Source organism: Polypterus senegalus, chromosome 9, assembly GCF_016835505.1.
Source record: "Polypterus senegalus isolate Bchr_013 chromosome 9, ASM1683550v1, whole genome shotgun sequence".
Taxonomy (NCBI): domain Eukaryota; kingdom Metazoa; phylum Chordata; class Cladistia; order Polypteriformes; family Polypteridae; genus Polypterus; species Polypterus senegalus.
The window spans coordinates 14,671,281-15,247,996 of NC_053162.1; the positions used below are offsets into that span (position 1 = coordinate 14,671,281).

The 576,716-nt window shown below is 41.6% G+C and overlaps 4 protein-coding genes across 5 annotated transcripts in view; 3 read left to right on the forward strand and 1 right to left on the reverse strand.

The window, feature by feature from the left end:
• Positions 1–30,639: 30,639 nt before the first annotated feature.
• LOC120535123 (multiple epidermal growth factor-like domains protein 9) lies at positions 30,640–465,637 on the reverse strand. The gene is made up of 6 exons (XM_039762720.1): positions 464,998–465,637; positions 288,794–288,989; positions 156,852–156,991; positions 125,297–125,446; positions 36,852–37,121; positions 30,640–33,838 (listed from the first exon to the last, which is right to left on the reverse strand). The coding sequence occupies exons 1-6, from the start codon at positions 465,512–465,514 to the stop codon at positions 33,396–33,398; spliced, it is 1,716 nt and encodes a 571-aa protein (XP_039618654.1). The 5' UTR covers positions 465,515–465,637; the 3' UTR covers positions 30,640–33,395.
• A 38,753-nt stretch (positions 465,638–504,390) lies between these two features.
• On the forward strand, positions 504,391–520,548 carry LOC120535124 (P2Y purinoceptor 3-like). The gene is made up of 2 exons (XM_039762721.1): positions 504,391–504,421; positions 517,977–520,548. The coding sequence occupies exon 2, from the start codon at positions 517,977–517,979 to the stop codon at positions 519,039–519,041; it is 1,065 nt and encodes a 354-aa protein (XP_039618655.1). The 5' UTR covers positions 504,391–504,421; the 3' UTR covers positions 519,042–520,548.
• Positions 520,549–520,607: 59 nt separating this feature from the next.
• Positions 520,608–538,975, forward strand: LOC120535125 (P2Y purinoceptor 4-like). 2 transcript variants are annotated; one of them, XM_039762723.1, is made up of 4 exons: positions 520,608–522,649; positions 523,616–523,824; positions 533,853–533,911; positions 536,398–538,975. In XM_039762723.1, the coding sequence occupies exon 4, from the start codon at positions 536,398–536,400 to the stop codon at positions 537,442–537,444; it is 1,047 nt and encodes a 348-aa protein (XP_039618657.1). In that variant the 5' UTR covers positions 520,608–522,649; positions 523,616–523,824; positions 533,853–533,911; the 3' UTR covers positions 537,445–538,975. The 2 variants fall into 2 exon arrangements, with proteins under 2 accessions (XP_039618657.1, XP_039618656.1); XM_039762722.1 differs by lacking the exon at positions 533,853–533,911.
• Positions 538,976–566,707: 27,732 nt separating this feature from the next.
• The window catches only part of rgs3a (regulator of G protein signaling 3a), a 493,869-nt gene continuing 483,860 nt past the window's right edge, over positions 566,708–576,716 (forward strand). The window contains exons 1-2 of the mRNA XM_039762724.1: positions 566,708–566,860; positions 576,359–576,513. Coding sequence (XP_039618658.1) covers positions 566,832–566,860; positions 576,359–576,513 — 184 coding nt within the window. The 5' untranslated portion in view covers positions 566,708–566,831. The remainder of the gene's footprint in view (positions 566,861–576,358; positions 576,514–576,716) is intronic.

The window sequence follows — 576,716 nt, forward strand, 5'->3', positions numbered from 1 at the left end:
GTGTGTTTGTGTTCCCTACGGTGGACTGGCACCCTGCCTGGGATTTGTTCTTGCCTTGCGGCCTGTGTTGGCTAGGATTGGCTCCAGCATACCTCATGACCCTGTGTTAGGATATAGCGGGTTGGATAATGGCTGACTGAGTTATATTTAATTTACTGAAATGCTTCAAGCTATATAGCAATATGGGGCTAAACATTTTCTCTGAATCTTTATGCTTTATATTTTGTGCTTATTGCAGCAATGTGAGCAACATCATTTAGTTTGTACAACTACTGCATTAATGAGGTGCAGAACATGGCACAGACTGAAGACTTGTATTTTTCACATTTAAGTTATACCAAAAGAATTCACACCTGTCTTGTATCTGTGTTACATTATTCTTGGCAGACATATAAGGCATGTCTGGTATGTTAAAACCAAAAAAATAACTTGAATTTAATCCAGTATAATTGACTTGGTAAACCGGGCCATGCTCATTTTATGTACTTTGTGTTACAGGTAATGATGTAAGGTGGATAAAGAAATACTTTTAACATAATGTCCTAATGGTGTTTTTACTATACAGTGCTTGGGCAGTAATGACAATATAAAGCGGTGTTCTCAGTAACAGAATTAAAATTAAGCGTTACTACAAATATCTTTTCACATTTCTCACACACTTCTTGTATTCAGGCCAGAATTAAATGAGAATTATACATGTATTTAAGCTTTAAGTGAAATTCAGTTTTTTAAATATTATTTTTCCAGTCACTCAACACATTTTTCATTTTTTAAAACTGTGCTTTGGAGGATTTCTGCTGCCACCTAGAGCTAGACTACAGGCACTTCTATGTACAGTTGTCATTATTATCATCATTATTTTCATTTCAGTGCTGATAGCAATACTGTGAGCTGTGCTTACCTGGCCTTGCTACCCCAACAACTTTCTAGAACTTCTCCTGTGGAATGCTCAGACTCTTAGTAAACCAAGCAGGGAGATGATCATTCCGGTTGGTCCTGGGTATTCCTCAGATGTTCTTCTATGGTCCATGCCTTGTCCATCTTCCGAGAAAGATGGCAAAAAGTATCCTAATTCCGTATCCAAGCCAAGCATCTCACGTGGCTCCTCTCCATCTGGAGAAGCTACGGTTCAACTGATATGTTCTCACCCTGTAACAGAGACTGTCACCTTATGCAATAAACTCAGTTGCTTATGCTTGCAGTCTCATTCCCTCAGACAGCACTCTTAGCTCATGACCATTGGTTAGGAGGGGGACATTGACTGACCAGTAAATTGACAACTTCATCTGAGGGCTCAGCTCCTGCTTCACAATTACAGTCCGGTACATTGTTTATAAAACTGCCACTGCTGCACCAGTCCATTGGACAGCCTCACAGTCACCTCTAACCTGAATGATAAATAAGACAATAAAGGCAATTAGATAGATAGATAGATAGATAGATAGATAGATAGATAGATAGATAGATAGATAGATAGATAGATAGATAGATAGATAGATAGATACTTTATTAATCCCAATTAGGTCAGAACAATCAAAATAATTATGCAAAGGACAATTAACAATTCCCCGTTATACATGATTGTAAAAAGGTAAAAAAAATCATACTTGTTTTGTTGCAATTTTTAGTTGCCAACTGAATCAGCACATTTTAACAAAATTAACTCTCCCCGAAACAGGAAATTTTCAGAGCCATTAAATGTATATGGAAAAATTAAATTTGGTTCTCTCATTCAATAATACCTTTATGAAGTTAAGTATCTGTCCCAGACCTATTTGTATACAACCACTATTTCACTCACCAGTAATGGCACAGGGAGGCTGATGGGAAAATAAAACCATCAAATGACCAAACAGTCTCCTTCTGCAAATTTAAGGCATTTATTATGAAAATGTGGATTTGCCATCCTTCTCTTGACAGTAAAATATCTTTTTGTTTGATCTTTTACACTTTAATGGCTATTTCAACAAGTACATTTTTTGGCTTGTTAGTTTACAGCAGTACACAATAAAGTGTACCTTGCAGTGTTTTGTGTTATATAAAATCTATATGCTTTTTTGGTGTCTTGTAAATGTTATACCGGTAGTACTGCTACACACAAGTTTTGTCAGTCTATATACACAAAAAAATAAATCTTCATAAATGCATCACTCACATTTATTCAACAAATCTTGGTTTTGGCCAGTCTTGCATACTTCTTTAGCATTTGTCAGTGTGCCTTTATTAAAAGATATAATTGTGTATATAATTGGATTTATATGAATAGATAATGGCATATCTTTAGTGTAAATGAGTTTTATGTGGTCTAGTCTGTCATCTGAAAAATGAATGCTGCCAGATTTTTGGTTCTAGGATTGGAAAATAAACAAAAAACAATTAAACACCTTGTGTGAAAGGATGATGAGAAGTTATCAAGGATCCTCAAGGAGCTAGGACATTTAATACATCCCTTATATACTGAATACTCCACTTTTGACAGAGACTAAGAACTACAATTAGGATATGTATGGGACTGCAATATATTTCTTAAATGATGTATTTATAATGTGAATTGTGCATACTTACATAAATGATGTTTTAGTTTGCAGGACTCTGTCTACTTGCTAATGGTGAAGGGTGATGTCTAGGTGCAGCTGGCAGTTATGTCCCATGAAATAAAAAAATGCCTTGGTTTCATTCTGGTGGTTGTTTTGTTGTCCCAGTTCTGGGTGGTCTGTGCCATTTATAGGGAGTTAATGTAAAAATGGTTGTAAAATGTGTCCCTGGCGTGCTCCTTATGTTATGTCCACATGCCTCAGCCTTTCTAATAATATCTTCATCTTTATGTCTTGTAAAGTTATTAAACACCTCTTGAATATAAATGCATCACAATATGCCTTACAAGCAGTAAAAATTATAATACAACCAACATAACTGTAAAAGTAATTTGAAACATAATATATTGAACAAGTTCTACAAATTAATGTATATTAAAATCATGAAACAATAAAAGACGCTTTTTTAAATCAGATTTAAACCTACTAAAAGTAGTAAAGTTTTTTTCAAAGCATTCCACAATTTCAGAGGATAATCAGAAAATTAGGACTCCCCCACATTTAAAATTAACTGAGGGAATGACTAAAAATAAATCACAGCCAGGGCTAAGGTGGGATGATGTTAGGCTGGATTGTGTCTAATATATTCAGAATCTAAACTATGCAGAACCTTCAGACCTGTTCCTAAAACTCACAGAAAACCAATGCAGCTTCTTAAGAACAAAAGTGGTGATGCAGTGCTTATAAACAGTCCTCATCCCCTTGAAAGTTTTCAAATTTTCTTGTTGTACCAAATTGAATTACTGTTGTTTTGACACTCATCAACAAAAGAACTCTTTGTACTGTCAAAGTGAAAACCGATCTCTGAAAAGTGGTCTAAATTATTGCAAATCTACAACACAAATTCACTGATCAGGAGTGAACAGCTTTTTTAAGTTCAACCATAAACTCCTAACCTGTATTTATCAAGTGTCGTAAAGTAGGAAAATGTTCTTAACTGGCTCAAACCTTGGCTCTACATTTTGGAGTAGTAGTAAAAGCATTTTATCAGTTTTCCTAGTTAGTAAACTACTCCTAAATTAACAGGATTTAGAAGAACCCGTGAGGTGTGGAGTTTTCAAAATGGCATTCAGGCAGAGATCAGCACACACATTCCAGGAAAGGCAGAATGTTTTGGAAATGCAGGACAACAATAAACTCATTAAAAGATATTGATTTGACAAAGATGGATTAATACTCATAAGAAGTGTTAAATGTCATATGATCACTTCACCTAAGCAAAGAAGCAATGCATTGTCAGTCGAAAAGAAAGTGTAGTTTTTGGCCACACAGAAAATGTAGCTTTGCAATAGTGGTGATTTGGGTGTATCGCAACAAACCATTTCCTGAAATTTGTATTAAACTTTTAAAACCCTTACAACTCATGAGGTTCCACACCAGTCCACATGAGGTAGTGTTAAAACAGGCTGCGTTCATGTAAATCATTGGATTTCCTAGAGATGTTTGAGTGATTAATGGCACATGCATAAAGATCATTTCCCAAAGTATGGATGAGCATGCATTGTGATATCATAAGGGATATCATAACATCAACACAGAAGCAGACACGGTTACAAACTATATTTGTCTTGATGTTGTTGCAAAATGGCAACATTTACATGCAGCTTAGCACAATATCCTGCCTTATTATGTTTCATTTCTTTTTTTCCCAGCTTACTATCCTTGTGGTGAAGCCATAGCGTTAGTATCAGAATACTACAAAACGTCTTCATGATTTCCAAGGTGAACTGCAAAATGTCTTCATGAGTGCCACTTTCTGGCTCAAAGTGTGGTAAAATTGTGATGTTCATTCTAAAATTTGAACTCCTAATCCTCAGTGGAAGTAGCTTTAGGACATTTTGTAATTAATTCTCATAACCTACTCTGACGTAGGACAAATTCTTTTCCAAGTCAGACTTTAGTGCAGTTCCTAAGAAAGTCTGAGATGCCTGATAAATACAGGCACTGATTTATTTTCACCCTTTGCTAGAGTCTCAATCTGCTTCTGGGATATTTTTAGCTAACATGAGAAATTTCATCCCTCTAGCTTATGTTGGATTTTCTTCTGTCCACTAACCATTATCTGTGCCTTTTATACAGTGTCTAGAAAAAGTATTCATTGTTATATAACATTGACTCACAACAGGTTTAATTTGGCTTTTTTGACATTTTACAGAAAATGAATGTTTGCAAAGTGGTCTAAAATAATTAAAAATATAAAATACTACATTATTGATCACATAAAACAATGCCCTTGTTAATTAGGTTAATAAGATGGAAGGTTGGATGGTGCAGTCTGTGATCCTGGAGTAGTTAAAAAAAAAGTCAAACAAAATCTATATTTCTTAGATTTGGAAATGGGGACAGCCACGTCAGAGGTGCCATCTAGCAAAATCAGAATTTTAGAGCTAAAATGAAAAAATTTACAGCCACCACTCAGTGTACCTCACATGAAGGCAAACATGGGGAAACTTATCATGCAAATATTGTGCTTATGTTGCAGTCATTTTAGGACTAATCTTTTTCTTTTAGTTGAAATCAATAATATGTAGGTGATCAAGTTAAATATTGTGGTAGTTTCCAATGTAAGTGCTTTTCCAATAGTCAGACTCAAATTAACACTTTATTGTTGCAATCTTTCATTCGTGTTTCCATTAAACTTTCATTACTCATTATTTGTTACCTCTCTTGGTTATCTGCTGTGGTTTGGTAGTCATTCCTTACTTTTATATTAATATTAAAATGCTACTTAAGGGAAATATTTTATACTGGAAAGAATGAAGACTGTTCCAGTAAGGTTCGGGCATAAAACAGGAACAATCCCTGGACAGGACACTTGTCCATTTTGCCAATGCCATTTCACCTAACTTGCATTTCTCTGAACTGTGGGAGAAAACCAAAGCACCTGAAACCCAAACAGACACAATGTGCTCCACCCATTGAGCACCTGGGACATTATTATTCATGTCATAATCCATCCATCCATCCATCCATTCTCTTCCGCTTATCCTGGGTCGGGTCGCGGGGGCAGCAGCTTGAGCAGGCCACTTCTTCCAGCTCTTCCGGGAGAATCCCAAGGCGCTCCCAGGCCAGCCGGGAGACATAGTTCCTCCAGCGTGTCCTGGGTCTTCCCCGGGGCATCCTCCCGGTTGGACATGCCCGGAACACCTCACCAGGGAGGCGTCCAGGAGGCATCCTGATCAGATGCCCGAGCCACCTCATCTGACTCCTCTCGATGCGGAGGAGCAGCAGCTCTACTCTGAGCCCCTCCCGGATGACTGAGATTCTCACCCTATCTTTAAAGGAAAGCCCAGACACCCTGCGGAGGAAACTCATTTCAGCTTCTTGTATTCGCGATCTCGTTCTTTCGGTCACTACCCATAGCTCATGACCATAGGTGAGGGTAGGAACGTAGATCGACTGGTAAATTGAGAGCTTTGCCTTACGGCTCAGCTCTTTTTTTACCAGGACATACTGATGCAGAGCCCGTATCACTGTGGATGCTGCACCGATCCGCTTGTCAATCTCACGGTCCATTATTCCCTCACTCGTGAACAAGACCCCGAGATACTTGAACTCCTCCACTTGTGGCAGGATGTCTCTCTCCCAACCCTGAGAGGGCACTTCACCCTTTTCCGGCTAAAGACCATGGTCTCGGATTTGGAGGTGCTGATTCTCATCACAGCTGCGAACCGATCCAGAGAGAGCTGAAGATCACGGCCTGATGAAGCAAACAGGACAACATCATCTGCAAAAAGCAGTGACCTAATCCTGAGTCCACCAAACCGGACCTCCTTAACACCCTGGCTGCGCCTAGAAATGTCATAATGTATTTTGTAATAGGCATCGCACACATTAAGGTATTCTTTGTAATTGACACATTATGAGTAGATCCTAGGTGCATAAAAGACTTCAGACTAAACTTCATTAACTTAAAGAGAATTCATCACTGGTGACTTCAATACTAGGTGTGGCCTTTGCGATATAAAAGTCAGAGTAACTATTCCAGTCTCATACACTGTTTAGGCCTATCACTGGGAGCTCTTCAAGTTCAGTCCTGGGGCAACCTGTGGCTGCAGGTTTTTATGCCAGTCAGTTTCACAATTCATACATTATTCTTGCTTTTCATTGAGCTCATCGTTTAGGTTTCTGTCCTATAAATAAAAAAAATTATAAATATTTGTATTCTATGTCATAGCTTTTTCACATTTCTTCTTTCCAGCTATGTGACATAAACCCTCCATTAGCAAATTTTATTTTTCTAACACTGTTTGATGTTCAGGATTCTTAAAGTGCCACTATAGCCCTGCAATTAATAGTGATGCCATTATTTTGAGTGTCAGATCAGTGGTGTGGCTATGAGATCAAGGGCTGAGGTTAACCCAGGTGCTAAACTCCAGCTCACTTATGCTGTGATCTCTTAGACATGAATCACTGTTTGGTGACCACTGACTTTTAATATTTCAAATAATTTCCCCTGCAAATTGAACAGAAACAACATGAGACAACAGAATATAAGAAGTTTGAAAATGACCCTGGAGCCCTCTTTGCACAGCAGTTTTTGTTACAGTATAAGCTATAATATCTCTCATACAGATCATCAATCCTTGATGTCCAGTGGTGCATTTAGAGTTCATTCAAAAGATTCAGTATTTGCTACACTGGCATGAAACTAATAAAATGTGACAGAGGAAGTTATGCAACTACTCGTCATGTCACATCAGTGTTTTCCAGCTTCTGACTTTGCATAGCACTTTAATTAGCTATGAGACTGATATGAACAGTGGAAAAAATACAATGCAAAAATAAATCAGTATTTATATATTCACCAACACATATCCTGGAATCTACCCAGTGGTCTAGTAATGCTAGGACACGGGGGCTTAATACAGTGTGGGTTACAACTTGAGTGACAGTTTGAGGTCAGCTTTATGTGTTACCACTGTAAACATTGTGGATCTTGGCTTGAAAGCTCAACTTATGTGTACCACATTTATGTTGAATTTCTCAGTGTTCTTTTATCTCTCAAATGAGCATTTTAGTCCTGTTTTTCTATTCAGATAGTCTTACTTATGTTCTTTCTTGACATGCAAAAAATGCTCTGCTCTACCTGTAGTGTTTTAGTCCTGCTCCTTCACAGTGTGCCTCAAAAAATGTAATGCTGAACTAAACAAATACATAACAAGAATGAAGGCGGTCTCTAAGATTAAATTTTCAGATTGGGGAATGTCCTAAAGTCTTTGTACCATTACATGACTTTTCCGGCGATTTTCAGTCATAGACTTAGATTTACAAAATCCTAATGAGTCAGAGGCAGTACCCAGCAACTCAGTCCAATAGGTTTGTGACTCACCCCTACAAAATTAATTATGTTGTAAGTGGTAAGGGTTGGTTCTTTGTGTATGAGAGCTGACAACCAGTGAGCGCTCACTCAAAAGTTCAGTGCTGCAAAGAATACAACATGTGAGAATTTTGGATCTCACAAATAGAAGAAAGGCTTGTCTGTCTGATGTTTGTTTTACATAACATGACAGAATGGAAATTAAAAGAAGGCCTGAACGCAGCCTTCCCATGTATAGATTTACACACATAGACATTGGCTACATCAAACATCAGCATGTTTTAGTCTGTCACAGAAAAGGGCAAGCTCATGATATTGTGAAAATGTGAAACTGTGCTGGAAAGTCATCATGCAATCATCTAATCTGTCATATCCTGGGAATTTCTAGTCTTGTAATCTGATATACTCAGGCGACAAGATCAACAACTATAGTCATCAAGTTTAACATCCCTTCCAACTAGAAGTCATGTAATTTGACATGGACTTGAGGTGGCTAACCGGTGTAGGGCTTTGTAAACAGCTTAGCACAACTGAAACTGATCCCCTTCACATTTTACGGTTTAGCAAACCCCTAAATGTTCGTCTTGAGAAAATCTTGAACTTTGTCTTTAAGCATTCAACAAAAATACCAAGTCTTTATCTGTAAAGAAACTTTGAACTACATTAATTTTAGCATCTGTGATGCCCGGGTGTGTACAGCTGCCCCAACCCTGACGCAGACAGGCAAGACACTTATTCTAGTCCACACAGCACACGGTTTATTTACATAGTTGCCTTTCAAAGCACACAAGGCAAGCACAGTCTTTTCACATTCACCTTTAGTCCTCCCAACAGGCTTGACTTCGGGTGACTGGACCCTTTTTATAGAGCACCTGGAAGGACTCCAGGTGCCCAGTGAGATACTTCTGACAGCACTTCCTGCCCTGAAAACATCCATGTGCTCCATGTGTGGTGACCACAGGCCCCAACATGGTTGAGCTTCTATGCTCATGACCTGTGGCCCCACTGGAAACCAAGGGGGCTGCCATCTGTTGGTCTGGAGCAGAAACTGTCCTGGAAATACTCTCTTCCCCAGGCCTTCCATAGTCAAGGCGTCCTGGCTGGGTAAGGGCCCCGGCTGTCCGCCACACATCTTTATTATGGCAGTTACCTAAATAAGGACTATTGAAGTATGCCCAGATAATCATCAATTAATGATCCCATATTTATGATATGTAAAATCACAAATGTGGAAGTTAATTTAAGCCTTCAAATTTGTGATGAGACATGATCCCCTTTTTTTTATTTTATTGAGTTTATTAAAATCAAATAACATTCCATACAAGCAAGTCAAGTTTTACAAAACTAGGTTCGAAACAAATCAACCCCCATCCATTGAAAACAAAGAAAACTAGACAACTAGACATGATCCTTAAAGAGAAATCTGTGATAATTGTAATAAGCAATTATTACATTTTGTTGGTTCAATTCCGGTCAACTGGAAGTGAATCATTTCACATTAAAATAACAACTGGGGGGAATATGGGACCCATCTACACCCTTGAAATTCAAGAATGTTGCCAGTTTACTCAGTCATAGCCATTTCACCAAATGATTTTCATCTCAATTCATGAAGATCACATTAAAATTCCCCTTCTCTTGAATTAATGCTTGTTTTAAAGCTTAACATTCCTTAGTTGCTTACAGCTGTTATTTATGTAATTACCACTTTTATTCCTGGGTTATCAGGAACTTTCAGAATTGTTTTTTTATTTATACCAGTTAGTACTATAATAAATGAATATCTCTTTAAAGGCTGCATATTAAAATATGATTTACTGTTCCATGTTTTTAGAACATTAGAGCAATCTAGATGAGAACAGGCCATTCAGCCTAACAAAGCTTGCCAATCCTATCCACTTATTACTTCTAAAAAAATCATCGTCGAGTTTTCAAAGCTCCTAAAGTCTTACTACCTACCATGCTACTTGGTAGCTTATTCCACATGTCTGTGGTTCTTTGTGTAAAGAAAACATCCTGTTTGTGCAAAATCTACCCTTAACAAATTTCCAACTGTATCCCTGTGTTCTTAATGAACTCGTTATAAAATAACAGTCTCGATCCACTGGACTAATTCCCTTTATAATTTTAAACACTTCATTCATGTCACCTCTTAATCTTCTTTTGCTTAAACTGTAAAGGCTCAGCTCTTTTAATCTTTCTTCATAAATCATCCCTGTAGCCCTGGAATCAGCCCTTTCTCTCTTCCCTGGACCTTTTCTAGTGCTGCTATGTCCTTTTTGTAGACTGGAGTCCAAAACTGCACACAAGACTCCAGATGAGGTCTCACCAATGTGTTATAAAGACCTGAGCAGAACCTCCTTGGAATTGTACTCCACACATCAAGGCACTATATAACCTGACATTCTGTTAGCCTTCTTAATGGCTTCTGCACACTGTCAGGAAGTTGATAGCGTACAGTCCAGTATGACTCCTAAATCCTTCTCATAAGGTGTACTCTCAATTGTGAGACCTCCCAATGTGTATTGAAACCTAACATTGAAACCTGCGAAATAATATACATTTACTGACATTAAATTTCATCTTCCACAAATCTGCCCAATCCTGTATGCTATCCTAGCACCGACTCCTGCTGGTCACCACTCTTAACATCAGCCAATTCTGATAAAATTCTTCACCCCATCACCCTCTGCTTCCTGTGTCTGAGACAATTCTGCACCCATCTACACACCACACCTTGAACTCTCCACTTCTTTTAGTTTGATGCACAACCTCTCATGTGGCACCTTATCAGGTGCTTTCTGAACGTCTAGATAAATAATATCATATGCTCCACTCAGATCATATCCTTTTGTTGCTTCCTCATAGCATTCCAGCATGTTAGTAAAACATGACCTCCCTCTTCTGAACCCATGCTGACTTTTCAGAAAAACTCCTCTCTTTGCCATGTACTGCTCAATCTCATTCTTAATAATTTCTTTCATTAATTTTCCTCTGATGCATGTTAAGCTTACTGGCCTATAGTTGCATGGATCTTCCCAGTTACCATTTTATATAATCGGATAATATTCGCCATTTTTTTTTTTTTGCCAGGTCCGCCAGTTCTCTACTACAACGCAGGCCAGCCAACTCCTCCTCTAGTTCAGCGACCCAGAGCTTGAGCAGCTGGATCAGCTGGCATCTCCTGCAAATATAACACTCATAGACGACTGGCTCCTCCAAGCCTTCATCTAAAAAGTCCAACATCCAACAGGACTTCCATTGCATTGGCCTCATTGTTAAAATTTGATTCAGGATTACTAAAACTGCATTAACTTTTTCTTTTTTTAATTAAAATTAAATGATTTAATTTAAATGATAAAACTAAAAAATGTAGCCAAAGAAAATAGATTATAGAAGTGCTACAGCTATTTTACACCTTCCTGCAGTATCCAACTGCAGGTGAGTGATGGAAGTTCCAGATCTGCCAGTTTGGACACCAGTCGTGGGAGGATGGTGTTAAAAGCTGAGCTGAAGTCCACAAAGAGCAATCTGGCGTAACTCCCCTGTTGCTCCAGGTGGGTCAGGGCAGCATGAAGGACTGTGGCCACAGCGTCCTCCGTGGATCTCTTTGCTTTGTAAGCAAATTGAAATGGGTCCAGGTCCGCTAGCAGGCAGGTGATGATATGACACCGCACCAGTTTCTGAACGCACTTCATGATGACAGATGTGAGTGCCACTGGCAGAAATCATTCAGATTGTTCGTGATGGATTTTTTCGGCAGCGAAACAATGACGGAGGACTTGAGGCAGGATGGGACAGTGGCCTGGGACAGGGACTGGTTGAAAATTCTAGTGATGTAGGTCAAAAAAAGGTAGGACAAATTATTTCATACAATTAGTTACATAGTTTGAGTTACATTTTCCTTAAAATTAATTACATTCATATAGCGCTTTTCTAGCTACTCAAAGCACCTTACATAGGCAGATGGGAGGCACTTCAACCAACAGCAGTATATGGCATTCAATTGGATGATGTGACAGAACAATTAGAACAATCTAGACGAGAACAGGCCATTCAGCCCAACAAAGCTCGCCAGTCCTATCCACTTGCTTCCTCCAAGAAAACATCAAGTCGAGTTTTGAAAGTCCCTAACGTCTTACTGTCTACCACACTACTTGGTAACTTATTCCAAGTGTCTATCGTTCTTTGTGTAAAGAAAAACTTCCTAATGTTTGTGCGAAATTTACCCTTAACAAGTTTCCAACTGTGTCCCCGTGTTCTTGATGAGCTCATTTTAAAATACAAGTCTCGATCCACTGTACTAATTCCCTTCATAATTTTAAACACTTCAATCATGTCACCTCTTAATCTTCTTTTGCTTAAACTGTAAAGGCTCAGCTCTTTTAATCTTTCCTCATAATTCAACCCCTGTAGACCTGGAATCAGCCTAGTCGCTCTTCTCTGGACCTTTTCTAGTGCTGCTATGTCCTTTTGTAGCCTGGAGACCAAAACTGCACACAGTACTCAAGATGAGGCCTCACCAGTGCATTATAAAGGTTGAGCATAACCTCCTTGGACTTGTACTCCACAGATCGTGCTATATAACCTAACATTCTGTTAGCCTTCTTAATGGCTTCTGAACACTGTTTGGAAGTTGATAGCTTGGAGTCCACTATGACTCCTAAATCCTTCTCATAAGGTGTACTCTCGATTTTTCGACCGCCCATTGTGTATTCAAACCTAATATTTTTACTTCCTATGTGTAATACTTTACATTTACTGACATTAAATTTCATCTGCCACAAATCTGCCCAAGCCTGTATGCTATCCAAGTCCTTCTGTAATGATATAACGGATTCCAAATTATCTGCTAATCCACCTATCTTGGTATCATCTGCAAACTTAACCAGCTTGTTACTTATATTCCTATCTAAATCATTTATATATATTAAAAATAGCAGCGGCCCTAGCACTGACCCCTGTGGAACACCACTCTTAACATCAGCCAGTTCTGATGAGGTTCCTCGCACCATCACCCTCTGCTTCCTGTGTCTGAGCCAATTCTGCACCCATCTAAAAACATCACCCTGAATTCCCACTTCTTTTAACTTGATGCCCAACCTCTCATGTGGCACCTTATCAAATGCTTTCTGAAAGTCCAGATAAATAATATCATAAGCTCCACTTTGATCGTATCCTTTTGTTGCCTCCTCATAGAATTCCAACATGTTAGTAAAACACGACCTCCCCTTCTGAACCCATGCTGACTGTTCAGAATAACTCCTGTCCTTGTCATGTGTTGCTCAATCTTATCCTTAATATTTCCTTCCATTAATTTTCCTGTGATGCTTGTTAAGCTTACTGGCCTATAGTTGCTTGGATCTGCCCTGTCACCCTTTTTATATAATGGGATGATATTTGCCATTTTCCAGTCCTTTGGAATCTCTCCAGTGCACAGTGACTTCCTAAAAATATGTGTCAAGGGTTTATATATGTACTCACTAGCCTCCTTAAGAACACGAGGATAAATATTATCTGGGCCTGGTGATTTGTTTGATTTCATCTTATTTAATCTGAGCAGCACTTCTCCCTCTACAATTTCCAAATCCCTCAGTACCTCCTTAGTAGTTGTGTTTACCTCTGGCAGGTTATCCACTTGCTCACTTGTAAACACCTCAGAAAAATGTAAGTTTAGGGCATCTGCTATTTCATTGTCTGTATCTTTTAATTCCCTTTACTATTCCTGATGAACTTGACCTCCTCCTTAACTGTTCTTTTACTACTAAAATACTGAAAGAATCTCTTGGGGTCTTCTTTCGCCTTATCTGCTATATTCCTCTCCAACTGTCTTTTAGCCTCTCTGATATCCTTCTTAATGGTTGCCCTCATGTTCTCATACGCTACGGTTCTCTTTGCAGTCATTAGTCTTATATGCCTTATACAGCAGTTTTTCCTTTGCAACTTCTTTTTAAATCTTTATTAATCCATCGTGGAGATTTTTTAGTTTCCTATTACTTCCAAATTTAGGTATGTATCTGTCCTGCATTACATGTAAAACATTTTAAACCTGTTCCACTGCTCCTCGACTGTCTCCACATTTAAAAGCTTATCCCAGTCTATCCTACTTAGACTTTGTCGCATCTGCTCAAAATTAGCCCTACTAAAGTTCAACTTAACAATTTTAGTCTTTGCATCTGTACTCTTACAAAATACTGAGAATTGTATTACATTATGGTCACTTGACCCTAGTGGTTCAATCACCTCTACACCCTCAATTCTATCCTGATTATTACAGAATACTAAATCCAGATAGGCTTCACCCCTTGTTGGTGCTTTAACATGCTGTGTTAAAAACAGTCGCGATTACTTCTAAAACTCCTGCTCTTGTGCTCCTCCATCTGTAAGGTTATCCCAGTTAATATTTGGATAATTAAAGTCCCCCATGACTATAATATCCCCTTGTAAACTTGCCTTTTGATATTACTAAAAGATGTGTGTTGAAATTACTGTCTGAATTGGGTGGTCTATAACACACTCCTAAAATGAGACCTTTTCCCTAATATTTTCCAGGCGAAGCCACATGTCCTCACTAAGATGGGGCTCATCATCCAACTGAAGATGACTTACATTTAATTCCTGTTTGGCATAAACAGCAACCCCACCTCCTTTTCTGTTCTGTCTATCCTTCCTAAAAAATGTGTATCCCTCTATGTTACACTCATCCCCATCTTTGTTATTTAGCCAGGTTTCCGTTATTGCTATAATATCATAATTGTGCTCTGCTACATACAACTCCAACTCACTTACCTTATTTTTGATACTTCTAGCATTAAGGCAAGCTATTTTTAATGTGTTAATCCTTCTATCTTTACGTGTTTGCTTAAAATTTACATTACTATGCATTTTTATTTCTACACCATTGTTTGTTCTTCCATGTATAGATCTAAATCTGGCCTGTCCTAAACTCCCTGCCCCCATTCCCTAGTTTAAACAATCCTCGACTAGCCTACACATACGCCTCCCCAATACATTGGTGCCCCTCCGGTTCAGATGTAACCCGTCACGGCGGAACAGGTCCCATCTGTTCCAAAAGGAGTCCCAATGCCCCATAAACCTATACCCTTCTACCCTGCACCAAGATTTGAGCCACGTTAAGCCTTCTAATCTCCTCAATCTTACCTGGACTGGCGCGTGGCACAGGCAGAACTTCGGAGAAGACTACCTTGTCAGTTCTGCTCCTCAGCTTGGTACCTAACTCTTTGAATTTGGATCGCAGAACTGACAGACTACCCTTATGTATGTCATTTGTTCCAACGTGGACAATGACAACTGGATCCACCCCGCTCTGGCCAAGAGCCTATCCACCCTTCCAGGGAGGTCTCCCACCTGTGCTCCCGGAAGGCAACACACCGTATGAGACTCTCTCTCTCTGGAGCACACCTGCGCTTCAATCCCCCTAATGATTGAGTCCCCAACTATCACTACCTCTCTCTTTTTGGGAACTGGTTTTGAGGTGGCCCGTTGGGGCTCCTCAACCCTGCCTACCACCTCAGAATTATCAGAGTCACCGTCCAGCTCCGCCAGGACATGATAACGGTTAGACACTTCTAATTCTGGGGTTGATGCCCCCGGACAGTGTGCACCCTTTACCTTACGCCTTGCGACCGTGACCCACCTATTCCTACCTGTCTGGTCTGGAATCTCCTCCCGCCACCTTAGGGGTGCACACTATCTCTCTAAAGGACACCTGGGCCAAGTCCGCCAATTCTCTATTACAACGCAGGTCAGCCAACTCCTCCTCCAGTTCAGCGACCCTGAGCTCGAGGTGCTGGATCAGCTGGCATCTCTTGCAGATGTAGCCCTCATAGACAACTGGCTCTTCCAAACCATCATCTAAAAAGTCCAACATCCAACAGGACTTGCATTGCACTGGCCTCATTATTAAAATTTGATTTGGGATTACTAAGCTGCCTTAACTATATATATTTTTTTTTTTCTTAAAATTAAGTAGCCATTATTGAAGACTAAGATGTAAACCATAAAGTTTAATGGTATTGCATCTCACATCTGTATTGGTAAATTCACACTGTATACTTGTAATACCTGATTAGAGGTAGGCAGAAAATAATATTGAAAGGTTAAGAGATGGATGAGACAAAAATTGAACCAAGCAGGGGTCAATGCAAATATTAACCAGAGCACAATACATAACCTAGATCTTAATCTTAAAATACAGTGATGTTTCTTTAACAATGTGAGACAACTGGATAGAACACGGTAAAGTGTTATGGTCTCCTCAGAGATTTCCCATTTATTAGGGGCAAGAATACTAAAAAAAAGAAGAAAATCAAACAGAAAACATGGTGGGATATCAGCCATGCCCTGAGATATTCAGTACAAGCTTTGGGCTTCTGCAGGCTAACTGCCCTAGCAGTTGCAGTAATTTAGAATGAACATCTCTTTCCATGTTTCACACTGGTTATATGGAGTCAAAAATGGAAAGGCAAGGTACATGCATCATCATAACTTGTCATCGTTTTAGTTTCTGGTTTGGGGCCATTAACACTTTCCCTCCATGTGTATGTCTGACACCAATAATGGCAAGCAACACCTTGTGACACGCTTAAGTTTTTTTATTTTTTATTTTATTTCAGATGCTAAGAGACAGATAAAATTGCTGCATCTGTGACATCACAAGTGTGACTTTTTTGGTCCATGTCCTTAGCAATGGACCATAGCATAATGGCAACCAAGTTACAAAATGGTGGCACCAACCAAAATGGTGATTGGGGTACAGCACATTCAACAAAAGCAAATTCTTTCTAGAGCTACCACATGGATGAAATGGTCATCTCATAAAATTCTGTGTGGTTCAAACCTACAGTGAAACTTGACTGATGATTAAAAAAAAATGTAATCAAAAAAAAAATCTCAACACCACCTTGCTCCTGTTGTAAAGTCATGTGATGGCCAAATTATTGTAGCTTTATTGTAGTTTTTTTGCAATCCTCTTCTACCAGCTCCAGTGTAAACCATTAAAATAATCAGTTAGTCAACTGGATTTCCTGTTGGCCTTTTTGTATGCCATATCCAATCATCTCATTGCAAACCTTTAGGTTTTTCTTGCCCTCAAGTCACATGACATGTTTGTAGTCACCAAGCTCGATGCTGCTACACTGGTGGCAAGGCTTGCAAATCTAAAAGGTATTTTCTCCCAACAAAAGTACACCAACATCTGAAATACTGTAAATTATACTGGCTGACTGATTTCTACTATCTCTGTACTAAAATAGAATGAGATGAAGAGAAAACCAGTCAAGAAAATACTGCCCCACACCTTCGGATTTTCAGTACTGCTTGTTCAGGTCAGACTATGTGAGCATGTGCTTGAAAAGTTTATTGTTTCAAATAACTTCTCTATTTCTTGGCAACAAACCTGGAAAATTTAACTTCAGAATGTTATTTTTTTTTTTGTTTAAATCTTCAGTTTCAATCACATGGAAAATTCAATTATTTTTGCTGTCAAATTCCTCTCTACGTCTCCACCCACATGAGCACCAAAGCAAAACTGATTTCAATATGGAAACTTCCCTCATTAGTAGTCAGAGCACTTTGTTTTCTGCATCAAAACAAATGAAAATACGTCCCATCCTAGTTCAGCCTCTCAGTAAAACCTGCACTTCTAAATTTGTCATAAGAGTGGCATACAATTCAGCGTTTCTTGGACAGATAGATTTTTTTGCTGTTGACAGCTACTCTTTGTTCTAACAGGTGTCTTTATATTTAATTAAACTTAATGTGTGTATTTAGGTTGTTGATAATGGTTACCTCACTCTATCAGTGATCCTTTTTCAATAATGGATTCAGAAAGTACTCTGACCTCTTCACTTTTTTAACATTTTGTTATGTTGCAGACTTGGGCTAAAATCATTTAGATTCAATTTTTCCCAAATCAAGCAGCACTGAATACCCAAGAATGCCAATTCAAAAACAGGATTTTATAAATTTTTGAAAATTTATTAAAAATTAAAACTGAAATATCACATTCACATAAGTATTTAGGCCTTTAACTCCATACTAAAATAAATCCCGTTTGGAAGCGATTATGGCCTGGAGTCTTCTTGGATCTGACATGAAAAGCTTCTTTTATCAGGATTTGAGGATTTTCTGCCAGTCTTTTCTGCAGATCCCCTAATGCTCTGTCTGACTAGAGACAGCCAGACAGCTATTTTCTTGTCTCTTCACAGATGTTTGATTTGGTTTAAGTGCATTCCCATAGTTGTTCCTACGTTACTACAGTGTTGCTTTTGCTTTATGCGTTGGGTCATCGTCCTGTTGAAAAGTGAGCATTCTGCCCATTCTGAGGAAGATTCTAGAGAAGAGAAGATTATGAGAAGATTCTAGAGCAGGTTTTCATTAAAGATATTTCTGTATGTTGTTTATTTCAGCTTTTCCTCAAATCTGTTTAGTCTCCCAGTCTCCAGCCCTATTTCCAGCACCATGCTTCACTGTTAGACTGGAATTGCACAGGTGATGAGTGGTGCCTGGTTTCCTTAAGACATGATGCTAATGTTAGTTTCATCAGACCAGAGAAACTTGTTTTTTGCCGTCTCAAGTCCTTCAGGTGCCTTTTTGTAAACTCCAAGTGGCCTTCCATGTGTCTTTTACTGAGGAGAGGCTTCTGTTTGGCCACTGTGTGATAAAGTCCAGATCGCTGGACTGTTACAGTGATGGTTGTCCTTCGGGAAGTTTTGTCCTTCTCTACAAAGGTTCTCTGGAGCGCAGAGTGACCATCGGGTTCTTGGTCACTTGTCTTGGCTCTTCTCCTACAATGGTTCAGTTCAGCCAGGTGGTCATCTGAAGGATGAGTGTTGGTTGTTCTAAACCTTTCCCATTTAAAAATTATGGAGGTTGCAATACTCTTGGGAATCATCAATACTGCAAAACAATTTTGTAGCCTTTCCCAGATCTGTGCCTTGATATAATCCCATCTCTAAACTATGCAGGCAATTCCTTCAACCTTATGGTTCGGTTTTTGCTTTACCATGGCACCTTCTAGAGAGAGGTGCATGCCTTTCCTAATGTGACATCAATTCAATTGACCACAGGTGGACTCCAATCAAGATGTCTCAAATATCATAGCAAAGTGTCCAAATACTTTGTGTCAGGTGATATTTCAGTTGTTTATTTTCAATACATTTGGAAAACTTTCAAGAGTCCTGTTTTAACTTTGTCATTCTGACTTTGCTGAATGTTGTTTGATGGGGGAAAAGTAATTTAAACAATTTTAACATAAGCCTGCAACGTGTGAAGAAAAGTAAAGGGGTTTGAATACTTTCAGAATCCACTGTATTCTAGAAACATGCCGTATGTGCTGTTTTGCACCACTCTACTTTTGTCTTATGTCATGTGATACAGACATTTTGGTTTGGATCCATACGAATATCTGTCTGTAAGGTAAAACCATGAGTGCCGTGGATTTGGAAAGGACACTTTCCTGAGTTTTCTGTAGTGAAATACTGAAGACTTAATATACTAGCATAATAAGAACATAAGAAATTTCACAAACAAGAGGAGACCATTCAGTCCATCAAGTTCATTTGTTTAGCTGATAACGAAGCTGCTCTAAATATCTCATCTTAAAGGTTGTCAAGGTTTCTGCTTCAACTCCATGGTGTGGTACTTTATTTGAGGCTCCCAGAACTCTTTGCATAAAGAAGTACTTCCTGGCTTTAGTCCTAAATGCACTTCCCCTTAACTTTCACTGGTGTCCACTAGTATGTGATTCACCCTTCAGTTGAAAGAATTCTACTGGATCCACTTTATCATTGTCTTTGAGGATTTTGAAGACCTAGAGTAGGTCTCCACACAGTCTATTCTGCTTGAGACTAAACAGGTTTAATTCTCTGAGTCTGTCTCAGTATGACAATTCCTTATGTCCTGGGATTCACTCGGTTGCTCTTCTCTACAAAGCTTTAAGTGCTGTGATGTCATTCTTGTAGCGTAGTGACCACAACTGCACACAGTACTCCAGATGTGGTCTCACTAGTGTGTTATAAAGTCTAAGCATAACATCCCTTGATTTAACCTAACATTTTATTTGTATTTTAATAGCTTCTGCACATTGCTTAGATAATGAAAATGTATCAACATGAACCTCTAAATCCTTTCCAGAGGTGGCTTCCTATAATATTTATAATTGATGCTCCTATTGCCCATATGTATCACTGTGTACTGTGTTACATTAAACTGAATTTTCAAAGTATTCACCCAGTTCTACAACAACAACAACAACATTTATTTATATAGCACATTTTCATACAAACAGTAGCTCAAAGTGCTTTACATAGTAAAGAATAGAAAAATGAAAGACATAATTATAAAAAATAAATCAACATTAACATCGAATAAGAGTAAGGTTCAATGGCCAGGGGACAGAAAAACAAAAACTCCAGACGGCTGGAGAAAAAATAAAATCTGTAGGGATTCCAGACCATGATACCGCCCAGTCCCCTCTGGGCATTCTACCTAACATAAATGAAACAGTCCTCTTTGGATTTATGATTCTCACGGAAGGGCTTGATGATGATGATGGTCACGTAGACTTCTTCCTTTTAATCCGTCCATCATTGTTGGAGCATCATGAAGCTTTGAGTAGGTGGAGGTGGCGCAGGCCACCACCACAAAGAAACCGGAAAAAGAAACAGAAAAGAGAGTAGGGGTCAGTACCGATTTTAGAGCCACCATGAATAGTTGTTATGATGAATTGAACATACAGAGTATCAGGATTAAGTTAAATTACGATTAAAATGAAGTTGTCAGAAGGCCATGTTAAAGTAATGTGTTTTCAGCAGTGTTTTAAAGTGCTCTACTGTATCAGCCTGGCGAATTCCTATTGGCAGGCTATTCCAGATTTTAGGTGCATAACAGCAGAAGGCCGCCTCACCACTTCTTTTAAGCTTTGTTCTTGGAATTCTAAGGAGACACTCATTTGAGGATCTGAGGTTACGATTTGGAATATAAGGTGTCAGACATTCCGATATATAAGATGGGGCGAGATTATTTAAGGCTTTATAAACCATAAGCAGAATTTTAAAGTCAATTCTGAATGACACAGGTAACCAGTGTAGTGACGCTAAGACTGGTGTGATGTGTTCTGATTTTCTTTTCCTAGTTAGGATTCTAGCAGCTGCATTCTGCACTAGTTGCAAACGATTTATATCTTTTTTGGGTAGTCCTGAGAGGAGTGCGTTACAGTAATCTAGTCGATTGAAAACAAACGCGTGAACTAATTTCTCAGCATCTTTCAGTGATATAAGAGGTCTAACTTTACTTATGTTTCTTAAGTGAAAAAATGCTGTCCTAATGATCTGATTAATATGTGATTTAAAATTCAGATTACAGTCAACAATCACCCCTAAGCTGAAGCCTGTCCAGGTCTTTTTGAATTGTTTCTGCTGCCTCTTCAGTGACTACAATTGCTTCAATTTTAGTATCTTCTGCAGAATTCACAAATTTAGCAATTATATCAAAATCAGTGTCATTACTATAAGTCAGAAAATGTGCTGGTCCAAGGACAGACCCCTGAGGGAGTCCAATGAATACCACATTCTCCTCTGATCTGTACTCCTGATCTCCTGCCAGACAACAAATTTGAGCTCCAGTTTTTTAGGTAACCTCTGATGCCTATAGCTAGCTACTCTTTTCAGAAGATTCCTTCAGTGTTGGACTTTAACTAAGGCTTTATGAAAGTCTCATAGTAAATTCTGTCGTATGCTTTGCTTTTGACAACTACCACAGGCAGCCTCCTCAAAAAATGTAAAAGACTGGGGTTTTTTTTTCTTAAGATCTTTCTCTCATAATGTCTGCTGGCTGTTATTTAGTATGTTATTTCCATACTAGGGGGTTCGCCCCCTGCTTGCTTTGCTCGCCAACTCAACCGGCCTGTGCTGCCACTTTGTGTCTCTGCCGCTTGGGTTGACATGGTCGCTCCTCCGAAACCCCCTCTTAAATGGTGAAACATTATGTGAGGGCAGGGAAGAATGAATTCTACTAAACATCAACAACTCCTCAATGAGAATGTCATATAATCAGTCAGGGAACTGAGGCTAAAAAAGGATGGCTTCTACAACGCGACAGTGATCCAAAACACACTTCAAAGTCTCCTATGACGTAGGCCAAGAAGCACAAGTTGAAGGTTTTGGAATGGCCCTCGCACTTCCCCAGCTTGAATCTGCGGGTAGCTCTTCAACGTCCTGAATACACAAGACAGCCTAAGAATATTTCACAGCTGTAATTGGGAAAGAATTGAGCTGAGGCCAAACAGGTACAGGAGAACAGCTTTTCCAACGGAGCCTTTAGTGTTGGAGGTCAAGTGTAAACATTGGTCGCCACTGCTGTCTGCCTGTTTAATTTTATATGATTAATTGCTGCTGAATGAACTCATAAAATCTGATATTTCTCCCTCCTTTAAGAAGCATTTCTGATATAAATAGCCTTTACAAACAAAGATTTATTTCATTATCCGTTAAGTCAGAGGTTGTATTCACATTACTGGAATGCATATAAAACTAACCTGTACCTTTAACTACTATACAGTCACTAATCAACCTTACGGGTAAAATGTGTAATCTTTAAATTATATCTAGACTTATAAAACAGCTCATCTTTCCACTGAGTAAAACAACATTGGAAGGAAGAGTTTAGTTTTTGCAGTCATAGCAACTAAATAAAAACAACAACTTTTCAAAGAGAGGGGCATGGTGGTGCAGTGGTAGCACTGCTGCCTTGCAGTAAGGAGACCCGGGTTCGCTTCCCGGGTCCTCCCTGCCTGGTGTTTGCATGTTCTCCCAGTGTCTGCGTGGGTTTCCTCCCACAGTCCAAAGACATGCAGGTTAGGTGCATTGGCGAGTCTAAATTGTTCCTGGTGTGTGAGTGTTTGCACCCTACCTGGAATTTGTTGCTGGCTGCAATTGGCTCCAACAGACCCCCGTGACCCTGTTTTAGGATATAGTGGATTGGACAATGACTGATGATGGACTTTTCAAAGAATATATTTTTCTCTGCTCAATATCGGCTCATGTTTAGAATATTTTAATTATCAAGTCAGCCTTTCTGACTGTCTAAATTGTTTTAAATATTCTGTTAATTGTAACTGAAAACCTTTTTCAAGATTTGTAATGGTGGTTCCTGCTAAGTCTAGATGGTTTAATTAGCTTCTTGGATTTGTTATTATATCTTGTGTTGCTGAGGTGGGTTTTGATTAGGGTAGGAGTTACAGTAGTATTATGAGCTAGCTCGAGTGCCACACCACCCTGTCACACAGCTATTTAAAATTCATTCATTTCAAGGCTTGTGTTCATTGTGAGCAGTCTAGGATAGGTGAAGCGTGGTCCGCCTCATTCTCTTGAGCCATGCATAGCTCTCCAGAACAACACCATGGAGGTCGTCTCACTTCAACTTCTTAGGCAGCAACCAGTGAAATGCAGACACCGTCTTCTGAGTGTTTTATTTATAGGATGTTGCCATACAACTCTGCACTTGCCATGTGCTGGTTTCAATGAATATTTACAGCATGATGCACAAAGCAGCTGTAACAGCAGTCTGGCTTGGCTCCAAGAGTCCTTGTTGGTGTCCAGTCCTCTGAGCTGTACATCAAAATGTTTTCTGCATAACCTTTGCCTTGCATATAACAACATCCTCATTTGTTTCAGTGATTCAGGAACTGAGATATTCAAAATCATTGACCAGTTTAAGGTCTTGTTTATCCAAATTCTTCAAATTGGTGCTTGTATCTTGTTAGTAGCTCATATGTTATACAGTAAATCATTAACAAAGGTAAATTAAGATTTAGAAAGTTAAAGATCTAAAAGAAGATGTAAAATGTCAGGTCAAGTGATGTCACTTGATGAATTGCTCATTGATTAAGAGCCCCAGTAAGATAGAAGTAGTGTTGTGTGAAAAGGAATCAGCCTGAGGAATGTATTATTTCACACATGACAGTAATAAACACCCTTGTTTGAAATCCTCAGTTTCTTGGCAATCTGTGTATAGACAGCTGTTTTATTTTGGCCATATTTGAACCCAGAGTTGTACTGTACCTTGCAACACAAGTGAATAGAATAACAGGTGTCAGCGGTGCTCATGCAATCACAAAGATTTCTCTAATAGATTGATAGATAGATAGATAGATAGATAGATACATATGAGTCCTCTTCTGGTAGACCACTTGGACTCACTGCAGTTTCCTTATCGGACTAAGACTGGAGTGGAGTATACGATTGTCTATCTGCTCCCCAAGGCTTATTACCACCTGGACAAAGCTGGCAGCACTATGAGGATTATGATTTTTGATTTCTCCAGTACCATCCAGTCATCTCTGTTAAGGACTATCTGTCGACCAGACCACTGTTTGTGACACTCAAAGACTATGAGGGTAACACTGGAGCACAGCAAGGAACAGGCCTGTCGCCTGTTCTGTTCACTGTGTATACATCAGACTAGAAATGTAACACCAGGCCATATCACTTGCAGAAATTCTCAGATGATTCTGACCTGATGGTCTGTACTGATTAGGGGATTGAGACAGAGGAGACAAGTCAGATGGAGAACTTTGTTTTTTGGTGCAAACATAATGGTCTGCATCTTAACATCAGCAAAACTAAGGAACTGCTTATTGACTTTCACCACACCAAACAGCATCTGTGTCCGTTCACCATTCAGGGAGTGGATGTGAAGGTGGTTCACTTGGTACTTGTGGGTCCACATTAAGGACAGGTTGGACTGGACTCAGAACGCAGAGGAACAAGAGATGAAGGGACTGAGCAGACTTTTTCTTTAGAAAACTGTGTTGATATGAGTAATGACATCCTTCACATCTTCTACATCTCTGTGATGGCCAGTGTATGGTGTGGTGTGCTGGGCTGGTAACATCACTTCAGGAGAGGACCACTGAAGCAACAGGCTCATAGTCATAGTCATAGTTATGTGACACAGTCCAAATCTCCTCTAGGTTGTAACAAAGAAGAGAATTAAAACAAAACTGAGTTCTATTATGAACAAAGCTGCACGTCCTTTCTCTGACACACCAACAACTGAGGACTTTCAATCAATGAATTGTCAAAATTTCCCCCTGCAGACAAATAAAGCTCTATCTACCTACCATATAGTGTCTTTCACATCAATCTACCAACATGCCTTGACTATATTTTAAATGGTATTTTATTAATTAAAGGTTTAATTTCTTTTAAAAACATGAGAATTTCTGGGTGACCCCATACTTTCAAACACTAGTGTATATACGTGACAATGTTTTAATTTTTTGGAGATCATTTTAAATGTAATTTGTCTTTTACCAAGCTTTGGCTGTATTTTGGAGTGCATTAACATTTGAAGTCAATATTAATTTGTTCTCCAAGTAGACAATAATAAAGAACTATTTTTGTTGGTAGCAGACACAAGCATTACACACCAGAAACCTGGAACAGGATACCCACAGAACACACAATTTAAGATATGTGACCACAAATATTACATATTCAACACGCAGAGAAGAAAGTTTTAAGTCCTGTCTAATTTTCTTATATCTGAAAATAAAAGCCCAGCCCATTAGAACACATTCGGGTATCTTCATTGAAAGATTCTTCATACATGATGCAATTTATTTTGAGACATCTTGAAATGAGCTGGAAGTCACTTTGCTTTTGGAGATGTCTGATGTAGATAACTAAATATCAGTCTTGTTTTTTTGACATTGCATCACACTGAGTCACTTCTTATTAGCATACGCGAGTCCAGCTATTACATTTCTTTATGTTGCAGGGGGACAATAACACCACTGGGTAACACACTTTGGCACATAAAAGTTCTAATTTGTGGTTGACCTTGGCCACCTCCAATGTATTTGATAATAATCTTTACTTAAATAGCGCATGGTTTTACTGAAACAACATCTACAAGCTGGAGCCTCAGACGAACAGGATTGTGGAGATCCTGCTTACCGGTAAGCATTCTGGATGAACAAGGTGAGTCTTGTTTTTCTTTAAGCTTAATAAGATCCAGATCTACTTTATGTACTCTTTTGTCATGTCTGGCACGGTTCCTCACTCACCTGCCATTTCTGAATGCTGTTTCTGCTGTATTTTATTCAGCTTAGTCATTTCTTGTTTGCAAGATGTCACTCTGGGCTATTTGAATTCTCTTGGACAGATGATGAGGGCCTCATCCAGGACTTCCAGTTGTTCAAAGGCATTAATAAAGTTGACCAAACAGTCCTCAGTCAGGGGTCCTCAATCACAGGCCTGGAGGGCCGCAGTGGCTGCAGGTTTTTGTTCTATAACCCAGTTGCTTAATTAGAAAGCAATCCTTGCCAGTAATTTCATTTAATGGCTTGTTAGTGCTTTAACTCCGCTATGTCAGCTCATTCTCAAATACTGGATTTTCTTCCTCTTTCTAAGGATATCATCCAAATGACTTGAAGGCTAAAATGGAGGAGTAATTCTCAGTCCTTCTCTTTTTTCTCTTCACTTTCCTTCCAAGTATTTCATTAAACCCAACAGTGCACGATAAATACGCAATAAGTGTAAATGGCAACAAGCTAAATGGGGAAATGCTAATCTCTTTTGTCATTTGCATGTTATGGCTAATAAGGAACAATTAAAAACCATGAATACAGCAGTTTAATATTAAAATAAGCAATAAGGGTTAAAAATTGTAATGAGTGAGACAACTAAAGTGAAGCAGAAGTGTTACTTGAGCAATAAGTGCTTCTTATTAAACAATTGGGTTGGACCAAAAACCTGCATGCACTGCGGCCCTCCAGGACTGTGATTGAAGACCCCTGATCTAACCTGACAAAAAAAAGAAAAAAAAATCACAAAAGGGTATGGAGGCCTGCAAAAAACTTGTGTAGGACATTGGAACAGGGGGCATAAGGAATTCACATCTGCATCAGCAAAACTGCTGCTTGAATACAGAGAGTTTCTTTTTATTAATTTGCGAGAACCGTTTTACTTCAGGATAAGAGAGCTAGATGTGCTTTATTTGGCCCCTTGGAGAAATTAGAACATTAGAGAAGCACAATGTTGGCGTGTCACAATAACAGCTGTTGAAAGTCTTCTAACTGTCAAACACATGGACATTCAACCAGTTTTATGTCTTCATAGGTCAGTAGAATAAACTGGAGAATTTCTATGATGTGTAATATCTTCATAAACATGTTTGGTCTTAATATCTAATAAGAAGGGAAAGAAAAATACATTTTATTTATATAGCACCTTTCCCATCTGTGAAAACCTTTACTTTATCGTGGGACTGTTTTTTTTATGACATTTGAAGTGTCAATTTGTCTCCCCCATTAGTTTGTATTTTTTCAGAAGCAAATAGAACGGGTGACAACTCTTCTTTTTTACAGCACTCACTGTCCTAATGGTTGAGCTTTGATGTCAACTAACTTTAGGTTCTCAGGGTGTACAAGGGCCGACGACCCATTTCTGTCCCAAGTTTGCTATTAAAAAATTGTCAATTATTGTACTGGTTATCTGCCAGCTATCATTGTAATTGATGCTGAAGAGGTATAGCGCCCTGTACTGTGGGCACACACTGGAACTCATGCCCTGAATAGTCTGTAGTCTGAATATTTCTGTTTGGTGAATATACTTTAATAGTTAGGCTTTAAATCAAATGTAATACATGTTAAGGTGGGCTGCCTAATCTCAGAGCTCTTACTGTGAAACATATGCTAAAGAATGGTGCTTAACCTCTGAGGTCGCCTATGAAATGTTATTTATGTAGCACATGCTAACTAAACAGTGCACATTCTCTGAGATTACAGATAATAAGTGAATATTAGCTATAATTATATTTCTTTTTGGGTGTATATAAAGCAAAGCTTTGAAAATATCAAGTCAAGCTACCTCAGTCATTACAGTAACTTATTAACTAATTTATATCATAAAGATAAAATTAGTTTTTGGGACCAAAAACACAAAACTGGAATTGGAGATTAATGGTCCACACTACTATTTCTTTGTTGGTGAGGTTGTAGTGAAACTTGGTGAGTTAAAACTTTAACAGCCTCCTAAACTCACAAGCACGTAAAAATGCCTACACTACTAAGTCATGGAAGTGAAGCAGAAAAACAAAATGTATAATTTTGGAACAACTTAGCTAATAGCTAACCACAAAATGACAGACTGAATGAGCTCCTCTTGTTTGTTAGTCTTTGTTCCATTTTGAAGTGCAGAATACAATGGCATGCCTGTCATATGCATAAAAAAGGGAAGGAGCTTGTCAGATTAAGACAAACAGTTAGCAGGGGGGGATCTACATATACCAGACACTTTACTAAAGCTTAACCACTTCTTTGGATCCAAAGTTTGAGGTGATGCTCTATGGTGTGGTACTAGGTGGGACTGATTGGTTTAATCAACATCATCTCTTATCTCCTTTTTTTTCACCATACTGATCAGTTTGTATATAAAGCTGCATTGTAGAAGCACCCAATGATGATGTGTACTGTTAATTGTCCTGTGTAAATCACATTAAGAAATTTTCTTACTTCATATACCATTTTTGCACATTCCTGTCCTTTTCTGATATTAAGTAACTTGTCCATGCTTTTATTACACCCCACACTGAAGAACAGCAGATACCCCTTTTAATCTTTTTACCTCCTCTCCAGCTGCTTCAAAACCACTACTACTAGAGTCCTTACACAGACTCGCAACAGCGAAGGCATAACACCCGCCCTGCTGCACCTTCACCGGCTCCCTGTGTCTTATTGAATTGATCATAAAATTTTATTAGTAACCTATGAAGCTTTAAAAGGCCTTGCCCATGACTACATCAGTAACCTCACTAAGTTCCACCGATTTTGGCAATCTCAGGTTCACTGCACCAAAAATTTGGAACGAGATTAATTAGATCAGCAGACTCCTTTCAATCTTTAAAAAACATCTTACATCTCATTTATTCAGGAAGGCATTTAACATTCTGATGCTTTCTTTCAGTTGACCCTCTCTGTCCGGGTGATCAGGCTGATTTGTGTTTGTATCACAAGTCAGATCAGGGTTTTCTTATAGCATTTTGTATTTTTTTCCGTTTTATTGTCTCTTATTCTAATTTAAAGCTTTCCTGTATTTATCTTTTAGTGTTTTATGTTGCTGTGGTAGGCTGGTGCCCTGCCCGGGGTTTGTTTCCTGCCTTGCACCCTGTGTTGGCTGGGATTGGCTCCTGCAGACCCCCGTGACCCTGTAGTTAGAATATAGCGGGTTGGATAATGGATGTTTTATGTTGATACTGTACTAGCTACACTTACCTGTCGAAGACAGATAATAGAACACATTTTAAAATATCTGATAAATCCTGCCCTGTGTTTACTCTCCGTGTTCCTCCTACACTTTTCCTCTGTATCCTGTGTGTCTTTTTTTTTTTAAATTAATTTTATTGTAATCATTCCATACAAATAGATCAATTTTTACAAAAAACAGGATTGAAACATCCTTGTGTGTCTTAACCCCTCTTGCCCAGTGCTTCGTCTCTGAATTGTGTTCCCAAGGACCCTGCTTCTCAGACTCTGTCATTTCAAAGTGCCTTGCTCATCTTTTAAGTCAGCCACTAATTATAGTACATCCCTAATTACCCGTTCTGAAAACATCATTCATAATCTTGCAAATACCATCTTTGAAGGCAAGTTGGATTGTACCTTGTTAGTATTTAATGTTGTTCGGTTAAGTTATTTGCTTTGTTGTCAATGAAATGCCACATTTTAATCCATGTTTTATTAAAAAATGAAAACATTTGTCACAATCACACAATTACACAGACAGTAGTGCTTTATTACAAAGACTAGCTAAGAATCGGCTTTGTATTTAAGAATGGCCGTCAACGTAGACCTCAGCGTGTTCAGTCTTAATGTTTGCAGTGTACCATCTATATGTACATTTTTACTGACTTTAACTCCAGTAACAGAATAATTGCTTCCGATTCTGACACTACAGCCATGGATATTATTTATTGAGCCTCTGTAAAAAATCTAAACTTCTCCTTTGGGACAAATAAAGCATTCTCTATCTATTAACATTATAACTGCATTAATAGCTTTTAAACAGTTTACATAAACAGGTGAAGGTTTCAGCCATCTCCACTAAGTGACGCTTGATCCTGCATCTCTTTCTTGGAAATGGTGATTAAAAAAATAAAATAAAATCATCCTACAACTGCTATTTCTTCTTCTTTTTTATATAAATGTGGCATCTATTCAAATTATTTTGTATCCAGAAAGAGGGTGCAGGAACACAAAAGTCACTTTATGAAAGATCAACAAAGGATAGACATTATCACGGTGCTTAACCTTAAAAAGTACTTTTCCGTTTCCTCGTCATTCATTTATTTTTATTTTTAAAGAGCAGTCAACAGATCTCATATTCTCCTGTCGTCATTGTGTAGGTTGAGCACATTTGGAATGAAATGTTCAAGATTGCATTGAAGCACGCCAGGCAAGAGGAGACTTACCTCATTCTTTGAAAGGATGTGGTGAAGTTACTTTCTAACTTGCCACTACAGTAATAAGTTATGACCGAGCCAGCAGCACACCATCAAACAGCTCCAAAGAAACACAAACAAATGCACCATAGAGAAATCGGACGTCTTCCTTCCTCTTACTGTGGGATATAGAGGTTAATGCTGTGTTTGTGCACGCGTGTCACATAACTTGTCACCAGCAAAGAACAACACACAAAAACATCACATATTTAAACTTTATTACTTAAAGATTATGGCAAACACCAGCAGTCTTAAAAAAAAGACACTCAGATTTCAAGATGTAACTGGTGGGTGGCAACAGAACCAAGTAATCAGTTTTCAAACACATTCAGAGGGCGATACCAGCAACTGGAGAGAACAGAACTGCTAAGTTTTAATTTAGTCATAAGAGAGGAAAAACAAACAACTTTAAGACATTAAGTAGTAAAAATGAAATAGAAGGGATTTAGAATGAAAAATAGTTTGAGAAATAAAGACATCATTAAAACCATGTGCTTTGTTCTTGTAAGTTTTTTCTCCTCAACAGCTTCCCCATTTGTAGCAGACATTTGAAAACACAACAAAGCTCTGAGGAGAAAAAAAAAAAAAAACATCCAAAAAGTATTATTTATTTTTAATTGAAAATACAAACACATTAAACCTTCATTTATTTCCGTCATTTGGCCTTTCAGGTTATCTTTGTACAATTTTTATTTGTGTCACCCGCTTTGTGTGTTATGGCATTACCTACATTTTTTGTCTTTGTTTTTTTTTTGTTGTATAAATGCTATGTTTTTCTTGTAATTAGGTCACTCATTTTAATCATGTGTTGCCAGCTTTGGAGAGTACAAGCTGGTAGAGTCATAGTGAAACATGCACTCAAGCCGTGTACGCTTTCCACTTTAGCTAACACCTCCAATTAGTCATTTCCTCACATCCTGCTTTATATGTACTGTATGTGCGCATTCACTTCTGAGGATAAAACATTTCAGAGTTAAAACTTCAGGCTAATCCTCTCCACAGTAGGAGCAGCATCATTCTTTTTAACTAGTCATGTTATATTCAAGTGACAACAGAGGTCAGTTCACGGTACAGTATGTAGAAACCCCTCCACAAGACGAGAAAGCTCAAGATGCTACTGCATGTTTCTATGGAAACAGGAAACCAACACATATGCAAGTTTTGCCACTAGAGTCTTCATCTGGGTCACCACGTCCTTAATTCTAGTTAAGAATCTAGAATACGTAGAAAATGAAGCATAAAGGTGACGCAGGTAAGTGTCATTGTACATGTCCAAGTGTAATTCAGCTGTATTTCCTTTTGCAAAGCCTGCTAGGTGTCATGTTTGTTTTTTTGGAGCTATTCCTGCATCAAGGAGAAGCTCCTGAGACATTTCAAGGTTCTAAATTATATTCTCCTTTGCACACTTACTTAATATTAAAACAAAATTTCAAGCAGCATGGTAACTTAAACGGTTCCTATGTCGAAGAATGAATGTGTGTAATTACACATTGTTCAAAAAACATTGGCAAAAATAGAAATAAAAATCTTTAAGTAGTCCAGTTAAGATTAAACTAAGGCCACACACATCTACAGACATTTAATTCCAATATACGGCCCACCCTGCAAAATCTCAATGTGCCACTTCTACTAATTACTTTTAATGCTGCAAGTTATTCAAGGGTGGGAACCACGACAGGTCACAAGCAGCAAACCGGACATCACTGACCCTCTGCCTGATAGACTTGAAATTGCTGAGGGGAGTATTACTATACTGCACTTCTGAAAAGAAGGCGGCTATAAGATGAAGAAAGAAAAAATGGGTCTACAACAAAGCAGGACTAACATGCTCTCTATCTCCTTGGCAGACCTGTAGGGTCCGCTGTTAGCTGGCTTTTTCATTGTCACATACAAATACAGCAGCCTACACTTGCGCCATCTAGACTTACTTGCCGAACTGCTTAATAGTGCCACCTGCTGGTCATTATAGATTTAAATAGCCCTACACCAATATGCCCATGTGTTTATATATTAAATATAAAAAACACATACACACCCCCAACACCCACCCCTTTCACCAACACTTGTCATTTTAGTCCCAGATGAGAGAAAACCAAAAATGTTTCATAAGCTGTCAATGACATATTGTAGATAATCTGCATAAAGCATACATGTCACAATTATTACTAGAGGATTTTTTTATTGCCAACTCTCTTAATAAATTTGTTTCTTTTTGCTTTTCCACAGTTTCTACTTTACATGTTGCACTCGTGCACAGTCACACTGGCATTTAGTGTAAATAATAATAATGAAATAAGCACGTAGACTCCCCATTCTCTGTACCTGGAGCCAGATGCATCTGGGTGCTCACCCATGGAACATAGTCGAAGGGGAAAGCAGCCATAATGTCTGTTTTTTCTTGGTTTTTAATTTCATGGACAGAAGTGACCTTTCCATTCTCTGGAAGAGATGCTATTTGAATGACTTTTATCCTTTAAAATAATATTTGTTCACTAGCACACATCAGGTGTATCTGTCATAGGTCTTCCAGTTTAGTATAATAGAAAAGTCCACTAAATATCTTAATTCCTGTCCTCAACTAGTTTGTGTTGTTACAAAATGGTAATGTCCCTGATGTTTCCCTGTTTATTTAAAACTTTATCCAGGCAAATGATCAACATTTGTGTGAGCAGCGCTGCTCATCTTTCAGGGCATTTGCTTACACTCTATTACTAGACAAAGTGCTCGGTATTTGCATGGGCCCTTTCTTCTGTTTTCCATCATGTGTGAGGTAATCTCACTTTCTTGTTGTTGCATGAGGTTTCCAGTTCTCCCAGAGAACATTTTCATTTTGTGCATCAAACAAACATTTGGGGCTTTACGTCTGTTGTGCTAGAAAATAAATTAGTTCTACAAACACTTTCTTCCAGCCCCTAAATGTAGTTATTACCATGCTGAAACACCCATTCCGCGGAGGTTCAGGCTTTATACATGTTGATTGGGGCGCTAAGAGAGAGTTGTCCATTCGGTGCTACCTCATTCCCATCATCTTCCAGTAATCCAGAGACATCAGCATTAGGGATACTATCATGGTAACTGCTGAAGCTAATGTTGTCCTCTTTGAGCTCGATGGTCCAGAAAGGAGCATTTAGCTTGCGGTTCTGGTACTCCCGGTACATGTAGACTCCGCCCACAAAAGCCATAAGAACCACCACCACAACGATGATCACTGCGAGAATGATGATATTAAATTGTGTCCATGATACCTCACTGGCTGACGTGGTAGTGTTCTGCATGGAGCTGGGCGGAGTGGTCAAGATGATCTGAGTGGTGCTCGTCAACAGAGTCGTGAAGTTAGTGATGGATTTTGTTGACATGGTGGTTAATTGAGCAGTGGTAGTTGTAGAAGTGGTGGTTGTAACTAGGAAAGAAACAAAGCAAAGAATTAGAATTGACGGATACAAAAAAAACAGTCCTGATGTTCCCATGTATGTAGTGTTATCTTGCAATCTAGGGTTTTTATTGTGAATCACATCCCATTACAAATTTTAGTAATGTTGAACAGTAACAGCAATTGCTGGTAAATTTTTAGAAATGTCTGGTAAAAAATTACCCACTTAAAAATAAATGAAAAAAAAAAAACTGTTTGATAAAAACGGTGTGACATATAGTAATGGAAATACTTGTTAGTATAATAAAGAATGAAAGTGTTAACATTTACGTAATGTTATTTTGATGAGCACATGCTGCATACATCCGTTGAGGACAAAAATCACAGCAAAACAACAACAACAACAACAAAGGAAGACACAAAGTAGCTCTTTAGTCTGAGTTTTTATGGCTTTAGGCAGTAAAGAGCAAAAAGCATTTCTGTTATCTCCCAAAAATCTTATGATAATGAGAGAGTTCGACTTTTGTGCAGTTACACATTAGGCATCAGCATAAAGCCAAATACATGACAAAGTATGTATTGTCAGAGATATTAAATAATCATTCCGTTTTCATTCAGTCACCAGCCCATGATATCATGTGCAAATAAGGACATGACTCTATTTGACAATGTTAAGTTTTCTAAATGTACTCCTCAGATTCAAAAAGGTTTTTTTTAAGCAGAGGGCACCAAGGACAACTACCAGAGTGTATAACAAAATTGAGGACAGGCATGCTTTTGCACTCAAACAGCACCTGCAGAATACATCGCGGTACTTTCTTTTGTCAGTATCACTGCAGAACAGATTTTTTTTAATTCTACTTGCCTGCAATGCTTGTTCTGGTTTGAAAGAAGCTTTTTAAGTATCTTTGTTAGGAGTGCAAAGTTTCATTACATTCATAAGTGAAAGTCAACACTGTTTGATCAATTAGGCTTTCATTTAGGATGTCTCTGTGCTTTGCTCCATTCAGCTTTCCCTCAACTCTTTTCAGTCTTTTATTCCCATTACTGAAAAAACAACCCCCCAGGATGATGCTGCCACCACTATGCTTCACTGTTGGAATGGTATTGCACAAGCAGTGCCTAGTTTCCTCTATGACACTAATCTTGGTTTCATTAGAGCAGTGTTTATTTGTCACAGTCGGAAAGACCTTCAACTGCATTTTTGCAAACTCCAAGTGGGCTTCCATGTGTAATTTATTAAGGAGAGGTTTCTGTCTGGCTACTTTGTCATAACGCCCAGATCAGAGGACATAAAGCTCAGATCAGAGGAGTCAAGGTTGTCCTTCTGGAAGTTTCTACCATCTCTACGCAGGTTCTCTGAAGTTCAGCCAGAGTGACCACTGGGTTCTTCGTCATCTTTCTTACAGTCTTTCCTTCTCTACCATTACTTAGTTTGACTGGGTTGAGTCTTGGTTTTTCCAAACTATTCATTTTTACAATTATGGAGACCACTGTGCTTTTGGCAACCTTCAATGCTGCAGGAAATTTTATCGAGCATTCTCCAGATCAATACCTTAACACTGTCTCAAAACTATGATGGCAAGTCCTTTGATTTCATGGCTTGGTTTTTAGCTCAACTGTGGGACCTCATATCGACAGGTGAGTGCCTCTCCTAATCATGTTCAGACAATGGAATTGACCACAGACGGACTCCAGATAAAGTGTAGAAATGTCTCAATGATGATCAATAGAATAGGATGCACCCGTGTCAGATTTGAAGTGTCACATCAAACAGTCTGAATACTTGAGTCAATATATTACGGGTTTTTTTTTTTTACTTTCTCATAAACAAAGTATAGGGAAAGTATTGTAATCGTCCAAAGATTCAACGTCGAGTCGCGATTTTGATGAATCTCGATGTTTTAGACCTCCCTTACTTTCTCGTATAGGGAAATAATTGGAATCCTCCAAAAATTCAATATTGAGATTTTAATGAATCTCAACGTTTTAGACCTCCCTGAGTCAGAAAATACCGTTTTTGGAATTATATCTGTGTGTGTGTAAAGATGATAACTTGAGTACACTTTCACTTAGGTCAACCAAATTTTGCATACAAGATTAGGTACAAAACTTAGATTTCTATCAATTTTGGGGTATTTCCATTAATCGGAAGTGGTATTTTACCTTTTATTACAGTATATATTTACATATAATTTGGGTCTTAAAACCCAAAAAATTTATCATAAAATCAGACCCTGACTTATATGCCAGTTCAAAAATGTGACACTTAAATTTTTTTTTTTTTTTTACATCTTCTTGCTTCCTCCAATCTTGCCTCAGTTTCTCAGACGCACTGAATTGTGTTGCAGCAGCGCAGTTACCAATTTGTTCCGCTACCTCAACAACATTTAATTTAAAAGCAGCTTCATATTTTCTTCTGATCGAACGCTCCATCGTAAATAAGGGATGCTCTTACGATAAAAATGTACGAAGGTGTGAGATACAAAAAACACAAATCAGTGCAAACGTATGGTGGTCACATAGGCACAATAAAAAAAAGGCAGTGTGCTTCATGGTTACTCTCTCAGGTGGGCATTAGCATATCATAATCTCCTGGACCAATAGCGTGACTTTTCTGCATTCTACTTATACGACCAGCATTATAAAATACCAGAAATTATACAGTAAAATCAAGTCCCGACTTATCTGCGGGAGAACTTATCCGCGAATATATACAATATTTATAATAAATTCACTTTGTTATTCTGGGTTGTTGACTGCAACTTGATGAGGAAAAATAATGAATTAAAAAATTTTAGAACAAAGGTTGCAAAGTAGCAAAATGTGAATAAAGTGAAGTAGTCTGAGTCCACTGTATATTACACATTTTATGCTATGGATCATCTCAAAGAGCAGTAATGAAGTATGTCACACTTTCTGTAACTGGATCCCAAACAAGCTAAAGACCTACTAATCTGATACCTTGTGGCCCACTTCAGCCCCTTAACCACAAGATCAGTTACAGATGCAATTTAGACTGTAGTACTTCATCAAAACATACCAATTTTAGTGCAGTTCCCTGCATGGGCATCTCCAGCATAGCCTTCTGCACACTTTTCGCAGTGGTCACCAGTAGTGTTTCGAATGCAGCTCAGACACTGGCCGTTGTCAGGATTACAGATGCGAGGAGATATGAGGGGATTCTCATTTCCATTGCATTCACAGGGCATGCATATGCTGTCCGAGTTGTAATACCCATCGCTGCATTCATTGCAGTTGGATCCTTTGAATCCATCTCGGCAGTGATCACACACAGGCTGTCCAGAAGAATCTGAAAAACAAACAGAGTAAACTCATTTAATTGACTGGCTCTCAGACAAAAGGATGATTATCAACAAATATTCCAATGACAGATTAACACTACAAGTGACAAATTCATCTATCTGGACTCACAGAATTCATTATCATTACCATCATTTTCGTTCTGCTTTTCCTTGTGAGGGTTACAAGAGCTTATCAGCTCTCCATATCCTCATCAACTTCCTCCAGGTGTTCCCAGGACAGCCAAGAGATATAATATACACATTGTATCTTATGTATTCCCTTCAGTCTTGTCCCAGGGGGCTGTGTCTGGTACACCTTTGGTGGAATGCAACAGCTGGATCCTTTTTAAATTGAGAAACCACTGTTGTAAGCTAAGGTCTTCCTGTATTGTAGAGCTTCTCACCCCATCACTATAAAAGAGCCCAGCACAGCCTGTACTAGCAGACTCATTCTTTGAGTGGCTACCCAGATCTTGTAACTGAAGGTGCTTCACCATCACAGTCGGATATGAGTTCCTAAAACTGCTGCTGCTACATTGATTTGTTTGTCAATCTCATCATCAGAACTGTCCTCACTCATGAACAAGGAGCCAAGGCAACTGAAGTCTTCAGCTTAGGGTATCTGCAGAACATGTTTACTGTTTTGTGGGAGGGGACCACAATCTCAGGTTTGGAGGTCCTAATTCTTATTTTCACTGTATCACACTCAGCCGTAAACCTTTCCATTGTATGCCAGAGACCACAGTGTGATGAGACATAAATAATAATATCATCTGAAAATGACAGAGATGCAACTGTTCAGACTAGATACTCTCTAAACATTGACTGGGCCTGGATATTCCATCCATGAAAAGTATGATCAGGAGAGGAGACAAGAAACACCCATGGTGAATTCCATCACTCACATTAAAGGTCTGGAATCCACACTTGCTCCTCTTGACTCTATATTCTAGCACCACATTCAGATAATATCTAGAGATTTCAGTTTTTCTTGGTCAGATCTTATCCACTCTAGGAATACTGACACTATGCATGAACTTTAGTCACATAGATGGACCCAAAATTCAATCAGTGCTTCAGGAACTTCCTGCTCCTTTGGGGGCATACTCACCACGACTGGGAGTACTTAAAATAATCCTTTCATCTCTTAATAAACACAAATGTGGTCACTCTCCACCCTTGACAAGAACAACATGACCAAAGTTTCGCCGTCCACCTTGTTGCTAGCTAAATAACTGAAACAGATATCACATCCTGCTTTAGATACAGTCATTGCTAATTTTATTAAAACAGATTGTAATTTCATTGGTCATGTAAACACAGCTCCGGATTGCGGCAAGGAAACATGTTAATGTAAACCACACACTGTATATCACTTTGCCTACTGTGTTCACTTTTCTAAAGGAACAACTTCTACTCTTCTTTACATACTCAAATTAATTTAAACAACAGGTTTCAACTTTTGAAAATCGCCACACACTGGAGAAATTTCTAGGGACCAGAAGCCAGAAAATAATATTATGTTGTATAAAAAGGGTGATCGGGCTGATCCAAGCAACTATAGACCAATAAACTTAACACGTATCACAGCCATATAATTGGTATGAATTATTAAGGAAAAGATGGAGCAGCACATGGCAAGAGCAGGAGTGTAAGCAAATGGTCAGTACAGGTTCACTAATATGCTGACATTCTATGAAGAAACAACAAACGATGTAATGGGAGGTTTGTATGATATTATATATGTTGATTTTTAGGAGGCACTGGATAAGATACCCACATGAAAAGTCAGTAATAAAACTAAAAGAATTGGGCATTCGGGTATCTTTGTGTAGGTGGGTCAAAACTGACTGAAACACTGGGAACAAAGGATTATGATGAGAGGAACCTCTTCAGAATTAGGTGAAGTTCAAAGTGGTGTCCTTCAACGGTCAGTGCAGGGGCCACTCCCCTTTGTAATACAGTAATCCCTCGCTATATCGCGCTTCGACTTTTACAGTTTCACTCTATCGCGAATTTTATATGTAAGCATATCTAAATATATAACACGGATTTTTCGCTGCTTCGCGGGTTCTGCGGACAATGGGTCTTTTTACTTCCGGTACATGCTTTCTCAGTTGTTTTGCCCAGTTAATTTCATACAAGGGATGCTATTGGCGGATGGCTGAGAAGCTAACCAATCAGAGCACGCAGTTAAGTTCATGTGTGCTGATTGGCTCAGCGACGGAGTGCCGAATTCGATTCCGCGGCGTTAACCAGGAAGTCTCTTCTCGCTCATTCAGCATCAACGTGTTTTGCTGTGTAAAGAGTTAACTTTTGTGCTCTTTTGTGTTTATCTTTGTGCATAGTCAAGTCCTTCATTATGGCTCCAAAACGATCTGCTACTGCTTCAGGGGCCGTGCCCAAGCGCCAACAGAAGATGTTAACGATTGCCGAAAAGGTAAAAGTTTTGGATATGTTGAAGGAAGGGAAAAGCTACACTGCTGTAGGACGCCATTATGGCATCGATGAGGCTACGATTCTTTTTATTTAAAAAGTAGGAAAAGAATATAAGATCTATGGCCGCAGTGTCCTTTTAACCAGGGCGCAAACGAGTTGTAAGTGGATGTAATAAGGCAGTAGTCTGGATGGAATCTGCTTTAGGGATTTAGATTGAAGACTACTGGAAGAACAACAATGGCGGTGCTACACAGTCGCCTGAAGAGGCTCCTTTAGAAGAACTGTAACGCTCTCCTTTGTTGTGCAATAAAACAAAACTCATTGTTATCGGACAAGTCGTCGTGTCATTGTTGTTGAGTAACCTTAACTAATTTTCTACTTACAGTACTTAGTACATGTACGTACGTTTAGTGTCACTGTACACACATTTACTGTATACAATTTTTCTTGCATTGTACATATTTATTGCTGGTGGCCTGTCTATCGTAATGTCTGTAACATATGTGATATCGGAGACGCTCGATATCTTTAAAATAATATTTAGGTTTTACTGTATATAAACAGTGTGTTTACATACATAATTTCAATGGATCTTACCTAATATCTAAGTGAATACAAAGGATTTATTCTGTATAACTGTTAAGGGAATATTTATAAACAGTGTGGGAGAGTTTATAAGGGCTTAAAATATATAAAAATAGCCAAACAAACATATGGTTTCTACTTCGCGGATTTTCACCTATCGTGGGGGGTTCTGGAACGCAACCCCCACGATCGAGGAGGGATTACTGTATACGAAAACGATCTGAACAAGAATATAATCAATTTGCTGATTAACTGTTCAGATGATACCAAACTACAAAGAATGGAAGACTACAAAGAAGGGGCAACTGGGCGACAGCCAACTCAGCGAAAAGACAACTGGGCAAAAAGACAACTCGCCGACATCCTTTACCAGTTAGGTAACAGTTAGGTTCAAAGAGATTTTTTAATGATATTTAAATGACAACGTAGGGCTCCGGAAAATCCATGTACTTATGTACATGTGATTTCTCAGTTTTTTTATTTTTAATAAATTTGCAAAAATCTCAAGTAAACTTTTTTCACATTGTCATTATGGGGTGTTGTGTGTAGAATTCTGAGGAAAAAAACTTAATTTAAACCATTTTGGAATAAGGCTGTAACATAAAATATGGAAAAAGTGATGCGCTATGAATACTTTCCGGATGCACTATAACTGGTAAAGGATGTCGCCGTGTTGTCTTTCGCTGCGTTGACTGTTGGCCTGTTGCCACCGAACATGGAAGACAATATAGAATCAACTAAATTGTTATGGAGGGACTTGGATATCATACAGGTTTGGGAGATTTGAGGGAGATGTAACTAAATGTGAAGTGTTACATGTAGGAAGTAAAAACATGATGTAAACACAAAATGGGAGTTTTGAAACTTGAAAGTACCCCTTACGAGAAGGATCTCTGAGTCATAGTGGACTTGTTATTATCCATATCCAGACAGTGCGCAGAAGTGACAAGAAGACTTAATAGGATGTTAGGTTATATAGCATCGTGATGTGTGAAGTCAAAAGAGGTTATGTATAAGCTATGTAACGTGCTCGTGAAGTCTGAGTATTGTATTTTGTACAATTTTTGACACCATAAAAAAGACACAGCAAGTGCTAAAAAAAGCCCAGAGGGGAGCAAATGGGCTAATTAGGACTGAGTGGTCATTGTGGGAGCTGAACCCTTTCAGTTTAAAGAAACTGAGATTAAGAGGTGACTTGAAGTGTTTAAAACTATGAAGGGAATTAGCCAATGAATTCCAGTTGTTACTTTACAATGAGTTCATCAAGAACATTGGGACACGGTTTGAAAGTTAAGGGTAAATTTTGCACAAATGTTAGAAGATTTATCCTCACACAGAGAACCATAGACACATGGAATAAATGACCAAGTAGTGTAAGACTTTTAGGGAAAATCTAGTCAAATAGGGGTGAGCTTGCTGGGCTGAATCGCCTGTAATTATCAAAATTGTTTAAATTTTTTAAGAAACCTACAAATGCAAGCAGATTTTATTTTTTTATTTGTTACTCTATTATTTTTACAATAGATTATTTTAGAGGTTTAAATATATTTTTAAAGAAATATCTCATGAACCCACCACAGAAACTGAATAAACAAAATATACATAATATTACTACTTATTGGTGGCAGAGGCAAGCCATGAATATGGTAAAAATTCAGTTTACGGTATACTTACTTGCGATCACAAATAGGGTTGTCAAAAGTATCATTGTAACATTTCAAAAATTGTTTCAATGCTTCTTACTTTATTGAAGTATACTTCAATACTTCATCAATTTTACAGCCTACATTACTAATGCACTTTTGTTTTGTTCTGGCTTTTGACAGTAGAGCTTCATGGACTACTAAGGGGAATGGCTCGAGCGGCAGCCCTGTTTTTGCCCACTCAAAGGTGTTAACAAGATGGGACATCAGAACTGTCAGAGCCTTCACTAGCAAGCTTAATTGGCAAAGAGGGCAAACCACATAAAGGGGTAAACATAACCAACTGAGCCAAACACATTATGGACCAGCATGCAAGGCAATGTCAAGAATTTCAAGAGGTAGGTATGTAGTAGTAGGGTGATGAACCATGATGGCTGTTTTATGTACTGTATGTATTGAGAAGTGAAGAAAAATGACACATTTATTGGCTAACTGAGTAGATTACAAGATACAAGCTTTCAGGAGCGCTCAGGCCCCTTGTTCTTTACACCTTGTCTGAAGAATGAGCCTGAGCCGCTTCGAATGCTTGGATATTGTAATCTACTCAGCCAGCGAGAGGCAGGTACAGTATGTTTAATCATAAAAACATTCATCACTAGAAGCCTGTAAACTGGTGTGTGTTACTTGTTTTTTTATCTATAGGTTAAAACGTCTTCATTAGTCAGTTAAACGTTTTAACACATTAAGGCAGGGGTCTGCAATTATTTTTACTTGTGGGCCAGTTTTATTCTCTGCTATTCATTCAGGGGCAACACTCTTTAGCACTAAAGCTCCATCCCTCCCTCAGTTTTTAAACCTTCACTGTGAAGTGTGCTATTGTAGTGCATTAGTTTCTTTTATTGTATTGTATGATTTTAAAATGATATTTCATCACATTTACTATATAACGTAAGGCACTGTAAATCTGCAGTACTTAATATGTCAGGGCTCACTTGCAGCCCAGCAAGTATGCACCTCACAGAAGAGCACATTGACATGCTGGTCTTCCATGCAAACATTTTAGAAGTTACAAAGACATCAAAGTCAGTTTACAGAAAAGCACAAGGTACGTACGCCGTGCCCGTCTGCGTGCTGCTTTTCTGAACAACTGGTCTGCCGTGTTTTCATTATTTACTGTTTACAAAAGGCCACGTTAATGTTCCTTTTGACTTGAATGTTTATTTGCTGCTTGTTCTAATATTTTTTGGTATAAATTTAATGCCATTTGTAACATTTCATTGTACTACTTCAGAAGCAGCATGTTTTCATCAACCGTTGACCATATTTACAGTGCATCCGTAAAGTATTCACAGCGCATCACTTTTTCCACATTTTGTTATGTTACAGCCTTATTTCAAAATGGATTTAATTCATTTTTTCCCTCAGAATTCTACACACAACACCCCATAATGACAACGTGAAAAAGTTTACTTGAGGTTTTTGCAAATTTATTAAAAATAAAAAATGGAGAAATCACATGTACTTAAGTATTCACAGCCTTTACTCAATACTTTGTCGAAAGTCTTTTTGAATATGATGCCACAAGCTTGGCACACCTATCCTTGGCCAGTTTCGCCCATTCCTCTTTGCAGCACCTCTCAAGCTCCATCAGGTTGGATGGGAAGCATCGGTGCACAGCCATTTTAAGATCTCTCCAGAGATGTTCAATCGGATTCAAGTCTGGGCTCTGGCTGGGCCACTTAAGGACCATTCACAGAGTTGTCCTGAAGCCACTCCTTTGATATCTTGGCTCTGTGCTTAGGGTCGTTGTCCTGCTGAAAGACGCAACCATCGCCCCAGTCTGATGTCAAGAGCGCTCTGGAGCAGGTTTTCATCCAGGATGTCTCTGTACATTGCTGCAGTCATCTTTCCCTTTATCCTGACTAGTCTCCCAGTTCCTGCCGCTGAAAAACATCCCCACAGCATGATGCTGCCACCACCATGCTTCACTGTAGGGATGGTATTGGCCTGGTGATGAGCGGTGTTTGGTTTCCTCCAAACGTGACGCCTGGCATTCACACTAAAGAGTTCAATCTTTGTCTCATCAGACCAGAGAATTTTGTTTCTCATGGTCTGAGAGTCCTTCAGGTGCCTTTTGGCAAACACCAGGCGGGCTGCCATGTGCTTTTTACTAAGGAGTGGCTTTCGTCTGGCCACTCTACCATACAGGCCTGATTGGTGGATTGCTGCAGAGATGGTTGTCCTTCTGGAAGGTTCTCCTTTCTCCACAGAGGACCTCTGGAGCTCTGATAGAGTGACCATCGGGTTCTTGGTCACCTCCCTGACTAAGGCCCTTCTCCCCGATCGCTCAGTTTAGATGGCCGGCCAGCTCTAGGAAGAGTCCTGGTGGTTTGAACTTCTTCCACTTACGGATGATGGAGGCCACTGTACTCACTGGGTCCTTCAAAGCAGCAGACATTCTTCTCTAACCTTCCCCAGATTTGTGCCTCGAGACAATCCTGTCTCAGAGGTCTACAGACAATTCCTTTGATCTCATGCTTGGTTTGTGCTCTGACATGAACTGTCAACTGTGGGACCTTCTATAGACAGGTGTGTGCCTTTCCAAATCATGTCACATCAACTGAATTTACCACAGGTGGACTCCAATTAAATATCTCAAGGATGATCAGGGGAAACAGGATACACAATTTGGAGCTTCATGGCAAAGGCTGTGAATACTTATGTACATGTGCTTTCTAATTTTTTTTTATTTTTCATAAATTTGCAAAAATCTCAAGTAAACTTTTTCACGTTGTCATTATGGGGTGTTGTGTGTAGAATTCTGAGGGAAAAAATGAATTAAATCCATTTTGAAATAAGGCTGTAACATAACAAAATGTGGAAAAAGTGATGCGCTGTGAATACTTTCCGGATGCACTGTACTGTAAATGTCTTTACTTTTTATTGTGTACAGAACTTTACTCTTACCTTTTACAAAAGACTACACTACTTGATGTATTAGCATTTAATGAGTAAAATGTCTGTCATTTGTTTTCATCAATGTAAAGATTTTAATGCAGACAGAGTTGCAATTTATTTAAATACATTTTTACAGAGTTACATTATATGCTGTTTTGGGTATCAAAAACTATACTGAATTTCAGTACTTTTCTTAGCATTGTGTGAAAGTTTCAAGTTCTGATATCGTGACAACCCCAATCTCAAATAGTCCGGTGGTGCCAGACTCCAGTAAGCTTAATGTTATTGTGTGTCTTTAAAGGCCAATACAAAGGCCAGAGCAGCACTGTTCACCAGAAGTTTAAGAATTCCTTTAGTGACGTGTATTCTGGCCATGGTATGCCATCTGAAGTTTCATTTTGCAGATGTCAGTTGGGTGAGATGGGTGTATGGCTGGAGTGGTACAATAAATTACACAGCTTGTTTATTATTATTATTATTAAAAAAAAAAAACACTCTAAGGCATGGCTTTTATACCAACTCTGTCTTTAACAGAAATCCCAACCAACAGATGCTGTGGTTTGTGCACACTGTAGTTTGTTTTCCCTAAAGAATATTCTGAGCAGAGATGGAAGTTTTCAAATGACTAAAAATAGAACAGCAGATGTGGAATTTTGTTGCCAACAGCCAGATAAGAAAGCACCATGATGGAGGCTGATTTTGCCCTGAAGCCACTAGATGGCAGCATTAACACACTTTTTAAACATGGCGGCTGGCTGCCAGTTTTTTCAATGAATGAATGAGGCAGCGGACCTCTCTAGAGAACAGTGAAGGAAGTGTCTTTCTGGCCAAAGTGATTTAAGTACCAAATATCAAAAGCTGCAGTGCTGCTGTGCATTTAGCTAATATAAAATTGACTCACATGAACTGAGGTTGACAATGCTCTCTGGTAACCTGGCGCCCCATCCAGGGTTAGTCCTTTTTATTATTATTATACATTTCACTGGCGTGGCACTGTGGTGCAGTGGAGAAGTTCTGCCATCACGTGGACCCAGTATATTGGGTTTGAATTGCGCGCCTAGTTGTTGTTTGTGTGGAATCTGCATGTTCTCCATGTCTGTGTGGCTTTTCTTTTGGGTGGTCTGGTTTTCCTCATACATCCCCATAGATGTTCCTGTTAGGATGACTGTCAGTTTCAAATTGACCCATTGTGGTTCTGTGATGGACTGGCACGCTTGTTCCTTGCTGTTTCTTGACTTGTGCCCAGAGATTCATTGATAACTTCCAGACCCCCAAATCCCACTGACCTGGATCATGCTGTTATGTTTATCTAAGGGGACTCGCAAGGGGTTGATTTACACTTGGTGCACAGTTAGCTCAGGGACATCCAGTAAAGCAGACGTGGGCAAAGAAGTTACTTATTCAAGTCCAGTGCCTTGGCCCCTACAGTACATCAAACTGGCTCCTGCCTTGCGCCTATACTCATTCCAAGACCAATTCATCTTATGTTCTTAACACCCTTAATTCAATTTTTAGTGTTGCCTCTCCCTAAAACATTGCATGCTAGGCGGGAACAAGACCGGGACAGGGTGCCTGTTAGGTCTGAGAGGGGGAACTGTGCACAGCTCAGGTAACTTAAAAGGAAGTTTCCTGTCCTCACCAGAAGTGTGACGTCTGAATACTGATCGCCTAATGTGACATGCCAAGTGACTCACTCCAACTGGAAGAGATGATAATATGTCTAATGTTTTGTGTTTCACATATCACAGCAGAATGGAGAATGAGATTTCAGCTGACCTCACTGTACCTGTTGACCCTTCGTACAGCACCGGCTCTGTCAGGCAGTACGCTATTGGCTGCCAGAAAAAGGGGCGAGCACCACAGGGCTCAGTGGGTAAATGTGACATGGGCAGCATGTTTCAGTCATTTAAATTGATTTGGTCCAACAACAAGATCAGCAACTGCATTCAGCAAATCTAACAAACCCCATGATGAGAAGTCATATAATGTGGCATCAGCTTAAAGATTAGGCAGATTTAGTTTGGAGTACGGTGGCAGTGCTTATAGCTGCTGCTTCACAGCTCCAGTAGCCATGTTCAGTCCATGGCCTCGTCACTGTGTATTTGTACATGTACTTTGTCTCTGCACAAGTTTCTCTGGGTATTCTGATCTCACATTACAGTGACATGCATGTTAGTGACACAGGCAATGTTAAACTGTCCTAATACAAACCTGTGTGTATGTGTAAATGGGGCTCACTAGGAACTGGAATCCCACCCAGGATGTGTACCCTTGTATACCCTGGCTGTCCACAACCTTGAGATGGTTAGAGGGAGTTTGGAACTTAAAGGATTTGATTTAGTACGAGTGTAAACTAAATTATTAAGGTGACACGACTTCAAAGTGAACACAGCTAATCTGTTCGGAGCTCAAAGACACTGAAATACATAAAAAATGTATTTATGTAGAACAAGTACTTCTTTTCTCAGTCTGGTATAGAGCTATAGGAAAAAATGGAGTCAAACCCAGCAGCACTAGGCCCTTGAAAAGGTGACTTGGATGCCAAAATAATTAGAATTTTATGGATTTTTTAAATTTCTTTTTTGTGAATCATTTCACTTGATAATCATATCTAGAATTTCTTCAACAAGAAAATGGTGACCATTAACTGGTAATTTCAAACAGATTTGAACACTATCAAATCATTCACTGAATTACATTATTGCATTTATGAAGCTGGTGCTTTTATCCACGGTGACTTTCAAATCAATAATTCTATAAAGCTGCCTAGATGTGACCACTCGCATGCTCAATCTATTCACTGACCTGTGATGTTCTGACTGGCAGGCCCCGTAGCACCCCGTGTGCCTTTTGACCTCCCCACTTTGCACACAAACACACAAGACCAAGTGATTCTAAGTTTTGTTTTGATAAACCCTCAATATCTCCAGCATTAGCTAATTCGGATTATGTTTGCTTGCTTTCCTTATTTGGTCCCTTCTGTTATCCAGATGTGAGGCACTAATCTACAGATGCTTATTCCTGTCACTCAAAAATGCTTTGTTATTATTTTGCAAATGTAATACAACATTTCCCAAAAGTAGTGTGTTATTTTACAATAATTATTGCACTCATAAAGATATTGTGTTATTTTGCAAAGATATTGCCTGCTACTGGTGGTATCATCATGCAAGTGTGTGCTCTGGTCATCTAGTGACAGTTAATGAGAGGATGAGCAAACTGATGTTGCAAGTATGTATTTATTCTGTTAAAAACATAGTATGTTTAGTACCAATGTTTAACAGTGGCATGCAAGAGTTTGGGCTCCCTTGCTTAAAATGTCTGTTACTGTGAATTGTAAACTAAGCAGAAGATGAACTGATCACCAATAGGCATAAAGTTAAAGATGACACATTTGTTTTCAGCATTTTATGCAAGATTAGTGTATTGATTTTGTTTTGTACAAATGTACAGTGAAAAAAGGAAAGCAGCTTGCAAATGTTTGGGCACCCCAAGATAACTTTTCCCAAGGTGGTCTCAGACCTTCATTAGCTCGTTAGGACTATGGCTTTGTCACAATCATGATGCTCAATTGATGCTCACAAAGCGGGAGAAAGCTACAAGATGACAGCAAAGCATTTTCAGGTCGATGTTTCCTCAGTTTCAATTGTTATTAAGAAACAGCAATTAGCAGGAACGGTGGAGGTCAAGTTGAGAACTGGAAGACAAAGAAAACGTTCTGAAAGAATTGCTTGTTGGATCGCTAGAAAAGCAAATAAAAACCCCTGTCTGACTGCAAAAGACCTTCAGGAAGATTTAGCAGACTCTAGAGTGGTGGCCCATTGTTCTACTGTGCAGCGGCACCTGCACAAATATGACTTTCATGGAAGAGTCAGCAGAAGAAAACCTTTTCCTGAGTCCTAACCACAAAATTTAGCACCTGAACTTTGCAAATGAACATCTAAAACAAGCCTGATGCAGTTTGGAAAACAAGTGGACTGATGAAGTCAAATTAGAACTTTTTGGCCACAATATGCAAAAGTATGTTTGGAGACAAAAGGGGGTTGAATTCCAGGAAAAGAACACGTCTCCAACTATTAGGAATGGCGGTGGATTGTTTAGGATTTCGCTTTTGCTGCACCCAGTGGCCCAGGGAGAATGAATTCAAATAAATACCAGCAAATTCTGGAAACAAACATCACACTACCTGTAAAAAAGTTAAAAAGAGGAAGATTCTTAAAACATGATAATGATTTGAAACGCACCTCAAAATCTACAATGGAATGCCCCAAGAGGCACAAGCTGACAGTTTTGCCATGATCCTCACAGTCCCCCGGACCTAAACGTCATTGAAAATCTGTGGGTAGATCTCAAAAGAGAGAGCAGTGCATACAAGATGGCCCAAGAATCTTGCAGAATTAGAAGCCTTTTACAAGGACAAAGAACTGAAAGACTCTTAACTGGCTACAAAATGTGTTTGCAAGTTGTGATACTTGCCAAAGCGGTCTTAGTAAGTACTGACCAAACTTTTGATCACTACTTAGGTCAAACTTTTGCTTCAGGTCCTTTTCATTTTTCGGTTATTTTGTACCTGCAAATTGTGAAAATAAAACTATAATCTTGCTTAAAATATTAAAGAAATGTGTCATCTTTAACTTTATGCCTTTTGGTGATCAGTTCATCTTCTGCTCGCTTAACTATTCACAGTAACAGACATTTTAAACAAGGATGGCCAAACTTTTGCATGCCACTGTACCACTGGAAGAGCGGTACGGCAGAGCTTAGCATTGCTGCCTCACAGCGCCAGGGTCTGTAGGGGTTTGCATGTTTCTTGTGTACATTTGTGGACTGATTGGTATAAGTGAGAAAACTCAACTATGGATGATTACCTGTCCTGACAATGAATACTAGAAATGTGTCAGTAATACTCATCAACTGCTGAAAAATATGGTTAGTCCTTCATGTATAATGAAGTAAATAATATCCATCTGCTTTTTCTATCCCCAACCAGAGCCCCTGAAGATTCGACATACAAACACTGGCCACTGTGCCACCAGATTACACTGTTTTAAAATATACATGGATTAAAATTAAACCGATACTTATGTGTCTGTCACTGGATTGCACGCAGAACACTCTTTTGTGACTGGCTGTGTAAACTGAGCCCTGCATAAGACCAACATCCCATCCACCATGTTTGCTTCTTGCCTTACAGCCAGCGCTGCTATGATAATCACGGGCTCCCTGTGACTTTAAACTGGGAGGATTAAATTTGCCACTCAGCACATGAACGATGACACCCACAACAGCAAACAATATATTTGTTACTCCGATGTTGTTCCCTAGGTCTGTTGGTACACATCCACTGATAGACTCAGATCTCGTGTAAAGACTCGCTTCTTTTCTCTTGCAATTACATCAACCTCACTGTAATGATGTTCTTTCTCTATCCTTCGTTTTATTGTGCTTGAACACAGAAAAGGTGCTATATAAATAAAACGCATTATTATTATTATTATTATAGTACTGATTCTCCTGCTGTCTGTGTACTCCAATGGACTTTTCTGTTCTTCATTCATTTACTCTTAGCCTGTATTTCTACCTAATCATATCAATATGTCGTGCCATCCATGTGATACTGGAAGAGTAAATGGGTAAGTAACACGTCTGCTTAATTGATTGTTGTATATGTAAATGTACTTGTAGGTTTACATAATTTCTTATTGAAATGAATGACATACTGAAGTAGAAAATGATTTTTTATACACAATATTTTGAATAAACATTCTGTCTTCATTGGAATGAGTTTTTCTTTAGGTTTTGCTCTAGGCCAAGTAACATTTGCTTGTCCATGTGTTAAACTTTGAGGGTAATGATCTGTGCTGGTATCTGAAATGATGTCGGTTCGAATCCCGTTACCACCAGAATGGATTCTGCTCTGCGGGGCCCTTGAGAAAAACCCTTGACCTGAAATTGCTCCAGCAGGGCGCTGTACAATGGCTGACCCTACACGCTGACCTCAAGGAATAGGCAATAACTACATTTCATTGTACCTGTACAATGACAATAAAGCCAAATCAATCGTTAAAATTGGCAATGATAAATATTTACCAAAATATCTCAAGTTTGCCTAGAAATGAAGATAGAGGAAATGGCACATGTGCTTACACCCCTAAATGTTGTAAAAAAAAAAAAAGAATGCAGTAACACAGTTACAAACACAGTTCTGCATCGGTCTTAACATCAGTATTCTGTATGTGGGTTGTCTAAACCAGAGTTTCTGGTGTGTGTTGATTACGATCTACATATTCATTGCATTCATTGTTGTATGTTGTGTCAGTTTATGGTTTTTAATGCATGGGAATGTAGATAGTTGTGAAATCTAACGTGTCATCCTTGAGCCATACATTGATATAAGGATATACAATTAAAAGCACTTATATTTGCTGTTAATTTTGAAATGTATTTCTTTACTGCATTGAAGTGCCTTGTGGCAGAATAGCCTATGAATGGCACTATAAAATAAAAACAGAGTCACTGATTGATTGGTCTGAGGAACTGCATTACTTGTGTTCTGAATTAATCTGTTAGTTGCGCACAAGTCCTCTTTAATGGCTGACAGACCGTCTGAATACAGACACCTCCAATGTTGTTTGTCTTTCACTGGCATGTGCAACAGTATTGAACTACGGGCAATTCCAGCTATCAGTTCTGTTCTGAGCTCTTCTTCTTCTTCTTCTTTATGTCTTTGGCTTTGATGATCAAAGTGAATGCAATGACTTCTCACAAGCTGCTCAGTGGTTCCGATTTAGTACAGGAAATCACTTCCCTCAGTATCTATATTAGTCCCACCTGTTTGAAGGAAAAAGGTCACCAGCGTAAGATCATTGACATGAAAAAGGCTTACCGGCCAGAGTCCTGGAAAAAATTAAGTTAAAGAAAAGGCAAAATGGAATGGTTGTACACATGGCTTGTCAAATGTTGTATGGTTTTAAATAAACAACGCAAGAATACTGAAAACTGGAAAGATGGATTTTTCGTTGAGTTCACCACACGTTGGAGGGTCAAAATGGGCACACTTGTGACAGATTAACCAAAAATTCTAAGTTGGCCGAATGTGGGCATTTGCATGAGTGGACCTTGCCATAGCCTGGCACACCATCCAGGACTGATTGCTTCCTTTCTTTAATATGTTAGCAACATCCTGTGATGGGCAGTCCACTGTTTGTCCCTGCCTGTGCCCTATGCTGTTACAAGCCCTAGCCCTTGTGACCCTGAATTGCATGAACAGATTTGATATATATATATATATATATATATATTGTGTGAACGCTGGCCCGGACACAGACAGACGGACATCGTTGGCTCCACCACACACTGTTTATTTACACTAATTATTTACAAATTATGTGCACTCTCAACCCCAGTGCCTCCAGCACCGATTCCCCAAAGTCCAGGCCACACAGTTCCACTGCCTTTCTCCTGGCCGCCTCTAGTCCTCCCTCCAGCTCCGTCCTCTTCCACCCAATTTCTGCCGATGACTGGAGGGAGGCGGCCCCTTAAATAGGAACCCGGATGGGCTCCAGCTGCTTCCTGGCATTCCTCTGTAGCCACGCCCCAGTGTGGCGGAAGTGCCGGCTGCGCACCCGGAAGCCATCTGGGTGTCCCCTGTCGTCTTCCCCCCAGCACTTCCTGGTGTGGCTCCCGGGATATTCAGGCACTGGGGCGCAGCCTGGTGGTGGCCACGGGTCCCTACATGGCTGGGCTTCCAAGCCCTTTACCCGAGGCCCCCAACATAACCAGGACGGACGCCCCCTCGCGGTCTGGAGGAGGCACAAGCCCTCCTCCGGTCCTCCTGGGCATCCCGGCCGGACCACTATATATATATATATATATATATATATATATACACATACACACACATACATACATACATACAGTGGTTATAAAAGTCTACACATCCCCGTGAAAACGGCAGGGTTTTATGATGTACACAACTGAAACCAACACAAATAACACAACAACATAGCAGCGCTAGAAAAGGTCCAGAGAAGAGCGACTAGGCTCATTCCAGGGCTACAGGGGTTGAGTTATGAGGAAAGATTAAAAGAGCTGAGGCTTTTCAGTTTAAACAAAAGAGGATTAAGAGGTGACATGAATGAAGTGTTTAAAATTATGAAAGGAATCAGTCCAGTGGATCAAGACTTGTATTTTAAAATGAGTTCATCAAGAACACGGGGACACAGTTGGAAACTTGTTAAGGGGAAATTTCACACAAACATTAGGAAGTTTTTCTTTACACAAAGAACGATAAACACTTGGAATAAGCGACCAAGTAGTGTGGTAGACAGTAAGACTTTCAAAACTCGACTTGATGTTTTTTTGGAAGAAATAAGTGGATACGACTGGTAAGCTTTGTTGGCAACCTATATAACTGTTTAGGGAGAAAAATCCTTATATCCACTGTAGATGTTTTAGTTTTCTTCCCTCTGTACTACGCAAAAGAAGTCCAAAGTGGTAAAAAAAATAAAACATGTGCTAGTTTATTTATTTCTTTACTAGCCAAAGTGCTCCACATTACTCAAGTACACAGTATTTGTCTAATGGGTTAAAGCAGGGTTAAGCAGCATTGGTCTTGGAGGGCCGCAGTGTCAACAGGTTTTTGTTCCAAACCAGATTCTTAATGAAGTGACAATTTGATGCTTCATTTTAGTGGTCTCACTTGTTAAGGTACCCCACCCTTAACTGCTTACTTCAATCTTAAACAGGTGCATTCACAGTTTTTAATGGCTCCTTGTTAGCAATAAGATGCAAATGACAAAGGAGCCATCAGTTCTCCGTTAAACTTGTTTCCACTTACGCCAGTGTGGATTCATCCTGCACCGTTTGGTTTAATAAAACACTTAACAGAAAAATATTAGAGAATTATCAATTTTAGACATCAAATCATGTGGATGATTTCCTTGGAAAGGAGAAAAATCAATGATATCAGAACATTACCTTGCAGAATAATTAGCCATAAAATTAAAAAGGTCTGGAGGATTCATTTCTAATTAAGCAATTGGGTTGGAAGTGTTGACCATTTTATTATAAACTTCACTTCAGCCAAGTGGTTGCCACTTATTTACATGAACAGACAAAGAACTTCCATGTTATTTATGCTTTGTGATGTTGGTCCATTTTATAAACAATCAAGGTGTGGCTACGTACGGCTTGGCAATACCCAAGACGAACATGACAAATTCAAAATCAAGGTGCAGAAAAGATAATCTTATACAAGCTAAAAAATGGCTGGTGAGAAGACACTGGTCTGACTTGAAGGCCTGTTCATCACATCAGCCTCCAGTGTGCCTCTGGTCATCTACTGATCATCTACTTAAGCACAGAGTGAAATGGCTTAAATTCAGACAACTCTAATAACACACAGAACAGTAAAATAAAGATACCACATTAATGTCACCTGACCCTGGGTGGACTTGATCATCACAGGCTGAGAAGATGGCCTGGTGGATGATCAGCGTTGCTCATCACACAACAGGCAAAGAAAAAGGAAAACTCAAAAAGTAAAAGGCACAGAAATTGTTTTTGTCTCTTTGTTCTCCATTCTATTGTTTTTTTTTTTTGCCCAGTCTGTATAAACCTCTAACCTTGAGGGACACCACCTCAAATGTGAATTGATTTCTGTAGTACTGGACACATTTTATTTCGACTAATAATTGACAACACAAAAAGGTAGACAGCCTCATTCATTTTTCTTCATAGTTCACCCCAGGGAACAATGAGGTTGAGGCCTGCTCTACAGACATCAGCATTGTATTTATTAGTGTTTCAGTACTGGTATTGTTCCAGTTTTCTTTTTTCTTTATTTTTAATAACAAAGCCCACCATTGTTGTTCGAGTAAGTGGAGGAAGATGAAAGTAGACCCAGGCCACATCTTTCTTGGGCAGACTGTTAAGAAACAGAAGAGGTTTCCGGCGTGAGCAGGACACATCACAAGTTCCAGAAATAATAGGCTTCCTCTGTGAGGCCTACTGTATGTAACCACTGTGCCATTTTTAAATTTTGGCCCCCTCAGCCTTCTTTACTAAACTATTGGAAAAAAAAGTACAAAGAGGATTTGAACTAGGGCAAAGGCTTTCAAAAATTAAAAAGACTCAACATAAAAAGATTAGTTTTTAAATTCCGTTTTTGGCAGTAGCAAGGCAAATAAACTAAATCAGTTTATATTATCACCATGCATTTAAGGAGGACAAGAAGCTTCCAATGACACGCATGGATAATCTGCAAAGCAAAACATTGGTGTATAGCTCAGCATATTATAGGCAATAAGCCACATACCAGCGTGCCAACATGAGCTGTGCTGGCGAGATGCATAACTAAAGGTGATAGTCACTGTAGATTCAGGCATGAATGGTCATGCAGTGCCAAATGAATAGAAGAAGTTAACTGGAATGAGAGGAACACCTTTACATATAGGCGCAGGCAGCCGTTCGGGCTCTGGTTCTCACTAGTGGCCAGAATCACTGTATGTATGTGATGTGACACAGTATGGTGGGATTAAGAGGCCATCACGTTATAAACTGAATAAGTGTGCATTATTATTATATAAAATCAATTTGTTTTCAAGTCCCAATGAGCAGCTACCCAACTTACTGTACTTCACTGTGTCCAAAGCCATTCATGAAACATGTATGCCCTCTGGTGGTGAACAATGGACAAACAGTCAAGCTCTTTATTGTATATCTATAGGCTTATATATTTATGCAGTCATTAATATCATGTGTACCGAGCACATTGAAAGTCTCACTTCCATGTGCAAATCAATAGGCAGCACCATTGGCACTCACTGGCACCATAACATTACCTCAAAAATTCTACATTACTTACTACATTTAATTTGAGACATTGGTCTTGCCTGAAAGATCTCAGGACACATCTGTCATAGCAGAAACAATTAAGGAATCTTCACTTTGTGGCTGTAGGCAGAGTGTAACGTTGAGGCAGCTGGGATAGCCCCGAATCAGATTAAGAAGTTTTGAAAAACATCATATGGCTTAATAATCTTCAAATAAAAAAACACAATGAATTCAACAAAAGGCCCATGCAGTATCTGTGTGTGTGCAAATATGCTGAATGTCTCCTTAAGGAAGGACACGATTTGTCCTTCAGTTTGGCATTTCATTAATGGCCTGGAAACTTCTTCTTCTGTAGCTATTCACATTTTTATATGGGGTTGCAATGTTTTTTTGCCTAAGCCTCTCCAATAGAAGCTTCTGATACTGTAAGTATTACATATACAATACATATACTTTAAACAGCATGCATGAATGTTTCATAAATGATAATGTGAAATCTTTTCAGTTTGTCAATTAAACAGGTCAACAGGTCATTTTCATCAGAGATAATTTTATGTGGGCTTTGTAGTGTTTTTTCATGCCGATTTTAAGTCAGTGTTTAGTTTTCCTGTGGCATGTCTAGTTTTTGTGATGAAGCTAATTGTATATTGCATAATATCTTTATATATAATACGCTACCGTGGCTGTTCGTTTGTCTGTGCAGGATTTTAAATCACTTGTAGCTCGCAACTCCTCCTTGAACCGTCACCTTATCGTGGTGGAGGGGTTTGCGTGTCCCAATGATCCTAGGAGCTATGTTGTCCGGGGCTTTATGCCCCTGGTAGGGCCACCCAAGGCAAACTGGTCCTGGGTGAGGGATGAGACAAAGAGCGGTTCAATAAACCTCCAATGAAAATAAAACTTGGACAACGTTTTCCCTTGCCCGGACGCGGGTCACCGGGGCCCCCCTCTGGAGCCAGGCCTGGAGGTGGGGCTCGATGGCGAGCGCCTGGTGGCCGGGCCTGCACCCATGGGGCTCGGCGGGCACAGCCCGAAGAGGTAACGTGGGTCCTCCTCCCCATGGGCTCACCACCTATGGGAGGGGCCAAGGAGGTTGGGTGCAGTGTGAGTTGGGTGGTGGCGGGCGGGACCTTGGCGGTCTGATCCTCGGCTACAGAAACTGGCTCTTGGGACGTGGAATGTCACCTCTCTGAAGGGGAAGGAGCCTGAGCTAGTGCGCAAGGTCGAGAGGTTCGGCTAGATATAGTCGGACTCACCTCGACGCACAGCTTGGACTCTGGAACCAATCTCCTTGAGAGGGGCTGGACTCTCTACCACTCTGGAGTTGCCCCCGGTGAGAGGCGCCAGCAGGTGTGGGCATACTTATTGCCCCGACTGGAGCCTGTGCATTGGGGTTTACCCCGTGGGCGAGAGGGTGGCCTCCCTCCGCCTGGGTGGGGAAGGGTCCTGACTGTTGTTTGTGCGTATGCCCGAACAGCAGTTTGGAGTATCCACCCTTTTGGAGTCTCTGGAGGGTTGCTAGAGGGCATACCTTCTGGGGATTCCCTCGTTTTGCTGGGAGACTTCAATGCTCACGTGGGCAATGACAGTGAGACCTGGAAGGGCGTGATTGGGAGGAATGGCCCCGATCTGAACCCGAGCGGTGTTTTGTTATTGGACTTCTGTGCTCGTCACGGATTGTCCATAACGAACACCATGTTCAAGCATAAGGGTGTTCATATGTGCACTTGGCACCAGGACACCCTAGGCCTCAGGTCGATGATCGACTTTGTGGTCGTGTCGCCGGACTTGCGCCATATGTCTTGGACACTCGGGTGAAGAGAGGGGCGGAGCTGTCAACTGATCACCACCTGGTGGTGAGTTGGCTTCGATGGTGGGGAAGATGCGGTCAGACCTGGTAGGCCCAAGCGTGTTGTGAGGGTCTGCTGGGAACGGCTGGCAGAGTCCCCTGTCAGAAGTAGCTTCAACTCCCACCTCCGGCAGAACTTCAACCACGTCCCGAGGGAGGTGGGGACATTGAGTCGAATGGGCCATGTTCCGTGCCTCTATTGTTGAGGCGGCTGACCGGAGCTGTGGCCGCAAGGTGGTCGGTGCCTGTCGTGGCGGCAATCCCGAACCCGTTGGTGGACACGGTGAGGGATGCCGTCAAGCTGAAGAAGGAGTCCTATAGGACTTTTTGTCCTGTGGGTCTCTGGAGGCAGCTGATAGGTACCGCAGGCCAAGCGAACGGCTTCGGTTGTTGCTGAGGCAAAACTTCGGGCATGGGAGGAGTTTGGAGAGGCCATGGAGAGCGACTTTGGACGGCTTCGAGGAGATTCTGGTCCACCGTCCGGCGTCTCAGGAGGGGGAAGCAGTGCAGTGTCAACACCGTATATGGTGGGGATGGTGCGCTGCTGACCTCGACTTCGGGCGTTAGGGTCGGTGGGAGGAGTACTTCAAGACCTCCTCAATCCCACTAACATGCCTTCCAATGAGGAAGCAGAGCCTGGGGACTCTGAGGTGGGCTCTCCCATCTCTGGGACTGAAGTCACCGAGGTGGTCAAAAACTCCTTGGTGGCAGGGCCCGGGGTGGATGAGATCGCCGGAGTTCCTTAAGGCTCTGGATGTTGTAGGACTGTCTTGGTTGACACGCTCTGCAACATCGCATGGACATCGGGACAGTGCCTCTGGATTGGCAGACCGGGGTGGTGGTCCCCTCTTTAAAAGGGGACGGAGGGTGTGTTCCAACTATAGAGGGATCACACTCCTCAGCCTCCCTGGAAAAGTCTATTCGGGGTTCTGGAGAGGAGGGTCCGTCGGATAGTGAACCTCGGATTCAGGAGGAACAGTGTGGTTTTCGTCCTGGTCGCGAACAGTGGACCAGCTCTTCACCCTTAGCAGAGTCCTGGAGGGTGCATGGGAGTTTGCCCGACCGGTCTACATGTGTTTTGTGGACTTGGAAAAGGCATTCGACCGTGTCCCTCGGGAATCCTGTGGGGGTGCTCGGGAGTATGGGGTACGGACCCCTGATAAGAGCTGTTCGGTCTCTGTACAACCGGTGTCAGAGCTTGGTCCGCATTGCCGCAGTAAGTCGAGCCCGTTTCCAGTGAGAGTTGGACTCCGCCAGGGCTGCCCTTTGTCACCGATTCTGTTCATAACTTTTATGGACAGAATTTCTAGGCGCAGCCAGGGTGTTGAAGGGGTCGGTTTGGTGGACTCAGGATTGGGTCACTGCTTTTGCAGATGATGTTGTCCTGTTTGCTTCATCAGGCCGTGATCTTCAGCTCTCTCTGGATCGGTTCGCAGCTGAGTGTGAAGCGGCTGGGATGAGAATCAGCACCTCCAAATCCGAGAGCATGGTCCTCAGCCGGAAAAGGGTGGAGTGCCCTCTCAGGGTTGGGGGAGAGATCCTGCCCCAAGTGGAGGAGTTCAAGTATCTCGGGGTCTTGTTCACGAGTGAGGGAAGAATGGAGCGTGAGATCGACAGGCGGATCGGTGCGGCATCCGCAGTGATGCGGGCTCTGCATCGGTCTGTCGTGGTGAAAAAGGAGCTGAGCCGTAAGGCAAAGCTCTCAATTTACCAGTCGATCTACCTTCCTACCCTCACCTATGGTCATGAGCTGTGGGTAGTGACCGAAAGAACGAGATCGCGAATACAAGCGGCTGAAATGAGTTTCCTCCGCAGGGTGTCTGGGCTTTCCCTTAAAGATAGGGTGAGAAGCTCAGTCATCCGGGAGGGGCTCAGAGTAGAGCCGCTGCTCCTCCGCATCGAGAGGAGTCAGATGAGGTGGCTCGGGCATCTGATCAGGATGCCTCCTGGACGCCTCCCTGGTGAGGTGTTCCGGGCACGTCCAACGGGAGGAGGCCCGGGGAAGACCCAGGACACGCTGGAGGGACTATGTCTCCCGGCTGGCCTGGGAACGCCTTGGGATTCTCCCGGAAGAGCTGGAAGAAGTGGCCGGGAGAGGGAAGTCTGGGTCTCTCTGCTTAAGCTGCTGCCCCCGCGACCCGACCTCGGATAAGCGGAAGAGAATGGATGGATGGATGGATGGATGGATGTAGCTCGCAAACCGTTTGACCTATTGACCTGAAATTTGGTACACGTAGAGGTGTGCTTGAAAGTTTGTGAACCCGTTAGAATTTTCTATATTTCTGCATAAATATGACCTAAAACATCATCAGATTTTCACTCAGGTCCTAAAAGTAGATAAAGATAAACCAGTTAAACAAATGAGACAAAAATATTATACTTGGTCATTTATTTAGTGAGGAAAATGATTGAATATTACATATTAGTGAGTGGCAAAAGTATGTGAACCTCACGGATTAGCAGTTAGTTTGAAAGGTAAAATTTGAGTCTGGTGTTTTCAATCAATGGGATGCCAATCAGGTGTGAGTGGGCACCCTGTGTTATTTAAAGAACAGGATCTATCAAAGTCTGCTCTTCACAACACGTGTTTGTGGAAGTGTATCATGGCACGAACAAAGGAGATTTCTGAGGACCTCACAAAAAGAGCTGTTGATGCTCATCAGGCTGGAAAAGGTTACAAAACCATCTCTGAAGAGTTTGGACTCCTCCAATCCACAGTCACACAGATTGTATACAAATGGAGGAAATTCAAGACCATTGTTACCCTCCCCAGGAGTGGTCGACCAACAAAGATCACTCCAAGAACAAGGCACACGTGTAATAGTAGGTGAGGTCACAATGGACCTCAGGGTAACTTCTAAGCAACTGAAGGCCTCTCTCACATTGGCTAATGTTCATGTTCATGAGTCCACCATCAGGAGAACACTGAACAACAATGGTGTGCATGGCAGGGTTGCAAGGAGAAAGCCACTGCTCTCCAAAAAAACATTGCTGCTCGTCTGCAGTTTGCTAAAGGTCACGTGGACAAACCAGAAGGCTATTGGAAGAATGTTTTGTGGACGGATGAGACCAAAATAGAACTTTTTGGTTTAAATGTTTGGAGAAAGGAAAACACTGCATTCCAGCATAAGAACCTTATCCCATCTGTGAAACATGGTGGTGGTAGTATCATGGTTTGGGCCTGTTCTGCTTCATTGATGGAACAATGAATTCTAAATTATATCAGAGAATTCTAAAGGAAAATGTCAGGACATCTGTCCATGAACTGAATCTCAAGAGAAGGTGGGTCATGCAGCAAGACAACGACCCTAAGCACACAAGTCTTTCTATCAAAGAATGGTTAAAGAAGAATAAAGTTCATGTTTTGAAATGGCCAAGTCAAAGTCCTGACCTTAATCTAATCAAAATGTTGTGGAAGGACCGGAAGCGAGCAGTTAATGTGAGGAAACCCACCAACATCCCAGAGTTGAAGCTGTTCTGTACGGAGGAATGGGCTCAAATTCCTCCAAGCCGGTGTGCAGGAATGATCAGAAGTTACCAGAAACGTTTAGTTGCAGTTATTGGGGGGTCACAGCAGATACTGAAAGCAAAGGTTCACATACTTTTGCCACTCACAAATATATAATATTCGATCATTTTCCTTAATAAATAAATGACCAAGTATAATATTTTTGCCTCATTTGTTTAAATGGTTTCTCTTTATCTACTTTTAGGACTTGAGTGAAAATCTGATGATGTTTTAGGTGATATTTATGCAGAAATATAGAAAATTCTAACGGGTTCACAAACTTTCAAGCACAACTGTATACTACGTGGCGTCTACTATCCGGTTTTGGGGTGATGATTGACCTCCAAGGTTATTCCTCTTTTTATTTTTAATTAATTTTATTGTACAGTAGAATCAACTCTTGGCAGCGGCCAGCAGGGTGGCGCATGTGTACGGGCACCTTTCTCATTCCTACCTCCTTCGCCGTCACTTCCCCTACCTCTTCATATCTTAAATTAAGTCTTAAATCTGCCTCAAGAATAAGTGCCAGCTTGAGTGAAAAATTAAGGAAAACATACTAAGTAATTGCAACACAAACACTGACTTAATCAGTTTTAACACGAAAAGATGCCAACGAAAGATGAGAAGCAGCAGGCTGCTAGGGTGGAGAAAAGAAGAGCTGCTCAAGAAACAGCAAGTGCATCAACCTCTGAGCAAACGAATGCTAAACGTACAGAGAAACAGGATGATAACTAGGAATGTGCAAGTCAAGTGTATTCGTGCTTTGCGCGGTTACTGGTCTTAGATGTTTAAACTTCTCTACTCTTTTCATTGACTCTCAACTCAGTCCCCGGGTTACGTACGAGATAGGGGCTGTAGGTTTGTATTTAAGTTGAGTTTGTATGTAAGTCGGAACAGGTACATTATTTTAATAAATGCTGTTGTTGACCGACTGTAACCAAGTGTTCTGCCAATGAATGATGGACTTTCACCTCTCTCTGACCTTTTTATTATTTCTGCTTTATTTTCAATGGTGATGGTTTTTCTCTTCTTTACTGTATCACCAGCACTTGCATCATATTTGTGTTTCAGAGACATTGTTGAAGGGTGAAGACAAAAGATTAAGATGAGCTCTTCTGCACAGCACTGTCCACGCTATCACAGCTGGAAGGCACCCGTCGTCAACACGTCTGATGTACTGACAAGAGACAACTTCCTGTTATGTGCTTAACAGTACAAGCAGGCTTGCTATTGAGAATGAATGGGGGCATCGACGGGTGGTTCATCACCACTCCACCTCATAGTCACCTCCACTACAGTATGCTGCCAGCAGCGTCCCCCCACTGAGAATGAACATGGTGCAGCCAAAGGTGGGTAGTGAATCGCCCACCACCGCCCCATTCAACAGGCAGCAATCCGATGCACACTACAATGCTACCCCCCACTGCGCCATTCACCCTCAATGGCCTCCGTTCAGCTACAACTGAGTCACCGCTTGCAGCATTACCAGCGGCCCGCTGAGAACGAACGGGGCAGCCGTGTGTGGTGGGCAGGCAGTGAAACCACTTGCCTCCCGGAGCCCCCCCCGAGGGACACTACACTGCGCGGGCAGCGAAATCGCCCCCCTCCAGCCTCCATCCAGCCACCGCTTGCAGCGCCCCCAGGCTGAAGATGACGGAGCGGCAGTTACTGAGGCACATGCGTCACAGCTGTGGCCCGTTCGTAAGTCGTAGGTCGGATGTCCGTAACCAGGGGACTACCTGTACTCTGTCTTCATCCTATTTATCTTCCACCTTCTGTCTTTCAAAGCCCTTCTTTGTTCTTCCAGTTTCTTCCCCGCTTCTTCTTTTTTGGTGCTACACAACACAATGTCATCAGCAACCAGGGGTTGGTCTTTATTCTAGAACTAACATGAGGCCCAAAATGAAAATTAGGACACGTTGAAATTCAATATACTTCCCCAAATTTCACAAGGCCCTAGTCTAGACTAACAGATAAACCTAACAGCTACAATATGACAATGGCTTTACAGGTGCCCACTGAATTGTCCATGACCTGCAATGTGCCCAGCTCACAAAAGATGATCCACAGATTTCAAAGGTGCCGCTCTTCTTCTTTGGTCTTTCTTTTGGTCTGCCATGGAGGTGGCTGGAGCTGTGTCTGGACTGAACTATAAATGCTGAAGCCATATACATAAAAAGCCCTGTACATTAACAGAATTCTACCAGCAGATTCTGCATTAGGTTATCTTAAAGCTGGCAATAAGTTCAGTGCTGTAGAATCGAGTCACTATCCTTATTCCTCATCGATAACAACACATGTTCTTGTCCACCTTTGCTGCTAGAACATGCGATTGGCACCATGCTATTGTAGATGAATATGATATGAAGGGCTCTTCGGTTCACCCCATGTGGACTTGAACGGTATTGACTGATATGTGACACTTAAATTGGACTGTTGACAATCTGTTTATTGACAGGCTATCATGACTGAGGCAAGCAGTTGGGGTGCAGAGTTCAGCACAGCCTTCCTGCAGAAAGGGCAGTATGTACCTGATGAGAACTCTGGGGATGATGACGATGATGATGATGGAGGAGGTAGCAGCTCATATTCCCATAATCATGACGGGCTCTGGTCCAGCAAGCTGTAGTGGCTCTGGTTGATTTTGGGCACCAGAAGGTAGGTTTTCTTTATCTTATTCACATGCAGTATCTAACCTTAGTCGCTGATGTAAAAGTACACAAAAATGCTTTAATTTTATGCTAAACATGATAAAATCACCATTAAGAATTGTCCTTTTGTTAAAGCAAGGCACAAAAACAAATACAGCGTGACCAATTAGCTTAAGCATTGGACTGTAAAGCACAAATGGCTGACTACAGGACATTTAGCCGACCCAGCTGTAAAAACTGTACCTTATACATGGGATTTGTAAATTTCCTTAGGTAAAAAAATATGAGGGTATTGTGAATAAGCAGCGCAGACTCAGCTATTGTGTTAAGATGTCAGGTCAAGCAGGAATTGACGAACGTGGGTCAATAGGGCAGAAGGATTCTGACAGAAAGACATAGTGCTTTGGTGATGCCCACTTCAGCGAAGGAAATGAGAGTCAAATGAATGCTAAAGCCCATATTCCATGTGCAGTGCCCCTCCATAATGTTTGGGACAAAGGCACCTTTTTCCTTGATGTTACCCCTCTGTTCTACAATTTAAAATTACAAATCAAATCTGTGATTGAAGTGTACATTGCAGACTTTCAATTAAGGGAATTTAAATATATCTTAGTCACACAACACTTTTTCATTATGACCACCTGACCCCAAACCCCCCACCCATTTTAGGGCACCATCATTTTTGGAGGCAGCATTGTGGCGCGTTGGGTAGCGCTGCTGCCTTGCAGTTAGGAGACCCGGGTTCGCTTCCTTGCGTGGAGTTTGCATGTTCTCCCCGTGTCTGCGTGGGTTTCCTCCCATAGTCCAAAGACATGCAGGTCAGGTGGATTGGTGATTCTAAATTGTCCCTGGTGTGTGCTTGGTGTGTGTGTGTGTGTGTGTGTGCCCTATGGTGGTGGGCTGGCGCCCTGCGCGGGGTTTGTTTCTGCCTCACACCCTGTGTTGGCTGGGATTGGCTCCTGTGACCCTGTGTTACGATACAGCAGGTTGAATAGTGGATGGATGGATAATTTTTGGGATAAAACAATTGCAGGTCACACATCTCCAGGAGCTGAAGATCTTCTCTGGTGATGCTCTGCCAAGCGTCTAATGATGTGCTGCTGTCTGAAACCAAATTACTTGGCAACCAGGAACAGTATATGCTGGTAATGGGAATCATAACATGGTGGTGCCCATATGCAAAACAAAATAATGCTGCAGCACCAGGAAATAAATCATCACTATCATCAGGAAACATTAGAATGCAAAAGTAACTGCACAGAAATGTTCCAGAAATAAAGAAACCCATACTGTACTCCTATGTATACTTTTACTTGAAATATATTGTTAAGGTGAACAATTCAGAGGCCAGGGTTATTATTTGGAGATAATGTACAGCATTTGGTCGGGGTGACGCAGGTCACTGGTATAGCAGGGCTTAAAGCCCTAATGCAATGTTAGCATTACAACCCTCAGCACCCCAAATGCTGCAGGCTCTATCGTATTGATTTACAGCATTATTTCCATCATGCAGTTAGGCTGAAACCAGACACTAAGATGTCCGCAGGGTCAGATAATCTGTCACATACAAGACATGAGATCAAAAAGGACAGAGAAGAGCACTGACCGGAAAGGACCAGCTGATCCATAATGTTGATTCTCTTCACAGTGAAAGGCCCATTCTCAGGGAAACTGCCCAGCACCACCAAAAGGAATCACGAGTGAACTTCACAATGTACAAAATGTGCTTTCACACATTTGACTCAGTGGCGCCGTTTGTCAGCTTTATTTAGTGGCATTCTGTGTCCCAGGCCATGTCGTCAACCTCTGCTTTTACTTAAGTGGCCTGAATCCAAATGCATTTTCTCTCCTAGCCAGTGTCCTAATGTACTGCACTCTGAGACCTGGCGCCTGAGCTGCGAGGAGCCAAAAGGGGGGCAGCAGCAGCAGCCTTTCAGCTAGTAATGAGGAAACAGGGGGCTTCAAAGGTCAGTAAGGAGCTGGCCAGATTGTTTACATGCATGCTGAGATAGCACGTGTGTGGGCCAACAGGGCACAACACCAGGAAGTTCTTGGTATTTATAAAATTCTGAGGTCTCTTAAATCTTCTCCACTTTAGTGTGCAGCTGGATCATGTAGGCTGAAATCCCAACTACAGTAGTGAGGGGAAAAGACAACCAGTGGCACTTATCGGGTGCTTGTTCGTATTACAATGAAATAAACAATCAATAAAAAGAACCAACTGCAGCTAAGCCAGGGCAGTGCCCTTGTGATAACGGAGTGGAGGGTGCAGCAGGTTTGGACCCTATGAGAGTCTATTGAGGGCTCAACTCACCAGCAGGAGGCAGTAGATACAGTACCCTACTGCATAGCTGTCAACCTGTACTCAATGACAAGAAAGAAGGAAGAATAATTTGAATAACTCTTAGAACAGACCCACTCATAAAAGCCTGGAGGGTGGTCATTGTTTTAGTATTTATGTTCCTTTTATTCGTTTCCTTATCCTTACTTAAACAAGGGTTGTAAGCCTATAAACTTTAATAGTTAAAAAAAAGTTAGATGTTGTGATCCAAATCAGGATAATATTGGGATGGGAATTGGGTTGGGAAGGCAGCAGAGTAAACCATTATGCAGGTTATGGGGCTGTAGGCAGCCATTTGGGTCAAATAAAATTCAGTGTGTCACTGCAGTCGGAGTATTCAATAAGCTTTGAGCTCATATAACCTACTTATGTTTTATTTTTTCATGTATCATTTCAGCTTGTTACATTGCTTACTCTTCCTTTACAATACAATACAATTTATTTCTGTATAGCCCAAAATCACACAAGAAGTGCCGTAATGGGCTTTAACAGGCCCTGCCTCTTGTCAGACCCCCAGCCTTGACTCTCTAAGAAGACAAGAAAAAAGTCCTTGTAGGGAGAAAATGGAAGAAACCTCGGGAAAGTCAATTCAAAGAGAGACCCCTTTCCAGGCAGGTTGGGCATGCAGTGGGTGTCAAAAAGAAGGAGGCCAATACAATACAATACAATACACAGAACAGAACAAATCCACAATACAGTATAAAAATAAAAAATGTACAAGTACGGAGTAGAATTTAACAGTAGATGATCTCACATAATATGATTTGGATTTGTTTAGAGTCCTGGAGACCTCAGCCATTCCACAGTTGAGTCAGTTGCTGTGCCAGCCAATCCAATGAAAGGACCCCTCTACCCAACAATTCCTGCGATCCTCCATCAGAGATGACTTTACCTTAGGCAGGCAAAACAACTTGACAGGTGGGCCGTGGCACCAAGTGCCACATTTGAGTACCGAGGGGACAAACAGAATAGGTGAGGTGATAAATTATAACTGTCATGTTACTTATGTTTCAGTGCGAATGACTAACAACAGAGATGCAGTCTGTACAGTTAATCAGCAGCTCTAGTCAGGGTGTGCTAAACTGAAGTTGTGAGTCTTCAGCCGGGATTTAAAAGCTGAGACCGAAGGGGCATCACTTATAGTAGCAGGCAGACCATTCCACAGTTTAGGGGCCCTGTGACTAAAAGCTTGACCTCCCACTGTTATTTTATTAATTCTTGGAATCACAACCAGACCAGCATCTTCAGATCTTAATCTGCGCTCGGGTTTGTAAGTCATGACAAGTAAGTCGGACCTTGGCCTTTCTATTATACATTCTTACTTTCGTTTTCATTGTTATAGGGTGGGAAAATATTTATTGGGATCTTCCAGGAGAAATGCTGATAAGGGGGCACAGCTCTTAGTTGAACATTGATAGGTTTGTTGTGCCAAACCAGTATCTTTAACTTGGCACACATTAGCATTTTGAAACCCGCGTCAACCATGTAGCACAGTTTTGGGTTCATCTAAAGTACTTATAAGAAAAGATTTGGTTGTGACACAACCTTTAACACAATTTCCCAGTGTCCTACAATGGAACAGAACTCAATGGAGGACTACTGACGTCACTTCCTCTCTCAATTTGTCAGCTCCTCCCCTTCCCCTTCCTCCATTTCCAAATCCAATAGAGTCTAGCTGTTTACTTTCAGAGCTCCGCTCCATTAAGGAGGTTGTCGCTTTACATTATACATTAGTGATGTTTCGCAATATGCCCGGTTACACTATGGTTAAGACTAGGGTTGTAAGAGGATTATCTGACTCAAATAACGACAATTACTGAGTAAATCAACTGACATAAACATATAATCCAATTCTTTGTTCAGTAGAGATACTGAATCGCAGAAGTGCACAGGTCTGCAACTAGACCCTTGTCTTCAAAACTTTGGTCTAGACCTCTGACAGGCTAGGATCTCCTCCCTGGAGAAAAGTCTATATTTAAAACAGCTGTGAAGAGCCATTAGTGACAACTGTCCACATTCTGGGCATTTTAAATATTTGTCATCTCCTTGGACATTAAACTGATGTCCTGTGGTGTTCCTAATTTCTCATTTACGCCCCACTACTGCTGAACCCTGGAAACACGAGAGCACTAAAACTGCTGACCTGCTCTACCCTGGGACTTTTGCATTGTGGCTTTCTGTAATCTTCCGACCTCCTAATTTCTGTAGACTCCATGAGTACTTGCGCTAACTGCTGTGTTCCCCTCTAACAAGTCATATCAAGGGTCTCCCAGCAGGGCCGGAATGAGGGTTTGTATGCAGAGAGATTTTGTAATACAGGCTAAAAAAAAATGATTTGTGTCCTGATTGATTTGTGTTATTGCTGTTGTGATTGTGAGATGGGACAATAAACCAAACAACCTTTCCATGGTGCAAGTTCATCATTGAGCCAGGGATCTAATGGCTCCTGCTGGACATAACACCACTTGTGCTTTGCGGTGTCTGATAACAAATACCCTCACTTTTCTCTTCCATTCCATCTTTCTCACTCTGTGCATTTCTCTTCTTTCTCCTTTCTCTATAAACCCACACTCTTGCAATAAGCACCCTTCTTTAGCACTTCAAAGGTGCTGTCCCAAGTGCACCATTCACCTTATACAGTAGTGAGCATACATAATGGGGCTTCTTCTACAGCAACATGCCCTTATAATCACTTACTGGACCTGCTCTTTTACTTTACCCAATTCAGTGGTTTTCTTCTTTTTTGCAATTCTTGTATGAGTTTGAGGGGAGTTGTTATTGTTGTATGCTATAAAATTTCTTGAGCTTCTGAAAAAAGCTCAGTTTTCCCCTTAGGGCAATTAATATACTCTCTGACTATCTGTCTATCTATCTATCTATCTATCTATCTTATAGTGCTGTTCATACCTTCATATCTATCTATCTATCATATAGTGCCTTTCGTATCTTATCTATCTATCTCATAGTGCCCTTCATATCTTCATATCTATCATATAGTGCCTTTCGTATCTTATCTATCTATCTATCTATCTATCTATCAGATATAACTATGGCACTACATAAGGTAAACTAACTACATTCCTATCTCTCTATTTCATTCATTAAGTTGGCCACTTCTGAATCAAGGCAAAATGCCCTTCATATGAAACTGGGATGCATCAGAACAATGGAGCCTTCTAAAAACAAGTTCAAAGAATACAAAATTATTTGATTTATTTTCTTTGTAAATTTTTTAATTATCTTTATAATAAAGAGGTGGAACGACCAAATGAGGGAAATGCAAACATTAAAAACTGAAGAAAGTCCTTAACCTTTCAGCACCACCCACCCTACCACATTCAGAGAGAAAAGATGCAGAGGAAACAAAGGAGATGTTCAGAACACAATCTGGGCAAAATAAATGATTTTTGATAAGCACAGTTTCTTTGTGTAAAAATGACATAACACTATTTGCTACAAAGACAAAAGCCCTGGTGTTCATTATCTTAAGACAAGACTTCTCAATGTCTCCATCTCTTTCCCAGCTTCTGAAAAAAAATCACCAAAGAGCAGGATGAGCAATTAGTAGCACAGTGCTCTTTGTGAGCATGCCCCATTTATTTATTGATATTTATTGCTTCTGTTTATTGCCATTGCTTTGTTTAGTAACACATGCCTGCCCCCCCATCATTGCACAGGTTTTCTGTACTGTCCCTCAGATTTGTTTGATGTAACAAATGACATTTCATTGCTATGCATGGTATGACAAGTGAACTGAATCACTATATATTACAGGTAGTGGTTTACTCTGCACACACCATGGGAGAAAATGCATTCATTTAAAAAAAGTATTCTTTGAGACAAAAACATAAAATGTACCATAAAAAACAAAATAAAAACCAAGAAGCATGCACGGTAAAGGACGGACTCCTGCGCTTTGCCCAATGCAGCCAGTATAAACTCCAGCTGTGTCTCTTTGAGCTCCATGACGGACAAATTGTGCAATACACAACACTGATCCAGATAGAAATTTTAACTGAAATTAACTACATATTAATAGTAATTTCATCAAAATGATTGATATTTCCTTTAAGCATATTTTTATATTTCTTTAAAGCAGAAGTCGCTCTGATTACTTTCTAATACAAAACAGTTTTAATAAACGCTTGCCAGGGCATATGAAATTATTCCAGTTAGATATTTAACAGTCTTGTGCGACAGAAGCAACTGAATCAACAGTGAAACACAAATCAGTCATCGGCACAATCTAAGTTATTTAGCCACATCACAAATTAGTGCAGCACTTCCATTGTTTCTGTGAATATTCAGTCATCATCCTACCCGCTATATCCTAACTACAGGGTCACGGGGGTCTGCTGGAGCCAATCCCAGCCAACACAGGGCACAAGGCAGGAACAAACCCCGGGCTGGGCGCCAGCCCACTGCAGGTCACACACACACACACACCAAGCACACCCCAGGGAAAATTTCGGATCACCAATGCACCTAACCTGCATGTCTTTGGACTGTGGGAGGAAACCAGCGTAGACACGGAGAGAACATGCAAACTCCACACAGGGAGGACCTGGGAAGTGAACTCAGGTCTCCTAACTGTGAGGCAGCAGCCCTACCCACTGCGCCAACGTGCTGCCCTTCTGTAAATATTGTGGACTTTAAAATTATTTGAAAATGAAAAAAATATGATATATTGAAATATTGATTTTCTTACCATTTATTCAGCTAATTGCTTACGTACGTCAGTTTATATACACTGGTTGTTCAAAAGATGCTCTTTTTAGTAACAACATATCCATATACAGAGAGCAAACATCCACAAGAGGCCAGGGTCAGGAGATGTCACATTTAAAAGTAACTTAGTTACTTTACTCATTACTTACAAAAAAGTAAATAAATATGCAATATAGTTACTTATTATAAAATTCAAAGTGTTGCAAACAGTACATTACTTTTTATTTTTCCTGCTAATAGAGATACATAACAGATGCTTAATCAAATAAGTCTATTTCTATGAACAAAAAGGAAAAAGAATATTCATTCTTACTCCAGTCGATTTTAGGAAGAAAACATAAAGCAGGATATTCATTTCATATTTGTTTTATTATGCAGCTTTTAGTGCTCCATATTTTAATCCTTTTATTTGTTAGCATGTTGGTCTAGCATCGAGTACAGTCAATTTAAATGTCTAGTGGCCATCTACTTCTAAGTTAAGAGAATACGTTAATTTCTTCATGTGTTGTAAAGTACATAACATCCACCCTCTTCTTCCATCCTCAGTGCAAACTCAGTTATAGAAACATTAGTTGCTGGGCCACCAACTCACACGATTTCCACACATCTGCTGAATATAACTGGTTTAAAACTAAACAGATACAGTATGTTACAGTATGTTATCTACAGGTTGCTTTTACTAAACCGAACGCAGCACACTCTTTTATGATTGGCTGTGCAACTAAGCCCCGCAAAGGACCAGCGCTTGCTTTTTGCCATAACAAAAAAGGTAATTTACAGGGTGGGCTTAGTTATGGGATGCACACTGGGCCGCCTGGACATTGTAGCAAAGGAGAGAATGAAAACAAAACTGAGTGCCTTTATGAACAATGCTGCACATCCCCTCTCTGACACATAACTTTCAGCCAGTGAGTTATTCTGCAGAAATGTGTCAAGAGATGTAACTGGGAGCTTCTGTATACCAAAAGGTAATAGGCCTTGATAACGCCTCACTGGGATTGGGACTGCCAAGTTAATGTTATCCTGGTGTGTGTGCGTTTATATATATATATATATATATATATATATATATATATATATAGTCAGGGATGCCAGGGGCCATGACCCGGCTGGGACGTCATGAGGGACCGGATGTGGGTCTGTGCCCACCCTGGATCACGTGGGGGTTGCCTTCCAGGTTGCTCTGGGGGCCACGGGTACAGGGCATGGAAGCTCCACCCTGTTGGGGCCCGTGGACACCGCCAGGAGGCGCCCCAATGCCTTGGGGACCTGTTACCCCAGCACTTCCGCCACACCAGGAAGTGCTGGGGGGAAGATTTAGGACGGCGCCCGGAGAGCAGCCGGCACTTCCGCCACGCTGGGGCGTGGCCAGAGGAGGAATGCCGGGAACACCTGGGGCTCATCCGGGAACCATATAAAAGGGGCCGTCTCCATTCATTCGAGGCTGGAGTCGGGTGGAAGGAGGACGAGGCACGAAGAGGTGTGGAGGCAGCCTGAAGAAAGGCATTTGTGGCCAGGACTGTGATTATTGGGGTTTTGTGCACTTTGGACTGGGTCTGTGTGACCATAATCATTGTAAATAGTTGTAAATAATAAACGTGTGGTGGTGAGTAACATCATGTTCATCTGTCTGTGTCTGGGCGGATTCACAATATATATATATATATATATATATATATATATATATATATATATATATATATATATGTATATATATGTATATATATATATATCTATCAGACTTGTACATCAGACTTGTTGGCTGCACATCCATGATGCGAATCTCCCGTTCCACCACAATCTAAAGGTGCTCTACTGGATTGAGATCTGGTGACTGTGGAAGCCATTTGAGTCCAGTGAATTCATTGTCATGTCCAAGAAACCAGTTTGAGATGATCTGAGCTTTGTGACATGGCACGTTATCCTGCTGTAAGGAGCCATCAGAAGATGGGTACACTGTGGTCAAAAATGGATGGACCTGGTCACCAACAATACTCAGGTAGGCTGTGGTATTTAAACGATGCTCAGTTTGTACTAAAAGCCCCAAAGTGTGCCAAGAAAATATCTCCCACACCATTACACTACCACCAGCAGCCTGAACTGTTAACACAAGGCAGGATGGATCCATGCTGTCATGTTGCTGATGCCAAATTCCGACCCAACCATCCAAATGTTGCAGCAGAGACCGAGACTCGTCAAACCAGGTCACATTTTTCCAGTCTTCACTTGTCCATTTTTGGTGAGTCTGTGTGAATTGCAGCCTCAGTTGCCTGTTCTTAGCCGACAGGAGTGGCACCTGCTCCAAGGTTCTACGTGTTGTGCATTCAGAGATGATCTTCTGCACACCTCAACTGTAGTGAGTGCTTATTTGAGTTATAGTTGCCTTTCTATCAGCTTGAACCAGTCTGGCAGTTCTCCTCTGACCTCTGGCATCAACAAGGCATTTTCACCCAGAGAACTGCCACTCACTTCAGTCTCCTTTCTTCCCCATTCTGATGCTCAGTTTGAACGCCTAAATGCATTGACCTGCTGCCAAGTGATTGGCTGATTAGATATTTGCATTAACAAGCAGTTGAACAGGTGTACCTAATGAAGTGGCTGGTGAGTGTATATATTTACTAATTTGAAGAGCTTCTGTAAAAAGCCAAATTCCCCCCTCTGTCTATTATATAGTGCCTTTCATATCTATCCATCTCTGTTTACTGTATATATGTATACACATACAGTACACCTGCATACACACACACAAAATATATGGACAGATTTTGTAGACCAACATACAGAGTATATATAAATATGCATACACACACACTCACTGTATGTACTGTATATAATTATGATAGCAGTCTCATAGTGAACATTATATTTTTAGCAGACACTGAGGTCGTATTCTGGGAAAAGCACTGAACCCTAAAGCACAAGGTAGGCCATTTAATCCTGAGCCATTTCTGCTACTAGATCTCACATTTTACAACAATGGAATCAGCTGCACTTATGACATTTTTATATAAATCATAAATTAGGCTAACAGCACTTCAGTGAAATTGGCCAAGTGGCCTGAGATTTACCAAGACAGACTGACGGAGTGCCCGTTTCTCTAAGTACATCATAAGGATGTGGTGCACTGCCCTGGATGACAGAACACATTGAAATGTATTAAAAAATAGGCTGACGTTCAGCATGGACAAGGAGGGGATGCGAGACTTCATTTTAGCTGAAATCTGCACAGTCCTATCCATATGACACTCTCAGAGGTTTGTGTCACCATGCAAGATCAGCACAAACAAAGAAGGTGAAGACTCATGTGGCTGTCCTTAATGGCTGACATGTGAGGTGACATTTAAATGAATGTCAAGTATGACGCCACTGCTGCCGATGAAAGAAGATCAAAATAACTCACTCAATCTAAAATGTAAAGTTTTAAAAAAAGCCACCAGTGCCCCAGCATTGAACAAAAGCAACGTGGAACTACGGGGGTTTTGCAGTGGGAATGTGAACATTGATCTTCATGTTACAATTACTGATTGTTGTGTCAGTAGCCTGCCCACACTTCCCTTGAAAATGTCTTATGATCTCCAAAACCTCAAGCTAGCAACGTTTCACTCCATCACTTCAATCTACGTCAGGTTTGAGGCTGTGCTGACATCAGGCCAAACAGGGCCAACGAGACATGTCTGTCACTAGCAGCTCTTCTAGCATTTTTATGTGGAAGTCCCAAGCACTTTTACTGGTATAATCCCCCCAACATTTCCAGAGCCTGTCACCTCCAAGTGAGCCATGTTTGGTACACACCTTGTAGTAGAGATGCTGTGGGCAAGTCCACTACATGCCCAGGCTATCCCAAGTGGCTCCTTTCTTTCTGAAGGTTATAATGTGACAACACAAAAGTCTCTCTTTCAGAGTGTCCCCATGTGGTAGCTATATGGTGTCCAACAACACACTGCATTGCCACCAAATGGTCACAGTCCAACACGCCCATCGTACTGCCTGCTTTAGACCACTGAACATATGTGGCACCTGGGGCTCTTTTTACATGTTAGATGAACTGGCAGACAAATTAGCAAAAGGAAATTTAAAAAATGAATTGTTCAGTCATGGAGTTTGCATGTCCTCCCTGTGTCTGCCTGGGTTTCCTCCCACAGTCCAAAGACGTGCAGCTTAGGTGGATTGGCGATCCTAAATTGTCCCTAGTGTGTGCTTGGTGTGTGTTTGTGTGCCCTGCAGTGGACTGGCGTCCTGCCGTCCTACCCGGGGTTTGTTTCCTGCCTTGCGCCCTGTGTTGGCTGGGATAGGCTCCAGCAGACCCCTGTGACTTGGATAATGGATGGATGGATGGATTGTTCAGTTTCTAAATGTGTTTGATTTTCACAGTGAGGTCATTGAATGATAAATCACTGATTCACTTTGGAAAGGCTGGCAGTGCTATAAGTGAACAGTCCACACTTACACTGGCACCACGTGGTACCATGCTGCCTACTCAAGCTGAGCCATGTGCTGTTCTAACATTCTCTACTAAAAAAAATACACCAGTTTGTCACAGATTAACAATTTATTGCTTACTTTACCAGTTTATAACTTCCAGTTCTACAGGAAGCCACCCTGCCTCTGGCCCTTGACGCTCATCATGGCACCTCAGGCTCCATGCATCCAGGTAACAGCCTCTTGTCCCACTGGCACAGACCTAACGCTATCAGTAAATTGTTTAATATAGCGTCATCTATGACAACCCCAGCAACAAGGGAGAACTCAGAATTAAATGCATGTTGAGTTTGCCTTCATTGCCACATTAAAATACAAACCGAGCATCAAAAAAATGGCATGCGTTATGTGCTAGAAACCCTAAGAGCCTAATTAGATTTGACTTTTTACGTCCGTGTCATTCCGCTACCCAATGGCAGCCTCAATCGTGTAACACTGAGCAGTCTCTGTAGCAGTGCTAAAAGTGTTGATGCACCATCTGTTGGAATGCATTTTAGATAAGGAAGATGGAAGTTTCAGGTCAGGTTGTCCTACTAACTAATCAGGGTGCTGAAGAGTGAAGATAAGTTGAATGATAATTAGCAAGTGCAAGTAAGAACTTCGCTGTACACTGTACAGGTGATGATAATAAAGTGAAGTGTCGGCACTGGACATGGAAACTGTGCCTCCAGCCATGACAAAAACCACAACACAAAATTGTGGAAATTACAAATAAAAAAAATGCAAAATGAAATACAAAAATATGCTAACTCATGATAGTGATGACTTGGGAATTGCCAGCAAGTTCTTACCAGCAAGAAGTGACGCCTCCCTGTTCTCATCCTCTTGTCGATTTTGTAAGGCGGCTGAGGGGGCTGGGAAATTTAAAAATACCATTGGACAATAAATAAATAAATAAATAAATAGCAAATAAAACTCCTTCACTTTATTAGAACAATCTGGACAAGAACAGGCCATTCAGCCCAACAAAGCTTGCACGTCCTGCCCAGTTAATTCTTCTACAATAACATCAAGTCGAGTTTTGAGGGTGGTCCCTAAAGTCCAACTGTCCACCACACTCCTTGGCCACGTGTCTGTGGTTCTTTGCGTGAAGAAAACTTCCAAATGTTTGTGTAAAATTTACCCTTAACAAGTTTCCAACTGTGTCCCCGTGTTCTTGACGAGCTCATTTTAAAGTCAGCGTCTCTTGATGATTTCAGACACTACAGCCAGCTCTCCTCTTCATCTCCTTCTGATTAAACTGTAAAGGCTCAGCTCCTTTAATCTTTCCTCATCACTCATCCCCTGTAGCCCTCGACTCAGCCCTCGTCGCTCTTGTCTGGGCCTTTTCTTGTGCTGTTATGTCCATTTTCTAACCCGGAGACCCAAACGTCACCCAGTACTCCAGATGAGGCCTCGCCAGTGTGTTGTACTGTGACTTGTACTCCAGACGTCAAGGCGCTATATAACCTGACGTTCTGTTAGCCTTTTTAATGGCTTCTGAACACTCTCAGTTGATCGTGTCGAGTTCACTACGACTCCTAAATCCTTCTCATAAGGTGGACTTTTGACTTTCAGACCTCCCATTTTGTATTCTAACCTAACAGTTTTACTTCCTTATACATGAATATTATTTCAATACAATAACCAAAAATCTAAATCCTATGGTAAAATATATATTTTTTTGTTTTTTAAAATATACACAAGGTTGCCTTCGACACAAAATAAAATAACTGTTTGAATACACTTATTGACATGTCTATTAAAATGTTGATTCTTTCACATTTATTCAACGTGCTGTGGATGCAACTTGACCATGTAGAGGATGAGAGAAACTGAACCCAGAGCCAAGGGCAGTGACCACAGTGCCATCTTGTGCCATCTTGTTCCCCTTTCTTTTTTATGAATTGTAAGCTACCAAATAAAATTGCGTTGTGTTTATGCTTAGTAAACTTTCGGTAGTAATCTTTACTTTTTCATACCGCACCACCGCAAGGCAAAGTGTTTTTTGTTATCGCAGCACAAAAGTAAATCCACTGCACACGGGATTGAAAATAAATAATGATGCACAGTCAAGGTGATGACGGTACAGTTTTTTTATCTCCTTTTTCCAGGCGCCTGGCAGGCGCTGTGGCCTGAAGAAATGACTGAATTGCTGTATTCTTTAAAAAGAATGGACGCAGAGAGGGCTGCGGAGGGATGACATGGCATTAACGTTTTTTGGTGATGCTGTAAGTCCCTGCAGTAGTTGAGCCTAAAGGTCATTGAAAACAGCCAACGTGTTACGTTCTTCTTATCACCTTTAATCCCCTCCCTCGAGAGCTTAGAGAAGTTACAGGCCGACAGAAAATTCAAATGACTGCTAAGTCCACCTTCAGTTACTGCTTCGGCAGGACGCGTGACAAGAAGTCACATGGAGTGCCTTTCCTGTGAAGAACTCTTTACAAAACGCTTGCTGTAAAAAAACATGGAGATATAAGGAACACTGCTTTACACCCTGCCAACCTTAAGTTTATAAACTGCCTTTCTGGACTGACCAAGTAACACCAGTTCAAGATCAGGAAGGCCAGCTACACTGCAGGACTGGACTTACTGGGATTCAGTGGCAGAAAACTTAGAGAACATCTTTTCTAATGTTGTCCATCCTCTCCTCCATGCCATGTTGTCTTGTAGACCCATAGGCTCAGTCAGCTAGGGCTCTGCAGCCATCAGCCTGTCCAGTGCCTTCACCCTAGCTACATGTAACAGAACCACTGGCACGGGGACACAAAAGTCTTCATGATACTAGCCAAAGTACCTGGCATTGCCCGGGTGTGTTTGTAGAATGGATAAAGCAAAGAAAGCAAAGTTTTGTGTGTTTTTTAAAATGGTGACCCTGCTGTTATTGCTAACTGACCCGTCCATCATCCACACTACCTCTCTATCAATGTCTCTGCTCTTGTGAGTCGAGAATTTGTTCTTTTAGAGTCCATTTCAATTCCAGAATTGCGGTCACTCCTAGTTGTGCTGTAACCATGAATGCTGTCACGTGTCACTTGTCCTCTTAGTTCAAGGTGGACCGTCTGTCGTGCTTAAATGATGAAGAAAATCCGACAAAGCAGGAGGGTAAACAGCAACCGTCTGATTCTCATTTGTGTTGGGCCGTTTCGATTGAGCCTCACCCCTGCAAAAGCAGACGATACTCCTTTTTAGATTACGGTAGAGACAACAGAAGCAGTACTGAATGTTGCCCGGGTAAGTAATGCTACGCTCTGGTCATTTTGTCTGCTAGTCTGGCTTCAGTCTGTTCAGATATTTCACTTGCTTTGAGCCAGCAGGTGGCACTAATGTGCAAACTATAGCAAACAGAAAAAATAATAACACGCTGGGACCCCCAGGGTCAAAATTGGGGGTTTCAAAGTAGTTAATCTTGTCTTTATGGTCCTAGAGAGCAAAACTTTGATCCAGGTCAGTCAAAAGGTGTAGGACTGTATGGAGAACAGACAGACAGACATCCTGTTTAATATATAAGGAATATTACGAGTGCACTAACAAAACAGTTAACAGTGAGTTTTGAACTATTCTGCACTATGGCTTTATGATCTCCATTGCTGTCAGGACAAGTGAATTTCCCTTTGAACAATAGTAATCTGGGTGGCACGGTGGCGCAGTGGGTAGCGCTGCTGCCTCACAGTTAGGAGACCCAGGTTTGCTTCCCGGGGCCTCCCTGCGTGGAGTTTGTATGTTCTCCCCATGTCTGCGTGGGTTTTCTCCAGGTGCTCCGGTTTCCTCCCACAGTCCAAAAAAATGCAGGATTGGCAATCCTAAATTGTCCCTAATGTGTGCTTGGTTTGTGTGTCCTGCGGTAGGCTGGCGCCCTGCCCGGGGTTTGTTTCCTGCCTTGCGCCCTGTGTTGGCTGGGATTGACTCCAGCAGAGCCCGTGACCCTGTAGTTAGGATATAGCGGGTTGGATACTGGATGGATGGAAGGATGGACATCAATAATCTACCTATTACTGTATATTGTGCCATTCATATCCATCTTCTATATAACCTTTCATATTCATAGCAGTTTATTTTTGTTTGGTGTCTTCACTGACTGCAAGCCCAGAGTGCTGTGATGAGATCTCAGGCACAAAAACTAACAAGAGAACAGAACTGGCACATGCAAGGATGCACATTTGTTTAAAAACACCGTAACACAATCGCGTTTGTAACCATTAAAGTACGGATGTGTAGAGAATTTTGAAACAGAAAATATAACAACAATGACCCTGTACTATTATTGCACATCTGAAGAATGAAGCAAAATCACACCTGAAACGCTTCATCTCTTGGTATCCTTAGGGCCAAAACATCTTTCAAGTGTTGTGAGAAGAAATGGCGACATTACAAAATGCTGAATGCTTTACCGGCCCAACTTGTTTTAGAATGCGTTGCAGGCCTGAAATGTAGGAATGAATGTTGTGGCGGACGGCTGGGGGTTATGGCCTAGCTGGGATGCCTGGAAGGACCAGGAGAGGGACTATACCTCCCCCGGGCCACAAGAGGGCAGCCCGCCCTGGTCTGTATGGGGGCCACGGGAACCGAGCATGGAAACTCAACCCCACTGGGGCTCGTGGCCACCACAGGGAGGGCACCCGGAGGATTGTGGAGTCCTGGACGTCAGCACTTCCGCCACACCAGGAAGTGGCGCCGGAAGATCGTCACAGAGCACCTGGAGCACATCCGGGTGATTATAAAAGGGAGCCGGAGTCGGGAGGAAGAAGACAAAGCTTGGGAGGAGAGGAGTAAAGGAGGCGGCAGAAGGAGAAGTCCAGACGGGAGAGACGGACTTATTATGGGTGTTTGGTGCACTGTCACTGTGTGGTGTGCAGAACTTGTATGACTTCCGGAACATTCTGTGTCCACCTGCTTGTGTCCGGGGTGGTCTACCACAATGTCTGTTAACAAATGAAATGAAGTTGACCAGACAAAACATGAAATATCTTGGGTTCATATGGTCTGCAATGAAATAAAAGTCAAAGTATATTTAAGAATCACTGCACTTATTTTTTTATTTGCATTTTCCGTACCTTTTTCTGATTTGGGGTTGTATATAAATGAAGTGTTCCTTACCGATCTATTTTTAATAATGCCTTCTGTATCTGTCTACTGTGTAGGGACTTTCAGATCTCTCTGTCTAAATGGACCACAGGCAGGTTAGCAGTGTGTCCCTGAGGTCTTAGGTTTGCAGTCATGGTGGCTCAGCCTTTAGACCACAGCCAGGTTCTTCTCTCTTTTTTTTTTTTACACTGTCACTCAGCACTGAAGGTTGTGTTCAAGTGTTTAAAGCACAGGCCACTGTGACAGTAAAAATACGGAAATTAAGACTTCCGGGATCTGAAGGTCAAGGGGAACACCACAGGAGAACATCCATTCATAAAAACACATGCGTAATTGTATAGAGTCAAGCAGGGATTGTCATGTCCAGTTCTAAGCAGGCTGTCCACTGACTTATCTAATGACATAAAAATGGAGAATGAAAAAGAATCAATGGCGCCTGGCTTTCTAATGAAATGTATCTTTTCTGTGTCAAAGTGCCATTAGACGGGTGGGAACGATGGCTTTATTTAAAGGAAGTTCTCTCTCTTTTTTTTTTTTTAACAGTACTGGTGCCATGAGATGTCACCTTTAAATATCTCTGTTATGGTGCTTAAGCCATCATTTTCAAAATGCATCAAAGGAAGGCAAGTCAGAAATCTCTCACATCATGAAGTGGTGTCACAGACTGCTCCAGGAGAAGACCTTACGAAGACCTGAGAGGTCGGCACAGTCGCTGTGACCACAGGACTGAAAATCAACCCCTCAACCCCAACCATTTACCAGCCATTTCATTGCCTGAATGCCACAAGGATGCACTGTGTTTCATATTACAGCTTCAATGTTTGGGTGAATATGGGGAGAAAGAAAAGAAATAAAAATAAGTTATGGATAAGGCCAAAGCCTGGAAAAAGAAAGCAAAACATGTAACAATCCACAGGAATCATAAACATGTAAGACACCAAATTGTGAAGAGCGTATAGACTGAGATGTCTAGTAAAGGTCAGGTCAGGCTCCCTTTTCTTGATCTACATCTGCTTATGTCCTCACTGGATATGACAGCACTACTGCATAAGATGGGATCATTAGATGGATCCTACTAGTAGTAACAGGCCAGTCATAATTGGGAGAACAAGAATCAGATAAACAAAGGCCGTGAAGTGAGACAAAATCGCCGATCAGGAAATGTAGTGAGAGGTTCAAAAACCAACAACGCAAAAACCAAAATCAAAGTCAAGGAGCAGAAAAAGAGTTTGTAACCAAAGACCTCTTTAACAATATTAACACCAGCCAATTTATTTTAGTGTTCATATATCCACAAACTTGGACAACCAGGTAAAGTACAACGCCAACCTTTACACTGTCATGGCAGTGACGTCACGTGTTGTACACTCCTGGGGCCTCATGTATAAACGGTGCGTACGCACAGAAATGTTGCGTAAGAACTTTTCCATGTTCAAATCGCGATGTATAAAACCTACACTTGGCGTAAAGCCACGCACTTTTCCACGGTACCTCATGTCTTGTCGTACGCAAGTTCTCCGCTCGGTTTTGCAGACTGGCGGCACCCAGCGTCAAAGCAGTGCTACTGTTCCTGTGTGGTTACTCATTATTTTCATGACGCAGCTTTATAAATACACAGAAACTAACCGCATATTGTTTATTAGTGTAACGCATCTGATTGTAATTAACTTGTAACAATATAATGGTCCAGGGAACAGCCATAGTATTCCAAATACCAGACCTGCTTTAGCGTTGTTACTTCTTCTTCTTCTTTCAGCTCCTCCCGTTAGAAGTTGCCACAGCGGATCATCTTTTTCCATATTACTCTCACTGCACCACGCGGAGTATTTATATCACTGTATCTGAGTGTGAATCACAGCAGCAGCTGATCGGAAAGAGAATTATCGGTATACAGCATTAAGCACACGCTGTCTCAGCCACTGCAAAACGTTTCAAAGCCTTTCCTGTACAGACCTCGCGGTTCACAAACAGTTTCATCCCAAGAACTTTAAATGCACTCAATCAATTGCTCTTGTAGGACTGTTAGGACTAATAAGTACAATCACCTCACTGTAAACTGTAACTGTAAAGTTATAATATCTCACAACCTGGGCCACTTTATAAAGCGCGTATTTACATATGATGACGATATCATTTTTAAGATCAAATGCAGCAAAATATGTTTATTAAATTATAAAGATAAAACTTTAACTTCATTTAAATAATCTATATTCTTCACTAGGACTGGCGTGAAGGACAGAATAATTAAACATGTACTACGAAGATATTTCAATGTTCCTTAAACACTCTAAGCTTACAGATGGCTTAACGTCTATTACAGAGCTGATTGTATGGCGATCGGTTACTTGGGGAAAGAAAAGCAAGGACTGCAGTGACGGCTACGCCAATATATATTGAATATAAAACAGAAAGAGAAAATAACAACACAGCTAAAAACGCAGCGACAAATTTCGACAAAAGTTAAACGCTTGTGTCATGAGCACGAGGCGGCTATGCAGTGTCTGCAACGGACGTGGCCATCCACCGTGCATAAGCTACCTTACTGACGGGTGGGCGAAGGAGCCATCGATTCTTCCTCTGCCCAGTGCCACCACAAGCCTAGAGCCGCCCCTGATTGTACTGCTGCAGTAAATTATTTCATCGAAGTGAAACACATGTTTAATAACGTGCTTTAGCTCCTATCATCATGAAAATGATATCACGTATACATCTCAGTATTTGAGTTATTCAGAGAGCTGTAATGTCACGAATGTAATGGATTCTGTGTCCAGTTGGAGGAAGAGAGCCGGTTTAAGAAGCAAGTAGTGATTCACACACACAGATCACATAGAAGATCAAATACAAAACAAAGCATTTAACGTGCTACTTTAATTACGATGTGATTTGAGAAACTGGTTAATGAAATGATTTTAAGATGAAGTTTATGATGTTCTACTTTAATGACAAAATAAACTACGTGATTAAAGTGGAAAATGTCGAGATTAAAGTTGACATTTCGTGCTTTTTTCCCCACTGTGTGCCTTTTTTTTCTCTGTACCCTAAAAAGCTTTCATATGACACTCAGACGGTGGGCTACGACTCGTCTTTTCACGGCGACTGATATCTGAGCTTTCAAGTTTCTCCAACACGCTATGTCACTCGATCAACTTCCTTTTGTTGAGGCTGAGCTTAAGGGCGATTTATATTCATTTGAATATTCAAATAGGCGAGGCGTAATTCTGGGAGGATTTGGGGCGTTACATAAGGCGCGTGCACGAGCGTTAGTTTTCACGCTGACCGGGATTTATATAGCGGAAGAACGTGGGAGTTGGAGTACGCACAGATTCCTGCATCTGGATTTTTCTGTGCGTAAGCACATTTCGGCTTTTGTGCTTACACCACGTTATAGTGCGAGTTCTACGCACGGCGTTATACGTGAGGCCCCTGGTCCTGTCTGCCCTGCATGACAAACTTCACAAGATAGCTGTGCCCATAATGAAAGCAAAATGGTGCAGCGGGAAGATCTAAAACAAAAAAAAAAGAATCTGGCCATTAAAACTCCTTGGTCACCAACACCCACAAAGTGATTATCTCCCTTATTTTTGGAGGCCAAGGAGAGATAAAATCCAAATCACGGCCAATTTCATTTATCAGTTTACGTTTTGAATGACGCTTTTGGTGACATCACGATTCTTGGTTTCTTTCACACGCCCTAATGGCTGCCACGTGTGGGTATGTACTGTATGTGTCTTATCTTACAGAAGACCAGGTGCTTGGAAAAGAAAAGTTTAAAATAAAAATATTCTTGGAAGGTTCGCTTCCCGGGTCCTCCCTGCGTGGAGTTTGCATGTTCTCCCCGTGTCTGCGTGGGTTTCCTCCCACAGTCCAAAGACATGCAGGTTAGGTGCATTGGCGATCCTAAATTGTCCTTAGTGTGTGTGTGTGTGTGCCCTGCGGTGGGCTGGCACCCTGCCCGGGGTTTGTTTCCTGCCTTGTGCCCTGTGTGTGCTGGGATTGGCTCCAGCAGACCCCCGTGACCCTGTAGTTAGGATATAGCGGGTTGGGTGATGGATGGATGGATGTTCTTGGAAGGCAATTCTTTCCAACTAAATCCTCATTTCTGACTATGCGTGTCGTTCTGCTTAACCGGTTACTGAACTCTACCTGTTCTGTGATTCCAGTTCTCTTTCACGGTGTGTGCTTTTGTGGACAGACTAATACTCTCCTGGCAATGAAGCTGTGAAATTTCCAGATAAAGAAGTTGCAAAAACAAATGTTAATGGTCCGGACAAACTCTTGAGTAAAGCGCATATCCTGCTTCGAGCGCCTGAAGAAACTCAATTTGTTCAGTCAACAGCAGAGTAGACCAGCTGTGAATGTTCTACAGCCTAAACGCAACAGACAGAGCAGAATTCGATTAGGTTAATAGTGAGGAAGTCCATCCTAGGAGACACGGGCAAAACTAACGGAAGCACAGAAAGCACTTCTACAGTAAATACCACGAGGAGTGCCACCCTGAAGCAGTCCGACGGGCACGTGTCCTACTGGTAGCTTACAATCAGATGACATGACAGCTTGCTGGAGCTCTTTATGCTGACTCCACTGCTCCTTACTTTCAAGTTTAACTTCATCTGTTGAAAATTAAGGCTGACACCAGCAGAAAAATTAATTCCTTGTATTATATGTTGGCTGACTGCGGTGTGGAAAAATGGTACCAACAATAAGAGGGTCTACAACAGGGAAAGAATGCAAAATGCAGCCCAGCTGCGGCTTTGTGAAATGGTTCAAAAAATGTGGAATGGCATGATCATTGAGAATCTGTTCATAATTTGCACCCACTCCTTCTTAGTAAAAGTAGACAGCCTTTGAAGAATTAGCTACAGATGCTGGCTCTGACGAGCACGTCACTTCAGTGGGCACACAGGTTACAAAGTCAGTGCGCTTCTTCTTACTGTGCGTATGTAACGGAGGGTAAGTAGCCTTCCAGCGTTATCGTTTTGTGGGGCGTCTTCCTGTCTTAAACAGTATGGTGTGCATTCAAGGAATTCAAGGGTCAAGCTATCCCATCATCACCCAGTGACCAGCTTTAGCGCACACAAAGTTCTCCCAGCTCAAGTCTCTTTATGTGGCAGTGAGGTGCCTGGAGTTGTGTAGGCTAAATAATATCTCGTTGTTTGGAATCCGTACGTATCGTGTGTGTTCCGTGTCTACAACGATCAGGGTAAATGTAGCATGGCAGGAAATGCGAGACAAGAAATGTTGAACACATAACTCTACTAATAATTGGCAAAATGCCGACATGAAGCGTATAACGTGTGAGGACTGAAGTCCAAATATCAAATAAACTATTTCACAAAAGACCTAACAGATCTAACAAAACAAGTGCGCTTCTTTTCTAGAACTTAACCAAATTGGGCTCGGTGTTTTTTTGGTACTTTTCCAGTACTGGTATACCGCACAAGCCTACACAGTCATTAGGGCTTTGGCCTTCAAACCCTGCTACTGACACTGTGTGACCAAGAAGAAGTCACTTCACCAGCCTGCGCGCCAGCTGAGAAACAACAACACAAGAAACGGAAAGAAATGAATCTCTCAGATTTTGAATGGCACCCTGGGTAAAGGCGTCAGTCAAATAATAAGTACTAAAAATAAGAAATGGCGACGTTCCCTTCTCTTACCCGGACAGAATAACACTGGCAATGTTTGAGAGGACAGTTGACCAACTTGAGAATTTTAGACATCTCCAATCCTAGTGCCAACTCTAAATTAGTCTCAGCGAGAGGGGCTTGCCTTGCAATTTCCTTAACCCCCTGCTCACTTATTGGACGGGACGGCTTTATCCAAAGCGACTTATAACAATTGGTTCCATTTCTTTTTGGAGCCCAGGCAGGTCAGGTGACTTGCTCAGGGTCACACAGTGTCAGTGGTGGGATTTGAACCCACAGCCCTTAACCACTACACCACACGGACTGCCCGTTCAATGACTGTTGACACTTTGTGCCCCCTGCTGCTGCGATAACTTCCAGGACCTCCTCCCCTCCCAGTTAAATAGCTTTCAAAACGTTACAGATAATTTGTATAATGTATTAGCGATAGGCGCACTAAACGATGTTTCACATGCGCCAGGTTTGTCTTCTTTTGGAATACAAAGGAGTGGCTGGCACTTATTCTCCATTAACTACAGAGTAATAGGTGAAAAGAATTTATTAACATGGCTGTCACCAAGAAAGCCAACAATGACTGTAACTTGAGTAAGAGTCTGAGGAAAGTCCTTAGGTGTCCATGTGTGCTCGGGTACACAGTGGAGTTTATACTCCCATTACGGGGATGGCACACTCATGCCACACACCTGCCCACTGCCCTCATGTGGTGATGGCGTACAGCTTGTGGTGTACTCACCTGAGCCGTGTCCACAGTCAGTCTGTATATTCAGACAAGGGCTTTGTGTCTTGCTCTTTTCTCATGTCCGCCTCTGAAGGACTTTGACTTTTGTGTCTGCCACCGAGACGATGCCCTTAGAATCTGCTTAGCTATTGTATTCACCTCAGTTCTGCTTGCCTCCCACAGAACACGACAGCCGTGTGGCAAGTCCTTTGTGCCCATGCAGTGCTGAAGGTGAAAGTGGACGAGGAAAGACATTTTGGCCACACCCAGTGCGTCATACCCAACTACCACAGAGAAAGAGACCGGCACGTGTTTGACCAGGGTGTGCTGGGCCGAGGTGGGGCACAGAACCAAATGGATAAGGCAGGTCAAGTCTGAAGAGCGGCAACGCGCTTTATCTTTGTAAGCCACACTTCCCTTTCCACCATCAACAAACGTGCACAGCGCCGCTCTTCTCCAAACTGCCACCTCCCATCAACAGCAGCCTGTCCTGCTGTTTCATTTTAAAGAAGCACAAACCAATGAAGTGGAACTAAATTTCCCAGGCGTAGTCTGCAATCATTTCAGAGGGCAAAGGTAGCAATTATCTCGAATGTCAGGGAAGAAAAAAAAGGAAATAAAAACGTAATAAAAGAAAAGCTCAGCTGGCTCTCCGTGCAAAGACTGAAATCACGACTTTAACCATCACGCCACGCTAGACTTTATCTGCTCACTTCGGCCTCACACACACACACATACTGTATATGCGTGTGCTACGACACTTGTGGGCACTTACCATCCACTTAGGCTTTATTTTTAACTCCGCCACAACGGATGAACAACAAGCTTTGCTGCAATTTCTGTCTGCCGTGAGGATGTTTTCTCAGCACTTTAGGACGGACGATTCAAGGATGGCTGCTATGAGTTAGACAGCGATTACTGAAACTGAAGGGAAACGGAGTCTAAAGAATTAAAGTGGGGGCCACCGGCTGCTGTGTTGCCAAGTCAGTGCCACTTCGCGACAGGGAGCGCCCCTCGAATGTGTTCTCGCGATGAGCAGAAATGGACATTTTGCATGCATGTTTAATGTGAGGAATATGAACAGGAACTGCATGTTTTAAACCATAATTCTGCAGTTTAGATTTTTTAAAATTAATTGTAGATTTATATTTGCAGACTTCTACTCTCCAGGATAATCCAGTCAATGGGTGAACATCAGCCGCCACCTTAACTCTTAATCAGTAGTCACAATGGGAGGTTTGTAAGACCACACAACCTAAAAGTTTGGGGGACACCAACGGACCAGGGTGTCCGACAGATTCGGCCAGTATTGGGCTAGCGGGCAGACAAAGCCTATCCTGACAGCAGAGAGTACCAGGCAGGAGCCAGCCATAGACACGGTGCCAGCTCGTTCAGGTACACGTTAACACCAGACTGCTTTAGAAGTGCCAGCCAACCTAACCTGAAATATTTACAGTAGGAAATAAAATGAAACAAAAAAACAAAAACACACAGAGCTGATGAGATTCTGAACTGGGAGGCAGCCGTGCTACCCTCTGTGAATCAGACCACCCAAATAAAGAGAATGTGGAAGAAAAAAAAACACTTGAAAAAAGAGAACAATTCTTGTATAAATAAAACTGTCAACTCACAGGCAGCACAACAGAATAGCAGGTAGTGTGCCCAACTCGTAGAGAAATTGTGCCGAGAAAAGGCCGTTCAGCCCAACAAGGCTCGCCAGTCCGGTCCACTTCACTCTTCCTAAATAACAGCAAGTCCATAAAGTCCAACTGTCTGCCATACTATGTGGTCACTCATTCCAGGTGTCTGTGGTTCTCTGTGTGAAGAAAAACTTCCTAATGTTTGTGTGAAATTTACTCTTGATAAGTTTCCAGCTGCGTCCCCCTGTTCTTGATGAACTCATTTTAAAGTCACCGTCTCGATCCGCTCGACTAATTCAACCCATAATTGTGAATCCGCCTCGTCGCTCCTCTCTGGTCCTTTTCTAGTGCTGTTATGTCCTTCTTGTAAGATGGAGACCCAAACAGCACCCAGTACTCCAGATGAGGCCTCACCAGTGCGTTATAAAGACCTGAGCTGAACCTCCTGTGACTTGTACTCCACACATCAAGGCGCTATATAACCTGACCGCCTTCTTCTTAATGGCTTCTGAACACTGTCTGGCTGTTGATAGTGACAAGTCCACTACGACTCCTAAATCCTTTAATCTTTCTTCATAATTCATCCCCTGTAGCCCCCTGTAATCAGCCTAATTGCTCTTCTATGGACTTGTTCTGGTGCGGTTATGTCCTTCTTGTAAGATGGAGACCCAAACATCACCCAGGACTCCAGATGAGGCCTCACCAGTGCGTTATAAAGACCTGAGCAGAACCTCCTGTGACTTGTACTCCACACATCAAGGCGCTATATAACCTGACCGCCTTCTTCTTAATGGCTTCTGAACACTGTCTGGCTGTTGATAGTGACGAGTCCACTACGACTCCTAAATCCTTTAATCTTTCTTCATAATTCATCCCCTGTAGCCCCCTGTAATCAGCCTAATTGCTCTTCTATGGACTTGTTCTGGTGCTGTTATGTCCTTTTTGTAGCCTGGAGACCAAAACGTCACCCAGTACTCCAGATGAGGCCTCACCAGTGCGTTATAAAGACCTGAGCTGAACCTCCTGTGACTTGTACTCCACACATCAAGGCGCTATATAACCTGACCGCCTTCTTCTTAATGGCTTCTGAACACTGTCTGGCTGTTGATAGTGACGAGTCCACTACGACTCCTAAATCCTTTAATCTTTCTTCATAATTCATCCCCTGTAGCCCCCTGTAATCAGCCTGGTCACTCTTCTATGGACTTGTTCTGGTGCTGTTATGTCCTTCTTGTAAGATGGAGACCCAAACGTCACCCAGTACTCCAGATGAGGCCTCACCAGTGCGTTATAAAGACCTGAGCAGAACCTCCTGTGACTTGTACTCCACACATCAAGGCGCTATATAACCTGACATTCTGTTTGCTTTCTTAATGGCTTCTGAACACGGTCTGACATTCGATAGCTTAGAGTCCACTACGACTCCTAATTCCTTTAATCTTTCTTCATAATTCATCCCCTGTAGCCCCCTGTAATCAGCCTAATTGCTCTTCTATGGACTTGTTCTGGTGCTGTTATGTCCTTTTTGTAGCCTGGAGACCAAAACGTCACCCAGGACTCCAGATGAGGCCTCACCAGTGTGTTATAAAGACCTGAGCAGAACCTCCTGTGACTTGTACTCCACACTATCAAGGCGCTATATAACCTGACATTCTGTTAGCCTTCTTAACGGCTGCTGAACACGGTCTGGCAGTTGATGGTGACGAGTCCACTACGACCCCCCTGGTGCGTCTCATCAGAGGTACTTTTGAGTATTCTAATTAGCAAGATTAAAACTGAACAGTTTTCTATGTATAATACTTTACATTTACTGACATTAAATTTCATCTGGCACAAATCTGCCTGAGCCTGTCTGCTGTCCCAGTCCCTCTGTGACGACTGAACGGATTCGGGATGATTTGCAGTTCCAATATTCCTGGGCTTCTCTCTGAATGTCAGATTTGGGCTCCTTCTAGGCAGGGGTTCATTTATTTTTCACTCTGTGTGTGTGTGTGTGTGTGTGTGTGTGACTGAGACAGACCAGAGCTCTGTTCCCAGCAGGCCCTTCCTTTGTGCCTTAAAGACCCAGTAATAAATAATAAATAATAATAATAATAATAATAGTCTTTCTCCATTCATTTATTTATTTTACCAGCCCATTATTTATTCATATATTTAAAATGTGTAGATTCCATACTGGGCTGGTCACAGGTCTATTTCTGGGTACCCGGATTACTCACACTGGGACAGTCTGTGGCATTAATCAAGCCAGCATGTTCACTTTTGGGATGTGTGAAGGAAGTCAAGTTATGGCCATAAAAGAGGGGGCTTTATTTATTTTATTTCACCACAACAGCTGGGACTCTTGAATTATGGGCCTCATTGAAGCTCCAGTACTTCAGCATTCTCCGACAGCAGCTGAAGAAGATCATGGCGGAAGCGCTGAGAGCACCTTGACTAACAAAGATGAAGATGGAGAGTGGGCTGCATTCATTCTACTCATTTCCAAGAGGGGGCTTCCCGACAGAGCAGCCTGAAATGGTACGCCAAATGATTCTTAAATACAATCTAAATACGTCTAAAACCAGCCTTTGTGCTGTGCCATGAGTGAGTTCTACCCCAGTGTGGCTTTGAGGTGGTCCTGTAAGCTGAACGGCCTTCCCACGGTGCACTCCAATGGTTATGGGGTACAGGCAGTGTGGTGAAGTGGTTCAGGCTTTGGACTTCAAACCCTGTGGTTGTGGGCTTAAATCCCACTACTGACACCATTTCACCTGCCTGAGCTCCAATTGGAAAACCAAAATGAAATGGAAGCACTTGTAGCTCAAATGTTGGGAGCTGCCTTGGAAAAGACGTCAGCCATATCCTGGCACCACAGGTTAATGAGAATAAGTTGTTAAAAAAACAAAAACACCTTTGGTGAATTACCTGAAAAAGGAGAGAAATCCAACCTTTAACTGAATAATCCCTCATCGAGAAATAATTCTTTTTAACAGAGCCACATGTGCCACAATTATTGTCACACCTAGAAATCCTTATGAAGAAAGTGAAACAGAAGCGTTTTATCTGACTTTTTTAAGTTGATCCGAGGGTCTGTGAACTTCAAGCGGCAATCCAGGACTTCCTGTGCCAGTGGGGTATAAATGTGAGGGGGTCCAGAGGCCCAATTCATCAGACAGGACAACAGCACACGAGTCAAAAGAGAGTGTTGACCTTCATAAGTCAGAGAATGGCTGTCACACAATCACCGCTCACCTAAAAATGCCCGAATCTACAGTCAGGGCAATGATTAAAAAGTTCAAATCAACTGGAACTCTTACCAATTTGCTTGGAAGACCACCCAAATTTCTTTTGCCCACATGCACAGTGAGTGGGATGGTAAGAGAGGTAAAAAAAAAAAAAATCCCCAAGGATTGCAGTTGGAGAAACACAGAAAGAAACTGGCATCTTGGCACCTCCATGCCAACACATTATTTGGAAGGCCACAAACAACAGCGCCTGGACTTTGCCAAATGCTACTGGAACTTTGACTTGGAGCCATGTCTTCTTCCACTCAGCATTGATGGCGTCACAGTAGAGAGAGTGAAGAGCACCAAGTTCCTCGGTGTTCACATCACAGAGGACCTACCTGTCCTGGACCAAAAACACCACCTATCTTACAAAAAGAGCCCAGCAGCGTCTCTACTTCCTGCGACGACTGAAGAAGGTGCACCTCCCCAAACCCATACTTGCCACCTTCTACAGAGGCACCATAGAGAGCGTCCTGACCAGCTGCATCACAGTCTGGTATGGAAACTGCAAAGCCCTTCAGAGGATTGTGCGGACCGCTGAGCGCATTATTGGCAGTTCACGACCCAGTCTGCAGGAGATCTACTGCCTTCACAGTACCTCCCGCTGCCATCATAAAGCCACTAGCATCATGGCTGATCCCCACCACCCCTCCCACCAACGGTTTGCTCCTCTTCCATCTGGAAGACGACTCTGCAGCATCAGGAGCAGGTCTGCTAGATTGTGCAATAGTTTCTTTCCTCAAGCAGTCCGGCTCCTGAACACCATGCTGCCCTCCTCCACACTGGACTCTTTACTCCTTACACTCTCTGGATTACATAGCACTACATAACACTTTTTGGTTTTATCTTTTTTATCATAGATATATATTTATATATATATATATATATATATATATATATATATATTTATATATATATATATATATCTTGTGTATTGCACCTTTTGACTCTGGAGGACGATATTTCGTCCTACTGTGTACTGTACGTATATTGTTAGGATGACAATAAAGCTCTACTTGACTTGACTTGACTTGTGCTGTGGTCAGACTTAACGAAAATTGAAATTTTAGGCATCAAACTATTCAAGGAGAGTTTTGGCATAAAAAGACGGACGGCTACAGCGAACAGAACCTGATCTCCACTCTCGGTATGATGCTGTGGGGATGTTTTTGCTCCAAAGGCCCTGGAACTTTTGTTAGGGTACCTGGCATCATTGGACTCCATGAAATACCAACAGTTTGAAAATTTAAATCCGGCTGCCTCTGCCATTAAACTAAAATTGGGTCGTCGTCGGACCCTCCAGCAGGACAACGATCCAAGACACGTGTCCATATCCACACAAAAACGGTTAAAAGAGCACAAATCCAAGCTTCTGCCCAGCCCTCTCATGGACTTGTGGGTGAGCAGAGTCCACAAGAGAGGTGACCTGGAGACGTTCTGTAGAGAGGAACGATCTCGGATCTGCTGCTTGACGTTTGCCAGCCTCAAATGATGTCACAGGAGGAGGCTTGGTGATGCTTCAGTGGCAAAGGGACGTTGTACAAAGTATTAAACACCAGGCTGCCAATAATCATGGAACGTGTGCTTTTGTTACAAATGATTATTTCTCGATGAGCAGATTTATTTCAGTTAAAGGTCGGATGTCTCTCATTTTTTCATAACTGTTTTTGCACATCTTTTTCATCTCTCTGCTGATAATGGTGGAGGGGACTGTAAGTAAATGTAAATGTAAATTTCACGATGGGGAGCCACTTCAGCCACCACTAATGTGCAGCATTCACCTGGATGATGTGACGGCAGCCATTTTTGCACCAGTATGCTCGGCACGCAGGAGTTGTTAGATGGTGAAGGTGCCAGAGAGAGAGACAATTAGAGATGGGGGTTGATTTGGGGTCCAGAATGGCTAGGCTGTGGTGGGCAATTTAGCCAGGACATCGGGAAGAATGCCCAGCGATCTTTTATGACCACAGAGAGTCAGGACCTCGGTTTCACGTCTCACCTGAAGGACGGTTCCATTTTTATACACAGAGTACTGGGATCCACGATCAGACCACAGAGTCAGCGCCCCCTGCTGGCCTCACTAACACCTCCTCCAGCTTTTCCTAGATGAGCTCCCATTCAAGTATTGGGTGGGCCTGAACATGCTAGGCTGCAGGTGGGCGACTTGTTCTGTTTCTGCTGGAAAAGGTGGTCCAGAGAATCCATCTCTGCTTTGTTCGTTTTTTAGCACAATGTCTGACATCTTGTTTTCTATGTAAGGTGGTCTTGGGGCTCCTCACCTAAAGTGTTCTCTGCACTTCTCCTATAAACAATGGCGCTCCCATAATAAACGCCTGCTGCTTTGTGTAAAGCCGTTTTCAAACACACTTCATTCAAGTCATGGCCGCAGCCGAGCCAATCTTAATAGCACTGGGGGTCCAGCAGTAACCAAAGCGCCGGCCCATTCACATACACTTCTACACAAGTCTTTGAGTAAACTTGACAGAATATTGGGGTACCAGCATGAGAAATAATCATTCTTTACATTTATATAACACTTTTCTCACTGCTCAAAGCACTTGAAGGACCTGGGACACGACCCCACAATGTCCTTACTGTGAGGCAGTGATGCCACCACTGTGCCACCTCCACGCAGCCACGAGGACAACATACAAACTCCACACAAACGGTGCCCAGGCCTGGCATTTAAACACAGCATGGAAGCTGAGCGACTTAAAATGCTGTCCCACGTGGTCACATGATGGAGCGCAGCAGACGTCACCAACAGGGCTACCTACAAAGACAACACGATTTAAAGATGTCATCTACAATACTAAAAAAAACCCTCTGGACCCGATTTCTCCCTCTACTTGGTAGAAAAAAAACTTTTTTCCTCATCTACTTAAAGATTTCCCCTAAAAATAAATAAAGGGAGACAAAGTACTTAGTGGAGGAAAGTGAAAGCAGCGCAGGGCAAGTGTGATGTGTCAGTCTATGGAGAGAAGCATGAAATGGAAAAAAGAAATGAAGTTCTAAATTTAAACGTCAGCCCCTCAGGAAGTGCTGGGATCTGTGAAAGTCTGCAGCCGGAGCCACCCAGGCAGGAATCTCTGGGGTTTTAGAGAATTAAACGTGCCTGCCATTTCAGCCTGGCTCATTAAATAAGACAGTCCACGAGTGGAGCGGGGCTCATGCAGGCGCCAGTGAAGCAGTGTGCCCAAGTGAAGGGTCTAATACTGTGATGGGAAAGGCGCCATATAAATAAAATATACTATTATGAAGTTAAAATGAGTGTGGCAACGCAGTAATGTCCCCTGCTTACTGCACTGCTGCAGGTTCAGCCCACACTGCTGGCTCACTCGGCCTACCAGCTTCAAACAAGTGGGGCGCAGTGGTGAAGGCTTTGGACCTCAAACTCAAATCCCACTACTGACACTTTGTGACCCTGCCTGAGCTCCAACTGGAAAACCAAAAGAAATGGAACCAATTGTATCACAAATGTTGTAAGTCGCCGTTAAATACAAACTTACAATGGTGGGCGACATGGTGGCACTGCTGCCTAGCAGTAAGGAGACTAAGGTTTGCTTCTCGGAGTTTGAATGTTCTCCTGTGTCTGTGTGAGTCTCCTCCTGGTGCTCAGGTTTGCTCCCACCTTCCAAAGACATGAAGGTTAGTTAGGTGAACTGGTGAGGCTAAGCTGTTCGGCCTGTGATGGGCTGGCGCCGTGTCCAGAGGCTGTTGTCCTGCCTTGTGCCCTGTGCTAGTTGGGACTCTGTCACTCTGGTCAGGGTTAATAAAGCGGGTTAGAAAATGACGTGAAATCTCAATGTCGCCGATCTACCTGCCCTGCATATCTGCGGATGGTGGGAGGAAACCCACAGGAGACGTGGGGAGAACATGCAAATTCCACACAAGGAGGTCCCGAGATGTGAACCATGAGGCAAAAAGAAAATAATAACTGTATTAAAATCTCCTGAAATGGAGTAAAGTGTGGACAGTCCGGGAAAGCCAACAGGAGACCACATAGAGGGGCCATTGTGCCCACCCTCTTTGTTTTATGTAGTCCTTGCTTCCGACAACTTGACCTGAAACAAGCCAGGACTGTCGCCATGGACCGTAAAGCATGGAGTAGCATCATGAAGCGAGTCGGAAATCCTGTGGTACGGGTTGTGTGGTCAGCCACCTCCTCCTGCCACCCGCTACGATCGGAGAGACGGAGAGCTTTCTTTGTTAATTTCCCACATCACCCGACACCAAAGACATGAAGGTTTTCTTCCTCAGTCACAAATCAGACGTCTATCCACCCAGCGAGTGATGTCACTGCTCAAAGGGAAGGAGTCGGTGACGAGACAAGGACCAAATAACCTGACGGGTTTCTCTCCAAGTCCTCCATTCTGCCAGCATTCAGAGAGAGATGCACTACTGGTTTAAGGGGACGTCACCCGGGGTAGTAAAACTGAGACAATCTGTACCGGTGTCACGTTTAGTGCCCACTGTGGAGAGAGAAGAAATGCAAGGCCTGCTGGGGCGTAGAAGTGCTACACCTCGACCACAATATCAGCTGTGGGATCGGCTAATCAGACTGTGCGTATTTACTCATTCATTTATTTAACTCGCACAACGCTGGAGTGCGCACAGATCAAGGCCCGCGGCCCGCTGATGTCATGGAGCTTGTGGTTTACAGCCACTTGGCTTCACCGTCTACTGCGTTATACGCTAATTCATATGAACAAGTTTCAGCAATAACTGAATATTTCTGGCTACTCCGATTACTAAATATAAACCACTTCGGAGCCCGCTGCAAACACTTGAGACTTCTAACATTACTTTGAAACTCATTCCAACCTTGGTCTGCTGCCCCGACTGCCTGCAATGTTTTCACGGTGAAATATTGAAGCATCGGGACTTTGCTCCGCCAGGGGTGACTTCTCCTTGGCTGGCGTCGCGCACGTACTGTGTGGGCTGCCTCTGAACTCTCCCTTGGGGAACAGGGGGTCTCATACTCGGCAGCGGCATGTCGGCACGGGCCAAGTGAGGGATACGCTAGATAAACCTACGGCGGGTGTGTGGGCTGGTGTGCGATCTTCTCATCCTTCACGAAGTTCCGCACTGTGATGGTCTAAGCGTCAGGATGTAAATGGGTGCCACATTTTAGTTTTACTATAAAGATGTGGGATTGTGTTAGACAGCTCATCTACAAGATGCCGCTACGCCTTTGTTATTGACTGAGCGGCCATGCTTGATCGACAGAGTGGTCTCCTTTGGCTTTTAGGTGTCTTGATATCAGGGTACTCAGTAGGGGTGTAGTGGTAGGCCATTTATCGTCTTCAAAAAATAGACAAAAAGTGCCGAGTGCCGGCTGTTGTCCATTGGAAGAGACATATGAACGTATAAACAGTTACATGCTGTCACACACGCGTGTCCGTGGACCTCCTCACTGAGGTGTGTAATAAGAGTGAGGCGTCCTGCTAACCTCCACGGTGCCAAGAATCCACCTGGTAAAAGCATTTAACCCCGCCCCTTTTGGCCCACCTGCCACGAGTCACCGGGCATCCCAGAAGGGGGCGTCTTTTACTGGCCAGAGCCACCCACCGGATGGCGCTCTGCTAGAACTGTCAACGATATCCACTCCTATAAACCTTTTGCCATTTGACTTCCTCCATATGGGATGCACGTTAGACGCACGTTGCTTTGTTTGATGACCCGATTGGCGCCCCAAACTTTCTTCATTGCTATCTGGAGACCCGTCTTTCCCTCACCCGGCCACAATGCTTGTAATTATGCTTATGGCTACAGCTAGTAGCTATGCGCTTATTAGATGGTTATGGATTATTGCCTACAGTGAAGTGTTTGTTTAAATGTAATTGTACCGCTTGTGAGCCAGCAGCCATTCCACCCACACGTCACAGCAGGTCCTCCACCTGAAGCTAAGAGCGTTTGTGCCCAGCCAGTGCTTGGATGGGAGACCAACTAGGAGAAGCTTGGGTAGCTGCTGTACGAGGTGTTGGGGAGGACAGCTGGGGGCACTTACTCTGTGGTCTGCCCCAGAGCTCTAACAGCTGGGGACTTCTTTTGGATGAGATGTAAAACGGAGGTCCCGACTCCCTGTGGTCATAAAAGATGACGGGTGGAAAGCATTAATTTAAAATAAAGCCTTGTGTGTTGCTGGACTTGTGCCGGTGTCCGTTGTGTTGGGTGTCTGGGGAGCTGCTGGTGGCCACACTGTATTTATACATTTGTGTTCACGGTGCTCACAGAGAGTGATAACGTGTTGGATGTTGGTTGGAATCTCACTTGAATTTTCACTTGACTTGCGTCTGTAAATCGTGCATATTTGACAATTTAACGATGACTACCTTTTCAAAGCAATGCTGGAAAATCGCCTCACTCCACAGAAGTTATGTTTGGCTTCGAAATGACATTCATCGTCACCCCCTTTTATTATTTTTACCTAAGGTCACTAACACGGCTGCGTCTTTTTCCAAAGAAGTTGTGCCAAAAACGCTGAACCGCAACTGAGGGCAGAGCCGTTATATGATTGCCTCAAAGGCCGTTGGCCAACAAAGTCAATTCTTGGAGAACTGGAAAGCATGCAGAGCGTGGGCACAACTTCAGTGGTCTTGACTGATCCACTTGGCTAGCGCCGGTGCCGTTCCAAAGCAAGGCAGCCAGACGTCGTTGATTTTTTGTAATCTATTTTTTAATTTGGGTGGGTACGAAAAATATCCACAATTTTCAACTCTGGAATCGGCTAAATCTGCAGTATATTTTTGGTTGTCTCAAGTTGGAGTCCTCCTTCTCCTTACCTTTCTTTTACTCTTTATTTTAATTTGCACATAAATAGGCCAATCCCCCAGCACAAGCCCACCGTAGAGTGAGTCTGCACTAAGTCCTAAGCTTAAAAATGATCTTGGGGCCCTAAACTTAAGCCTGACCCTGGGGCTCCTACACTAACCCTAGACTGCTTACCTTGTGAAAACTAATCTTGAATGCCTTCATTGAAGTATAATTTTAAAGTCTAAATTTAATGCTCATTGTAATTTATTGGAATTGAAATTTATAAACATTATTTTTAGTATGTTTTTATCTGTTCTAGCTGTAGTCTGCTGCGTTTTTAGGTGTTTTTGCGCTGTATTTTTTAACAGATATTTTATATAATTTGGAAATGTTAATTGAACAAGAAGTGAATTATTTTAGAGCAGTTTAATGAAGAATTTATGCATTAGTGTGATTTTATTTTTGGTGTTAAATTTAAGTATTTAAACGAGTGTGCCAGTGTCTGCTCCTACCCTAATCTGTCCTCTTAGACCAGGGGTGGGCAGCGTCAGTCCTGGTGGGCTGCAGGTTTTTGTTTGCAAACCCGATGCTTAATTAGAAACAAATCCTTACCTGATAACAAAGGGGTAATCCCAGCCTGGTGTGCCCAAACTTCCAGGGGTTGTGAAATGGCATTTGAGGGGTGCGACCAAAGGGAAGGCTGCATCGCGCCTTACCAAAATTGAGTGAGGCATGTTGTCGGACTTGTCAGTCGGGGTCTTGCAGTGTGCCGTCATTTATTAGTTGGTGCTCCTGTTCTGTGCTATGCCACCAGAATGCGCGCTCTCATGGGCTCCATGCTGCGAGCTGAGCCTTTACCAAGGAGAATATGTTTTATTTCAGGACGTTGCAGTGATGCATAGAGAAGCACGAGGGAGGTCTACGGTTGATTTCTGTGAAAGCCCTGCTCGTGAGACGTCACCGATTTTGAGGTTTCATTGACATTTGTGCTTGGGGGTGCCTAAGGGGGACTGAATTGGATGCGGCACATGCTGGTGGTCCTGGCAGCAGCGCAGCAATTTGAAGTGCAGTGCAGGTGTTACTGAGGCTAAAGCCTGTGGACTGTCATTGTGTCATTGTTTAGCGGCATGACGGCACCTGTTGCTCCCCAGGGGTCTCCATGTCCCCAAAACCCTCCATCGTTGACCGTGTGTCATTTCCTTGTGGCACTTGATGTTTCACAGGATACCCCGGCCACCAGATCACCACTCAAGTGTCTAAGCTTCACAAGGGACACACTTACAAGATGACTGAGATTTATAAAGGTAAGTTGCTCAATTTATATTTCAGTCTTATGCACGAGTTAAAAGCTTATTTTTTTTCGGTTCAATTTGTTCACCCGCAGTACTGGACGTGCTTCAAAAATGAGAGATTTGACTTGTGTGGGGTGTGAGCAGAAATCAAACTAGGGCTGCGGGGGCATAGTCAAGGTTGGGGACCACCGCTATAACACGTCTTATTTCATTTCTTGCGTTTTCATCCTGCCATGTCAGCTCGTTCTTCTATCGCAGATTTTTTTCCTTTCCAAGGATGTCATCCAAATGATTTGAGGCCTGACACGGATGAGTAATTCTCAGTTCTTCATTCGTTTGTTTTCTCTCTTAAGTTTCCTTCCAAATATTTGATTAAACCATAGCGTTCAGGATGAACCCACGCAGGCATCAATAGAGACACGTTAGACGCTTGGGGGACTGCAGGCTCCTTTTGTCCTTTTGCATCTTTTTTGCTAATTAAGAGCCTTTAAGACTAAAATAAGCAGTTAGGGGGATTTAAAATCTTAACATGCCAGACGACGCAAATGAAGCAGAAAAATGTCACTTGAGCAATAACTGACTCCTGATTAACAAACAAGAACCCGCAGCCACTGTGGCCCTCCAGGACTGACGCTGCTCACCCCCCATCCCAAGTGGCTGGAGGTTTTCGGTGGGGCCTTTCTGTCCATTTTATCACTATGCTGGCACTTATGACCACTGTAACCTCCTGCAAGCTGGGCACCACTTCATAAATCTGTAACAGAAAGGAATGTTAAAACGTCACCTAAGCAGCTTTGACTGTTGGCTCTCGGCACTCAGATGTGCCACTTGGGGTGTTGCCTGCCCAAGATAAAGTCATCCCTGATGGAGGATCGCACGAATTGTCCTTTCATCGGATTGGCTGACTCAGCTGTGGAATGGCCAATTGGGGGAGGCAGCTTGATGGGCGAGGTCTCCAGGACTCTAAACAAATCCAAATCCTATTATGGGATGTCATCTACTGTTGAATTCTGCTCTGTACTTGTCATATTTCTATTATATTGTATTGAGGATGACTTGTGTTCTGTTCTGTATATCGTATTGTATTGACCCCGTTTGTTTTTTTTTTGACACCCACTGCACGCCCATCCTACCTGGTAAGGGGTCTCTCTTTCAACTGCCAACTCCCAAGGTTTCTTCCATTTTTTTTTTCCCCGACAAGGGTTTATTTTAGGGGATTTCTTCTTAGAGAGTCAAGGCTGGGGGGCTGTCAAGAGGCAGGGTCTGTTAAAGCCCACTGCGGCACTTCTTGTGTGATTTGGGCCTTTACAAAAATCAATTGTATTGTATTGACATTTTCACACAAAAGTCTTTAGAGATCACAGAATAAAAGAGCAAAAAGAAACATCCAGTGAGGTGAAGTTTCAAGGCTCACTAAGATGGTAGCTTCCTGTACCAGGCGGGCAGTGTATGCCACTTTGTGTATAATAATTCAGTCAACTGATGAACCACCAAAGCACTTTAACCTTCTCTGACGAGTTGCACAGACAGACAAAGGCCATGCTGAAGCTTCATCCCGATGTTGCTTTTATAGTGACGGCCATCGCCGAAACGGAGAGAGAAGTTGAAGCTTTGCTGGAATCAATTCTGTTTTCCATGATGGAGTGAATGGCAGCACGGCCAGTGATTGGTTTTGAGGACACCGAGCTTTCCAGAGGGAAAACAAAATGCTAATATAGGGAAGATCAGGACAGGGTCAGAGTAGAGGTTAATAAGAACATCAGAGACAGATCTGTGCTGGCATCGTGGCTGACGGGTACAAAGCTGCAGGTCACATCCTCGCTGGGCGACCCTGAGCAGTTCACTTCATCTTCCATGGCTCCAGCCTCACAAATACAGCGACATCCAGAAGAAGATTCCAGTATAAGAAAGGGCGTGCAGCACAACCAACAAATAAAACTGCATTTCAATCGTTTGTTTTCAACATGACATTAGAAGATTAGGTCCCTAGTCACATGGCATCACAGTACAGGTGACAACAACGTGTGGCCTTTGATGGCTTTCTCTGCCACTTTGCAATTTTAACTTTGGCACAGTATACTGTTGGGACAGGCGGACATGCGTCTTTTGATTGATTACCTCCAGCCAACGGGGCCCTTTTAATCAAAAAGATTTTCAGTACTTCGGCTCAATTTAGATAAGCGTCTGCTAGCTCTGGAGCAGTGGAATTAATTGCTTCAATTTTATTTTGTATGCTGTCACTAGAAAGGGAAAACCACGAGGGGCTCAGAGTGGGCAAGAGATGGAGAGAACAGCACAATAGAAGAGGTGCTTGATCTGCAACACGTAGCAGCAGGCGCAGACAATACGGCAGACAAGAGAAACATGAAGGACCATCGACTGAACACGAGGGCCGCTCAAACACAGACGCACCTTCATTTACACGAACGCTGGCTTTACACTTCTTGGGAGTTTCCATCACTGATGCCGTTTATTGGAAAGAACACAACTTCACTATGTCCTTCACTTGAGACATCGAAGGAAAACCCAAATGTCGACGCTCAATCAGTTTTCTGTTTTCTTTTGTCCTCTCTGTGTTGATCCCTCCCTTGAGTGTCTTATTTAAAATTAATGAATGGATGCAACGCGGACTGTCGGCTTTATTCTTGGTGTCACCTAATTAACGATAAGATGCATAAATAAGCATGAAAGGCACTAAATAATAGATAGATAGATAGATAGATAGATAGATAGATAGATAGATAGATAGATAGATAGATAGATAGATAGATAGATAGAAATGAAAGGCACTATATGATAGATAGATAGATAGATAGATAGATAGATAGATAGATAGATAGATAGATAGATAGATAGATAGATAGATAGATAGATAGATAGATAGATAGATAGATAGAGTCACACACGTGTGCATAGGACGCAGCTGAAGGGCTTAAAAAGGACTGATTTTACATCTGCCCGGGGGGGGCGGGGTACACTGACGCTCTTTCTGAGTTCTCTAGAGGTCTTTCCCGGGAAATCCCACCAGGAGCCACCACCTCGAAGCGGGACACATCACTTCTGGTTCCGGCACTGAGGACGACGTCACTTCTGCCCAACGTCTTATAAAGCCCCCCGCCTTTGCTCTGGGAGGCAGTTCTGTTTTGGACTCTGTCGTGTAAACTTGACTACATGAATCATTTGCTTTTGCAGCCAGGAAACCGCATTAAACGGGTGGCTGCCCCAAACCTTGCCCTGCCTTGAGTCTCTTCTTGTTACAATAGATAGATAGATAGATAGATAGATAGATAGATAGATAGATAGATAGATAGATATAAGGGCACTATATAATAGATAGACAGACAGACACAGACAGACAGACAGATAGATGTAAAGGCACTATATAATAGATAGATAGACAGAGCACGTCTGCAGGATGGAAGGCCCCCTTGAGACCACCTTCCTGTAGAGCTGACGTCGATGGTGTATTTATTTGCAGTGCACTCTCACTTCTGTTTCATTTTGCATTTCTTTCTTTGTTGTTGTGTATTCTTGTTTATTGCTGGAGGACTCGCAGAATAAGATGACACATATGACAAACTGGCAGCACGGCAGAGGGATGTCGCCAACTGGTGTACTGGGGAAGCACAATAACCCTGAGTAGCAGACTCTCCCCCAGTCCATCCATTATAACAAACTCCTGACTGGGAAAGGTGCCGCTAACCAGCCTGGCAGAGATACCCGTCCACCCACACCCTTCCACTGAAAAGGCCTCCCAGTCAGATAAAGAAAAATCCATCCCGGCCCAGGTGCCAGCCAACCCATGTCATCTGTTACAACCTGAATTAGCTGAAGCTTGAAAGTGATTAAGCAGCTTTGGCCATGGTGTTTGCCGGACCCCGAATCCCAGCAGTTTAGCGCTGGTACTTCTTTTCTTCATTTCCACTTCTCTTGGTTACATTACAACACACACTATTTGCGGTGGGTTCTCTTCTTTGCTATTCACATTATTGGTTCGTGGTTCATCTGTGACCATTTTAAAAACACACTGCTTGTGAATCTTTTTCCATTCCCTTTCAGAGACTGAGTAGGCCTTTAAAAGAATTCCTGCTTTTCATTAAATTCTGCTTTTCGAAAATAAGGAGTAATAATGAAACCCCCTGGGATCAGAAAACGCACGCGTGCACCTTACACAGTCCGCCTAGAGACGTCCAGCCAGAGTAAAATGATGCACATGTGATTTTCTCTCCAGACGGTTCCTCATTAAGACATTTTCTCGCACGTGTCTCCCTTCGAAGTCTCGCCTCTCTTGTCCTTTGATCAAATGGAGACATTTTCTCCTGAGGGCAATGCATGTTATTATTCTGCAGCATGAAACACACAATAAGTAACCTGGGAGATTCGTACTTGTCCATAAATCCTGTTCCTAAGCCTATTAGTAATTAAAGCAACATGGAAGTGAGGGGAAATGTTCAGGGGACTCCACTCCTGCTCAGGAGCTTCAGGACATCAAAGTGAGCGTTTGGATGCCATGTGGATAAATGACACCCTGAACTGAATCAGTAGATTAGGAAATGGACGGAGAGAAAGGAGGAGAGGCCTCCGCGTGACGCTGTCTTGGCTAACTGACTCTCAGTAACGGCCACAACTCGCTCACGACTGGCTCAGTAAACTTTAATATTTTTACTTTGGCAAACCACTGTGAGGCGACTTACAACATTTGACAGACGGCTGCGTCCATTTCTTATGTTTCTTCCAAATGGAGCAGAGGCAGGTGAAGCGACTTGCTCAGGGTCACACGGTGTCAGTACTGGGATTTAAACCCACCACCCGCTAGGCCGTACTGCCTGGGTGAATGAATGTCATGAAATGATTTAATGATTTAATATAATGATATAAAGTATTAATAAAATATATATCATTTATAAAGGATAATTTATAAAGTATTAATGAATTGAAGATAATATCCAGTAATAGAACTAGAGCTGAGGAAACTCTGGTGCCTGATTTGTGTGTTTTGGAGCAGCAGATTAAATTGAATCGACGAGAGGCTGCGGCCATTCAGAGCTCCCCAGTATATTAGCTGGCACTTGTGATGCAGTGTTATCAGACAATATGAATGACAAACGTATATTAAAGATACATGCATATCTATGATATTTCATAGATATGCAATTATATATAAATAATGAACACGATACATAGAAGTAAATATTCATAACCCAATTTAAATTTAGCTATAAACAACCCTAAACAGTCATTCTCTGATCCTACTTATTCCAGTTTGGGGTTCATGGATGAGCCTGAGCCTAACCTAACAGCAAGAAAAAAAAGGAAAAGGAGCCAACTCTGGATGGGATGCGAGTCCATCACAACTCACACTCGGCCAAGTTTAGAGTCCCCGGTCCACCGGATAATGGAGAATAATGTGCAAACTTCACACACACAACAAACATCCTGGCTTGACGTTTTAAGCCAAGACGCTGGATCCTTGAGGCAGCTACTCTAACTGCTGCACCGCTGTGCTGCATTAGACAGACAGATAGACATACAGATAGATGTGAAAGGCACTATATAATAGATAGATAGATAGATAGATATGAAAGGCACTATATAACAGATAGATAGATAGATAGATAGATAGATAGATAGATAGATAGATAGATAGATAGATAGATAGATATAAAGGCACTATATGATAGATAGATAGATAGATAGATAGATAGATAGATATGTGAAAGGCACTATTTATTGATAGATAGATAGATAGATAGATATAAAGGCACTGTATAACAGATTGATAGATAGATAGATAGATAGATAGATAGATAGATAGATATGAAAGGCACTATATAACAGATAGATAGATAGATAGATAGATAGATAGATAGATAGATAGATAGATAGATAGATAGATAGATAGATAGATAGATATGAAAGGCACTGTATAACAGATTGATAGATAGATAGCTCCCGTCTCATTTCTTGACTGACTTCTGCTTTATAATTTGTTGTTGTGTCAGAGAGAGGATGTGCAGTGTTGTTCATAATGGCACTCAGTTTTGTTTTCATCCTCTCCTTTGCAAGGCCGACGTAAGATACATTGTCAAACACCCTTAGGCCAGTTCATGGTTGTGAGGTCCTATGTCTATGAGAGCCACACTGGACAGAAGACAGAGAAACGTTCTGGGTGGACTACCAATCCACTGCAGAGCCCAACTTACACACACCTACCTACAGTGTAGGCTCACAGAGGGCCAATGTGGAGTCACTGGTCAGCCTTATTGTACACAAACTTTGAGGAAAACCAGGCAGAAACTCGCAGAGACATGAAGGGAATGTGCAGATTCCATATGGACACCATCCGGTGCAACAACCCAACGCCACTTAAGGCCATGTCACATTAGACAATTTTTCATTCATCAGACTTTCGGCGTTTCTCATACGAAAACAGAGATTTAGGGGGCTCATAATGTTTGAAGTGCTCAAATCTCTCGGAGGCCTGAAACTGTCTTGACTGTAGCTGGATACTTCTCAGGACATCTAGAGGAGACTAAGTGGGAGCGAATTTTAAACTGGCCAGAAAGCCCTTCTTTAAGCAAAAAGTTGTGGGACACTGCAGCAAACTGTCAGAGGTGAAAGCTTGACAAGATAGACATATACATATATCTGGTGTCTCTCCAGAGAATCCTTGGTACCGCTGGTTTGACTTTTTGTTGCCCACGGAGTCCCAAATGAGGCGCATGACCTGCACTGTTAGGATCAGTTACAGCACTACGGCCACGTGGCGTGATTCCCCGAGGGTGATCTGGCTCATTGTCGAGGACCTGAGTGGCTGGACCAGGCCAAGGGGATGCCCATGTAACACCTGGCTGTGGCAGATAGCGGGTCATTTCCGGAGGGAGGGACTGGACCCTGGGGGTTGGCCAACCAGGATCCCAATCTGTTTCGTCGTGTGGTTGGTGTGCGAATGCCCTGTACCAACCTGACCTGACCTGTATTCCTTTAAAGCCTTGCTACTATAATGTGTCTAGTGAGACAAAGAGACGACTTTTTATTTTAAATAATGTCTTTCTATAGCAAACTCCACACTGAGGCACTTGACACCCTCACAGACTTCACGTTAAAGTTCTCCTGCTCCAGCACAGACAGGCCGAGTGGCCTCCTCAGGGTCATACGGTTTACTCGGTGTTGTCTTTTTATTTATATCTCAGCACCTCTGCCGCTACTGTCACTCAGAGCCCACTTCACCAACAGACAAACGTCGGGGTGTCCCAACAAAGGCAAAATACTGTGACACACGTGTCAAGGCTTACTCTCGTGTGTGTATAGCATCTCAAACAAATGGTGTGAGCCACTTTTTCACCATTTTGTGATGTTCCAGTCCATCAATGGCTCTCTTTGGTCAGCTCTCAGCTTTTAACGCTTGGGATTCGCGAATCACAGACCTCAACTTCTAGGAGTCTGTAGCCAGAGGGGACAGGGGACAGTCTCCACATTGGAGACATTTGGACTGACCTGGGTGGAGGGGAGATACGATTTGGAAGCCCACTGCTAGGCCAAAGCTCTTAGTGAAGGATACAAACACTAATCCATGGATTTGCTCAGCTAAATCTCCAAATTTCACAGCATCTCTTTTTCAGGTGGCCAGATACAAAGACGCAAATGTCATTCATGTCATCTCATATTCTGGCGAGGAGCAGCAGCAGCAGACTTCCCTGTCCCCAGCTCCACATCCCAGCTCTTTCTGGAGATATAATCCCTCCTGCGTGTCCTGGGTCTGCCACAGGGTCGTTGCCCAGTGTGATGTGCCAAGAGCAGCTCTGGGGGGTGTGGGTATCCTTACGATATGCCCAATCCACCTCAACTGGAGCAGCGACTCTACTCTGAGGTTCTCCCCAAATCTCTCAGCTTCTCACCCTATCATGGAGTGTCGGCCCAGCAGCCCTTTCTGCCGCCTGTACTCCTGATCTCATTCTCTTGGTCATTACCCGTAGGTGAGGACGGTAAAGACGTTGGTCTGCTGGTAAACGGAGAGCTTTGTCTTTAGACTCAGCCACCAAGTACCGGTCCAGTTATCTACAGAATGGCTTTCTGAACGCTCCACGTGTCGAGCTCGCGTTCCCTTTTTCCTGAACGAGATCCCGAGATTCTTGAACTCCTCCACTAAGGCAGTTCTTCATTCGCCTGGAAAGAGCAGACATCTCTTTTCTGAAGAACCACCACAGCCTGAGACTTGGTGGTTCTGATCCTCATCCCAGGCGCTCCACACTTGGCAGTGAATCGCTCGAGTCTTCATTAATCTCAGTGGAAATTGCAGAAGTTACAGCAGCAATCATACAACAAATGAAAGTGGGAAAGCAAAAATAAATAAAAATTCACGCATCAAGTGAATATCCTTCAAGGACGAAGACATGAACACCAACCCCGGTGGTCAGAGGGCCTCGGAGGGTGCTCCTCTGTTTAGCCAAAATGGCTGACAAAAGGCCACGCTTACACCTGTTGTGTTTTGAAATCCTAACAACGTAACACAACCCAAATTGGAGAGATAATAAACAAACGTGCCAACCGAAGTGCAGCTTTGACGTCTCCCTTGCTGCTCTCTTCTCCTTTAAAATCGCGGCTCGATGCGAGTTTGCACCACATTTTCCAAGATGCTGCTGTTGCCGTGGTAACAGCACAAACCCGCGTGGCTTTCCTGCCTTCGTTGGCAAAAGTCCGCTTGTTTGCAGTGAGCGCAGGTGTGGGCAGACAGGCGGGCGAAATCCTTTCAGGAAGCGATGCCGATTGTAACGGGGGGCTTCATCCAATTGGATGACCCATTTGCGTTACTCAGCCAGTGAAGAGAACTTAAAGTCGAGCCTTCAAGCAACACGGAGTGACTTTTATTTGTCACTCTCAATAATGGAGACATTTCCTTCCATGTTTTTATAACAAAAACAAAAAAGAAAGTGGAAACTAAAGAGGCGTCTGGCTTCCATCATCATGCCAAATTAAACTGTTCACTGCCAGCTACTCCTTCATTCTCCCCCCGTCATCCTCGGCCTTTTTTTACTCAAATGTGTAATTAAGTCAACCATTTTATTTTTTTTTTATAAATAGTCTTGGTAAACAAACACTTTTTCTCTTCAAAACGAGCAGAGTGTCGTCTAACGAACGGCAAATCGGAGCGCCACTGCATCCTGGAGAGTAACTAGCTGGTCTCTGAAGCCACCAATTAGAGGACATCGGTGCCCCCGAGCTGTAAATATCGCTGCATAAAATAAACAAATTTAGGGGAAAAAAAAAAGACTGAAAATTGATTTACAATTGAATCCCATACATTCCAACAGTAAGATTTAATCCCACTAAGAGCCATGGCGGTCTGGCACACTCGAGTGAACTATCTGCCACGCTCGTTTATTGTCAGCATTTCAGCTCAAATCTAAATTGGCAGGCCATGTAGGAAATGAGAGCTTTAACAAGTCAGGAAAGTCTCAGACTTGAGTCTCCAGTAAAAAAAAAATCAAGCCAGGCACTGTCACGTGGAGATGCCCAGTTGCTTCTTCTCTTGCCCATTCGATTATCACTCATTTCCAGTAAAATGCCAGGGCCTACACGTGACTTTCATTGTGCTTCACGAAGCCAAACGCTGAGCCGAAGGCCAATGAATCTGCTGCAGTCACGTTCACTCGCAGGCTTGGTGGCCCAGTGGCTGGCACTGCTGTCTCCCACAGACCACGTTTCACATTTGAGGACTTTGTGTGTTGTTTTCGTGTCTGTTTACTCCAATAATCTCAAGGTTTGAAGGGCAGGCTAATTCGCCAGTCTGCAGTGGACTGGCAGCTTGTCTGGGGCCGACTCTCGGCCTGCACTAAAGCGGCTCAAACCTTTCTGAAAGCAAGTCTTCACTTTGTCATTATGGGCTATTGGGTGTGGATTGATGGGCAAAAAATATCAAATATATCCATCCATCCATTAACCGACCTGCCATATCCTAACTACAGGGTCACGGGTAGGGAATCCACTACTGTAATTTCCGGGAAACTGGGAACGGCCAAGCTCGCATATATAGCATGAAAAAGTGTAAAAATCGATCAAGAAATAACAGAGTTATAGTTGAAAATAATTACTGTAAGTGGCACGGCTTTTTGGCCCACGGTGTAGTGTGTTGCAGATTAATTCATTCAACCAGCAGCGGTCGTCAGTCTCCCAGCTCCGACTAAGACTGAGTACAGTGGACTGGGAGGAGTCGGAGTCTGCAGCTCACGAATGCCGGGACAGGGCAGACTTCATTGACGTCTGTCAGACAACAGCTTTGAACAGCAACTTGAAATTGCAATGTGTCAGTCTGTTGCATGTGCATTATCTGTGCCAAGAAACTTGCCATCACAGAATGATGACAAGAAACTGGATGCATCAGTAAAAGCTGAAATGGCTGCGTTTCAGAGCAACAGCGAGCGCGGGCGTTGTTTAGAACAAGTGTATCAGTATCTGATCAGGTAGATCGCGTTGCATTCACAACTTTTTTTTAAACGTTAGTCTTTCCTATATCATCCCTAAGGCATTTGCCACTTGATTGACATACACGGCGGCCAGTCACACACACACACGGGACAATTTAGACTCGCCAATGCACCTAACCTGCATAATTAAAATGAAATCTACAGCACAATAAAGCATGCAGAGAGTGAAGGGCTCTCAATACTTTATGAATCCACTATATTTCCAAAAACGGACAATTGCACTTTCTACTACGCCGCGCTACTCATTCAGGTCGTGCCCTTGTTACCGACAAGGAAGGCTTTGTTCGGCTCTGCTGTGAATCCGACTTTAGTCATTCAGGTATGGAAAAGCAAAGGTGGGTAGATTGGTGCGGTTAAGTTACAGAGCATTCAGGAGGCTGTCCGGACCCTCCACTTTTACATTTTCGTAGGGTGCAGTCTTATGCTAAGATATTTCAATTCATTTTTTCCCCTTATCACATCTACTATATAATTAAACACAAGGGTCTGTGCGTCCAGTCCCTCAGAGCAATCTGATTGGTCAGTTTAACTTTGGTGACACAACAAACGAGGAAGTGCGAGTGGGAGACACAAGAGGAGGAGTAAAGGTGTATGAGGCACACCCACCGAGAGAGTCGCCGTCACAGACGGACAACATGAAGCCAGATGGGAGGTGAGAAACGCCTCTCGAGAATAACGACAGAGCCTGAGAAGTGAACGTGCTTGACAGGAGGAGTGTCGGTGAAGAGACACTGAGAGAGTCGTCGTCAAAGACGGAAAGTAAAAAACTGAGAAGCAGGGAACACACTGGAGAGACGGGGCGCTGATTAAGAGACGTCTACACGTGTAAATACAGAGGAAAGGAGCTGAAGGTACACGCAGGGCAAGAGACGGCAAATATTTGTAACCAGTAATGGCGTACTGCACGATAATGTGCCGTCAATACACTTGACTTATAGTTTCGTCCTCCTTCTCTGTACGTTTACCATTCGTTTGCTCAGAGGTTGATGCGCTTGCCGTTTCCTCAGCAGCTCTTCTTTTCTCCACCCTAGCGGCCCGCTTCGTCTCTTCTTTTGTCGGCATCTTTTTGTGTTAAAACCGATTAAGTCAGCGTTTGTGTTGCAATTACTTAGTGCATTTTCTTCATTTTCCACATAATCTGGCACTTAAGTCTTCAATCTGTCTGAAGAATGATTTCAGATATGAAGAGGTAGGGGAAGGGATGGCGAAGGTGGTAGGGAATGAAAACTGCGCCCATACACATGCGCCGCATAGCCAACCTGCTGGCTGCTGCCAAGAGGCATAACCTCGGAGGTCAATCAGCACCCTGAAAGCATACAGCAGACGTCACGTAGTACATGTGTACTAAATTTCAGGTCAATACGTCAAACGGTTTGCGAGCTACAGGTGATTCAAAATCCTGGACAGACAAACGGACAGCCACGGTAGCGTATTATAGAAGATTATTCTGTTAGCTTTGTGCAAAACTCTGCTCACGAGTTACGTGGAGGTTTGTCTTCCTGCTTACTACTTTACCAACCTCAAATCTTCAGTTTCCTTTCTTCTCTATTCCTTTTATCACTTTGTGTTTTCCTATGCGCATCTTCTGGTCATGCGTAGAAAGTTTATTTGCCGTTGTGCTGACAGAACACTACTGGAACGGTTTTGCTGAAAACAAACAGTGTTTTACAATGGTGGTAAGTATGGCAAGTGCCACGTTTAATTCTAACGATCAATCCTACAAACTCGTATGTATCCTGACTCACAGTATGCACAGCGCACTTCTTTCCCGCTATTGTCACTGGAGTTTTGTCGAAGTCCTACATCAGAGGGCGTAGTGACACAGTCGGCTTTAAGACACACAGAGGGCTTTTTAAAGGACGCCTGTGCAAACCGTTTGCTTCATCTTGAACTGCTGCAGAACATCTGTAGGTTGTCACCTATTAGTTGTTCCCATTTGTGATATTCTGAAACTTTCTTTTTTTCAGTTTTTGCTAACCTGAACTTTCAATTTAAACCTCTGGTGGTTTACTGCTTACTTTTTTAACGTTTTAGGTCCTTCATTGCAAACTCAGGTGTTCTAAAACTTTGGAAGTGTCTGATTACCATTCACCACAATGCAGTAAAGGTGATGAGTCTCCAGTGTCTGCTTCGTTCCAAAGTTTGTACTGAGAACGTCCACCAGTGCGTCTCACTCTTTTAGCGCAGTGAGGGGGCTGATCGTCGGTCACACGGGCCGTTGGCTTCCCAGTCACTCGATATGTGGCTTGATCTACACGATCACAAGGGAATTTAAATTTACCAGATATACTCGCGTTTAAGTTCTCCCGCAGATAAGTCGGGACTTGATCTTACCGTATAAATTCTGGTATTTTATAATGTCGGTCGTATAAGTCGATTGTGGAAAACTCCCGCTATTGATCCAAGAGATTACGATATGCCAGCGCCCACCTAAGGGAGTAGCCACGGAGCACACAGCCTTATTTTCTATGTATTGTGCCTACGTGACCACATGGTAATACCTGAACTATTCTGCAGTGATGTTTGCACTGTTTTGTGTTTTTTCTATCTGACACCCTCATACACCTTTATCGTAAGAGCATCCGTTATCTACGATGGAGCGTTCGATCAGAAGAAAATCTGAAGCTGGAATTAAATTAAAAGTCATCAAAATGGCAAAAGAAATTATTAAGTGCGCTGCCACAACAAATTTTGATGTGCCTGAGAAACTGGTGCGAGACTGGAGGAGGCAAGAAAAAGCAAAAAAAAAAATGAAATAAATTTAAGTGGTTCCTGCCTTGTGCCCTGTGTTGGCTGGGATTGGCTCCAGCAGACCCCCGTGACCCTGTGTTCAGATTCAGCGGGTTGGAAAATGGATGGATGGATAAATTTAAGTGTCATATTTTTGAACGGGCGTATAAGTCAGGGGTCTGATTTTAGGATTGATTTCTTGGGTTTCAAGACCCGACTTATATGCCAGTATACATAAAATACTTCTTTTTTTGTTTAATGTCATTGGTTTCTTCCTGTCTTGCGTCCAATGCTAGCTTTGTTAGGTTCCAGAACCCCCCCAGGACCCTGGCCTGGATTAAGTGGGTTAGAAAATGAGATGACATGACAACTGCTATCCAATCGTGAGAGAGATAAAGGGGCTCGGAGGCTGAATCGGGTCATAGGATTGATCTGGTTGACTGGCACTTGTGTGACGTGTTTGAGGCAAACCTGTATGTACGCTAGTGTGAATTTCATTTTTATACTTAGATTTCCTAACTGGGGCGGCACGGTGCCGCAGTGGGTAGCGCTGCTGCCTCACAGTTAGGAGACCCGGGTTCACTTCCCGGGTCCTCCCTGCATGGAGTTTGCATGTTCTCCCCGTGTCTGCGTGGGTTTCCTCCCACAGTCCAAAGACATGCAGGTTAGGTGGATTGACGATTCTAAATTGTCCCGTGTGTGTGTGTGTGTGTGTGTGCGCACCCTGTGGTGGGTTGGCGCCCTGCCCGGGGTTTGTTTCCTGCCTTGCGCCCTGTGTTGGCCGGGATTGGTTCCAGCAGAACCCTGTGACCCTGTAGTTAGGGTATAGCGGGTTGGATAATGGATGGATGGAGATTTTTCCCAAAATGCACCACTGAACCTGTAGTTAGAACAGCCCAATGTTAGATCACATTCATAACTCACCTGAACTGCTCCAAGGTTAGTATGGTATTACACCAAGACCACCCTCTCCAAGGGGCCTCGGTCCTGTTGTGTTGGTCTGCACCAGAATGTGACAGGTGTGGTCACACTAAGGGGGGAATTTGCTGCCGAGGTCAAAAAAATAATCTGGGTGTGAAAATGCCTTTTAAAAAAGGAATAGCCTACAGAGACATTACAACTTCAGCATACACAGGCACAATAAACTGAACTGAAAGGCTTTACTTTGTAACGATTCCAAAAGTGCGGCACTCAAGCACAGACCTGCCAAACCTCCGTGACGGTGCCATCCCGGCGTATGAAAATTCAAGCTGGCAGACCTCGCTGGGAAAGCAAATCCATCATCTGTTGACACCAAGAGGGCAACCGGCAAGCAATCTGCTCGGCAAAATGTGCAGAGCACCTATCAAGGGTGATGTCGAGGAATTTAGCGAAATTATAAATACTGAAACATTTAAGAAAAAGAACACAGAAGGCGGCACAAAGTAAATCTGCGTTTATTTGATTTAATTCTAATAGTTTGACTGCCATTGATTCTTCGGTTATAACACAGGAGAACAACTTGGCATGCAGTGCCAGATTTACCTGATTAGATTAAAAAGCGGTTACTTTGTACAATGTTACAAAGCCAATATATTTTTTTTAAGTTATGTAAAAATGTTGGAGAACTGCTTGAAACAGGAAGAAATAAAAAAGCAATACAGCGCATACTGTGAGCAGGGCATACTATGCCAGCGCCAGCCAGTGTGTGCTGCCAACTAGCAGACTTGGAGGGCAACCAGACCAGTAGAGAGCACAGGCTGGCCTTGAATCTCATAAATCAGGGGACGGCGTGGACTGCTGTATGTGCTGCCTTGACTTATGACACACACCCCAAAGACGGGCAGGTTTGGTTGCTTGGTGGTTGAGGTCGCTCCTATATGAGAGGATTTCGATTTCTGATTTGAAATACGTTGTTAATCCCCGATGAGTGAGTTAAGTATTTGTGGGCACTCGACCCCAGTCGGCTCCTGCCGTATACCCACATATGTTGGGATACACTGTGGTGACTTGGGAGGACTTACACTGAACAACTGATGCCAGTGCAGAGCGGCAGGGCCGTTACCCCAGAGGTCTCCCAATATGAAGAGAGCCAGTTTGGTCAAATAGCACACTCTGGAGTTGCATGTGTTTTGGACCAAAGGTTTAAATGTCGGCTGAAGGGACAGTGAAAGCAGCGATCGTCATGTGTCGTCTAAAGCTGACGTCACACGAGATGACTTAGGCGGAGTGGTGGCTCTGGGATCTATCTAGGGATTTAGATAGATAGATAGATAGATAGATAGATAGATAGATAGATAGATAGATAGATAGATAGATAGATAGATAGATAGATAGATAGATAGATAGATAGATAGATAGATAGATAGATAGATAGATAGATAGATAGATAGATAGATAGATAGATAGATAGATAGATAGATAGATAGATAGATAGATACTTTATTTGTATGATGTTAACGTTTACCCCACAGGTGGAATTGATGAGTCGCATAGTGTGGGGTCTCCTCAGTCTGTCAGTCGAGCAGGATGGTGACAGCAGTCTGAGGCTGAAGCTGCTCCTCTGTCTGGAGATGATCCTGTTCAGTGGATGCAGTGGATTCTCCATGATTGACAGGTGCCTGCTCAGAGCCCGTCGCTCTGCCATGGATGTCAAACTGTCCAGCTCCGTGCCTACAATAGAGCCTGCCTTCCTCACCAGTTTGTCCAGGCGTGAGGCGTCCCTCTTCTTTATGCTGCCTCCCCAGCACACCACCGCGTAGAAGAGGGCGCTCACCACAACCATCTGGTAGAACATCTGCAGCATCTTATTGCAGATGTTGAAAGACGCTAGTCTTCTAAGGAAGTATAGTCGACTCTGTCCTCTCCTGCAGAGCATCAGTATTGGCAGTCCAGTCCAATTTGTCATCCATCTGCACTCCCAGGTATTTATAGGTCTGTACCCTCTGCACAGTCACCTCTGATGATCACGGGGTCCATGAGGGGCCTGGGTCTCCTAATCAGAAGGTTGCCGGTTTGAATCCCATAAGTGCCAAAAGTGACTCTACTTCATTGGGCCCCTGAGTAAGGCCCTTAACCTGCAATTGCTCTGTCCTGGGCATGACGTTAATCTCCATCCAGCCTTGAAAGTGGGCCTGCAGGGAAAAACCTGGGGGTGGGTGGCAGAATTGGCACTCTGACCACCATAAAAAAACTCACACTGGTTCCATTCCATCTGCACTTGTGTGCTGCTGAGGTGTCACCTGTTGCATGGGTGAACTCAGGTCCTAATCTGGGATCCTGAGTTGGTTCATCATATGGTGGGTGCGGCGATGCGCTGTATCAGTGTGCTGTCCTATCCTCTCTATCTAAGTTTGCAGATGATACCAAGATTGGTGGATTGGCAGATAACTGAGAATCTGCTGAATCATCACAGAGGGACTTGGACAGCATACAGGCTTGGGCAGATTTGTGGCAGATGAAATCTGATGTAATAAATGTAAAGTATTACATGTAGGAAGTAAAAATCTTAGGTTTGAATACACAATTGAGGGTCTGAACATTGAAAGTCTGCCTCATGAGAAGGATTTAGGAGTTGCAGTGGACTCGTCACTATCAACAGCCAGACAGTGTTCAGAAGCCATTAAGAAGAAGGCTGTCAGGTTATATAGCGCCTTGATGTGTGGAGTACAAGTCACAGGAGGTTCTGCTCACGTCATTATAACGCACTGGTGAGGCCTCATCTGGAGTACTGGGTGCTGTTTTGGTCTCCAGGGTACAAAAAGGACATAACAGCACTAGAAAAGGTTGGAAGAAGAGCGACTAGGCTGATTCCAGGGGTACAGGGGATAAGTTATGAGGAAAGATTAAAGGAGCTGAGCCTTTACAGTTTAGGATAAAGCAGATTAAGAGGAGACCTGACTGAAGTGTTTAAAAGTATGACGGGAATTAGTCCAGTGGATCGAGACAGTGACTTTAAAATGAGTTCATCAAGAACATGGTGACACAGTTAGAAACCTGTTAAGGGAAAATTATACACAAACATTAGGAGGTTTTTCTTCACACAGAGGACCACAGACACCTGGAATAAGTGACCAAGCAGTGAGGTGAACTGTGGGACTTCAGGGACTTTCAAAACTCGACCTAATGTTATTTTAGAAGAATTAAGTGGATAAGACTGGCGAGCTTTGTTGGGCTGAATGGCCTCTTCTCGTCCAGATTGTTCTGTTGTTCTAATGTCATGATTTTGGTGAACTCTAGGAAATGAAATCCTGGAGGAATTAAACGTGTGTTGGGGGCCACAGGCTTCAGTAGTGTAAGAATTCAAAGATTTGTAAGCCTCCACCTAATGGCTGCATTGCCCCTCATCCAATTACTATCCTTCAATAAGGGCGCGTCAATAAAGGTGAGCTTCAAAAGGGCGACCTCAGTTGGGCGCAGCGAATAAAGGCAAACGCAACAAAATTATTACAGAAAATGTATTAGATAAAGGCAATGATTGAACGTATAAAATTATCTACGAACGCCTTTATTCGCCATACCCACTTGAGGTCGCCCTTTTGAAGCTCACCTTTTTGTGTGCGCCCTTATTGAATAGAGCCGTCCAATTCACTGTCCCATACACAGTAATCCCTCGCTCTATCGCGCATCGACTTTTGCGGCTTGACTCTATCACGAATTTTATATGTAAGCATATCTAAATATATATTGCAGATCTTTCGGAGCTTTGCGGATATCTGTGGACAATGGATCTTTTTACTTCTGGTACATGCTTCCTCAGTTGATTTCATACGAGGGACGCTATTGGCAGATGGCTGAGAAGGACGTTGGCGAGCATCGACTTTGTGCTGACAGCAGTTAACTTTTCACACTTTCTAATTTGGAAAAGAAACACTATGGATGAACTTAAAACTCTCTACAGTAATCCCTCACTATATCGCGCTTCGACTTTCGCGGCTTTTATATGTAAGCATATCTAAATATAAAACGCGGATTTTTCGCAGCTTCACGGGTTCTGCGGACAATGGGTCTTTTTACTTCCTGTACATGCTTCCTCAGTTGGTTTGCCCAGTTGACTTCATACAAGGGACGCTATTGGCGGATGGCTGAGAAGCTAACCAATCAGAGCACGCAGTTAAGTTCCTGTGTGCTGAATGCGATGTTAACCAGGAAGTCTCGCCTCGCTCATTCAGCATCAACGTGTTTCGCTGTGTAAAGAGTTAACTTTTGTGCTCTTTTGTGTTTATCTTTGTGCATAGTCAAGCCCTTCATTATGGCTCCAAAACGATCTGCTCCTGGTACTGTTTCAAGGGCCGTGCCCGAGCGCAAGCGGTTACTGAAAAGGTAAACGTTTTGGAAATGCTGAAGGAATGGAAAAGCTACACCGCTGTAGGACGCCATTACAGCATCAATGAGGCTACGATTCTTTTTATTTAAAAAGTAGGAAAGGAATATAAGATCTACAGCTGCAGTGTCCTTTAACCACGGTGCAAAACGAGTTGTAAGTGGATGTAATAAGGCAGTAATCTGGATGGAATCTGCTTTAGGGATTTGGATTGAAGACTGCTGGAAGAACAACAATGGCGGTGCTACACAGTCGCCTGAAGTGGCTCCTTTAGGGGCTGTAACGCTCTCCTTTGTTGTGCAGTAAAATTAAACTCAACGTTATCAGACAAGTCATCATGTCATTGTTGGTGAGTAACCATAATTAATTTTCTACTTACAGTACTTAGTACATGTACGTACGTTTAGTGTCACTGTACATACATTTACTGTATACAGTTTTTCTTGCTGTGTATGTATTTATTGCTGGTGGCCTGTCTATCATAATGTCTGTAACATGTGATATCGGAGACACTTGATATCTTTAAAATAATATTTAGGTTTTACTGTATATAAACAGTGTGTTTACATACATAATTTCAATGAATCTTACCTAATATCTAAGAGAATATAAAGGGAATATTTATAAACAGTGTGGGAGAGTTTATAAGGGCTTAAAATATATAAAAATAACCAAACAAACATGTGGTTTCTACTTTGCGGATTTTCACCTATCGCGTCTGGAACGCAACCCCCGCGATCGAGGAGGGATTACTGTATTGATTTAAGCCACGTCCTTTATTAGAACGTTCCAATAATTTGATGACAAATGGCGGGTCAGCCCAACAGTCCATCTAATGTTTCCAAAATGACCCGAGTTTTGAAGGCCCCTAAAGTCCTGCTCTCTCCCACACTACCGGGTCACTTATTCCAGGTGTCAGCGGTTCTCCGTTCAACGTTTGTGCAAAATTGGCAATTTCCAACTGTGCCCACGTGTTCTAGTTGAACTCAAAAAAGTAACAACCTGGACCCCCCCCATGCTAAATCCTTTTATTATTTTAAAAATGTTGATCATGTCCCCTCTTAAATCTTTACTTGCTTTTAAACTTACGACTCTTTCGACTCTTTCTTTAAAGGTTTATAGGCCTGTTATCGTCCCTGATGCACGCAGCGAGCGACTTTGTAGGCGAATTCTCGAGAAGTTATTGTGAGAAGCAAAAAGACCCGAAGAAATCACATCAGGTCAGAAACCTGAAAACTCTGTGAGAATAATCAGCAAACAAGACATGAGGGCAAGTCAGGAAAAGAAAGAAGGTGAAAACTGAAAAGAAACCTCACACTGGACCTGCTCGATAAATACACTGAATATGAGCTAAACGTCAGGTTTAGGTACAAGTAATCTATCTCCTGAGGGGTGAAGCCATGCGACGGAGCTGCCACATTTATAGCAGAATGTCTACATACGTCATCAACGTGTCACTCCCTGTCACATGATACGTCACTGTGCGCTGCGTAACAAAATAAAAGTTCAACTCTGTCCAAATAAACAAAAAGTAGCTCAGAAGCTCACAAAATGGATCCTTCATAATAAAGTATCACCAAGCACACGTCTCCTTTACTCTTCTCTCTGCACACCTCAGGCTGTAAATACAACAGCAGGTCACGTGACTGGCAGACATTCTCTGCTGATTCCGCACTTATGGGGTCTATTGAAAGGGGTCAGGGGAGAACTTTGAGAACTGTCTGCAACTTAACATCAGCAAAACCAAAGAACTGCTTATTGACTTTCACCGCAGCAAAGAGCCTCTGTGTCCGGTCACCATTCAGGTTAGTGGATGTAGAGGTGGTCCACTCCTACAAGTACCAGACTGCACCTGAAAAGAGGGCTAAATCAAGAGGGGAAAAAATGACCATTAAATAAAGAGAAATGCCCAGTGCTACAGGACTTGGGCCTAAAGTCTACTCCTAGCTTGGCACGTGATGGATGATGTGTGTGGTCTGCATGTTCTCCACGGATTGCGGTTTGCCGTCACTCTACATGATCTCTCGTGGGCTGTTTAAGCGTACCACCATTTAAAGGTTGGCAGCCTACTCACTTGGCACTGATGTGCCAACATGTCCATCAACAGTTTCTTTCAGGCTCTTCACTTTGATGTTCTCAGCCCCTGTCTACATGGGGACTGTCTGCCTCAGTATTTCTTCTTCTCAGCACACAACCTGTAACCTTCTTTATCTAAACTGTGAGCCGTTCCTCTCTCATCATTAGTTAGTTTTAGTTTTCTCTTGGAATGCTCCGCATCCATCATCCACGTCACAAGCTCATATGCAAAACAGCTCCATGTATGCTTTGTGTGCACATTTACACTCAATGCCAGAGAGTCCATCCATCCATTATCCAACCCGCTATATATCCTAACTACAGGGTCACAGGGGTCTGCTGGAGCCAATCCCAGGCAACACAGGGCTCAAGGCAGGAAACAAACCCCGGGCAGGGTGCCAACCCACCGCAGGGCACACACACATACCAAGCACACACCAGGGATAGTTTAGAATCGGCAATGCACCTAACCTGCATGTCTTTGGACTGTGGGAGGAAACCCACGCAGACACGGAGAGAACATGCAAACTCCATGCAGGGAGGACCCGGGAAGTGAACCCTTAAGGGTCTCCTAACTGCGAGGCAGCAGCGCTACCCACTGTGCCACCATGCCGCTGCCAGAGAGTCTCCTCTAATATATTATTTACCCCATGTAATTTGTAGTGATGGCTGAGTTAAGTTAATTCCACGTTTTCATGGGGAACGGACATAAATTTCCATTATAATGGGAGCAAATGGTGACCAACGCTGGCCAACAGTAAAGAATTTCAAAAACATCCTTGGGGGAAAAAAAAAAAAAAAAAAATTGCGTTACTATATCATTCAATTCACCCAATCGTACGCTCACACCGGGCAAAATGCAAAAATATGGCTAAATAAGTAACTCCAGAAAATGAAAGTAAGTCAACAAACAGGAAAGCCTCTTCATACAGAGTCAAACTTTGGAACTGAAGACCTGCATCTCCCCCTCATTCCTTGCTCAAGAGTCCTGCCTGTCCCAAAACCCCATCGTGACCCTGGGTTTGTTTAATGAGAAGAAAGCTGTCCATTGGTTAATGACGATACAACTGAACCATTCAAAATGACTGCCACAGAAGTGAACTGCAAAACCACATCTGCAGAAGACCGCAGTTTTAGACTAGCGTATGATGAGCAACACAACCACAAAATGTGTTCTGAGGTGAAATAAAAATACATTTGAGTTATATTCAGATAATGACATTTGATCTGAGGTCCATTAGTAATACCATACCCACCAAAGACGACAAATCCACAACCTCAGATGTTACATACAAGACACTACCCATCATTTATGAACCAATGCACTGGAGAGACACCGGCGTCTACATTAAACAGTCGTGTGCCCAGGCCTTTTAAGCACTGACCTTAGTCTATGGAGACTCAATGCTGATTTGTAATACACAATCGCTGGCAGACGGGAGATCCAATGGAAAGTCTTCCGGTCACCACATCTGTCACCATCACAAGTAATAGTGGACTCGGAAAAGAGGCCTGGTGAAATCCAAATTTGGTAGGTGCATTTTTCGACTGCTGTAACATTTATGTTGAAATGTGTAGCCTTTACTTGAAGGTTTGACTTTGAAATCACAAAGATCTCATCTTACGGTGCAGCTGTGTGCTCCCGGCTATGGAGGGCGCACAATTTACAGCAGTGACATTCATACGCGTCATGATCGCGACCTTTCAGCCTTTTCCTTGGCCTCTAAAAATAATGAATATGTCATTCTGGTGGTTTTTGAGGTCAAATAGATTTAAAAAGTCAGGTTGTTGAAGAGTTTGCTCTTTGTGACGCAGGATTGCTAGGCTGACGATGGGGATCGTGCGACGTGTGACGGTGTTACTGCAGCCATATGAAGGTCAGTGTCGTACATTTCCTGACTGTCCACGTTTGTGGATAAACCAAAACAAACTTACGTCAACTTGGTTTTTGTGTAGCAGTCTTCGATTGAGCGCTGTGAACAATTCAAGTAAAGATGATACGAATTACTAAATACACGACAGACTTGTTAAAACACGCAGAGAACAAACTGATTAAACATAAACGGAAACCAAAAATATCAGTTTATTCATTAACCAGACCAGTAACGGCGTACTGCACGATAACGTGCAGTGAATACACTTGACTTTCTTTCTCTACACGTTTATCATTCGTTTGCTCAGAGGTTGATGCGCTTGCTGTTTTCTGAGCTGCTCTTCTTTTCTCCACCCTAGCGGCCCGCTTCTTCTCTTCTTTCGTCGGCATCTTTTTGTGTTAAAACTCATTAAGTCAGCGTTTGTGCTGCAGTTACTCAGTACGTTTTTCTTAATTTATCACTGAAGTCTTCAATCTGCCTCAAGAATGATTTAAGATATGAAGACGGTGAAGGTGGTAGGGATGAGAACGGCGCCGTACGCATGCACCACATGGCCATCCTGCTGGCCGCTGCCGAGAGTTGATTCTACAATAAAATAAAAATAAAAAGAGGAATAATTCCAAAACTCTTTGCTTTCAATATAAAGCTGTAGTGCAGAGTTTCAGCGTAGTATATGTGTGCCCAACCGATGGGCTATTTGATTTTTAACCTTGACCTTCCTGGGTTGATCTTTGACCTTGGAGGTCAATCTTCACCCCGACGTCACGTAGTATAGTTGACAGTAGACGTCACGTAGTATATATGTGTACCAAATTTCAGGTGAATCGGTCAAACGGTTTGCGAGCTACGGGTGATTTAAAATCCTGGACAGACAAACGGACAGTCGCAGTAGCGTATTATATAAGAAGATTGATGAACTACGCCCAGTTGTCAATGGTGGAGACTTAAACTGTAAATTCAAAAATAAAGTCACACTCCTGGCGACCTCCGCCGAATGGCCGCCTACCCGCTCCTCTGCTGGGCCGTCCAATCTGACGAGAGAATCTTTCCATCGGATGATTCCAGCGCTGCTTTACTGTTAAGATATTTCTGGTTATGAATTCTTTTCTGTTGTTCGACTGTGTTTTGGTCCAGGCTATGTGAAATATGGTGGATTATCGACTCTCTCGCTCGTACGTTTCTTGTTCTGCAATCTTGCCTGACGTCCTAGTGTTTGTTTATTTCATTTCCGCCGTCTCAATTAAGACCTTGGGTTTGGTATCACAACTCTGTGTGCGGTCAGCATAACATGACAGAACTGGGAGCATCGAGTCTTACCAGTATTTACCAGTGGGCTGTGTGAAGATGCAGTCAGGCTGCAAATACGAGTAGCTGTGAATAAGGACCTAAACCAAAGTTCATCTATGCCAGATGAATCCGTAATCCAATGCAATTAAATAAAGGTGACGCTTTGATGTTAATGACCTTTCACTGGACGACGTCTACAAAACGCACCGCACTCAAGTTGTAACGGCCGACCACTTACCCGGCCGGCAGCTACACCTCCAAGACCTGTGGCCTGGATTAATTGCTGAGGTTAAATCTTAATCAAGCCGTACCTTTAACAAATTAAACCTTTCCCCCACAATTGACGGTGTAAAAAAACACAAAAGAAAAGCAGATATGTAAACTTACACTGATAAATTGTATTAAAATGAATCAGACAAGCTAAACAAATTATAAATATCCCTCCACCAAAGCAACACCGTGACAAATCCCTAGATGAATATAACTACCCCTCCCTTGCCCTTGTAACATACAACAAACAACATAAATACCAAAAAAGAATGAATGAAGCACGGAAATGAACGGTCGTGAACTTGAGTCCGAGTAACAATTGTCCTGAATGCAGATGACTGGTTAACCGATATATGGAGTGTTTGTAATTCCCGGAAGAAAATGGAACAGCCTCACCGTGTATCCTCGGCGATGGTGGAAAATGATCCGACCCCGGGGTCTCTCGTGATGAGGGTGTTGGAGTGAGTCCGGCGTAAAGAAAGACAAACTGGATGGAAGTGCGCGATGTGAAATACAGCAGGTACAAGTGGTTCGTGGTCGTAAAATGAATGTCTCCTTCCTTCCTTCTCTCCTTTCTCCCTCTTTGTTTCCTCTTGATTGTTTTTATAGTCCTGTGACGATTGTAATTGATTGATTGAAAACCGGCGTTTTCCAGGTTTGGGGCTGCGATCTTCTTCCATCATCCGTCCCCCTTTACAGGGACGGCATTCACTGACACACAAACAGTAAACGGGATGATGGAAACAAGACGCACGTGGTACGAACACAAACAACACTATTACTACTATGTAGCCCCGCTACAAATTGTATGAATGTGCATTTCTGTATGACGGGTGGAGTTTGCATGTTCTCCCCGTGTCTGCGTGGGTTTCCTTCCACAGTCCAAAGACATGCAGGTTAGGTGCGTTGGCGATTCTAAATTGCCCCTATTGTGTGCTTGGTATGTGTGGGTGTGTGTGCCCTGCGGTGGGCTGGCGCCCTGCCCAGGGTTTGTTTCCTGCCTTGCTCCCTGTTTTGACTGGGATTGGCTCCAGCAGACCCCCGTGACCCTGTAGTTAGGATATAGCAGGTTGGATAATGGATGGATTTCTGTATGATCTGATGGACTGTCCATGTAAAGCCTGTGTTTTCAACTTAATGAATGTTTTGGATTCAATTTTTTTTTTTTAGCCAGTAATATCTAAGCATGCTTAATAAATTCAGTTTCTCAGTCTGCATATGAAATTCATCCTAATCCCAGGGCCTAGCAGGTTATGCATCCATGCCTATGGCTGCAAGGATAGTCGTGCAATGTGAATCGTTCAGAGTGGTGTCAAATGAAGCTGGTGAGAAAAGCCATCCCTGCCTGACTGCCGGGGGATACGTCCCGAAATGAAACGGGAGAGAAGCGATCCAGCCCCCCTAACAGTATAAACACCGTACGCAGTCTGACACGCGGCTGAGGGCCTGGAAACGCAGCTCAGCTGATAATGCTAAATCACCACATTAGGCACTGAATGCTGCATCACGACAACATTCGCCTCCTTTTCTTTGACAGCAGACAGGCAATTCACAGGGAGTAATGACTCTGCTTCAGTCACCCGACACCTGTACACGGACACTGCTTGCTCGCTTGCAAACATCCCAACGCCCGCGGCGTAAACTCACCAGGGGGATGGTTTCAAGATAAAAGCCGTGGCAGACTCGCATAACGGCCGGAAGGCTGAGATCCACAACGGCACAACGCAATCTCAAGAGCGGGCTCTAAGAAAAGACTCACCGACATGACAAGTCCCGGTCGACGTCACTGTAGAGCAGGGGCACAGATCGCAGGCGTCCGAAAGGCTGGCATTGGGCCTCCTGTAGGAATTCTCCTTGCATTTATCACACTGGGGTCCTTCGGTGTTACCCTGGCAGTTAATACAAATACCTAAAAAACAAAAAAAAAAAAAAGTTTTCCAGATTATCAGCAACTTGAGCTCCGTGGGTATAAAGGCGTCAGCTACTCAGCAGGTCGGCGACAGCGGGACGCAGCCCGGAGCAGGCTAGCCCTCACCTGCTTTTCATTCTTTGAACAGCCCTTAAAGGAACACAGCCCCCTTAACATCAAAACACGTGGCTGCATCTCCCTGTTTATGCTAAAGCATGCATCACGTTTGCTTTGTGCGTCTGGGTGGGCAGTCTACACGGCACTGTGGTCAAGAAATGGTGGGTAACTTGATACTCCCGACTGTAGGATGATGCTGAACACTTGTTTTCAACTTTATCTTGTGCTTTATTAGAAAATCGGCATCACGGGGGGCAGGAGCCTGTCCCAGCAGCACTGCACTTAAGGTTAGAAATGGCCCTGGCAAGGGCGCCAGTCCACAGTAGGGCCCACTCTGGCACACATTCACACTTACTGTACACTGGGCACTGGATTAGGCGGTTTAGGGGGCATTTACTAAAACGGATCGATTCTTTCACTCACTCACTCATTCATTCATTCAACACAATGCTGGGTAGCGGTGGGCTGGCACCTGTTACTGAAGAACTGGAGGGATAGGGGGAGGAATGACCCTGGATGGGGCAAAGTCTGTTGTAGGCCACTACTGTATCATGCACATGCCCATTCTGTGGTAAGTGGTCGGTGGTGTTATGCCAGTTTTAGATAAATAATTGTGTCCTGAGAGCGTTCAGGCTCAGTGTGGGTGCAGGCGAGCGCATAAAAAAGATAAAAACATTTCACCAGGTGTTCTTACTACTCACCCGGCTGCATCATAAGGTTACTGAACAGCCCATCATAATAATAATACTGTAACAGACAAACATCCGTCCATCCATTATCCAACCTGCTATATCCTAACTACAGGGTCATGAGGGTCTGCTGGAGCCAATCCCAGCCAACACAGGGCACAAGGCAGGAAACAAACCCTGGGCAGGGCACACACACACGGGACAATTTAGGATCACCAGTGCACCTAACCTGCATGTCTTTGGACTATGGGAGGGAAAACACGCAGACACGGGGAGAACATGCAAACTCAGGACCCAGGAAGCGAACCCGGGTCTCCTAACTGCGAGGCAGCATCGATACCACTGTGCCACTGTGCCGCCCTACAGATAAACATGGTATATACAAATACTTGCAAACAATTGGCATTTGTTTATTTTGCAAGCTACGTCTACACTTGTGTGTGTCCTTTTGTTGTTATTGTCTTACTATGAATTGTTCTGAGGACAACTGCCATGTCATTATACTGAGCACATCTGACAATAAACCAACACGAGGCTGCAGTTTCAATCAACGTCCTGAATGCGTCACTAACCTGACGGACAAACATGGAAAGAACCAAGAAATGAACTTGTGAGTGACTTTAAGGTCACCTGGGAAAAAATGTCACATAAAGAAGTGAAAATGTAAACATGCTCTCCTGTCATTATTATTTTTCCAGTTTTTCACATACATCCTAAATATGCACGTTCGGTTAACCGATGACCTTCAGTTGGTCCAGCGATGAATTGGCACCTCAACCGGTCTTATTCTGGGCCTCACACACCAGTTCTGCTGGGCAGTGCTGGATTGGATTACTAAAACTTTGACTTTGGTGCCAACACCACTTTTTTGACCTCATCACCGGTGCTAAAACAGTTCAGAAGCAAAAAACATACAACTCCAAAACTGCTGGTGCGCCGCACCATCGCACCACCCTCTTGATAGCCTTGAAGTCCCGATCTTGTTGAACCAAAAGGTATTTCCCCCATGAAGTTCGAATGACATCAAAGCAATGATGGGGGGCTCCCCCATGAAGTTCTGATCACGTTGAAGCAATAAGGGGAGGAGTGGGTCGAGTGATGTTGGACTTTCATCCAAGCGTGCGGTTTCACTCTGTGAAGTCTACAAAATGGACGTTCTCCTACATATGCAGCGAGTGTCGAGGAATGGTGGAAGAGCTGGGGTGCAGTTGGGACTGAGAGGAAAGCTGACATTTAGTTCAAGGACTGAAAATCCCAAAATGCTGGTAACCGTTCCATTGGAACTTTTTGGTACTTTTCTAGTACCGGTAATACCACACAACTCTACTGCAGGGCAGACTCAGTCTTAATGGGACTTGAACCTCGAATGACAGATTTCAAAATGGATGGAGGAGTAAAAAACAAGTCCAAGTTTAGCGCCTGGTGTCCCACAATACGATGAGCTTCTTCTTTGCTTGGCTGCCACAGAGTAGCGATACTAGAACAACACCAAATAGAAGAAAATCAGCATAACGCCCTGACTATAAAACATCATATGCTATCTAAGAGACACATCAGGTCCACTCAGGCGGCTGTCGAGAAGCCGAATGACCTGCGCATAAACGGATTGACAGATAAATAAACCAGAAGGTTACGTTTTCATAGAAGACAAACATCTACAGTTCAAGTGGCAGTGCATGAAAATCCACAAAACAGAAGGAATGTACAGGAATTTCACAAGGGATTCGCCGGCAGCCTTGGCCAAGACAAAAGGCAAGCAGGCGGTTAGCCGTGCAAAAGATCCGCTAGCAGATGGCAAACGCTGCACGCACGTCTCTCCCGCTGGGCTCCTCCAAAGTCAGTGATCACAATCCAGCCGCACGTTCCTCCCCGTACTGTAAGCAGCTGCTGGAGCCCCCAAGAAGGAGCAGAGGCTCCCCCCGAAGTTGTAAATATTGATACAGTACAGACAATCTCCCTTGACAATCGCATTATCTTTTCTGTCTACTGAAACGAGAGAATTCCTGAAAGGTGTCTCTTACATTGTGTGGGCTAAATTATACATTGGAAAAAAAAAAAACTTCTGCTGGAAGCCTGATGTGCACGTTAGGTTAATTGGTGACTCACAAAATGGCCCGATATGAGAGCGCTATCTGCGTGTGAAGAATCCCTTTTTAGTATTCCTGTCATCGCTGCAGCTCTTTTATGGAGCCTCTTCACCACACTTTTAAGACGTCCACAAGAGCAGATCTGAAAACCCGATAAGGCCCTCGGCGTTCTGTGTCCTTCAGCGATGTCCTGGCCAAGCATTGATCTTCGAGTTGCACGCCACTGAGTCCTCCAGATATTCTGCAGTATGGTCGTTGGTTCTCTTTGCTGCTGTTTCTATCAAGTCAAGGTTTAGGAAAGACAACCGAAAAGAGAGAATTTCAATACCTGCAATGAGCTATTGGGCTGTGGGGTGACGGGAAGACAAAGGTGGGCTTTACCGTCAGGTTTCTGTGTTTTTGTTTCATGGAGTGTAGTGAGAATTGAAGCACCTGATGTGAAAGTATCCAAAGACAGCGTTCCATCCACGTTAGTACGTTTTATTTCCCAAGGATGGATAATTCTCACTGCGGCGGGCTGGCACCCTGCCCGGGGTTTGTTTTCTGCCTTGTGCCCTGTGTTGGCTGGGAATGGCTCCAGCAGACCCCCGTGACCTTGCAGTTAGGATATAGCGGGTTGGATGGATGGATAATTCACAGTTTGGCATTTCCAGCATATGCTCACTAAGGTGGTGTCCACACTGCCACATGTTCTTTTAAAAACACACAATTTCATCTCTGTTTTCACCTTTTGTTTTCACTACCAGCCATGTTTCACCAGCCTCAGTGGTGCCGCGCACCACACACCACTTCCCTCTTAAAAGCATGAAGTGTATGAAACAATATAGGTGGGATATTTGACCCCCGTGAAGTCTGGATCACATCGAAGCCTGTGCTTTTGTGATCTCTAAGCATATTTTTCCCAGTCTACCAAATGTTGAAGTGAGGGGTGTGGGAGGTTGACTGGAACGGTTATAGTTACTTCCAGAATTATCAGCACATATATAAACAGGAATCTCCAAAGACTCATGAGAAGGACTTTTGAATTGATGATAGGACTCTTAACCAATGAATGATGAGTGGAGGCGGGTCTTCAAGTCCGAAAACTACTTGTCATGAGTCTTTTGGTTACTGTTGTGTACATGCTGATAAGGCCACAACTAACTAACGATGCAAAAGAAAAAGCAACAGACTGTGTCACGCACACGTGTGTGGGACGCAGCTCAAGGGCTCAAAAGAAGGTCGTTCCCGGTCAGACCAGGGGGTGGCACAGTGCACTAATCCTTTCTCTTACCTCTCCGCAGACCAAATGCGGAAAATTTCACCTGACTCCAATGACATTACATGCAGTTCTGTCCCAGAAGACGTCACTTCCAGACCAGAAGAAGAGCCCATCTCCTAATGACATCATTTCCACATCCCAAGAAGTCACAGCCTGATGACCTCATTTCCAGTTCTGGTCCCAAGATCCCTCCTCTTCCTGTTTTTCAACTATATATCCACTATGTTTTCTAACCTGTTCAGTTCTATTTTGGATTTTTGTCTGTAAAGACCATTTTTTGCCCAGAGGGGGCTGGGTGGTCTCGTGGCCTGGAACCCCAGCAGATTTGATTTTTTTCTCTCCAGCCATCTGGAGGTTTTTTCTGTCCCCCCTGGCCATTGGACCTTACTCTTATTCTATGTTAATTAGTGTTGTCTTAATTTTCTCTCTTCTTCATCATGTAAAGCACTTTGAGCTACATGATTTGTATGAGAATGTGCTATAGAAATAAATGCTGTTTTGCATTTGCAGTCACTTTCAATTATACGGGAAGCTGCCCCAAACCTTTTTTGTTCTGTCAAGGCTTTTGTTTATTTACCACAATTTGTACATATTAAGGAAGCGATTGGATAATAAACATGTTGACTGTGATTTTTCTTTGGACTTGGGCTCAAATCCCACTACTGACACCATGTGACCATCAGCAAGTCACTTCACCTGTCTGTGCCCCAACTGGAAAAACAAAAGAAATAACAACCAATTTTATCTCAAATGTTGGATAAAAGCCTCAACCAAGTAATAATACGTAAATCAGGAGTGGGCAGGAGGAGGAGGAGGACAGGAACCTAATCAAGGACTTTGTTAAATGACCACCTACACCTGAACACCAGCAAAACCAAGGAGCTGGTGGTGGATTTTAGGAGGCTCAGGCCCCTCATGGACCCCGTGATTACTAGAGGTGACTGTGCAGAGGGTACAGACCTATAAATACCTGGGAGTGCAGCTGGATGATAAATTGGACTGGACTGCCAATACTGATACTCTGTACAAGAGAGGACAGAGCCGACTATACTTCCTTAGAAGGTTGGCGTCCTTCAACATCTGCAAGAAGATGCTGCAGATGTTCTATTAGACGGTTGTGGCGAGCGCCCTCTTCTACGCGGTGGTGTGCTGGGGAGGCAGCATAAAGAAGAGGGACACCTCACGCCTGGACAAACTGGTGAGGAAGGCAGACTCTATTGTAGGCACAGAGCTGGACAATTTGACATCTGCGGCAGAGTGACGGGCACTGAGCAGGCTCCAGTCAATCATGGAGAATCCACTGCATCCACTGAACAGGATCATCTCCAGACAGAGGAGCAGCTTCAGCGACAGACTGCTGTCACCGTCCTGCTCCACTGACAGACTGAGGAGACCCCACACTATGTGACTCTTCAATTCCAGCCGGCGGGGTAAACGTTAACATTATACAAAGTTATTGTCCGTTATACCTGCATTGTTATCACTCTTTAATTTAATATTGTTTTTTATCAGTATGCTGCTGCTGGAGTATGTGAATTTCCCCTTGGAATTAATAAAGTATCTATCCATCCATTATCATACCCGCTATTTCCTAACTTCAGGGTCACAGGGGTCTGCTGGAGCCAATCCCAGCCAGCACAGGGCGCAAGGCAGGAAACAAACCCTGGCAGGGCGTCAGCTCACCACAGGGCACACACACACACACACCAAGCACACACCAGGGACAATTCAGGATTGCCAATGCACCTAACCTGCATGTCTTTGGACTGTGGGAGGACACCCACGCAGACACAGGGAGAACATGCAAACTCCACGCAGGGAGGACCCGGGAAGCGAACCCGGGCCTCCTAACTGTGAGGCAGCAGCGCTACCCACTGCGGCACCGTACCACCCTAATGCGTAAATTTGAATACAAATTTATAAAACACAGCTTAGTAATTTCTACATTGATCTCAACACATAACAACTGGGGCATAACAGCCTGGCGTATTGGGCCAAGAGTACAAATCTAAACAGAAGATGTTTGGAACAAAACTTCTCAGCTAGTTAGGGGTCCCCAGTACTGAGTGTGAGAACCACTAACAACACAAAGTCAAGAAGACTGCAAAAACAAAGTTTAAAAAAAAAAGGCAAACGCAAGCCATCACTGCACTGGTGACAGCAATGGAAAAAATATCAGAAATCCTGAAAACACCTCTGGGCTCATTGGCAAGCACAACATTCCTCCAGGCAATATGCAAAAACAATTAAAAGAGGCAAATCAAATCCACGTGGCCATCCATTTCCCAGTGCTCTCGATCAAAGTCCTGTCCTAACGTAGCCTACACTCTAAAAGCGGTTCAATATAAATGAGGACTGTGTGATGTGCGAAGTGCTGTGTGCAGTCTCGGTCACAATGCCGTCAAGAAGACACGGCAGCACTAGAGCGCAGGAGCAGGGCCGCCGAACGCACCCCAGGGCTACAGAGGCCGTCCTAGGATGACAGGCGAACGGAATTAAACCTCTTTAAACTTGGGCTGATGAGCCTGTAATGGAGTGTCGTATCCACGGTATAGGCTGACAGATTTATCTATTTATTTTTTATTAATTAATGCCTAACAACATCTTATTTTAAAATGCTTAACCTGGCAGGGAAGCGCAAGTCAGTGGTTGCACTGGCACATTTATGGCCATTTTAGATCAGATAAGAACTTTTCTTATGTGCCGCTCTGTGTGGGGTGTGCACTTTGTGGCTGGGGGGCTGAAGGCTTTGCATCAATCAGCTTGTAACTGAGTGCCCAAGAGTGCTTTGCTATAACCTGCACCCCCGTGGAGCGTGAAGCTGCTGCCTTATTTTATGTTTATCTCTGACATCAAAAGTGGAATTTATAAGCCACCAGAAGGAGGAAAAGTTTTAGAAGCATAAGAACACTCTGGCCTCCCAGGAAGATGGCCAGAGGGAATACAGGAGGCTGAGATGAAAGGGCAATTGGGCCAGGGATGGAATGGGGGCTTAAACAGGGCTGGAATGAAGCAGGGGCACTACAGCATCCCACTGGTCCGAGTGGTACGTCAAGGGAGGCGAACTAATGACTAATGAAGGAGACGTCTCTGCTGCCGCACCTGCTCTATGCAGCTCTGTGCTCCATGCCAGACCATGATGGACCAATCAGCATACTAAGACAGAGAGCCACCTGGTTGCCTAAGAAAATGAGATAAACTGATTATAAATCCATCCATCTATCCATCCATTCATTATCCGCCGCTTATCCGAGGTCGGGTCAAGGGGGCAGCAACTTAAGCAGGGAAGCCCAGACCTCCCTCTCCCCAGCCGAGGTGTCCAGAGGGCATCCTGACCAGATGCCCAAACCACCTCAACTGCTTCCTCTCAATGCGGAGGAGCAGCGACTCTACTCCGAGTCTCTCCCAGATGACTGAACTTCTCAGAGGGAACAAAGATAATGAAGCTTTTATCTGTGGCACCTCTGCACGAGAACATACAGTATGCAATTTTTAATGTCTGGAAAACATTTGGGATTAAATTACTTAGAGATCTTTATATAGACAATGTCTTTGCATCTTATGAACAATTACACTCCAAATTTAACTTCCCAGCAACACATTTCTGTCTCTACCTTCAAATTCAAAACTTTGCTAAACAGAACCTGCCCGATTTCCCTCACCTCCCACTTCCCTCCATGCCAGAAAAAATATTGATTAGTCTTGAGGACTCAGACATCATCTCTGCAATATATAAAAACATTTTACAGTCCCTCCCTTCCAAAGATCCAAGAGCACAATAGGAAAAGGATCTCTCATTCAACATCTCAGAAAAAGAGTGGGAGGTAGCAATGCAGAGAATTCATTTGAGTTCCATATATGCCAGGGGTTCTCAATGTCGGTCCTGGGGACCCCCTGTGGGTGCAGGTTTTTGTTCCAACCAGATTCCTAATCAGTGACAACACCTTATAGCACTGACCTTGGGATTAATAAAGTATCTATCTATCTATCTATCTCATTTAATTAGCTGGTATTTTTTTTCTTTTATTCAACACTAGCAAAATACCCGCGCTTCGCAGCGGCGAAGTACTGCATTAAAATTTTTATTAAGAAGAAAATTAAACCTTTTAAAACTGAGGGGAAAATATGCCAATAATTATTTGTTAAGGATCTCTTTGTATACCACATTGTCAGTTCAGCCCTCCGGTTGTAATAAGACCAAGCTGTGCGCTGAGCTTACTCTTGAGCATGTAACGTACAGTTGGCCATGTGAACAGTAATCTTGTTTCAAATCTCACAGCTTGGATTGCTGCTGTCGTAATCGGTTTGAGTTTCATGGTTTGTTTCAATTACGACAGTATTTGTAGGACTTGTGTTGAAGTGACATTCGGCATCTGCCAAGCGTTGTAAGCACAGAACCGGTTTCAGCGATAAAATCACATCCAGCTTTTGAGAGTTTAAACATTTATAAACATCAAAGTGTCCACTACTGAAATCGTCACCTGTGAATCTAAGATGTTTAAGAGGCATTGGCGGTTGTCCAAAAGTGTAAAATATTTTGGTACACTTGAAAGCGACAACCGAACAATTCAGCGGCAGCCATCAACTCACATGCAGAACCATAGGTGAAGGGCTTAAGCATTTCACTCTTCTAGTGCTCCTGTGTAGTCTAATTATCTCCTGTACCGTCATCAGTCCACACCTTGAACCTGTCCCAGTCATTCAATACATAAGACACAGTGGATATCAAGAGTGAGCCTGATATGGTCGTGCAACATGATCACCTTGATAGACATGGTAATGGGGGTTGGAATGATAAAGGAAATGGGTACCTGAGCAATGTAAAGTAAGTGTAAAATACCTACACAATAACTATAATTGTAATAAACAAACAATAAAACAGCGGAGAAGCCGTGGATTAAATAAAAAGGCTGTAGTTATCAGTAGGGAGACGTGAATCCCGTGGCGAAGCAAGTAAGGGAATGTAGAGACTGGAGCAACGGACGGCCATATATAGGCAGGCAGCCAACAACGTGGGAGGAGTTGGGATGGGGGACCCAATGCCGCCTCACACGGTGACCGAGCTGCAGGCTATGGATGTATATATGTACATAAGCAGGATTCAGTTAGCGTTGGAAACCTGTGTACCAAATTTCTTGAAGATGGGCCCATAAGTAACAAAGACTGTTGAAAAGTTCAATATGGCGGCCGACAGTGGCGTCATACCACTGAAATAAGTACGTACATTGGTTTCGGTTAGCTCAGGGAAGCCACCTACCAAATTTCGTGAAGATGGGGCCGTAAATAAGAAAGTTCAACATGGCGGACATTGTTGACCATTATGACCGTTACGCGTAGAATTTCGAAATGAAGCCTGCTTAACTTTTGTAAGTAAGCTGTAAGGAATGAGCCTGCCAAATTTCAGCCTTCTACATCCACGGGAAGTTGGAGAATTAGTGACGTTTGGAAAATTCAATATGGCGGCCGACAGTGGCGTCATACCACCGAAATAAGTACGTACATCGGTTTTGGTTAGCGCAGGGAAGCCACCTACCAAATTTCGTGAAGATGGGGCCATAAATAAGAAAGTTCAACATGGCGGACGTTGTTGAACGCCATTTCGTGAAGATGGGGCCATAAATAAGAAAGTTCAACATATGACCGTTTACGTACGTAGAATTTCGAAATGAAACCTGCTTAACTTTTGTAAGTAAGCTGTAAGGAATAAGCCTGCCAAATTTCAGCTTTCTACTTACATGGGAAGTTGGAGAATTAGTGATGAGTCAGTCAGTCAGCGAGTCAGTCAGTCAGTCAGTGAATGAGTGAGGGCTTTGCCTTTTATTATTATAGATTCAGAAAAGCATAGCAGCATTACTTTTACAATTATAAGAAATTTATAAATATGTCTGCTTTTGCTCTAGATTTAAATGCTTAACTCTTTTGTTGATTTCATTATACTTTGCCCTTTCTCTGTGCAGTTTTTCCCCCTTCATTGTATCTTAATTACGACAACTTAAAACGAGCAGAGCAGACACGCTGGCAAACATCACTGAATAATCAAAGGCTGCAACTACTTTAGCGTCAGATCCACTTATTAGTAATTAATGGATTTATTAAACAATTAAAACACCTTGAAGAGTAGAATGAAAATCAAGATGAAAACACTGTTAAAAAGAAAAAAAAATACATTATTCCTATAGAACTGCTCGGTACATTTTATTATTTTTTTTTTAGCAAACTTAGTTTTCTAATTAATATATTGTTCCTTAAACACAGAATTTGGGAAATATCAGCTCACTTAATTAGCCCAGGAGTTCAATTAAAAACAGAAGCTGCAGCGACAGGGGGTCCCCAGGACCGACGTTGAGAACCCCTGATATACGCAAAGCATACAATTATTCAACTTAAAATGATATATCGAGCACACCTGTCTCGCTTAAAATTGTCCAAAATGTTTCCAGGGTAAGATCCAACCTGTGAACGTTGCAATCGAGCTCCAGCCTCACTGGGCCACATGTTCTGGGCCTGCGCCAAATGAACATCATTCTGGACCAAAATGTCTATCAGACAGCCTCGGGGTCACAATCCCTCCTAATCTATGAACAGCTTTGTTTGGGGGGCTCACAGAGGGACTTAAATTGGAGAAGGACAAACCAACTGTGACTGCCTTTACTTCACTATTGTCACGCAGACTTATCTTGATCAACTGGAAGAATCCTAACTCTCCTCTTTTAAGTCAGTGGGTAACTGATGTCCTTTACTATTTGAAATTGGAAAAAATCAAATTCTCATTTAGAGGATCTGTTCAAAACTTTTAAAAAATCTGGCAGGATCTGATCAATAACATTTTAGAATAAGCTTTTAAAGCACATTTTCTTCTCCATTTATCTTTATTCACTTATTAATTCATCTACTTACTTATTTTTACTAGCTTTAGGCTTTACTCTGCTGGCTTAGCTCTCTTTCTCAGGTGTGGGGGTTGATTTATTTTCGATCTTATGTTTGTAAAAATCATCGCAGGCTAACACCAAGTCAGCGAAGCTTCAGGGCTATCAGTCTGTCCAGTTAGGAAGCACAAGCGACTGTGAATCGACTTCATCTGATTTGGTGCAAATGAAAGTGACAACAGGTGACCTGGGGGGACAACAGCAAGACAACCCCCAAAAAGGGAATGGTGGCCACAGTCAGTTGCTCTCTCCTTATCTTTCCTGACTGATTTTTCTCTAGTTTTGTATTTTGCTTTTGTCCTTGTCACTACTGGTACCATGAGGCGGTGCCTGTAGCCGATTCTGGTTGCACAGGTAGTCCACTTCCACCAGGATGGCACATTCACGCGTGCTGTCGCCAGAAGGTCTCAAGAGCATGGAGGAGATACCAGGAGACAGGCCGTTACACGAGGAGAGCTGCCCAGGGCCATAGAATGGCATCAACCCAGCAGCAGGGCTGGTATCTGCTCCTTTGTGCGAGGAGGAACACTGCCAGAGCCAACAAAATGGACTTCCAGCTGGCTAATGGTGTGCATTTTTCTGATCAAACTGTCATAAATAGACTCCATGAGGGTGGCATGAGGGCCTGACATCCCACTGTGCAGCTCGATTGGCATGTATCAGATAATACACAATTGGCAGCTCCAGCATTGGTGCCCTGTACTCTTCACAGATGAGAGCACTTGTGACAGACGTGAAAGAGTCTGAAGATGCCACGGTGAATGTTATGCAACCTATAACATCATCCAGCATGACTGGTTTGGCAGTGGATCAGTGATGGTCTGGGGAGGCATAGCTTTGGAGGGTCCAAGTGCCAGGCAATGGTACCCGGACTACTGTTAAGTACCAAGATTAAATCCTCTAAGCCATTGTTAGACCTTACGCTGGTGCAGTGGGCATTGGGTTCCTTCCTAGTTCAGGACAATGTCATGCGTCATGTCGCCAGAGTGTGTAGGCAATTCCTGAAGAACAAAGGCATTGATGCCATTGACTGGCCCGCATGTTCCCCAGACCTGAATCCAACTGAGAACTACTGGGATGTTGTGTATCGGTGCATCCAACATTGACTAGTAATGCCACAGACTGTCCAGGAGCTCACAGACTGCAGGTCTGGGAGGAGACACCATCTGGTGTCTCATCAGGAATATGGCCAGACGCTGTCGGGAGTGCATACAGGCACATGGGGGATATAAACACGACTGAGTCACATTAGGAATTGCCGTGATGAAATTCACGTAAGTTGGATCAGCCTGGGATTTCAATTTTTGACTTTTTCGGTGTGAGCCCTCAATGGGCGTCCATTCAACATTGTTCACATCATTTTGTTCTCAGTGAATGACACAGCATTGCTCAGTAAAGATTTTCCACTTGAATATTTCATTCATCGAGATCTGATGTGTGTTCCTGGATGAGGCGAGAGTCAAACGTCTGAGTACTTGGGACTCTTCAGCTACCAGATTTCAGGTGGTGGGCCTAAGGCTGAAGGTCTTGCTATGCTGAACAGAAGTGCAGCGCAGTGCATTCTGGGAAGGCTACAAGGCACAGCAGGATTCAGGGTACTTTGCTTAGTCAGAAAATGAGTCAGGTGTTTTACTTTTCATTCCCCAACTATTATTTGAAGTACTATATTTTTGAGTCTTCCTCATTCTTAACTTTAGTTCAGGTGGAAACAACCCAAACAACCTGTACGGGACGGCCGGCAGTTAATTCCGGCTGGGACGCCCCAGTACTGGAAGAATGGGGGAAAGCAGCTTATTAAAGATACTGCCTCCCCCAAGACGATAGATGGAAGCTTCCCTGGACTGCAGCGGTGCCCTGGATGCCCACAGGGCACTATAGGACTTGGAATTTGGCAGCCGTGGGTGCTGCCAGGGGACACTGTGGGAAGTTGGTGGAAGAACAAATTCTCACCTAGCCCGGAAGTAGGGCTGACCCATGTGGGAGGAAGAACAGAGGCACTTCTGGGTCAAGGACTATATAAAGTGAACTTGCTGTGAACCCAGCAAGCGAGCCGGAGTGTGACAGAGCTGGCTGGGAGGTGTGGAGGAGAATCTCTATATATAATCTTCATTTGGATCTTGATCTTTGTTTGTCCGCGAATGAATTAGAAGAAGAAGCACTAGATGGCAGTAGAGAGACAGCTAAAACATAGGCATTGCATTAAGAATCTCCTCCAGGCTTATACTACTGAAGACTGTAGTACTCCAGTCACACCTCAAAACACAGACATTCAAACTAAACAAATTGTTGTGCTTTAAATTAACTAAAGAGATCTTCATTTAGATCTTGATCTTTGTCCGCGAATTCCACGCATGCGTAGACCACCTTCCAGTTTTGCACGTTATTGTTATTCACGGATTTCAACAATGTGCCGGAATAACGAAAGGGGTGGTGGACAGCGTTACGCTGATTAGCTCCTGAGGCCTGGTTAGAGAATGAGATTGCCGAAGATAAAAGGTACGTGCCTACGTAACATATGCATGAAAGAAAGGCAGTGGGTAAAATGAATGACAACGTAACAGCACGTTCCAGAAATTATTATTGTTACGTTGTAGTCGGCGAGTGCTGCGCGTCTCACAGTTGTACCGTGGCTTGCTCACATGTCAGTGAAGTGATCCCTATTTATGCTTTAAAGAGCCTGGATACCTATGTGTCCCCCTTTTATAACCATTGCTCCGTGTATATTGCCTTACCCTTTGGATTGCCACAAAGCAACCTGCGAGATTGCAGAAAGGTTGAGAAGACATACTGAGAGGAAACGACAGCGTCATGAAAACGAGACGGACTGTGAACGGACAGAAGCAGAAATGCTCCTACACCACCACATAATTACTATCCGGACAGTGATTCAGAGTAGGCCGTTCCTATCGAATCAATGTCCAAGGGTTTTCTTTTGTAATTTTGTTTCCCTTATAAAAAAATCATAATGCTGTGTGACGAAGGGCCCAGTTCACGACTGGCAGCCGCGTTTAAACAGGGAGCCCTTCACAGACAACTTTAACACGCGCAACATAGTTGGGCGCACATGGCTAGTATTATATATGGACATATTATTGGTTTATTCGTGCATGGTGGCTGTAGTGCTTAAAGGGCACTTTGAAGAAGAAAAATAAGTTAAAGATCTTCTTTGTGCTTTTACCCTGTGTCCGCGTATCTGTTGGTTGGGTTTAACGGGGCAACAGTGACCCCTAATGTCCACACATCCAAAAATCAAGTATTTGCTGCGTATTGTTTTTGTCTCAACCAGTCTTTTTCTCTCTGTTTTTACCAGGAATTTGTATATAGAAGCTTAGAAAGATGCCTTTGATGTCCTTAAAAATTTTTTTTTTTTTTTAAATACAGACTGCTTATTTTAAGTTTTATTTTGCTTAAACAAACCTGGATGAACTATAAAGGAACTCATTTACAAAAGAATTTACAGAACCCTTAAGGCAATTTAACAAACTAACATACGGAGACAACTTACATTGAAAGCATCCTCTCTAGTGGACACACGCTACCCCTGACCCTAATTTATGACCCAAATACACTGTTCATTCTTTCTGTATTGTACCAGTAATTTATAACTTTAACGCATCTGTTTTGGGATCCAAGGAATGTACTTTGCTTTTAGTTAAAATAATCAGACGACTGATATAACTTAATGGTAAAAAGAATGGAAATAGTAAGAGACTGTACAGTACAGATATGCACAGGATCACAGTTTTTGGGCAGAACCATCCATCTCCAGGATAGCTAGCCAATAACACATATGTAAAGCTGCATGTCCTGAAATCCTGCATGTGATTTTAACATAAATAAAGAATGACATAGCAAGATATGTCAGAGAGGGAGAGACAGGGAGAGAGACCAAAAAGCTGCTCCAGACAACATCTGCCCTTGACATTGCTGATTTGCTTTTCTAAGACTATACATATCCAGATTTTGATGTCTATTTTACTTTCTATTATACTTTTATTTGTGGATATTATTATAGCCACATAAATAAATCCATCCATCTTCCAACCCGCTGAATCCGAACACAGGATCACGGGGGTCTGCTGGAGCCAATCCCAGCCAACACAGGGCACAAGGCAGGAACCAATCCTGGGCAGGGTGCCAACCCACCGCAGACATAAATAAATACTACATTGTTTTTACATTTCAATACTTTGTCTTTAAACTTCTGAGTGATTGAAGTAATAAAGTAAACAGTAGTGCACCTGAAGAAGGAGAGATTGCCATTTGCTCTGCGGAAGAAGTAAGACACCATTGGCTGGTAAGCAGCATAAAACAAAAGATGTACAAGCCCACATGTGTGGCAGGTAACACCTGTATGTTGTTAATGTCGGGGCACTGAGGAGTGACAGGCACTGTAGGCATCACTCATACCAACTTATGTGGATGGGATCCTTTGTGGATTGTCAGGATAGTTGGACGATCAATTATTTTTCAACAGGACAATGACCCCAAACACACCTCCAGGCTGTGTAAGGGCTATTTGACCAAGAAGGAGAGTGATGGAGTGCTGTAAATGGTCATGAAAATAAAGACAACACATTGAATGACGAGGTGTGTCCAAACTTTTGGCCTGTACTGTATATACACAGTGGTACCTCGGTATACATCCTTAATCTGTTCCAGGTCCTTTGACTTATACCAAACAGGACGTATACCAAACTAATTTTTCTCATAAGAAATAAAAGGAAAATGATTAATCCGTTCCCATGAAAAAAAATCCTATTGTTATTGGCATATTATATATTGATGGGGTTGTATAAAATAATTTAAACACTGCTTAATACTAAAATACATAAATACAAAAGCAATTAGATGAAATAAATGAAAATTTAACCTCACTTTACCTTTTAATAACGTCTTAGTTTTTTTCACAATCGTAGAGACCGTTGTTCTCGGCATACGATATGCAGCAGCCAAGTCCCGGATACGAATGCCACCTTCATACTTTCAACAATCAATTCAAATTAACACGATAAAACACAAAATCACGTGAAAATTCACAGAGAGTTATAGCGCGGGTTGTTCACTGTATGCTAGCAACTGGCGTACTGACGCTCGTGGGCAGTCGTGGTTTTCTCTCGAGAGAGTTAACAAGGGTAGCACGCGAGTCGCATTCCAAACAAAGGTCGTATACCAAGCAAAATTTTTTGTGTCCAAACACGATGTATACCAAGGTACCACGGTATATTAAAATGTACCAAGCAGTTATATGGGAATAATGTATTTTTTTAACAATATTCTCATCTTGATTTTCATTCTGCTTTTCCAGGTGTTGTAATTGTTTAATTAATCCATTATTTACTAATTAGTGGGTCCGACACTAAAGTAGTTGCGGCCTTTGATTATTCCGTGTTGTTTGCCAGCGTGTCTGCTCTGCTTATTTTTAATTATCATAATAAGATACAACAAAGAAGAAAAATGCACAAAGAAAGAGCAAAATATAATAAAATCAACAGCATTTCAATCAATAGCAAAAGCAGAAATATTTCTAAATGTCTTCTAAATGTAAAAATTGTGCTGCTGTCCTTTTCCGAATCTATACTAATAAAAGGCAAAGCCCTCACTCACTCACTCACTCACTCACTCACTCACTGACTCATCACTAATTCTCCAACTTCCCGTGTGGGTGGAAGGCTGAAATTTGGCAGGTTGATTCCTTACAGCTTCCTTACAAAAGTTGGGCAGGTTTTATATCGAAATTCTACGCGTAATGGTCATAACTGGAAGCAGTTTTTCTCCATTTACTGTAATGGAGATGAGCTTCAACGCCGTGGGGCGGAGTTTCGTGTGACATCATCACGCCTCCCACGTAATCACGCAGTACATAGAAAACCAGGAAGACCTCAAAAATGCGCTCAAGAAAACATGCATTATATAATTGAGAAGGCAGCGAAACAATAAGAAGCGAGTTCTGCTACTTCGGAAACAAAGCACGATGTAAACCTACACTTTAAATTAAGTTCATAGACAGGCTGCCGCTGGCGTTTGTAATTTAGTGCCTGCCCATATAAGGCCGTCCGTCAGCGCAATCCAATAGCAAACTGCCACGGGTAAATATTCACGGGTGAAGGACTGTGCTTATGGAGAGGAAGATGAGATGGTCAGGGTGGTGTTTGACACAAACTCAGCGAAACTGCGAGAGAAAGTTTTAAGTGCCAGGACTAAGGTAACATTAAATAAAGCTATGGACATAGCACGAGATGGCACCAGCACAGCTGGGAACCTTCGATGCAAGTACACCGAGTGGCTCACGTGAACTGACGCAGTGCACAGATAAAAAGCAACAGTTCCAAAGAGCGCTGAACAAAAACCGAATTACACAGTTGAAAAGGCAGCAAAAATATGAAGCGCCTGATAAGCATATTCATAAATGCAGCTACTGTGGAAACAAAGCACACGGTGGAAAAAGTCAATGTCCCGCTAAAGGAAGACAGTGTAAAAAAAACCCGTGCATGCAGTGTGTCAGGTCTCAGATAAAGAAGAAGACGAGCTGTTTATTGATGCAGTAAGAAACGAATCGATGAATGAAACCTGTCATCTTTACAACGATTGACAAACACGGAATGTAACTTGAACACAACACATCCTACAAATACGACCATTGATTGAAAGAAATAATGATAATCAAATCCTTGATGACAGCAACATTCAATAACACTCACAAAACAATTACTGTATATTGACAATCATGTTACGTTATTTTTAAAATGTTCCCTTTTCTTTTTCATAACTTCTACTTCTCCACTGCGATACGCGGGTATATATTTAAATGTATATATATACCCCTATCTACAGTACATACTCTGATAGACAAGCCACATGCTGTGGCTCAATTGTAGAGTCTTAAGCCTCTAATGCCGACATTCGAGGTTCGATTCCCGAGAGGGATGCACTGAGTATGTACGCGCTACTGATTCATTTTACCTTCGATCTCCTTGGTTTGGGACGTATGAAAAATATTCGGTTAACGCAGAATCATGTTACGTTATTTTTAAAATGTTTCCCTTTATTAGCACAAGCACAGCTGAGAAGCTTCGATGCATGTACTCCATAACGCGTTAAAAATAACGCATTTAATCACACTTTCAATTCCAAGCAAACGGGAACTTTTGTCAATGCATCATTTCCTGGTACATCCATTACACTGATGCACACATCACAGCTACAAAAATGTTAGAGTCGGAATAAAGCGCGTTCCTACGACTGATCATTTCGACTTCCCGAGAAGCCTTGATAAAAGCATGGTTTTGTGCACAATGAAAAGCAAGCAAAATTAGATGCATTACAGAAAGCGGACTTTGTGGCTCTTACTGGGGATCATTGGACTTCCGTGACCGTTAGTAATTCTAATTACATCTAATTACAAAATGTTCAATGATCACACTGTTTTAGCCTAATGTACAAAATAATTTTGGCTAAGGTTACTCAGAGTTTAAAGATTAAGTTGGTCAAATTACCTTTTATGTTTCTGACTTATTTTTTTCAGAAGAAAAACTGCACTTTATGTTGAAATTTTGGTTATTATTATTTAAAGACAATACTATTCTGAAAATCTACTTAAAGTACTTAAACTACCACTTTATTTTTAAGTCTGCCCAATTTTAACCAGGGATGATATTTTTGTTTCTGTTTTGAATTCAAATGCAGTTTAAAGGCTTTTTTTCAGAAATTAAAACAGCTTCAGTTTACAATATTCATGTACATGTCTATTATTTGATTCTGTGCCCACTAAAACACTTTTAAATTAAAAAAAAACATTTGCGATTTGGGGCAAATTTACGTGTGCGATTACATACGATTAATCAAGATTAATTCTTACACAGCCTCTAATTAATTGGATTAATTTTTTAATCGAGTCCCACCTAATATATATATATATGTGGATATATATATGTAGATTTGTATATATAAATGTGTATATACAGTATATATGTAGATATGTATATGTGTATATACAGTATGTATATATACAGTATGTATATATATGTATGTGTGTATATGTATATATATATAACTGTGTATATATATGTGTATAGATGTATATATATATATATATATATTTATATATATATGCCAGCAACACTCATGACAATGACAAAACAATTACATTGTCAATCATGTTACGTTATTATTAAAATGTTTCCTTTTCTTTTTACTTCTCCGCTGCCAATCGAGGTATTTTGCTATATATATATATATATATATATACATATATATATAAATATATATATACAGATATATATAAATATATATATACAGATATATATAAATATATATATATATATATATAAATAGATAGATATGACAACAACACTCAATATCAATGACAAAACAATTACATTAACAATCATCTTACGTTATTTTTAAAATATTTGCTTTTCATTTTCATAACTTCTTTAACACACTACTTCTCCGCTGCGAAGCGCGGGTATTTTGCTAGTATCGAATAAAAGAAAAATAATACCAGCTAATGAAATGCGTTATCAGGCGTTGTCACTGATTAGGAATCTGGTTGGAACAAAAACCTGCAGTCACAGGGGGGTCCCCAGGAACGAGTTTGGGAAACGCTGAACTAGAGTATCTGCTGCTCCGTTGCTGTTGGACATTTTCATGGAGCTCTTTAATTAATAATTCTTTACATTTATACAGCGTTTTCCTCGCTACTCAAAGCGCTCTCCGCACAGGGAGGACCCGGGAAGCGAGCCCACAGTCTCCTTACTGTAAAGCAGCAGCCCTACCACTGCGCGCCCTCTTTCTCACACACTCTCTTTCTGGTAAAGAATCTTTCTCTTCTCATTTTTCACTTAAGAATATTAACTTGCACCTAAAGTAAGACATCTGGCAATGAATGAAGGCGGCCCGAGTTGTATAATTCTTTCTATTGCTTACATTTGCTGCGATTGGTTTTGATGCAAATAAAAGAAGTTATTAAGAAAAAGCTTAAAGTCAATGTCTCTGTCCGATCGAAACCAGCGAGCAGAGAAGTCATTAAGACTGATCGTTCCTTGTCTAACGGCGGTCCTTTCAGGAAGCAAGGCGACACCTCTGTGACGTCCTCCATTGGTGGTAAAACTGGGTGGAAGTAAAGGAGTGAAAATAAAAGGCAGTCCCAGTCACCAGAGCAGCCTGTCATTAGAGGGTCCTTGGGGAGGAATATGCAGGGTAAAACAAAGACAGCGAGGCTGGTAGGAGTTTAAAGTTGTAAAGCTGGTTTTGACATTTCTTTCTGTTCCCCCATTAGAAGTGGACAGGTGGTACCTTTCGTGTCGGTGCCCATCATAAGTGATGTGATAACACAATAAAACATCAACTCAGATGAAAGCTAACAATAAAGCAACACAAGCACTCAGTGAGCTCTCCTTTGTCAAACTTCTTACGATTACGGAACTCTTGGCAGACTATATATAAAGTTGTCGCAAACTAACTTATTGAAAAAGAGCACCCACCACTCCTTCCAAAAAAGCACTAAAATAAATATTTTGATACAAACTTCTGTTTCTAAGCCTCAGATTCTAAATCTCTCTAGGCTGGCCAGCAACACTACTGGCTAAGGCACTGAAGAATGAAAACGGCACCAACACATCAGTAAGGCCTCCATGCTAATTATTAGGTCTAACAAATGTATTGGTATTAAAAAAAAAAAAAAAAATAGGAAAAAACAAATCAGAAAAATGCCATAGCATCAAAATGCACTCTTGTGGATTTTTCCGGCTTCGGTAAGCTGCCCTTTGTTCTCTCTCCTCCATCCTCATGCCAAGCTTTTTCAATCCCAGAAGTAAGCACTTACAATTTTAGATAAGGATGTTTAAAAGCTAATGAGCAGGGCGGTTGTGCGATTAATAAATGCTGATAATTAAAAGCAGAGACGCCATTTCTTTGATCTGTGAAGCATTGCACACAAGACCCCCTTGAAATGCTGCCTTAGGGCTCAGGCTGTGATGAGCAGAGCCTCAGTTACACGCTCATTTGTGATTCTTTATATTTTTCCTTTAGTAAAATGTACTTACTTGAATTTTAGACTGGCACTTGATTTCGTATCAGGTGATTGCAGCGAGGGCAAGGGAAAGGTGGCAGAATGGCATAGTAGTTAGTAGTGTGCCACACTAATCCAGCATATCCCATGCTCACCCCACATGCGGGTGGGTTTTTCCTCCAAGTACTTCAGTTTCCCTCCCAGATGACCAAAAGTAGTGTGAGGTAGACTGGTAATTCTAAATATGCCACATGTGAATGTGTGTAAATAATAATAATAATAATAATACACTTTACTTATATAGCAACTTTTATGGGCTACAGCAGAAGAAGACCACGCCAGCTTTCACTATTGTGAGCTCAAAGCAGGACGATGAGGCTACAGTTGGCGATGCGATTGTCAAAACTGGAGGTTGGAAAAATGTCACCTGATCAGACAACTCTCGGCATCTTCTGTGGATGTTGTGGAAAGAATTTGGTATAAATAGCATGAATCTATTGATCCAACAACAACAATTTATTTATTGTGTATAGCCCCAAAAGCATACAAAGACTGCCCCAGTGGGCTTTAGCAGGTCCTGTTTTTGACAGCATTGACTCTCTAAGAAGACAAGAAAAAACTCCCATCCATTAATCCTGCCCTGTGCCAGACTGGCAGTGCTAGTGCAAAGGTGTGGTAAATGTTTTTTATTGGTACACATTAGGTCTCAATGCCAGTTGATTGCCATTTGATATACAAAGGTAAAGGAAATACCATTTATCTGGATGGTGATTGGTGCAGACTACTGGGTTTATTTACATTGCTCTGTCACATCCTTTAGTCTGCCTGGCGCACTGGATATGCAGGCCCCATCGGGTCCCATGTTATAATAAACCTGCATGATAACGTGCCGTGAATACACTTGACTTGAGCATTCCTAGGTTTCATCCTCTCTCTCTGTACATTTACCATTCGTCTGCTCAGAGGTTGATGCGCTTGTTGTTTCCTAAGCAGCTCTTCTTTTCTTTTCTCCACCCTGGCGGCCCGCTTCTTCTCTTCTTTCGTTTGCATCTTTTTGCATTAAAACTGATTAAGTCAGTGTTTGTGTTGCAATTGCTTAGTACACTTTCCTTAATTTTTCACTTAATACAACACAATAAAATTTATTTCTGTATAGCCCAAAATCACACAGGAAGTGCCGCAATGCGCTTTAACAGACCCTGCCTCTTGACAGCCCCCCCAGCCTTGACTCTCTAAGAAGACAAGGAAAAACTCCTTGTAGGGAAAAAATGGAAGAAGCCTTGGCAATGGCAGTTCAAAGAGAGACCCCTTTCTAGGTAGGTTGGGCGTACAGTGGGTGTCAATATAATACAGTACAATACACAAATCCTCAATACAGTATTAAAATACAAATTTTAGAAGTACAGAGTAGAATTTAACAGTAGATGATAGCACATAATATGATTTGGATTTGTTTAAGCTGGCACTTAAGCGTTCAATCTGCCTCAAGAATGATTTAAGATATGAAGAGGAAGGGGAAGTGACGGCGAAGGTGGTAGGGAATGAGAACGGTGCCCATACACATGTGCCACACAGCCGCCCTGCTGGCCACTACCGAGACTTGATTCTACAATAAAATACAAAAAAAAACTATCTGGAAGCAGATAGTAGACGTCACGTAGTATATGTGTACCAACTATCAGGTCAATACATCAAACGGTTTGTGAGCTACAAGTGATTTAAAATCCTGAACAGTCAGACAAACGAACTGCCGCGGTATATAAAGATGATGTCAAACTCCTCAATCATTTCAATGGTCATCGCGGCTGTTATTTAAATGTCACATTCTGGGGGACCGTATAGAAAGAGTATTGTCATTCCTACATGGTGTGACCGAAATGTATGCAAATCCCCTTAAACGAAAGCCAGCAATGTGTACTTTAATCCTGTCTGAGTTGTCTGACTTGTAACTTTAAACTCGGGAGCAGAGGGCTAAATCAAGGAAAATTGTGTCATTGTCCCAAACATTATGGAGGACGCTGAATTGCCTTTTATTGTTGTCTTTTCTCAGTGGTGTGTTATGTGCTCAGCCTGTCTAACAAGTCTGGCTGAATGGCATAATATTTGACAACCAGGCTAAAGGCAAGGAAACTACAGGATAAAGTTAAGACAACACATAAAACAGTGGAAATGAAAAGACTTGTCGATTATCGCAATTCGAGCAAAATACACACCTTTTGTAACTAATCAAACACTTTCTGCTTAAGCAACCCAAGACAATCACCGCACCTCGGAAAAAGAAGAGCTCATGTCCTGGAATTAAAAGCACAAAAGAGTTCTTTCTAAAATGAGCATTTCAGTCGTGAAAAGCAGCGCTCTGAGCAGGCGAGCGCACAACTATAAAGTGCTGTTTCCACTCGGCTGATGTACTGTACACAGGTTGTCATTCCTCTTTAGAAACACACGCTGATGTGTTTGAAGAAACCCCTTTGGCTCCCTTCTTTATCGCACTCCAGTTTATTTTGGCCACTCAACCTTCCTGCCCATCATGCTGCTTGTTTATTTAACAAGTGTACGCTGCAGTGATTTTACAGAAATGACTGAGAGGGGACGGTGGTCTAACTTAACATCCTTTGTGCGGCGCAGACTTCAGAGAGAGCCACCGCGAAGCGTAACATGAGAAAGTCAGAATGTGCTCGTTTATTCAAACACCCTCATTAAGTTCTGCCAAAGAGCTCGTGCTACCCCCAGAGTGAATTATGGGTACTGCAAAAGGACCACTGGATCTAGAAACGTACGGGCACAGCCCATTCTGCGGACTGCAAAGGGCAAGGACCTGGAGTGTGAGGACTCTGAAAGAAGTGGGAAGCATCCAGGGTGTCGTGATCTGAGGGTTAAGAAAAAGAAAATGGACCACAGAATAGTACAAAATAATGAATCTGTTCAGGCTAATCGCTGCGTTGACCTCATAAGTGCAGTAAACTGACTGATCAAACAACAAACTATTAGACAGATAGTTGTTACTATCATTTAGATAGATAGAATTCTTTACTGTCATTATGCATACACATAACGAAACTTTTGTTGGTAGGACTCGGCTTTAAGGCATAATACTTAAAATACACAAAACACTAAATAATAAAATAAAGATAATACGTATAAAAGACAGCAGCAATAAAACATCATCTGGTCCAGACTTTTCCTGAGGTAGTACGCCTGCAGAGACCAGTGATCTGTGTGCGTTGGTCCGCAGGGGAGGAATACGAGTGTGTGTGTTTGATTATGAGGGAAAGTGTGTGTCATGTCTACAGGGGGGCAGTTTAGGGGTAGATGTGTGTGTGTGTGTGTGTGTGTGTATCAGCAGGGGCAGATGGACTTCACGGCTCTGGGGATAAAGCTGTCTGTCAGTCTGCTGGTACGTGTTTCTATGTTTCTGTACCGCTTTCCCAAAGGCGTAAAAGGTAAGATCCGCAGCGATACATTTGGCTCTCTTCTGCACCCTTCCAGCACATACAGAGTCCAGGTCTGGGAGAGGACTTCCCACGATCCCCTATGCTGTTCTCACCACCCGTGCCAAGTCTTTCCTGTCCTGTGCAGCTGCCGTACCACACTGTCATACTGTGGCACAGAATGCTTTCTAGAGTGGATCTGTAGAAGTTTGTGAGCAGCCGAGAGGAGAATCCAGCACGTCTCATCTTCCTAAGGAAGAAGAGTCTTTGTTGGGCCTTCTTTACCAGGTGAGATGTGTTCAAAGACCAGATCAGATCTGATGTGATGTGGATACCCAAGAACTTGATATTGCCCACACACATTACAGCCTCCTCATGTATCAATATAGGAGCATGTTCTGTTCTTCTGGACCTCCTATAGTCCACAATGATCTCTTTGGTTTCGCTGTTGTGCAAGATGAAGTTGTTGGCTGAGCACCATAGTGCTAGGTGTTGTTTCTCCTCACTGTAGTGAGTTAGCAGGGATGGCATCCTTGATGTACTTTAGGAGGATTCTCTCAAAGCACTTCATTATTACTGGGGTTAGAGCCACAGGGCGGTAATCATTAAGGCAGGGGACCGCTGATTCTTTAGGCACTGACATAACTGTGAAGGGTTTGAGGCAGATAGGGACCGCTGCAAGTTGTGGAGAAAGGTTGAAAATGTCCAGAAAGACTCCTGCCAATTGATCAGCACATAGTTTCAGTGTCTTACCCGACACCTTACCTGGTCCTGCAGCTCTGTTGGTGTTGATCTTCCTCAGGGTGGACCTCACTTGGTATAGTTGCAGGACTAGAGGCTGATGCTGCTCCTCCAGCCAAGGGACATGTACAGTCTCCCTGCTGCTAGATGCGTGCAAAGAAACTGTTCAAGGTGTCAGGGAGACTAGGGTCATAACTGACCTGCTGACGGCTGTGCTTATAATCCGTTATGATCTTTAAGCCTCTCCACGTGTTCCGTGGGTCGTTGTTATCAAAATACTCCTCGATATGTTGTTTGTATCTGTATTTTGCCAGGTTTATTCCTTTTTTTAGTTCATTTCGGGATTTGCTATATGCCAGCCTCTCGCCTGACCTATATGCAGCATCCCGGGCTTTAAGCAGGGACCACACCATACTGTCCAGCCACGGTTTCTGATTTGGAAACACCCTAAAGGTCTTCGTGGGCAGGACAGCAATATTAGCAAACGAAAGGAAATAATCTTGACCAGCAAACTACCAAGATATGAACAGTCAAAGCACAAATTCAAGAAATAAGGGCACAAACCCCAAAGCACAAAAAACAAAAAGCTAGCAGGCATTACTGATTAAATAGGCTTTAAAGTCACACAACAGGAGAGAGGACCCCCAAACTTAACTGCAAACCCAAATTCTCAAAACAATCGTTCTTACAAATTACCTCTGTGCATAATTTGTATCTGACCACTTGTTATGGGCCTTCCTGATCATCTCCTCCTGCTTTCTTTGTTTTTCAGAGTCCCTTTTGACTGGCGGCCATAGTCATTACCTGGCCAGGATACCAATGGAATGGAAGGACCTGGGGGGACAGAGGATCACTGAGGTAACGCCACCCCTGGGACGCTAGAGGGCAACCATCGTGGGTGGCTGTGGCACCACAGATTCCCGCAGGGCACGCTGGGAGATGGAGTTTGGTACAGCCCTGATGGATCCTGTGGGGGCCGCCAGGGGGGGCTGCAGAGCCCTATCATGGATTTCCACCACACCTGGAGTGATTCCGGATAATACTTTTAAAGCACCTGGATCACTCCCAGGTACTGAATAAAAGGAGCCGCCTCACTCCATTCTGGGAGCTAGAGTTGGGAGGTGGAGGACAAAGCTCGCTGGGAGAGGAGGGCAGTGCGGTGTTGAGAGAGAACGAGAGAAGAAAAAAGAAGGAAGAAGGAACTGAGCATTACGGCTTGTGTGCTTGATGTACTGTGATCTGTAGTGGGGAGCGAGGGAAAAGCGCTGTCCCACGAGAAATAAACGTGTGTTGCCTTGGACTTGTGTCTCTGCCTGTCTGTGTCTGGATTTGGGGAGCTGCACGCTACTCTGGTCTTCCACACCCTGCATAACCTTCTACAACGCCCTCCATAATGTCTGGGACAATCACATTCTTCCCTGTTTTAACCCTCTGCTCCACAGTTTAAAATTGCAAATCAAACAATTCAGACATTGTAATGAAAGTGCACGAGTGCTCTTCTCTGGACTTTTTCTAGTGCTGTTATGTCCTTTTTTTCATATAAAGGAATCTGCATACATTTTGGTCACAGCACTTTTTCTACATGGCCATCCATTTCAAGGCATGATAATATTTGGGACAATTGGCATCAGAGGTGTTATTATTCTGGTGTGCTTCATGGTTTCATAAGGTATCTCAGCTTGCTTCTACCTTTTAGATTCTGTAGTTGCCATTATTCAACATGAGGTCAAGAGCCGTACCAATGAGAAGCAGAAAGCTAAGAAAACAAGCTTGTTGACACTGAATAATCTCCAATCACCTGCAAACCTTTGTATGCATTTGGATTGTACAACAAAAGGCGACTGACTCTCCACACCAACATCGATGCCCTGTCTCACCCCCTGGGTCCACTCCTGCACTAATCTGTGGGCCATTATCAGACATGAGCTTGATGAGTCTCTTATGGGGATGGCTTCACGGCTACCCCGGAAGGATGGTGGGAAACATAGTTTCCATTTAGATAGACAAATAGATAGACAGATAGATATGAAAGGCACTTTATGATAGATAAGATAGATAGATAGATAGATAGATAGATAGATAGATAGATAGATAGATAGATAGATAGATAGATAGATAGATAGATAGATACTTTATTAATCCCAAGGGGAAATTCACAAGTCGTACACGGAGGTGCTGGAAAGGATGCCACTCGCGGCGGTGCCTGAGTCGCTATCTGATTATTTACCTCACCAGCGTGGATGAACAGCACCCAGAAGAAGCCCAGCATCCCTTCCATTCTGCCTCCAGTTCCTCCACTTCTGGTGTGGACAAATGAAGATCTCATCTTGATGGGAAACATCATCACTTTAGCTCAAGTCTCCTGGTAGTGCTGAGGCCAGCTTACGAAGTGACGCTCTGCAGCATATTTACAGCACTTTACTAAAACCTTTCTTCCCGAAACAGCTGGTAATTAAAAGTGGCCTCCCAGCTGGAGCCCCAAATCTTCTTCCATCTCATTTGCATCTATTTGCACTTCTTTATGTGTTTGTATAAAAAGAAAAAAAAAATGGATGTGGAAAAACCCAAAGAAAGAAAGAAAAAAGGCCTGCTAGGTCGTCATATGCAGTTCACCTTAAATGTGGAGAAAATTATTAAATCTAAAAAGGTAGGAAGCATCTCACTTGCTGTATTTGATATTTCATAAATCTTTTGTGTTAATCACAATAAAAGTTCAAATAAAACACCAAATCCTTATGAAATGAAATAATGCCCAAAAAAAAAAAAAAAAGAAATGGTGAACAGGATGTATCCCAATAAATATAATTATTAATTTATTGACACATTTAATTGCCTTCTCTTTTCCCCTGGTGCTATGTGGCCTGTAACAAACCCGGTTACCAAATGTTAACGTTTTCATGGTGTTGTGATGTAAGATTTTGCACGTAACTTGATAAATGTTTTGTATGTCTTTATTTATAATTTAGGCAAAGCAATGTAATTTAGTGTTACTTTGGTGAGAGGCATTCGTGTTTGCCCCCCCTTTATAACTAAGTCTGTTTGTAATTTTATGACAGGATTTGGGAGATGGTCTTAAACCAGTTTGGCGAGTGTTTCCTTGCCAAAGTCTTTCTCTCATCTCCCACACAAAGCCTGGCTAGTTTAACATATGGCCTGGGGTTGCAGGTGTTAAGATGTACTATTTCCTCTCATTGGTCTGGGGTATGGCTGTTTGGAATTGGCTTGTCTCAGAGGCCTTTAAGTACCATGATGTCCTATTGGCTGTAGGGGTTGGACAGAAAACCTATAAATTTGTTTGCTCAACCACATTCTCTCTCTCTTTTTAACCAACATTTGATGATGAAGCATCTCTTGCTAACAACTGAAGAAGACCATCACACCATGAACTGAAGACAACACAATGAAGAGCACAGCTTCAGCCATTTTGAACAGACATGTGGCTGAAAGCTGAGCACCAATGATGCCTTAACTAGAGACATTAAGTAACTACAAGTCTGTGTGCCACCTGAATTACACATCACCATTTTATCAGGTTGTATGGCTGCCAATATTCAAATGTACTTTGCATTTTGCTATTATTTATGAATATTATCAGTAATACATTATTTTATGTGTAACTTAACTCCTGCTGGTCTTTTTACTACATCTAATTGCCTGAGGTTATACAGTAGATATAGAAGGGAAGGTGGGGATAAGTTATATATAATAATACCTTATAAACAGTTGTAAGTCTGTGAGATTAGGCATTCTAAGGCTACATATTAATAATACAATAGGGGAAAGTAGAGCAAAATATATTACTCTAGCAAGATAAAACACATGGGAGCATTAAGTGACATTTTAAGTGACTTTTGATGCTATTCTGCATTGTGAGCAGCGCAAAGCACAGCTTTGAAAAATCCTTTAATGAACTTTTTTTACAGGAATACTCCCCCAAAAAATAATATTTCTTTCTTATCCAATCAGAGTGGTGGCTCAGAGGCTAGGGATCTGAACTGGCAATCGGAAGATTACCGTAAATGTATGCAACAGTGTACAGGAGTATAAGGATTTGAATAAACTTCAAGGACTCGATGAGTTTTGAGTTTTGTCAATATCTAACTGGCCGCAGTGCCAAACCCACATTGGAAGTTGTGTGTAAAGCCTCACATGCATGCGGCATTTTGAGTTCTCTTTGTATAATTACTATATTCAGCTGCTGGGTACAATGCCATTCACATTCTTTTTTAACTCTTTACATTGCATCCTCACATTCTGTACAAATAATATAATTCAATGGTCACAAAAAAGAAAAATCGTGTGAGGTTTCTGCCATTTCTTTGGACTCTGCAATGTACTTTCTGGGAAAGCAGCTGCGTAGCTTTACATTGTCACAAATAATCAGCGTCACATATGCAAAGCAGGGAATCATGGCGGGGGACCCCACACTTCATCCAAACACATTTAATGACATAACATTCTCAAATTCAGATCTACACAAAGTGGGGCTGCGTCTTTGACAAGATGCCAGTCCATCTCCGAGTTCTTTCTCCTACACATTTAAAACTGAAGTTAAACACCACAGAACTGACGAGTTGTTATTGTAAGTCAATCCTCGGTTGATTGAGCTCACATTAATTCTCTTCCGTAGGCTCTTTTCTCAGAAAATCTTCCAATCAACACCGCATGAATATGCAAGATGAGCTCATCAATACTGCTGTGACAGTGATAAAGCGCGGCGAGCGGCGAGGTGCACAGATAAATTAAGCAGGCTTACAATTGCACTTCCTCCTGCGCTATCCAACAAAGAGCCAGGGTTTAGTATCAGGATTTGTGCAAGACCACCAGTGAGAGTTAGAGTAGATAATAACCCACGTAATGCACACCGTGTCAGTTGGAGTTAATTTAGAGTTAAAACATTCAAGTTGAATATATGAGGAAGAGGCAAGAGAAGGATGCCGAAATGAAAACTTGTCAATCAGAGGCAATTAGAATGGGAGTACATTTCAAAGTAATGAAATGGAAAAAAAAATGGCACAAAGCAAGATTAAGCATTGCTGAAAAGAAATAAATGACAAAATCAGTGGTCAGAATAATGGCAGGAAGATGATGGAGTGTCAATGAAAAAGAGAAATATTAACATTTCAACATAGTAACAGATGAGCTTCAGGCCAATGATTATCTGAAAGACACATTTTACGTGAATAAAACCTCTCACTGTCTGCAGCCGCAAGAACAGAGCTGGCCTGATGCAGACAAAGAACCCGCTTAGTTTTAATGATATTGAGCTGAGAGTGGCATGATGGCACTGAGGTTAGCTGCCTCACAAATCTTGTCACCATAAGATGGGATGTGGGAGATGCCCGGCAGTTCAACCCAGCCGGGACGCCCCGGAAATGGAAGGAAGGGGGAAGGCTGGCTGGCAGCTTCCCAGGAGTGTAGCGGTGCGCCGGATTCCTGCAGGGCATCCTGGGACTTGGAGTTCGGCTTCTCAGCCCTGTTGTGTGTCGTGGGTGCCACAGGGGAGAGCTGTCAAAGGACTTGGGGAGTCCTGCTTTCCCTATAGCCTGGAAGTACTAGTGGATCAAGAAGATGGAAGCCCATCAAGTTAAAAGAACTTGAAGTCTCCAGCTGACCCCGAAGTACTGTCAAGTCACGTGGGAGGAAGAACAGAAGCACTTCCAGGTCAGGAACTATATAAACCCAGCAGGGAGCCAGAGTAAGGTGGAGGTGGACAAAGCTTGCTGAGAGGTGTGGAGGAGATAGAGAGAGAATTGTATGGTTATTGTGCTTATTACTTGCCTGTTTATTGGTGGCTGTGGTGCTTATGGCACTATTATTGAGAAGAAAATAATAAAATACTTCTCAGTGCTTTTGCCTTGAGTCCTGAGCATCTGTCTATTGGGTTTAAAGGGGCAACAGCGACCCTTAGCATCTTACAGGGGACATGTTAAATAGCACCTGCAAATAAGAATTTCACTGCATGCTGTACACATGACAATAATGACCCCTTATAAACCTATAACATCAAACTTGCTTGTTAATTACATACCCAAGCCACCCCACCATAGCAGAGCAAGTGACTACCATAATGGAAAGAGCAAGTGCTTGTAGGAGGAAAGTCAGCAAGCCGATATAACCGTTAAGGAGGGCTGACGCACGTACCTGACTGAGGCTGGCACAGATCAGAGTGGTTGTTACACTCGCACGGTCGACATCCGGTATCGCTGAAATGAAAGAATCCCGGCCGACACTCATCACACCTGGGGCCATAGACTCCTTGTTTACAAGTGCAAATACCAGAGCTGTAAGACACAAGAAAGAAAAAAAAAATAATGAATTCAGGAAAAAAAAAGACGTAAAACAAAAGAACTTCATTGTTTCAATCATCACATCACACAAATGAATAATGGGTCGAGCTACTTACTTACCAGGAAGAGTGTTAAGAAGCACAATATAAGCACAAGCATTTCTAGGAGCACTAATGCATGGATGGAAATGATCACATTTATGTAATCTGATATAAGTGCCCTCTCTTCAATAATCAGCTTCTGAAGTATTCCCTGTGAAATCCGCTGTAGAACACACAAGGCAATTAATATGCACAAGTGACGTTAATAGTAAAGCCCTCGCTGATGGCATCCCGCTGGCTCTTATTTGTCAGTGACTAACCCTGAAATGGATAAGCAGGATGGAATCATAAAACAACTTCAAATGCGCTCCAACGGGCCTTCTCACTATTAATGATTCTCTATTAACTCTCTTAGATTTGGACTTTCATTTCCCTGTTTTGTTGTTAATGTATTTTGTAAAGTGTCTTGAAATTTGTAATAAAAATAAACTGTATTATTAATACAGTGTAGGCGTCATGGAGGAAGGACAGGAATCCTGACTGGGATGGCGGATGAATTCTTGCCTGGCCAAGAGGCCATAATGGGTGGACTGGGTAAACATGCAAGCTGGGAGCAGTTGATTCCCCTAGATGGCAGGTGGCAGTATTCCTCAGGGCTGAACACGATTAGGACACCCGCAGGAATTAGAGTTTGGAAACGCAGCCCTGTCGGGGTCTTTGTGTGCCACCAGAGGGTGCTGCCAGGGGAGGACTCTTCTGATTTCCACAGGACCCGGAAATGCTCCAGACGACCTGGGTGTGGCACCGGAGGTGGTTACCTGGACTAATTCAAAATGAAAGCAGCAGCTTCACTTGATTGAGTCAAGAGTCGTGAGGCAGTGGGTGGCACACTACTACAGGTTAGAAGGACAGTGTTTTGGTATTTGAATATTGTAGCTGGTGCTTGTCTGGAAACCGTGTTGCAGACAAATAAAAACCTTTTATTAGGACCCACAACTGTGTTGGGTGATATTGTGTCTGCAGTTTGGGGCTCAGTGTCATCCTCTTGTGGTTACAACAGTCACATAATAATAATAACAACAATAATAATAATAGCATTATTATTATTAGGGTTAGGGGTTGGCTTATGGTTATTAAATGATGGACGGATATTTCACTTTCTCTAACCAGGGCTGTGGAGTTGGTACACAAAACATTGGACTCAGACTCCTCAATTTATGGTACCACCGAGTCTGATTCCAACTTCTCTTTTTGCAATTAGACTCATATATTTACTATGTTGTGTCACGCATGCGCGTCTGAGGGTCACCTTATTGACTATAATTGGGTATGCAGTACCACCTCAGGGTGCGAGAGACCCGTCTGGAAACACACAAGATACAAGATAGCAGGCATTTCATCACTGCCAGTGTGAATCTTCAGTCTACTTTTTAGTACCCTAACCTGTTTGTGGGTTTGTGTTTAAAGGCTGCACAGATGCCCTTGTAGCTTTTGTGTACTGTTTATTGTAAAGTAACATTAAACAAAAGACAAAAAACTTACAAAATTAAAACAGGCAATATTTTTGTGAAAAAAGTTGAATCAAACTAGTATATGTGAAATTGGAAACGTTAACACCTTACATTACAATTTACATTTAGCTGCAGTCAGTATATTTTCTGACTCCAACTCCAGCAATCCAATAATTGCTTCTGACTTCAACTCCACAGCCCTGACTCCGACTGCCTTATTTATTAATGACACACAGCAAGGTAATATGTTGCCACTGTGTAAGTTTAGTGTGGGCATATGGTGTTTTACAAATCAGTTTACAAACCACTTAAGAAATGACATCTCCCTTAGCATGAATGAAATTCATACCCACCCTGCATTATTTCTTACTACAATTCTCAAATCCATATACTTTTAAAATGCACAGAATGCTAGGCAGATACATCTTTACATGTTGTCTACTTAGTTAAGAATGACCTTCACCTTTTTATTAAAAAAATTAGTAAACAGATCTTTGTTACTCATACAGTGGTGTGAAAAACTATTTGCCCCCTTTCCTGATTTCTTATTCTTTTGCATGTTTGTCACACAAAATGTTTCTGATCATCAAACACATTTAACCATTAGTCAAATATAACACAAGTAAACACAAAATGCAGTTTTTAAATGATGGTTTTTATTATTTAGGGAGAAAAAAATCCAAACCTACATGGCCCTGTGTGAAAAAGTAATTGCCCCCTGAACCTAATAACTGGTTGGGCCACCCGTAGCAGCAATAACTGCAATCAAGCGTTTGCGATAACTTGCAATGAGTCTTTTACAGCGCTCTGGAGGAATTTTGGCCCACTCATCTTTGCAGAATTGTTGTAATTCAGCTTTATTTGAGGGTTTTCTAGCATGAACCGCCTTTGTAAGGTCATGCCATAGCATCTCAATTGGATTCAGGTCAGGACTTTGACTAGGCCACTCCAAAGTCTTCATTTTGTTTTTCTTCAGCCATTCAGAGGTGGATTTGCTGGTGTGTTTGGGGTCATTGTCCTGTTGCAGCACCCAAGATCGCTTCAGCTCGAGTTGACGAACAGATGGCCGGACATTCTCCTTCAGGAGTTTTTGGTAGACAGTAGAATTCATGGTTCCATCTATCACAGCAAGCCTTCCAGGTCCTGAAGCAGCAAAACAACCCCAGACCATCACACTACCACCACCATATTTTACTGTTGGTATGATGTTCTTTTTCTGAAATGCTGTGTTCCTTTTATGCCAGATGTAACGGACATTTGCCTTCCAAAAGTTCAACTTTTGTCTCATCAGTCCACAAGGTATTTTCCCAAAAGTCTTGGCAATCATTGAGATGTTTCTTAGCAAAATTGAGACGAGCCCTAATGTTCTTTTTGCTTAACAGTGGTTTGCGTCTTGGAAATCTGCCATGCAGGCCGTTTTTGCCCAGTCTCTTTCTTATGGTGGAGTCGTGAACACTGACCTTAATTGAGGCAAGTGAGGCCTGCAGTTCTTTAGACGTTGTCCTGGGGTCTTTTGTGACCTCTCGGATGAGACGTCTCTGCGCTTTTGGGGTAATTTTGGTCAGCCGGCCACTCCTGGGAAGGTTCACCACTGTTCCATGTTTTTGCCATTTGTGGATAATGGCTCTCACTGTGGTTCACTGGAGTCCCAAAGCTTTAGAAATGGCTTTATAACCTTTACCAGACTGATAGATCTCAATGACTTCTGTTCTCATTTGTTCCTGAATTTCTTTGGATCTTGGCATGATGTCTAGCTTTTGAGGTGCTTTTGGTCTACTTCTCTGTGTCAGGCAGCTCCTATTGAAGTGATTTCTTGATTGAAACAGGTGTGGCAGTAATCAGGCCTGGGGGTGGCTACGGAAATTGAACTCAGGTGTGATACACCACAGTTAGGTGATTTTTGAACAAGGGGGCAATTACTTTTTCACACAGGGCCAGGGTTTGGATTTATTTTCTCCCTAAATAATAAAAACCATCATTTAAAAACTGCATTTTGTGTTTACTTGTGTTATATTTGACTAATGGTTAAATGTGTTTGATGATCAGAAACATTTTGTGTGACAAACATGCAAAAGAATAAGAAATCAGGAAGGGGGCAAATAGTTTTTCACACCACTGTACATACCAACATCCCGTGACATCCCAAAGAGCCCCCCCGCCAAAGAAAAGAGTCCCTTTAAAGAAAATCACAAAATGAGGCCTCTAAAGTAGCTGAGGAAGACGGCTTCAAAATGTGTAACTGGCCAGTAAGTCCCAAAACTTTCCACTTTCCCCTTAGGATTAATAAAGTTTATCTAATCTAAAGAACGCGACAAGAGGAAGTCTCACCATAAACCTTTGGCTTGTGTAACTAAAGGGACAAATAAAGAATCTTTATAAAATAAAAGATTTACTTCACAAAATATGTTCTCTAGCATAGCAAGCTCTAAGAAGTACAAAAGGTCCATAAGAAGTTGCCTTCACAAAATAATGAGTGCAATCCAAAGGCAAACAAGTCTCAGTAACCCAAATCCAGTGAGACGGGTCAAAAACTGAGCAAAGAGGTTTAAAAATCCAGCAAATCAAACACACAGCAACAATCTAAAAAGAGCTCACCAACACCCAGTGCATACAATGTACCGCAAGCAACTGTGCGTTTCCTCAACCTTTATGGGGTTGAGAGCAGATTTTCTATGTAATAAACTTAATAAGTTATAGCATAATGAAAATTGCATAATTAGATCTGGACCACCCTATAGAGAATCTGTGGTGTGGCTTGAAGATGGCTGTCCAGAAACGCAATCCACCTAATTTGAAGGAGTTGGCCTTGAAGAGTGGGTGACAATCCCAGTGGCTGAATGTGTTCACCAGGAGAATTGCAGCAGGAATTGCAGCAAAAGGGGTCTCTACAAAGTATTGCCTTTTTGTGAATACTTATAAACATGCAGGATTTATGTTTTTTGTCTTAATTATTGTTTGTGTCACAATAGAAAATATTTTACACCTTCAAAGTGGTAGGCATGTTATGTAAAACAAGTGCTTAACCATCTAAAAATCCATCTGAATTCCTGGTTGAAATGTGACAAAACAGGACAACGCCGAGGGGGATGAATACTTTCACAAGGCACTGTAAATAGATACTGTAGTAACGTGGGCTGAAAGGTAGAGCTCTGCAGGTGGCGTAATTGTGGACATTAATAATAAACTCTTTGCACGTTAGTCAATGATAACTTGAACCATGCCATGCCAAAGAGTCTCTAGCAATCCCATCAAAACATGAGAGCTGTGGAGTGGCAACACTCGATTAACTGAAGTGGCCAAAGACAGCTGTGAGAAGATCAAAGGGCACTCATTGCTGTGTTGCATACTAAAGATGAATTAGGGATGGCACTGCAGCCGGACAAGATGGCACACTCATTTGTTTCTGTTCGGAACAGAACGACTTCTGAATGGGAGATTAGATCCATCCATCCATCCATTATCCAACCCGCTATATCCTAACTACAGGGTCACGGGGTTACAAGTCTTATAATAAAGACGGCAAAGCTTGTCAGCATTAATATAATGCACTGGAGGACATATTCAATCTCGTTAATGTGTGTGTCTCAGTTAATGCAAATATCCTCAGGGTTTTTTTTTGTAAACGCACAACATTCAATTTAGCTGCTGAACAGAACATTCTGGAAAGACTTGAACAGTGGCCTGCACATTGTGTGCTCTTTTGTGTATCATGCATGTTGCATGAGATACATACATAAGATATAAAAAGCAAAAGTTAATACAGCAGTAGAGCCTGCAAAAGATTTGCTAAACTGAAATAAACATTCAGAATCGGCCACAGACAGGTTTAAAATAGAAGCCACAAAAAATGTTCAGAATTTCTTAAGAGGTTGTCTCTGTTCCACTGCGTTGTCACACATTTTCTCCAATGCAGGGTTGATGTCTTTCATTTATTTTTTTTTACAGGGTATTATTTTAGTGATTTCTTTTGAATTTGTTTTTTGGCACTTGAAATGTATTTTTAATTTTTGAAGAATTTAGTGTTGATCCTTATCAGAAATTCTTGGTGTGCCATTCACTTTACATTGATATTGGCCAAAGTCTGTTTGTCTGTCCATCCTCTATATAGTGCCTTTCATAATTATCTATCTATTGTAAAAGAAGCCCAGACACAGACAGACACTGAGACAGCCAGATGTCCAAACTCAACCACACTCAATTTATTAGTTTCTTCTGCACACACAGCACACAGTGCATCAGCCCACAATAGTTGCTCAGTCCTTTACTTTCCTCTTTCTCTCAAGTCTTCTGCCACCTCTACTCCTCTCCTCACAAGCTCCATCCTCTTCCACCCGACTCCTGCTCCTCTACTGGAGTGAGGTGGCCTCCTTTATACTGCAGCTGGGTATGCCCCAGGTGCTCCCTGATGTTCTTCTGGTGGAGCTTCCTAGTGTGGCAGAAGTGCCACATGAGCACCTGGAAGCATCTTGTGTGTGCCTAGAATTTCTTCTGGGCTTCACAACCCTCCGGCGCCCCCTGGCGGGGGCCACAGGCCCTAACAGGGTTGAGCTTTTAAGCTCTGATCCAGTGGCCCTGATGTAACCCAGGGGTGTGCCCTCTCTGTCCCGGGAAATGGATTGCCCTTCTCTCGATCCCCTGCTCTTCCAGGCCTCCTGGTAGTGTATGATCCATGGCGATCCATCACATTATCTATCTGTTATATAGTGCCTTTATCTATCTATCTATCTATCTATCTATCTTGTGGCCAGATCTCTTTTACTCTGAATATTTGCGCTGTACTGAACTGTAAGCTGTAAATCACAAGCCTGCAGCCTCCAGTTAACACGCTGGCACCTTGCAGTGTGAGCTAAATGGAGAGCTCCTTTAGTCGGCCGCGCAGAGGCCATCTCTGAACATCGTGGCTTCCTGGTGACATCAGCTGATCTCTCTCTGTGTCAGCCCCCACTGTCTCACGCTGTGTTGGCAATGCAGAAGCATAGAATACTTGGAGAGAGTCACTGGGTATGTCAAACTATGCGATGAACTTTATAGGAGTGCACTGCCGACTGCCACTGACTCTCTAAGGTTATCTAAATGTCTAATGTGACATGGCTGTTAAGGAAGTGAAGGCATTGGATCACAACACTAGCTGGCTTGGGTCCCACTTCTTCTGGGCTGGCCTGCTTTTGGTGTTCATACCCATTCGTCATTTGTGGAACTCCTGAATACAACAACAGGAAGGAGTCTTGGATATAAACCTTTGTTCAATTTAGACTTAGGCCGGGGTTGTACTTCACGCAACGTGACGAATGCTGCAGCGAACACTCCTGCTACGCAAGCGTTGTAGTGTTTATACTTGGGCGCGTACTTTACGTAAATCTGGAGGAATCCATCAGGTGGCAGAGCGAGATATTACCGCGGTGAGAACATGTTCGGCTTCTCTGTGTTGTGAATTGCCTAAAACACCCATTAAATTCCTATGACACCTTACCGCAATATCTCTGAAAAGGATGTTGATTAAAGTATCTATCTACCTATTGATTAAATCTATCAATCCAGGGATGCGCCCATTCCAGCAAGCATTGGGCACGAGTGAGAAACAATCCCTGGACGAGGCCTCAGCTCATTGCAAGGTGAATACAAGCACGCACATACACTGGCGTCATTTTAGCGGCACCAAATCCCCAAATCTGCATATCTTTGGAAGAAAACCGGAGCACAGTGTGGAATACAAGCAACGTGACTCCCTGCGAGACAGCAGTGCTATCGCTCCGCCACCGTGACACCCCCATGTGTGTAATTATTAACAGTATTCATTATTTAAACGAAATTAATGATTTATCTGTAAAATGTAACATACACACTTTAATGCATTTCATCATGAAAGTGATATCAAGTATAAATGTAAAGATTCTAAATGTGCAGAGAGTTGGAATATCATACATTTAATTTGTTCTGTTTGGCGATGTACTGCTGCTTGACGTAGCGATTAAAAGTGGGATGACGTTTACGACCGTCTGCTTTAATGATAAAGTAAACTATAAGGTTAAAGTGAACATTTCGAGATTAAAGCCAAAATTTCCACTTTAATCACAAAATACACGTTTCCACCAAGTCCTTAATTTTTTTCTCAGTGGCTCAAATACAGCGCTGTACATTATGTTGCTGTTGTGAAGTTGCACAAAAAAATAGACAGCACAGAAGATGGTATGTGAGACTTTTAGAGAGAGAGATAGATAGATAGATAGATGTGAAAAACAATATATGATAGATGTGAAAACATTATATAATAGATAGATAGATAGATAGATAGATAGATAGATAGATGTGAAAAACAATATATGATAGATGTGAAAAACATTATATAATAGATAGATAGATAGATAGATAGATATGACAGGCTCTATATGATAGATAGATAGATAGATACAGTGGGATGCAAAAGTTTGGGCAACCTTGTTAATAGTCATTATTTTCCTGTATAAATCGTTGGTTGTTACGATAAAAAATGTCAGTTAAATATATCATATAGGAGACACACACAGTGATATTTGAGAAGTGAAATGAAGTTTATTGGATTTACAGAAAGTGTGCAATAATTGTTCAAACAAAATCAGGCAGGTGCATCCATGCTCGGAAGCCATCAAACCTGAATGAACTAGAGATGTTTTGTAAAGAGGAATGGTCCAAAATACCTTCAACCACAATCCAGACTCTCATTGGAACCTACAGGAAGCGTTTAGAGGCTGTAATTTCTGCAAAAGGCGGATTTACGAAATATTGATTTCATTTCTTTTTTGTGGTGCCCAAATTTATGCACCTGCCTGATTTTGTTTGAACAATTACTGCACACTTTCTGTAAATCCAATAAACTTCATTTCACTTCTCAATTATCACTGTGTGTGTCTCCTATATGATATATTTAACTGACATTTTTTATTGTAACAAACAACGATTTATACAGGAAAATAATGACTATTAACAAGGTTGCCCAAACTTTTGCATCCCACTGTAGATAGATAGATAGATAGATAGATAGATAGATAGATAGATAGATAGATAGATAGATAGATAGATAGATAGATAGATAGATAGATAGATAGATAGATACTTTATTAATCCCAAGGGGAGGTTCACATACTCCAGCAGCAGCATACTGATAAAAAACAATATTAAATTAAAGAGTGCTAAAAATGCAGGTATAACAGACATAACTTTGTATAATGTATCGTGTCATTACGATCGGGAATATGTGATGCTTGAATATAAAAGCACCACAAATACATCTGTATGTCGGCATTTTGCTTCACCACATTGAACCATTCCTCAAATATCGAAGCACGCACATCGATCTTGTAGGATCCGCAAAGCTTTCTGTCACATGTAGATAGTAAACAGAGACTCTGACGTCACATTCCGACTTTTATCGCACTGCGCCCACCGACTTTTTGCTGGTACTGCAACTTGCACATGTGTCACGTTAATTTCTGAGGACCTGCTCAGAGGACGCATCAAATGAATGCTGAGAACGCGTGGCAGCCATGATGCGGGCATGTACGCGTTCTGAGCGTGAAGTATAAACGAGCCCTTACATTTCATTTTCACTATTTAAAATCACTTTAGCCTTTATTACTAAAGGCATGACCAGAAGCAGTGTTCATATGGGGATGGGACAAGTGGAAGAAAGCCCAAGCCACTAGGGTAGGGGGAAAAAATGATTTTATTACAAATTGTGATTCTGAAATCTGGCCATTACTGGACTGCAAAACTGAATAAAAAAATCATTGTTTTAAAAAAAAAATGGAGACATTCCAATCAGCAAAATGTAACACCTAAACCATATTATGTGATTAATTGCTACAAACAATATGAGTTACCTGCAACCAGGCATTGGTTGTTGCCATGGTAACAGTTTACCGGTGAAGTTAACGTAAATCAAATGCACAGCACACACATTTACTTATGCTGCTTTAATAATGTTCAAACTTGGTTGCCAAATACTGACACATTTTCCTCAAAGAACGCATGTCCTGAAAACAGTGCAAAATGTGAACATGACTGATTAAGGTGGTTGGTAGAGTTATGGCACTTCATCGCAATGTAAAACCTAAAGTCTGGACTCACTTTGGATTTCACAAAGTAAAGGAAGAACTTCAGATGACTGTGGCCATATACAAAATTTGTCACCGTAAAGTCAAGTATTGTGGTAATATAGCTAATACTCAAGCCATTCTCGCTTAACACCAGCTAGAGATAAACTCACATGGTGCCAAGCCTGCCTCTATGCCAAGTAAGCAGTTCTGGACACAAGCCACCAACCAGCACTGGGGAATCTCTGGTGACCTTCAGCGCTATAATGGGATAATGAGATGGAAGGTAATTGGGGCAGGTAGCAAATGCCTCACGATTCTATGTTCCCTACTGCTTATTAATGAAAATATCTAATTAGCCAATCACATGGCAGCAACTCAATGCATTTTGCAATTTAGACATTTTCAAGACAACCTTCTGAAGTTCAAACTGAGCATCAGAATGGTGAAGAAAGGTGAATGAATTGATTTTGAATGTGGCGTTGCGGTTGTTGGTGCCAGATGGGTTGCTCTGAATATTTCAGAAACTGCTGATCTACCGGGATTTTCCACACACAATCATCTGTAGGGTTTACAGAGAATGGTCTGAAAAAGATAAAACCTCCAGTAAGTGTCATTTCTCTGTGTGAAAATGCCTTGTTGATGCCAGGGGTCAGAGGAGAATGGACAGACTGGTTCAAGCTGATAGAAAGGTAACAGTACCTCATATAAACACTTGTTACAACCGAGGTGTGCAGAAGAACATCTCTGAACAGACAACATGTCAAAGCCTTAAAGCAGGTGGGCTACAGCAGCAGGAGACCACACCGGGTGTCAATCCTGTCAGCTACGAACAGGCAACTGAGGCTGCAATTCCCACAGGTTCACCAAAATTGGGAAATAGAAGATTGGAAAAATGTCGTCTGGTCTGATGAGGCTCAATTTGCACTGCAACATTCAGATGGTTGGGTCAGAATTTGGCATCAACAACATGAAAGCATGGATCCATCCTGCCTTGTATCAACAGTTCAGGCTGGTGGTGGTGTGATGATGTGGGAGATATTTTTTGGCACACTTTGGGCCTCTTAGTACCAACTGAGCATTGTTTAAATGCCACAGACTACCTGAGTATTGTTGCTGATCATGTCCATCCTTTTATGACCACAGTGTCATCTTCTGATGGCTTCTTCCACAAGGATAACATGCTATGTCACAAGGCTCAGATCATCTCAAACGGGTTTCTTGAACATGACAATGAGTTCACTGGACTCAAATTGCCTTCACAGTCACCAGATCTCAATCCAACAGAGCACCTTTGTGATGCGATATGGTGAAACGGACGATTCGCATCATGGATGTGCAGCTAACAAATCAGCAACATCTGCGTGATGTTATCATGTCAATATGGAGCAAAATACCACTGAGGAATGTTCCCAGCACCTTGTTGAATCTACGCCACGAAGAATTACGGCAGTTAGAAAGGCAAAAGGGGGTCCAACCGGGTACTAGCAGGGTGTACCTAATAAAGCGGCTGGTGAATGTCTTTGCCAGGGTTTCATCCACACCTGATAATAACAATATTATTTTGTAAATATTTGCACAAAAGTTTACTTAATCATAAGCACACACATGTCAACTAAAATGTCTGTCATACTCTCTGTGAACTAACAGGAATTAAAACATTTTTAGTTCTGAGAAGAAAAGGCTACAGTGGGACATCATCCAGATCTTTAAAATTTTCAAACATGATCCAGCAGAGTTCTTTCATTTAAAAGAGAACTGCAATCAAGGACGTTGGTGAAAGTTAAGTGAAAGTGCACTCAAGATGGAAGCCAAGATGCATATCTTCAACACAAAGGGTTGTGAGAATCTGAAGCCAACTGCCAAGGTATGGCTCTGAAGGAGATTCTCTCGATATCTTATAAATGTATCTCGATGACACACCAGGACAACGGAATATGCAAAAGAAGCTAGACAAAATGAAAGGCCGTCAAATTTACCTGTGTTTTTAATTGTGGGTTGGCTGCCATTAAAAATGTCAAACTCCAACCTTTTCTCAGTGTTCCCTGTGTACCTAACTTGATGTCTTAGGCCACCATAAGTTCAGACTCTGAATGTCCTGTGCTATTTAAAGTCAGAAGGGGTACACTACGTATATTCTTCACCTGCATGTCCTAAGAGCTCTAAGCCCTTCTCTGCTGTAGATTAAACTTTTAACTGAAAGTGTGCACCATCTTTGAATTTTAAGCTGACAAATACCTTTTTGGAGCCTTATTTGACAAGAAGCACGTAGTCAAGCTCAAACATTAGCAACAGACGAGACACCGCTGCATATGAAAAGTCAGCAAAAGCAACAGAGGAAGATAAGCATCACCAATCAGCAAATGCTTTTTCTGGATGGCACCCTGGTGATTTCTTCTTCTTCTTTTGCAGCAGATAAGACCTGCAGGCGTGCTTCTTCCCTAAAGAAGCCTTTATCTACAAGGCATCTTTATCTGCTATCTTCTTCTGAATTTCTGCAGCCGAACCTGCGGTCACTTTGGGACACTTGTCACGAGCAGCACATATTAGTTCAATCTCAAAGCTCTTTCAAGCTGAGGTTCCTTTTCTGTGGTGTTTGCATGTTCTCTCGATGTTGGTGTCCAAAGACATGACGTTAAAGTGACTAGTCTTTCTTATTTACTCTAGTCTATCGTACAATGGACTGGGGTATTAATGACACTCAGATCTCACCAATGAATAGATTATGGATGCTACGGATCAAATGATGTTGGGATTTGGAAAATATACAATCAAAATAGTTGTGCTACTTGGAAATGACAGGAAAGGGGTGAGAGATGGTCATCAGCAAATACTACAGTGATGTGTACAGAAATATGATGCTAAGTATGTTTGATGTTGCATGGAGTTGTTGCTGTTGTTCCTCCGGGTTCAAATGGAGGACTTGTTTGTGATGGAGTGGATTCTTTCTTTATGCGATGTGGTCCTTTGTTCATGGTGTGCTGAGCTTTTCTTAAGCTCTTTGCTGTGTCCTCTGCAGCTTCACAGGGGAAAACGTTACTCTTTCAAGCGTAAGAATTTAAGTCCTGAAGTTCCCTTGTTCAAGTAATGGCTTCTTCTCAGTCTTCTCAGACCGGGCTAAGTCACTGGCACAGAGCTTGGCTTGGCAGAGTGGAAAGAGGGATCGGCGTTTGGTTTCAGAGCATGCAAGAGAGAGATGAAGACCACACGTTCTTCAAAGAAGGTGTAACCTTTAGTGATTAGATAAAAGTCACTTCCAGTTACAGAACTAGTGTCTGTTGATAGGACCATTATTTTGTGCATCACAGTTGTCACTCATTCAATTATGCTGTACAGTAGCTCTTTGTTTGAATTTGGGTGTCCATTTGCCACATTCTGGTCTGAAGGGGCACCTGCAAAGATGTCACTTCAACTCTGATTTACACCCTTGTTATGAGATGAAGTACAGGGCTGATCCTGGAATGCCGATTGGGTAGTGAAGCTGGACTTCTGCATCTCTGTTATATCTGTTGTCTTAACAGGCCTTGGGTGCCACTAAAAAGCCTAGCAGAATGGGCAATGCCCACTTTGTCCTACAATTGCCATAAAATTTCAAAAACAAAGGGGGAAATAATCCCATTTAATCCTGTATGTCATTGTTAGACCACAAGATCTACAACACAACACTTGACCAGTGTCCTGCTATACAAACTTATCAGATTGGGCTTGATCTACCTGCAAAACCTGTTTTGTTTTAATTATAACCTACACGTCTTCGAATTTGTTTAAAATTCTTGCTGTGTATCATGTTTTACTTAATTGCACAATTTTCAAGTTGCTGTTAATGAACATGTTTGCCAAACAAAAAACATGAGGAGGAAAAAGATTTAAGATCATTACAACACTACATTTAGCACATTCAGTAACTCCATTTGTGAAGCACGAATAGACTCACCGTGCCTCGAACTACTTAAAATGAAGATGGGCACTGAATTCATGTCTTTGCATCCAAGAATCAGAAAGGCACATAGCAGAACGGACGGATGGATGATGGGGGCAGGAGATATAAGTAATAAATGTGTAAGTAATTGGGAGAGATTTTGGATGGGTTTCATATATGCATTGCAGACATGTGAAGTGCTTTTTCTTTGACCATTTTCCATGCACAGAAAATTCAGTTTTAGTGTACGGCTGTGTTTTGCCGCGTCAATGCACAACCACAAGCAAAAATATTAATAACTAGCCACAGTGCCTAATGAAGACAGGTAATACAATAAAAAATATTTTTTATCTCTTGCTCTTTGTGTACCTTCAGTGGCGTTCCTCTTTACGTATGTGAACATCTCTTAACCGACATTACCTTCCCATAAAGCCTGCTTCTCAGACATTATTTTCAAGGTACCTTTCTCACCTCCTGTCCGGTTTTATACCCGCCGTCTCTATCAGTTTGCCTCATATGCCTTTACTCCTCCTCATGTGTCTCACAATTGCACTTTCTCATCAAAGCCAAACTGACCAATCCAAGAATTACCAAAGCCTACAAAAAAAAACTCGAAAATCCGGCCCACCTTAAATCCCTTCGCACCTCTCCGTCAGCGACTTTTGTCTTGAAAATGTGCCGATCAAGACAAGCAGCAAGCAGTCTACTATTCCATCCCCCCATCGCCGTGGAGCGGCCACAAAGCTCTCCCAGTTCCAGCCTTGATTATCTGGGAGTCAGGTACGTAGAGTTAGTTGTATAGGGAAATAATAGAATGTTATTTGGAACACATGCATGTCATTAGTGTTCAGTTTCTACAATAATCTGTGTAAACACATCGTTAAAACAGAAACGCTTTTCATATTTACATTTCACATTTATAGTACTTGTAAAAAAGTACACAATGTAAATGTAGAGAGGACAGTCCTTGGGTGTGTGGGAACTGTTAACATTTCAATTTGATGATTGCACAGAACTGACCTCTCTGTAGTATTCTTTCCCCTGCATGTCCTGCAGTACAAAAGAAACATCACCATACAGCAACATGTGGAGACTGGCAAGATCGGGGGGAAAAAAAAAACAGGCAGTCACTGATTACAACCACAGGATGGTATGCGAATGAATATGAATAATGTTGCATCTGTGCCACGTTTTCCAAAATGTACTATACAGGTCATAAAATGAATAATTCCAAATATCAGATATACCTATGTCTCAGTTTTTTTTGTCAGTGCAGCTTTGACATCATGGACCATAAGCTGCAAACTAATTCAGCGTAAGCAGGAAAACTCAATAAAGCTGAATAAAAAGATAAATCAAGTGACAATGAGAATTTCCAGTTCCACTGCCTCAAAACACCACATCTACAATTACTCCCAATTTCAAATAAAAACTCGTGATCGTGACTGAGAGAATAAAAGTGATAAAAAAAAGTTAACTTTTACAAGTACTATAAATGTACACCAGCTGTTACAGATGCAAACCAAATGTATGTGTTTATTGTACTGTATAATATTAACAATAAGAGCAGCTCACTCCTCAAAACAGTAAATATACAAGGCAGTCAGGATCAAACCAGGAGACTCTTGATTACAAGTGAGCAGTTCTTACTGCTGAGCCACGGAAGCTGTTGCATCATCCTTGAACCTTTTGTGAGAGTATTTATTTGATCTTTGGACTTCAGGCTTCAAACATTATATTGTTTATATCTACATTTTGTCATTTATTACTAAAATATGAAAAACGTTTCTGTTTTAACAATGTGTTTACACAGATTATTGTAGAAACGGAACACACATGAAATGCATGTGTTCCAAATAATGATCTATTATTTCCCTATACAACTAACTGTAGGTACCTGACTCCCAGATAATCAAGGCTGGAAATGGGAGAATTTTGTGCGTGTCCCGCGGCGGTGAGGGGATGGAACAGTAGGCTGCTTGCTGCTTGTCTTGATCGGCACATTTACAAGACAAAGGATGCTGATGGAGAGGTGCGAAGGGATTTAAGGTGGGCTGGATTTACAAGTTTTTTTCATAGACTGGTAATTCTAGCGTTAACACACAGACCTTAGTGTTTTATTGTATAGCAGATAATGAAGCATACAAGTGCATGTTAAGTAAAAACATACATGTATTACCACTTAGAACTCTTACGTTTGAATATATTTTTTAATATGAGTATTTAAACACTCATTTTTTTATGTAATTTGACATCATTAAATTGTTCCCACTTCAAACCTAACCAGACTGACCCACAACTTTAACGCTGATTGTAAAACCGCTCTGAGCTCATGGCATCATTCACACTAAACGTTCTCTTTAACTTCTTTCCCAAAACTGCAAGCACAGAAATCATGGCATTGCGGTTCAGCAAAAATACAACGTTGCAGACAGCGCGTATATACACAATTCGTTATTCTTCAGGCAGTAAAGGTTCAATCAGATTGATCGCTCGTCTTCTGTTGTTACTAATATCCTCACATTTACTTAAAGAGTAAACTGACACTTTCTATGAAGTCATTAACAGGGTTGGAAGGATCCTGAATGTTTTAACTAAAGACTAAAAGGTATGTAGATGCGTGTTGTTCTGATGAGTTCCTTTCATCCGCTCTTATCTCCTGAAGGGTGCTGCCCATCTCTTATTCTGTTTACTGGGCATACAAATGACCAGCAGAGCTCACAATGTATATGCATAGACCACAATGTTTATCTAAACTCTGCCTATATGTCATATAGCAATGCAATAGTTAAAATGACAGAAATGTATAGTAGCAGACAGAGGGACTTCTTAAGTGTGTGAAGCTCAGTGTCTGCATTGGTCTACATGTGTGTATGTCTGTCTGTCTCTTCTGTGCTAATTACAACATGCAAATTAATTATCCAGTTTCAGTTACCTTGTGCTACCGAGCCCCTGAATGGAAAACAGCAATTTTAGCTTTTTATTTTCTCTCAGAGTCAAGTCTTTTGCTCACTCCCTGAAACCCTGGTGGCAGTTTAAAACACACGGACTGGAGGAATTGGGGCAGGGGTTTTAGGAAGAAGCTCTGTGGCTGGAACATTTGCTATTCACTACACACTTTTGAACAGGTCGTCCCAAGATGTGTATTCTCATTTGAGAATGACTGTCCCCTCGAGACCACAAGATAAGCAAAGCATGCATGCGCACGACGTTACCGGCAACGTTTGTAAAATAACGTGATAATTTTTGCAAAATAATACAATAACAAAATTTTTCAAAGGCAAGAATAAGCTTTAATACAGATATTCATATAGCATCCATCCATTGATTTTCAAAATGCTTATCCAGCATAGGAGTGCAGACAGCTGCCGCCTATCCCAGCAGTAATGGGTATAAGAGAGGACTCCATAACAAGGCAATCATATAGTAGGTTAAGGAATAAAAAAAATATATTGGCCAAACTTCATTTATAATGGAATTCATATTACCATGATTTATGTTAATCTAGCTGAAGTCGCTCCAATTCTTCTGTGTGTTTAATGTTTGACTGTTCAAGCATGTAAATGTAAGGTTTAGCAATTTATTGTTAGTGCATTATAGATGTAAATCTAAACTTGCACTTCTTAAGAGTGCTATATAAAAACAAACAATATGAAATTTACTGTGCAGTAGAAGAAACAAATTGTAAACACCAGAAGTCAAGCTGCCATCCATCCCTTCAACTCTGCAGCAGACTACGCAAAGGTTTGTCACCACAAAATGCTTACAAAAATTAGGTTTAGATGATACAATTGAGGGGCGGCATGGTGGCGCAGTGGGTAGCGCTGCTGCCTCGCAGTTAGGAGAGTTGAGTGGAGTTTGCATGTTCTCCCCGTGTCTGCGTGGGTTTCCTCCGGGCACTCCGGTTTCCTCCCACAGTCCAAAGACATGCAGGTTAGGTGGATTGGCGATTCTAAATTGGCCCTAGTGTGTGCTTGGTGTGTGGGTGTGTTTGTGTGTGTCCTGTGGTGGGTTGGCACCCTGCCCAGGATTGGTTCCTGCCTTGTGCCCTGTGTTGGCTGTGACCCTGTATTCGGATTCAGCGGGTTAGGAAATGGATGGATGGATGATACAATTGAGCGCGCTGCACTTCACAAAGGCCATCTTGTGGTCCTCTTCCAGCGCTTGTGTGTCTGCCAAGGTGTTTCAATGCCACTTTAACAAACCACTTTGGATAAGCAGGCAGACAAAAGATTCTCCCAGAAATTTAGATATGAGGCTCTCTTGTACAGTATGAGCCCCAAAAGGTATGTGCTGAGAGGAACCAAACAAATCATCTACAACATGTTCAAAATAACATCACAAACAGACATTGACTTGTGCATCATAATAATAAAAAAAAAGAAGAAGAAGAGGAAGAAGAAGGGGCTCACTGAGCAAGGAGGAGGGCAACGTCATTATCTTAACAAGCACACAAACAGGCTGCAAGCTTTTTCTACGAAATTACTAGCAACTAGGTTACCATGGAAACGGAGTCTCCCTCTCCGTGGTGGCAATGCTGAAGGTGCAAGCTGGGCTTAGACAAAAAAGGCACTTCTTATATTTAGTATAATTTAAAAAGGGGCCAGCAAATAAAGCAGGGCCAAGGTGCTTCAATGGAGAGCTTTGATTCACACATATATGTAACATCAGTTGAGCTACAAAAATAAATCCTTCATTGATACAATCTCTGTCTGTGTGTAAAAAAAAAAAAAACGTTCAGAATTGCTGTAGCTGAGATTCTCCCCACAATATACTATGGATGTCAGCTAATCAATACATAGCGCCCTGAGCTATTAAGTGCTACAAAACAGCAAGGCATGAAACAAGGGTGTGCCAGTCCACACAAGCAGACAACATTCACACAGTAGACAAGGAGAAAAAAAAAAAACACAAAAGGGAGAAACTGGGATGGAATACACTGCAGTTATAATACAAAAAATAAACCAACAAAGGACCTTCCAGGGGGCTTCTAGCAAACGTGGGTCACTCAGGAATGAATGACATGGGAAAGGAATACAGCACTTGGCCTTAGGAAGTGTCCTTGAGCAACTCTTAAATAAAACCCTGTGATCGGGGGGATTACAGAATAAGGATAAGTGACACAAAATCTGTGTGCCCCCTCTGTGTTCAAAAAGGTAGACATGTATACTCTGGAAAATACATTATAATGACGGGCATTTTGGCACATTTTACTTTATTTGATATTGTAATATGTGTATATTATATGTGAATAGAAGGTAGCTGAAATGCTTGGAGAATAATTGTAACACATCTGTCCAAGGGGTGGTGGGGTGCACTAATGCTCTTTCCAAGTTCCCTGCAGACCTTTCCTGGGAAATCCCACCAGGAGCCACTGCCTTGACTCGGGACACACCAGTTCCTCATGACAGGAACACATTATACAGGTGGCTGCTGTAAACCTTTACAATGCCTCGGGTCTCTTCTTGTCACAATATATATATATAATGTGAGCTTTGCGACCCCGCCTCCTCAACAGTGGGATGCGCCACAAGCCAGCCATTTTGGGTCTCTGGCGCTCACGTTGTTAAAGGGGTGGGGTGGGGGGGATGAACGCACGCTAAGGGGATGCGGACAGATCAGCTGTTGTCTTTCTGCTCCTGCTGCCAAGGATGACATCACTTCCAGTCCCAGCCCTGAGGACGACTTCACTTCCCCTAGACTTCCTATAAAGCCTCACTCCCTTCCACTGGAATTCAGTTCTGTTTTGGACTGAATCTTGCCTTTGACCTTTGTAGCCAGGAACACATTATACGGGTGGTTGCCCCAAACCTTTACAATGTCTCGGGTCTCTCTCTCTATCTATATCTATCTCTTATATACTCAGCAAAAAAAGAAACGTCCCTTTTTCAGGACTGTGTAGTTCAACAATAATGTTTTAAAAATCCAAATAACTTGACAGATCTTCATTGTAAAGGGTTTAAACAATGTTTTCCATGTATGTTCAATTAACCATAATCAATTAATTAACATGCGCCTGTGGAATGGTCGTTAAGACCTTAACAGCTTACAGAAAGTTGGCATTTAAGGTCACAGTTCTAAAAACGCAGGACACTAAAGAGACTTGTCTACCGACTGTGAAAGATGCCCAGGGTCCCTGCTCATCTGTGTGAACGTGCATTAGGCATGCTGCAGGGAGGCATGAGGACTGCTGAATAAATTGCCATGTCCGCACTGTGAGACGCCTAAGACAGCGCTACAGGTATACAGGAAGGACAGCTGATCATCCTCGCAGTGGAAGACCACGTGTAACAACACCTGCACAGGATCGGTACATCCGAATATCATACCTGCGTGACAGGTACAGGATGGCCACAACAACTGCCCGAGTCACACCAGGAACACACAATCCCTCCATCAGTGCTCAGACTGTCCGCAATAGGCTGAGAGAGGCTGGACTGAGGGCTTGTAGGCCTGTTGTAAGGCAGGTCCTTACCAGACATCACCAGCAACAACGCCGCCTATGGGCACAAACCCACCTTCGCTGGACCAGACAGGAGTGGCAAAAAGTGCTCTTCACTGATGAGTCACGGTTTTGTCTCACCAGGGGTGATGGACGGATTCGTGTTTATCGTCGAAGGAATTGAGCACGTCTGGGACCTGTTGGATCACAGGGTGAGGGCTAGGGCCATTCCCCCCAGAAATGTCCAGGAACTTGCAGGTGCCTTGGTGGAACAGTGGGGTAACATCTCACAGCAAGAACTGACAAATCTGGTCCAGTCCATGAGGAGGAGATGCACTGCAGTACTTCAAGCAGCTGGTGGCCACACCAGATACTGACTGGTACTTTATATACATATATATCCATCCTGTATTAGTTGTGTAAGCTCATGCCGTAAAAAGCACAGGGTCCTAGAAACTATTGAAATCTTCAGAAAAAAAGTTGAAATGTAGAGATGTTGTGCTCGCATCGCTTACGCATTAGCAGCTAAACGACTTTGTCTTTCTTCTGAGGTTTCCTTTTCCTGACGTGCTTGCTTCACTTGTGTATCAGCGGTGGGAGGAAAAGTAAAAGGGTTACTGTTTTGTCAATGTGCAGGCCTTGCTTCTGTATTAGCGGCTAAGCGAGTGACTCTTTCTTCGGAGGTTTCGTTTTGCCGATGTGCTGGTCTCACTTGTGTATCCTCGGAGGTGGAGCCCTTAGCCCGACTTCACCTCTCACTTCCGGGCCAGGCAATCAGACACACACACACACACTTCCACATGTAGATGTTTATATACAAGGTATATATACTGTAGATATAAATATATATATATAGGGGCAGCACAGTGGCGCTGCTGCCTCGCAGTAAGGAGACCTGGGTTCGCTTCCCGTGTCCTCCCTTCGTGGAGTTTGCATGTTCTCCCCGTGTCTGCGTGAGTTTCCTCCGGGTGCTCCGGTTTCCTCCCATAGTCCCAAAGACATGCAGGTTAGGTGCATTGGTGATTCTAAATTGTCCCTAGTGTGTGCTTGGTGTGTGGTGTGTGCCCTGTGGTGGGCTGGCACCCTGCCTGGGGTTTGTTTCCTGCCTTGCGCCCTGTGTTGGCTGGGATTGCCACCAACAGACCACAATGACCCTGTAGTTGGGTATATAGTGAGTTGGATAATGGATGGATGGATATATATATATATACACACCGTATATATATCACTGTATCTGGATCACCATCAGTTTCTTGGTCACCTATCTTACCAAGGCCCTTCTCTCCTGATTGCTCAGTTTGGCCAGTTCTAAGACGATGTGGGGTTTTTCCAATATGTATTACATTTGAGAATTATGGAGGACTCTGTGCTCTTGGGAACCTTCAATACTGCTGGAATTTTTTGATCCGTGCCTCAACAAAATCCTTTGTCAAAGGTATGCATGGTTTGATTTTTGCTCAACTGTTGGACCTTCTAGACAGGTGTGTGCCCTTCCTAATTATTTCAAATCAATTAAATTGACCACCGGTAGACACCAAACAAGGTGTAGAAACATCTTAATGATAATCAATAGAATTGGATGCACCTTAGTCAATATTCAATAGTCATAGCAAAGGTTCTGAATACAGATATTTTTAGTTTACATTTTAGTAAACTTGCAAACAAATGCCAAAATCCTTTTTTTATTTTGTCATTCTGGGGTATTGAGCGCTGAAATGGGGAAAAAATGAGTTTAAGTGATTAGTACAAAGCTGCAACATAAGAAAATGTGAAAGAAGTGAAGGTCTGAATACTTTCTGAATCCACAATGAGTGGACTTCCTGTGGTGATGCATGTTAGGGTCCATGGCTGCAGGCAGATTTCTAATAAAAAAATGGGTGCTCAGGTTTGGAGGGGAATAGGAGCGAGTGTTAACATGGTGGAGTGGCTCTGGGGTGTTGATGGGCAGTTGGCTAGTCAGGCATTCACATGCAGAGGTGCGGGCAGCTAATTTCCTGTTTAACACTCTTGGGTCCACGATCCCGGCAGCTGCCCCGATTGGAAGGCAACAAAGGCAGCCTGAGCAGGAGACAAAGGACAGACAAGCGAGGCTGAATTGGGTGTGTAAGTCATTGCTGTGGTAAAAGCAGCCAGTGGTGCCAATGGAGAAGCAAGCAGACGGTGCTCAGACTGGTGGATCATCCCTTTGGTGATCAGTTTGAAGGAGCGACGGTGATCATGATGTAGTTTCCCAGGAATCCTACAGAAGCAAAGAGGACTGTGAGAGAGATGGCAGTTTGGCTATGAGTGTCCCCACAGACACCAAAGATGGCAGTCAGGACGGAAGCCAGAGAGAAGAACTACAACTTTTGGTATCTTCAACCAGCTGAAAGACCTGCTGGGAAAGCTGGGGAGATGGAAGGAGGAAGATACCCTTCTTTATTAAGAAGATGGCCCTTTATTTATGGCTGGACACTGGCAAAAATACAAGCAAAATGCACTTGATTTGCACCTACTCTTGCCTGTTATGTATCCTCATTGCTTTTTCAAGAAGTACAGCAGCTACAGCCAGCCTGGACCGCCACCCAGCAGCTCTTCTTCCTTAGGAGGCTGCATTCTTCTAATGTGTGTAGTGACATCCTTCACATCTTGTACAACTATGTGATGGCCAGTGTGTCATGTGCTGGGCTGGCAACATCACTTCAAGAGAAGCCCACCAAGTCAACAAACTAATTAAGAGGTCAGGCTCAGTTATAGGATACACTCTGGACCCCCTGGCGGTTGTTGCAAAAGGAGGGAGTTAAAACAAAACCGAGTGTCTTTATGAACAACGCTGCACATCCTCTCTCTGACACACAAACACTGAGGACTTTCAGACAAAGAATCATTCAGCAGAAGTGGGTCAAGAGATGTGACTGGGGGCTTCTGTATACTAAAAGGCAATATGCCTAAAAAATGCCACACTGGGTCTGGGACTACCAAGTCAGAAGTTGTTCCTTTCTTTCTTTTGAAGTTATTTTTCCTGTTAGTCATGCTGGTGTGTGTTTAGACCTTAGTGTGTTTTGTGTATTTACAGTATATTTAATTAGTTAGATATTTATGCATTTATTTAATTAACAAGCTTCTGTAAAAAGCCAAATCCCAAAGGGGACAAATAAAGTTCTATCTATCTCTCTCTCTCATATCTATCTATCTATTATATAGTGTCTTCCATATCTATCTATCCATCCATCCATCCATTATCCAACCCGCTATATCCTAACTACAGGGTCACAGGGGTTTGCTGGAGCGAATCCCAGCCAACACAGGGCGCAAGGCAGGAAACAAACCCCGGAAAGGGTGCCAGCCCACTGCAGCTATCTATCTATCTATCTATCTTCCTGATAAAACTTAACAAATTAATACAGTTTCCAAAAATTCAAAATGAGCAAATACACTAAATTTCTAAACTGGAAAACTACGAATGCAAGATTAAACATCAGAAATTTCAACAAAAAGAAATCAAATCTGTTACAACAACAACAACATTTATTTCTATAGAACATTTTCATACAAATGATGTAGCTCAAAGTGCTTTAAAACACCAGATGGCTGGAGAAAAATAAAACAAAATCTGCAGGGGTTCCAAGGCCATGAGACTGCCCAGGCCCCACTAGGCATTCTACCCAACATAAATTACCTCAATCAGTCCTCATGGTTTTCAGGCTTCTATCTATCTATCTATCTATCTATCTATCGCTATCTTAAAGTCTCTCTATTGTATCTTTTTATATTTGTCTCGTGTGGTGTTATTCTTATCTCTCTATTGTATATTTCATGTTTGGTTACTATAATTTGATTTTCATATGTGTATATCATAGCATGCCTTTTACATATATACTAGCAAAATACCCGCGCTTCGCAGCGGCGAAGTACTGCCTTCAAATTTTTATTAAGAAGAAAATTAAACCTTTTTAAACTGTGGGAGAATATGCCAATAATTATTTGTTAAGGATCTCTTTGTATACCACATTGTGTGTTTGGCCCTCCGGTTGTAATATGACCAAGCTGTGCGCTGAGCTTACTCTTGAGCATGTAACGTACAGTTGGCTATGTGAACAGTAATCGTGTCTCAAATCTCACAGCTTGGATTGCTGCTGTCATAATCGGTTTGAGTTTCATGGTTTGTTTCAATTACGACAGTATTTGTAGGACTTGTGTTGAAGTGACATTCGGCATTTGTCAAGCGTTGTAAGCATACAACTGGTTTCATCGATAAAATCACATCCAGCTTTTGAGAGTTTAAACATTCATAAACATCAAAGTGTCCACTACTAAAATCGTCACCTGTGAATCTAAGATGTTTAAGAAGCATTGGTGGTTGTCCAAAGGTGTAAAATATTTGGCCATTTCGGTACACTTGAAAGCGACAACCGAACAATTCAGAGGCAGCCATCAACTCACATGCAGAACCATAGGTGAAGGGCTTAAGCATTTCACTCTTCTAGTGCTCCTGTGTAGTCTAATTATCTCCTGTACCGTCATCAGTCCACACCTTGAACCTGTCCCAGTCATTCAATACATAAGACACAATGTTCCTCCGGATATCAAGAGTGAGCCTGATATGGCCGTGCAATATGTAACACAGAGAATGGAAAAGGCAGGTGCCATCTCTGGGTATGGAAACCACTCGGTAAGTGAGTTCTTTGATCGATGGTCATCACCTCGATAGACATGTTAATGGGGGTACGGTTGGAACGATAAAGGAAATGGGTACCTGAACAATGTAAAGTAAGTCTAAAATACCTAAACAATAACTATAATCGTAATAAATGAACAATAAAACAGCGGAGAAGCCGTGGATTAAATAAAAAGGCTGTAGTTATCAGCAGGGAGACGTGAATCCTGTGGCGAAGCAAGGAAGGGAATGTAGAGACTGGAGCGACGGACGGCCTTATATAGGCAGGCAGCCAACAACGTGGGAGGCGTTGGGATGGGGGACCCAAGCCGCCTTACACGGTGACCGAGCTGCAGGCTATGGACGTATATATGTATGTAAGTAGGATTCAGTTAGCGTTGGGAACCTGCGTACCAAATTTCTTGAAGATGGGCCCATAAGTAACAAAGACCGTTAAAAAGTTCAATATGGCGGCCGACAGTGGCATCATACCACCGAAATAAGTATGTACATTGGTTTCAGTTAGCGCAGGGAAGCCGCCTACCAAATTTGAAACCTGCTTAACTTTTGAAGATGGGGCCATGAATAAGAAAGTTCAACATGGCGGACGTTGTTGACCATTATGTGTAGAATTTCAAAATGAAACCTGCTTAACTTTTGTAAGTAAGCTGTAAGGAATGAGCCTGCCAAATTTCAGCCTTCTACCTACACGGGAAGTTGGAGAATTAGTGATGAGTCCATCTGTTTTTTGGTCTGTCTATCTATCCGTTTTGACTAGGAGTTTCCTCCAAGACAAGATAGGAATGAGGCCTTCTAAAACAAGTCAAGCCGCAGGTCAAAATCCTACTTGGTCTGCCCAGCTCACCTGACTTCAGCCAGGCCCCTAACGCTACATGGTGGCTTAAGCTGGGGCAGGGCCCAAAATGGGGAACTGGCAATACAAAAATAAATGTCACCTAAAATATAAGAAAAGCTCCACCAGAGAAGGAATAACCATAAAAACCTGGCTTGTGCTAAAGGGCAGACGAAGAATCCTTTACATGTCAAGAATGTATTTTGTAAATATGAGAAAAATGCAAAGACTACTGCAGCTTAGACAACATTCAAAACATATAAAACAGATGAAATCTGCCCAAAGTGTGAGGTGCAATCACTAAGGAGAGATCAGGATCTCTTTAACACTAATGCTGGTCCTCCTGGCACAGTGTCAGGGGTTCAGTAATATGCAGTAATCCTCAATGGCTAACCATGCAACTCTGAGCAGATACACACATGAACACCACAAGGCCATTGAGGATGGGTAAGACAAAGCTGGCAAATTCTGGCCTTTTTCAAGAAGTGTTCACTGGAAGGAAGGCAAAAGTAGGTCATGGCCATTTAGATCGTCTTACGTAGATCATTTCATCTTTCACAGGGTACTTCAAGACAGGGGACAAGCAATAAAAACGTCCATCATACATATGACAGAAACTCCACACAAAGCTGTAGAAGATGGAACAGAGCCATGAATGCACAAGGTTGGGATGTATGAATCCCTGGTGAAAATGAAAGTAAAAGCATGCCAAGTATTTAGCTGTAGTGTCTTTTATTAATTTTGGAATGATGGAGATACTACTAGAGAAGAAACAAAAATCGGATGCTGCTGCCCATTTATCTTTCACTGTCGATTGTTCTCAGATTAAAACGTGTAAAGGGGAATGGGAACTGTTCGTTTCTGTGTCTGCCAGGTCGCGGTTTGTCAGGCTTGTCACTTCCTGCTCCAAGTGCTGTGCAGATGGATGGCATAGAAATGAAAAGTGCTTTCACTTCCACATGTGTCCTTGGAGAAAGCTACAGCATCTGAATGACAGGATCTCAAGTGGAAACAACTTACTTTACTCTGCATCTGTTGCTGCCAACAGTTTCTTTAGGATGCAAATATGAATAATCTGACGATTAAATAAGATGCGATTTTCTGGGTAACCTGTGTCCATATCCTGTGCTGTACCCTCTGTAAAATAGATAAAATGTTAATGCAATTACACTGTGTACTGAGCACTATTATTTGAAACGCTGGAATTTTTTAGTTATCTTGGTTCAGCATTGGAAGAACTGGAATAGCAAAGTTATTCATAGTAATGTGAGCAAATGGAAATACATAATAATAAAATTACACCACAGTATATAACTTGAAATCGAGTTCAGTCTCAGTCTTTGAATGAATCATCTCAGTGTAAAAGATCCCACAAACAACGGCCTAATCGGGCAATGAGTCAAACAGTTGTTTAAACAGACAAATGATTTGGAATGTCAAGATGATCAATACATACAAAATATCAAGGGCCGCGTCCATCTGTCACATGACTACTCACGTATCACAGGGGCTACAACATTAAGCTTATGACGCGATACACACTGAGTGAAGCAAAACATTGTGGTGTTATTGAGGTTTAAAATACTTGAGAGACATGGTAGAAAGGAAAAGAAGGGCAGCAACATTTGCTGAGCATTAAGCACATTGTTGAGGCCTCTCATAGGAAGAAGAAGAAGAAGAAGAATAGGAAGAACAGCAATTATCTGCCGAGCATCAAGCAATGCACTGTTTCTGAAGTACCGGGTTACAAGTTACTATTGTTTATAATGGTACTGAGTTACGCTTGTGCTCAATTCACCATGGAAGGAACCACCATCCCCACTCACCTCTCCATCCCCATCAGTTCTGGGGTCATACTCGATACACCATTTGAATGATAACTGATAAAAGGTTTGGGATGGGAGGTCCCCGTTTGGACTTCCATAGATCACACAGAAGATTTGGTACATGTAAACTAAAGAATTGTACCTCACAGATGATTGGTCACAACATTGCACTCCTAAAACATGCAAAAACTATATATATATATATATATATATATATATATATATATATATATATATATATATATACACTCACCTAAAGGATTATTAGGAACACCTGTTCAATTTCTCATTAATGCAATTATCTAATCAACCAATCACATGGCAGTTGCTTCAATGCATTTAGGGTGTGGTCCTGGTCAAGACAATCTCCTGAACTCCAAACTGAATGTCAGAATGGGAAAGAAAGGTGATTTAAGCAATTTTGAGCGTGGCATGGTTGTTGGTGCCAGATGGGCCAGTCTGAGTATTTCACAATCTGCTCAGTTACTGGGATTTTCACGCACAACCATTTCTAGGGTATACAAAGAATGGTGTGAAAAAATAAAAACATCCAGTATGCGGCAGTCCTGTGAGCGAAAATGCCTTGTTGATGCTAGAGGTCAGAGGAGAATGGGCCGACTGATTCAAGCTGATAGAAGAGCAACTTTGACTGAAATAACCACTCGTTACAACCGAGGTATGCAGCAAAGCATTTGTGAAGCCACAACACGCACAACCTTGAGGCGGATGGGCTACAACAGCAGAAGACCCCACCGGTACCACTCATCTCCACTACAAATAGGAAAAAGAGGCTACAATTTGCACAAGCTCACCAAAATTGGACAGATGAAGACTGGAAAAATGTTGCCTGGTCTGATGAGTCTCGATTTCTGTTGAGACATTCAAATGGTAGTCAGAATTTGGCGTAAACAGAATGAGAACATGGATCCATCATGCCTTGTTACCACTGTGCAGGCTGGTGGTGGTGGTGTAATGGTGTGGGGGATGTTTTCTTGGCACACTTTAGGCCTCTTAGTGCCAATTGTGCATCGTTTAAATGCCACGGGCTACCTGAGCATTGTTTCTGACCATGTCCATCCCTTCACGACCACCATGTACCCATCCTCTGATGGCTACTTCCAGCAGGATAATGCACCATGTCACAAAGCTCGAATCATTTCAAATTGGTTTCTTGAACATGACAATGAGTTCACTGTACTAAAATGGCCCCACAGTCACCAGCTCTCAACCCAATAGAGCATCTTTGGGATGTGGTGGAACGGGAGCTTCGTGCCCTGGATGTGCATCCCACAAATCTCCATCAACTGCAAGATGCTATCCTATCAATATGGGCCAACATTTCTATAGAATGCTTTCAGCACCTTGTTGAATCAATGCCACGTAGAATTAAGGCAGTTCTGTATATATATTGTGACGGACAGCCGGGTCCCATGCCCGGCCGGGACGCCTCTGCCGCATACGTCCCGGGGGAGCCATCATGGACATTGCAATACCTTCCCCGGGGCGTTTGGGGGCAGTCTCCCTGGCAGTGGATTCCTCCTCAATCTCCCCTGTGGCTCCATGGGACATGGAGTCCACCACAGCAGCCCGTTGGGAGATGGGGTGGCGCTAGGGGTGCTGCAGAGAACCAGCCACCACACTGGACGGTTTATCAGCCCCACCCGGAGGTGCAATTAAGACCAGCTGGTCAGGCACCTGGATCACTTCCGGGTGGGGTATAAAAGGGCCTGCTTCCCAGCAATCGAGGCCAGAATCGGGAGGAAGAGGACGAGGTTGCCTTGGAGGAGTGGTGGAGCAGGAAAGTGTTTGGTTGTGTTTGGGTTTTGTGCTTGGGACTGTTTGGACTGTGTGGCACGGGGAAGACGTGTCACACGGCTGAAGAAACAAAATAAAAGATCCTTGAGTGTGAACACGTGCCTCTGCGTATTCTGTGCCGGGTCGGGAGCTATATAGCGCCTTTATCACAATATATATATTGTGGCAAGCGGCTGGGGGCGGTACCCGGCCGGGATGCCCAGAATGACCGGAAGATGGACTACGCCTCCTCCGGACCACGAGAAGGAAGCCACCCTGGACGGTATGGGGACCACAGGAACAGAGCCTGGAAGCTCAACCTTATAGGGGCCCGTGGTCATCGTCAGGGGGCACCCGGATGCCTGAAGAGCCCTGGCCCTCGGCACTTCCGCCACACCCAGAAGTGCTGGGGGGAAGAAGACCAGGGACACCCGGGGTGCTTCCAGGTGCACAGCCGGCACTTCTACCACACCAGGGAGTGCCAGCAGTCATTTATTGGGAGGCACCTGGAGCACGTCTGGGTGAATATAAAAGGGGGCGCTTCCCTCCATCCGAGGGCTGGAGTCGGGTGGAAGAGGACGGAGCTCGGAGGAGAGGCATTGGAAGGGCCTGGACTTGAGGGTGATTGGTGCTGCGACACTGGGTTGTGTGTGAGCACTAATTATAAATAATGTTCAATAAACGTGTGGTGGTTAAACCTCCGATATCCACCTGTTTGTGTCCGAGCTGCTTTCCACTATATATATATGTTTCATATAGTACCTGACAAATAATACAAAGAGAACATGACGTGTGTTTCACATAATTGGGGCTCATCAGGTCTACGCACCTTTGCTTCACCTTACAGGGACTGAACCTCGCATGTGTCATGTACTCTTTGTATTATTTGGCAGGTACTGTATCACACTTCTATGATCTGCTTCTAGCAACTAAGAGGACGTGGTGGAGGTTTGCTGAGTGGCCGACCAACCATAAGCGTTACCTGGTAGGTAACCACCCAAATATCAGATTGCGAATCAGACCTATGAATGTAATACTCTGATCTTTACCCTGTCAAGTTAGCAAACCCAGCCGCTGTGGCACAACATCAGGAGTTGATATTCCAAGGTTCGATCCCTGTAAGAGGAAGCTAAAAAAGTGTACACCTGATGAGTCCCAATAATGGCAAAAAATGTGTTGTATACTCTTTGTATTATATGAAAGATACTGTATCACATATCTATAACCTGCTTCTCGCAACTGAAGGACGTGGTGGAGGTTTGCTGAGTGGCCGACCAACCACAAGCGTTACCTGGTAGGTAGCCACCCAAATAATCAGATTGCAATTCAGACCTATGAATATACAGTATTATATATTTAATAATATAATATACACATACACACACACAATCAGTAAAAAGTCGGGATACCCCTAGAAATTTTCATTTTTTTGATAGAAATTGATACTTTTTTTAATCAAGATACCATTTAATTGATTTAAAAATATAGCCAAGACACTCCTAGTGTTTCAAATGGCTGTTACTGCTTGAAAGGACTTATTTTTAATTTACTATTCAAATATGATTACAATAATCCCATTTTTAGCAGCCATTCCTCCACAGTTCTAATGGCAAACTCCCCGAGTTTATCCTTAATTAGTCATGCATAAATAAAAATTGGTTATTAGAGAAAACGTTGTAATTGTGTTAGCGCTGCTGGAGCCTGTTACACTGCTCACGTGTGTTGTGAGGTAGCGGCACTCCTAAAGTTCAGTTTTGGGTTCATAAATGGCCAAAATGAAATAGCTTTCTCAAGAAACACATCAGTCTATTGTTACTTTGCAGAATGAAGGTCGCTGCAAATGGCAGACTGTCAAGAAACTGAAGACTTCATCCATTACTATCTTGACAGAAGAGGGCAAACAGTATCTGACCAGGACAGAAAAAAGAAAGCCGAACTGGACAACTGCTTACCGGGAGAAGGACATCCGCATGTGTATGTGAGAAACAAATGCCTCACAGATCCTCAGTCTGCTGCTTCTTTAAAACAGAGAAACGAGGATGTTGGCCATAACACGCTTTCCCAGTCATCTTCTGTTTAATGTCTGTGTCCTTTTGCCCATTTTAATCTTTTCTTATTTATCTGCCAGTTCCAGATGTACCATTTTCTTTGGAACTCTGCCTCTAAGGCCAGCATCCCAGAATGGTCTTTTTCTCTGTCATTAGAAACACCAGTAATGTCTTGGCTGTATTTCTTGATGAATTTCAAGGGATCTCAATAAAAAGATATCCATTTCCATCAAAAAGCTGAAAATGTAGTGTAGAGTAGCAAAATAAGTGCAGATAATAGGAATCCTGGCGTTACTTATGAAAACCTACAACATATACCTGAGGTAACACAGTATGTGGGGCAAGTGTGCTCCAACTCAGCAGGCATTTGGCTCTTCACAGAGCTACTAACGGTGTGTTTCACGTCAGGGTCATTGCGTCCTCACATCCCTACACACAGATGAAAACCATTCAGCAACTGGTCAAAGTACGTTCAGGGAGGTCTAAAAATGTGCAAATCCAAAACAAAAAGGGTCAAATTGCGACCCCATTAAAATATCTATACTGCACGGTACATAGCGGTGGTAGATAGTGCCAGGTTTCCTCATCATGGAGCAAAAGAAAACGGCCGCATTCATAAAAATCTCCACTAGCAGCAAAGTCCCATCATCCACAGGGCCTTTCCTCCGTTTCCCATTTACAATAACAAAAATAGGCAATTAAAAATAGCATGCAATAAGCTTTACAGGCACAAGACGCTGTACCAGACTACTGAGGGAGTTTGTTTAACAGCACAGATAAAACTAAATAATTGAGACAACGAGGGAAGCCTGGGCAGTTTCCAAAATGCGGTTTGGCAACTTCACTTAACATTATTGGATGGAGTCAAGGAAAAGGGGTGGGAAAAAAAAGATGTTGCCACACAAATTAAAAACAGCTTTGAGATATTGAGAAAGACAGCAACAGTCAGTAAAAATTAATTAGAAGTCCGATAAAAAAAAAAAGACTCCTAATGAGAGGAGTCCATGGAATCCATCAAACTGTTTGAATTTCTTGAATAGCTGAGTCGAGCCAAAATGTGCAAGTAAAAAGGCAAAAAATGAGAAAAATCAAACAATTAAAAAACGGCAAAAACTTCATTAGCTATACAAGACAGCTCTTTGGGAAGAGAAAAAAAGTTTAAAACCAGTGGAAAGAAACTCAAAATAAGCTGCACAAAATACGATTTACTAAAATAATGGAATCATTTAAAGCAGTGGTTCTCAAAGTTCAGTCCTCGGGACCCCTATGGCTGCAGGTTTCTGCTCCAACCAGACTCTCCATTAGTCAGTCATCCATCCATCCATCCATTTTCCAACCCGCTGAATCCGAACACAGGGTCACGGGGGTCTGCTGGAGCCAATCCCAGCCAACACAGGGCACGAGGCAGGAACCAATCCTGGGCAGGGTGCCAGCCCACCGCAGTAGTCAGTCATTGTTGCCTTTAATTGATCTCATTGTTTAATTAGTTGAACTGTTTATAATTTTTATATTTGCATTTGGCAATTCTTTACTAACGAGTTGTGCTACCCTTTGTAATGGGCAGCAAGCAAAGGCTGGGGTCGCAGCCGGGATGGTCCAAAATTCCTTACCTGCCCGGCAGACCATGCCAATGAATAAACAAGAGAGGCAGGGCATTCCATGCCACAGCCAGCAGGTTGGAGAATGGTGCCAATGCTGCAGTGGACATCATGGCATCCTGGAACGGTACAATCAAGGATTCTTGCCCGGCCTGGAAGCTGATATCATGGAGTGACAGGAAGAGGCAACTTGGACTATTTACTACCCAACCCCCCCCACCCCCAAACACACACACACTCACCAGATGGCAACATCTTTGAGTAACTTTACCTATACGGACACCCACAGGGCTTGCTGGGAGTTGTGGTCCCCCAGGGAATCCCTGTTGGATTACAGAGGGTGCTACAGGGAATAGCAGTCCAAAAAGTATGTGGCTTCCATCCGATTCAAAATCAAATGAGGTGCCTTGTCTGTCTTGGTTGAGTCAGAGTTGGGTGGCAGTGGGCGACACTCACCAAGAAGATGGAAGGAGCAGAAGAGCATCGTAATTGTGTATTAATAATAATAATTTACATTTATATAGCACTTTTCTCACTACTCAACGTGCAACCTGGGACTCAGACCTAGCACTGTGCCACCGGAGTGGACTGGCTGTGTTCACTTGGAAAAAATTATTGATGAATTAAAATCCTTGACTTGAACCCTGAACTGTGTTGGTTGATATTGTGTATGCGGTTTGGGGCTCTGTGCTGTAGCTACACCATCTAAGACGGGTTAAAACCTAAGTAATCAATGAAGAGTTCAGAGTTAATGTTTGTTGTGCATCATCTATTGGAATCTACAGTATCTATTTTATAATGGATGTAATAATATATTTCTTCACTCTGTATCTTCTGGCGTTCGACTCGTGCTATGATTTTTGACTTTATCCCTTCAGTCTCTGATATTGCCTTTATTCGGTCAAATATTCCTACCAGGGCGGCACAGTGGGTAGTGCTGCTGCCTCGCAGTTAGGAGACCCGGGTTCGCTTCCCGGGTCCTCTTTGCGTGGAGTTTACACGTTCTCCCCGTGTCTGCGTGGGACATGCAGTCCATAGACATGCAGGTTAGGTGCATTGGCGATCATAAATTGTGTTTCGTGTGTGCCCTGCGGTGGGCTGGCGCCCTGCCTGGGGTTTGTTTCCTGCCTTGCACCATGTGTTGGCTGGGATTGGCTCCAGCAGACCCCCGTGACCCTGTTGTTAAGATATAGCGGGTTGGATAATGGATGGATATTCCTACCAATCTCCTAGAATAATGCCACAGAGCTGGCATTTTCTTCTAAGACATAAAATATCACTAAATATAATAAATAAACATGCATAAATAGATTTTTAACAGCCCTGTACAGGGCACTCGTTCATCCCATGCACACTGGAGCCCAATAAATGCCTGTTAAACTTGCAACCCCTGTAAACAACATGGAGTACGACACCTGCACGCTCCCACTTTTGTACGTCTATTTAATATGCAGCTAAATCAGTGACTTTCTGATCCTGTCTAGTTGTTTATTGGATTAACAAAAGACAAGATGGTGAAAATAGAGGAGACTTAATGACACAAAACGGGAAACGTCACGTCTAAGACTGTTACACAAACAGAGAACTGGGTGAAGGGACACTAAAGGGCAGAACAGCAAAACCAGCAGAAGATCTAGAAAGCTCTGCACACTTCAGCTGAGGCCAGCTGCTTAGCCAAAGCGGGATGAGACGATCGGTAATCGCTGACACAGACAGCAAAGACCAAAATACTGTCAGCGTTAATATTTGTTCATCTTCCTTCAAGAGCTGGCATACATTTGCTGCTAAATGATAATAACAGAAATGGCGACTTTACAGCTTGACAGTTACAGAGATAAATATGAGTTAAAAAAAAAAAAAAGAACAAGAACGGTAACAATAACAGTGGACAGAATCTGGTCTGTAGATAAATTGATAGGATAAGCACAATATAATGGCTAGCTAGACGGATGGACTATATAAATATTCTCTGAAAATTATTTAAACGGCCACTAAAATAGACAGATGGATTGATAGTGTTATTTAGTTGTTTAAAGTTATGAGTATTTTGTGTATCTTTGTTGTTTTTGTTCATTGTGAGTTATTAATGCGAGCGGTTTCATAAGTGATGTTTGTAGTTGTGCATTGTCTCTTTAAATAGTAGTTATTGGACTTGCTCTTTGTGGGTGGAGCCCCAGGAAGCCTCACCAACTACTGACCCCTCCCTCTGGCTATTTAAAATGGCTGGAAAGGCTCAGGAGTTGGGAATCATTGGTTGGTTGCAGTTTCAGTGAGTTATCCCGATTTCTATGTTGGAGTTTCTGGATTTTTTAACATTTTGAATGCTTTGTTTAGGGTTTCTAATTTTTGATATCATACTCATACTGGGACTTTAAGCAACCTTTTTTGCCTTTCAGGCAACTCTGTTAGGCCTCTTTTTTATCTTTTGAGCTCGTCTTTGCATTTTGCTTGTATTTATAAAATGCATTCTTGACGTCTAAAGGATTCTTTGTCTGCAACGTTAACACATGCCAGGTTTTTACGGTTATTCCTTCTATGGTGGATCTTTTCTTATATTTTGGTAACATTCATTTTTGTATTGCCAGTTCCCCGTTTTGGGCCCTGCCCCAGCTGAAGCCACCATGTAGCATTAGGGCCCTGGCTGAAGTCACGTGAGCCGGGCAGAGCAAGCAGGATTTTGCCCTGTGGCTGGGCTTGTTTTAGAAGGCCTCATACCTATTTTGTCTTGGAGGAAACTAAGTCATAACAGATAGACAGACAGACAAAAAAACAGATGGATAGATATATAAAAAGGGCATGCTATGATAGACACGTATGAAAATCAAATTATAGTAATCAGACATAAAATACACGATAATATGGTGTATAGATAGATAGATAGATAGATAGATAGATAGATAGATAGATAGATAGATAGATAGATAAAAGTGAACACATTTTAATAACATAATGACCAATAAGATAATTACACCATATTAAATTATGTCAATTTTACAGAAGCAGCAGTGAAATAATTTCTTTCATATTCTTCCATAAGCATGTGACAGATGAAGTGCAAATAGTTTTGTACAAACCCTAATCACTGGATTCCAAGTCCTCACTGTGCCACATTTAAGTCAGTAAAAAAAAAAAAAAAAAGCATCAGAGACAGACAACCCAAAATCAAAAAATGAATAGAGCGTCTGTCCATCTGTCAATTCATCCACTCGTCCATCTGGTCACCCACTAACCCAGGGTACAGTTGTGAGGAAGCTGGAGCCAATCCCAGCAAGAATTTAGGACAAGGCAGCAACAAGCCCTGGATAGGGTGCCAGTCCATCACAGGGTGAACACACAACCCACACACTCTTGAGCCAATTTAACAATCCTAATCCACCCAAAGTGCATTTCTTTTGACTGTGGGAGGAAACTGGAACACCAGAAGGGAACCCACATGTATATGGGGAGGACATGCAAACTCCATGCACAGAGCACCCAGGACACAAACTCTGGTATTAAAAGACCAATCCAGCAAAATCCTTTCCTTACTGGTGCTTTAATTTAGATATACTGTGTTTCCTAGCAGCATGGTGGCACAGTGATTAGTTGTCTCACACAGTTCAGGGTGAGGGTAGTGCATATAAGGGTTTGCATACCTGGCATGGTGTCCGTCTGTGTGGAGTTTGTACTGTATGTTCTCCCAGTGTCTGTGTGGGCTTTCCTACAAATATTCCAGCTTTCCTTCCACATCACAAAGATACAGTATGCTTATTATTTCTGCCTGCTGGCTTTGATTCTCTGACGTTAAACCAAATAAGGTGGTTATAAACCGGATGGATTTTTTTATTTTCTATGTCGTTCTTTATTCTTTTAAACTACAACTTACTTTCTTTTTTTCAATCAAAAAAAAAGAAAGAAAGGACCAGTGAAAGACTCTCAAGAGTCCGGTCTTCTTGCCCCTGTGCCTGTCATGCCCTACAGCAATTAATTCAAGAACACTCTGAACAAAATCAGAAAGGCAATTCCAGCAATAAAACCAGCCTTGCTGACACAAAACTTCTAGTGTTGCCATAACGGCGGAACAGGCAGCTTCAAGCGCTGGTCACAACAGTACAATGGCAGCCCTGTCGTCTCTTATGACTCTGGACAATACTGCCGTTTTATTCTTTTGGAAGAAAAAACAGAAGGCTTTGGTGGAAGGAACCTTTATAAGAAAGTCAAAGCTGCAGACAGGAAATGGGACAAAGACCCACGAATGACATCACTCAGTAGCAGGCCCCAGTAATAGATGGCCCCCAGTGCACATTAAAAAAAAAAACACTCTGTGGAAGTTTCATACAAATGTATTTGAAACACAGTGAAGGTGGATTTTAGATTTGTATAATTAAATTAACAAATATAAAGTTTCAGCCTAGCACCCTGGAAAGACTAATTCTACTACAGCAGAACAGCAGAAGACCACGTCAAGTTCCACTCCTGTCAGCCAAGAACAGAAAGCTGAGGTTGCAGTGGGTACGGCCTCACCAAAAACTGGACAGCTGAAGCCTGGTCTGATAAATCTCAGCATCTGCTAAGGCATACAGGTGGTAGGGTCAGAACTGGGAGCCAACAGCATTCATTCATCCGATACCCAACCTGCCTTGTGTCATCAGCAGTCCAGCCTGGTGGAAGTGGTGTAATGGTGGAGGGGAATGTTTTGTTGGCACACTTTGAGAACATTAATACCAATCAATCATCATTTGAATGCCACAGCCTATCTGAGTGTTGTTGCTGACCATGTGCATCCCTTCATCTTCTAATGACTTAATCCAGCATGACAATGCCACATGTCACAAAGCAAAAGTCTTCTCAAACTGGTTTCATGGACATGACAATGAGTTCAGTGTTCTTCAGTGGCCTTCCCAGTTACTGAATCTGATTCCAGTTGAACCCCTCTGGGATGTGATAGAAAAGGAGATTCACAGCATGAATGGGCTGCTGACAAATCGACAGAAACATGGAGCAGAACGTCAAAGGAATTGTTGTGGAATCCATGGTTTTGAGAGGAAAAGGAGGCCCTACCCAGTATTAAGCGTGGTGGTCTTAGGAATTTGCTCAGTGAGTGTATATAAAACAGATGATAGATCCAACATTTACTTATACTTAACTACAGTCGTGGCCAAAGGTTTTGAGAATTACACAAATATTCATTTTCACAAAGTTTGCTGTCTCAGTTTTTATGATGGCAATTTGCATCTAGTCCAGAATGTTCTGATGAGTGATCAGATGAATTGCAATTAATTGCAAAGTTCCATGAAAATGAATTTAATCCCAAAAAAAAAACAATGTCCACTGCTGTTGTGAAGAAGGTTTCAGGGCCCCCAAGAAATTCCAGCAAGCACCAGGACTGTCTCCTAAAGTTGATTCAGCTGCGGGCACCACCAGTGCAGAGCTTGCTCAGGTGTGAGTGAGGTGAAGACTTTTGGAGGATGGCCTGATGTCAAGAAGGGCAGCAAAGAAGTCAAGAAAAACATCAGGGACAGACTGAGATTCTGCAAAAGATACAAGGATTAGACTGTTGAGGACTGCTGGGGTCAAGTCATTTTCTTTGATGAGTCCCCTTTATGGTCGTTTGGGGCATCCAGAAAAAAGAAAAGGTGAGTGGCACTACCTTCAATCCTTTGTCATGCCAACAGTAAAGCATCCTGAGAATATTCATGTGTGGGATTGCTTCTCAGCTAAGGGAGTGGGCTCAATCACAATTCAGCCTAAGGACACAGCCATGAATAAAGAATGGGATCAAAATATCCTCCGAGAGTGACTTCTCTCAACCATCCAAGAACAGTTTGGTGACCAACAATGCCTATTCCAGAATGATGGAGCACCGGGTCATAAGGCCAAAGTGAGAACTAAGTGGCTCGGGAAACAAAACATTGAAATTTGGGGTCCATGGCCAGGAAAATCCCCATTGAGAACTTGTGGTTAATCTTCAAGAGGCGGGTGGACAAACCAAAACCCACAAATTCCGACAAACTTCAAGCATTGATTATGCAAGAATGGGCTGCCATCAGTCAGGATTTGGCCCAGAAGTGGATTGCCAGCATGTCAGGGCGAATTGCAGAGGTCTTGAAGAAGAAAGAAGGGCCAACACTGCAAATATGGACTTTTTAATTTTAATAAACGTCATGTCATCGTCAACAAAAGCTTTATGAAATGCTTGTAATTCTACTTCAGTACACCATAGAAAGATCTGACAAACAAATCTAAAAACAATGAAGCAGCAAACTTTGTGAAAAACAATACTAGGGTCATCCTCAAAACTTTTGGCCACGACTGTACACTTAATATCAGATACTTTAAAACTTTATCAGAAAGGTATCTCTGTTTTTACTCACTTATGGGCTGTTGAGTATTTTATACAACACTGAACCACAGTCAACAATTTCGTCTTTAATATGATATGGTCTGCTATTGTCATTACCCCTTAGAAATATAAAGAAAATGTATGCAAACCAACATGAAACGATTCCACATTTTCTTAGCACTGTTATTACAATCTGTGCTTAATCCTACTTAAGGCTGCGAGGGGCCTATCCTTGAAGAATTGGCTGTAAGGCAGGGTTCTTCCCAGTAATTTGACTTGTTTCATGTTTTTTGACCCAAATGAATGCTGACATGTTTTCTGGCCTACAGGCCTATTTAGCAGAGTCTAATAACGAGCTCTAAATCTCTGCTTTAATTGAGCTCAGGCCACAGCCAACCCCGAGTCAAAAAGGCCTCTGAGTTAAGTGTTTTTCACAGTCAAGTGCTCCAGTAATTCCCAATGCCGTGGGCTATGTGGTGTTTTGCGAAATCAAGCTTGGCTACACATTGCAAAGGAAACTATTCAAAATAAGATTTCGATGCTGCTTCAAAAATGATGACACAACAGCCCTCCAAGGTGGAATAAACATTTTACTAATAGCATCATTTAGAAATGTAAACGGTTTTAGATGCCAAGGCAAACGGAGTGCCATCCCGACTGGGGCGGACAGTGAACCTTACCCGACTAGGAGGCCATAATGAAAGGAGCTGCAATCTGGCTGGGATGCTTGGCACTCCTTATCCCATTAATGGATAAACTTGGCAAACATGGATGCCAGAGGCAATTCATTCCACCAAATGGTAGGTGGCAGTGTCCCTCCAGGCTGGTCTTAGTTAGGACTCCTATATGGTTGCATGGAACTTGGAGTTTAGAAGAGCAGCCCTGTCGAGGTCCTTGGGTGTTGGAACAAGGTGCTGTCAGGGGGAAGACTGCAGTGGTTTCTGTATGACTTGGAAGTGCTCCGGATGACCACTGCTGCCACTCCGGGAGAATTCCTAAATCCTGTTTACAAGAAGCCCACTCCATCTCTTCAGGAAGTCAGAATCAGGAGGTGGTGTCTGAGGCTTGCTGGGAGGACAGAGGAGGAAGAGGATTGTATTTCTGTACTGATTATACATTGATCACACTTACCTCTCTGCCAAGGTAATATTTATTAATAAAAGGACAATATTTGAACCCATGCCTGTGTTGGCAGTGGTTGTGTCTTGGGTTTGGAGTTCACAGTATACTACAATTGTGAGTTATCATTGGGTTTATTAGTCAGTGTCCACAGTGTAGGCCTGAAATCTGATTTGTGATACATGGATAAAGAAACAGAAGGAAGTGTGGATAGTTCTTTAAGCATTTTATTGATTTTATTAAAATCAAATAACATTCCATACAAGCAAGTAAAGTTTAAAAAAAAACAAATCAACCCCTACCCAGGAAGTGTGGACAGGTTTGTTAAAGTGTGTATCAAGATGTATTTTAATTATTGCTTATATAATTGCACTGGGACATTGATCAACAAAATACGAATCTTACATGTCAAAGTGAAAATAAATCTCTGAAAAGTGGTCTGAACTAATAACAAATACTAAACACTAAATACTTGCTCTCTTAAGTATTCATCACCTTTAATATGACACCCCTAAGTCATTGCTGGTGTGGTCAACTGGTTTTAGAAGTCACAGAATTCGTTCAATAGAGACCATCGGTTTCACTTGATTGTCTTCTAAATGTGGAAGGAACAACTTGTGGGCAGTCAGAATGGCAGCCTGACCTACACAATGAAAGCAACAGAAAACAAAAAGCAACTCCATGAAAAGTACAAGTCTGGGGACAGAGACAACAAATGATGCCAGTCACTGAATATTCAGTTAAATCAATCAGAAGAAATGGAAAGAGCAGGGCAGAATTGTAAATTTGCAAGAGCAGGTCGTCCACAAAAACTGAAGAAGACGAGTGAGGGAGGCCATCAAGAGTCCCATGAGAACTCATGAAGGAGTGACGAGCTACAGTGAATGAGGCTGGGGAGGCTGTGCAGAAAACAACTGCAAGCAAAGTGTGAGAGTGGCAAAGTGAAAGTCATGGTCAAAAGAGCACACAGAGACTTTGAGGTCTGCTGGGAGACGGTTCTGTGGTCTGTCAAGACTAAATTTGAGATTTGTAGCCATCAGACTAAAACACCTTATGCCAAACGCTGCACATTATCAACAACACACCATCCTCACCATGAAGCATGATGGTGGCACCAATAGGCTGTGGGAATGGCTCTCTGCAGCAGGCCCTGGAAAGTTTGTAGGGGAAAAAAGCGAATGTTGCAAAATATTTGAGAATCCTTGAAGGAAAACTAGATGGAGTCTACAAAAAATGTGTGCCTTGGAATGGCTTAAAAACGACAATATTAATATGTAGAGTGTCAGGGTCAGAGTCCAGGCCTCAATCCATTTGAGAATTTAAAAAAGGCTGCTCACTCACAAAGGCCATGCAATATGAGAGAGCTTGAGCAGTTTTGGAAGGATGAGTGGCGAAAAATGGCAGAGTGGAGATGTGTAGAGCTGATGGAAGGACCTGAGGACACAGACTCGAGGCTGTCATGGCTGCCAAAGGTGCATCTACTAAATGCTGACTTGAAGGGTGGGGCAATACTTATGCTATTAAATATTGAATTTTTATATCAGTAATTCATTTAGACCACTTTGCAGAAATCTGTTTTCAACTTTTGAGATTAAAGATTTTGAAATTTGATCAGTGCTGCTGATCAGTAGTGCTGGGAGGTATACCGGTTTTTGTTACGATATGGATTTTTCTTATACCGCAATACTGGTTTAAATAGCCAAAACAATGTTCAGAACGTGGCGCAGTGGGAAACTGTTTAAGGGGGGGGGACCAATTTCACTGAGGGGACTGGGCGGTCTCATGGTCTGGAACCCCTGCAGATTTTATTTTTTTCTCCAGCCGTCTACTATTTAAAGAGACAATGCACAATTACAAACATCACTTATGAAACTGCTCGCATTAATAACTCACAATGAACAAAAACAACAAAGATACACAAAATACTCATAGCTTTAAACAACTAAATAACACTATCAATCCATCTGTCTATTTTAGTGGCCGTTTAAATAATTTTCAGAGAATATTTATATAGTCCATCCGTCTAGCTAGCCATTATATTGTGCTTATCCTATCAATTTATCTACAGAGCAGATTCTGTTCACTGTTATTGTTACCCTTCTTGTTCTTCTTGTTCTGTTACCATTCTTGTTCTTAGAGGGGACTGGGGAGTCTCTTGGTCTGGAATCCCTACAGATTTTATTTTTTTTCTCCAGCCGTCTGGAGTTTTTATTTTTTTGTTTTTTCTGTCCACCCTGGCCATTGGACCTTACTCTTATTCTATGGTAATTAATGTTAACTTATTTTAATTTCTTACTATGTCTTTTATTTTTCTATGCTTCATTATGTAAAGCACTTTGAGCTACATTTTCTTGTATGAAAATGTGCTATATAAATAAATGTTGTTGTTGCTACACTGCTAAACACGCATGCAATGGAGTACATGCGTTAGTGGAGGTATTGCGAGGTGAAAATGGACAGAGAACATTCGAAACTGAAAGCTGTAGCAGATGATAGAGTTGAACATGAGGACACAGAAGAACCTTTGCCGAAAAAAGGGGCCGTGTCTGTTGTCTGGAGATATTCCATCCATCCATCCATCCATTTTCTAACCCGCAGAATCCGAACACAGGGTCACGGGGGTCTGCTGGAGCCAATCCCAGCCAACACAGGGCACAAGGCAGGAACCAATCCTGGGCAGGGTGCCAACCCACCACAGGACACACACAAACACACCCAGCACACACAAGGGCCAATTTAGAATCGCCAATCCACCGAACCTGCATGTCTTTGGATTGTGGGAGGAAACCCACGCAGACACGGGGAGAACATGCAAACTCCACGCAGGGAGGACCCGGGAAGCAAACCCGGGTCTCCTAACTGCGAGGCAGCAGCGCTACCACTGCGCCACCGTGCCGCCCCTGTCTAGAGATATTTTGGTTTTAAAAGGTTGGATGTAGACCAAACAACTATTTACTGCAAATGCTGTCGAGCTAAAGTTGTCACCAGAGGCAGCATCATGAGGAATTTGCTGCACTACCTTATCCACAAACATGCTTTGGAGTACCATGAATGTATGGAACTAAGATTGGCATCCTCCACGTCCTCGGGTATAACTGAAAAAGCTAGAGGACGTTACTTGTAGACGCGTTTGCTAGAGGACTGCCTACGACAATAAAAGCAAGCGGTGGATCGAGAAAACCAACGCCATTACAATCCATATAGCTACCGTGTCAGTGGACAGAGATTGTTAACATTAGCAGAAAGTGTAGTTGGTTTACAAAAAATATTTACTATTTATTCCTTTTCTAAGACATGTTCAGTGACAAGCACCTCTGGATATTTGACTAAGTCTAAATGCCTATTTGGATGGTTGAAAATATGTTGTCAAAATTACAGTTTAAGTTGTTTGCAAAATTTGTTCAATAAAATGGTTCTTTATTTTGACTGCAACTGTCATTCAATGTGATTTCTTCTCTTCATTTGTGCCACCCCCTTGTAAACTACCACTTTATGGGGCCATGCAAACCTGTATTAATACTTGTGTGCACATTAAAACATTTTTTAGTACTATGTACAATTCTCATGACAGTGGAATAGGTTATTCTTAGCCAGCAGTAATTGCAGTGGAAAATGTGTTTAACATCCACTCATGCATGGGAAAAAAATACCGTCGAATACCGTGAGATATTTTTATATTTTTGAAAAATACTGTGATCTAGAATTTTGGTCATACCGTCCAGCACTACTGATCAGTGTCATAAAATCCAAAATAATTCACTGTGATTCAATGTTGTATAATAATAAGATGTGTAAACTTACAAGGGGGGATAAACACTGTTTATAGGCACATTAATAAATTGGATGGACGGACATTAACACAGGCTGATGCTCAGCTTTAGGTTTTGTCTTAGTCTGGTCTGCAGCCATCCTTGCATTCCCATGTGCCTCCTGTGTTCTGTTGTTCGCCTTTAGCACTTGTCCTCTGTGCACTATTGTGTACCAAACTTAGCGTGAATGACTATGCATCTCTGTGCCCGCCTTGCCCATGTCCTCTGCCATTAGTAAATTCACTCCTTTCAGACTAAGCACTCATTCTTGAGAGAAAAGTCCAGTCAAGGGTGTCTTGTTGGGGTTTCTGATATAAGAATGTGTCTTTGGTGACGAAGGGCATTGTGCCCGGTCTGTGACATCAGACAACTGCTCAGCTTTATCTAAACAGATGAACCCAGCCTTTGCAAACTATGCTTGTAAGGATTTCACAGTAGAGATAAACTTATTTCTCAATATTCCCAAGATGACACGCACTTGGAAAGTTAATGTTTTTTTATAGAGTGGCAAAAAAAGTATGCAAACCCTTTAGAAATAACCGCATTTATGTATACATTTGTCTCCTAAAATATGATCTGATCTTCATCTAAGTTATAGTATGGTTTAACTAATAATACACAAATTCTTGTATTGTTCTTGTGCATATTGAATACATTACTCAAATATTCATAGTGTGTGAACGAACCCCTAGGCCGATGACTTCAACAAACGCTAACTGGAAACAGGTGTTAACAAACCTGGAGTCCAACCAATGAAACAACATTGGAGGTGTGGTTTAGAGTTACGGTGACCAATTAAAAAAAATCATGTTTGCTATTCACTAAAAGCTTCTGCTCATGTGAGGCAGGCCTTACTAAAAAAGAGATTGCAGAAGATCTACGATCAAGAATTGCTGATATGCAGAAAGACATTAGAACACTCTAGATGAGAACAGGCCATTCGGCCCAACAAAGCTCCTCAGTCCTATCCACTTATTTCTTCCAAAACAAAATCAAGTCGAGTTTTGAAAGTCTTACTGTCTACCACACTACTTGGTAGCTTATTCCAAGTGTCTATCATTCTTTGTGTAAAGAAAAACTTCCTAATGGTTGTGCATGTTCTTGTGCATGTGCCCCATGTTCTTGATGAACTCATTTTAAAGTCACAGTCTCCATCCACTGTAATAATTCTCTTCATAATTTTAAACACTTCAGTCATGTTACCTCTTAATCTTCTTTTGCTTAATTAAAGACGGCAAGGGTTACACATAGTTTCAGAGATTAGATACCCATCAGTCCACAGGTAGTCAAACTGTGTATAATTGGAGATGATTTTGTGCTGTGACGTGGCTGTGAGGCTAGAGATCTACATCGGCAGTCAGAAGGTTGGCGGTTCAAATCCTATAAAACACCAGAAGTGACTCTACTTTGTTGGGCTCCTGAGCAAGGCCCTTAACCAGCAATTACTCTGTCCTGGGTATGACGGTAATCTGCATCCAGCCCAGCAAGCACGTCCTCCAACTTGCAGGGAAAACTTGGGGGTTGGTGGCAGGATTGGCACTCTAGCCACTGTAAAAAAAAAACAAAACCTCACACTGTTCCAGTGTGGTGCTGAGGTTTCACTCGTTGCAGGACTGCCGAGTGGTTTGCAGTGTGGTGGGTGAGGCAACGTGCTGTTAAATGCTCCCAATCTCCTCCTCCTCTCTCTTTCTCTACTCTTCCCAGACAAGATGGCTCAAAAAGCACAATACAGAATGCTCGGTAAGAGGAATAAGGCCCTTGGAGTAACAGTTAAAGGCTTGAAGGAACCACAAAATATTAAAGAGGTATGGTGTCCTGGATGAAGCCACGGCTCTCCAAAAAAAAAAAAAAAAACGTTCAAAGCCTGAAGTTTGCCAAAGGTCATCTTGACACTCCACAATGCTAAAGCGTTTTGCAAACTGAGGATGAATTGTTCAGGAAAGATACAGAGCGGTACATATGACGTATAAAGGGCACCACATACCAGCATGAAAACATCATCCCAGTGATGAAGTACTGTGGAGGGAGCATCATGATTTGGGGCTGCTTTGCTGCCTCAGGGCCTGAACAGCTTACGAACATCGAGGGGCAAATGATTTCCCAAGTCTATCATGTGTCCTACAGGATTAAGAAATAAGTGGATAGGACTGGCGAGCTTTGTTGGGCCAAATGGCCTGTTCTCATCTAGAGTGTTCTAAGTGTTCAAATAGTATCAGGGTGACTGTCCACCAGCTGAAGGTCAGTTGAAGTTGCCTGATGCAGCAGGACAATGGCAGGGAACATCGAAGTAAATCAACTGCAGAACTGCTTTTTAAAAAAAAAAAAGACATTTCCTCTTTGGAGTGAAACTTAAAAAAAAAAAAGTCATTTCCTCTTTGGAGTGAAACTGTCCGGGCCTGGACCTTAACCCAGAGTTGATGCTATGGAATGAGCTCAAGACCGCTATTTACAGCAGACATCCTAAGAACATGCTTTTCTTCCTCTTTTCCCAATTCTGTGTTTGGTCAACCTTCTCCATACAGCTCGGTGCAAAGAATATGGCTGAGTTCAAACAGTTCTGAAATGAACAATGGTCCAAAATTCATCCTGAATGTCATGCAGGTCTGATCCGTAGCTGCTGGAAGAGTTTGTTAGAGGTTATGGCTGCCAAACGAGGTTTAACCAGTTATTAAATCATAGGGTTCACTTGCTTTTTTCCACAGCACACTGTGTTCAATAAGGACATGAAAGATTGTAATTGAGTGTGTGTTATTAGCATAAGCATGTCGCGTGTCACACACGTGTACATGGGAGGCAGCTAAAGGACCTGAATGAGGGTAACTCCATGCCTTTCTCTCTTTCACACTGCAGACCAATTACAGGAAATTCCACCTGGTCAGGATGATGTCACTTTGCGGCTCCGCGGTTAATGCCATCACTTCTGTTTCCGGCTCTGATGACACCACTTCCTATCCTCTGCTTTAAAAGCACCATCTACGCCTCAACAAGATAGTTCTGTTTTGGACTCAAATCTGTACACAAAGGCACTTTTTACTCAACTCTTCTGCAGCCAGGAATAATTATACAGGTGGCTGCCCCAAACCGTTTTGCGTCTCATTTGTCTCATCTTTGGCTCGTATTAGTCTACACTTGTGAATCAGATGAGGGTCCGATCACATCTTATGAGCAGCTAATGCAGAAAACCTGGTCATTCCAAAGGGTTCACACTTGTTATTTTTCTACTGTATGTCGTTCAACCTTTATGACTTGGAGTTAAGAAGCTGACAACGGTTTAAGTTGGACATTTTGAAAATGAGTTGGGGATTAAAAAAAAATTATCATCATTAGAGAAAAAAAAACCCACGGCATTGAACAACTTCAAATGTGAAGCAGCAACACTTCAGACAAAGAGAAAATGGCTACTTCCTCTCAGCTGAGTGCCGAAAATCATTCCTCAGCACTTTCTTGGCACACCGAGTGCTCTACTGGAAATGAACTGCGGCTGTAACTAATTGAAATCAACAAGAAGAAGGAGGATTTGAAATAAAAATAAACAATTAATTAATTCTGCAATAAAGACAAGACGCTCAGTTCTGCTCAGCAGATGTTCCATTTAGAGGGTCACGCAGAAGGTGAAACTCACCCCAACTCATATAAGCTAAGGAAGAAAAAGAAAAAAGAAACACAAGATGGTGTGTCACTAGGAAAGGACTTTAAGTAAAGAAAGAACAGGATCTAAAAGGGTCTAACGCACACAAGGGGGCTACTACTGCACGCTCTAGTCGTCCTCCTCTCCTGTGGCGTATCCCCAGAAGATTCCTACACCTGTATGTGGCAAGCCAAGCAACCGCAATGCTAATGACGAACTCTTCTTCTTTACTAGAACTGCATCAAAGGGAACAGACAAAGTGAAAGAACGACAGTGTGAATGCTGGAATTAGAGAGGGCCCTTACAGAGCTAAAGCAAACAGCCTCAGAGAAGTCAAGAATATCACAATTAAAGGTTCATTCAATCTGAAATGAACACGCAGAGAGCAAAAAATCTTCATAAGAATAATTGAATTTTTTAAACTGGGTGCAAAAATCGTTTATTTCTCCAAAAAAAAAAAAGGCCTAAAATGCAGCGATTGGCTCATTTCCCAGTTCATTTCACTCCCTGTACAATTACAGAACAGCACCAGGGACTTGCCTCTTTATACGCGTCCTAATTATTTATTATCGTTCCTGTAATTGCATTCTAACAGATAAAGTGAAGCTTTCAGATCGGAGTTTGTTTCTGAAGGGAACAGCTGCAGCCAGCCTTTATTTCATGTGGAGACTTTCTCAATAAGCAGGTGCTGAATTGCAATCGACATGGCTGCCGGTTCAATCCCAGCCACCGCGTCTGGGTACAGTCCTAAACTAGTCAGTGTTGTCCAGCAAAATAAATGTTCACTATCTTCACTGCAAAACTGGTTGCTCTGGACAAAATGAATCCTTAATTATCCTTAGGCAGCAATCCTCCACCTTCATAAATGAAAAAAAAAACGAATAAACGTGTAAGACTTGCCAGGATCACACTGACTGACCTTGCTTGGAGAGCCAGTCCTTCTCTCATTGACATTGGCGTCGGCAAAAACTGAGCCTTAAGGACGGTGAGCAGAATGATACCCTGTTGAGCTCGACCAGTAGCATGAGCCAAATTAATGACACATGACAAAGCCTATTAAATAGATATACCGTACAACGATGAGCCAGAACATTAGGACCGCTCCCTCATGAAGCGACCGATTTTCTTTTTTTTTTTTGACAATGGCACATGTCAAAGTTAGGAAAATAGTCAGGTTAGTGGATATTAGGCACATGTTTCAACAAATGTTTCGAATGCAGAAGATATAAAGGCAGGCCTCCAGGGTCCTCACAATCCAATCCAATCGAGCATCTTTGGGATGTGTTGGAATAACAAGTCGATCCACTGTAGAGTTAGGAGATCTGCCACTAATGTCTTGGGGCCAGATCTCATATAGTGTGCGATTTTTGCAGGATTTTAAGCTCAGTTTGTACATGCAGATTGTTTTTTTTTTACTGAGTCAGTGTGAATTTTAGCTTCATCAGCCATTGTTTCACGTGCAGTATGAGAAGGGCTGTAAAGCCCAATTTCATTTTACTATTTTGGGGTGTCATACGATCAGAAGAATTTCTGTCATATCAGAAATTTCAGTCGGGTGTCTTGTAGCGTGAGCAGTCTCACAAGAAAATGAATAGAAAATGGAAGATGAATTGCTGACTTTATAAATATCCACAATTTAACAATAAAAAAAAACAACTAAAAACAAAAACAGTGAAATGTATACCGTTGTTGCGGTGGGCTGGCGCCCTGCCCGGGGTTTGTTTCCTGCCTTGCACCCTGTGTTGGCTGGGATTGGCTCCAGCAGAACCCTGTGACCCTGTAGTTAGGATGTGGCAGGTTGGATAATGGATGGATGGATGTATACTGTTGTTTTTCAGTTCCAGTATCCAGGGCTCGACTCTCACCTCTGCTCACAGTGCCTGCATAGGTTTGACTCCAACTACTCCAGTTTGTCTCCCATATCCCTGAGACATGCAGGTTAGAGGATAAGTTTGGTGTTTTTAATGTCAAGATTGTTTCTTCACAAACATGTTATATATCGCATTTGCTACGGAAAAGTTTAAAAAAATATATTTTAAACATATACTGGCACACTACCATGGAAGCAATGAGGCATGAAAGACGTCCAGTAAAAAAAACAGCCTAATAATTGATCAAATAAGTCCAATTTTTCCAAAACAGCAACACCGCTACTTTTGGTCCACATCTCCTGACCTGAGAAACTCTGATGTTAGCTTCTGCACTATATGACTCGAGAATCGGGGCATCACTAGTTGATTCCAATGGTAAGCTCTGATATTTTCTAGAGACTTCTCAGCTCTACCTTCATATACAAAGAATCCGTTCAAGTTCCAGCTCCCTTCATCTGCCCACCCCAGAAGTTCCCTGCACAAAGCCAAAAACCAGTCTTGGATGAGAGGCCAGTCCTTCATAAGACGCCCTCTTGCACACAATCACACAGACTCCCAAAAGGTCAATTTAAAGGTGCCAGTCAGACAAACTTTGGGATGTAAGAAAAAAAAGTAAGACGACAAAACCAAAAAACTAACAGATTCAAGTTTATCCTCCATTACATGAACAACAATTTCAATAATTTGTTTTCTGTTTATATTATACAATGAATTTCAGTCCACAATGTAGAGAAGAGACCCAATCCTAAATCTCCTCTAAGAATAGTGAAACCCAAGGTCACATGCAGTACTTCATCCATTCACTCATCCATTTTCTACCCTTAAGGTCTGCAGCCATACTTCACAACAGGTCATCCACCTAAAGCTAAGCATGCTCAGGCCAAGCCAGTGCTTGATTGGGAGACCAGCCAGGAAAATTTAGATTGCAGCTGGAAGAGGTGCTTGTGAGGTCAGCAGGGGTTGTTTACCCTGTGGTCTGTGTGTGGATGCCCCAGTGCAGTGATGCAAAAATGGCACCGTTCTTCAGATGAGATGCAAGACAGAGTCCTGCCTCTCTGTGATCATTAACGTTCCTTGGGCACCTTTCATAAAGAGGAGGGTGTTTCCCAAAGACCAGGCTAAATTGACCCTTCATGGCCTGGTCATTCTGGCATCCTAAGCATCTCCAGTCTCTAATCAGCCACCTATCTCACTCACCCCTTCACCATCTAATGTGTGGTGTGTATACTGATGCAAAATGGCTGCTGTCACATCATCCACATGGATGCTGCACATTGGTGGTGGTTGAAATGGCTCCTCACTGTCGGTATAAAGTGCTTTAAGTAGTGTGAAAAGTGCTATATGAATGTCAAGAATTATCCTTCTATATAAAAGCGGTCGGGATTGTCCTTCCGTCTCATGAGTGCTACGCAGGCGCGGAGTTTCACACACGCCCCGTCCATTTTGCAATGCATGATGGGATTTGTAGTTTCGTTTTTCCAGGTAAAAGATGATTTTCTACTCCAGACTGTGTGATATCATCTTCTTCTTTCTTACTATATAAAAGCGGTCGGGATTGTCCTTCCGTCCCGTGAGTGGAAAGCGTAGCGGTATTCCGCTTATCACAGACTTACTACTTTCAGCTTGCGGTACGAAGCAACACGATGTGAGCAGAGTTCTGGTGCTCCCATTATTCCCTTGCTTTTGTGCGCGATGCACTGGAAAAATAGACAAAATTATGTCTCTGGAAATAATTAATGTTGATGGAGTACAAATGCCTCACAGCGTAGTAAATATCAGGGGTGTTCAAAAGGGCGACCTCAATATAGAAAAAAAGTTTCAATTTCATCACAAAAATAACAGAAACTACGAGTATTAAAGTAATACCGCTCAAATGCAATATAACCAAATTAATGAGTTTGTATAAAATACCAAATTGATCTACATATTGAATTGCCTTAAGAAGTGGTCAACTTAAAAGTCGGTCGCCTTAAAAGGCGGGTCAGCCTAGTTAGTATTAAATTATAACATATGTAAATATGGAACAAAGAATGGTGGATGTCTCAATGTAAAGCAATTTGAGTGTCTTGAAAAGCACTATATAAATGAAATGTCCACTAAAGAGTTCAGAGAACTAAATGCAAGAAACTTTGGATACGATTCCAAATCATGAGGCACAGTCACAAACATTCACATGGGGGCAATTTAGAGTCACCAGACACACTCAAAAGGGGTACAAATCCTTGCATGTCTGTTATAGCGAGTGTCCATACAGATCAATGCTAATGGCGAGCCAACAGGGAATGCAAAAAGGCTGAGATTTCACCGAGGACCACCCACTGATAAAGACCCATCAACCCCCCCGCCATCCCAAAGTAAATGTTATCAAGGACCACCAGGCAGTGATTAAGCTGCTAAATATTTGAAATGATAATCATAAATGTCTGAAAGCAGTCACATACATGCATCACAAAACTCAGTATTAAAGCTCCTGGTAACTTACCAGGCGCCCTTTGCTCGTCAGCTGACTGAAAAGGCTGTATCTTGATTTGATTTGATATTGAACCTGAATGTATGTGAAGCAGCACTGACTGAATTCATGATTCACAAAATGAATATTATTCTAATAATAAGAATAATGAAAACAAAAGGCTGCGTCTTCTCTGAAAGTTGAATTTCTCATTTACTCACATCCACCAAGTGCCAAAGGCAGCTTTGAGAAGCAAATGGCAGTCAGTTTCACAGATCATTGCAGCCTAATGCCTAGCAACGGGGAAAATGGGCTGCAGGAGGAAGAGAAATGCCGTGGTTACACAGCGAGGGAAGAAAGGAAGCAGAAATTCACAAATAAAACCTCTGCATTTACTTGCCATATCACTCCTGTGCCTTTTACATTCACTTTTATTTATTTTTTTATTTAGTTAAACTTGGTGTGTATATTCAGCCCTGAGAAAAAGAAGAGGGAATTTCAGCATATTTTTGCAACATTACGCTTATTTATTTAACATACTCTTTATCTTAAACAGCTTAAGGCCATTTGTCACATTACAGGAGTTTTCCATTGATTTTGAAACTACGTCCACAGCACTACGTTTTCATTTAAAAACAGAATTTTTAAATAAAAATGATCTCCGTCCACGCTATCTTTCCCTAACCCCTCACTAAAATGACCGAAAACGCATATGACATAGCTGTTCGCCTACACAGGACATGTGCACAGGAAGACAAAGTGTTCTCCATGCTAGACATTACTTCCTAGCTTGCGTTTACAGAGGATCGATGGGGAATATTTGTTCTTCTTCTTCTATGTCTTATTTTTCTTTTGTTTACTGCCATTTAGGGTCGCCACAGCGGATCATCCATCTCCATCTATCCCTGTCTTTTATATCATTTCCTGCCATTCCAACTGCTGTCATGTTCTCCTTCACCACAATCATAAACCTCTTCTTTGGCCTTCCTCTTTCCCTCTTGCCTGGTGGTTCCATCCTCAACAGTGTTTTCCCCCGATGGTCCCCTCATCTCTCCTCTGCTTAGCCCACACACTCTCAATCCAGCCTCACTTGGTCACCAAACTGTCATACCTGTGTTGCCCTTCTTATATGCCCCTGTGGTATTAAATTTTGCATACAAGTTGATACCTTTTTTATATGTCTTTATTTGTAACTTAGACAAAGCAAAGTAATATTAGTGTTACAATAGTGAGAAGCATTCATGTTTACCCCCTAGGACTAAGTCAGAATAGTGAATTTTTCGACAGGGTTGGAGGACGTGCCTCAAACCAGTTTGGCCAATGTTTCTCTGCAGGACTCTCTCAGTCAAGCCCCCACAGGAAAGCCAGACTGCTTAGCTGGGAGGCTTCACCTTAGCAAATGGTATTCTCTGCCCCACTTGTCTGAAGTATGGCTGTTTGGAACTGGCTTATATCAGAAGTCTTTAAGTACCATGACTCCCTATTGGCTGTAGGGGTTGGACAGAAAATCTATAAATTTGCTTGCTTTACCACCCCCTCTCTCTTACCAACTGAGGACAACACAATGAAGAGCACAGCTCAGCAGCCATATTGAGACAGGCATACAGCCCGTTCTGAAGAAAGCTGACCAAAAACAATGCTTTGACTAGAGACATTTTAAGTAACTAACAAGTCTGTGTGCCGCCTGAACCTACATATCAGCATTTATCAGGTTGTATGGCTGCCAATATTCAAATATACTTGGCTTATTGTTATTAATGAATATTATCAATAATACATTATTTAAAGTGTCACTTAACTCCTGCTTGTCTTTTACTACACCTAATTGCCTGAGGTTATAGATGTAGAAGGGAAGGTGGGTAGAAGTTATATGGTACAATACTTTATAAACTGTGGTAAGACTGTGAGATTTGAGGCATTCTGACAAAGGCTACATATTAATAATACAAAAGGGGAAAGTCGAATAATAGAGAACTCTACAAAGACAAAACATAGACTCATTTCTAATTCTGTGTACCCTTGTCAATCCAAGTGAAAATCGTAGCATCTTCCAACTCCACCTCTGTCTTTTCATCAGTGCCACTGTCTCCAAACCAAACAGCATAGCTGCTCTCACTACTGTTTATACTGTTTTTCCTTTCACTCTTGCAGGTACTCTTCTATCACAAATCACTCCTGACACTCTTCTCTACCCCACCTGCAATCACTTCTTCACCTCTCGGCTGCACTCTCCGTTGCTTTGTACTGTTGAACCCAAATATTTAAATTAGCCTACCTTGACAACTGCTCCTTGTAGCATCCCACCACCTGTCCTCTCACTCACTCACACACACACATCTACTCCATCCTACTCGTACTGACTCTCAATCCTCTCCTCTCCTCTTCAGTGTGTATCTCCACCTCTTTAGGTTCGTCTCAACCTGCTGTCTACCTGCTGTCTACTTTCACTAAAGATCACAATGTTATCTGCGAAAGTCACAGTCCATGAAGCCTTCTGTCTAACCTTATTTGCCAACCTGTCCATTATCAATGCCAACAGGAAGGGGATGTAGGGGGATATGAAAAAAAAAAGACTGTTTTGTTTGGATTGACGATGTGGCGGAATTGTTAAGACAAGCAAAGCAGCCATGAAAATTTAACGAATAGGATCCAGTCGGGAAGGACCATGAAATAAGCACCAATCCATCACAGCACAATTAGTTTTCAAAACTCTGTGTTTTCACACATCCACACTGCAACGCTGAGCCGAAGGGGTTAAAAATACCAGGGTAGTGTGCACAAAAGGGGAAAATGGAGTCTAATGTTAACCTTTTTAAAATGAAAAAGTAGAAATGTGGACATAGCTTCAGTCGCAGACTTTATTTGCACAGTCTTAGTGAGTCGAGGGAGGTTGTGGTGCACTGTCGTGACGGTCAGTCATGTAGTCTGACATATCCAGCAACTCAATCCAACCAACTTGTGACTCGCCCAGACAAAATCAAACCGGTCTGACTTTGTCTTAAGTCGTAGAAAACAAGCTCCATGTGCGTGAGCGCTGACAACCAATGAGTGCTCAGCCCAAAGTACAATACATATAATGTAGTGACGAGGAATAAGGAACAAAACATGGGTGGTTGTGGACCTCATGAACAGAACAGAGTTCCATCTGTCTGCTGGCTCGTTTTTTAAGTATCATGACAGAATGGGAAAAAAAAAGAATAAAGAGCAGAGATCGGTGCTGAACTCGATGTACCTGTAAAGCCTTCACACTGACAATGGCTCCATCAGGCAGCACGTTACTGACTGTCAGAAAAAGGGTGAGCTTACAATATTTAGTAAGTGTGAACCTGTGCTGAAGAGTTTCTATGCACTGATCTAATCTGACATACCCTGTGATGTCCGGTTGTGCAATTTGACATGCTAAGGCGTCATCAAGTTTGTCACCCCTTCTGTTTACAAGTCATGAAATGTGACATCAGTTTTACAAATCACAAGAGCATGAAGATGAGCAATGCCATCTCACAGCAGTGGGGCATTGGTAGAATGCCAGGCAGGGGTCCCTTTATAGGAATGTGGAGTTTCAGGTTCCTCCAGCAGCCCAGCCATTTACTGCCTGATCCAAGGCTAACAACACATTTACAAACAGCTTGTCAATCTGAACCTTAGCAATACAATCCTGTGGATCCTGTCAGAGACCACCACTTCCTATGGCCTGTAACAGAAAGAGATGGATGGGAGAATGGCAACTTGGAGAACAAGTTGCGTTGCGATGTGCATTAGAGTCTGTCATATCAGCAATTAATAATCTCTCGGGAGCACAGGGGTTAATCTCTGATTAAATTTATTAACATCAAAATACAGGCTCAGAAGAACAGAGAAATGCAAATCCCCAGGCTGTGTAAGCGTGTGCTTCTATCGCCTATGAGCAGGGAAAGCCAAATTCATAAGGATTTCTTTAAATCCATTTTGATTTAAAATGAAAGCAGTCAATTAGCCATAATTACAGAACTGCATCAGAGGCCGAAACCACGCTCTTTATGAATCCAGCCAAAGCTCCTGTAGTTTTGCCATCTCTCAGATCCAGAGGCGTACCTGGGGGTTTTCAGTGCCCGGGGACAACTGAAGATTTCGCGCCCCCTCCTGTTTGCCAAAATGCAATGGGGAAGGGAAAGAAAATTTTTAAAAATATATTTAAAATAATAATATTAAAAAAAAAAAAAAATCATATTTTTTTTAAAATAGTTTAAAAATTTTTCTTAAGCACCTTTATGTGTATATTTTCAAGGTTTCGCTAAATTTATAAAGATAGAACGAAGTAAAATAATTAAGACAACAATGGTAGTTCGTAAATATATATTTGCAACAACTTAGACAATGATACACTAATGCCTCATGTCAGTCGCGCGTCCTGTTTAATAACGTCAAAAATGTTTCCGGGTGGGAGTCAAGCATGTTAGAGTAGTGGAGGGGATAAATTATTGTCTGTTGGGTATATAGAACTAATATGTGCTTCAAAATCAGAATGAGATAAAAAAAAATAGGAAGAAGATATCCTCATACTGATGGAGTGATGGACTGTGTATGCAAATGTTGTTTATTTACTTTTTAGTGCATTTAAGAATGGAAAACATTTAATTCTAAAATTTCGTAACATCAATTTGGTGCCCCCAGGATGCTGCGCCCGGGGATAGATGTCCCCACTTGTCCCCATCCTAGCTACGCCACTGCCCAGATCTCTTTTAGACCTCGTGCATCAACTTGAATTCTTTCAGTCATTCATTTGTTCTTTATTGTTATACTCGTCTAGCAGAATTGGGCACAAGGCAGTATCTGACCCTGATCGCAGCCAACACCAGTCCAATACAGAGATGCCAATCACCCCAACCTGCACACCTCTGGGACATGGCGGTAGACAGATTGAATAATGGGAGAAAAGTGACATGGACAAACAAAACTATGTATAAACTCCTCACAGACAATTCTGGGACCATAGTTTGAACCCGCCGCTCCAGGCATAGAAGAAATTTCAAAGCCTGTAAACTGAGATTCTATAAATATCACTAAACATACAGCAGTTTTCTGTACTTTAAATAACACAATAAATGGAAAATGGAAAAAAAAACATTAATACTGCTATCTCACAGAGAAAGAAAATGATTTAAAAGTTGGCATAAACATTAAGACTCGAAAGACAATATAAAAACCATAAACCGTTTTTAAATTGTGAACTGCTCAAAGGATCCCATCATGTTTGGAATCGACTTCTCTGACCTCATATAATGTGCCATACGGGCCCCCATATTTATTAAATTGCCTTCCTTAAAGCAGCCTAAAACACACACACACCTCTCTAGGATACATCTTATACTTAGGATAATAAAAAAGAAAAGGTTTTACAAAATACTAAGCAATTGAAAAGGTATCACAAGTTACAGTTTATTGTCATTACACAGAATGACAAGGTTCTCATTTCCATGTCTCCGTGGGGGCCTAGTGGGGGCTGGGTGGTCTCATGGCCTTGGACCCCCTGCAGATTTTGTTTTTTCCACAGCCAACTGGATTTTTTTTTTGTTTTTTCTGTCCTTCCTGGCCATATGACCTTACTTTATTCTTTGTTAATTAGCATTGGCAAATTTCTATATTTTTTTCTTTTTTCCTTTCTTCATCTTGTACAGCACATCATTTGAATGAAAACTTGCTATAGAAATAAATGTTGGTGTTGTCTGCACGATTGCCTTTAAAAGTCTCGTAATTTGGCACACAGGTACTTCCACCTCACGTCAGGGTGTAGACCCATAACGTTCGGACTTAAACTTCTGAGGGGAAGCTTGGAGTCTGAGCGAGTGGAAAGAAATACTTCAGACAAAAACAACAAGCGATAAGCAGTATCACATGTGTCGTGATGGTGAAATCTGGGATCAGCTGCAACCCAATACACTAAAAAAAGGTGTTACTCATGCACGTCCCTCATTACTTTTGTCATGGACCCAAGCCACCACTGGTGGAGCCATATTGTTATTGAGGAATTTATTTTGTTTGGGTTTCTTTACACTGGAAAGCACAATTGTAGTGGAGAGGAAACAATTGGTAGTATCTAGCATGAATAGGTGAGGAACTACATAAGCAGGGACAGAGCAGGAGACTGTGTTCCTTTAATGTGGGAAGTGACATCCCTCACATCTTCTGTAACTCTGATGGTCACTTGCTACGCTGTGGTGTGCTTTTGCTGGTAACCAAATCAACAAGTTAATTAAAAGGGCATGCTCAGTTATTGGACCCACTCTAGACCCCCTGGAGGTCATAGCGAAGGAGAGAATTAAAACAAAATTGAGTGCCACTAATGTCCTCTCTCTGACACACCAACACTTAGGACTTTCAGCCAACAAATCATTCAGCAGAAGAGACGTAAGAAATGTGGCGAGGGTTCTTTATACAGACAGCAGTACGTCTGCATAATGCCTCATTGGGACTGGGACAACCAAGTCAGAACCTTTCTTTCTTTTAAATTTTCTTGCTTTAGGGTAATTGGTGTGTGTTTAGATGAAAGTGTATGTGCATATTTATTGACTTACTTACCTATTTATGCATTTCTTTTTTTAAATAGCTTCTGTTAAAAGCCACATTTCCCTTCTGGGACAAAAAAAGTTCTATCTATCAATGATGCATATTTTATAGATTGTCTTTATGTTCTTTTGTTTTAATTTTTAATCCAGTCTATTCATCAGACATCATTTCTGAATGCAGGCAGCCCTAGCTGAAACAGTAAAGCAGAAATTTACTAGCCATGCCAACTAGCCTGGGGGAATACAGGTGGCTAGGACATAAACAAACTGGAAATGGACTAAGCTAGAGTGGGTTTGGGGCGGTGATTCAAGATGTGTCTCTGAAACTACAGAGCGACCATAAGAGGACACTGAAGGCTTCAGTCCACCTCTCTTGAATTTTCCATCCATGGAGGAGAAGACCACCATCTGTCTTGATGTTCATATTCAAACAGGCCATACTACCTGTTTCTGGCGCTCTAGTCAAAGGCCATGCTAGACCAGGCCGGACCTGAGATTTATTAAAATAGAACAGCTGGTACCTTACTATTCAATGGCATTGTTTTAATGAACACCCACTGTACTCTTCTGTATTGGGCATATTATATTTAATACTATGAATAAATAAATACATGTGTAACTTTTTTTCCTGCCGGTTCTGGTATTCTGTCTAGTTGCCAGGGGTCATAGAATGTAAAGGAAAGGGAGATATAATGATCTACTGTAGCAGTCTGTGGTATAGCGGGTCTTCAGCTAAGAAAAAGTGGTCATTTTAAACAAATGAATAACTGTGTACGCTCGTGCTGGATTGGTAGCCTTTCCATCACTGATATCAGTTTTGTTGGCCGCCCTTCTAGACCTGCCCTTCTTTCCTGGAACCCATATGACTGTAAGTTTGGCCATTTTTAAATTAGTTCTGTTTTGAGCTCTTGTTTGAAAAGATGCATCCGCAACTTGTTGTGTCTATTTCATACTTACAACTTTTGAAATTACACGGGATCACCAGGGTGGTGCCCCAACTCTTTGTCATTGTTCTGTCTCCTCTTTATAAGAGACTGATAGATCGATAGACAGAACTTTATTTGTTCCCAGGGGAAAATCTGGCTTTTCACAGAAGCTCAACAAATAAATAACATAAATATTATGGTATTATAACACAACAAACAGCAGTCCATGTCTTAAATAACTACAAGGAAAAGAAAACTAAAAAGAAACAAAGCTTTTTTTTAAAATGGCACAAGATAAAAAGAGCAGTTACAGCCACGGTGAGGCATCATAAAGACTGGCCCTTAATGCAGGGGTTCATCTTGCTAGGTAAACTACAGCACCGGTGACCCTGAGTTAGATTTAGTACATCTTATAATGAACAAAAGTGACTGCGTAGTGACCAGGTGAAAGTGTTCTAGAGCAGTCCACAGTGAGTGAACTTGTATATACTGTAAGATATGGCCGGCTATGTACCCCGGCCAATACCTCCAGGCCGCCAGATGGAGCCCTCCTTGCAGCGTAGAGGTGCCCTACTGGATACCATGGGGCCGCCAGGAGTCGCCGCAGGGAGGCCCAGGGACTATTTTCCCTACACTCCGGAAGTACGTCCCACTCACATGGACAGAAGAAATGACGTGCTTCGGGATGAAGAAAAGAGAAGTTTTACCTGACCCAGAAGTGATAGAAAGTCACATGGACTGAGGGACAAACACTTCCGGGTCAAGGAGTATAAAGGACTATGGGAAATCCCAGACGGACGAGCTGAGTTGGGAGGCAGGGTGGCTAAGCGTCTGGGAGTGGAGGATTGTGATTAATTATTGTATTGTTTATTGAAGAATAGTGGAGTGGTGGTGCTTTGTGCACATTATTATTATAATAAATATCATTATTGGACTTTTACCTGGTGTCTGACGTATAGTCTGAGGGTACAAGGGTGCGAGCAAACCCTAATCTATTACAATACGAAAACTGTCATTGTGGCCACATTTCCTGACATACTGCAGAATACAAAAAAAAAACACTCAGAGTGCTGCATAAGCAAAGGGAGAGTACGATAAAAACGGGCACAAATTAGCTCAACACAGCCAGGCTACAGTTTGAATACATTACTCCACAAAGAAATAAAGGACAGAAATGAAAGGCAGTTAATTACAATGTTATCAAATGATGCCAGAAAATTCTCCACATTTTTGTATTGAAAGCATTAACTGCACAGAATTATTGAGCTGTACAGTATGTTCCATTATATTTATTTGATTATCCAAATCTAGTAGGTCCAAAACAAGATCACAGAGGACCATGGCCAATCCCTGTAGGATATTCTTTCCTTATGTTTAAGTACTAGGCTGACCCGCCTTTTAAGGCGACCGACTTTTAAGTTGACCACTTCTTAAGGCAATTTAATATGTAGATCAATTTGATATTTTATACAAACTCATTAATTTGGTTATATTGCATTTGAGCGGAATTACTTTAATACTCGTAGTTTCTGTTATTTTGTGATGAAATGTAAACTTTTTTTCTATATTGAGGTCGCCCTTTTGAACCCCCCTGATATTTACTACGCGGTGAGGCATTTGTACTCCATCAACATTAATTATTTCCAGAGACAAAATTTTGTCTATTTTTCCAGCGCATCGCACACAAAAGCAAGGGAATGATGGGAGCACCAGAACTCTGCTCACATCATGTCGCTTCGTACCGCAAGCTGCAAGTAGTAAGTCTGTGATAAGCGGAATACCGCTACGCTTTCCACTCACGGGACGGAAAGACAATCCCGACTGCTTTTATATAGTAAGAAAGAAGAAGAAGATATCGCACAGTCTGGAGTAGAAAATCACCTTTTACCTGGAAAAACGAAACTACAAATCCCATCGTGCATTGCAAAATGGACGGGGCGTGTGTGAAACTCTGCGCCTGCATAGCACTCATGGGACGGAAGGACAATCCCAAACGCTTTTATATAGAAGGATAACTAGCCATAGTACTTGTCAAAGACAGGTAACAGAATCATTAAAAAAATATTTGCCATCTCCTGCCCTATGTGTACCTTCAGCATCTTTCCTCAGTATTTGCATGCGTGTGAAGGTCTCTTCAGTAGCACTCCGTCTCTCAAGCACATTCCCGTAACGCCTGCTTCTCAGACTCTCTCATTATTTTCAAGGTGCCTTTCTTGCCTCCTGTCCGGTTATATATGGATGAAAAAGACTCTCTCATCGTGCCATTACTACTCCTTGTGCATTTCACACTCGTATCTCACATGCCTTTCCTTCTCCTTGTGCATTTCACATTTGTACTTCTTCTATCGTCAAATCACCAAAGCCAAAGTGACCAATCACATTGCTCAGAGGCACTGGACACACAGACACATTAAAACACAGAAAATAATAAAATAACAATAACATAATAAAACAGTGTTTTATTATATAGCAGATGCTGCACTTTCAAGAATACACTGCCTATCTGGAAAACAGCATCGCGGTAAAAGTAGAAAGTCTGACAGCCTTTGAGATAATGTTGCATCTTGAGGCCTTTCTAAACTATTCCAGAGCAGTTGAAGCAGGTATGGCTTTGCTTTATATTCCTGCCAACTGTATTGAATTTCCCCTTGGGATTAATAAAGTATCTATCTATTTATTTCCTCTACTGTTGTTAATAACCTTGCTCAGTCTACCAACTAACAGAATTAAATTAAACAAATTGGATGGATGGAGAGTTAGATCACAAGACAGTCACCGATTTTAAATGTAGAAATGTTACAAATTTAAAAACAAAGGAAGTAATGGAAAGCTGAACTGCTGTCTGTAAAGACACTGCACAAGGACTGCCATTCAGTCCCTATTTGTGGAAAATCATTGATAATGGAAGTATTAGAGGATGCTACCAGTGTTATATGCCAGTGTGCAAAGAGATCTTGAATAGCAGCTCCTGGCAATCCCAATAGCAGTGATGGTGTACAACTCATTGTATGCTGGCAGCACAAGGGATACAAGAGTGTAGAGTAGAATAGAAACTATGAAAAAAATAATGTAGGCATTCTGGATGGTAATTACATTGAGGCAGCAAATCATTATTCTGATAAGTAAAGCCTATCTTAGAAATAGTATGTGCAATACAGGAGCAAACAAAGTCCAGTGCCCAGTGAAGGACACACCAGTGCTCAAGTTCACACTCGCACTCAGTCATACATGGCCAGCTTAGTGTTTTCAAATAACATAAATATTAAGTCCTGTTTAGCTTTGTGTTGCCCAGGTCGAGATTTTTCAGTATTCCAATGCCAATTTGTTGTTGATGAAACAACTTGAAACCTTAAAATGATTGGGCAAAGACATAAAGGTCTCTGAAAACAGAAGGACAAGTACTGGCTGCTGTGCTACCACAATGAATCTGCACACACAATATGAAGACAGTAACATCCCAATTGCAGTTTATCATGGTCCCACCCTTTCAAGCAGTTCACCACTAAGCTTAGCAGTATGCTAACACCAGTGATGGTAATGCTGAAGCAGACGTAAACTGCAGATTTGTTGGAGCAGCATCAGCATTCCAGACAATGCAAATTACTGTGCCAACAAAGGGAATCAAAGCTGAAATAAAATCCACCTTTACCACACCATTGTTGCATTAACGGCAAGACATCAGTGAAACACTGAAAATCTCATCCTGCATAGTGCAAAAGCTAAATAATCCCTAATGATGCTTCTGAAGAATCCTTCCTGCCCCTGATTACAAACAAAAAAAAGTAGGGTGAAATGACACCTTTTATTGGCTAACTAAAGACCTTGCCTGATGAAGGGGCCTTAACTGCCTCAAAAGCTTGCATTTGTAATCTTTTTACAAACCGGATTCCAAAAAAGTTGGGACACTATACAAATCGTGAATAAAAACTGAATGCAATGATGTGGAGGTGCCAACTTCTAATATTTTATTCAGAATAGAACATAAATCACGGAACAAAAGTTTAAACTGAGAAAATGTATCATTTTAAGGGAAAAATATGTTGATTCAGAATTTCATGGTGTCAACAAATCCCAAAGAAGTTGGGACAAGGCCATTTTCACCACTGTGTGGCATCTCCCCTTCTTCTTACAACACTCAACAGACGTCTGGGGACCGAGGAGACCAGTTTCTCAAGTTTAGAAATAGGAATGCTCTCCCATTCTTGTCTAATACAGGCCTCTAACTGTTCAATCGTCTTGGGCCTTCTTTGTCGCACCTTCCTCTTTATGATGCGCCAAATGTTCTCTATAGGTGAAAGATCTGGACTGCAGACTGGCCATTTCAGTACCGGATCCTTCTCCTACGCAGCCATGATGTTGTGATCGATGCAGAATGTGGTCTGGCATTATCTTGTTGAAAAATGCAGGGTCTTCCCTGAAAGAGATGACGTCTGGATGGGAGCATATGTTGTTCTAGAACCTGAATATATTTTTCTGCATTGATGGTGCCTTTCCAGACATGCAAGCTGCCCATGCCACACGCACTCATGCAACCCCATACCATCAGAGATGCAGGCTTCTGAACTGGCGTTGATAACAACTTGGGTTGTCCTTGTCCTCTTTGGTCCGGATGACATGGCGTCCCAGATTTCCCAAAAGAACTTTGAATCGTGACTCGTCTGACCACAGAACAGTCTTCCATTTTGCCACACTCCATTTTAAATGATCCCTGGCCCAGTGACAACGCCTGAGCTTGTGGATCTTGCTTAGAAATGGCTTCTTCTTTGCACTGTAGAGTTTCAGCTGGCAATAGCGGATAGCACGGTGGATTGTGTTCACTGACAATGGTTTCTGAAAGTACTCCTGAGCCCATTCTGTGATTTCCTTTACAGTAGCATTCCTGTTTGTGGTGCAGTGTCGTTTAAGGGCGCTGAGATCACGGGCATCCAGTATGGTTTTACGGCCTTGACCCTTACGCACAGAGATTGTTCCAGATTCTCTGAATCTTGGATGATGTTATGCACAGTTGATGATGATAGATGCAAAGTCTTTGCAATTTTTCACAGGGTAACACCTTTCTGATATTGCTCCACTATCTTTCGGCGCAACATTGTGGGAATTGGTGATCCTCTACCCATCTTGGCTTCTGAGAGACACTGCCACTCTGAGAAGCTCTTTTTATACCCAATCACGTTGCCAATTGACCTAATTAGTGTTTATTGGTCTTCCAGCTCTTCGTTATGCTCAAATTTACTTTTTCCAGCCTCTTATTGCTACTTGTCCCAACTTTTTTGGGATTTGTTGACACCGTGAAATTTTGAATCAACATATTTTTCCTTTAAAATGATACATTTACTCGGATTAAACGTTTGATCTGTCATCTACGTTCTATTACAAATAAAATATTGACATTTGCCATCTCCACATCATTGCATTCAGTTTTTATTCACAATTTGTATAGTGTCCCAACTTTTTTGGAATCCGGTTTGTAGTTAGCCAATAAAAGGTGTCATTTCACCCTACTTTCTCCTGTATCAATCTATGGCTAACATGGTACAACACTCTACTGTCCTGATTACAAATGGCAATACATTGAAGAGAATAAATATTTGACAACTGCAGGACATTTACACTAAGCACAGAATTCTCTTTGACTGGTAAAATCCAATGTATGTCAAGGCCATAAGCAGCCCAAAACTTGCATGACAGATGGGTGACGGAAACAAGACCCAAGTTGCCCTGGTTCAGCATATTGGATTCTCTGGATTTTCGTATACACATTGTTTTGTTTGAAAGATTCTAATTTTTGGATCTCGGAGTGGGAGTTTTTGCAACCTTTTTTTTTGCCTTTCAGGGAACTCTATTGTGCTCTTTTTCTCGTAATTACAAAATACATTCTTGACATTGAAAAGATTCTTCTTGTCCTTCTAAAAGATAACCGACACGACAACGTAGTGTCCACCACACACACACTTATTTACAGAACCACTACTATTTACATGTATTTACACAGTCCTTGGTTCCTTCGGCCACCTCCACTCCTGTCTCGTAAGCTCCGTCCTTCTTCCACCCGACTCCGGCTCCCTGATTGGAGTGAGGCGGCCCCTTTTATCCTCTCCCGGATGTGCTCCAGGTGTCTAATGACGGACTTCCGGCAGCACTCCCCAGTGTGGGAGAAATGCTGCCCTTGCACCCGGAAGCACTCCGGGCATAAACCATCCCTTGTCTGTCAGCACTTCCTGCTGTCCTGGAAGTGCGGTCCCCAAGGGATCAAGGACTGGGCGGGTACCCAGGGAAAAGAAGTGCTGCTCTCCCGGTTCATCCTTCCTCTAGGCATCCCGGCAGGGCAGGGTTCCTAGCCGTCTATCACACCCTTTAACACAAACAAGGGTTTTATGATTATCCCTTTTCTCATGGAGCTTTTCTTATATTTTGGTGACATTTATTGCTGAATTGCAAGTTAACCATTTTTGGCCCTGCCCCAGTTGAAGTAATAGTAGTAGTATTAGGGGCTTGGCTGAAGTTAGGTGAGCTGGACAGACCAAGTAGGATTTTGGCCTGTGGCCTGGCTTGTATTAGAAGGTCACACGCCCTTCTTATCTTGAAGGAAACTCCTAGTCATAACAGAAAGACTGACAGACAAAAAACAGACAGACAGAGAGATATAAAAGCCATGCTATGAGAGATGCATATGAAAATCAAATTATAGTAATCAGGCATGAAATATACAGCACAATAGATATAGTAGATATGAATGAAACCACACAAGAAAAATACTAAAGATACAATACACAGACATTAGAATAGTGATAGATAATCAGACAGACAGATATGCCTGTTGTCAAATATGCACAATCCAAAGGAAATATTATTTGCATAAAATGAACTGGCAAGGCTTCAAAAAATGACAAGATGCTGGCCCTTTAGTGATGGCCAAATGAATTTCGCTCAGTCCAGACTGCCACTTAAACGTGACATGTGATATTCACAGTGCATTAAATGGATATTGAAATGCTAAATGTTTTATTACCGTTGGGCTTAACATTAGGCACACAGTACTCCACCATTCGGTAGTGTTGGCTAACCTTTTCATACTGGACCTCCTGGGTGTCTCTGTGTAAAACTGGCAAAAGCATCTGCTGGACAAGTTGAAACATTTGCTAAAATAAATAACTAACACATTGGTCGCTATAAATGTTTATGATACAAACCACTAAGCAGATGTTATACCCAATGGAGGCATGACAGCTTTTAGCACCATGGAGCTTAAATTTTCAGGCTCTGCTTAGTAAGAAAAGACACCGTTACAGAAGATTTTTAACTGCGTTAAAAGTGGTTAGTCTGTGTAGCCAATTTAAAACAACCCAGTGGAACAGCATTTAATGTACATGCTGCAGGTCATAATGCCTGATTATACATTACCTAGTATTTTCTTTCTAAATTGCTTTTAATGTGACTTTTATATCAGTTACGACAGTAGGAGATCGCTGGACAGTGTTGCTTTATCTTAATATGCAATGTGATGACGTTTACATGGTATCATACATTCATGTCAAAAGATCACCTTCTGGGTTCACCTGAGGTAAAAGATTCCACCCCAGGGCAAGAGGGGGTGCTGTCACTAACAGTGTCATCTCTTCTTTCACCTGTGGTGGCAAGAAAACGCCCTGTGAGGTCAACTGACTCCTCCCCATCCTGTTGGATTCCTACAAAAACCGACTCAATCATTCTGGACCTGAACAGCCAGAGGATGGAGCTCCCATTCAAACCTACTACTGAGCTGTTAGAACCCGAAAGATAAGAAGGCTGCCTTTTATTGCTGTTGTATATGCTATCTATGTGCCATTGACCACCTGTTTTCTTTACTAATTCTTTTACGAGTAAACAGCATGACTCGGATGGCACCCCAACACTTCTCACGTGCAATGGAAAAAAAAATATTAACTGCCAATTTTTTCAGAATTGAGTTTTTTTAGGTTTTTTGGAGTTACTAAGTCTTTCCTGATGTTATAAGGTAGTGGTGATGGCCAAATATGTCTTCATTCCAGTCACAGGATGATGGAAGAAGCTTGTATGTTAACAATATGTTACATACTGCAGGACAAAAACCTAGCAACTCCATTGACCAAGACATACTAGGTTTTCCCATAGTACCAAACCTACATGGCCCTGTGTGATAAAGTAATTGCCCCCTGAACCTAATAACTGGTTGGGCCACCCTTAGCAGCAATAACTGCAATCAAGCGTTTGCAATAACTTGCAATGAGTCTTTTACAGCTCTGGAGGAATTTTGGTCCACTCATCTTTGCAGAATTGTTGTAATTCAGCTTTATTTGAGGGTTTTCTAGCATGAACCGCCTTTTTAAGGTCATGCCATAGCATCTCAATTGGATTCAGGTCAGGACTTTGACTAGGCCACTCCAAAGTCTTCATTTTGTTTTTCTTCAGCCATTCAGAGGTGGATTTGCTGGTGTGTTTTGGGTCATTGTCCTGTTGCAGGACCCAAGATCGCTTCAGCTTGAGTTGACGAACAGATGGCCAGACATTCTCCTTCAGGATTTTTTGGTAGACAGTAGAATTCATGGTTCCATCTATCACAGCAAGCCTTCCAGGTCCTGAAGCAGCAAAACAACCCCAGACCATCACACTACCACCACCATATTTTACTGTTGGTATGATATTCTTTTTCTGAAATGCTGTGTTCCTTTTACGCCAGATGTAACGGGACATTTTCCTTCCAAAAAGTTCAACTTTTTCAGTCCACAAGGTATTTTCCCAAAAGTCTTGGCAATCATTGAGATGTTTCTTAGCAAAATTGAGATGAGCCCTAATGTTCTTTTTGCTTAACAGTGGTTTGCGTCTTGGAAATCTGCCATGCAGGCCGTTTTTGCACAGTCTCTTTCTTATGGTGGAGTCGTGAACACTGACCTTAATTGAGGCAAGTGAGGCCTGCAGTTCTTTAGACGTTGTCCTGGGGTCTTTTGTGACCTCTCCGATGAGTCGTCTCTGCGCTCTTGGGGTAATTTTGGTCGGCCGGCCACTCCTGGGAAGGTTCACCACTGTTCCATGTTTTTGCCATTTGTGGATAACGGCTCTCACTGTGGTTCGCTGGAGTCCCAAAGCTTTAGAAATGGCTTTATAACCTTTACCAGACTGATAGATCTCAATTACTTCTGTTCTCATTTGTTCCTGAATTTCTTTGGATCTTGGCATGATGTCTAGCTTTTGAGGTGCTTTTGGTCTACTTCTCTGTGTCAGGCAGCTCCAATTTAAGTGATTTCTTGATTGAAACAGGTGTGGCAGTAATCAGGCCTGGGGGTGGCTACGGAAATTGAACTCAGGTGTGATACACCACAGTTAGGTTATTTGTTAACAAGGGGGCAATTACTTTTTCACACAGGGCCATGCAGGTTTGGATTTTTTTTTCTCCATAAATAATAAAAACCATCATTTAAAAACTGCATTTTGTGTTTACTTGTGTTATATTTGACTAATGGTTAAATGTGTTTGATGATCAGAAACATTTTGTGTGACAAACATGCAAAAGAACAAGAAATCTGGAAGGGGGCAAATAGTTTTTCACACCACTGTATGTATATATTTTGTTTGTGGTTATTGTTCCATCTGCATCTTTAGTTGTTTGAGGTACAGTAGTGCCTCACAGCTCGGGTAACATTTTTGGCCACAGTAATTCTTCCAGTGTAGTTGCCAGACATGGGCGGCACGGTGGCGCAGTGGTAGCGCTGCTGCCTCGCAGTTAGGAGACCCGGGTTCGCTTCCCGGGTCCTCCCTGCGTGGAGTTTGCATGTTCTCCCGTGTCTGCGTGGGTTTCCTCCGGGCGCTCCGGTTTCCTCCCACAATCCAAAGACATGTCGGTTAGGTGGATTGGCGATTCTACATTGGCCATAGTGTGTGCTTGGTGTGTGGGTGTGTTTGTGTGTGTCCTGCGGTGGGTTGGCACCCTGCCCAGGATTGGTTCCTGCCTTGTGCCCTGTGTTGGCTGGGATTGGCTCCAGCAGACCCCCGTGACCCTATTCGGATTCAGCGGGTTAGAAAATGGATGGATGGATAGTTGCCAGACATTTTCCTAGCCCTCAGAGACACTGAAAGACCTTTGAACTAATACAACCCACTCCAAACTAATTCAGCTTCTCCTTCTCCTTTGACTCCATTGCATTTCCTCCTGAAACCTTCTGTGATTTTGCTGAACTCATGGCAAAGTAAATGCCACAGGGTTTGCTTACCTCTATTAACGGACTTTTCTGCACTTTATGGATGTTTTAGTTTTTACCATGTCTATTAATGGTGGTTTCTCACATTAATAAAGTGTTCCAGATTGGCTTTGATATCTCTCTGTCTTCACAATAAAGTTTTCAATATGACCTCAATTGATGTTGCGCAGCTCATGTGTTCAATATGAACTTGCATTACACACCCTCACTGCACGCAGGTGGATTTACCAAAAAAAATATATTATTGGTGAACAGATCTTAATAACAGTAGAAAAAGGTTAACTGTGATCTGTCTTCTTTTCTTCCTTTGCATTAACAAAATCTCTAATTTCAATAAGAATAGTATATTTTAATACCTATTATGTACTACATAAACAATTCCCAACACTGAATGCTTCCAAAAAGATCAAAGTAAACAAAACTAAATATTTATTATCCAACAAAGTATGACCAAAACACAAAAGTGAAAAACAGATAGATGGTAAATGGCCTGTATTTGATATAGCGCCTACTAGAGTTCAAGAACCCCCTAGGCGCTTTACAGTACATTCACCCATTCATACGCTGGTGATGATAAGCTACTATGTAGCCACAGCTGCCCTGGGGCACACTGACAGAGGCGAGGCTGACGAACACTGGCGCCACCAATCCTTCCGACCACCACCAGCAGGCAAGGTAGGTTAAGTGTCTTGCCCAAGGACACAACAGCTGCATTCTCATGCCGGGAGCCAGGATCGAACCTGCGACCCTCCAATTGCTGGACAACCCGCTCTACCGACTGAGCTACTGCTATCTACTACTGCTAGATAGATAGATAGATAGATAGATAGATAGATAGATAGATAGATAGATAGATAGATAGATAGATAGATAGATAGATAGATAGATAGATAGATAGATAGATAGATAGATAGATAGATAGATAGATAGATAGATAGATAGACAGGCAGACAGACAGACAGACAGGCAGACAGACCTAATAGGAATCAAATCCTGCTGTCTCCCAAGTCCCTGTGTGCCACTTACGGTGGCCTAACCTTCCACAAGCACTCCAGTCTTCTTAGATTTCTAGTTTCTCTTCTCCCGTCCCCCATTTCTTTTTCCTCTCCTTTCTTTTTCAGACGCCACACAGCAAAGTGCTACTGACCTGGAAGACTGACTTCAGGCATCTTTCTGACATTACTTCTGACCCTTTTCCTCAGTGAATGCCAGTCTAGTCTAGAGATCCCTTTAGTGCTCCCTGATGTCCCTGCACTTTGGAGGCTTCTATTGAGTTTAAAAGTACAGTACATGCCTTCATATTGGGTGGGGGTTGATTTGTTTCGAACCTAGCTTTGTAAAACTTGACTTATTTGTACTGCATTTTACTTGATTTTATTAAAATCAATAAAATCCAAAAGGACAAGCCTCCAAAGCAGCACCCACAGTGCAATGGTCTTTCAGATGGCAACCAAGCTTTTAGATTGTTTTCAATGGGCAACTTTAATAGCATACAAATAATTGACATACTTTCAAAATGTTTTTGATTCAGTGCCATACCAAAGATTATTTTTGAAACTAGAAGCTTCAGGTGTTACAGGCAACCTAAAAAACTGGATCTCAACTTGATTAATGAGCAGGCGTCAAAGAGTATAGACAAAAGCCAAGGGCTGAGGTCATCAGTGCAGTCCACGGGGGTCTGTCATCAGACAATTACATTTTCTAATTTATATTAATGACATTGATTTCGTATATAGTAGTTAGTAAACCTGTGAAAGTCGCAGATGACACTAAAACTGGTGGAATGGATGACACTGAGGAGGCAGCACAAGCAACTCAAGAAGACTTGGATAAGCTTCAGAATTGGGAGAAATTTTGGAAAATGCAATTTAACAGAGTTTAATGAGCTTCCTAGCAGGACCACACACCCTCTTATCAGTTTAAGTTTTGACAAACTTTGGTCTTACCTATTTCATTAACCCAGCCACAGAGGAGGCACAAACCAGTGTGTTTCTTTGTGCCGGTCCCAATCCCAGATAAATGGGGAGGGTTACATCAGGAAGGGGATCCGGTGTAAAATTTTGCCAAATCAATATGCAGACAATTGATCCACTGTGGCAACCCCTAATGGGAGGAGCCGATAGAAGAAGAAGAAGAGGTCTTGCCTCTTTCACTGCTTATTTTCTCTTAGAAGAGGATCAAACAGCTCTGTCAACTGCTCTCACATCCCATCTTTTACACCTGGTGCCTGTATCTTTTGTCCATCTGGGCACCCAGCACACACACAGATACACACATACAGGGAACTCACTAGCCGGAGCTTTTGTATGCCACCTTTCTATGTCAGTAAACATCATTTCAAATCATTTCCTTTCTACAATCTGCTTTATTTATACAAAACAAAAACTCTAAGAGAGTCACAGCCCTAGAGACCTAAGCCAACTAGCCACTCACCCCCGTCCTGGCCACCGTCACCAACAAAGTTTCTGTTTCCGCTAAAATGGAAGAGAAGCTGCTGGAAGATGAATGACCTCACTTTCTGTATAACTGCCACAAGTCCCACCTCTTCCGTTCACCTGGAAGTTGCCATTCTTTCTTAGACCTGCTCTGGGAGAGAAGGGAGCTCCAGCTCTAAAGTACTGCATTTTACAGTCAGCAGCTCTCAAGAGCAGCTATAACGACGGTAAACATCATATTTCTTTCCTTTTTTTAATTTTTGAATGAGGACATTTAAAGGGGTGTCTGGATGGAGCCCCAATTATTACCCTTTTGTGCTTTGTGTCTTTAAAATATAGAAAATTTGGGATTTTCTCTGAGCACCCTGTTGAATAGCAACAATGCGAATAAACATTTGAAAAAAGAAAACAAAGAACAGAAGAGATCTGAGCAACAGCTCTGGTTTCTGTGGGCTAATGTGGCTCAAACAGATGCAGGACTGAAAATGAATGCTGGTTCTGTTGTTTCATACTCTTGAGACCAAAAGAGGTGAAATTTCTGAGATATGCTGGAAGTGAGGTCACTTATCTTCACTGGGTTCAACATCTGCTCTGGGGTGAAAGAAAGAAGAGAGGTGTGAGGGACAACAACAATAGGCTTTAACCGGCTCTATTTTTTGACATCCCCCCCTGCATTGACTCCTGAAGAAGACAAGAAAAAAATCATCCTCAAAAAATTTACTTTATAGGAAGAAATTTTGGGAATGGCAATTCAGACAGACAACACCTTCCAGGTAAGCTGGGTGTGCAATATGTGTCATAAAACTGGGCTAAATACAACACATAAAACAGAACCAACTCTGACCAACCGACATCCCTGCCAGGATGGATCATGCTCTCTTGTTTGGCTAGAAGGCCATGTGAAAGGAAGGCCAGTGGTTAAGTGGCGACACTCGTCTTCCATGCCAGAACATGGACACAGAAAAATGCTACGGCAGCAGCTACATCAGGATTGGTGTCCTGGCAGCCACAGAGTGACACTCTGGTTAGATTTGGGTACCTGGAAGGTCAGGGCAGTTGGTGTCTGCCTGCTATGTGCACAGCACCCACCCCGTAAACTGGGTAGCTGCATCCTTTTATGGGCATCCACAGGGCAGCATGGGAGTTGTGGTCCTGTCAGATTCTGTGGGAGTGGTCAGATATTGATGACACAAGGATCGCTGGGGTCCTGCCTGACCTGTAAGTGGTTCCTAGTAGCAATAGATTGAGCATATATATATATATATATATATATATATATATATATATATATATATATATATATATATATATATATATATATATATATTGTGGGTACAGCCCGGACACAGAAAGGCAGACATGTTGGTTCACCACACACGTGTTTATTTACAATACTATATATTACAAATAAGTGCACTAACCCAGTGCCGCAGCACCAATCGCCCCTTACAGTCCTGGCCGCATAACAATGCCTTTACTCAGTCCTTCTGACCGCCTCCACTCCTCTCCTCCGAGCTCCGTCCTCTTCCACCCGACTCTTGCTCGTCTGCTAGAAGGAGGCGGCCCCTTTTATCATGGCCCGGATGAGCCCCAGGTGCTCTCCTTGACGTCACTTCCTGGTGTGGCGGAAGTGTCAGGAAAGCACCTGGAAGCACTCCGGGTCTTCTTGGAAGTATTTCCGGCAGCACTTCCTGGTGTGGCAGAAGTGCTGCCATCCAGGATTCCCTTACTGTCCGGGCGCCCCCTGGCGGTGGCCATGTCCTCTCGGGAACGTCCCAGGTCCCTCCTTGTGGCCGCCAGATAGGCCCGGGCAGCTGCCCTCTCGTGGTCGAGGAGTAATACTGTCCATGTCGGGGACTATCCAGGCGTCCCGGCCGGGCAGTGTCCCCAGACATCCGTGACAATATATATATATATATACTGTATATGTGTTTTTTTTTAATTTTCGACTATGTATTCCAATTTATAGAAATAATTTCATTATGGACATTCTAACTAGCACGGCATAAAGATTTTATTTCACATAATGCAGCTACCCCAGATGAGAAACCAGTATGCTCATATTCAATAAACACAATGATGTGTGAACATACTGTGCCTTGTACAATTGTTTATTATTGTTTGCAACCAAATGCAGTTAATCCAGTAAAATTCTTTTTAGTTCAATGGAAAAAGATGACTCACTTCAGTTTCGGAATGAGTCTCCACATTTGAAAAACCTGGCTATTCTGTGTTTACAAATTAATGAGCGTGAGCGTGTCAGTGCTTCCTTCATGAATTTTAATCATTTTAGAGTCAAAGTGAAAGAGAGGAAAATAAAGCGAGAGAAAGCAGCTGATAGCTGGGTTACTGTGCCAGCTGTCCTCTTGGGAGAGCTTCGAGAACACATGCTTAGCTCTTCAGTATTTGTTCCTTAATTTTTTCTTTTTTTACAAACATGGTTTTCCCAGCTGCAAAAGAAAAAATGTGTTGCATTTCTTGTGTCGCTGAAGACCTCCGGTCTAGCACATTTGTCTCATTTATATCTCAAGCTTAGAATTCGTCCCTAAGTGAATTCAAGTGATTGCAAGACAGGTACGCCAGGGTTCTTTGTTTATTTGATGAATTCAAAATCGCTGAACAAAACTTCCTTTTGAAACACATATGTGAATGAATCTGTAACTCAAGTTTTTAACTACAGCCTAACAAATTAAATGATGTCCATTTTGGGAAAATGGCAGTGAATTTGGTTATTTTTCTCTCTCTGTTAACCACTTCTCTTTATTTTCTTCTCATTTTAACATTGCTCCATCAGAAAGAAGGCTGCACCTGACCATATTAAGGTTCTTATACATGCCTACCAAATTTAAAAAGATGACAGGTGTAGAAAAGCAGCAGTTCAGCTTGACTAAGACAAACAACAAATGGAGGAAAGACTAAGAACAGAAGGTGGAGTGGCTGATCTGTCATTAGGTAAGTAGTATCTTCTCCAAAAGGGAATAAAGAAAACCATCATTATTTTTAGCGTTGGGTGAACTTTTGGGTGGACCTGCCATAGTGTTTTTGTTACATTTGAAAAGCAAAGTTTGAAAGAAATCTCTTTCTGCTTTCTCTTCATCTTTTCCCACTTCTATGTGGGGTTAATGTGCCTGATCAACCTTCTCCATACAGCTCAGTCCTGCACCTTCACACCAGTCAGTCCCTTTTCCTTCAAATCTTATTTTATCCATCCACCTCTGCACTGGCCTCCCTGGCTTGCTCTTCCCCTGCACTTCCACTCCCATCACTCTTTTGCCCACATATTCATTCTCTCCTCACCTCATGTCCATACCACCTCAGCCTAATTTCCAGTACTTTCTTAGACGTCTCTCCCACTTGTGTTGCACCTCTGATTGTCTCATTTCTTATTCTGTTCTTTTTTGTAACTCCACACATCCACCTCAACATTCTCATTTCTCTCACGTCCAACTTCTCCTGCTCTCCTTTACTGCCCATGTCTATGCTCCATACATCATTGCTGGTCTTGCATCTTAAAAACCTGACCTTTAACCTTCTCCTTAATTCTTCCATCACACGATACTCCTGATACCTCCTTTCAATTGTTCCACCCACACTGCACTCTATAGATTACCTTTGCATCTAATTTTCCACCACTGATCCCAGATACTTAAACGTCTCCACTTTTTCCAACGGCTCTCCCTGCAGTCTGAACCTTCTGAATCCTGATCATCATTAAACCTCACCTATTCTGTCTTCCTCCTAATTTATCTTCAGTCTTCTTATCTTCCAAAGACCTCCTCCATTTTTTCCAACTTCCACTCCATTTCTTCTTTTCTGGTGCTACACAATACACTGTCATCAGGAAAAAACCTGCACCAGGGGGCTTAGACTTTTATCCCACAACTCAACACATTCCATAACCAGACCAAAGAGGTAAGGACTTTGAGAAGATCCCTGGTGTAGAAATGCTCTACTGAGGACCTTGTCTGTTGCCGCAGCACTGCTTTTAACCAGAGTCCTCACTCCTTCATACATACAGTATCCTGGACAATCGTCTCACACACTTCTCTGGTCCTCCTCTCTGTTTCTCAGGCACCTCCAGACTTCTTGACGTGACCCTCTATCAGACATGTTACATTAGCACTCCAAAGGGCTACAGCATAACTGCACATACAGTGAATTGACAAAGCAAAAGAAACCAATGACTACGTGAGGAATATAAAATCTGTTGACGGTGATGGCCTCACAACGGGTGTGGTTGCGGTTAGGCCATTAACATCCCATCGTGCATTTATTTCAATGACACAAGAAAGAAGCCTTGAAACAAAAAACGTAATTTTTCGCCCATCAAACGTAAGATGGTGGGCTTTAGAAAGTTACTGTTTTGCTTTTTTTTATGTATGGGTGAATCAACTGTTAGTGCACATTCTGAATGTCGTGTCTGTGTGTGTCCATGGCAGATAGGAGTGCAAAAAAAAAAAACCCAAAAATTTCTACACAAAGTGCCTACTTTTATTCAAGAAGCTGTGAATTCATCACCAGGAGTCTACATCTCAAGTGTTTAATGTAAATGTAGCCCTTGATGGCCGAAGACTTATGTGCACTCTACTGGTCATTCACCAACACTGAAGATCCTGGCCTGCTCCGTGGCTGAATTTTGGAGGCCTATATTGATTTGGAGGACATTCCAATCACAACACCCAATTGATGATTATGTTGTCTGCCATGGATCAAAGATGAACCTTCCTGATCTTGAGAGAAACTCAAGTATCTTTCATTGATGAAGTCTGCTTAACTCGCACATGGTGGCATGGCAGTCAAAAGGAAAAGAGAAAGACCTCCGTCTCTGTGCAATGATTACAGATACAAGAAAAACGAGATTAGCAGTTCTGTACCATTTGGCTGTATATAATACCGTCTAAGGTGGAAGCTGAACATTTTAAGAAAAACACCTTGGCGAAGAGGAACGTGGCAGTGAGGTAGTAAAGCATAAATTCCTTCTCACACCTGAAAAAAGTTCACTGTTTGGAAATTAATTCATTAAAAAAATTTAAAGATATGTCTATGGGATGGAGGAAAATGGACATTTGAGTAAATGAGACATCATTCACTCTGTTCTTAAAAAGTGGACGCACACACAACAAAGGAAGTCTAAATGCTTTGTCACGCATATGTGTCAGCGGATCACTCTTCGGGCTCACGTGAGGTATTTACTACCACCCCGGGTCAAGAGGAGGCACTGGCGCTAAATATGTCCTCTTCTGTTCCCTCCACAGTACCAAGGAGTCACTTAGTGAGGACATTTGACTTCCAGTCCCCAGTCTATAAATCCTGAGGCCACGATAAGGAAACGTCACTCTATGAAAAGATCACACCACCAGACGGAGCTCCTACCTGGTGACTGACGACAAACCCTTGGCAAAGCCTAAAGCTCCTTTGTTTGATTGTCAGATTGTTTCTTCCATTTCTAGCCCAGAGAGCCTGTCTTTGTTTGATTTATTTTCATTTAATTAAACGGGGACAACCAGGTTGGCTCCCCACCTTTTCTCAGTTGGACTTGACTAATCCATGCTTCTTACTGCACTGTGATGGGTAGCTTTGCTGTGGATTGTAAGGAATTTTACTGTCATGGTTTATGATCAGAACTAGAAAATAATCCAATAGATCCAAAACAATTCAGAGTGATCTTGTTGATACTAGCATGCTGCTTTCAAAGGCGCTACATAAGACGGTCTGTTTTATTTGTATAAGCAAGCATTTTAAAAACAGGCTCTCAGTGTCTACTTCACCCGGAGCCATCATATTAATAACCCAATACACCAACAACCCAGTGTTGCAGTGTCCTGCTATCAGTAGAAAGAAATGCTTTGTGTTTTATAAGTGACTCAGTGCTTAGATAAGTGATCCAAATCCTGTTTTTCTGCAGACGATAGTGGGCGTCATGCGGAGGAGTGACATACAGCATTTGCATGAAATTACAGCTTCTCTTTGCTTTGCCAGCGTGCACAGCAACAGAGTCATTTCTTTGTGCATTCCCATATCACTGAAGAGCACATCAGGACTCTCTTTGTCCAGGGCCTTGACAACACAACACAAGGCTTCAAGAATGGCATGGGTGTGTGGCCTAGAATGTTTATAAAGCAGTAAAGAATAAAAGACTCCATGCAGTTAATAACAACAGCAATAGTCAAACTATCTGTGGCAATTAGGTATCCTCATGAGCGAGCCACATTCTGACAGCAGCTTAACACTACAAATCTCAGCTGCCAAAATAAGGTGAAGGAAAAGCAGTGGTTTCAAAGCACTGACCATGAAAAAGGCAGACGCTCATCCTATTAAACTCAATGAACATTCCTTTAGCTAAAAAGGCTTCACCTGCTTTTGAGGGCAAGGCTGTGACGTTACTTGTGAGCAGGTGCCGCCCAGGTGTTGTTATATACAGTTAAACGTAACTCAGCATCTGTGGAATGATCAGCATTTTAAGGGGCAGAGTCCTGGTATTCATACCCCATGTTAATCAAAATCAGGTATGGTTTGCTTTTAATGAATCAGTCCCATTTCAAAAAATGAAAGCATAATGCAACATTCAAATTCAGGGTCACATGGAGCTGGAATCTAGACTGTAACATAAGCCCGTAGGTACAGGGCTGGAAGCGTCTCTTAGACTGGGCAGCAGAGATAGACCAAAACGGCTACATTTCTACTTCTTCAACAAAAGAGTTTTTTTTTTTTTATTCATCAATGTATCTCTCCATCCATCCATCCATTTTCCAAACCTGCTGACCCTGAGCAGGATCAAAGAGAAGCTGCAGCCTATCTCAGCAAGCACTGGGTGCAAGGCGGGAACAATCCTTGGACAGGATGCCACACACATAAGAAAGATAAAAAACAATCAAATCTGCAAGTATAACAATGTGGCTCAGTGACTAAACACAGTTTTTATTATGCACAAGGCTTACATTCCTGAAAAACTCCCATGATCCCATGGGGAAAAAATGGGGTTTTAGGTTCCAGAGGGACAGTGGCTTGTGGGATTACCGGCCCTACGCTGTCACCTCTTATTATTGATTCTTGTGCAGGTTCTCATACGGAAGCCTTGTTACAACTTTTATTTCCTCTATAATAAAGTTCAATCGTCTTCTAAGCGTTTTGCCAGAAACAGAGAGTGACCATATCAGGCCTGATCCAAGGACCTCACTAAACCTTCTAATTGGTAGTAGCAATGGGTGGCGTGTACAAAGGGGCTTAATCAGTGTGAGATTAGGACTCGCACTTACTGGGAATTCCTCATTTGTAGGGAACAAATTGCAAACCCCGGTCCCCTTCACAGATGGGGTTCACTGGCTTACTTGTGCCTCTTGGCATCAAGAAGACAACACCCAAGTAGCGCAAGTGTAGCCCCGGACATCTAAGGGTATCACAGATCTGTTATCACTCAATCTCACATTTTGCTACTGCTGATGGACATTTCAGAATTTTTTTCTTCCTTGCTGCGCAAGGCTGCAAACAAGTGCAAGTAAACTGCAGGTGTCGCAAGATGGGTTACACTTCAATAAGAGCAGATAAGCAAATCTGTGGGAACAGAATCCCCGTATTGAGAGGACTTACTATATAAAGGCGCTTTTCCACTGCATAGTACGGCACAGCACGGCTCAGTACAGCTCACCTTGGTTCGGCTCAGTTCGGCTCGGTTTGCGTTTTGACTGCAGCTTAGTCCCGCTTCAGAGTGGGTGGGATTATTCACGTGTCGTTGTAGTGCGCCGCCTCTACTGCCGTGACATCATCGTAAACGCGCCACAAACAAACACACAACAATGGAGCATATCGACGGAATGGTGTTCTTCATTCTCGGCATGTGGATGTTTTTAACAGCAAGACGAAGGAGTTTGTTTCAAAACAGGCTGATGGCAGCCAAAGAAAACACAGCTAAAAAAAACAAGAGAGTTTTGGAACTTTTACAACAACACGCAGACAATCTAGCGGGTCTGTTGTGTCTCGTGTCGCAAGTTCAGTGATGCAGTATTGACGATTTCTCCGGTCAATCATTGACCAGCAGAGTTTACACGTCACGTGTTGGTAACGGTTCGGCGCGCTTGGAACCTCGGCTGAGGTGGTACTAAAAAAAGGACCAGGTACCAGGTACTGTTCCCAGTGGAAAACCCCCCAAAAGTGAGCTGAACTGAACTGTGTCGTGCCGTACTATACAGTGGAAAAGCGCCATAAGAGTGTAGCATACAAATCAGCCAATTTAACCGCTAGCTCCGACTCATTGTATGACTGTGGGAAGATCAATAAACATGACAATGTGTTAATTAAAGAAATACACAAACAATGACACATACATACAGATCTACTTGACCCAATTCAGGGTCACAGTTAGGGATGGGCAATACATAGAATTTTTGATTTGATATTTAAGAAAAATCAATACACATAACCCAGTATCACAAGTTTAGTATTTTTGATTTTCAACAACAACTTCTGACAAATAAATAAATCCATCACTGTTTCTAAGTGTGACGGAGTCACTTCAACACAATTGCCTTGTGGTGGTGGTGATGAGCATAATAAAAGAGAATGGAGTGTGGATCTGATAAGGAAGAGTTTAGAACAGACAAAATAGTGTCAAATCTGCTGTTTGCAAATGGCTATGTTTTACCAGTGCAACCAGCAACATATCTAAACATAAAACACATGACTGGATATGATGAAGCCATGCGTGATGCCTGCAATGTGCCCTCTCATCTCTCACAAAATGGACCTTTGCTAAGTAAAGTTCCATAAAGTGTTTGCTGTTTCGTTGATAGCACTGGAGTGGACAAGCAGTGGGCAGCTGCAGGATGCACTGGCATCCTTGTCGGGATGAGTTCCTTTTTCTTACATGGCCTTGAGGCCATGGCAGTGGGTTAGCACAAAGAAGGGCAAGATGCTCCCTGGCCTTACTAGATGAATAAAAAAGGATGTTTACATGCAGGTGGGCATGTTGGCTTCCTAGAAGGAACACGCTAAAGACCCTTCCTAGGCTGGGAGATGAGTGGGATGGAAAAACAGGGGGAGACAACCTGGTGTAGCTACATGCATCTGCAATACACTAGGTAGCAGCCTCCCTCAGTAACACTATCTGTGTGGACAGCTGTAAGGCATGTTGGGAACTGTAGTCCCATAGGGCAGCCTTGTTGGGATCTGTGGGGGCTGCCAGGGAGTGCTGCAGGGATCCTTCATCCCTTGCTTTGTGGTATTTCTGATTTGCCTGGGAGTGCTGTCAACTGGCTATGCCCTAACACCAGAAAGGTACTCCTGGGTCTAAGATAAAAGAAGCTGATCAATATCATGCAGGCGAGCTGGAGTTCAGTTTGGAGGATGGGCAAAGCCCACCTGGGAGGAGTAGAGGGGAAGAAAGAGAAAAAAAATTGTGTTGAGGTTGTGACTATAAAGAAGCCTTTTGTAAGGTATTTGTACAAATAAACCTTTTATTTGAACCTGGGTCTTGTGTCGGCATGGTTGCAACTGGGGTTTGGGGTCACAGCACCTTCACGAATGTGTACTTTCTTAATAGTCAGAGAACTACAGTAGTCAGTACTTCACACCAAAAGTGACATATCTGTGCATCATAACCCCTCATCCATTTACTTCACGTGGCCCTTCCTTTGTACAGAAACGTTACACACAGGACTGAAAACAGCAGCCTTTTGTGTCACTTATTCAATGCTTGTATATTAACCCAGCCACAGGGGATGTACAAACCAGTGTGTTTCTTTGTGCCGGTCCCAAGCCCGGAGAAATGGGGAGGGTTACATCAGAAAGGGGATCCGGTGTAAAACTTTGCCAAATCAATATGAGGAAAATAATACAAAATTTTCATATCAAAATCGGTCGAGCCCCGGGTTAACAACGACCGCCATCAGTACTGTTAGCCAACAGGGTGCTGGCGCAAATTAGGCTACTGTTGCCCGAAGAAGAAGAGGGGGAAAGACGTGCCCGGAGGCAGGAAGAGAGGAGGAAGGTAAAAAAGAGTGGAACTGAGGGTAGGAACTTTGAATATTGGCAGTATGACTGGTAAGGGGAGAGAGTTAGCCGAAATAATGGACTGAAGGAAGGTTGATATATTGTGCGTGCAAGAGACTAAATGGAAGGGGAGTAAGGCCAGGTGGATTCAAATTGTTCTAACATGGTGAGGATAGGAGGAGAAATGGAGTAGGGGTTATTCTGAAGGAACAGTATGTCAAGAGTGTTTGAGGTAAAAAGAGTGTCAGACAGGCTGATGATTATGAAGATGGAAATTGGAGGTGTGATGATGATGAATGTTGTTAGTGCATATGCCCTGCAAGTCGGGTGTGTGATGGATGAGAAAGAAGATTTTTGGAGTGAGTTGGATGAAGTGATGAACAGTGTACCCATGGGACAAAAAGTGGTGATTGGAGCGGATCTCAATGAACATGTTGGTGAAGGGAACAAAGGAGATGAGGAGGTGATGGGTAGGTATGGTGTCAAGGAGAGAAATGAAGAAGGTCAGAGGATAGTGGATTTTACCAAAAGGATGGACATGGCTGTGGTAAATACGTATTTTAAGAAGAGAGAGGAACATAGGGTTACGTACAAGAGTGGAGGAAGATGCACACAGGTAGATTACATCCTACGCAGAAGAGTCAATCTGAAGGAGACTGAAGACTGCAAAGTGGTGGCAGGGGAAAGTGTAGTTAAGCAGCATAGGATGGTGGTCTGTAGGATGACATTGGAGATCAAGAAGAGGAAGAGAGTGAGGGCAGGGCCATGGATCAAATGGTGGAAGCTGAATAAGGAAGACTGCAAGGTTAAGTTTAAGAAGAAGGTGAGACAGGCACTGGGTGGAAGTGAAGAGTTACCAGACAGCTGGGAAACTACAGCAGATGTAGTAAGGGTGACATCAAGAAGGGTGCTTGGTGTGACATCTGGACAGAGGAAAAAGGAAAAGGAAACCTGGTGGTGGAATGGGGAAGTACAAGAAAGTATACAGAGAAAGAGGATGGCAAAGAAGAAGTGGGATAGTCAGAGAGATGCAGAAAGTAGACAAGAGTACAAGGAGATAAGGCGCAAGGTGAAGAGAGAGGTGTCGAAGGCTAAAGAAAAGGCGTATGATGAGTTGTATGAGAGGCTGGACACTAAGGTGGGAGAAAAGGACCTGTACCGATTGGCTAGACAGAAGGACCGAGCTGGGAAAGATGTGCAGCAGGTTAGGGTGATAAAGGATAAAGATGCAAATGTAATCACAAGCGAAGAGGGTGTGTTGAGCAGATGGAAAGAATACTTTGAGAGGCTGATGAATTTAGAGAGCAAGAGAAAGAAAAGGATGGATAATGTGGAGATAGTGAATCAGGAAGTGCAACGAATTACCAAGGAGAAAGTAAGGACAGCTATAAAGAGGATTAAGAATGGAAAAGCCGTTGGTCCAGATGACATACCTGTGGAAGCATGGAGGTGTTTAGGAGAGATGGCAGTGGAGTTTTTAACCAGATTGTTTAATGGAATCTTGGAAAGTGAGAGGATGCCTGAGGAGTGGAGAAGAAGTGCACTGGTGCTGATATTTAAGAATAAGGGGATGTGTAGGACTGTAGTAACTACAGGGGGATCAAATTGATGAGCCACAGCATGAAGTTAATTGGAGGATGTCAAATATTACTGCAATATCAGTTAATGAGATAAATGTCAGTGTGATTTTTATAATAGTGAATTGTAATAGTGAGAAGTTACTTCAGTGTTTATTGAGATTGAAAGAGAAAATAAAGTTTCATTGGGTAGCCACAATGGCTCCATTTCCACGGAAATATCACCACCCTTCTCAGATGTTTCCCTGATGCCAGCTCCATAAAGTACGGATCTACACTGTGGAAGAAGAAAAATTCAAGCAACTGTTAAGAACACTGGATGCAGAATACGAGCCGTCTAGCCGCAAATGCAATGCTTACCATAGTCGTGAATGTTATGAAATGAAAAAATGCACCCATTATACAGAACGACAGTTACAGACATGAAGAATCACTTAAATACAAATGCATAAAGCAATTATGAACCATTAAAAATGAAGTAAATCATAAACACATGAATAATATACATATATAATGTATTATGGAATTGTGATTTTTAGCGTGGTTATGACTCAAGAGCTTTGTCTTTCTTCATATAAATAAGTCAGAGAAAGAGACAGCAACGTTTAATGAGACGTTAGTCACCAGCAGACAAAGATGCCGACTGGCAAGGTATTGAATGCCATACATCCAACGAAAACACAAAAAATATTTAAAGAAGATATAAAACAAAAATGGTTCGTTAAACATATTCTTTGGGCCATTTATTGGAGGCACAGTTATTCATTAAAATGGTTACATTTTTCCTTGAATATATTTCTTTCTCTAATAGCTCATATTGCTGTCAGAAAATATACCAAATTTTTGTCTCTGAATGGAAAATATATATACAAATATCTACATGGAGCTAATCTTCAGTTTTTAAGGTATTCTGTGAACATATTAAAAGATACTGAATATTGTATTTAGGGTGAGATTTACCTCAACATTACATTAAGTCCATAGCTCTAGTCCAGGGGTACTCAATCCCAGTCCTGGAGAGCCGCAGTGGCTGCAGGTTTTTGTTCTGACCTGGTTGCTTAATTAGAAAGCAATTCTTGCCAATAAAGCACTAACAAGCTATGAAATTAAATTAACTCTGCTATGTCAGGTCATTCTCATATCCTAGATTTTCTTTCCCTTTCTATCATGCAAATGATTTGAAGGCTAAAATGGACGAGTAATTCTCAGTCCTTCACTTTTTTCTCTTCATGTTTCTTCCAAGTATTTCATTAAACCCAATAGTGCAGATAAATACACACAGGTGTAAATGTAAATAAGCTAAAAGGAGAATTGCTGCTCTCTCTTGTCATTTGCATGTTATTGATAATAAGGAGCAATTAAAATAGCTGTTTAAGACAAAATTAAGCAATAAGGGCTCAAAATCACTAAAGTGAAGCAGAAGTGTTACTTTAGCAATAAGTGCTTTTTATTAAGCAACTGGGTTGGAGCAAAAACCTGCAGCCACTGCGGCTCTCCAGGACCGTGATTGAGGACCCCTGGACTAGTCACAAGTGGACCAAGCTGATCCTAACAGCACTGAGTGAAAGGCAGAAACAACCCAGGACAGGGCGCCAGCCAACCACATCACAAGCATTTGCACATGCGCACACTTACACTAGGCCAAATCTGGGGTCGCCAATCTATCTACCAATAAATTTAGAAGCGATTCTAAAGTACGAGAACCCCATTTAAATGAGTTTAAGGCTGTTGGTTATCAGTGCCTATCTTGGCAGTATCAAGTGCGGAGCAATGGATGGCCTGCTGATCTACCACAGGGCACACTTCCAGACACTTCCATAATAATCCTAAAGGGGTATGAGGAGGTAAGCAGGACAACAAGGAGAAATAGACACGCAGACAAAGACAGACCAGGAACAGCAACAGTAATGAGACCAAGATTTGAACCCAGGATGCTCAAACTATGAAGCAGCAGAGCTAATCACTGCACCACTACCCAATGTTGTCCTAGCTGGGCACAAGGATTTATAAGGTCCTTGTATGTGAAATAAGTGTCAATATAACCAAATGTCCTAAACACTGCAGTAATTTATAAAATATCATGGATTTTTAGTCCTCTCAATAATTTCAGCTGTGATGGCAAATGTTTCATGATTGCCTATTAGCTAAAGATGAACATGACAGACTTTATCAAGGTGGGATTATTCCACGCAAAGGTGTTTGAAAAGATTCAAAGATAGCAAAGTAATATGCCACGGGCACACACATCAGTACTTCTTTGCAAAAAACCAGAACAAATGGCTCTGAATGAGAAAAAGGGGGTCCTAAAGCTGGATAGATTGCAAGCAGAGGATAAAATATGACAATGAAATGGTGGATTATCCCAAGAAGCTAAAGCTGCTTTAAAACCCCCCGTACTGTACATCATATTACAAAAAGGGCTATATCACATTTCTAAATAAAGAGATAGCAGTCACAGAAATGTGACAGCTCTGTTGTGCTTTTATAATAATGGGGATCAGCAAATCCACTCATACTGGTACTGTTAAAGTAAGTATAAGATTTTAAAACAAAACATCCTAAACATACAGTGCCCGCCATGATGTTTGGGACAAAGACACATTTTTCCTTGACTTACTACTCTGCTCCACTGTTTTAAAATTACAAATTGAACAATTCAAACATCATTAAAGTGCACACTGCAGATTTTCATTTCAGGGGATTTGAATTCATTTTGGTCATCACACTTCTTCTACATGTCATTTCAGGGGGCCACAATGTTTGGAGGAAGCAATGACAGGTCTATTAAAACCATCATATTTAGGACTTTGTCACATTTTCCTTTCCATGTAGTGACTGCTTGAGAGTCTGCGATTCATAGACATCAGCAGGTGCTGAGGGGTCCTCTTTGGTGATGCTCTGCCAAGTCTCTATGGCAGCCATCTTCAGCTCTTGCTCGTTTTGAGGGCTTGTCCTCTTTGGTTTTCACTTTGGCATATGGAAGAAATGGTCAATTGGATTTAAATTGGGTGACTGAGTTGGCTATTTTTTAGCTTTAAAACCCCCTGTGATGCCTTAGCAGTATGTTTGTGATCATTATCTCGTTGTAGGATGAAGCACCGTTCATAGAGTTTGCAGGCATTTACTGGAACTTGAGCAGATCAAATGTTTCTATACACCTCAGAATTCACTGTGCCACTGCCATCAGGAGTTCCATCATCAATGAAGAGAAATGTGCCAGGACCTTGTCAGCCATACATGCCTAAGCCATAACACCCCCAGCACCATGTTTAACAGATGAGGTGATCTGCTTTCAGTCTTGGGCATTTCTTTGTCGTCTCTACATTTTGCTCTTACCATCACTCTGATGAGGTTCATCTTTGTCGCATCTGTCCATAAGATCTTTTTCCACAATTCTGGAGGCTTTTTTTCACAATCTATAATCTGACCATCCTGTTTTTATGACTAATTGGTGGTCTCCATCTTGCAGTGTGGCCTCTGTATTTCTGTTTATGAAGTCTTCTGCTGATAGTTGTCTCTGACACACACACACCTCTGCCCCTTGAAGTCGGTTTCTGATCTGTCGAACAGGTATTGGGGGCTTTTTCTTTTCCATATTGAGGATTCTCCCGTCATCAACAGTGGGGGTCTCCTTTGGCCTACCAGCTCCTTTGTGGTGTGATTACTCAGCACACCAGTGCATCCTTTCTTCTTATTGATATTCTAGACAGTTCATTAGGGTAATCCAAGGTGTGATGTGACCGAAATACAAGCAAATCCCCTTAAATGAAAGTCTGTATTGTGCAATTCAATCACATCTGAATTGTTTGATTTATAAATTTAAACTGTGGAGCAGGAGAGTAAGATGAGTGTCTTTGTCCCAAACAGTATGGAGGGCACTAGCTATGCGTACGAACAGGTCTGTCTTCTGTGGACTATGGCCGGCAGGCTTATCCCGGCCAAGACCCCCAAGCCGTGGAGATGCCCTGAATTCCAGCAGGGCATCATGGACTATGGAGATGTAATACACAGCCCTGCTGGATAACGTCGGGGCCGCCAGGGGACGCTGCAGGGAGACACAGAGATATTTGGTTTTCCTACAGCCCGGAAGTACTTGCAGGTCACGAGGACGGAAGAAATAAAGTGCTTCCGGGCTGACGAAGAAAGAAGAGTTTTGATTTGACCCGGAAGTGCTAGGAAGTCACATGGACTGCAGATTAAGAAGCACTTCCGGGTCACAAACTATAAAAGGACTGTGAGAGCTCCCAGATGGCGAGCTGAGCTGGGTGGTAGGAGGGCAACGCGTCTGGGAGTGGAGAAATTGTTTATTGAGTATTGATTGTGTATTTGATGAGTATAGTGGAGAGGAGGGTGCTTTGTGCACTGTTGCATATACTTGGTGTCTGGCATCGTGGACAAGGGTTCAAGGGAGCGATACTGCCCCCTATCTGTCACAATTCTAATTTCAGTATATTGCAGTAAAATCTGAGCATACAAAAAATAAAACTTCAAGCCACAAATAATGTACCACTCAATCCTAAATTTGCAGTCATGGAATTGGTCAATGGCAGAACTCTTGCTCATCATTACTTTCTATCCTAATGCGATTTTACTTTTAATTATTTTTTAGTTCTCTTCTGTTTGCAGCCTTTCTTAAGGTACCTTTCAAATTATATTATTTATGTAATCCTTTTCCTAATCATTTTTATCCAAACCATGTTTTTCCCCTTTTCACCTTCTCTTGACATAGTTTTCCCCTGCTCCATGGTTCCTGTCATTCATATTACAGTCAACTGTCCTTTGGTTTATCCGACATAATTTCAATAACATTTTCATATTTTCTGAGTCAGTTCAAGTTGGACGGTTGGGACACAAAGTCAGAAAGGTGAGATTGCATTGGTATGGACATGTGCAGAGGAGAGAGGCTGGGTATGTTGGGAGAAGGATGTTAAGGATAGAGCTGCCAGGCAAGAGGAAAAGAGAGAGGCCTAAGAGAAGGTTTATGGATGTTGTGAGAGAGGACATGCAGGTGATGGGTGTGACAGAACAAGATGACACGGACAGAAAGATGTGGAAGAAGATGATTCACTGTGGTAACCCCTAATTGGAGCAGCTGAAAGCAGAAGAAGAAGAAAAATGTTCATATTTTCTGCTTTGAAACAACCAGACTTCTTCTATAAGTTAATGCCTAAAGCTAAAATAAACAGAAATAATGGATATGTAGTTTGTAGATCTAACCTCTTTTAACATTTTAGTTTATAACAAAGAATCCTCAAACCAACTTAATCCAATTTATTTATATTACCGATATCAAGGATTTAATTACAAATATTAACACAAACAGTAGTACATTCAAGCAGAGGTCAGGAAGAGTGCCACTAACAAATTAATAGGCATCCCTCCATGAACCAGAATAGCATACGTTAATCAGAGATCAGATCTGTAAGCAGATACTCTATTGAGAATAGTCCAAAATGAATAAACTTAACTCCAAACCTCGGAGTCACTTCTGGGGTCAGAGATGAGCCACTTTGGCTAAAGGGGATCTCAAGCTACTGTAAACCTTCCCCTAACAGTCATTTCTAGTGGTCCTTAAAGGGATGGGTCACTATTTCAGGCTGCAAATTTTAAACAGGCCATTCAGTCCCACTCCTGTCATTCATGATTCATGTACTGCCACCTCAAAGGTTGGTGGGCAATGAATAACCTGCTTGGAAAATACTCCATCAGAACATTAGCACAATATGGATGAGAACAGGCCATTCAGCCTACCAAAGCTCACCAGTCCTATCCACTTAACTCTTCTAAAATAGCATCAAGATGAGTTTTAAAAGTCCCTGAAGTCCTACTGTCTAACACACTACTTGGTCACTTGTTCCATGTGTCTGTGGTTCTCTATGTGAAGAAAAAAACTTCTTAATGATTGTGAAAAAGTTACCTTTAACAAGTTTCCAACTGTGTTCCTGTATCCCCATCAATCTTACATTTAAAAGTGAATTAAAAAAATCACTCACACTTATGAACCAAATGCTCCCAACTATTAGACCAGAGATCTTTTGGCGTCTTATCAAACCTACCTGGCATCACTTTCTCTCTTGATACCTACAAGGTACCCAGTACAGCGTCAGGTCTTACTAAACCAAGTGCTGACCTTCGTCCCAAAACTTAATTATCATCAGTACAGGTTTTACCTTTTGTTTTTGATTAATTGTCCTGTCCTGAACAACTGTCAAAACCTCAGAGGAGCCATCAACTCATGTTTCTTAGGATGACTCAGATGGTTACCAAAAAATAAAGTAAGCCTCCCATTGCAGATGGACAAACAGGAGTTACTGCTGTGTTCAGCTTAAATTCTGCTGAAGGCGACAAGGATGTCATACCTTATGCCTAAGACTGGTAGACCAAGGTTATATAATGTGTTACATTTGTCTGATTAAATTATTTCACTTAGCTACCCTCTGGGCTCAGTAACTGTCTGCCATTATGTAAAATTGTAACAAATTCAACAAACTTCACAAATAAATTATCAGTTAATTCTCAGAGGAGCAGAAGCCTACTGGCAACAACAGACAACACTGGCACAGATCTTTTCAAACAACTGTTTAATTATTAAAGAATAAAACAAAACAAAGTTTAACACGCTGTTTATAATGCTCAAGGCTTTATTCATTCATTTAAACCTGAATATTCCAACAATGGGCTGCAAGGCACCGAAGCCAGTCCTGGGAGTGCTGAGCATAAAGCCAGAGGCAGCCCAACAAGGGCACACTAATGAAGGACCAATTCAAAGCTGCCCTCTAATCCAACTTGCACTCCCTTTGGATGTGAGAGCACACCTCACCACCCATTTCTGCTAAAATCTACATATGTATAATGCAAACGAGACTCCTTCACTCACTCACTCACTCATCCACAAAAACAATATTTTACAATAGTTACAAAGCTCAGATATGGCAGGATGGTGCACCTGGGGCACAGGGTGTCTACTAAAACAGGATATATCAATATTAAGGGGTAAACCCTTCTCTCCAATGGAAAAACAAAATACACTAAAATGCTTTGACTGACTTGATTGGAATTTTGTGAAGTTAAAGAAAAAGAAAAATTAGCTGACATTTTTTTTTTAATTGATTTATCTGTCACACACGTAACTGAATGTTGTATGCCAGGAGCACTAATGCTTTTTCTCCTTCCCCAGCAGATCCCCAGAAGGGAAGCCACTCTAATTCTACATCCAGTTCCTCCACAGACTCCACTTCCAGCCAGGTTCTAACATTACTTCTGGCAATGGAGTAGACATCCCTTTTCCTCCCCTTCCACTATAAAAACCCAACCTCTTAAGATCCCTGACAGTCCCATTTTGGACAAAGTCTTTTATGATTACTCTGTTTGGTTCCCTAAACCTTTTTGACATCTCTCTGTCTCTCATTACAATTGATATTTATCATAAATATTAGGCTAATGTACATGATCCGTGCTGCGCTAACAGGGGACTTTATGCACATGAAGGATGAAACAAACGCATTTGATGGGCCACGTGAATAGCCAAATAACCAATTGGGTGGATGGACAACTGAAGACAGTGCAGTACTAAAAAGATGAAACAGTAAAATATAAAGAAAAGTTTGGCAAAGTTTAAGGAAGAAGCAAATCTCAATGGTTAGCAATCGATGTGCTTTACTGTTGACTAGAAGCATACCAGCTTTCATATTGGTTATCCATTCCGCATGGAAACTGCAAGATGGCAGACGGCTTTGTGTCATTCAATATACAGTGGTGTGAAAAACTATTTGCCCCCTTCCTGATTTCTTATTCTTTTGCATGTTTGTCACACAAAATGTTTCTGGTCATCAAACACATTTAACCATTAGTCAAATATAACCCAAGTAAACACAAAATGCAGTTTTTAAATGATGGTTTTTATTATTTAGGGAGAAAAAATCCAAACCTACATGGCCCTGTGTGAAAAAGTAATTGCCCCCTTGTTAAAAAATAACCTACCTGTGGTGTATCACACCTGAGTTCAATTTCCATAGCCACCCCCAGGCCTGATTACTGCCACACCTGTTTCAATCAAGAAATCACTTCAATAGGAGCTGCCTGACACAGAGAAGTAGACCAAAAGCACCTCAAAAGCTAGACATCATGCCAAGATCCAAAGAAATTCAGGAACAAATGAGAACAGAAGTAATTGAGATCTATCAGTCTAGTAAAGGTTATAAAGCCATTTCTAAAGCTTTGGGACTCCAGCGAACCACAGTGAAAGCCATTATCCACAAATGGCAAAAACATGGAACAGTGGTGAACCTTCCCAGGAGTGGCCAGCCGACCAAAATTACCCTAAGAGCGCAGAGACGACTCATCCGAGAGGTCACAAAAGACCCCAGGACAACGTCTAAAGAACTGCAGGCCTCACTTGCCTCAATTAAGGTCAGTGTTCACGACTCCACCATAAGAAAGAGACTGGGCAAAACGGCCTGCATGGCAGATTTCCAAGGCAAAACCACTGTTAAGCAAAAGAACATTAGGGCTCGTCTCAATTTTGCTAAGAAACATCTCAATGATTGCCAAGACTTTTGGGAAAATACCTTGTGGACTGATGAGACAAAGGTTGAACTTTTTGAAAGGCAAATGTCCCGTTACATCTGGCGTAAAAGGAACACAGCATTTCAGAAAAAGAACATCATACCAACAGTAAAATATGGTGGTGGTAGTGTGATGGTCTGGGGTTGTTTTGCTGCTTCAGGACCTGGAAGGCTTGCTGTGATAGATGGAACCATGAATTCTACTGTCTACCAAAAAATCCTGAAGGAGAATGTCCGCCATCTGTTCGTCAACTCAAGCTGAAGCGATCTTGGGTGCTGCAACAGGACAATGACCCAAAACACACCAGCAAATCCACCTCTGAATGGCTGAAGAAAAACAAAATGAAGACTTTGGAGTGGCCTAGTCAAAGTCCTGACCTGAATCCAATTGAGATGCTATGGCATGACCTTAAAAAGGCGGTTCATGCTAGAAAACCCTCAAATAAAGCTGAATTACAACAATTCTGCAAAGATGAGTGGGCCAAAATTCCTCCAGAGCTGTAAAGACTCATTGCAAGTTATCGCAAACGCTTGATTGCAGTTATTGCTGCTAAGGGTGGCCCAACCAGTTATTAGGTTCAGGGGGCAATTACTTTTTCACACAAGGCCACGTAGGTTTGGATTTTTTTTCTCCCTAAATAATAAAAAACATCATTTAAAAACTGCATTTTGTGTTTATTTGTGTTATATTTGACTAATGGTTAAACGTGTTTGATGATCAGAAACATTTTGTGTGACAAACATGCAAAAGAATAAGAAATCAGGAAGGGGGCAAATAGTTTTTTCACACCACTGTATACTGGAAATTTTGATACAAACAAAAATGTTCCTAAATTGTCATTTTAGGTTTAAAAAAAATTGACTCACCACTGCCTGTGGCCTACAAGAGCAAAGGCAAAGTTAGCAAGATACTATTAACTAATGGTGCATCATTCACCCAGAGGGGCTAGAAAAATAAGAGCACCTGCCATTGCATAATAATCCAAGAAAATATTATTCACAAACAGAGAATATATAAACGCGAGCTAATGCTTTTTTCCCCTTTAAATGCTCACTTCTCAATAATAACTAGATCTAGTATCAATTTGCTTTGCTTTGTGGAATTAGTCTTTTCATGGTCAACAGACATAATCAGCATGCTAAAGTTGCACATTACTTTACCAAACCTACAACTGGGAACAACAAAGCTGCTTGTGTCAATGCGCCTGTCACGGCACACTGGCACCAGAAACTGCACTCTAATTTTCCTGTTATTCAGTTTGACAATATTAATTTCGGGACCAGACATGTCTTTAGTAGACAGAAGCTTTTATTCAAAGTGTCTGGATTCACAGATTGGGTCCTTTTCCAGTTTAATCATATGTTTGGGCTGCTCAGCAGCACACTTTCAAGCTGGCTGATGTTCATGTAAGAACTGTAGTTGACTACTTGAAGGAGAAAGAGCACCACAAATGATGACAGGGAAGTTTCCTCCTGACAGATGACTGCTATTATAAAAGGTTCCAAACTGGTCTCCCAGGTCTTAGCAAATTGTGACTAGAAAAGTCGGAGTGCTTTATAAAAAGAAACAAATTACAAAAATGACTGCATTTTATTATCTAACTGCTCAGCACCTTAATATTCATCCATTTACTGAATTCAGTCACCCATCCATAAATGATCTAGTTAAAGGTAGTCTCTCACAGCCAGACTTAGAACACATATTGTTTGGGACAAAGACATATTTTTCCTTGATTTCCCCCTCTGCTCCACAGTTTAAAATTACAAATCAAACAATTCCGACATTGTGATTAACTCTTTGAGGGTAGAATATTTTTTCCAAAAAACTCAGTTTTCTGAATAAGCACACAAAGCAATGGTTTCACACATATATCAACATAAAACGTCTGTTCCTGTGGCTGCTGTCAGCACCTGTTTGGCATCTCTGGTGGCAGCAGCTGTTCAAGAGTGGCTCAGTGGCCAGCAGAAATGTGTCATCGGAAGTGGCGGTCCTCCCAGGCAAACGTTGCTGGAGGCACTTCAGCTATACGAACGTGTTCAGCACCACAATCAGCTGGGGACCAATCAGATGATGCCGGTACCTCCCTTTTGTCTCCAGATCAAAAGTCAAAGCAAACTTTATTGTCATCTCAACCATATACAAGTATACAGACAGACGAAATTGTGAAGCTCAGGGTCCACAGTGTAACAACATGAAGTGCAAATAATAAATTAAAAATAGAATTAAAATTTAAAACACAAACAAGACATTGTGCAAAAACAAGAGAAAGAAGGAGCATCAATATGGACGTGTAGTAAGCAAGATGAACATTGATGCAATCTAGATATATAAATATAGTCAATAGATATGTAATATAATAAATAAATAAATAAATAAATAAATATCACGTCCGTCAAGGTTTAGCCCAATTCAGTGATAATACACAAGTATTTTGCTTTGCACATGCGCTTTGGGCTCTCGCGGGATGTTGATGCCATTTTAGAGGTTGTTTGCTCTTCACTGCTCATGCACACGCAGGGAATCCAGATCAAATCAGTGAAGCGAACTTTCTTTCTAGCAAAGAGAATTTAATTAAAATGTAATTGTGAGCTTTCTTGCGGTTTACAGCTGAGTAATGTATTCTACCCCTAAATTTCGACATAAGTTGACATCTGTCCTGAAAGAGTTAAAGTGCATATTGCACACTTTCATTTAAGAGTAAGGGAAAATTGAAAGTACAACTCATGGGCCCATCAGTCACTATCAAGTGCCAGACTGTGTTCAGAAGCCATTAAGAAGGCTAACAGAATGTCAGGTTATATAGCGCCCTGATAGTGTGGAGTACAAGTCACAGGAGGTTCTGCTCAGGTCTTTATAACACACTGGTGCGGCCTCATCTGGAGTACTGGGTGCTGTTTTGGTCTCCAGGCTACAAAAAGGACATAACAGCACAAGAAAAGGTCCAGAGAGGAGCGACGGGGCTGATTCTAGGACTATAGGGAATGAGTTACTGTATGAGGAAAGATTCAAAGAGCTGCGCCTTTACAGTTTAAGCCAAAGAAGATTAAGAGGAGACCTGAGTGAAGTGGATCAAGACTTTTTTTTTTTTTAATGAGTTAACCAAGAACATGGGAGATACAGATGGAAATTTCTTTAGGGTAAATTTCACACAAATTTAAGGAAAATTGTTCTTCAAACAAAGCACCATAGACACATGAAATAAGTGACCAAGTAGTGTGGTAGATAGACAGTAGGATATTACGGACCTTCAAAAGTCAACTTGATGTTATTTTGGAGAAATTAAGGAGATAGGACTGGCGAGCTATGTTGTGCTGAATGGCCTGTCCTCGTTTAAGTCTTTCTAATGTTCGAGTACTCTGGAGCTGTGAGGCACCAGTACTGACCACTGTACCACCATACAGACACATTTAGTGAGGTTGCATCATCAAATTCAAGTTTACAATGAACCAAAGTGTATCCTGGGAGCATGAGGCTACAAGACAAGAACAAGTCTTGGATGGCTAATTGTCCACTACATGATGCCCTTATTCACATTGGGTCACTGCAATTACCTCAAAGCTTACATCTTTGGAATCAGATATAAAGGGAAGAGTTTGCCGTTTTAATTGAGGAAACTGCACCACAATACAACATTGTTTATTGCTCTTCAAGTATGCAAATCAAAACAAAACACCTGTTGAGGAAGAGTAGGGAGAGAACTGCATGCAAAGGCAAAGGCTAAATGGTGTTCATGAAACCCATAGGGGGACTCAGTTGTGTTGACTAAACAGATCAAATGGTATTTTCTTTCATCCAACATTACTCATATCCTGCCTTGCATAATGAAATCTGGTTACTTACAAGCAATGTATGAATAGATTCTTTATTAATGCAGATAAATTAAATTAGATTAGATAAACTTTATTCATACCAAAAGGGAACTTTATATGCATACAGCAGCAGAAGCATAAAAAGGATACAGATTCACAGGACAAATAATACAGCTATTCAATAAATCGAAAAGCAAATATATGCAGTAATTGAATATTGTGCAGAAATGTCAACATTAAAACTTCAGAGGAGGCATTGAATTGCCTCATAGCAGTGGGTAGAAAAGACCCCCAGAGATGCTTATTGTCACACCGTGGTAGAATGAGGCTATAGCTAAACGTGCTCCAAGAGAGTGCCTCCTGGAGGGGATGGAGGGAATTTTTCATGATGGCTTCCAATTTTGACATCATCCCCTTTTCTACCACAGCTCTCAGTCTGTCCAGGCTTTCCTGATAAGTTTCTTCAGGCATTGTGCTTCTTTTGAACTCAATTTGCTTCCCCATGAGACCAAAATATAGAGCACCACACGGGCTACCATGGACTGGTAGAACATTTCCAGCAGCTTGCTGCACACATCAAAAGTCTCCTTAGGAAGTCCAGTCTGCTCTGGGCCTTCTTGTTCATTGCCACTGAGTTGTCAGAGCAGTCCAGTTTGTTGTTTCTGTGAAGCCCCAGGTACCTGTAGTTCTGCACCATTTCCACGTTCTCCTCCCGGATGGTGACTGGTCTCAGAGGTTCCTCATGAGAATAAAGTTATATTATTTAAAAAAAAATAAATCTTGAGTCCAGATATGGCTTTCCCTCCATAAAGCTGTGGTTACTGCATGCCAATGTATGCAAAAAAAAAAATCATTCTCTATTGGACAGATTTTTCTCAAAATTTCATACGCTTCTAGTATTTGATCATTTTAATAACCGGGGCAAGTTTCAATTGGAATGAGGAATTTGCTTAAGAGTTACTGCGGCCACAGGCTTGCCTCCTGACGCAAAAAGACGTCATTCTGGAAGTGGTAAAATCGTGTTCAGGGATACGTAAAACATGCATATCCGTTGGAAAAAACAGTTGAAGTTTTCACCCTGCCAATGATTACTTAGTCTGTATTTAACTAAGGCATATGCAAAGGAAGCAAAAAGGAGAAGACGGGCATTTGATTTATAATCATCTTCTGTCCCTGATGCAGTAAAAATAATCATAGAAACTCTTCTCATGGCACAACTACCCTGAACACTTTATGTGCAACAATAACGCTCCTTAAGCTCATCCTTTTTCTTCTCTGACCTTCTCTCCAGCCTGAATGGTCGCATTCTCTGCTCGGTTTCAATGACATAAAATTGGCAAATCTCCAAATCTGCAGGTCCTTCACATTTCTAAGGTGTGGTTATCACTTGACCACATGCCCACAGGAACTGGGGGGGAGGGATGGGATTCGACCAGGATTGCCATTTCAGAAATAGGCTTGATGGTGAGCCCTGCTGTTGCCATGACGATTACAACTCTTAGGCTAACCCTTTCACATTTTGTTGATAACAGTAGTTTACATACAAGGCTCTGTCGCTCGCAGTGTTTTGGTTTGTTTTTTAAGATTTAAAACATATCAATATATTATTGACTGTCCCACTTTTGAAACCATTTCCTTGAGACTATTTGAGTATTTGTTTATTTCTGTCCTCTTTCAGCATACAGAGTATGTACCCTGGATGGCTGGGTAAAAAAAAAATCTTACTCTGTTTTTCTATCTCGTTTTCCTGTTCTGCTAAATGTCCACACTGCACATTTCTGCCATTGCATTGATTTGGTTCGTTGACAAAATATTTCCAATGTGGATACACTATATTAAGTCACTTTAGAAGTACTTGCCACTAAAATGCCATGCCACAAAAAGCTGCAAATGGATAAGGTGGGTGCCTGATGACGCAAGGCTCAGGAGTCCCTGCAGCACTCCCCAGAGCCCAACAGGGCTGAGACACCAAACTCTAATTCCCTATACACTCTGTGGGAGTCCAAGGAGTCGTAGCAACCCAGGGGGGCTGCCACCTGGTGATGCGGGGGAGATAATGCCCTGAACAAGCAGTCTCCCTCAGTCCTTCAGGAGGCAGTTGTCTGCCACATCGCTGTACCATTTTTCACACTAATATGATCCTTTAAATGCATTCCTGGCCAGCACAGTGGCGCAGATTAAGCTTTTATGTTCTCACTTTTCTTTGTAGCTTTTTCTCTTAGTGCTCAGATTGTCCTACCTCATACCCATAAATATGTGTGTAAGGATATTTACCGATTCCAGACTGGTGGAGTGTGAATGTGAGTGTGTGTACAATTGGACCCTGTAATGTACTGAAACTCTGAACAGTGCCATGACTCTGGAAAATTTAAAACATCAGAAATATTTTGAACTGTGTGGTACAGGCCATTCAACCCAATAAAGGCCGTCGGTCCTATCCACTTAAAATCCTCCAAAATAAATAATAAATAATAAGTCAAATTTTGAAAGTCCCTGAAGTCTCACTGTCTACCATACTACTTGATCACTTTCTCCATATGTCTGTGGTTCTGTGTGTGAAGAAGATCTTCCTAATGTTTGTGTAAAATTTACCCTTAAGTTTCCAACTGTGTACCCGTGGTCTCAAAAAACTCATTTAAAGTCACAATTTCGATCCACTGGATCCACTAGACTAATTACCTTCATAATATGAAAAACACTTCAATCACGTCACCTCATGAAAGCTGAGATGATGGGCTCTAGCGAGTAATGATTTTTGATTGGTGAATCATTCATGGATTGGACGTCTACGCTTTTCTTGACTTGGGAATCCTGTGGCTCTTGCACATGCTCAAAGCTGTGATTGTACATGATGATCACGACTTTAACAAAACATTGCCCAGAATAATAGATAGATAGATAGATAGATAGATAGATAGATAGATAGATAGATAGATAGATAGATAGATAGATACTTTTTTAATCCCAAGGGGAAATTCACATACTCCAGCATCAGCATACTGATAAAAAACAATATTAAATTAAAGAGTGATAACAATGCAGGTATAACAGACAATAACTTTGTATAATATTAACGTTTACCCCCCTAGGGTGGAATTGAAGGGTCGCATAGTGTGGGGTCTCCTCAGTCTGTCAGTGGAGCAGGACGGTGACTGCAGTCTGTCGCTGAAGCTGCTCCTCTGTCTGGAGATGATCCTGTTCAGTGGATGCAGTGGATTCTCCATGATTGACAGGAGTCTGCTCAGCGCCCGTCGCTCTGCCCTGATGTCAAACTGTCCAGCTCCGTGCCTACAATAGAGCCTGCCTTCCTCACCAGTTTGTCCAGGCTGAGGCGTCCCTCTTCTTTATGCTGCCTCCCCAGCACACCACCGCGTAGAAGAGGGCGCTGGCCACAACCGTCTAATAGAACATCTGCACCTTCTAAGGAAGTATAGTCGGCTCTGTCCTCTCTTACACAGAGCATCAGTATTGGCAGTCCAGTTAAGTTTATCACCCAGCTGCACTCCCATGTATTTATAGGTCTGTACCCTCTGCACACAGTCACCTCCGATGATCATGGGGTCCATGAGGGGCCTGGTCCTCCTAAAATCCAATTACCTGGTGTTCAGGTGTAGGTGGTTTGAGTTGCACCATTTAACAAAGTCCTTGATTAGTTTCCTATACTCCTCCTCCTGCCCACTCCTGATGCAGCCCACCATAGCAGTGTCGTCTGCAAACTTTTGCACGTGGCAGCACTCTGAGGTGTACTGGATGTATTGGAAGTCTGATGTATGTTGGCTGAACAGGACCGGAGAAAGTACTGTCCCCTGCGGCGCTCCTGTGTTGCTGACCAGAATGTCAGACCTGTGCATACTGTGCATAGTGGTTACTTTCTATTTATATTCACCATTAGGAGCCTGCGTCTGAAATGTCTCAAGTGTAAAACTGCTATTTGATGGTTGAAGGTTCAAATCCGGTATACTGATGAGTGACCAATCAAAATACATCTCTCACTAGAGAAGGCCCCTCAACTTTGACATGTGTAAGCCAAATTTCATGCTGTGTTTTGTGGAATATTACAGACAAAATTAAATATATAGGCAACAAAAACATATTCTGTGACACATTTGTTTCTTTATGCTCACATTGTATGCTTTTTTCATTCAGCACTTTTATTAATTTGCATATTTTTGTTTACAATTTTGTTCAAAATGTTCCTCCATAATTTTGTACTTTGGATTATGGATTTGTTCCCTTTGATTCTTTTCTTTATATTATGGTTATTTTTTTAATATTCTTGTAACAGCTTTGTTTTTTTTTTATTTATGATTTTCTGATATTTTACCTTGCATCCTTAGTTTTCAATTTTAGAAATGCAGTATTTTTGCTCACTTTTAAGATTTGGAAAACTCGCATTAACTTGTTCAGTATTAACAGGATAGATAGATAGATAGATAGATAGATAGATAGATAGATAGATAGATAGATAGATATGATAGGCTCTATATGATAGATAGATAGATAGATAGATAGATAGATAGATAGATAGATAGATAGATAGATAGATAGATAGATAGATAGATAGATAGATAGATAGATAGATAGATAGATAAAGGTACTATATAATTATACTTTATTCATACCCTCAGAGAGTGGGGTTTCTCACAGTTATTCATAACAGGAGTAAGTATAAGCAGGTCTGAGAAGGTTATGTGAAATGCATCCCATTTGAACCTGCATGTGTATTATATTTAAGAAACAGCGAGCAAAGAAAATTCAAACTAAACCTTAAGAATGCCAATCTAAAGAGAATGTGTTAGGGCAAAATTTTTCAGCTATATTTTTTTTGTATTATATAAAAGTTTTTATTTTTCATGTTCCACTTGAGTGAGGCAAAGCTCAGTGTAGATATTTATATTAATTAGAGATGCCCTAGAAAATTCTGTTTTTAAATGGCACATTGGCCCACATGCCTCTCACAAGAGGTAATCATTTCTAATGAGCACAAGCACATGCTCAATTAGGAAAGAAATTTTAATAAGTTAAAACTCTTATAAGGTCCAGAGTTGCACAAGGAGATATCAATCAGGGTTTGAAAGAGGCCACCACATTTCATTGGAACATGTCACTAAAGCTTTACTTTAAGTTGTAAATCTAGTTGTTAGCAAGCTCATTAAGTAAACTGTCAAGTACAAAAGTACAAAGGCTGTTTCCTTCATAACACATTCATATGCACAAAGAACAATCCTCAACCCTAGGCTATTACATGGTGTACAAACCATATTTCATCTGAGAGAGGCTTTTAGAGAGGAATTTAAAACCTTGGGCAAAGAAAATATTAACCAAACCTAAATTCAGCCATGAGTGGAGAGTCAATCCCAGTCGGAGTTAGGAGCCTGGAATGGGTGTTAACAGTTATTGGGTTGACCTTTCATAAAATCAACTATCCAGATGGTGTTGACTGATCATTATCTCCAGTTGCTAGAATGGAAGATTTTTAACAAAACATTATACTTCAGCTAGAGATATTTTAGTACTTTATCATCTTCAGTAATAAAGTTTACATAAGGCTGTATGAATAATATGTTTGAATTACCGCAGGGAGGGTGACCACCTTCCAGCATGTCCTGGGTCTTCACCGAGGCCTCTTCCCGGTTGGACGTGCCCGGAACACCTCACCAGGGAGGCGTCCAGGAGGCATCCTGATCAGATGCCTGAGCAACCTCATCTGACTCCTCTCGATGCAGAGGAGCAGCGGCTCTACTCTGAGCCCCTCCCGGATGACTGAGCTTCTCACCCTCAGACCCAGGACATGCTGGAGGGACTATGTCTCCCGGCTGGCCTGGGAACGCCTTGGGATTCTCCCGGAAGAACTGGAAGAAGTGGCCGGGGACAGGGAAGTCTGGGCTTCTCTGCTTAAGCTGCTGCCCCCGCGACCCGACCCCAGATAAGCGGAAGAGGATGGATGGATGGGTGACCACCTTATTGTCAGTCATTATCCAACCCGCTATATTCTAACTACAGGGTCACGGGGGTCTGCTGGAGCCAATTCCAGCCAACACAGGGTGCAAGGTAGTAACAAATCCCTGGGCAGGGTGCCAGCCCACTGCAGGACCCACACATCCACACACTAGGGACAATTTAGGAATGCCAATGTACCTAACCTGCATGTCTTTGGACCATGGGAGGAAACCCACACAGACACGGGGAGAACATGCAAACTCCACGCAGCAGTGCTACCCACTGCGCCACCATGCCGCCCCCCGCTTATTGTATTCCCCTTATTTGAACTGTGTGGCTTTGCTTAATTAGCAGCCAGTGCAATCAATAATAATGTATTAAATCTGTGAGTGACAGGCCAATCGATATTAGAAAAGAAGAGGTCACACAGCTCTTAGATACAGCCACCATTCAATCAAAAGCTGTCAAGTTGATTTTTTTTTTTTTCTTTTTTGCCTATTTCATTCTCCTTTCAGTATTATTCTTTAAAAGTAGAGACTGTTGGGAAGGCCACCAAAACAGTATACTACAATCACTGTAAAGCATCACTAACTGAAGCCGGGTTAGAAATTATACTCAAAGGAACCCTGTGAAAAATGAAAGAGGACACAAAGGTGCAATTTAAGCATCTCACGATATATAGAATTATATTCCTTTTCTTAGAGATAGCTAATTACATGTCACTTATGTGGTGAATTATGTAATAAAAACAGGAAATTTTTACAATGTCAATGGGTATGTCTGTGCTACCCACTGGCAGCTTTGCACTGCAGGCAGATAAGAACTGACAGGCCAGAGAATAAGGCCAATCAAAACAGACATGGCCATGTCTAGCCAATCTACTTCACTCTTTTGTGAGGAAAGAGGTCATAAATCAGCCCTGAGCCACCAAACTCAAAGTGCACCTTCAGACTGCCGACAGATTTATTGAATCATAATGGACCAAACAGTGGGTATGCATAACTTATACTACTGCAGTTTCGGGTTGGTGGTGTACTTCCAAGATTTACAAATCCCACTTTCATTTAGGTAACTTGGGCGATATTCCAAATTAATTTACAACTGGACATAAATCTATTTTGGCTTTTTTCAGAACAGGAATCCTTAAAGTTTAAAAAAAAAAAAACGCTTAAAAAGAAGACCACAAAACAAAAACAGATATATACACAGATCGCTAGATAAACAGAGAGAATTTACAATTATTTATTCAATGAAAAATAAATTAATTTGCTATTTTCACCAGTGGGAAAAATAAGTCTACCCTTAACTCTAATAATTGCCAGTGTTATTTTCTATGCTGTGATATGCTGGGCTGGAAACATCACTTCAAGAGCAGCTCACCAAATCTACAAGCTAATTAAAAGGGCAGGCACAGTTATGGGATGCTCTCTAGACCCCCTGTAGGTCGTTGAAAAGGAGAGAATTAAAATAAAGCTGAGCGCCATTATGAACAAAGTTGCACATCCTAGCTCTGACACCCTAACACTGATTTCAGTCAATGAATCATTCAGCAGAAGTGTGTGAAGAAACATGACAGGGGGCTCCTTTATGCCAACAGCAATACACCTGCTAATGCCTCACTGGGACTGTGATGGTCAAGTCAGAACTTCATTTTCTGTTTACATTTTCTTGCTTTTTAGTCAATCTGGTGTATGTTTAGACCATAGTGTTGGTGTATATTTATTTATCTGCCCATTTGTGAATTTAAATACAGTATTTAAAGAGCTTTTGTAAAAAGCCAAAAATTTCCCCTGGGGACAAATGAAGTATCTATCTAATAGCTGGTTTTGCCGCATCAACTACACATTTTCATTAACTGTCTAGCAGTCTCTAACATCGACTGTGAGAAATTTTCCCACTCCTCCATGTTGACTTCTTTCAGCTGTGTGATGTTTGAGGGGTTTCTTACATGCACAGTTCATTTCAAATTCCCCCACAGCATCTATATGGGATTCACATCCAGGCTTTGCCATTCTAGAACCCTCCATTTCTAACTTTTCAGCCATTCCTTAGCGGAGTTTTTGGTATGTTTAGGGTCACTGTTTTGCTGCAATGTCCACTTTTGGTCGAGTTTCAGTCTTCTGACAGTTGGTCTCATATTATCCGTAAGCATCTTCTGGTGCATTGAAGAATTCTTGTGATTTTTTTGATGTTGAGCTACCTAATCCCTGATGCAGCAAGAGCAGGCCCAAACCAAAACATCTCCACCACCATGCTTAACAGGTGCTATCAGGTTAATTTGTTAAAATACTGTTGTTGCTTTTTGACAAACAGGTCTTCTGGTGGTGTAGTCTAATAACCTTATCTGTGCCTTGTCTGTTCATATCACATTGATCAAAAAGTCCTGGTGTTTGCCTAGGTGATCATGGGAAAAGTTTAGTGCTACTCTGATGTTCCTTCAGGTCAGCAAAGGTTTCCTCCTGGCAATCCTCTCACATACTGTAGATCTAATTCATGCACATGGTAGACTCATGCATATTGACACCAACAGTAGCAAGAGCTACATGTAAGTGCCATGATTAAATTATGGAATTCTTAAGGAAGTCTTTCATTACCTTGAGTTCTTCACTCGGGCTGAACTTGCTGGAGTGGACTGGCCTAGACATGTTGTCAGCTGTTTGAAATCTTCCCTACTTTCAGGTGATCTTCCTGAAGGTCAAATGGTTGACTTCCAATTGTTTGAGATCTTTTTAAATCCCTTCTCAGGCTCAAAGGCATCTATGAGCTCCTTTATGATGGCCTCAGAGAGTTCTTTCGATTTTGGCATGGTAATGACAGACACACCCTTCGGCAACAAAGAGCAAACCAAACTAAACATCTCAAGTTTAAGTAAGATAAGATCAGACAAGATCCTCTCTAATACTGTTCTAATCAGTTGCACCTCATCTGGGAAACCCAATTCTACTTTTAGGTATTTGAGTCAGTGATAAATGTATGGGTTGTACTTCTTCCACATGCAAAATTTGAATTTATATTTATTTAAAATATTCAATGGACTACAAAATACAAAATTTGGCATGATATATGTTACATTATATCACATATATCTGTACATACTGTTTAAATGAGGATCAAATCTTGATATGTCCACATACTTACTTTTTCGATCGATCGATCGATCGATCGATCGATAGATAGATAGATAGATAGATAGATAGATAGATAGATAGATAGATAGATAGACCTAATAGGAATCAAATCCTGCTGTCTCCCAAGTCCCTGTCTGCCACTTACAGTGGCCTAACCTTCCACAAGCACGCCAGTCTTCTTAGATTTCTAGTTTCTCTTCTCCCGTCCCCCATTTCTTTTTCCTCTCCTTTCTTTTTCAGACGCCACACAGTAAAGTGCTACCGACCTGGAAGACTGGCTTCAGGCATCTTTCTGACATTACTTCTGACCCTTTTCCTCTGTGAATGCCAGTCTAGTCTAGAGATCCCTTTAGGGCTCCCTCCTTAGACTCCTTCGTGTAACAGCACTGTCTGTCAGGTTTGCGCCCATGTTAACATTAAAAGTCTTCTGACCCAAATGATGGTCAGAATCCTGCTGACTATGCCACTGTCACAAGAATGACAATAAAACATTATAAAGTTTTGGGACAACCACTCGTATAATACTCCTTGGCTGAAAAAAGGTATTTTTTGAAGATAGGAAATTGTTCAAACAACTGAGTCCGAAAGAGAACTATAGTATATAGATAAAATGGCGACTTGAAAGGCCATTGTAGGAAATGATGTCATTGGGGCTGGAAATGGAAGTGATAGATAGATAGATAGATAGATAGATAGATAGATAGATAGATAGATAGATAGATAGATAGTGTAAGATATGGCGGCCATGTACCCGCCAATATCAGAGGTAGGACGGAAGTGGCATCATCAGTGGGGAGGACCAAGAGTTCTTCATGCCCTATGACCGGAAGTGACATCAACAGATAGATAGATAGATAGATAGATAGATAGATAGATAGATAGATAGATAGATAGATAGATAGATAGATAGATAGATAGATAGATAGATAGATAGATAGATAGATGGGCCATTATTAAGACTGAGGCCACTGCAATGGTTAAGAAGCTCCGCAGTGTCAAAGACTGCTAGGTGAGGGATACGATTCAGACAGAACTAATTAAGTTCCTAGATGTTATTGGTGTGTATTATAGACCTCTACAATGCTGTATGCAAGTGTATGACATGCCAGGCACAATGTCTTGGAAATCACCTTATTCTAAAATGTAGACCCAAAGGTTTGTTGTATCAACCAAGGCTTCACATTTATTAGCCACCTCATGAAATACTACAGTGTGTGTTGGAAAGTTCAGCAAAGAGACAATTCTCTGATTCAGGAGGAGAAATGAAAACTCTGTCCTAGACAAGTGAGCATCAACAAACTTGTTGCTTCTGCATAGATATTTCAAGGGTTGTGGGAGTTTTCCAGTTCCGTCTGTGATCATTTTGTTGACCTTCTGATGTCTTATGAAATCCGTCAAAGGTATTACTAGTATATAGTGTCCTGGACTTGCCAATTATTTTCTGTATTTGCACAATAACAGAGGCACACAAGGCATTAGTTCACATTTATCTAAACTGAGTAAAAGGTTTTTGTATTAATTTGTGTAAGTGATTTTTCCTAAGTGTCAAGGCCCAAAAAGTACCCAGTTTGGGGGCATAAAGGTAACTTTTTTACTATTTACAGAGGATGTTGTTAGTCTTATCTGACTGAGGTAGTTCACCAGTGAGGTGAATCAGCAAATTTAATGTAATGGTCATGCCCTGAAGAAGCGTCTCTTATTCTCTGCAGATTGTGATCCTACTGTAGTCATTAAAGCATGCTACTTATGCCAGCTTTATTTGTTGTCTGGTGTTTATATTGACAAATTCCTGTGTGGCTGGCTTACCGGCAATAAAGTGTTCTGAATCTGAATCTGAGGTGAGAGAAAAGCTGGTGCTACTGGTGGAGAAGAACATGGAGGAGATCCAGGACATGTTGGACAGATTACATCCCTCAGCTGTTATGGAAACACCTGTGAATTTCGCAGAATTAGATGAAAATGGTAGTCTGGTCATTTTAGTCTGCACCCACCAAACATTCCTATCAGGAAAATTGACAATGAGATGAGATGTACTTGATATTTCTGATAAATACATGGGGGTACCCAAAAATAACCAGAATCTGTACCTGGCAAGCAATCTAGGCTTAGTTGCGAATTTCGCCACTCAGTGAAGCATACTTAAAGTTATGTAGCAGTTTGCCAAGTGGCATTGCTCTGTATTGTTCACACGTTCATTCCATGTCGGTTTTTCATGGTGCTCATTAAACACATTCTGTGATTTTTGTGATGGGTGATCATAAAGAAAAGCAAGTCTGCATGAAAGTTTGTTTCCTCTTAGGGAAAACAGCTGCTGAAACTGTAGTGATGCTTGAAACTGTACTTAAAGTGGAAGCATTAAGTAAAACACTGGTCTACGAGAGGAAATGTCACTTGAAGACCAACCAAGATTTGGCCGACCTTCCACAATTAGAAATGACAAAAATCTTGAAAAACTCTGCAGTGCAATTTACGGAGATCATCGTCAGACTATTGAAGAGATTTCTGAATTGACTTGAGTGTCTGAGTTCTTGCCACATTCCCTAGTCACCTGATCTTGCTCCATGTGACGACTTCTTGTTCCCGCATATGAAAACAAGAACTCAAAGGAAAGCATTTTTGGACCGTCAAAGAAAAATAGCTGCAGGCCTTGGACAATGTTCCTCTTCAGCAATTCCAAAAATGTTTCCACCAGTGGGAAAACCACTGGGACAAGTGCATTCAATCACGTGGAGAGTACTGTGAAGGAGATTAAAATTTATGTAAGTAAAAATTATTAAAACAATTTTTTTTTTAAATTCTGGTTATTTTTGGGTACCCCCTCGCATTTCTGTTAAAACGACAAAATGGTGGTGCATTAGTTAGCACTATTGCCGCACACATCTTGGAGGGTGGGTTTGAATATTGGTTTGGTTAATCTCCATGTGCAGTCCCACAATCTTTTTTTTCCAAGTTGATTGGTTGCCCATGAAGGTGTGTACGCCCAGTGATGTACTGGTGCTCTGTGAAGGAAAGATTCCTGCCAAGGTTGGATCCAGCCCTCTTAAACCCTGATGAAATGAATTCTCATAGATATTATAGACCGTTTAAATGCCCTGGTACATTACTGTGCCGATATACACTACACATTCAAAAGACTTAAATGTAAAGGATGCAAGTCAATATATTTGATAACATTGTGAGACTATATGCAGATAAAGGTCTTATTATTCTCCCCTTTAAACCCTCAACATATGTTGTTAACCACCATATGTCAACAGAGATTATGTGTTTAACTCCAAGTTTAAACCTTTTTCAACACATATCTGTGTGAAAAACACCTACAATCAGCTTTAAGGCTTGGCATAGCTGCTAAATGTAACAGAACACTTTAAGATTTAAAGCAAGTCTCCTCACGAATTATAACAAGAGCAGACCCTAAAGGCACCATCTCATGCCACACCACAACACTTCATATCCCCTCTAATTAGAAAAATACTCCACAGTATTAAGCTAATTCAGACCTCTCCCCATACAGCCTCCTTTCCAACAATCTCTGTGCACAACCCAGCGTCTCCTGGACTAGCAGCATGGCACAAGACAGCGTTGGTAACTTCAAGGGAGCTGTAGTCTATAGGAATGAGGCACTGTGGATGAGTGAGCACTAAAACATTAGTTAAGGCCTGACCCTGAATGCGAGGAAGACTTTTGGTTCAACAGGAGTTCTGCTTTATATGTTAGAACTCGCTGGAAAGTCAAGAGGATCTCAGCCAGCAACTGCTTAGGCAGCTGTGCGAAAAAATTGGAAACTGATTAAGAAGAAGTGATTGATTTCAGGAAACTGAATACTTCACATCTTCATTTTCTTCCTTAAGCACAGCTATAGTAGTCATTAAAGTCATTTCTGTATAGAATGGTCCATACAGTACTTCCATGTAATTTACACTTTAGTGATACAACAGAAAAAAACTCAAAGGAAGGCTTTACAATTATATACAACCAATTGTATTATGCAATAATAAAGAATCTTGAACAATAACCTAAATAATATTAATTCCATACACACATAAGTGTAGAGTTAAATGAGCAAGAAATTGAATCAAATGGACAATTTCAACAATATTTCATTTAAAACTTAATACTTTGGGTCAAATGGAGTAATAATAAGCAGCATAAATAAACCAGGGGTTTAATGTCTCTGTCCAACTCCACCTTTATAGATCTTGGTGTGTGTGAGTTGGGTGTGTGCTCATTTCTATCTATTTATCATCCAGCATGTGTGCTGGTGGGGCACACAGTCTCACGGCTATCTCCACTTACACAATACATTACAGTACAGTTTATTTTTGTATAGCCCAAAATCACACAAGAAGTGCCGCAATGGGCTTTAACAGGCCCTGCCTTTTGACAGCCCCCCAGCCTTGACTCTCTAAGAAGACAAGGGAAAAACTCCCAAAAAACCCTTGTAGGGGAAAAAAATGGAAGAAACCTTGGGAAAGGCAGTTCAGAGAGAGACCCCTTTCCAGATAGGTTGGCCGTGCAGTGGGTGTCAAAAAAAGGGTGTAAATACAATACAATATACAAAAGAGAACACAAGTAATCCTCAATACAATACAATAGTACAATAGAAATATTATAAGTACAGAGCAGAATATATCACATAATAGGAATTGGATTTGTTTAGAGCCATGGAGACCTCGGCCATCAAGCGGCCTCCCCCTGTTGGCCATTCCACAGCTGAGACAGTGCTGGGCCAGCCAATCTGATGATTCCAGTGCTCCTCCATCAGAGATAACTCTTCCTTAGGCAGTGTTTTATCTTAGTAGAGTAATATATGTATTGCTCTACTTTCCCCTATTGTATTATTAATATGTAGCCTTAGAATGCCTAATCTCACAGACTTACCACTGTTTATAAAGTATTATTCTATATAATACCTTATCCCCCACCTTCCCTTCTATATCTATAACCTCAGGTAACTAGATGTAGTAAAAAGACAAGCAGGAGTTAAGTTACACATAAAATAATGTATTACTGATAATATTCATAAATAATAACAACATGCAAAGTACATTTGAATATTGGCAACCATACAACCTGATCAAATGGTGATGTGTAATTCAGGTGGCACACAGACTTGTAGTTACTTAAAATGTCTCTAGTTAGGGCATCATTGGTGCTCAGCTTTCAGCCACATGGCTGTTCAATATGGCTGCTGAGCTGTGCTCTTCATTGTGTTGTCTTCATCAGTTGTTAGCAAGAGATGCTTCTTTTCAGGTGTTAGTAAGAGAGAGATTGTGAGGTTAAGCACGTACATTTATATAGATGTTCTGTCCAACCCCTACAGCCAATGGGACATCATAGTACTTAAAGGCCTCTGAGACAAGCCAATTCCAAACAGCCATACCTCAGACTAATAGGGAAAATAGAACATCTTAACATCTGTCCCCAAACCATATGTTAATGTAACCTGGCTTCTTTGCGGGTGTTGAAAGACTTTTGCAGAAAGAAACTCGTCAAACTGGTATAAGACACATTCCCCAAATCCTGTTGTAAAATTACAAAAAAACGTAGTTGTTAACTAACGGGTTGGGTGGTTAAACACGAATGCCTCTCACCAAAGTAACACTAAATTACATTGCTTTGACTAAAATACAAATAAACACATACAAAATATTTATCAAGTTATATGCAAAATCATATATCACAACAGGCAGGCAAACAGCAAACTTCTATCCTTAGAGTAAGTCTGTGTGTCCATCAATCTGATTAGTCAGTTTGTATTTGGTGACGCAATGAAAGAGGAAATGCAAGTGCAAGGAGGAGTAACAGCATGGGAGGCATGTGGAGAGTTGTTTTCAAAGATGGCAAGTATAAACGCAGACAATATGCGAGAAAGTGGCCTCGAAAATAATGAGTCTGAGAAGCAGGCTTTATGGGAATATGCTTGAGAGACTCTGCTCCTTAGAAGAATTGTTCACACACACATAAATTGAGAGGAAAGTAGCTGGAAGTGCTAAATAGGGCAAGAGGGAAAATAATTTAAAAATATTTGCCATTACCTGTCTTCAACAGGTAACATAGCTACTAATTAAATCAAATATGCATCTCAAAAACTACTCTTGCAAGAAATGTTCTAAATTAATAGGCCAGGTCCCATGACTAAATGGAGCAGACTGCAAACATCTGAAAAAATTTAAACAATGTTTATGGCAGTTATCTTTGGACGTAAGTCAAACTGTTTTTGAAGGATACGGTGATAAGTAGTGGACCAAAAACAAAAGGACTTCAGTGTGTAGCAAATGTAACACGATGAAATGTTTGAAAAATTATCATCTTGGTGTTCAGGGAGGATATCTCAGAAATCACTTGTTTTGTAATATTCCATATTTGCTAAGATGTAGTCTATCAGGGGCACTACACAAGGGGAAAAAAAAGCATAATAAACTAATTCAAAGAGAAAATACTAAAGCCAGGTACAGAGCCCTGACCTATACAGAACATTCACAGTACTCGTTGTTTCCTTTGTTTTGTTTTTCAACATTTTAATGACCTCATGCTGAACGTTCTTGTCACATTTTTCATCTAAGGACCCTTTCATGTTGCATTTTGAAACTGTATCAGACACGGCATATTTCAGAACTAAGGGCTGCAGAAGAGGCTTTGTCTGTATTTTATCTAAATAAAAGAATTAATAAGACATGTTTCTTATTCATAAGCCTAAGATATCTGGCTGGTCCCTAACAAAGGCTCACTTTCCTGTAGGATTCCCTACTGTATATCTGTTAAGGAGGAGTGAAATTTATAATTCAGATATATGATGGCCACTTTATTAGGTGCAGACGCTCCCCTAAATAGCAATCCATTAGATGCAGACATGATCAAGAGATTTAATTGATGTTTGTATGTATGATCCAAGGGACTCTGACCATGGTTTGATTATTGGGCAAAACATAGTGACTGTACTATGTGAAATACTGATGACCTCTCAAAATTTTTGCTCACTACAATCATTAGAGTCTGCAGAGGATGGTGCAATAAAGAAAAGCGTCCAGTTGAGTGACAGTTCTGCGGTCAGAAACATTGCAAGAGGTCAGGGGACAATGGGCAGCATTGTTCAAGATAACAGAATTCCAGTAAAAAAATTCAGGCAGATGTAGCCTGACCTGACAAATCTTGATTTTTACTACAATATAATGATGGTACTATAAGAATTTGGCATATACTTTATGGATCCCTCATACCTTGTGTTAATGCTGATAGATAGATAGATAGATAGATAGATAGATAGATAGATAGATAGATAGATAGATAGATAGATAGATAGATAGATAGATAGATAGATAGATACTTTGTCACCAAAACAGAGATATAAATTTTAGAGTTTCCAACTTTCCAAACCGTTTCACCTATTGAATTGAAATGTGGTACACATATACTATGTGACATCTACTATCCGCTTTCGGGGTGATGATTTGTATTACTCTTTTTATTTTATTTTATTGTAGAATCAACTCTCTGCAGCGCGCAGCAGAGCCAGCAGGGCGGCTGTGCAGCGCATGCATATGGGCGCCGTTCTCATTCCCTACCACCTTCGCTAATCATTCTTGAGACAGATTGAAGACTTAAGTGCCAGCTTAAGTGAGAAATTAAAGAAAATGTACTAAGTAATTGCAAAACAAAAACTAACTTAATCAGTTTAAACGCGAAAAGATGCTGACGAAAGAAGAGAAGCAGCGGGCCGCTAGGGTGGAGAAAAGAAGAGCTGCTCAGGAAACAGCAAGCACATCAACCTCTGAGCAAAGAAATGGTAAATGTACTAAGAAAGAGGAGGAAAACTAGGAATGCTCAGGTCAAGTGTATTCACTGCACGTTATCGCGCAGTACGCCATTACTGGTATATAATCTATACTAATAAAAGGCAAAGCCTTCACTCACTCACTCACTCACTCATCACTAATTCTCCAACTTCCCGTGTAGGTAGAAGGCTGGCTCATTCATTACAGCTTACTTACAAAAGTTAAGCAGGTTTCATTTCGAAATTCTACGCGTAACGGTCATAACGGTCGACAACGTCCACCATGTTGAGCTTTCTTATTTATGGCCCCATCTTCACGAAATTTGGTAGGCGGCTTCCCTGCGCTAACCGAAACCAATGTACGTACTTATTTCAGTGGTATGACGCCACTGTCGGCCACCTTATTGAACTTTCCAATGGTCTTTGTTACTTATGGGCCCATCTTCAAGAAATTTGGTAGGCGAGTTCCCAACGCTAACTGAATCCTACTTACGTACATATATACGTCCATAGCCTGCAGCTCGGTCACCGTGTGAGGCAGCATTGGGTCCCCCATCCCAACGCCTCCCACGTTGTTGGCTGCCTGCCTATATAAGGCCGTCGGTCGCTCCAGTCTCTACATTCCCTTCTTTGCTTCGCCACGGGATTCACGTCTCCCTGCTGATAACTACAGACTTTTTATTTAATCCACGGCTTGTTAATTACGATTATAGTTATTGTGTAGGTATTTTAGTCTTACTTTACATTGTTCAGGTGCCAATTTCCTTTATTGTTCCAACTGTACCCCCATTAACATGTCTATCGAGGTGATCACCATTGATCAAAGAACTGTCACTTACCGAGTGGTTTCCATAACTGGAGATGGCACCTGCCTTTTCCATTCTCTTTGTTACATATTGCACGGCCATATCAGGCTCACTCTTGATATCCGGAGGAACATTGTGTCTTATGTATTGAATGACTGGGACAGGTTCAAGGTGTGGACTGATGACGGTACAGGAGATAATTAGACTACACAGGAGCACTAGAAGAGTGAAATGCTTAAGCCCTTCACCTATGGATCTGCCTGTGAGTTGATGGCTGCCGCTGAATTGTTCGGTTGTTGCTTTCAAGTGTACCGAAATGGCCAAATATTTTACACCTTTCGACAACCGCCAATGCCTCTTAAACATCTTAGATTCACAGGTGACGATTTCAGTAGTGGACACTTTGATGTTTATGAATGTTTAAACTCTCAAAAGCTGGATGTAAAGTTATCGATGAAACCGGCTGTATACTTACAAGGCTTGACAGATGCCAGTTAGTCTTCTCAATGGCTTCTGAACACTGTCTGACAGTTGATAGTGTAGAGTCCACTACGACACCTAAATCTTTCTCATGAGGTGTACTCTTAATTGTCAGACCTCCCATTGTGTATTTAACTCTAACATTTTTACTTCCTATGTGTAATACTTTACATTTACTTACATTGAATTGCATCTGCCACAAATCTGCTCAATCCTGTATGCTGTTCAAGTCCTCTGTGATGATTTAACGGGTTCCAAATTATCTGCCACACCACCTACCTTGGTATCATCTGCAAACTTAACCAGCTTGTTAATTATATTCTTTTACAAATCATTTATATATATTAAAATAGCTGCGGAGCTAGCACTGACCCCAGTGGAACACCACTCTTAACATAGATACGTGTCTAGATATGTGATATACTGAATAAAGCAGACATTTAGCAAAAATTGAAGTTCTTTATTTTGAAAGATTTTTCCCTTATTGGGTGAAGGTGTCACCTGGAAAGTTGGAAATCTAAAATCTGACCTCATTTTATAGGAAGTACAGAAACCAGCAAAAACAACACTGATTTGCTATGAGGGTGTTTTGATGTTTCTCAAGGCAGTAATGCAGATGTTGTCAAACAGGGACTTGAGGGTTAAATGAAAAGGCGGCTGCTATGTGGATCACGAGCTGGTAAACTGCATTTAATCAGACGTGAAATTAAAAAGCTGCCTTTCAGTGTGTGTGTGTGTGTGTGTGTGTGTGTGCGTGTGTGTGTGTCTGTCTAACCCCCTACCATGCACATTAGTGAGTGCATAAGCTCAGACAGTCTGATCAGGATCAAGTCTTAATCAGTGCAGTGAGGCCTGAGGCTCATTAGACGATCAGATTTGTAAAACTTGCACTCACTTTGCGTTTGATTGCGGAGCTTGAATTAAAAAAAAAAATAAAAAAATCTGGTTTTAAAAGTACAGCAAAAAAAAAATAAATAAATAAAATGTTGCAACTCATTAAGAAAACTATTTGGTACAAGAGCCAGGGTAAGAATAGACTTAGATAAGGAAACCTTTCATTCATTTATTTATTTTTCAGAACCTGTTTATTTTAATTCTCTGTCATATGTGTGTCCCCCATCATTGGGTCATAAAACTGTAACCAACCCGGGATGGGATGCCAGTCCATGAAGTGGCACAATCACAAATACACACAACTGGACTTGCATCAGTTAAACTAATTTGGTGCACATGGAGAGTATGCAAACTCCACAAAGACCGTAAAAAGATGACTACATAAGCATTTTTGTAGGAGCATATGCACCCTGCTCGGGTCAAGAGGAAGTATCCTAAACCTTTCCCAGGTGGTTCTGGAGAACAGAGCTAAACAAAATAATTCAGTCTTTGCAGATATCCTTGTGCCATCAGTCTTTTCCTATAAAGCTCATTCCATGGTCACTGAGCTGCTTGCGGAATGTTAAGAGGCAACTTAATAAAATGAGCTCCTTCCCAGTCCATCTTGGCGGTGATCTCATCAGCCCTGCCTCTACTGTAAAGAATCTCGGTATTATTTCTGATTCCTCCCTTTCTTATTCTGCCCACATAAATCACATTAAGAAACTTTCTTACTTTCACCTCCGTCACATATCCTGTGTTCACTCTTTTCTTTCCTTTTCTAATGCTGAGAAACTTGTCCCTGCTTTTATCACATCCCGCATCGATTATTGTAATTCCCTACTGGCAGGTGCCCCTTCTAATCTTATATCACAGCTCCAGTTGATTGAAAACTCGGCTGCAAGAGTCCTTACTCGAACCAGTAACAGCGAGCACATCACACCCATCCTGCTTCACCTTCACTGGCTCCCTGTGTCTTACAGAATCGAATATAAAATTCTACTAATAACCTACAAAGCCTTAAACGACCTCACGCCAAACTACATCAGTGACCTTCTCCATCACTGTGTGCCTGTCCGCCCAGTAAGGTCCTCTGATTCTGGTAATCTTGTTGTGCCTCACACTAACCTTCACTCCATGGGTGACAGCAGGGCCTTCAGCTGTATAGCGCCCAGACTCTGGAATGACCTACTGAAATTAATCAGGTCAGCTGACTCCATGAATTCTTTTAAAAAACAACTCAAAACTCATCTGTTCAGGAAGGTTTTTAGCTCTGCTTGACTTTATTACCTTCTCTCAGTTTACCTCCATGTCAAGATGCTCATGTAATCTGTGTGTGTGTGTGTGAGACCATCAATTATGTTTTCTGTTAGTCTTAATCTTCTTTATTTATTTATCTGGTTTAGTACAATGCTATATACGGTATACCCTGCCTCTTCTATCTTAAACTCTTAAATTCTATCTTAAACTCTGTGAAGTGCCTTGAGCATGGGAAAGGCCCTATATAAATAACATGTATTATTACACTGTATTATTATTATTAAGAGGCAGATGTAGTGCAAACTAGATAACTGATTGGTGTTGTATGTTCAGGTTTTGCATTAAAAGTTGTGAATAAGTCTGTAGGTAGAACAAGATTTTACAAGAACACTGAAATATTATCACTTAAAATAAAAATTAAAAGAAACAGAACAGTATACAACACTGAAGCCCAAATAAAAAAAAGTGATATGTGGGAGGCTCACAGACCAGGAGTGGACCTTGTAGAGTATGTCAGTTCATAGAGAAAAACATAATAGAGCCTGCGATACATTATAGATAGATAGATAGATGTGAAAGATAGATAGATAGATAGATAGATAGATAGAAGAAGGGCACCATATAGATAGATAGATAGATAGATAGATAGATAGATAGATAGATATAGATAGATATAGATATAGATAGATAGATAGATAGATAGATACATAGATAGATAGATAGATAGATAGATAGATAGATAGATAGATAGATAGATAGATAGATAGATAGATAGATAGATAGATAGATAGATGCTTTATTAATCCCAAGGGGAAATTCAAACATGTAGGGGTGGGGTAGGCAAGAATCCAGTCATTAAACATTTGGGTAAGTCGTAGATGTCACTAGAAGGTCTGAGTCACCACGACACAATGGTCATCTCACATTCACTACAGCACAATGGCCATTTAAATGCAGTCTTCGGGCTTCTAAGATTAGGTAATGGCATGCAGACAGAACAATATACTGTATAATTTGAGTTAGGGTGGTGTCAATGGACCTGAGCTCACCCTCCACCTCTATGTTTCCTGAAGACATGGTTCATTATGGCTCAGAGAGGCACATGGGCATCGACTTATACCCCTCACTCATTCCCCTATGCTTTAAAAAATAAAGAAAGAAGAAGATGTTTTTCAAGTGATCACTCTGGACCACCCCTGCATGGTTTATGTAAAATGTACAAAACCCTAAATGCTGAAACTATTAAGAAGCGAAGATAAAACCTTAAGTCGGTATATGATTTATAACTGAGCTAAAAGGTCATGGTTAAAACATGTCAGCCAACAACTTTGGGGACATCTTTCCAAGATTATTCTGTTCCAGCTGCTCTTTCTCATGATGAACTCCATGTAGCAAACAATCCTGAGATGACATTTGGGGCTCTACTCCTGGCACTGCATCTCTTTCCACAACACTCAACTTGTCTTGGCTTGGCTTGTATCATAAAAAGAATTGGCGGTGCGCCAGACTACTAACTGGAAGAACCGCTCAAGTCTCTCGGGGTGGGAAAAGACAGATCTGAGCAGGGTGGCCTCAAGTTGGAAGAGAGGCCAGCACTTCCTGTAAACTCCATAAGCCCAAGAATAACTTGGATGACATAACTTACCAACGGCTGCTGTTACATAACTGCTGAGCAACGTCAAAGCATGTTTGCCATCTTTTGGGAGTTCATCAATTAGATTAGAACGGCTACTGCACCAGGACAAGACAGCTGGCAAATGACACTCATTCATTCATTCAATTTTAACAACATGAGAGAGACACCGGGCAGGTGGGGTATTTCAGAAGACATGTAACTGAAGACTGCTGCTTCTGGCCGGCTACATTCTCTTCTCTATTGTTTCAGGGTCAACAAAGTGGTACATGAAATTACATATACTTGTATACTATACATATACTGTATATGTATTTTAAAATGAGTTCATCAAGAACACGTGGACATAGCTGGAAACTTGTTAAGGGTAAATTTCACACAAACAGGACGTTTTTCTTCTCACAACGAACCACAGACACTTGGAATAAGTGACCAAGTAGTGTGGTAGACAATATGACTTTAGGGACTTTCAAAACTCGACTTGATGTTTTTTTGGAAGATATAAGTGGATAGGACTGGCGAGCTTTGTTGGGCTGAATGGCCTGTTCTCATTTAGTGTGTTCTAATGTTCTACACATATATTAATGTTGGATCAGTATTAAAATATTGATTTTTGGCATCGATGCCAGCTTTTGGACCTTAGTACCAGTATCAAAACAGTTCAGAAGCAAATAAAGAAAACTCCAAAACCCCACTGCCTTACTTCAGCCTCTCTTGTGCACCGTGCAATCAATGTGCCTTCCTGGTGCGCCACACCACTGCATGGCACATAATGCCACTTCTATCTTGAGAATCCTGTTTGAATGACTCTCATGAAGTCACAATCATATCGAAGCAAAAGGAGGTGTGGACCCTGTCAAGTCATGACTGCGACTATACAAGGTGTGGCGTCCCGCCATCAAGCCTTGGGTGAGTCAAAGCTTTGGGGGGAGGGATGGGATAGGTGTTTGGCTGTTTTCTAGAAAACTAGCGTTCACTTCTAGTGCTGAAAGTACTGAAATGCTGGTACCGTACCGTTTGAAAATTTTCTTTTTGCACCAGTAAACTGTATGACCCCCAACACACATATAATGCCTTCAGAAAGTATTCAGACCCCTTAACTTCTTACACATTCTTTTTTGTTGCAGTCTTATGCTTAAATCATTTGAATTCATTTTTCCCTTCATTAAACAAGTCTCAAAACCCACCCCTGAATGACAACGTGAAGAAGGGATTTTAGGAATTTTTGGGAACGTATTAAAAATAAAAACCTGAAATATCACATTGACACAAACATTCAGACCTTTTGCAGTAACAACTTGAAATATGGCACATATCTGTCCATAGAATGTTCAATTTATATCGAGCAAACACCAAGCCATAAGGTCAAATGAACTGCCTGCAGGGCTAGAGAGACAGGATTGTGTTGGGGCACGGATTTGGGGAAGGGTACAGAAAAAAATTATGCACTATTGATAGTTCCCCCGGAAGTTTAGAACAACCATGACTTCCTAGAGCGGAGCAATCGGGGGGAGAAAAGCTTTGGTAAGAGAGCTGACCAGGAACCTGATGGTCACTATGGTAGAGTTTCAAATAGCTTGTGTAGAGATGGGAGAAACTTCGAGAAGGACGACAACACTCCTCTAAATGTGGGCGTTGTGGCACAGTGGTTAGAATTTATTTAGATAGATAGATACTTTATTAATCCCAAGGGGAAATTCACATAATCCAGCAGCAGTATACTGATACAAAAAAACATTATTAAATTAAATAGTAATATAAATGCATGTAAAAGCAGACAATAACTTTGAGTAATGTTAGCATTTATGCATCAATCAATCAGTTTCAAGTACTGTTTCATAACATAATACTCTCACACTGCTGTAATCCAATTCAGGGTCACAGGGAGTTGGAGAATATTTGAGCAAAAATGGAGGCAAGGGAGGAACTTGCCCATCCCTGGGCCCACTCTCACACACACCTACCCATGCTCTGCATTCCCCAGTTAACCTAGCTTGCATGTCTTTGTGATGTGGAAGGAAAACCCAAGGACTCGAAGCAACACCCCGCACAGGTCTGGGGATGACGTGCAAACTCAACAAGGACAGTCCTGGGACCAGAATTTGCACTCAGACCTCCTTTGGTATAAAGAAGCAATGCACTCTGCAGTTCAATTTAAACATTTTAGAAATATAATAAAGCAAGTTAAGTCTCATTACTCTTAAAGACCACTTCTCCCCATCTAAAAGCTTGTCCAACATCACTTTACAAAATACTCAAGTTGCCATCAAAAACAGTTACACTTCCTCTTATGTGTCCACAGCCTACATACATAAGCTGACCTTCAACATGATAATACTAACCAAAAGCAAATCAGAAAGGAAATACAGATTAAAGAAACTGGACTTCCTTTTAACAGAAATACATAAAAGGGACATCTTGCTGCTATCCACACAGTACACATTTGGCTCACATTTCCACATCTGAAGCAGAGAACAGAATAATATATATATATATATATATATATATTATACTGTATATATATATATATAAATATTCACACACACACACAGACTCACACATTACAGCTCACATTTCATGCTTAAAAATACTGATGATGCCATTTTTCCATAATCTTAGCAGCATTTCAAATATCCTTACATGTATCCAGCATGAGGGCAGACACGAGACTGCAGATGTTCAACGATAAACATCTGGCTGCTATACATTATGCAGATAGACTACGACTTCCCCCATATGGAATAGATTACCACCCAGGATCACTGGTAATTAAGGATTAAGGATCTGTGATATACATGAACACTCGACAACATGCAAGAAATGAGTATTATCCCAGAATTAATTATTATTTATGTAGTAGCTATTTCAGTAGGGAACCCAACACAGTCTCAAGTAGTCTGGTAGACATCAGGACTTTAGGGACCTTTAAAACTTGACGTTATGTTATTTTGGAAGAATTAAAACGGACAGGACTGGAGAGCTCTGTTGGGCTGAATGACCTAGTAGGTGTCAGATGTGGTGGTTTTAGCATCTAAGAAACTGATGACTTGCTGGGATTAAGCGAGTGGCAGTTCTGCGAATGAAAATGCCTTATTAATGAGAAAGGTCAGAGGAGAATGGTAGAACTAGTCTAAGGTAACAGAAAGGCCACAAATACTCAAAATACAGCTCTTGACAACAGTACTGTGCCAATCAATGGGAAGATTGACCATCTCCCCACTGGGCATACAAAGATGGACCTTTAACATCTCGTCACATGTGACCTAATTTTTGTTAGGCCGAGGTTGTACTACCTGGTCGCCCACTAATATTAACCCAATGCTGCAAAGCTGGGCATGATCTTGGATTCTGTTAACACTATTCACATGGCATGATTTTGAATAATAGTAGACCTATTATTCAAAAGAAAACTACATCAGACTATTGATGCAAAAAAGTCATTTGATATCTCTAGGCTAGGGGGTTCTCAATCTTTTACCTTAGCATACCACCTCCAAGAACTAAAAAATGTTTTTCTATCTTAAATTGTTAAGTACTGGACACTTACTATAAGTAGAAGTAGAAGAAGACATTATATTTATATAGCACTTTTCTCAGTACTCGGAGTGCTTTACATAAAGAGAGGGAAACCACTTCATCCACCACCAATGTGCAGGATTCACCTGGATGATGCAACGACTGCCATTTTGTGCCAGTATGCTCACCACACATTAGTTATTAGGTGGTGAAGGGATCAGAGAAATGGTTAGCCAGTTAGGGTCAGGGGATGATTAGGGGTCCAGAATGAACAGGCTTTGGTGAACAATTTGCCCAGGACATCGTAAAGCACCTTCACTCTTTACAAATTAATGCCCAGGGATGTTTTACGGCCACAGAGAGTCAGAACCTCGGTTTTACGTCTCATCTTAATGATGGTATCCCCATCACTGCACTGGGAACATTGAGATTAAGACAAAGACCACAAGGTAAGCATCGACTGACGGCCTCACCAATGCCATCCCAAGCTGTTTTTAGATGGTCTCCCACCCAAAAACTAGCCGGGTCCAAATATGCTTAGCTTCAGGTGGACTACCTGTTCAGAAGGGCAGGAGGTATGGCAGCTAGTTATGAAAAACTAAAACTGCTATTTCTTTAATCTCCCCTCCCTAATATCACATTTAAGAATTTTAACAAGGAATTATTGATAGAGGTTTTAGTGTGGCTCTTATGTTTTTTAATTTTCCTTTCATGAGCCAAATGCTTTTTTAATGATTATTTTCCATGTAAAAACAATTAAAATCAGCCTAAAGTTTAAATATTTTACATTTAAAAAGTAAAAAGATCAAAAGAAGTTAAATACAACTTGTGGTCAAAAGAAGGAGAAAAATAACTCACAAATGGTTCCAAGTCAATGTAAATGGCAGCACAGCTCTGCTTTGACCCTCGGTCTATTCCTGTATTTATTTTTTTAAGGAAGGACAAAGATTGCCAAATATTGGCGACTCTGTCTGAAACAAAGCTTTCCGCTGTTAATTCATATTAATAACACTAAAAGGAACTGTCAGATACGTGTACGTTGATATAAATAATTGTTAACATTCGTCTTTCTTCCTTACTGTATGTTCTCCTGCAAATGTCTGCCAATTTCTAAAACTGCTCTGAAAATGTTGATACAGCAAGCAAGTTTACCAAAACTAAAAATCCTGTAAGATTATGGGAGACGCTTTTCAGACTGCTTGAGCAGGGTTGCAAAATGCAAGAGGCTCACCTGTTTCTATGCTTTCTTTCACAAAAATCCATCTGGCATTGATCAGCTCAAAGAGGGGGCGAAAGGGCGTTGTTAACCCGGACCCCACAGGCATGAATTGGCACGGGTGATGAACAGGGAGCAGTAGGTCGACTGAGCGAGATACAGTATGGGGGCAACTGCAGGAGCACTTAGAGCAGTACAACTGAAATGTAGTCTAGCCTGGAGACTCGGGCCCGGACAGTGTTTAACTAACGGTCCTCATTAAGGCCACCCACCCTTTTTATATTTAAATTTGGGTTTTCCTTGTGTAGCACCTGACAGCTGTTCATGTAACACACCAGCAGCACTAATCCATATCTACAGTTTTACAGAACTACTTTCATGCAAAAAATGCAGAACATGTTCAGTTATGCTTATTTAAAAACTACATTAGGAAATTTAATGACAATTGTGTAACCTTTTTTTTTTCTTTTTTAAGAACTTCCACCATGTAGGACTGACACAGCCTGCCCAGTTTAAAAACCATTTTCCTAGAAAGCAGACAGAACAGGGGATAGGGTGAGCTGGGAGATGGCACACTGGTGCTGCACCCACCACACAACAAACCACCCAGATTGGGACCCAAGAACAGGGTCCTCCATTATAAAAGAGAAACTTTGTAAAGCATGAGGTGTCTACTTTCCCAAGAGCCAGAATCAAATGTCATAACTCTACGATGACAGGACTGAAAATGTGTGTCAAGTACAATATGCACGTACCCGGTGTAATGACACTTGCGCTTTACAAATGGCCGATGTTTGCTAATAATGCCTTATGAAAGTCTAGAAATTTGTCTATTTAACTTTCACTTTAACTAAAATTTGGAACTGAGTCCCACGCCAGAAATAGATTTTAATATTTTGGGGGAATATGTGTTGTTTTACAAACTGAATCAGTTTTGGGTACTATTTACAGGGGCAGCTCCTTGGCGCTGTGATAGATAGATAGATAGATAGATAGATAGATAGATAGATAGATAGATAGATAGATAGATAGATAGATAGATACTTTATTAATCCCAAGGGGAAATTCACATACTCCAGCAGCATTATACTGATACAAAAAACAATATTAAATTAAAAAGTAATAAAAATGCACGTAAAAAAAGACAATAACTTTGAATAATGTTAGCATTTAGTCCCCTGGGTGGAATTGAAGAGTCGCATAATGTAGGGGAGGAACGATCTCCTCAGTCTGTCAGTGGAGCAGGACGGTGACAAAAGTCTGTCACTGAAGCTACTCCTCTACCTGGAGATGATCCTGTTCAGTGGATGCAGTGAATTCTCCATGATTGACAGGAGTTTGCTTAATGCCCGTCGCTCTGCCACAGATGTTAAACTGTCCAACTTCATTCCTACAATAGAGCCTGCCTTCCTCACCAGTTTGTCCAGGGGTGAGGCGTCCCTCTTCTTTATGCTGCCTCCCCAGCACACCACCGCGTAGAAGAGGGCGCTCGCCACAACCATCTGGTAGAACATCTGCAGCATTTTATTGCAGATGTTGAAGGACGCCAACCTTCTAAGGAAGTATAGTCGGCTCTGACCTTTCTTATACAGAGCATCAGTATTGGCAGTCCAGTCCAATTTGTCATACACGGAGCTGCTGGAATGGCTGCCACTCGAAGCGGCGCTGGATATAGAAGTCTGTTCACTGTCTGTGTGGAGTTCATACCTACTCCCTTGTATCTGTATAGGTTTGCTGCCCAAGTACTCCATCTTGAGGTTTACTGGCAATTCTGAATTGGTGAAATCTAAGTAAATGGAGAGTGTAAATGCAAGTTTGCCTTGCCATGGTCTGGTGTCAGGTTCAGGGTTAGGTCTTCCATCAATGCACCCAGTGCTTTCAGGACAGACTCCAATTCCTTAGACCTGAGAAATGAATTACGTTGGCTCAAAAAATGTTTAAGATGCTGAATTACTGTTTTATACTGGTGCCACTTGAAGCTGGATCTTCTCAGACCACTATGTTACCTTCTTGTGTGCTTATGCAAGCAGCCTCCATTTATCGACTCCTTTTAGAATTACACCAAGCCTGACTTTTGCAGTTCCTCCGTTTGCTTGAACTCTTGAATTCTACTTGAATAGCTCGAGTCATCTGCTTTGAAGCTCTGAAAACAGCTGCTGTGCCTTTCCTTAGCTTTCATTAAAAACAAAAAAAAAAAAACACGAAAGGATTAAGGTCCTCTCTTTCGTCATCTGGAAAGCTGATCTGCACAGCTACTCTGAACTGGTGCTCTCGCCATTCACTGCAAATACATTTATAGCACTTAATAGCCAATTAAAATAGTCCTGTCTTTTTGTGGAAACACCCCCACACAGTCTTGCTGAAAGATGTGGCACATTATGGTAAGAGGTCAAGTCACCTCAGAAGATTATGATGAAGCTCCATTGCAGAAACACAAACCTTAGGGGTCTATGGGCTTTTAAAGGTCACTTCTCTCCCCCCTCTCTCTGTCACTCTTGCCATTTAATGCATCCCGCTCTTCACTTAAACCTAAAATCTTGCCATGAATAAAAATTTTTGGTTGTTCTCTACAACTTCATTCATTATGCAGCACTGCATGACAATCCTAGTTTATGGAAATGGACACATGGTTTGAATAAGAATAAGAATAAGAATGAGCGCCCATTTACTTTTGCCAGTGACCAGGACAAGTCATAGCTAACAATATACTGCAGCACACACTCATGAAAAAGAATTCATTATTTATAAAAATCACAGATTTCTACATACTTCTAATGTCTAATTAAATGTTAAATGAAGCACATTACAATTTCAGACACTTAATCATAATTTGAGAAGATAGCCAGGGCTGTGAATGATCATTGCTTGACTAAGTTACAACTAATCTCATCCATTGTAAGATTAATTTACTGCAAGTTTGCATTTGGAAATTCAACCCGATTGCTGAATTGCAACAGCTAATACAGACTCACTTTGAGATAAGTTCTTCATTTAAATTGATACACGAGGACAGTATTTAAGCTACATATCAGAATGCTTTATATCCTGAAGCAGGTCAGACATATTTAACAAAACTGAGGTGTGCTAAACGTAGAACATTGTGGGAATATTTTAGTTTAGAGTATCTGAGATTTTTGCAAACTGTGAAATGCTGTGCTGAAATATACTGCTCACAAAAATTAAAGGAGCACTTCTTTTATTGGGCCTGGCATGAAATCAGTTAAACCTGTCTGATAATTTTCTGGTTGGTTAAGCAGCTGAGGTCATTGTTAATCACTTTCAGCTGTATTGGTGTTCATGGACTTAACGACAGGTGCACTAAAGTGGCAACAATTAGAAAACCCTCAAAACAGGACTGGTTTTACATGTGGAGGTCATTTCAAGTTTCTCCCTCTTGATCTTTTTTGGCTGGTTTTCCACTCGTGCTAGTTTTGGCTTGAGTAATTATCTCTACTGGCAGTTTGAGGCAATTCCTTAACCCTACAGAAGTTGCACAGGTTGTCCAACTTCTCCAGGATGGCACATCCACATGTGCTGCAGCAAGAAGGTTTAATGTGTCTCCCAGCACAATCTCCAGAACATGGAGGAGATTTCAGGAGACTGGCTGTTATTCTCGGAGAGCTGGACAAGGTCCTCAACCCATCAGCAGGACCGATACCTGCTCCTTTGTGCAAGGCGGAACAGGCTGAGCACTGCTCGTGCCCTACAGAATGACCTCCAGAGGGCCACTGGTGTGAATGTCTCTACCCAAACAATCAGGAACAGACTTCATGAAGATGGCCTGAGGGCCCGACGTCCTGTAGTGGGCCCTGTGCTCACTGCCCAGCACCGTGGAGCTCGACTGGCATTTGCTCAAGAACACCAGAATTGGCAAGTCCGCCACTGGCCCTGTACTTTTACAGACGAGAGCAGGTTCACCCTGAGCAGCTGTGATAGGCGTGAAAGAGTCTGGAGAAGACAAGGAGAACGATATGCTGCCTGCAACGTCGTTCAACATGACAGGTTTGGTGGTGGGTCAGTGATGGTCTGGGGAGGCATATCCATGGAGGGACGCACAGACATCTACTGCGTAGGAAATGGTGCTCTGACTGCCATAAGGTATCGAGATGAAATCCTTGAACCCATTGTCAGACCCTACGCTGGTGCAGTAGGTCCTGGTTTCCTCCTAATGCACGACAATGCCCGGCCTCATGTGGCAAGAGTATGCAGGCAGTACCTGGAGGATGAAGGAATTGAAACAATTGAATGGCCTTCACGATCCCCTGACTTAAACCCAATAGAACATCTGTGGGACATTATGTTTCGGTCCATTAGGCGCCGCCAGGTTGCTCCTCAGACTGTACAACAGCTCAGGGATGCCCTCATACAGATCTGGGAGGAAATGCCACAAGACACCATCTGTCGTCTCTTTAGGAGCATGCCCCGACGTTGTCAAGCATGCATACAAGCTCGTGGGGCCACACAAGATACTGAAAAGCATTTTGAGTAGCAGAAATTAAGTTTTTGAAAAAATGGACTAGCCTGCCACATCTTCATTTCACTCTGATTTTAGGGTGTCTACACAATTGAGCCCTCTGTAGGCAGAAAACTTTTATTTCCATTAAAAGACTTGGCATCCTTTTGTTCCTAAGACATTGCCCTGTCGTTATTTGTATAGATATCCAACTTCATATTGAGATCTGATGTATCTAATGTGTTTCTTTAATCTTTGTGAGCAGTGTATAAAAGCAACTTATTTACTTATGGCATAAAAAGACAGACGGCACTAGAAAAACTAATCAATAGTACTCGGAGAAAATCACACAGAGATTGTGCACAATAATGGAACGAGACATGCTACTGACAAACATGGCTGATGGCTAAGGATTTTGGTAGCTAATTGGTTATCTTGAGCCAAGATAACACATTCCTTCACGTGGCACAGTCACCGGGCATACAGAAAAACATTTTACTAATGGAACACAAGAGATGAAAATCCAGCCAGCCACTGCTAATAAGCTCACAATCACAGCTAAATTTTGAACTGCACTAACAAGCATGTGTTATATCATAATAACATACAGCTCCACAGATAAAGTATGACAGATCAAATTGTTGGGACTAGTATACAGACCCAAAATTTTCCAGCCAGACACAGAGCTTCCAGCCAACAGTCACTACAGACAGGAATTGAGATCATGATTGTAACACAGGCGGCACTGGACTTCAAACATGGAAGCCTGCTGCTACATTTTAAGATGTCCCATCTCTAGACCAGGGAGAGATCTCCCTTTGTCAAGATAGAAATTCGTCTTTATTAACATCTAATATTAGCAATTCAAAAGTCCCAGTTTCACAACTGGCAGGCAGCAATAAGCAGCATCACCAGGAAGCAAATGCGTAGACTGTGATAAATTATGCGCTCCCTAAGGTTCAGCCTAAGTAACAATCCAGAAGCACATGGGAGCAGGGCCTGGGTGAGGTGCCAGCCTGACTTGGCACACTAGAAAGTTGTCCTAGTAGCAACCGGGGCAATCCCTCCTTTATTGGTCATCGAGGCACATAACCTAAAAGTCCTAGTTTTGCTTAGCCACGACACAGAGTGTATTACTGAACAGAGACAAAGAAAATGTACAAAGACCAGGGGCTCCTAATTCAAGCACCCCATGAATCGACCCCTGATAGTATGTTTCGCTCACACTCAACTATAATAAATGACCTACCAAAGTATCTAAGACTTTGCAAGTCGCTATAATAACATGCCCCGAGTTTTCAGCCTTCACACAAAACTGACTCTCAAACAGGCCGATATGCTCCTATCCCTAGACAAAAAAAAAGGATAAAACACTTTTCAGCAATGCAAAGGGCCGCATTTCAATTAATGCGTAAACAAATAAAAGAAAAGGCTGGGGATTTTCTCTGACCAGTAGAATTAAAGAGGATTTAGATCCTTCCTAATTATCACCATGGTCTGAACTTCTGCAAAACTGCTGCAACCGCATTGACTCATCGGTCTACCCAGTCATGCTTGAACATCAGAGGATCACAATCCGGGTGCATCTAAAGTATGTAACATGATTCTGGGGCGAGAGGGGGCACCGACACTAACAATGCCGCCTCTCTTTCCGTCCACAGTACCAAAAGGATGCCCAATGAAAGCAAGTGAGTCCGTCCCTTCCAGTCAAAGTCTTATAAAGCCCGGTACATTTTGGATCGATCAGAACGAAGGACAGAGCTCCTCCAAGTCCACACCTGCTAAAAAGAGCCACTTAATCTTTGCCTCGAGAAGCTATTTTGATTTTCGTGTTTTATCAATGCTGTGTTACGCCAACATGCTCCGGTTTTGTTACAAAGACTTTTGTGAATTAAACTGGACAGCCCAACATTTCTTCTGGAGTCAGCAATTCCCTTGCCCGATGACAACCCTCACCCGTGAACCAGCCCCTAAGGTACCTGCTATACCTTACTTAAATGGAGCAGGTCACCAGCAACATTCTACTTCTACTCTTTTTTCCTTCACCACTAATTCCACCTAACAGTTAAGAATCGTCTCTAAATCACACAGTTGACAATGTACAGACAGAAATAAACAAGAGACTGAAACATTAAAGCAATACTCCTGTGCATTGAAAATGGGTTGGACATGACGTTGCCCAGAGTTTTAACTTTATGCACATCATCCAGCAGCACGTCTGACTTCCAGACTTAAACATAACATCTGGAGATAAACGCCCTCCACTGTCTCCATTGCCTACTACGAAGTGTCTGCATTAAATTCAAAACCTTATGGATGCCTCTCTGTGCTGTTAGACAATTCATAATCATGGCATATTTACCAGCCTTGACTTGTACGATTAATTGATAATAATTACACCTCCGTCTCAGTCTCTGGTTGCAGAGTCATGGCATACAGTCGCTTTCCTATTACAATTAAAATGCTTTTTCAACATCTAGGCAGCCATTAACTTTCCACCCATCCATCCATTTTCCAACCCGCTGAATCCGAACACAGGGTCACGGGGGTCTGCTGGAGCCAATCCCAGCAAGCACAGGGCACAAGGCAGGAACCAATCCTGGGCAGGGTGTCAACTCACCGCAGGACACACACAAACACACCAAGCACACACCAAGGCCAATTTAGAATCACCAATCCACCTAACCTGCATGTCTTTGGACTGTGGGAGGAAACCGGAGCGCCCGGAGGAAACCCACGCAGACACGAGGAGAACATGCAAACTCCACACAGGGAGAACCTGGGAAGCGAACCCGGGTCTCCTAACTGCGAGGCAGCAGCGCTACCCACTGCGCCACCGTGCCGCCCAACTTTCCACCCTTTACACCTTAAATGGTAGTTTCTGTGCCCTAAATTTATTATAGCTCTTAAGAATGTGACGTCACGCACATTGAGTATTTAGGATACGATTTGTTCTAATTCTGTACACCTATCATTTTTTTTTAAAAACTGGATAGAACTTTTTTGGAATATTCAAAAAGTACATATGGTATTTGTACGATTCTCTCACATTTGCATTCATGCCCTTCAGATTTATAAGTAGTTTTCAATAAAATCATTTGGCAAATAAAGAAATAAACATATTTTAAACAAATCTAACACAATCACAGCATGTGCTGAAACATACAAGTCATGTTCATATGATGTGAAAAATAAAAAAAAAAAACACATGTGGTACTCCAGGAGATTTTTGATTAAACTGAAAGGACATTTCATTTGCATCTTTGCAGCATGTCCTGCTACATGTATTTAATCAAATTCCTCTTCCTCTTTTCCCACTTCTATGTGCCATCGATGTGTCTGATCAACCTTCTCCATACAGCTCAGTCTTGCACCTGCTCACCAGTCAAGCCCTTTTCCTTCAGATCTTCCTTGATTTTATCCATCCACCTCCACTTTGGCCTCCCTCCATTCTCATCCCCTTTCACCCACATATTCATTGTCACTTCATACCACTTCAACCTACTAACCTGTTCTTTCCCACTTTTGTTGTACCTCTGGTTGTCTCGTTTCTTATTCTGTCCTTTCTTGCAGCTCCACACATCCATTTCAACTCTCATTTGTGCCGCATCCAACTTCTTCTCCTGCATTCCCTTTACTGCCCATGTCTCAGCTCCATAACAACAATGGTGGTCCTGCCACCTTACCTTTAACCCTTACCTTGAATCTTCAAATCACACACTATTCCTGATATCTTCTTCCAATTGTTCCATCCAACCTGCACTCTGTGGGTTATCTCTGAATCTTGTTTTGTGCCTAGGGCTACCACCATATTTAAATGTGTCCACTCTTTTCAAGAGTTCTCCCTGAGGTCTAACTTCTGAATCTTAATCATCATTAAACTTCAAATATTCTTCCCTCTTCCTGTTAATCTTCAACCCTGGATCTTCTAAAGCCCGTCTGCATTCTTCCAACTTCCTCTTTTCTGGTGCTACACAACACAATGTCATCAGCAACAAGCCTGCGCCAGGGTACTGGTCTTTTATCCTACGATTCAACACATCCATAACCAGATCAAGAGATGAGGATTTAAACAAGATCCCGGGTGTAGATCTACTTGAACTGGGATCTTGTCTGTTACCCCAAAACTGCTTTTAACCGAATCCTCACTCCTTCATACATATTCTGGACAATCCTCACATACTTCTCCGGTCCTCCTTTTTCACTCATGTACCTCCAGACCTCTAGACATGGTCCTTCGTCATAAACCTTCTCCAAATCAATAAACATCATAGCCAATCTTTTCTGTTTTTCTCAATGCTTCTCTATTAGCTGTCTCAACGCAAAGACTGCATCACTTGTTCCTCTCCCTGGCATGAAACCAAATAATTAATGATAATTATTTCCCTTTGGTAATATCTTCCCTAAGCCCTCTCTCTATAACGCTTTCCCAAATATTAATTTAATCAAATTAAATGAGACAAATAAAACCCACATATACTGTATATATAATCTATGACTAATGTAAAAAAATTGGCAGACCCTGCATGTACCCTCAGATATCTCCTTATGTCAGGCTCTGCCAATGTCTTGTTTATTATACTGAATGGATTTAAGTAAAAGTGAAGAGAACAAATTCCTCTACCCCAAAATGGTGGCATGACGGTGGTACAGTTACACACATTTCATAGATAAATAACCAAACCAATCACTGAAATGCTCATTCGTGCTTTAAAAAGGAGTCAGCGTCTTACCTGTTACAGCTGGGACCCAGTGCTCCTGTGGTATCGCAGAGGCATGGCCAGCAGATATCACTCGTCTCATTTGAGAAAAAGCCATCCTCGCATTCAGTGCAGTGCAGGCCAACGTATCCTTCGAGACACTCGCACTGGCCCGTCGTCTCGTTGCATTGGTTTGTGCTCCCTGAACTATTGCAGTTGCATACATCTTCTGTAAGGGAAAAGACAAAGAAAAAAGGATGTGATGATTTAGTATCCAAATTATGCAACACTTGTTATATGGTTCATCCGTAAATAGAATTATCCTGATCTGCTCAAACGTAAAATTGTATCCAACCTAATTAAGCACTGGCCAAAAGCAAAGACTGGATTTTGAACAAATACACAAAGACTTGATTGCAGGTATATGTGGTGTTGCCAGCCAGGCAATAGTTATATACTAAGAAATAATTGGAACTCGGGTCCTTCCAACATGAAGGTTCAAGCTCTAATAGTTCACAAGTACCAGCAGCATGCTATGCAGCAAATGCCGGAGCTGTAATTCTTTTTCTTCCTATCGCGTAATCTGCTCAGCAGATGTCACTGCTCTTCTTTTTCTTCCTGTCATGTTGCCTCCTCGAGCGGTTTGCCTATGCAGGAGGCTGTAAGGAAGACATAAACACTGATAATATCATGGAGGTTGAAAGTAGTCACATTTTTTGCTTTACCAGCTAGTATTACTTCATAAGTTTTCAATTAAGACCAAGAAAAAGGCTCTAGCTCCAATGGTTCACAAGTAATCACATGACAGAAGGACACAACCCTTAGCATTTTATATATGTAGTTAACCTTTCTCACCTACTTCATATAACATGACTTAGCCCAAGGGATATCCATCCATCCATTCATTCATTTTCCAACCCGTTGTGTGTGTGTGTGTGTGTATAGGTGAGTGTGTCCTGCGGTGGGTTGGCGCCCTGCCCGGGACTGGTTCCTGCCTTGCGCCCTGTGTTGGCTGGGATTGGCCCAAGGGATATTTTATACATATTGTATATACAGCATGTTACTTGAGCTGGACTGCAATAACCTAAACAATCAAGTTAAAGCTGAAAAGAAGAAGCAACAACTATACAAGAAACCGAGTTATCAACAAAAAGTATATGCGCCAACACAGAGAGGGGTAACTCAGAACCATCTTAATGTATGAGCACTGGCCAGAGACCCCAGGAGCATAAGGGCCCACAATGTTTCTGATGCCTCTGTATGTTTCTGTTTTGCTATCAAAACTGGGACCCCAGTGCACTTCTTTGCCCATGGATGCTGGTAAGACAGCTCTGGGATAACTGGAAGTCACTATTTTCATTGGCAGCACATCACTGAGCAGAAGCCTGTTAGTTAACTACTGCATCACCACTGCCACCATGCTATTTTTTGTGTAAAAGAAAAAAAATTATATATAAAAATAAACAGTAAATATATATATACCAGTAACGGCGGAGTGCACGATAATGTGCAGTGAATACACTTGACTTGAGCATTCCTAGTTTTCATCCTCTTTCTCTGTCTCTGTTTAGCATTCGTTTGCTCAGAGGTTGATGCGCTTGCTGCTTCATGAGCAGCTCTTCTTTTCTCCACCCTAGCGACATGTTGCATCTCTTCTTTCGTCGGCATCTTTTCGCGTTAAAACTGATTTAATTTTTGTGATGCAATTACTTAGTACATTTTCTTTAATTTTTCACTTAAACTGGCACTTAAGTCTTCAATCTGCCTCAAGAATGATTAGCGAAGGCGGTAGGGAATGAGAATGGCACCCATACGCATGCGCCGCATGGCCGCCCTGCTGCACGCTGCAGAGAGTTGATTCTACAATAAAATAAAATATAAATAAAAAGAGTAATAAAAATCATCACCCCGAAAGCGGATAGAAGACGTCACGTAGTATATGTGTACCACATTTCAATTCAATAGGTCTTGCGAGCTACAGGTGATTTAAAATCCTGGACAGACAAATGAACAGCCATGGTAGTGTATTATATAAGAAGATATTTTTGTAACACCCGTGTGACTGTGAGACAAACCTATGGCTCATTTGATAGTAATTACCCTCTGAACCAGGGGTTGGCGCTGTCATCTAAGGCCTCATCTCTATCTCCCTCTGCAGAAAGAATGACTGAGGAATTGACCTCCAGTGACATCACTTATGGTATCCAGTCTTCCTATGAGTGTCGCCATCTATCAGAATATATGGGAGACACTTTGTTGCCCCAAATCTTTATGATCTCTCTATTCTTTCACTATATACAGTATATACATACTGTATATACTCAGCAAAAAAAGAAACGTCCCTTCTTCAGGACTGTGTATTTCAACAATAATGTTTTAAAAATCCAAATAACTTTACAGATCTTCATTGTAAAGGGTTTAAACAATGTTTTCCATGCATGTTCAATTAACCATAATCAATTAATTAACATGCGCCTGTGGAATGGTCGTTAAGACCTTAACAGCTTACAGAAAGTTGGCATTTAAGGTCACAGTTCTAAAAACGCAGGACACTAAAGAGACTTGTCTACCGACTGTGAAAAACACCCAAAGAAAGATGCCCAGGGTCCCTGCTCATCTGCGTGAACGTGCATTAGGCATGCTGCAGGGAGGCATGAGGACTGTTGAATAAATTGCCATGTCCGCACTGTGAGACGCCTAAGACAGCGCTACAGGGAGACAGGAAGGACAGCTGATCATCCTCGCAGTGGAAGACCACGTGTAACAACACCTGCACAGGATCGGTACATCCGAATATCACACCTGCGTGACAGATACAGGATGGCCACAACAACTGCCCGAGTCACACCAGGAACACACAATCCCTCCATCAGTGCTCAGACTGTCCGCAATAGGCAGAGAGGCTGGACTGAGGGCTTGTAGGCCTGTTGTAAGGCAGCTAATTACCAGACATCACCAGCAACAACACCGCCTATGGGCACAAACCCACCTTCGCTGGACCAGACAGGAGTGGCAAAAAGTGCTCTTCACTGATGAGTCACGGTTTTGTCTCACCAGGGGTGATGGATGGATTCGTGTTTATCGGCGAAGGAATGAGCGTTACACCGAGGCCTGTATCCTGGAGTGGGATCGATTTGGATCGATGGCTAGGGCCATTCCCCCCAGAAATGTCCAGAAACTTGCAGGTGCCTTGGTGGAGGTGGGGTAACATCTCACAGCAAGAACTGACAAATCTGGTCCAGTCCATGAGGAGGAGATGCACTGCAGTACTTCAAGCAGCTGGTGGCCACACCACATACTGACTGGTACTTTTGATTTTGAGCCTCCCTTCATTCAGGGACACATTGTGAAACATTTTTAGTTTATGTCTTATGGTGTTGACTCTTTTAGTGTTCATACAAATATTTACACATTAAGTTTACTGAAAGTAAAAACAGTTGAAAGTCAGAGGACGTTTTCTTTTTTTGCTGAGTATATATATATATATATATATATATATATATATATATATATACACACACACTATATATATATATATATATATATATATATATATATATATATATATATATATATATATATATATATAAATAGTGTGTGTATATATATATATATATATATATATATATATATATATATATACACACATATACACACACAGTATATATATATATATATATACACATATACACACACACAGTATATATATATATTATATATATATATATATATATATATATATAATTTATTTGTAACTACGGAGGTGCCTGATTACTGAATAAGCTGATCAAAAAAGCCAACTTTATTACAGAACTGGCCCTAAATTTAGCAGCAGAAAAGACCATGATGGATATATCAGAGGCCATCTTTACCAATGCCACCCATACTCTGCATTGTTCTGGAGTACATTTAGCCACTGGCTCATTCCACCACTATGTGCTACTGGGGTGATTTTTTGCATTTGGACTACATAATGCCTCCTCCCACCATGCCCACCTTCACCCCAACCAGTTATAATAGTTTCACCGGCACAGGGATGATATTTCTTTATTTTACTGTTTCATTATTATTCTATTGTGTGTTCAGTTCTGGGCCCTGTTCTTGTGTACCAATTTGCACCTTTTTGTATTTACTCTTTTGCACTAAGCTGTTATGTTCTGCATGTTCTCCCGAGCAGTGCTCCTCAACCGTTGTGTTGTCATGAACCAGTTTTTCACAAGCCACTCTGTTAGCCACCCACCCCACTTCTGTGGATTTAGCGTGAAGTTCTAAGAAGGAGGAGTGGGGTGGTCCCACTTGGTGAATCGAGCATGATCGGCAAAGCTTGTGTTAGGGTCACACATATTTACCAGAGCATCAGACCATTAGATGAATCGCATATGATTGTCAATGCTTTTCCTACTTGGTGAATCAAGCATGATCATCAGATTTGGGGTTGTGGAGGTTTCCAGGATTGGCTGTGATCCTCCTGTGATGCTGCCACTGTGAATCGAGGGCAATCATCAAAAAGGTGGATGGGGAAATTGTCCAGGGTCCCCCACGATCCATCTGCAATGCTGCCACTGTGAAACGAACGCCATCATCAAAGCAGGAATTGGGGAGGTCATCCAGGATCGGCCATGGTCCACCTGCAATACTGCTGCTATGAACACAGCGTGGTTTGTCAGAGCGGTGTGGGGTTTTCCATCCAGGGTCTGCCACAGCCCATCTGCAATATCATCCACAGGCTGGGCAATGCTATCCTAGAGTAAGAGAATTTCCCAAGAGGTACTATCATTGCACCTTTCACTTTTCATCTCTATTTGTGCCTTTCACTATCATTTATATGGAAAAAGCACATCTGATAAAGAGCCTTTGACTCTCTATTACAGTGCACTTCATCTTTCTAAATCTACCTCATTTTCATGATTGTCATATGCCACCCATATTTTGAATTTATTTGCATTTACCCTGTATGCGGTCACCCTGCATTGATTAAGTGCGTTTGAGAATGTTAAATTGTTACATGTTCTCTCTGTACTATAACTAAAAGATGAAAAATAAAAATGCATACAGTATACATAAATATACAACAGCAATAACACACACAGGCCAAGAATGCTATTCATGTGCTCCACCGCTGAAGTTCAACTGTGAGAAAATACAAAGAGTCTCAACACATAGGAGTTCAAGCAGTTTTAAACTTGCTAGTCTGGTTGGGTCAAGTGTAAAAGCAAACATGAGGACCTGAATGACATCATCATCATCATCTCAGTGTCTTCTCTTGGATCTCACGTTCAGTCCTGCACCTTGTTGCGGTTATGTGTTATATGTATATCACTGTTTGTTTGGTGGTGAAGCTGGTGGTGCTGGTAGGGGGAGGATTAAACTTTGCATTTTCAAAGTCAGTTTCACAATTGGTTGGATAATTTCAGTTGATTTTTTATTACCATTGTATTTTACTTGTACAATGCCTGCTTGAGTTTGGTCGTGTAATCCCATGCGTCACGCTTCTGACACCACAACAATGAGATGGTATGAACTTATGATGGCCCCGCATCACTTCATCCCTTGCTGGACACTACATCTGTGCAGTCTTTAGGGGTAGTTTGTTATTTAAGTTATGATTGGTTTCTGGCTTTGACTTTTGCTCTCATTTTTTTCCTTCAGCAGTGGTTGCTCAGTTTAGATTTCTTTCCTGGTTTTGACGCTTCTCTACTTTTATTGACCAAATCTTTTGTCTTCCTTTTCATCTCTTGGTCACTTTGCTCACCATAATCCTTTGGCATGACACATGTCCTACTATACAGGGTGATTCAAAAAGATCCATCCGTTTTCAAAGTGCCATATTTTTACAACCGTGAGGTGTCTATGAACCAATCACATACCAATTGAAAGAGGGGGTCATAGAGTTTCTGACTGTCGCTAGAGGATGGAGTGCCACCTCATTGGCACCAGGAAGTTCAAGCATTTCTCAATAATGAGCTCCCTCATCACTGGATTGTCTGTAAAGGAGCTCACAATTTGGGACTCCAATTCTGCACCCGCCACAAGATCACTAGATCCTACGCCATGTGACTTTTATTTTTGTGGGGGTACGTTAAAGATTCTGTTTATGTGCCAAAACACCCAAAAAAAAACACTGGATAATCTCCGAAATCACATTAAAAGAGCCATGAGTACAGTGACACCCGACATGCTCATTCGAGTATGGGATGATACGTTGATGTTGTCCATACAGCTGGAGGAGCTCATATTGAGCACTTGTAAAATTACATAATAAACTTTATGCTTACCTAAACCATTTACAATTTACTGCATTTTTCTGTAATGATATACAAGTGAAATAAATCATTTTGAAATCGGATGAATCTTTTTGAATCACCCTGTAGTTGTGTTCTGCATTGCCCGTGGTTCATGTGTGATATCCCAATTAGTGCTGGTATGGCTTTTTAGAGCTGTTATTAAAAGCCTCCTCACTTTCTCCAAACAGTGTGGTATGGCAGGGCATCTGTTCACTCAAAATATAAACTGCAGTGCATTATTCAGACAGCAGAAAAGATTGTGGGCCTAAAACTGGACTCCACTGAGGGTTCATATAGATCGCAGATCAGGAAAAGAACTGCAAATGAAAGACTACACTCACTTGGGGGACCACCTCTTTCAGTTTTTACCACCGTGGAAACGTTACTGGTCACTAAAGGGATGAACTACTAGACACTGAAACAGTTTCTTTCCTATTGTAGTCCCTATGGTTAAACACAGTCTCTGACTCATCCGTCTCTTCCTGATTTCTAAACTCCTCTATCCAACCTACGAGTAAGTGATGTTTATTTTATAAGGGCTTGCTTGATATATTACTGTGCTGGAGTGAAATTCAACCACATTACTGTATTTTTTACATATAAACGTCTACGTGTGGAGGTGTATGTGTGTGTCTGTCTGTCTGTCTGGCCGGCCCGGAAGTGAAAGGTGGAGTCAGGGTAAGGGCTCCACCTTCGAGGACACACAAGCGAGACCACCACGTCGGCAAAGCAAAACCTCCGAAGAAAGAGTCACTCGCTTAGCCACTAATACAGAAGCGAGGCGAGGTATTCGGCAAAATGAAACCTCCAAAGAAAGACAAAGTCGCTTAGCTGCTAATACACAAGTGATGCGAGCACGTCGGCAAAACAAAACCTCCTAGGAGAGAGATGCCCAGAGTAGATCCTTTCCATTACCTGAAATCTCAACATTTCAATTTTTTTTTCGACGCTTTCAATAGTTTCTAGGACCCCGGGCTTTTTACAGCACGGGCTTACACAGCTAGTGTTATATAATAATACTAGCCAACCCGCGGTGTACCATATGCCACATAATCAGGCCGGTTTTTTAATGATTTTTAAGCACAGGGAGAAAATGAACATTTGAAAAATCGGTAATGTAATAAATCAGCAAGAAAAGCAACATTGTAACAATGCACGGAACGAACCAACACACAATCGTCCGTGACTGAAAACTGGCGGACCGTCCTCGCCAGACGGAGGGATGGGGTTGCACGGCGAGGAGTCTGGAACAGGAGGAGAGGAGAAGGACGTCCATTCAGCTCCGTCTGTCATGCTAGTCTGCTGATTTCTCGTTCAGTATGCACTGCCCGCTCATGTGCCCACCTCCACCTCGTCACTTGAGCCGTCATCTTTACACAGTCCAGATGTACGTGTGACTCACGTAGACTTTTCATTGCTCTGTGCGGTTTTGGCTGCTTTTCTATATATAATCCACCAAGACACCCGACCACGGTAGTAGCGAGGTGGGAGGGGGGTGTGTACAAAGGGTTGGGACGCAACCAGTGGGAGCGTATGAGTCGCACCTAGTGGGAATTGCATGGTTTGCAGCCCGAATGGGGTTCAACGGCTTACCCACACCGGGTAGACACACGCTCAATGTCATGCATAATTATTTATTGAATGCTAAACACTTCTGGAAAGACATGGTTGTCTAAAACAGGTTGGTGTGAGAATACAACAGTAAGTGAATGAAAAGATGGAACTCTGGAGAGAGCAAAATACAACACAATAGTGAACCCGCGCCATAACAAACGCTGCATAATTATTTATTGATGGTTGAACACTTCTGGAAAGACACAGTTGTCTAAAAAGGGAGGGTTTGAGGATACAACAGAAAGTGAATGAAAAGATGGAACTCTACACTTTTCATTGCTCTGTGCGGTTTTGACTGCCTTTCTATATATAATCCACCAAGACACTCGACCACGGTAGTAGCGAGGGGGGGTGAAGGGTGTGAACAAAGGGCAGGAGCATCTAAGAAGACGCATGTTTGTCGCGGATGCGAATCGCTGTATGTAGCGTGTAAAACAGTTTGCTATGGTGCACGCGGTCGTGTGTCATAACCGAAGACTCGGTTGTTAAAGACTGCTTACTTCATTGTGCTTTAACCTCAGTTGTAAAGGAATGTTTTAAAGATCCCATGGGATACCCCTCGCAAACCGTTTCACACGCTGCATATGGCGATTCACCTCCGCGAAAAACAGGCCTCTATGAACAGTCAACGTAGCTCGGAGGTGCATGACATGCACATGACATTAACCTGACCTGCACTGCATGTGGCCTTTACGACAGACAAATATAAATGACGCCATTTTTTCTGTGTCGTCGCGTCCGAGTTGGTGGCCGTGGCCCTGCGAGTTGTCGTCGTATCAAATGGTCTTGGAGTTGGTGGGCGTGGCTCCTTCCTGCGTGCGCCATAGGTGTCTCACTTGTCGACGGCTTAGTGAATGCCCCTTCCGGCGTGCTTTCCATGGTTGTCTTGCCTTAGTGAATTATATATATATATATATATATATATATATATATATATATATATATAGATATACTGTAGGGTGGTCCAGATCTAATTATGCAATTTTCATTATGCAATAACGTATTAAGTTTATTACACAGGAAATCACAGACCATCGAGAAGTGTGGGAACTGACGACATGAAGAATCGTCTCCATGCCAAACTGGAATCATCCCCGCATAAATGAAAGTCATCCAGACGATCTGGATCTGTATAATTAGATCTGGACCAGCCTGTAGTTGTATACATTAAGCCCTCAATAATGGTTGGGACATATTTTATCTTGGTTTACCCCTCTGCTTCACAGTTTAAAATTACAAATCAAACAATTCAGATGTGATTCCAGTGCACATTACAGACTGTCATTTAAGAGGATTTGCATATATTTCGGTCACACCATTTACACTTTTTAGACATTGCCGGAGGAAAAACCTTAGCAGGAGCTGGAAAAGTGACTGAGAGGTATGGGGTCCACTAATGGTCCAACTTCAAATACTTCACATTAGCTTTCTTTCTTTAGTTAGATACAAAGATCTTTTCATCATTGTATTGACAGACCACGAGAGAAAAAGCTGTACATTCAGTTGACCAAACTGGCAAATCACAACGTCCGTTCACACTGGAAGGCCCCCCAGCTCTGTTTCAGCAGAGGTTTGCTTCCTCCTTGTGGCTTTAATGCTGACTAAGTGCTTCAGCAAGCAGATCTGCTCCTACCGCACTCCTGAACATCTAAGATCATTACACTGTGTGCTAATTAGCAGAAAAAGCTTACATTAGACACGGTCTCTAATGAAGCAGACTTATTAACCAAAACCAACCCCATATGTCCCAACTGAAACTGGCAATCCTCTTTGTGTACTTATTATACTCTGAGAAGAGTGCTGAAACGGCCTCATTTAAACAGAAATGTAAAACGTGCAAGAGAATACTCAGAAAAGATGAGCACCTGCTTATCCATATGCATATGAACACACACAAACTCGCTTAATCTAAATTAAGGGGGCTGATGCCTACACCAGAAGTGCTGCGTGAAAGGCAAGAAATACCCTGCAGGGCACTCGACTATCACAGAGGGCACATGGGTGCCCCTACACCCTGTCACAGTGGGAGCCAAGTTAGAGTCACAGCTTAACTTAATGTGTACATCTTTTGAACTCCCTACAGACAGAGGGAGAGTGTCCAAGCGCCATGTGGACAACAATTAGGTACAGGATGATTGTTGCCACAAGTTGGGGAAAGCTTATGGATGGAAATATAATCAGTCAAAAGATGAATCGTTTAGAGGTGATCTGACAATTACACATAAAATACATAATACAGTAGTTATAAATTAATTATTCTAAATTAAATGACAAGTAAACAAATATTAAATAAGCCATGATTTCAGAATCTGCGGTGAGCTGGCGCCCTGCCCAGGGTTTGTTTCCTGCCTTGTGCCCTGTGTTGGCTGGGATTGGCTCCAGCAGACCCCCGTGACCCTGTAGTTAAGATATAGCGGGTTGAATAATGGATGGATGGATGATTTCAGAATGGTTTGCAGATTAATTACCAATCAAATAATTAACTCTCTCATTCAAAGAAGTATTCAGACCTTTAATTCAGCACTTTGTAGAAGCCCCTTTGGCAGCAATTCCAGCATCGAGTCTTCTTGGGCAAGACTCTACAATCTTAGCACACCCGGATTTCAGCAGTTGATCTCATTCTTCCTGGTAGATCCTTTGAAGCTTCGTTAGACTGGATTGGAAATGTCTGTAAACTGCCATCTTAAGGCTTCTCCACAGATGTTCAGTGAGAGTTATGTCCTAAAGCCACTCCGGCAATGTCTTGGATGTATTTTTTAGGTCACTGCTGTGCAGAAAGGTAAACCATTGTCCCAGTCTGAGGTTGCGTGCACTCTGTTGGCAGGTTTTCTTCATGGACATCTCTGTATTTGGCTGCATTCATCCTTCCCTCAGTTCCAAGCAGATTGCCATGGCTTAACCTGCACCACTCAATAAAGTCATTTATCGGGTCCCTGTATTCCTCCTCCTCCTCCTCCTCCTCCTGTCCACTTCTTATGCCAAAAACGTAGTCATCCCCGTAGCATTTTGCTATCAACACCATATTTCACAATAGGGATGGTATTAGACAGGTGATGAGCAGTAAATGGTCTTCGTCAGACTTAGTACTTGGAGTTCTGTCCAAACAGTTCAATTTCAATATCATCGAACAAAAGAATCTCTTTCTTCATGCTTTCAGAGTCCTGTAAATGCCACTCCAACCCCAAGCAGGAGTTAGCCACACTGCTGGATTGATGGTGTGCTGCCGAGTTCGTCATCTTTCCAAAAGCTTCTTTCATCTCAGCAGAGGATTCTGAAGCTCTGTCAGAGTGACCACTGATTCCTGGATGACTCAGTTTGGACAGATGGCCATTCTAGAAAGAGTCTTATGTGTTCCAAACTTCTTCCGTTTTCACAATTTTGAGGCTAGTGTTCCTTGGAACATTCAGAGCTTTAGAAACAGTTTTAAACTCTCATCCTGATCTACAGTAAGTCTCACTACCTGAACTTGATGGTGGCGGTCTACAGAGAGTTCCTTGGACTTTATGGCCTGATTGATCACTACCACCTGATCAGGGCACCAAGCAGTCCTTACATTGGTGGATTGAAGGCCAGCTGTCCAAATGACAATCATCATCAAAATCATCCATGGGGACTGATTGAGATCATTTATGTTGGGTAGAATACCCAGTTGGGGCCAGCCAGGCTTGTGGCCTCGGAACCCCTGCAGATTTTTTTTTTTTTTTTTTATCTCCAGCCCTCTAAAGTTTTTTGTTTAGTTTCTTTTTCTCCTATTCTCCTGGCCATCAGACCTTACTTTATCCTTTGCTAATTTGGCATTGCCTAATCTTATTTTTATTCTTATATTTTTTTCATAAACTTTTCTTTCTTCATCTTGTAAAGCACTTTGAGCTACTTCATCTGTATGAAAATATGCCATAGAAATAAATGTTGTTGTTGACTTTTCTCCTGCCATTCAGTGTGAATTGTGCAACCTTCTTTACACAGGTGTGTACATTTTTTAACAATGTCCAGTCGATGTAATTTGCCACTTGTGGGCTCCAATCAAGTTCTACGCACATCTTCAAGATAAATAAAGCAAACAGGCTGATGCACCTGACCACAATTTGGAGTGCCACAGCAAAGGGTCTGTATACTTAGATAAATGAGAGAATTTGCTTCTTACACTTTAACACATTTGTAAACCTTTGTGAAACAATGCTATGGAAACGTATCCATTAAAAATGGCATCTGTCACAATAAAGTGTGCAGAAAGTGAAGGTGTCTGAATACATTCTAAATCCACTGTATACATACATACATACATACATACATACATACATAAATAAATAAGATTCGACATTTGCACAGTGGACCTGGGTTCACTTCCCGGGTCCTCCCTGCGTGGAGTTTGCATGTTCTCCCCGTGTCTGCGTGGGTTTCCTCCCACAATCCAAAGACATGCAGGTTAGGTGGATTGGCGATTCTGAAATTGGCCCTAGTGTGTGCTTGGTGCGTTTGTGTGTGTCCTGCGGTGGGTTGGCACCCTGCCCAGGATTGGTTCCTGCCTTGTGCCCTGTGTTGGCTGGGATTGGCTCCAGCAGACCCCCGTGACCCTGTGTTCAGATTCAGCGGGTTAGAAAATGGATGGATGGATTTGCACAGTGACATCCATCTTCACTAGCTGAATGATGACACTTGCTCAGCCTTGGGCTGCAAAGCACTACACAGTGGTAAAGATGGCACTAAATATTTCTGGCACTTATGGTACATAACACGTGCCAATTCAGAAAGGATAACAGTATTATTAAAGACACTGCACAGTCACCATTTCTCCCTCCTCCATTCAGTAAACTTATTGCACTCAATTCATTCTGATTTTATCCTCAGGTTATCCATCCATTATCTAACCCGCTATATCCTAACTACAGGGTCACAGGGGTCCTCTGGAGCCTATCCCAGCCAACACAGGGCACAAGGCAGGAAACAAACCCCGGGAAGGGCACCAGCCCACCACAGGGCGCACACACACACACACACCAGGGACAATTTAGGATCGTCAATGCACCTAACCTGCATGTCTTTGGACTGTGGAAGGAAACCCACGCAGACACAGGGAGAACATGCAAACTCCACGCAGGGAGGACCCGGGAAGCGAACCCGAGTCTCCTAACTGCGAGGCAGCAGAGCTACTCACTGAGCCACTGTACCACCCATTCCTCAGGTTATAAGGCAAGTAAACAGCCGCTCATACTGACATCGTCACTGAGGTTTCTTTCATCTGTCGTCTCACATTGCGTTTCAAGTATCATCTTGTATTTATTGTCTGCTGTTGGTATTGCATGTCTGTCACAGACTAATGACCGTAATAAAAGTAAAACTACCATTGTACTGCATACACAATAAAACGTCAATTTTAAAATGACCTCCAGAAAAAGCAGAATAGAAAAACAGAATATAGTGACTAAAGAAATGCACTGAAGCAGCTTAATCCAGTTTGAGGGTTGAAGGGAACAGACGCTTATTCCAGTAGCACTGACAGCAAGAATACAACATGATACACTTCAGTCCCCGGCATGCAGTTAGGGTGCACTGAAATACACTTGCAGTCCATCATGCCAGTTTTTACTGCAACACTTTGAAGATACAAGCCAAGTTCGGCTGAAAATAAAATCAGCTGACATTCAGTTTCTCAGTGTACTATATAAGATAATGAATGATTTATTAAAGACTTTTGTTAAACTCGTTTCAAATACTTGTAAGGTCTTCATGGTGTGTCTTGACTACGTTTTTGGCATAAGAAGTGGACAGGAGGAGGAGGAGGAGGAGGAGGAGGAGGAGGAATACAGGGACCCGATAAATGACTTTATTGAGTGGTGCAGGTTAAGCCATGTTCAGCTCAACTCTAGCAAAATCAAGGAGATTACTGCTGGACTTCATGATGAGGAAGGCTGCACGGGCTCTGATTTTGATCCACAAAGTAAAAGTTGAGGTTGGCGAGTAGATAATTACAGACGGGTGCAGAAAATTAGATTGAAGAAATATACACCAAGGGCCAGAGCACAACCAGAACAGGTGTGGTTGTGGGTTTGTTGTGGGTGGCAGACTCCTGCAGATATTCTGTCACGTTGTGATTGCAAGTGGACTTTTCAATGCACTGGTATGCCGGGTGGTTCCTGTGTGAGAACAGGAGATGCCACCAGACTTAAATTAATCAGGAAAGGCAGCCCTGTTGTTAATAGTCATTTGAACCTCTATGGCTGTGGGAGCAGACAGAGAAAGATATTGGCTAAACTGCAGGATATCATGAACAATATCTCACTTCCTTTTCATGACACCCCGGCCAGCCTGCAGAGCGATGTCAGCACAAGACACATTTCACATGTGATAAGATGCAGCACAAATAAAAGATGTACACTTACACACACCTATCGCAACTGTAAGACTATTCAAAATATATTTGGGAAAGACCTGATATATATTTGGGGCAGGCAGTGTGGTGTAGCAGTTTGGACTTTATACCCTGAGGTTGTGGCTTCAAATCCCGCTACTGACATTGTGGGACCCTAAGCAAGTCGCTTGGCCTGCCTCTTCTCCAATTGGAGAACAAAAAGAAATGTAACCATAAATGTTGTAAGTCACCCTGGATTAAGGCATCAGCCAAATAAGTAAACGTAAATGAACTGTGAAAAATGTCATCAAGTGTCTGCCTCTATAAAAATACCAGGAATGTCCTAGACTGAAATCCGACTGGTGACAAAAACCTACTGTACATCCATCCATCCATCATCCAACCCGCTATATCCTAACTACAGGGTCACAGTGGTCTGCTGGAGCCAATCCCAGCCAACACAGGGTGCAAGGCAGGAAACAAACCCCGGGCAGGGCGCCAGCCCACCGCAGGGCCAATCCAGAATATTTAGACTTTAAACTGAAGCACACATTTTAATAATCCAAATGACAACTACACCTATTTATTAGGTATTGTACTTCTACCCCATGAAGTAAAATCATCACATTTCTTATGGACACCACAAATTAGAGCGGCCAATGCTAGTTAAGGCTTTTTTATTTTATTTTTCTTTAAATCATTTATTTATTGAATGCTATCTTTTGATGACATCTGACATATTATCGGGCGACACAGTGGCGCAGTGGGCAGCGCTGCTGCCTCGCAGTTAGGAGACCCGGGTTCACTTCCCGGGTCCTCCCTGCGTGGAGTTTGCATGTTCTCCCCGCGTGGGTTTCCTCCCACAATCCAAAGACATGCAGGTTAGATGGATTGGCGATTCTAAATTGGCCCTAGTGTGTGCTTGGTGTGTGGGTGTGTGTCCTGCGGTTGGTTGGCACCCTGCCCAGGATTGGTTCATGCCTTGTGTTGGCTGGGATGGGCTCCAGCAGACCCCCGTGACCCTGTGTTCGGATTCAGCGGGTTAGAAAATGGATGGATGGATGGATGGATGACATATTATCAGTCGACGTATGATCAGTGACACAGTGCAATATGAAAGAGTACCTGGATAACCAAGTTTGACTTTAAAACCAGAATGGTGGCATCAATGTGGAGGCCAGAAATACCAAAAATAATAAATAAAATTTCAAAGAAATAAAGAGGGAAAAAAATAAATCCACAAAGAACTGACGTAAATTTACTTCACAGAAGACCTCCTCATTAGGGTCATGGGAAGCCTAGGCTTACAGGCACCATCAGACAAAATGTAGGCACTGACCAAAGACAGGGAGACAGCGTTATAATAAAATGAATGTAAGAAAGAAAAAAAAAAAAAAAAGAAGAACCACCCCAGGGCAGTGCACCAGCCCACCGCAGGGCACACACACACACACGTACACACACACACACACCAAGCACACACTAGGGACAATTTAGAATCGCCAATCCACCTAACCTGCATGTCTTTGGACTGTGGGAGGAAACGCACACAGACACGGGGAAAACATGTAAACGCCACGCAGGGAGGACCTGGGAAGCGAACCGAGTCTCCTAACTGAGAGGCAGCAGTGCTACCCACTGCGCCATCGTGCCGTCTGTGACAAAAAAAAAAAAAATTAAAAAATAATTTAAAAAAAATAATCTTTTGAAATCATTATAAATACAACACTATTAGGAAAAAGTCCACTATTTATTGATGAGACCACTTTGGTGTTATTGTGTTCTATATAGCAGCCACATAGATTTTAAATTTAAATTTATTATAGGGTATCTCTTTAAATCAATGCACTGAATGCCAAGCTACTGTGGGAAAAAAAAAAAAAAATGCTTCCTGCTTCTTCAGGGTGCGCATCACTATGATTAATGACTGCGGAATCTGCACCAACACCCAGCTTATAAAAGGTGCTTCAGATAATATTTCCCAGAAAATATTTTTCATTAATCTATACAGGCACCGAGTTCTGTGATTCTACTCATTCTTTAACTGACCCCACTTTTTCCAGCACAATGTTGCAAGTTGTCAGACCATACTCCATCAGCATCACAAGAAAGGAAGAAACTGGAATGACATCCTAGCCAGGGCCTTCATAAGGCACCAGAGCTGGTAGCCAAAGGCTCTTCAGCCCAACATCTGAAGAAATCTGCAGTAAAGGGGCACAAATACTAAGCAGCTACATAGAAGAAACAAAAGAAAATAAAAAGGTCCAGTCCTCATCAGACGTATCCCTTTTGGTGGAGAGCAAGTGTTGCTATGGCAGCGTGCCAAATTGAATTTTTTATTTTTAATATTATACTCACATGTATATTGTCATGCACATATGTCTGTGTCTAAAAATACAGAGAAAATTTCTGATGCGACTCCATCATTAACAATCCACCTTAATGAAAGGTTGAGTGTCTGCCTGTGTGTCCGTCTGGTTGCTGTGTCTCTGTCATTTCAAAATATGGCACAACACAAACATTTTGAGAAGTCTTTGGAGTTTTTTTTTGTTTTTTCTGTCCACCCTGGCCATCGGACCTTACTCTTATTCTATGTTAATTAATGTTGACTTATGTTGATTTTTTATTGTGTCTTCTATTTTTCTATTCATTTTGTAAAGCACTTTGAGCTACATTTTTTGTATGAAAATATGCTATATAAATAAATGTTGATTGATTGCTTGATGCTCATATGTATAGGGGCCCATTTAGGAGCTCTGGTGATGGTAATTCTGTGACGCTCCAGGGATTGGCACTTTACGTTAACGCCTTCTCTTTCTCTCCTTCTGTAGACCGGAAGATGAACAGCTGTGACCACTGATGTCACTTCCGGTGTCTGTCCACCTGGGTGTGGTTCTTCCTGTCGGAAATTGTCTTAACCAGAGGAACCGCTATCTTTGGTATCCAGGTTCCCATCTGAAAAGACAACACTTTAACCCACAATTTTTGTTTTTTTTCAGACATCAAATATCCGGGGTTTGCCTATGGGTGCCCTGAAAAATTTCACTGTCCTTGCTTTGTTATTACAACAGGTAGTGCAACCAGTCATTAAATAAATAGGAGAATATGATTTATGTTGCCTGAGCTGCCTGTTTATTACAAAAATGTGCTTTGGTTCATTAATGGCAGAATTACGGTATTTGAGGGTTGTTCGAGTGCCTCTTTCTCTTCAATGATTTGGCTCAATAACCAATCAACACATCATCATTTCGTAACAGGTTTAAGTTTCGAGTTTGGTATTTTTCCGTCCAGCCGTATGAACTCTAGACCAGGGGTGGCAAACTCCAGTCCTGGAGTGCCGAAGTGGCTGCAGGTTTTCATTCTAACCAACTTCTTCATTAGTTTTTGCTGCTAATTAACTTCTTTTGCCTTAATTTTAAATAATTTGATTTAGGCCCCTTAGTTGTTTCTTTTTCTTTAATTTGCTGCCAAACAATAATGAGACACAAAACAAGGTGCCACATGACCAGCTCACCTGTGCCCATCATACAATATATGACAATAAAGAAAGGGGAAGGTCTCAGTAAGGTTAATCACTCAGGTCCCCAAAAATATTTTGACAAAAAACAGAAAATCAACAGTTTTCGAAATGTCTGCTGTGGCCGAATGAGAGCAGCAACAAGCCATAGAATTAAATAACGAGTTTAATTAACAGCAAGAATTGGCTTCTCATTAAAAAAACTGGTTGGAGTGAAATTAGTTGGAGTTTGAAGCCCCAATTTAGCTGGTCAACTGTTGACTTGTTTCACATTTGATTTCTGTTTGGCTGCCATTTAATGAAGAAAAATGTTAATTCAGAGCACTGAATCCTTAAAAACAGGGCTAATAAAATGAAGGGAAAAAGAAGTTAATTAGCAGTGAAAACTGGTCACTGATTAGGAAAAGGGTTAGAATGAAAACCTGCAGCCACTGCGGCCCTCCAGGACTGGAGTTTGCCACCCTTCCTCTAGACCGTTCTCAAGAAACTGACACACAGACACACACACCCGTCACCAAGATATCGATGTTTTCGGTATCAGGGAACCCTAAAATGTCAAGATCTGTCGAAAACCAAAATTTTGGATGAATCTCAAGCTTTCGCTCCTCTCCCACAGATGATAGGTTACGGTGGGGGAGAGAGCAAAGCAAAAAACTAAAATATCAGGAAATAAAAATGAATAGTATACTATAACCAAACAAAAAGTGTTCTGGACACTTCAGGTCTGAAATAATAATTGAGAGAGGACTTCCAGAACTCAAGAATACTTTTTTAAAGATCGTATTATATGTAACCATATAATCGGTTTACAAATTAATGGACGGATAGACTGGAGGGAGCCACGTTTGGGTCATTTTACTCCTGTGCCTCTGATGTGCAGAAGAGAAGCCATCTGAAAAAATCAGGTCATCCTATCATCCCCTCTCTAGTACCTGGAGGATGCAGGGAATGGTTGACACGTTCCGAGTGACTTCTTACTAAGTCGGTCTGCAATGTGCGTTCATTCAAAAGTTCAAAAAGAACTCGGTGTAAAAGTTAAACTGTAAACTAAAGTCTACTTTTCAGCCGAGGTTAAGAATACAAGTTTACAATACAAATGTAAATGCTCTCTCCTTTCGTGTTCATTTTACAGTGAGACTCACTTAGTCAATACATGTGCCCGTTTCCAGCGACATAACTGAGAACAGCAAACACTGTGGTGATGTGTCAAGAGCTCAACCATCTTGGAGTCAGGCAGACAAGCAGGGACGGCCATAAAAGAAGAAATTGAACAAAATGACGTAAACGTACATCTAAATGTCGGTCATCTTTACACTCTTGAAACACCAAAACCAGAGATGGTTAGAATGGGGAGCTAAAGATCAAAACAAATTAGCTGAATGTATTCTTTCTCAAAAAGGAAGATGAACAAAAGAGGTGACATCATACAGCTAGAAACCCAACCGCCCAGTCATCTGATCTCTTAATCTCTGAAGCACAATGGGTGGTCTTTGTGAAGAGCAATCTGGGATCAGCAAGGAGTGGCAGGAACGATTAAGCTCTACTGTAGCCAGTCCTTAGAATCGATGTGCACCCTCCTTATGAAAGCAAGTCACCGTTAAAGCTATGGCTAAATAATGTCTTGATCTCCGCATTTCTATTATTGTTGTTATTTCAAAACATAAATCGCTCTCCAGCCTGCTTGATCTAAATTCATGGCAAAGTCAATCCTGGCAGAACCGGACACAAGGGCAGGACAAGGTGCCAGTCCTTCATTGGGGCCACCCTCACCTAAAACCATACTTCTATGTCTAATTACACTGAGAAAACTGGGAAGTTCTTATCAACCAAACACACGTGCTTTTAGGGAAATGGGAGGAAGATCCACATGGACACAGGAAGAAAATGTAAATCACACACAGGGTGGCAATGATCTTCTATCTATCATGGTTGGATGCAGCCAACAACTTCAGCACAGATTTGAATTCTCCTTCAGGCACTTCTTTAAAAAATGTCATGTTTAAGGAATTTGAGCTCCCATTAGCCACAGACCCTCCACATCCAATAATTAGCAGCAGCACATGAATCTCTTCATCACTTGAGTTGGAATCCGCTGTTTATGAAGGTAACTCCAAGCACAAGATATTGTAAAATGGCATTAAAAACATATTTTATGTACACTACTAGAACATAGAATTATTTTCATTATCACCGTTATTTTTGAACATGAATCTCTCATACAATTATTATTGGCTCTCAGAAAACCCAGATTTAGTGTGGTTGTGGACTTGCCAAGTTATTGAAATAAAAGCACATTAGTGGTTGATCTCTGCCATCTTTTCACAGAGATTCTTTATTGAATTGGTACAGTAAACAAAACTGTGACGATAAACGGGTTGGTGAAGGGAGTGGAAAATTTAAAAATGCTCCAAACTTAAATAGCACATTTTCATACAAAGTCCTAAACAAACAGTCAAAGAAGATGTAAAATGGCGAAAAAAATAAAGGGAAAACTCAATGAATTCCCAACTGAAGTCAACATAAATTAAATTACAATTGACTTTAAGATGTTTTCACGTGTCTAATGGTCAGAGTCTAATTTGATATGGTCTGATGAGAAGAGGGAAAAAATAAATCAAGTAACTGCTGGTCAAACATTTTAGAACACCCCCATTTTACTTCAAATGTAATCAGTTAAAATGAAATTAATTACCTAAAATGGATAAAAGGTAGCCTCGCAGTTAGGAGACCCGGGTTTGCTTCCCAGGTCCTCCCTGCGTGGAGTTTGCATGTTCTCCCCGTGTCTGCGTGGGTTTCCTCCCACAGTCCAAAGACATGCAGGTTAGGTGGATTGGCGATCCTAAAATTGGCCCTAGTGTGTGCTTGGTGTGTGGGTGTGTTTGTGTGTGCCCTGCGGTGGGTTGGCACCCTGCCTGGGACTGGTTCCTGCCTTGTGCCCTGTGTTGGCTGGGATTGGCTCCAGCAGACCCCCTGTGACCCTGTGTTTGGATTCAGCAGGTTAGAAAATGGATGGATGGATGGATTCATCCCTCCAAAGCTGGTTGTAAAACTGAGCAGGTTGGGCCTGTACACCACCCTCTGCAATTGGATCCTGGACTTCTTGACAGAGAGGCCCCAGTCAGTTCGGATGGGCCACAACACTTCCAGCATCATCACACTGAGCACTGGAGCACCGCTGGGCTGTGTGCTTAGTCCACTGCTGTTCACCCTGCTGACTCACGACTGCACCGCCACGCACAACACCAATCACATCATCAAGTTTGCGGATGATACGACGGTGATAGGACTGATAAGCAGGGATGATGAAACAGCATACAGAGATGAGGTGAAACGGCTGTCTGCACGGCGTGAAGACAACAATCTACCTCTCAATGTCAACAAGACAAAAGAGATAATCGTGGACTTCAGAAAATCATGTCCTGCCCACATCCCACTCAGCATCAACGGTTTAGATGTGGAGATTGTTAGGAGTACCAAGTTCCTCGGTGTGCACATAACTGAGGAACGTACGTAGACACATAACACCTCATCACTAATCAAGAAAGCCCAGCAGAGACTACACTTCCTGAGGCGGCTGAAGCAAACATGTCTTCCCCCTTCCATCCTCACCATGTTCTACAGAGGCACCCTGGAGAGTGTCCTGACCAGCTACATCACTGTCTGGTATGGAAACTGCAACATATCCGACCACAAGCGCCTGCAAAGGATAGTGAAGACAGCAGAGAATATTATTGGGGTGCCTCTCCCTTCACTACAGGACATATTTTACAAACGCAGTGTCCGCAAGGCCTGCAGCATTGTGCAGGACCCCTTACACCCCTCACATGGACTTTTCACACTTCTGCCATCCAAGAGAAGATACTGCAGCATCAGAGCCACATCTGCCAGGCTGCAGGAGAGCTGTTAGACTCCTTAACACCAGGCTGCCCCCTGGGACCTTCCACATGGCCTCAACCACCACTAAAAACAGAACTTTTATACATGAAAACAACAGTCCTGCAAAGATTAGTGTGCATGTAGAAAAGAACTGAAAATCTCATACTGACCTTTAAGGATTTTGACACTCTTGATATCCTTCTGCTGTGAAACATTCTGACCTGTCATTGTTTACATACGTCTTAAACAACTATCATCATACACTGATAATCTCTGTATTATCTATATCTATTATTTATTATATTACATATCTTACACATCAATATTGCTGCTACTACTTTGTCCTATCTTTGCACAATGTCTTGTCTTGTTTGCATTTTAATTTTAAATTTATAAATTTTTATTCTATTTTTAATTTACTATTTGCCCATCATGTTGTTACACTGTGGACCCTGAGCTTTGCAATTTCGTCTATCTGTATACTTGTATATGGTTGAGATGACAATAAAGTTGACTTTGACTTTGGATAAAAGGTAAGCAGTAAACTGCCAGAGGTTTGAATTTAAAAAGTTTAGGTTAGCAAAAACTGAAAAAGGAAAAGTTTAGAGTATTACAAACAGGCCTTCTTCAGGGAATGACGTACATGTGTTCTGCAGCAATTAAAGGAAATGAAGCCTTACAAGTTAAAGCAAACAATTTACTTGGGTGTCCCAACTTCTGTTGATTACTTAAAAACCCTCTGTGTGTCTTAAAGCTGACTTTCAACAGACTGCATTACTACAACCTCTGAAGTACTACTCCATCCATCCATTATCCAACCCGATATATCCTAACTACAGGGTCACGGGGGTCTGCTGGAGCCAATCCCAGCCAACACAGGGTGCAAGGCAGGAAACAAGCCCCAGGCAGGGTGCCAGCCCACCGCAGGGCATACTTGAATAATATTCCAGTGATAATGGCAAGAAAACTGCAATTAACAAATGAAATGAGACAGAACATTATTACCCTTCAATCTGCAAAAACAAACCAAAGTGTTAGTGAGTCCAGTGGTGTCCTACACCATCCACAGGTTATTAGAAACTGCAAGAAATTCTGATAGGAAGAGATTTGGCAGAGCCAAAGTCACAAGCCAATCAGATGACAAGTTTCTGAGGGTCACCAGCTGGTACTTTTTCTGGTACTCCAACTTGCGCAAGTGTCACAATAATTTCTGAGAACCTGCTCAGAGGATGAGTCAAATGAATGCTGGGAACGTGTGGCAGCCATGATGCGTGCGCGTACGCATTCTGAGCATGAAGTGTAAACGAGCCCTTAGTGTTTCAGTACATAATGACAGTTAGATTGTGTTCCCCTTGGAGAACCTCTGCTGGCAGTCCTTCCTTGGGGTGATGTCATCCAAGTCTCCCCCTAGGGGAATCTCCTTGGAGAATCGCTACTGATAGCCATCCCATGGGGGAGTTTATCCACTTTGGACCATCAGCGCCAACAGTCGATTGTTTAAACTACCCGAGACAACTCATCACGAGAATACTTTTGAACTAAACTCATAAATCTTGGTATTCTTTAGCCAGTTTTCAAAAAGTGTTTGTTATAGCTATATACTTGTTTGTGTTTTAATGAGTAGCAGTTAAGTTAATTATGGAATGTTTCAAGCAGAGGCGTTATAGATGTTCAAAACAGTTAGCGACTCACTCGCTGTTGATTCTGGCTATTGAGCCTAATTGCTTGAAACAGGCAACTGAAGCTGGTGATTAGTGGTTGAACTAGATAAGACATAGTTACATAACGCAGAGAACGTCATTTGGAATTTTCACGCTTGTGCGCTTGCCAGAGGAATTTAGGGAAACGTGTAAAAAAGGGGGTGCCACTTTAGCCATGCCCACCGGTAGACTATGTTGCTCAACTGTCATGGGATATGAAAGGAAAATTGGAGTATGAAGGCATGGGACTTGGAGCCAGGACACTGGGTCTATAAGGCACCACCCAGACAATGAAGTGAAAAAAGCCTTCATATAAAAACAAGAACTGAATACAAAGCAACACAAGAGCAACAAAAGGGAAACATGGAGCATGTAAACACCCTAGCATGAACTCACAGAAAAAAAAAACAATGACATGAATGTATAAGATGCCAAAATACAGGAAGCAAGTGGAAACAAAAGGTGTACCCAAGGTGCTGACCTTCCTGTCCCACATTTCTTAGATCCTGGGTGTCGCCGGGTGTGTTCAGCACTCTTTATTTTAAGGGATCAGCTGGGCTTTTCTAAGCCTTCTGTAAATATCACAGTACTGCCAGGTAAACACACAGCCAGACAGACGGGCACGCCTGCTGCCGGTACGTTTACACCCGAGTTAAAAATATTCAAATATTAAACGAACGTAAGGAATTCATCCACACTGCAGGTCAGCTGGGCTTGTTATGAGAGCTAGACCTCTGATCAGTGGAGATAGACGGAGTCCCACCCCAGGCAAAAGGGCTTGGCTTAAAAACCGAGACTGCAGCCTACCTCACCGGGACGGAATGTCACTCAACTGGATGAGACATAAAGAGGTTTACAGTCCCATCCCTGATGGTATTAAACTTCTGCGAAGTGACATATCACGGTTACAAAATCTGTTATTATTTGAAAGATGTCCCATTATTAGAATCAACTGTTGCTTAAGTTCTCAAATGTAAAATAAAGAACTCCACTGCATTAGAATGTATTATTGTCCTCGTTATCTGGCATTCAATGGAAGCCAAAAAAGCAAAGGGCATTGCGACAAGATGTAAAAGCCAGTGTCATTATGTGTATACATATCCCTCTGTGGCCCTCAGTTAAAGCTGCACTCTGCTCCTCCTCACAAAGATAATAAGAAACACACTGTAATGAATGTGCTGCTGTGGCAATGTCTTTTGTGGATTTAAGCAAAGACAACCTACTAAAACAATCAGTACTCTAATGAAACATCTATCAATCCATTCGTCTGATGTCAAAGCTTCTTAATCCAGTTTAGTCCTATGCCAGCAGCATCAGAGAAGAGGCAGGAAGTAACCCTGGACAGTTGTATGTTCAGTAGGTTCTTGAGGTGTGGCAGAAACAACCATTTAGACACAATAAGAATAGGCGAACTCTACACTGGCGAGTGACAGACAGACGGACAGACAGACAGATAGATAGATATGAAAGGCACTATATAATAGATAGATAGATAGATAGATAGATAGATAGATAGATAGATAGATAGATAGATAGATAGATAGATAGATAGATAGATAGATAGAACTCTATATGTGGGCCTTTGGATTATATATTTGAATTTTTCTTAGTCTAAAATGTGAAGCCTTAAGCAGGCTACTACAGCTGGGGGTAAAGCCTGCTGGGGTGAGGCCTTTCCAGGCAAGCAAAGGAGGCCTGGACACAAGTTAGTGAATCCTTTTGTGAAGTATTTGAAGGATTTATACTATTTTTGCCTTGTTTAAGACTCCTGATTCAACCCACGTCATTCATTTTGAACTTGCACGTGAAAAGAGATTTTGAATTAATTTCCACTGTAGAAATACTATTGTAAGAATTTGATCTAAAAAAGCAAACAAAGTTTGTAATCTCCATTCTGTATGAAAACATGAGTTTAAACTTTTTTCTTGGCCGTCACTACAAATTACATGTGGTCAATAACATATAAGAAAATTGCACATTTGGGTGAAGTATTCTTTTAAGTACAGGTTTATAGGATCCAGAGCTTGAAGACAACAGATATAAAGATGAATGAAAATTGTGGGGCGGCACAGTGGCGCAGTGGTAGCGCTGCTGCCTCGCAGTTAGGAGACCTGGGTTCGCTTCCCGGGTTCTCCCTGCGTGGAGTTTGCATGTTCTCCCCGTGTCTGTGTGGGTTTCCTCCGGGCGCTCCGGTTTCCTCCCACGATCCAAAGACATGCAGGTTAGGTGGATTGCCGGTTCTAAATTGGCCCTAGTGTGTGCTTGGTGTGTGGGTGTGTTTGTGTGTGTCCTGCGGTGGGTTGGCACCCTGCCCAGGATTGGTTCCTGCCTTGTGCCCTGTGTTGGCTGGGATTGGCTCCAGCAGACCCCCGTGACCCTGTATTCGGATTCAGCGGGTTAGGAAATGGATGGATGGATGAAAATTGTATGAGACACCACTTCACAATCAGTTGAGACAACTGAGAATGTAGTTAGGACAGAATTAACCTGTAACAAAATGCAACCAAGTATCAGTTTAGCTCAGGTGCTTTCTTTTAGCTCTGCCCAAATACTGTACCCTATTTCACCTTTTCATCGTGTCTTCAGTTTTGTATATTGAGCATCACAAGAGATCCTCTTTCACTAATAGTGTAACTCTGAGTTTTGCCAGATGAAATCTTCTTAGTTCACACTCAGCATCAGTAACGTTTTATTAACTTGTCTCTGCTTTTCGATCAAGAAGAATTCATTTCTGCCTTTCACCACCCAACAGTGTGTTGAGCACATGTGTACTCACTGTTGGCAGCATTGACCACAAGCCAGTAAACTACAATGGACATAGGCCAGTCCACTGCTGGATCTCTCATGTACACACACCCACATGGAGCCAATTTGAAATTGCAAATTGATGAAAGCTGGACATCTTCATGGATGTAGGAGGAATACTAGTGTACCAAGAGGAAAGCCCACCCACACTTAGGAGAACATGCAACCTTCAAACAGACAGCATCTGGGATTTGACCCAGGTCACTTAACCTATGAGGCAGCAGTACTAACCTTTGCCACACCAAAAAAAAAATACAAAAACAAAAACATATACCAGTAATGATGATATCATGATAAGATTTTCCTCAGGCTTTTAGGTAGTTTCCCAAGGAATCTTGTCTTGTGATCTCTAGAGCTTCATACATGTAGGTGTCAGTGCAGAGACTCATAGGTGTGACGGGTCAGAGTGTAGTAAGAACTCATCAGACACACATTCAGCTCTTCACCGAGTTCGGGCTCACAGATATTTAGGGCTAATAATAAATGTTTAAACCATACAACATTTACACACATACAACACACTACTTTTTTTTATTTTATTAATTTTATTGCAACCATTCCATACAAATCAATCAATTTTTACAAAAAGTAGGATTGGGAACAAGTCGACCCCCACCCCTGAGAGAGAGAGCGAGGCCAACAGAGTAAAAGGCTTGTAAACATACCTAAATTGATGAGTTTGATAAGCCAATAGAGATGAATGGAGAAGAAAAAGAAATGCAGAAATAATTGCTTTCTCTGTGCTTTAAGAGCTTATTCTAAAATATTATTGATTAGATCCTCTGTGCAGATCCTCTAACTGAGAATATGCTTTTTTCCAATTTCAAATAATATAAAACATCGGTTTCCCATTGACTTAAAAGATGAGGAGTTAGGATTCTTCCAATTTAGCAAAATAAGTCTGCGTGCCAATAGTGTAGTGAAGGCAATCACAGTTTGTTTGTCCTTCTCCAATTTAAGCCCATCTGGAAGAACAGCAAACACAGCTGTTAATGGGCTAGGAGGGATTGTGATGCCCAGGCTGTCTGAAAGGCACTTAAAAATGTTGGACCAAAATGAGGTTAATTTGGTGCAGGCCCAAAACATGTGACCCAGTGAGGCTGGAGCTTGATTGCAGCGTTCGCAGGTTGGATTTTGCCCTGGAAACATTTTGGACAGTTTTAAGTGAGACAGATGTGCTCGATATATAATTGTGAGTTGAATAATTGTATGCGTTGTGCATATGGAACTCGAGTGAATTCTCTACATTGCTACCTTCCACTCCTATTCTGATATGTTGAGTGTGAGATCTTTTTCCTATTGTCCTCTTGGATCTTTGAAAGGGAGGGACTGTAGAATAATGTTATATATTGCAGAGATGATGTCTAAGTCCTCGAAATTGAGCAATATTTTTTCCAGCATAGAGGAAGGTGTGAGATGAGGGAAATCGGGCAGATTCTGTTTGACAAAGTTTCTAATTTGAAGATAGTCAAAGAAATGTGTAGCTGGAAAGTTAAATTTGGAATGTAACTTTTCATAGGATGGAAAGATGTTGTCTATATAAAGATCTCGAAGCAATTTAATCCCAAATATTTTCAAGATATTAAAAACTGCATATGTTTGCGAGGGTTGAAGGTGGTGCAAACTACAGCGCAAAACATAAGGACAGAAGATATCACTCACTAAACTATTACATATTTGGATTCTGATTTGTTCAGAGTCCGGGAGACCTCAGCCAACAAGCCACCTCCCGTCTACTGGCCATTCCACAGCTGAGTCGGTGCTGGGACAGCCAGTCTAATGATGGGCCAATTTTACATGAGGATTCCAGTGCTCCTTTACCTAAGATGACAGGCAAACAACATGAAAAGTAGAGCAGTGGCACCAAGTACTGCAGGACTAGGGATGTACTGATCAAGACTGCCAATTGTCATCGTGACTCATTTTTTGGCCTCTCTAAATCTGCTTAAACTTTAGCACATGTCCCATACACAAGTATCCCATGAATAACTGAAATTTAATAATGTTGTGATAAGTAATATTTAATATTACAAAACTTCACAACCACTTTTAAGAGAATCACTGGCATAGCAATGAACGTCACCCATCCATATGCACTTTCAAACGCTCTTGTCCAATTCAGAGCTATGTGGTGCTGCTCTCTATTTTGTCTCTGATTTTCCTCCAACACCTGGTGACTGGAGATTCTAAATTGGCCCAGTTTGAGTGTATGCCCGAGTGGGCCCTGCAGTGCACCGCCAGCCATCTATACCTCCTAACTGCCAACCTGCCAACCTGAGTTTTGTTAAGCAGGTCTGAGAATGCTATGTTGTATCATGTCATGTCATGCCATGTCACTTAGCAGCTGTTCAGCAAAGATACTCACTGGTGGGAGGTGTTGAGACAATGATGGAATCTGAAGATTAGAGAGGCTGAAAAACAACTGTCAGTAAATACATGACAATTAGGCTATTCGCCAATTTTTCACATTTACTTAAAATGCAAAAAAAGCTTCTTTACACGAAAAGGAAGTAAATTAAGAATTATATATTATATAGAGTGATGGACGGACAGGGCCATTACCCAGTTGGAATGCCAGCTGGAAGGACACCGGGGTAGAAAGCATCCACAAGGCATTACCTTCTCTATGACACTACAGGACAGCCCCACTGGGTGGCTGTGGCACCACGGATTCCCCCAGGGCACGCTGGGACTTGGAGTTTGATGCAGCCCTGTTGGGTTTCCGTGGGGTATGCTAGGGGGAGCTGTAGAGACGGCAGAGCCCAGCTATGTGGGGCTTCACCTCATCTGGAAGTGATTCCAGACCTTGCTAACAAGCCACCTGGAGAACTCCCAGGTGCAGCATAAGAAGAGTCGGCCACCTTCATTTGGAGCCAGAAATGGGGAGGAAGAGGATGAAACTTGCCAGGGAGGAGTGGAGGCAGAACGAGAGAGATGAAGAAGAGAAAGGTAAAGTGCTGCGCTGAATACTGTGCTTGGTGATGTACTGCGCTGGAGTGTTGGGAAACGAGGGAAAAACGTTTCCCACTGTTACTAAACATGTGTTGTGTGCTGGACTTGTGCTCTGCGTCTATTGTGGCTGGTGTTTGGGGAGCTGTACGCCCCCTGGTGGGTCACTATATATACTGCATATATTTTTTTTCCTGGGTGGCAGAGGTTAGAAAGCACTAAGCAATACTGTTCAAACGTAAAAGGGCAAACTAGAAATTTGTAGTTAAGAGTCCTTATCTGGGCAGTGCAGTGGTGCAGTTGCAGCACTGCTATTTCGCCGGAAGGGAACCAGGGTTCATAATCCAGGGTCCTCTGCGTTTTCCCTATGTCAACGTGGGGTGCTCTAGTTTCCTCCCACAGTTCAAAGATCTACAAGTTAGGTGAATTGGCATTGCTAAATCGACTCTAGGGTGTGTGTGTGTGTGTGTGTGTGTGTGTGTGTGTTCATTCATTTATCCTGTGATGGACTGGTACGCTCACCTGGTGCTGTTACTTCCCTGCGCCCAGTGATTGCTGGGATAAGCTCCAGCAGAAGCACAACCCGACCCTGGTTAACTAATTTTGGAAGATGGAGCGATGGAGTGCTTAGACAATTATCTGAATTATCTTAACAAAATGTCATTTTTACTATTGTTTTCCTTTAGATTTTTTTCCTTAATAGAGTTCATCAGAATTACTTATGAATGCTTTGAAATCTTTTTTTTTTTTCGAGAAAACACCCACATAACGAGACACCATTCAATGCATCCTGATATACAGTTTTATAAGGTGGCAAACTTTTTTTGGGGGTTTCCCCCTCAACTATTATTGGCTCTTTAGACCCAAACAAAACCATTTTTGGACCAAATTTTGGGCAGGACATTATATCCTAATGATGAAGAGTAAACCAATAGGTGTCAAATGCTCAGAAGAGCAGGAAGTTGCCCATGTCACATCAACCAACCCCATAGGATCAACCCTTAATGGTGTACAAGGGGCAAACTTACTCCTTTTCACAAAAGTTAAAAAATAAAAATAAAAAAATGGGGATCTGTTATATACTGCTAGGCATGAGGAGTGTTGTTGTATGCTATTTTAAGAGTGCTGATCATGAAAATAATCACATTTTTGATATTTAATTGGCACTGCCAGAAGGTTAAAAATGATTGTATTCTGATGGGGTATCATTTTAGACCATTCCTAGGGCAGTGATTATGAATATGAAGGTATTTTTGATCCTTTACTAGGAGTTTAGCCCTCTATGGACCTCTATCAGAGGGTGAAAACTGAAAAATTTTAATTACAATCAAGAATATCCATCCATCCCTCCATCCATTATCCAACCTGCTATATCCTAACAACAGGGTCACGGGTGTCTGCTGGAGTCAATCCCAGCCAACACAGGGCACAAGGCAGGAACCAATCCTGAGCAGGGTGCCAACCCACCACAGGACACACACAAACACACACTAGGGCCAATTTAGAATCGCCAATCCACCTAACCAGCATGTCTTTGGATTGTGGGAGGAAACCCACGCAGACACGGGGAGAACATGCAAACTCCACGCAGGGAGGACCTGGGAAGCGAACCCGAGTCTCCTAACTGCGAGGCTACCTTTTATCCATTTTAGGTAATTAATTTCATTTTAACGGATTACATTTGAAGTAAAATGGGGGTGTTCTAAAATATTTGACCAGCAGTTACTTTATTTATTTTTTCCCTCTTCTCATCAGACCATATCAAAAAAAAATCCCGAGCAGAGCGCCAGCCCACCACAGGGTGTACACACACACAGACACACAGACACACACCAAGCACACACTAAGGACAATTTTAGAATCGCCAGTGCACCTAACCTGCATGTCTTTGGACTGTGGGAGGAAACCGGAGTACCCGGAGGAAAGCCACGCAGACACGGGGTGAACATGCAAACTCCACGCCGGGAGGACCCGGGAAGCAAACCTGGGTCTCCTTACAGTGAGGCAGCAGCGCTATATATAAATATATCCATCCATCCATCCATCCATTATCCTATCTGCTATATCCTAACTACAGGGTCACGGTGGTCTGCTGGAGCCAATCCCAGCCAACACAGGGTGCAAGGCAGGAAACAAACCCCAGGCAGGGCGCCAGCCCACCACAAGGCCAATCCAGAATATTTAGACTTTAAACTGAAGCACACATTTTAATAATCCAAATGACAACTACACCTATTTATTAGGTATTGTACTTCTACCCCATGAAGTAAAATCATCACATTTCTTATGGACACCAAAAATTAGAGCGGCCAATGCTAGTTAAGGCTTTTTTATTTTATTTTTCTTTAAATCATTTATTTATTGAATGCTGTCTTTTGATGATATCTGACATATTATCAGTTGACGTATGATCAGTGACACAGTGCAATATGAAAGAGTACCTGGATAACCAAGTTTGACTTTAAAAACAGAATGGTGGCATCAGTGTGGAGGCCAGAAATACCAAAAATAATAAATAAAATTTCAAAGAAATAAAGAGGGAAAAAAATAAATCCACAAAGAACTGACATAAATTTACTTCACAGAAGACCTTCTCATTAGGGTCATGGGAAGCCTAGGCTTACAGGCACCATCAGACAAAATGTAGGCACTGACCAAAGACAGGGAGACAGCGTTATAATAAAATGAATGAAAGGAAAAAAAAAAAGAAGAATAGTTATCGTAGGCTCCAGCATATACTGTTGCTTTTTATTTTTTTTTGAAGATGTACTACATTTTGCAAAACATCTTGCTTTTGATTGCTCTGAAATTCTTAAAATAATTATTGCTTATGTTTAAACAACAACATAACAAGTGCTGTACAAAAGGGCACAATGTCTAGAACCTCAAAAAAAGCTCACATGGCCTCTTATTAATTTATTTTTATCAATTTGCTTTCCATCTGAGATTCTGCATTTTCGGATATGAGGTGATCCAAGCTTTTATTTTTTTTTTTTACCTTAAAATTTAGAAAAGGAAATTGATCTCTCTCTAATGCCTTTGACCTCACTCCCCTCTCACCCCAACTACTGGCTTTAACCTACTGGCTTGTGATGGCCACCATGACATTGGCTCTTCCAGTGCAAAACGAGTCTGGGGAATTGCGATTAAAGGGCTGCATTGATCACCACTGGGGGACCAGCGTGTGCTAACCCAGCCAGAATGAGCTCCCATTGGATGAAAGGTGGCCTCTGGGGAAGCCGTCTGTGTCGCACCAACTGCGCGACTGTTTTTCTACATGCCAGCAGCCATCAATCAATAATGGGCTTTACAAACACTAGTAGAGCAAAGCATTTGGAAAATTGAATTAACTGTATGGTCTCCAGTAAAGTAAAAGAAAATGTGACACTGAGCAAAGCACATTGCTTTTATTCTTATCCAGCATTCATTGAAAAATTCTTATTTGAAAGTCCATCTACCCATTTACAGATTTCAGCAGATCAATATTTCAAAACGTGTCTATTATTTAGTAGCATTCACAGTGACCGCAGCTCAGTCACTCAGACGTGCCCACATGCCTCAGGAGTAATTTCACTGGGATTTTAAAATGCCAAATGTGCTGTGGTGCTTTGTGAATATTACTTTCGTTATCATAAAAGTCATTTGGACTGGGAATTTAAATCAGAGCAGCAGGAGCCTAAATAAAAAAAAAAAAAATGCTTTGAATTTATTTTAATTATTATAGAAATGATAAAACCAAAAAATCCCTGGTTGGTAACAAGACAATTTTTGGGTGTTTACCAGAATGTCATTTTCACTTCACGAGTCTAAAAATACCTCCATGCTTCACTTCACGGATTCATTAAGATGAGCCTTCAGTGGCATCCCTCTTTGTATAAATGGAGCTCTGGCAGATCTCTCAGGATCACACAGCGAACCAGTGGTGAGGACTGAACCAGAAACTTTCAACTCCCACTCAAACCAATCATTCGTATTTCACTTAGCATGCAGGGAAATGTGAATTGTTCCTCAACAGCAGGAGAACTTACTATGGCGTGACAGATAAAGGCTCACACTGAGCTTATTAATGCCATACAATCGTGGCTTCTCCAAACACAAAAGCAGAAAAGATGTGAATTTTATCTGCATAAGTGCATTAGTATCCCCCAGGTAAGAATGAGGCCTGCAAAATACAATATTATTCTTATGAAAAGTGCCATCTCTAGGGTGTGCACCATAACAAGCCAACAGACTTGCACTGTTACCTTCTCTACAGCGCCCCCTATCTTTGGCACACTAAAGACTCCTTTTGACTTTCACAGTTCCTTAGTCTCTGCTACCTCAGCAGTGATGAGGCGGACTTCAGTAATGTAACACGCACTCAGAATGAGGAGCTTCTTTACTGATAGAGGATACATTTCTCAAATTGCGAACAGGGCCCTCAATCAAGCCAGAAATAGAAATCATAATTTGAACCCCTATAAAGTAACCCACGTCCTGCTGGTCATCCCATTCCACCTTAGTAATTTCTCACTCATAGGTCATTAAAATTTCCCGATTTTTGCAGACCAATCCTCCCTTGGATCTCTTTCCCTAATCCATCTAACCTACACAAAGTTTGCATGCACAGCTCATTTCTCAGAGGAGAACTACATTCTCCACCAGTCACTTTGAGCTGTAACAGGAGAAGCTGTGCCACCAACAATACCCTTGTATCTGGTCCCTCGAGACAAATTCAACATTAAACAATGGGCTTCTTGCCAATCTAAAAATCTTATCTACTGTATTGCTTGTCAGGAGTGTCCCGCCGTCTACATTGGTGAAACAAGGAGATAACATTCCATTACAATAAACACATTTGAATTGTTTGAGGATCAAAGCCCTCATAAAGCCTATTGTAGAACAATCTACATGCCTTGATCATAGCTACACTGCACACTCTGTTTGTGTTCTTTCACAGGGCTTCAAAGACACGTTTCAAAGAAAAACAGAAGAAGCTGAACTCATTCTTACCATTGTCACACATGCGCACATGGGAGGCAGCTAAAGGGCTCAAAAGAGGGTAATTCCATCCTGGACCAAGGGGTGGCAGTGTGTATAAACCCCTTCTCTCTTTCGTCTGCAAACTAACAAAGGGAAGTTTTGCCTGAACCCGATGATGTCACTTTCCATTTCTGGGCCTGATGACATCACAACTGGTTCCGTGCCCGATGATGTCACTTCCATCACTCAGCTTTCACGATGCCATTTTGTTAACCATGTATCAGTTCTGTTTTGGACTCAACTCTGTAAAGAGATATTGATGACTTTTTGCTCTTTTTTTTTTCACCCATTGTTCAAGTATACGGGGTGGCTACCCTAAACCTTTTGCTCTGCTCTTCGCTTTATTTGACACCATGGAATCACATATTTCTCCAGGTCTTAATGACTGACTAACTATCTCTTGTGGTCTATGGCCGGCTTGTCATCATGGCCAATACCCCCAGGCTGCCAGATAGAGCTCTCCCTGCAGCATGGAGGTGCCCCCGATAACCAGCAGGGAATCATGGACAATGGTGTTTTCCTCTACAGCCCTGCTGGATACCACAGGGGCCAACAGAGGATGCTGCAGGGAGGCCCAGAGAGTCACATGTGCCCTATAACCTGCAAGTACGTCATAGGCAAAGCGACAGCGGAAGTGACGTACTTCCGGGATGAAGTATCTGACCCGGAAGTGATAAGGAGTCACATGGACTGAAGGATGGGAAACACCTCCGGGTCAGGGAATATAAAGGACTGTGGGAAATCCCCAGACGACGAGCTGAGCTGGGTGGAAGGGTGGCAACGTGTCTGGGAGTAGGAGGATTGGTTTATTGTGTATTATTGAATTATTGTATGAGTATTGTGGAGAGGAGGGTGCTTTGTGCACGGTTTAGTAATAAAAAAGTCAAACTTTCGGACTTTTACCTGGTGTCTGACATATTGTCCAAGGGTTCAAGAGGGCCCTCTATCAGTCACACTCTTTAATCTCTCCCTTCATCTTCTCTAATAGCAGCTTTTTCTCACCTACTCTCATCGGCCCTGCCTTCATGTATATCTTACCTGTTCTCTTCATTCCTTTATACAGTTGAAATGTAGAGTCTTTAACCTTCTTTCTTTTCCTACACGGAAATAAATCTTTAACCCTTTTTTTCTTCTACAAACTTTTATGCCAAGTTAGGCAATTTTCTTAAGCGGGTACTCAGAAAACAGGACTTGATCAGATAAAAGATAATATGAAAATAACAACTCATTTTTAGATCAAGAAATAGCATGGTTGTGCAGTTGGTTTCCTGAAGCTGTGAGGCAGCAGAGCTATCAAGTTCAGTTTTTGGACTGGTGAATATAAGTGGAGTTTGCATCTATTTCCCATTTTGTTTTCTCCAGGTACTCCAGGCTCCTCTACGTTCCAAAGATAATCATATGTCATGTCATTTGAAGACTTTAAAGTGTCCAGGTGTGAATTGGTAGGCCCAGCAAAGGAAAGTCATCCTCACAAGGGATGAGCGTTGCCCTGCGCACAATGTTATTATAGTAACTCCCACCGTATGTGATCTTGTACAGAAAACAAACAGTTTAGACCAGGGGTAGACAATGTGTGTCCTAGAGGCCCATAATGGCTGCAGGTTTTTGTTCCATTTCAATTTCTTAACAATGAGTCAATTATCACTGCTCAAGCAACATGTCTGTACTTCGTTTTAGTTGTCTTGTTTGTTCAGATTCACCACCCGATTGCTTATTTCAGTCTTAAACAGCTGCATTCACTGCTTTTAATGGCTCCTTAGTAGCAATAAGATGCAAATGGCAAAAGGAACCAGCAGTTTTCTGCCTACCATGTCTCCATTTACACCTGTGTGTGCATTCATTGTGTAAAATATTTAAAGGGAAACAGAAGTGGGAAAAAAAAGGAAGAACTGAAAATTACTAATCTGCTTCAGACTGCAAATCATTTGGGTGCCATTCAAAGAAAATAAAATAATATTGTATATACCGTAGCTGCGTTTTCCCAAAACTACCAAAGTTCTGCAGCTTCAACTCAAAAAATGGGATTCAACAAAAGCCTGACGCGCAGAAATGATTCCACAGACAAAACTTCTTGGTTTTTTAAAGTTTAGTGAGTTTTGAAGTAAAATAGTTCACACAAAAGGAAAATTAAAATAACAAAAAAGGAAAAGTTAATGTTAAGAAAAGTTCAGTTCTAAGCTTAATCTTGTTACATCTCAAATTGTTACTTCTTACTTAACATTTCTGAACCATTTCAAAACGGTCAAAAAACTGTATGCTTATCCCATTTCTAAGCTTAAATGGGTCTTTCAAGTCACTCTTTAATGAGACCTGTTCCAAACAAACTGAGCCTCTTATCACACTGTTACTCAGCTATAGTAAGAAGGTTCTATCTCTTGTTAACGATAGGGGGAAAAGACTATACCATAAGCTATGACTATGAAAGACATTAATATTCTATTCAAATTAAGCAAACATCAATATGAGTTTAACTCAAAACTTTAACTTTCTAAGATTGGCTCTTGGGCGGCACGGTGGCGCAGTGGTGGCGCTGCTGCCTCGCAGTTAGGAGACCCGGGTTCGCTTTCCAGGTCCTCCCTGCGTGGAGTTTGCATGTTCTCCCCGTGTCTGCGTGGGTTTCCTCCCACAATCCAAAGACATGCAGGTTAGGTGGATTGGCGATTCTAAATTGGCCCTAGTGTGTGTTTGTGTGTGTGGGTGTGTTTGTGTGTGTCCTGTGGTGGGTTGGCACCCTGCCCAGGATTGGTTCCTGCCTTGTGCCCTGTGTTGGCTGGGATTGACTCCAGCAGACCCCCGTGACCCTGTATTCAGATTCAGCGGGTTGGAAAAATTGAATGGATAGGCTCTTACATTTCCGGCCCCTAATTGGCTATGCAGGAGCGGAGACAATTACTTTACTTTACTTCAATATGAGCCAATTACTTTTACATTAACTATTCGTTTCAAATCATTAGCAATAACACTGCAAACAAACATTTTAAAAATTTCATATTTCAAACATTGGCTGTTTCTTGAAGTAGGCACAGTTTATTCACGGGTCTGTCCAGTGTGCTGGTTTTGGTCTGCACACAAACTCTTCTGACTGCACCTTTGGCATCTGGCATTGTCTTGATGACTCGACCCATTACCCAGGAATTGCGAGGTGTAGCTTTATCTATAATTAGAACAACGTCCCCTGGTTCAAAATTTCTTCTTGGTGCAAGCCACTTTTGACGTTTTTTGAAGTATTGGCAAATACTCTTTTGTCCATCTTTTCCAAAACAAATTGGCCATGTATTGAATTTGTTTCCAGCGTCTTGTTGGGTATGGTTCATTTTCTGAAATGAGTTTAGGTGGTATTTCAGGTTTTGTCTTCAATAACAACAAGTGATTGGGTGTGAGTGGTTCTAAATCATTTGGGTCATCTGATGTCTTCGTAAGGGGTCTGTTATTGAGTATTGATTCCACTCTACACATCATTGTAGGAAGGTTTTCATCATCGAGTGTTTGTTGGTTTAGTGTTGAATTTAAAATCTTTCTTACACTTCTGATTTGTCTTTCCCACACTCCACCTTGGTGAGAGGCTGATGGTGGATTAAAAATCCATTTGATTTGTTCTTGCATCATGGCGTCACTGATTTTTTTGTGTTCCAGTTTTTTAATAGCTTCTCGTAGCTCTCTTTCTGCTCCAACGAAATTTGTTCCATTGTCTGAGCGCATGATTTTAACTTGTCCTCTTCTATCCGTAAATCGGAGTATGGCTTGGATACAAGAATCAGTGTCTAGGCTATGTGCAATCTCTATGTGCGCGGCTCTGGTTGTTTGACATGTGAAGATTATAAGAATATAAGAATGACCTGACATTGCAGAATGACAACACTAGCAAGCTGTAAAATTAAATGAAACCCGTTATTGACAAGAATTGGGATGAAATTAAGGAATCAAGCTGGAACAAAACCCTGCAGCCACTGTGGCCATTCTGGACCATCTTCGCCTAGCCCTGGGTTAGATGAATTGTTTGAGGATCCTACATAATATGGATGTGAATATTACTGTGTAAACACCCACAGAACAGATTTTTTTAAGTTTATTATTCATTACATTGTACGCAATTTACAAAAAAAAATTACACACTCTGTGACTTAGGGTCTTAACCTCCCCAAATCCTCTTTAATGAATTTAAACAGAAAAAAAAAACACTAACAGAGAAGTATTTTTGTTTCCTGTTCCTAGTTCCACATCTCTGGTCTTCTACCATACAGCATGCATCAGTCTGGCTTCTATCTACTGCTGTCAGGATGCCCCATTTTATATATATTTTACCCCAGCAGGTTTCAAGCATATTAAGTATTCTAGTCATGACTTGCTCAATACATGGGGTGTACTTCGAATGCTAAATTAGAAGCAGAAAGTGTCTTCTGCCACGGGGTGTTTATTATCTGTCATCCTAAGGGCTGAATGTCGTGCCACACCAAGTGCAGGGGATGCGTCTGGCTCATCAGGTCAAGTGTTGAGACTTGCCTGTATCACATTGCACTCGGCGCAAAAAGATGTCTTTTGTTCATATCACAAAGTGTATCAGAGTACTTGTTGCCTGCGAGAGTGAGGGCATGAGGGCTCGAATGCTAAGGTTTCTCTTTAATTCCTTACATTTTCCCTACCCACCTACAGTGCTCTCCATAATTACAGTATTGGGACAAAGACACATTTTTCCTTGACTTCCCCCTCAGCGCCACGGTTTAAAATGACGTACATTTCATACTTTCATTTAAGGGGATTTGCATCCATTTCTGTCACCATCTCATGTGGAAATAATGGAACTTTTTTTTTTTTTTTTTAATACAGTCCCATCCATCCATCCATTACCCAACCTGCTATATCCTAACTACAGAGTCATGGGGTCTGCTGGAGCCAATCCCAGTCAGCACAGGGTGCAAGGCAGGAAACAAACCCCGGGCAGGTTGCCAGCCCACCACAGAGCACATACACACACACACACACACACACCAAGCACACACTGCTGTAGGGACAATTTAGAATCACCAATGTGCCGAACCTGCATGTCTTTGGACTGTGGGAGGAAACCAGAGCACCCGGAGGAAACCCACGCAGACACGGGGAGAACATGTAAACTCCAGGCACAGAGGACCCGGGAAGTGAACCTGGATCTCTTAACTGCGAGGCACCAGTGCTACCCACTGCGCCACCGTGCAACCCACCCCCCAATTTCAGGGCACCATAAATGTTTGGGACACAGCAATGGCATGTGGGACTTTGCCGCATAGCCCTCCCATGTAATGACTGCTTGAAGACTGCGATTCACAGACATCACCAGGTGCTGAGGGTGTTCTCTGGTGATGCTCTGCCAAGCATCTAATGCTGCCACCTTTAGCTCCTGCTTGTTTTGGGGGCTTGTCAGTCAATATCCTCTGTTTGGGACAAAATCCACTTTCTAAAAAAAGTGAAGACTAACTAAAAACTCACTTTAATACTGGATTTTTTACCCCCCCACTGATTCACCTGCCACTAGCAGCTATTACCCAGAGCAGTCAAACCCAGTGGCAATGCTAATTACCCCTGCCCAGCTACTCATTTTTAGGCCAGCCAATCAAAGGGCTCCTAATCTATTCAGTCTTTTCCCACAGAAGATCACAGTTTAAGCTGCAAACTTCTTTAAACTGACCCCGTGACCCTATTCGGATTCAGCGGGTTAGAAAATGGATGGATGGATGGACTTCTTTAAACTGCTAAACGTTTCTAAGTGAGAAAGTCTCTGAAGCCAGATAGGTCATCTCCTTTCAATTTTACCTGTAGTACAATTTCTACTATAAAGCCACCCTTTTGTTTCTACGTAACTCTATCCATTTTTGTGTATTTGTGCGTACCTGTGACCATGACAATATTTAGGGAAAGTATGTCTTCTGACAATTATTTTCTATTAGAGTGGACTGGAGTTAGAAACTTAAAATCAAAATCAAAAGACTTGTAGTCGTCAAGTAATGGTGGGAATGCACAGAATTGGCTCATTTGATTACTTTTAGTTTTCACATGATTGAAGCGTGGTCTCAAATCGAAATGCAATACACACAGAGTTGCCGCTAGGTGAAATGCAATACGCCCCGCTTTGCTTTTAGTTATGACATGCGATCTACGCTTTTGTGTCACATTTTAAACTGACACGAAAATTGCGTGTGGCAGTGAAAAGCAATCTGTCATTTGGTTGATATGTCTTTAATTCTGGCATGATAAAACTGTGCCAAAAATCAAATGTCATGTCATGACATTGTCTAACCTGCTTAATCTTGAACAGGGTCATGGTGGGGGTGCTGAAGCCAATCCCAATTAGCATAGGGAACAAGGCAGGAACAAAGTCAGACAGGGTTCCAGTCCATCGCAGGGTGAACACAAACACACACACTGGGAAATTTAGTATTGCCAATCCACCGAGCCTGCACGTCTTTGGACTGTGGGAGGAAGCCAGAACTCGGGGAAAACCACGCAGACACAGGCAGAACAAAATCAAATGACTCAACTGCTTATACAGTGGTGTGAAAAACTATTTGCCCCCTTCCTGATTTCTTATTCTTTTGCATGTTTGTCACACAAAATGTTTCTGATCATCAAACACATTTAACCATTAGTCAAATATAACACAAGTAAACACAAAATGCAGTTTTTAAATGATGGTTTTTATTATTTAGGGAGAAAAAAAAATCCAAACCTACATGGCCCTGTGTGAAAAAGTAATTGCCCCCTGAACCTAATAACTGGTTGGGCCACCCTTAGCAGCAATAACTGCAATCAAGCGTTTGCGATAACTTGCAATGAGTCTTTTACAGAGCTCTGGAGGAATTCTGGTCCACTCATCTTTGTAGAATTGTTGTAATTCAGCTTTATTTGAGGGTTTTCTGGCATGAACCGCCTTTTTAAGGTCATGCCATAGCATCTCAATTGGATTCAGGTCAGGACTTTGACTAGGCCACTCCAAAGTCTTCATTTTGTTTTTCTTCAGCCATTCAGAGGTGGATTTGCTGGTGTGTTTTGGGTCATTGTCCTGTTGCAGCACCCAAGATCGCTTCAGCTTGAGTTGACGAACAGATGGCGGACATTCTCCTTCAGGATTTTTTGGTAGACAGTAGAATTCATGGTTCCATCTATCACAGCAAGCCTTCCAGGTCCTGAAGCAGCAAAACAACCCCAGACCATCACACTACCACCACCATATTTTACTGTTGGTATGATGTTCTTTTCTGAAATGCTGTGTTCCTTTTACGCCAGATGTAACGGACATTTGCCTTCCAAAAGTTCAACTTTTGTCTCATCAGTCCACAAGGTATTTTCCCAAAAGTCTTGGCAATCATTGAGATGTTTCTTAGCAAAATTGAGACGAGCCCTAATGTTCTTTTTGCTTAACAGTGGTTTGCGTCTTGGAAATCTGCCATGCAGGCCGTTTTTGCCCAGTCTCTTTCTTATGGTGGAGTCGTGAACACTGACCTTAATTGAGGCAAGTGAGGCCTGCAGTTCTTTAGACGTTGTCCTGGGGTCTTTTGTGACCTCTCGGATGAGTCGTCTCTGCTCTTGGGGTAATTTTGGTCGGCCGGCCACTCCTGGGAAGGTTCACCACTGTTCCATGTTTTTGCCATTTGTGGATAATGGCTCTCACTGTGGTTCGCTGGAGTCCCAAAGCTTTAGAAATGGCTTTATAACCTTTACCAGACTGATAGATCTCAATTACTTCTGTTCTCATTTGTTCCTGAATTTCTTTGGATCTTGGCATGATGTCTAGCTTTTGAGGTGCTTTTGGTCTACTTCTCTGTGTCAGGCAGCTCCTATTTAAGTGATTTCTTGATTGAAACAGGTGTGGCAGTAATCAGGCCTGGGGGTGGCTACGGAAATTGAACTCAGGTGTGATACACCACAGGTAGGTTATTTTTGAACAAGGGGGCAATTACTTTTTCACACAGGGCCATGTAGGTTTGGATTTTTTTTTCCCTAAATAATAAAAACCATCATTTAAAAACTGCATTTTGTGTTTACTTGTGTTATATTTGACTAATGGTTAAATGTGTTTTGATGATCAGAAACATTTTGTGTGACAAACATGCAAAAGAATAAGAAATCAGGAAGGGGGCAAATAGTTTTTCACACCGACTGTATTTAACTTCGACACAGATAATCCTCCATAAACTATGGAACACTCCACTATAATCAAATGCCTTTGTTGCTTCCTTGTGAAAAAAAAAAAAATCCTGTAAATTAGCGAAATCCCCATCTCCACGTCTAAACCCACACTGACTGTCTGCTAGCACTTCTGTACTTGACAGCTGGTGATGCACGTGTACTGGATAGCTGCTTCTCTGTCATCACCAACAACTATATCCTCTCTGAGTTTTTTTTTTATTTAATTCACACCTATTTACAGCTCTTACTTGCAAACTCAAGTTAATCAATTATCAGAGAAAAAAAAAAAAACGGCCATCTATTAAGTATGAAAGCCTCGCTCACCAAATCGACTGTTTTCCAACTTGTTCTCTGGCTTGCATGAACATCCATTTCACTCATTAATATTCATTTAAGAATGTCTGCCGTAATGATCTCTTATTGAGGGGTGAGTTACAGAACTGATATTCACATTAATCTCTGCCTTACATGCATGAGAGAAAAAAAGGGTCATCAATGCTTGCAGCTCAGAGGCATCCAAATCTTGCAATGGGACACAGGAGGAAAAAATGAAAATGTTGTTAATTATGATTACCGTGAATACAGCTAAAGGTTGATATTTAAATGGCCCCAATATGTACAGGTTAGGAAAACGGATATCGCTGAATTGGCCCTACTGTGTGTGTGTTTGATGGGCTGGCACCATGTCATGGGTTTGTTCTTGCCTTGCGACTGATGCTTATGGCGATGCACTCCATAAGTGGGTTTAAACTATGGATGAATGGAAAAGAATAACCTCTTAGTTTGATCTACTGTGAAATAACTCATGAAGAATAATAGCCACCTCAGCCGCTTCGTACTGATCTACTCTAAATTCTGATCAAAGATCAAGCTAATACTGATGACTGGGCCTAATTTTTATAGTGCTCCACCATCTTTACTGTCTAACTTTTAATTATTGACAAGAGAGGAGAAAGATGGGCAAAGGAAAAAAGTACAGGCATATCCTGGGTTGTAGAAATGCTTAGGTGTGAAGAGGAACAATAACATCATTTAACAAATCCATCAACTACTGGTCCGTGATTGTGTTCCTTATCTAGCAAAAGGCAGAAAATGTAAGAGTCATCCTCATTTTTGAATGTAGTGACATTCATTTTGTATACAAAGTAAACGGAATAAAACAGGAGCATCAGAGCCCCTTCATGGGACTGTTCATGCCTTGTGCCCAGTGCTTGCTGGGATAAGCCCTAGCTTCCTCTAAATGCTGCTCAGGATAAGTTGGTATGGGAAAAAGATCAATAGATGGAATGAATAATACTAATAACTGTACAACAAGGTGCAGGGAAAAGGAAGATCCACCAACGACATCTACAAGGCCATCAGCTGCAGGCTATCCAGAAGTGATTGAAGAGACAAATTAGATGGAAGCTACGTAGGTTATACACTTGCAAGGCCATATTAATACTTTAGGGTGGTGCAATGTTAGTGCTCATGTTAGAACAACACAGTTGAATAAATTAACAGAAAATGTCAGAATATGAATTAGAGAAAGATTTAGGTAAGGCAGAATGGAAGGGAATAAGAAAGATGGATGGCCTCTGTTCCATTAAAATAAGTTATTCATCAAGGACAATGGGTTGCAATGCAGAGCATTTGAAAGGTAAACCTTCAGGATTTTCCAATTGTGACCTCCATGGACAAAAAAGGTGAACAGGAAATGACAAATGAAGGAATGATTAGCCTATTCTTTGATTTTTTTTCTTTCTTTTCTCTTAATCATGATTAATTAACTGACTCTAAAACAAAAGACAAGGAGAACAATACAGAAGTCCACTCACGTTTTTGCTATAACCTGAATCAGTTCCATTTATAGTGTTGCACTCATGTGAAAATATTAGTACATCCCAAGAAATGTTTAATTTTTTAAACATATGAGTACATATCATTATTTGACCTTCATTTAAACAATAAAAGGTCAGTCAGTCATTATCCAACCCGCTATATCTGAACACAGGGTCACGGGGGTCTGCTGGAGCCAATCCCAGCCAACACAGGGCGCAAGGCAGGAACAAACCCTGGGCAGGGTGCCAGCCCACCAAAGGGCACACACACCCACACACCAAGCACACACCAGGGACAATTTAGAATCGCCAATCCACCTAACCTGCATGTCTTTGGACTGTGGGAGGAAACCCACGCAGACACGGGGAGAACATGCAAACTCCACGCTGGGAGGACCTGGGAAGTGAACCCGAGTCTCCTAACTGCACCACCGTGCTGCCCTACAATAAAAGGTGATGTAATTAAAAAGAAATATGAAAATCTGACTTTGCAATAATTATGTCCAGACACGCCATTTCTGTCAATGGTAAAAGTACAGCCTCTTCTTAACTCTAATAGCTGGTGTTGCCCCCTCAAGTCTGCGTTTCCCAGAACTGCCTACCAGCCTCTGACATCGGCCAGGAGAACGTTTATTTTTCCCCCCCACTCCTCTTTGTAGGGGTATATGATTGTTTGAGAGGTGTCTTGTGTGCACAGCCCCTTCTTTCAAATCTCCACGAGATTTGACTTGGCCATTCCAGAATCCTTCACTTCTGTCATTTTAGCCATTCCTTGGTGGATTTAATGGTGTATTTATGGTTATTGTTGTGTTGCAAGGCCCACTTTCAGTGGAGATGACAGACGAGTTTATCCTCAAGGCACCCAGTGGTACAATGAAGATTCCTCGTAGATTCAATGATGATGAGCTGCTCAGGCTCTGTAGCATCAAAAAGTCACTCACTGTAATGGTTACACCACCACTTGGTATCAGGTTGCTCTGATCAATTGTTGTCTTTGCGTTTCTGGTATTATAGCCTCGGCTGTTCTTGACTTTGCCTAGGTAGTCATTAGCAAGCATTAGTCTAGCCTTGATGTTCTTTTCATTTTCTCTCAGCACACCACATTAATTTGTGTACCGTCTTTCTAATGGTAGGCTAACAGTGGCAAGTGCTACCTACAGGTCCCCATGATGAAACTGTGTGCTTTTTACAGACGTCTTCCATTACCAGTTCTTCTCTATCGGGCTGAACCTGCTTCGGCAGCCTTGCCTGGACAAACTGGCAGGTGTTTGAAATTTTCTCTGCTAGTAGATGATCTTTCAGACAGTGGAGTGGTTGATTCACAATTGTTTGGAGATTTTCAGTCCCATCCCATGACGTTTATATAACAGTCTTTTTAAGGCCTCAGAGAGCTCCTTTGATCTCAGCCTGGTAATAACACAAACTTCAGCAACAAAGAACAAACCAAACTAAATGTCTGATGATTAATTAAGATGAGTTCTGACAAAGTCCTCTCTAATGATTTCTAATTTGAGGTATCTGAGGTAGAGATAAATGTCAGGGGGGGGCAAACATTTTTTTAACATGCAAAATCTGCATTTACCGGTATTTTTATTTAAATGATACACAGGACTTTAAAACTGCAAACTTGTCATGATGTTTACCTAGAGATGCAGTTTAAATGAAGGTCAAATCTTGATATGTCCACATCTTCTTCTTTCGGCTGCCCCCGTTAAGGGTTGCCACAGCGGATCATCTTGTTCCATATCTTCCTGTCCTTGTCATCTTGCTCTGTCACACCAATCACCTTCATGTCCTCTCTCAAACCTTCTCTTAGGCCTTCCTCTTTAACTCTTACCTGGCAGCTCTATCTTTAACATCCTTCTCTCAGCATACCCAGCATCTCTCCTCTGCACATGTCCAAACCAACGCAACACAAACCCGACTCTCTGACTTTTTCTCCCAACCGTCCCACCTGAGTTGACCCTCTAATGTCCTCATCTCTAATCATGTCCATCTTCGTCAATGCAAATCTTAACATCTTTAACTTTGTCTCCTCCAGCTCTGTCTCTGTCTCCTGCTGTCTGGTCAGTGCCACCATCTCCAATCCATATAACAAAGCTGGTATGTTACAAAAAAATAAAAAATGGCATCTCACTGGGTGTACTTACTTTTTCACATAACTGTATACAGGTGCCGGTCATAAAATTAGAATATCGTGACAAAGTTGATTTATTTAAGTAATTCCATTCCAAAAGTGAAACTTGTATATTAGATTCATTCATTACACACAGACTGATGTATTTCAAATGTTTATTTCTTTTAATTTTGATGATTATAACTGACAACTAATGAAAGTCCCAAATTCAGTATCTCGGAAAATTAGAATATTGTGAAAAGGTTCAATATTGAAGACACCTGGTGCCACACTCTAATCAGCTAATTAACTCAAAACACCTGCAAAAGCCTTTAAATGGTCTCTTAGTCGAGTTCTGTAGGCTACACAATTACGGGGAAGACTGCGGACTTGACAATTGACCAAAAGACGACCATTGACACCTTGCACAAGGAGGGCAAGACACAAAAGGTCATTGCTAAAGAGGCTGGCTGTTCACAGAGCTCTGTGTCCAAGCACATTAATAGAGAGGCGAAGGGAAGGACAAGATGTGGTAGAAAAAGTGTACAAGCAATAGGGATAACCGCACCCTGGAGAGGATTGTGAAACAAAACTGTGGGGGAGATTCACAAAGAGTGGACTGCAGCTGGAGTCAGTGCTTCAAGAACCACCACGCACAGACGTATGCAAGACATGGGGTTCAGCTGTCACATTCCTTGTGTCAAGCCACTCTTGAACAAGAGACAGCGTCAGAAGCGTCTCGACTGGGCTAAAGACAAAACTGCTGCTAAATGGTGCAAAGTTATGTTCTCTGATGAAAGTAAATTTTGCATTTCCTTTGGAAATCAAGGTCCCAGAGTCTGGAGGAAGAGAGGAGAGGCACAGAATCCATGTTGCTTGAGGTCCAGTGTAAAGTTTCCACAGTCAGTGATGGTTTGGGGTGCCATGTCATCTGCTGGTGTTGGTCCATTGTGTTTTCTGAGGTCCAAGGTCAACGCAGCTGTCTACCAGGAAGTTTTAGAGCACTTCATGCTTCCTGCTGCTGACGAACTTTATGGAGATGCAGATTTCATTTTCCAACAGGACCTGGCACCTGCACACAGTGCCAAAACTACCAGTACCTGGTTTAAGGACCATGGTATCCCTGTTCTTGATTGGCCAGCAAACTCGCCTGACCTTAACCCCATAGAAAATCTATGGGGTATTGTGAAGAGGAAGATGCAATACAATTCCCCAACAAGACCCAACAATTCAGAAGAGCTGAAGGCCACTATCAGAGCAACATGGGCTCTCATAACACCTGAGCAGTGCCACAGACTGATCGACTCCATGCCACGCCGCATTGCTGCAGTAATCCAGGCCAAAGGAGCCCCAACTAAATATTGAGTGCTGTACATGCTCATACTTTTCATGTTCATACCTTTCAGTTGGCCAACATTTCTAAAAATCCTTTTTTTGCATTGGTCTTAATTGATATTCTAATTTTCCGAGATACTGAATTTGGGACTTTCATTAGTTGTCAGTTATAATCATCAAAATTAAAAGAAATAAACATTTGAAATACATCAGTCTGTGTGTAATGAATGAATCTAAAATACAAGTTTCACTTGGAATTACTGAAATAAATCAACTTTGTCATGATATTCTAATTTTATGACCGGCACCTGTAGATCACAAATCGTTTATTCTCTGAATCAAAAACAATAAGAAACTCAAGTTATGAGCACCGTAAACATTTAATCAAAACAATTTTGTAAATATTGTCAATAAGTAATCAAGGCCTGCTCTTAAATCACTGAACTAAGCAAGCTGCTTGTTTTATGGTCTAACAATATTTCTGACAGCCTCCATTCTTCACCTCACTTGTGCATTAATCTCCCACAAATGGTTATTATATACAGTAGTAAAGCACAGAAGCCAGGGACAAATTAGGGGCCACATTACAGGGAGTCTTAAGAAAACCAGGGGCAGAGAGCAAATAAGAACAAAATAAAAAAAGTGAATTAACAAAGGCCACTCTAACTCGGGGTGTTCATAAGATGAGTAATGACTTACTTCAAGAGGTAGAAGTACATAATAAACAAGAAGAGTCATTTCGTATATATTTGAAATATTATAATGTATGCTTCAATTTAAACATTGAATGTCTAAATATTCTCGATTGTAATAGAAAGTTGGTACTACTAGGGCAGGGGTGGCGAACTCCAGGCCTCGAGTGCCACAATGGCTGCAGGTTTTCATTCTTACCATCTTCTTAATTAGTGACCAGTTTTTGCTGCTGATTACTTCTTTTAATTAACTTGACTCAGGTCCCATAGTTGTTTCTTTTTCTTTAATTAGCAGCCAACCAATAATGAGACACAAAACAAGCCACCACATGACCAGCTCCCCTGTGCCCATCATACAATATCTGAAATTAAAGAGAGGTGATGGTCTTGGTAAGGATGATCTCTCAGGTCACAAACACTTTTTGACATTGGTGCTCTTAGAAAGAACAGAAAAACAACAGTTTTCAAAACGTGTGCTGTGGCAGAATGAGAGCAGCAACAAGCCATGGAATAAAAGAACGGGTTTAATTAACAGCAAGAATTGGCTTCTCATTAAGAAAGTGATTGGAGTGAAACTGGTTGGAGTTTGAAGCCCCAGTTTAGCTGGTCATCTGTTAGCTCGTTTCACATCTCATTTCTGCTTGGCTGTTATTTAATGAAGAAAGGAATTAATTCAGAGGGCTGAACTCTTCTAACAGGGCTATTAAAGTGATGGGGAAAAAGTGAATTAGCAGTAAAAACTGGTCACCAATTAGGAAAAGGGTTAGAATGAAAACCTGCAGTCACTGCGGCCCGCCAGGCCTGGAGTTCGCCACCCCTGTATTCGGGTGTTGCACCGTGTTAGCCATTATGAATGTAGTGAGAGGAGGAGGAGGAGGTTAGGAGCACGCACTGATAAAGCGCATTGCCGCACCCACCACATGACAAACCAACTCAGGATTTCCGATTAGGACCCGAGTTCAGCCATGCAAGTAGTTCAGATGGAATGGAACCAATGTCAGTTTTTTTTATGGTGGCTGGAGTGCCAATTCTGCCCCCAACTCCCAGGTATTTCCCTACAGCAGAAGTGCCCAATGCGTCGATCGCGATCAACCGGTAGATCGCAAAGGTAGTGCAGGTAGATCGCATTGCATTCAAAAAATGTTTTTTTTTTTAACGTTAGTATATCATGTATCCTCCCTATGGCATTTTCCACTTGATTGAAATACAGGTATGCCAATCTGAGATCTCTTCTCTATGTATATATATATATATATGAGGGCAAGTCTCACAATGTATATATAGAGCATTTTTAATGTAAGTAGATCATTGTGACCTGGTCATTTTAAAAGTGGCTCAAGCCAAAAATGTGTGGGCACCCCGGCCCTACAGGTTGGAGGACCTGTTTACAGGACTGGATGCAGGTTAATGTCATACCCAGGACGGAGCAGTGAGAAATCAAGCAAAATGACACCTTTTATTGGCGAACTAAAAGGATTACAAAATGCAACCTTTCAAGGCAACTTAAGCCCCTTCTTCAGGCAGGATATAAATCAGAGTTGCCTCGAAAGCTTGCATATTGTAATAGTTTTACTTAGCCAATAAAAAGGTGTCATTTTGTTTGACTTCTCAATAGAAAGTTGTCATTTTTCACCTTTTAACAGAGGTCCTTAGACAGCTAGATCCCTAGTAAAGGATTATATTTGTCAACACTTACCTCAGAATAGTCTAAAACGATACCTTAAACGCTTAGGTTTCAAATTTGTCATTTGAAACATTCTACAAGTGGCTCTTAGATGGCAAGGATTACTGATAAAAATATCAAAATATTATCATATTCATGATCGGCGCTGCTGCCTCGCAGTTAGGAGACCCGAGTTCGCTTCCCAGGTCCTCCATGCATGGAGTTTGCATGTTCTCCCCGTGTCTGCGTGGGTTTCCTCCGGGTGCTCCGGTTTCCTCCCATTGGCGATTCTAAATTGTCCCTAGTATGTGCCTGGTGTATGGGTGTGTGTCCTGCTGTGGGCTGGCGCCCTGCCCAGGGTTTGCTTCCTGCCTTGTGCCCTGTTTTGGCTGGGATTGGCTCCAGCAGACCCCCATGACCCTGTAGTTAGGGTATAGCAGGTTGGATAATGGATGAATGGATCGATGGATGGATGATCAGCAAACATAAAATAGCCCCACAACATGCTTATGTTTAAAATTTGCCATTTCTACATTTCTGGTAGTGGCTCTTAAGAGTGCCAGGACCCACTGCTAAAGAATAAAATATCAAAAATATGATCATATTTGTGATCAGCAGACATGAAATAGTACAACACGATACCCAAACATGCTTAGGTTTCAAATTTGTCATTTGGGAGTGGTTCTTAAACGGCTAGGACCACCATTAAGAAATCAAATATCAAAAATATGATCATTTCCGTGATTAGCAACCTCAAAATAGCATAAAATGCTACTCCACAATGCTTATATTACCAATCCCCACTTTTACCGAAGTTTTCAAAGTAACTTTGACCCCTCATGTCTCCTTCGGGGATGCATCCCTGGGTTCAGATGACATGATATACACATAATCACGTTGTTCTGTTCATTTTAGCTGGAAAAACCTATTGGTTTACTCTATTATAATGGTGTGATATCTCCGACAGAAAATATGGTCCAAAACAGTCTAAAAATGGGGGTTTGTTCAAGTCCAGAGGTTCAAAAATAAAAAGGAACCCCAAAAACCCTGACATGTTGCATAACTAGATATCAAGATGAGTAGAATGGAGGTAACAAAAAAAAAGGGAAGCGATTTCAAAAAAATTAGCACCATTCCTCCTTCCCTGAATTTGGGAAAGCCACTGCCAGGATGGAAGAGAAAGAAATGCTTCATTAGGTGGCATACAAATTATTGTTTCCTTGAGCAGGTAGACGAAGCAGTCAAATCCACCGTTGATTCAAGATCAGAGAAAGGAGGGGAACCCTAACCCTAACCCTAACCCTAACCTACAGAAAACACCTTCAGGTTTATGAACTCTCTCCTTGGTGCTGAAACTGAGCTCACTCCGACACCTCATCAATTTTTATTTTAGCTAACAATTGATAAATGAAAAATAAATGTTCATCTAACCAGTCCATGACTTATGCTTGCCGAATGCTACATTTATTTGCTGAGTCGTGTTTAAAGTTCCAGGCTCGACTGACACTGTACTAGAGAGCAATTGTATTTTCTGCTACAGAATATTTGCACTGCTTTCTTCGTTTATTTTTGAGATACAGTAATCCCTCGCTATATCGGCGCTTCGACTTTCGCGGCTTCACTCCATCGCGGATTTTAAATGTAAGCATATCTAAATATATATCACGGATTTTCCGCTGGTTCGCGTATTTCTGCGGACAATGGGTCTTTTAATTTATGGTACATGCTTCCTCAGTTTGTTTGCCCAGTTGATTTCATACAAGGGACGCTATTGGCGGTTGGCTTAGAAGCTACCCAATCAGAGCACGTATTACATATTAACTAAAACTCCTCAATGATATACGATGTGCTTCCCCGAGCGGATTGTTTGCTTTTCTCGGTCTTTTTCTGACATTCTCTGCGCCTGACGGAGGGGGTGTGAGCAGAGGGGCTGTTTGCCTAGAGGATATGGACGCTACTCTAAGAAATGCCGCTTTATCGCGGTGGCCCAAAAGCACGTATTGATTTTTTGATTGTTTGCTTTAATCTCGTGCGCTGTCTCTCTGACGTTCTCTGCTCCTGACGGAGGGTGTGAGCAGAGGGCTGTTTGCACAGAGGCTGTTTGTTTAGAAGATACGGAGGCTACTCTAAAAAATGCTGAAAGACTACCTTCACATTGCTCCCTTCTTTGCGGCTGCTTTATCGCGGTGCTCATACTTAAAAGCCCAACAGCACGTATTGATTTTTGATTGTTTGCTTTTCTCTCTCTCTCTCTCTCTCTGACATTCTCTGCTCCTGATGACGCTCGTTTGAAGAGAAGATACGTTTGCATTCTTTTAATTGTGAGAAAGAACTGTCATCTCTGTCTTGTCATGGAGCACAGTTTAAACTTTTGACTAAAGGGTGGTATTTCATGTCTAGAGGGCTCTAATAATGTTAACAGGGTGGGAGAGTTTATAAGGGCTTAAAATATTTAAAAATAACCATACAAACATATGGTTTCTACTTCGCGGATTTTCACCTATCGCGGGGGGGTCTGGAACGCAACCCCCGCGATCGAGGAGGGATTACTGTATATTACTATGAAAGATGTCATATAAAGCTCAGTTCTGTCCAGGGTAACGATTTCAAGCCATTTCATTTACTTGTTCGGCTGATGCCTTTATCCGAGGTGACTTACAACATTTACGATACAATTGGTTCCATTTCTTTTGGTTTTCCAATTGGAGCTCAGGCAGGTGAAGCGACTTGCTCAGGGTCACACAGTGTCAGTAGTGGGATTTGAACCCACAACCTCAGCGCTTGAAGTCCAAAGCTTTAACCAAGTATAGTTTGAACAGTCTTACAGTTGAGATAGGTGTGAGCAATGTGCAACTTTTATTTGACTTGCAACTTAGCACACGTGGAATGTGTCTTGTGCTGACGGAGCTCTGCAGGCTGACCACGGCGTCAAGAAAAGGAGGAGGACAAGGTTGGGAGCATGCACTGATACAGTGCATTGCTGCACCCACCAAATTACAAACCACCTCAGGATCCCAAATTAGGACCCGAGTGCTGCTGTGTAACGGGAGATACCGCAGCACCACACTAGTTCATGACAGCCAGCAGTTTAGCCAATATCATTCTCTGTCTGCTCCTACCATCATGCTGCCCAGGTGAGCATCCACATTCCTGATTAATTAAAGTCTTATGGCATCTCCTGTTCTCACATCGGTATCCCAGCATACCACAGCATAACAAAAAAAAAGAAAAAGTCCACTTGTATCCACAATGTGACAGAACACATGCAGAAATCGGCCACCCACTTCAGACCCACAACCACACCTCTTCTGGTTGTACCCTGGCCCTTATTGTAAATGGCATCAGGTAATAAAACAATAAATCAACCCATTCATCCAATTACTAAACCACTTAGATTAAGGTAGGCCTATTCTGACAGCACTGGCCGCTGCTTCTTCACAACTAAGTCACTTTTACATTCGTATCCCGTACTGCACTCCTAATGTGCTGTGTAAAATGACAATAGAATAAAGAATTTTACCAAAAAATAAACTACAGGATCTAAGCAAGTGTGTGGAGTGAAAGCTTTGCTCTCGTGACTGGCTGAAAACAAATGCCGCCGCTGCCCCCCCACTTCCCAATCTTGTGGTGGTGTATAACTAAGCAGAAATCAGATTCATGTGCATTAGTGGGAAGTAAATAAGCATTTCAGACTTGGCAGGCAGACAGGCAGTCAAGGTGAAGAAATACAATACAGAGCAGCCAGCTTAACGCTACAGGAATATCATATTTAGGTCTACAGGCAGTACTGTCACAGACTTGCAAACCTGATTTGGCCGAGCTCTGCTTTTGTGTTGTGCATCACTGCAAAGAGGACAAACACTGATACACTATGAATTTCACACATACAAAAGGGTTAAACATTTTATAAACAAATGATATGGCTTATTGTCCCTAGTGTGTGCTTTGTGTGTGGGTGTGTGTGCCCTGCGGTGGGCTGGCGCCCTGCCCGGGGTTTGTTTCCTGCCTTGTGCCCTGTGTTGGCTGGGATTGGCTCCAGCAGACCCCCGTGACCCTGTAGTTAGGATATACCGGGTTGGATAATGGATGGATAGAGGATATGACTTGTGTATACAAATACGAGGTGTGGCTGAAAAGTGAGAGACTGATTTTTTATTTACCAAAGTTTTTATTTTCTTCAAACATCCCCTTCAAAGTAGTTCCCTTGGGCAGCTACACACCAATGGAGATGTTGTTCCCACTGTTGGTAGCAGCGCTGGAAGTCTTCAACCGGTATGGTCTTCAGCATGTCCGTTACACTCTTTTGGATGTTTTCTAAAGTTCCGAAATGACGTCCTTTGAGGACATTTTTCAGTTTAGGAAAAGGAAAAAGTCACACGGACTGAGGTCAGGTGAATAAGGGGGCTGGGGAACCACAGGAATGCCTTTTGAGGTCAAAATTTCTGTTATGGAGAGGGCAGATTTTCGGCACCATTTTGGCACAGACCTTTCTTTCGCAAGTGCAAATGTTCAGTCAGAACTTGATGAATGGTAAATCTGTTCAAATTTAATTGTTCACTCAACATTCTTAATGTTAAGCTGCTGCTCGCAGTTAGGAGACCCGGTTCGCTTCCCGGGTCCTCCCTCGTGGAGTTTGCATGTTCTCCCGTGTCTGTGTGGGTTTCCTCCGGCGCCCGGTTTCCTCCCACAATCCAAAGACATGCAGGTTAGGTGGATTGGCGATTCTAAATTGGCCCTAGTGTGTGCTTGGTGTGTGGGTGTGTTTGTGTGTGTCCTGTGGTGGGTTGGCACCCTGCCCAGGATTGGTTCCTGCCTTGTGCCCTGTGTTGGCTGGGATTGGCTCCAGCAGACCCCCGTGACCCTATTTGGATTCAGCGGGTTAGGAAATGGATGGATGGACATTCTTAATGTTAAACGACGGTCTGATCTCACAAGAGTGTTCACACGTTCGATGTTTTCATTGGTTTTCGAAGTTGAAGTCCTCCCTGAACGGTGTTCATCTTCAACGTGTTTTCTGCCTTCCAAAAATGATTTGTGCCAGTGAAAAACTTGAGCTCAGGACAAAGAATGTTCCCCATAGGCCAGTTTTAACTTTTCAAACGTCACACTTGCTGTTTAATGGCACAACGTTGCTCCAAATTCTGCTGTTCCATTTTGCGTGACGCACAACCAAAAACACAACTTCGCTAATAGCAGTCACAAAAATCACGTAGTTAACGGAAGGAGTTGAAACTCGCACTGAGCTATGGGAGGGTACTGATATACATGGTCTATCAAGGACAACAGCGCAGCGTTGCCAGATCGCTTGCGGTGTTGCCAGTCTCATTACTTTTCTGCCACACCTCGTATATAGACTGACTGAGAAAACAATTAGGAACGCCTGTACAGCTGAGTATCCCTGAAACTAATCAGCCAATCACATGGCAGTAATGTAATGCATAAAATCCTGCATATATGGGCTAGGAGGTTCAATTAATGTTCATATCAAAAACAAGAATAAGAAAAAAACGTCATCTCAGTGATTTTGGCCGTGGCAGGATTGTTGGTGCCAGACAGGCCGGTTTGAGAACTTCAGTAAGTGCTGATCTCCTGAGATTTTCCCACACAACAGTCTATAGAGTTTACTCAGAATGGTGTGTGTAACATCCAGTAGTTCTACGGATGAGAAAGGTCAGAGGAGAATGGCCAGACTGGTTCAAGCTGACAGAAAGGCTACGATAACTCGAATAACTACTCTGTACGACTGTGGTCAACAGAAAAGCATCTCGGAATCCACAACACATCAAATATTGAGGCAAATGGACTAAAACAGGGGAAGACTACGTCAGGTTCCACTCCTGTCAGCCACAAACACAAGGCTGAAGCTACAGTGGGCACGGGCTCACCAAAACTGGGCAGCTGAAGACTGAAAAACCGTAACCGGGCCTGATGGATCTCAATTTCTGTTGAGGCACATAGATGGCAGGGTCAGAAATTGGAGCCAACAGCAAGTAAGTAAAATGTATTCATTAAGCACTTTTCACAAACATGACATCACGAAGCGCTGTACAACAATAAAACAGATAAAAGTGTCATCCAGACATGACATAAAAAAAGAAAACCAAAAAAATAAAATAAAACAACAAGAACAAAACTAAAAAGTCCAAGCAGAGACTACTCAGCTGTGTTTAAAAGCCTGCTTAACCTCCTTAATGTGACACTTTTTGTTTAAAAAAAAAAAAAAATGTTTTTGTTGTAAAATGTTGCATTTTTTAGCTTGAAAAAGGATATTTTTATTTAATGTCATCTTTCTAATGTAAAATATACAAAACACTAAAAGTACAAAGTCAAAAGTGTAGTGATGCAAATAATAATAATAATAATGATGATGAATAATAATAAAAAAATATGAACAGTGAGTGACGTGTCACTTTGGATTCCCAGAATCCCTTTGTTTCACTGACTGTTTCAGTTTCAAGTCTGAAGACAGATTCACTTTGTCATCACTGCTAATGAGAGGTGTACACCATTGCCTGGGTTACCACTCAGGCGTGATGCTTACACAAAGACACGCCTGTATCGTTGCCCAAATAACACCCGGTACTAATGCTGTAGGCATTTTTACAGCCCGAGTAAACCTCAGGTCTTATGTGAGACACGCCAGTACTATTTCCCGAGTGACACTTAGGACTAATGCTTTTAGCACTGTTTTTACAGCCTGAGTGACGCTCGGGTCTAACGCTAAGGAGGTGAAACAACAGTGTCATAAGTTTCTTACTGAAAGATTCAACTGACTCAGCCGTGCACAACGCTAACGGAAGACCATTCTAAAGCCTTGGCACAATAGACTGAAAAGCACACGTAGCTTAAGTGGGGTATGTGGGATGACTAAGAAGCCCTGTTGCCCAGAACTAACTGCCTGACAGGCTGTATAGAGGTGCAGGAGTACAGTGACATACTAAGAGGTTTGTCTGCAGAGAGCTCTATAGGTAAGCACCAAAATTTTAAAGCAAATTCTATAATAAGCTGGAAGTCGGTGCAATCCATACAAGATGAAATAAATATGAGTAGATCGAGAAGCTTAGCAGCAGTCCTCATGGTATTCAGGGTTCACATGGAAGAACTGATTGAGGGCATGTATGTTGGGTAAAATGCCTAGAGGGTGCTGGGTGGTCTTGTGGCCTCAGAACCCCTGCAGATTTTGTTTTTTTTTCCCAGCCATCTGGAGGTTTTTTTTTTCTTTCCTGTCCTTCCTGGCCATCGGACCTTACTTTTATTGTATGTTAATTAGTGTTGCCTAATTTTATTTTCTTATATATGCTGTCTTTTTTTCTCTTTCTACGTCATGTAAAGCACTTTGAGCTCCACCATTTGTATGAAAATGTGCTATTAAAATAAACGTTATTGTTGCTCACTGTGTGCATCCCTTCATAGTCACAATTCACACATCTTCTAATGGCTATTTTCAGCATGATAATGCAATGTGTCACAAAGCAAAAGTCGTCTCAAACTGCTTTCACTAACATGACGATGAGTTCAGTGTTCTGCAGTGGCCTTCCCAGTCACTGGAAATGAATCCAACAGAACAACTTTCAGATGTGGTAGAATGGGAGATGTGCAGCATGAATCTCGAAGGAAGTTTTCTAACATCGTGTAGAATCCATGTCATGAGTAAGTGAGGCTTTTTAGAAAACAAAAGGATGCCCTACACAGTACATTTACTTATTTGGCTGATGCCTTTGTCCACGGTGACTTACAACATTTATGATACAATTGGTTCCATTTCTTTTGGTTTTCCAATTGGTGCACAGGGAGGTCAAGTGACTTGCTCAGGGTCACACAGTGTCAGTAAGTGGGATTTGAATCCACAACCTCGGGGTTTGAAGTCCAAAGCCTTAACCACTATACCACACTGCCTGCAGTATTAGTTCAACAGTCCTAAGAATTGATTCATTGAGCGTGAATTCTGAAAGTGCTTAAACTCGAGGACGCACAATCCCAAAGCCTATCTAAGCAGCACAGAGCTCAAAAGCAGGCGATAACTCTGGACAATTCATGAAAAGACTTACTCACAAAAAGCAACATACTCGCACATACAGACAATTTAGAGGTGCCAATCAAAACCTAATGCACAGATTTCTGGGTAAGGAGGAAAATCTGAGTACCCAGAGGATAAACCACAAGAAAACATGAGAACATGCAAACTCCATAAAGGCAACAGCCAGGCTTGGGATTTAAAGCCAGAATACTAGAGAGGGGAAGTATCATTACTAACCAGTCTCGCTAAAATGATATATGTAGGTAGTGACATCCTTCACATGTAGCTGGCAGTGTGATCTTCTACACTATAGTGTGCTAATCTGGTAAGTTCACTCCAAGAGAATTAAACTACTGAGTTAAACTAATTAAGAAGGCAGGCTCAGTCATGGGATGCACTCTGGACCCCCTTTACAATACAATACAATACAATACAATACAATACAGTTGATTTTTGTATAGCCCAAAATCACACAAGAAGTGTTAACAAGCCCTGCCTCTTGACAACCCCCCAGCCTTGAATCTCTAAGAAGACAAGGAAAAACTCCCAAAAAAAACCTTGTAGGGAAAAATGGAAGAAAGCTTGGGAAAGGCAGTTCAAAGAGAGACCCCTTTCCAGGTAGGTTGGGCGTGCAAGTGGGTGTCAAAGAGAAGGGGCTCAATACAATACAATACACAGAACAGAACAAATCCTAAATACAACATAAAAATAAACATTTTAGAAGTACGGAGCAGAATTTAACAGTAGATGATATCACATCATAAGATTTGGATATTTTTAGAGTCCATCAAGCTGCCTCCCCATTTGGTCATTCCACAGCTGAAACAGTGCTGGCCCAGCCAATCCGATGAAAGGACCCCTCTTTCCCACAATTCCTGCGTTCCTCCATCAGATATGACTTTACCTTAGGCAGGCAAAACAACTTGGCAGGTAGACCGTGGGCACCAAGTGCCACATTTGAATACCGAGAAGAGAAACAGAATAGGTGATGGTTAGTATTCAATTATAACTGTCATGTTACTTATGTTTTAGTGCGAATGACTAACAACAGAGATGTAGTCTGTAAAGTTAATCAGCAGCTCTAGTCAGGGTGTGCTAAACTGAAGTAGTGAGTCTTCAGCCAGGATTTAAAAGCTGAGACCGAAGGGGCACCTCTTATAGTAGCAGGCAGACCATTCCACAGTTTTGGGGCCCTGTAACTAAAAGCTCAGCACCCTGTAGGTGTTGTGGAGGAGAGAATGACGACAAAACAGAGTGCCATTATGAAAAATACTGCACATCCACTCTGTATCATGCTAAGAGTGTGGATGTTTAGCAAAAATATTTAAAAGTGTGTCAAGAAATGCCAATGGGTGCTCCTTTATACCAATGGCAATACGCCATTGTAACGGCTCACAGGAACTGCTACTTTTTTTTCTTTAGTGAAGTCAGTAGTACTAGGGTGTTTTACCGTGTTAGCCATTATGAATGTAGAGAAAAGCCAAGTAAAATGGCACCTTAATTGACTAACTAAAAAGATTACAAAATGCAAGCTTTCAGGGCAACTCAGGCCCCTTCTTCAGGCAAGATGTAATACTAATAATAGAAGTTTAGAAGTAATAAAAAGAAGTTTTCTTCTTATTGTAATTCTTGTTTGCATTTCAGGGAAGCTGTTGCTGTTCTTATTTGTTATAATATTTCTTGAGATTCTATAAAAAGCTAAAATTTCCCCTTTTGGAGCAAATAAAAGTCTATGAAAACACAATTTAAGCCTCCAACTCTGATACAGAGCATTCTAGGACGAAGGCATCTGCTAGCTAAATAAATAAATAGCGATTAATCATGCAGTCCAAACTCCCACGGAGAATGCTTCATTAAGAACTTGTGTTGAATTTGAACAGCATCGCGAGGATGACTAAGAAGCATACAAAACCAGGCAGCACTGCCATTTACTTCTTTCCACTTCCAGCACTGTGTGGGTTCCCATGCATTCATTTGTGAAAGTATTTTTTTTCCTTTTTTCATGCCCTGGCCCCCCCTCTCCAATGATCATCAGGTACAGCAGCCATTAAGCAAACAAGGATGGGCTTTACCCGTGGGCCTATGTGCTACACAAGTGTCCCAGTTTGGGACTTTGAGAATCTGGCCTCCTTGTAATTTACCCTCAGAGAGCCACATTCACCTGATATCCAGAATGGTCAGTGGCTGTAATACAGTTTGTCTTTCAGTTCTGCTATCTAACACCCTAACGTTTGTCACAACCCGAGCAGCTTTAGAAGCCCATTTTACGAAAATTACTATGGCCAGACATGCTCAGGCACAGAAGGAATTACAAAAGGGCTTTATCTATTTATTTAGGTCATGTTAAATTGGCACTTGCCACTGTGTGTGTGTGTCGGGAGGGGAGAGAGTGGTCCCTGTGATAGGCTAGAGTCCTGCCCAAGCTTGTTTTCAGCCCTTTGCCCAGTCACGGTGAGATAGTCCCTGGCCCCAACAACCGTGAAATGGATTAAGAAAGTTCTAGAACTGGCCTACTGCACTCAGTCCATCGAGGGCTACAGTGACCACACAGTCCTCAAAACACACTTGAATTTGTACACCATGTGTACATTTCCTAACATGTTTATTTTCAGTTTCTCTTGTATAGGGGACATTAGATACATACTTAGACGTGACCTGCTGTACAATTTCCCACAGTTGTCATTATAGATGTGTAGACAAACTCAACCGCATATTACAGTTGTTATGCTTACAGGAAGTACCACCCAAAAGAAAGGACTAATCCTAAATTATTCCATAGCAGAAATAGTGGATGAGTGAGGAAAATCTGATGCCCAGAGAAAAACCCACAAGGAGATAAAAGGAGATCATGCAGACACCACAACGACAACAGCCATGCTTGGGATTCAAATACAGAGTACTAGAGCCGGAAGGCAGTGATAATAGCCACTGTCTCGTAAAAGTGATGCATATGTGGGTAGTGACATCCTTTTAAATGTCCTATAACTCTGATAGCCAGTGTTTATTTCAACTCTGTGGAGTACTGAGCTAGTAAGTGATAAAAATGAAGCACTCACACTGGAGGAGACCAGCATCATCAACAGAGGTAATGGACTATATAATATCTGCTATTGCTTACCACTGTGTTGTACTCTTCTATACAGATATTTGAATATTTCTGCAGCTAAATGCAAGAAAAATACTAATCTGGGTTCTTTGGAAAATTCTACCCTTCATCACTTGTTTTATTTTACCTGACATAAGCTGCAGGCAGTCCTTGGGAATTGAAAAGTTTAAACTAGTTATGAGTAGCAGACAACAAAAACTAATAAATATGTTTTTCTACCAAGTGCTTAGCTTCCTTCAAATAACAGTGACCACAATCCATGATAAATCACGTCTTCACCATACCAGTAAACGGTTTAAGCCACGCATGTCTCGACTGGAGATTTGCAGCCCTTAAGCCAAGGCATTAAATCTCTTTTATTAAGGCTATCAAAGGAAAATGACATGCGTCTAAAAGCCGACCAGCCATGCATTCATTTTTAAACCCACTTAATTCCATTCAGGATCACAAGGGGCCAAAGCCCATCTTGGCAATAAAGCAACAAAGGAGAGGACCCCAAACCATGGAAGGAACCATCCTCAATCACTTGTACCAGGACAGCTAAGTATCTTTAATAACGCTAACCCAAATTTCTTTTGAGGTAAAGAAAAGCCCATCCATGCACAGGGAGAACACACAAAATGCACACTGATGGTGACCCGTCCTGGAGTCAAACCAATTTTCATGGAGCCATTAGGCAGCAGGGCTTACAACCGCACCCCTGTGCCACACTACATCAAAAAGGAAAAATGAAGATTAAATTTATCCAGTATTCATGTTTAGGAAATTTAAATTGCAATATAAGCAACCTTGTATCAGTGAGTCAAATGTTGTATTGAGCCTAAATTGTACTTGGTCCTGCTGATCACAAGGGTTATTCTAACCACTTTTACAAACCAGAAATAACCCAAATCCACAATCTGTGATTCAAACGTCTAAACGAGTTGGATCCAGAGTTTACAGAGAACTTTTGACATCCAGAATCTCAACCAGTGGTTCTTAAATTCATTCATGGAGACCCCAAGTAGCAGCACAGGTTCATTCCAACCAACTCCTGTTTTCAGTTGGATGCCTAGCCTAGTTAAGTAAGCTGTAATTTCCCAGTTTCTATGTTTAGAGGTCAGTGTAGAAATTAAAAATTTACCAAATTCAGTTTTGTATTAGAATGTACCAAGCATCTACGGAAATATTCCAAACAAGCTACGTGATGATAATTTGGTTATTATTCCAATTATTTAAGACATGTGATGGGGAGAGATTTTAGGAGCTCTAGATGCTTCCTGAAGTAAGGCTTCTATTCACAAAGCACTGTAAGAGCTCATTCTTTCAACTACCATTTCCTGATGGTGTTCGCAGGGATTCCAAAGATTCCATAAATTCAAAGTCCAAAGAGGACGCTGTTAATCCACAGCAAGCCTTAGCTTTCTGCCAAAGAACTGTAGAATGAATGAGCCACCTAACACCAAAAAGAGGAGGAGGAACCTACACCTACAGTGAAGATTAAAAGTATTCACCCCCTCTTAGAAGATTTTACATTTTATTCTTATTTAACATTGACTCACAGTAGATTTATAAGTAGTCGTCAACTTAAGACATATGCATCTTACAACCAATTCGACTTACGACTGCTACCACGTCTCACAGGCGAACAACAGTTTTCACAACACCTTTCCCGAGTTGCATGGGGAATTCGTCAGTCTTCACTTTGTAGGTCTGGCCATGATAAAGACTCACCACAAGTTGGCCCTTCGAGTTACAAGTGCATTTGTACAACTGATAACCCTCGACTACCTACAGGTGATCGCCATTGAATTAATTCTGTGAATTCTAAAGCCAATTTGCTGCAGCCGTGATGATTTAGGGGTATCCTATTAAAGAGGGTTGTCAGGGATGCCAGGGGCCATGACCCGGCCGGGACGCCAGGAGGGACCGGAAGAGGGTCAGAGCCCTGCCTGGATCACGTGGGGTTTGCCTTCCGGGTTGCTTTGGGGGCCACAGGTCAAGGGCATGGAAGCCTTTCCCTGTAGGGGCCCGTGGTCACCGCCAGGAGGCGCCCCAGTGCCTTGGGGACCTGTTACCCCAGCACTTCCGCCACACCAGGAAGTGCTGGGGGGAAGATGTATGACGGCGCCCGGAGAGCAGCCGGGAGGACAGCCGGCACTTCCGCCACGCTGGGGCGTGGCCAGAAGAAGATTGCCGGAACACCTGGGGCTCATCCGGGTCCTCTATAAAAGGGGCCGTCTCCATTCATTCGGGGCTAGAGTCGGGTGGAAGGAGGACGAAGCAGGAGAGAGTGGAGGCGGCCTGAAGAAAGGCATTGTGGCCAGGACTTTGTGGTGGGGTTCGTTTGTGCACTGAACTGGGTCTGAGTGACCTTTGAACTGGGGTCTTAGTGACCAAATTATTGTATATATTGTGTAAATAAACGTGTGGTGGTTCTTAAACAAGATGTCCGCCTGTCTGTGTCCGGGCAAGGTTCACAGGGTAAATACTTATTCAATAATATATATTTGTAATTAATTAAGACCACTTTACAGTGATCTGCTTCTATGTTTATATTAAATAGCATTTTTTCTGCAGATCAGTCTCAACAAAACCAAATTAAATCCACTGTGATTTAATACTACAGTATATAAAATAAAGAGTGAACCTTTCTAAGGGGGTGACTACAGGCACTGTAGGATGTGTAGCTTCTGTTGGTTTGATCAAAGTCCACTTCCAGGTACAGGCCTGTGCCTACTCATAGGCGTCCGGGTGTGCCCATCAGAGGAAGTCAAGTGTTTAGCTCGTACGCAGAAGCTGAAGATGAATGTTCTTCCAATCACATTAGAGATGTCAGCTCATCTTTGATTAAACCTCTGGCTATCACATTACCCAGAATGCAACGTGATCACATTCTGGATAATGTCTTAGGTGCAGAACAGTTCAGCTACACAAATGGCCTTCTGGAATAGCAGGTGGTGGAGAAGAAGCTTGCATTCTGCACCTCTGTTGTGTCTATTCTTTTAGCAGAGAAGGCCTAAAAACTAGGTTCACTGCTTCCCACATTGCTCAGTATTTTTCAGTTTATATTTGGAAAAGAAGACACGCAAAAAATTAGGTAAATTCTTCTCTTCAAAAACAAGGAACTGGCTTACTGTCATTAAAATTATTTCAATCCAATATGGAGTCAGGCTTGCAAACTGGAAACTTTTAACATTTCTGTTGGAGGAAAGAAAGAAAAAAAAAATGTAAAACCACTGATTTACTTAAACATTTGCATCCACCTGTATGGCATGTGGTGTCACAGTGGTTGATCACTGATGATGCAGCATCCTAGGGAAGAACTCGACAGCCATTTGTGGTCAATATGAATTTTGCATGTGCTTTACGAGTCTGTTTGGGGCTTTTCTCTGGTACTCCAGTTTTTCTCCAAATCCCCAAAGACATGTATATGAAACTATTCAGCCCTGCGTGAGTATGTACAGTATGTGCCCTTCAATGTTCTAGCATTCTGTCAGCAGCCAGTTACTACCCGATACTCCCTTCACCCTTGAACTAGATTAAGCATGTTGAAGAATGTTATGAAAAGGCAGCATGGTGGACTCTGGTGACAACTCATGGTTGGACACCAGCCTGAAGCCCATCCAATAAAAACTAAAACTGGTAAATGTTGCAAGGAACTCATCCAATGGGTGCATTTTACTAATAGGAAAAATTTCAAACTTACCTGAAAGGAATGAATTAATGGTGAAAACATTGGATGGCTACAAGTCAATCCTCTGCTCAAACCTGATACTGCTGCATGTTTTTTTTTTTCTACTTTATTTGTTGCCAGTAAACTTTGTTTGAACTTGGTAAAGAAAATGTTCCGACATGCTCTCCTCTTTAGGGATGACCTGAACTTTATAGTTTATATTTGAAAACAAATATTCAGAAATCATATCTGGTTCAATTAAAAGGAAGTATCCTGTAGGTAACGTAATAAGAAAAAGCTGTTCTAATCTCTTGGAGTGAAGTGAAAGACTTACAGGTCACCCAGAGTTCTGCAAAGAATTTCCCCTCAGACAAGGTTACTTATGTCTGCCTGAATTTCCCCAGGCACTTCCACATTCAAAATGTTTGAAATCCAACTTTAAAATATGTCAACACTGCAATCAGCCAATGAAACAAATAACCACAGAAATAAAAAGAATTAACCATTGTTGCAGATGGCCGCGGTCCATGTCCAGCCGGGGCGCCCCAGTGTTATAAGTTCAGGGGGGACAGCCATGGACTGTGCAATACCTCCCCCTGGACGCTAGATGGCAACCCCCCTGGTTTCCCGTGGGGCTCCATGTGAATTGGAGTTGGGTGCAGCCCTGTTGGGTCCCGCAGGTGCGACTCCTGAGCCCTTATGGGCAGTGTATGAGCCACACCCGGAACTCGGCAGTCAACCACCTGGAGCATTTCGGGTGAACTATAAAAGGGGCCAGCAGCCAACACTCAGTGGCCAGAGTTGGGAGGAGGAGGACGACGAAGCTTGACAGAGAGGAGTGCTGGTTAAAGGAGAAGAGTGTGGTGTTTTGTGTGGTGCTTTGGGACTGTGTTGTGCCTGTGGGACACGGGGAAGACGTGCCCCACAAGTGAAGAAAAATCAAAGTTTCTTTGTTTTAATACGTGCCTCTGGTGTGAGTCTGTGTCGGGTCAGGCGCCTACATAGCGTCTTTGTTACACCATATTACAGTTTACAATGGTGGGACAGTGGTTAATGCTCCTGCTTGATAGATCTAGTATCCTGGGTTTAAATCTTGTGGCTGCTTTATGTCTGTGTGGATTCTGCATGTTCTCTCTGCTCTTTTTTCCTTAGGAGACTGCATTCCTTTAACGTGAGTAGTGACATCCTTCACAAGTTAAGATGGCCAGGGCCATTTTCTACGCTTTGGTGTGCTGGGCTGGAAACATCACTTCAAGAGAGGCCCACCGCATCAACTTGTTAATTGATAGGACAGTCCCAGTTATGGATTCCCTGGAGGTTATAGCAAAGGACAAAGGTAAAATAAAACTGAGAGCCATTATGAACAATACTGCACATCCTCTCTCTGACACAACACTGAGGACTTTCAGACAATGAATTATTCAGCAGAAGGGTAGCTCCTTTATACCAACAGCAATACAGCTGCATAATGCCTCACTGGGACTGGGACTGACAAGTCAGAAGTTTTCCTTCTTTACAGCCATTCTCGTGTGTCTGTGTGTGCATGTATATACTATGTATCTATCCGTTTATGATGTCACACGTGTGCGCTTGGGCAACAACTTAAGGGCTTGGATAATTATATTACTCCCTCGGTACACACAAGGATGTTAAGCGGTAACAATTTCTCTCCTCCTTTCCCCTCTGTAGAAAGGAAGATTGACCTGGACCCACCTCTTCCTCCCAGAAACCATCAAAAAAGGAAATGTCGCCATCTTGGACAGACTCTATTAACCTAACAAGAAGTCTGAACAATGTGCACTTAACACTCTTTTTTGTTTTTGATCTTTTGCACTTTTCAATGTACAGGGTTTACCTCCAAGGTGCCCCACACCAGTATTTATTTAAAGAGTTTCTGTAAAATGCCAAAATTTCCCCCAGGGACAAATAAAGTATATTCTGTCTCTCGATCTTTACACTGGATTTCACTGGAGCACTCCAGTTTCCCTACCCCATTATTGAAGATGTAAAGGCAAAGCTAAATTGACCTCGTCGTGTGTGAAAGTAGATGTGGGGCTGGTGCCATTTTCTTTTTTGTGCCCAATATGTTCCCTGAATTGGATTATGCCAGTTTGAGAATGCAATTTTGTACAATTTATGTTGTCTCAAGTCATGTGGACAGTACTCAGTCTCGTCAGTGTCAAAGTGGAGTTTATAAATTTCACCTTTGGTTTTATATCTTCCACTAGGATTGCAGGATGTGCAGGTTAGACAACCTCAAATTGGCTCCATGCCATGAAACAGTTTGGCACCTTATGCTGCCTTGCACCCGGTGCTGCCAACACAAGCTCACTCCATACCCTTGTAATAAATAAATCAGAGCCAGATTCATAAAATAGGCAAAGAAATGAACGAATCAATGGATGGATGAAGTTACAAACTAAAAAGATACAAAAAGAGACAATGTATTGATTAGGGAGAAAACCAGAGACCGCACATAAACGATCCTACGATACGATACGATCAGCCACAACATTAAAGCCACTGACTGGTGAAGTGAATAACATTGATTATCATGATACAATGGCACCTGTCAAGTGGTGGGATATATCAGACAGCAAGTGAAGGTGATGTGTTGGAAGGAGGAAGAAGCAGCAAACGTAAGGACCTGAGCGACTTTGGCAAGGGCCATACTATGACGGCTAGATGACTGGGTCTCCAAAACAGCAGGTCTTATGGGTATGCAGGGGTTAGTACCTACTAAATGTGGACCAAAAAAGGAAAACCAGTGAACCTGTGACAGGGACATGGGTGCCGATGGCTCATGGATGTGCTTGAGGAGAGAAGGCTAGCCCACCCGGTCCAATCTCACAGAACAGCTACTGTAGCATAAATTGCTCAAAAATGTATTACTGGCCATGAGAGAAAGGTGTCAGAATACAAAGTGCATTACACCTTGCTGAGTATGGGGCTGCATAGGTGCAGGCCGGTCAGAGTGTCCATGCTGACCCCTGCTCTCCATGGAAAGTTACTACAATGGGCATGTGAGCATCAGAACTCAACCACAGAGCAATAGAAGAATGTGGCCTGGTCAGAAGAAATCACATTTTCTTTAAGATCATGTGGACTGCCAGATGTGTGTGAGTTGTTTACCTGGGGAACAGATGGCAGCAGGATGTAGTATGGGAAGAAGGCAAGCCGGTGGAGGCAGTGTGATGTTCTGGGCAATGTTCGGCTGGAAAACCTTAGGTCCCAGCATTCATGTGGATGTCCTTTTGACACATGAGTGAAATTCAGTATACTATGCTTTTGAAGAGTGTGACGATGAGGATTCTACTCCATGCTCCCATCCAGCTTCTGGGAGCTCTTGAACCCGACACCGTCGATAATGTCACCGATGAGCTAAACAGTGAGGCACAACAAAGGAAGGGGATGGTGCAAAAAGTGCAAAGTGCTTTTATTTAAAACCAACAAAACAGTGTTTAAATAAATAGTGCAGTGCTTTAAATATACGTCATTAAATAAATGATCTATAAAATAGGTGAAAAGAGAAGATTAAAATCCAATAGAAAGAAATCCTCTAAAAAACAACAAGGTTAAAACAATGGCTGGAAGCTGTCCTTTTAAACACAAAGCCCGGTGCCTTTCTTTTACTGGTGACTCCCCTGCTTCTCCTGTCCAGGCGAAGCACCAGGGGAGCCACCCTACCTGCAGCTGATCTGCTTTCTGCCTTCTCCTGCTGGTCTGTTTGCCTTGCCGATCCCTGGCTTCGGTAGGCTTCACCAAACCATGACTTGGGCTCCCCAGCGACCAGGGCGCTCACGTTGGGGCTTTCACGTCCCAAGTCTCGACTCCCGCTACCTTCTTGACCTTATGCGGCGAGCCATCCTCCTTCCGGTCACTCCCACTCCTCACTACTTGCTCAGCGGAAGTGACCACAAATCGACTGCTCCAGGGGTGCAAGCCAAACACCCAGGCTCACTGCTCAGCTGCCCGCAATAAGCGCAAGCCTGCACTTGCTCGATCTCTCGCTCTCACTCTCCTGCACCGGCTTTCCTCTACCTGCTTCCAGCCTTCTTCTCCTATAACCTCCATTCGTCTTTTCCTTTTCTTCCCCCTAGCCGCCTTGTGCTTCTATTTATTATGGGGACGTGGATCAGATGTGGCAGTTAGCAGCTCCCGGCAACAATTACGGATGCGGATGACTCCTCACCTGTGCACTTAAGCAAGGACCATCCGCATCACGCATCACCCGGGAACCGCTCGGCCAAGCACACCACGCCCCTTCTCTAAGCCACGATAGATAGATAGATAGATAGATAGATAGATAGATAGATAGATAGATAGATAGATGTGAAAGGCACTATATGATAGATAGATAGATAGATAGATAGATAGATAGATAGATAGATAGATAGATAGATAGATAGATAGATAGATAGATAGATAGATAGATAGATAGATAGATACTTTACTAATCCCAAGGGGAAATTCACATAGTGCGACTATTATTTATTTTAAAAAGTGGCCTTTTCGACGTGAGCTGTGGACCCGCTATACCACAAGGAGCTGATGTTGTGATTGTGTGACCTCTATTTGTAGATTATGTCAGATTTGCAGACTGAAGTTACTGATCTTATCACCAGACTATGTCAATTAAACAAATGAAAAAAATCACTAGGTATGTCAAATTGCATGACTGCTTACCAACTTTCCAGCACAATCATACTCACTCTGATTTCTAACAACCAACAGCGTGCTACCTGATGGAGCCAGAGCTGTACGGAGGGATAACAAGTACGACCAGTTTAGCCCTTTTACTTCTTTTCCCTATTCTGTCAAGTTATGCAAAAAAATAAGGTATTAGACAGACAAGCTTCTCTTCGGTTTGTGACGTCTCAAACACGTAGGTTTCTCATTTCTCATCGCTGCATTATATATATTGTACTTCCTAATGAGCATTCATTGGCTGTCAACTCTCATACATATAGAAATCGCTACTATGACTAAAGGGCAAGTCATGGAGTAAGTCGCTGGGTATTTTTTTTTTTTATTATTTGATATCCTTATATTATTTCGCTTGTGTCCACTCATTCTTGATATAAACAATGGTTGCCTCAACTACTGTATCCTTCCACAACAACAGCAAAGAATCCATGTTCCTGGCAGAGTTCTGGTCTTAGGCTTATCTTTAAGTCTTCAGTTCTTCAACGTGACCAATTATTGATTGTGGTATTTGACTGTTTATTCGGTGCATGCTTTGTTACTGACCAAAACTGCATTATGACACTACCTCTTTATACCTCCTCTTTCCTTCACTTCAACGTAAGCCTCCCGATAAAATGAAAAGGCACATACACCCTAACTGCGACCAACAGAAATGGTCTCGTCGGCCTACATACTCGCACCAATGCACAGAAGCAGAAACATCGACATCCCGCCAGACCAACCAGCACAGGCAAGATGCCTTACAACAACAAAGACAACGTGTGACAAACCACACAGCGACATTATCCGAAGATCAGCGGCAGCCAAGTCTTGCACCTGGAGAGTCAACGAAAAACAAATGACATGCACAACCTTTCTGAAGAGCAGCAGCAAACTGCCAGACAACAAGAAACATTACGATGGAAAAACTACAGGGATTCCACAACACTGACAACTCAAAACATGATATTCCCTTTATATTACGGCACAGGCAATTCCCCGTTTGTTTAGCATATTGTATGACTATCACCAAGTCACAATGACAAACGTTTAATAACGTTGGGAGTTTATTCGCCAGGCCCTGTTTTTACCTATGGTCAATTGTACACAACATTTTCCAGAGTTACAACAAATCCGGGTTTGACATATAGGTACTTGTGGTTACACACAGGGGAATATTTTTGCCGACAATAACGTTTATGCAACAAATTGCATTTTCCGGCAATTATTATAGACGTCAGTATACTATATTACCCAATGGCCGCACTTCACACATACTGACTTACATGTGCCCTGCACCTTATCCAATATGTCATGTTAACCTGTTCACCTTACACTTTGTATTGTAAATATTCATGCTGTTGTAAGGGACTATAAGAACATCCCATACTTATCATGTGACTATTCTAATATTGTGTCCTCTCACAAGTCACTACTTATTAAAATAATCTCCTTCCTTACTCTAACGTGCGATGTTCTCTCCCTCATCATCATTTCATTAACACTTTTATACTTACAAAATTTTTGCAAGCATAATTTGCTAGTACTTTATTTATCTCCAAGGGGAAATTGTCTTTTTTCATGACCTATAGAGGTCAAAGTGCAGGGCATGTCAGAATAGACAACTGGCCATCATAGGAGCTCACCGCAGACTGCCTCCAACTCACTAAGATTATGTACATGAAGGCTTACGACAGAAAATCGCTGTGTGACAGTGTGAGTTAGCTCCACGCCACCAATCCCTTCTGGGAGCATCTTGAACCCTCCACCACCTGTAATGTAACCAAGGGCTGAGACAAGCAAATGAGGACATATACATTGCAGACAAGGGGTAGGTGCAAAACTGGTAAAGTGCAAAACAGTGCCCAAATAAATAGTCCAGTTAAAGTCTTCTCAAATAAATATAATTTAATAAATATAATATTAAAACTGGAGCAATTCCCTGGAGGTTAAAATTTCCACAAACATATTCAGGTAAAACAAAGTTAAAATCTGCAGCGGGTAACATTTTTTCAAAATGCAAATTTAAAGACTGGTAAGCCCTGGTGCATCCTTCTGCAAACAGACGTCTCCCCAGCTTTACCTGCTATGGATGATCTCTCAGCACGATGAGACATCCCACTGACAGGTATGGCCTCACCCAGGCTTGTGTTCCTGCTGGTCTCAGGCACCCCCAGCAGGGCTACCTCTCTGAACCGAACTTCACTTCCCTGATCTCCTGTTGCCTCTCCCCAGTCTTACGCAGGAGGAGCCCGTTGCGAGGATCGGGTCACTCCAACTATGTCCATGTTCAGGTGGAGTAGACCTTCTTCAGAGCCCTTTGAGCATCCACCTACGCTCCCCAACTGGGGCTCTTCTTCCTGGCTGCCTGTTTCTATCCACCTACATAATGCTAACACGCTTGCCACTTCAGTCATCCTTTCTTACAACCTCCATCTTTCTTTCTTGCTCCCGATCTCTCTCTCTTTTTCTCATTCGTCCCAGAATCTTTTCTTTCCCCGGTTCCCCATTTTCTCTCTCTTTTTCTGTCCCCCACTGACCCATTCAGTCTCCCACTATGTACATCTCCTAATGAGGAGCAAGTGTGAAATGGCGCTCCACCCTTGGCAATAATGAGGCATCTGATTGACACTCGCACTTGCCTTTCCACACTCAATCAGCCAGGCGCCTCCATCATCCAGGAGCAGAGCACAATTTCGCTTAAGTACCCCCCACCGATTGGAGTCTAATGGCCACGGGCCACGATTATTTATTTAAAATGGGCCCAAAGTCACAGACCATCTATCACGCTTTACAAAAGTCATCTAATGTGACTTGGCCTTAAGAGCTGAATGTCCAGGATCAGCACGCTATGGTGTGTATTATGCCACCATGCAGCGTGAATGGAGGTGACCGGGAAATCTAGCCAAATATTCAGTAGCCAATAAACCTTCCTATAATTCATCTAAACCCAAAATTGGAATCTAGATTTAGAAATCCTAAGTCTAATAATTTAGAGGTTTCAAGGTGTCTATACACACTCACACACACATAGGATTTCTTTGTTTTTATCTGCAAACCCAGATAAACATCAATCCATTGCACCGAATTTAAGCGTCACACTAACATTATTATAATGCAAACTTCTGGGGCTGCGCTCCTCGCAACTGAGTGATGAATGTTGAAAATGGAGCCTCAAGATTTGGACGCCTAGGCAGAACAAGATGCCGACTGAAATATGTTCAGCTGCATTCTAGCAAATAATAAATGTAAGAATTAGATTCTGTGACCCCAAAAACCTACTGTAATGGGAATTTAACTTTTGCCAAAAAGATCTCAGAACCACGTAAACACAATATATATCAGTTTGGACTGAAATATCCTTCGCTATTTAGAGCGATTTGCATAATAATACATCAACTTTCTTAACCCAAAGTCCTAAATTAATAAGGAAACGCATACCTGTTTGCAGTTATATGTTGTAAGTCAACTTGTTAATTATTAAAGCCTACCAAAGGTTTCAGCAGTACAAACCACTTAGGGAAAAATAAGAATTATTTACTGTGAAGACCTGGTCCTGCTGGCCTTCTTGGCACACCTTTAAAAATAAAAATTTACTACAGAAATAAGCCGTCAGGTTTCATATTTTAATACTCCAGGGAGCTGACGTGTTGTGTCAGTTGTGAAGCCACCACAGTAGAGAAGGAGGTAAAATTTACATAACAGAATCCCAGCAGCGGCCGACATGGAAAATACCACAAAGCTTTATTTATCTCCTAGCCGCTGCAATACTACCCCGAGAGAAAGGAAGGGTCGGGGGTCAAAACTCTCTCTGCAGTCACCATCAATTGCCCAGATGCAAGAAGCCCAGGCGCTGGCTGGCATTTACACATACCCATCTTTTCAAAGTCAGGGGTGGCTACACAGTGCAGCATGTGTTTCAAGTTTCAATCAGGCTTTTCATTCCTAACACCATTGACCAGGGCAAAATCAAGAGACACATATGGCAGCATCGCTGCTTAGGGAATTACGTATTCAGCAAGTCAGGGAGACTCAAATTAATACCTACTTCAAGAATTATCGATTGTTTTTCTTTTTTTAGGTTTAAAGAGATCCCCTGAGGGAAGCAATTGTGAGAACTGCTTGGGATATTAAGCGAAGGGGCTCAGCTTTGAGTCTGTGAAGAGTCAGCACATTTGGGTTAAGTGACGCAGGGAAATGAAACTCAGTAGGGTAGCCTATGCGTTTCAGTTCAACTCTGTGGAATGACCCTCAATCCAATAAGAAATCAAGAGTGCAAATCATTGAGTTCTCCTGAACCCCAGCTGGGACACAAGAGAAGCTCAAAATGGATGAATGTTATAAAGAAGAATGTTTCTATTTAATATTGTTGTATGCTTGAAGTTCATGAGACTGTGACTGTTCGGTTTATCTTTGGTCAGGTCCAAAAAATATTCTCTCTTTTTTTTTTTTTTTAAGTAATTCTGGTGTGTGTTTTACATTGTGGCGTTTTTGCTGTTTGTTAAAATATTGAGCTTCTGTAAAAAGACTGTTTGTCCCAAGGGGGACGTTTAAGTGCCATCTATCCACCTTTAACTATGCAAATATCAGTTAATCAGTCTCTCTTTTACATAGGATTATTCGCTAATCAGTCTATTACATGGTGCTTTTTAAAGCTAACTGGAATACAAATCTAATAAAAAATAAACACTGCACACTAGTATAAACACGTGTATGTGGTAAAATATATCAAACATTTTACACCTACACAGCGGCTATTCTGTATCTCCATCAATTCATCCAGTTCTGAATGGGATTAATCCGCTTCTGTGCCACACAAGCCCAGATCCTCTACTGGCATCCAAATGGCAGGAAACAACCCTCATCCAGTTTAAGTAACCAAATGACTTGAATTGCTGATCTTAAGAATTTGGGAAGAAAAAAAAAAACAAAAAAACAGACAAGAGGGCAGCAAATAAACCTCACACATGGAGTGATCAGGTCAGGCTTAAATCCCAGTCTCCTGTAACTCTTAGACAAATTCATTTCAACAATGTACTTCAAGAACACTTTCTATTATTTGAGATAAACACAAAATAGGCCTGCATGGATATATCATTTAATGGACTGGCATCCTGCCCAGTACTGGCATCTGAAGCTGTTGGAATACACAAGTACTGAGGAGAGTACAATAAAAAAGAATAAATGGATGGCTTAATAAAATAATAATAAAAAAATAATACAATTAATAATAATGTAGGTTGAGTATTCCTAATCTGAAATTCCAAAATTGGAAACTTTTTCAGCGCTAACATGACACAACAAGTGGAAATTTCTACACCAGACTTCACTTGCATATGTGGACAGCATCAACAGAGGATGTTGGAGCACAATATACAAAGTATAGTTCGGCTAAGTAGGGAGAAATTAAAGAAAGCGAAGAAGAATATGAGACAAGAGCCAGAGGATGATGGCATAGGCACTGTATGGGTCCCTTGGTAGGTAAGAAAGAAAGAAAGAACAAAAGAATGAAAGAAAGCAAGAAAGAATGATAGCAAGAAAGAAAGAAAGATACAGCTCTGTTGAGTAACATCAGGGAGCAGTGAGGGAAAAAGGAGGTTGGTGAATGAAGATAAGGACGAAGTGTCGATGGCAGAATCGCACAGTATGTGCGGCCGTAGGCAAGTTGGTGGTCTAGCTGAATTGTGTGTGAAATCGGGTGAATGTGCTGACGTGTGTGTGGTTTGCAGCAATGCTGGCTGAAGGCAAGTTGCCTGGGGGTCTGATTCAGTCTACTGGATGGGAGCCGAACTGTGTGATGCTCTAGATCAGTACCGATTGTGCTTCCATGAAGACCGGGGAGATCCTTTATTCTTTTTATCATTATTTTAACACACTGACTTTAAATGATCTCTTTCTTTGCAACTGTCTAGTTTAAGAAGGATCTTGTGTTTTCTTTTGTTTTAATGGAATATATTTATTCATTCATTCTGGACACCAAATATTTATTTAATGCACTAGAATGCTTTGATTCTTTGTGGTTTAAATAATTAGCATTTTAAACCTTATCTTTCTCCTCACTTGCTACTGGTCCATCCTTGGTTTACGATCTATTAGATGCTCCATCAAGGGACAGTTCCAAGGAACACCGGCATGAGGCATCACAGCTCCCACTTTATGTTCCTTACTTTACTTTGTAGGAGGAGTTTCTAGCCATTCAACTTATTTCACACAAAGTTTTAAGACACCAAGTTTTAAAGATAATGTCCAGATGCAGGTATTTCGCTCTTATTTGGGCTCATCAGGCGTATACACTCCACTGCATCCCCTCGTGGGGATCGAACCTCGGATGTCAGCATCAGAGACGAATGCGTTACCTGGTAGGTAACCATCCATACAATCAGATCGTGTTTCAGACTACGAATGCTATGAATGTAATTACTCCGATCTCCAGGCTGTCAAATAAACGAACCAAACGGCGTGGTGCAGCATAAAGGGGCTTCGCCTCCGACGCTGACATCCGAGGTTCAATCCCCCCGTATATATATATATATATATATATATATATATATATATATATATATATATATATATATATATATATATATATATATATATATATATATATATATATATACATATATATATATATATATATATATACATATATATATATATATATATATATATATATATATATATATATATATATATATATATATATATATATATATATATATATATATACACACATATATATACATATATATATATATATATATATATATATATATATATATATATATATATATATATATATATATATATATATATATATATATATATATATATATATATATATACACACACACATCAAATCCAAAGACTCTGGAGCTGTGAGGCTGCAGTGCTGACCAGCCGTCATAACTCACACAACCACTGCTATCAATCAATCAATCAACATTTATTTATAAAGCACATATTCATACAAAAAAAAAGTAGCTCAAAGTGCTTTAGAAAATGAATAGAGAAATAGAAGACACAATAAAAAATAAACATAAGTCAACATTAATTAGCATAGAATAAGTAAGGTCCGATGGCCAGGGTGGACAGAAAAAACAAAAAAACCTCCAAAAGCTGGAGAAAAAAAAAAAAAAAAATTTGTAGGGGAATAAAATCTGTATGGGACCAATTCAGAGTAGCTTATTCACCTAATATGCAGGTCTTCAGAAAATGGGAGGAAAACAAAAAGTACCTGAAGAAAAAACCATACAGATATGGGAATTGAAGCCAGGAAGCTGCTCTAATCACTGTATTGCCATTGCAGTATACTAACACACGGTTCACAAGGGGAAAAACCTACAGTATAAAGAAATTTGCAAATGATGCATAAAATATGGATCAAATATATGCTAAAATATTATTAAATGTCCAATATGTGAGGCATCTATAGAAGGCACACAGTTTTCTTTGGCCAACTTAACTGAATGTACAAAAATGTACAAGCATGCTTATGCTTAGGCAACAAAGCGGCACCGTGTTTATTGCTGAGGTTTCATATTTCAAGACTCCTCAGTTTAGATTCCAACCCAGGAACGAACTATGCAGAGCTTGCACATTCATGCCATGGATTTTCCTCCAGTTTCTCTCTGCATGTTTCATTTGGTATTTGGGTACTTGGTATACCGTATTAATTCCCAAGGAGAGATTGTCTTTTCACATAACCTTTGGAGGTTTGGAGATCAGAGCACAGAGGAAGCCATTATAGAGAGCCCAGGGGCAATATTCAGGTTAAGGGCCCGGCTCAAGGGCCCAACAGATTAGAGTTCCCTTCTGAAAGAAATGGAATTTGAACCAGCAACCTTCCAGATACAAGCATAGATCTTTAACCTCAGAGTCACCACTCCACCTATTGTCATTAATTATCAACACTAAATTTGTGCCCCTATGATTAAACGAGAGTGTGCATGTTGGTATGTAAGCATGCCCTGAGAAAGACTGGCAACCTATCCAGGGCTTCATCTCATGACGCTGGATTAGTGAATGAATAGATTGGTCTGTTAAAGAGAATGTTTCCTTAACAGAACACTGCCTCTTCGTGCTTCATAAAACAGACGGTACAATTTTTTTTTTTTTTAGTGTTGATTGGGGCAAAAAAAATAAAATCTCTTCCGCATCGTTTCAAAAATCTCCACACTGTACTTTGGCATACATCAAATAAGACTCTGAGAAGTTTTTTTTTTTTTAATTAATAACCTTCTTCTTTCTCCCCTCGGACACAAGCTAGAACTGCAAAGAATTTGGATTACCATAAATTCAGAAACTGTCCAGCCTTTAACATAAAGATTCACAAGATCCACAAAAGCTGCCATCAGATAGTTGCAACCCTCTCTGACCACTTCTCCTTGGCGCCCTGGTCATCAATTATGGACAGATAACCCAGTGTATAGGCAGACCTCTTGACCAATGAATGAGGAGGGAGGCGGGACTTCAAATCAAAAGCTCAGTCTAGTTTGAACGCGCTTTCCTTTTGTACACTACTTGGATTTTCCGGAAGTATTAGTTCCATACTTTAGTAAAAATAAATACGTGTTAGACATTACAAAACAAATGACTGGCTAAGTGACACACGGCTTATGAGGCACAAGGAAACTGGAGTTATTTTTGTAATTTTTCAGCCAGATTGTCCCTGGCTTGTGTTTATTTTTTTATTTATTTTGTCCTTTTACTTATTTCTGATTATTTGTAAGCATTTTTAGGAATTAATATTGATCTGTTTATTGTTTTTTTCGTTGTTATGTATGTTGTTTTTCTCTTATGTTCCTTATGCTTTGTGGGTGGAACAGAGACATCCCTAATGTCACCCCTGAAGGGATCCATCAGTCTATACATTCAAAGCCTTTATTGGTTTCATTGACTTTTGGAGAGGGCACTTCTATGAGGCGTGTTGTTTTTCTGGAATCTGGATATATTGCTTTTGTTTTGTTATTTTTTTGATTATTGGGACTTGTAGCCTTTTTAAGCAAATGCTTGTTTTGGCCATTCTCTGTTCTCATTTTGATTTTTACAATTTACAACAACAAGATTTATTTATGTAGCACATTTTCATACAAATGATGGAGCTCAAAGTGCTTTACATGATGAAGAAAGAGAAAAAAGACAAAATAAATAAGAAAATCGAATTAGGGAACACTAATTAACATAGGATAAAAGTAAGGTCTATTGGTCAGGGAGGATAGAAAAAATAAAAAAACTGCAGACGGCTGGAGAAAAAAAAAATCTGCAGGGGTTCCGAGGCCACGAGACCACCCAGTCCCCTCTAGGCATTCTACCTAATATAAATGATCTCAATCAGTACTCATGGTATTCAGGGTTCACATGAAAGAACTTGATGTTAACAGTCATGAGGACTTCTGGCCTTTAACCTATCAATGTAGGGATAGCACGGTGCTTTGATCAGGTGGTGGTGGCAAATAATTTACAAATAAATATAACTGATTATATAGATTATGTGATGGACTTGTCTCCAAGTCAGTGGTTTTAATGGTTCCCCTCTATTGTTGAGCGTTTTCTGATTATTTTCCTAGGACATTTAAAATATAATTTGGACTTTTAAAGGCCTTTAAAATTCTAAGCCTTTTACAGGCCAAAGCCTGCCTGTGGCTACCTGGTGAGAGGCCACACCTTAGCAGGTTTGTGAAAGTCATGGCCTGGGTTATGCATCTTTTAGAAGCTTATTGTGAGCACTCAAATCATAATAACTTTTCATGGAACACTTTAATATTGTAGGCAGCACGGTGGTACAGTGGTAGAGCTGCTGCCTATCAGTAAGGAGACCTGGGATTCGCTTCCCGGGTCCTCCCTGCGTGGAGTTTGCATGTTCTCCCTGTGTTTGTGTGGGTTTCCTCCCACAGTCCAGACATGCTGGTTAGGTGCATTGGTGATCCCAAATTGTCCCTAGTGTGCGCTTGGTGTGTATGCCCTGCGGTGGGCTGGCGCCCTTCCCGGGGTTTGTTCCTGCCTTGTGCCCTGTGTGGGCTGGGATTGGCTCCAGCAGACCCTCGTGACCCTGTGTTAGGATATAGCGGGTTGGAAAGTGACTGACTGACTTTAATATTGCTTCCTATTCTGCATTGGCCCACACTTTATAGTTACAAGTTGTCTTTAAGGTTTGATTGTAGGTTATTTTAACTATTTACAGAATCTTTATTCTGTCCAATTACACAACACACCACTGTAAATATAGTTACAACTCCTCAAAGCGATATCCCTGGGTTGGAAAAATCTCAAACTCTTTAGCGGCAGTTAGTTTGTTATCAAGTAGGCCAAGTTCTAGGTTTCATTATGGGTTTTGATGTCTATTTTGACTTTGATTGTTGGTTTGCCCCAGTTCTCGCATCACACTTTTTGATCTTCCAGTTCTGGCCCTGCCTTGCCTTGTTTTGCTTTATTAAATCCTGGTCCAATTCTTTCTCTTGCAGAAATCCCTGACGACGCTGTCTCATGACACAACTGAAGCTCAATATAGCAGAAATGTTCTCATTCTCCATAAAAATATGCAATTAAAATTTATCTCTTCAAATAACACAAAGTAAGGAACAGATTAAAAAATATATATATATATATATATATATTAGCCTTTAGGGTGGAGTATATCTTAGGAGAAGACCCTGATTGAGAGACTATGACATTTAATTATTAGCTATCCAAACGAGCCTTCTCCTTTCAATTATAAATTGTATGTTTTACTATTATTTTGCATTTGTACATTTCATTTTTCTAGTTATTATTTCTGATTTTCAGTATTTTATGCGCATTTCTTCTTCATATGCAGTTCATGTGTTGAATACATACAGCTTTAAGAACAGACCTGATTTCATGTATTTTATCTGTTATATCATAAAATATTTACATCTTCAAAGGATGTCTGGCTTTTCTAAAGGTACTGCATATAAATTATACACAACAAAAGAATAAAACATGAGTAGTTCTAGCATATTAACTGTTCCTTTTCTGATGGGATTATAGTTATATTATATACTCCGCAAAAAAAGAAACGTCCTCTGACTTTCAACTGTTTTTACTTTCAGTAAACTTAATGTGTAAATATTTGTATGAACACTAAAAGAGTCAACACCATAAGACATAAACTAAAAATGTTTCACAATGTGTCCCTGAATGAAGGGAGGCTCAAAATCAAAAGTACCAGTCAGTATGTGGTGTGGCCACCAGCTGCTTGAAGTACTGCAGTGCATCTCCTCCTCATGGACTGGACCAGATTTGTCAGTTCTTGCTGTGAGATGTTACCCCACTCTTCCACCAAGGCACCTGCAAGTTCCTGGACATTTCTGGGGGGGAATGGCCCTAGCCCTCACCCCGCGATCCAACAGGTCCCAGACGTGCTCAATTCCTTCGACGATAAACACGAATCCGTCCATCACCCCTGGTGAGACAAAACCGTGACTCTTCAGTGAAGAGCACTTTTTGCCACTCCTGTCTGGTCCAGCGAAGGTGGGTTTGTGCCCATAGGCGGCGTTGTTGCTGGTGATGTCTGGTAAGGACCTGCCTTACAACAGGCCTACAAGCCCTCAGTCCAGCCTCTCTCAGCCTATTGCGGACAGTCTGAGCACTGATGGAGGGATTGTGTGTTCCTGGTGTGACTCGGGCAGTTGTTGTGGCCATCCTGTACCTGTCACGCAGGTGTGATATTCGGATGTACCGATCCTGTGCAGGTGTTGTTACACGTGGTCTTCCACTGCGAGGATGATCAGCTGTCCTTCCTGTCTCCCTGTAGCGCTGTCTTAGGCGTCTCACAGTGCGGACATTGCAATTTATTCAGCAGTCCTCATGCCTCCCTGCAGCATGCCTAATGCACGTTCACGCAGATGAGCAGGGACCCTGGGCATCTTTCTTTGGGTGTTTTTCACAGTCGGTAGACAAGTCTCTTTAGTGTCCTGCGTTTTTTAGAACTGTGACCTTAAATGCCTACTTTCTGTAAGCTGTTAAGGTCTTAACGACCATTCCACAGGTGCATGTTAATTAATTGATTATGGTTAATTGAACATGCATGGAAAACATTGTTTAAACCCTTTACAATGAAGATCTGTAAAGTTATTTGGATTTTTAAAACATTATTGTTGAAATACACAGTCCTGAAAAAGGAACATTTCTTTTTTTGCTGAGTATATATTATAATGGTTTATATACCTGTACATATCAGCCAAAATAGTGGAATTGGAAGAATGTTGTTGAAAACAAAACGCTCAAGTAATCGGCATGACTTAACAGGCCTAAGAATGTCCTGAATAACCAGATTATCAGAATTTGCAGCACAGAAGTATGGACTTTACGGATGGGACCACATTCATAAAAGAGAAATCACACCACAACAGACCAACTAGTCACATCACTATGTGCAATCAGCTATGAAGACCTTAGCAGATTAACACAATAAAATAACAAAGAAGACAAACAGCACAAGGGAAAGGGACGACGTCTATCAATTAACCATCAACCATTTGTGGGAATCTGTAACAAACTGCGGAGACATGGAGTGGAAGCAGAAGCTGTGACAACCTTTAAGAAGGATCTAGATAAAATATTGGGACAGCTTAGCTACAGTATTAGCTCAACAAATGAGCTTGATGGACTGAATGGTCTCGTCTCTTTTGTCAAATTTCTTATTTTCTTAACCGTTTAATTGCCACACGGTAACCCAGGAGAAGTTTATAGACGGAAGCGTCTTACCTATAAACTGATAAATACCCTAAACTACATGGAAACACTGCTGCTCCTGTGATGAGGCCTGTCACAAGGCTTAAGTGAAAAAGGCACTTCAGTGTTAAAGCAAAACAGTCAAAGTTAAAATAAAAAAAATACATATATATTCAGCTACACTTCTAATTTTTTTTTTAATTCTACATAAAAGAAGATTTGTTCTCACTTATTCCCATGTGACACACTATAAAAGAAAACCACTTAAAATGTAAATGATAATATTCCTTAGAATATAGGGATATGTTCTTTTTTATCATAATGTCAGGGTGTTAAAAGGATTTGCTCCGCTTTAGACTGGCACCATGTCCAGGGCTGATAGCTTCCTTACTCCCGGCTCCTTCCTTCAAGGACTGACTCTCAATAACCCTAGCCTCAGGAAATGGATGGATTGGCACAAACGCACACACCTCAAAGATCAGATATGAGCACAAACAACTACAGATGTGAACTGTGTTTCATAATTGGTTGTCTTGCTCCAGTTCTCCCCGCCACAGTCAAAGTTATTTCTTCGCAGCCTCCCTGGCCGACGGTGATTCCCCAACCTCCCGCAGGGCTCCACTGGAGATGGAGTCCTCCACAGCCTGGTTGGGAGCTTGGGGTGGGCGCCAGGGGGTGCTGCCTGGATTCCACAGCCCAGCTGGACAAAACTTCAGCCACACCCGATTGGGACCAGGTGGTCAAGCACCTGGAAAACTTTCGGGTGGGCTATAAAAGGGGCCAGCCACCACAACTCAGTGGCCAGAGTCAGGTGGAGGAGGACAAGGTTGCTTGGGAGGAGTGGTGGTGCCACCAACAAGGAAGAGAAATTGATTGTGTTAAATGCTTTTGGGACTGTGCATTGCCTGTGGGGTTCGCGGGGAAGACATGCCCCACAGGTGAAGACAATAAAGTCTGTTTGTGTTTTTTACACGTGCCTCAGTGTGAGTCTGTGTCGGGTCGGACGCTATATAGCGTCCATATCACAACACACAAAGGGTTTTGAAGTAATCAACAGAAGTTGGGACACCAGTGCAAATTGTTTGCTTCAAAATTGTAAGGCTTAATTTACTTTAATTGCTGCAGAACATCTTCAGGGAGCAGCTAGTAGGCTACAACCTGCAGAAGGCCCTTTTGCTATATTCTGAAAATTCCTTTTTGTTAGTTTTTGCTAACCTAAACTTTAAAGTTAAACCTCTGGCAGTTTATTGATTACCTGCTTACCATTTTAGGTCATTCATTGCATTTCAACGGATTACATTTGAAGAAGAACTGAGCTGTTCTACAGTATTGAAAAAAAAAAAAATGAAGCAGCAAAAGTTTTGATATAGGAAAATATGCCTTACGCATTTCCAATGCATGTTTGTGACAACAAAAGGGATCTGGAAATAAACTTTTTATTACATGTTTGTGTTACTACTTTTCTTGAGGAAAGGATATGTTTTCTTTTGCTTGTGTGAGCTCTTAAATACAATAAATGCGGAAGTAAAGCAAAATAAAAACCAACCATGTGGTACAAAATGTTTACTGTGATTTGGTCCTTCAACAGGATAACACCCCCTATTTAGCTGAAAGATTATTGAAGAAGAAAGTTTAGGTGGCATGCACAGCTGGTCTTCTTTTAAAATGGCGGAATCTCATAATACTGGTGGGTTTTTTTATTCAAAAATGACATGTATAAACTATTTTACAATGTGTGTGTGCAATCACAAGATGCAGATCAAAACTCAACAACTTTCTTGGGTATATTAATCACATTTTTAAGCGTTTATTTTCCAATGGTACCCCATGCCCCTTTAGCCTCCATTGTAAAGCACCCAATATTTTTTTAAATTAAACATTTAAAACATAATTTTGCTTGGCAAATACATATACAGTATAGCATGTTTATGAAGAAATAACTTTGAATTGAAAAATGTATCCTTTAAGAAAGCTTCAGAAATGACAAATACGTCTGTCTATCCATCCATTTTCAAACCCATTTATCCTGAACAGGGTCACAGGGAAGTTTGAGTATATCCCAGTTTTTCATTAGGAGCAATGCAGGAACAATACATGGATGTGGCGCCAACCCATCATAGTGCAAATCCACAAAATCTATATTATGCCACAAAACTGATTATCAGCACAGGACCACTCATCATTTGATAGAAACGCATGAACTCGGGTTGGGGGTGTCAAATTATTCATCCATTTTCTGACCCACTTAATTCTGATTAAGGTCTCAGAGAACCTGGAGTCTGTCCCATTAATCAACAGGCACAATGCATGAACAACCGCTGGACATGGCGCCAAGTCATTGTGGGATAAATTTATACAAATCATTATTATTGTACGGGACCACTCATCTTCATATTATTAAATCCTACATATTGTATTTCTTCCAAGGGAATTCAGAGTCCAGCCCTTTGAAAAGAAGACTGCAGTTTCAGCCCTGAGGAATTATGTTGGCCACAGACAAACATATAATTAAGGCTGCAAGAGCAAGCCAATTTGATAAACTGATTAAATACAAAAACAGTTGGATTCTTCTAAACTTCAAGTGGATAACTGTGCAGCCTTACTGAAGGATGCATTTAAAAATCTACAAAAATGAGGCAGTGCACAGGAACAACAAACAAAGCCAAATACCAACACAGATCCCCTGGCCTGTATTGTTAAAGGGGACAGACATCATTAGCAGCCTCATAGAGGAGATGGTGGCAGTGAGGGTGGTGATGGTAGTGGTGCAAACCCTTATTATTAATTCTCAAAACTGTGCCTAGATATGCAAATATGAAGTACATCTGTGTATAACAATATTTGAATATGATGACAATACTGCAGCGCCTCAGGCAAGTAGCATCACAAACAGGATGTGGCTTGTTGCTGCGCTACACTTTTCGATTAAAGAGCCCAGGGAACAACAGGTACAAAGAATTAGCCAACCCAGGATGGAATGCCAGACCATAATAGGGTACACAATCCCCCTCTTAATGGGACATTCAAGCATTTATCCACCACATTACTCGGAGAGGAGTGTCTGTGATGAAGACCCAAAGAGACTAAAGGAGAACATGCAAACTACACGCAGGCCATGACTGGGTGTAATGTAATGGAAGGGTCAGATGACGATCCTGTCCTCACCTTAGGACTTTCTGTGTAAGCCCAAGTGTCCCAAACCTTTGACTATTTCTCTATTAAGTGACACTTAATTCACACTTTTGTTTTCGGTCGACTAGATTACTGTAACGCACTCCTCTCAAGACTACCCAAAAAAGACATAAATCGTTTGCAACTAGTGCAGAATGCAGCTGCTAGAATCCTAACTGGGAAAAGAAAATCTGAACACATTTCTCCAGTTTTGATGTCACTACACTGGTTGCCTGTGTCATTCAGGATTGACTTTAAAATCCTCCTTATGGTTTATAAAGCCTTAAATAATCTGCTCCATCTTATATATCAGAATGCCTGACACGTTATATTCCAAATCGTAACCTTAGATCTTCAAATGAGTGTCTCCTTAGAATTCCAAAAGCTAAACTTAAAAGAAGTGGTGAGGTGGCCTTCTGCTGTTATGCACCTAAAATCTGGAATAGCCTGCCAATAGGAATTCACCAGGCTGATACAGTAGAGCAGTTTAAAACACTGCTGAAAACACATTACTTTAACATGGCCTTTTTATAACTTCACTTTAACTTAATCCTGATACTCTGTATGTTCAATTCTTCATAATAACTATTCATAGTGGCTCTAAAATCCGTACTGACCCCTACTCTCTCTTCTGTTTCTTTTTCCGGTTTCTTTGTGGTGAGCATCATGATGCACCAACATTGATGGACTGAAAGCCAGAAGTCTACGTGACCATCATCATCAGGTCCTTCCATGAAAACCCTAAATACAAAGAGGACTGTTTGACCTATGTTAGGTAGATTGCCCAGAGGGGACTGGGCGGTCTCTTGGTCTGGAACCCCTACAGATTTTATTTTTTTCTCCAGCCTTTGGAGTTTTTTTTTTTTTTCTGTCCACCCTGGCCATCGGACCTTACTCTTATTCTATGTTAATTAATGTTGACTTATGTTTATCTTTTATTGTGTCTTCTATTTTTCTATTCATTTTGTAAAGCACTTTGAGCTACATTTTTTTGTATGAATATGTGCTATATAAATAAATGTTGATTGATTGACTTACCAGCATGTCGTATGGATGCAATCACAGTCTGCAGCTCCAACTGTGGTGACCGTCAGGACGACCAAAGGCTAAAATATCTCCTCTCCTTCTCTTATCGCCCAACCTCAGGCGTTTAATTAGAAAAAGAGTTCAAGGCAAAGTAGAGAAACAAGCCCAAAAGTTTATTCACTGTAATCAAACTCAAAGTATGAAAATGCCAATAAAAACAAAAAGAAGTGATTTGCAAATTCTCTTTACCCTGCACTATATTGAAAACGCAACAACACATTCAGTGTTTCACAAATATGAATTTAATCGCCTTTTCGGAAAATATGCACTCCCGTCAAATTTAATGACTGCAAAACCCTCCAAAAAAGGTGGGACACTTGAGTGCTTCCCACCATGTCATGTCGCCACTTCCTTTAATAAGTGTAAGAGCCAATCTTAGAAAGTTAAAGTTTTGAGTTAAACTCATATTAATGTTTGCCTAATTTGAATAGAATTTAAATTTCCATAGTCAGAGACAATGGTATAATCTTTTCCCCCTATAAGTTAGTAAAGAGATAGAACTTTCTTGCTATAACTGAAGTACTAGGTTGTTGTACCGTGTTAGCCACAGAGAATGAATTTACACAGATTCCACAGGAAACGTGGCAACACAGATGTTCCTGTAGCGGCCCACTTCAACAGCCATGGACACTGTGAGAGGGACTTTAATGTCACAGGGCTTATGGGCAACTTCAGAACACAGCAAGAGAGAAAAGAATGGGAAGTTAAGCTCATGTTACAATTTAATACATTACAGCATGGCTTGAATAGAGACAAGAGTTTTATAGCCAGGGATGAGGACTGTTTGCATCTCTCAGACTGACACAGACCACCTGTCTACAGACCCATATTGTTTTGAAAAACTCATCACAGACTTCAAAGGACTTTGTTGGACAGTCACCTTATCTAAAGATCTTGACCATACATTGTTCTTCTATCTCCTGTTAAATTAATCTTAGCCTGAATGAACCTATTAATTTTTTACATTTAAGATTTTTCATTTAAAGATTTACCAATGTTGTTTCTTGTCCTAGTGTGTGGATATAAACACAGGAAACTCCATTTTCTGTATTACATCTTGCCTGAAGAAAGGGCCTGAGTTGCCTTGAAAGCTTGCATACTGTAATCTTTTTAGTTAGCCAATAAAAGGTGTCATTTTGCTTGGCTTTGCTATAACTGAGATACAGCGTGATCGTTGTTTCAGTTGTTGTTCAGAACAGCTCCCAGTAAACAGGGACTTGAAAGGCCCATTTTCAACTCAGAGATGGGATAAGCATACAGTTTTCTGAACGTCGTCATTTTGAAATGGTTCAGAAACTTTTTTTTTTTTTTTTGTAAGTGATTTGTAACCATTTGAAATGTAACAAGATTTAAGCTTTGAAAAGAACTTTTCTTAACAAGAATTTTTTTTTTGCTATTTTAATTTTCTTTTTTGTGTGAACTGTTTTACTTTGCATTTTGACTAAAACTTTTAAAAACAAAGATATGTTATCTGCGGAATCATTTTGGAGCGTCAGGCTTTTGTTGAATCACACTTTTTTAAGTTACGGCTGCTGAACTTTTGGAAAAACGCAGCTACAATAACGTTTATTAAGTATTTGGATACTGAAGATACAAATTGGTTAGGTTTAGAAAGCAGAATTCTCTCCCCGCTCATCCATAATGCAGGTCTTCTGCTGCACAATGGTACAAGTCCTTTGCTGCCGCTTTTGCATGTTATAATGCGCCACACTGCAGGCAGGCCAATCGAGTACGCGCAGCCATGCTCACAGTACGCCATCCTGCACTTGTAATCCGGCCAGAATGTGGTTTGTTGTTGTCCTGCTTGCAAATCCAGTGACATTCCAGGAAAAGACAGAATCTGCAAAGCAGCATATGTTGCTCCAAAATTTGCACACATCATTCTGTGATAATGGTGCCCTCACAGTTACCCATGCCATGAGTGCTTGACTCACCCCCATGCCACAACAAATGCCTGTTTATGGACCTGACATGGATAACAGTTTGGATGGTCCTTTTCTTCTTTGATTCTGAGAACATGAATAGTTGTTCATTTTCCCACAAAACCTATTTGACTTGTCGGACCACAAAACATGATTCCACTCTGCTACTTTCCACCTCAGATGAGACCAGGGCCAGAGAGGTTGTTGGCACTTCTGGACGGGTACGGCTTGTATTTTGCACTGGAAAGCCTCAGCTTGCACCTGTGGATGGATACAGCAGGCAATGGTGTTGACGGACAAAAGGTTTACTAAAGTATGAGCATGATATCCATGACAGACCATGTGTTGGTTTTTATGTCAGTGATGTTAGAAGAACTGGTCATAACGCACATCCAGAAGTGTTTGCTCCTTATGTACTGAGAATTGATTGGATTCCTTCATTCTTTTGATTATATTTTGCATAGCAGACAGTGAAATGCTCAACATTTCAACAGATATGTCTTCAAGGCAGCGGTACTGAGATATGGATCATTTGATATCGGGCCGCAAAGAAAGAACAAAAAACTCTTTTATATTCCTTTTATTTTCATTTTTTTGGCTATCACAGTCAGTTTTTTTTAAACATGACCAGATCATGTCTGTAGAAAAGTGACCATGTTCTGTTGTTTATGTACCTTGACAGCCACTGTGGTTAAAGAAGTAGGAGAGGCGGTGGTATTAAGTAATGTTTGCATGCGCATGCAGATTGATTTGTTTGTTTTGTACAATAAACTGTTGATAACTTTCAATAACTGTGACCACTCGTCATTCAACATGGCAAAGAAGAAGTCAGTAACAGTCTCAATAAAGTGCAATAAGCAACAGTAATTGAATATACGTTGACAGCATGGCAGAAGGATTTTGTAGACCCAAACCCCTGGTGTTTGATGGTAAAGTCACCGAGAATTAGGTTGTGTTTGAACAAGAATATGATATTCTCATAGCAGCTGCACATTCAGGCACAGATGAACGCACACAAGCATTCAAACTTCTCAATATGACAGGCGACGTTGAGCTGATGATGTAATGTTGAATTCTTGAAACGAAGATATTTAAGCAAACTTGTTTTTGAAATAGAGAACAAAGCTAAAGAGGGAGGATGTAGAACAGCGACTACAGTATCTTCTGTTGTTTATGTACTTTGAGAGCCGCTGTAGTTAAGTGGGAGGGACGGCGGTATTAAGTCATGTTTGGATGTGTGTGCAGATTGATTTGTTTGGGGTGTACAATAAACTGTTGATAACTTTCAATAACTGTGACCACTCGTCATTCAATAATCTCCCCATCACTTCTGTCTAATTTACCAAGGGAGAAAAGCACTGACGATCCTGATTGATTCATCTGACGCTCGGGGGGAAGTCGCACAGGACCCCAACCCTACCCCCAGTGCTTTGACAATCGTGCTTGATTCACTGAGGGGGATAACACCTTTCTCACTGCTCAAGCGATTGAGGTAAATTCACGGAGGGGGACCGGGTGGGTCACAAACACAATGACATGTGAAAAAGTGTTATCATGACGTCACAAAGGTTGGGAAACACACTGGTCTACTGGATATGAGGTTGACTTGTTCAGATTCTGCTCTTTTTCTACATTCCCTTACATAAAATCAGCACCTCTGTATTGTTATATTTATTGTGTAAATATTGTACTGTGCCCTGGGAAATACCAATGGTATGTGCATAAGTGGTATGACAATAAAGCCCACTTGGCACCACCTGGACAGAGCGCCAGCGCAGTCTTGAATGTGTGGGCTACAGAATGATGAACACAGATTAGGGTGCAACTTACCCAGTTATCCCCAGGTGACTTTAGAACTTACGCTGTAGGCAGTGTGGTGTAGTGGTGAAGGCTTTGGACCTCAAACACTGAGGATGTGGGTTTGAATCCCACTATTGACACTGTGTGACCCTTAGCAAGTCACTTGACCTGCCTGTGATCCAATCGGAAAACCAAAAAAAAAACGTAACCAATTGTATTATGAATGTTATAAGTGAACATGGATAAAGGAGTCGACCAAATACGTAAATGTAACGTAAAAGCTGCATTCTATTTGAAGTGGAAAGTCAGAGTTTCCTAGTCGGAAGTTTCAACTGGATCGCCCCCTTAAGTCAGATTTGCAACTCTGAAACTTGGGCTTGTCTGTCAAGTCTGAGTTTGTCCGACTTGTTTTTATGACGTCAATTCAAACTGGCGACATACACTGTGAACTTTAGTGAAAGCTGTAGTATAATATAATATAATTTAATGTTTAATAGCACTTCTGTCTACATCATTTGTGTCTTATTAAATCAGTCGCACAGAGTATTGTCCATCTTCTATCCATAGACATGTTGCTAAGGTGTTTGGATGCACAAAATACAGTGAAATGCATTGTTGTCGAGAGCAAGCACTTTGAACAGTGAGAAAAGCACTAAATAAATGTAATGAATTCTTATAATTATTATTACTAATCACAACAAAAGGTTTTTCTGGATGTGTCTGTATTGTTTTTTTGTTTCCCGAATGTTTTACTGGAACGCGATCAACTCAGGTGTGATGTCATTCCCAGCTTTAACATCTGAGGTAAATGGAATCCAACAATAGTCTCAGAGAGAAATCTGCTGTTAAAATGTCACATCTCTGCCAGACAATTAACAGTACTAAAATTTGGCGGCAGTGGTAATTGTATACTTCATAACACAATACTCCGATCTACTTTAAAATAATTAAATGCAAAAGTTCGAACAAGGTAAACAGAATCCTTAAAAGATGACAGCATTACCTTTTGAGCAGGAACACTGCAAAATGATTTTACCATAAATGTTTTACTTATGAATACAAAACACTAAAATTATCCTATACTAATAGTCCATCCATCCATTTTCTAACCCGCTGAATCCGAATAGGGTCACGGGGGTCTGCCGGAGCCAATCCCAGCCAACACAGGGCACAAGGCAGGAACCAATCTTGGGCAGGGTGCCAACCCACCGCAGTATACTAATAGTACCGATTGAAAAAATCAATTAGGGAATTTAAAGAAACTGAAAAAATGAAAATGTATTCTTAATCTTCAGTGCACACAGTGTTAAGGTTTTGTCAGAAAGAAAAGTAGTGCTTGTGTTCAGGCATTTTAAATATTGGCACCATGTTCAGCACTCATTCTTGGCTTGCACCTGGTGGTACCTGCATAGGATCTGGCCCCTCTGATCTAAAACCAGATTTAGCCAGTTTGAAAATAGATGGATGGTCTTGCATGTAATTATTACTAATTTTTTAATGCATAAAGAGATTAAACAAACTTGAAATAAATAAACTTGATGCATTAGGATTAAAAGTCAAGATGGAGGTAAAGAATTTAGGGGTAACTATTGACTCTGACCTGAATTTAAAATCACATATTAATCAGATTACTAGGACAGCATTTTTTCATTTATGAAATACAGCAAAAGTTAGACCTCTCAATAACATTGCAAGAGTCGGCTAGATTACTGTAACGCACTCCTCTCAGGACCACCCAAAACAGACATCAATCAGTAACAACGAGTGCAGAATGCAGCTGCTAGAATCTTAACTCAGAAAATAAAATCCGAGCACATCACCCCAGTTTTGATGTCACTACATTGGTTACCCGTGTCATTTAGAATTGACTTTAAAATACTGCTTATGGTTTACAAAGCCTTAAATATTCTCGCTCCATCTTACATTTCGGCATGTCTGACACCTTACACTCCAAATCGTAACCTTAGATCTTCAAATGAGTGTCTGCTTAGAATTCCAAGAGCTAAACTTAAAAGAAGTGGCGAGTATGGCCTTCTGTTGTTATGCACCTAAAATCTGGAATAGCCTGCCAACAGGAATTCGCCAGGTTAATACGGTGGAGCACTTTAAAAAAAAACTGCTGAAAACACATTACGTTAACTTGGCTTTCTCATAACTTCGTCTCAGTTAAATCCTGATGCTCTGTATATTCACTTAATTATCAATATTATTCATGGTGGCTCCAAAATCCGTACTAACCCCTACTCTCTCTTCGGTTCTTTTTCTGGTTTTCTGTGGTGGTGACCTGTGCCACCACCACCCGATCAGAGCACTGTGATGTCCCTACATTGATGGATTAAAGGCCAGAAGTCCACATGACCGTCATCGTCAAGTTCTTCCATGAGAACCCTGAATACCATGAGGACTGATTGAGGTCATTTATGTTAGGTAGAATGCCTAGAGGGGGCTGGGTGGTCTCGTGGCCTCTGAACCCCTAAAGATTTAATTTTTTTCTCCAGCCATCTGGAATTTTTTTTTGTTTGTTTTTCTGTCCTCCCTGGCCATCGGACTTTAATTTTATTCTATGTTAATAAGTGTTCCCTAATTTTAATTATTTATTTTGTCTTTTTTTCTCTTTCTTCGTCATGTAAAGCACTTTGAGCTACATTGTTTGTATGAAAATGTGCTATAGAAATAAATGTTGTTGTTGTAAATGCAAACAGATGATTGTATTTGCAATCCTTCTGATGTTAAGGTTAGAAAATAGCAATGAATGAATGAATGAATGAGCACCTTACACACTATAATACCATATAAATAAAATGTATCATTATATTATTATTAATTATGATTAAAGCAAATCAAAAAATTGTGAATTTTCCCTTGGGATTAATAAAGTATCTATCTAAAAATGTAAGGTACCTTGTGATAAACTACCATCCTAGGGTTAAGAAGAAGAAGCGAGTTCTTTTGTTTCCAAAGGCCTCAAACAGGTATGGATAATATCTGCTTTACTGTTTAACTCTGGGCCTCTGCACTCTTTAGCCAAGTGGTGTATATTATTTCAGCACTCATATAGCATCTTCTTTTGTAACTTTGCTGTGTGTTTAAAAAGCCACAAGAGGCAGTTAAGGAAAGAAATGAAAAGAAAAGACAATCATGGCTGTGGTAGTTTTATCAGGGCAATTCCAAAGGCTCATGCTACGACAACACACAAGATAAGAGCTTTATCACATACAGAGCCAGACATAGCCTCTAGCTTCATCCCACTGAAAAGGCCTTTGCAGTCCTGATTCAAAAAACGTTAACGGCATTCTATTCCTCAGTGTGTAACACATTAACGTCTGATTCAAGATGACCTCGTGTGACAATCTTTTGTTTGCTAGTTTCTATGTACTGTGTGATCCTGAGCAAATGACTTAACCAGGCTGGGCTCCAAATAAACATTTGTACACAGCTCCATTTGTGTGGGTGTTCACTTTGGAAACGGTCATTTTTTGTTTTTTTCCTTGTTTCTTTTATTGTAACAAAAGAAACATTCTCAACCAAGCTTAGTCTGATTCAGGACTAAGTTGTACCATGACTCCCGGTCATTTAGTCTGACATACCGAGTGACTCTGTCCAACCAGTTCGTGTCTCAACCAATTTCATCTTAATTCGTAGAGGCAAACTCTGTGTGCAAAAGTTGAGAGTACTCAGCCAAAAGTATAATAGATTTATAATGCAGCTATGAGGAATAAGGGACACAAATGTTTTGAACCTCACAAGCAAAAGATGTTCATCTGTCTGATGTCCGATGTTTAACATACCATAAGAGAATGGGGAGAAGAAAAAAAAAAACAGATTGCAGCCGAACCCACCATACCTGGAAAGTATTCATACAGCACCGCTCTTTCAAGCAGCATATTACTAGTTGACACAAAAAAGGGTCAAGTCGCAATGTTTTGAAAATGTGCTGGGAAGTCTGTGATATAGCGGGTCTACGGCTCAGAATAAAAGCCCAGTTTTTAAATAAATAATCGCAACACTCGCAGCTTAGAGAGGGAACATGGTAGTGTGGCGGAAGTGGTTCCTGGACGCTACGTGAGGCGGGCGTTTCCCTGCTTATGTGCACTGGTGAGGAATCGCCCACATTCATAATTGAAGCCAGGAGTTGCTGATCACCACACCCGAGCCACATCCCCGTAATAAATAGGAGAAGCGTGAGGTGGAAGAAACAGAACAGTAAAAGAAAGGAAGGGACAGAGAGCAAGAGAGCAGCATTGGGGATAGAGTGGATGAGCCAGCCAGCTAAGAAAGAGTAAGGTCAGCGCGGTCAGGGGTCCCAGATGGAGCGAGTGATCGAAGCTCATGGAACAGGATTGTGCCACTGAGTTAATAGAAGAGTGGGTACGATCTGGGACATGTCCGCCCTAGGGATCCGAGGGACGACTTCAAGTACGAGAAGGAAGACAGGAGGACAACCGACCCCGTCGGTCAGGCAGACAGCGGCGGAGGCAGCCAGGACAGGGGTCGGTAATATGAGGACCACAGTGGCTGAAGTCTGCCTGCTGAGCACAACTTGAAAGAGCTGGAAAGACTGGGAAGGAGCTGAGCTTGGCTGTTGTGACCCCAATGTCGTCAATAGGATTTTAATCTCGTTTTAGCCTTGCTATAATGCCGGAGATTTTTACCTTTTTAATGGATTATTTATTTATTTGAAGCGCTGCACTATGGAGGAATATTTCAGACAAAATTAAATAAATAAATAAATGCGTAAATAAATAAAAGTACTGTGAAATGTGAGCATAAATAAATGTGTCACAAAATATGTTTTTTGTTGCTTATTTATTTCATTTTGTCCGTAACATTCCTGCAAACCGTCATGAAATACAACTTGAAATAGAACTGTCACTTTCATTCATCAAAGTTGAGAGGGTGGGCTCTAACACGCCCTCTAGTTACTGATTGGTGAATCAATAGCACAAGAATTAATTAGAAAAATGCTTACTACTGCCGATGAAATGGATTCTGGCGAAGATATTACATATTTCAGAGAGAGAACTGAAGATTTAATCGGAAGAAATTACAATGTTGGCGGCCCTTTTAGACTCCGATATAGATGAAACTATTTTTGAAATTATCGAAGAACAGGTGGAACGAACTCGACTACACTCCAGTTCAGGTGATGCAGTTCCCTGCTCTGGACGTCCATCCTTTGACATTCCAGCTGAGTCAATAGAACACCTTCTGTTATGCGGTTTAAAAGTACGACAGATTGCAGATCTATATGGTGTATCGGAGAAGACGATCACAAGACGAATGAGCCAGTTTGATATACGGTAGGCTGCATCGGCTCTATTAGTTTAGGTACTTTGACATGGAATGCTCAAAGCAGCTCCAACTAATATTTTGATCTGAGTATTTGACCCTTGTTTTACGAGTATAAAGTCAGGTGCATATTCGCTTTGCCACTGATTAGAGCTGTAGAGTTGTTTTAAAAAGTAGCTGCGAATATGCACCTGACTTTCTATTTATATTTATTTATTTAATTTTGTCCAAAATATTCCTCCATACTGCACTATTTATTTGAACACTTGTTTTGACTGTTTTTAAATGAAAGCACTCTTGCACTTTTCTTTGCACCATCCCCTTGCTTCATTGTGTCTTCACTGATCAGCTCATCCCGTTTCATTACCAACGGTGTCGGGTTCAAGCTCTCCTAAAAAGGAGATGGGAGCATGAAGTGGAACCCACGTCATCACAAAGTCATAATAGAGTTGTCTAATGTCACCTACTGCACTTTTTAGTCAGATAATCTGAAATCCTTTGGCAACAAAATCATCAACTGCAGTCATCAAGTTTGACATCCTCTCCAACCAGACGTCATGTAATATATCCCACTGGCATTGCTGACTCTAGACAGAGTCTCTAAGTGATGAAATGAAACAGGGAGCAGAGACACCTCGAGCAATTCCATGCCGATGACAATTTGTTACATTAATAATTTTTATGTTGGCATGGTGAGCCACCGATTATTACTGGTGCTTCACCAATCTCAGTCTTTCAAGATTTAATCCTAAATCCAGTCGCTGTCCCAGTCGTACCCATACTCCAGTTTTAAGATTAACTGGAAATTCTAAATTGACTCCGTGTGACTGTGAGCATAAATGTGAGTGTAGGCATGAGAGGGGCCGGCAGTGGTCTGGAGTCCTGTCCTGTCCTGTCCTATCCACAGTTTGCTCCCATCTGCCAGGATTGGTTTCATCTCCCTATGACCCCAAATCAGATTAAATGAATTTGAGAATGTTATGTTATAATAATATGAGACAAAAGCACTGTGCAAAACAAAGTGTGTTTGGTTACTCTACCTATGCATGTCATAAGTGTAAGTACTTTATATAATGTAACATGTACAAAGTACAACCTAAAAATAAATACAGATGTATTATACCCTGTGTCACACATACACACACACACACACACACACACACACACACACACACACACACGCGCGTTTGTGGATCACTTTCCTGATTCAACCACCCCAAGGCAAGAGGGGGCACTGCTGCTAACAGTATCATCTCGTTCTTTTCATGGAGCAGGAAGAAAATTCCCAGCAAGAGCAATTGAGTCCAACCTTTCTAGTCGGAGGAGTATAAAAGTGAGATGCTCACTAAGGGTGTCATCTCACTCTAGACCCTCAAATCGTGACTGAAGGAGCTCCAAACCAGACCTGACCCTACCGTGGGCAGTTTATGTTCTGTTATTGCACCATCATGCAGCATTTTAGTTTGATACCTCAGCTTGTTATTAAAACGGGGTCACCCGGTTGGCACCCCAACATTTCTCCAGTCCAGTTGTCATACCTCGCATGACCACACCTGTCAGATTTCCTCCAAGGGTTTATTCCATAAAGAAACATGCGTTACAACAGTATCTCACAACCTTTTAGGTGTTGTGACCAAATCGCGTGAGAGGCGGCTCCCCTTAGTGAATCGAGTGCAAGCATTACAGTCACCCTTGATCAATCGAGTGCAGTCGTTAAAGCGGCTGTTGAGCACTAACATTGTTGCAGAGACATGGCGTGAACGACCACAACCCACTGCCACCAACTACCATTATAAACAATAGGAACTTGTGACCCACCAGCGCCAGCAGGTCGCAACCCAGTAGTTGAGAAACACTGCCTTTAAATATACACAGATGTTTCCCAGACGTAAAGACTCATGTTTGAGGTTTGACTTGACCAATTAAAACCCAAAGTTTGTCTGTCACATTTGTGTAAAAAAAAAAATCAAACATTAAAGGGAAACTGGAATAAAAGAATTCCACATCCAGCCAAGTAAAAGGCTTAACGGTGTAAAATACGAAATGAATAAAGTAAACGCTTTCCACTGAGGCAATTCTGTTATCCTTCCTTAGGACACTACTCAGCAGAATGCAAACAATAACTTAAAAACAAAATATGTTTTCCCCCATCTTAGAAAGTGCTGAGCCCAGAAAGCATCTAAAATCGATAGTTAAGAGAGTGAGGAAAATCAAACTACAACATTTTTAGAAGCACAGTCATCATGTTTCATCAATGTCACCCTACAATTTCTTCTGCAAATGACGGTAAGTCAAAATTGAAAAATTAAATAAATAACTGGTAGGAACTCCCAAGTTATGTTTGACTGGAAGCTGTGCAATTTACAAAAGAAAACAATTGTCATTTTTTTGTAAATGTATAAATAACATTATGTGTAAAAATGTAATGACTTTGCATCGTGGTTTCTATCTGAAAATTTAGCATCTCTGAGTGTACAAAAGAAAAAAAGAACAAGAGTTGTACTTTCTAACGATGCACTGCTCCCTGACACTAGCAACAAAAAAAAAACAGACTTTACAAGACTAAAAGGAAAAAAAGTATATGGCCTGAAATATGTGGACACGCTCCAAATTATTGAGCTGAGCCGTTTCCTTGTATACAAGTGCAAACACTCAAGCGCACAGCCGCAATATCTGTAACTAACAAACATTGGCAGTAGAATGGGTCATACTGAAGGGGGCGGTGACTTTAGACATGCCACTGTCATAGGATGCCACCTTCCCAACAAGTAGGTATGTGAAATTGCTGCTCTGCTGGGTCTGCCCCCTTCAACTGTAAATGCTCTTGTTGTGAAGTAGAAGCGTCAGGGAGCAACAGCTACAGCAAGGCATAACACGTTAAAAAAGGCCTATCCTCTGGTGCATCACTCACAACAGAGTTCCAGACTGCCTGGGAAAGCAACATCAGCACAAAAACTTCATGAAATGGGTTTCACACGGGCTGGGGCTGGGCGGTACGACCAAAATTCTATACCACGGTATTTTTCAAAATTATACCAGTTTCACGAAATTCAACAGTATTTTTTTCCCCATGCAGTAGACTGGCTAAGAATAACCTATTCCACTGTCATGTGAATTGTACAAAAAAAATTTTTTAATGTGCACACAAGTATTAATACAGGTTTGCATGGCCCCATAAAGTGGTAGTTTTCAAGGGGGTGGCACTAATCAAGAGAAGGAATCACATTGCATTACAGTTGCAGTCAAAATAAAGAACCATTTTATTGAACAAATTTTGCAAACAACTTAAACTGTAATTTTGACAACATATCTTCAACCATCCAAATAGGCATTTAGACTTAGTCAAATATCCAGAGGTGCTTGTCACTGAACATGTCTTAGAAAAGGAATAAATAGTAAATATTTTTTGTAAACCAACTACACTTTCTGTTAATGTTAACAATCTCTGTCCACTGACACATTAGCTATATGGATTGTAATGGCGTTGGTTTTCTCGATCCACCGCTTGCTTTTTTTGTCGTAGGCAGTCCTCTAGCAAACGCGTCTACAAGTGACGTCCTCTAGCTTTTTCAGTTTTACCTGAGGACGTGGAGGGTGCCAATCTTAGTTCCATACATTCATGGTACTCCAAAGCATGTTTGTGGATAAGGTAGTGCAGCAAATTGCTCGTATTATCGCCTCAGGTGACAACTTTAGCTCGACAGCATTTGCAGTAAATAGTGGTTTGGTCCACATCCATCCATTTTCCAACCCGCTGAATCCGAACACAGGGTCACAGGGGTCTGCTAGAGCCAATCCCAGCCGACACAGGTCCACATCCGACCTTTTAAAACCAAAATCTCCAGACGACAGACGCGGCTTCTTTATTCGGCAAAAGTTCTTCGGTGTCATCATGTTCAACTTTATCGTCTGCTACAGCTTCAGTTTTGGAATGTTCACTGTCCATTTTCACCACTCAATACCTCCACTAACGCATGTATTCCATTGCATGCGTGTTTAGCGGTGTAGCAGTGAAAAAAAAGTCCCCTCTTAAACAGTTTTCCGCTGCGCCACATTCCAAACATTGTTTAGGCTATTTAAACTGGTATTGCGGCATAAGAAAAATCCATATCATAACAAAAATAAAAAACGGTTTTCGGTATGAACCGGTAGACCTCCCAGCACTAACAAGGGCCTAAGATACCAGCAGCCATGCCACATGCACTACAGAGCAAGTCATCCACCTGAAGCTAAGCATGTTCAGGCCCATCCAGTACTTGGATAGAAGATCATCTAGGAAATGCTTGTGTTCCTACTGGAAGAGGTGTTGGTGAGGACAGCAGAGGGACACTTACCCTGTTGTCTGAATGTGGATGTCAATGCCCAAGTGCAGCGACAGGGGACACTGCTGTAAAAATATGGCCGTCCTTCATATGAGACATAATATCGAGGTCCTGACTCTCTGTGGTCATAAAAGATCCCTGGGCATTCTTCTTAAAGAGTTGGGTGTATCCCGAAGTCCAGGGTAAATTGCACACTATGGACCTGGTTACCCCCTAATTCCACATCCCCTGTCTCTAATTGGCTAACTATCTCCCACCACTTTACCATCTAATAGTTAATGTGTGGTGAGCATATCAGTGCAAAAATGGCTGCCGTCGCATCATCCAGTGGAATGCTACACATTAGTGGAGGCTGAAAGTGGCTCCCCAATCACTGAACCACTGAGTAGTGACAAAAATGGTATATAAATATATAGAATTATTGTTATCAAAATCACAATTAGCAATGACAAGCATCAGCTGTAGTGCTGTGAAGCCATTGGACTTTGGAGTGGTGGAAAGGAGTTCTCTGGTGTGATGAACCGTGCATCACTATCTGGTAGTCTGATAGAAACAAATCTAGCTTTGGAGGATGTCAGGAGAAAACGACCTTCCAGACTGCATAGTGCCAACTGCAAAGTTTGGTGGAGGATAATGGTCTGCTGTTCTGGGTTAGTCACTGCTGCCCCAGTTCCAATGAAGAGTCCTGGTAATTCTACAGCATACCTAAGTCATTTTAGAGAATTGTGCACTTCCAACTTTGTGACAATATGGTGTTCCAGCCTGACTGTACCTCATGCACAAAGACATGGAGGAACTCAAGTGACTAGCCCTGGCCTCAACCCTACCGGAAACCTTTAGGATGAACTAGATCAACCAACATCAGTGCCTAATACCACAAATGCCCTTCCGGCTGAATGGGCACAAATTCCCACTGATACACTCCAAAATGATGTGGAAAACCTTCCCAGGACAGTGGAGGCTGTAACATGGAGCACAATTCCATATTAGTGCCCATAGTTTTGGAAGGGGATGTCAAACAAGATCATGATCAGTTGTTCACAAACTTTTAATGGTGTCAAACATTTCAATGATTCATTTTAAGACAGTAGAAAAAAAAATGACATCAGACCAGATTCTTCAGGTAACCAATGCTCCATTTAGGACAAGATGTTTAAAGTGACTGTGGTGGGCTGACACCCTGCCCGGGGTTTGTTTCCTGCCTTGTGCCCCGTGTTGGCTGGGATTGGCTCCAGCAGACCCCCGTGACCCTGTAGTTAGGATATGGCGGGTTGGATAATGGATGGATGGATGTTTAAAGTGAAAACATAAAATGTGTTTGTATCGGACGTGTCCAGAGTTCCCACTTTCATTGTCAGTGCTACAGGTTTCCCTTCTCCCCATTAAAATGGCAGATACATCATTGCCCTTTCTTCCTTATTTTTATTAAAGCAGAAGTCAAGAAAGTCCTATTCCTCATTGTATTGAATGTCAGTTACAAATACATAGAGTTGAACAGCAGAGGTGGCTTTATTATAACTACAAATAGAGTACAAGGACTGCCAAAAATCATTTTGCTATACTTTCTATGTATCAGTCAAAATTACACAGAGGTGTCTGCAACGTATGTTGTTATTAATGTGAAATGTACCTCTTGTTACTGCAATGCCATGGAACCACTAAGTAAATAGGTAGGTAGGTATACTTTATTTATCCTAATAAACAGCAGAATGTATGCTTCCTTCAAAATCGAAAGGTCTTTCAGGTCCCGGGACAGCAAAGCATTCCCAAACCAATACACTAGCACCCCATGTTTGATAGCAGGTCTGATGTTCTTATTTGTCAAACGCTGTATTAGTTTTACGCCAGACATAATGAGAGCTGTGATGTCCAAAGAGTTTATCTTTTTAACTTGTCTATCCATAAAGCATTATACCAAAAGGCCTGGGGATCTTCTAGGTGTTTCTTTAAAAGACGAGCATTGATGTTACACTTGAATAGCAGAGGTTTCCGCCTTGCTGCTCTCCTATGATTACCATTTCACTTATGGCGCTTTTCCACTGCATAGTACGGCACAGCACGGTTCAGTGCAGCTCACCTTGGTTCGGCTCAGTTCGGCACGGTTTGCGTTTCGACTGCAGTTTAGTACCGCTTTAGAGTGGTTGGGATTATTCACGTGTCGTTATAGTTGCGCCGCCTCTACTGCCGTGACATCATCGTAAACGCACCACAAACAAACACAACAATGGAGCCGTGTGCGCCCAAGAGCTTAGCGACCTCCTGAAAAACTTTTTCATTCCACGTCGCCCATCCAGCTCTCGCTGGATCCGCCTCGGCTACCAACGAGGAACGCCTGCACTTCCTCAATAGACCACGAAACAGCCATTTTTGGTTAAAACAAAATGGTGCGTCCGAACCTTCGCTGGCTGTGCTAAAAATCTAGCGGGTCTGTTGTGTCTCGTGTCGCAAGTTCAGTGACGCAATAATGACGATTTTCTCCGGCCAACCAGTGACCAGCAGAGTTTACACGTCACGTTTTGGTAACGGTTCGGCGCGCTTGGAACCTCGGCTGAGGTGGTACTAAAAAAAGGACTAGGTACCAGGTACTATTCCCAGTGGAAAACCCCCCAAAAGTGAGCTGAACTGAACCGAGTCGTGCCGTACTATGCAGTGGAAAAGCGCCTTTAGTCTCTCTCTTAACATGGGAGTCATGAACACAAATCTTATCTGAGGCTAAAGAAGCCAACAATACTTTGGATGTTCTTCTGGGATCCTCCGTACCTTCTTGAATGTGTCATTGCTGTGTCCTGGGGTAATTTTGGTAGGTAAGCTTTTTCTAGGATAAAAAGTCCTCCATCTTCTTATATAATACGCTACCGTGGCTGTTCGTTTGCTTGTCCAGGATTTTAGATCACCTGTAGCTCGCAAACCGTTTCACCTATTGAATTGAAATTTGGTACACATTTACTACGTGACGTCTGCTATCCGCGTGATGATTTTTATTACTCTTTTTATTTTTATTTTATTTTATTGTAGAATCAACTCTCGGCAGCGCGCAGCAGGGCGGCTGTGCGGCACATGCATACGGGAGGCGTTCTCATTCCTACCACCTTCGCTAATCATTCTTGAGGCAGATTGAAGACTTAAGTGCCAGCATAAGTGAAAAATGAAAGAAAATGTACTAAGTAATTGCAACTCAAAAAATAAATTAATCAGTTTTAGCGCGAAAAGATGCCAACGAAGGAAGAGAAAACGCAGGCCGCTAGGGTGGAGGTAAAGAAGAGCTGCTCAGGACGCAGCAAGCGCATCAACCTCTGAGCAAACGAATGATAAACAGAGACAGAGAAAGAAGAGGAAAACTACGTAGGAATGCTCAAGTCAAGTGTATTCACTGCACGTTATCGTGCAGTACGTCGTTACTAGTATCGAGATAATAGCTATCACTATAGTGCATGGCTGTTGAACTCCGGTTCTGTAGGGCCACAGTGGCTGCAGGTTTTCATTCTAACCAACTTCTTCGTTAGTGGCCAGTGTTTGCTGCTAATTAACTTCTTTTGCCTTAGTTTTAATTAACTTGACTCAGGCCCCTTTAGTTGTTTATTTTTCCTTAAATAGCAGCCGAACAAGAATGAGGCACAAAACAAGCCGCCACGTGACCAGCTCAACTGTGCCCATCACACAATATCGGAAAATAAAGAAAGTGAAGGTCTCGGGAAGGCTGATCTCTCAGGTCACCAAAACATTTTGATAGCGGTCTTAGAAAAAACAGTTTTGTAAACGTGTGCTGAGGCAGAATGAGAGCAGCAACAAGCCATGGAATTAAATAACAAGTTTAATTAACACCAATAATTGGCTTCTCATTAAGAAACGGGTTGAAGTGAAATCGGTTGGAGTTTGAAATCCCAGTTTAGCTGGTCATCTGTTGGATCGCTTCACGTCTCATTTCTGCTTGGTTGCCATTTAAAGAAGAAAGGAATAAATTCAGAGGACTGAATCCTTAAAAACAAGGCTATTAAAATGAAGGGAAAAGAAGTTAATTAGCAGTGAAAACTGGACACTGGTTAGGAAAAGGGTTAGAATGAAAAGCTGCAGCCACTGCGGCCCTCCAGGCCTGGAGTTCGACACCCCTGCTGCAGTGCTTCGAAGTCCCAGTGCCTTAGGAATGGCTTTGTAACCTTCTCCATAATTGATAAGATTCAACAACTTTTGTTTTTTTTGGCTTATCTCTTCTGGAATTGTGTTAGATGGAGGCATAGAGTTCTTCTAGAAATGATGTAGTGACTACTTCTCACTCATGATAAAGGTCAGCATATGGCAAGGTCCAGATTCAGACACTGTGACTGCATTCAGTGAGGCAAGTTTAATAATACATTAACATTCATCAGCTGATTTGAATGAGTAACTAAATGGCAATTACCTTTTCACATGGGCAATATAGGTCTCGAAGAACTTTATTATTTAAAGATAAAAATACATAGCAATTATAAATAGTGCTATATGTTTACTCACATTCCTTTAACATTGTGTTTTTTTCTAAAGAAGCCATCCATTACAACTAATACACAAAAATAGAGGATATCAGCAAGGAGGCAAATACTTAGTACTACAGTGCTTATTAGGCCTAATACTTACTCCCGACATACCCGGAAGGCGAATTCCAGGTTAAAAAGATCCTCTCTATTTAAAAAAAGAGGACAATGCAGCGGTTCAGAGAAAGTAGCTGTGCTCTTCTCTCCACTGAAAAGGTTCACCGGCACCAGTGGATGGGCAGGAGGGCTACTATACTAAAGATTTTCCAATATTTATTGTTGTGATGTTTAATAAAAAAAAATCCTATTACTTTCACTTTATATTTACTGTGTTTATCCATTTGGGAATTTCCAAAAAAACAGCAGCTGCTTCTTCTCTTTTAACAGCATGTTTAGCATATTTATTATTAATGAGAAAGAGGAGATAATTAACATTCTAAATTAGAGTCTTGTGAGGATTTGTGAAGATTTGTGCTAAAGAGTAATGTCTAAAACCGACCTACTAAATGAAGTCTGCGTGCACAACAAAAAGCAGCAAATCTCATGAAGTCAAAGCTGATGAAGTTCTCGCAAGGTTTCTGGGTCAGGAACTGAATTAAAGGATTTCCCAGCCTTGGAGTGCCCTATTTTCTCCCTCCCTGACAGGATCTCCATTCAGTTTCATGAGGTGTCACTTAAGAAAAGAATTTCTAACAATAGGGAGAGCACTATTTGCCCCGGTGAACAAGTAGCACACAATTACGAGAAGTTGGCTTGGAGAATCACTAAAATTTAACACCAGATGTGTTATGTTGTTTCTCCGTCCATCCAACTTCCAAATCTGGTTAATCCTGAGCAGGGATGCAGTGAACCAAGCCAGCATTGCCAATCTTTGAAAACCTGCATGTCTTTGATCTGCAGGAGGAAATCCATGCAGACAAGAGCAGAACACGCAAACTCCACACAGGAGGACACATGGGGTTTTTCATTCACCCTTATTGTTTCGAAGAATGGATGGAGTTTAAGGGAGAGCCAGCCAGCTAGCCCCCTCCAAAGGATGCATCATGTTACTCAAATGAATCTCCAGAAAAAGGGTACTTTATCCCCTCAACATTTTATCAAGGGCCCTTCTAATGCAAATATGCTAATAATCAGTCAGTCAGTCAGTCATTATCCAACCCGCTATATCCTAACACAGGGTCACGGGGGTCTGCTGGAGCCAATCCCAGCCAGCACAGGGCACAAGGCAGGAACAAATCCCGGGCAGTGCGCCAGCCCACCACAGGGTGCACAAACACACACACACACCAAGCACACACACTAGGGCCAATTTCAGAATCGCCAATCCACCTAACCTGCATGTCTTTGGACTGTGGGAGGAACCCCACACAGACACGGGGAGAACATGCAAACTCCATGCAGGGAGGACCCAGGAAGCGAACCCAGGCTAATAATCATGAATACAATAATTAAATCAACCCTAACCTAAGCAACTCTTTTGTACATGTCACCTATCCATATAACAAAAAGAGAAACATTCTGTACAAATTCAATTACAGATTCGATTACGGTTTCATTTTTAGTTTCAGAGAGGTCAGATCAACTTGCATATTTTGTATTCAGTATTTTCCTCTTTTACTTGTCAGACAGCCACTCCTGTCGTCAAACAGGTCCTCACTAGTCAGGCCGATCTAATGACATGGCCACCGTGCTTGTGTGCCTGAATGTGCTGCTTATACAATCAGTGGTCCCTCTGCATTGAGGAAACCTCTAACACACATCACACACAAACACACACACACACACCCCACTGTAACAAAATATTTAAGATACAAAACTGTCTCTTTGATTAAGTAAATAAAAATTAAAAATGCTCCAACTATCAGAACACTTAACCCAATCCCAGAATGCACTTGAATGTTATGCCATGCATACATTTTCTAACTTGTTTAAAAAATAAAAAAATTGCTTATTTTGCCACAATTAATAGATAGATAGATACTTTATTAATCCCAAGGGGAAATTCACATAATCCAGCAGCAGTATACCGATACAAAGAAACAATATTAAATTAAATAGTAATAAAAATGAAAAAAATTTAAATAAAATTAATGTTCACATTTACTCCCCCGGGTGGAATTGAAGAGTCGCATAGTGTGGGGAGGAACGATCACCTCAGTCTGTCAGTGGAGCAGGACGGTGACAAAAGTCTGTCACTGAAGCTACTCCTCTGCCTGGAGATGACACTGTTAAGTGGATGCAGTGGATTCTTCATGATTGACAGGAGTTTGCTTAATGCCCATCGCTCTGCCACAGATGTTAAACTGTCCAACTTTAATCCTACAATGGAGCCTGCCTTCTTAACAAGTTTGTCCAGGCGTGAGACGTCTTTCATCTTTATGCTGCCTCCCCAGCACACCACCGCGTAGAAGAGGGCCCTCGCCACAACCGTCTGGTAGAACATCTGCAGCATCTTACTGCAGATGTTGAAGGATGCCAACCTTCTCAGAAAGTATAGTCTGCTCTGACCTTTCTTACATAGAGCATCAGTATTGGCAGTCCAGTCCAATTTGTCATCCAGCTGCACTCCCAGATATTTAAAGGTCTGCACCCTCTGCACAGTCACCTCTGATGATCACGGGGTCCATGAGGGGCCTGAGTCTCCTAAAATCCACCACCAGCTCCTTGGTCTTGCTGGTGTTAAGGTGTAAGTGGTTTGAGTCGCACCATTTAACAAAGTCTTTGATTAACTTTCTGTACTCCTCCTCCTGCCCACTCCTGACGCAGCCCACAATAGCAGTGTCATCAGCGAACTTTTTCACGTGGCAGGACTCCGAGTTGTATTGGAAGTCTGATGTATGTTGGCTGAACAGGACCGGAGAAAGTACAGTCCCCTGCGGCGCCCCTGTATTGCTAATATGAGTATACAAACTAACTAAAAATAAAATACTGTTATATATCGTTAACTGCACATCTACTTTTTTGTAATTCTGTAGGTTTTAAACATGTTGATGTATGTAATATTTGGTTTATGCTGTAAAATTATATTAAAATTCACTGTAGATAGATAGATAGATAGATAGATAGATAGATAGATATAGATAGATAGATACTTTATTAATCCCAAGGGGAAATTCACATAATCCAGCATGATTATGATGTAAATATGCAGCAGTGACGGTCATGTCAATTATAAAATTTCTCAGATGCTTCTGCACTTATGGGGTGTAACGATAAAGGGGATGAGACAGGGGAGAGGAGTCGAGTGGAGAACTTTGTTACTTGGTGCAAAGTGAATCATTTGCATCTTAACATCAGAAAAGGGAAAGGCGCTATATAAATAAAATGTATTATTATTATTATTATTATCAGCAGCAAAACCAAGGAACTGGTTATTGAATAGCCACACCAAAGAGCCTGTGTGCCCAGTAACTATTCAAGGACTGGATGTAGAGGTGGTCCACTGGAACACAGAGGAACTAGAGAAGAAAGGGCAGAGGAGGATCTTTTTCCATAGGAGACTGCATTCCTTCAATGTGGAAAATGACATCCTACACATCTTCTATAACTCTGTGATGGTCAGTGTGGTATGCTGGGCTGGTAACATCACTTCAAGAGGGGACCACCAAATCAACAATCTAATTTACAAAGGCAGGCACAGATATGGGATGCACTCTGGACCCCCTGGAGGTCGTAGCAAAGGATAGAATGAAAACAAAACTGAGTGCCATTATGAACAATGCTGCACATCCTCTCTGTGACACACTAAACATGGAGGACTTTCAGACAACTAATAATTCAGCACAAGTTTGTCAAGAAACACTAGGGTGGGGGGGCTCCTTTATGCTAATAGCAATATGCCTCACAGGGATTGAGCCAGCCAAGTCAGAAGTTTTCTTCCTTTTTAATTTTCTTCTTTGTCAAAACCAAATTGTGCATGAATATTTATTTATTTATTTAAAGAGCTTCTGTAAAAAAGCCAAAATATCCCCCTGGGGACAAATAAAACGATTTATTATCTATCTACCTGTGCCTAAATGTCATACTTTACCCATGGAGAAGGCACATTCAAAGTTACGGCAGCCATATGGGTATTCGGCATGACTTGTGCCCAATACAGGAAAAACATCTATGGAGTCTGAATGTTTTCATCTCATTTTTATAATGTTAGCAGATGAATCCAGAATTTGTTTGAAATGCAAGAAATATAAACTTCTACAACCCTATATAGATAGAAATATTGGTCAGAGATGGTCATTCTTATTAAAATAGAAATAAATATACGAAAGAAGAAAACTCAGCTATACTGATAACTCAGTCACTAACCTCCCACCTTACTTCTCCCTGATAATCACACATTCTAAGCTTATATAAGACTCCCCAACTTAGAACCCTTCAGATAAGCGGAGTTACTTCAAACCAGCAAGTACCAGCTGGAGAAAAAAGAGGCCAGCAGCTGTCACTGCTAGCTGCTGGTGGGCTCACAACACAAGCAGGCATCAAACACTGGCAACAGACCCAGTTTGCCATACTCATGGCAGTCGGAAAGCACAGATCTGACCTACATATTCAGATTAGCAGCTCCTTCTCAAAGTAAACTCTCAAGCTGGAAATGTTCAGTCAAAGGGGCCTCAAAAAAGAAGATTTGCTGCAACTCTGGCAACATGGCTCTCCGCTGCCTAAGGCACTGATTTTTTTTCTCCAAACCTGCTTGTGACAGAAAATAATAAAAGAATCATCTTTCACTTAAGTTTCCAAAATGAAAGTGGGATACTATTCAGAATTCAAATTAAAAAAAAAAATTTAAACCCCTAAGAAAATCTTCCCAAATGGGTTATTTTCACACACATTACAAGACATAGGAGTTCAGCATCTAATCTCACTCTAACTACACCCACTATAGCATCTACTGTATCTCCTCGTGGTGTCGGTCAGATATTTGGTACCAAGTAATGAAAAGATGCATTTACTAGAGCAATAGGCAACCAACCTCACAAACAAGGCCAAGGTAGAAGCCCTCAAAGCTTACAAGCCAGGAGGCTCACCTTACTCAAAGCCTACAGGGCACTAGGGGAAGCTGGATGATGAGGGTGAACGACTCCAGCCAATGACCCCATAGCCAGGACCAAACCCCAACAGAAAAGCCTAGATAACGACAACGATACGACTTAGGCCAGTGGCTCTGTGGCCAGGATTAGTACGCAGCTCAAAGCCCACAAGGTCAAAGGGGAGGTTGGAGAACCAACAGACCGTCAACTCCATGGACACTATCCAATATGTGTACCCAGATATGGCCTACATAAGAACAGCACACAAGGCTAAAGGAGAAGCTCCTGGAGTTTAACGGCAAGGAAGCTAGTACCCAAAACCTAACCCCAACTCCAAAGCCCACAAGGCCACAGGGGAGACTTGAGAAAAAGAATAAACAAGCCGATAACTCTAAGGAAGCTATCCAACATTTGAAACCACATACGGTCCATTATATGGGACAGTGCTTTCTCCCTTCCCGATGACTCTCCAGTGCTTTCCAGAGAAAACTTTGGGAACGGGGTTTATTTATAAAAAACTCTAACTACAATAACCTCCTGGCTGAAAACAATATCCATCCATCCATCATCCAACCCACTATATCCTAACAAAGGGTCACGGGGGTCTGCTGGAACCAATCCCAGCCAACACAGGGCGCAAGGCAGGAAACAAACCCCGGGCAGGGCGCCAGCCCACCGCAGTGAAAACAATACCCCACAAACCTTCCCCAACTTACCAATACTCCAACTTTCTAGCCATCTTTTTCCAAACCTGCTTCAAGGTTTTGGGGGCAAAGACTAATCTATCAGAATTGGATACAAGAAGGATATTAACATTTACTTACAAATCCTTCATTTAACATTTTTAAAGACTCTGCTTCTTCCATGGTAGAGCCACTGGAGAATATTCTGACAGCATCCTGGACCAGGAACAAAACCAACACTAGATAATGTTCCAGTCCGTTACTTTGGCACTACACGAGTTTCCAATGATTTTTACTTGTAGTTTTCATTTGCATATCCTTCTATATAAAAGCGGTCGGGATTGTCCTTCCGTCCCGTGAGTGCTACGCAGGCGCGGAGTTTCACACATGCCCCGTCCATTTTGCAATGCACGATGGGATTTGTAGTTTCGTTTTTCCAGGTAAAAGATGATTTACTACTCCAGACTGTGCGATATCTTCTTCTTCTTTCTTACTATATAAAAGTGGTTGGGATTGTCCTTCCGTCCCGTGAGTGGAAAGCGTAGCGGTATTCCGCTTATCACAGACTTACTACTTGCAGCTTGCGGTACGAGCGACATGATGTGAGCAGAGTTCTGGTGCTCCCATCGTTCCCTTGCTTTTGTGCGCGATGCGCTGGAAAAATAGACAAAATTATGTCTCTGGAAATAATTAATGTTGATGGAGTACAAATGCCTCACCGCGTAGTAAATATCAGGGGGGTTCAAAAGGGCGACCTCAATATAGGAAAAAAGTTTCAATTTCATCACAAAAATAACAGAAACTACGAGTATTAAAGTAATTCCGCTCAAATGCAATATAACCAAATTAATGAGTTTGTATAAAATATCAAATTGATCTACATATTGAATTGCCTTAAGAAGTGGTCACCTTAAAAGGCGGGTCAGCCTAGTTCATAAAGAAAACCAGAGCCCTGTAGACCATTCCAGACTTTTGTCATTGGGCTCCTGTATCTGCAACAGTTAACAACCATTGAGCCCTCAACCACAACGCATATAATGCCCATAAAACTGTATTTATTGAAGGGAAAAGCTGAACTGAGCAAACAGAGAAGAGGCTCGTGGCACTTCAGAGCCAGGACAGATGTCAGTTCAGCGTTTCACATTTATCACACCATGACAGAGTGGGAAATTAAAAAAAAAAAAATTGGTGATTGTGACATATTCTGGTTAGCTCAGCATTGACTGGATACCTAAATGTGGGGACACCATGCTACTTTAACCAGGTGACTTTGATGTCATGATTTGAATCTTCTAGGCTGCAAAACAAGATTTGCATCTGTGCTATACAAGTCAATTACAAAGATATTAATGAATCACATAATTTGACACCCAACATGTTAACTGACAAGAAGCCATGTTGAGTCCTGTAATGGGAGTCTTAACATATGGGCACAATGGGCCTATGGAGGCATTTAAGGTGGATGAGCACTGGCCAGGGACCCCAGGAGCATAGGGGCCCATGATGTTTCTGGTGCCTGTGTTGCTGTCTTGCTATCAAAACAGGGTCCCCAGTGCACTACTTTGCCCGGGAGCCTATGATGCTGTTAAGGCAGCCCTGGTGCGAGCCAGACTTCATAATTAGTATACAATCAATACATCTTATTTTTTTTTATTTAGCGTTCTTCACTGTGTTCAGGCACAGATCGCTGTGAACAATTCTCAGTCAAAGTACAAGTTGTAAGTGCCATATGGGATTGCCTGGCATCCCGTCATTAAAGAAAGGTGATCCCTAAAATGGAAGAGATGCCAGAAGGATTTAAGGATCAGAGGAGTTAGCTTGCTCAGAGTATATACTCCCCTGACACACTAGAGGGCAGCATCCAGGTGTCGCTGCCTCCATTTTGCAGACCACAGGATAGGTTGGGCATTGTAGTCCCGTGGAACAGCCCTGCTGGGTGTAGTGGTGGCTGCCAGGGGGAGCTACAGGGATTGAATATCTCTACTTTATAACACTTCTACCTGAGCTGGAAGTAGCTCTTCTGGGAGACTTTACCCAGTATGACTTTAAAGGAGCCCTTTGCCTCATGTCTGGGAGTTGGGGTCAGGAGGCAGTGGACAACAGTTGTGAAGAGGAAGAAAAAAAAAAAGGATGAAGGTTACACCTCATCTGTATATAAAGTGCTGTGTAAAGTAGCTGAACAAAATAAAAATCACTATATTTGAACCCTTGATTGTTCATGTTCTGTGGTGGGCTGGCACCCTGCCCGGGGTTTGTTTCCTGCCTTGCGTCCTGTGTTGGCTGGGATTGGCTCCAGCAGACCCCCGTGACCCTGTAGTTAGGATATAGCAGGTTGGATAATGGATGGATGGATGATTGTTCTTGTCAGTTGTGTTCAGGTTTTGGGGCTCAGTGGCACCCCCTATCTGGCACAAAGTATAATCAGGAGAGGTGGGTGCATACGCTAATAGCGCGTTGTCATAACCACCACACAAGGAACGACCTGGTGATACCTCAGCACCAACACTGGAACAGTGTGAGGTTTTTTTTTTGTTTGTTTTTTTTTTTATGGTGGCTGCCACCAACACTCAAGTTTTTTTTTCTTGTAAGTTGGTAATTATTGTAATATATCCTCCAAGTACAGAGCTATCAGACATAAAAACAAAAAAAATGTGAAAAACGCACAGAGAACAGGGTAGAAACAGATTAAACATAAATGGAAACCAACAAATCTGTCCATTCATCAACTGATTAATTATGGCCAGTTGACAACAGAGGAGATTGAAATTGTAAAAGAGAAAGACTGAAACAAAGTCACAGTTCTGTAGACCTCAGTCAAACCCCCTCCTGGGTTTTCTATAGTGGAGTCTGTGGTGACCATCCAATCGGATGACAGCATCTTTCCATCTGATGATTCCAGCGATTTTTAATCTGAGATGTTGAATACGAAGTAACGCACAAAAATAACCAGATTGGTAAAAAAAAAAAAATGGATGAATTACAGCATTCTGAACATTGTCACCTTCTCTATACTCCCCCTCCCAATCTCTACACCACTCCATACGCATCTTCCATTGATTGAAACAGTGCTGGAAGTCTTCTTGCTTGAGGCTCTTCAACAGGCTTGCCGTTCATCCACTGAAGAAAAATGTGTTTCCCTTCAGGTCACTTTAGATTTTTTTGGAAAAAAAAAAAAAAATAACAGGGAGCTAAATCGGGCAAATAGGGAGGATGATCGAGGACAGGAATGTTTTTTGTCAGTCAAAAACTACTTTACAGAAAAAGCATTGTGCGTGGAAGCGTTGTCTTGTCTCGATGTTCCCTTTTTCCACCCAACATTGTTGCAGCAACTCATGTAGCGATTGTTGTGCTGGTCGGTGGTTTGAGAGGGAGTGTAGGAGGGGATATAGTTCTATGATTCACGTCCGGCCGACCTCCAGACGGTTTCCCAGGAAAGCCCCAAGCCCAGTCCGGTTATTTTTGTATGTGTGTTGTCACTCATACAGCTATAGGTAATACCACCTCACAGCAAGAGGAGGCACTAACACTAACAGTCTCTCCTCCACAACTCAGTGCGACTCCCTGAGCACATCAATTAGCCCCACCCCTGATAGATTTACTAAGCCACACCCCTTGCTGGGAAGGACCTTTATATGCCCACAGCAAACACTAGAGGCAGAATTCCTGGGTGCTAGTATTAGAGAAGCAAAGGTTGCACGTGAAAGAGTGCAACTGGCACACCTTGATTTTCATTCAGTACTTTGATTTAGACAGTGTGGCATAATGGTTCAGGCTTTGGACCTCAGACCCTGAGGTTGTGGGTTCAAATCCTTCTACAGACACTGTGTGGCCATGAGCAAGTCACTTGACCTGTCTGTGCTCCAATTATAAAACCAAAAGAAATGGAACCAATTGTATCATAAATGTTGTAGGTCACCTTAGATAAAGGCATCAGCCAAACAAGTAAATGAATTAAAAAGGGGATCACCAGGTTTGTGCCCCAACATTTTGCGCTCATACCCATCCCTGTTTACAGTGTACAAGATATAACTAACTACAAGTTAAAAAAATTGTTTATGCCCAGTGCTGGACTTCATTATCTTAGAAAAAAACTGGTTGAGTGGAGCTACTGTTAAATGGCTAATCTATGAAGAAATCAGAATATCCAATTGCCCTTGGTTAGTGACCAAGCTCAGAATTAAGCCTTGGTTGTTGGTAGTATGAAGTAGCAGCTCTACCCACTGTGCCACTAGGACAGAAAAAGGGGATTTCTTGCATATTTCAATAATAGCTTTGATAACACCTACATTTTTTAAACTGCCCTAAAATAGCTAAGGTCACCGAATTTGGGCATACTAGAGTTAAATTAGGTTCACAAATATAGTTATTTTAAACATACTCATATTCTCTTATTTAGAATGAGAAAAATCTGGCAATTAATGGTTAAGAGTAAAGCGCTCACATACACACATTAAATAAATATGTTCTTGGAGCATCAGAGTTCTCTACCGTTCTTTAGTTCCCTTTGATTTTTTGCTCTGTTTATGTTAAAACCTGCACTTTCAAAGCATTGATAAAAAAAGACTGTAGCAATCAAAGCCACTGCGTCAATGAAATTGGTTACATGTGTATTCTCACAACGGGCCCACAAAGATCTGCTTCTTGCTGTTTAAAAATATCTCCCAGTAATTGACCTGTACGTAGATCTGGAAGCTGCACATGTGAGAGAAACAGTTCTCTCCTGCAGTAATGGCTTGCAACCTTGTCTCCAAAATACAGAAAGCCAGAATTTGCGGGTTTGAAGAATGAAAAAGAAAATGAAAGGAAAATACAGCAGAAACCGCATGCAACCTGGAGAGCTGACACGGCAACTCTTCAGACTTATAGGTGGTCTGAAACTACAGAAAGCATAAAGAAACCTCCTAGTAGACTTGAGTCCTCGTGAGGTATGGTGTTTCTTGACATCATCAGAGACATCATACACTATGGAATTTTTAGTTAATATATAATAATCTTTGACAGTCCATTACAGTTATATACTGAATATATGAAACTATAACAGAATAAGTTATTACATTTAAGGAAAAGGATTGAATGTAACTCAAAGGTAACTAAATGTAACTTAAGTGCAGGAGGTCTCTGCCTCGTCTTACAGAAGCTACCAATAGTACTAGGTTGTTGTACCATGTTAGCCATTATGAATGTAGAGAAAAGCCAAGCAAAATGACACCTTAGCCAATAAAAGGTGTCAGGAGCTACCAATGTAATTTTCCAAGATTAAACTGATTAAGTGAGCAATGAACAACCCTGCAGAAAGTGGGGATAAACTGAAGGGAGAACCCATAAACCCCTCCTATGAAGCCGTGCTACGATCAATAGGAACATCCACTAAACACCCATCTTAATGGGGCAGTGCTCCGAGCAATGGGAGAAAGGACACGAGTCAGAAAATACTGGTGGCTTTAGTTGAATTTATTAGAAGATAACGTTCTACAGGCGGCACGGTGGCGCAGTGGTGGTGCTGCTGCCTCGCAGTTAGGAGACCCAGGTTCGCTTCCCGGGTCCTCCCTGCGTGGAGTTTGCATGTTCTCCCCGTGTCTGCGTGGGTTTCCTCCAGGTGCTCCGGTTTTCTCCCACAGTCCAAAGACATGCAGGTTAGGTGGATTGGTGATTCTAAATTGGCCCTAGTGTGGGTGGGTTTGTGTGTGTCCTGTGGTGGGTTGGCACCCTGCCCAGGATTGGATTCCTGCCTTGTGCCCTGTGTTGGCTGGGATTGGCTCCAGCAGACCCCCGTGACCCTGTATTCGGATTCAGCGGGTTAGAAAATGGATGGATGGATAACGTTCTACATATTAATAATCAGATGATGTGACGTATTACATAAGGTGATGTAATTAGAAGAAAGTGTAAATTGTTTCATTGATTGCTCACTCCATTGGCCGAGACATTTGTGCGTAATTCTGTGCAAATAAAGAATTGTTCTGGATTCCATAACTGCCTTCTTTGAAGATAGCACATGCTGTTGTGAAAAAAAAAATTTCCCTAACTTTAAGATCAACATTTTAATAATGATCCATTGTGCCCAATTTATTTGCTAAGATGTCTTTAATCAAACCCGAATCAATTATAAACTGTTAACATTCCCTCTTAATGTGTATAGTCACTCTGAATCCATCCCTCAACATATCTTAGGCTGGCATCACACTATACGTCTTTTCCAGTGACACTCAGTAACAGTCATCATTTACATAATCTTAGTAAGTCGTAGCCGCATGAGCTTGTGGGCAAGAGCTGATAAGCAATGGGCACTCAGCCAGCCACAAGATAAAGGACGACAGCAGGCGTTTTGGACAGCATAAACAGTAGTTCAAGCTAGTCTGCTTGAAGTTTCGCGTTTGTCATGTGACAAAATAAAAAAAAGAGTATAAAAAGTGAAAAAAGAAAGAAGGAAACAATTGCCAAAACTGCATCTAAATTGAGAGTTGGAAAACATTTGTAGAGTTACCAGTGCTGTCAGGCAGCATCTTGTTTGGCTTTCAAAATGAGGAGGGCTAGCAAATACTTTGGAAATTTGAAACCATGCTAGGAAATCATGAGAGAGTTGTGTCCTCCCCTGCGATTCCTAGTTATGTAAATCAGACATCATCAAGGTATCAAGATCCCGCAACTGTAGTTGCTCAGTGTGACCTGCTACATACACTCAGTGTCACGTAGTGTGATGCAGGCCTCAATGATTCAAATAATGTTGCATTTAATTTCCCCAAGTACTGTTTTCCCCAAAACTGAGATTTTCTTAAACTTGGATTTGTCTCACACATACTTGACACTCAAACGGCATTGCACATGACCTTCATCCTGGGTAGAAAGCCCACACGTATTCTTTGGATAGTCTTTGTTGCCCACCTGTTTTCCTTGTTCTGAAAGGGGTTCAACTAAATGTATTGAGTACCATCACAAGAATCTTATTTTGGAATGCTCTTTGCTTTATTGGTCTGAGCAACTCAATTAGCTGCCATCGCAATTCAAATACAGATAAGAGGACGGAAAGTACAATATGAAATATGGTAGGTTTCTTAACCTTCAAGCCCTAATCTCGTGCACTTATAAAATTCATTTATGCAGGATAGTGTTACTGAAAAAACAAAGGTTTTCAATAATGCAATCCTTATCTTTGTTATTAATAGTAAGCTGAATCATGAGGCTACTACATTTCCTCAAAGAAACGTCAGAATTTACTGTTAAATAAAGACAACATGGATAAATCACAATACAAAATAACAGACACGGAATCAGTACATGCAATAAATGTCTTAAGCACAAAGCTGTCATATTTGAGTAGTGCATTCTGCACATTAAGTGCAAACAGTAAGAATATATTTTAAATACTGCACATGACACTAAACAAGGAATGCGACTCTCTTAGTACGCCTTCTTTAAAAGATACTGATAGTGTTTGAAGGTGTCACCATTTGATGTTAATTGATTTACTCTTCATCTGCTTGTCCTTGAGACCAACTTGTCAAAAACGAGTAGCCTAAACCATCCTATTCCCCAGCCTCTTCTGAACAATTTCAAGATGCATCTTGGCTGGCTAATAGATATTTGGCTTGCTCATAAGTTTCCCTCAAATGGGACATGCCCACCACTTGGTCTCACCATTTGCCCAGTCCATCACAGAGAAGCAGTGGCTTTTCTCCACAGGCTTTCTAAGAGACAAAGTATAACCTTGGTGGAGTTCTATACAGGGATAACTTGGTACGAGACTCACTGGGTTGAATCCTTCAAAAAAGAAGCCACCAAAAAAAAAAAAAAAACTTCTTAAAAACATTTATGCTAGGTAGAATGACTAGAGGGGGCTGGGTGGTCTTTTGGTCTAAAACTCCTACAGATTTAAGTTTTTTTTTTCCAGCTTAACTGGAGCTTCCTGACAAGTCACATCAGCTCTCTATCTCTCTAGAAAATGAAGCTTTCAAAGAAAAGAACACCAGACTTGGTTATGTTATGGGGCTTCTTTGCTTTGTCTGGTGTGGGGTGCCTGGAGTCTGTTCAGGGAACAATGACATCAAGACTATTAAGATATTCTTTTAATCAAGCAGCATCTATCTCGTTTAAAATTTCCCAAAATGTTTCCAGGGCAAGATCCAACCTGCAACGTTGCAATCGAGCACCAGCCTCACTTGGCCACATGTTTTGGGCATCTACCAAATTCACATTGTTCTGGACAAACATTTTTAAATGCCTATCAGACAGCCTTGCTGTCCCAATCCCACCTAACCCATTAACAGCTGCGTTTGGTGTTCTTCCAGATGGGCTTAAAGTGGAGAAGGACAAAAACTGTGATTGCCTTTACTTCACTATTAGCACATAGACTTATCTTGCTCAAATGGAAAAATCCTAACCAGCCTCTGTTAAGTCAGTGGGTAACTGAGGTTATATACTATTTGAAATTGGGGAAATAAAACAAATTCTCACTTAATGGATCTGTTCAAAATGTTTTTAGAACCTGACAGGAACTAATCAATAACATTTGAGAATAAGCATTTATATTGGGGGGGAGAAGACTCCTTTCTCTCTATACTATTCTCAACAGCTTTGCTCTGGCTGTTGCCTTCCTCTCTTTCTCATGGGTTTGTTAAGTTTGATTTGATTGTATGGAATGTTATATTTTTTTATTACATTAAATAAAAGATCCAAAAAGAGACATTCTGGAGTGAAATGTACTGCCCAGTGTCAGAAAGCTCAGTTTCAGTCACAGGTCATGGGTCATCCAAAAGGATAACAAGACAAAACTCACAGCTAAAAGCACCCACGAATGAGTAAGAGCAAAACTTTGGACTATTCTGAAGTGCCTTCTACGAGCCCAGATTTGATTCCCATCGACCATTGTGGATGCTAGGTGTCGTTCTTACCCCGTGAAAGCCAACAAACAGATGTTCAGGACACACGTTTAAAAAGCACCAAGTAGAATTTAATTTTTTTTTTCTTAAATATAGTGCCCCATAACACCATAATCACCACAATTCTCAATAATCACTAATAACCGCAATACTCCAATTCTCCGCCCAGCAGCTCCGTCACACTCCCTCCCAACTCCGGCTCTCTTGCTGGGTCACCACCAGTTCTTTATATAGTCCTGTTCACGTGACTTGTCAGAACTTCTGGGTCAGATGGAGAATTACACTTTTCTTCAGTCCGGAAATACTTCTGTCCTTCCATCCCCATGACTTGGGAGTACTTCCAGGCTATATTGGAAACTGAAATCCCCTTGTCTATTGACAGCTCCTCCTGGTGGCACCCACGGCACCCAGCAGGGCTGTGTATCCGAACTCCATGTCCCATAGTGCCGTGCGGGAATCTGGGATACCACTGCACACCAGGGAAGCTGCCATCTAGAGTCTTGGGGGGAAGCAATGTCAGCTAGTCACTGTCTTACCCTATCCTTCTATTCCAGGGGCATCCCAGCCGGATTGAACTGCCGGCCATCCATCACACCATCTATGGAGAGAATTGAAAAATGCAGTCTGAAGAAGGCCTCTTTCAAACCTGACACAGCTAGATAGAGCTCCAGAAAAGTGGGCCAAACAACCTGTTGAAAGGTGCAGAAAGCTCCAGGAATTGCTTGTTTGCAGTAACTGCAAACTCTAAAGGCTGTGCAACAAAAGTTAGATGACAGATCCAATCATTTATGTCCATGCCATTCTCAATTGTGTAATTATTTAAAATAGTCTGTTCAATGCAAACTTGAAAGCAAAGTCTGATTTTTATTAAACAGAGCATAAACAATGATGGGTGCCAGGTCTTCTTTCGTAACGGGATACCAACAAATTTGTCCACAGCTGAATGTAGTGAGAAGTCAAGTAAAATGACACTATTGGCTAACTAAAAAAGATCAGAATTTCCAAGCTATCAAGGCAACTTGGGTCCCTTCTTCAGGCAGGATGTAGCAGTCCAGAGTCATGGATTATGGAGTCTTAAAGTACCCGTGCAGTGTGAAGGAGATTAGAAGGAATGGAGGAAATGGTGAGGCACTACACAGACCACATTTTACCTGAAGAAGGGGCCAGTTGCCTTGAAAGCTTGCATATTGTAATCTTTTTTAGTTGGCCAGTAAAAGATGTCATTTTACTTGACTTCTCGCAACATTCATAATGGCTAATGTGGTACAACACCCTAGTACTCACTCCACAGCTGTATGAAGATGTGGTATAGAAATAAAAAGATGAAAAATGGTATTTTACTATTTACAACAATTAAAAATGTAAAGAAACAAAAGGCTTCATTTTAGATAATGAAACAGTTTATGTCAAGAAAAAAAAAAAAAATAGTGCTAACTCTAGATTTATAAGGACTATTAAATTGGTGTGTACTACTTCCGGAATTTCAGCTGGGGGCTTTCACCATTTACTGCAGCTCAGCCATTTAAATGCAGATAATGCAAACAACAGAGACAAAGATCTTGGTGACTCTTAGGGTAAACTATTTATCTTTAGAAAATGCCTTTAATGATGTTTACACGTTTATTGACTTAACACAGGCATGCCGGTGTGGATGGAGCCCACGCCCCACAGAATGCACAAATGTGACAATCACTACAAATGAGACGCCTGCATACAAACCGAAGAAATCTCTTCAAGTCTGGGATGAAATGCTGATCTGCGCTAACAGTTGTGTTTCACTTCCTTTGTGATTCTCAATCTACATGTAGGTTTTACAAGTCAACAGTTGCAAACAGGGCTGTGTAGTCAGAGACAATTCGGAGGCAGGGTTGGAGTTGGCAAAAATGTACCGACTCCGACTCCTAATAAATTTAAATTTTAATGAAAAAAAATACAGCAAGTTCAAAATGTCCCATTTCACAAACAATAGTCATAATTAAGTGCTTCTCTGATCTTAGAATAAAGCCCAGTGCATAGATGTGTTACTACTAGTGTGAAGCTAAGCTATTATACAACCTGACATTCACATATTGTAATCTGGATTGTGGTACATTACAAAAAGTGTTTTTATTTTATTTCAGATATAATGTGTTTAACAAGTTCATTTGAGTGTAAACAAGTGTAATGATTTGAGTGTAGGTGTGTGCTTAAGGGTCCTTGTCTTTTGTTTAAACTGGCCAATACAGTAGACAGTCAGCTTCCTAGCCAGTAATTCTGAGATTAAATGATGTGTATGTTGCCTTCATTTAATCAGCATGGAAAATACATTAGCTTATTAAATACAGAGGAGTCGGAGTCAAAATGTACCAGAAACTAAGGAGTCGGAGTTGGAGTCGAAGGATTTATCTACCGACTTCCCAGCCCTGGTTCCAAAATCCTGTGGTATTTTTATCTTACCATCATGAAGGGAAAACTGAGCTGCAGGGAATAGACTTTAAGGGTGCTTTACCAGCAGGGTGCTGTACTGTGTCTGCCATTATGGATGTACTCTCTCTTCTGTTTCTTTTTCTGGTTTCTTTGTGGTGGCGGCCTGCGCCACCACCACCTACTCAAAGCATCATGATGCACCAGCATTGATGGACTGAAAGCCAGAAGTCTACGTGACCATCATCATCAGGTCCTTCCATGAAAACCCTAAATACAAAGAGGACTGTTTGACTTATGTTAGGTAGATTGCCCAGAGGGGACTGGGCGGTCTCTTGGTCTGGAACCCCTACAGATTTTATTTTTTCTCCAGCATTTGGAGTTTTTTTTTTGTTTTTTCTGTCCACCCTGGCCATCGGACCTTACTCTTATTCTATGTTAATTAATGTTGACTTATGTTTATTTTTTATTGTGTCTTCTGTTTCTCTATTCATTTTGTAAAGCACTTTGAGCTACATTTTTTTTGTATGAATATGTGCTATATAAATAAATGTTGATTGATTGATTGATACTGAGAAGTCAAGCAAAATAACACCCTTAATTGGCTAACTAAAAAGATTGCAATATGTACGCTTTTAAAGGACATCTTACATCTTGCCTGAAGAAGGGGACTGAGCTCTCTCGAAGGCCTGCATATTGTAATCTTTTTAGTTAGCCAATAAAATGTGTCAGGGTGCTTTACCAAAACTGTCCACATGATTCTGCATTCGTGACGCTCCAGTTCTCGCTGCCATGGCTTGTTCCAGTAACATGGTTTAAAATTTAGTTTAAAGGAGGGCTAAATTCTCTCATTGGACAATGTTTAAATATTATCTTTTGTAAATTAACAGAATAAAAACACACACAGAGAGAAGCAAACACTATACACATCCACCTTCCAGGTATTCATATCTGAATCCAGTTACACGACAATTCATATTCATGTTAACAAAACAGGGTCATTTGTTTATAGATGATCTCTAAAACACAGTATGTAAAAAAACATGCAGTAAAATCAACAGCATGATAACAATAAAAAAACATATGAATTCACATCACACCAGCATAACTGCCTCAATTGATTAGAAGATCAGGACACAGTAGTCTATATGCATACAGATTCACCTCTTTTCTGTTCAAGTGACTCACAAAAAATAGGCAGCAAGATCATGAGTATGACAATAATAAAAAAAGAAGGAATATGAACTGGCATCACACCAGCACATTCACATAAACTGATTAGAAGATCAGGACACAGTAGTCTATATGCAGACAGACAGATTCACCTCTTTTCTATTCAGGTAACTCAGTATAATTTAAAGGTACTAGGAGTCATATTTTTTAATAAAGCTTGAAAAGAACTTCATTCAATATATTCCAGTGTTTAAGCGTTTTCCAACATTAAAATATACACATTTTCCTCCCAGTGTTTCAAAAACCCCCCAAAAAAACAAGGCTAGATTAACAAATTCCTCAAGTTTGGCTGTGTGTAGATGAGTGTGCGAGAGTGCCCTGTGATGGATTGGTGCCCCATACGAAGGTTGGTCCCTTCTTATACTCAGTGATGCTGGACTAAGCATCTAGTTTCTAGAAGTTTCTATGTTAATTAATGTTGACTTATGTTTATCTTTTATTGTGTCTTCTATTTTTCTATTCATTTTGTAAAGCACTTTGAGCTACATTTTTTTGTATGAATATGTGCTATATAAATAAATGTTGATTGATTGATTGATTGATTGGCTCCCTGTGACCCTGAACTAAATTAGTAGTTTACAAAAAGAATGGACGGTTAGGCAGACTTTGCATTATTTTGTCTTCTTTAGTGGACTACATTCCATGATTTCATTGAGAGAAGAATAAAGAAAATGTTTCTTTGTGTGAATTTACTTGCATACCGTGCACCACCTTGTAAATTGACATCACACAAAACCACCACATTTTTGTTGCTATTAAAATGTTATTGGATTAACAGTCAATTATAAGGGCACACTTCCTCTCACTTGTCACAATTTTACATGTGAATTGTATGGCACAATATTAATTAGTAAGAAATTGAGTTTCCTCACACGACTAGCCGAGGATCCAAGGGAATGGGTCCTCTCCCACCAGTGTCTACGCCTATGGCATGGTTTTCTTCAACTGGGTTTCTCCTTTTATACAGTAGTGTAATGGAGAAGAGGCATTAGTGTAGGTGACTCCAACACACTAAATAAACTGATCAAAAGGCTGGACTCACGGGAGGAGATAATAATACTTCATTACATTTATAGAGTGCTTTTCTAACTACTCAAAGCACTACCACACAGGGACGACCCAGGATGTGAACCCATGATCTCCTTACTGTGAGGCAGTAACACTACTGCTGCGCCACCTGTGTGGTACAACAGAGGTCACTCCGGAAGTTGCTTGCTGTCCTGGATGAGGTTATGGCTAAACAGACGAGCCCCTTCAGTGTCAGACTGAGACAACTGCATTGCTCCAAAACGCACCATCTGAGTTTATTTCTACCCTCAGCCACCAGGCTCTATAATGAGATGCCCCTCGGCCGAGGATGTCTTATTTCATCTGTGTGCTGAATGGTACTGAGCTGGTGTTGCAGACAGGAGGCATTGTCCCATATACTGTGCCAATGGCTGACATGCTGTACTGTGAAATTGTAACTGACAAGCATGGGCAATTCTAATCACGCTACACTTTGTTAATATTACAAGAAGTTTCGATCCCTATTTGTGCATTTGTAACTTGTAATATGCTTAAGATCATGATATTTCTTGTTATTTGTGCCTTTATACGTCTATTGCAGTAACCCTGCAATATCTTTTGGGATTAATAAAGTTTCTATCTATCCATCCATCTACCTGAACATAGGACACAGACACATGGAATAAAATTGCCAAGGAAGGTGGTAGATCATAGGACTTTAGGAACCTTCAAATCTTAACGCAATGTCATTATGGACAAATAATGTGAATAGGATTGCCAAGCCTGTTAAGATATATGGCCTCTTCTCTTCAAAGAATTGCTCACAGGAGACACTTTCTTTACATTTTCTATTACAAAAGCTCTAATGTGCTTCTTGCTGCCCCATATTTTGACCACTGCGCAAACATAATTACTTAAATAACAGAGATAAAGACAATTGCGTTACATGTTCTTCCTAAAGAAAAGGGCAACCTCTGTGAGGCTCACTGGAAAAGTGAACCACAGACAAAGAACTCTGTAAATTGGCATACAATTTTCCACCGGGTGTGTTTCTTGCCTGAATTAAGTCTTACCTAACCAGCAACATCCAAAACCAAATGAAGTCACTCAAGGAAACAATATCTAGTTGGAAGCCATCTTCCTCATTTATTTTTACCCTTCACAGTATTAGTTGTCAGCAACTGGGTTTTTCTCCAGCACTACAGCCTACTTTCAGCTGTCTGATTTTGAGATCCATTTAAGCCTTGTTTGACCCTTTATGTTGTAGACATTTTTGTAATGTTTTATTTAAGCTTTGTCATTTAGATTTTTGAAACCTAATGAAGTTGTCACAGGCGCTGTGTTGAATCAAACTGCTGGGCTAATTCCATTTGCATGTCACTGTTAGGATGGTACATGAGCACATTACGTGTTTACCGTCAGAATGAGCAATTTTCAAATAACGTGGATGAGTTATCTAGAGTGAATCTAGTGAACTTCTTAATGTGCTGAGGAAAAACAACTATAATTTGAAATAACAAAAGTTTGAGATGAAATAAATAAGATCATTCAGATTTCAAGATTAACAAATTTGACAGTTCTTTCACTTTTTAATACTGGTGTCACACAGGTGTGCATGGGAAGCAGCTGAAGGGCTGACAAAGGGATAATTCCACGCCAGACCACGGGGCAGCACAGTGCACTAATCCTTTTTTTTCTTCCATCTGCAAACCAACTACGAGAAATTTCACCTGGATTTGTTGACGGCACTTCCGGTTCCAGTCGTGATTACATCATTTCCGGTTCCTGCCCCAATGACATCACTTCCCATAGCTTTAAAACCGCCATCTTTGCCTGTTATGTTGCTCTATTATTGGACTGAAGTCTGTTGAGACCTGTTCCATGGAACCAACCTTTCAATTTTGGCAGCCTAATTCAAGTATACGGGCGGCTGCCCCCAAACCTCGTTCTGTGTCTTTTCACACTGGTTATTCTTTATCTTTCTTTCTCTTTTTTCTCATCATTGTCCAACCCTCTATATCCTAACACAGGGTCACAGGGGGACAGCGTTCCTCTGGGATATTCTGATTTTCTTGCTCATTCCAAAGTCGCAGGTTTATTTAGGTTAATTGACAACTCTAAATTGTCCCTGCATGATGTAAAGGCTGAGGTTGTGTATGCCGGTGCATTGAGATGTATTGGCACCCAATCCGGCGTTGGTTCGTTCACTCTGTTAGGACAGGGTGCAGTAAGCCAACCGAGAACGATTTCCTTTTTTAGGGTCCATCTGACACGTACACAAAACAGAAACAGTTGGCCCATTTGCGCAATATAAATTGAAATGCTTAGGTAAACGATATGTTTTTTGATTAAGTAAGGGGAAGGGAGAGGGAGGAAAACAATAAAAGCTCACCTAAAAGGGGGAATCTGCACTCTTCTGCCTTGCTCATTCCAAGGTCGCAGGTTTATTTAGGTTAATTGACAACTCTAAATTGTCCCTGCATGATGTAAAGGCTGAGTTTGTGTATGCCTGTGCATTGAAGATGTATTGGCACCCAATCTGGCGTTGGTTCGTTCACTCTGTTACGACAGGATGGGTTTTAATCTAGTATGTGTAATAGAAAAATTAACTGCTTGCAGGCTACTAAGAGTTAAAATCTGACAAAGCGGTTTTGCTCAAACAGCAGGTTTTTCATACAGGCGACCGAGAACAATTTCCTTTTTTAGGGTCCATCTGACACGTACACAAAACAGAAACAGTTGGCCCATTTGCGCAATATAAATTGAAATGCTTAGGTAAACGATATGTTTTTTGATTAAGTAAGGGGAAGGGAGAGGGAGGAAAACAATAAAAGCTCACCAAAAAGGGGGAATCTACACTCTTCTGCCTTGCAATGCATGACTCCATCTGTGACTGAATAAAAGTCAATTAACTGAACTATTCTTGTCTTCCTCTGAGATTCTTCCACATATGCTATAGTTTTCATTACTTTCTGCAAAAATCTGGATTAAAACTTCATGTAGCACATATCTAATTTTTTTCCAGAGTCATATGTATACAGTATACTGCCTCTATAGTGCCATCACTTATGCTCAGGTCTTTATAATACACTGGTGAGAACTCATCTGGAGTACTGTGTGCAGTTTTGGTCTTCAGACTACAAAAAGGATATAGCAGCACCAGAACAATTCCAGAAAAGATCAACCAGGCTCATTTCAAGGCTACAGGGGATGAATTACGAGAAAAAGTAAAAGAGCTAAGCTTATATAGTTTAGGATAAAGCAGATTAAGTGGAGACATGAATGAACTGTTTTAAACTATGAATGGAATTAGTCCAATGGATCGAGACTGTGGTTTTAAAATGAGTTCATCAAGTTTATCTTCACACAGAGAACCACAGACACGTGGAATAAGTGACCAAGTAGGACTTCAGGGACCTTCAAAAAGCGACTTGATGTTATTTTTGGAAGAGTTAAGTGGGTAGGACTGTCGAGCTTTGTTGGGCTGAATGGCCTGTTCTCACCTAGATTACATTAGGCGCTTGAACAGATTAGAGCAATGTCTTTAGCAAATTGAATAAACAACTAGTTTATAATTTTTTATTAAATTAAAAATTAAGGAATAAATACAAGAATCATTTCTATGAAGCATCTTCAAATGCAAAAGCAGATTTTCACACAATGTATTGGTGTTTCCCTGTGCCCTATGCATGTTGAAAATAAATACATCCTACCTACTTATAAAAAAAAAATACACGCACATCAAAAGTGTGGAAGTCTGTGTTTGCTACAATACAGACCCAAAACTGTCAAATATCAATTGAGTGTAAAGAACTGGCAAATAACTATTAATCCCCTCTAAAGTTATACTTACTCTTCCTTAATATATAAATCATGGCTAATGCCAGTGTCTAAACAAAACAAGTGAAACATTACTAACACTGCTGCTTAAATTTAGAAAGATGACATCATACCGTACAAGGTACTTAAAAATGTAACACTGTTTACATCTCCAGTACTACAGTATTTTAGAATAAATCTATTGATTTAACAGGAGACTAATGAATCTTTATGATGCACTCCTAATTAAACCTGCCGACGCTGTTGTGCCCTGTCATCATGAAACACGAAACTGGATACATGACAAACACCAAAACAGTGACTGTAAAGTTCTGCCTAACGCCCCAGGCTTGGAAAAACGTTTTGCATTTGGTGCAGTTTACATGGCAGTGATGTGGGACCTTGCTGCTGAGGGTGTTGCTTGCATGCGGGCAATCCTCAATATTGCTTATGCTTCACAAAGAAAGAAAGCTTAAAAAGTGCACAGACAGCAGCTGTGTTTAGTTTGTTAAAGATACAACATAATCACGATAATAGTAAATGATAGCAAAAGGGTGCAAACAGCATTTTCAACATATTAAAAATATGGTAACTGCAGAAGTTCATAAATAGACTGCTACTGCAGGTTTAAAATAACAGAACGTCAAATGCTAAACAGTTGATAAGACTAACATAATAGAACAAGAGGGAAAGGGCAAATTGACTAAACAGAACATAAGCAAGAAATATTTAAAGATTCTCTTCCAAAATATTCATTTTCACTCTACATTAAGTACAGTTTTACTGATCAATGCAAAGTGGGTATTTAATTCAGATTTCCATTTAATTACACTGTGGTTTCAGAAAGTATTCAGACTTCTTCACTTTCTCCACACTTTACGGGGTTGCAAATTTAATTTTAAAAGGATAAATTTGCCATCATTGTACTCTCAATAACCCATAATAACAAAGTGTAAAGATGTTATTGAAAAACAAAAGCTAAAATCTGCCACTCATAAAAGTACCATATTTACTCATGTACGACACGCACTCTAATTTGTACAACGAAAATCGCGAAAAAAGTTTTGCCCCATGTACGACGCGCGTTGTGATTGTATAGGAAGCGTTTAGAGAGAGAGAGAGAGAGAGAGAGAGAGAGAGAGAGAGACAGACAGACAGAGAGAGAGAGAGAGACAGAGACAGACAGACAGAGAGAGAGAGAGAGAGAGAGAGAGAGAGACAGACAGACAGACAGACAGACAGACAGACAGAGAGAGAGAGAGAGACAGAGAGAGAGAGAGAGAGAGCCCAAGCAGAAGAAGTAAACATTACAGAATTACATTCCCTCATGTATGACGCGCACCTGATTTTCTAATGCTAATTTTCGGGAAAAAATGTGCATGTGGTACACGCGTAAATACGGTACTTGGACCCTTTGCTGTGGCACTCTAAATTGTGCACAGGTGCCTCCTGGTTGCTTCAGTTCTCCCTGAGATGTGTAGAGAACTTGACTGGAGTCCACATATGGCAAACTGAATTGACTGGACATCGTTTAGAATTTAGAAAGGTACACAACCATATAGAAGGTCCCACAATTCAAACAGCATGTCAGGACAAAAACCAAGCCATGAAGTCCAAGGAATTCTCTGTAGACCTCCCCGATGAAATTTTAGATAGGCACAGATCAGGGCAAGGGGATAAAACCATTTCTAAAGCTTTGAGTGTTCCCAGGAACACAATGGCCTCAATAACTATAAAAACAGACGAAATCTGGAACCACCGAGACTCTTTCTAGTGTTGGCCATCTGACCAAACTGAGTAACTGGGCAACAAGGGCCTTGGTAAAGAACATGACCAAGAACCTAATGTTCACACTAACAGAACTTCAGAGGTCCTCTGATAAGATGGGAGAACTTGTCAGAAGTACAACCATCTCAGCAGCACTCCATCAATCAGATGTTTATGTTAGAGTAGAGGATATGGTAGAGTTGAGTAAAAAGGCATATTGTACTTTAAAAGACTCGTAAGAGCCTGTCAAAAAATATTCTCTGGTCTGATTAGAGAAAAACAATGTTTTGGGTAGAACTCCAAGCACTGTGTCTGGCAAAGACCAGGCACTGATCATCACCTGTCAAATACAGTCCCTACGGAGAAGCACGCTGGTGGGTGCATCTCCGTGGCAAAGAGACCAGACTGGTCAGAATCGAGAGCAGGATAAATGCAGTCAAATACAGAGAGGTTCTTGAAGAAAACTTGCTCCATAGTGCAGGTGACCTCAGACTGGGGTGATAGTTCACCTTTCACTGCGACAATGACACAAAGCATACAGCCAAGACAATCTGTGAGTGTCCTTGAGTGGCCCCAGCCAAAGTCCAGACCCTACAATGGTTTACAGACACCCCATATATAATCTCACTTTTCAAATCTAAACTTAAAACTCATCTGTTTAAGACTGCTTTTTCTCTTCGATTGTAATTCTTCTTCTTCTTCTTTCGGCTGCTCCCATTAGGGGTCGCCACAGCGGATCATCTTCTTCCATATCTTTCTGTCCTCTGCATCTTGCTCTGTCACACCCATCACCTGCATGTCCTCTCTCACCACATCCATAAACCTTTGCTTAGGCCTTCCTCTTTTCCTCTTGCCTGGCAGCTTTATCCTTAGCATCCTTCTCCCAGTATACCCAGCATCTCTCCTCTGCTCATGTCCAAACCAACGCAATCTCGCCTCTCTGACTTTGTCTCCCAACCGTCCAACTTGAGCTGACCCTCTAATGAACTAATTTCTAATTCTGTTCATCCTCGTCATGCCCAATGCAAATCTTAACATCTTTAACTCTGCCACCTCCAGCTCTGTCTCCTGCTTTCTGATCAGTGTCTCCAGCCCATATAACAAAGCTGGTCTCACTACCATCCTGTAGACCTTCCCTTTCACTATTGCTGATACCCGTCTGTCACTAATCACTCCTGACACTCTTCTCCACCCATTCCACTCTGCCTGCACTCTCTTTTTCAACTCTCTCCCACAATCCCCATAACTCTGTCTGCCCGATTTAAATTTTTGTAATTTTTTTTGTTTCGTTAATAATGTGTGTTTTATCTGTTGTTCTGTGTACTTGAGTGTTTAGAAAGGTGCCAACGAATAAATAAAATGTATTAATCTAACAGAGGTTGAGAGGATATGCCAGGAAGAATGAGATCATCTGCTCAGTTCTAGGTGTGCAAAGCTTGCAGAGACTCACTGAAGATGACTTGAAGCAGGAATTGTTGCCAAATGGGGTTCTCAGAATAGTGAATTAAGAGATGGCATATTTATATTGATTTTCAATAAACACTAGGTTTCACTTTGTCATTATGGGTTATTGAGTGTAGACTGATGAGCAAAGACAGCAAATGTATTATGCTGTACATTTAAACTTAAATGGATAAAGAGAGCAGAGAGTAAAGGAGCCTGAATACATTCTGAATCTACTGCAAGGGATTTTTTTTTTTTTATACTGTGGTGAGCTAGGCTAGTAATATCTCAAGAGAGGCCCACCAAATCAAAAAAGCTGGCTAAGAAGTAAGGCTCAGTTATGGGACTTTCTCTGACCCACTGAAGATAGTAGTGGAGGGAAAAATAAAGGAAAATCTTTAAAACAAGGACCTAATCCATTCCTAATAAAACAACAGAAAAGAGTCAGCCACAGATTTCAAGTGAACTCCAGCAGTCATTCGTATTAGGAGAGAAGAGGATCACTTCTCACCATATCGCGTTAACAAAAGCGTGGCTTTATATCTCCATCTCTGCAAACAAATGCAGCCTCTTACAAACACATCATGTTAGAAGGCTTTACTGCATCTCTGTTGTTAGTCATTAGCACTATAACATAAGTAACATGATAATTATATTTGAATACTAACCCTCACCTATTCTGTTTCTTTTCTCGGTACCCAAATGTGGCCATTGGTGCCACGGCCCACCTGCCAAGTTGTTTGCCTGCCTATGGTAAAGTCATCCCTGATGGAGGATCACAAGAATAGAGGGGTCCTTTCATCGGAGCAACGTTTCAGCCGTGGCATGGCCAAATGGGGAGGCAGCTTGATGGATGAGGTCTCCAGGACTCTAAAAATATCCAAACCTAATTATGTCATATCATCTACTGTTAAACCGTACTTCTAAAATTTTTATTATTATGCTGTCTTAAGGAATTGTTCTGTTCTGTATATTGTATTGTATTGACCCCCTGATTTTGACACCCACTGCACGCCCAACCTACCTGGAAAGGGGTCTCTCTTTGAACTGCCTTTCCCGAGGTTTCTTCCATTTTTCCCTACAAGGTTTATATTGGGAGTTTTTCCTTGTCTTCTCATTACATCTTGCCTGAAGAAGGGGCCTGAGTTGCCTCGAAAGCTTGCATACTGTAATCTTTTTAGTTAGCCAATAAAAGGTGTCATTTTGCTTGGCTTTTCTCTACATTCATAATGGTTAACACGGTAAAACAACCTAGTACTACTTGTCTTCTCAGAGAGTCAAGGCTGGGGGGGCTGTCAAGAGGCAGGGCCTGTTAAAGCCCATTGCGGCACTTCCTGTGTGATTTTGGGCTATACAAAAATAAACTGTATTGTATTGTATTGTACATTTTAACATTTCACTTTCAGGGTGGGCTTTTTCGGATTTTAAAGAAGGTCAGTGTCACAAGTTGGTACTGTTTCTATGTACCACCATTATACTGACGTGCTTTAGGGGCGCCTCTGCCACAGTAACACACACCCTGGGCAACCACCCAACGACCAAAAGTCTTGGCAACTTTTGAATTAGAAGTCAAGTGAGGACAACCAATGACCAAAACGTTTCATTTGCAAGTATTTTGCATGTGGATTTAATTCACTCAAATGGGAATAAGTTACCCAATATAACTGATGCTACTCAATTACGCTGCGGGCGCCGCCGCGAGTGGCAGCCATTCCAGCAGTTTGCTCTTTAATTAATATTGTTAATATTGTTTTTATCAGTATGCTGCTGCTGGAGTATATGAATTTCCCCTTGGGGATTAATAAAGTATCTATCTATCTATCAACTGCTGGACGTTTATCGTCAATGCAGTTGCACAAAGACAAAAGCACAAACTCTGGCCGAACCCCACACAATCTTGACCTGGTGTCTGCTCCATCTTAAACCCATACAGAATAAAGTCTCATGCGGATGGAGGTGGACCGTTTTCCGATTTCAATGGCCTACTGAACGGCCCCTCATACTCTCTGCAGCATTCCAAGTCCCACTTTTAAATCTATGCTTCCCTTGAAAGCAAGTGGTACATTGATTGCCCTTGAATAAAATGTAAACTAGAAGGAATAGAAAGCGGTCATGAGAAAAGTTGCTTTGCACTTTAACTTTACTATTTAAATTGCTGACTGTGTCGGATCAAAGCAGATATCACTCGACTCCAGTTAACACACTGCATGCACCAAGGTCGGCAAATCAAACAATTCAGCCGTTTACTTTGTTACATAAAACCGTACTGCAAACTGCTGGCAGGATGCTAACAGTCAATAGCTTAATGAATATTTCATTTGGAAAGGTAAATATTGTGCAAAAAAAAAAAAAGAAGAAAGCAGCAACTAGTGGAATAATTTCTGCTATGCTTCTATTAGTCTTTTCCTACTGTAAATGGCACCTTTCTTAGTCAGGTATTTATTTTGCTCAAACTTCAAGCGTCTGACTTGACAGAGAAAGACAGTTTGTATTTCATAATAAACTTTTCTAGTTATTAAAAGGCACTGTTCATGTTGTTGATGTGCAACTTATTTAGGTAAAGATTTGTGTTTGTTTGACAGCTGAGCACAAATGATTAGTTTTAGTCAATCATTTTCCAAATTAGCTTACTGCACTCCAAACTGTGAGAACAAAAATGACCCCTCCATCCATGCTATTCATTCTTGAATATACTGTACATCATCCAACTAAGGTTCAGGGGAGGCCACACATCATCCCAGCAATGCTGGGCACGAAGGCAGGAATCTACACCAGAGACACAACGGGTCCACTCACTTGCATTGATAAAGTGAGCAGAAAGTAAAAGTAGCCTTAATACTTTCTAAATGTACTGCAAGTAGCTTATTATGGCGGTGACCCTAGATAACACACCCAAAGGACCACTTTCAAGGATCAAGAATCAAGGATCAATTACTGTCATTCCAACATCCATGTGCAGAAACAAAATTTGGAACTCGGGTCCAGAAATTAACCAGTGTCCATGAAAACCCCATAAAAAAACCTATATAATAAAAAAATAGCCCCTTAACCCCAGAGACTTTGTGATAAAGTTTTTATCACAGATAAACGATAAATAGAATGAAATAACATTAATACATAGATACAGTAAGACAACTACAACTAAAATAAATATTCCTACAGTATGCCCTGTAATTAGCAGCAAGTAAGAAAAAGGTGGCACCAATAGTTTAGTACATGAGACTACTGAAACAAAATGCAAAGTGCAGCATAAATCACAGAGTGTACAGTCAGATTTAGTAGTCTATGTTTAAGACTGAAGTAGGAGAAAGGAACACTGCATGGATCACTTCTCACCCATATCACATTAAAATAGAATCTTCTACAACTCTTTTGATAGCCGATGTGGTTTCCAATACTGTGGAGTGCTAGGCCGGTAATATGTCAAGAGTTGCCCACCAAATTAAAAATCTGGCTAAGTGGTAAGGATCAGTTATGTAATGTTCTCTGGACCCACTGGAGGTAGTAGTAGAGGAAATAATAAAGACAAAACTTTAAAACAAATACCTTTCTCCGGTCCTGTTCAGCCTATATACATCAGACTTCCAATACGATTCGGAGTCCTGCCACGTGAAAAAGTTCGCTGACGACACTGCTATTGGGGGCTGCATCAGGAGTGGGCAGGAGGAGGAGTATAGGAACCTAATCAAGGACTTTGTTAAATGGTGCGACTCAAACCACTTACACCTGAAAACCAGCAAAACCAAGGAACTGGTGGTGGATTTTAGGAGGCCCAGGCCCCTAATGGAGCCCGTGATCATCAGAGGTGACTGTGCAGAGGGTGCAGACCTTTAAATATCTGAGAGTGCAGCTGGATGATAAACTGGACTGGACTGCCAATACTGATGCTCTGTGTAAGAAAGGTCAGAGCCGACTATACTTCATTAGAAGGTTGGTATCCTTCAACATCTGCAATAAGATGCTGCAGATGTTCTAACAGACGGTTGTGGCAAGTGCCCTCTTCTACGCGGTGGTGTGTTGGGGAGGCAGCTTAAAGAAGAGGGACGCCTACGCCTGGACAAACTGGTGAGGAAGGCAGGCTCTATTGTAGGAGTAAAGTTGGACAGTTTAACATCTGTGGCAGAGCGACGGGCACTAAGCAAACTCCTGTCAATCATGGAGAATCCACTACATCCACTGAACAGGATCATCTCCAGAAAGAGGAGTAGCACCAGTGACAGACTGCTGTCACCGTCCTGCTCCACAGACAGACTGAAGAGATCATTCCTTCCCTACACTATGCGACTCTTCAATTCCACCCGGGGGAGTAAATGCTAACATTATTCACATTATTCAAAGTTATTGTCTGTTTTTACATGCATTTTTTTACTCTTTAATTTAATATTGTTTTTTGTATCAGTATAATGCTGCTGGATTATGTGAATTTCCCCTCGGGATTAATAAAGTATCTATCTGATCCATTCCTAATGAAACAACAACATGGACATCCACAGATTTTTAGGATACGTCTGCCTCCTTGTGTGGACTCCAGCAGTCATTTCTATACAGAATACAACAGCAGGCAATCCCCCCAGATGACTTGGACACCAGCATGAACAACAGCTACTAATTAATATTTATTAGACTGGCTGTTTAATGAGAGAGTTTCACAAGAAATGGACAAACTCAAACTGAAGAGACTAAAACAGAGCAGTGACCTGAACAAAAAAAGATAAACCTGTGTTAATATTTCTAGGTAGTGGAATAAAAACCAAAAAGAGGTAAGTAAAGGGATAATTCACAAACAATTAAAGTGTCAGACCTCCTAGCACAAAAACCTTCAGTCTCTGTAGCCCTCCAAGACGAAGCAGCGATAGACCAGTCTGGATCTACAGCTACTAAGTTTATAAACTGCACAACTTCAAGATTTACAATAAAGACAGTTACACCATATTGTAAAAAAAGAAGGAGACCTGTGTAACCAGCAAGCTCGGGGTTCAATGCAGTAGTAAAGTCCTCCTTGCATCCTATACCCATTGTGCCGGAAGGCCGGGGCCCCTGTGATGGAAGGACTTGGGGAGAGGACATATTCGGGGCAATACCACCCCCGGAACACAAGAGGGCAACACCCCTGGCTTACATCAGGGCTCAACCCGGCTGCGGCCTGTGGCCGCCGCCAGGACAGTTCCAGAGCCCTGGGGCCTCATGTATAAACGGTGCGTACGCACAGAAATGTTGCGTAAGAACTTTTCCACGTTCAAATCGCGATGTATAAAACCTACACTTGGCGTAAAGCCACGCACTTTTCCACGGTACCTCATGACTTGTCGTACGCAAGTTCTCCGCTCGGTTTTGCAAACTGGCGGCACCCAGCATCAAAGCAATGGTACTGTTCTTGCGCGATTACTCATTATTTTCATGACGCATGTTTAATAATGTGCTTTAGCTCCTATCATCATGAAAATGACATCACGTATACATCTCAGTATTTTAGTTATTCAGACAGCTGTAATGTCACGAATGTAATGGATTCTGTGTCCAGTTGGAGGAAGAGAGCCAGTTTAAGAAGCAAGTAGTGATTCACACACATAGATCACATACGAGTAGAAGATCAAATACAAAACAAAGCATTTAACGTGCTACTTTAATTACGATGTCATTTGAGATACTGGTTAATTAATCACGTAGTTTATTTTGTCATTTAGTAGAACATTATAAACTTCATCTTAAAATCGTTTAAAGTGGAAATGTCGAGATTGAAGTTGACATTTCGTGCTTTTTCCCCACCGTGTGCCTTTTTTCTCTGTACCCTAATAAACTTTCATAGGACACTCAGACAGTGGGCTACAACTCTTCTTTTCACGGCAACTTTGATATGTGACTTCTTTTTTATTTCCGGCACTGTGCGATGTTGTGAATGTGAGCTTTCAAGTTTCTCCAACACGCTATATCACTCAATCAACTTCATTTTGTTGATTATACCACGGCTTATTTGAACAAATAGTATGTTTTCCTTTGCCTCCACTTGGTATTCGCTGAAATTCTTATATTTCCCCCGTGCTTTTCCCATTGTCTTTTCACAGAAGGCTGCGCTTAAGGGCGATTTATATTGATTTGCATATTCAAAGAGGCGTAATTCTGGGAGGATTTGGGGCGTTACATAATGCGCGTGCACGAGCGTTAGTTTTCACGCTGATCGGGATTTATGCATCTGAATTTTTCTGTGCGTAAACACATTTCGGCTTTTGTGCTTACGCCATGTTATAGTGCGAGTTCTACGCACGGCGTTATACATGAGGCCCCTGGACTGCACTTCTGTTGGATGATGATCGGAGAGCACCTTGAGCACTTCCGGGTGCCTTATAAAAGGAGCCAGCTGCCACTACTCCAGGAGCCAGAGTCAGGTGGGAGAAGACAAAGCTTGCCAGGACAAGTGGAGGCGAGAGAAACAACAAGAGATTTGTGCTGTGCTCTGTATGGGGACTCTGCTAGACTTGTGGGAAACAGGGGAAGGAGTTTCCAATGAGGGAAAAAATAAAAAAAAAAAATAAAAATAAAAACTTGTGTGCCTTGAACTTGTGTCCCAAGCCTGTCTGTGACGGGCTGGGGCAGCGGTGCAACCCCTGGTGGTCCATAACTTATATGTATATAGTTCTGTATTTAGTGTGTGGTATCATCTATTCTTGCACAGCGCCTGTACTTGGTGAAAGCGTGCTGTGCAAGAACAAAGTCATTGGTACTGTTTTATTGTATTTCTGAGGTGGAGAACTAACATCCCGAATGAGACAGGGAAGAAGCCATTTCCCGGATGGTAGGCCAGTAAGATGACGCAGACAGGCTGGTTTGCGGAACAAATAACTTTGTACCTGACTGGTATAAGTTAATGGAGCCGAGAAACAGTTTGGAGTGGTTCTATCCCCCATATGCCAGTAGTTCTCACAGAACCCAGTCGGGACACCCGCAAGGGTGCTTAGGAGGCGGAGTCCAGAAGTGCAGCCCTGTCGCCGTCCCTGGAGATTGAGAGAGGGCGTTGTTGGGGGAGGACCTCCATACTTTCCTTATGGCCCTGAAGTGCTCCCTGGAAGACATGGCATGGCACCAGAAGCGTACCTGGGTCAGGCATAAAAAGGAGCCTGCTGCCTTACGTAGCTGAGTTGGGAGGCAGCAGGCAACACTCAATAGAGGTAAAGAAGGAAGAAAGAATTGGCAGTTTATTGTATTCATTTATTGTATGATTGTGGCACATTGCAGGGAGGAAGTTTGTGAAGGTGCACAGAGGAATAAAATATCCTTTATTTTATTCTATTACTGTGTGGTTTATTGCTGGATCTGTGGTTTACGGCCACTCATTTTTTTTTTCCACATCCATACTTTAAATTGTGACCTTATTACTGGAATAACATTACCATTATTTCCCTCTTGGCTTCATTTACTAAACCTACTGAATGAAATGGTATGGTTTAAAAATCAACAAAGCTTTCCTTGGCGATATCAGAAATAAGGCAGGAAGAAATCCGAGTTGGAAGGTCCAGCCATCACAGAGCACACTTAGGCTGGCATCAAAAACAGACCAGTGATCCTGTCACACGCATATTTCTCCATATCTGAATCAACTTACTATTACCCTCTTAATACAATCATAGAAAACAATGCAGTTTTGTGAAGGCCTAAAATGCTCAATTTGAACAGAAACGCAGTAGTTGGATTTGAAAATGGTGGATTAAATTAAATCTGTTGCTTCAGCAGGTGTGGCACCTTTTCAAGAAGGTTGGAAAGCAGGCAAGCAAACACTCCTAATCTCTGCCTCCAAGGTAAGCACATTTAAGCCCTCCTAATATGGAACATAATTTCGACCTGTTCAACTGTTGCACTGTTTTCTAAGCAACACACTGAATAGGCCCACCATAAATGTCACTAAAGCTGCAAAGCATGTAATGAGTTCACCTGGCCATAAAAAGGATGAAAGCAATAGTTTGCTGTTGATCATAAATTTCCGGTAGTTCTGCCCCCACTGGCCTAAGGTTAACAGATATCCACATTTATCAAATGAGAGCAACGGTAAAGGAAGGAATGTCCTTCCTGGGTTCAGTCAGCAGAGCAGCTGAAACACGACACTAATATACCATAGATCTATACATATTTACAGTATATATGGAGACAACTTGAATTCCCAGCTGTTATTGTGAATCAAGGCCTTTGGAACAGAAAGTAAACTGAAGAAAAATTCAAACAAGGGTGCTGACCTTACGTTTGTGCTCAAATAATGTACTGCATCGGAGCCGTGCCTGTACGTGAGTCAGCTCTTCTGCGTTATCAGCCTGTTCTTTCTGTTAAAAGTTGAAACTGAAACATTACATAATCAGAAAACAAAGAGGGTCGGCTCAGCTCCGTACTGTATACATTGCGATGGAGCTGCCAAGAGGTTACCAGGAAGCACCTGGACAAGGAAAATTCCCCACAGAGGTCCTTCTGAAATAGAGGGTATCAGACTTAACATTTTAGAATTCCAGCCCACTTCAGGTTAAGAATGCTGCAGGGATGCAAGAGAAGTGTAAGACTTTAACTTACAAAAAAAAAAATTTTAAAAATCAACCCTGTTTGAGACAGAGAACAGATGTGTAGCCAGGGTAGAAACATAAAATGTTCACCCAGGATGTTAGACAGTCGGACAGAAAGTGTAAAGGATGCTCAACCTTTAGTCAAGGTAAAAGACAGAGATTAGGGAGGGCTGCCAAAAAGCCATAAGAGCTCCATTCTTATACATGGCAGCATACCACCATTAACTTGGAGAAGCTGAGGCCATATTGCCTTTGCAATTAAGAGCTCAGGGAGGGAGAGTTCTGCCAGTCCACCCTGCAATAGTGCCTGGCTGCAGAACTTGGAGATTTTATGGTGTGTAAACCATATAACACAAATGTGCAACCCGATAGGCTGTACGGTGGAGCTGCCCTACACTGAAGAGTCAGACAAACTGACGTTTCGCAGCCTTTGCATTATACGTCAGTGAAGGGACGCCATATGCCCAGTCATTTGCGTCTTTAACACAAAATGTTTTGAAGGCATACCTCATGCTTTGTTCTCAACCTTACACTATGGTTAAGATAAGCATTGTAGGAAGGCTCATTGATTCAGGTATAAATGTTGATGAAGAGGAAATGTCATGTAGTACGAGTGGCTCTTTGTGTAGACCCACTGTCATGTAGTGCACTGCTGTAAGCCACAGACACCCTTTCTCAGATTGTCTGGTGTGTAAACCATGTAGTGCAAATGTGCGTTTTGATTCGCTACTCAGTCAAACTCCCGAATTGTGGAGTGCCAGAGGTCTGCAGCTGGAATCTACTGCATGGAGGACTGGCAGAAAGTTATTACTCCCACACTCGGTCACTAAGGAATATAATGTCACCTTTTTAAGAAGGGATCACTATGTTTTCATTTTCTCATGTTCGTTTTGCTTTGCCCCCTCCCACACCATAACCTATCATCTATGTTGGAGAAGCGAAAGCTTTAGAGTCGTCAAAAATTTCAATCTCCGGTTTTTAATGGATCTCGATGTTTTATGGTCCCCGGATAACAAAAATATCGATGATATCTCAATGTGGGTCTGTCTGCATGTGTGTCACGGTATCTTCAGGACGGTCTAGAGCTGAAATGACTAGACGGAAAAATACCAAACTCGAAACTTAAGACTGTTATGAGATGACGATGTGCTACTTAGGTTTTGAGCCAAATCATGCAAGAGAAAGAGGCAGTCTAGAGGAGCCCTCAAATATTGTAATTCTGCAATTAATTATGAATTCTTCTTGCCAATTGCTTTCGTAATGACCTATTTTATGATCAGAAAGATCCGCATCAGAGTGGTAAATAATTACTGAAATGTTATAGAATAGTTCGGGTAACTTATTTCCTAAGGCACAAAGCCTACTGCCACTCACGTCCATTTTTTTATCATTGATTTATTATTTTTCTTCAACAGGGATGACATCGGTCAATGATTCTTAATCACTATCAAGTCACAAGTAGCTAGGGGGTATGATGTACATTGTTTTGCTTTTACTTTTTCGTAGCCTGCTCTTAGAAATTTTCAATGCTTTAATCACTGCTTTACAGGATTTGGGTTATGAGGATTTCAAACATTTGGTTGTAGTTTTGCATATTTATTTAATATAGTTGAAAATATGGTTGTGCCACATTTTTTAATTATTGTTGCATTACAGCCAGGGTTTGTTCCCTGGTTTATGCTCATTTTCCTTTTTTTGTGCCTTCTTTATCTAAAATTATTTTCTGTAGTTTTATTGTAATGATGTGTTTTTGTTAATATTATTCTGTTTATGTATCATTTAGCATGTATGTATGGTGCTATATTCTCTTTCTTGGGTTTTATGGGTGGAACCCCAAGAGGCGGGGCTGCACAGTTGAAAAACCGCCCCCCAGACTTTCTCTTCCAAAGGACCTTTCAGCGGTTCATGGGAATTTTGATTTTTCTGGATTCTTGAATTGTTGCTTTTCCTCTACAGAGTTGGCCTCGTTCGGCTTGGATTACCATCTAGGCAAATCCTATCACTTTATTTTGCCTTTTTAGACATTTTTGTCCTTTTGTTTATACAAACTTGTTTATAAAGATTCTTTGTAGAATTGATTCTCTAGCCAAAGGTTTTGTACAGTTTTTCCTTTCTAGTCAGAAGCATTTGGATATATTTTTGGGACACTTTAAAGTTATATGAATGTTAAAAGCCCGTTCCGGATTTTTGGAGTTGGTAGGTCAGAGTGCCTTTGGTGAAGAATACTTTGAGCAGGCTAAGGAAGGCTCTGGCCTATTTATGGGTGTACTTCAAGACCTTACTCCATTTTTCTATTTTGTGTGTTCCTCGATTACAGCAGTTACGAGTGCTACTATTTTGGGAGCCAGTCGTCAAGACACTGCATCCTGGTTGCTGGGGGTGTGGTCTTAACATGTCAGGACCCATCACCGATTACTGACAGGTTAAAATGTTGACATTGGTAGCCACTGCAGAGAACATCCTAAAAGACTAATTGAAACACTCGCTCTTTTTTCTCTCAAGCATAAGATTTTTGGTAATTTTTCTTTGACTACGATTTTTGGGTTTTGTTTTTTGGCTTGTTGAAAGTGAAACCAACAATCAAAATACAATCTCTGCATCTGTCTTTGACTATGTCTCATCTTCTAGTGCTCCTGTTTCAAAATAATACTGCTTGGAGTCACATGGTTTTGGCAGACATCTTCTTTAAGGGTGAGCGAGCCATCCACCCATTTTCAAAATCTGCTTATTCAGACCAGGGTTGCGGGGAAGATGGAGCCAATCCCACCAAGCAATACCTGGACAGGGCGCAAGTCTATCATATATGTTTCAGTAGTTGTTTTCACTTAGTTTTGATAAAAGAAAAAGATTGCTTTACAGTGAGACAATTTCTTTGAAAATTACCTTTCAAGGATTTTTTGTCTTCAGTTTTTTACAAGCGTTTCTCACTTTGAGCTCATCAATTCCTTTTGTTTTGGCTGCCATGTTTTTTTTTTCCTACAGTGCATTGGCCTCACCTCTTTCCAGACTACTCTTCCATTTCTGGCCTAAAGTTCCTCTACCTCATGCAGATTCTTTTAACAGTTCTTATCCAACCTCTGAAGAAAGATCAAAGCTCTTACGAGACAGAGCCGATGAGAGACACATTGCTGCTCCTTTTAATATTACGGGTGGAGAACTGGCTGCACTGGAAACCAACCCTTTAATGGCAACATAAGCCACTGAAGTGCAATGAAACAAATACCTGCTAGAAGGAAGCCAAACTAGGTGTACCCTTAGTCAATGTAAGGTCGCTCCTGACTGCAAAACAGCTTGGCTGAAATTGACCCTGGGAGAAATTTCCAAGTGGCCTCACCATAGAGTATTCATAAATGGATTAGAGACTGAAAATGTGCCTAGATTGAGTATGATGTTGATTTTGTAAGTGAATCCTGTGAAGGTCTTATGGATTGTGGGATAGGCTTACCACAACATTGATATGGAAAAAGGCCATGTTCATAAAATCTACTAATGGATACAGTACAATAAGTAGTGTATTGAAAAGCTGCTCATAAACACATTTGCACAGGGTGGTTCATGCTAGTAAATAGCAGACTATTCCCAAACCTGATTAATCCAATCTGGTAACAGGCTGGAGACTATCCTGGCAGAATCAGGTACAAAGTAAATACCAACTCAGAAACAGCAACCAGCTTATCACAGGGGCCTACTCACACACAAACCCCCACACTGACTTAATGTACATTTCACAATTAGCCTAACATGCACATCTAACAGTGAGCAGGTGTGAGAATCGAACCAAGGAGGCTGGCAAAATGAGGCACTGACCACAGCCCCAATTATTATTAGAACTAGCAAAATACCCGCGCTTCGCAGCGGAGAAGTAGTGTGTTAAAGAAGCAATGAAAAAGAAAAGGAAACATTTTGAAAATAACGTAACATGATTGTCAATGTAATTGTTTTGTCACTGTTGTGAGTGATGAGTGTTGTTGTCATATATATATATATATATATATATATATATATATATATATATATATATATATATATATATATATATATATATATACACACACACACACACACATAAACATATATATATACATATCTATACATATACACATATATATACACATATATACATACATATACATACACATACATACATACACACACATATATATATACATACACACACACATATATAAACATATATATACATATACATACATATCTACATATATACACACACAGCTATTTCAGATCAGTGCAATACGCTGCTTGTTAAAACGGATGACTCCGCTCTTACGTGCAAGTCTGCGTGGATATTATGAACTATCATATTTGTTCAAGTTCTATTTAAATTTTAAATAGAAGGAATTTTTATTTAGTCGACAGAAATATCTTTGGTAGGAATGGTAAAACAGACAGGAATATTATTCTGAATAAATCAACTCAAACCTTAAACAACTTATAATATTTTGCTCTCCATAAAAATATATCCTGTCTAAATTATACAAGTTAGAAATAAAGTAAACGTTAAAAGAATAAACATTCAAATGTCTTTACTCTTATGTAATTTTATATAAAAATAAACTTAGATTTTAAATATCCCAAAAGATTTTGCTCTCCATAAAAATATATCCTGTCAAAATTATACAAATTCAAATATGAACATGCTGCATAACAAAACCTGGAAATATAAATAAAATGTGTTCCTTTCAGCAATAACAAATCAAATCATTCAGTTGTCTTTGCTCATATGTCATTTTAGAGCTGGACGCCTGGCATCTTTTTTTGGCCACAGGTTCGTTTCTGTTTGGTGTGAGGTTCTGTGTTGTGGAGATTCTCAGGATGGATTGCAGGTGCTCATCAGTGAGGCGACTCCTGTGTGCTGTTTTGTTAGTCTTTATCACTGAGAAGAGCTTCTCACACAGATATGTGCTACCAAACATGCACAAGGTTCGAGCCGCATGTAGACGGACTTTTTGTTCTTCAAAGTCACCAAAGCGCCGTGCAAACTCAGTGCGCTCAGTTTATCAGCAAAGTGCGATTTGGGAACACCGTAGTGACGACTTGGTTTAACATTACTTGGCAACAGGGAAAGTGGGGCAAGGTGCACTGGTGCATTTGTGTCTCCCATAAAAGCAGCTTCACTTGAAATCACTTTGTGATTGTGCACGGTAAAACGTCCGCTGAAGTGTCAGATTCTTATTTAATTATTCTGCTTTCTGTATCTTCTGCATTGCATTCAGGTCTTTCAGGTTACCCTGATGTTTTGTCTCATAGTGCCGTCTTAGATTAAATTCTGTAATTACAGCCACATTAGCTCCACAAATGAGACACACGGGTTCAGTAAACATATACTCAGCCTCCCATCGGTTTTAAAGGCTCTATTTTCAGAATCAACTTTTCTCTTCAGCATCGTGTGAGCTAGCTTCGCAATAACTTGCAGCATCATAAGCTAGACTTGATTAACGCGTAAGTGTTCGGCAAGGCAGCTGAAGCGCTGCATTATGGGATCTGTAGTTTATTGTGTTACCAGCGCTTCATATACCCGGCTTTAATAACAATAATACAGTATATAAAATGATCTCGGGGCGGATATAATTACACGCGGGCGGATGTGGCCCGCGCCCTTGAGTTTGACACATATGGACTAAATAGAACTTGAAAAGATATATTTTTCAAATGTGATCGCAATTCAGATAGAGTTGACGCGACTACAGCCTGCATGCCTCAATAAGTCATCCTCCCTCGCCTTACTTTTTACCGTTCATCTAATGAATACACTGAGTATGGCTTTACCAAAACAATCATTGATGGCGAATAAAGTATCCATTATTCGAGTATGTAGATCGGGATATATATATACATATATATATACCCGCGTATCGCAGCGAGAAGTAGTGTGTTAAAAAGCTAGAAAAGAAAAGGGAACATTTTAAAAATAACGTAACATGACTGTCAATATACAGTATTTGTTTTGTGAGTGTTACTGAGTGTTGCTGTCATCAAGGATTTGATTATCATTATTTCTTTCAATCAGGTTCGTATTTGTAGGATGTGTTGTGTTCAAGTTACATTCCGTGTTTGTCAATCGTTGTAAAGATGACAGGTTTCATTCATCGATTCGTTTCTTACTGCATCAATAAACAGCTCGTCTTCTTCTTTATCTGAGACCTGACACACTGCATGCACGGGTTTTTTACACTGTCTTCCTTTAGCGGGACATTGACTTTTCCACGTGTGCTTTGTTTCCACAGTAGCTGGATTTATGAATATGCTTATCAGGCGCTTCATATTTTTGCTGCCTTTTCAATTGTGTAATTCGGTTTTGTTCAGCGCTCTTTGGAACTGTTGCTTTTATCTGTGCACTGCGTCAGTTCCGTGAGCCGCTCGGTGTACATGCATCGAAGGTTCCCAGCTGTGCTGGTGCCATCTCGTGCTATGTCCATGGCTGTATTTAATGTTACCTTAGTCCTGGCACTTAAAACTTTCTCTCGCAGTTTCGCTGAGTTTGTGTCAAACACCACCCTGACCATCTCATCTTCCTCTCCATAAGCACAGTCCTTCACCCGTGAATATTTACCCGTGGCAGTTTGCTATTGGATTGCCGCTGACGGACGGCCTTATATGGGCAGGCACTAAATTACAAACGCCAGCGGCAGCCTGTCTATGAACTTAATTTAAAGTGTAGGTTTACATCGTGCTTTGTTTCCGAAGTAGCAGAACTCATGAATATGGTTGTATATGTCACTCGCTCGCTTCTTATTGTTTCGCTGCCTTCTCAATTATATAATGCATGTTTTCTTCAGCGCTTTTTTGAGGTCTTCCTGGTTTTCTATGTACTGCGTGATTACGTGAAGGCGTGATGATGTCACACGAAACTCCGCCCCCACGGCGTTCAAGCTCATCTCCATTACAGTAAATGGAGAAAAACTGCTTCCAGTTATGACCATTACGCGTAGAATTTCGATATAAAACCTGCCCAACTTTTGTAAGGAAGCTGTAAGGAATGAACCTGCCAAATTTCAGCCTTCCACCCACACGGGAAGTTGGAGAATTAGTGATGAGTCAGTGAGTGAGTGAGTGAGTCAGTGAGTGAGTGAGTGAGTGAGTGCTTTGCCTTTTATTAGTATAGATTTGGCAATTCATACAAAAGTCCACTGCATTTAAACAATTAATTTTCTGAATTGGATTTCTGTTGCATTGCCAGAAGACAAACAGTTTGGTTTACTCTTAAAGGATTTGGACTTTAAACCCCAACGTCATCAGTTCAACTCCCATCTCTGCTTCCCTGTATAACCCTGAGTAGGTAACTCACAAAAATAAAACTTGTTTTAAATGTTATTTTTAATCTCATCTTTACATGCTGAAAGTAGTTTCTGATCTAACAGGGGGCTATGGTGGTCAACACTGAGCAACAGCAACCAGTATCAAAAAGTCCATTAAAGAAAAGAAAAAAAAAATTAGGGTTAGGCTTAGAGTTAGGGTTAGGCCACTTTTGTTGCATAATCCATATGTCAGGTCATCGGGTCCTATTCTCATACGTTCCAAATAAAAAATAAAAAAATATTGTTAAGCAAGTTCCAGAAAATGCTCTCATGGACAAAAAAAAGGTATGCTCTCCAATGTGCCCAAGCATTTAATTTGAAGAACCGCAATCCCCCACCCACTCCGCCATCCAATTCATTGGTCAGGAGCCCAGCCCAGTAGCAGCTTATTACCTGACTAATACTACACTACTACGATGAAATCAACAAAAAGCATGCACTGAGATAATGGTGCAATTAAAGATTAAATGTTAAAGAAACGTGAGTGAAAACGCTAGCATTACATGTAGGAAGAAAAAAAAAAAATGATGGGAGGTCTGAAAATCGAATGTCCATCTTATTCAAAGTATTTAGGAGTCGTAGTGCACTCAGTTGCCAGACAGTGTTCAGAAGCCATTGAGTAGGCTAACAAAATGTCAGGTCATATAGTGCCATGATGTGTGGAGTACAAGTCCAAGGAGGTTATGGTCAGGCTTTATAACCCACTGGTGAGGCCTCATCTGGAGTCCAGGGTGCAGGTTTGGCCTACAGGCTACAAAAACGACACGGCAGCGCAAGAAACAGTCCAGAGAAGAGCGACTCGGCCAATTCAAGGACTTCAGGGGATGAGTTACTGTATGAGGAAAGATTCAAAAAGTGCTGAGCCTTTACAGTTTAAGCAAATGGAGACGAAGAGGAGACATGAGTGATGTGTTTAAAATTATGATTAGTGTAGTGGACTAAGACGGTGATTTTAAATTGAGTTCACGAAGAACACGGGGACACAGTTGGAAACTTGCTAAGGATAAATTTCACACAAGCATTAGGAAGTTTTTTGTTTTTTTTCACACAGAGAATCATAGACACATGGAACAATTGACCAAGTAATGTGGTAGACAGCAGGACTTTAAGGACATTCAAAACTAAACTTGATGTTATTTTGGATAGGACTGGTGAGGTTTGGTGGGCTGAATGGCCTGTTCTCATCATGTTTTAACTCTTTGAGGGCTGAATATTTTTTTTACAAAAAACATAGTTTCTGAAAAGCAATGGTTTCACACAGAAATCAACATAAAACTTCTGTTGCTGCATGTTGCGGCTGCCAGTCTGCTAAGAATATGCGGCAGTCTTTCTGCCAGGCTGAATTTGCGTGGCTGGGACACGGTCGGAGTGCATTGCAATCTGGTTTCTACCACTTATCATTGTTAACTGGCACTCCTCCCTGGCGAATACTGTCAGTACAACAATTAGCTGGGGACCAGTCAACTGAAGTTGGAACCTCACATTCGTTTTCGATCACTGGTTTTAAAATCGGTGTCTGACAAGTCATAGTCTAGAGTTCAGAGATAGCAGGTAGAACGTTGACCATGGAGTATTTTGCTTTACACATTCGCGTTGATCTCTCACCAGATGTCAGTGCCATTTTTGTCGCTGTTTGCGCCTTGCTACTCACGTGGGTGCAAGAAATCTTGGTCAAACCAATGAATCTAACTTTCCTTCTAGCAAAGTGAGTCCATTTAAAACATAATGAATGGCTCTGTCACAGTTTACAGCCAAACACCAACGTCAACTCCTCCTTTTGACAAAAGTCGACATCAGCCCTGAAACAGTTAATATTATCAGGAAGAGAACAGGCCTCAGACTTGTGCATATCCAAGGTGCTTTAACAAGCAAAAGGTCTGATCACCCAGGTAGTTTCACAGACTGCTGCTGAATAATCTAATCTAAATAATCTCGAGGGAGTTCAGTTGTGAATATGACTATAAATGTAACAACGGGAGTTGGGTCTATAATTTATAGGCTCATTTGCGTCCATTTTCTTTCACAATAATGATTTCCGGAGGTGGTTTATTTAATAACATTTTCTTAAAGATACATGTGTTTGGGATGCTGTGAACATATAAATGGACAACACGATAATGGGATTATGCGACATGAGTAACGCAATACTTTTATTTATATATTTGTTATAGTTTACTGTTACCCAGCATTGCTCACTATAAACATCTATTACATTAGAAACTTTATTATCCAGGCGGCACAATGGCACAGTGGTAGCACTGCTGCCTCGCAGTAAGGAGACCTGGGTTCGCTTCCCGGGTCCTCCCTGTGTGGAGTTTGCATGTTCTCCCCGTGTTTGTGTGGGTTTCCTCCCGCAGTCCAAAGACATGCAGATTAGGCGTTCCTAAATTGTCCGTGTTGGTGCTGGGCGATATGACGATATATATCGTGGGGACGATAGAAAAGTGTCTATCGTCCTATTTCTCTTCTATCGTTTCTAATCTAATTTTATCAATTACTAAAGAAAATATTGCATTAAATAGGCTATGACAAATGTATGATAATGTCTTGTCGCTATGCAATGCATACTCTACCCTTTATATAAGTGATAATCAAGAATAAAAATGAACTTTTGAATGTCACTTCAAAATAAAGTTGCAAAAAAAAGTATGCAATGATATTTTTGTCAAACTTTTGAGAGAATAACTGAAAACGTACTTTATTGTGGGTGGTATATCGTGATATATATCTTTATTGTGATATAAAATAATCCATATCGTGATACATGATTTTTCCATATCGTCCAGCACTGGTGTGTGTGCCCTGCCCGGAATTTGTTCCTGCCTTGTGCCCTGTGCTGGCTGGCATTGTCTCCAACAGACCCCCGTGACCCTGTAATTAGGATATAGCGGGTTGGGAAATGACTGACTGGCTTTATTATCCTCATTCTGCATGAAAACATAAGATTAAAATTTTTCTCTCTGCGATTGCTACCAACTACATGGGCTAAGTAACATATAACAAAAAAATGTAATCTTTGGGTGGAGCATTCCTTTAACCAACATGTGTTCCAACAGTATGTAAGACGCCTTGAATCAAGGCATTAGCCAAATATACAGATGCTGTATACACACCAACAGCGGCACTGCATATTCAAGTGCAGCAAATGCTAGTGGGGTACAGGAGTCCAATTTACTATGCAACACAAGAACAGTGATGTTCACTTGTACTCTTCAGGGCAAAACCATTCAAACTAAATCAGCAGGATCATGGACTGGGAGATTCACTTTGTAAAAAAAAAAAAAGGGGGGAAACTCAAGAGTAGAAACTAAATTCAGAAAGGAAACAGGGCTACGCTGGACACTTCGGCTTCAGGCTGTTGGTCAAAACAACTGTAGCAAAAACACTGAGTGCACTAAAGGGAAAACAAGTGAAAATAGCTAAGAGGTTTTTACCAAAACCCACAATGAGTGTCAAACTGCACCACAGGAATGTGGGCTCTTTTACGAGCTCTAGATTCCAGGTCCTCTGCCTCCTGTCAGGATTCTGGAAGGCCCGGGAATGTAAACATTCCAAAAGAACCAGTTAGCAGGAGCCGAGTGCGACTTTCAAGTCAGGAGCTTGACACAGAGATCATAAAAGCTCTTGTATACGCACTGTGCTTTCTGACTAGTCACATAGATTTGTTGTATAACCCACTGCCAGCTAATCTTCTGATTCTGATAGCAGCCTGCACGTGATCTGCAAAACACTCCATTCAACCAATTATTATTATTATTATTTTATTTTAACAGCATCAGGTATTCTGGTTTCAGCCCCACTCTCTCCAAATTAACAAGAGACTTAAGATGCTGAGAATCCCAGCAACAGTCTATCCTGTCAACCCATGACTTTTGTAACAATGCACCAGTCATTTAAATAAGAAAGGATTCCGCTGTTCTGCCCTTCTGAGCATTGCAGACCACTGCTACAGTGCTAAACAAAAATGCTTTAGGACTTGGTCTCAGATGACAAGACTTTTGTTTCCCCTTTAGACTTTTCATGCAGGTTAAAAGGACACTCTTTCATGCTTCCTCAAACCACAATGAAAATATAACTTGTGGGCAAAGTGCCATGATAGCTAAAAACTTGCTGTCGTTAACAATACTTGGGCAAACAATGCATGCAAAAAAAGTCTGACAACACATCTGGTGACCAGTTTACAGTGTGTAAAACAGCCAGAGATGGAAACCATAATGCTGCATTATTTAGCGTTCTAACAAATTCAAAATGCTGACTCCTGACACATACATACAACAAACAGATGGCTGTACTGCTATAGCTTACTTCCAGAATCAATTTATAAACATTACAATTGCCTAGCCAGTCCTAATATGATTCACTCCCAAGTCCGGTGGCATAACTGTAGGCATTGCAGGTGGGGCAGCTGTACCAGGGCAAAGGGGACTGGGAGCCCAAAAGCGACTGTATAGATGTTGATTTGCAAGGCTTTATTAACAACATGTGTCACGAATGGACTTGCGTTCCACCTGGGATGGACCCTGTTCCCTAGCCTAGCCAGGAGGCCAGTTTAATGGATGGTCTGGAAGAGAGGCGATACATTCACGGTTTCAAAAAGGAGGCTAGCATGGATGGGGCACTTTGGTGGATGGAAATTCTTAATCTGGCTGGGAAGCCAGAATAGTAGAAGGACAACCTGAACCAGGATGCTTAGCAGTCACCTTCTCAGTCAGGAGGCACAAAAAATGCTCAGTACACTGGGTGACAGCATCCCTTCTGGTGAGCCCCTGTTTGGGTGCTTGTAGCCTGGGAATTGCCGTTCCACAGATCCTAGTGTGTGAGTCCACATTCCTGTGGTGCAGGTGAATCCTCTGACCCAGTGGGGTTCTGCCAGACCCAAAAATGCTTCCTGGAGACAATAGCTTGTCATCACAAGAGAATGAGAATAAAGCTTGTTTGGGAGAAAAAAAAAAAAAAAGATAAAGAAAGAAAACGCAATTTATGTTCTGGATGGAGCCTGGTTGAAGGTAATTTTGGCAAATAAATGTACTTTTTGAACCCGGGATTGTTGTTGTGTAGCCGTGTCTGTGGTTTGGAGCTCTGCTACTCCACTATAATCCACGCATGCTTGTCTTCTTAATGGTTTTATCACTCTCGTGATTCCTTAAAGCTTAATTATGATTAACATTAATAACAGCAGCATATATGTTTGAGGGTGGCACGGTGGTGCAGTGGGTAGCGCCGCTGCCTCGCAGTTAGGAGACCCGGGTTCTTTTCCCGGGTCTTCCCTGGGTGGTGTTTGCATGTTCTCCCCATGTCTGCGTGGGTTTCCTCCGGGCGCTCCGGTTTCCTCCCACAGTCCAAAGACATGCAGGTTAGGTGTATTGGCGATCCTAAATTGTCCCTGGTGTGTGCTGGGTGTGTGGGTGTGTGTGTATGCTTGACATAGCCTAATGTTTTAATTGGATTTAATTTCATGGGGGTGGGGGGGTAATTTATTTTTTTTTCCCCACTGAGGCCCATCATACTCTATCTAGTCAGGCTAGTACCAGATTTAATATGGGGTACACACTGAGTGGCTGGCCCAGGACTATAGGAGTCCCCTCATGAAAGAGCACTTGAACCCACTGCAGATAGCCTATCAGTCATAGACTGGGGTGGAAGATCCACTTATCTGTCTGCCCCACAAGGCTGGGCAAAGTTGACAGCACTGTGAGGATTATGTATTTTGATTTCTCCAATGCTTTCAATGCCATTCAGCCATGCGTATTAAATGGTGAGTTCAGAGATATACAAGTGAATAAGCCTGTGGTGTCCTGTATAATGGACAATCTGTCAGGCAGACCACAGTTTGTGAGACTCAACGACTGTGTGAGCAACACAAAAGGATTCATTCTGTACATCTCGGACTATAAATATAACACCAGGTTATGTCACTTGCAGAAATTCTAGAATGATTCTGCACTTATGGGGTGTATCAATAAGGGAGATGAGACAAAGTATAGGAGGAGTCAGATGGAGAACTTTCCTTCCTGGCGCAAGAGAATGGTAATCAAACCAAGGAACAGGTTATTGATTTTTACTGCACCAAAGTGCCTCTATGCCCGGTCACAGTTTAGGGGGTGATGTGTAGGTGCTGTACTTAGGAGTCCACATCAATGACATGTTGGACTAGTCTCATATGACAGAAGATCTAAAGAAGAATTTTTTCATAGGAGACTGCCCACCTTTAATGTCAGTAGCGACATACTTCTACAACTCTGTGATGGGCAGTGTGTTGGGCGAAGCTGGTAATGTCATTTCAAGAGAAGTCCACTAAAGTGTCTATCTATCTAAATCAACAAGCTGACTCAGAAGGCAGGCACAGTTATGGTGTGTACTCTGGACCTGCTGGAGCTAGTCATGGAGGAGATAATGAATACAAAACTCGGTGCCATTATGAACAATGCTGCACATCCTCTCTCTGTGTGACAAACTAACACTGAGGGCTTTCAGCCAATGACTTATTCGGCAGAAGTGTGTCAAGAAACGCTACGGGAGTTCCTTTATAGCAGTGCTTCTCAATTATTTTCTGTCATGCCCCCTCCTAGGAAGAAGAAAACATCTCGCCCCCCGCGCGACTATAAATAGTACCATTTGTCTATATAATTATTATAAGTACACCTCTGCATAACACTGTATCCTTATTAACGTATAAGAGAATAAAAAAAGAAAGAAATATGGACCAATTTACAACAAAGAATAGCTTTATTAAATGTAACAGAAAAGATTTAAAGTGCATTCTAAATTCAAAAAAAATGTAAAAGAAAAATAAAAAAGCATGTTCCCCGAGGTCAAACGCGCCCCCCCTTGACGGAGTGCGCCCCACTATTTCAGAAGCACTGCTTTATAGCAACAGCAGTACGTCTGTATAGTGCCTCACTGTGAATGTGACTGCTCTTTATATCTTTAGGCAAGTCTGAAGTTCCCTTCTTGGTGTGTATTTGAAGAGGGTTGTTGTTGTTTATTATATTTATTGAGCCTCTGTAAAAAAGTACTTTTATTTGCCCCAGTGCAGTAACTACCATCTACTTCTATATTGTCTTGATTAACCAAACTGAATTTGGTGCTTAATGTAGTTTACGCGTTCATGTACTATATGTAAATTTGGTATCATTACAATGTGCTGGTGATGCATTATAGCTATAAACGTCTGCACACTCTGCGAGCTTGTACTCAGTGAAGAGTGCCATGCTAAAATAAATTAGATTAAGCTACTAACTTGTAAGACACAACTGAGCCTCCAAGAAATGAAGACATTTCAGTATGCTGCCAGTAGACAGAGTTTTGCAATTCCAGTCCTAGCACAGATGTTCAAACTCCAATCTGTCTGTATCTCCATCCTCAACCTTTGGTCACACATTCTCTGTAGTGACTGAAAGAATGAAATTATGAGTGCAATCAGCCAAAAAGATGGTCCTGGACTCGCTGTCCTTCACCAGGTGAAAAACTCTGAAAACTATTGAGTAGAATTGCTGCTTCTCTAGATCAAAAGAATCAACTAATGTGGTTTGGGCATGCAGTAAGGATGCTCCTTAAGTACATGCAGAAGAGGATGAACCAAGCTACGGAAGTGACATATTAAATGACACTGAATCTCAAATGGCCTGGCAGTGTGCAGTGAATATCCAGAATGAGCTTGAAAGTGTTACTAAGGATAGGGTGGGCTGGTCTCTTTAGCTTGGCATGTTGCCCTCACATAGAAATAACAAATTCAAATAAGAATTCAAAGTGAAGTGAAGTAATTTCAAATACCTTAAAACTCACTTCACGTTTACTTGTCAGCCACACTGAAGCAGGAGGATGTGTAGGAAAAGGTGAGCTACAGGATTGCACCACACCACCCTGTAAAGCCCTGATAGATGTGCTCACCTGGGCCAAGCAATGACAAAACAGGCATGATGAAAGGATACAACAAATGTTATTTATTTAAAAAAAATCTGTAATCCAAAAAAAAAAGACGATGCAAGACAGCAAACAGTTAATCCACAAGATTACAGAGAAAAATGGTGGCTTAATCCAAAAGGGCAAAAACAAAACAATAAACATAGTAGAAAGCAAGCAGATATGAGCAAGAGTAATTAGCCAAAATGAATTGTGTGAAAAACAAAGAAAAGTGAAAAAAGCACAAAAAAAATCCTGAACAACAAAGATAGCAGGGGAGCTCTAAATGGCGGCTGTCAAAAAGGCGAACTAAGCGATTGCTCAAACGACGCCACTCTCTGAAACTCCCCAGTTTTTATTTCCTTTATTTTTACACCTCTGATACCCCCCAATCCTCAATCTTCCATTACTCCAAAATAAGTGACGTGCGGCATCAGACACAGATGAGAGAGGCCAGTGGGGGGAAAAAAGCAGATAAAAGTTACAGCATTTGTGGATCCCCATCCTTTTTTAATACTATTCAATCTGTAGTATTTATATTTTCAAGGCATGAGAAGTGCAGAGGCAGAGAAGAGTAGATTTGCTAATTTAATAAAAAGTTCAGGTCTTTTCTGTCCCATTTCTAAATCAGGTTAATTAAGATGACAGTTAAGAGCTGTTATTACACTCCATAACATTAAGTAATCCTCCTGACAGCATAGTCCGTGAAACATCTTTACTCCAAGACACTTGGTAGGATCTCATCATAAATCTTCTCAAACACTTTAAAATTCTATTAACATTATTAAGGATGAAATTAGCCATAAATCAAACACCAGGAAACCACAAAGGGACATTTAAATAAGACTCGGTACAGACAATTGTATCATAAATGCTGCAACGTTTTCGATATGGTCACTGCCTGCCAACTCAGAGATGGCCGAAACGGTAAAGTCACATTTTGTCATTCATTCAAGATGGGGCACCAGGCCATAATAATTATAATAATTCTTTGCATTTATATAGCGCTTTTCTCACTACTCAAAGCGCTCAGCAATTGCAGGTTAAGGGTCTTGCTCAAGGGCCCAACAGAGCAGAGTCCCTATTGGCATTTACGGGATTCGAACCTGAAACCTTCCGATTGCCAGTGCAGATGCCTAGCCTCAGAACCATGAATGGGCAAGTTCAAGTGCGCACGCCCGCACACACACACACACACACACACACACACACACACACACACACACACACACACTCTCTCTCCCACGTACAGTGATCCCTCGCTATAACACGCTTCGACTTTCGCGGCTTCACTCTATCGCGATTTTTTTCTCACACACGCTTACGTCACTACGCATGTGCTTTCTGAGAACTTTTATCCAAGCCCTACGATGGCTCCTAAACGTGCTGCTTTTTCTAAGCCTTCTGACAATAAAACTAAGCGCCGGAGGAAGATGCTTACTATCCAGGAGAAGGTGAAACTCTTGGATATGATTAAAGATGGCAATACCCCACAAAAGCCTCCTCACGTATATGAAAAGACAGCGCCAGCAACTGCCTATCAAGATGTTCTTCAGCCGCGCACCCAGACACCCACTGCCTACTCCTAGTACTCCTTCACTGAAGACAACAACGCACCTGCTGAAGATACTGCACCATCTCTGAAGACTCTCCTACTGAGGTCATGCCTTCATAGGTTAGTGGTTGTGTGCAATTAAATGTACAGTACAATAATCTACTAGATAAAAGCATTCGGGATTGCCCTTCCATCCCGTGAGTGCAAAGCGTAACGGTATTCCGCTTATCACAGACTTACTACTTGAGGCTTGAGGTACGAAGCGACGCGATGTGAGCAGAGTTCTGGTGCTCTCATCGTTCCCTTGCTTTTGTGCGCGATGCACTGGAAAAATAAAGAAAATGATGTCTCTGGAAATAATTAATGTTGGTGGAGTACAAATGCCTCACCGCGTAGTAAATATCAGGGGAGATGGTGCTTGCTTATTCTCATCTATAGCTTATTTAGTGCATGAAACTCCGTCTTTAGCGGTACAGATTCGGGCTGACATTGTACGACTTTGGACAGGCACTTGAGGGGATAAAAAAAAACTTAGGTTTTCGGGAGATGTTATGAATGGGCACTTTGATGTTCTCATTCCCTACACTTACATGCCTGATGTACACATGGAGCGCACAAAAATCGAGGATAAAAGTCGGTCGCCTTAAAAGGCGGGTGAGCCTAGTAATAATATGATATTTGTAACGTCTAATATGTCTCATTTTCTCTTATTTTGTCTAATATATTGGGTAATACGAGTGTAATGGTGACTAAAGGGTGTTATTTCATGTCTAGAGGGCTCTAATAATGTTAAAAAACATATTTAGAAGGTCGTAAACAGGTTTTCTATACTCTGTGAAAATATTCGATTTATAAATAAAGAATCCTACTTCGCGAAAATTCATTTATCACGGTAGAGTCTGGAACGAATTAACCGTGATAAACGAGGGTTCACTGTATTCCTATCAGGACTGTTCAATTTACCTAAAGGTCTTTACTTATTTATTTTGCGCATTATTTATGCATTATTATTATCAATTTTTAATTTGTTTTTCTATACATGTAACTACTTCTTTAAAATCTTGTAAAGCAATTTGAGCTATATCCTTCATATGAAAATGTGCTATAGAAATAAATGTTGTTGTTTACAGTGTGAGAAGACAATTGAGGCACCCAGAGGGTAACCTAACGAAAAACACAGGGAGAAAATGGAAACTCCATACCAACAGTGACTAAGGTGCAAAGTTCAAACCCAGTTCCCTGGAGGGGTAAGGCAGCATTAACCACTGTGCTACCATTTGTTTACTTAAAACGTGCAAGACACCATGCTGCTTTCTCTCTGCTAGTGGAACTGGCATTTGTTTTTGTCCTGTTATTTAAATTACAAAAAACAGTCTGCACTTACCCTCTATAGATGTAAGGGTGTAAGATCACAAAAAAAATTGTAAGATAGATTGAATTGGAGGTTAAGTGGTATAAGACGAAATATGTGATGTGTAACCACACTGAATAAAACAATAACATACAGACAGGTACACTGGACAATGAATATTTTGCTTCCTGAACACTGCTAGGTGTATCTTATGAAGTTTGGTTACTGATCTCAAAAATCACCACTTTGAAATAAAACGTTACATGACTCGAAAATCAATCATCTACTTTTACGATTTCCTCTCATATTATAAATATACATGCAATGCTCTCCATAATTCTGGCGACAAAAACACATTTTATTGTTTATTTATCCCTCTGCTCCACAGTTTAAAATTACAATTCAAAAGAATTCAGACATCGTGATTAACTGCATACTTATATTTAAGGGGATTTGCATACATTTTAGTTGACCCCATGTGGAAACTACAAAACTTTTTCTACATGATCCCTCCATTTCAGGGCACCATAGCATTTGGCACAGAGGAATGGCAGGTCTATTAAAGTCGTCATATTTAGTACTTTTGTCGCATATCTGCTTGAAGTCCGAGATTCACGGAATATCACCAGGTGCTGAGGGTCTTCTCTGGTGATGCTCCACGAAGCCTCTAAGGCAGCCATCTTCAGCTCATGCATGTTTCAGGAGCTTGTCCCCTTAAGTTTTCTCCTGCTTGAGTGGATTTAAATTCAGTGACTGGCTTGGCCAATCAAGAATTTTTCATTTTTTTAGCTTGATAAATTTTGCTTTGATAAACTCCTGTGTTGCTTTAGCAGTACATTTGGATCATCACCTTGTTGGAGGATGAATCGCTGTCCAATGAGTTGGGAGGTATTTACTAGGACTTGAGCAGATCAGATGTTTCTCTACACCTTTGAATTAATTTTGCCACTGCCATCAGCAGTTCCATCATCAATGAGGAGAAGTGCACCAGGACCGGTGGTAGCATCCATGCCCAAGCCACAACACCCCCAGCACCATGTTTAACAGAAGAGATGGTCTGCGTTGGATCTTGGGCAGTTCCTTTTCATCCTCACACTTTGCGATTACTGAGCTCACCAGTGTGTTCTTTCTTCATGATATTCCAGACAGTTGATTTGTTATCCTCAGATTTTCCTTCTGTCTCTAATGGGTTTATCCTTTTCACACTCATAATGGCTTCTTTGGCTCATATTGGCACAGTTCCTGTCCTCATATTGAACAATAGCAACTACAGACACCAAAGGGTAGAAGCAAGCCAGGGTGTCTTATGAAGCCATGAAACACACCTGAGGAATTACAAACACACATGATGCCAATTGTAATAAACATTATGGTGCCCTGAAATGTGGGGACCATACATAAAAAGCCACGGATTACAAGTGACATTAAGGGCCTTTTGAACCAGAAGAAAAGGGCTTTTAATGGCTGTGATCAGCATGAGCTCAAGCGTGTGCAGAAGGAACTCCGAGTCCAGCTCAGGGTGGCGAAGGAGCAGTACAGGAGAAAGCTGGAGCAGAAGTTGCAGAATAACAGCTTGAAGGAAGTGTGGGATGAGGTGAAGATCATCACTGGCTGCAGCTCGAAGCGGGGTGCCACCATCGAGAGAGACATGGAGACAGCAAACCAAATGAACAACTTCTTTAACAGGTTTGATCACCCTAACCCACTCTCACCTCGGGGTACTGCACCCTCCACCCATCCTTCTGCTGATACCAGCATAGGAGGGAGTTTCCCCCAACCCACAATTACAGCAGCACAGATAAGCAGAGAGCTGAGGAGACTTCATGCCAGCAAAGCAGCGGGTCCAGATGGTGCATCGTGCGTTGGAACTGGGGAGTCCTCTACAGCGCACCTTCAACCTGAGCTTGGAACAGGGGAGAGTCCAGAGGCTTTGGAAAACATCTTGTATCACCCCAGTCCCAAAGGTGTCACATCCTAGTGAGCTGAACGACTTCCGGCCTGTCGCTCTGACATTACATGTGATGAAGACCATGGAACGGCTGCTGCTTCACCACCTGAGGCCACAGGTCCGCCACGCCCTCGACCCTCTGCAGTTCGCATATCAGGAGAAGGTGGAAGCAGAGGATGCCATCATCTATATGCTACACCGATCCCTCTCCCACCTGGACAGAGGCAGTAGTGCTGTAAGAATTATGTTTTTGGACTTCTCTAGCGCCTTCAACACCATCCAACCTCTGCTCTCCAGGGACAAGCTGACTGAGATGGGAGTAGACTCATATCCAGTAGCATCGATCGTGGACTATCTTACAGACAGACCTCAGTATGTGCGTCTCGGGAACTGCAGGTCTGACATTGTGGTCAGCAGCACAGGAGCGCCGCAGGGGGCTGGACTTTCTCCGATCCTGCTCAGCCAACATACATCAGACTTCCAATACGACTCGGAGTCCTGCCACGTGCAAAAGTTTGCTGACCACCCTGCTATCGTGGGCTGCATCAGGAGTGGACAGGAGCAGAAGTATAGGAACCTAATCATGGACTTTGTTAAATGGTGCAACTCAAACCACCTACACCTGAACACCAGCAAAACCAAGGAACTGGTGGTGGATTTTAGGAGGCCGAGGCCCTTCATGGACCCCGTGATTACTAGAGGTGACTGTGCAGACCTATAAATACCTGGGAGTGCAGCTGGATGATAAACTGGACTGGACTGCCAATACTGATGCTCTGTGTAAGAGAGGACAGAGCCGACTATACATCCTTAGAAGACTGGCGTCCTTCAACATCTGCAATAAGATGCTGCAGATGTTCTATCAGACGGTTGTGGCCAGCGCCCTCTTCTACGCGGTGGTGTGCTGGGGAGGCAGCATAAAGAAGAGGGACGCCTCAAGCCTGGACAAACTGGTGAGGAAGGCAGGCTCTATTGTAGGCACGGAGCTGGACAGTTTGACATCTGTGGCAGAGCGACGGGCGCTGAGCAGACTCCGGTCAATCATGGAGAATCCACTGCATCCACTGAACAGGATCATCTCCAGACAGAGGAGCAGCTTCAGAGACAGACTGCTGTCACCGTCCTGCTCCACTGACAGACTGAGGAGATCGTTCCACCGCCACACTATGCGACTCTTCAATTCAACCCTTAAACATTAACATTATACAAAGTTATTGTCTGTTATACCTGCATTTTTATCACTCTTTAATTTTCTATTGTTCTTTATCAGTATGCTGCTACTGGAGTATGTGAATTTCCCCTTGGGATTAATAAAGTATTTATCTATCTATCTAAAAAGCGTTGTCATTTCTACATGGCGTTACCACAACGTATGCAAAACCCCTTAAATTAAAGTCAGCAATGTGCACTTTAATCACAAGTCTAAATTGTTTGATTTGTAATTTTAAACTGCGTAGCAAAGCGGTAAACCAAGGAAAAATGCGTTTGTCCCAAACATTATGGAGGGCACTGTAAACAGCACAACAACTACAACTAAAACATTTGTGAGGTTCTAAAGGTAGCAGCACTGCTGCTATTAATGTAGCTCAGATATCCCAATCCTGTTGTTTCATTTGGGAATGGGACAGCCGTGCTGTGCTGAAGAGTCTCATTACATTAAAAAGAACTGGACACTCCATAAGCACTTGGCTCCCAGGAAGTGGTTGTGGCACATCAACCAATTGTCAACCCAACAAAGTTATTTTTTACCAGTTCTTCGTACAGAACTTGAATTGATAAAGAAGTTTGTGATAGCAATGAAAAAGGAAGGTGGAGGACTATGACATTCAAGACAGATGTTTCCATAAATAACTGGTGCCGAGATTTAAAAAAAAAAAAAGGTAATTTTTGTTGGTCCACAAATCAGAAACATCATCAGTTACAAGCAGCTTAGAGATCTGCTAGTGGGACTGGAAGAAATCGCATGGAAGGCAGTCAAGGAAGTTGCTGAGAATATTCTTGGCAACTACAGAGCACCAAACTACATCCAGCTGGTTGACAACATGCTTCAAGCATACAAAACATTGAAGTGCAACATGTTGGGTAAAGTTTTGCTTTCTACATTCATTACATTTACTTATTTGGCTGACATCTTTATCCTACACAACATCTCTATCCTTCTATATAAAAGCGGTCGGGTGTCCTTCCGTCCCGTGAGTGCTACGCAGGCGCAGAGTTTCACATACGCCCCGTCCATTTTGCAATGCGATGGGATTTATAATTTCGTTTTTCCAGGTAAAAGATCATTTTCTACTCCAGACTGTGCGATATCTTCTTCTTCTTTCTTACTATATAAAAGCGGTTGGGATTGTCCTTCCGTGAGTGGAAAGCGTAGCGGTATTCCGCTTATCACAGACTTACTACTTGCAGCTTGCGGTACGAAGCGACATGACGTGAGCAGAGTTCTGGTGCTCCCATCGTTCCCTTGCTTTTCTGCGCGATGCGCTGGAAAAATAGACAAAATTATGTCTCTGGAAATAATTAAATGTTGATGGAGTACAAATGCCTCACCGCATAGTAAATATCAGGGGTGTTCAAAAGGGCGACCTCAATATAGAAAAAAAGTTTAAAATTTCATCACAAAAATAACAGAAACTGCGAGTATTAAAGTAATTCCGCTCAAATGCAATATAACCAAATTAATGAGTTTGTATAAAATATCAAATTGATCTACATATCAAATTGCCTTAAGAAGTGGTCAACTTAAAAGTCGGTCGCCTTAAAAGGCGGGTCAGCCTAGTATACAGTATATATAAAATCCAACATCTGGCTGACTGTATGTATGTCTGTCTGCTTTTCACGAGAGAACTACTTAATGTGTTTAGATCTGGCTTTTTTTCTTTAATTTGCTTGAACATTCCGGTTCATTTTGCGACTTCTCGCATTGCGCGAAGTATCATAGTTCGGTTGCAGGAGCGATAGATTTGTGCACATCTGAGAGAAAAGCAGTGGACTGAAAGGAAGGGAAGGGGCGGGGCCTTCTCACGCACACGCCAGATTCAGTGTGTGTACCTTACCACCGTTTAGCTAGCGAACGAGAGAACTATAATAATATAATTTGCTTGAACATTCCGGTTGATTATGCAACTTCTCTCATCACGCTAAGTATCATAATTCGCTTGCAGGAGCAATTTAATCGCGCAAATCTAAGGCAGAGGCTGTGGACCGAAAGGAGGGGCAAGCGTGATGTCAGGAGTAGGGAGCTGGGTGGCACTCACACGGCAGGCTCCTTTGGAACTAATTGTACCTCTGGCCATGTTTTGGATTGTGTGTCTTGCCACCGCAAAGCTGGCGATACTGGTTTGTTTATTGATTTTTAAAGTTTGTCCTATTTCACTACTACCCAGGTGGAGCCACAGGGGCCAGCTAATTTATGGTTCCATTTCTTTTTGGTTTTCCTATTGGAACGCAGGCAGGTCTAGCGACTTGCTCAGGGTCACACAGTGTCAGTAGAGGAATTTGAACCCACAGCCTCAGGGTCTGAAGACAATACCGCCTGGCATTCACACTTGGACCCCTTCCCTGCGGCTCATTATGTAACATCAGAAAATCAGTATCAGGGCAAGAGAAATCCATCAGTACTGGCCAGCTATTGTCGGACACTGAAGTGAGAAGTATAAGAGAAGCAGCAAAACATTTTTGGCTCAACTGCATTAATTCAATGTGTCAACTCCATTAAGTGATTAAGCACACTAAATTCAATAATTGTTTTTTTGCAAATTCCAACGTGATACAACAAATCTGAAATTCTATTTCTGTTCAGCATGAAATATGCCTATCATGATCTCCAAATCTTTTTCAATCAGCAAAACCTCTGAAAAAAAATGTATTGACCAGTATACATTTTTTTAATCCACCCCATTTCCAAAACTTTCTTATTCAAATTTGGCATTGCAGGGAGCCAGGGCCTAACCATGCTGCCAAAACCAACTCTGGATATGGTACCAGTCTGTGCCAGGATAAACCCTATGTTCTTGTGACCCCAAACTTGGATTAAACTCCTTGGGGGGGGAAATGCAAAAATAGACATGCAAAGTCAATGCAAAGTGATCATTTCCGTAACGCCATTTTTCACAGGTAATGTCGGTTGTTTATCACCTTGTGTCTGACGCTGCCAGGGCAGGCCCTGAAACCTTGCACACCTGAATTGGATTAAGTGGGTTTGTAAATAAATGTTTAATATTACATACTGTCACGCGGGTGCGTATGGGAGACAGTTCAAGGGCTTTGGTGATGGTAATTAACCGCCAGACCAAGGGACTATAGCTGTATACTATTTCCCTTCTCTCCTCCATCCTCTGCAGAACGGAAAATTGACAGCTACACCATCTTTGACATCACTTCCCTGTGTATCCACCTGGACCCTCACCTTCCTGCCACTTGAACTCGTAACCCAGAAATCGGCCATCTTTGTTCAGTTCTGTCATGAACTTGCATCTGTGAAGACATTTCCGCAATTGCGAAGTGTTCTTCTTTTGCTTTAAGCCTTTCAAGGTGGCGCCCCAACTCTCTCGTTGTTTGTGTCCTATTTTACAATACATACACCGTACATTTACTGCATTGAGGATTCACCGTGATGCAGTGATTAGTGTCGCTCCCTAATGCATGCAGTAGCTGGGGTTACAGTAACTATCGGCCGGCACAATGACTCCCCACTGCCTTAAACAAAATAAACAGGTTAAAAAAAAAGAATAAAATGAAATAGTTACAAAACAGCCAGGATCAGTATGTATACCTCAATACGAAAAGGTTTCATTTTCAGGTTAAATGAGAAGTAAAAGCCCATATGGCTTCTCCCCTGTGTTAAGTGTTTATGTCAACACAATCGATAAATAATATATCAATTCATTTGTCTTACTGTTGAATTTAAAAAGTGCCCATATGAGGAGTACAATAAGAACAAGTGTCATTTTATGGCTCATTAACTTTCAGAGAAGTTTACATCTTCTGCTGTAATAAACAACTCCAGCGCTCAGCACAACACTTGAGCTGTAACACAGATGTGCCAAGAACAACAGGCTGGAAGAACAGTTTTATTTGGTGTTAAAAACACACAGTGCTGTCCAATAAAGAGGCGCTTTGAGGCACTGAAAGAATTCCTCGGCAAGCCTGACGGGCGGCTTCACAATACCAGAGCTTGTTCGGTGCTTGGAGAGAGCAGGCTACTGACCTGGCGTTTCCCTTCCCTAGGATGAATGCCTCACAAGCCTGACAAATCCTGAATTTGTAATGGTCTTAGCTCCTAATCCCAGGTTGCTCCTGACAAAAGCCACCCAAGCCAGTATGTTAGGCTATTAGTGAATATTTCAATGACAGCTTTAGAGAAAACATCTTTTACTGTGATTTGAAATAAAATGTGCACTGCCTATCAAATGGATACGGGTAACTTCACCAGTGAAAACACTGGGAATATTTAGCAGATGATTCAGGTAATAAATTTTCACATGACACGGACATTTCTCCTTAATTTCCTCGTCTGTTCCACAGTTTAAAATTACAACATTTCAGACTTGTGATTAAAGTGCAAATTGCAGACTTTCATCTATGGGAATTTGCACACATTTCAGTCACACAACACTTTTAATTCCAGCCAAATTTCAGGGCACCATAATGCTTGGCACATAGTGATGGCAGGTCTATTAAAGCCGTCATATTCAGTACATTTGTTGCATGTGCCTTGCATGTAATGAGTGAAGTCTGCAATTCATAGACATCACCAGGAGCCGAGGGTCTTCTCTGGTGGTCCTCTGCCAAACCTCTAATGCAGCCATCTTCAGCTCCTGCTTGTTTCAGTGGCTTCACCCCTTACGCTTTCTCTTTGGTATATGGAAGTTCTGCTCAGTTGGATTTAAATTGGGTGACTGGCTTAGACATTCCAGAATTTTGCATTTTTTAGCTTTGATAAACTCCTGTGTTGCTTCAGCAGTATGTTTGGATCGTTATTTTATGCTGTCCACGGTGTGTAGAAGCATTTACTAGAACTTGAGCACATCAGTGGTTTCCATACACCTCAGAATTCAATGTGAATGATAAGTCATCGCAGGCGCTGTGCATTAGTCAGATGATAGTTGAGAAATCAGTGTAAGCTTGAAAGAGGAGGCAGCTATATTCATAAAAATATTAACTATAAAATATTAATTTGCAGTAAGCAGTGTGTCACGCTGTCAAGAGAGCTGATAAAGAAGAACAACCACCGGAGATGCAGAATTCACTGTTCAAAACGCCCAAATCAACAAGTCTGCTCAACGACGCCAGTAGATGCACAGATGACGCTGCACAAGCTCCACTTTTTCCGACTGCACGTCTAAACAAATAACTAAAGAAATAGAACATTACTGTGTAATTGGAATTTCCATGACAAAATAGCCGCAGCGTTATAACACGTCTTAGATCAATAGGCAACAATGCTTACCTAAACTGTTGGCTGTTGTTATGTCATATAGTGATGTAACAATTGTCATAAAGGCAGAAAGATATCATGGCAGACAGAAGCACTTCTCAAACAAGCGGAGCCCAGAAGCTCTGGTAGTCTACATGTGTCTGTCTGTCTGTCCTCACTTAAGCAGAGCTCACTACAATGTGTAAATTATTAAGCTTCGGTGACCTTGTGCTCCTGATTGGATAACAGCAATTTTAGCTTTTTTACCTTCTCTCAGCATTAAGTCTTTTGTTTGGTATCTTTTGCTATCTCCCTGAAACCTCGGCATCTGTTTAAAAACACACGGACTGGAGAAATTGGGGCTTTGCGTTTTAGGAAGAAGCCCTATGGATATAGCCTTTGCAGTGCAAGATTTTGCTGTTATTCACTACACCCTTTTTAGTGGGTTACCCCCAGATGTGCCTTCTCGTTTGAGCATCATGTCTGGCCCGACAAGACTAGCCAGTCTATTTTCACACAGGGCTACTTTAGAATCACCAATTAACTTGACACACACATCTTGGGAACATAGGAGGAAAATAAGATTACCTAAAGGAAATCCATGCACACACAGAGAGAACATGAAAACTCCAAACGCAAAGGGATTGCTAGCTATTAAACAGTATAGTACAATAGAGTAGAGTAGAGAACTATTAAAAAATGTGCTTGGAAAGCACCCTGGGATGACGTTTACCACAAAAGATTATACTTATACTTGAAATAAATGGTGACTGTTTCCACAGTACTGACTGCTACATAAAATATTTTTCTTTATAGATTGATTGATTAGCCGTATTATTTGTCCTGTGACTGCGGTGGGTTGGCACCCTGCCCAGGATTGGTTCCTGCCTTGTGCCCTGTGTTGGCTGGGATTGGCTCCAGCAGACCCCGTGACCCTTTTCGGATTCAGTGGGTTAGGAAATGGATGGATGAATTTGTCCTGTGAGACTATATCCTTTGTTTTTTAGGACTCTGCTGCTGTATGCATCTGAATTTCACCATTGGATTAATAATATTTATCTATCCTAATCTATTCTAAAACCAGTTTTGCCAAATTCTAGATGTTGGATTAAAACCCAATCAATGTTTACACAGATTTTTCTGGGTTAGCATCAACTACCCCCATAACCTCCCCCCCCACAACAACCAGTATTCTGAAATAGTTTATATTTTCAAAGGAAGCTGCAAAAATTGCATCAAGCTTTCCTTACTAACTTAATTTTAGGTGACAATCAGACTGAAAGTGAACACTGCTTAAAGACGTGGCTTTCTGAAACAGCAGAATCCACTGCCTTCAAGCTTTTCAAATGGCCTGAATGCCGGCCATTTTAAAGTAACGTGACTGTCCTGGCCATTAGCATTAATTCCATTATTGTAATGTACGCAGGATTTAAATGGAGTGTGTGAGTGTGTGTGCCTGATCTACAGATATAATGTGACATACCTAATTTGGACAGATTACATGAAGAATTTTAATTAAAAGAGTGATAGCAAATCTCTGCAAAACAAATGTGTCAGTCTTTAAACCTAGTAGTGTTGTAACTACCTAAAAAAAAAAACTAAGGGAACACTTAATCATCTCAGGCTAACGCCAAGTCAGTTAAGCTTCAGGGATATCAGTCTGTCCAGTTAGGTAGCAGATGTGACTGTGAATCAACTACACCTGCTTTGATGCAAATGAAAGTGACAACAGGTGGACTGGAGGGACAACAGCAAGACAACCCACAAAAAGGGAATGGTTTTGCAGGTCGTGGCCACAGACATTTACTCTCTCCTTATCCTTCTTGACCAATTCTTCTCTGGTGTTGCATTTCGCTAGTGTCCTTGTCACGAGACGGTACCTGCAGCCGATTCAGGTTACAAAAGGTAGCCGAGCTCCTCCAGGATGGCACTTCCACATGTGTTGTCACAAGAAGGTTTGCTGGATCTCCCGGCACAATCCCAAGAGCGCGAAGGAGATACCAGGGGATGGGCCATTACAGGAGGACACCCAAATTAGAGTAAAGATGTAGGACGTACGCAAAGAATTGCTGTCAAAGAGGGGAGATATAACAGTGGATAGAAGGCGAACAAGGCATCTCGAAATGCCAGGGTCTAAGAAGCAAGCATTATGAGAATGTGCAAAAGGACAGGGAGCACCGGTCAAGGGAGGATCAGACACATGAGGATAACAAGGAAAGGCACCGAGGGTAAATGTAGAGAAGAAGTTATCAAATAATTTTAAATGTATTCTATTACCAGCCTTTGAATGTATTCTATTACCAGCCTTTGATAGAAAACTGAAGACACTGTCAAAAAAGACCTCCAGAGGTGCTCCCTGGGGATTAAATTAACCTTGTGCTGAAGGAGAAAGGCGACACAGCACAGCAGATTCAAAGCACAATTCTGATTGTCAGAATGACACTATACCTGTTCCACCAGCACCTCTATAAAGGAGCAATATGTCTGATTTTGCTTAAAATGAGGTTAAATCACACTCTGCAAAGCAACTGCAGCAGCAGCACTGTCAGATGGCTGGTTCCTTAATTCCCTTTTTAATCCTTTCTGGTGTTAAGCAAATATTTCTAAAGTTTGTGTGTCTTTCTTTTTATAAAGTTCAAAATACACAATTAGCGCGACAAAAACAAAAAAAAAACAAAACACACTTTTCATGAAAATATCCTAATTTATACAAGTCTACCTCCCAAACAGCACTACTGTGTCAAGATGAGTATTCTGTGTCAAACACATGCATCGGGGGGCATCTTCAAGGTTCTAATCAGGGACAGCAGACAATGGGGCGACACAGTTAGCGACTTCTTCTCATTTTTCACACAAGCCTGAGGATGACAGCAAAGAGCTTTAACATCACTTCCGCTACGGACCTGGAAGAAGACAGTCTGAGACTCAAGGTTCATTTCCAAACTGGGACTGGTGGCAACAAACCATGTGCCACAGAAGTGTCTTACTAAAACTTACAATCGGATCACAATGGTCCTCGAGATTATTTCATCCATCTATCACCCAACCCGCTATATCCTAACTGCAGGGTCATGGGGGTCTGCTGGAGCCAATCCCAAGTAACACAGTGCGCAAGGCAGGAAACAAACCCCGGGCAGGGCGCCAGCCCACCGCAGGTCGCGCACACACACACACACACACACTAGGGACAATTTAGAATTGCCAATGCACCTAACCTGCATGTCTTTGGACTGTGGGAGGAAACCCACGCAGACACGGGGAGACCATGCAAACTCCACGCAGGGAGGACCCGGGAAACGAACCTGAGTCTACTAACTGGGAGGCAACAGCGCAACTCACTGTGCCACCATGCCGCCTCAAAATTATTTCACTTTTGTTGTTTTGCAACCTCCATAAAACAGTACTAAAATCTTGGATACCAACACTTTGTGTCCTTTGAATTCCTCTCAGTAGAAAAGGGAAAAACAACAAATTATATCCCAGATGTACAGAATTTCCAGATTTTGGAGATGAACAGCATACACACCAGTCATGTCCAACCATTATACAGATACACTAAATTTTTGTGGCTAATTTGTTCATTCGCATTTCACATACAGTATTCACACTAATTTGCCCTAAACTACTGAACTGGGACAAATAAGGGCATAGATAAAAAGCATCATGAATGCCAAAATTTAAATTGTGTTTAAAAGGTCTATTTATATGTGTTTTCTAAAGTAACATCTGCTATTTTAAAACAACTGAACACACATACTGTATTTTATTGTTCCACTTGGTTTAAGGTGACACAATGACACTCTGGTGTCCTGGGCTTCAAATGTCATACCCAGTTGCTATTCACGTGCAGTCTGCACATGCACCTTGTACCTGTACTGATCCATATGATGACTCCAACCATCATATGAAGGGAGGCGGCCCCCTTTATATGCACCCGGATGTGCTCCTGGTGCTTCCCGGCAATCTTCCAGTGGCACTCCCCAATGTGGCAGAAGTGCTGGCTGCGTACTCCGGGTGTCCCTGTTTGTCTTCCCCCTGGCAATTCTGGATGTGGCCGAAGTGCCGAGGTCCAGGGCTCCATGGGGACCACGGGCCCCTACAGGGTAGAGCTTCAAAGCTCTGTACACGTGGCCCCCAAAGGAACCAGGGTGGTCGCCCCCATGTGGTCTGAGGTGGACGTAAGCCCTCTTCCAGTCTTCCTGGGTGTCCCAGCCGGGTCGCCACCCCAGTCATCTCCGACAATATATATATATATTGTGGACTATGGCCGGCCGTTCACCCCGGCCAATACCCCCACGCTGCTAGATGGAGTCCTTCCAGCAGCATGGAGGTGCCCCGAATTCCAGCAGGCCATCATGGATATTGGAGTTTTCCTTCACAGTCCTGCTGGATACCTTGGGGGCCGCAAGGGGATGCTGCAGGGAGGCTCAGAGACTTGTATTTGCCTTATACCCCGGATGTACGTCCTGATCACAGGGACAGAGGAAATGACGTACTTCCGGGATGAAAAAGAAGTTTTTATCTGACCCAGAAGTATTGCCAATCACATGGACTGAGAGAAGTGAAACATTTCTGGGTCAAGGACTATAAAGGACCATGGGAAATCCCAGACAAACGAGCTGAGCTGGGTGGCAGGGTGGCAACGCGAGAGAGAGGAGGATTATTGTTATTGTGTTTATTATTTATGAGAATTGTGGAGGGTGCTTTGTGCACATTATTATTATAAAATAAATAATTATTGGACTTTTACCTGGTGTCTGACGTCTAGTCCGAGGGTTCAAGGGAGCAATAGCGCCCCCAATCTTGTCACAATGTGTGTGTGTATTAAATATATATTATATATATATATATATATATATATATATATATATGCATATACACACACACACACATACATACATATACACACACACACACAAACTAGCCATTCACCATGAAACTGGACAGTGAGGAGGGCCCCACCCAGCTCTCCACTCTTGACGTTACTCTTCCCCCTCCCCTTGTCCCGCAGCCTCTGTCTCAGATTCATGTAAATATATTGCTCCTGCACGCGAACTAGGATTCTTAGCACAATGACAGAAGTTTCAAAATCAACTGGAATGTTAAAGTAAATTATAGAAAAAAAAAAGATCTAAAACCATTAAGTAGTTCTCTCGTTCGCTAACTAAGCGGACTTAAGGTTACACTTCGAGGCAGACGTGTGAGTGAGGAGGGCCCCGCCCCCTCCCTGCAGCCCGATGAGTCTCTCTGAGATTTGTGCTAATAAATCGGTACCGCAAGTGAACTATGATTCTTAGCATAATGAGAAAGTCGGAAAATCAACGGAATGTTCAAGCAGATTATAAAAAAAAAAAAAATCTAAATCCGTTAAGTCGTTCTCTTGTGAAAAGACATACAAATGGGTCTAAAAAACTAGAAGAAGTTTCATTCTTGGACCATGAAATTTTTAAAACCGTTTCTTAGCAAGCACCTATGGGTCAAGACCAAGTCCTAAGTCCTCATGGTTCAGGAGATTTCGTAATGAGTGAGTCAGTGGTATTTGGCTTTATATATATATATTAGTAAAATACCCGCGCTTCGCAGCGGTGAAATACTGCCTGAATATTTTTATTAAGAAAAAGGTAAACATTTTTAGACTGAGGGAAAATACATAAAAAATTATTTGTTAAGGATCTCTCTGTATATCACGTTGTCAGTTCGGCCCTCCGGTTGTAATATGACCAAGCTGTGCGCGGAACTTACTCTTGAGCATGCAACGTACAGTTGGCCATGAGAAAAGCAATCCTGCCTCAAATCAATGCCAACCTTTTGTAGTGTTTGTCCCTGAGACTTATTAATTGTCATTGCAAAGCAGAGCCTTACTGGAAATTGAACGCGTTTGAATTGAAATGGGAGATTAGATGGTATAACAGGGATGCGAGGAATAAAAACTGTGTCACCTGAGGCACTGCCAGTAAAAATATTTGCTTCAACTACGTTGTTTTGTAGAGATGTGACCTGAAGTATATTTTTATATATATATATATATATATATATATATATATATATATAGATAGATAGATAGCTAGATAGATAGCTAGATAGATAGATAGATAGATAGATAGCTAGATAGATAGATAGATAGATAGATAGATACTTTATTAATCCCAATATATATAAGATACATTACAGCATTTTATCTTTACTTAGCTGTAGAAAGTATTACTTATGAATATGTTATCAATAATGTTCAGTTTACTAAGTGTGTAGGTATTCACTTATTACTGCATAAGGTAATCAAATTATACTTTGGTTGATTGCATTTTTCATGTAATTTTAACATTAATTAAATTGCGGTTTTGGAAACAAAGAAAAACATGCTTTTCTGATGTAGGGTGAGAGATGTGTATCCAAAATGTTTCATAAATTGGTTTCTAGAGCTCCACAAAACCCATGGCATTTGAAAAAGAAACCAATTTACTAAAAGTCTTTAGCTTTCTTTCTAACTGCACAAAGGTGTGGGGATTCCTCTGAAGGTGTTGTCAACAAAAGGGGTGGTTCAAAAATATCACACTTTATGCAAATATGAAATAGTCAAATTCGTAACTAATCTAAATGTATAAGGAAAGTTTTCAGGATTAGAAAAGAATTCATTTTGAGTAAGATTAACAATAATTGAGAGAGTAACAACCACAGTCCTTGAGACAGATTATGTGCTTCTGTTGAAAAAAATAATCTGATTGCTTTGTTCCAACATAAATTAACTGTGCTAGTGTGGCATCTAATAAATTTAAATCAATGCAGCTAGAAAAAGGTATCTAATGCCAGAAAACAATTGATTTAAGTTAAAGGAACTTAAATTAGATAAATAAATCAAACATCCTCAATAGTTCATTTACTTTGAATTACTTCTGTATATGCCATCAGACATTCTTTTTGTTCAAATTATTTACATTTAGATGAAATGGAGCAACCCTGCTGGCACCCCAACACTTCTAACTGTTTCAGATGTCCTTCCTGTCATCTGCCGGTGACTGTAAATTTGCCAATATACACACATAAGCACAGTCTACAGGTATGTATATTTCTCTCTGAACACATCCATCGATCAATAAATAATACTGCTTCATTCATTTTGATAACTGTGGCAGCACAACACCAGTCACGCCAATAAAACATTTTCCTGGGGATTCTAAAATGGGGTAAACGGTGTCATTGAGCAGGGGGCGCCTGTCTATCACAGACCACCTGCTCTAGTTTCTGCTTTGGGCCTGACCCTGTAACAATCTGCTTCAGGCCCCCACAATCCTAATACCGGATTAATCAAATTTGGACAAAGGGTGGATGGGCCAATAGACAATAATGGTGATTTCCCCCTCAAGCTCAAATCATACTGGCACTCTAACCTGGTTTGTATTTCAGTGTAGTGAGAAAGCCTTTAAAATTTACTGCTGTTAGATTGAAGTGATTAAAGCTATATATTAAAAAAGGAAAAAAATCAATAATGTGTGTATTTTTAATTTGCAAACCACTTAATGACTTCTATAGGCATCGTGAACAATCACAAAGAAGGTGTCTGGCTTTATCCAACACGTATCTAATGAGAGTTGCTCTTCAACAAAAGCTAAAAGCAAAGCCTTGTTAAAATTTTAGCTTTTAAACATTACAACACAAAATAAATACATCTGTTGCTCTCTATATCCGTGTTCAAAATCCATTCTCAGACCTACTACATCCAATGTAAGGGCTGCAAAGCCCATGCTAGACACAAGGTAGAAGCCAAGGCAGGACTTCAGCCCATTTGAAAGGGCAAATTCAGAGTTTTGCAGCTCAGGTAAAGAATGTGAATTTTTGGGATTTGGACAAACATGTACACAAGGAGGTTATGCAGACCCCGCACAGATATCAAAGTCACCCTCATATCAACTGCATCGTCATGCTGCCCGCAAAAAACAATAAATAGGGAAAATAATGATGTATGCCTCACTCTCTCGATCAGTGTATGGAAGAGTCCTTTACCAGCGAAATGCGCTGACAAATTCCCAAACAAATTCAGAAAAACACTGCACTAAAAATCAGATGTGAGCATCAGTAGGCTTTGTGCCCTAGAAATTTAGTTACTCAAACTATTTTGTAACATTTCTTTATTTACCGCTCTGATGCTGATCTTTCTGATCATAAAACAGGTCATTATGATATCAATTGACGATCAGAATTCATAATTAACTGCAGAATTACGCTATTTGAGGGTTCCTCTTGTGTACCTCTTGCACGATTTGCCTCAAAACTGGCTTAAGATTCAGGTTTGGTATTTTTCTGTCCTGCCAGAAACACACACAAACACACACCCATCATCGAGATATCCACATTTTCGGTATCAGGGAACCGCAAAACATCGAGATACACCGAAAAACGTTGATCAAAATTTTTGACGAATCTAAAGTTTTCGCCCCCTCCAGATAATAAGTTATGGTGTGGGAGGGTGCAAAGCAAAAATCCTGCTTTCTTTCGTCACTCAATAAGAAGATGCACTATACTGACAAGACTAGCTCCTCGGACGGAGAACTCTCTCAGTTTTTTGAGAGTAGGGGCCTAACAACAACAACAACAACATTTATTTAAATAGCACATTTTCATACAAAAAAATGTAGCTCAAAGTGCTTTACATAATGAAGAATAGAAAAATAAGAGACACAGTAAGAAAATAAAATAAGTCAACATTAATTAACATAGAATAAGAGTAAGGTCCAATGGCCAGGGGGGACAGAAAAAACAAAAAAAAAATGACGGCTGGAGAAAAAAAACAAAAACTGGTCATTGCTTTCTATTTTAGATCACAGCAAAAAGAAAAAAAATTTGTTTTGATTATTTGATGTTATTGTTATTTTTATATATCTTTGGGCACTAAATCAAAAAAAAATGAAAAAACATTGTTCTCCATTGCATACCATTTTTTCCAGAAAACACTTTTTAGATGTCAGTTATGTTTTTTATTGATTTTGCACCATCATGAACTAAACATCAGTATTTCAAATGAATGCTAATTTTATGAATTTAATATTCTCTAATATTAAAATCTATGTTTAAGCAAAACAGCTATTTTTTTTTTTAATAAGGTCAAAATATAGCCAGGGCAAATGCAAAATTCCCAGGTTTTCTCTGCTAGTGGGTCAGCGGTGTCAAGAATTTCCATTGGGTTCAGAAAGACTGACCAGCTACAAAAAAAGCTACGTGAAATCCAGAATAACAAAAAGTGCTGCTGTCGCCACTTCATGTTAGGCTTGGTTTAAAGAAGAAGTTGGTCAAAGCCTACAGTATCAAACTATGGATTATGTTTTATGCATTTCAGCAAAAGGTTTCTGAGGTGGTCCAAGGATAAATTGAAAGAGGGCAGATATTAGAAAACGGATTTCAGAAGCAGAATTTGATGCTGTGATGAATGATTTGGAACAAAAGACTTTGGTTTCATTCAAAAGATGTAATTTCTAGCTTTAAACAATTAAAGATACACATTAAAAAGAAATTGTTACAAATTTGTTAGTTACATTAAAAGAACTGATTACAACATGAGTCTCAAAGTTCACTTTTTGGATGCACATTTGGAGTTTTTCCTGGAAAATCTTGGAGTGGTGATTGAAGAGAAGGGTGAAAGATTCGATCAGGATATCAAGGACATGGAAAGATGGTTGAAATGTCAGTATGATGGATGATTCATAGGGACGCAACAGAACAATTGTACAAACGATAAGCCAGCAAATGAAAAAAGTAAGAAGTGACAAACACTAGAGATGTTACACGTACAATCCCTGGATAGTGGGAGAGTCCATCACAAGATGAAAACACACACATATACACTTCAGGGGCCAATTTAGCATCACCAGTCCACCTAACTTGCATGTCTTTGACCTGAAACGTGAATGCCCAGAGGAAACCCATACAGACCCGGGGAGAACATGCGAACTCCACTTGGGGAGAACACGGAAACCCTTGTCTCCTTATTGCAAAGCAAAGGTGCTACCACTGCACTACCATACCTCTCCGTAAAGGCATTAAAAAACTGTATTGATTAAATATCTTCCTGTTATATTGATTTAGAACAATATTGTATGCATGAATAGATTGTGTCATTTGTTACATTTTAATTACATTTTTTATGTGATATGATGGATGCGCTCTAATCCTATTTTAACTGTGTTCATGAATGCAAATAAAAATAACGATTCACAATTAGAACGATTTTAATTAATTTAATTGCGTTAGTACCAGTAGGATGAAGCCGACAAGTCTCCCACCTAACTGAAGTCTCTTTACTTACACTTAACAGGCTTGATCTGTTAAAAAAAAATACCTAGGACTACGTGAACGTGAATTTGAAATACGCAACGGATGTTTTTACAACACAACACCTTATAAAACAGACAAAGGCAACACAAATCACAGCAGTCCGCCTTTGGTCTTCCTCACCAGCAAAGTCAAGGGTTCGGAAGTCGTGCCACATGCAGCAAGGCAAAAGAGGGGAGGGGCTACACCTTACTGCATGGCTGTCACTGAGGCCAAACTTCGGATATGCAAAGCATCTCTAAATAACAGCACATTAGTATTACGATGAGGTCTGCAACTGGAACCTACACACTTGAAACGATCTTAAGGATTCGCGCCATTTGTTGGCAAGCTGGATTCCGATATTTTGTGCAGTAGATTATCACACCGACATATTGCACTGGTCACAAATTTTCAACTGAGTTATGAATGAATGAATGAATGAAAGATCGTCATGAACGATACTATAAACCATTCTCGGAAGCGGAGACTCACCTGGTATTTCGGGCTCCGCTGGCACGGGTAAGACAGATGTGGCGCTCGCACGCGAGGTGACAGCAGGTGTGACAGTCGTTCGATTCAAAGGTGCTGTTTCGCTTCCCACACTCGTTTCCTGTAATCCCATGGTTGTGAAAGTAGTCGCCGCGGTCGTTTGATTTACAAGCGGCGGATGAAGCGACGCTGTCGATGTTGTCGTGAGCGCGGGGCTGTGCGGCGTGTTGGATCCCACCGCCAAGGTAGCCGTGCTGGCGGCGGGCGTAGTGAGCAGAGGGGCGCGTAGCCTCGGAACACTCCCTTCGGGTAAACTGTTTCCAACTGTGGTGCTAAAGGTGTCCCCGGACGCCGCTGTCAGCACGCTACGTTCAGTCCCTGTGGCAGTTGCAGTGCTAGCATGAGCAAATAAAGGTCCTCCTCCAGTTATTTCAGGACACAGAAACACAGCTAGCTCCAGAAACGGGACAATTAACATCATTTTAGGTCCGTTCTTCATACTCTGGTTGGACCTTTCCATGCACCAGGTACGGTCGCCGTGACAAGTGCAAACACTGCCCCCCTCCCCTCCCCGGCCCTCTTTCGTTAAAATAGCGCTCCCAATTAGGACCACTCTGTTCTTTTAAAGGCGCCTCGCTCCAAATGACAGGCAAGCAGGCAACCCCTTCACAGCGTAGCCTTCCCGGCTCTCAAGGCAACGAATTACGATGATTGATAAGAAGGCGAGCCAATGCTAGAAGGATTGGGCGTGGCACAAAGGCGAGTAGACCACACCTCCCGGCCAATGAGATTCCGCTAGGGCGGGGGTTCGTACAAAGACAGACTAGGTTGTTATGGTCGTCAAGAAGCGCGAGTCTATTGTGTGTTGCGCTGCCCACGGCTATTGTCATTCACACACTCACTGGACACAAGCGCGCGCCCGGACAAAGGCTTAACCCTAAATGTGCTCGATTCAAAGGGCATTGATTACTAGAAGCTACTAAGTCCGAGTAAATCTCTGTAAATAATCTAGCTATTAATTTTTAACATGCTATCCCCATTACATATTCGTGGGAATTAGCCATATTCGGGTTTTGTTAGATGCAGTTTATCGTGTATTTAAACTGTCTTATTAGTTTTATCTGAACAATTGAGAGCTTTAACACGAGGCTGCGTTGTGAGTGGTGCTATAAAAACTGGACTCAGTGTGAGACCTTAATATTGAACAGCTATTGAAATAATTTTGAGCTTTGAATTAGAGCATCAGCAAAAAAAGCGAATGTCTGCCCAGATAACATCTGCACATTGAGAGTCTCTATAAGGTGTTTTCTGCTTGTTTTGTTACAAGCATTGAACTCTGTTTTGACATAACAGCAATCCATACTGTCAGAAAGGTGTATTTTAATAGACGGACAGCGCCAAAATGGCATAATCTTAAATACCCTGCACAAAAAATGCATATTGTACCCTACTGATTGTCGTCTATGGTGGCCGGGCACAAAAATATGGATATTCCTACATCATTAGAAAAAAAAATCCGTCATCCTTATTTAAGCACATTTATACAGTTCCAGATTAAAAAACAAACCTTTCGTCGTTTGTTCATTATGAAAACTAAAAATTAATTACAAACAAATAATTATAATAATAAAACCAAACGGACTTCTTGTTTATTTGTCGACAAAGCATCTGATTACATTCAGTTTTATCCTCCACGAGGGGCTCTAAGACCATTGAAGTGCTGCCGGACCCTGCCACCTAGCGGCACTGAAACGAAATGCTGGTGTGCCCACATTTAACTGAAACCGTTGGTCTGGTCATCAATACAATTTAATACTAAAAGAGTTCTTAACAAAATGTATTTTATTATGTATGCATTAAAATATTAAAACTAGAGCTCTAGTATTAAAGTGTGGCAAAGAAATTGAACGAATGTACACAGTAGAGGGACGGATAAACAGGTCGGGGTCTGCATTAAGAGTTCATGGGTAAATGTACAGGGGCAAAACGAAGAGTGCAGAAAGTGAGACCTCCACGGTAGCAGATTTGAGGCAGACTGGGGGCTCCTCTCTCGGTAGTGCCTTTCCTATCTATCTATCTATCTATCTATCTATCTATCTATCTATCTATCTATCTATCTATCTATCTATCTATCTATCTATCTATCTATCTATCTATCTATCTGTCTATGGCCTTTCTAAATACAACAAGAAATTACTAATCACAGATGCTCATTCATAGGAGATTTAAGGTTAATATCCATCCATCCATTATCCAACCCGCTATATCCTAACCGCAGGGTCACGGGGGTCTACTGGAACCAATCCCAGGGCGCAAGGCAGGAAACAAACCCCGGGGAGAACATACAAGCTCCACGCAGGGAGGACCCGGGAAGCAAACCTGGGTCTCCTAACTGCGAGGCAGCAGCGCTACCCACGGCACCACCCCTTTAAAGTTAATATTGCATATTATAAATTAACTAATCAAACAGACATAGTTAAAGAAATCCAGGGTATAAATAATATGTTATGTTCCATAGAAAACAAATCCCTAGTGGTGAGATTTGAGTAGAAAAGTCTGAAAGCTGAAAGAGTTATATTTTATAGACAGGTATCGTATAATATGTCTGTAATTGTAATAAAATCTATCTATCTATCTATCTATCTATCTATCTATCTATTACTGTATATAGTGCCTTTTCTATCTATCTATATTTTATATAGTGCCTTTTCTATCTATCTATCTATCTATCTATCTATCTATCTATCTATCTATCTATCTATCTATTATATAGTGCCTTTCATAACTATCCTTCTCTATGTATGTCATACAGTGGATTCCTAAAGTATTCTGACTGCTTCACTTTCTGCACATATTATTGTGTTGCGGATTTTATTTTAAATGTACAAATTTCTCATTCCTAGAAGTATTGACACTCTTTGCTGTGGCATTCCCAACTGTACTCAGGTGCCTCTTGTTTGCTTTAATTTCCCTTGAGATGTTTCTAGAACTTGAGTAGAATGCACCTGTGGCAAACTGGATTGACTGGATATCGTTTAGAAAGGCACACGTCTTTTTGTGTATAGAGGGTCCACAATTTAAATTGCATGCCAAGACAAAAAACTAGTCAGGAAGTCCAGGTTACTCTCAGAAGACCTCCTCAGTAAGAGTGAGGTGAGCCAGAGAATTCGGCAGGGGGATCACAGCAATTTTAAAACTTTGAATGTTCCCAGGAAGACAGTCGCCTCGGCTTTGCAAATGAAAAAGTTTGGAGCCACCTGAACTCTTCCTATAGCCGGCCGTCTGGCCAAACTGAGAAACCGGGCAAGAAGAACCTTAGTCAGGAAGGTACACCCGATCGGCACTCAATCAGAACTTCAGAAGTCCTCTACTGGGATAGGAGAACCATTTCTGCGGCACTTCTTCAATCAGTCGTTTATGCCAGAGTGACTATACTGCACATACTGTAAGACACTTCTGAGTAAAAAGCATGTGACAGTTTTAAGGACTCTGATGAGACAAAAAATACACGCTCTGGGGAGAACTCCAAGTATACTATGTCTGGTGAAAACGACGGGTCAGATTTATAAAACTTGCAAACGCACAAAAATTATGGAAGAATAGTTTGGGCAAAAATAAGTACTGTAACTCCGGACCTCCGATGAAACCACACAGGTGAGGTCCGTACAGCAGGCGAGGAGAAGTGACTGACGAGTGTCATAAAAAGGGACCAGGACAGCTACCTGGTGTCGACCCTCAAAGAGCGTCTGCGACTGGAACTGCACTATCGGACAGCGCCTGATGCCTGCAGGCTTTGAAATACTGGCGGCGGGATCTTCCATGGACTTACAGCGGGAGTTCGAGACAGCGATTTAGAATCCAGCGGGGTAGACAATAAAGAAAGCAGTCAACAATTACTGGTGCCTCTTCAGCAGACTTCCTTCCCATCGGGTCGTTACAATACATACGCAAATAAATACATTTACTGCGAAATGCTACAATATATAACGGGCATGAGTATGATATGTCAGCATAAAGAAATAAATACGTCGCAAAATGTGTTTTTGTTGCTTATTTTTTATTTCATTTTGCCCGTAGTATTCCTCTAACCGCAACAAGAAATTAGGCTTGAATTTCAAACAGTCACTTCCACTCATCAAAGCGGAGAGGACGAGCTCTAAAGGAGTGCTGTTTTTTGATTGGTGAGTCGCTTTGCCTGACTTGGGACTCCTGTTGTAGATCACGCGCCTGCTCAAAGCTGTGAATCTACACGTTAACTACACGTGCAAGAAAAAAATCCCTAGAGTTTCTTTGCGAATTCAATTCGACTTACGGCTTCGATTCTCTGCACTTCGAATTCATCATTAGGCACCTACGTCTGAAATGCCTGCTGTAAGGTCTGAAGATTTAAGTCTGATGGACAGGCGATTGACCAATTAAAACACAGCACTCGGTAGACCCCGCCCACTGTCTTTTGATGAGTGAAAGTGACGGCTTTAAATTCAAGCCTTTTTTTTAATATTGCGGTGGCGGGAAGATTACAGATTAAAATAAATAATTAAGAATGAAAATATATTTTGTGACACATTTATTTACGCTCACATTTCATGCTTTTTCTTTATTTATTGTCACTTATCACAATTCTTTTATTTCTTTGCATATTTTTTAATTTAATTTTGTCCAAAATATTCCTCCATAAAAAACAGGTTTGAAATGCGCATACGCAGCTTTCAAAGCAAACGTTGGGAATTGTAAATAAAACTTGATGTGAAAGCTTGCTTATTTTTACAGGCAACTCTGCCCCATCCCGTGCAACATTTTGGTGAAACTGGGAAACAACGACACCCTCGGTAAAGTAAAGGAATGCAGCCAGAGTAGATACATGACGACTCACGTATATGATCATTCAGATCACAGAGCCGTTATTATAATGTGCATTGACTTCAGAAACGTATTGAAGCGCAAATGTGGTGAATATGTTGCACAGACTGTATATTTTAGTTCCCTTTTAAATGGACCCATGCTGCCTATTTATTCTGAAGTTCTTTTTTGGTCATTTGCCAGTTTCTGTTGGCTACCTGTTGTCACTTCTCACAAAACTTTCTGACAGGTTAGGAATATCTGAGCCAAGCTTCACACTATCATGTCCACTGACGCTGACTGATGAGGCGCTATATATCCACTGTTCTTATGGTCTTTGCACATACATAAAACATAACATGTTTTTGCCAACATACAAAGGCCATTTGCAGGAGCATCCGGTTCTCTGAATGTAATCGGGTCACTTTATACCGCATTCATACTGCAATGAGGGCACCAACACAAGAAAGAATCAGCTTTTGTTAACCGTAAGCAAGCACTTATTTTAAAGCAATGTACAGGGCTGTTTTAACCATTAAGCAGAATAAGCATGCGCTTAGGGCATCAAGAGAAGGGGGGCACCAAAGAAATTTTACATTGCCGAATTTATTATGGACCACGTGGCGCTTAAGTGGTGCAGCTGAACCAGGTTCCACAAAAAGGGGCTCCGACATTAAATGAAAAAATGACGTCAATATGTATACAATGTTAAATGATTGAACAGACACAGAAAAAGTTTTGGAGGCAGCCACTCATATACTTGAATAAGGCTGCCAAAATGAAAGATTCGTTCCAAATGACAAGTCTCAACAAACTTCAGCCCAACAATAGAATCACAACAACAGGCAAAAATGGTGGTTTTAAAGCCGGGCAGGGGAAGTGATGTCAACCGGGCAGGAAACAAAAGTGATGTCATCGGGCCTGGAACCAGAAGTGACGTCGTCCAGTCCTGGCGAAATTTCTCATTGTTGGTCTGCAGATATAAAAGAGGAAAGATTAATGCACCCTGCCACCCCCTGGTCACCTTTGTGAGCCCTTCAGCTGCCTCCCATGTGCACGTGTGTGACAACAATAATCCATCCATCCATCCATTATCCAACCCGCTATATCCTAACACAGGGTCACGGGGGACTGCTGGAGCCAATCCCAGCCAACACAGGGCACAAGGCAGGAACAAATCCCGGGGAGGGTGCCAGCCCACTGCAGGACACGCAGAGCACACACACACACACACACACACCAAGCACACACTAGGGACAATTTAGGAACACTGATTCACCTAACCTGCATGTCTGGACTGTGAGAGGAAACTGGAGCAACAGGAGAAAACCCACACAGACACAGGGAGAACATGCAAACTCCACGCAGGGAGGACCCGGGAAGCGAACCCTGGTCTTCTTAGATAGATAGATAGATAGATAGATAGATAGATAGATAGATAGATAGATAGATAGATAGATAGATAGATTGTGAAAGACACTATATAATATAGATAGATAGATAGATAGATAGATAGATAGATAGATAGATAGATAGATTGTGAAAGACACTATATAATATAGATAGATAGATAGATAGATAGATTGTGAAAGACACTATATAATATAGATAGATAGATAGATAGATAGATAGATAGATAGATAGATAGATAGATAGATTGTGAAAGACACTATATAATATAGATAGATAGATAGATAGATAGATAGATAGATAGATAGATAGATAGATAGATAGATAGATAGATAGATAGATAGATACTTTATTAATTCCAAGGGGAAATTCCCATACTCCAGCAGCAGCATACTGATACAAGAACAATATTAAATTAAAGAGTGATAACAACGCAGGTATAACAGACAATAACTTTGTATAATGTTAACGTTTAGCCCCCCAGGTGGAATTGAAGGGTCACATAGCGTGGGGCAGGAATGATCTCCTCAGTCTGTCAGTGGTTTCAATTTTTTATTTTTAATAAATTTTTAAACCTTTCTGAAAGCTTCCTCTCACTTTGTCATTCTGGATTATTGAGTGTAGACTGATGGGCAAAAATGGCAAGTTTATCCATTTAAAATTAAAACTATAACACAATAAAGTGTGCAGAAAGTGAAGGGCTCTGATTGTTTTCCCAGATCACTGTAAAGTATAAAATATGTAGACAACGGTCATCAACACTTGGATAAGGCATCGGCCAAATTTAAAATACTAATAGTAAAGAAAATGGACACATCATTACAAATGTATGCACACTGCCCTCCCTTCATGTTGTCTGGCAGTCCATCACTTATCTTGCAATAAACGTTATTCATTCATCTAACACTCAGTTTATTGAAAGAAGAAACACGTTAAGGAAGTTGAAAAAGTGCAAATGCCATCCAAACAATGCCAGAAATGAACCCCTGGATCAGAGGTGGGTAGTAATGAGTTACATTTACTCCATTAAATTTATTTGAGTAACTATTAAAAAAAATTGTACTTCTAAGAGTAGTTTTACTGCACCATACATTTTACTTTTACTTGAGTACATTTGTGAAGAAGAAACGTTGCTCCACCTCCGCTACATTGGGCAACACTTGACTCGTTACTTTTTTCCATTTATACATTAAACTAAACTGCTCAAAAAATTAAAGGAACACTTTGAAAACACATCAGATCTCAATGGGAAAAACAAATCCTCCTGGATATCTATACTGATATAGACTGGGTAATGTGTTAGGAACGAAAGGATGCCACATCGTTTGATGGAAATGAAAATGATCAACCTACAGAGCCCTGAATTCAAAGACGCCCCAAAAATCAGAGTGAAAAAATTATGTGGCAGGCTAGTCCATTTTGCCAAAATTTAATTGCAGCAACTCAAAATTGTAGGCAGCACTTTGTATGGCCCCTGTGTTCTTGTATTCATGCCTGACAACATCGGTGCATGCTTCTAATGAGATGACAGATGGTGTTGTGGGGGATCTCCTCCCAGATCTGGACCAGGGCATCACTGAGCTCCTGGACAGTCTGAGGTGCAACCTGGTGGCATTGGATGGACCAAAACATAATGTCCCAGAGGTGTTCTATTGGATTTAGGTCAGGAAAGTGGGGTGGCCAGTCAATGGTATCAATTCCTTCATCCTCCAGGAACTGCCTGCATACTCTCACCACATGAGGCCAGGAATTGTCGTGCACCAGGAGCCACTGTACCAGCATAGGGTCTGACAATGGGTCCAAGGATTTCATCCTGATACCTAATGGCAGCCAAGGTGCCTTTGTCAAGCCTGTAGCGGTCTGTGTGACCCTCCATGGATATGCCTCCCCAGACAATCATTAACCCACCACCAAACTGCTCATGCTGAATGATGTTACAGGCAGCATAATGTTCTCCATGGCTTCTCCAGACCCTTTCACTTCTGTCACGTGCTCAGGGTGAACCTGCTCTCATCTGTAAAAAGCACAGGGCACCAGTGGTGCATCTGCCAATTCTGGTATTCTATGGCGAATGCCAATCGAGCTGCATGCTGCTGATCAGTGAGCTCAGGGCCCATTAGAGGACATGGGGCCCTTGGGTCACCCTCATGAAGTCTTTCTGGTTCTTTGGTCAGTGACATTCACACCAGTGGCCTGCTGGAGGTCATTTTGTAGGGCTCTGGCAGTGCTCATCCTGTTCCTCCTTGCCCAAAGGAGCAGATACTGGTCCTGCTGATGGGTTATGGACCTTCTATGGCCCTCTCCAGCTCTCCTAGAGTAACTGCTTGTCTCCTAGAATCTCCTCCATGCCCTTGAGACTGTGCAGGGAGACACAGCAAACCTTCTGGCAATGACATGTATTGATGTGCCATCCTGGAGAAGTTGGACTACCTGTGCCACCTCTGTAGGGTCCAGGTATCGCCTCATGCTACCAGTAGTGACACTGACTGTAGCCAAATGCAAAACTAGTGAAGAAACAGTCAGAAAAGATGAGGAAGGAAAAATTTCAGTGGCCTCCACCTGTTCAACCATTCCTGTTTTGGGGGTCATCTCATTGTTGCCCCTCTAGTGCATCTGTTGTTAATTTCATTAACACCACAGCAGCTGAAACTGATTAACAGCCCCCTCTGCTACTTAACTGACCAGATTAATATCCCATAAGTTTCATTGACTTTATGCTATACTCTGATTAAAAAGTGTTCCTTTAATTCTTTTGAGCAGTATATATTTTTGCAAGAGAGAAGTTGCCAGTGGATCTACTGCATGACTGTTTCACCAATCAGACGTAGCCATGCAGTCACATGACCACACACAAACTTCCTGCGTCTTGCAGCCTGTGAGAGACTTTTTAGTCATGCGGGGCTCCTGTTCACTGCTAAATGGTCACAGCTGCACTGCAAGAACCAGATCGTCGTTCCCAAGCCTGCCTTTCATGTCTTTTCTCCTTTTCTTTGATTCCCCCTTCTTTTTTTTTGTGCTGACCCGTATATATACACTCCCGTCTCCGTGGGCCTTAATCACACGCCGCAGGAAGCCAATAAATCAATTGACAATGATCGGACCCGCACGTGCAGGTGCGACTTCTTCCAGCTACCTCATTAACTTCCAGCAGTCGTGCAATTCCACCCACGGACAGTGACACGGCTTTATGGATTTGAACCTGGCCTTTTTTTTTAAATTTTTTTTGAAGCCGCGAACGCGCTACACCACAAAGTGCATATGCAGTATTATACTGTCAGTGTACAGGATATATTTTGTCACTGTAGTTATGTAGTTTGCACTGTTCAAACATCCATGTTACTTCCGGTAGGTATCGGCTTCAAAAGCTTTGTTGTGAAAAACTGTGATTTGGAACTTTGTGTTATTTGTGCACCTTTATTATGTAAAGATGTGATTTATTTTTACTCATTTTATTATTTTATTGTTTGGAAATAGCAGAATTTGCACATTATTTTATATTTTTGTCTGTCTTATTACAACATTTCTAAAAAATAAATCATTTATTATGTTCAAACAGTTGCTCGGTACTTGAGTAGTCATTTCACCAAGTACTTTTTTACTCTTACTTGAGTAAGTTTTTGGTGGGCTACTTTTTACTTCTACTTGAGTAATATTATTTTGACGTAACTCTACTCTTACTTGAGTACAATTTTTGGTGACTCTACTCCCCTCTCCCCGGTGTGAGAACTATGCCATTTTACTGCCCAGAGAAAGAGTTTTTTAGTCATTTTGGTTTTCCAAGGAAATGATAAGTCGTGACAAAATAAATCAGGGGAGTCCAACTCCGATCCTGGAGAGCCACAGTTGGCTACGGGTTTTCATTCTAATTATTTTCTTAATTAGTGATTAGTTTGTGCTACTGAATAACTTCATTTTATTAATTTGCTGTTTAAGACTCCAGCCCTTTAAATGAGGGCTGAGCAACGCTGCTGGGCCGCAGTGGCTTCAGGTTTTTGTTCCAAGTCAATTGCTTCATGAGAAATCATTCACCTCTGCTGAAGCACTTATTACTCAAGTGACATTCTTTTCCTTCATTTTAGTGGTTTTACTTGTTAAGATTTTGAACTCTTAATTGCTTATTTTCATCTTAAACCGCTGTGTTCATAGTTAGAAGTGCTCCTTATTAACAATAAGATGGAAATGACAAAGGAAGCCGGTGTGCTGGCGCCCTGCCCGGGGTTTGTTTCCTGCCTTGCGCCCTGTGTTGGCTGGGATTGACTCCAGCAGACCCCCGTGACCCTGTAGTTAGGATATAGCGGGTTGGACAATGGAATGGAATAATTCTTTGTGATGTGCCACTGGTTGGAATGTCAAATGCAACACATATGTCTCTGTTATATGCCATTTTTATGGGATTCATCAAAGCAGTGTTAATGTCTGTGATGCACCTTTGTTGAAATGACAAATGCAGTGCATTTAATTACAACAACAACAACAACATTTATTTCTATAGCACATTTTCATACAAACAGTAGCTCAAAGTGCTTTACATATTAAAGAATAGAAAAATGAAAGACACAATTATAAAACAAAATAAATCAACATTAACATCGAATAAGAGTAAGGTTCAATGGCCAGGGGACAGAAAAACAAAAACTCCAGACGGCTGGAGAAAAAATAAAATCTGTAGGGATTCCAGACCATGAGACCGCCCAGTCCCTCTGGGCATTCTACCTAACATAAATGAAACAGTCCTCTTTGGATTTAGGGTTCTCACGGAAGGACTTGATGATGATGATGGTCACGTAGACTTCTTCCTTTTAATCCGTCCATCATTGTTGGAGCATCATGAAGCTTTGAGTAGGTGGAGGTGGCGCAGGCCACCACCACAAAGAAACCGGAAAAAGAAACAGAAAAGAGAGTAGGGGTCAGTACGATTTTAGAGCCACCATGAATAGTTATTATGATGAATTGAACATACAGAGTATCAGGATTAAGTTAAATTAATTAAAATGAAGTTATAAAAGGCCATGTTAAAGTAATGTGTTTTCAGCAGTGTTTTAAAGTGCTCTACTGTATCAGCCTGGCGAATTCCTATTGGCAGGCTATTCCAGATTTTAGGTGCATAACAGCAGAAGGCCGCCTCACCACTTCTTTTAAGTTTTGTTCTTGGAATTCTAAGGAGACACTCATTTGAGGATCTGAGGTTACGATTTGGAATATAAGGTGTCAGACATTCCGATATATAAGATGGGGCGAGATTATTTAAGGCTTTATAAACCATAAGCAGAATTTTAAAGTCAATTCTGAATGACACAGGTAACCAGTGTAGTGACATCAAAACTGGAGAAATGTGTTCTGATTTTCTTTTCCTAGTTAGGATTCTAGCAGCTGCATTCTGCACTAGTTGCAAGCGATTTATATCTTTTTGGGTAGTCCTGAGAGGAGTGCGTTACAGTAATCTAGTCGACTGAAAACAAACGCGTGAACTAATTTCTCAGCATCTTTCAGTGATATAAGAGGTCTAACTTTACTTATGTTTCTTAAGTGAAAAATGCTGTCCTAATGATCTGATTAATATGTGATTTAAAATTCAGATTACAGTCAACAATCACCCCTAAGCTTTTTACCTCCGTCTTGACTTTTAATCCTAATGTATCCAGTTTATTTCTAATAGCCTCATTGTATCCATTATTGCTGATCACTAAAATTTCAGTTTTCTCTTTATTTAACTTGAGAAAATTACTATTCATCCATTCTGAGATACTAGTCAGACATTGTGTTAGTGAATCAATAGAATCGGGTCATCAGGTGCTATTGATAAGTACAGCTGTGTGTCATCAGCATAGCTGTGGTAGCTCACGTTGTGCCCTGAGATAATCTGACCTAACGGAAGCATGTAGATTGAGAATAACAGCGGACCCAGGATAGAGCCTTGTGGAACACCATATTGGATATCATGTGTCTTGAGTTGTAATTCCCACAACTAACAAAATATTTTCTCCCTGTCAGGTAGGATTCAAACCAATTTAAGACACTGCCAGAGAGGCCCACCCATTGACTAAGGCGATTTCTAAGAATGTTGTGATCAATGGTGTCAAATGCAGCACTCAGATCTAAGAGGATGAGAACAGATAAATGGCCTCTGTCTGCATTTACCCGCAAGTCATTTACTACTTTAACGAGTGCAGTTTCTGTGCTGTGATTTGTTCTAAAACCTGACTGAAATTTATCAAGAATAGCATGTTTATTTAGGTGGTCATTTAACTGCATAATGACTGCCTTCTCTAGAACTTTACTTAAGAAGGGCAGGTTAGAGATGGGTCTAAAATTTTCAAGAGCGAGGGTCAAGATTATGTTTCTTAAGTAGGGGTTTAACTACAGCAGTCTTAAGACAGTCTGGGAAGACCCCAGTATCTAGTGACGAATTTACTATGTCAAGAACATTATCAATTAGCACGCCTGATACTTCTTTGAAAAACCTTGTTGGTATCGGGTCAAGGACGAGGTGGAGGGTTTTAATTGAGATATTATTTTTGTAAATCAGGTAAATCTATCCTAGTGAAAGAGTTTAATTTGTTTATAACAGGATGTTGGGGTTTAGGGGATCCTTAGTGTTGGGGAGATATACTATGTTATTTCTAATATCATTAATTTTTGATTGAAAATACAGCGACAGCCTCACAGGTTTCACTGGAAGCACTTAGGAGGCATTCCTTTGAGCTACCTGGGTTTAGTAGGTGATCAATTGTTGAAAATAAGACTCTAGGATTACTAGCATTGTTATTTATAATCTTGAGAAATAGCAGCGTCTCTCAAGACGGACAGTGTTATTGTATTCTGTTATTTTGACTTTTAATATTTCGTGGTGGATAGTAAGTTTACTCTTCCTCCATTGACGCTCAGCTCTACGGCATGTTCTCTTTAAATCAGACACTCTTTGGGTCTTCCATGGTATACCAATGCTAGAAGATTTTTTCACTGTCTTTTCAGGTGCAACTATGTCAACAGCAGCTCTCACTTTAGAATTAAATCTTTCCACCTTACTATTTACATTGTCCTCGCTATTATAGCTGGCACTATAAACGGACTGATTGCTTAAAATGTTTGTAAGTTTTAAAGCTGCTGCCGAATCAAAGAAGCGTTTTTTAACAATATGCTTCTCATGAGTTTTTTTTTATCATTATTTCTATATTAAAAAGTAGAAGAAAATGGTCTGATAGACCAATATCAATGATCTGTTTTATATCAACTTTCAGTCCTTTAGTAATCACTAAGTCTAATGTATGACCTGCTTTATGTGTAGGCTGATTTATGAGTTGTCTCAAATCAAAAGAATCCAGGAGGTTCATAAATTCTTTTACTTTTAGATCACACTGATTATCTATATGAAAATTAAAGTCGCCAACTATTAGGAGTGTGTCATAGTAGTAATTAAAATTGACATTAAGTCAGAGAATTCCTCAAAAAACGACGCTTTATATTTAGGAGGTCTATACACGGATAGTACTAGAACTTGAGAATCTCCATGAATAACAACGGCGAGATACTCAAAGGACTTGAACTTACCAAAACTGACATCTTTACATTTTAATCGGCTCGAGTAAATGTTAGCCAATCCGCCCCCCCTTTTTCCCTGGCGGTCTGCCCGAGTAAAACTGTAATCCGGAGGCGCAGATTCGATTAAAACTGACGCGGCATCCGAACTAAGCCACGTTTCATTTAGTGCAATATTACTACAAATCACTACAAATGTTTGTCATGTGACATCTGCTGGAATGGGCAGCATGGTGGCGCAGTGGGTAGCACTGCTGCCTCACAGTTAGGAGACCTGGGTTCGCTTCCCGGGTCCTCCCTGTGTGGAGTTTGCATGTTCTTCCCTGCATTGGTTTCCTCCGGGTACTCCGGTTTCCTCCCACAGTCCAAAGACATGCAGGTTAGGTGCATTGGCGATCCTAAATTGTCCTTGGTGTGTGTGTGTGCGTCCTGTGGTGGGCTGGCGCCCTGCCCGGGGTTTGTTTCCTGCCTTGCGCCCTGTGTTGGCTGGGATAGGCTCCAGCAGACCCTTGTGACCCTGTAGTTAGGATATAGAGGGTTGGATAATGGAAGGATGGATGGACAAAGGAGCTGGCAGTTCTCCATTAAGCTTGTCTCCATTTCCTCCTGTGTGTGTTCATCATTCACTATTTCGTTTAAAAAAAGTACTATAGAGGGATATACTTATAGAACTGTTGATTTGTATATATTCAATGAGAATCATGAGAGCATAAAAAAGACAAGTAGTGTATCTTATTGAGCACTAGCATTGTAAGGGTTAAACTGGAAAAGGCTTATGCCTATATATTTTTTATGTTTTTGAGTAAGCTAGAACCCACCAATATATTATAAGTCAAAGGTCAGGTAAACGAAGAGGTGTTGGGAGAGCAAACTCTCCTCTTCCAGATGGGCAATGCAAACTTTAGGCTGGAAATATTGGTGGCAAACACTGGGCCGGTACTAGGCAGGAAAAGAAAAAAAAAGAAAAAGAAAAAAGGGCCTTCTGCTGTTATGCACCTAAAATCTGGAATAGCCTGCCAATAGGAATTCATCAGGCTGATACAGTAGAGCAGTTTAAAACACTGCTGAAAACACTTTACTTTAACATGGCCTTTTTATTAATCCTGATACTCTGTATGTTCAATTCTTCATAATAACTATTCATGGTGGCTCTAAAATCCGTACTGACCCCTACTCTCTCTTCTGTTTCTTTTTCCGGTTTCTTTCTGGTGGCGGCCTGCGCCACCACCACCTACTCAAAGCATCATGATGCCCCAACATTGATGGACTGAAAGCCAGAAGTCTACGTGACCATCATCATCAAGTCCTTCCATGAAATCCCTAAATACAAAGAGGACTGTTTGACTAATGTTAGGTAGATTGCCCAGAGGAGACTGGGCGGTCTCTTGGTCTGGAACCCCTACAGATTTTATTTTTTTCCTAAAGTTTTTTTTTGTTTTTTTCTGTCCACCCTGGCCATTGGACCTTACTTATTCTATGTTAATTAATGTTGACTTATGTTTATTTTTTATTGTGTCTTCGATTTTTCTATTCATTTTGTAAAGCACTTTGAGCTACATTTTTTTGTATGAATATGTGCTATATAAATAAATGTTGATTAATTGAGAATACATGTTGATTGATTGATTGATGTCAAGTGAGAGTGATGTACAGGAATGGTGCTATGCCCATTAAGCTGGAAAATATTGGTGGAACCAGTTGGAGGCAGGATTGAGGGGAATGGAATGTTGGGAGTCAGATGGGGTTAAGAAATGTGTTGGGAGATAAGAACTGTAATAAAAGTAAGGTTTGCACATCACTGGGCGATCATTTCACTTGACCCAAGTCTGTGTGTGCATGGCGCAGTAAAGCTTGATTTTGCTGCTGGTCCTGAGACTCCGTGTGCCTTTCTTGGGAGAGAGGGACCCTCCACGACAGAAGAAAAAGAAGTGAAGAGCTGAAAGCAGTCTCTAAGATCAGAGTTGGCCGACCCTCAACTAAATGTCCCCATTTACTTCCAACTAATATCTGCCTATTATAATTAAAACATTTTGGGAGACTTTTTAGCCTGGGACGAGACGTGACCTCTTCAGAGAGATACTTTCACGGCCCGTGAGACGAGACTTTGTGCCAAGAGATTTAACCATAACAAGGACTGGAAATAAAAGGCAGGCCAAGAGTAGATGTCAAAGTTGAATGTCGTAAAGAATTCGAAAACATTGGTACGATACACACGCAGAGCAGGTTAGAAATAATGAAAGTACAAAAATTAGAAAGTCTCAAAAAATTATAGTAAAGATTTAAAAGAAAAACCTGAGATGAGAGATAATTTAAAGACCTGGGAGAGATAATCTCAAGTCCCGTGAGACGACTTTATGCAAAGAGATTTGGAAAAGTCCTTTCCATATCTAAAACATTTACAACCACGAATACACGGTTCAATCATTTCTCATTTGTGTGAATGCTATTGTCAGACACAGTTCATGTAGAGAGAAGGAAACGGGCAGTTATACGTTGCCTGGTCACGATGTAATTCCAAAAACGGCATCAAAATTCAATGTGATATTGACGAAAAGGTAATTCCAAATATTGTTTTTACTGAAGTGTTACAGTAAAAGTATAAGTTTAAAAAGTATCTGAGTATGAATTTCAAAGCCAAAAAGAATGAAAACGTATAACGCAACCAAAATCTCTAACGCAACATGAAACATAAACGCAGAGCAGGTTAGAGATTATGAAAGTACTAAAATTCAAAAGTCTCAAAGAAGTTAACAAACGGAAAATATTACTCGGTGAAATTACGTAACAGCGAAAAGAGATCGAATATATGGACATAGGTGGTATGACAGAAGTATGTTAGATATTGTTTGTCTTTAAAGTTTAAGTCGGAGACTTGTAGATCGTCTAATTCGTGTGGCCATCAGGGAAAAATAGTGTTTCTTCCCAATGAAGAGGCCTTTCCGCGGGAATTAAAAGCTTTGTTGTTTGGTGAAAGTGATTTCCTCATACGCGAGGGACAGAGATGTGAAGTTGATGGTGTGTAGCAGGCAGAGGGGTTGGCGAGCAGGGGGCGAAGCCCCTTAGTTAGACATATAGAAATCAAAGACCTGTGTATGTGTGTGAGTGTGTGGGTATGGAGAAGTCTGCTCTGTTTGCGCTCAACCACAGACAATAGATTGCACATGCATGCACTTTATATTTTTCGGCGCTTGCTATGAAAGACCTGTGTGTAGCAAACGCTGCCTCACAATAACGACATCGTGTTAATGGCACAGATGAAGAGACACAACGTCGAAAGGAAGCAAATGACACGGCTCAGCAACATGCAAGCGAAACACCTCAGCAACGGAGGGCAAGACTTGAAGTTTGCACTAAAAACATTGTTTATCTGGAGGTATTTTCTTGAGACAAAGATTAACAGGACTCATATGCCAGCAATATGGCTAAGATATGGCATCACTGGTGTCTTCTAATGAAAGGTAGTGGGGCAGCAAGCACAAAGTGGGCACACGTCTCCTGCCCTTGGTAATTCTTAACAGTTAGCTGACGCCTCTCTAAGTTCATGGATATAGTAAAACTGCTAGGGAGTCTTCAGGTTGTTTTTTGTCCCAAAGGCCACACGCAGCTAGTTATAAATGAACAAACGCATAATCCTATCGAAACAACAACAAAGCATAACCCCCCTTAGAATTTTGGGCAAAGTAATCCTGTTTCCGGTCTTGTCAGCTGCTCAGTCATGAAATGACACCTCCTTTTTATGGGCACTGGAAGGGGCAGAGTCAATTGCCTTCACTGGATGGTGTGGTGTAGCGGGGTCCACAGCTCAAGTCATCAGGGTCACTTTTTAAATAAATAATCGCCACCTTCGCAGCTTATAGAGGGGGGTAGTGTGGCTGGAGCGGTTCCCGGGTGAATTAGTGATGTGGGCGGTCCTCGCTTAAGTGCACAGGTGAGGAGTCATCCACATCCGTAATTGATGCCGGGAGCTGCTAATTGCGATACCTGATCCACATGCCTGTGATAAATGATAGACGCACGAGGTGGCTAGCGGGAGAGGGAGAGAGAGAAAGTGTGTGTGTGTGCGCAGACTCGTGCTGATTGCAGGCAGCTGGGAGAGGCGAGTCCGAGTGGGGTGTTTGGCCGGCACCCGTGGGCCGATGGTAGTGGTCACTCCTGCTGAGTGCTTGTTTGGAGCAGGAGTGACCGGGAGAAGGTTGGCTCACCGCAGCAAAGGCAGCAGGAGTCGGGGACTTGGGAAATGGAAGCCCCAGTGTGAGCATCCTGGTTGTTGGGGAACTCAAGTCTCTGTCTGGGTGAGCAGAACCAGAGCTAGGGATCGGAAAGGCCACCAGACCAGAGAAGTGAAGAAGGTCAGCTGCATGTAGGTTGACTCCCCTGGCGCACAGCCGGGATGGGAGAAACAGGGGAGTCACCAGTGAAAGACGGCACTGGGCTTTGTTTTAAAAGACTGCATCCAGCCATTGTTTTAACCTCGCTGTTTTTAAAGGATTTTTTTCTAGTATGTTTTTAACCTCCACAATTCTCCGTTTTTTATGGATTATTTATTAACGTTGATGCACTGCGCTTTAATTTGGACACTTTGTTTTGGTTTGTTGATTTTAAATAAAAGCACTTTTCCACTTTTTGCACCAACCCCTTGCTTCATTGTTGTGCCTCACTCTCCAGCTCATCAGTGACATTACTGACAGTGTCGGGTTCAGAGCACCCAGAAGCAAGATGGGACCATGGAGCGGAACCGGCATCGTCACAGATGGTTTGACTGGACTGTAGGGGAAAAGGAAGACAGCATAGTAAGCAGGAGTGCCCCCTCTTGGCCCAGGGTTTAATTTGGAGGGTGACCCTCTGACAAACAAGCGTGACACCATATATAGCTTCCAGCTCATAATGAGAAATGTAATGTACATCTCTCCTTTTGATATGATGCTCTTTTTTATTTACGATAGCCCAGAAGAGTGGCAACGTGTTAGCAGAATTTCACTGAGCTCAGTACACATGAAAACACTCCTAACCATCTAGTCCAATTTTGAGATTTAACATATGGACTATAAGCGATACCTGTAAATGACCACTAGATGGCACTCACAGGCTGACAATTGTTCATTTATACCAGCGGTTCTCAAACAGTGGGGCGGGCCCCCGAAAGCAAGAATTGAAAATATGAAAAATACATCTATTGAAACTAAAACAAATTAACTTAAACTACATTCTGATACTAGAAAAATAAATACAGAGTTAGATAAATGTTGATAAAAGTTAAGTAGGTATAATAAAATATGCATCGTTGATATATCATTAATTAAAAAAGAACAAATTGGTATTAGAGGGCTCCGTTCAAAAAAATTAAATGAAGTATTTCTAGTACATTCTGATACTAGAAAAATAAATATAGAGTTAGATAAATGTTGATAAAAGTTAAGTAGGTATAATAAAATATGCATCGTTGATATATCATTAATTAAAAAAGAACAAATTGGTATTAGAGGGCTCCTTTCAAAAAAATGTTAGGGGGTGCGATTAAAACTGTTATGAAGACAACAGCAAATACTTACAGGTTGAGAAACGCTGATTTATACATTCTGTGAATCAAGAAAAGAGATGGAGGTTGAGTCCTATTAAAGTTTCACTGGGGGGGCCAGACAGCCACCCACAGATGGGCCACCAAGACCTTTCAGGACACACTCAGGCACACCTACGCACTCTGTCACACCAGGCCAGTTTAGAGTAGCAAACGAATCCAGCAAAGATGTTTAATGTAGCTTGAAGCAAAGCCCACATGGAGAACAAGCCAAATAGTATCGGCCAAGCAGCTGTCAGGATGTAAACCCTAGTCTGCAGGGCTGGGAGCTGGCAGCACTAACCTCTGTGCCACCTGGCTGCCAATAATCAAGTGTATTCTCAAGGTGAAGAACTGAATTTTATTGCCAGGCAACATGGTTGCTAGGTATTTCTCCTGGTAATACATCCATAAACATAATGAAAGCAGACATGATTAACAGCATCTGTGACAGTCTGGGTTGGCTCCACAGTAAATGGAAGCTTCTGGAACCACTTGAACGTGGATGAACGAGGATGAGCCTGGCAAATGAAGACACATCCAGTCAGCAAGAGGATTGGGTGTCTGACTATTTTAAAGCTGGATGGACTTTACTTGAATGAACTTTTAAAAGACTGATTATTTATTGTTGTTTTTATTGTCCTTTAAAGTTCTTATTCTTTTAATGTCCTATTTTCAGAAGGGGGCTTGGTGTCGGGGTTTGTCTTAGGACTTTTAATATTTACAGGTTTTAGTGCAAGGGCAAAGAGGCCAAGCCATGGACCGTTGCAACCAGTTGCACTGGTTTGGTTGGATTGTGGAGCCTTCTATGAAACTGGTGGCTTGTGGGAGAAAGTGTGTGATGAGAGAGGTGCGTGGCGAAGTACAATTTTAAATTAATAACTTATTAAAGGCATTCAGGCTTCAGAGGGGCGTAGGTGTGTCGGGTAGCATGGCACAGCAGCTCTACGGTTTAAATTGGGGTGATCGACCGACCATCCATTCACATTTTAATATATATATATATGTCTGCAGAAGTCCTGCATTCCTGTCCATCTATAAAAGAAACCCAGGCAGGAAACATGGTTGGAAAAGAGACACAAAAGAAGAGAACAAGATTAGAAGTTAAAAGAGTAAGGAAAAGTTGAGAAGAGGCAGAGTGGTGAGGCGCCCGTGTTGTTGGAGATGGAGGCGGGTGGTCAGGAGTCAGGTGTCCTAATGAGGGGGGCATGTGGCCAACGCTCGAGGGAACTGCAGAGGATCACCCCTAGTGAGCACCATACCGAATGAGCAGGAGTAGGAGCCGGGGTCCTCGGTGTAAGGCCAGGGAATGGCAGCAGTTTTTGATGGTTGACTGCACCTGTCGGCGGGCATCTCCTCTCACTGCAAGGTCCTGATGGGATAAACTGAGTAGATTCCAGATGTTAGAAAGAGACACTGGGGCTTGTGGCTTTTATAAAGGAATCTGGATTTTTAATTTTGTGTTATGGATTGTGGTGGATGGCCACGGCTGATGGAAGGACTGGAGTAGAGAGCTTGCATGGGGTATTATCTCCCTCAGAATGGAAGAAGGCAAACCCCCCAGCTTGCTATAGCGCCCACGACCTGTTTGTCATCCGTGGTCACCGTCAGGGGGTGCATGGAGAACTGTTGAGCTGTTTATTGCAGGACTTCCACCACACACAGAAAGAGATCACGGGACACCTGGAGCACTAGCAGTTTCTCTATAAAAGGAGCCACCTCACTCCATTCAGGGAGCCAGAGTTGGGAGGAAGGAGACGAAGCTTGTAAGGAGGAGTGGAGGTGGAAGAGACAGAGAGAAGACGAGAGAGAGAGAAGGAAAAGACAAAGTGCTGGTGCCTGGTGCTTTGTTGTACTGTGCTGTAGTCGGAAACGAACTGGGAAGTGTTAGCAAACAGATGATTGCACCAGTCCACCAGTCGTTGAACTCGTATCTCCATTCTGTAATCTGACTTATGCCCATTGCTGATGAGATCTGCCACCATTGGGTCATCCACATAGTTGATGATGGTGTTAGATCTGTATGTATTTGTACAGTCCTGAGTCAGCAGAGGGAAGAGAAGTGGTCTGAGCACACAGCCTTGGGGGGCACCAGTGCTAAACGTGATGGTACTGGAGATGTTGTTTTCAATGTATGGGGTCTCACAGTAAGTAAGTCCAGGATCCTGTTTCATAGGGAGGTGCTGTAGACTCAACTTTCCTATATGATTGTGGGAGATGCTGAACCGAAGTCTACGATAACATAAGCGTCTTTCGTTTGTCCAGATGGCACAGAGTCAGATGTGGAGTAGATGGCATGGCGTCTTCAGTAGAACAGTTCAGACAAAAGGCAAACTGGAGAGGTCCATGTAATGAGAGAAGTCCGGCATTCTGGTGACCCATGAGTAGCTTCTCGAAGCACTTTATGACAGCCAGTGTGAGTGCTATAGGGTGGCGGTCATTGAGGCAAGAGACAGAGGGCTTCTTTGGTATGGGAATGATGGTGGTGGTTCTGAAGCAATTGGGGACGACTACACGCCTCAAGGAAATGTTAAAGATGTCTGTAAAGATATCCATCAGCTGGTTTGCATGTCCTCTAAGCACTTGGCCAGGTTGGTTGTCTGTTCCAGCAACTTTGCTTGGGTTCACATTCGGCAATGTTCTTCTCACATCAGCTGTGGACAAACAAGGCACCTTTTCCTTCCTCACAGGTAGGCTGTTCATGGCCTCAAACTGTATGTTGAAGTTAATTAGAACATCTGGAAGGCAGGCGTCACCACTGCAGGCACCAAATGCTAAACTTTGAGCCATCATGCTGCCCGTACATCCATTTCTAGAGACACATTCTAAATTCTGAGGAAACACTGAGCTGGAGTGAATTTGTGCAGTAAAGTTTGAGAAGCTTAAACCATCCCCGAACAGGATGGCAGGCCACCCTAGACAGCGCAGAGCAATGGTTACCCATTCTGGGATAATTAGGAAGCACCAATTAACCCAGCAGGCACTCCTATCGGGTGGACATCTTCAAAAATCTTAAAGGTGTGTACAGCATAACTGGAGAAGAATCGTCAGCAAATAATATGTGAACGTGGACTGTAGGGGAAAAGCAGGGAGTGCTGCTCCACTGATAAACTGCGTAGATTGTCACCTTGCACGCGTTCTGTTTTAAATGTATTACTAAATCACTTGGCTTGGAAAGTCCAGAGCAGGACATTGAAGGAGCTCCACTCGTTGGCCTTAAGCACCATCTTCTGGAGACAATCTGAAAGTACAGTTGAAAAAACCATTGAATTCACCTAAAGGGTTTGAACTGAGAGCTCACTTCGTAAGGCACTATACAATAGATAGATAGATAGGAAAAGCACTATATAATAGATAGATAGATAGATATGAAATTAACTATATAATAGATAGATAGGAAAGGCATTATATAATAGATAGATAGATAGATATGAAATTAACTATATAATAGATAGATAGGAAAGGCATTATATAATAAATATAGATAGATAGATAGATAGATAGATAGATAGATAGATAGATAGATAGGAAAGGCACTATACAATAGATAGATAGGAAAGGCACTATATAATAGATAGATAGATAGATAGATAGATAGATAGATAGATAGATAGATAGATAGATAGATAGATAGAAAATAAAATGTTATCATCACATTCCACTATTTGAGTAAAGGGAAAAAGAAAGTGTTATGTTTCAAAACGATGGTTATTTTAGGCGAAGAGCACAGAATATCTTTTCAAAGTAAAGAACCAGATGGCTTCACTGCCGGAAACTGACAGGGCAGTGCAAGTCAAAAAGTTACATTCTTCTTCCTCTTTGTGATTTTTGAATTGTCTGAAATAGCACAAGTGACCTACAAGTGTGAACGATCAGCAAAGGTTATGAAAAGTCATCATAAAAAGTTAACCCATGTGTCTTGTGTCTGAAATCACTGAGCACCATGACAAGCCGCCTTGTTATTTGAGCTATGGTGCCTCATTAGAGGGTCTCTTTCAGTCACAAGATGCCCTAACACACTGACACTGTCTTGTGTTACAGCAGGTTCTTCAGGTGCGTGTAAATGTAGTGAATGACAGAGTGGGGGCTTTGAACCCAGGTCACAGATTCATGATGCAGCAGCACTCACCACTGTACCACTCTTATCTCAGGTATGTCATAGTTTACTTTATAGTTGATTACGAGAGCATAAAACGAAACAAAAGGGTTATGACTTGCAATTAAACAGTTACATGATATGTGTATACAGTATACATACATATGCATATAAATATATATAGTGCATCCGGAAATTATTCACAGCGCATCACTTTTTCCACATTTTGTTATGTTACAGCCTTATTCCAAAATGGATTAAATTCATTTTTTCCGAAATTCTACACACAACACCCCATAATGACAACGTGAAAAAAGTTTACTTGAGATTTTTGCAGATTTATTAAAAATAAAAAAAACTGAGAAATCACATGTACATAAGTATATACAGCCTTTGCCATGAAGCTCCAAATTGTGTATCCTGTTTCCCTGATCATCCTCGAGATGTTTAATTGGAGTCCACCTGTGGTAAATTCAGTTGACTGGACATGATTTGGAAAGGCACACACCTGTCTATATAAAGTCCCACAGTTGATAGTTCATGTCAGAGCACAAACCAAGCATGAAGTCAAAGGAATTGTCTGTAGACCTCTGAGACAGGAATGTCTCGAGGCACACATCTGGGGAAGGTTACAGAAAATTTTCTGCTGCTTTGAAGGTCCCAATGAGCACAGTGGCCTCCATCATCCGTAAGTGGAAGAAGTTTGAAACTACTAGGACTCTTCCTAGAGCTGGCTGGCCATCTAAACTGAGTGATTGGGGGAGATGGGCCTTAGTCAGGGAGGTGACCAAGAACCTGATGGTCACTCTGTCAGAGCTCCAGAGGTCCTCTGTGGAGAGAGGAGAACCTTCTAGAAGGACAACCATCTCTGCAGCAATCCATCAATCAGGCCTGTATGGTAGAGTGGCCAGACGGAAGCCACTCCTTAGTAAAAGGCACATGGCAGCCCGCCTGGAGTTTGCCAAAAGGCACCTGAAGGATTCTCAGACCATGAGAAACAAAATTCTCTGGTCTGATGAGACAAAGATTGAACTCTTTGGTTTGAATGCCAGGTCACGTTTGGAGGAAACCAGGCACCGCTCATCACTAGGCCAATACCATCCCTACAGTGAAGTATGGTAGTGGCAGCATCATGATGTGGGGATGTTTTTCAGTGACAGGAACTGGGAGACTAGTCAGGATAAAGGGAAAGATGACTGCAGCAATGTACAGAGACATCCTGGATGAAAACCTGCTCCAGAGCGCTCTTGACCTCAGACTGGGGTGACGGTTCATCTTTCAGCAGGACAACGACCCTAAGGACACAGCCAAGATATCAAAGGAGTGGCTTCAGGACAACTCTGTGAATGTCCTTGAGTGGCCCAGCCAGAGCCCAGACTTGAATCCGATAGAAGATCTCTGGAGAGATCTTAAAATGGCTGTGCACAGACGCTTCCCATCCAACCTGATGGAGCTTGAGAGGTGCTGCAAAGAGGAATGGGTGAAATTGGCCAAGGATAGGTGTGCCAAGCTTGTGGCATCAGATTCAAAAAGACTTGAGGCTGTAATTGATGCCAAAGGTGCATCGACAAAGTATTGAGCAAAGGCTGTGAATACTTATGTACATGTGATTTCTCCATTTTTTTATTTTTAATAAATTTGCAAAAACCTCAAGTAAACTTTTTTCACATTGTCATTATGTGGTGTTGTGTGCAGAATTCTGAGGAAAAAAAATGAATTTAATCCATTTTGGAATAAGGCTGTAACATAACAAAATGTGGAAAAAGTGATGTGCTGTGAATACTTTCAGAATGCACTGTATATATTGTAGGTGACCTATGGGATGGACAGTCAAGGAGACGGGATGATACTTTAACCAGACGGGAGGCCTGAGTGGACAGAAAGGCATCCCAGCTGAGAGAGGGAATGATGTGGCACCTGGACAAGGCTCCCCAAATGGATGGACAGACATCCCAGCCAGAAAAAAAGATGACTCCTTACCTGGGAGGGAATCTCCAGACAACCTGACATGAGGACATGAGGTTGTTTATTCACCCACTCTCTAGTTGGCAGCAGCCTTTGATATCGGCATTCATTCAGGAACCAGTATGGAATGCCGGGAATTGTAGTCCGGCAGTGCAGCCATGCTGGGTTCAGTGGGTGCTCCAAGAGGGTGCTGCAGGGAGGTGTACTCCTTGTTATGTGGGACTTCTGTGTGACCTGAAAGTACATCTAACGGGCAATAGCCCTGGCACTGGTAGTGCTCCCTGGTCCTCAATAAAATGGGCTGCACTTCCTTGTCCAGGCGAGTCAGAGATAGGAGGAGGAGAGCAGTGCAGTGGAGAGAGGAGAGGTGATTGGAGGAGAAATAACTTGTGCTTTAGTGATTTTGTGAGGTATTTCTATAATAAACACCCCTATATTTGAGCCCTGGGACTGTTTGGTGTATTTGTGTTTTGGGCTCACTGCTGACCCCTAGCTTTCACTATGTATATATACAGTGGAACCTTGAGGTACGAGTTTAATTCGTTTCAGCACTGAGCTTGTATAGCGAATTTCTCTTATCTAGAACAAACTGCGCATCTCGCTCTTCTTATCTCTCGCTCGCGCACGCGTCTCTCTCTCTCTCTCCTTATCTCACTCGCTCGCTTGCGTGCGCCTCTCTCTCTCTCTCCTTATCTCTTTCGCTCGCACACGCGTCTCTCTCTCTCTCTCTCCTTATCTCGCTCGTGCACGCCTCTCTTTCTCTCTCTCTCTCTCTCTCTCCCCTCTTGAGGGCATTCGCCTCCTATTTTCCGTCTGCATGTCCGCGATATTTTTGGATACGCTTATACAGCGAACTGCTACAGCCAAACAATGAAATCACAAGCGCACAAACGCGTAGATCCTCACGCTACAGAAGAACAAGGAACACTGAGTGAGCTGACGGGCTGGCAGCGTCAGCTTGGGTGAATCCCCAAGTCAAGGCGGATCGGGAAACACGTCACGCATAACTACAGCCTGGCTCGTGGCTCATTACGTGGGCCAATGCTCGTATTTAGATCCAAATTTTTCGTTCATACTTTTCTCTTATCTTGAATTTTTCATATACAGAGGAGATCATATCTAGAGGTTCCACTGTATATATAATATATATATATATATATATATATATATATATATATATATATATATATATATATATATATATATATATATATATATATATATATATATAATAAAAAGAAATCCTGGAAAGCAAAAGCAAGGCGACAATACGTGATTTTCTCGGAAGTTTTCGGTAGACAAAAGAGACTTACAGCGGAGCGTCTCGCAGGGACTGTAAACATGAGACTTGGTGCCAAGAGTTTGTCCCAGGGCCGTCTCGCGGGGATGTGGAACATGAGATTCTTGAAAGACACGCCCTACTTACAAAAGATATCATATAAGAGCACACCCATAAAAAAACAGTCAGTCGCAGTAAAAGCACCATGTGCACACAGATCATGTGCTTTCAACACATATAAAGCGTATAAGGACAATACGGAGAATAGAGACTCAAAGGCATTGGAGAGAAAAAAAGGCAGATAAGAAATTATGAAAGCAGTGGAATTCAAAAGGCTCAAACAAACGATGGTGCAATACACATGCAGAGAAAAGTACAGAATATGAAAGCAGTGAAATTAGAAAGTATTGTAGCGTCCCAGCCAGGTGGAGGCCTTTTTTGGTTTTAAGTAGCTGTTCAGTCCAATTGAGGGAGGGCGGAGTACAGCACGGAAGACTGATAGCGGGGTATTGATTGATGCGGTAAGGGGGGGGCGAGACGCGGGGGATGAGGGATTGGAGAGGGCGCTAGAAAGTTGTGTTTGGGGTTATGAAGTCAGTGATTTTGACACTTCATCATGTCAGTCGCTACAGTATCAAAGAAAAGATAGAAAAGATCGCATTACCGCGAAATAAAAGGTGATTAATCAACAGGACCTGGTGTAATTGAAAAAAAAGCAGGACAAATCGAGGTCAGAAATAAAAGGCACAGAGTAGACAACAAAGTCATTTCGCATTCACATCATTCAACGCTCAAAACATGGATTTACACAGTAATAGACCATACGCTATGAGAATCTGTGGACCCGGAACAGTTAAAGCAACGACAAGTTGAATTTCAAAGAATACACAATATTGTCAGGTGTATATTGATGATCACGGAGAAGCGATGCAAATTTTTACAGGCAAAAATAAAGGTAATGTATATATTCCAAGAATTTCATTACACATCAAAGGAGATTGTGATATGCCATTCGTATTAAAATGTTTACAGTTTACTGTGAGAATAGCTTTTGCTATGACAGTCAATAAATCACAGGGACAAACATTAGAAAATTAAAATTATTTATTAGAGAAACAGAAACAATATTCACTCACGGGCAGTTATACATTGCGTTGTCACAATGTGTCTCCAAAAAATATTGTTTTTAATGAAACTTTTAAGTAAAAGTGCAAATAATGAAATTGAAACAATTCCAAAGAAAAAAAAATCCATCCATCCATCCATTTTTTAACCCGCTGAATCCTAATAGGGTCACGGGGGTCTGTTGGAGCCAATCCCAGCCAACACAGGGCACAAGGCAAGAACCAATCCTGGGCAGGGTGCCAACCCACCGCGGAGAAAAAAAAAATAAAAATTTTATATCCGATTAACCAAACACAGGGGTTGGCGAGTGAAGCGAGCAGGGGACGAAGCCCCCTAGTATATATCTATATATATAAAATTCTTTTCGCATTTGAAACGGAAATTATGTAGGACCACACGATACGGAAATTACGTATTGCATATTGTGCCCCACTCCAGTGCTTAGAGACAGACAAAACTGCCATATTATAACGTTTTTTTAATTCAAAGTACTTGATAGTAGAAGCAATGAAGAAAACAGCTTTGCTTCTTTCCACTTTTTAACTACGCCGAGCTGTAAACCGCCTTCAGCAGTTCGTAAGAACAAAGTTTACGCTGGGAAGCGTGGTTTAAATTTGAATCATGTGGGATGTGTTGTTCAGACGGCAATGTGAAATTAAGCCATCCACCTGTACCGTTGTTGTCTCTTATTTCTGGCACAAATCCACATTCAACTCATTTTCTACAGAACATTATGAAATACAATTCGTGTTTTCAGATGACATCGTTTGGCAGCACAGCTCCTACCGAACAGTCTATGCCAACATTTAAAATACTGGGGCAAATCGCCAAAAAAAATTTATTTGGGAACTTCAAGAACTGTCAACATCGACAAAAAGAGTCAGGTTACACAGAGAAAGTGAGACAGAAACAGATCAAGAGAGAAGGCTCGCTGATCAACGTATACGACAATCACAATTGAGGGCCTCACAAACACCCGAACAACGTGCTGAACAGAATCGGATTCGACGGATGCAGTCTTCACAGGCGACCACGTCACACAGCTGTCAGTTGCCTGATGCGAGCCACAAATTCCTCCAGACTCTGCATTTTACTTTTTTCCATTTCGCATAGTGTGCGAAGCCACTGGGTAATCTGCTAGTATATATGTAGCATACGGCAGTGTAAGAATAGGAACGGAAATTGGTGAGAAAGGAATTCAGTAATCAAGAAAAAATAAAAACTTCTTGAAAGACGCAGTTGTGAATAGGTGTTTTGGTGGAGACGACAGATAATGAGTCGAAAGATCTAACCTAGAAAAGCCACGTACAATTGACCGTGGCTGAAGACTGGTTGTTAGAATTATTGTGAAGAGTAAACAGCATGTGGGCATGAGGAAGGCCGCGCTTCTGAAATTCGACTATTTAAATATAATCAATAACAACACCAAAAAGATGTTGTTGAAGAATATCTCGACGTAACTTCGGCAGCTTAATCCAAAAGACTCGTACTACAATATCAGGTCTGTGCTCCGGTCTTTGAGTATCCGACAGTGTGTAGAGTTTCCGCCAAACAGGATTACGTGTTAAAGTGATAAATAAATGAGGCCTTCTGAATTAATGTACTATGGCCATGGCATCCTGATAGTTTTGTTGCATGTATCTTGTGGACGGTAATATGATCATTTTGCCTACACGTACGTTGTTATTTTCAGGGTTTGCTTGCAGTGCGTCTGATAGTCCTTTGTATTGTTCCACACACAGATCTTTTTGATGTAATCTGAGATAGTTGAGATTTGCTCCCTATGTTTTAACATACGCATCTCCGATGAAAATCGCTGCAACATTGGTGTGACATGTCGGGACATTGTATCGTTGTAAATCCTGCCTAGGGTTTTCCATTCATACAGATGCTGTTGGATTGGACTGAGTGATTTCATGCATGTGTTTGTATGATTTAGTGAAGGGGTTGATGGTTCTGAGCATGAAATCTAGCTGGAGAAGTAAACTTTCGCTGCATGCAGAGTTTGCTTTACTTTATAAGCGTACTTCTGTAGCTTGTCGACAAATGCCGTGTCAGTTGCATGTGGGCGGGACCGGTTTTGAAGAGGAGCCGCTGGCAGTGTGGGGAAGGCTTTGGAAGAGGACAAATAGGAATCGAGAAATGCCATGTCGGCTGCATGTGGGCGGGACCAGTTTTGAGGTGGAAGCATGATGAGCCAGAAGAGAAATATATACTGTATAAGAGATTGGCCATTCATCCCGCCAATACCCCCAGGCCGCCAGATGGAGCCCTTCCTACTGCATGGAGGGGCATCATGGACATTGGAGAGTTCCTGTACAGCCTTGCTGGATAACATCGGGGCCACCAGGGGACGCTGCAGGGAGGCCCAGAGACTTGTATTTATCCTACAGCCCGGAAGTATGTCCCAGTCACATGGACAGAGGAAATGACATGTTTCCGGGTTGAAGAAAAGGAGTTTTATCTGACCCGGAAGTGCTGCCAGTCACATGGACAGAGAGAAAGAAACACTTCCGGGTCATGGACTATAAAGGACTCTGGGAAATCCCAGATGGACGAGCTGAGTAGGGAGGAAGGGAACAACGTGTCTGCGAGAGGAGGATTGATTTATTGTATTGCTTTATTATTGTGTATTATTTATGAGAATTGTGGAGTGGAGGGTGCTTTGTGCACATTATAGTTCAAATAAATTTAATTATTGGACTGTTTCTTGGTGTCTGGTGTCTGATCCGAGGGTTCAAGGGGAGGACAGCGCCCCCTATCTGTCACTATATATATTGTGAGACTTGCCCGGACACCACCAGTCGGAGACCACATCTTTATAAAAAGCCACACGTTTATTAATCACAAATAATCACAGGAATAAAGTCCCAAACACCACACAATGCACAAAGCAATTAATCTCCCCAATAAACCTTCTTTTCGTCAGTCTTTTAGCCGCCAATCTTCTCCTGGGAGCTTCGTCCTGCTCCCGCTCCCGACTCTAGCTCCCAGATTGTTGGAAGGCGGCGCCTTTTATTCCTGCCCAGATGTTCTCCAGGTGGCTGATGACGTCCATCCGGCAGCACTTCCTGGTGTGGTGGAAGTGTTGCCCTTTGCACCGGAAGCACTCCGGGCGTCCCTGGCAGGTTCCTCCGCCATCTTGCAGAGTGTGGCGGAAGTAACTATTTCCAGGTCCCACAAGGTTTAAGGTGCCCTCTGGCGGTGGCCACGGGTCCCAACGAGTTATAATCTTTCCTCTCTTTTCCTGTGGTCCTTTCCTGTTCCAGGGCGGTTGCCCCCTCGTGGCCCGGATGCTATTCTTGTCCCCTTCCTTTACTTTTAGGCGTCCCGGCCGGGTAAGAACCCCAGCCGTCTGTGACTATATATCTTATCTCATATCTCATTCTCCTTGACCTGACTGCTGCTTTTGATACAATTGATCATAATATTCTTCTTCACTGTCTGCAATACACCATTGGACTTTCAGGAACTGTTCAAAATTGGTTTACATCTTATTTGACCTATATATATATAGGTGGTCCGCTGAGGGCTGTGCCCAGCCGCGATGCCTGGATGGACCAGGAGAGGGACTGTGCCTCCCCGGACCACAAGAGGGCAGCTGCCCTGATTGGTATGGAGGCCTTGGGAATGGAGCATGGAAGCTCAACCCTGTAGGGGCCCGTGGCCACCATCAGGGGCTGCCCGGACGAGTGAGGAGTGTTGGATATATATAGATATATATGTATATGTAGTGATAACATTACACAGGGATTATTCTGACAAATATACTATAAGTGCCAGTGTTTTATTTCCAATCAGACTGCCTAACTCAAAAGACACCAACTGACCTCTTATGTACTTTTCATTAATTAAGGATAGGAAGAAATGGAGGGTTAGGTAGACTCAGCTGTTACCTTTAACCCCTTGCCAGTCTCACTGTTATTATTGCACTCTAATGGCAGGCTGCTTTCTGACTGGGATGGCCTTCACTTTCAGACTTTTACTTTAACGCAGATTTAGCACCATTAGAGAAATTCACACCCAAGCCTCAAGACAAGGAATGAAAAATCTCACCTTCGGCCATGTTAGCAAAAAGTAGACAAAAGCACTGACTTTAAAGCTTTTACTTGTAAATTATATTTATTTGCAATGTAACCTCCTCCTGTAGAGGTGCTTCCCTGGCACCGAAGGCAGAAATAATGCCTCTAGAGAACGTAAGGCTAAAACAACATCGGTCTCACCATCCCTCAGTTCAGCAGCCAGAGATATGTTAAGAATTAGAAAAGGCGTCTCGTCAGTCGGCTTCAGTCGTGAGGTGAAAGTTCTGTGCAGGAGTGTCATGGATTCCCTGTCCAGTGATGATCTTATCTGCCACAGAAACTTTTCCATTAAGCGTACTGAGTGCACTCCTGTCTCCTCTGCTACCACTTGTGCACTTTTACAAGTGCAATTTTCCCAGTCAATGATGTTCTTTATTGTGGTTATTCCATGTATTATGAAATGGTGAATAAAATTTTCAGAAAGTCCTGTAGCAGTGCCAACAGCAGGATTATACAGCAGCGGTTCTTCAAGGACCCAAAATGGGGAAAGGTCATCACAGTCATTTTTTATCGACAGACGTTGCCACGCTGCTAGAAGGCTTTTATAAAAGTCTGGCACATGTAAAGTCCTGACCTTATCCAAGTGGCACAGCAGTAAACTTTTATCAAGTCTCATTTGCCTGGCCTGTTTAAAGAAAAGTAAGGCCAAGTTCATCCACTGGCTCTACTCAACAGGGTACAGAAGTTTCTGAATGGTCTGAAGACGGAAAGCAGCAATCCTGCTGTTAATGTCAATAAGTCCTTGTCTGCCTTCATCCAACGGCAAGAATAAAACACCCTTTCGTAGCCAATGAATACCATCCCAAAAGGAATCAATAATCGCTTCCTGTATCTGTTGAACAAGCAAAGGTGGAGGTTGCAGACAAATATGTTTATGCCACAGGCTGGAGGTCACCAGGTTATTAATGACCAGCATTCGTCCTCTATAGGATAATTAATCGAGGATCCACTTCCACTTAGCGAGCCGAGCTGTAACTTTGTCCAACAGACCCTCCCAGTTCCTTTGGATGTAGTGGTCATCTCCGAGATGGACTCCCAAGTACAGGAAGCCCCCAGTGGTCCACTGCAGGCCCCCTTCTAGTCGAGGAGGACTACATCCTGTCCAGTTCCCAACCAGCGCTGCACTGCTTTTATTCCAACTAATTTTTGCTGAAGACGCTTTACTGTAATTCCTCAGACATTCCGTTAGTTTGTCCAAATCCTTCTGGCCTGTGATGATTACAGCGAGACCATCTGTATAAGCAGTGACTTTCACAGGGTCCGTGTTGCAGTTGGGGATGGAGAGACCAGTCAGCACCTTCCTCATGTGCACCAAAGACTCCAACGCCTGAGCATACAACATTCTGAACAAAGAGCAGCCCTGTCTGACTCCTTTTCTGACACTGAAAGGTGCGCACAAGCCACCATTGACCTTTATGATACCAGAAATGTCACTATAAAGTAACCAAATATATTTAATAAATGACTCCCCAAACATAAAAGCCTTCATGGTGTTCCATAAAAACGAGTGACTGACCCTATCAAATGCTTTCTCCTGGTCCAGAAGAATAAAACCAGTCCAAAAACCAAACACTTTTCCAGAAGCCAAAATGTCCCGAATTAAAAAAATGTTATTAAAAATTGACGTGCCAGCCATGCAGTAATTTTGATCAGGATGCACCACTCTCCCTAAAACTTGGACCATCCTGTTAACTAATGCTTTGGAAAGTACTTTATAATCTGCGCATAACAGAGACACTGGCCACCAGTTCTTAATGAGACACAAGTCTCCCTTCTTCGGCAGCAGCGTGATCACGGCTCTATGGCAGCTTTGAGGTAAAAGCCAGTTATAAAACTACACCGGAACACTTCCCATAAGTCCAGGCCAATGACATCCCAGAACTCTTTACAAAACTTTACTGGAATGCCATCGATTCCTGGGACCTTCCCTGTTTTCAGCTGTCCCATGGCTGTGGTGAGTTCTGCGAAGGTCACCATACTATTGAGCTCTGCCACGTCTGAATTGGGAAGCTGTGGTAAGTCCTGCAAAAAGGACTGTTGGCCTTCACTGCCACCATCATCATCTGCAGCAAACAGAAGTTCATAGACTTCATGGACCACCTGCCTTATTTCACTGGGCTCTTGTGTCTCTCTGCCATTAGGTGTTCTTATACAATGCAAGAGTTTTTTTTCTCTAACCCAAAAAAGTATTGTGTTGGTGCATCCATCGCGGTCAACTCTCACTCACGTCCCCTGAGCTCTCGTCTCAAGCAGGTGGGCTAATCCCAGTTTAGCAGATGTCAGGCTCGCCTGAAGCTGCTCATTTGGACTCTTCTCTAGTAGTTTCTGAAATTCACTTATTTAGTTTTCCAAAGCTGCCATTTCTGTCCACAATACTTGGGTGACATTTCTGGTATACTGCTAACACAAAGCCTGGATGTGACTCTTCCCAACCTCCCACCACTGTTGTTAAGCTGGTGAACTCCTTCTTCATAGCCTTCCAGAAATTAACAAATAACTCTTTGAAGTTCTGATATTTGAGAAGGAGCGTGTTAAAATGCCAGTACAGACTATGAGGTCTGAACGTGTTAAAAAGAAGTGAACAACACACCAGGCTGTGATCAGAGAAGCCAGTAGGCACAATGGAGAACACCTTAAATAAACCTAACAGGTGTTTGAAACTGTAAAAATGATCGAGTCTTGCCATTGAGATTGTGTTTCCACTTGTCCTCTCCCACGTGTATTGCCGACAGGCCCCATGTTTAGCCCTCCATACATCTTCCAGCTCAAATTCCTTCATTATTTTACCCAAAGCTTGTGCTGAGCGAGGGTGCGGTTCCAGTCCATTGTTTCTGTCCATTCTGGTGTCAAGTGTACAATTAAAATCCCCCCCTAACACCACCACTTCATCAGGGTCACACTCGGATAAACGATCTCCTAACTTGTTAAAGAAGTGGAGCCTCTCCTCACCCTCATTTGGGGCGTACACGTTAATAAAAGTGACAACACTGCCTTGAAGTTTCACTGTCACTTTTAGGAGTCGCCCTTTTACCAGCTCATCAGTACTGCAGACTTCTACCTGAAGCCCTCCAAGAAATAAAGCGGTCACTCCAGCACTAGCATTCATCCCATTACTAAAAAATATGTCCCCCTTCCAATCCCTGCTCCACTGCCACTGATTTTGCTCATCGATGTGGGTTTCTTGTATAAAAGTGACATTCAGATCTTTTTGTCTGATAAAATCAAAAAGTGCGACCTTGTCAGGATTTCTCCCCCCGTTAATATTCAGGGTTCCTATGTGTACACTTGCCCTGGTAACTGAATATACAGATGAAATCATAACTAAACACAGGGACCAGTGGATTTTACAAGGGTCTTATCCATTAGGTGGTGTTTAAATTGGACTGTTTCCACAGTTTACTAGATTTCTAATTCTTGAGCCTCACGAGCTCTTTAACGTCAAACATTGCGGAGGCTGCTTTGTCTCGCCACAACCCGCGGACAGATGATAGAAAGAGGTCAATGTCTGGGAAAAATTCGGCCACGTCCACCCCTTTTTACCGGTGGTGTTCACCAAAACCTCTTTTACATTCTGAGTGCTGTAACCCCCCTTGGCTTTTAACTCTGGGAGCTCTGAGGCAGCAGACCCATCGGAGATATTGCCGTGATCCTTCTCTTCCCCGACACTCCCCGCAGTTGAACCGTCACCCGCCGTCTCCGCAAAGATGGGGAAATCCTCCTGACAAAGACCATAGGCGGAATCCTCACCAATCACCCCCGAGCTCTGACTTAAACCAATTTTCATTTGTGTCCGAATCTTCTCTTTCTCCTTGCCTCTTTTGAGCAGGACGTTTAAATTCACTCTTTTCCTCAGGCTCGTTGCTGCCTCCCACGTCCATTTCAGTGTCTCCCCACACATTCTCTGCTGCTGCTGCTGTCTGACTTAGCGTCTCACTAACGCTTTCATTCAACTCATCTCTAAGAGGCACTTGATTCTCCTGCCCTTCAGATCTAATGGCATTTCCATTTTTATCACCCCACGTCTCTATGCCATCAACCACTACTGGACGATCTTCCACTTCCTGCCCCTCTTTTTCAGTATCTGCCTGGCCAGTTTTCTTGTTCCTGTGTTGTTTCTCAACTGTTTAATTAAATACTCTTCACTCCTGCACCCACAACATTTCATTTCATTAGAAGTGACGAAAATCACATAATCAAAACCGTCTTCTCTAAAATTTATTGCCACATTTAATTCTTCATCCATTCTATTTAAAACCATATACACTTGTTGTCTAAATGACAAGACATGTTTTAAATCCGGCAATTTACAACCTAATGGAATATAAAGAATTTTCGAAACTAATTGTCCATGGCGCTCCAAGTCTTTTGCTATAGTTTCATTCTTCAGAAAGGGTGGCACATTCGAAATTGTCACTCTATGGGACGGGACAGCTAAAGGGGAAACCTGTAAAAAGGAGCCATTAATAACGACCCCCTTCTCAACCACTATGGGAACCAAATCCACAGAGCTCAGGAAAATAACAATCGACCTGCTCATTCATGAAGCCGACTTGATATTCTCACATTTGACCACCTCGCTGACCACCAACACCCCCGCCTCCAACGGGACAAACTCCTCCGATATAAATTAAGTTTAACCCCATGGTGGGGGCTTAGACCTTCAAGATTCGCAGCCATTTCGGCTGCCGTGGCCTAAGCCACTCTGTTCAAAACAACTTTAGCAGTAGGCTAGTAGATAGATAGATAGATAGATAGACAGATAGATAGATAGATAGATAGATAGATAGATAGATAGATAGATAGATAGATAGATAGATAGATGTGAAAGGCACTATGATAGATAGATAGATAGATAGATAGATAGATAGATAGATAGATAGATATGAAAGGCACTATATAATAGATAGATAGATAGATAGATGTGAAAGACACTATATAGATAGATAGATATATAGATAGATAGATAGATATGAAAGGCACTATAAGATAGATAGATAGATGTGAAAGGCACTATATAATAGATAGATTGATGTGAAAGGCACTATATAATAGATAGATAGAAATGAAAGGCAGTATATAACAGACAGACAGAAAAACAGATTTTACAACTGCATTCACATGGCTATCAAGTTTTAAAGTGGAATCCATTTTCACGCCTAAATTTGTGATCATGGATTTCTCAAATTGAGCCATAGTGGAAAGGTCGATGCAGGGGGTCCCGCTGGTGCCATTGAGTCTAAATAGCATGACTTCTAGATAGATAGATACTGTAGATAGATAGATAGATAGATAGATAGATAGATGAGCTCCTCAGGGCCGATTCATTTGTCTTCAGGAATTGATTCTTAAGTTTCACTGAAAAGAGTTGTTCAAAAAGAACGAAATGTTCACACATCACCTATCACTAGAGTCAGGGTCCCTCCATGTAGTGAAGACACTTTGTGAGAGCACAGCACAGCAGAGCTAGATGGAGGAATAGCAGTGTGGTGGCTCAGCATTTGGCTGCAATGAAGGAGCTGTCAGGGTGTGAACTCTGAGGCAGCTTAGGCTCCTGATAATTTTGGTGGGCTGTTTTATTCACTCGAGTGTGGGCTGATGTTAGCTGCTTGTTCTTCTTTTTTAGTGAAGGGCTGATCCTTTCTTCCTTTCTTGTTTACTGGATTAAAACCCTTTTCTGATTTTAGTTTTGAGTGTGGAGCCATGGGGTTTTTCTGTGTGTTTTTGGTGTTACCTACTTGTGTGTAGTCACGAGACTTCACTTTATTTTTGAATACAGCCGTTATTTCACTGTTAATATTCATCACTTAACGACTGCCCTTTTGAGTTGAGCTGTTTTCATTGTAGCATCAGCCACCATTACTGTGCCACAGTTTTTCTTTCTGCCTCTCACTTTAACTTTGGCCCTGATGGGCTCCATGCTGTCTGCAAGATGTCTGTCTCCACAGTTGGCTAGTGACAGGTGGACCCCTGGCTTAGATGTGCTGTGGTGGGGGAGTCCACTATGCTCCGGTAATGAGGAGGTCTTAGTGGCGTGGTGTTTTATTGATGTGGGCTTTCAGGATACATCTAGTGTCTCTGACTAGTTTTTAGCTCCTGCCAGTACATTGCTTCTACTAATTGTACGGCTATGGTAGGACCACCACATGACACATCATGGTAAACTTTGTCCCTGCTAGTAGACCAGGCTTTATAGCTTTGGTGGGCAGTTCTGACTAAAAGTAGGAAAACTCTTAGTCCAAAGCACAAGGAGCACAACAGGAAATTTCCTGGTATATTTTCTCCTACTCAAAACAGACGAGTCAGTTCCCCCTCTGTGGTGTTGTGTGGTGGTGTTGGGGGTGGTGGGGGGTCTCAAGAATACTGCTAAACTGCTTTTTAGTCAAAGACAAGGCCCATCGTCGAGAACTGCAGTTGGCATTAGGAAGGGCATCCAATCAATAAAATCCCTGCCAAAACCAAACATGCCCAGCCGACTTGTAGATTCAAGGAATGATAGAAAGTGATGGATTGAGAGAATCAGTGGTGAAGATAAAGTTGGAGAAATCCGAAAGAAAATACAGGAAAGTAGTTTATGGGCATGTCATGAAAAGAGAGGTTAACAATGTGGGGAGAAGAATCACGGAAATGGAGGACAAGAGAAAGTGGATGGACTGTGTGAAGGGGGATCAAAGGGAGAAAGAGGTATCAGGTAGAAATTGTACCACTGACAATGGGGCAGGCCCCATTTTATATATAAAGACCTATAGAGAAATATATATAGATAGAAATATATATAGAGAGAGAGACCTATAAAGACATACTATTTATAGAGACCCCACATGAAAATGGGAAAACCTGAAGAAGAATGAGGAGGTCTTATATTTTTAATAAACAGGAATACCTTTCTATATAGTGACACCAATGGCTGTCCAATGTCATTTCCTTCTTTAAAGCAGTCTGTCAACTAAATGTCACTTCAATCTATGTTTTAAGAAATAAAATAATTAAAGCAAAAAATGTCTGTGCACCCATAAAGCACACAGTGGCATTCCATACTGTATATTGTTTAAAAAAAAAGACCCTCTGCTCTGATGTAAGTCCTGAAGAGCTCAGTGAGGCACCATTTAGGTATTTAGGAAGAAGTGTCCACAATGACATCTCCAGAGGGTTACAAAGATATGGAAAATATGTACTTAACAATAACACTGCAGTTAACTCCGACGTAAAGACAGTTTAAAAAGGCCCCAGAGACGAGGACGTCCAGAACAATGTCTGGCAGGTGCGGCATCTGCCCAGTGAGAGGGTCTGCAAACCGTACAATAGCAGAAGTGGTGTGGATTTAGAGGGGGCGAAGTCACAAGGAAGACTAGATAAATAGAGAATTAAAACCGAGAGAAAGTGTTCTTGTCATCAATGTGACTGCAAAACTCACATTCATGGCATCCAGCGTCACTTCTGGAAGCTTTAGAAACTTCCTTCTTAAAAATGAGACCCGGCCTTCCTCTTTCAAAATCAAACCTTCCTTCTCCAGTCTGCATGTGCCGCTCATCTCAGAAACCACGGTGAGTCTGACTTGAATTAAAGTGCCTTTGAAATGCAATGAATTATAAATGATGATTAGAACTGAAATTTGACTTGTTTTAGATCAAAGGGAGTACTTGTAGTGTGTAGGATGCTGTTTTGTATGGTTAAAAAATGGACTTTTTTATTTCCTGACATTAAAATAATTTAATACTGCAAGTGATCTTTACAAAATGCATTATATTATGTATGCATTAAAATATTAAAACTGGAGCTCTAGTATTAAAGTGTGGCAAACAAAATTAAACAAATGTACACAGTAGAGGGACGGATAAACAGGTCGGGTCTGCATTAAGAGCTCATGGGGAAATGTACAGGGGCAAAACGAAGAGTGCAGAAAGTGAGACCTCCACGGTAGCAGATTTGAGGCAGACTGGGGGATCCTCTCTCGGTAGTGCCTTTCTCAAATCTAATGTGTCAAAATGTGCCTTATCTATCTATCTATCTATCTATCTATCTATCTATCTATCTATCTATCTATCTATCTATCTATCTATCTATCTATTATGCAGTGCCTTTTCAAGATATGTCATTTATATAGTGCCTTTCACATCTATCTATGGCCTTTCTAAATTCAAGAAGAAATGACTAATCACAGATGCGTTAGTAATGTTCAAGATACTCAGGCATAGGAGATTTAAGGTTAATATTGTATATTGTAAATTAACTAATCAAATAGACATAGTTAAAGAAATCCGGGGTATAAATAATGTGTTAAATTCAATGGAAAACAAATGCCTAGTGGCGAGATTTGAGTAGAACAGTCTGAAAGCTGAATGAGTTTTATATATTTTATAGACTGGTATTGTATAATATGTCTGTAATTGTAATTGTAATAAAATCCATCTTTCTTTCAATCTTTCTATCTATCTGTTATATAGTGCCTTGCATATCTATCTATCTATCATAAAATGCCTTTCATATCTATCTGTCTATCTATCTATCATAAAATGCCTTTCATATCTATCTATCTATCTATCTATCATATAATGCCTTTCATATCTATCTATCTATCTATCATAAAATGCCTTTCACATCTATCTATCTATCTATTATAAAATGCCTTTCATATCTATCTATCTATCTATCTATCTATCATAAAATGCCTTTCATATCTATCTATCATATAGTGCCTTTCACATCTATCTATCTATCTATCTATCTATTATAAAATGCCTTTCATATCTATCTATCTATCTATCTATCTATCTATCTATCTATCTATCTATCTATTATAAAATGCCTTTCATATCTATCTATCTATCTATCTATCTTATCTATCTATCTATCTATCTATCTATCTAAAATGCCTTTCATCTATATCTATCTAAAATGCCTTTCATATCTATCTATCTATCTATCTATCTATCTATATCTAATCTATGCCTTTCACATCTATCTATCTATCTATTATAAAATGCCTTTCACTATCTATCTATCTATCTATCTATCTATCTATTATAAAATGCCTTTCATATCTATCTATCTATCTATCATGCAGTGCCTTTTCAAGATATGTCATTTATATAGTGCCTTTCACATCTATCTTTACAACAAGAAAAACATTTGTTTCTCCAGCATGTTTTCATAAAAATCACGTATCTCAAAGAGCTTAACAATATCCTAGTGAAAAACAAATTGCAAGTGAAAGGAAAAATAAATAAGAAATAATGAAGTGTATAAATGATAAAATCAATGAACTACCACCAATAACAAATAAGAATAAATTAGTATGCACTTATGAAATACAGTTAAGCAAGTAATAGATAAAGTTAATTATGGATTAAATTGTTAAATTAATTTTTTAAGGCTTTACGCGACGCACTCTCAGCGCCTGCTCCCAACTCTCTTTCTCTCCGTTTAATTCTAAAGAGCAGTCCAGTGCTACAATGAGGTAGCCAGGGAGGGCCCATCATAGCAAACATCAAACCTACAAGGTGCTCATTAGTAACATCTGGAATTTTTACAGGACAATAAATTGCAGGTGCTTTGTTTCTGTTATACAGCAATAATTGATGGACTCTAGCAAGACCCTTTTATAAAGGGAGTGGGTCATTAGAATGGGGGCTTTTAGGGGTTTGCTGTGGTACATTAACTACTGCTATGTACCCCAAGAAAGCCTCTGCTTGTTGCTCTTTATAAAATGTCCAGCAGCTGGTGGGCCACGTTCTTCCTCAGTGCACAGGTTCCAGAAATAAAAGACCTGCCGTAGTTTCTGGTATGTTACAGCCATGCCCTGGGAGATGCCAGCTAATGAACCAAAGTGCTCTCATGTTGACACCATTTACTGCATTGTCTATATGAGTAACCAGTAAACACTATATGTTCCTCTGGTCCTTTTATCACTTCTAGGAGATTTGTAATATTTATTACCAGAAACCCTTCCATAAATGGTGTGGTGAAAGCCGCAGAGGAGGAACTAGCAGACCATGAGGAAATTCAGGGAAGTTATGAAACTGACAGAAAAACAAAAGGCAAACATTTCAGCTTCTACACTCACATATCAAGCCACAATACATAGGGATGGAGTACAGTTTAACATGAATGATGACATCTTGAAGACTCCAGTCACAAGAGCCGGATGTTGCTTGTTCAAGTGTGAGCTCTAAGTGATTTAGACATATTGGTGACACTTTGGTTTAGGAACTGCATATCAATGCATCGATTACTCATATGCTGTTGTGTAACAGGACTTTCACAAAGTCAGATGGCAGGATATAGAACTTGTGCTACCATGGCAGGGGGCGCTTTTAGCAGAGGGTAGTGTATGAGCTAAAGATCCGAGGTTGGACAGTTCCCTGTTTAGATTCACAGTGGACATCCACTTAACAGAAGATGATTAATAAAACAAAGCACACAAGAATCTAGAAGTTTTGAGCTATGGTTATTGTTTCTGACTAATCACCGCTCGACAGTTTGGAAAGGTGTCGCATTTTGATTAGCATATCCTTCCATATCTGTCAAGGGAATTTGTAAATCTCCATAGGATTAGTGACAGGAGCATCATAGCAATAATAGACAACACATACAACATGAGAAGATAGATAGATAGATAGATAGATAGATAGATAGATAGATAGATAGATAGATAGATAGATAGATAGATAGATAGGAAAGGCAGCATATAGATAGATAGATAGATAGATAGATAGATAGATAGTGCCAGGTTGAACCCCCTTTATCCTTCAGAATTGCCATCATTGTTCATAGCATAGATTCATCAAGTTGCTGGAAACATTCCTCAGGGATTCTGGTCCATAATGACATCACAGCATAAGGGAGTTGTTGCAGATTTGTCAGCTTCACATCCATGATGCGAATCTCCCGTTCCACAACATCCCAAAGTTGCTCTACTGGATTGAGATCTGGTGACTGTGGAGGCCATTTGAGATGATGTGAACTTTGTGACATGGTGTGTAATCCTGCTGGAATAGTCATCAGAAGATGGGCACACGGTCAGCAACAATACTCAGGTAAGGCTGTGGCATTTTAACGATGCTCAGTTGGTATCAAGGGGCCCAAAGAGTGCCAAGAAAATATCCCTCATAACATTTACACCACCACCACCAGCCTGAACTGTTGATACAAGACAGGATGGATCCATACTTTAATGTATTTGATGCTAAATTCATCAAATCCGAATGTTGCAGCAGAAATCGAGACTCGTCAGACCAGTTAACATTTCTCCAATCTTTTATTTCCCAATTTTGGTGAGCCTGTGCAAATTGTAGCCTCAGTTACCTGTCCTTAGCCAACAGGAATGACACCCAGTGTGGCCTCCTGCTGCTGTAGCCCACCTGCTTCAAGGTTCAACGTGTTGTGCATTCAGAGATGTTCTTCTGCATATCTCGGTTGTAATGAGTGCTGTTTGAGTTACTGTTGCTTTTCTGTCAGCTCAAACCAGTCTGGCCATTCTCCTCTGACCTCTGGCATCAACAAAGCATTTTCACCCAGAGAACTGCCACTTACTGGATGTTTTCCCTTTTTCAGGCCATTCTCTGTTAACCTTAGAGATGGTTGTATGTGAAAATACCAGGAGATCAGCAGTTTCTGAAATATTCAGACCAGTCCATCTGGCACGAGCAACCATGTCACGTTCAAAGTCACTGCTATCACCTTTCTTCCTATTCTGATGCTCGACTTGAACTTCATCAGGTCATCTAGACCAGGGGTGCCCAATATGTCGATCGCGGTCGACTGGTAGATCGCAAAAGTAGTGCAGGTAGATCGCATTGCATTAAAAAAACATTTTTTAAACATTAGTCCATAATGTATCTATGGCATTTGCTACTTGATTGACATACAGGACGGCCAGTCTGAGATCTCTTTTCCTCTAACACACTGGTCATCCCGCATGCACAATCAAACACGCGAGCTACTGCAAAACTCTGGCTATCTAAGTGATCTAGTTAGCCTTCCAATTTACAGTATATCGACTAAAGAAGGGATTTAAAAAAAAAAATGTTGTTTATGGGCTGGATGTTGGAATTGGAAGACGATTTTTTTTTCTCACAAGGTCACAATCAGAGTGTGTTTGTCTGATCTGTCAATCTATCATTGCTATTCCAAAGAAGGAAAATGTGGAAAGACACTTTTGAACTGTTCATAAAAACTAAGAAACTGACTTCCTTCCGAAAAGCGATCTGAGAAAGAGAAAGGAGAGGGAACTAAAATTGCAGTTAATTCGTCAGCCGTCATTTTTCACTCGGCTGAATTCAAAAGCAAAGGCAGACACACCGAAGCATCGTTCCGGGTGATTCACTCGATCATTAAGCATAAGAAGTCCTTCCAAGAAAAGAAATTCCTGCTGAGATTTCGAGACCTCTGGCCGGAGAAAAAGGAGTTTCTACTCGTCATTAAACATGCAGAATACAAGCAACTTAATAACGATCTGACCAACATGGTGAATGAGCTTAATTTACAGCTGCAAGAAAAATTCAAAGCCATGGTCAATATGATTAGCTCAGTTAATGCTTTCAAACGAAAAATGCAACATCTGTCCTCAAAGCTGCAGCACCTTGATTTGGGGAACATTCAAAACCTCGCGTCAGAGCCGGAGACGCAATGGAAGGTGTGTGCGCAACTTGACAATATTCGCTACACAGAGCAGATTGAAAATTGTCTGTCAGACTTTGACAGATGGTTTCAAGATTCAGCTTTACTTGAGCCAATCGCTACATTTAAGTGCTATCCATTTAGGGAAGATGATGAGGGTGATTCACCCGCATCAAAAATTGCAACACTGTTTCACCTAAAACTCCTCTACAGTGGAGGATGAGATTTTAACACTCATTCAGCTGAAGTCTGGGGCTCTTAGACAGTTTTGGAACTTACTCAAGAGGAAAAGTACCCAAACATGAGGAAATGTGCTACCTCCTTGACTGCATTATTCGACTCTACTTATTCATGCGAGTCAGCCTTTTCCCACATGAAGATTATTAAACCCAAATACTGAAGTGACCATAAATGTATTGAATTGTTATTGTGCCATAAAGGTTATTCAGTTATGTAAGGTACGACAACATATATTTTATGTACAAAGCATACTCAGTGTGTGTGTATATATATATATATATATATATATATATATATATATACTGTATACTGCAGTGGGTTGGCACCCTGCCCAGGATTGGTTCCTGCCTTGTGCCCTGTGCTGGCTGGGATTGGCTCCAGCAGACCCCCGTGACCCTGTATTCGGATTCAGCGGGTTAGAAAATGGATGGATGGATGGATATACTGTATATATATATATATACTGTATATATATATATATATATATTTATATATATATATATATATATATTGTGGAGCCGACCCAGACACAGACAGGCGGACATGCTCTTAATCACCACCACACGTTTATTTACAATAATAACTATTTACAAAAGTCAAGTGCACAAACCCCAAACACAGTCCTGGCCACAATATGCCTCTCTTCGGGCCGCCTCCACTCTCCTCTCTCTTGCCTTGTCCTGCCTCCACCCGACTCCAGCGCTGAATGAATGGAGACGGCCCCTGTTATGCAGTCCCCGGATGAGCCCCAGGTGTTCCCGGCATTCCTCCCTTGGCCACGCCCCAGCGTGGCGGAAGTGCCGACTGTCCTCCCGGCAGCTCTCTGGGTGCCGTCCTAAATCTTCACACCACACCAGGAAGTGCTGGGGTAACAGGTCCCCAAGGCATTGGGGTGCCTCCTGGCAGTGACCACGGGCCCCTTCAGGGTGGACCTTCCATGCCCTGTACCCGTGGCCCCAGAGCAACCAGGAAGGTGGCCCCCATGTGATCCAGGGTGGGCTTTGACCCTCTTCCGGTCCCTCACGGCGTCCCGGCCGGGTTGTTGCCCCTGGCATCCCTGACAATATATATATATATATATATATATGTATATATATATATATATTTATATCATTTTTAATGTAGGTAGATCATTTTGACCTGGTCATTTTAAAAGCAGCTCGCAAGCCGAAAAAGTGTTGGCACCCCTGATCTAGACAATATCTACAGGCCGAAAAGCACTGAGCTGCTGCCATGTGATTGGCTAAATAGATATTTGTTTTAAGCAGCAGTTGAACAGGAGTACCTAATAAAATAGCCAGTGAGTGTATATACTATGTTTATCCATCCATCCATCCATCCCACTATATCCTAACTACAGGGTCACGGGGGTCTGCCGGAACCAATCCCAGCCAACACAGAGCGCAACAAACCCTGGGCAGGGCACCAGCCCACCGCAGATCACACACACACACACACCAAGCACAATTTAGGATCGCCAATGCACCTAACCTGCATGTCTTTGGACTGTGTGATGAAACCCACACAGACACGGGGAGAACATACAAACTCCATGCAGGGAGGACTCGGGAAGAAAACGCAGGTCTCCTAAAAGAGAGGCGGCAGCGCTGTCCACTGCGCCACCGTGCCACCTATAGTATATATATATATATATATATATATATATATATATATATATATATATATATATATATATATATATATATATATAAATATTGGATGAAACTCAAGTGGGGAGTGGACAGTGTCTTTGTGTGCATTGGAGGTTGTGGTATGGAGTTTAAAAAGGAAAGACAAAAAACACATTTGCTTGTACTGTGTTGTTTTGGTGTGATTGTATCTGCAGTTTAGGGCTTGGTGGCACCCCTTGGAGGTCACCGTAGAAATTTTCTAATGCATTTTTACCTGTGGTGGCACACTTTTTTAACTAAAAACATCCCAAGGCACACCACTAATTTACTAACCGCAACACATTCTATCTCATATATACGTGCTAACCTGTCCAAAGGAGAAGGACTAAAGGATAAGCAAGTGAAAAAAGCAGCTCCAATATCAAACATTCACAGATATGACTATCAGTGGGTGGCATCTTCCAGCTGCTTCGTCCCTTTGCCCGCCCCTCTCGTACACCCACTATCTTATCAGTGATGTGAGACTCACTGGCAGCCACACACACAGGCAGAAGGGATCGAGAAGCCAGGAGACATGTCCAGCAATTGCGGAGCTGCTTTTATGCCAGCTTCTCTAGATGGTCCTGTCCTACTCAGACTGGTCTCACCCTCCTGTGGAGCTTGCCCCTCTCAGGTTCAGACTCATGTGTGCTACACTATTTGTTCCACTTCACACCTGAATGGCTGCTAAAGCACATTGGTTAAAAAACACTGATCTATTTGCATCCTATGAACAATTACATTCCAAATTTAACATTCCAGCTACACATTTCTTTCACTATCTTCAAATCAGAAACTTTGTTAAACAGAACCTTCCCGATTTTCCTCATCCATGCTGGAAATAATATTGCTCAATTTCAAGGACTTAGACTCCATCTGTACAATATATAAAATCATATTACAATCCCTCCCTTTCAAAGATCCAAGAGGACACTGGGAAAAAGATCTCTCAATTAATATATCAGAAAAGGAGTGGAAAGTAGCAATGCAGAGAATTCACTCGAGCTCCATATGCACAAAGCATACAATTATACAACTTAAAATTATATATCGAGCACATCTGTCTCGACTAAAACTCTCCAAAATGTTTCCAGGTCAGGATCCAACCTGCGAACTCTGCAATCAAGTCCCAGCCTCACTGGGTCACATGTTCTGGGCCTGCACTAAATTAATATTATTCTGAACCAAAATTTTTAATTACCTCTCAGACAGCCTTGGACTTACAATCCCTCCTAACCCATTAACAGCTGTGTTTGGTGTTCTTCCAGAGGGGTTTAAAGTGGAGAAGGACAAACAAATTGTGATTGCATTCACTACACTGTTGGCACGCAGACTTATTCTGACTAACTGGAAGAACCCAAACTCTCCTCTTTTAAGTCAGTGGGAAACTGATGTGTTATATTATTTGAAATTGGAAAAAATCAAATACTCAGTTAGAGGATCCGAGCAGACTTTTTTCAAAACATGGCAGGATCTGATCAGTAATATTTTAAAATAAGTTCATGAAGCACAGAGAATTTATTAATTTAGGTATATTTACAAGCCTTAAATTTTACGCCATTTGACTTGCTCTCTCTCTCTCAGGGGTGGGGATCGATCTGTTCTTAACTCAATTTTTCTTTTTGTAAAAACTTGATTGCTTTGTATGGATTGCAATAAAATTAATTAAAAAAAAAAAAAAAACACTGGTCTAGTGGTTGGACTCCAAATTCCAAAATTGCCAGTTTAATGCATATGTCTGAGTGGCCCTGAAAGAAGGTGTTCCAACAAGTTCTTTATCTCAGCAGAGGACTTCTGAAGTGGTTACATACAGTGACCATTGGTTTCTTGGTCAACTTGATGACCAAGGCCCATCTTGCATGGTGTGATGGACGCCCCAAGAATGAAAGGATGGGGTAAGGCAGCTACTTTTGGACACTGCCTCCCCCAAGACGCTAGATAGCAGCTCCCCCGTAGTATAGCTCTGCCCCAGATTCCCACAGGGCATCCTCAGGCTTTTAGTTCGCTATCTCAGCCCTGTTGGGTGCTGTGGGTGCCACCAGGGGGTGCTATGGTAGGACCGGGCGAGTGGTGCTTCCCTTATAGCCTGGAAGTACTGTCGAGTCATGTGGATGGAAATCCAGAAGTACTTCCGGGCTGATGAAAACCTGTAATTCTCCGTCTGACCCAGAAGTGCTGGCAAATCACGTGGGAGGAAGAACAGAAGCAGTTCTGGGTCAAGAACTATATAAAGAATTGCTGAAGACCCAGCAAGTGAGTCAGAGTCGGGTGGAGGTGGACAAAGCTTGCTGGGAGGTGTGGAGGAGATATATATATATTGTGAACTTGAACCCGGACACAGACAGACGGACATCATTGGATCTACCACACACTGTTTATTTACAAAACTATTTACAGTTACGTGCACTCCCCAGTGCCTCTTGCACCGATTCCCCAATGTCCAGGCCACACAACCTTTGTGCCTCTCTCTCCTGGCCGCCTCCAGTCCTCTCTCCAGCTCCGTCTCTCTGCCACCCGACTTCCGCCCATGACTGGAGGGAGGCGGCCCCTTAAATGGGAACCCAGATGGGCTCCAGCTGCTTCCCGGCATTCGTTTATAGCCACACCCCAATGTTGCGGAAGTGCCGGCTGTGCACCCGGAAGCCGTCCGGGTGTCCCCGGTCGTCTTCCCCCTAGCACTTCCTAGTGTGGCGGAAGTGCTGGGCTCCCGGGATATTCAGGCACTGGGCCACGGGTCCCTACAGGGCTGGGCTTCCAAGCCCTTTACCCGAGGCCCCCAACATAACCAGGACGGACGCCCCCTCGCGGTCTAGAGGAGGCACAAGTCCTCCTCCGGTCCTCCTGGGCGTCCCGGCTGGGGCCACAATATATATATATATATATAGAGAGAGAGAGAGAATTGTATTAATTATTGTGCTTGGTAATTTACTTGCCTGTAATATTGTGGAGGTGGTGCTTTGGGCACTATTATAGAAAAAGATGTATTAAAACACTTATTGCTTTTACTTTGTGTCCTGAGCGTCTGTCTGTTGGGGTTAAAGGGACAACAGTGACCCCTAGCACCTTACAATGGTTACTCAATATGGTTGGATAGCCAACTCTACGAAGTGTCCTGGTGATTCCAAAATTGTTCCATTTCACAATTATTGAGGCCATTGTGCTCCTTGGAATACTCAAAGCTTTAGAAATGGTTTTATCCCCTTGCCCAGATCGGTGTCTCACTACATTTTGACCAATGATATCTTCTTGGACCTCCTGTCTTGATGTTTGTAGTGTCAATTATGAGACCTTCTATACGCAGGTCCACATGGGCCTTTCTAAATGATGTCCAGTCAATTCAGTTTGCCACAGGCGGACTTCATTCAAGGTCTTTAAACATCTCCAGAAGAATTAAAGCAAACAGGAGACAACCGAGCACAATTTGGAGGGCCACATTAAATACTTCTTGGAATGAGAGATTTTGATTTTTAATTAATTTGCATACCTTTCTGAAAACATCCATCCATCCATTATCCAACCCGCTATATCCTAACTACAGGGTCACGGGGGTCTGCTGGAGCCAATCCCAGCCAACACAGGGCGCAACGCAGGAAACAAAGCCCGGGCAGGGTGACAGCCCACCGCAGGGCTTCTGAAAACTTATTAGCACTTTATCATTATGGGTTATTGACTGTCGGCTGATGGACAAAAATGGCAAATTTTCCAATTTAAAGTTAAATCTGCCACACAATAAAGTGTGCATAAAGAGAAGGGGTCTGCATACTTTCTGATCCAATGTACACTATCGCCTTGGGAGGAAAAGTATGTTAAAAAACATCAGCACTCTCGGGTTCTGTAAAATGGGAAGTGACACATTTAGAAAGGAAAAAAGAAAGTTTTACAAGTACCAGCTGAATAAGGGTCAGAGTGCTCTTCACCATCAATTACAGAAGTGATGGCATTTGATGTTCAGTAATAACAAGAGTGCCACTGTGACTGAACTTCTGTGTCTGTACCGACCTACCAAACATTAAATCTGAAAGAAGATCTTAAGAATCTTCTGGCCAAAGTCCATTGCCAGTGTGACAGATAGGGGGTGCTGTCGTCCCCTTGAACCCTCTGCCAGACACCAGATAAAAGTTCGAATATGTTTTTTATTTAGACAAACAAGTGCACAAAGCAACCTCCTCTCCACAATACTCATAAATTAATCCACAATACTAAATCAATAATCTTCCACTCTCCCAGACACGTTGCCACTCTGCCACCCAGCTCAGCTCACTTGTCTGATATTTTTCCCAGTCCTTTATAGTCTGTGACCTGGAAGTGCTTCTGAACCCACAGTCCATGTGACTTCCTAGCACTTCCGGGTCAGATGAAAACTCCTCTTCTTTAACCCGGAAGCACGTCATTCCCTTTGTCCATGTGACTATGACGCACTTCCGGGTTGTAGGCAAAATACTCGTTGCTCCTCCCTGCAGCGCCTTCTAGTGGCCCCTGTGGTATCCAGCAGGGCTGTGGATGAAAACTCCATTGTCCATAATTCCCTGCTGGCATTCGGGGCACCTCCATGCTGCAGGGAGGGCTCCACCTGACGTCCTGGGGGTATTGGCCGGGATGACTGGCCGGCCATAGTCCACACCAGTAAAACTCACCTCAGACTAATCCCGTTGTCCATGGCAGAACTGTTGTGATGCGCCATCTGTTGGAATAACAAGTCAGCCAGATTTTATATTGCTCCTCTTTCAATAACAACAAAACTACATGACATCTGCACTACTGTGGTAGTTCACCTTATGTTTTGAGATAATGTGGCCCCAATGGAAGCGTGGAAATTGAAAATAACAGAGGCCCCACAATAAATCCTTGCGGTACGCCATATACAGTATCATGGATCCGTGGACTACAATCGTCAAAGTGAACAAAGAACTTTCTGCCTGTTAAATAAGACTGGAACCAATTAAATGAAGTACTTCAACCAAAAATGATGTTTTTTTCAAATGTTATTTACCCCCATGTGTTTTATAGTGATGGATGAGAAAAAAAATTAATTTTATGTTTTCATGTGGAAAGGAAGTAAGAAAGTTTGTGATTCAGCTGTCTATAGATAGCAACTGTGTCTTTCCCGTCACAGTGATACCAGCTCAGGAGATGCAAAGAGAGATAAAGGACGTAAAGTATAATTTTATCTCGGGGAGTGCGTCAGTTAGCACTGCTGCCTCACAGCTCAGGTCACCGTTTTGGCCACAATAATCAGTCCAGCGTAGTCGGCAGACACTCTCCAAGCTCTCAGGGACACCTCAAAGACCATGACGCCATTATAATCCACACAGAACTAATTCAGCCTCTCCTTCACCATTGACTCCAACACATTTCACAGAGTACACCGACAGTTCTCAAACATTTCTGCTTTATTGCTCAACTAGAAAGTTAATTCAGCAGGGTTTGCTCATCTCTAGTTTTGATATTATTTGCTGTTGTCCAATGTCGGTCACCTTAGACTTATATTGTATCAGAAGGTCTTATTTCCGTTCTGCATGAAAATGTTAATATTAAAAAATTTTTTCAGCCGTGGGGAAGGGAACATATAAAAAATATCATTTTCAGGTGAAGTATTTCTTTATCACTTGTGGCTTGCTGGCTCATAAATAGAACTTGGCATGAAGCCCTGGCTGAACCAGAAAACCACGCATATGACCGCAGGTTAATTCGTCACGAAGTGGTTGCAGTTGTCATCCCACATCCCAAAAAACATGCAAGTTATATTGATTGATTGGTGTAAATTGGCCATGTGCTTGTGAATGTGCCCAGTGCTGAGGGCATAGGCTCTGATCCCTGTTTGCTAATGGGCAATGGGTTTGAATATAAAAAGGTGGGTGAACACTGTGAACATCTGGGCCTTCTGCAGTTTGGCTATCAGACACAGATAGGCATGGCAGATGCTCTCGTCTACATGCTCCATAGAGCCTTCTCTCTATGATGGTCTGGGTCACTTCCACATTCCCTGGCTGCTTCTGGAAGACTTTTGAACCTGGAATACTGGAGGATGAGCCGGGTAAATGAGGACACACACAGTCAGCAAGGGGCTGGAGCAAAGTGTCCAGTGTTTTATTTGCTAAAAAATATAAAGTGTCCAAAAGTGCAGTACAAGTTCTTCAATACAATAAATGATCCAATAAATGACATGAAACGTGGAGGTTAAATCAGTAAATAATCCAATAAATAAAAAGGTTAAAATCCCAGACAGATTCATCTTTAAAAACACAAGCTCATGTCTCTGGCATCTCCTCATCTTATCCCATCCAGACCATGAAGCATGAGGAGACACCGACTGACATGAGCAGTCATCTCTCTTTCTGGGATGCAGGTTCCCACCCCCAGTACATCAGTATCTGAACCCCACTACATAACTCAATAGCAGCGCCTCTACTCCAGCACCACACAAGAGCACAGGCCTGCTGCTCACTTCCCAAAGTGCAAACTCCCATCCACCTGCCTCCTTCCATCCTGGCATGGGCTCCTTGCCCACCTGCATCTTTCTCACTCCCTTAACCTCGTGTGTGAATAATCGTGTTTCTGTACTTCTTTTCAGATGGATTTGATGAGCGACATTCTTGATGGCTCAGTCTCTAACTACACAACAGTTACGACTCCATTAAACATCACCCAATGCCTGCCCCAGAAGCTTAATGTTGTTCTCCCCAGCCTTCTCACCATTTTTTTCATAGTCGGTTTCACCCTGAACTGTCTGAGTCTCTGGATATTTTGGTTCCAGATTAAGAAATGGAACTCCGGGATGGTCCTACAGTTCAACCTGGCCGTGGCTGACGCCATCATCACACCAGCAGCGCCCCTCATCGTACTGTACTCCCTGTCGGACGACTGGATCTATGGACAGTTTCTCTGCCAAATGAAAGTCTACCTTCTCAGCGTCCACATGTATGGGAGTATAAGCTTCCTCACTGTCATCAGCATTCACAGGTACATGACTGTCGTCCATGGAACCAAGAATCCACGCTTTGCAGATGTAGAGTTTGTCAAAAAGCTCTGCTTGTTTGTTTGGGTCTTCCTCATTCTTCAAGGTCTTCCGTTTTTTGGCATCTTGAAAACTTCCTATATTAACAACTCCACTAAATGTCTCAGTTTCCACCAGAATGACATGGCCGAACTCTATTTTGTATACAATGTCATGGTGCTGATTGTCGGCTTGATGGTGCCCTTCTGTGTATGCGTCATATGCTACAGCCTGCTCAGCTCATTCATCTCCAAGATAAACACTTGTAATGTAAAAGGAGAGGTGATGAAAGCCAAGTCCACCCAAATGATTGCCGTTTCGCTCTTCATCTTTACCATCTGCTACATCCCGGTTCACATCACCAGAACAATGGGAGTCACCGTGAAACTCTTCTTTCCTTTTCACTGTACCTTACTGGAAAAGACTGAAATTGCTTATTACATCACATACACCTTATCAGGAGCCAACTGTTGCTTGGATCCTATTCTCTACTGCTTTGCCTCAAAAAAGTTCAAAACATCATTTAACAGTTACTTCAGCAACTTAAAAGTGTCCTGCCCTGGATGTGACTCCATGTCACGAAAGAAGGATGAGCTGCCAACACCTTCCTTTAATATGACCGACTCGTCCCAGGTGATATAAGCCTCTGCAATGGACACGACTCTCAGACTCTGAATTGACGTGACACATGGTGACTTGGACTTGATAGATGACCACAATGGACTCCACAGACTGAGACCTGAACCTGGCAGACTGTGACTCAGACTTAACAATCTGGGATGGGATGTGACAGCTAGCAACTTGGGCTCAACTCTTTGTGACTTGGACTGTGTAGACGGTGATTCAGACGTGAAGATTTGTGACTTGGACCGGAAATGATTTGACACATTGTTACTTGAAGTCTTGACGTTTAAGACTCAACCTGTCAAAGTGTGATTTACACTCCACAAACTCAAGCAATGCACTCCTGTTCACAAATAAGTGTCTAGGATTGTGTCTGAAATATAACAAACTGTGATTTGGACTTGACTGTCACTAAGGCTCCACAGACTGAGACTTGACTCGACAGAATGGGACACAAGTCACCAGTTTATGATGTTAACTGGCATCTGATGTGACAGGTAGTGACGTGGACTTGATAGATTGTGGACCAGACTGTCACTATTCTCTGGGTTGTTTTGTATTAATTCCACTTGTTCTGTGTATTGTTTACTTATTTATACTATTTTTTTTTGTTGTTTTTGGTCTTACGTGATGTAATTTTCACAATCATTGCCACTTTGTCATTCATTTGCTGATTGCTGCTGCAGCAGTTGCATGTTGTCTGAGATCTTGACACCGCTGGTATGAAACATTGGATATTTGAAAATTACCGTGAATGTTTATTAAATTCATCTTCTTTCGCCCTTGAAGATTAAAACACATACACACAGCAATCCCAGCCAGACAAAGTCTCGAGTGGTGTCAAGTGCCAGTCACTCTGCAATAGTCTGTGTTAAATTCTCTGTACAGGGGCTGACTATCACAGAGCTAACACACATGCTGGTGTCATTGTGACTCATATACTGTATAAGCACAATTCTTTTTTTTCTATGCCTCTTACTAACCAAAGCAGGTCTTGAGTTTACCGCAGTTGTTCCAAGTATTGATGAGCAACCTCAGTAGCCTTGATAAACCCTGTGAAAGAAAAATTAGCCATTAACTCCCACTTGGTACCCTTTTATTATCTCAATTACTCTTTATAAAAGGCAAAGCTTAGAAAATGCAAAAGCAATTTGGCATTTATTAACGTATAAGAATACCAAATAGAAGAAAATATAACAGAAAATAAAGTAGATAGCAAATTCTGGAAATAAACAGCCTCTGAAAATCAGAAGTGTCAAGGGGTTGATGTCCTGAGAAGCCTTTGGTTTAACAATCGCCGTTGCTCATAGTGATGTTTTCTTACTTCCAGATTAGATGGTGTGATAAACCCTGGGCATCTGTGAGCCCCAAACCCCAACACGATCACCAAAACACAGTCCTTTATCAAAATAAATGAAGGCTTTATTTAAATACCTCCAAAAATATCACCAATACTCTCAAAACACTGGTCCTTTTCCTCTCACCACCGCACTGCCCTCCTCCAGTCAAGTGTTGCCTCTCTACCACCCAGCTCCGACTCGCCTGAGTAAGGGAGTGCGGTCCCTTTTATTACAGACCCAGGAGTACTTCCGGTGCCAGGGTGATTGCCCGATGGAAATACTTCTGGGTCACACAGAAGTTTATTATTTGCATAGAGAGCTTGTTTCCCTGGGGTGCCCTCTTGCGACACCCCGTGATTCCTGTAGGGCTGCCCTGCCAGACTACATTTCCCAGCATGCCCTGCTGGCTTCCCACAGGGTGGAGATATTGGGGACTGCTGCCATCTAGCGTGCTGGGGGAATAACAGTTCTCTAGCGATCTCTCTGCTTCTATAGGGGCTGTCTGTCCACTTCTTCCTTCCGGGTCTACTTACTTTCCTGGCCGGGATTTCCATCTACCCCGTGTGGCATCTACAATGGTCTCACGTTTGTTGTTTTTTACATCTTCATTTTTGGCCCATCAGACAAGCCATATTTAGGTTAAAATGCACACGTGGGGTTTTGGGACATTTGATTGGCTAGCTTGTCCTGATAATGAATGACTCTGATCAGAGTGGTTGATCTTTAAAGTATCTCCACACTCCTCCTTTTCTCAAGCGGTAAACTAATTCTGTAATGCCTACTCCAATGGCATCCATCCATTCGCAGGTCATAAGTGAGTTAAATCAGGTTCTGAGCCATTTGTGCTTATTTTCCATTTCCCAGTACATAAACTAATTGAAAAAGAAACCAACTGGAACAAACACATAAAATACTAATACCAATAGAAAGGAAGCTTGCAATGCCTGTATTTAGAGTCCTTTTAATTCAGTTCATCCTCACCCATTTCAGCACAATAATTCAAATCTAATATAAAACAATTTGCAGTTAAAAAAAATTGAAGTTTTTTTCACACCAGAACAACCATGGTGGTGTAGTTCAGTCAATGTGCAAGTGTTTGGATTAATTCTCAAATGATACCTGGTAATTCTCTTCTGTTGTACATTTTTGTTTTTTCGCTGAGTCAGATTTTTAGGGTCTCATTTCAGTTAAGACACGGTGACATTTTTTCCATGAACCTTTACCTATTTTCTGAGTTCTTTCTTTGGATTTTTGAATCTGTCAACTTTCTTTCATCCAAGGAGAATACAGACTCAATGTATTGTAACTGGAGAGTTTGTGATGTGGAGTGGACAGAGTATAAGTTAAATTTGACCAACTGTTACTCGGACTTTACCTTAACTTGACAACAGAGGCTTACAAACAAAATAATCAAGTTTGAAAACTGGAGCGGCATAGGACAAAGTGGCCATTGACCACTCTGCAAGGCATTAGTGGCACACCAGGCCTGTAAGGCAGCAGATTTAGCAAATATCCAGCTTTGCCTTCCTTCAATTGCATTCCAAACCTGTACCAGGATCTGCCTGGACATCAACTGAAAACTAAGGTGTAAATCAGAATTAACCTGACATCCCTCCAGTGGCCCCTCTGCAGACCTCTTGAGCCAGAAGGCACAACATGGACTCAAGCAAAAACAAAGAGCTACAAATCAAGGAAGGTTAACTTTGATGGAGAGAAGAACTCACCTATGAGGACACTCTGATTTAACTGGAAGCGACTTTTTATCCAATTGGGAGAAGTTACACATTCCATTAAAACTTTTTACATTCCATCTTATCTGTGAAAATTCTCTGGACCCTCTTACTGAACTTCATGGAGACTCCCTGGTGGCAGAAAAAAATCTGCAAAATGACCTTCTGAAACTTCTCTCTGAAACTAAAAGCTGATGAGCTGCTCTCTGTTCGGGTAGCAGAGGACTGACAAGCTCTTTCAATCAGACGTCGACAATCTCTGTCCCAAGCCAAGCTTTGGGACAGTAGTCTGAAAAAGGTGAGAAACAGCCATCACTTCAAGAAGGGAAGTTTAGGTTATAAACTCTTGGGCCAGAAAGAGTAACATATTTACCTATGAAGATGAAGATGACACAACAAAGGGCCTGACTGAGGAAAGCCATTCACACCACAAACAAAGGAGCAGGCAGCAAAGAGAAAGAGTGCACACCAACGCAAGAAGAAATCAACACTAAAATTTGGAGCAGCAACAAAGCAACAACACCACACGACATCGGGCATCAACTTTGGAGACTTGGTAAAGTAGAATTTTTATTTGTGCTAAGATAAATTAAAACTCTTAATTAACCAGTAAACGGTTAGCCTCTTCTGTGTTTTATGTTTGCCTATCTAGTTTGAGACACCCTCCTACAACAGAGACAGGTAAGGAAAATAAAGTGGGAGACTTGACGAAGTATTGGATCAATTACTGGCATTGCTGAAGTCAATGAACAATTTTTAGTTTCCTTTGGGGAAAAATATTTCTATCTATTCTGCCAACTATGCCAAAATTATGATTATCTATCTATGTATGCCAAAATTATGATTATCTATCTCTTATATAGTGCCTTTCATATCTATCTATGCCAAAATTATGATTATCTATCTATTCTGCCAACTATGCCAAAATTATGATTATCTATCTATTATATAGTGCCTTTCATAATCGATCTATCTATCATCTATGCCAAAATTATGATTACTTATCTGTCATATAGTGCCTTTCATATCTGTCTATCCTATATAGTGCCTTTCCGTCTATTAATCTCACCAAGTTGGATGTTGGCGTTGTCCCCATGCAGGTGCTTTGCCCTTAAAGACCTTGTCATAAAGGGGGTAACACACTAGAATGGGGGCTTTAGGGGTTTGCTGTAGTGCATCTACTATTGTTCTGTAATAAAAACAACGCTTCTGTCACTATCTTGTTGCTTACGTATGTTTGTTATTTGACATGTTCAGCAGCTGGTGGTCCCTTTTCTTCTTCAGCGTACAGGAGATTGCTGGTGTGTGGCATGTTGATCAGACAACTGCAGGGGGTTAAAGTGTCACGCAGTTTCTGGCAGTTTATTCCCATGTCTATGTACTAACAGCACTATCAGATGCCAGCTAATGAACCAAAGTGTTTTCTTTAGTTGGCATCACCTGTTCAAGTGTCCACTCAAGTAACCTGTAAAGTCTGTATGGTGGCTTCTAAATTTATGCTTTTTTTTTTTTCTTCAAACAGATTTTTAAAAATCTTCTTAAAAGACAAATGAGAGGAAGTAGTAGAATGTGAGCAATTCAGGAAGTTCTCAGACTGCCATAAAAAGGCAAGCATCTCAGTTCTCACACTCACACATTGAGCCTCAACACCTGGCGATGGACTTCACTTCAACACGCATAACTGTGGCTTGAAGACTCCAATCAGGGGAGCCTGGGGCTGCTTGTCCAAGGGTAAGTCCTAGTAGATTTGTTCACATTTCTTAATTCTAACATTAGCGTTGAATTGGTGAACGTCAGTGTTTTCAGAGTGCACTCTTAGAAATGCTGGTTCTTTAATGGCAGTTTATGGTTCTTTACTGGGTTGTGTGGTTCCTTGTAGAACTGCTACTTCACAAAGCACTGTTTCATTCTGAGACGAGTACTCTGCATGTGCCGTTGGTTCTTTCTGATTTGAAAAACTTCATAATACGTGGAAGAACAAAGGGAAATCTTTCCTGTATGGCAGGCTACCTAGCAGGACACTGACAGATTAAGAAAACCTGAAGTGAGACTGTGTGATTGTGCACAGCAAAAGTCCCTTTAAAACCAGGATCCATTTATGGTTATTTACTGTATGGAGCCTGTTATGAATCTAAAGAAATAAAAGGTCTTTCTGGAACCTTTTCATGTGGATGGGTTTGTCAGACACTACCTACCATACAAGTATTAAAAGGTGAGCCCCAGGTGAGGTGAGGTGGTTGGCACTGCTGCCTCTGGCACTGTGGGTTCAGATCCTGCACTGGGCTGGCGCCTGTGTGGAGTTTGCTTGTTCGCCCCCCGTGTCTGAGTCGCATTCCTGCCACATCCCAGATGTGCATTTTAAGTTAGTTGGCATCTATAATTTAGTCCTGTGTGCATTATTGGGTCTGGTGGTGGTTGGTTCCTGACTTCCTGAGTTAGATGATCTCGTGTGAGAATGTTACTTTACGTATCAGGAAGCTCTGCTGCCTGTCTAAGTAATTCACATAGAGCTCAGCTGTCAGGAAGTACTGGTTTGAAGATTGAATTTTTAATTTTTAAACCCTAAGTTATCCATGATTTTTATTTGGTTTTAAAACTTACTTATAGTTTACATTTTAATTTGTGATTTGCTCATTCCTCATCCGACTACCCAGATTCCAAAATCCTAAATTTTAAAAACGTTTTCTTTGCCTTGTTTCTCAGGTTTTAAACTGTATGCACTCATTCTGACTTCAAATTTTGGTTATTGATAGTTGATCTCCCGGTTCTGACTTTGTCCTTGTCTTCACATTCCCTTCTTAAATCTCATGCCTCATGGCATAACATCAGCGTATTCAGTGTTAACGCCTGCAGTGCACAGGCTATTGGAAAACATTTTGAAATGCATTCCAACAGATGGCACATCACAAACATTAGCACTGCTTTTCAGAATCCCATACCAATTTTTTTTTGACGCATGTAGTAACAAAATGCATTGCATTTTTAATTCCAACACATTGCACCTCATAAAAATTCCCCACTGTTTTTACAAATCCCATACCAAATATTTGTAATGTTTGTAGTAATACAATGAATTGTGTTTGTTATTCTAACTGATGATGCATCATAAACCATGGCCCCCACATTCTAGGCCCGGATCTCTGGCGGGCCCTTCACCTAGGGTTAAGAAAAAAGTGATACCCAATAGGATTTAGAATAAAATAAGTGAGGTTAATGATGCGAAAACATAAGTAGTATTATGCACATTTACTGAATATATTTATAAAGTAAAGATCCTAATGAAAAACTTACAATAGTATCAAAAATTATTGCAAAATCTGTTTTCTAGCTTTCTTTGATGCAAAATTTTCAATTGTAGCAACCACAGGTATGGGAACGCGATTCCTACACTTCACAACCTGCAAGGGAAGTGGATGATATTTGAAGGCTAAAATAGCATTACTATTTTCGGTCCTCGGCCCCTCTTGTCCACTATGCATGCCCTTAAATAACTGGCCAGACTTCACACACAAAAGAAAGTGGGACTGGTAAATATATTGAAATTTGAGGTTTATATTTACTTGCCCGGTGCCTAAGTGCTCATTAGTGATCCCCTGCCCCAGACACCCTCCCCAGCGGCCAAATCCTAACCCCCAGTTTGACACAGAAAATAAAACTATGACATAGAGAAAATACAAAGAAAGATTTTATGTAGTGCACAATTAAACTCTTTGAGGGCTGAATATTTTTTCCAAAAAACTTTTTTTGAAAAGCACATAATGCACTGGTTTCACATATAAATCAACATAAAATTGCTGTTGCTACGTGCTGTGGCTGCTGTTGGCGCCTGTTCAGCATCTCTGGCAGTGGCTGCCCAGGGGCGGCTTAATAGCAGGCAGGAATGCACAGCGGGCCAGCAACCTCTCTGTATTTGCACAGCAGGTGTGCAACGGTGGCAGTCACAGTGTGATACAATATGGTTTGTACCTCTTGTTATCATAAGTGGTGGTCGTCCTGGGCGAACACTGATGTAAGTGTATCATCTACAAGAACGTGTTCAGCAGCACGATCAGCTGGGGACCGATAGGGGACCGTTTGATATCCATCTCCAGATCACTTGCATCAAACTCAGAGTCTGAAAAGTCAGAGTCCGATTCAGCGATAATATATAAAACATCCATGGAGAATTTTGTTTTGCACATTTGTTTTAGTTTTGCCAGATGTTGATGCCATTTTAGAGGCTGTTTGCTCTTTACTACTCACGCACAGGGAATCAAGGTCAAATCGACAAAGCAACGTAACTTTCCTTCAAGCAAAGAGAGTCAAACTAAAAAGTAAGGGCGAGTTTTGTCTCAATTTACAGCTAATTGCCATCCTCTACCCCTGAATTTCGACAATAGTCAACATCAGCCCTGAAAGAGTTAAGGAGAAACATCCTACAGTTCAGTTCCTACCGAAAATGGCACGAGGATCCACAACAGTCCTCTGCTGACTATCCCTCAGAATCGCACTCAGGAATCCGACTCACCAGAAGGGAGTACCCGGAGAACACCAGTACCTGGCCTCTTCTCGGGGATTCGTCACCTGAATATTTCTTTGAGGTGGCCACCCACAAATAGCAGACATCCCTGGGTGAAGTAAGATTCTGGATGATTCTTAGAGCCTAGATAGTTGCCTTCTTGCCTTCAGCTTTTTCCATTCTTTCTTTCTTCCTCCTCCTAGATCCACCATTCTCCTTAAAATGAAAAAGTTTCTCACCAAAACATCCTTTCCCCTCTCGGTCGTTATAGAAACCTGACCCTGGAAACAGGCAGCTGGAATATTTACTGGGCGGGATCCTCCCAGACTGGAACTTCGTCAAAGGAGCCTGAAGGGCTATTTACAAACACTCTCTCAGCCAACATTATAAAGTGAAGGACAGTCCAGCAGGCCAACCCGACAGTCAAGTTACGTAGCCTTACTACACAATGACCTCACTAAAATCAACATGTTTAGCTAAATCATTTTCAACATACAGAATTGCTAGATGATTGTCATTTTTGACTAGTTGTACTTCTTTGACATGTTTTAATGAATTTGCCAATCTGCTAAACGATCTTTCTGCTGAAGAAACAGTAACTGGGACTGTACAAAACAATTTAATAGCAAGACAGATATTGACAAGTATACCATGAAGTTTTTTGTCGTAAATAGAATTGTTTGCGTTTTTAGCTTTAAATGTAGGTATACAATTTAGTTGAAGATCCGTACAGTTCTTTGACGCTTCGTTTTTCATATAGTCCAGCATTTTTGATATACTTTTCTAATGTAGGGTTTCCTATAGGAAATTTTCCGACTAAAATAATGGCGGTTGTCACAAGCCTCAATTTTCTTGCAAAATGAAATTGCTGTACGTCTTTTTGAAAATGGTGGCAATTGTAAAAAAAATCAAGATTTTAACTTTAACTCTTTATATCTGCAGAAATAAGTGACGTAAATGTTTCATTTTTTTGTGTAGTATTTCTTATTTAATTGTGTTTAAAACCCATGTATAATTTGTTTAAGTTTATTGTTTATAATATTTATAAATAAAGAATATAGAAAACTATATGACACCAAATCAGCAATTAATATCAAAATTTTCGACCAGTGGAGAGGTTTACGTTTTATTTGGATTCGTAAAACTTCAAAGCGAGAAAGTTGTAGAAAAATGCATGTAGAAATTTTTTTATCTGAAACTTTTTTTGATATTGTTTTTAGTTTTCAAAATATTTTATGCTGAAGTTGACACTCAACGCTGTAGGATAAATTCTTGCTTTCTGTTCATACGTTTTGTTTGTGGATAATATCTACTCATCACGCGCCAGGCCCCTGTGATCCCGGGCTCCCTGGCTAGAGCTCTGTCAAATTGTGGGGAATATGTCATAAACATTAGCGATGCTTTTATGAATTGCATACTTAAATTTTGTAAGACACTGCAACAGAAAGGCGCTATATTGGCACCTGACCCAACACAGACAGACACGGGAGGCACACTGATGAAACAAATAAACGTTTTATTGCAATTTCTTGGCCTGTGGGCAATGCCTTCCCCGTTCCCTCAGGCACAACACAGTCCCACAAACAAAACACCACACTCTTCCTCTTCTTCCACCACTCCTCTTCTTCAATCTTTGTCTCCCTCCTCCCGACTCTGGATCCTCAAGTAGTGGCTGCAGGCTCCTTTTATAGCAGCATCTGAAGTGATCCAGGTGCTCAATGACCTACTTCAGGCTGCACTTCCGGGTGTGGCTGCAGTCCAGTCTACATGGGCTTGCTAAGCCATGCAGAACCCCCGGGTGGTAGCCATAGAGCCCAACAGAGATGAGCTCCATTGTTCCACCATTGTGGTCCTGATGCAACCAAGGAGGTCTGTCACCAAGTGTTCTGGGGAACGTAGGGTGAAGCCCATGGGTGTTCCCCCGGATCCAGTGTTAAAGGGGCATCCTGGCTGGGTATGGGACCTGGCTGCCCGCCAAAACATGCAGTGATAAATTGCATTTTTTATTCCAAAAAATGGCACATCACAAACATTAGCACTGCTTCAGACAGACAGACAGATATACTTTATTAATCCCAAGGGGAAATTCACATAAATCAGTAAATCTCATGGCAACTTTTTTGTAACGCATGCAGTAATAAAATGCTTTGCATTTGTCATTCCAACAGATGGCACACCACAAACATTTGCCCTGTTATTATGAATCCCATTCCAAATTTTTGTAATGCTTGTAGTAAAATGCATTGCATTTTTCATTTCAACAGATGTCGCATTAGTGAAATTAGTTCTGTTTTTCCAAATCACATAGCATAGTTTTTGTAATGCATCTAGTAATAAAATGCAAAGCCCTCACTGACTGACTCACTCACTCACTCATCACTAATTCTCCAACTTCCCGTGTAGGTGGAAGGCTGAAATTTGGCAGGCTCATTCCTTACAGCTTACTTACAAAAGTTAGGCAGGTTTCATTTCGAAATTCTACGCGTAACGGTCATAACTGGAACCTACTTATGTACATATATACGGCCACAGCCTGCAGCTCGGTCGCCGTGTGAGGCGGAGTTGCATCCCGCATCATCACGCCTCCCACGTAATTGAGTGCCTGCCTATATAAGGTAAAGAACTGTGCTTATGCAAACGAAGATGAGATGGTCTAGTGTTTGGCACAAACTCAGCGAAAGTGTGAGAGAAACTTTTAAGTGCCGGGTCTTAGCTAACATTAAATAAAGCCGTGAACATCGCAAGATCACACAAGAGAGCGGCTCACCTGAACTGACTGTGAACGCAGTACGTAGAGAACAAGGAAGAGCTCCAAAGAGCGCTGAACAAAAAACGCATTACACAATTGAGTAGGCAGCAAAAAAATATGAAGCGAGTGACGCATACAAGCATATTCATGAGTGCAGCTTCTGCGGAAACAAAGCACGGTGTAAACCGTAAGTTTAAATTAAGTTTATAAACACACTGCCGCTGGCGTTTGTCATGCCTATGGCGAATATGATATTCGCAAAATACAAGTTTAATGAGAAGACACAAGGTATAAACGAGACTTTGGATCACTATCTAATGGAGTTAAAATTGCTGTAACGGAGTTAAACTTGCGGGTGAAGGACTGTGCTTATGCAAACGAATAGGAAAGCAAGGTGTAATGCTTAACTTTAAATTAAGTTCATAGACACGCTGCCGCTTGTCATGCCTAAGACGAATGCGATGTTCACAAGATACAAGTTTAATGAGAGGACGTGGGGTATAAACGAGACTTTTGATCACTTTGTAACTAAGTTAAAATTGCTGGTGAAGGACTGTGCTTATGCAAATGAAAATGAGATGGTCAGGGATAGTCTAGTGTTTGGCACAAACTCAGTAAAAGTGCGACAGAAACTTAAGTGCCTGGTCTGAGCTAACATTAAATAATTGCTGATGAAGGACTGTGCTTATGCAAATGAATAGAAAGCAAATGTTACGTTATTTTTAAAATGTTTCCTTTTCTTTTTCATAACTTCTTTAACACACTTCTTCTCCGCTGCGAATTGCGGGCATTTTGCTAGTCTAGTAATAAAATGCATTACATTTTTCATTCCAGCAAATGGTGCCTTACCTATATTAGCACTGTTTTTGTGAATCCAAATCAAATTTTTGTATTATGTGTAGTAATAAAAAGCATTGCATTTGTCATTCCAACAGACAATTAGCATTGCTTTATGTGTGACTTAACCAAATAGCATATAACAGAGACATAGCAACTGGACAGACACACAGATCCCCACACACACACACACACACACATATATATTTGTCCTTTTATTAAGGTGTACTAGCCACGCTTACCTGTAAAGGACTGACACACTTTCCAGCATTTTCTCCTGCCTTGTGCCCAATGCCAGCTGGATAAGCTCCAGCAACCCCCGTGACCCTGGTTTGGATTTTGCAGGTTAAAAAAAATGACATTTTTTTTTATTTTAAAACATTCCAATATACATTAATAAATCATTATTTAGGCAATTAGATTCAGCAATAACCTCATTTATTTGGAACTCAAAACATCCACGCATCAAAAAAATGCATGGCTCTACCTAACTTCCAGTTTTATTACTGGGCAGCAAATATACAGGCGATAAGAACCTGGACACAAATAGAAGAACATACACAGGCTTGGACCGCAATAGAAGTAAATTACTGCAGTACTTCTTTGTATTCCTTGCTCTGTGCTCCAATAAACACACGTTATCGACAATACACTAATAACCCAATTGTGCTCCACTCACTTAGAATCTGGAACCAATGTAGAAACTAGAAAGCATTTTAAGACGGAGAAGCTTCTATCTGTGGGACCTCTGCAAGAGATCCACCTCTTTCAACTTTCACAAACATATGCAGTCTTTAATATATAGAAAAAATTTGGAATTAACTTGCTTAGAGATCTTTATATAGACAACGTCTTTGCATCCTATGAACAATAACATTCCAAATTTAACATTCCAGCTACACATTTCTTTCACTATCTTCAAATCAGAAACTTTGTACAACAAAACCTTCCAGATTTTCCTCATCTTGCACCCTCATCCATGCTGGAAAAAATATTGCTCAATCTCAAGGACTTAGACTCCATCTCTACGATATATAAAATCATATTAGAATCCCTCCCTTTCAAAGATCCAAGAGGACACTGGGAAAAAGATCTTTCAATTAATATATCAGAAAAGGAGTGGAAAGTAGCAATGCAGAGAATTCACTCAAGCTCCATATGCACAAAGCATACAGTTATACAACTTAAAATTATATATCGAGCACATCTGTCTCGACTAAAACTCTCCAAAATGTTTCCAGGTCAGGATCCAACCTGCGAATGCTGCAATCAAGCCCCAGCCTCACTGGGTCACATGTTCTGGGCCTGCACCAAATTAGCATTATTCTGGACAAAAATTTTTAATTACCTCTCAGACAGCCTTGGACTCACAATCCCTCCTAACCCATTAACAGCTGTGTTTGGGGTTCTTCCAGAGGGGCTTAAAGTGGAGAAAGACAAACAAATTGTGATTGCATTCACTACACTTTTGGCATGCAGACTGATTCTGATAAACTGGAAGAACCCAAACTCTCCTCTTTTAAGTCAGTGGGAAACTGATGTGTTATATTAATTGAAATTGGAAAAAATCAAATACTCAAAGGATCTGTGCAGACTTTTTTCAAAACATGGCAGGATCTAATCAGTAATATTTTAAAATAAGTTCATAAAGCACAGAGAATTTATTAATTTAGGTATGTTTACAAGCCTTAAATTTAACGCCGTTTGGCTTGCTCTCTCTCTCAGGGTGGGGATTGATCTGTTCTTAACTTAATTTTTCTTTTTGTAAAAACTTGATTGCTTTGTATGGATTGTAATAAAATTAATAAAAATAAAAAAAAATAAAAAATGACATAAGACACACCATAATAAAGCAACTGACAAAGGGAAAAGTTTAATGCTTTTATTTTCAGTTTAAATAACAATTACAGCACAACGTAACGCTATTTCATTAAACAGGCCTGTTCCAAATTTTCTTCTTAACTTCAGATTTTTGGAGCAAATGTACCCACTGAGTAGGTGAAATTTACCCTCTGGGGGGGAGCAATTTACCCCCAGGTTGAGTAAATGAACCTCATCTCACCTGCATGTCGAACAGTGGGCCCTGCGATGTGAACCCACTGCGTCACTCTATCACACAGCATCTGCAATGTATTGATAAAAATAAATACAACATGAGTTTACCTAAGTGTCAGTTCTCGCCTTTGCTTTGACACCACACCACTTCCTTCTTCTTTCTTCTGAAACAAGTGAGTTCATAGCTCCAGGAAGACTAGGTTAGATTAATGAGATTAGATGTACTTTATTCATCTCCCAGAGAGAATTTTAAATGCATTGAACATCTAAACACACACACACACTAAAAAAAGAAAAAGCCATAATTACACCATGGAGGAATGAGCCTGCTTGTCCAAAAAAGCACACCCTGTAATAGATGGGCAAAGTCACTGATGATGGAATCCGGTTTTGAGATCGGTCAAAACTGCAGCTTTTAATACCTATGACGTAGGTGATGTGATGGCCACAACGTCTTTTGGTCTGAGAACCCTCACGCAACCCCCATCATAGTGTAAGTGGGCATGCAATGGACATTATGTGCCTGACATTGGGGGTATTTCAGGATGTTGGGCCATTACTTGACTGACCTCATGGGTACTGCGGCCTGCAATTACACTCTGTTGCCCGTTTTGCCACCATCCTCTCTTCAAGAGTATCCAGAGTCAGTCTGATCATGATAAAGCTGTTCTGACATTTTGCATCACCTGAGCTCAAGTTGCTAGATAAAATCAATGGCAACAGCAACAGGAAAAGCTGTAATACAGATGATGAATTTCTAGCCAGTAAGACTGCAGCAAGGAATTTTGGGGTGCCAACCGGGTCATGCAAAACAAAAGAAAGAACTAAAAAGATAGGGCTCGTCAGCATGGGTCCCTCTTATGGAGATTCAATAAGAGGACAGTTGTTTCGGCTGCTTTAGTCGAGCTGCGTCTGGCGGGTTACTATGGCCAATAGTGACGTAGGACGTCCAGGGTTTTATGGCGGCTGGACCAGAAGGGGAGGGGCTAAATGCTTTCAGTGGGTGGCTTCTCTCCACTGTGGATAAAGAAGGAGAAGACAGTATCAGTGGCAGCACACCCTCTCTTCTGGGTGGGTTATTCCACATCTCGACTGGGTCTGCGGGGAGCTCCTCCAATGCACATGTCTAACACCTTAATATTTATTTTTCATTAAGCCTTACTGTTTAAGGTATTGTATGTCAACTCAGCAGCCACATAAGACAGATTAATTTCAAAACTGCTTGTTGGCTAAGCCTGAAGTAATTAAAACGAACATTGCTAATACTGAAATGACAATTTAAGATAATGATTTTAAAGGCGTTATGAGACAAAAAAAAAAATGAAAATACGGAGGTGTATGAGCTCAATGACAAATAAATCCTGCTTTCTGTGATGGATACTTAAAATCCTAACACAAACCATTAGTTGGTCAAAGATCTCAACTGTAAGAAGCAAGAGACTGCCGATTTACCGACGATGATGTTATTCATTAATTGCATCTTTTTTAATACCTGGTCTTTGGCACTAACCTTTTTGAAGGTGGCTACATGCTTTCCATTGGTAGTGCAGCCTATTCTTTTCTATTTTACTTGTATTATTGTTTTTTTTTTCTTTTGTTTATTTTTTTTCTGTCTTCCAGGGTATGCTGTGGACCCCCACCCACTTTAATTGGATATTATTTTAATTACCAATTTTACAGTAAGTGTCTCTCCACCCACATCATTTCTTCTGCCCAGTGCTATGGAAATAGGCTGTGATGCCTTGGTGCTTTAACGTAATGTGTTAAAAAACAGTCACCGATTACTTCTGTTCTTGTTTTGCGCCATTTGCAAAGTTATCCCAGCTAATCTTCAGGTAGTTAAAGTCCCACATAACTATAATATCCATCCATCCATTATCCAACCCGCTATATCCTAACTACAGGTTCACGGGGGTCTGCTGGAGCCAATCCCAGCCAACACAGGGTGCAAGGCAGGAAACAAACCATGGGCAGGGCGCCAGCCCACTGCAGATATCTATAACATCCCTTCGTAAACTTGACTTTTTAATAATACCTAAAAAGATGTACATTGAAATTATTGCCTGCATTGTGCAATCTATAAAACACTCCTAAAATAAAGCTTTTTTTCCCGTTTTCCTGATGAATCCAGACGTCCTCACTAAGATGGAGCTCATCGTCCAATTGAAGAATTGTGTTTAAAATTTGCTTAACATAAATGGCAACCCCACGCCCGATGTACCCCCCCCTACTTCTCTGTTCTGTCTATGATGTGTATTTGTTCTTTTGGCAGGTTTCTGTTATTCCTGTAGTATCATAATTATGCTCCACTACATACAACTCCAGCTTCCTTGTTTTATTTTTACTTCTTGTAGCATTAAGGCAAGCTCATGTGCCTGGTAATGGATTAATTGGTCTGAAAATGGATTCTGCCCCCCAGTATTGAGTACATGGCAGTGAACAAAATGAACTCTAAACCACTTAATTCAATTCATGTTACTACAACAATAACATTTATTTCTATAGCACATTTTCATACAAATGATGTAGCTCAAAGTGCTTTGCAGGATGAAGAAAGAAAAACATATAAAAACTAAAATTAGGCAATATTAATTAACATAGAATAAAACTAAGGTCCAGTGGCTATGGAGGACAGAAAACAAGAAAAACTCCAGACAGATGAAAAATAAAAAGAGGGGCCACAGCCTCACCTGGGTATAAGGCAGAAAACAGCTCTGGACAGCCCACAAGTTCATCACAGGCTTCACTCTATGCTATTGCAGGTCCACAGCTCTGAACAAATGGCCAGTTTTTAATAAATAATTTGTTTGCCCTTGTCAGTCTCCGTGGGCATACTCATGGAATCGCGAGGAGTCGATGAGTTAACGTGAACGTGCTATCGTTCTCAATTGCTTCATCGGCTTCCTGCAGTGAGGGACTGAGACACTGCACCCACAAAGCCATATAAGTACGGGCCAGCACAGGAGAAAGGGGATCGAAACAGAAAAAAGAGATTCAGATGGACGGAGGTGAAGGAGAGAAGAAGGTGGGAGGCCGTAAAAGCTGGAGCGGGAGTGAACGAAAGAGAGCGGGCTCGTTGGATAAGACAGGCAGCTGGGAAAAGAGCTGTAGGAAGCGGCCACTCCAGGCGAGTGGTTCTGAGGAGCTGGAGTGACCGAGAGTATGGACGGCTTGCCGTGTAAGGCCAAGAAGGCAGCAGGAGTTGAGGAGGCTTGGGATGGAGAGCTTCAGTGTGAGCGCACTGGTCGCTGGGAACCCAAGTCTCGACCCAGCGAGGGAGCTGTATGTAGCCAGGGGATGGAAGGCAACAGGACCATTTGAGCAGTTGAGTCAGCTGCACCTGTGGATATGCCCGTTTGAGATAAGCAAGGGATCGCCAGCTAAAAGGAGAGATCACGGGTTTTTGAAAAGAATAGCTTGCAGCAATAGTTTTAACCTCGTTTTAAAGGATGTATTTTTTTTGGCTTTTAACTGTGACTTTTTGCACAGGTTTAATGAATTATTTATTAACTTTTTGTAAGCACTGCACTATTTATTTGGTCACTGTTTTGATTTTTGTTATTAATAAAAGCACTTGCACTTCTGCACCATCCCCTTGTTCCCAGTATGATTTGTCCTCATCTGCTGGCTCATTCGGTTACGTTATCAACAGTGTTGGGTTCAAGAGGCTCCCAAATGGAAAGAGGGAGCCTGGAGCAGACCTATACCATCACACACTCGCACGCTCTCACACACACGCACACATCTATGGTCACACTGCCATGAAGGCCATTTTGGAATCGCCACTTAACCTGATTTGCACATAAAAAGTAGGATATTTAACAAACAAGAGGAGACCATTCAAGTCCTTCAAGCTTGTGTGTTGAAGCTGTCCCGATATCTCCTCCAGATTCTTCTTAAAGGTGGTCAAGGTTTCTGCTTCAACTCCATATCTTGGTAGTTTGTGCCAGACTCCCACAGCTCTTTGTGTATTAAAAGGTTTCCTGGCTTCAGTCCTTATTGCACTTCCCCTTAATTTCCAAGGGTGTCCTTTCACCCTAAAGATGAAATTCTGTTTCGGGATATGGAAGGAAATCCAAATTACCCAGTGGGAAATATGTAAATATCATTGCAAAACAGAATCTAAAACCACAATGAATAATCGTGTTTCTGTACTTCTTTTCAGATGGACTTGACGAACAACGTTTTTGATGGCACAGTTACGACTCCATTAAACATCACCCAATGCCAGCCCCAGAATCTTAATGTTGTTCTCCCCAGCCTTCTTGCCATTTTCTTCATAGTCGGTTTCATCCTGAACTGTTTGAGTCTCTGGATATTTTGGTTCCAGATCAAGAAATGGAACTCCGGGATGGTCCTGCAGTTCAACCTGGCCGTGGCTGACGCCATCATCACACCAGCTGCGCCCCTCATCGTACTGTACTCCCTGTCGAACGACTGGGTTTATGGACAGTTTCTCTGCCAAATGAAAGTCTACCTTCTCAGCGTCCACATGTATGGGAGTATAAGCTTCCTCACTGTCATCAGCATTCACAGGTACATGACTGTCGTCCATGGAACCAAGAATCCACGTTTTGCAGAAGTGGCCTTTGTCAAAAAGCTCTGCTTGTTTGTTTGGGTCTTCCTCATTCTTCAAGGTCTTCCATTTTTTGTGATCTTGAAGACTTCTTATATAAACAACTCCACTAAATGCCTCAGCATTCACCAGAATGACATGGCCGAACTCTATTTTGTGTACAATGTCATGGTGCTGATTGTCGGCTTGATGGTGCCCTTCTGTGTATGCGTCATATGCTACAGCCTGCTCAGCTCATTCATCTCCAAGATAAACACTTGTAATGTAAAAGGAGAGGTGATGAAAGCCAAGTCCACCCAAATGATTGCCGTTTCGCTGTTCATCTTTACCATCTGCTACATCCCGATTCACATCACCAGAACAATGGGAGTCACCGTGAAACTCTTCTTTCCTTTTCACTGTACCTTACTGGAAAAGACTGAAATTGCTTATTACATCACATACACCTTATCAGGAGCCAACTGTTGCTTGGATCCTATTCTCTACTGCTTTGCCTCAAAAAAATTCAAAACATCATTTAACAGTTACTTCAGCAACTTAAAAGTGTCCTGCCCTGGATGTGACTCCATGTCACGAAAGAAGGATGAGCTGCCAACACCTTCCTTTAATATGACCGAGTCGTCCCAGGTGATATAAGCTTCTGCAGTGGACACGATTCTCAGACTCTGAATTGATGTGACACATGGTGACTTGGACTTGATAGATGACCACAATGGACTCCACAGACTGAGACCTGAACCTGGCAGACTGTGACTCAGATTTAACAATCTGGGATGGGATGTGACAGGTAGCCACTTGGGCTCAACTCTTTGTGACTTGGACTGTGTAGACGGTGATTCAGAGAGCATTAGGAGTGCATTACAGTAATCTAGTTGACTAAAAACAAAAGCATTAACTAATTTTTCAGGATCTTGCAGAGTTATAAGGTGTGACAGACAGGGGGCATTATTGTCCCCTTGAACCCTCAGACCACACGTCAGACTCCAGATAAGTCTGGATTCTTAACCCTCCACTCCCAGACGCTTCATCACCCCTCCTCCCAACTCAGCTCATCTGCTGGGGTCTTCCACAGTCCTTTTAAAGTTCATGACCCAGAAGTGCTTCTCTCTCTTTCAGTCCATGCGATTTCCCAGCACTTCCGCATCAGATGAAAACTCCTTTTCTTCAGCCCGGAAGTACGTCATTCTTTCCGTCCCCGTGACTGGGAAGAACTTCCGGGTTCTTCCCAGAACTGTAGCTGTGGTAGCTCATGTTATGCCTTGAGATAAAATGACCTAATGGAAGCATGGAGATCGAAAAGAGCAGCGAACCTCGGAGAGATCTTTGTGGAACATCATATTGAATATCATGCGTCTTCGAAGAATATTTACCAAAAAAAAATTTCTAACTGTTAAGTAAGACTCAAACCAATTTTAGACACTGCCAGAGTGACCCACACACTGACTAAGGGGATTTATAAGAGTCCTGTGATCAGTGGTATCAAATACGGCACTCAGATCTAACAGATAAGCGGCCTCTACCCGCATTAACGCACAAGTCATTTATTACTTTAATAACTGCAGTTTCTGCACTGTTATTTGTTCTAAAATCTGACTGAATGTTTATTCAAGTGATCATTTAGCCACATAATGACTACCTTTTCTGCAAATGCACTTAAGAAAGGCATATTAGAAAACTGTCAAAAACAGAAGAGTCCAGATAATACATGAAGTTACAGGTTCAACAGATGAGAGAGCTGTTGATGGGCTCATATATTACTATGTAACTTGAGCTGGAAATATGATTTTTGATTGAAATTGCATTTTTGAAAAATGATCTCTTCATGCATGAAATACAACAGATTTGTGTTTCAAATTCTTTACAATCTATTGAATGTTCTCAAATAGTCTTGTGCATAACAGCTTGGAACACTGCATTTTAAGTTGTTTTGAAAATATTAAAAATATGCTGTTGCCATCATTAGTAGTTTGCTTGTAATAAAATCCACATTATATAATTGTTGGGGATAAAAAATCTTTGATTGTATTGACTGTTTAAGAATAATGAACATAAGCAGCATGTGCATAATTACTTGGGACATGCTGTAAGCGTCTTGAGCATGGAAAAGGCACTATATAAATCATCTTCTTTCGGCTGCTCCCATTTGGAGTTGCCACAGTGAATCATCTTCTTCCATATCTTCCTGTCTTCGTCATCTTTTTCTGTTACACCCATCACCTGCATGTCCTCTCTCACCACATCCATAAACCTTCGCTTAGGCCTTCCTCTTTTCCTCTTCCCTGGCTGCTCTATCCTTAGCATCCTTTTCCCAATATACCCCTCATCTCTCCTCTGCACATGTCCAAACCAATGCAATCTCGCCTCTCTGACTTTTTTCTCCCAACCGTCCAACCTGAGCTGACCCTCTAATGTCCTCGTTTCTAATCCTGTCCATCCTCGTCACGCTCAATGCAAATTTTAGCATCTTTAACTCTGCCACCCCCAGCTCTGTCTCCTGCTTTCTGATCAGTGCCGCTGTCTCCAACCCATATAACATAGCTGGTCTCACTACCGTCCTGTAGACCTTCCCTTTCACTCTTGCTGATATGTCTGTCACAAATCACTCCTGACACTCTTCTCCATCCATTCCACCCTGCTTGCAATCTCTTTTTCACCTCTCTTCCACAATCCCCATTACTCTGTACTGTTGATCCCAAGTATTTAAACTCATCCACCTTCGCCAACTCTATTCCCTACATCCCCACCACTCCAATGACATCCCTCTCATTTACACACCTGTATTCTGTCTTGTTCCTACTGACCTTCATTCTTCTCCCCTCTAGAGCATATCTCCACCTCTCCAGGGTCTCCTCAACCTGCTCCCTACTGTCGTTACAGATCACAATGTCATCAGCAAACCTCATAGTCTATGGGGACTCCTGTCTAATCTCGTCTGTCAACCTGTCCATCACCATTTCAAATAAGAAAGGGCTCAGAGCCAATCCCTGATGTAATCCCACCTCCACCTTGAATGCATCCTGCACTCCTACTGCAGACCTCACCACTGTTAACACTCACTTACTTCTCTGCCACTCCAGATTTGGAAAGGCACTATATAATGTATTATTATTAGTAGTAGTAGTAGTATAAAATATGGAGCTCAGAGAGAGGTGGTGTCAAAAATGATGACTGTAACTAAAGATAAATGAGGAAATCAGTGGAGGGTAACCAGTACAAGGAATATGTGAGAATAGACTGTTATCGTGGATCATCAGGAACAAGCAAGGGGTGCCATTCTGGGATCAAGCATGCTGATTATTTGGAAAGGAGCAGGGGGGGTTGTCAGCCTGAGAGGCTTGAGGTGGTGACTGGCTGGGGTGGCTGCAAGCAAGCGAGCTAAAATAGACATGCTCGGGGTAAAGCTCAGAGGTGGCAGTAAGAAGAGCGGACTTGAGGGGGCCCGGGCAGGTACTGAAGGAGGTGACACTGAAAGCGGGCTTGGAAAACAAAGAACTTGTTGACTAGTTTTGACAAACTGCGGTCTGCCCGACAGATAGTCCATTATCCCAGGCTCACCATCCACCTGCAGATCTCTGAGTTTACCCCTTAACACTGATGGCTGGATTGTACTGAAGGCACTGAAATGGGGGGACCGTGTAGAAAAAGTATAATCATTTCTACATGGTGTGACCAAAATGTCTGCAAATATACCCTTAAATGAAAGTCTGTAATGTGCACTTTGGTCACAATGTCTGAAATGTTTCACTTGTGTTCATTTTACACTGTGGAGCAGAGGGGGAAATCAAGGAATAATGTGCTTTTGTTCCAAACATTATGGAGGTCACAAGAACATTATCACAGGCTCCATGCTTGTGTTCAAATTTATGGTGGTTGATGATGACGTTCAACTCTTTTTAATGCAATGATGTCAAAGACTTTTACCAAAGGAGGACTCCAGAAGATTAGTTGTGCATGTACATGTGGATTTTTAGGAAACCAGGTCTCTACCTTAAGTGGGTTATTCAGTTTATCCCGGTTTTGTGTGTGGATTGTGGTAAATAATCAAGTCTTGACACAACAAAAAATTTTGGGGAAGCCTCCAGTATAATTGAAACTTGGCTGCAGATGCAAAAAAATTAAGGAAATGGTCTTTAGAGACAAGAATCCAAAATAGAACTGAACAGGTTAGTAATCATGGCAGATATATAGTTGAAAAACAGGAAAAGGAGGGGTCTTGGGACCGGAACTAGAAATGAGGTCACTGGGCTGCAGCTTCTGGGGATGTGGAAATTATGTCATTAGAAACATAGACATATATAGATAGACGCCGCATTCACTGTGTTTCCCAGAAGACACGATACGTCAGCACGTCCTACATATTGCGAGTAGCAAAAGTGCCATTTAAACTAATACAGGTAGATGTGGAAACCAGGTTTTCTGATGAAAAAACAATAACATTTAAAACGGTATTGTTTACATACAACAGATTTTGGCGAATCGTTTAAATGCAATTATTTATATCCACTGTAGAATGAGCCCCGGACACAGACAGATAGACATGTTTAAAAGCAACACCACACGTTTATTTTACAACTACTATATACAATAAGTGCACACAACCCACAACTCTCCCAAAGTCCAGGCCTCTCTATCCAATGCCTCCTTTCTCCTGACCGCCTCCACTGCTCTCCTCCCGAGCTCTGTCCTCTTCCACCCAACTCCAGCCATTGAATGGAGGGAGGCGCCCCTTTTATAGTCACCCGGATGTGCTCCAGGTGCCTCCTGACAACCTTCCGCCAGCACTCCCCAGTGTGGCGTAAGTGCCGGCTGTGCACCCAGAAGCACTCTGATGTCCCAGATCCTTTTCCTCCCAGCACTTCTGGGTGTGGTTGAAGTGCTGAGATCCAGGGCTCCAAAGGCATTGGGGCACCCCCTGGTGGTGACCATGGGCCCCTACAGTGCTGAGCTTCAATACTCTGTACCTGTGGTCCCCATAGCCACCATGGCAGTCGACCCCACGAGGCCTGGGGGAGGAGTAAGCCCTCCTCTGATCCTCCTGGGCGTACCGGCCGGGTACCACCCCCAGCCAACTGTGACACCATTTATACACTAATAAAGGCAATTATTAAATAATAATTAAATAATAATAAATAATAATTAAATAATTCCTCCCAAATAAATAACATTTCTCGGACTGACTTCTTCCATCTCCGAAACATTTCTAGACTTCGTCCTGTTCTTACGCAACACAGTACTGAAGTATCGGTTAACGCCCGAGTCACCTCACGTATAGATTACTGTAATGCTATTCTATCTGGCATCCCACAAAAACGTATCCATCGCTTACAACTTCTTCAAAATTCTGCTGCCAGGATAATAAACTGCTGTTCTAAATCCACTGAACATATTACACCAACTCTCTCTCAACTTCACTGGCTCCCTGTTAACTACAGAATACAATACTAAATACCGCTCTGAACATTTAAAGCTCTCCACAGCCTCACTGATCTCCTACAGACTGACACTCCTCTCGCTCGCTCAGATCCTCCTCTGCAGCTCGACTTTCTGTACCACACGTCAGACTCAGTGTTCTGGGAGCTCGAGCGTCTCTCATTGTGCTCCTCAACTCTGGAATCCTCTTCCCTATCATATACGTTAGCTCGATTCAATAACACATTTTAAAACTGCCCTCAAAACTTCTCTTTCCAAACTGGCATACCAATTGTGAATTTTGCACTACTACTGCCTGTTATCTTTGTTTGTTTGCTAATTATTGCTTTGTGATTTATTATTCTCTTGCTTTAATTTTACTAATGTTAATTTTATTGTAAGGTGACCTTGAGTGCTAAGAAAGGCGCCTGTTAAATAAAATGTATTATTATTATTAATTACTGAGACAAAAACTTGACCAATGTCTGAAAATCAAAATAGTAAGGCTGCAACTGGCAGTCTGGTCTTTCTATTAACAGTGAAATGATCCACTTAATGATAAAAATAAACAATTTTATTGTATACAAATTGGCTTAATAATTTCTGAAAACATTTCACTCAGTCTCTATCTCTCACACACACAATGTGGTTACTTAAATATATACAGGATAGTTTCTAAAATCCTTGAAACAGAACTGTCTTACATAGCTTTTTCCGTGTATTGCCACTCTATAATTTGAAAGTATTCAGTCTGGCAATATAGTGCAGCATTTAGTTTGTGGAAGACAGACACAACTAAAGACATGAGTATAAAAAGATGGCTGTCAATTTCAAACTGTGTTTCCTCAATGTGCTCCTTGAGAAAAAACACGTCATCTGAACCAATCTCAGCCCGAACAAACCGACCAAAGATACACTGACAGCTTGCCTTAATGTCGACTGTCGGATAACACGCTCAGCTACTTTGACCACCTTGACTGTACCCTCATGAGGAATCATCAGACCTCTTTTGTTTTTAAATGTGAGCAAGTGGTAGCTTTGATCATATGATTTGGTACAGCATCTGTTACCAAACTAGCATGGCACACATCACAGGACAGATTTCTCAAAATCCCATCTAAGGGCTACCTCCCACTGCTTCCTGAGGTGGATTTCTTTGGGAAACCTTTAAAGTTTGAGAAATGTTAACAGCTAAGAACAATCTACATAGTTAGGGACTAAATACATTTAGCCAAAATGTTGTTTGGAGGCTCACTTGAGCACATAGGTGCATAGCTTTGCTAGTTTAGCCTAAAATAGCTAAAGTTAAGATTATAAAACGGGATTTTCTAATGGCCAAATATAACCAAAACAATTGTTCAGCCTTACCTATGAAATGTAATCCCCAAGGATCTGGTTTGGAGCGTACCGCAGTTTCTACAATCCCAAGCAGCACATGCATGAGGCATCTTTATCTATTACTTCACTCCACAGCAGTGCCACTCGCAATATGGCGGTGAAGTTGACGTATGATGCTGCTGGTCATGCAGCATCTAGTAATTCTATGTCTATGATTAGAAAGTCTGCTGGTCTGGAAGTGATAATAATAATAATAATAATACATTTTATTTGAAAGCGCCTTTCAGAACACTCAAGGACACTGTACACAGTAAAAATAATAATAAAAGTAAGAAAATAAAAAGCAGGCAAAAGAGCAGGTAATTTACAAGATCATAAAACATAAAACAGTTCCAAGATAGGAAAATGGAGAAGGTTATGTGGGATAAGCTATTTTGAATAGGTGAGTTTTTAGTCTAGACTTAAAAAGAGAGAAAGAGGTGATGTTTCTTATTTCAGGAGGTAGGGAATTCCAAAGTCGAGGAGCAGAGCAACTGAAAGCCCTGCTCCCCATAGTGGCAAGACGGGGGACAGGGACAGAGAGAGAAAGAGAAGAGGAGGATCTGAGACACCGAGATGGGATGATGATCTGTACCAAATCAGAGAGATATGGAGGAGAGAGATGATGAATAGCCTTAAATGTATACAGAAGTATTTTAAAATTAATGCGGTATTTGACCGGAAGCCAATGGAGCTGCTGGAGAACAGGAGTGATATGGTGAATAGAAGGGGTCCTGGTGATAATACGGGCAGCAGAGTTCTGAACACGTTGAAGCTTAAGAATTGATTTTTGAGAAAGACCAAAAAGAAGTGAATTACAATAATCAAGCCGAGAAGTAACAAGGCTGTGAACAAGAATGGCAGTGGCCTGTGGAGTAAGAAAGGAACGGAGACGATTGATGTTACGCAACTGGAAAAAGCAGACCGAGTGACATTATTGATGTGTGAATTAAAAGACAGAGTACTGTCAAGGATGACACCCAAACTTTTCACACATGGGGAAACAGAGACAGGCAAGTTATTGATAGCAATAGAAAAACTATTAGTTCTGGATAATGTTGATTTAGAGCCTACCAGGAGAAGCTCTGATTTATTGCTGTTGATTTTCAGAAAGTTAAAAGAGAACCATGTATTTAGTTCAACTAAACAGAGAGTGAGGGAGGATGGGGGGAGAGCAGAATCAGGTTTGGTGGACAGATAAAGCTGGGTGTCATCAGCATAACAGTGAAACTGAATATTATATTTACGAAAAATATATCCAAGCGGGAGAAGGTAGATAATGAAAAGAAGGGGCCCCAGGACAGATCCCTGGGGGACGCCAGTGACCAGAGGAAAGGACTGAGAAGTGAATGATTTCAATCGAATAAACGGAGTACGATCAGACAAGTATGATTTAAACCAGCCTAGAGGAGTATGAGAGAGACCGATTGAGACTAACCTACTAAGTAGAATAGGGTGAGAAATAGTGTCAAAAGCTGCACTCAGATGATGTCTTCTGGGACGAAACCGGAAATGATGTCATGGGAATCAGGCAGAATTTCCCACATATAAGTGAAAGGATTAGTGCACTCTGCCACCCCCTGATCTGACCAGGAATTACCTCCTTTTGAGCCCTTTAGGTGCCGCCCATGCGCATGTGTGTGACAGCATGTGGACACGCTCGATGTCTGAAGCACTCACTGCAGCTGTGAGTAACTGCAAATGATAAAGTCAATGTACTCTGGTGTTGTTTGGCTGATTCTGAATGTCCCCCTACCTTTCACCTCTCTGCTGTTTTAAAAACTGCCAAAGACTTCTCTGTCTGTATGTGTGTGTGTGTCTCTCTCTCTCTCGCTGTATCCTTGCTTTGCTTGGAAACACGTCACCTGCCAGAAAAATGGAGACCCCTGGGAACAGAATGATCATCAGCATCTTACTACTGCTGCTTGGACTGAATGAAGATTTAAAGTGTCCAGGTTGTAGGATTCTGTATATCTCCGTATGCCTGCTGTTATTGGTTACATTGCAAATAAATATAATTTACAAGTAAAAGCTTTAAAGTCAGTGCTTTTGTCTACTTATTGCTAACATGGCCGAAGGTGAGATTTTCCATTCCTTGTCTTGAGGCTTGGGTGTGAATTTCTCTAATGGTGCTAAATCTGCGTTAAAGTAAAAGTCTGAAAGTGAAGGCCATCCCAGTCAGAAAGCAACCTGCCATTAAAGTGCAATAAGAACAGTGAGACTGGCAAGGGGTTAAAGGTAACAGCTGAGTCTACCTGTTCCTCCATTTCTTCCTATCCTTAATTAATGAAAAGTACATAAGAGGTCAGCTGGTGTCTTTTGAGTTAGGCAGTCTGATTGGAAATAAAACACTGGCACTTATAGTATATTTGTCAGAATAATCCCTGTGTAATGTTATCACAATATATATATATATTGTGACAAACGTCCAGGGACCTTGCCCCACCGGGACACCACGAGAAGGGAAGGGGCCCGGGAGAAGGACATTGTCTTCCCTGGAATGTAAGAGGGCAGCCACGGACCCGGGGAGCTCAACCCTGTGGATCGACGTGGCCACTGCCAGGGGACACCTGGGCAGCTCCGGAACTGGGGTATGCAGCACTTCCGCCACACCCGGAAATGCTGCTAGATGTTAATTGGGGAGCACCTGGAGCACTTCCGGGTGCTGTATAAAAGAGGCTGCCTCACTCCACTCGGGATGGAACCGGAGTCGAGCGGAAGAGGACGGAGCTTGTGAGGGAGGAGGTGGAAGCGGCAGAAAAGAGAGCGGAAAGGAGCTTTATTATAATTATTTGTGCATTGTGGCACCGACAATATATATATCATAATAAATATATATAACCATATAAGTTATAATGATATCATAAACATATCATGCAACTGTTTAATTGCAAGTCATAACCCTTTTGTTTCCCTATATGCTCTCGTAATCAACTATAAAGTAAACTATGACATACCTGAGATAAGAGTGGTACAGTGGTGAGTGCTGCTGCATCATGAATCTGTGACCTGGGTTCAAAGCCCCCACTCTGTCGTTCACTACATTTACACGCACCTGAAGAACCTGCTGTAACACAAGACAGTGTCAGTGTGTTAGGACACCTTGTGGCTGAAAGAGACCCTCTAATGAGGCACCATAGCTCAAATAAGGCGGCTTGTCATGGTGCTCAGTGATTTCAGACACAAGACACATCCACATGGGTTAACCTTTAAAGATGACTTTTCATACCCTTTGCTGATCATTCACACTTGTAGGACACTTGTGCTATTTCAGACAATTCAAAAATCACAAAGAGGAAGAAGAATGTAACTTTTTGACTTGCACTGCCCTGTCAGTTTCCGGCAGTGAAGCCATCTGGTTCTTTACTTTGAAAAGATATTCTGTGCTCTTCGCCTAAAATAACCATCGTTTTGACACTTTTTGCTTTACTCAAATACGGTGAAGTGGAGTGTGATAACATTTTCAGAAATCAGTTTTTGCAATGTGGCAATCCGACCTTCAACTCATTAGGTTTCATTTGTTATATCTATCTATCTATCCATTATATAGTGCCTTTCCTATCTATCTGTCTATTATATAGTGCCTGGCATATATCTATCTATCATTCTATCCATTATATAGTGCCTTTCCTATCTATCTATCATATAATGCCTTTCCCATCTATCTATCATATAGTGCCTTTCCCATCTATCTATCATATAGTGCCTTGCATATCTATCACTTTTGGTGAAGTAAAAGGGCTGCAAGACCAAGGAATAAATGTTGAGGTGCCAACCCAATCAAAAACAATGAAAAAATGTCTGTTAAGAGCATAACAGGAACATAAAACTCCAAAACAAAAAGAAAAACCATTGGCCAGGTATTTCGTTGACTCTGGATCACCTGATAGGAGCTCCATCCTGTACTGTGTTCTGTATAACAAAGAACACCTCCTTCCAATAAGAGGACCCCTTAATGCAAGGTAGCAGCTCTATAGCCACGCCACCGTGCCCCCCGCCACCCATGTTTAATACATGCTTTAATGCATTTCATCGTGAAGAAGATATCAAGTATTTCTCTTAGTATTCTGAATGTTCGTTGAGCAGGAACATCATGAAGTCAATGTGCGGCGATCGCTGTCTGCGCCTCTCAGTGCAAGAGGAAGTCAGTTGAAGAAGCGCATAGAGATTAAAAACTGGGTCGGGAAACACTTAATATAAAGCATTTAATGTGCTACATTAATTAATGAAGGGGTTTGAGAAAATCTAGTAAATTGAACATTTATTTTAAGATGTTTAGTTTGCGACATTCTACTGACAAAATAAACAATAGAATAAAGTGTAAATGTCGACTTTAATCTCGACATAAATGGCGAGAATAAAGTGTAAATGGCGAGAATAAAGTCAACATGTCGACTTTAATCTCGACATTTAGGTTTTTTTTTTTCTTCACTGTGTCCGTATTTTTTTTCACCCGTGGCCCTAATACGCTTCCGTAAAATTCCCACCAATCATAGATTACAGAAATTATAAAATTCACACAAGTTTCAATATATTTACCCTTCACAACAAATACCTTATAAATTCAGGCAGTGTACTATAACCTTACAAATGAACCTTTTAGCTGTTTGCTTTTACCAGCACTTAAAACATCCCACTGATAATAAAAAAAAAACAATAACCAACTCTATAATATGAGCAAACGTAATTACTAAAACCTCACGTTAACTTAACAACTTTAGGGGCCCACAGACACACACATACTCACACACACCCAAGCCAGCGGCCACCAAAATAAAAAATAATATTTACACAAACTCCCCTTGTTGCAGGCCTGGTCGACGCTCGGGAACGTGGTGGCCAAAAAAAAAACGTTGCTCGTTCACTCTAACGAGCCAACATAAAAGGTCACAGTACTCACAAATAAGTGAAGTGAAAACCAGTGTCCATTGTCCAAACACAGCACTTCCACGCTGTGGAAAAAATGATGGAGTTGCCCTGCAAGTAGGCTCACGGCAAAACGCTGCAAACGAAACGAAGCTAGTCCATCCTTGTTGTTTTTTCTCCGTGCCAGAGGAGCAGCCAGCTTTTCTTTGGTCACCTGGAGTGCTATCTCCCAGTCTCCCCTGCCTCTTCGCAACCTTTTTCCCCACGATCGCCTCTCCCGCTCAACTCCAAAAACCCCTCCTTTTTTTTCAATTTTTCCCGCTTCTTCCTCTCTCCGCGTCCAACCGAATCTCGCGTGAACACTGCCTGGAGCTCTAAAGCCTCCGCAAACCACGTAAAACTTTTTTTTTTTTTTAACAAAAAACAAAATGAAACAAATTCTTAAGGGGAATATTATATTATATGAGCCTAGGGCTACATATGTTAACAGTGTTGAGTATTTAATTTTATTTTATGTCTAAGTATCTTTTTCTTACTGCTATGTATTTCGAGGCAGGGCTAGCTGTTCATTACTGTCAAGGGACTGCTGTCAAATGTATAAATGCAGGGACAAGCAGCAGTCCCCTGCGGTTCATTTTGCATGTGCTTGTGGTGGTGTGGTGTCACCCTGTTTAGACTACAGTATGTTTTGATTTTTTGTGAATTGCTGGATTTTTTTACCTCATGTTTTATTTTTGACTTTCTTTTCTGTGGTTGGGACATGTTTGCCTTGGATTGCCTTTGGGAGCTCCAGTGTTTAACAAAAAATTAGAAAATTAATCTTTTATTTCGAAACATTCTACGTTGCTAGCGCTGCTGCCTCGCAGTTAGAAGACCCGGGTTCGCTTCCCGGGTCCTCCCTGCATGGAGTTTGCATGTTCTCCCTGTGTCCTCGTGGGTTTCCTCCCACACTCCAAAGACATGCAGGTTAGTTGGATTGGTGATCTGAAATTGTCCCTGGTGTGTGCTTGGTGTGTGGGTGTGTGTTTGTGTGTGTGCCCTGCGGTGGGCTGGCGCCCTACCCTGGGTTTGTTTAATGCCTTGCGCCCTGTGTTGGATGGGATTGACTCCAGAAGACCCCCGTGACCCTGTAGTTAGGATATACCGGGTTGGATAATGGATGGATTCTATGTTGCCGTTTGCATGACTAGCTGGGTTTTTGATTACATTTCCCCCTCTAGTGGGCATTTTGTGTATTTTTTTAACTTTCATGCTTGGGACCTCTGAAGTTCATAACAGAAATCTCAGGAAAGTTGAAAATGTCAAGCAGAGACCCCTGAGATGTTGGATAAAAAGTGTCCCACAGAAGATAAGCGTGAGATCATAGAGATAGGCAATGTAACAAAAAATACAGACAAGCATTAAGATTTGGGGCACCGATAGGCAAACCCAATATAATTTAAAATAAACACAAGTTATTAACACATTGAAAAAAGGCAAAAAGACAATTTTATAGATGTGAAACTCAAAGCGGGTGTTTCAAGATGGCGACACTTCTGGTTAAGTACAGGCCAGGCAGGAAGAGGTGGGTGGGTTGAGGGGGACAGACACCGAAAGTAACATCAGAGATGGTAGGGCTGTCAGTCATCTGGTCTGTAGAGGAAGGAAGAGAAGAGGCATCAGTAAACAGTGCCATCTTGTGAATTGGAGTGGAATTACCACCACCAGAATCTTCACGCTGTCTCCAAGGTGCAAGTGTGTGACAACAGACACATCATACAACTCAGGAAGATGATCGGAAACACTGGAAGAGAGAATGTGACTTCAGAAACAAGAATAGCTGCAGCTAGTTTCAATAACTGTTACTTCATAAGGTATTTGCTGTGAGGCCATAACAGTGAGAAGATTCTTCTGAACATATGACTGTGGATTGTTCATTCTTAAATAAACATGCCTGTTATCAGACATTAATCTCATTCAGTGTGTGTGTGTGTGTTTTTCAGTCTTTCAATCTTGATGCTTGTTGGGATGTTACTTATATTCTTCATGCTGTTGCAAAGTGGCCACAATTACATGTGTATTAACGCAATGTCCTGCCTTATAATGTTTTCCTTGTTCTTGTTCTTCTTTTTCATCTTCTTCTTCTCCTACTATTTTGAACGTTATGATCATTACTAGCTCCGTATGGTCTTTGAGACAATAAACAACCCAAAGACCCTCTACCAGTTTTCATGTATTTGTGATCTTGGAGAGGCATCAGCTAACTCTTAAGAATTACTCAGGGCAGAGGACGTTGGACCAACCTGTGCTTGCTGCCCCACTGGCTTTCATAAGAAGACACCAATGATACCATATCTTAGTCGTATCGCTGGCATATGAGTCCTATTAATCTTTGTCTCAAGAAAATACCACCAGATAGACAATGTTTTTAGTGAAAACTTCAAGCCTTGCCCTCTGTTGCTGAGGTGTTTCACTTACACGTTGTTGAGCCACGTTGTTGTGTCACTTCATCTGTGTCATTACCACAATGTTGTTGCTGTACAGCAGCGTTTGCTGCACACCAGCCTTTCGTAGTGAGAAGTGAGTTGCATGCAAACAGCGACACTTTAAAAGTGCATGCATGTGTCATCTAGTGGCTGTAGTTGAGCGTCAGCAGAGTGGATTGCTCCATACACACACACACACAGGTCTTTCATTTATATGCAGTAAAACCTTGGACTGCGAGTAACTTGGTCAGTGAAGGTTTTGCAAGACGAGCAAAAACTTTTAATACATTTTAACTTGATAAATGAGCAAAGTCTTGCAATACAAGAAGTACGTATACACGTTGTCTGACGAGTGTCATGTGATCACAACTGAGCCGATGGTTCTTCTCTCTCTCTCTCTCTCTGTGGGATTGTGGGTAATCGTCTCCCATGCTCGGTCTCAGTTGGCGTGCCTCGCTCATATAGTCAACATCCATACAAGTGTATACTGTTTACTATAGCATTGTGACCACGTGTGTGTGCGTAAAGCATTTCTTCATTTTGTGTCCAATAAAGCTGTAGCAGTGCAAGCGATGAATCTGTTTAACGACAAAGCAATGTCACATTTCAACGAAATCCTCAAAAGGAGGCGAAAGCAACTGTCATTGGGTAGGTTCCTTGTTAAAGTCACAAAAAGAGAAAGAGATTCCAGTGAGCCAACAGATAGCAGTGATTCCATTAGTTATAGAGAAATTTGTCCTACACAATAACCCTCCTCCTCCTCCTCTCCTCTCCCTTGTCTCCCTCACACCAGCCACAATTCTTTTCAAAGTTAAAGTGCAGGTTCATTTGTTTTATGTATTTTTATTTTATATTTTGTATTAATCATTTTTATATGAATATTTTTGGGTTGTGGAATGAATGATCTGAATTTCCATTATTTCTTATGGGGAAATTCCCTATGATATACAAGTGCTTTGGATTACAAGCACGTTTCCAGAACGAATTATGCTTGGAAGCCAAGGCACCACTGTATGTCTAATTATTAATTATTATTATCATCATCTTGTGGTGAATCCCTAGCATTGGTATCAGAAAACTAGAAAGCATCTCATCTCTCATCCCTACCACCTTTGCCATCACTTCCCCTACCTCTTCATAGCTTAAATCATTCTTGAGCCAGATTGAAGACTTAAGTGCCAGCTTAAGTGAAAAATTAAATAAAACATACTAAGTAATTAAAACGCAAACACTGACTTAATCATTTTTAACGTGAAAAGACGCCAACGAAAGAAGAGAAGCAGCGGGCCGCTAGGGTGTAGAAAAGAAGAGCTGCTCAGGAAGCAGAAAGCACATCAACCTCTGAGCAAACAAATGGTAAACGTACAGAGAAAGAGTCTGAAAACTAGGAATTCTCAAGTCAAGTGTATTCGTGCAGTGCACCGTTACTGGTAATTAAATATTGCCATCATTTTTGACGACTGCAATTGAAACATCAAACATTTTTAAGCCTTAAGCTGGCACAAGGGTAAAGGGGAAGAGAAGCCATATGGGTTAATAAGCATGTTGTTGGGAGTCTGACAGATTTTATAGGGTGATAGTGGGTGAACCAAGATGGGTGGATTTAGGCATCTTAATTCCTACAAATTAAGCACATAACTCTCCTTTACCCCAGGGGTCGTCAGACACGCCAGCTGACATCACTGTGAAGCCAAGCATGAAAGTTCAAGTCTAGTGTCTTCCTGTTAGAGCCCACAAACAAAATCGGAAGCAATTAAATGGCCTCAGTGCTGCCTTCTGTAGAGAGGGGAGGCCACTTGAGTTCTGTCTTGAAATATTGAAAGTTTTGATATGCGTTGCATTTCACTATTGAAACTGAGCAGTTCTGCTTTGTAGCAAATATGACAGAAAGGAAGACACATTTGACAAACATGAGGACTAAGGGTTATGTGTATACAGTGCCTATAAACGCATTCCCCTCCTTGGTAAGTTTCCACATTTTATCACAGTGGGTTTAATCTGACTTTTTGACATGGATGAACAGAAAAAAAGACTCTATAATTCAAACAATCTCTTCATGGTGCTCTAAATTAATTACAATATAAAATACAAAATCATTCATCACATACGCTGATCAGCCACAACATTAACACCACTGAAAGGTGACATGAATCACAAGGATCAACTCGTCCCAATGACACCTGTCAAGTGGTGGGATATATTAGGCGGCGAGTGAAGAGTCAGTTCTTGAAGGTTATGTGTTGGATGCTAGAGAAATGGGCAAGCGAAAGGATCTGAGAGACTTTGCCAAAGGGACAAATTGTGATGGCTACACGACTGGGTCAGAGCTTCTCCAAAATGACAGGTCTCGTAGGGTGTTTCCAATAGGCAGTGGTCATTACCTACCAAAAGTGGTCCAAGGAAGGAAAACTGGTGAACCAGCAACAGGGTCATGGGAGCCCAAGGTTCATGGATGTGTGTGGGGTGAGAGGGTTAGCCTGTCTGGTCCAATCTCACAGAATAGCTACTATAGCACAAATTGAAGAAAAACTTTGTAGCAGTGCTACTATGAGTTAAAACTGCATCTCCCAGCAGCCCCTGCAGGGACTGCTGGGGTCAAAGGTGGTCAGAGGGGTTTAAAAGGAAGGCAGGTGTCCGAAAGAGAAAGAAGTGTTTTTTGTTGTTGCATTTTGTGTTTCGTTTACCTGTCGGACTGCCTTCTGTCAATTAAGCCATATTTAGTCGCTGTGCCCTGGATTGTATTCGTTGTTGGGGTCTGAATCGTCTTCTGTCTACCTGTGTGCTGAGGAATGACTGTGGATTCACGGCTTTCCCGCAAGTATAGGAGAGCTCCTGAATCATCCATCCATTTTCACCCTTATGGTGTCTACTGATAGGACTGCCTTTTCATTCCCTTACAACATACAGATCTCTGGACTTACTCTCGTCATCTCCCATTACATCCGGTGTGGTATTCCATGGACTTTGCTGTATAGAGTTGTGTTTTTGTGTTTAATGTAATATCGCCGTAGGGGTACTGGGATGATATTATTTATATTATTGAATTTCATTATATTCTTTAATTGTTGTTAGTTCCCAGTGTGCTTTATTTTGTCTCTGTTGTGAGTGTGTGCGGGTCGGACCAAGGCTGGGAGTATCCCTGGGATCCTCTATAAAAATAAATAAATCACCGTCATCTTGACGGTGTGCATCTTAGCAGGACCGGACCACTACAACTTAATGCTGGCCATGAGAAAATATGTGTTACATCACACAGTGCGTCAGAGCTTGCTGAGTATAGGGCTGCAGAGCCACGGGCTGGTCGGAGTCTTCATGCTACAGACGAAAGAGCATCAGAACTGGACAATGGAGCAATGGAAGACGGTGGCCTGGTCTGGGGAAATAGGTTCACTTTGAGATGATGTGGGCAGCAAAGTGTTTGTGCATCATTTACCTGGGGGAAATGAAATCCACCATAACTCAATGTTACATAAGAAACAAAATGTGGTGAATATTCTTTATACTCAGTGTATATCTATATAGAGAAGCTTTGATATTCTGTGCCTGGCAGTGTGGCCAAGTAGTTAAGTTAATGGGCTGTAAATGATTGCTTGCTGTACTGGAGCAAGACGTTAAACAAAATAAAAGTTGAGAAGCCAAAGATCAGTAACAGTCAGCGAAATCTGAAACACAAACCCACAAGAATTTCAAAGTCAGAAGACAATGCAAAGGTCAAAAAGAATTAAAAACTGAATGGTAAACGTGAAAGATGAACCCTCACAGACAGACTATTGTATTTAATGTTTCTGTCTTTTTCTTTTTCACTAATTATTTGTGCTTTTACTGTATTTTATGACTGTTAGGATGGATTACCCAATCTACAATGAATGGTCAATGTTACAACGGCATCAAGGCTGCACAGATCAAGGAAGGGATTAGCTTGGGCCAACAGACTTACAAAAACTCACAGTGGCAATGTACATGCAAGTGTAGACAGAAGCAGGGCTGTGGAGTCGGCACACAAAAACTTTGACTCCAATTCGGACGTGTGACTGAGACTGCTCGGTTTATGGTACCACTGACCCTGACTTCTCTGTTTTTAATTAACTAATATAATTCATATATTTACTTTGTTAATTGAAGCACACAAAATACAAGGTATTTCATCCTGCCAAGTACAGCTTCTAACATTTGTGGATGAAAATGCTGCAAATGTCTTTTTAAATTGGATGCTCTTGAAGGCAGAATCTTTTTGGAAACAGTAAAACTACTAATCTTTGCATCACATACTTTTTCACCATCATCTTCTACAATGCATTGACACAAATAACACTTCCCATCTGTTGTGACTGAAAAGTGTTTAAAAACTGTCCACTTTATTAAAACTCTTTTTTTCAATTGTGAATTTGTGCATGAAATTTAAACTACCATAAATATATAATATTTTGAAATTTCCAAAAATATAACTTAATTTTTTTCCTGAAAAGAAAAAATAGGTTAATTAGATAGATAGATAGATAGATAGATAGATAGATAGATAGATATGAAAGGCACTATATAATAGATAGATAGATAAATAGATAGATATGAAAGGTACTATATAATAGATAGATAGATAGATAGATAGATAGATAGATATGAAAGGCACTATATAATAGATAGATAGATAAATAGATAGATATGAAAGGCACTATATAATACTTTGTAAATAGATAGATATGAAAGGTACTATATAATAGATAGATATGAAAGGCACTATATACTGTAATAGATAAATAGATAGATATGAAAGGTACTATATAATAGATAGATAGATAAATATGAAAGGCACTATATAATAGATAGATAGATGGATAGACAGATATGAAAGGCACTATATAATACTTTGTAGATAGATGGATAGACAGATATGAAAGGCACTATATAATACTTTGTAGATAGATAGATATGAAAGGCACTATATAAGAGATAGATAGATAGATAGATGGATATGAAAGGCACTATATAATAGATAGATAGATAGATATGAAAGGCACTATATAATAGATAGATAGGTAGCTAGATAGAAGTGTTTCAATCAGACCCTTTGCCACAGGTGTATAAAATCAGCACCTCGCCATGCAGTCTCCATTTACAAACATCTGTGAAACCAAATCGGTTGTTCTGAAGAGCTCAGAGGCTACAAGTGAGGTACTGTGATAGGATGCCACCTCTGCAATAAGACGGTTCGAGAAATTTCATCTCTGCTGGATATTCCATGGTCAACTGTAAGTGGTCTTATTGGAAAGTGGAAGAGTTTAGGAACAACAGCAACTCAGCCACAAAGCAGAAGACCACATAAAGTCACAGAGCCGGGTCAACGACTGCTAAGGTACATAGCACGTAAAAATCTCCAGCGTTCTGGTGGTTCCTTAGCTTATGAGTTCCAAACATCCATTGGCATTAACGTAAACACAAAAACAATGGAATGGGTTTCCATGGCCGTGCAGCTGCATGCAAGCCTCCCATCACCAAGTCCAATTCCAAGTGTCGGATGGAGTGATGTAAAGCCCACTGTCACTGGACTGTAAAGCAGTGTAACGTGTTCTATGGAGTGATGAATCACACTTCTCTGTATGGCAGTCAGAGGGGCGAGTTTGGGTATGGCAGATGCCGGGAGACTGTTACCTGCCTGAGTGATTTGTGCCAGCTGTGAAGTTTGGTGGAGGAGAGATAATGGTGTGAGGCTGCTTTTCAGGTGTGCGCTTGGCCCCTTGCTTCCAGTGAAGGGCAATCTTAATGCTTCAGCATACCAAGACATTTTGGACAATACTATGCTTCCAACTTTGTGGAAATAGTTTGGGGAAGGCCCTTTTTTATTCCAGCATGACTGTGTACCAGGGCACAAAGCAAGGTCCATAAAGACATGGTTGAATGAGTTCAGCGTGGGATGAACTGGAACCGAGATTGTGAGCTAGGCCTTCTCGTCCAGCATCGGTGCCTGACCTCCTAAATGCTCTACAGAATAAATGGGCACAAATTACCACAGCAACACTCCAAAATCTTGTGGAAAGGAGAGAGGCTGGTTATATTGGGAGAAGGATGCTAGGTATAGAGCTGCCAGGCAAGAGGAAAAGAGGAAGGCCTGAGAGAAGGTTTATGGATGTGGTGAGAGAGGACATGAAGGTGAAGGGTGTGACAGAACAAGATGACGAGGACAGAAAGATATGGAACAAGATGATCCACTATGGCAACCCCTAACAGGAGCAGCTGAAAAAAAGATTTTATTTTATATATATATATATATGTGTGTGTGTGTGTTTAATAAGACAGAAGAACACATCAAAAAGAGATGGGGCTTCCATGGTGATTCCCATATATTGTGATGGTTCAAAATCAAGTGGTCAACTGATAAAATAAGAATCAGTCATTTTGTTCAGATGGGATCCTTCTTCAGAATGGCTTCAAAATGGCATTGATGCTGGATATGATTTCTGTAAGCCAAAAGGGGTGGCTTCTAGATGGAAACTGGAAGCTATACCTTTCTTTTAGATCAAATGAAGTTTCTCTAATGTTGTCTTTATTCAGTTGTGTTAGTGAATTAAAGGAGTGGATGGATGAGAACTACCTATCTTTAAATACAGATAAAACAGAGATGTTAATTAGGAGGGAATGACGCTGATCACAACAATATTCTGTCATCGTTTAACTCAGTTGGAATCACCATTAATTTTACTGAATCAGCCCACAATCTAGGAGTTATCATTGGCTCTAGCATGTCATTTAAAGCACACATTACAAAGTTGTTCAAATCATGTTTCTTCCATCTTAAAAATGTTGGGAAATTAAGGTGCTTTCTAAATAAACAGGATTCTGAGAAATTAATTCAAGTATTCTAGTAGGATTGACTACTGCAATGTGGTATTCAATGGATGTTCAAACTGTTCTTTATACAGCCTCCAGTTAATCCAAAATGCTGCTGTAAAACGTATTACAAGAATAAGAAAATATGAACACATAACTCCAGTTCTTAAATCCTTACACTGGCTCCCGGTTAAGTTTAGGGCAGATTTCAAAATCCTCCTTTTAACATATAAAGCACTAAATGACCAAGGTCCGGCTTACTTGTCTGAACTTATCAAGACTTACAAACCCGAGCACACATTAAGATCTCAAGATGCTGGTCTGGTTGTGATTCCAAGAATTAATACAATAACAGTGGGATGTCGAGCTTTTAGTTACAGGGCCCCTAAACTGTGGAATGGTCTGCCTGCTACTAAAAGAGATGCCCCTTCGGTCTCAGATTTTAAATCCCAGCTGAAGACTCACTACTTCAGTTTAGCACACCCTGACTAGAGCTGCTGATTAACTGTACAGACTGCATCTCTGTTGTTAGTCATTAGCACTGAAACATACGTAACATGACAGTTATAATTTGTTACTAATCCTCACCTATTCTGTTTCTGCTCTTGGTACTCAAATGTGGCACTTGGTGTCACAGCCCACCTGCCAAGTTGTTTTTCCTGCCTAAGGTAAAGTCATCTCTGATAGAGGACTGCAGGAATTGTGGGTTAGAGAGGTCCTTTCATTGGATTGGCTGGCCCAGTGCTGTTTCAACTCCAGGACTCTAAACAAATCCAAATCATATTATTTGATATCATCTACTGTTACATTCTGCTCTGTAGTTGTATTTTTTTTTTTTTTATACTGTATTGAGGATTTGTTCTGTTCTGTATATTGTATTGTATTGACCTCTTTCATTTTGACACTCACTGCACGCCCAACCTACCTGGAAAGGGGTCTCTCATTGAACTGCATTTCCCAAGGTTTCTTCCATTTTTTCCCTACAAGGGTTTTTTTTGGGAGTTTTTCCTTGTCTTCTTAGAGAGTCAAGGCTGGGGTGCTGTCAAGGGGCAGAGCTTGTTAAAGCCCATTGCAGCACTTCTTGTGTGATTTTGAGCTATACAAAAAATAAATTGTATTGTATTGTATTGTAAGTGATGTCAGAAATGGAAGACCCATCAATCATTCTTAGAGGGAGGAAGAGAAAAGGCATTAGGCTACACCACCACCCTCTGGAATGTAATGACTATTAAACGCACATGTGTATATCTATATAGAGTGAAATAAGCATTAACAAAAGCATAAAGAGTTGGGGAAACTGCTGGTGATCCCATATTATTGGTGGAAAGAACAAAAAAAAACACAGTTAACACAGATTGTAGAGACAACTTTCCAGATGCTAGTCCAATACCAGACTGACTCAAGATGGTGCTCGAACTGGTTAGGGGACAGAAGAGGTGAAAAGGATGGGCTCAGGGGACTAGAAGCCTGAACTGATGTCAATTGTTGTCAAACCTTCAGTCTTTGGATCTGCAGATAGTAAAAGAGCAGAGGCGTTAGATGATGACAGTGCCAACCACTGACTTGTGATGGTATTACCATTCAACGAGCCCTGATGTTGTCTCCGAAGTGCACATGTGTGACTATCTCTAGGAAATCAAGTCTTACCATTTAAATGAGCAGCTTAGTCCTTGATCTCCTAGACTGGGGTCATGACGTCTACAATCAGGTGGCCTGGAGGTCACCCATCTTTGATCTCTCATTCTGTCTATAAGGAAAGGCAGGTGCTCCTGGCAACTGCTGGATCACATATCCTCTAACATCCTAAATGAAATTTTATGATTCAACTCAGCCCATACACCCCTCTTACTTCTCAGTTTCCAGTGTGTATAGCCCTAACTGGACATCCCAGAGCAAAAGGAACAACTTTCCAGTAGCCCCCTTCCTTTACTCTGGCATGGAGACATACATTGACCTTGCTAGTGCATGCGTCCTTCTTTTCCTTTGGGGTGTTTCCCTTTGCCATCCATTTATAGTTAAAGTATTGACTAGGCCACTAATCGCCATGTTCTAGGCCTATCTTTGGTGGAGAGTGCAATATAAAAATTAACACAGATAATCTATGAAAAGATTAATGTTTGAAATCGCATTGTATTTACCTAGAGAAATCTAATATGTCACAGAATACAGTTCTTTAGTTTAATTTTCACTTGCTTTCCTGATTCAGGATTGGTCAACTTAAACAGCTTATGCAGTGCAGTTAATAATGTAAACATGATAGAAATCTGTCTGCAAGAAAAGACAAACAGACAAGCTGATTGCTTTACCAGCCTGGTGTTCTGCTTCACTGCTGCTTCCTGCTGTGAGGGGCCCAGCCTGGGACACATTCCAGTCCAACACAACTAGCAATTCGGTCATTAAAATTACAGAAAGAGGCTGCATTTTATTTACGATGAAAACAACGTGTGGCTGAAGTTCAGAATATGAGCACCGAGTGCTCCCAAAGTTCTTGTTGAAAAGGAGCTCACATGCTCTTCTTGTAGAATACAGTTGATGGACTGTATTTATATTATTTATCTTTTATACTACTTATATTATTATTATTACTGTATTACAAATTGTGGAAGTAGTGAAAGAAGTTACGTCAAATAAAGAGTGATGTTTAATATTTTACATGCTTTAGGTGATATTTTCACAAATAATTCAAAAATCACAAAGTAGAATTGTTCACGTGTGTATAATTTTGATTAAATTTTATGTTTAAATGTATTCAACAAGATTCTTCCTTGCATATCTTCCACAAGGCAGTGTCAGTAGATAAGTAAGAAGACAAAAACTCCCGGCTTATTCCTACTACTGAGATTTGCAGATGTGTTAAGCAGCTCTTCAAAAGGACCTGAGGTCTAATATATAAAATGTTGCATGGATCTACACATGAAAATACAGTATATGTACTCCAAAAAACAGGAAAATGCAAACACCAAAAAAAAAAATCTACCGTGGCTGTTCGTTTGTCTGTCCAGAATTTTAAATCACCTGTGGCTCGCAAACCGTTTGACCTATTGGCCTGAAATTTGGTACACATGTACTACGTGACGTCTACTATCCGATGATTTTTATTACTCTTTTTATTTTAATTTTATTCACAACTTTTATTGACAACTTCACTGTTACTTCCCTTACCTCTTCATATCTTAAATTATTCTTGAGACAGATTGAAGGCTTAAGTGCCAGCTTAAGTGAATCAGTTTTAACACGAAACGATGATGACGGAAGAAGAGAAGAACTGGGCCGCTAGATTGGAGAAAAGAAGAGCTGTTCACGAAGCAGCAAGCGCATTAACCTCTGAGCAAACGAATGTTAAACGTACAAAGAGAGTAGGAAAACTAGGAATGATCAAGTCAAGTGGATTCACTGCACGTTATCGTTATAAGTTTAAATGTATTCAGCAAGATTCTTCCTTGCACATCTTCCACAAGGCAGTGTCAGTAGTGAAATAAGAAGACAAAAACTCCTGGCTTACTCCTACTACTGAGATTTGCAGATGTGTTAAGCAGCTCTTCAAAAGGACCAGAGGTTTAATATAGAAAACATTGCATGGATCTAAACATGAAAATACAGTATATGTACTCCAAAAAACAGGAAAATGCAACCAACAAAAAAAAAAATCTTATATATAATACGCTACTGTGGCTGTTTGTCTGTCCAGGATTTTAAATCACCTGTAGCTCACAAAACGTTTGAACTACTGACCTGAAATTTGGTACACATGTACTATGTGATGTCTACTATCCACTTTCGGGGTAATGATTTTTATTACTCTTTTTATTTTAATTTTATTTTATTGTAGAATCAACTCTCTGCAGCATGCAGCAGGGCGGCAGTGTGGCGCATGCATATGGGCGCTGTTCTCATTCCCTACTACTTTCGCTAATCATTCTTGAGGCAGATTGAAGACTTAAGTGCCAGGTTAAGTAAAGAATTAAAGAAAACGTACTAAGTAATTGCAACACAACAACTAACTTAATCAGTTTTAATGCAAAAAGATGCCGACGAAAGAAGAGAAGAAGCAGGCTGCTAAGGTGGAGAAAAGAAGAGCTGCTCAGGAAGCAGCAAGCGCATCAACCTCTGAGCAAATGAATGTTAAACGATGACAACTAGGAATGCTCAAGGTAAGTGTATTCACTGCACGTTATCGTGCAGTACGCCGTTACTGGTCTTATATAATACGCTACCATGGCTGTCCGTTTGTCTGTGCAGGAATTTAAATCACCTGTAGCTCACAAACTGTTTGAACTATCCATCTATCCATTATCTAACCCGTTACATCTTAACTACAGGGTCATGGGGGTCTGTTGGAGCCAATCCCAGCCATCACAGGGCGCAAGGCAGGAAACAAACCCTGGGCAGGGCACCAGCCCACTGCAGCCATTTCAACTATTGACCTGAAATTTGGTACACATACACTACGTGATGTCTACTATCCGCATCCGGGGTGATGATTGTCCTCCAGGGTTATACCTCTTTTTATTTTTATTCTATTTTACAGTAGTATCAACTCTCAGCAGTGGCCAGCAGGGCAGCCGTGTGGCGCATGTGTACGGGCGCCGTTCTCATCCCTACCACCTTCACCATCACTTCCCCTACCTCTTCATATCTTAAATCATTCTTGAGGCAGATTTAAGACTTAAGTGCCAGCTCAAGTGAAAAATTAAGGAAATATACTAAGTAATTGCAACACAAAAATAGACTTAATCAATTTTAATGCAAAAAGAAGAGAAGTGGCCCACTAGGGTGGAGAAAAGAGCTGGTCAGGAAGCAGCAAGCGCATCAACCTCTGAGCAAATGAATGCTAAATGTACAGAGAAAGAATATCAAAACTATGAAGAATGCACACAGCATTTATGACAGGCTGACGCAGAACAAAAGAGAATTGCTCGAGCAACTGAGAGCAAAGAATAGACCATACAACGAAGACAGGCCGACACTGAGTGAAACAGAATCACAAGACCAAATAAGACCAAGGAAGACGCTAACTGACGTCAGCAATCAGTGGTCAAATGTGTCAGAATTGCAAAGGCAAATGAGACAGAACAAAATGCCATCCAGCGACAACAGAGTGATGCTGATCGAGTGAGAATAGGTAGAATGCTCTCAGTCAAGTGTATCCACTACATGTTATCGTGCTGGTGTGATTTATAAAACCTGGCATAAACTTATTTCTATGCAATTTAAACTTTATAAATCAAAATCTTTTTGTAAATGTGCCACCCTGAAACAACCATATATGAGCTGGGCTAATCAACATTAGAACAATAGGACAATCTGGATGAGAACAGGCCATTCAGCCCAACAAAGCTTACCAGTCGTTCTACTTAATTGCTCCAAAATAACATCAAGTTAAGTTTTGAAGGTCCCTAAAGTCCTACTGTCCACCACACTACTTGGCCACATATTCTATGTGCCTGTGGTTCTCTGTGTGAAGAAAAACGTCCTCATGTTTATGTGAAATTTACTATTAATAAGTTTCCAAACTGTTTCCCCATGTTCTAGATGAACTCATTGTAAAGTCACAGTCTTGATCCACTTGACTAATTCCCTTCATAATTCTAAACACTTCAGCCATGTCTCCTCTTAATTTCCTTTTGCTTAAACTGAAAAGGCTCAGCTCTTTTAATCTTTCCTCATAACACATCCCCTGTAGCCCTAGAATGAGCCTAGTCGCTCTTCTCTGGTCCTTTTCTAGTGCTGGTATGTCCTTTTTATAGCCTCAAGACCAAAACTGCACACAGTACTTCTGATGGGGCCTCACCAGTGTGGTATAAAAACTTCAGCATGACCACCTTGGACTTGTACTCCACCCATCAGGGCGCTATAAACCTAAAATTCTGTTAGCCTTCTTAATGGCTTCTAAACACTGTCTGGCAGTAGATTGTGTCGAGCCCGCTACAACTTTTAAATCCTTCTCATAGGCTGCACTTTCAATTTTCAGACCTCACATTGTGTATTCAGACCTAACAGTTTACTTCCTATGTCCAAAAAGTTTAGATTTACTTGAATTAAATTTCATCGACCACAAAGCCTGTATGCCATCCACGTCAACCTGTAATGATTCAAAAGGGTAGTGAAATAAGACACAGGCAATGAAAACTGCACAGACAAACACTCACGCCTTACTTCTTAATATTCAGATTTGCAGATGTGTTAAGCAGGAAGAATTAAGCTCTTCAAAAGGACCAGGGGTTTTTAATCAGTGTCATCTTAACAGCATCATAGGCCCCTGGGTAAGGTACTGCACTAGACCCCCGTTTTAATAATAATAATAATAATAATACATTTTATTTATATAGCACTTTTCCCATGCTCAAGGCACTTACAGAATATAAGAAAGAACAGCAGGGTATACAGCGTATAGCATTGTACAAACCAAATAAATAAATAAAGAAGAATAAGACAGTAAATTCAGAGAAAGCCTACCAGACAACAGAATTGATGGTCTGGCTCACACATACAGGTTACATGAGCATCTTGACGTAGAGGTAAACTGAGAGAAGGGGAATGAAGTCAAGTAGAGCTAAAAGCCTTTCTGAACAGAGGAGTTTTAAGTTGTTTTTTAAAAGAATTCATGGAGTCAGCTGATCTGATTAATTTCGGGGTGTCATTCCAGAGTCTGGGCGCTATACAGCTGAAGGCCCTGTCACCCATGGAGTGTAGATTAGTGTGGGGCACAACAAGATTACTAGAATCAGAGGACCTTAGTGGGCAGACAGGCACATAGTGATGGAGAAGGTCACCGATGTAGTTTGGCGTGAGATCGTTTAAGGGTTTGTAGGTTATTAGTAGGATTTTATATTCGATTCTGTAAGACACAGGGAGCCAGTGAAGACGGAGCAGGATGGGTGTGATGTGCTCGCTGTTACTGGTTCATGTAAGAACTCTTGCAGCCGAGTTTTGAATAAGATGGAGCTGCGATATAAGATTAGAAGGGGCACCTGCCAGCAGTGAGTTACAATAAACTATGCGGGATGTGATAAAAGCAGGGACAATTTTCTCAGTATTAGAAAAGGAGAGGAAGGAGTGAACACTGGATATGTTATGGAGGTGAAAGTAAGAAAGTTTCTTAATGTGATTTATGTGGGTGGAGTAAGAAAGGGAGGAATCAAAAATGACACCAAGATTCTTTGCAGTAGAGGCAGGTCTGATGAGATCACCATCAAGATGGACTGGGAAGGAGCTCATTTTATTAAGTTGCATTTTAGTCCCAATTTGCAGGAGTTCAGTTTTGTTGTAATTTAATTTTAAAGAGTTCTGCTCCATCCAGGTTTTAATTTCACTAAGGCAGTTTGTGAGCTGAGAAAGCTCTGAATAACTTCCACTTTTAACATTGAAGTAGAGTTGAGTATCATCTGCATAAAAATGATAGCCCTGTCCATAGCTACGAATAATATGGCCAAGGGAAAGCATATAAATACAGAAGAGAAGAGGGCCGAGGACAGAGCCCTGAGGAACTTTTTGTGTGACTGGCGCCAATTAGGATCTGCTGTTGCCAGACTAACAAACTCTTCCGGATCAGTCAAATAGGACTTAAACCACTGGAGGGCAGTGCCAGAGATACCCCGCATGCTCTCCATTCTAGACAGTAGAATGTCATGTCTGACAGTGTCAAATGCTGCACTGAGGTCTAATAGAATTAATATGCTGGCTTGTCCAGAGTCTGCTGCCATAAGCAAATCATTGGTTACCCGTAGCAGAGCAGTTTCACAGCTGTGCTGCACCCTGAAAGCAGACTGAAAGGGTTCCATCAAATTATTAGACGTTAAGTAATTGGTGAGCTGGGAAACTACAACATGCTCAAGAGCTTTTGACAGGACAGGTAAGTGGGAAATTGGCCGGAAATTGTTTTGATAGCAAAACAGAAATATTGTGGGCCCCTATGCTTCTGGGGCTCCTGGCCAGTGCCCATTGCGCTCCTACTCTATGACAGCCCTTTTCATACATAACATTTTGTGTTGATTTGACTGCAAAAATATGTATACTCAAAAAACACCAAAATAAGTATAATGTATAAAACCTCACTACAAAATTGACGTTTATAAATCATAATCATATTATAATTGTGTGTATATGAATGCACCTCGAACCCTCCCTGTTGCCAGCCTAGAACAAATATGCTAATCGGCCTTTTAATTGTGTAATCATGATGCTGCAGACCTTCATTAGCTAGTAGTGCAGCCTCCCATCTGAAGTATCTTGACACCAAACCTGCATCTTGCCTGCATTTGAGGAGTCGGCTTTCCATTAAAGTGCGTAGTCAGGGAAAGGCGTAACTCCCCAGCACCTCAGCAGGTAGCTACTATCACCTGGTACATATGCACTGTATTTCAATGCACTCTTGTTTATCATGGCAATGTGTTGTATGTTAATTAGGGCGGCATGTAAGAATTTTACAATATTCTCTACATGACAATACTACAATAACTATTACGACTACTGTTTTTATCACTACTATTCACATAGCGCTCACGTATGCTGAGGCAACATTGAGTTCTCTATTAAGATATCCTTCATTTCTGGACACCTTTTAAATACACTCTAATGACACTAAATTCAGTTGTAAAAGTAACACCTCGCAAGTGATAATTTAAAAAATGCAATGCTTTAAATCAATTTATGACACCGCTGAAGTCATACACCTCATCACTGTCCTGATTAACGGTGCGACTCGAAATCAATGCATCCCGCCCCCTGAAGCGCAGTACTATAATATAATTGGTTGTTAGGATAAATGACAAGCAACTCTTACAGGTAGGTTACTGGATAAAGAAAGATTGACAACCTAATGTAACTGAAATCTGACAGCGATTGGTTAAACCTGAATGATTGACATGTCACCGCCTACATTCCAATGCCTTCTGGAGCCCCGCCTTTCTGCTGCAGATTGTACTCGGCGCTTATTTTAAATAAACTGTACTGTACGTTTGTAACGCGACTGGAAACAGACGTATGAAAAACGAAAAGGCGTAGGAAGGGACGCGAGGCAAAGAAACAGACCCAGGGAAACGGGATCGGTTTCATTGGAAAAAATACGTTACGAAACGCCTAGAAATGCATTCAGCTGGAGAAAGAAAAAGAAAGTAAGTTTGTTTGACTGTTTGAAGCTGGGGAGGGGGAGAATCGAGTAGCCCGTGTCGAACCCTTTATACTACGTTGGCAAGATTAAGCGAATCTGTTTAACGATATTGATGTATTTTGTATTTTTCTTACTCCGCCGTTTTTCAGTTTTCTTAATGTGTTTTTTCTGATTGCGCGTTTTGAATGCTCGTGTTCCTTGTGACCTACCACTTTGCCAGTTATGAACAGTTAAGTTAATCTCAGTTGTGCACCTTTGCCAGACACGTGAAAACAATGGCTTTGTTTAATTATTAATGAAAGCTTATCACCGATGCAGGTACTTCTACTAGGCAGTTGTTACATACTCCGATGCACACGAATGGCCGGACAGCTTCAGTGTGTAATAGTAAGTAGGTATCCATCCGTTTTCAGAACCCCCGCTGTGCAATTTGACGGTCACGAGGAGGAAATTTAGCTGACACAAGCGTTGCGTCTTCCGAGATGCGAAATGACACGCAGAGAAACGGGGAGAGAACATCCAAGCAGCACACAGGCATTCAGGTGTGGTCACCTGGTGTTGAGTGGCAGCCGTCCTAAACCCAATGAGTAAAAATAAAGCACAATCTTAAGATCAACTGGCATCCAGTTGTACTAACACGGGATTTTATTATCTGTACGTAAATGTGCCATTATAAAACTTGCATCTGTTCTAACAAACCCACAAAGAAGCAATTATTGTTAGAGTGACTGAGATCAGAATGTTTCTTGTAGCAGTTTTCAGATTTGGAATTCATCTGGTAGAAAATGTAGGATTCAATACATCAAGATCAATAAATCAATACAAAAAATATACAATGTTACAAAATGTTCAGTTTAAATATGGACATGCAACTTTTTCCCAAGCTATTCTAAAGAAGAGGTCATCCATTTAATTATTCTTAGAAGAGCATTTCAAATATATGCCCTCTGGCAGCTACTTTACATTCCAAGCGTGCAAAAAAACATAGGAGGCCCGCGTCTTCCTCAACTTTACATCACAATTTATTGGCCAAACTGCATATTGCTGTTAGGCCATGGACTGGCATCCTGCCCTAGTCTGTACCTATGAGGGGCCAAACAGGCCAGAAATCATAAATCTATTGGTTTGCGTGCAAACTTAAATGGTTTGAGTGCGTACAATACTGGTTTCATTCATATGAACTATATTGGTTTGTGTCTGTATATTATCGGTTTGTACGTGAACTATGTCCGTTTGTACATGCATACCACTGGTTTGCATAGGAACTATATTGATTTGCGTGTCTATATCACTGGTTCCAGTACGATTTGTTATTGGCTTGTGAGTGAACTGCATTGGTTTACGCTTGCATATTATCTGTTTGCTTATGAACTATATTGGCTTGTGTTCTGTGTCGGTCTAACAATGGATTTGCGTATGCACTGTATTGGTTTCATGCACGTCTTATACTGGTTTCATGTGGGTAACCTGTCAATTTTGCGCTTTGTTATGCCATTTTACTATTAGAATTTGGAGTCATGATGACTTTAAAAAAGATAAAATACTTTATTAAAGTGACACACAAAATTCCTAGATCCCCCCCCATTCATCCTGTTAAACCCTGCCGCCATGAAACATATCACCAACCCCTCCCAAATACCTGTCTTGCCCCTGGGCCCCCTCTCCCCAATTCAGACAGCCCTGCTCTTAGATTTAGTGGTAGAACCATGTATGGCGCAAATAATACCTGAATGTTTTTTTTTTTTTTGACCAAATAACTGCTAAATTCATTTCTTAATTTTTTAAGGCCGGTCTTGACAACCTTAGCATTATTTTCCCTTAATGAACAGCAATAGTTGAATGAAAAACGTACTTAAATTTTATAAAGTGGAGGATACTACTCACCTATTCAGTTTCTTAACCTACATATTTTAGTGTGAAAAGTGAGAAGCAGGAGTCTCCGCCAGGAAAGCTGGACATGATGCAGGAGCCAACTCTGGGCAGAGCACAAGTCCTTTGCAAGGCTCACTCACCTTGGGCTAATGTCACCAGTTACTGGTCTTTTGGATGTGGGAGAAAATCAGAGAAGCCCAATTAAAATAAATAAAAAAATAAGGTATAGGATGACCAATACAGGACGTCCATGTCAATTACACTTTAGTGATACTACAGGAAATCACTCAATGGAAATTTTTACGGAATAATATGATAGATTGTATGGTGCAATGAAGTACATTTATGTAATTTTATGTACACAAAAATTATAGTGAAGTGAAACGTACAGAAAATTAAATCACATGAGCAACATAAATATTTAATGTCAAGCTAAACACATTGAGTCAAATTAAGTACATTAAATACTACATAGACAGAAGACTGGAATGAGGATAGCTTACGTTCTGTGTCTACATCGACCTTTACAGATCTATTATGATGTATGTTCATTTCTTTCTAATCATCATTTAGTATGTGCTCTGGTGGTGAAACTGAACAATTTCTTTTGGCAGCTATCGGTGAACTTAGGTCAAACTGTTTTTGAAGAAGGTTCTGCATCGGACTGTCGTGGTGAAAAAGGAGCTGAGCCGTAAGGCAAAGCTCCCAATTTATCAGTCAATCTACGTTCCTACCCTCACTTATGGTCATGAGCTATGGGTAGTGACCGAAAGAACGGGATTGTGAATACAAGAAGCTGAAATGAGTTTCCTCCGCAGGGTGTCTGGGCTTTCCCTTAAAGAAAGGGTGAGAAGCTCAGTCATCCGGGAGGGGCTCAGAGTAGAGCCCCTGCTCCTCCGCATTGATAAGAGTCAGATGAGGTGGCTCGGACATCTGATCAGGATGCCTCCTGGACGCCTCTCTGGTGAGATGTTCCGGGCACGTCTAACCGGGAGGAGGCCCCGGGGAAGACCCAGGACACGCTGGAGGGACTATGTCTCCCAGCTGGCCTGGGAACGCCTCGTGATTTCCCCGGAAGAGCTAGAAGAAGTGGCCGGGGAGAGGGAAGTCTGGGCCTCTCTGCTCAAGCTGCTGCCCCCCGCAACCCGACCTTGGATAAGCGGAAGAGGATGGATGGATGGATGTTTTTGAAGAATATGGGGGTATAGTGCAGCCTGTAACAAGACAGAAACGATGCAACTTGTTTAGAGAAGATAGGTCAATTTTTTCTGAAGATGTCATTGCACATAGATCCTTGGGTTCGGAGCTGATATCTCGAAAACGTGTTGTCCCCAAATGTTCCGTCTTTGCCAGGGTGGATGTATTCATCCACAAGCTCGGCACAATGCAAAAAAACACATATTTTTATATTTATATTTTTTCCATCAGAAATTATAGTTTTTAGATGTGAAAATCCATTTTGATTTTCTACAGAAAAACAATAATTCCATGCTAAAGTCAACTTTTCTTGACATTTTGAACATCGTAGACTCAGAAGCTGAATTTAATTCAATAGCAGATTTTTGACTCCATCACCAAACTTCCATCTACTTAGAAGTAAAAAAGAAAACATGCCAAGTGTTGACAGATGTACAGTAAATGGGGGTAAGAAATAAACCTAGCCAGAAAATGCATTTGTGTTTGTTTGTGTGTGGGGGCAGCGTTTCATGTAAGAGTATTCCAGACCAGGAAGGAGTAAAGGATAGACCCTCTTTGTGTGGAGCAAACTGGAGCTGCGGAGTTTCTTGTGCATGTAGATCAGGGATACAGAATGATGTTTTATGTAGGGGGTGGATATTTTAACTATAAACTGAAGTTAATTAAAATTGACTCATGTATCCATTGTATGCTATGCTCAAAAAGTATATTTTTTCTAATCAAGCTTGCACTTAAGGTAGGATATTTTTGTGTATGTGAAATCCACGGACTAACTTTCTCCTGGGACTGAATTTTCTTGCAATCTCCTGCCTTGCAAGTAAATGACAGTAAATGCCCTGGGCACGTGTTAGTCCTTTCGAATGCTAACACAGGAGATTGCACGCTTAATCAGTAGTGTGTGCGTTTGATCGTGTGTGTGTTGTGGGTGAATTTTTATTTTTTTTGTTCTTTATTTTGCCTTATACAATTTCTCGTATTAGGAATTTGTCCGTTTTCGCATACCCCTTAGGGTCAGAGCGCAGGGTCAGCCATTGTACAGCGCCCCTTGAGCAACTGAAGGCTAAGGGTCTCGCTCAAGAGCCCAGCAGAGTAGGATCTCTTTTGGCAGTGACGGGGATTTGAACCGGCAACCTTCGGGATACCAGCGCAGATCCTTAGTTTCAGAGCTCAATTTTGGGGGCTGTTTAATTATAAAAGGAGTTAAACATCGGCTATTTGTGAAGCTGCAATATTCTGATCATTCTGAACTCTGATCAGCATTGAGAAGAAACTGTGAAACTCCAGTGTTTTCCTCCATTAAGAGGCTTGTCCTTTCAGCAGACAAGCCTTGTATCTTTCCTGACATAGATTGTCCTTTAATGAAATGCTGCCAATAAGGAATACCAGAATCACTGTGCGGCTTTCAGTCAGTGATCAACAAATGTTTCATGAGGTGAAAAAATGTGATATACTGAGGCTGTGATCAATGCTTTTTTGATTCTTTTGAGAAGAATCTGTCATGGGAGGGACGCAGGAGCGAGTGCAACGAGCCGAGGCAGGCATCTGTGCGAGTGTTCTAAATAATGAAAGAAAAAGTGCTTTGGAATCTATGACCCCCAACCAAGACTGTTTACGAAATAAAACGTACCCACAGGCGTATGCTTCTTTTATAAAATATATACAATAATGACGAGAGTGATGAAGAGAAACAGCGAAATTAGATGGCCGCACTGTGCCAACCTGTAAATACCAACCGTTCTGTTCAAACCGATGTATTTTTCTGAAACAACCTATATATCCAAACAGATGTATCTGAAACAATCTATATATCTGAATGGATGATGTTTTTGAACCGATGTATATATATATATACAGGGTATGTAAACTTCTCTGTTTAAATATTTCATCCAATCTATATATCTCAACCAATGTATATTTCTAAATGGATGTATTCAAACCAATGTATCTGACTAGATATACATATCTGAACCACTTTATATATGTACAAACCAATCCTTTTTTCCTGACTGGTCCCTTGTAATATAGATATATATCTGAGGTTAGGGATCCGTGTCGGAAGGTTGCAGGTTCAAATCCCATAAAACGCCAGAAGTGACTCCACTCCGTTGGGCCCCTTAGGAAGGCCCTTAACCTGCAATTGGTCTGTCCTGGGTATGACGTTAATCTGCATCCGGCCCTGCAAGCAGGTCCCCCAAACTTGCAGGGAAAGTTTGGGGGTGGGTGGCAGGCTTGGCACTCCAACCACTGTAAAAAAAAACAAAAAAAAAAAAACCTCACATTGTTCAGTGTGGTGCTGAGGTGTCAACTGTTGCGCAGCTGCACTCGGGTCTCAATCTGGGTAGCTTGTTGTGTCGTGTAATTAGTGCACGCTCCCAACCTTTTTTTTTTTTTTTAATAGTAAATCATCTATTAAAAGCACAAAGAAATTTGCTTTAAAGACCTTGTGCAATTATGTGTTTTATTTATTTATTTTTTAAATGCCATCCATCCATAATCCAACTCACTATATCCTAACTACAGGGTCACGGGGGTCCTCGGAACCAATTCCAACCAACGCAGGGTGCAAGGCAGGAAACAAACCCCAGGCAGGGCGCCAGCCCACTGCAGGGTGTGCGCACACACACACACACACACACACACACACACACTGGGGACAATTTAGAATTGCCAGTGCACCTAATCTGCATGTCTTTGGACTGTGGGAGGAAACCGGAGTCCATCCATCCATTTTCTAACCTGCTGAATCCGAAGACAGGGTCACGGGGGTCTGCTGGAGCCAATCCCAGCCAACACAGGGCACAAGGCAGGAACCAATCCTGGGCAGGGTGCCAACCCACCGCAGGACACACACCCACACACCAAGCACACACTAGGGCCAATTTAGAATTGCCAGTGCACCTAATCTGCATATCTTTGGACTGTGGGAGGAAACCGGAGTACCTAGACAAAAACCCATGCAGACACGGGGAGAACATGCAAACTCCACGCAGGGAGGACCTGGGAAGTGAAGTCTGGTCTCCTAACTGCGAGGCAGCAGCGCTACCCACTGCGCCACCGTGCCACCCCTTTTTAAATGCCAGCCTACCTAAATTTTATGATATTAAATACAGTAGCATTTGCTGGGAGCTAGAAATGTTCAGAATAAAATACGATCGAAACACTAATACATTGCAGTGATTTTTATATTAATTTATTTTATAAGTAATTACCGATTATTAATAATTCATAATTTGGAGTTTTATTTACATGTTGTGTTAGTCATATTCAAGTTGCCTCCTCCCTATAAAAGAAAAATACAGAAAGATGGTGAGAAGTAAATATCAAACAGCACAAAACATGTGGACAAAAACTGAACATGGCACAAATGCTTTTATTGTTTTTTGTATGGCCTATGAATTATTTAAAGAATTTTTGATGAGGATGGCCTCTGTAAAGTGTTCCACATTGAGAAGTTTAAACTTGTACCTTTGGAAAAGCTTTGTTTTCTAGCAGGAAAATAACCCCAAGCATAAAGCCAAAGGTACACAGGAATGGCTTTAAAACAGCAATGGTAATGTTCTGCAATTGTTGAGTTAGAGTCCAGGGGTCGCACTAGAACATGACGTACGGACAAAACTAGAAATGTGTGCACACAAAAAAATTCAGATGCATGAAACTGCGTAACCAAAGTTCTATGCACTTTCCCTTTATAAAATCCCAAATCAACGTGAATTGCAATGAGGTGAAAAATTGCACAGCAATATAAATAGCTCCTTCCTTTCTGTGTATTGTTAAAAGACAATGGTGAAAGCACATGTAATAAAAGAAAAAAAAAAGAAGAATTTCAGTGAATGCGAAATGCAGGTCCTGCTCAGTGAAATGGAAGTTTGGAAAAAAAAAATACAATTTGGTTGCTTAAACAACAGAAGGAAACTGATGTAGTGCTATTGCGTGGTGGAGACACTTAAAAGTTCAAGTTCAGAAAGTTGCACAATGCCTGAACGAAAAAAAGTGTAAATTATTTGCATTGTTTAACAAGACAAACAAGCATGCAGTAGATGCAGTTTTACTGTTTATTCTGTTTCAGACAATATTACAAAACTGGTGACCCCCGTGCTGGAGACATGATTTCACATGGTGATTGCCTTGTATGCTGCATCACATTTTGTCATTTTATATGCTATGTTGTTGTTCTCTTTCTTTTGGTTGCTCCTGTTAGGAGTTGCTTCAGTGGATCTTTTTCAATATCTTCCTGTCTTTTTTACATCTTGCTCTGTCACATCCATCACCTGCATGTCCCCTCTCACCACATAAACCTTCTCTTAGGCCTTCCTCTGGTTCTCTTGCCTGGCAGCTCTATCCTTAGCATCCTTTTCCCAATATACTCCGCATCTCTCCTCTGCACATGTCCAAACTAACTCAATCTCTGCTTTCTGACTTTGTCTCCCAACCGTCCATCCTGAGCTGACCCTCTAATGTCCTCATTTCTAATCCTATCCATCCTCATCACACCCAATGCCAATCTTAACATCTTTAACTCTGCCACCTCCGGCTGTGTCTCCTGCTTTCTAGTCAGTGCCACCGTCTCCAACCCATATAACATAACGGGTCTCACTACCGTCCTGTAGACCTTCTCTTTCCCTTTCTTGCTGATACCCATCTGTCACAGATTATTCCTGACACTCTTCTCCACCCACTCCACCCTGCCCGCACTCTCTTTTTCACCTCTCTTCCACAATCCCCATTACTCTGTACTATTGATCCCAAGTATTTAAACTCATCCACCTTCGCCAACTCTACTCCCTGCATCCTCGCCCCTCCACTGACCTCCCTCTCATTTACACACGTCTTCTGTCTTGAGACCTTCATTCCTCTCCTCTCCTCTCATATCTCCACCTCTCCAGGGTCTCCTCAGCCTGCACCCTACTATCGCTACAGATCACAATGTCATCAGCAAACATCATAGTCCACGGGGACTCCGGTCTAATCTCGTCTGTCAGCCTGTTTGTCACCACTGCAAATAAAAAAGAGCTCAGAGCCGATCCCCGATGTAATCCCACCTATGCTATCTTCTTATATTTATCTTTTGTATTCTGTGTTGCACTAATGCTATCAAGAAAAATTCCTAGTACATACTAGTGTACCTGCCCAATACATTTGAATTCTGATTCTGATGGACTTGTGCATTCCATGTCGCTCACATATAAACTATGAGAAGGGTGTCCTCAACACCCCGCACCACCCCAAAGCCATTTGCGGCTTAGCATTATGGTCTACCCTGTGTGTAGAACCGGCTACTTTATGGAAGCAAGATTTTTTTTTTTTTTTGGTGCTGATTTTGGCAGTTCTAGCTGTGACAAATATCCAGCAATGGAAATTGGGCATTGATATTCGGATACTTTGAATAAATATATGAATATTAAGTAATGGGACAAAGTTTTGCAGGGCTCAGAAATTTAGGAGAAACAGTTAAGCCAAAGCACCACCATCTTTGTTAGGACCTTTGCGGTAAAGAAAAAGAATGGGTGTGCTTATAAGATTGATTTTTATATTAAATGAGTTTTTGTGAGGAGTCTTGGGTATGGGTGGGTGGCTTAAAATTTTTTAAATATGCAAGCTGAAGACGTTTTGTTTATAATGATCCCAAAGAAATAGGTATGTAGTTCAGTTTATGAGATATTAAGAAGACTTTGAAGCATATTTAGCAAAGTTAGAAAAGAAAACTGTATTGCACCTGATTATGGATTCACAGAACCCTGATTATGAAGGATTCCAGTGATTGCAATGTGATTTTTATTATAAGGCCGAATTCCTTTTTTGAAATTTCCTGTACAATCCGAGTAAAACAAGAAATCATATGAAGAGAATTTTAATTTGGTTCTTATTTTTTATCCTTAAGCCCCATTAGCCTTGATCAATATTTGTGTGGTAACTAGTAGCAGTCCAAATCAAAGAAAAAAACACCTACACAAACACCTTATTTTTACTTTAAAAAGTAGGAAATGATTATGTCCCTGCGGTGGGTTGGCACCCTGCCCAGGATTGGTTCCTGCCTTGTGCCCTGTGTTGGCTGGGATTGGCTCCAGCAGACCCCTGTGACCCTGTATTTGGATTCAGCGGGTTGGAAAATGGATGGATGGATGGATGGATGATTATGTCTTTAGATACATCCCTGGCCAGACTGCAAGCTTTATTTTCAGTAGCATTTAGTGTGTTGTCAGGTACATTGTGGATTTTGGGAGCTTGAATTTTGTGATGATAAGCAGTACTGGTTTCATAGCCAGAAATGGTGCATTTCAATATGATATCTAATGGTGGTTTGAGGTTATTCAGTGCAGGTCTTAACATTTGGAAGTATTATATGGCCTACAGTAAACTGGGAAGCTAAACATTGTTTTCTAATAAAGGGGAAAATATTACTGCTTTGATATTCATGAAAAACACTTGTTTTCAGTTCTAGGCAAGCTAGAGCTGCAAGAGTTTCAGAGACTGATAGTGTGCCACCTCTTCAAGTCCAAGTTCCTGCCATCCGAACTGCAGTGAGAGTGAGAAATAAGTTATACCCGAGAAAGAAGAGAAGAATTAATCCATCTAGCTTCAAGGGGAAAGGTAAAATAATTTGGGGAGTGTAATAATGCACTTTCAAATCCAGGCTGATGCATTATCTTTGCTGCTGTTTTTGTTGTATTTGTTTTAGTTTTCCAAATATACATTAGTGACAATAAACTATTAATTTTTTTTAAGCATGAAAGGATTAGCCAGAACTCTTTCCATGAATACATTTTTAACTGATTTATGGTGATGGATAAAAC

What these genes read in the sequence shown, in the direction of transcription:
- LOC120535123 (XM_039762720.1), bottom strand. Translation starts at nt 465,514, where the DNA reads ATGGAAAGGTCCAACCAGAGTATGAAGAACGGACCTAAAATGATGTTA. An exon ending in AGCGGAGCCCGAAATACCAG is followed by an intron (nt 288,990 to 464,997) that starts GTGAGTCTCCGC and finishes TTTCCCTTACAG; the next exon opens with AAGATGTATGCAACTGCAAT. An exon ending in AGGGAACTGCACTAAAATTG is followed by an intron (nt 33,839 to 36,851) that starts GTATGTTTTGAT and finishes TTTCTTTCCTAG; the next exon opens with TTACAACCACCACTTCTACA.
- LOC120535124 (XM_039762721.1), top strand. Translation starts at nt 517,977, where the DNA reads ATGGATTTGATGAGCGACATTCTTGATGGCTCAGTCTCTAACTACACA.
- LOC120535125 (XM_039762723.1), top strand. Translation starts at nt 536,398, where the DNA reads ATGGACTTGACGAACAACGTTTTTGATGGCACAGTTACGACTCCATTA.